Raw genomic sequence first — 441,273 nt, 5'->3', positions numbered from 1 at the left:
CAACTTATTAAAAGCTGCTGGTCTATAGCTACGGGCCTCTTGGCAATCACTCGTGGCTTCTTTGCTGGAGGAACATATTCCTTCAACAAGCCATTGGTGCTAGCCGCTGCGCCATGCCGCGATCGGAAATGTCGAATAAAATTTCCAACTTCAAATTCAATTTGAGTGTACACACAATTACTTTGTGGCTCTATATTGCATGTCGCCTTTGCACCGTCCCGTGAAACGAACGACGATGCTATATCCTGCATCGTACGCTTTCTGCTTCCTCTCTCAGTCATGTTTGGTTTTGTAACAAAATCTAGTTAAACAAATATTAAATTAAAATCGATCATCCAAATTAATCTCATTTCAATGATCTTACCAATGACAGAACAAACGCTTGCGTAGTTATCCCAATACCACAAAGCAAATCAAAATTAAAAAATCTTGATAGCAACAAACTTCAAGCTGGCACTGAAATAATCACGCTACTGAACCGATTTTTGATATTCCAAAAATCACCTAGATTTGCATTGCAGTGATGTTTCCGAGTGAACTCTGTATAGTCACGACGGTTGACAATGAAAACCCGAAAATGGCAACAAAAGAGACAAGATATTGATTCACTTGTCGGATCTCCACGCTTACTGTGATGGTTTCTGACTATTCATTAGTGAAAAAAAACGAGTGCGATGATATTTTCTTACTCGTCATAGTCAACATGTTGCTTGGATTAATCGCAGCTCTGATTCGCACACGTAATTTCAATGATTTTCGAGAAAATAACCCGCAAAATTTTGGCAAGTTTCGAGCAAGCAGGTTAACCTTACGAGCGAAAGATTTATTTTATTTAATTTTGTTGCTTGACCATTTTTTTACATTATTTTTACTGCGAAAGTAATTAAAATCTATTTATACAATAAATAATATGCAATAATGTCAGCTTTTGTGGTAGAATACACAAGATAAACTCTGCATGAATATTAGTTAAAAATGAAATCATTACAAACATCCCCCTCTATATGAAAACTCCGATCTTTGAAGCAATATAAAATAGAAAATTTTTCTATCAAGACGCTCGAACAAAAGTGAATATAAAATCATCTCCAAAATATTTTTTGCGCTCGCGTGTGCGTTGGAATTGTAACTGCTGCCACAATAAATAAAACACCATGTACCTATAGTCTAAATTTCAATTCCCAAAGTTTTAATAACTTTCGTCTAGGATGGAAAAGAGCAAGATGTTTAATTCAGCTATGGATTATAATTGCAACTCCATCGCTGAAATCTGACGGGTGTTATAAATTTTATATTTTACTTTCAGCAAAAAAATCATTAATAATAATAATTCGGTGCAATTACCACCATGTTCTTTACGAACTGCTAAAAATTTTACTCAATTTCCCTATCAAGAAGTTTTTTCAATCTCCAAAAAATCTTAAATTGTTTTCGAAAAATCATCTCCAATACCAGAGCTTACATTTACCGCAACCATAAACCTCTATCGAAGATTCGCTAGGCCCCCTGCAAAGGCTAGCCGACTCCGAAGGGTTTCCACATCGGTGGAGGAAAATAAAACAATTTTCAATTAACTCGAACCATTACCAACGACAGCAGCAGTGGAATGGTACGAGGAAATAAAACTGACCGCCACCAGTAGCTGTGCGGTCGAACGCGGCAAACCCCAGACGGTCGTTGGTCCGCATTTGGCCGCACAGTAGCAATGTTTCGACATAACTCTCACTAGAGCACTGGTTTGGCACTGTGTAAGGCAATAACAGTAGCATAATTTTTGCCCCATACAGACGCGAGTGTTCGAGTTTGAATCGATGAAACTGAAAGCTAATCTCGCCCTTTTTCATCTCTTTTTTTGCAGTTGCCAGTTCTAAATATATCAGCGCAGTCCCGCCGCAGTCGACCGTCGTCGGTTTGCCTTTCATGGATAACGATACGTGCGTTCCGAGCGTCGTTCGCCGCCGCCGTCGTCATCATCGTCATCGCAGTTAATTAAACGTAATCCGTGACGTTCCGGGTTTTCCTCGCTATGGGTATGCTTGCTAGCATAGACAGACGGAGTTAGAATCGATGTATGTAGTACTGGTGGCGATCCTACATATGTAGCATTTATTATTAGCAGTCAGTTGGGGATCGAGGATGATCATTGTGGAGATGAATCTTCATCCCGCGTCGCTACATACAACTACTTGAACTGATATCTCTCGTCAAGCGCGACGTCTCGCGGAGATTTGGTGTTAAGAGAGTCACGCGAGAGTGACTGGGAGCAAATCGCGGCGCAATGCCTTCTATGATCATAGAGAAGAGTGCACACAGGCTGCTGTGATCATAGAGTTTAGTCGCGAGAGTGTAATTCTACGTGCAAGACGTGTGTCCACGAGAATCGTATCGCTAATCGGCCGCCGTCTCCTAGTGGGCGTTTCGGGGTGCAGTGTGGAATTTGCAGCAAGGAAATAAAGAGGAATTCTTCTTCACTAAGGCAAAGATAGTGACGGCCGGTGTAATTTCCGGCATGCGAAAGTGTTAATGAGATAGAATATTTGTGAAGACGAAGAAAATTTTTATTCAATGGCGAATGATTTTCCCCGAGCCGAGGAGCCAAAGCAGAAGAAAAGTGTGGTTCTATAAATAAAAATCTCTAGAAAGTGGCGGTGCCTTGTGTGAACCATGCTGCAGCAGCACAGCCTGGTAGCGCGATTCGAAACACACGAGCTGCCGCAAAATAAGAACGTGTCAGGAAGAAGATTGAATGAAAAGTGAAGAGTGAATCGTGTTTGCGCTCAGTGGGAAAATCGACGCAAGAAGAAAAAATCGTGTTTTTCTTCCGATCTGTTTCCTTCAACAAGAGAGAAAAACCCGAACGCATCCTAAATGAATGAAGCTTTTAATTTCTATTATCAGAATTTGTTCTCGATAAGTGAGTCCGAATTACCCCACGTCGCTTTTAAACACTGTACACTGTGATGTGTTAGCCCCTCTCACCAACCAACCAACCAATCAACAGTCTGAAACAGTGAAGGGCTTTAAAAGGATTTGCCCTCGTTATTTTCCAAACAGTGATATCCCCGACTCTTAGAAAACAGCTGAATAATAACATCTCCAAATCAATGTTATAAAATTTGACAAAAACATAAAAAGACAAGTCATTTCCCGAAAACTATCGGTAATAAAACTGTCCCCAGCGGGAAGAAAGAATTTTCAGAGTAATTAACAACAATCAACCAAACCCACTTGAGCGACAGAATAAGACAGTGTGTTATTGTGAAAAAAACTAACCCATTTTGGCTCTCACTCATCCGCCTTGACCGCGATCTCGCACTTTAACAGAACAACAACAAAAACAAAAACCGCACATCATTCGTGCTCGAACCTCTCGTCCGTCAGCTGCTGCCAAAGGACAAAGACGAGGGACGCGTAAAAAGCGTGCTGCTTCCATTGTTTTTGTGTGTTTGTGTGTATTCGTGCAATGTGAATAACCATTAATTCTGATGTTTTTTTTTTTTCATGTGTGTGTCCTTTCTCTCCTTTTCTCTCTATGTTTTAGCTACTAATGTGAATTGATTTTGATTGAAAGCACAAAAAGTTGAAAATTAACAAGGCAAAAGTTTGGTCGAAAATGAGTTAATCCAATGCAAATGCAGAGGTGCGAAACAGTAAGAGAAGAAAACGAGAGTACTTACTCGGCATCCATATATATTTGTGTGCGTGTGTCCGATGCTGCCGGCGTGGCGCCACAGGCGCACCAATAGCCGCTGTGTGAAAGCAATAGCCATAGCAGCACAGGCCTGTTAACAACCTCTACAGTCGAAAATATATACACATACATACATCTATCAGCCAACAACGGTGCCGCCGTGTGTCCTACGGGGTTCGTGGATGTGGATAATGATGTGTAAGAAAAGTTTTGTAATCTTATCTGTATGATATTCGACGAGCCAAATCAAACCAAAAATCGGAAACAAGTAGTAGAAAAGTTCCATGTGTGTATACTGTATTCTCGCTCATACCGCATTGTTTGTTGTGATTAATGTTGAACAAAGAAGCACACCAATACACATGCCCATACTGAGAATACAGCTGGGGAAGAAGATCAAGCTCTAATAATTTTTCTCTTTCGTTCCATTCTACCGCTAACGAAAACAAAACAAAAATGCTGAATCGGGAAAATTTTTTGTGCGTGTGTGTGTTGCTGGTGCTGGGAAAAAATTGAATGAAAAATTAAACTGTGTGTAAAACCGTACGAACTTGTCTGCAACCCCCGCAAACCGGAAACAATGGCGACTACAGCGAAGCAGTCCTCCGCTTCGTCGCCTTCGTCGAATGTGCGCGGTTTCGTCGTCGAAGGTCAGCCATCGAACCATCACCACCATAACCACAACCATCAGCAGCAGCAGGAGGACCTCGATGCGATCGCGAAACAGATTTCCGATCACGCCGAAGCTATCTACCAGACATGGAAAGCTCGTGGCCTAGCGCCAACTGAAATCCTCAACTGCCAACTGCCGACGACGGACGGTGAGAATGCTTTCAGCAAAGCCTTGAGTCCTACCGGTACTACCTCTTCCGCATCGCCACCATCGTCCTCTTTACCACTAACTTCCGGCAGCAGTTCCGGTGCATGTGTGAGCCCAAAATCATCCGCTTCCGGGGTTGCCGAACTTCTAGCGCAAGCTCCCGAGCTCTCCAACAACAGTCTCGAGCAGCTGGTGAGTTCGTTCGTGAACGAAGATAAAGCCCGGATCGCGGCCCAAAAGCAGCGATCTACCGGACGAACGCCAACCGCTGGCTCGGCTATCAAGAGTGTGCTGCAAAAATTCGAACAGAACGGTGCACAAAATCTCAGCACCTCCCCGGTCAACAAACCCAACTACATTCGACCTGGGGCCAGTGTGAATAAAGTGAACAATAACCTTAGTAGCTACAACAGTAATAACAATAATAACAACAGCAGCAACATCAACAACAACAATAATAATAATAACCACAGTACGTTAAACAAGAATAACGTGCCCGATGTGCTAAAAGATACGATCGTCGAGAGACCTCGCGAAAAACCTCAAACTCCGGTCAAACCGGAGCATCTGTTGAACCATGTTCCTAGCTGGCCGCTGAAGAACCGTGTAGTGAAAGGTGCAGCAGGTCAGCAAGCCAATTCCGACAAAGTCAACCATCACCATAGTGCGTCAAGTCCAAATAGTGGTCCCATCAACAGCAGCAGCAGAAGCGGCAGCAGTAGTAGTAGTACTAGTAGTAATAGCAACAACATCACCAATAGTAACAGTGGCCTTAGTAGCAACATTGGCAACCCCGGTTTTCGTGGAAAGAACGCCTCCATTCTGCTAGAAGAGGTAATACGCGAAGAAGAACGACTAATCAACGCTCTTAAGACGGGAACCGTACTGAACAGTAGCGATAGTCTACTGCCGGAGGTGATTACTTCCACCCTCACAGATCGTGACGTTCCCGACTACGGTTACAGTAGTACAGCTCCGGTGAACATGGTTACCACCACTAATCTGATTGCTAACACCAACGGTATGAACGGCACTAACGGTACCAATGGTACCAATGGCACCGGCGCCGGCGCTGGTCCCGATGGGCAGAACAACCCGGCCGGTGTCAAGCACTGGAACGGCGTACCGATGAAACCGAATCACATACCGATCCTGAGCTTGCACCAAATCCACGAGCAGCAGAAGCTGTCGACGAATTTCACCCGCAATGTCGCAACCACGAGACTGCCGAAAGACTTTGGCCGGCCGACGGCGCCGGACGACAAAAAGGACTTCCAGGCGAAGACCATTCCGAGCCCGATCCGGCCGTTCCTGTCGCGCGGTTCGGTAGCCGAGCGGGTGTTGATTTTCGAGAAGTGCCCAGAGAAAGCTCCACCACGGGAGCGCCCGAAGGAACCAGTTAAGGTACAGGTGAGTGTTTAGACATAAATATTTTAAATTAGTTCATTGAATGCATTCCACACAGAGGAGCCATAAAAGCATTTGAAAAGTATATTTGATAAAACTTCACAAAATATGCTTTCGGAAAGCGAAGCCAATTATCTTAATTGTTTACTAGAAGATTAAACAGCTTCTCATGTTTTGCAATCGTGATCCTATAATTTGCTGCCCGTGGTTTTACTGCTGCTAAACTCTGCCACGATGCACACAGTTTTATGGGTGATTATTTTTTACGATCCTTCTAGTGAAAGGCGAAAGACGATGTCGGCTTGTAGGTTAATTGATTAGGCTCCTAGCGCAGATGCATTGTTCTCTACCTGTTCGACGTGATTGGCGTCAATAGGTGCGGTGTTATATAACATACAGCGTCAATCGTTAATGGTGTTCCGATAGTCCCTAATATTGTTATATAAATATTATCTTGTTCGACTCATTTCACTGGTATGGTTTTTTTCTCGTATCGTGTTGTTAATCGGTAATGTGGATAGTAACAAAAAATACCGAAAAAAATATCATTTCTGCAAGCTATGGTTATACAATTTTGAATATCAGATCGATTATCTGTACATTTTAAGTCGACATGTTGTCTCTAAAATCTTATTACTTTTCAAATTTGCCAATTTCGTACGATTTGTTTTTATTCCTCTCAATTGCAATTTTTTTCTCAAACAGTTAAACGGTATTCAGAGCTCTAAAAACATGTACTCGCTCCTTATGACTTGTAGGACAGTATTCTGCAGCTTAACTCTCAACTGGTTCAAAAATATTTCGTTGACCTTGTGACTAAGTCCTGAAGCAATATGAAAGCAGAGATGTCACGACGACTGTTGTCGGTACTATTGTTCAACTAGTCAAAGTGAGTTATGGGGACCCGTATTGAAATTATCGCTAAATCTTAAAAAATGGGAGTGTGTACTGTGTATATTAGCTAATATACGTCGCACGTTGCTCCCATAGCCCATTATTTAAAAAAAATGTACCAGAGAATCTGAGTACACCATTCGATTCGTTATTACGTCCCGAGCCTCTGGTAAAAAATTTAAAATCTTAGTATGATACATTTTTGAGTTAGGCCTTTTTGAAGGTGACAAAATACAGAAAATAATATCAAAATGACGAAATACACATTGTAGAGCTGGTTTTTCAACCACCGTTTCAATAAACAACTCCCAATTTTCTACACATCCAAGTATTAAATTTCATGACATTCAAAATTGTTGGCAAGATTTATTTGAAAATCCACAGTGCAGTGGTTTAAACTCGATAATCGTGATCGTTTTAGATTTGACTGTAAAAATTGATTTTATGTACTCAATGTATTTAGCAAGTTTATTTCATAGAACAAGGCTTTACTTTTCGGTTTCGGTTCGGTTTTCGGTTTTTCGATCAATCTCCCAACAGTTAAATAAAAAAATATTTTTCCTGATTTTCATTGTAAGATTGCTTCCCTTCACTTTGCTGAATGGAAAAACTTGAAAGAAAAAAATTGCCGAATACTGCGATCTCCTATGTGTACTTTGAACACGACAAAATAGAGTTGTTTTAGGAACACTTCTCGAAACCGGTTTTTGATAACTTTTTCCGTGATTGTCAATGCTTTGTGGTGAGTGATCTCGCTGACCATATAGTAGTTCTTGCCAGAAGAAAATTCATTTGCGAAATGATGCAGGAGAGTAGGCTTCAATTCATGAATCCTTTAAACATGATTATTGCTTCCGTCGCACGTAAGAAGATGTGTATGTAAACTAGAAAATTTCCAATCAAACCTAAGAAGCACCCTAACTAGCAGAGTCTCGGCCTATTTGAACCGCCTCATGGTCAGTCGACGTACAGCAAAGAACTTCTTCAGGTAACCTTTTGAAAAACCTCAACAGTGGTAGTAGACCGAGCGACGATTTAGCTTTCAGACTACAAAACTCAGATAGCTAGTGTAGGGATGTGTTTCAATATACTCTCCTCAGGTATATACAATACAAACAAGAAAGGGTCGATGGTATACCATGTTGGCCATCATAGCTAAGATTCTAGGTATATGGTTGGATCAGGAATCAAAATGGAATATCCGTATTAAGAGTGCATTAAAAAGAGCGACATGTAATCTGGGGTAAAAACTGGAGCCTGAACCTCAGAATTATGTACTGCTTAAATCGAAAAAAAGATAAAACAATGACTTACCTGGGGTTTGCTAGTCTAGTACCCTAAAACTTAAGAATCTCTTCATTCTGCTTTGTGCTGTGTTTTTACCATTCGCGGGAAAACTAATACACTTGCTGCTTAACACCACAACTGAGCGAAACAAGAGTGATAAATCAGTCTAATGAGAGTTATCTTCGATAGCATCCGAAGAGATAATATGCGTTTAGTTATGAAATACAAGGCAAGCAATGCAATCTACTTTCCTACCCAGATGCTCCCCTCATCCGATATATGCTAAAGGGAAAGCACTGCAGTGAGCTCTGTTGTGTAGTAATTAAGCGCACAGTTCGGTAAAAAAATACACCACTTGGTTTCTTCACCCCCCCTAGAGCTTCTGATCTTTAAATTTATATCAATATTTTTCAGTAATAATGTTCATTAGAGTGCCAATATAATGTGTGGGAATAATTTGACCCTCGAATTTCGTTTAGTGGAACATGGGGAACAATGTCTAATATCAGCACTTTATTCCGGCAAAAGAATGTTGGAAGAACATACCATGTATATCAGACTATGCAGCGGAAGTTTTCATGGAATGTCTGTCTTTCTATTAGGACGGAATTTGTTTTTCTGCCTATACCTACTTCTGCGAAAGAGCACTATTGAGCTGAAATTTTGCGCTGGTAGTTTTTGACGTAGAACTACGTTTTACTTTAGCATACCACACAGGGATGTAAACTGAAAAACTGGGACGAAATTTGTCCCTTTTCAAATGCTTATAGGTCGGTTGGTTTTCAACCGATTTCCTTCATTCTTGCAGCAATCGATTGGAAAATTATACACGCATCTGCCTAAATGCAGGAAAATGTTGTTTGAATTTGCGAACTATTGCACTATTGCAAATTGTCAAGCCTTGTTGAAATGAAAATAACGTCCTCTCATTGGTCGTTTGCTGGCTTTCCCTAAAAAGGTCGACATACCTAGTTAGCCGTAGCGTAGCAGTTTGCGCCAGTATCAGCTAGTTTGCCGAATTTGCTTTCGGCTTGAAAAAATCATTTGCCGATTGGTCACATATCAAAGCAGCAGCGCGGTAGCAACAAACGTTTCGGATTGCCGGTTGAGGGCTTAGGCCTTCTTCCCCACGATTAAGCTTGGTCTTATTTTGGCAAACAACAGCATGCTGTGCTATTCAGCTAGCCTAGCAATCTAAATTTACTATGTGTGAAAACAGCTTTTTTGACGTAGAACTACGTTTTTCTTTAGCCTACCACATAGGGATGTAAATAGGAAAACTAATAACGAAAATGGGACGGAAAATGTCCCTTTTTACATGCTTATAAATCGGTTTGTTTTTCACCGATTTCCTTGATTCTTGCTGTAATTGATTGGAAAATTATACACGCATCCATCCAAATGGAGAAAAGTGTTGATTGATTATGCGAACTATTGTACTATTGAAAATTGTCAAGTCTTGTTGAACATCGACAGAATAGTTTAATCAATTAGCCGCATCGTAGCGAATTGCGGAAGTAGCAGCAGCGGGTTGCGCCAGTAAACAAATCACATCACGTATCGAAGCAGCAGCGAGGTAGCACCAAACGTCTCGATATACCAGTTAAGGGCTTCGGCCTTCTTCCCGCAATAAAGTTTTGCTTTATCTTGGCAACAACACATTCTGTGCTGAATCCAGGAAAATACAATCTGTCGCGGCCGTCTTATTTACTAAATACGAAAACAGTTTTTACAGATTTTGAACAACAAAATGCCTTTCTCAAGGCAAATAAACAAGTAATTGTAGGTTAATAATTTTTTGACAATAACACAAACATTCTGTGCTGGATCCTAGCAATCAAATACTGTCGCGACGCGATCAAAAAATTTACTTTATTTATTTACCTAATACCCCCACTGTTGGAGCACTACAAAGGCTTCGATCAGCATAACCGATTTTGAACAACAAACTGTTCTGTTCTGTTAGAACGCCTTAACAATGGTGATTGATTCGACTTTACAGGAATAAATTGAAGTCAATTCAATCAATCAGCATGAACAGAATTTCGTCGTCTCCCAGCTGCTCAATTGCAACATGATGCACATGATGTTCTTCTCACTTCTCAGCGTGGGTCGTCAGACTGCCGTTATTGCCCCACTACTGAGGCAGCATAAAGGCTGTCATCAGCAAATCCAATTTTGAGCAGTAAAATGCCTTTCTCAAGGCAAATAAAGAGATATTTGAAGGTTAATAATTTTTCGACAACTCAAGCGAGCAATCTGTGCTGGATACTAGCAATTTAAATCTGTATCGGCCTTCTAATTTACTGAATGTGAAACAGCTTTTACAGCTCGTGTTTTCAGTGTCTTTATTCCCCCACTGTTGAAGCAGCACAAAGCAAGCATTAGTAGACTTTATGACTCATCAATGAAACACCTACAACAATGCATTTGTTAATAGTGTGCGAAGTTCTACATCAGTTATGCAGTCGTGTCTTGGATACAACCTCCTACTTTTCCGTCAATTTCCATTCGTACCCTACTTTTCATGTCATGCAATGAATAACAATTCAAAAGCAGTTGTTGAATTGATCGTTGGCTGAACTTGCACAGTTAGTGGTGTCGTTAATAATAGCAGGAAAACACTTCATCTTTCACGTTGTTCTCTCCTATTCTATTCTGCTCTATTATTCTCCCGTATTGAGAGTGTGTGACTTTCAGTGGCTGCCCTCCCATTTCTCATACGCTTTGAGTGCCTCTAATGTCTAGTTTGGTGAATATCGGTCAAGGCGTTCCGGAGAAATGGTAGAAAATGTGAATTGAACAGCGATTCTAAAACAATTTTGTGCTTCAGTTCTGCTCAAAACTCCAGAGATCGCTCAGCAGCCGACAAAATAGCCTCGTAGTTTTTCATATGCCTATCAGGGTGTCTAAACAATATTTTTGATTCTGTGTATTCCTAGAGGGACTAAAAATTACATTATATCGAGTTACGTTATATCGAAGCACGAAAAAAATTGTTTTCATTGATACAAAATTCTTGATGGTTATTCCTTTTCATTTTCTTTTTTTGTTATGCTTTATCTTTTTTTTTCGACCCATAAAACCACAAACCACAAGTTTTTTTCCTGAAAGCCCAATCAATAACGTTCGAAAAAAATATGATACACTCAATAGCTATTCTGTTAATGCAAAGCCTTGGTGCTACATTCCGATTCGGAACTTGACCTTCTGTTTATTTATACACAGACTTCGCAGCTAACTTTTTAATGTACAGGAAAATTGCTGGGCTAGCGCTACGATTTTACTGACACTAACAGTCTTTCCCGAGCCGAGTCTCGAACCTACGACGACTGGCTTGTTAGGCCCGCATCGTACCTCGAGACCATCTTTTTTTAGTTTTACTTTTCCTCGAAAATGAAAGCGTATTTTTTACCATTCTTCATTTTTATATCTCGATATCTCAGGCATAGTACCTGCTACAGTCCTGACATTTAGATCTTTTCTAAGTTGAAGTGTCTACTTTCTATAAAAAAATATAGAGAATCAGATTAGCAACAGTCAGTCTTCCGATTTCTGCCCGCCTGAAATCTTATAGTGCGGCGCCGGCCACGTCCTCACGATCATTGAGGAAGAAAAGATAGAAGTGTTACAACCGTTGTTGCCAGAGACCTAGTTTACCTCTGCATCTCTAACGACTATAACGGGCAAGGAAGGTACTTTTCTTATCACCGTGGTCAGTGACGGATTTCTATACATTTACCTTTCCCTCTACACGTTTTTTTATAGAGAATGGAAGGGAGCCTGAGAATATACCCATGCGTAGCAGTTCGAACATTCGCTTGCCAAAGAGGCTCTGCAACCTTGAGGCTACGAGCCCCTTTACTCTGTACAGGATTTCTGAGTTCTGCTAGCATATGGACAGAAAATCCTTCTACGATATTAAACTTCGTTCGAATTGTGGTGTCAGAATAGGATACACGTGCAAATCAAAATTGGACATCAACTCAATAATAGCAAGGGGCCATCCACATAGCACGTGGACAGATTTTTAACGATTTTGATTCCCACTCCCCGGACAACTGCCCATGTTAATTCTAAAAATTTTGTATAGACCGTGGACATCACACAGCCCCCCCCCCAAAGCTGTCCACGTGGTATGTGGATGGCACCTTACCAAGTTGATCTCATGAATCCAACCAGTTAGAGAGCTTGCGGTCTTCAGGATACATGTACAAAAGGTCAAGGGCTTTTGGTGAATGGACAGCTTAGCGGAGGAATTTCCCTCTACGAGGTGCTAGTCTGCACGGAATAAATTGATAAACATGCTGCTCAGCCCTTAGACTTGAATACTGTTGGATCGCTTTGTGATGAGCAAACATGCCTGCAACAGATTTAGGGAAACATGGCACAAGAGACGCTCGAAAAACTTATTCAGCGTATGTACAGCGTCTGCAAAGCAGTATTAGTCAACCCGAAGCCCTTGAAACTTCTGAACAACTTTCCTGAAGAACGCAAGTTCTCTAAGTGATTGGATCCAGAAAATAATCTTAGTTAAAAATACTCAAAACTATATGCACAATACTTAACGCTTAAATTACATACTAAACTGAATACCAATAAGAAGCCCTTATCCTTCCAAACATTTTTCTTAAAATTCATAAGTTTTCAAGTGGTTGGGTTTCATGCCTACCAGCAGCGCGTAGCGGCTGAATTTCCAAACAAAGTGTGCACCAAATGAAATCCCTTGATTTTTTAAACAATTTTGCTTAAAACGAAAATTTTTTAAGCAGTCGGATTCACGAGATAGATTAATCTTGAACAACTTCGCTGAAGACTGCAACTCTTTAGATAGAGGTACATAAATCTACCCATTTTACGTGATGCTACACTTTTCCGGATGTTGCAATAGTTAGTGTCGTGAAGCGATTCCAAACTTATGGCGGGTAGTGTAAGTATTTTCTTATTCATGAGTGAACGAGTTTCTTCTCTATGTTTGGCCGAATAAAAACCAAAACTTACTCGCGGACTTCCAGTTCCTAATTGGATTTTTCGAATGGAATATTAGAAAATGTAATACAAAAACTAGTAGAAAGCCAAAAAAATAGTAGATATTCAGAGTGTGTTACTCTATTTATCGTTATATTTCAGAGATTTAAAACCAAAATAGATCAAACGATCTCTACACTGATCGGGAAATTTCATACCTTAAAGTTTGGATATTAAGTACGATTTTCAACAACAAACTACTCCTCAATAATGGCAAGAATCCTACCGGTTGATGCTGTCAACCAGCATCACCATGACCTAGCTCACAGTTTATATCAAGTCCAGCCAAGCCTTTTTCCTGTAAGACACTGACCGCTCACTCATAAATGAGTCGATGCTTCTATAATAGCCCCCCACACTGAATCTAAATAGTAATAGTATAATAGTTTGTGGTGGCGCAAAAAAAACCTAAGATTTCTGTACATTTAGCTGCGGTTTCAATGTTCGATTCTGGGGGGGGGGGGGGGGGAGGGAACTAACGATCACTTATGCGGTTGCAGCAGTGACGCTGGTGAAGGTGACGTCGCGGCAAACCGGTTATCGGAAACTGAACTGAATCGCGGAGTATTTTTCGTCAATGCACGCTCTCGTGCGGCGGCTACATTAACGCACATTGACTGGCTCGGATGGCGAGGGTGCTTTTCATTCATATCGTACCTGAACCATACATTGTATTCGGCGGGAAAGCTACAACCGAAGCCACTCGAGTGGGTAAAGTGTACAAAGAGAGTTTCCCTTTCTGGCAGCTTTCCGATGCATAACTGGACGGCCGCAGATTTGACCACGATAATAGCATGTTACGATCGTGTTTGCTGTTTTAAGAAACTCACTAAATTGAAGGTTCGTTTATCGTGTTGTTTTTATCAGTAAATGGTTCATCGAAATGAGTGATTGAGAATTAAATGAGCAAAACGCAACCTACAATGTTACTCAACATACCAATCCTGCCATGTTACCGCGAAACGATTTCAATAGCCCCGAGATGGGTCGACTGAGCGGACTCTGTAGCGCGTGGTAATTAAATTTTATGGAAGTCTCAATGCTGAACACTCTTCCATACAAGGGCTTCTCGGTACGAGTTGTGCGACAGACGCCGCCGCATGGGTCTGTCTGTGCTATGTACTTCGTACGCATGACTGTTCTGCCTGCTGGGTGCAATTATTCTCTCGACCTGGTCGCGAATCGGTCAGCGACTTCAGACGGCAACCTCGGAAATTGAGTCACGATCGCAATTAGTCAGAGCAACCAACCAACCGACGTAACTTCCGGTCGCGCTTCTCGCTCGAGCATGGCAATAATGGTTGATCGATTGGATTGCTGTTTGTAGCCGAAAACAAAAAAAAGTGGTGCAAATTGCTCACACGGCCATCAGGGCAGGACCACTTAGGCGCGCACTAATCCGGCAAAAGGGGCGTACAAACATAACAACCTTTCACCACACTCTCGGCCCGCGCGAAAGGATCCGCCGTGCAAAACGAATGCTGCATGTAAGCTCGAGTGAACGAACGCACCAGAAGCTCATACTATGTACAATCACGGGACTGTACGAGTGTAAAAAAAAGTTTCACTTTCATCCGAATAGGTAAATTTCAAGCACTCATCGAGTAACAACCCTGCATCGTCCTCGGTGAGCAGGTCTGTTTTTCTTTCCGTTTGGTTCAAGTATTTAGTTGAAGAAATTATTAGTTTTAAAATGTGCATTTTTGTTGCCCTTTCACCACCGTCCCAGAACTTAATCCTGGGAAATTGACTTGAAACCAGCTACATTAATGAACTTAACGACCAAAGTTGTTTGAAAGAAATTCATATTTGTTAGCAAATGGTTTCGGTGTCATAAAATACGATACAAAAAAAAAATTCCAGAAATTTCAAATTTGATCTCTCTTATACTTTTTCTCGCTATTCCACAAAAAATGGGGCTTAAAAATTATAATTCTGCGGAGATTTTGTAACTTGAACAAAAACAGATTCAACGGCTGCTTACTTCATTTCGTGAATGATAAAAGATGATCTTTTCCCAAGGAAACAATGTATAACTTACTAAATCATCATCTCCTCGTTTTTGTTTGTAAATACTTGTTTCCCCAAGTGGGCCACAGCAACCTTCATATGTAGTTCTATCACAAAACAAAAGTTTTCCGATTTGTCGTTCCATCTGTTAATCTGAATTCATAGCAAGCATCTGAAAGTCGGTTGGTTACACCTATAGTTTTCAGGCACTAGTTTTTGCGGTTAGTCTTGGTTCCTCTGTCCTACATCTATTTGTCTCGAATGCGGTCACATATCTTTTGTGAACGCTTGAATTTATTTATTTGTCATGTTATCTACGAACTGTATAGGGTGAAGTTTTAGATTTGAGTGGCTTTCATGGTTTGCTAAATAATTTGATTCGGGGATGAGAAATTCCTTTACTAAATTTAATTTTAATTTGTTCTGTTCGATACCACATCTGTATATCTACAGTCTAAAATGTGATTCAAATTGCTGAAAACGGTTTAAAACCCAGTCTGTTCTACAGCGGCTTGTAGAACTAACAACCTCTCATTTTAAATGCATTCGAACTCCGCCAAATTGATCTATTTCGGAAGGACAGTTATCAACATGTGGAGTACCTGCTAGAAACTCTCTTGTCTTACCTGCTGCCAGCGGTAGTCGATTTTCCCACAACAAATAAAACAATTAATTTGCATATTGTGCGGATTGCAGCAGAAAAAAAGTCAGAGAATTCCATCCGCGCCCGCCCGCCTGCCGCATAACGGCCGGCGGCTCCACTATGGCTCCACATCGTCGTCATTATCAGCGGTTTTCGCTTGCGCTGGCTGGCTAACTGCCTGGCACGACTGCACTATTGCGCTAATGATCTTATTATTCTTCTTTTTTCCCCTCCCATCGCTGCCTTCTAATAAAACGTTGGATAAACGAAACAAACAAACTCGCGAAGTCAGAAGTAGTTTCTGTTTACATCTGCGCGATCGACTGTTTTATGTATATGCTTTTTTTTATTATTTCGATTGCCTTATGGTCCAGTAGTGTTTTTTTCTTTTGCATGTGCCTTCTCTCATGCATGGGTCTACAATAGCGCGCGCACAAAGTATGCGAAATGAAAAGAAAACATCAGCCACTAATAGAAGGAGAAACAAGAGCCAATAATGCTAATAAGTCGCGGCAGTCAGCGATAATGGAAGTCAGCTGAGCACAACAAAACAGCAACGACAATTGGCAACCAAGCGGATAAATGATTAAGCCGGACGCTCCGTATCGGCTCCGAGACAGACACTGCATTGCATACACTGCATGGTCCTAATGGATGTGTCATTCTGCTGACCTCAAATGTTAAGCGTAGGTTTGTTTCGGTTTTGTGAGTGCTTCATAAAAGAAAGCCGGCGTTTGGATATTTGGTAGCCTTTTGAAAGTGGCGGTCTTTGTGTCTGAATTATTTACTCTTACTTTGAAACTCCCACTGCAAATGATAGAAGTCTATTCTTATTAAAGTTAAATACCAAAACCAAATAGTATTATTTGGTTAGTAATTTTTAATTTCTCCCGTTAAAAAGTGATGCGTTTGGGTTAAAGACTGGAGATTATTGTTCAAAGCATGGGAAGCTGACTACAATTGGTGAGTCTAACATTTTTGAATTGACTCCAAAAGCAGTCAGGTTGGAAACAAAACTGACGCAGCTACCGGAGTGATAGCCAAGCATGATAAGTTGTCAGGTCTAAGGCATCATTAGTGTCACGTTGTTCGTTTCCTTGGTGTGCGATGTTTGTCACAGAAAGCTGTACATCACTCCCGAGACAGTGAGACAATGCGCAGGTTGGGACAGACGTTGATATGAGTCGGTAATTGGACTCAGTTTCGGGTTTGTCAACATTATATGCTATGGTATTACCCAAGTTGCAACACTATCTTTTATTTAATTTAGAGAGATGGGAATGATGAACGCTAAAGGTGATCATAATTTAAATGGTGTTTGTGTATTTGGTCATATTTACATCTTAGAAGATTGTTATTTCGTATCAGTGACTATGAACAAAATGTATTCAAAAGCAATGTTATTTTTATGACTATCGGATGTAAAAATATTGATGAGAATTAATATCGGTTATCATTTTTTCTATCTGGCGGAAAACCAAACAAAATAAATATTATTTTTTTTATCAAAACGTTTATTTAACACGGCAGTTTATTACATAAATTATATAAGGCGAAGGCACTTCAGATCTTCCTGATTTGCCCCCAGGATGCACAAAGTCATTGTTCTGCGATGACACAAGCATTCCCGTAAACGGAAAAAGTCTTCGTGTCATATGCAGTCGATTGCAGAAAAGTTTAGATATTTTTTCTTCCTACTTGCAAAAGTGGAAAATCTCTCCCCTATGCTTCTAAAACTTAAAAGATAATTTTTCCGCATAAGCCTAGGGCTTCTTTCCTCAAGCCAAACAATAATAACGTTGTCAAGATGAATGAGGTTATTTTAAGTTGGTCTGACAAGGTTAAGTACTTGGGACTAATTTATGATAAAAAACTTATTTTCAAAGAGCACATTGAGAGTATACAAGCCAAGTGCATCAAATATACGAGATGTTTATATCCTCTCATTAACAAGAATTCTAAACTTTGTTCAAAGAACAAACTTTTGATTTACAAACAAATTTTTAGACCAACAATGCTTTATGCTGTACCGATCTGGTCAAGATGTTGTTCAACAAGGAAGAAAACGCTCCGAAGGATTCAGAATAAAATTCTGAAAATGATTTTGAAGCGTCCTCCTTGGTTTGGTACACTCGAATTACATGAACTTACTGGTGTTGAACCATTAGAAGCTATGTCAAATAAAATTATTAACAATTTTCGACAAAAATCGTTGCAATCCTCAATTGCAACGATAAGCTCTCTTTATAGCTAATAAGTTAGCAATTAAGTTAGTTGTAAGTTTACTTCCCCTTTTCTGACAAGTAGGTGTAAATCCCTACGAATGATAAGTCCTAATTGCGAAAGCAAACAAATCCTAACAATTAAAATTACAAATTTCTAACAGTGTTGAGAAGTCACCATTTGTGACTGGACACACATACTCATTATTTACTGATATTTATCATAAATACTTAAGCTATTAACAAATCCCCCCCTTAGAAAAAATATAAGGCGAAGGCGAACTTGATGAAGCAACTCAAAAATGCTATCCGGGAGAAAAAAATCGATAGCAGAACGTAGTTTCGATCTACGGACCTCTGGGTTATGGGCCCAGCACGCTTCCACTGCGCCACTCTGCTTACGTTGTTGAGCTGCAATAACATCAAAACTCTTTCTTCATTGTCGAGCAATACAAACAAAGCTCTGATGCTTACCTGCCGGGCTGACTACCAGCGTTACCATTTGTTTACCCGTTGTTGTAACAGAGACAGAGCCAGCAACGGAATCGAATACTCGATTCCAGTCGAATGGTGTCAAATATGTATTAAACATGTGATTTTTGTTAGGCGATTCTTTTGAGAAAATGTTACGCGTATGTGAAAAATTGCAAAGAATAAATGAATATATTTGAGAAATTTGTATATTGAATGACATTTACAATAACATTTTTTAATATTTGAAATGTTTTGCAAGTGACATTTCTCCGATATATTTTTCTTCAACATTTTATTGGTATTGACGGTGTTTTAGAATTTAGGTATTTTTCAATCATGTGCATACATTTTTGTGGAAATTGTGATGATTGTGACATTTTTTTCTATATTTTTTGGAATATTTTGAGAATATAATTTTAAAATTTTTCTTCGCGTTTCCTCGCGAATTAATTTTTGTGTACATTTTATTTGAAATTTGATATATCTATCTATATCTTTATATCTATATCTCTGTACCAGTAAAAGTGACATCTGGAGTTCCACAAGGCTCCCATTTAGGCCCTTTGCTCTTCATTCTATTTGTTAATGACGTTATCCTTGTGTTGAATCGTCTCAAAGTATTGTTATATGCCGATGACATGAAATTGTACATGGAAATAAGAAACAAATCAGACATCCAACAATTCCAACAAGAGGTTGACATTTTCTACGTTTGGTGTAAAAATAGTCTTCTTGATCTTAACGTGAAGAAATGCAATATTATATCCTACACAAGGAAGAGAAATCCTGAACATTCCAGTTGCACTCTTGGACATCAAATTGTAGAAAGGTGTTATCAAATTAGAGATTTAGGAGTGATTATGGATTCTAAGTTAACATTCATTGATCACTACAATACGATCATCAATTGAGCCAACAGTATGCTGAGTTTTTTAAAAAGGTTCAGTTATCAGTTCGTAGACCCGTATGCTATAAAAACTCTTTTTGTTACATATGCTAGATCTATTTTAGAATACTGTAGTGTTGTTTGGTCGCCTTATCAAGACGTCCATTCCAATAGAATCGAATCCGTACAAAAACAGTTTTTGTTATATGCACTAAGAAAACTAGGTTGGAACTCATTTCCTCTCCCTTGTTATGAATCGCGTTGCATGCTCATTAATATAGAAACGCTTGAAAAAAGAAGAGAAATTGCTTCGGTAACTCTTGTCAACGATTTAGTTTCACAACGCATATGTTCGGTAAATTTGCTAGGAAAACTAAACTTTTATGCTCCTACACGCTCATTAAGAACACGAAAAATTTTTGTATTAAATTCTTATAGAACAGAATATGCCATGGCCGGTCCAGTTAATAGTATGATGAGTCTATTTAATAAATATTGTGAAGTTATTGATTTAACTATGTCGCGAAATGCTCTTATAAAAAAAAATGAACACTATAATTAGATAACTATATTTGTGACGTTAGCAATAGTTTTAAGATGTAGTCTACTATGATTGACGTAAATAAATAAATAAATAAATAAAAGGTCCAGTTGTCCGGTAGCAGTATGGTTTATATAGGGTGTGGAAGAAGTACACGTTAGATTGTGTTGGCAAGGACGATAAATATCAACAACGTCCGTAGTAATAGTTGTGACGTCATACCACAAACTGTTTCACATTCTCTCATGGAGATTGTTTTAATTATTCTAATTTTAATGCTCATTTCACCAACAAGTTATATAAAAGCATTTCCCAAGTAAACTAGAGAAGTGAACTGTTCTGACACCGCTTGTTTTTGTTGTTTTATCAAGCGATTTTTGCAATAAAATATGAATACCGTTAAATCATTTTTAAAAGGGGCTGATGTTATCATGAAACGGCTATACAAATTTACTGCACATAACACTCACTACTTTGTACCACTTTGAATAGATTGAATGCTAAATCAAAATTGAATAAAATCAGAAATATTTTTTTTCAGTTAATATATTGTATGTATTATGAATTGAAATCCGATTTTTTTCAGATGAAAGTAATATCTTAAACAATATTCAAAAATGTTTTTTTATAAATTTTAATATCGTAATATTTCCTGGTTTCAGTTTTTGTATTTTATATTGGTATTGTCAGGTTGTTTCCTCTGGGTTTTGATGTATATATTTTGTTTTCCCGAATAACCTTTTGCGTGTCGATGATATGACGGTTGCGTTGGGTAGCATTATGTTGCTGATTTGTTTCTTAGAAGCCGCTGTCACGTGAAGTTTCTGCCACAGTATTTCAGAATTGGTCGTATCGGTTAGGTAAAAGCAGGAACTTTGCAACAAACCACCGATAATATTACTGGTAATGGCAGAAAACGTCAGTCCAAATCCGATTATGTTAATTTGAATTTGCTGTACAACTTATGTTGGATTGTCCCCGTGATTCAGTTGACCTTTTACTTTAGGTTTTTCAGGTAGTGACACTAGAATAGAATAAACAGTAAAATTAGTCCTCTGTAACGTAACGGTATTGCTTTATATTGAGTGAGCACGTACCTGTTCACCAGCTCATAACTGCATCCACTTTCTTTGAAAGCTTGGTCCTACAGGCGGCAGCTCAAACACGTATTTTTTCATCCTGATAGTCAGTAGTACCACTAACGAAGACTGCACTTTTAAAATTTTTCAATACTTTTAGTTTTCACAGATGGATAACTTAATTCCAAAATCGATGCCATTAATTTGCAATATAACACTACAAGAAAACGAAATCAAAACATTGGTATGACGTAGCACCCCTTCCTAGCAACGGTAGCGTAAATAAAATCATAGCATTTTCGTACATGATATTAAGAAACGATGCAAGGCACCAGTACAACTATACTAACATCGCCACACCCTATATAAACCATACTGGTCCGGTAGGTCCCCATTGAATTTATTTAAAAATGGACTTCTACTAAAACTATTTTAAATCGAATTGTTAAATTAAGTCATTAACTAGAGATTATATTAAGAGCACTAGCTGACCTGCCTTACTAGTGTTTAATTTAATAATTTTAAACATTTAAAATTCATTGATTCCTTGCGATTGAATTATATCGTTTAAAAAATGATTGGTTTTATCGGAATAACCACATCCTCGACATTTGGCTTTTGTACATGACCTCTATTCCGGATATATATTGGGTGCATTTCAGTTATTTTCGTTGTTTTAAAGAAAATGAAAGTGGGACAATGCTTGGCTTCTCTACATCATTTCGATTACGGACATATCCATATGTAGTAGTATTCGGTTATTTTCGGCTGTTTCCCAGAAGTTGCCATTTTTCAATTCAAACTGGTGTCTAAGGTCAATTTATAGCTCCTTGCATCATTCTGGATTCGGTGATACTCATGTTGGGTGGTATTTGATCACTTTGGACTATTTTTCAGGAACCGTAAGTCGCCATCTTGGATATAAAAACGGCATTTGGAGACAATTTCTGACCCGTGAGCGTCATTCTGGTTTAAGAAACACCCATATTAGGTGTTATTTGGTCATTTTCGGCTGTTTTCCAGAAACCGGATGTCACCATCTTCGATTTCAAAATGGTGTCTGTGGTCGATTCTAGCTCCTGTGTATCATTCTGGTTCCAAAGATACTCATATTTTATGGAAATCGGCCATTTTTGGCTGTTTTCTAGGAACCGGAAGTTGCCATCTTACAATTCATAACGGTGTCGGGGGTCAATTCTCGTTCCAGAGATACTCATATTGGATGGTATTTGGTCACTTTAGGCTGTTTCGTCGCCATCTTACAATTCAAAATGTTGTCTGAGGTCGATTTGTGGCTTCAGTGCGTCATAACAACCCCGGAAATACCCATATTGGGTGGTATTTGGTCATTTGTTGCTGTTTTCAGACACCGGAAGTCGCCATCTTGGATTTCAAAATGGCATTAGGAGACAATTTTTGGGCTCTGAGCGTCAATCTGGTTGAAGAAACACTCATATTGGGTGGTATTTGGTCATTTTCGGATGTTTTCCAAACACCAGAAGTCGCCTTCTTACAATTCAAAATCTTGCCTGAGGTTGATAGGTCGATTTGTGGCTTCAGTGCATCATAACAATTCCGGAAATACGCATATTGAGGGGTATTTGGTCATTTGCCGCTGTTTTTCGGAAACCGGAAATCGCCATCTTGGATTTTAAAATGGCATTTGGGAACAATTTACGGCGTCCGTGCGTCAATCTGGTTAAAGAAACGCTCATAATGAGTGGTATTTGATCATTTTCGGCTGTTTTACAGACACCGGAAGATGCCATCTTACAATTCAATATGTTGACTGAGGTCGATTTGTGGCTTCAGTGCATCATAAAAATTCCGAAAATACCCATATTGGGTGGTATGTTTTTCAGAAACCGGAAGTCGCCCCTTTGGATTTCAAAGTGGTATGTATTTGGAGACATGCCAGAAGAAGGAAGGATGTCGAACCATTATGGACATATTTGTTACACCTGAAAACATTCACCTGCCAAATTTTGTTGTATTTGCTTGATTTGTTCTCGAGTGCGAAATTTGTGTTTCATTTGTATGGGACCCCTCCCTTATAGAAGAGGGAGAGATATCAAACCATTATGGATATATTTGTTACCCCTAAAAACATTCACCTGCTAATTTTGGTTCCATTTAGTTGGTTAGTTCTCGAGATGTGCAGAAATTTTTGTTCCATTTGTTTGGAACCCCTCCCTCACATAAGAGGGAGGGGTGTCGAACCATTCTGGACAAATTTGTTACCTCTGAAAACATTTACATGCCAAATTTGATTCTATTTGGTTGATTGGTTCTCGAGCTGTGCGAAATTTGTGTTTCATTTGTATGGGACCCCTCCCTTTTAAAAGAGGGAGGGGTGTCAAACCATTATAGATATATTTGTTACCCCTAGAAATATCCAGTTCGTCCAGTTCCAGTTAGTTCTTGAGATATGCAGAAATTTGTGTTTCATTCGTATGGAACCCCTCCCTTCCAGAGGGAAGGGTGTCGAACCAATATGGACATATTTGTCAGTCCTTCAAATATCCACATGCCAAATTTGGTTCCATTTGCTTGGTTAATTTTCGAGATGTGCATGAATTCGTGTTTCATTTGTATGGGACCCCTCCCTTCCAGATGAGGGAGGGGTCTCAAACTATCTTAGTCACCTTTCTCGGCCCCTAAAACCCCTACATACAAAATTTCACGGTTAAGTGGTTGTCAAGCCTATATGAATCAGACAGACAGACAGACAGACAGACAGACAGACAGACAGACAGACAGACAGACAGAGCTGCATTTTTATATGTTCAGATTCATAAAGTAGTAGGCACTTCAAAGCAGGCCTTGAGGAGTTTATAACGCTAATGGAAAAGGCGTAAAGGGGGTTTTCAATAAAATATTACTTGTTCGTAAACATTTGTCCGAGTTCGTCTATGTCTGTTCGCAACGCATCCCGCAGCTAACCGGACCAGATTTCGAAAATTGGTGTTTTCGAGTCACTTGAATGCAGTTGTAGTTTCATCTGGACTGACAGGACCCGCTTTGGCGATGCTCTAACGAAGTGGAATCAAATCGACAGAAATGCGAACTTTCTTCTCGGTGGATTCACAACGGATGAAATCTTTGAATTTGTTCAGGCAAAAGCAAACGGCTCTGCTGCTCTTAAAGGCTCTCAAAGAAACCTTTGTGAAAAAATCCGTATCAAGTTTAACGTTACTGAGAAAACAGTTGGCACGATTACGGTAGAAGGAAGAAATATCCTCAAGAGCTCATTTTGTTGAATTTGATGATCTTTTCTGGCAATTCAAGCCTGCAGTAATGAAAATGGAAGAAGGTGCCTTGATAGTTTAACTATTCTCAACCTTACGCGACATCTCTGATCCCCGGGTGACGGTACTCGATAATCTAGAGGAGAAGGGCGGTCTAACATCGCTAGGATGACCTAAGTAATACGGCACTCGTCGGAGGTAGGGGGAAACAGCAGTTTACCGGCAAGCGCCATCGTTCTGGCAAGGTCGAGCATATACAGAAGAACTGTCGTTCGTAGAAACCAGAAGGAAATGCTGTAGCGTAAATGGCGGCCAGAAATAAATCTGAAATCGGGAAGATCCAGTTCTGCCTAGACACAGGATGCAGTGATCATTTCGGAAGGGTGCAAATCATCTGCGGTTTATACGGAATGAATTTCGAGACACTGGCCGGAAAGTATGATAGAGTAATTAAAACTATGTCTCACATGGAGTTGAATTTACCGTATCCGTATCTTCGGGAAAACTTGCTCTCGCAACTCTTACAACACAAGATGGTATAGGTGTACTATTCACTGCTCGCGATGCTCGCGCCTGGACTGAGTTAGAGGACAAATCACACTTCGTTGAAGAGTATTTACTCAGATCACTGGCATGTAATGAATCACGTTGTTTCGTATCGTTCAGAAGAGGATGCACATCGTTGTAATCTATACCATCAAGCGCAAGTCAAAGGTGAACTTATGTTTCGAGAACCATCTTTACCGGGCTTTCGTCCGACATCCTTACAACATGCCCATCCCACCGCAATCTACCAATCTTAACGGTGTGGACGATAGATGGTTTCCAAAGCAGCTCCTGTAGTTCGTGGTTCATTCGCCTTCTCCACACTCAGTTCTCCATCTGCAGTCTACCGAAGATGGTACGCGACACCTTCCGCTCGAAGACCGCTAGGGCGCGTTGATCCTCCACTAGCATTGTTCATGTCTCATGTCCGTAGAGGACTACCGATCTAATCAGCGTCTTGTAGATGGCTAACATGGTGCGGCGACGAATTCTACTCGATCGCAGCGTCCTCCGGAGACCAAGGTATGAATGATTTCCTGCCATAATGCCTCGTTGAATTTCTCTGCTGGTATCGTTGTCGGCAGTTACCAGTGAGCCCAGATACACGAACTCATCGACCACCTCGATTTCTCCACCACCCACTCGAACTGGAGGTGGGAGGTCGCTTTGACCAACCGCGTTAGTTTGTCCGGAAATCCTTAGTCGTGCATAATTTGCCATAGCTGGTCTCGATCGATTGTGTCGTACGCCGATTTAAAATCGATAAACAAATGATGTGTGGGCACGTTGCTTTCGCGGCATTTCTGCATAACCTGCCGAACCGCGAATATCTGATCCGTGGTAGTGCGGGCACTCATGAGTCCCGCCTGGTAGTGCCCCACGAACTGCTTCGCAAATGGTGATAGTCGACGGCAGAGTATTTGGAAGAGTACCTTGTAGGTGGCGTTCGGCAGAGTGATTGCTCGGTAATTGCAGCACTTCATCTTTTCGCCCTTTTTGTAGATGAGACACACAATACTCTCCATCCACTCCTCCGGTACTCGTTCTTCCTCCCAAACCTTGACAATGACCCAATGCACGGCTCTAGCCAGTGTTTCTCCACCGTATTTCAATAGCTCGCTGGGAAAATGGCCCACTCCAGCAGTTTTATTGTTTTTCAGCCGGCCAATCTCCTCCTCCACCTCCAGGATATCGGGTGCTGGAATCCTGATGTCTTGTGCTCCTGCATCAAGATCAGTAGCTATACCGTCCTCGCGCTCTACTGCGTCGCCGTTTCGATGCTCAACGAGCTGCTTCCACCTTTCGACCACCTCACACTCGTCTGTAAGGAGCAGTGCTGATAAAAGTCATTTTCCCCAGCAAAATTCTTCGAAAATTACAGCCAATCATTTTCAATTCTCACTTCCAATGATCGCAGCACTCTTTCAGATACACTAGATTTTCGTCCTAGTAACGTGCTGTTATACTCAGATGGAATAGATCGCGCGCATCGTTCACGGTTACGGAATAAAATTTGACGATAACTCCAACCAAATGATCTTCACTTCAAAGCGAAAAAGAAAAACAAACAGTCCACTCAACCAAAATAAACCTCACCGAAACACTTTTTCACTGACACTGACCGATGCCTTGACAATCTTCGTTAACTGATAAACTGATTTTGTTGTCTTGCTTCCATCGCATGAAATATAATGTGGTGTTTTGACAGTTCACTTCCATGCAAAAAGCGGGAAAGGAGAACTCTGAAAGGATTGTAAAAAAAATAACGTTTATGGATGCTTTTTTTCACTTTCACTCAAGAGTGTCAACAAATATCAACCCTGGTAAGGAGATTACCGTCCAAGCTCCTGCACATATCGGCTTGTGGCACGAAGCCTTTACGGGAGCTGTTCAGCTTCTCGTAGAACTTCCGAGTGTCGTTAGCTTGGTACAGCTCTTCCATCGCTACGCGATCTCGGTCCTCCGTGCCTGTCGGTATCGTTCCACGTTCGCTCTCGTACGGTGTTGCAGCATTCTCGCCCGTGCCGCGTTCTTCTACTCGATTAATCGTTTGCATTCACCGTCAAACCAGTCATTTCTATGACATAGTAGACCTAGTTTACCTAGTAGCGCTACAGCAGTGCTACCTATGGTGGATCGGAGCTGCGCCAAGCTGCTCTTCCGTGGGTAGCACTGCTTCCAGCTGCTGCGCGTATTCCTGTGCAACTTCGGCGTTCCGCAGTTGCTCGATATTTGGTCGCGGCGTTCGACTTCGGTGGGTTTTATATGTATACCGTCGATAGTTTTGAACGCATGCACACAGCTACTGATGGGTAGTGGACCGAATCTATATTCGTAATGCGGTAGGTGCGAACGTTGATGATGTCGGGGAAGAATCTGCCGTCGATTAGAACGTGGTCGGTTTGGTTCTCTGTCTGCTAGTCGGGTGATCTCCAGGTGAACTTCTGGATTCCTTTGCGGGGAAAGTACTACGGACTACCATACCACGGGAGGCCGAGAAGTTTATTCTCCGACGGCCGTTATCATTGAACACGGCATGTAGGCTATTGGGTCCGATTACCGGTCCGTACATTGCCTTCCGCCATACCTTAGCATTCATGTCCCCAATGACGACTTTCACGTCCCGTCGCGGGCAGCTATTGTATCCTCAACTTCCACATCCTTGCGTCGATAGTCTGCCTTCCCATCACGCGTTGGCGCATCTTGCCCAGTACTATGAAGCCGGTTCCCAGCTCGCTGGTGGTGCCACAACTCTGGTAGAAAGTAGCCGCCCGGTGCCCGCTTTTCCATATCTTCTGTCCTGTCCAACAAAGTTCCTACAGCGCTACGACTTCGAAATTGCGTGGATGTAGCTTGTCATAGATTATCCTATCACATCCTGGAAAGTAGAGCGATTTGCAGTTTTATGTCCCAAGATTCCAATCGTAGTCCTTATTTCGTTGCCTAAGTCCATCTCTCACGTTGTTTGTAACATGTTATTTTCCGGGGCGGCTCGTTGGACCTTCCCCAACCCCCTGTCTCGCCGGGGGACCATCGTGTCAGCACTGTTTAGAGTCCCACACTGCCACCAGGACGTTGATCAGCCGCTCCTAACATTAGGATCAGACGCTGTTTTGAGCCGCACCATCTTGGTGAACAGACGCTCGGGTTGGCGAAGCATTCACTCTACCGCCGGAATATGATTTACGCGCCAATGATCGCGTCGCACCTTCTCACTTAGCAATTGACGGATGACAACATTGCCCAGGCAACACCAACCAGTTGTGTCCATGTTTCAACCGGCAGTCTAGTGTAATCATATGACTCGTGGAGGTTTGAGATAGGAACTTGTGAGGGACGAAGCTATGTTTGACGCTACTTCCAGTGACACACCATTTGAAGCCCAGGTTAAGATCTAATTCTGCCTGATTCAAAAGGTGCGAAGATGTTGTGGTCGGGAGCAGTTCCGACGGCTTCAGCTGGAAACGTTACCTCTGCAGAGAAGCGGATGAACGCAAAACCAGACCTTAATAGGATACCGATTTTTGGATGCTATGACATGGATCCCGAACCAATAAAAAAAGAATTTAGACCCCAAGAACTGAGGAAAGGTAGCAATTGGCTGTGCTCCGAATGGATACCAGCGTTGGGAAAACTGTTTCTCATTCGTTAACGTTTCCCTGAGTATTTTTCAGTTTAAGTCCAAGTCCGATTACAATTTTTATTAACTCGATAATTTTAGAAATAGCAGTCTAAAACAAGATAGTCAACTAAAACTGCAGAACATTCAGTTTTATTTTTTCAAATTTTTCGCCCACTCATTTGGCTCCCTTCGATCATTGTCAAGCAGCTTCGCCATTAATCCGCCCGTGTTATTAGGCAATATTTGGCAATTTTGAGATGTGTTCAAGACATTGGTAGTACCCATTTTGGATGTCGAATTCTGACCTCTGGGCATTATCCTGGTTAAAAAACATATTGAAGGTATTTGGCCATTCTACAGTCGAACTACAGTTTGGTTGGTTTCTGTGACTCGTGTACTATAACAAAGCACTGCCGGGAGCCATTTGAGAGTGTTAGAGAACGAGCCACACGTCCGTTGGAGAATATTTACTCGGATTACTGGCATGGAATTATTCACGTTATTTCGTATTGTTCACCATCAAGCGCAAGTCAAAGATGATCCGATGTTTCTAGAATTATGAAGCATTGTATTCAACTAAACTTTACACAAGATAGAAGAAAATAAGGCAATGTCCCTAATGAAATATTACATATAATATGCTAGCAGTGGTCTATGATGTTATAGGCCTAGCTCAAAATTTCTATCAAATCGACCTGATTTAAAAAAATACTTCCCTGTACGTACTTTCAGAAATAAAAGATGAAACTGATTACTTCGTTTATCCCAAAGAGATATTGATGCCAGGCTATGAAAACTCTATGGAAAATGTCGTTCCGGAAATCGCGAATCGCAATGTGCAACTATGTAAATCATCCAAACACGTAGCCACCGGTGAAAAAAGGCACTCCGAAAGCAGCATCCTTCAGCACCAGCGATGAGATCTCCGTCAACAATGTGCCGGGCTGGATGATGGGATGGGGTAGCCTCTTGAGTGCAACTCATTGCATTCCACCGTCCATGTCGTTCGTACATGACCACCCGCGAGTACTGTTGTTGGTCCGCCGATGATGCTGGGGCTGTCAACAGGACAAAAAAAAAGACGACCAAAAGAATGCACTGCTTATTCGCCATTTTCCCGCGACTAGTTCTGCAGCTCGAAGCGCCCAGCACGTGATTCAAAACCAACGGCAGAAGTAAAAGGGATAATGGATTCAAACGCACCGCCCGATGACAGTGAAGCAACTGCAGGCGTTGATGCAACAAAACGAGAAAGATTCCCCAGCCTGACAACCGATGCGGCATCATTTTTTTCTTCTCTCGTGACTAGTTTTCGTTCTCCACACTGCTCAGCAGCAGGTACTTTTAAAGTTATATATATAGTGGAGTGCTTCTACTACGACAGCTCACTGCCAGAGGCAGAGCAGGAATGCAACTACCCCAATTCAACAATAACAACAACAACAAATACTTCTGACACAGCCATTGGCTAGGTTGTACCATTTTTACATGACCGAGTGCACGAATTGCATCCAGGCGTTGTGAGTTTAACTTGCACGAACGGTTCTAAATAGTATGTTGTTGTGCAAGACAAGACATACCAGATTATTTTATCGCTCGCCAATCTTTATCGCAGTTATTCATCTTCAACTCTCACGCCGATATTCGCTTGGAGTGTCATTCCAAGTCCCAAGAAGCATGAGGAGATTGGCAATACGATTTTTCTCTACGGCTATTAGGCTGTAATAAAATAAAGTGTCTTGGGGACAAAGCATGTTGCGAGAGTCGAGGCCTTCAAAGTGGGTTTCGAGGAGGAAAAAATAGCCTAGTAAAGCTACCCGTTCCACAGATTTATACTCCTTTACCTGGTGGCACAACGATATTATTCATGCACCTTGACTGAAACACGCCAAACTTGGAGCTGCAGTTTTGTAGAGGTGCTACTCCTCGGAGGCGTGTGTAGACCAGGTGACCTACTGTGGGAAAATCTCAGCTCAGCCCTCAAAGGTAGGTGCGCGTTGTTACACACACGTCATTCAGCAGACAATGAAAGCATTAATTAATCGGCCCCGCGCGGCAGCACTTTTAAAGGCGTTCGCTAGGGCTTGCCCCTGTCGTGTGTCGGTGATGCGACATGCTGTTGGAGATGCCGATACACTAACTACACTATGTACTGCCAGGTAAAACCGGAAAGTTGTGAACTGACTAGACAAAGTGGGTTACCAGAACGGAGAAGCGATGGAGACGATGTTTTGATGCGTTGAGCAGGTTCTTCAGTCAAGATTTATTTTGGATTTTTGCTTCAACTCCACAAATTGTATAAGAATACTAATTATAAATCTGAGTTACACTATTGCAGTGTGTAAATACTAAGCTAATCACCTATAACCGTAAATAGTTTTTAGTTCATGTTTAGCAAAATGTTCACACTCTCACATTGGAAAACTGGTAATTATTTTCCTCTAGAGCGATGAATGTCTGACACTGTGCCAAGGTTTGCTACTGAATAAATCGTGTTTTTCCTATTTGTGAGCGTTTGTTTAGTTTTGGTGTCAGAAAAGCGTGATTTTAGTTGCTCTAGTGCATCGATTTGCATCGTTGTAAGTTGTCTCCAAACACTGGGGGTATTGGTAAGATATATTTGGTGACTGGGACTTGAGTAAGTGTTACAACATCTATTATTTAAAGTCGACTTTTATGCAACAGTCACCGTAGGAAAAATATTTGTAGGATTTTTTTTTTCATTTTCAAACAATTTGGGAATACAGTAGTAATCATACTACAAAAGTTGTACGTTTTTATTGTCGTTTTGAAACAATCATTTGAAATCCTCAAATTTATTTACAAACTTTTTACAAACTTATTTCACCTATCAATAATTTTTTTTCGCTTCATGGTCTGATTTCTTCGTTTCAAGTTTTCTCCATGGTATCTTTTTAGTTCCATTTTGGTCTCTTGGTTTCTAAAAGTCTAAAATATTTGGTTCTAAAATTCCTATTTTCGAACCACTCAGTCGCTACCAACTATGCATATACTAAGACATTTTTTGCAATTATTTAAATTTAATCTCACATGTTTTGGATATAATTTGACATACACATATTCTACATACTTTGACTGCACATTCTGTTGAAGTTTGAGTGAATAAAAGCAATACAGCTTGGTGGAAATTAATTTGCCGGAAACTAAATTCATGAAAATTAATTTTTAAGACATCCTTCGAGGTAGATAGGTTGATTGAAAATTTGTTCCCCAAAGCGGAAATTCGATGACCGGAGATGGGCTCAAAAGATAAAAATTTTGCGATGGAAGTTTACTTACTTTACTTTACTTACTTTTTTGGCTAACGGACCGTTCACCGGTCTAGGGCCGAACGAATTAGAGATGTCCAGCTTCTTCTGTTTTGGGCAGCCTCTACTCTTGGTTCTCTACTGAAGATAGTTTTGGCGGCTCTCTCGTCAGGCATCCTGGCTACATGTCCAGCCCACTGAAGCCTGCCCCGCTGTATTACCTTCACTATATCAGCATGTTTGTATACCTGGTACAACTCGTGATTCATGCGTCTGCGCCACACTCCATCTTCCAGTTTACCGCCAAGTATCGATCGCAGAACTTTACGCTCAAAAACTCCGAGCACTCGTCGATCAGCTTCCTTCAGCGTCCATGCTTCATGTCCGTAAAGGGCCACCGGGAGTATCAGCGTCCTATACAGCGCTAGTTTTGTGCGAGTTTGCAAACTACGGGACCTTAGCTGGTTACGCAGACCGTAGAAAGCCCTGTTCGCAGCTGCAACTCGTCGTTTCACTTCATGGCTCATATCGTTGTCACATGTCACAAGCGTACCAAGATAAACGAGTTCGTCAACCACTTCAAATCGTTCCCCATCTATCTCCACCTCAGCACCAACACCACGGGGACTCCCACGCTCTCTGCCAGCTACCATGTACTTCGTTTTGGCAGAGTTAATGACAAGTCCCAATCTCGCTGCTTCTCTCTTAAAAGGTACGAAGGCCTCCTCCACGGCCTTACGGTTGATACCGATGGTATCGATGTCGTCCGCAAAGCCAAGAAGCATGTGAGATTTCGTGATGATCGAACCGTTTCTTTCGAGGTTTGCTCTTCGTACTGCACCCTCAAGAGCGATGTCAAACAGTAGGTTGGAGAGCGCATCCCCCTGCTTCAGTCCATCCAACGCTACGAACGCGGCTGATGTCTCGCCAGCTATCCGCACGCACGATTTTAATCCCTCCAGTGTCATACGACTCAGCTTTATTAGTTTCGTAGGGAAACCGTGTTACAGCATGATCTGCCACAGCTCGTTCCTTTTCACTGAGTCGTATGCCGCCCTGAAGCCCACAAACAGATGGTGAGTCGGTAAATTGTACACCCGGAACTTATCGAGGATCTGTCGCAGGGTGAAGATTTGATCCGTCCTGGAACGCCCTTTTCGAATACCAGCCTGGTATTCGCCAACAAAGGATTCCGTTACGGGCTCAATCTGAAGAACAGGATACGGGAGGGCACTTTATATGCGGAGTTGAGCATCGTTATCCCTCGATAGTTGCCACAATCCAATCGATGGCCCTTCTTATAGATAGGGCATATGAGGCCTTCCAACTAGTCGTTCGGCATTTGTTCATCCACCCAGATCCTTAGTATTATCTGGTGGATCGCATAGTACAGCCGCTCACTTCCCGCTTTTAGAAGTTCGGGCGGGATGCCGTCCTTCCCAGCGGCCTTGCCGTTTTTCAGCTCACTAATCGCCTTTTTCACCTCCTCCTGTGTTGGTGGCTCCACAGCTTGTTCGTCACTAATAATCGTCATCCTGTTCCTGCTCTGCTCATCCGGCTCCTCACCGTTCAAAAGCGCCTGAAAATGCTCCTTCCACCTGGCTGCAACCGTCGGTTTATCAGTAAGCAGGTTGCCGTCCTTGTCATTACACATGACCGGCACCGGGAAATTCCTGCTTCTGACTCTGTTGACAGTTCTATAGAATCTCCGCACGTCGTTTTGAGCATAGCTGTCTTATGCGCTGGCGAGTACCTGCTCCTCGTACTCGCGCTTCTTCCGACGGTGGGTTCTATTTTCAGCAGCTCTTGCCACCCTGTACCTCTCTCTGTTCTGACGCGTAGCCGCAGTGAGCATGCGGCTCCTGGCACGGTTCTTCTCATCTGTCGCTCTCTGGCACTCGGCATCGAACCAGCCGTTAGGCTGTCTTCCACGCGTCGTACTTACCACCTCTCTCGCAGTCGTTTCGATGGCGCCGTGAATAATGCTCCACAGCCCATTTATGTCTTCCACTCCTTCCTCCTGCTGTTCTGCGATCCGTTGATCCAGCTCTCTGGCGTATTCTGCTGCCACGCCGTAAGCTTTCAACCGCTGAATGTTGAAACGCGTCGTCCTCTCTGTGCGAGATTTCAGCACGTTCGACAACCGTGCGCGGATCTTACAAACGACGAGATAATGGTCAGAGTCAATGTTTGGTCCCCGAAAAGACCTAACATCAGTAACATCCGAAAAGTGCCGACCTTCAATCAGTACGTGATCGATCTGGGAGCAGGCTTCTCCATTTGGATGCCTCCAGGTGTGTTTCCGAATATTCAAACGTGGAAAATAGGAGCTACATATGGCCATTCCTCTGGCCGCGGCAAAGTTTATCAGCCTCAGGCCGTCTTCATTGGTTGACGAGTGGAGGCTATGTCTTCCAATGACCGGACGTAAGAGTTCCTCCCTCCCAACCTGTGCGTTTGCGTCTCCGATGACGACTTTTACGTCGTGCTTTGGGCACTCGTCATAGATTCGCTCAAGCTTGTCATACTTTGACTTCATCGGATTTGTCGTTTGTCGGTGCGTAGGTGTTGATTAAACTGTAGTTGAAGAATTTGCCCTTAATCCTCAACACGCGTATACGGTCATCTACGGGCCTCCACCGGATGACTCTTATTTTCTGATTTCCCAGCACTACGAAACCGATTGATCCGTTCCGTGTTTCTAAATTCGTTGTTCGTGGTTGATGAGAGGTTTCGGTATGCTACCTTACCAGGGTCGCGATACCTACACCCTACTGATGGGGCTGCCATCTTAGGTGTAGCTGGCGGGATACAGCATTCCATAATTCAGCCGCCCGCTCCGGGTCAGACGCTGTTGTACGCCGCCCCTATGGGGATACAGCCGCGTACGACCCCCTTCCCAGTCAGCATACGACCATAGTTTCCACCGGGGTTGGTTACCCGATCTCCGCTAAGGTTACTCGTATTCCGGTCGGCACCACGTGGAGGTTGGGATAGGAGTTGCTGGACAGAGGTGAATGGTCACATTAGGGTCTCAAGTTACACGTGTCCAGCCATTTGCCAACCTGCGATGGAAGTTACCCCAACAAAAAGGCACAGCGATGAAAATATAGTTTTTACCACAAAACTATACTCACACGTACACTCACATACATTTGAGAAGTACACTTTTGCACCCTAGCGTAAATTTTCCACTATCAGTGAGGCAATGGCTCTCGAGCTGCATATGAAAGAGAAAACGCATCCACGATGTTTTTTTTATAACCAACAGATGCAAACACCGGCGCTCGGTCCGAACAGAAGTTCACTTTCGTTCGAACGCATTTTATCTTGTCTTGAAAACAAATCAGCTGTCGTAATAAATTTCCGCAGCGCAGCGCAGCACAAAGTATCGAGAGGCAGCTTTGTTTGTTTGCACGCGTCGATTCGTAAATTCCACCGTTTTCACAATAATTTGCTATACTAATTCGTCCTCCTGCCGTTCGTTGCTTTAGCGTACGTAGAGAGAGAAGAAAAACAGCTAGCGAACCATCAAATGAAGCCCAAACGGCCAATACTCAGTCAGTAGTGCGGATAGCTTTGCGATCCGTGCAGTTTAATGTGATGGCGATAATGATCTCGGTTGTGCTTTTGATAGCGTTGACGACGCCCACCGCTGCGATCATTACGCATTCAGCTCCAAAAGCGGCACTGTTTGACTGCCTGCCTGGTGGCTGTCAATTTTCTCGCTGAGAGTTACACGGTTTTACCTATTAAGATGACTGCGGTATAGCCGATCCGGGTCTCTACCTGACCGGGTGCTGGGGTAATAGTTAAGTACTATTGGCCGTATGCCAATCATCTACGACTATGATGCTGGAACGGTTGGAGAACGAAGGGAAGGTGCCTTTTCGCGTGACTGACCACAGGCATAACATTTATCGGCACGCGGATTTTTTTATGGCAGAGCCGCGCAAAATGTGAGTGTGCTTTAGGTTTGGATTAAAAAAAAACAAGAAGCTGAGTGAAACTCGCTTTCGGTAGATACTGAGAGGATGCAAATAGGCGTATTTTAGTTCTACGCCCATATCGGTACTTTGTGTTTGTGTTTATCGTTTTACGATTAACTCAAATCGAAGCACACTTTCTAAATTTTCTACAGTCTAAGTAACGAAATAGGTCATTATCGAAATTATGGATCGAATTGCACATATTTGAGTTGATAAATACCTTTCAATCATCTGTCGGGAAGGAAACACGAGCACAAGAATGGAGACGGATGGGTTTTTCCACGCGATCGTCATCTGGCGGATGTCAATCTGTCCGGTTCATACGCAGATGGGATCACGACGATGTGCGTGATCTTGACCTGTCGAAATGTTTCCACCCTCTTCACCCAAGCTAATTCTTAAAGTGAGTTTTTGTTTTGTCTTGTGCCAGTCGGAAATGCTTCGTCAGCTGGCACGTGTAGTTTTTGCGATTATGTAGTCGAAATCCGACATATTATGTAAAAAAAAAAACATTAGATATGACTGTCAAGAAACATTTTAATTAAATAATATTTTTTCTTCTCCTCTTCACAGTCCAAAGCTGTCAACAGACTCATCCCGCCAAACATTCATACGACGCTTCAGCGGCACCTGAAGAACTCGACGAAAGCTCCCTACATACCACAGTAAGTATATTTTTGTAGTCGGTCATGCTGTCCACAGTGTGCGGCTCGGGTGTATCGTGATTTTGTCCGATGGAATTTGGCTGCGTTTTCTGACGAGATCAGTGTCAATCGATATTCAGTACGAGCGTTTGTAGTGTATGCACGGGGCGAAATTGATAGGTTTCCACTTGCAGCAATGCTATTTTAACCGTTTCTCACCATGTGAGCTCGAATTGTAGAAAATGGTATACCATTTTCCATTCAATTGCAATGCAGCAATTTTATTAATACAGATTTAAACCGGGATTTGACCATCTATTTATTTGACATGCCAATTACTGAAGCAGTGCTACTCTCTTACCCACAGATTATCCTATGGGTCAAAGATGTCATGTTGTGGTACCATTTTTTTTAATCACAGCTAATTTCTGAATAGGGCCTATAAAATATATATACGGTTTATGATGAAGCAAAAGATAAAAAATGTTAACTGAACTGAAGGGCACCGATTTACTGCACTGTCGTCCGGCATCCTCGCGACATGTCCAGCCTATCGCATTTTTCCGACCTTCGTCAGATGAACAATGGGAATCGCTCATAATGAACAATAGGTGCCTGCTCCACCAAATATTGTCCGACACAATCTTCGTTCAAATACGCCCAGTGCACGTATGTCCTTCGTGAGCAGCACCACGGTTTCAAGTCTATAGAGAACTACTGGTTCAATTGAGGTTTGTACATCGTTAGTTTCGTACGGCGCCCTATGCTCCTGGATCGAAGCGCCCTGCGGAAGCCAAAGTAGAACCGATTTCCGGTTTCTCCCGGTTTCTGCGAAGCCTATGAGTTGACTACCTTTGCTGAAAATCGTCCCTGTCGTTTCGATGTTGAACAACGTGCAGAAAAGTCCATCTCCTTGCCTCAACCCTGTGTGCGCTGCGAAGCGATTCGAGAGTGTCCCCGATATGCACACGTAACACATCGCTCGATCCAAGGTCAAGTTGTTTATCCGGAACACCACAGTCGGGCATTATTTGCCACAGCTGGTCTCGGTCGACTATATCATACGCTGCGTGAAGTCCACGAAGATTTTATATGTGGGCACGCTGTACTCTCGGCATTTCTGAAGGACATGCTGGAGAGTGTAGATTTGATTCGTAGTAGCGCATGCTTGTGTGAAGCCCGCTTGGCACTACCCTACGAATCCTTTTGCTAGAGAAGAAAGACTGCGGAGCAGAATCTGGGAGAAGGCTGTGTAGGCGGTGTTGATGAACTTAATGCTACGGTAGTTGTTCAATTGTAGCCGATCGCCCGTTTCATAGATGGGACATACAATTTCTCTCATCCATTCCTCCGGTAGTCCCTTTTTTCTCCCAAAACGTGGAAATTACACAGTGGAATGCCATTGCTAGTGCCTCTTTGCCATGTATAGAGCTCTTCATGTAGTCTGTACTTACATGCGGCTCGATTGTGCTTTAGTGACCAAATTTTTGGTCTGATCTCCAGGACATCGGGTACTGGAAAATTGTTTTCGTTTTTAAGCACTCCAAGGTTAACTTCCCTTCTGCCTCTTTCCGTTGCTCCGCTATTGAGGTGCTCATTGAAAAACTGCTTCCTCCTGTCGACACCTCGCGCTCACCTTTTATCTGGCTTACTTCTATAGCCTTTACCTTTTCGTAGAACTCTCGCGTGTCGTAAGCCCGGAACAGTTTTTCTAACTCTTCACGAGCGCTGACCTCCTACTAGCGTTTCTTTCTCCTCAGAATCAAGGTCGGATTGCTTTTCCAAGCTATTTTTTCCTCTCCACCGCTTGACATTCTCCGTCAAATCAGTCATTTTACCGGCTCGACGTTACCTCACCTTGTACCGCGGTTGCCGCCTCTCCGATGGCCAAGCGTATGTTGCTAACTGCGCGTACAATGAATCCTTCTCGTTGTCAAGTCTACCTCCGTGCGGGCAGTGCATGTTGATGATGCTGCAGTTGAAGAAACGACCCTCAATGCTCTACACACACATCCTCTCGTTGATTAACTACCAGTTGATCACGCTATCCTGCATCCTACCCAGCACACAAGGACCCGTTCCCAGCTCGTTGGTTACTTGCGGCCACGGCCCTCCACGCCTCCTCACCTTTGCGACAGATCTGATGCAGAGCCACGATGCCGAACTTGCGGGGTTCAGCACTCTGTCTCCGTTAACAAAATTTAGTGACTTGCAGTTCCAGGTACGAAATTTTCACTCGTGGTCCGTTTTTCGTTGTGGATAATATTTTTTTCCTTCCAAAAGAATCTGGTGTAAAAATGAATTTGAAAAAAATGTTTTCTGACAGCTTTTAATTTTTTTTTGATTCTCCAGGCGAAAAAGGCCAATAAACGTGTTTTATCGACGAGCGCTAAAAGCTATAATTTTCAATTAAACTTTTGTGTTTAGATTAATGTTTTCTTTACTTACATTTCGTTTTTCCATACTCTTCTACCACCTATCCACCGAATTATTTTCTTCCCATAGATAACACTGTGCTACAGCGATTTTGAACTTCTAATGGGACCTAGTGTAGGTCGTAGGTCTTATTGACATTCGCTCATACTAGAAATTTACCAAACACCCCCAAAATCTGAAGTTATGGTCAAAATACGATTTTTTGAACCTCAGTTCTTTCAACTATTTTTAACTCAGTCATTTCTTGATTGATTTTCAATATTTAAGCAGTTTTGGAAAAAAGATGAACAGAGCTATCACTGAAAAATGATGAGTTATTCGAGTTTAAATCTAATTTTTAAGATTGTTTCACGCAATTTTTCAACTAAACTTGAAATTTGCCATCTGTTTTTGCGAGAAAGATACTACAAATACACTAAAATTTTGAAAGTATATTCAATGAAGAATCAAACAAAAGTGGTTTTGTGAAAATCGGTCGGTATTTTTTATGAAAACCAGAATTTTCGGCTTTTATCGCACAATTATTTCACGGTACTACAAATAAAGAAAAAATCAAGAACTTCTTAAGTGACCTAGTTTAGGCCGTAGGTCTTGTTAAGGGTAACATCCGCTCATACTAGAAATTTTCCAAACACCTCTAAAGTTTGAAATTATGGTCAAAATACGTTTTTCGGACCTCAGCGCATACAATTTTTTTAAGTCAGCCATTTTTTGACCGATTTTCAATATTTTAGCAGTTTAGGAAAGGGGATAAACAGAGTTTTTAAATATTTACAGATTTGTACAGATTTGTATATCAACAAAACATGTTGAGTTATTATATTATACGAACCGTGGGGTCTAACGATTGTTTTGTTATCCCGTTACAGTGTATATTTTTTCTACAAGGACAAAACTATTGTTTACAACTTTGCTAAAGATGTTATACCGATCAAAAAAACCATTCTGGTTTTTTTACGGTGTATATTTTTTTCGGAAAAACAAAGTTGTTATTTTCAATATTGCCTAAGACTGATCAAACAAACCGTCCTGGCTCTGAAAATATTTGTAATCATTTACATCCATTTTTCATTAACTCATTTACAAATTAGTCGTGATTCAAGAAAAAAATACCAACGCAAATTTTTGTTGTTACTTACTTCTTCACTGCCATGCGGCCGCGGTGTTTTTTACAGGAAACAAGGTGTCTAGTATCAGCACTTTATTCCGGCGAAAGAATGTAGAGTATTTTTTTTTTATTCTCGCTTATTTTCCGTCGGTCTAGTTCCGCCACTGTTGTGGCCAATCACCGACGCCCAGGGAGGCGACCCCACACCCAGGACCCTAACTCACGACCCGTTTATTAACGGACCCGCGCCAACGGCTTTACTTCCTCATGCGATAGAAGGCGTGATCCCAGAGATTTTTCGCCTCAGAAAATCTCCCGGTGTCGGCTAGGATTGAATCTAGACCAGTTGGGTTGGTTGTGAGTGGATCACGCCACCTCACAACCATCGACACCTATGTCGGCGGTGGGATTCGAACCCAGGCGTCGAGCGTGGTTAGCGGAGACGTTACAGAATGTAGAGTAATTGAGCCCGAATTTTGTATGAGCAGTTTTTTCGAGAAGATAAAACTTTCGTGATTTATCACTAAATTAAATTCGAATTGTCGATTTCCATTGGGACCCGACTGATTATATCATGCGATGAACAACAATCCAAATATCGTTCTCGAATTGCCTATTGATTGAATTACGCAACGATTTATTTAAACAGTACGTGCGTTGCACGGTAAGCGGTATCGCTGATGACAGCAGGAAAACACTTCATCTTTTACGTTTTTCTCCCCTATTCTTTTTCTTCTGCATTCATATTCTTTGAGAGTCAGCGACGTGAGCGTGCCAAACCACTGTTTTACTAATCACGTTCTGCTGCATGATATTCTTTGTTTTAGGTTGCCCTCTCTCAAACTGCCTCTCTCTTCAATATTTTTTAGAAATCTAATTTTTTATCAAAGTTTTTTCCTTGGTTGTAGCCATTCGCAGGACATTTTAAATATCTCACTTAACCCTCTAGTGCCCAAGGCCGCCATTTGGCGGGCTTCAGTCGAAGTTCCGAAAAGCTTTAATAAATACTTAAAAAGTGTTTACAATGGTTCATAATGATTTTATCGAAGTCCGTTTAGAAATTAATTTGGGCACTAGAGGGTTAATTAGGAATTGTAAGACCATCTCATTCTTCACAGTATTTGTAATCATTTGTTGTCCTATAAATAAAATATATATATAGTTTCATGAATATATGTGAAATAAAGCGAAAATTCGCGCTAGGGAAAGATTTCCGTCGTACAATGCCCCCTATTTCTCTTTTTCAAGTTCTTTGTATTCAAAGATTAATAAGGTTAAGATCAGAGTTTTGCAATGAGTATTGAATTGATTGCTATTTAAAAAAAAAAAAACTATGAGAATGTTGAAGATAAAACATCCCTTATAACAAAACCAGATTTTATAAAAACAACACTCATGTTGTCCGGCTCTGAATCCAAAAACTACCCCAAACAGAATACTTTGACACAGTTGTTGATTTACAAGCGATTCAAATTTTCATAATATTCATTAAAGTTGAGAGGTGTATCTTTTGGTACGAGTCCCTGTTCACTCCCATAATCAAAAATACAAATTCATAATAAAATTAAATCAAACCGAGGTCGGTTACACATTTGATTTCCTATCGTCTTTCCGATTTGTGTGGGATTCGGTTGGCCTTTACGCAGTAGATAAAAAACCAAGATGGGTGAGTAACTTTGATAGCGCTTCCGCCGCTGGTTCTGATGCTGATGCTGATGTCGAGATCTCTTTCATTTTTTTTCTGCTTTTTTTGCCTCTTTGATCCGCTTCTAATCTCTCATGAAATTTTATGAATGAAGTAAAAACTTTTTGGCAGCAGGCTGCTTTCGGATCAGTGCCGTCGGTCTCTCGGAAAGTGCAAGGTTTGTGTTTTTGCGTTCTGCTACCCAGAAGCGCAAGTGCCAAATCACTGAAGGGAATATATAATTTAATTTCGATGTGTACTTTGGGTGTAATGAATGTTTTTAGCTTGTTGGCAGCGATTTCGGATAGCGTTAGTTTTGAGACGCAACCAAGAATGATTCAGTGTTGTGGCTGTTAAATAGATATTTGAAATGATTTATTTTGTTTGCTCACTTCTAGATTCCATTTTCCCAATGGCAAACCACCGCCATCGATTACGACCGAGACAACAATGCAACGACTGGAGCAGGTCTTCGATAATCTTCCCAACTACGAATGCAGTCGGGATAAGTTCCACATGATTGTCACCATGTGCCAAGTGCCACTGTACTGGCGAGTTCCACTCTTCATGTGCACCCCACTGACGCCTAATGGCTGTGTGAACGGCGATAAGTTCATCGGTTTCTGGCGGCAGTAAGTATTCTGAACCGATAACCGTCCACCCATCAAATTCTAACTGCAATTTTTCGCTTCCAGGATGACCTCCTTCTGTCATGATCCACCGTCCCGCTTTGTGTATATCATGTCCAGGGGCGATCGGACCCGGCCTTACATTCTACCAGAGGATTTCGCCCCACTAATACAGGACGTGGTCGACACGCATCCTGGGTTGGCATTCCTGAAGGAGGCAGCCGAGTTCCACTCACGCTACGTGCACACCGTGATAGCCCGAATATATTACAACGTGAACCGCAGCTGGACGGGGAAGATAACGACTCCGGAGCTGCGCAAGTCCAACCTGCTCGAGGTGATGCAGCTGCTCGAGGAGGAGGAGGACATCAACCAGATTATGGCGTACTTCAGTTACGAGCACTTTTACGTCATATACTGTAAATTCTGGGAACTGGATCGAGATCATGATCTGTTCATCGACCAGCAGGATTTGGCTAGGCATAATGATCATGGTGATTAGCTTTAGTTTAAGTGGTTGGAGGTGTGTGAATTTAGCAGATTTAATAACCTATTATTTGAATCGTTACAGCGCTGTCGTCGCGCATGATCGAACGCATCTTTTCTGGCTGTGTGACGCGTGGGCCCCGACGAAACAATCCTAACCCGATCGTGATGGGGCCAAATGGACCAAAGATGTCGTATACGGACTTCGTCTGGTTTCTACTAGCCGAGGAGGACAAAACGCACCCGACGGCGATCGAGTACTGGTTCCGCTGTATGGACGTTGACGGTGACGGGATGCTTTCGATGTACGAGCTGGAGTACTTCTACGAGGAGCAGCAGCATCGGATGGAATCGCTCGGCATTGAAACGCTACCCTTTGAAGACTGCTTGTGCCAGGTTAGTGCGATGTGGGAAGTGCATTGCAAATGTGCGCGTAATTTATGAGTTTTTTTTTTGCTACTCTCCCTCGCTAGATGCTGGATATGATTAAGCCTACCACACCCGGCTGCATCACGCTTGCTGATCTGAAACGATGCAAGATGACGCCCATCTTCTTCGATACGTTCTTCAACCTGGAGAAATACATGGAACACGAGCAGCGGGATCCATTCGCGCAACGTGATAATGACGATGTAGGAATTTGATTTCAATCAAGCGTACAATTTTGTGCAATAATCCTGGAATTTCAAATTACTCTTTGTTGCAATTTTTTTACCCGTTTGTTTTCGTTTGGTTTCATTGCAGCTCTCGGACTGGGACCGTTATGCCGCCCAGGAATACGAACTACTGGTGGCCGAAGAGGGAGGCGACACGCAAGGGTAAATAGCTGTCGTACTTTTTTTTCTGCACTTAAAACTGGAGATTCTCCGCTTTACATTGACAGCAGACAATGCACTCACAGTCGTATATATAAATTATATTTACTCACCATTAAACTGCACCACTAGAATTAGTTTTTCGATTCTTACTCTTCAATCTAACAATCGTTATCAGGACCGCCTATCCTCTATCTCTTTCTCTCATGTGTCTCTGCTCAACTCAACTGGCTTATTTACATTCCAATATCAGGACAACTACTAAAACGGCATTTCAGCTGCCATCATATGGAAATGCCTATATCGCTGCGATCCAACGCAACTCCTCAATTTTATAAAACGAATGAAATAAAACAAATTTCCATTTATGTTTTTTTTTCTGTTGATAACTTTGCTTTTTTCCAAAGTAATGAAAATGTTCTTGTTAAGGTTAATTTTGTAAGATTTTTTTTCATATAATTACATTGTTTGTCTTTCTGTCTTTGTTTCATTTCTTCCCTTTTTTTCATACGCATATACAACACTCACACTTTGTTTTTGGTGAAGGGAGGAAGAAGCCCGATAAAGAATACCTTTTGGTGAAAGATTTTGTATGAAAGAAGTGTTTACAAAGTAGCGCGACACTAGGGGTAAGAGTACACACAATACATGCTACCAGTAATAGACTAAACCAAGCCATTTTGTTCGGAAAAGCATACACACTCATGCATTATTCACATTGTGTGCCAGCTCTGTTAATCCGTCATCGTGTAACACGTCTTCAGCTCTCTCGTTGTATAATGGTCTATATCCTGCTACCTTCTAGAATGTGCAACTACCAAACAAACGGTTCGACTCCTTCTGAGGGATGAGACTGAAGTTGTAGTCGGCTTGTGTAATACCATTTGAATATTTAATTGTCATCATCTTCAATAGTTTAACATTCATTCCCAGGGTCATTCAGTATTATCTCAAATCGTTGGAAAATCATGATTGCTAGTATTTACTGTAACGGGTGCATTTCGCACTGTGTCGTACTTTCCCTCTTACTTTCCTTCTCGACTTGTTTGCATCAGCGGGTGTATCTGTCCTCTACTTTTCATTGAGCTTATTGGAAGCATTATGTTACTAATTGTCAACAGAGATTTAAGTTAATCGTAAGGTGCTTGTATTATTGATAATAACGCCTATTAATGATGGTTATTTACAAAACAACCTCAATGTGAGCAAAAATTTTACACTAAGAGGTGAAATTGCTATGATTCACTAGATTCACTAGATATTTGCTAGATTTACTAGACACCACGCTGCTTTTATACGTAATTTAATGTTGCGACTTATTAACAATTTGTGTAATCTAATTGATGAATAATTTTATTTGTTGTTTTACTTCTACTTTACATAGAACATAGCGGATAGTAAAGCTCAGCTTTACTATCGAGCTTTGCAAACTCAGCCACAAGCGACATTTTTAAAGTTTTGAAACATTTTAGATATTTTTGTCATTGATTTTTTTAGCAATCACAACCTTCTATTCCTTCAATTCAGCCCCAAAGCTATTCAACTCTTATACCCAAACAAGTGTACAATTGAAAACAAATACTCCAGTCGATTGTTATCGGAACATCCCCATCCGGTTTTGTGACTCCGATGGCAACGACGGAACGGGCAGCGATAAACGTTGTAACTAATCCCTTTTTGATTGGCGTGTTGGGTGGAAAATTCTCGTTAGGTGTAAATAAATAATACTTTCGAAGCGAAAAAAACGTTGATAGGGCACTGTGGGGTGTAGTGAAGAGCACCAAAAAAAACACTTAGCAGAGATGAAACTTGATGTTCAAAATCTGTGTAGAGCTTATAATTTTGGAAAGCACAGACAAACACAGTTGCTGGATTTTTACTGGGGGGTGTTGGGTAGTGTATTTAGAAATTGTTGAGAATGAGTGTAGTGACTAGCTGAATAGCTGCATTTTAAGTATCGCACGCAGTAGAGACAATTAGGGGCAATGTTAGTCTGCTAAAGTAAACGACAAATTCTGATTTTGTGAAGATCAGATTTTTCTAAAAGCTAAGCCTAATGAGCAAATTTAGACCATTTGATTAGCTGCTAGTTCGGATAGAAGCATCGGAACTGCAACCCTGCTGTAGATACAAACACCAGTGCTGACACCCACTATCAGTGGAAACTCGTTGAACCTAATAATTATTTTTATATTCTTTTTCCTCACTGTGTAACTAACCACCAACCCGTGTAATACCCGTGTAACACCACGTGACCATCATCAGATTCGGTAGTCTCGAAGCAGCCGACGACGATGAATATGCTCCCGTTTCGTCACGACGACCTTTATCGGGTGCTTCGTCAGCTGCTGCTGGTCCAGCGACCGAGACCAATACTTCCATTAACCGGACCATCAGTACCGTGTCCATTTCCTCTGCCATTAGCACTCATCAGCACTCGAGCGGAAAGACGGACAGTAAGACTGCCTCCTCCGCCAAGCGCTCGTCATCCTTGAGCTCAACTACTGCTGCTACTACTGCCGCCACTGCTGCTGCTGCCGCTGCCGCCACCGTCGCTAGTACTTCCGCTGCACCGAAGCAGGGCGGCAGAAAGGCGATCGATAATGACATTAGCACATTTTTTAACGCATTCTGTGTGTAAGTAACGCCTGCCTCCTGTCGAAAAGCAAACCGTATGCGAACGTTTCTTTACTCTTTAAATAATAATAATTAGTGTCCTCCTTTTACTATCTTCTTATAAATATTGCTTTCTTTGTTCACTCCACTCTTAGAAAGTAAACCACTTCCCCTCTCAAGCTTCCACAAATTGTTGAACCATCATAAATTGAATGCAGCAAATTTGTACGCTAGTCGCAAAGATCGGGAATCAATTGGACATCACGTGTCATGTTGTACAAAAAATCATACTTCAATCAGGCCCCCGAAACGAAGCAAAAGAAAAATTAAACTGACAAACATCGGAATCACGTACACTTTTTTAATTGCGCACCAGACAAGCTCGTGAGCCATAGAAAAAGTGGTGAACCCCGCCAATGGTCAGTGTTCCGTTTTCCCTCCACTACTCTGTATCGTTTCTTTCCCCCTTCGTTTTTCCGACCCCTACTTTGTCGATTGCCGTTTCAATAATAATTCACAAGTCTCTAGTGTCTATTTGTTCTATGTTGTGTAGATATGGCATATTTTCGTCTAATCTCTTTGTTACAAATATAATAACCTTACATGTGTTTCCACACTTTTGCTACTATGACATGTTCGATACACAAAAAAAAACAAAAGTAAAACTATGTTGTCTTCTTAGTGTGTACATATCGACGTTTATGTGCCCTTAAGTCTTGCTCGTAAATATTGACCCAATACACATGAGTCCTGGTGTTGAACAACATAGGACGAAAAATGTTGATTCTCAGAATATCTCTCCATTCGCTGTTCAGTATTCGGATCTGAGTAATTTGTATGTTTGTATCCAATGGATTTTCGTGTTTCTACGCATAACTTTGTTTATAGCACCAACTTCAATGAAAATATGTATAAAAAGCAGCCATGTAAATAATAAGAAATATTAAAAAAACCTTTAAAAACATTATTTTAAACTGGGGATGACACCGAAAATGATTTTATTTTTCTTGTTCCGTTCCTCTCTGTTTTAAAATATTGCGTGTGAGATCTGTTTTATGCAAATAATTAGAAGTTCAAAAAATGTTATCACTTTGAGGCAACAAAAAATTAATTTGCAACATTTTGATGCCTACGATTTCTCAACTGTCCGAGGAAAATTATTCTTCGATTTTTTGTTTCATATTTACCACAATGATCATTTTTGAAAATTTCTATTCGTCATAAATCCTTGTACTAACAATTTACATTGTTTAGTTTTAAAATGATGGTTTATTGAAAATGTTATAAAAATTGATTTTCTTTTCGACAGAAGTTTAATGAGAAAATAGCCAACACGATTCATTTGTCATTGTTTTGTTTTTATTATTTTTATTATTTAAAGAAGATTTTTATGAGAAGTAAATATACCATTGGATCATAGTTTTAGCTCTCCAGTTTCAAATTATGAACTCCCAAAAATATTTAATCGGTGAAAGTTTTTTTTATCCTCGATTTTTTATTCCAGATTTAACAAAATTACACCTTTTAAAATTTAAAAAAATATAGAAACAAGAACTCTCCCAGCTGGTCTCGAGGTACGGTAACAAGCCAGTCGTCGTAGGTTCGAGTCTCGGCTCGGGAGAGACTGTTAGTGTTAGTAGGATCGTAGCGCTAGCCCCGCAATTGTCCTGCACACTTAACAGTTAGCTGCGGAGTCTGTGTATAACAAACAGAAGATCGAGTTCCGATACGGAATGTACCACCAAGGCTTTGCTTTAGAAACAAGATGCCCAGGCTTCTAATTCCGTTTTGGTTGGAATCGTTACGGGTTCTATCGACGTGGTCTGTTCAATAATCGTAAACATATTCCGGACAAACCTAACGAAAAGTTTATAATGAAACAAAATTCAAGACAATTAAACATCATAAAGTTCACTTTAGAATACCTATACACCGCTATGTAGCAACTACCACAAAGTAGCAATTACCACAAAGTACTTTACATTATTTTCAGAATAATTATAGAAAGTTTCGTACGATGTACTGTTTCAGGTTTGGATGAACACTGTCCGCACATCATATAACGGTTACGCGTAGCGGGAGACTTGGGTTTTCAATATTATTTAATATCATTCATTGATTCATTAATTTAAATATTAAGAATAAACATAACTAAATGTGGGTGGATTACCGTAGAAAATTTCAGTAATTGTAACTGGAATAAACTTTTTTTTCGGATTTAAAATATTTATATTTTTTTAATAAAATGGGGTAATTTTGTTAAATGTGATATCAAACATCGAGGACAAAGCAAATTTTCACCAATAAAATATTTGAAACTGGAGGGTAAAACTATGATTTTAGAAACATTTTAGGTTAGTTAATTTTATGAAAATCGTCTTTAAACATAGCGTGTTCTGATAATCAAACGCAGCAGTGATAGAAAGATTGATTGATTAAGTTGATTAGGCTACTGCCCACTCGTGAAATCTTACCTTTTTAAAGCTAGAAACTGTATAAAACGCGCATCACTTTAGGCATCTTATGATGAAAAACTATCATTAAATACGGGTAACATGGTATAAAGTTCCCATTCAAGCTGAATTTACACTCAAAATGTTTCGTCATCCCAAAAAGAGACATTCTAATATTTTAATCGGTACTCTCTCTATTCTAAGATGTTTCTGTCATGATATACTCGGAATAGAAGTTTCTGTGGGCAAATTGAGCTATTGTTTTTTTTTTTTTTGAAACACGATTCGTTTTTGAAAAACTATTTAAAAATGATATCTAGTCTAGTCTAGTCTACACTAACACAGCCAGTACTTGAAAGGATCCTGGAAAATGATATCCACCATTTTAAAAATGGTTTCCATACATTTTTCTTGTCAACGGCCAGGCCTACTGTGTAGCGCAATATAATACACTAAAATCGCTTTTTACGTGGAGGATACGTGCCGCGTAAAAAGAAACCGCGTAAAAAAACCGCGTAAATCCGGAATCCGCGTAAACAAAAACCGCGTAAATTTCGGAATCCGCGTAAAAACAACCGAAATCCGGGCAAAAAAAAAATTCCGCGTAAATTCCGGAATCCGCGTGAATTCCGGAATCCGCGTAAAAAAATACCGCGTAAATTCCGGAATCCGCGTAAAAAAACCGCGTAAAAAGCGACCTTTTTTTCTGTGTGGACTCATCACTGCGACCAGAGACATTTTGATCTATTGTGATGCCCAGGTGTTCCCTGTACTCCGCACTTCATATTATTGGCAGTATCACTATTGAAGTGAATGATACGCTTTTTTTTATTCATATGCTTGTGTGTGAGAGTTTACCCTTTCATTTCAAGCTTACTGCTCTACTATACCGAGCCTCTTTTCTATCCTACCAATATCGCCAAATTACAATTCCCTGAACTGAGGCTACACCTAACGTTTCTCTCTGGCCAGGTTTATTCTAAGAGGGACTTATTTTGTCAAGAGGAAGGAGTCTTATCGAACCTCGTTCCTCCTACCAACACCGCGTCACAGCCACAATTCCCTGAAGAGGTACTCATGCTTCACCTCTGGTCAGGTTTATTATAAGTAGGACTTATATTTTTGTCAAGAGGAAGGAGTCGTATAGAAACTTCGTTCCTCCAGCCAAGACCGCGTCATAATTACAATTCCCTGAAGAGAACTATTGTACGTTACTCAGAATAGTTTTATTATAAGAGGGACTTTTTTGTTAGGATGAAAGTCAGCAAGGGTACTATAGAATTCAGCTTGAAGGAAGGGTATGTAGTAGAGAGCCTGAGAATGAACCCATGTTAAAGTCCTTTGACAACCAAATGGCCTGATTCTACTAAGATGAGAACCCACGACCACTTGCTTATCAAAGCGGACTCTGTAACCTTGCGGCTACGAAGCTCTCAAAAAAAGCGACCTTAGTGTACAATATAATCTAAGATCGGGGACAATCCGTACCAACCGATCCGTATGTAAGAAGTAATATAATTCGTTGGGAGTGACAAAGCTAAGAAAGTACACTCCTTTGTTGACCAATCTTCTGGGATGGAACATAGGTATTTCCTCCTTATGTTCGGGTTTCGAAACCAAGGATATAGTAAGTAAAAGTATTGTAAAAGGAAAAGTATTGATGATTACAAATATTTTTAGAGCCAAATAGGTTTATACCCCCCGAGATTTCTTCAATCGGGTTTTGCATAAGACTGCTGCAGAAAACCTGCCAAAGCTGTTCGAATTATATTTAAAAATGTTTATTTCTTGAAAAACTTTTTTTTTTTCGTTAAAAACTACCAAAGATTAGCTAAGCATTCACGAAGTAATAAAAGACAAAAATGTTGAAATTTTCCAGAAAAGATAAATAAACAATTAAAAACAAAGCAAAGTTGTAGACAGTAATTTTGTCAAGCAGACAGTATGTGAAGTAGGGAGAGCGAAAAATAAGCGAACTGGAAATATGCTACAGATTTGGAAAAATATACCGCATTCCGACGGGACTTGAACCCGCAATCTTCCTGTCTCCGGTATGGTGTTTTGACCAATTAAACTATGGGGAACGGTGGTACTGTTCCACAATCTATATCGTATCACATTCCACTGCCGACTTATTCTATTGCTCATCCCTAACTACACACACTGTTGTGCAAGCGTTATTTATAGACTGAAAGGAATGTCTCATCACACACAGAAGAGTCAGCGGATGCTGATAACTCTTATAGACCTGTGTGATCGAGACCAAAGTCAATCTACGTCGTGCTTGCAAGTGCGACACAACAACGGAAGGAGACAGGGAGATTGCGGGTTCGAATAATTTTGTCCTTCCAAAAAGAAAAATACACCTTAAGACATAAGTTTTTTTTTAAGAAAAAACAGAAAAATATAAGTATACTTTTGAAGGACAGAATTATAATCTAACATTTGTATCTCCTCCTCAAAAACGAGTCGTAATTCAAAAAAAAATTAATTTTTCTGGCCTCTAGAAGGGTTTTTCGGCCATTTTGAGCTTAATTCGGGATCATTTTTCATTTCAGCCATTTTTAGCAACGTTTCAACCAAACTGAAAATAGTTGATTGAAATGGTTGCCCGGTGTGGGGCCTATAGTAGCTGGCAACATCTCCGCCAACCACGCTGGTGGCCTGGGTTTCGAATCCCAACGCCAACACAGCTGTAAATGGTTGTTGGGTGGCGTGATCCATTCAAAACCAACCCAGCCGACACCTGGGGATTTTCTAAAGCGAATAATCTCTGGGATCACATCTTCCATCGCATGAGGAAGTAAAGCCGTTGGCGCCGGTCCATTCAACTGGTCGTAAGTTAGGATCCTGGGTGGCGTCCCCTTTCCGGGTATCGGTGATTGACACAATGGCGGAACTAGACCGACGGAGAGTAAGCAAAAAATGGTTGCTCGTTTTTTTTTGTAGAATTGCTTTGAAGCTCAATACTTGGAATAAGGCTCAAAAAAATTAAAAAAAGCGTTAAAGGAACTAAAAACAGTATAGCTCAAAAACTTTGAAAATCCCGAGAACCCTAGCAAAATTAAAAAGCCCTAAACAGTTAAAAAAGTTCTAAAGAAGCTCAAAAATGCTTCAAAGAGTTTTATAAAGTTAAAAAATTCAAAAAATCTCCTGAGTTTAAAAAGTTAAAAATATAGCTTAATGAAACTCAAAACTTGGAAAAGCTCCTAAGCTCAAAAAAGCCCAAAAAAGGCTTGAAAGCTCCAAAAAGCTTAACAACTTGAAAAACTTACAAGCTCAAAAAGTCCAAAATTTTATTGCTCAATGTTTCAAAAAGGTCACAGCGTACAAAAGCTTTGAAACTTGAAAACGCCCAAAAATTAGACATGGCTCCCAGGCCCGAAAATGCTCAGTATTCAATCAGAAGCTCATTATTCGAAATAAAAAATGCTTTAAATCTCGAAAAAGTTGAAAAACTCTAGAAATTAGAAGAACTCAAAAAAGTTCAAAAAGGCTCAAAGCTCTTAAAAAGTCTAAAGAGTGTAAACTCAAAATGTCCTGGCTCCGCCTAGACATACACTGAATTGGAAAAAATCTACAAAGTTCAAAATGGCTCAGAAAGCTCGAAACAGTATACCTCATTGTTCAAAAAAGCTCCCAGCTCAAAACAAACTCTAAAGCTAAAAAACCCAAAAGCTCAGAAACCCCAAAAGCTCAAAAAAGTCCTTAAGAGCTCGAAAATCTCAGCAAGCTCAGAAACTTTCAAAAGCTTGAAAAAACTTAGAAAAGTTTGAGAAAGTTTAGTTCAAAAAGATCGAAAAAGATTAAAATCGGTTCGGAGCTTGAAAAAGCTTAAAACCTTCGAAGAGCTTAAAAATACGTTTGAGGTCAAAATAGTTTATTTTATGCTCTGAGGTATCCGAAAATGCTCAATAAAAATCGAAAAGGCTCAGAAGCTTTAAAAAGTTTATAAACGAACTCGAAAAATCTCTAAAGTTCAAAAAGCTCGAAATATTAATGATTAAGAAGCTCATAGCTTAGAAAAAGTTTAAAAGCTCAATGATGCCAAAAGACCAAATAGGCTTAAAAGTTCCAAGAAGCTCATAAGCTCATAAGTATAAAAAGTTTAAAAATTCTTAAAGCTCTTAAAAACTCCAAAGAATTTTGAAAACTCAAAAAGTCTCAAAAAACATAGCTCAAAAATTTTACAGAATTCAAAAATGTTGAAAATTGCTCAAAACATTACAATGTACAAAAAAGCTTCCAGACAAAAAAAAAACCCAAAAACTCAGAGAAACCTATAAGCTCAAATAGCTTTATAGAAGCAAAAAAGTTGATCAACTTAGAGGGGGGGCATGATTTGGGGGTAAGCGTACGCTAATGTTCACGCTTGTTCACGGAAGGAGGGGAAGGCGTAATGAAATTGTTCATGTGGACACGATATTTTTTCGAGAAAAAAGGAGATCTTTTCAATTTTAGCTAGTGAAATCAAGAGTATAATTATATTATACATCATTTCGTTCGTTGAAATGTTCTATACCCAGTAATGTATAGCTCTTGACTATAGGATCACTTCCAAGGAGTTAGCAGACATTGAAAAAAGTGACAGTGTTCGGAATTTTTAAAGAATTTTTGAGAATCGACGAGAAAATTAGTTTCTCGTTGATTTTTTAGTGCCAGAAGTTACAGTACGGTATAATGAATATTCTACAGATACCCTGGGTTTAGAACTATTGTGAGCTATATTTTAGTGAAATTAAGAATTATATCTTTTGTAGCCTCTTTGTTTAGAGCCGTTCCATTCTTAAGCATGTCTGAGAGGTTCTTCAGACATGTCGAGAACTCTTCAAGAATTCCAGGTAAAAGTAGTAGAAGTAGGAGTACTTTCAAGTTAATTCATAAACTTTGTTTTTACTCTTTGAGGTATTTTCCATCGGCCCTTCATACATCTATACTCTTAGCGAAATTGGGAACCAATTTCTGCTTTGGCCTTTTCTGTCATTCAAAGGTACAACGATTAGACTGGATTCGAATCATTTTTTTTTTCTCGCTATCATTACGTACCAAATTTAAGATCATTTTCGTTTCCGATCTCAACTGGCTTTTGAAAAGTAATTTTCATTCTCTGGACTAAATTTAGATTCAAGTAACTGTTGATTCTTACTATAACTGTTGGTCTCTTATTTGATTTTTTCGAGCGATTTAGAACTTTATTTGAAATTGATTTTTGGTTTCAGGAATTCCGAAGTAAGTTTTGGCTATTTTCTGATTGGCTTTAAGTTTTTTTTTCTAAAGTCATTTTCGAGTAGATTTTGAAGACTATTGTCTTGTTTATTTAGCGGTTAAAAGTGTTGTCAATTATTCAAAGCATAATTCGTGATTATAGTTTTTCGTGTTTTTCTGAACTATAAAGAAATTTGCAAGTACAGGTCGGACTCGATTATCCGGGATTCGATTATCTCTGTCCCTTTCGGGATATTTGTTACTATTTCTGTCTCTTCTATCCAATTCATATACATAGACATATCCAATTAATGTCCAATTTTTTTTTTGTTTCTCAAAATTTCACCTTTTTCCCTTGAAAAAATTTCTAACAAACTGAACTTATTGTTGTATTTAATTTGCTGATATTTTTTATATTTGATCACTAAATAAACCACAGAAACAACCGTTTTCAATTTTTCTTTGTAAAAAGATGTTCACGTGGACAAAAAGAAGGAGGGAGGGGGGCTGCCCGCGAGAGGGTCGGAAGGCGAGGGGAGTGAGATGTTCAAAATGAGGATTTTTCTGTCCACGTGAAATGTTGACGGCACCTAAATGGAGAACATATTACTGCTCAATGTTCGAAAAACCTCATAGTTAAAACAAAAAATCACATTCAAGTTCTAAAGAGCTCAAAATGCTTCAAAGCGCAAAAATGCTCGAATGTCAAAAAAAACTCTCAAGCTTTAATAACCTTCAAGGAGCTTCCAAAAACTTAAAAAAAACTTGAAGTTCAAAAAAGGTTTATAATTCTACACTGTCTCTATTTGCCTAGCAATCCTATGTAAAATTTGGGTGTTTTTCTTCTTTTTTTTGCGGGAATGAGTCTATTCAGCATGCTCATTAAGAATGGCGGATAAAAAGTAAGGTTTGTTTCACACAACCTCGTTTTTTTGTTCGTTTCAATTATTAGCATAATAGTCGAAGATTTTCATTCCCGTATAACTTTTCTTCGAATCATTTTCAACGAAGTTGAATGTATAATTGCTCTTAGTATAAATAATCCGTTTAATCGGTTCAACGCTATTCCGTATGATTGTGTCAAACCGTGAACCATAAAATACGGAATAATGATGAAAGTTACTCGAAGAAGTTTATATTTGATTTTATAGCTTTATAGAAAATCTTTCGGCGATTAATAGCATTCTGGAAAGTTTGCCCGAAAATCTTTCTGTGATCAAGAACTCCGAGAATAATTACAGTCAACAGCGCACTTTTCCGGTTCAATCAAAAACATCCGTAGTCTCAGATTACATTACATTCGAAACACTCCCGTCGAGTCGAAATTGAGAATTAGTTTGTTGCCGCTGCTTCAGTGTAGTATCCTTAAAGTGGCAATGTGTTACGGAAACAGTTTTGGAGCAAATTCACCGAAGGCGATGAAATTCTCGTCGGAGTTATCGTCTTCACTTCTTTAAATCTTTAGTAACTCAGAAGCTAACATTTTTCTCGACTGCCCAGTTCTCGACATAGGACAGTTATGCTAAAAGCGGCAGTACAGGGTGTATGTCTTCATTCTTCATAGAGAACATTTTTTTATTCTGCTGATGTTTAACAAAAATTTCATCTCTTTCGGAATAAAGCTGCGTTTATTCATCAAGCCGTAGTTGACAAAAATACAGTTGCATTCATCACAATTATCTTCAATTTTAACTCACTTCTGTAACCATAAAATATGTAAATTTTGACCCTTTTTAACTGTTTAAAGCTGTATATATTACCAAACACGTTTCTAGAACTATTTTTTTAATTTATATGTCAAAATGAGATACAATATTTCTACAGCTTCATTAATTACTTTTACAGAAAACAATTGACCGAAATAATTTGCAATTACTAGATTTCTCTAAGAAGACCAAAAACGTGCAAATCGATTTGTGTTATTAAGCGTTTTTAATACCTGTGCTGGTTTTCGCTCGTAGTCAGACGTTGACAATAAATCATTCGAATGGCTTTCGATAGGGATAGGTTTTAAAATCGTATCAACATGGGTCGGATCAAAAGTGGATTTTAATGAAACAAAATTGACATTGTTGAAAAATAATCCTGGTTGGACGGAATGTTAAATACTTCTCCTCTCTCGAAAGCCTGTAAAAGCAAGTGATGAGACTGTTATTCCTATATAACTATAACTAAAGAAAACTAATACCACACACACCTACAAAATCTTGAATCACAAGTCTGGGAATTAAGGAAATAGCTTTATTTTGTATATAGTTTTCATTACCTCTTGTAGATACTTACTAAAAGTTTGAGAACCGCAAAGCGAACCCCGATGCCATGTCTATGTAAATGCTACTGCGTTCGTTAATTGTTCTAATTTGTATCGAAAGCATAAACAAACCTCATTAAAAGTTAAAGGCTGCCCTGTTCTGCACGTAATAAAATGCTCGTTTCTCGCGTCTAATCTTGCTACCATTCGCTTCTCATATTGATCATTTGCCCACGTACTGATAATAATCACTACAAGTGTAATTAAGCAATTCATATGCATTTGCAACTGGCTAGCAGAAGAAACAAAAACTTACTAACCCACGTATATTTTTCTTTTCTTCACCGGTTCCCCTCCGCTCTCTATCATGCTCTGACAAAACTCAAACATCCCCAAAACACCCAACGCCTACGTTCCGCTCCGCTCCAAATTCCGTTCGACCGATCGTCGCGCCTCTCCACGTGCCTGCCTGCCTGCCTGCCTGCCTGTCCATTTCTTCTCTTCCGCAGATCATATGATGAGGATGATGATTACGAGTCGAACATTGACATTTTAGAAACGCAGTTAGATGATTGTTTGCTGAACGAATGGTGAGATACGGGGCCCGGCGGACCTCGGGGCCGCCAACGCAAGAAAAAAGCGCACGTCGCTCTCCCGGACGAGGAGCTGGAACGCATCGAGCAGGAGATTCTGGACGAGTTGAATCAGTTCTAGAGGGATTCCTGATCAGACGAAGAGTGGCCAACAAGAATTTGGGCGTTAGCGCGATATTGAATCGGATCGGCATGTCGTCATGCAGTCATATATAAGTAATCATCGTCGTCTTCATGTTCATATATCATATAGCATCATGTTCTCATTAGCAGTGCTGCAAAAACCAAAAACAAAAAAAAAACGCTAGCAGTAAATTTCGCAATGCAACAAAGAATATTTCATACGTGGTAGAAGTTTACACACAGCCACAGCGTTAGTATATGCATGCAGCAGTTTTAACCAGAATCTCGAAGTATTTTTTACCTGTCTATTGGAAGCATGAAGCAAGCAAAAGAAGAAGAAAAAAAACAACAAGATAGAATTCACGGTGTCATACATGGAATTGAGCGAATATTTAATCGTATTAGGTGGATAAGAATTGAGCGAAACATGGCAAACCATTGACGGAAAACTGTGCATGTTTTCATGGTTTAGGATAACATATTTTACTGCTTTATTATTACCATTATTGGACACACAGATTTAGATTTTTGGTTAGAGTTACCGTCAATTATGATGCAAAAAAAAAAAACAAAACAAAACAGAAAAACAAAAACACATGTTTAATCAATGAAAAATATCAGAAGTGTAGAAAATCAAAATATATACACAGTTTCTTTGCTAACATCATCTGTGTCATTGCGTCAAGCCACCTACTCAAACCGATTCATCACTAATCGAGAGAAAACAGTAATAATAATAATAGTAATTGCTTAACATAAATCGCAATCATTTGTGCAGACTAGGGTTCAAGTGCGGAAGTACAATTTGCAAAGCACACCGTCATATACACACGCATTCACATGTATACTTATAATTAAAATCAACAACAACCAATAGTAAACAAAAGTTATCTTCAAAACCATAGCAAGCGAGTTTTGCTTGGTTGAGGACATAGAATCGAGTGAGCGATTGAAGTGATGGAGGCGCACGATGATTTACGACAGGTAAATTGCCGGATTCTCCATTGGATTTCCTTTATGATGTCAGTTTCAATTTGAAAATTAGATTATTTTTCTATTTAAAGTAAAATATCAAAACAATTATATTAACAAGTAATCCTAGAGTATTGATGAACATATGTTTGATCAAACAATAAGTGAACAAGAAGACTTTTGTAAGGTTGGAATCCATTTTCTTCCAAGCGACTGTAACTTTTTGTTAGAACAAAGTTTCTAGAGTTGAATAACCATTTTTGTGAATTTTTGAAAAATTCTGTATGTCTAAATGGATAGCTTCAAGCAAGTTGTCCCACGAGAACCTTATTTTTTTTATTGAATGTTAACATGTCAACTAGAAGTTGAACATGTTACGAGTAATGCAACAAATCTCAACCTTTAATACTGTCTATCCCTTAATCAATTCAACTAGTTTGATGTTTTTATAAAAATGGAGTCGAATTGTATGATATTTGGGTGAAATCTATGAGAAATAATGTGTAGATTTCCTGCTAGTGATGTTACTGTAAGCGAGTTGAAAGATCTCTAGAAATCCCTATTGATCCAAACAAGAATGAACACTCAGGATTCCAACTCGCATCGAATCTCACAGACAACTGATTGAATCTCATCTTAGTGTCACCATTTTTTTTTTTTGAATGTCATACATTTACTTTCCATCTATACTTGCCTTGTTAGTAGAAAAACATCAGTTTTTCGAAGATTCTCTAAAACTTCACTTCGTTCAAGAAAAGTAAATATAAAGCAAAAAGGTGTGTTGAACATGGTTTTTGAAAAACACCTGAACTGAAGATCGAAAGATCGTCGTCAGTGAAACCCTTCTTCACTTTCGACCCATAAATGATGGTTATTTCGCAGGGAAGTGATATTTCAGATTGACTTTCTCAGGAGAAATGAGTTCTCCATCCCTGTTACCATTTCGAGTATACCAAAGGAATTGCGTAGGAATCGTGTTCGGTGCTTTGATCATACCATAATTGCTACGAACACATAACCTAGTAAAAAAGCACTAACAAAAACTGCCGCCATTGTTGCGTCGCCATCTGCCGCCATCACTCAAATCAATCGCTCAGCGGAAACGTATCAGCCAATAACACAAACCCTCATTATCTAACCGAGTTAAAGTGTTGACAACCACGAGCTCGCATCAAACACACACACGTAAACACAAACCTGCCATCATCAATCAATTAATCTGTCAACTGACCGGCCATGATGATGATGATTATGATTCTGCATTATTAAACCAAACGTTACCGTTGTTGTTTGTTGTTGTATTTTTCCTATCCTGGCCATGGTTTCAACAATTTCCGATACACTATAATGGCAGCGAGGGCAGCGACAGCGATAGCGATGGAGAGGTCCGAGCCCTGCGGATAAGCTGGCGGGAGCGGTATCTGCGCAAACGGCGCAACAAGAAGAAGCGGAAGTAAACTGACCTAGTACGATGATCTGCCAGCAGTTGCGATGATTTCTTTTTTTTTTTTTGGTACATGTTAAGCAAAGATTTTTAGCCGAATTTCCACAGGAAAAAGGGGTGCATCGGTTTTTTCCTGGATTGCTGCCGATTGACCGAAGATTTCAAATGGTGTTTAGTTTTAAGTTTTCTATGGTAACGACAGTTATGTTTTCGTTGTTCAATGATGTAAACAAGAGCAGTAAGCCATGACTTGACGCAAACCATTATCAAACTGTGAGAATTCTATCGTAGTAATAATCCTAATATCAATGGAATTTACCCTAGAATATGACTAAGTATATAGAGAGGAGAAAAGATTAGTTTTATAATCAAACATTTTCCGATTGTGGCAATAGAAGAATAGGTCGAATTGATCGCGAAGGAAGAACGGTATTCAGTGTAAACCAAATCAAATCGATATTAAGTGTATTTTATGCAGAACACAAACCAACCATCAGAAAAAAAACATACACTTCTGTTCGATTGGAACAGCGTGAAGCGTAATCAACTAGGACGTAAGAACAATTTTTCTAAAAAAGCAACCATTTTTTTCTACAAAAGCGAAGCACAGACTAGTATTTCTCTGGAAGCATAACTCACACCAACCTATACAAAAATACCTTTAGTGGAAATAGAAGCAAATGTGTCTACTTGGAAAGCATAATACGAACTGCAGTAAAAGCACATTAATGTCAATATTTAAGAGACAACTACAGTGTGAAACCATATAAAAAAGGCTTCAACACTCGATAGATAACAATACTTTCAAAAGAAAACAAAAAAAAAATAATACACCATTTTATCACCTGTGTAACCTTGAACGTTATTTACAGAAACCCATTTATATTATTGAACACAAAACAAGCGCATATCTAGTTATTTAATTCGTAACCCTAATCTAGTCCAATTTGTGCTAACTACCAACCAAGATGATAATGTCAATCTACGCGAGTGCAGCGGGAGAGCCAAGTTCGAAACTCTTCTCTCCTTTCCCCTATTTTCGAACTATGAATCAATCAATTAATGCGGTTTTTTGTTTTGTTTTAAACTGATCTGATTTCCTAAACTTCAACTTGGTTTTAGTGAAACTAAAATGTTCGAAAAAATCTAGACGTTTTGTGAGCCAAAATATTTTCCAACTTTTTTAAATCAAAAATGATAGGATCTACCAAATGCTACTGCTGTTGTAGATCCTATAGTTTTTGAGCATAAAAAATACTTGCTAAACTTTTCTTACAACCTACTACTGAAAAAAAAAAAAAAACAATAAATTGTATGAATGCGGCGGATCAAAGCTTGTTAAGTTTTACACTAGTTTATGCTAAGTTTTTTCTTTAAGCAAAAAACTGTTCAACTAAGTACATTCAAATTATTTATTACCGCCCTATTTAAAGAAAACATGCGCCCCCTTCCCTAGTTAAGTAAAAGAAGGCGCAATCTGGCGCTAGTAGGAAACCGTCGAGCTTTTCATTGTTGAACATATTCATCCTTTTCCTTTTTAACCTTGTGCTATAAATCCTATTTAAACAACCTAATCGGTAGTTCAATTCAAGCTCGCAACTAAGAGCGCCCTTTTTGTTGAAAGTTCGCGAAATTGCTATCTTCTCTAACTATAACCTCTCTCTCTAGAAATGGAAGAAACCAGCCTCACAGCGCTCTCACATGATTATACCGTAGAATATTAAAACAAAACTATTTAACACCGAAATTGAATGAATGAAGAATGGTTTATCTCTCGAATCAAACTGCTAGTGTTTTAGTACCGTCATTCATTATGAGATAATTTAGTTAACATATGTACGGCCAATTTAGTGCTAGGATTTTTTTTATTATTTATTCTTCAAGTAACCAACAAAGGCGAGATTCATGCAGAAGCGCTAGTGCAAGAATAATTTGAGATAAACTACTTAACAATAACTAGTTATATCGACAAAAAAGAAGAGAACAAGGAAACCAACTCTGAAATACAAACCAATAATTGATCTATGGAACCGCCTGCTGTGTCGGAAAGAAATTACCCTGAGCATGACCGTGTTTCGTCTTAGCGCCGCCAGCGCCACCAGCTGTCAAAGTGGCCTGCCCCGCGTTGAGGGACAATGCCGAAAAACGGACATCCCCATGGAAACCGATTGTTGGAAGCGTAAATCGATAAATCAAGGTTACTTGCGTGTTTCTCCCGCGACACTGCCGAGAAGTTTCGCGATTTCGCAGTTCCGTGTTGGGCTTCGGGTGGAAAGGATGCCTCGGAGTGGACCTTCTTCTTCCCTGCCTGGTGCTAGGTCTAGGTGGTGCGCAAAAGTGAAAGCGACCTGCTTTCTGGCGTAACTGAACTTTCTACCCGTAAATCGATTCCGCGACGGGGTGTTCCTGTGTAGTAAATAGTGGTTGTGATTTGTTGTTGAGTTTATAGGAGAAAAATAAAATCGACCAAAATGAACACGTCAAAATGGCTTCCGAAGCAGCATCACGAGGTGGTTAAACTGTTCGACCAAACGCGAACCGTCGAGCGGGAGTTTCGCATTCTTGGGAAGAAATTTGCGACCGATATTAACCTGGATCTGCCGGATTACTATGTAAGTATGTCAGTTGTTAGCTATGAGTTATTTATTAGCTCAGGTATTTCGTTTTGGACAGGAAATCGATCCGAGTTTGTTCTTTGTATGGTTCGAAAAAGTGCAACTTTGTTTCAACTAATAGGGGAACCACGAAAATATGACAATAAATGAAATTTTCGTTCCGAAGAACAAGAACACTATATAGCTACTAGAGAATTGAAAATGTTATTATTTTTATTGCACTACCCACAACTCGTTAAAATTGAATGTTCTTCTAGAAGAAAATCTGAATTTAAACATTTGCAAAATAATACTATTTTTATTCGATTTGTCGGTTATACGTTATAATTTTTCATCGAAAAACTGGTCAGTTTTTGAATGAGCCTTTTCGAAAAGTTATTTTAGTGATGAATACTTTCCGCTAGTTAATCTCATTTATTTAATTGCAAAAAAAATTGAGCATTTAAATTAGATTGGCAAAAAGTCCCGTGCGCGGACGTAGAAGTGACGAACCGTGCGAGCAAACACTCTGCGGCCTTTTGACGCATACTCGAGCTGGCTAGAGGCACCAAAATTTACTGGAATGATGAAAAAGCTTTAATCTTTCATAATTACTGTTCTGTGCTGACCAGTGTAATCTTTCCAAGAAAACATTGTCATCCCCGCACCTATGACGAATCCATTCCGCCGTGAAACCTACCGTTGCGAATGGTTACACTTGATTTTGTTCGTTCTCATTTATACTACTATAAAGGCTTGGTTGTGGTCTCTCTCGCAAGTAATAATCGATTAGGTAGTGCAACGGTGGTGGCGTGCCACAATGAAAACACAAATGGTACTAATTGGACTACTGGCAGTAGTCGCAGCAGTGGAAGCAGCAAAGCTGCAATGTCCCACGACTGAAGATCCAGCGAATGGAATCATCTACGGCAAAAAAGCCAAACCGCACCAGTTTCCCTATCAAGCGCTAGTGGTGTCCTACTTAGGAAACGGATATGACAAAACTTGTGGCGGATCTGTGCTGACGGAAAATTATATTCTTACCGCGGCTCATTGTCTCCAAAATTCTGGTTCGGTAGTTACCTCGGGAAAGGTAATTCTCGGCGCTTACAACAAGGACGATCAAGAAGAGGAAACACAGCAGAGAATTAAGTTTGGTTCGATTAATATTCATCCTCATGCGAGTGGTCTCCGCAATGACATTGCCACCATTCGTCTGGAGAAACCAGCTGTATTCGACGATTACGTCCAACCAGTTATTTTGCCGGAAGCGTCCGACGATCGAACGTTCGCCGGAATGACTGGTATCGCTTCCAGCTTTGGACGGCTGTCCGAGATAGTGCGATATACCAGCAATGTTATTATGACCAACGCCGATGGTTCGTCGGAATTGTCCAATAACGATCTGAAGGCTCAGTACTTGTGGTTTTGCATAGCCGGTGACGTCGCGGTGTGTCACGGAGATTCCGGAAGTCCTCTGGTCGTGAAAGATGGTGATCGCAATCTGCAGGCGGGAATTTCGTTAACCGTTACGAACGAGGGCTGTGGAACGATTCATCCGACTCGGTTTATTCGAGTTTCCCACTATTTGGCTTGGATCGTGGAGAATTCTGATGTGCCAGTGGAGGGAAAATGATGACTTTTATTTTATATTTTGTTTTAAAATTTGTAAGGTTGTCACTATTTTAGGTGTAAGTGTGAACATTTAGTAATAAAATTTGATAAATGTTAAACGCTCTGACGAATCTAATTCAGTATGTTCAAGAAAAGGTTCAACTATTGGCGAGTTACCCTGCTTTTATTGAATTTTATATTTTGGCATTTATTATCAAAGCCTTGGGTGCTACATTCAGTATCGGAACTCGACCTTCTGTTTATTATACACAGACTTCGCAACCAACTGTTAAGTGTACAGGACAATTGCGGGGCTAGCGCTACGATCCTACTGATACTAACAGTTTCTCCCGAGCCGAGACTTGAACCTACGACGACTGGCTTGTTAGGCCAGCATCGTACCTCGAGGCCAGCTGGGTGCATTTATTATCACAGAATACAATAACAACAATTGAAAAGAAAAGTCAATAAAATTATTCCCAGGATTAAATTGAATTACACGTTAAGAAGTTATGAGTTTTGCACTCCCAGCGTGGCTTCGAAGAATAATCGTGAAGATTCACAAATTCCCAAAAACAACTATATAGACCACACCAGAAAGTATGGGAACATTCAACCGTGAATTATTTTCTATTGTCAAATTCGTTTTTACGGAAAGACTATACCGCCCCGGACTACACTTTGCAGCTGAAAAAAAAAACTTTCCGAGCAATTGCAATGGTGTGCGTAATACCAGAGGTAGCTATCACTTTTGTTTTGGTCATTATCGCCATTGTCTTTTTATCGCGTTTGTGTTACTGTACGAAAAATTTGCCAATTTACCGAAAAATGACAAAATAACAAAATGAAATAAATAAAATAAAATAAAATAAAAATCCAACCTGATGTTTGACACGCGAAGAACGATAATCAAAGCAAACCGATTTTGACATTTTTTTTTTATTTTGACACATGTGTGAATGTGTTGGTGTCTTTAAAACTGCACTCTGTTTTTTTCGCGGACTGTCTTGGATATTTTCATCATTTCCACTCTAGTCTTTTATCAATAAAGACCTATTTGTATTTGGTTAGAGGCCCAGATCAAAAGAAATTTCTAGAAAATTATTTTCACCTGAAGCAAACGAAAAAGTGCTCTTGAAATGAGCGAAGAAGAACTTTGGCTGTTCAACGGCAACAACTTCATAAATTGTAAGTTCCGGATCGAGGTGTTGATGGAGGACAGGACAAGAGATTGCTGGACTGTCTGAAGAAAGTAATCGAGGAGAAGGATCTTGCGAGGGAACTGCCAAATGACTCTGCGGACGTTAAAACGGAGAAAAAGCAGAAAGCCCGGAAGTGCAAAAACTTGCTCATCCACCGAATCGCGGAAGTCCAGTTGGAGTACGTCAAGGACAAGCGCACGTCAAAAGACGTTTGGGAAGGTCTGAAGAACACGCTCGAACGTGTTGGAATCGCCGGCAAGCTGTTTATGCAAAAGCGGTTCCAAGAACTGAAGTTGAAAGATGCTGATGAAATGCTACGGCCACAAGCATGTGGATTGCCCGTAAAATGTTGGTAACAACCGGAAAAGAACCCAGAAGCTGAGAAGTTCAACCGAAACTAAAAAACCAATGCAATTTTGACAACCGAAAATGAAATGGCTTTCGTTGCAGCCACGGGTGACGGTGACAGCGCTTTTTCTGCACCTGCTGCACTGACAGGATAATGAATTGAGTGGTTTTTGGATTCGGACGCCACAGAGGCAATTTCTTTTTTCGCATCCTCTGACAAGGATGGGTCACATTGCGCTAGCAAAATCGGGTCAGGTGCTCGTAAACAAGTTGGCCGGAACGGTCCGAGTGAACATGCTCATCAAGGAGAAGAAGCATCCGTTCGTCATCAAGGAGGTGCTGTAGGTACCTAATTTGCAGTGTAATTCATTTTTGTCTCGTCGGGTAGACGACGATGAAATGACGCTAAAATTTACCGGAAGGATGGTACCCATCGAAAATGACAATCGAGTGATAAACGTTGGACAAAAGAAGAGTCAATTCTATTCGCTGGACATCAGTCTCTGAAATTCGACGAGGTCAGTAGAAGCGAGCGCTCTGATGTCAAGGCAGGACAGTTTCGAATTGCGGCATCGACGATTCGGTCATCTGAGAGAGACGACACAACAGCGAAAGACCATGATTGGCCTGATAGGATCATCTGCGTGCCTGGCCGGTGTGCAAACAAGGCAATCGTTCGACGAGATGACAGAGAGACGTTTATCCCGGCCATTGGAATTGGTCTATTCCGATGGGTACGGGCCATTTACCACTTCACAGTAGTATATCCTTCGGAAACAAAAAATGAATTTGAGGAACAGTTGAACCAGTATCGTGCGCAATCTTCGGAACGAGAATCTCCAGGCTTAGGTGCGACAATGGTGGGGAGTACACGTGCAAATCATTCCGGAAATATTGCCGCACTGAAGAAATACGAATGGAAGTAACTGTACCATACAGTCTGCAGCAGGACAGAGTCACAGAGATAATGAACCGGACTCTTCTGGACAAGGCCCGGTCAATGTTGGAGGATGTTAGTCTCCGCAAGATTTTGTGAGGCGAGGTGGTGGTTACAGCGGCAGATTTGCTAAATCGTAGTACGACATCTGTCCTTAAAAAAAAGAAAATTCCGTTCGACATATGATACGGTACGAAGCCAAACATCGACGAGCTATGAATTTTTTGATCAATCGCCTGTACGTGGATTCCGAACGTAAAACAAGCAAAATAGATCCGATCTCCGAGAAGAACGTGATGATCGGGTACACAACGAACGGGTTTGAAATACTAAGAGGAGGATGGAAGGTGCAGCTGATCGTGAAGCCTGTCGAACTGGTAGTGCTGGAACCGGAAGATGGGGAATATGAAGTCCGTTTGGTGGCTGAATGTCCATCAGAACCTTGCCTGGAACCGGCAGCAGAACCACTAGAAGCGAACAGGAAGGCAGAGTCCCCTGTAAGTTCTTTGATTTTATTACTAGATTTAGAGCCACTTCTGCATTGAACGCGGAGGCATTTGTGGAAAATCTTCCATCCACAATTGATGGACTGATGAAGAGGAGTGACTAGCCTCACTGGAAGGATGGATTGACAATGAGCTGGAGTCGCCCCAAGTAACCAAAAGTTCGAATAAAAGTAGAATTCATAGACTAATCAGCCAATCTAACAATCATGAATAGAATTCTATTCAGCTCAATTTTTAAGTAACTAACCGTACTTTCAAGTTCGCATTTGTTGAATAAACTTCGAGTAGCATCCAAAGCAGCTTCCGAACTAGAAAGTTCACATTAAGTTCGGTTAGGTCACTGAACAGAGCGCTATTCAGCTTGAAAAGAAAACTTTAAAATACTTAAAATAAAAATCAATTTGCAATTATTCAATTCGCTTACTCATGATTCGTGTTGCTTCATCAATCCCATGATAATCATTTACTGAAGAAATTTAGATCGAAAGGATAATGTCTGGCTTCATTTATTATTAAATTTCATAATTTTTTTTTTGCAACTTACTACACAAACTTCGAACTCGAGTCCTCCCTCTTTGAAGCCTATATTCATACCACTGCTCCGTTCCCGCTATATGAGATCAGCATCGATTTTACTCGATGTGCTGATTTCTCTTCATTACCTACACGTTCATAGTGATAAAGCATACCGGGTCTCTCTTTCAGCTTGAGAGTTCAGATAAAGTACAGGCGGAACCTCATGCGAACTAGGAAGTTCAGAAAAGGCTGACGCGGAACTTTTTCTGAACTTTCAAGTTCAGAAGAAGTACGCGCGGAACGCAATGTGAACTTAAGTCTGACAGTTCTCTAGTTTGTTTTGATTTTGCTGCAGTTCGTTGGTAATGTAATTGAAAAAGGTTGTGTACGCAATATTTTCCTTCCAAACGTTTACTGAAATTTTATTCTGGTAAGCAGTATATACAAAATATGATAAATGTTCAAAATCAATAAAAACTTTTTCGGTGAATAGATATGCTGTGTGCTGCAGTCGAAACGACCAACGCCTTGGAACACAGGGAACTCTCGGTGGTGTCCGAGAAATGGATTCAGGCCTCCAAAACCGGCAACATCATGCTGTGGCCTACATAAAATACACCCAAGATTTGGGCAAATTGCTCAGGGATGAAAGCATAACGCACAGCAAATGTCTAACGGGAATTCACAGCACATTCATGTGTATCTAATGTATCGCACACATCATAATTGATTTCCTGTGAGGTAACAGAAGAAAGTGTTTAGATAGAGAAACCTTCAAGCACCCTAATATTACCTATTGAAATCATAGCTTTGTTTTTTTTGCGATTAATTTAGATTATAAAATTCCGATGATAATAAAATAGACCACATGTTTTATTGTTTTTGAAAAACTCATGTTTTATCACTAATCCTGAAGCAAACTGCACTTTCGCCAAAGTAGAGTAAAGCACGAGTCAGAACTTAACATGAACTTTGAAGTGGAAATGAAGTACGACATAGACTTCTCCTGAACTTTCGTGCTGATTAAAGGTATGGATAAAATGCTAACCGAACTTTAATTTCCGGCTGCTTTAAGGTTCACGTGTGAACTTTGTGTGAACTTCAACGTTCTAATGAAGAGGAGCAAGCAGCTTCTCCTGAACCTTCGTGCTGATTAGAAGTACGGATAAAATGCTAACCAAACTTTAATTCTAAGGGTTTTGAAGTTCACGTGTGAACTTTATGTGAACTTTAAGGTTCCAATGAAGAGTAGTAAGCAGCTTCTACTGAACTTTCGTGCTGATTAGAAGTACGGATAAAATGTTAACCGAACTTTAATTTCCGGGGGTTTTGAAGTTCACGTGTGAACATTATGTGAACTTTGAGGTTCCAATAAAGGGGTACAAGCAGCTTCTCATGAACTTTAAAGTTGCTTTCAGGTGTAGACGGTACTTTATTTAGAATGAAGTTCGGTTTGTAAGTAATGTGTCTTGTTGTTCAGCAAGAAAGTTCCGCGGAACCAAATCCGAACCTTATGTGAACTTCTAAGTTCGTTTGTTAAGTGAAATTCGAACTTCTGGTTGCTTGGGGCTGCACAAAAATAAAACTTGGGTACTTAATCCGAAACCAGGAGAGACCTTATGGACAGCAAGTGGGTCCTTCACGATGAAGTTAGTAGCATCGAGCGGTACAAGACTCGGTTATTAGCAACGCTATGGTTTTGACTGCGCCGCTGGTGGCAAAGATAACCAGGGTACGAGTGCTGTTAGTTGTCGCAAGTCAAGAGAAGATTCATGTTCATCAGATGGATGTGGAGACGACTTTCCTGTATTAGAAATGTTGAAGAAAGAAATCTACGTGCGATAATCTGAGGGATTCGAGCGAAATGGTCTGAATTTCGTCTGCCACCTCAAGAAGTCACTGTATGGGTTGGAGCAAGCCCCAAGAAGCTTTTGCTTTGCTTCAAACTATCCAATCTGGACAGCTGCCTTTACCGGAAACAAATCTGGTCCGTTGTCGTTTATCTGCTGCTCCATGTGTAAAATTCTTCAGCAGATTTCAATCTGCACCAACCAATATTCATTGCAGCCTTCTAAAAAGAGTCCTCCGGTATTTGAAGGGTCCCATCAACTGCAGTTTGGGATTCCGACGATGTGATGAAGCTACACGTTTGCTTGGTTACGCTTGGAAGACCGCCGATCCGCACCTGGCAAGTAATCCAAGTTTATGGTGAAGCCATTCCGTGGATGACCAAGAAGCAGAACACTGTTGTGTTGTCTTCAGTAGAGGCCAAAACGTTTCGCTGAGCCAATCTTCCTGCGAAGCAATTTGGTTGACTAAGTTTTTGGAAGAGCTTGGAGTACAGATGGACTATCCAGAACCATTGAATAAGGAGAACCAATGCTGAGCCTCCACCTTTTATTAGAATCGACCCAGAATTCCCCATGAATGTTTCTTTTTTATCTTTGGATAGCTATTGCTTTTACGTACAAAACTAAACGGTGTCCTAGATCAACTAGCATCACAGACAAAAACGCTGTAGAAAATTACCCATTGGGTATTTTCTCATGAAATTTTGGATAGGAGTAGTTTAGAGTGTACGCTGTATTTTCATCGCTGCCATTTTTCGAAAATTGGAAGAAATGGCGTCACTAGAAAAGCACCGTGATCTTGCGCAATCACCTGGTAAATCCTCAACTCTCTCCTCGGGACATCGGATCGATTGATTAAACGTTACCAGGAAACTCTGAACATCGAACGGAAGGAAAAATGCGGTCAGAATGGATGTTTTATTAATGTCGTGAAAGCGTTTACGCGAAATCCTAATGATTCTTTCAAGGATGTGGTCAAAAAGTTGACTGCCCAAGTCTTTCGTTCAGAGAGCGAAGGACCAGGAGGAGCTGCGTACGTACATAATGAAGAAGGCTCCAAATCCTGACGAACGGCAAAGTACGGTACGGAAGTCACGGACTCGGAAACTGTTCACCCAGAGCCTAACTTTTGCATCATGAATGATGAAACTTACGTCAAGACGGACTTCCGGCTGCTTCGAAAACCACTGTTCTTTGCCGCCCAGCACAAGGTCAATATTTTGGAGGAAGTATAGAAGCAGAAACTTTCAAAATTTGAGAAGAAATACATGATTTTGCAAGCGATATGTTAATTTTGCAAACGGAGTGCACCGCCTGTGACTACCAGGACTGTAAATGGGGAGAATTAATTCAAGGAGTGTCTACAGAAGCATTTGCTTCCTCTGTTGAAGCAACACGAGGGCCTTGCGATCTTCTGGTCGTTCAAATTGTGACCTGGAGTGATACGTACCCAAGAACAATATTCTTCAACAACAACAGCAACCTTTCCACCAAATTGACCACAGGTTCGTTAATTATTGGTAAAACCGTTTTGCATACACGAGAATGAAAAATAAGATAGGAAAACAATGCTCCTAGCTCTCAGATTTTTCTCATGAAAACAGAAAAAATCGATTAGCATGATATTCTAAACCCTGTGTAACGTACAATAGCAGGAAATCCAATCGCGTCCTTTATCCTTCGCCAGCATCGAAGTTCAATAAGTAAACCATGAAAACTAAACATCCTTACACCGTGCCCAGGAGTCGAACGCCTTCGACGTTGACCCTGCCCCCTAGCTTCCACATCAATTACGACAAAAGGCAAATTTGCTCCGCCGTCCTTGGTATCGAACTGTACTCCACCGCGTAGTGCCTTAATCATGCTGCAGAATCGTGATTTACGAGGGCAACCAATTCCGTACCGTTCGTTGCCAATAGAGACTCGCCGTGGTTTGTTTACGCCCACTGCGCACAATCGAACGTTCATTAATTCATTGTTTCCCGAGAGTCTAACCTCACTGCTTTTTTACTATAGGAATTTGAACGGTTGCTACAACAGAGTCGTCTGGGTTTCGAACAGTCGGCCCACATCCAGATGCGGCTGATTCGGATGACGGCCACGTCAGCGGACAAGAATGTCGAACGGAGCTTCTTCAAAATTCTGCTCGATCGGAAGACGCACCTGATTCGGCAGAATCTTCGCAAGCGCCACTTTCAGCTGACGTTTATCATCAACAAGATGATCAAGCTGATGCTTGGATTGACGTACAGCTCCGAGATGGTGATCGACGGTTCCATGCTGCTTTCAACGTTGCACAACGAGAGTGTCACGTTGGCACTAAAAACGGCTAAAGCACGCACGCAAGATGGGGCGCAGATTTGCAGCAATACCTTTCCGGCCGTCATGATTGCTCCGAAGAAGATCGATATCGCTACGGTCCTGCAGGTGAATGATCTGATAATTTTGGTACTGAGTAGCCAAATAATTTCTTCCCGGTCATTGTAGATTGTTACGAAGCAACGTTCGGAGCAGTGCTGCGCAACGCTCATCAACTGCCTGTTGGTTTCCTGTAAGGGAGCCACAACGACCGCCATCGAGGACGATGAGTCGGAAACCTCTAGTGTGGAAATACTACGTACTCTCACTGCGAACTTCAACGATGGAATAATAAAGACGCAGGATGCTTACCAGGAGGACTTGAATAACCGACGAAAAAGTAGCGTGAATTTAATCGCTAGTGGTGAGATGCACCAAGGTGCCTCCGCCAAACCTCCAAAGATAACTCCGATTGTAAAACCTGAGTCCAGGGTACCTGACGAATCCGAGCACAACGTGAGCCCGAGGTGCGGGGTAAGTAAATCAACCTAGTAGTAAAGCTTTATTTTTCAGGATCCTGCCATCAACTTTTTCGATGAAATGGCCGCCGAAGCTGTTGCGTACAATACGATCAACTATCTGGTCAATGAACCGGAAGGGATTGATCTGCTGGAGAATTTGATTGCCGATGAGGAGATTTTCATCGCCAACATTCTGATGAAGGTGATCAAGCTGTGCCCTTCAGCGTTCGAGAAGGAGCTGAACAAAACCGAACTGATCAAGTGGGTAAATCGAGGAACTCGTGGCCTTTGGACGCAGGTCGGTGGAACGCTCGAGCACGTGGTGCTCTGGTGGAGCAACTCCCCGCTCGCGTGTAGACCACCTGCTTGTGCCAAGTACCTCCGTGATTGGCTGCTACTGATAACTCCGGATGAAGCTCCCGAGCCGATATTGTCCATGCTGAAGGGTCTAGGGGAAACGCTGACCGTGCATGTATCCAGCACGATCTGGGATCGGCAGTTTCGTCTGGCGGTTGTGGCCTCCAGCCTTGCTGTGGATTATCCCTTCGAGGAGTCAGAGTTTTACAACGCTGGTATGACGGTAGGTAGATCGATTACGATATTTCAAGGTAATTATTTATCATTATTTATCATTATCAAATGATTGAATCTTAGGTTGAGGGAACGGTTTGTGGAAAGGTGTGGAGTGAATTGCTGTATCAACTAGTTGTGTTGTCCAATACCTGTGATATTGGAACCATACCGAATGAGCTACCGTTGGTAGAACAAATACCGGTGCTTCACCGGCTTGATCACTCGATCCATTCGATGCGTATATGGGCTGCGAATAAGGCGCGATCGCTTTGCACCGACTGGAATATGATGATGTTCTTCAAGGTAGTTCACAACGATATCCGACTTTGCTTGGAACAGTTACAGTATCTTCGTGTTCCCGAGCTGGTCTCTCCCGATGCGCTAGAGGTTCAGGTACAGGTGTGCGTTGCATTGCGCGCGAAATTAGTTTCGGAAATTAAGGAAAATATTCGCAAACTCAAACTTGCAAGTGCGGAGTGCATCGACGTTCTGGCGGCAGTTTGTCGCACTACCAGCTTGGCATCACTAACTCTGTGTTTCCCACATTACCGCCATTGGCAGACGGAAATTCTGCAGGATACTGCCAACGAGTACGTGGCGTACTTTTTTAATCAAGTGTACTTTCCGGTCATCGAGGCTACCAGTGATCTGGAGATTTTGAAGTTGACACTCAAGATCATCTGCGAAGCTTGGTTGGATCATATTTATATGAAAAAGACGCGCTTCAGTAGCAGTGGGGCGTTGAACTTGCTCAAGGATTTCGATGGCGTAGCGGAGTGGATTATGAAATGCAAGGCCTTGGATAAACAGCTCAAGGAAGTTTTGTCAACGCACGAAGTGCTGCGAATGTGCGAAGGAGTCGGCAAGTTGTTGTTACGAAAACCGGACGAAACTATATCGATTCTTCCTAGCGCAGCAGACGTTCGAAAGGCCGAAGGTTAGTTGAAGTGTTGTTTTTTTTATTTTGGTAGCCAAAATTTTAGGTGGAATTTTCATAAATTTCAGAAGCTGGAGGTGATGAAAAGGCACCACTGCCACCGGAGATGTTCGTACCCAACCAGAAACGCTGGTTAGAGTTACGTGCCAGGGATAGGAAAACGATGGGCATCAACTGTGCCTGTTTGTGCGCTGGCACGGATGTTTATTGAGTTTATAAAAATAAAATTTTAGTCTTGTTGTAGCATATAAATTTTTCATGAAGTAGTAGTCTTTTCCCCTTACAAAAAAAATTGAATTAGAATGCAAGATAATAAGAAAAAAACATTTAATCTTAAAACGGAGTTTTTAATTACGGGTATATAAAAGTATCACAGGTACAAAAGTATTTTCAATTCAAAATACTGGAACTCACTCATGACTAGAGTCCATGATGTAACCCCTTCTAAAACCCAGAAAAAAAAGCCAAAATTAGGCTCAGAATGGCCGAAAATCCCTTCTAGCCAGGCCAGAAAAATCAAAATAAAAAATGATCCCAAATTAAGCTCAGAAACGCCAAAACCCCTTATAAAGGACAGAAAAAGTCAAAATAGGAAATGATCCCAAATTAAGCTCAGAATGGCCAAAACCCCCTTCTACTCATCATGACTAAAATCAAATGCTTTTTTCTCAATAATCTGACAAAATTAATAACATTCTACTAGATGACACATATTTTTTAGAATATATTTGAGTTCCTTTCAAAAAAAGTCCGTAATTTTTTACCGCCAACAAGCATAAAGGTTGCGGGATCGGGATCCCTCACTTAAGTGTGATCAACTGTGGCTTCTACCAATTTGACAACCCGACTGACACCGCAGTCAACTTCACTTTATTGCCGAACGACGGTCTGTCATCGCTACGTGGCTGACTGAACGCTGAACAATTCGGTAGAGTAGCAGCAGCAGCAGTAGTAGCGATACGACTTTTATTTCAATTGTGCTCCGGCTTTCGTTTCGAACTATTTTCCGAATAACAATTCTGCTTCATTGCCAAAGTTAAACATGAGCTCGAAATCTTTGCTCTTCGCTGCCTTGGTTGTGTTGTCCGCCTCAGCTTGCTGGGCCAGTTCTTGCACCAATCCAGAGGTGAAATCGAGCTTTTTCTCCACGTCGGATGCCACCATCGTAAGTCAGATCGCTTTCGTAGCGGAATTCACGTTGAAGTGCTCCAACGCGGGTGCTGAAAAACTGCCCCTGTTTGCCGAAGTGGGCGGAAAGGTGGCACCAGTGGTCCGGGTAGGGGACACCAAGTATCAGGTAAATTGAATCTAAAAGACTTCTCTTCGATTTCATAATTAATCAATGTTTTAAATAACAGGTTAGCTGGAACGAGGAAATTAAGAAAGCCAGCAGCGGCAAGTACACAATCCGATTGTTCGATGAGGAATCGTACGCTGCGGTACGCAAAGCTCAACGGGCTGGTGAGGATGTACGATCGGTGAAACCACTGACCAACGTGGTGGTGCACTTCCCCGGCGCGTACAAGGGTCCGTGGATCAACTCGGAAATCCTGGCAGCCGGTGTGGTCGGAATCGTGGCTTACGTTGCGTTTTCTACCCGCACGAAGTTGTTAGCTTAAGGAGAGAGAAAGCATAAGAGTGAGATTACATACCCGCACTCCGTCACGTCCTATCATCGGCTGGATTAGCCAGCAGCGCATTTTTTCGTCGTTAGTTGAGTAGGTAAGGCTGACACATTTTTTTGTTTGTTTCACATTGGATAAATCGAAAAAGTAGCTTATCTACATATTACAATCGGACGATTAGCCAGAAACGGTTGATCATACCTCAAACGCTAGTAGATTGATTTGCAGGACACGTCAATAAACCTGCCTCACTGGAGTGATACGAAGTTTACTGTTTCCGAGGAATATCACTCACTCATCTAGCTTTTTAAAACAGTACAAATACTACAAAGTATACAGCTTTGAAAGGTTTACAATCAATAAGTAAAATTTTTACATCAGTCCTTGCTATGGTTTAAAAGTTGATTTTGACGCGCCTAATTCTTAACTTCGCGTTCTTTCTATATAAAATTATGGCGTCTTCATTTAAGTTGACGAATATGATCCCCTGCATCTTTTGGTGTTATGAGATTTGTGATAAATCGAGAGGTTGGAGAGGTCAAGAACGAAGCATCGGAAGGGAATCAATTGCATTTTTCGTTTCAAACAATTAGCGTTGAGTTGTGTTGCCTAAGTGAAACGATTGTGTGTGTGGATCTGTGAGAAATTACATAAAACGGATTGTCAGGTAAAATTCATTAGGACAAACTTGTACTGTTTCGCTGCGCATCGATATTATGCTGCATTTTCGTTCTTATAGGATTCTATACGAGTTCACGGCGGAATTAGAAAATAAGATCCCATAGCGATGTTGTTCGAGAACCAAGTCAGAAGGTTCGAAGTTTAACGAAGCATATTTTTTTCCGGGATAATCTCAAATTGAAGATGACCGACAAGAAGTGTCTCAAAGATACCCACTCTGAGGGTGGCGTCTTTGCGAGTTCTAGTCAGAAGTCATCGCGGGAAGTTCGGAAGTGCGTGACTAACTCGGGAAGCGGTTTCGAACTTGACGAAAGGAAACAACTGAAGAATCTACGTTAGGAAGAAGTCCATCACGATGGCATGATCTGGTAGCTTTCATTAACCTTTATACATTTATTAAAATACTAATGATTACTGCTTTTTGTCTAAAGTTTGGAATTGATACACATAACCTGTTAAAACTCTGGTCCAAAGCCTCTGGTAGCTGGTCCACGAAATGTGACTACATTTGTGACAATTTACTTTAGTGCTATGCTATAAATGTGGAAACCATGCCTGATGTGGCTGAATCCGTTGCATACCTATCAACTGAATGAGTTTACTTCCTCAAAACAAATGAAAATATTACTGAACTGATTCTGGGGTATAGAACTAATATAATATCCAAGGAATGGTCGGAATCGATCCAATTCCGAAGATTCCTTATCCTAAGAATGTTAACGACTATCGATGCATAACACTGTGCTCTACCGCGTACAAGATTTATGCTAGGCTATTGCTAAGCAGGCTCAAACGCCAAGTTCCACCCCTATCCGAGTGATAAATGACACTCAAGCACAAAAGCGCTACAGACCAGACTTTCAACCTAAGGCGCATTATCGACGGAAAGAGGACAATCATGGTCTCCCTGAACACTAAAAAAGCGATCGACAAGAAAGACACCTCCAAATCTGTGGCCATATCGATAGATACGGGAGTGTCAAAAGCCCTTGCCACACGAACCGTAACATACTGCTTGAAGGAAAAAACGTCGATTCAATGGTTCGCCCCTAAACGAGCAGTTTAAGAAAAAACTAGAGGAATCAAACGACACAGCTATTCTTATGCTACATCACGTGCTGACAGCAATTCACCCCGGAACTAAAATTGACCCATGCAAGCGCGATCCAGATTCCCTGCATATTAGGCTGACATGCTACTATTATGCGAGTAAGAAATTAAATAGCTGCTGTAAGTTCTGGAATCATTACTGATGTCAATTGGTTTGGAGTTGAACACGGTTCTAATTCGCATAACATGGGCAGGACACAATCATGAGCGTAGGAAAATATACACTACCCCTGGTGGCTATTAGAGATATCTAGGCACCGCTGTCACGAGCAGTCTGACAAGAAGAACAACAACAGCTGAGAGGATTGAAAAAGCCTACAAGGCCTTCAACGATGTGTGCTATTCCTGAAAGAGGAACACCCGTTTAATTAGAATTAGATGATAGAAAATCTGCTACTCTAAGCCTAACCTCTTCCTGAAGAACAACGTTCATTCGACCGCCACCGGTTAGTTCGGCAGGCTTATTTTACTGGGGAAGCTCGCAAGTCGGGCCAAGACTAGCAATATGCTGCAGCCCGATATCTCACAGAAAAAATCACAAGAAGGTTGTATGCAAAGCCACGACCGCAAGGTTGAAGTAGAATACTTTTACAAGAAAGATAACCTGGCTGCTTGCGTGTCAGTCATTTTTTCTAGTAAATAAACGTTGACCGTTCATTGGCAGTATTGTAATTCCTTTTTGTCTGATATTTTGAATGAAATTCATTGGATATTTTTAAATTTTGTGCAAATGAGAAGTTGAAGTGCTGCCGAATTGTAATATGCACATTTAATACGATATCATTAAACGGGAATGGAACAAAGGCTACGGTTATGCAGAACGCGAATGCCGGCCCGATGCGATTCGCCTTACCGTGGTGAAATGTACAGCTCTTTTTAAGGCGAAGTAGAGCTATACATTTCAACAGATTTCGTCTTGCCGAATAGCATCGCGCCGTTATTTGCGTTCTGCATGACCGTAGCCAAACACTACGCGACGCAAACACGTAATAATAGTCAGAGTATGCATGTAGATGAAGATAATTAACTTTGGATTATTGCGCAAAACGAGAAAATATTAACTTTTCAAATAATCATTTGTGTTCTTCAAATTTCAGTTGTTCAATTTAATATCCGATGAAATGTTTGTTTATTATCTGATGAAGCTCTTTTATAGGCCAAATGATGCATTCCCAATTTACTAGGTCCATAACTCTGCCGACCGTGCTTGGGAAAGCGCTGTATAACGACTAATAAGAGGTCGAATTTTGTGTTTTGACAAGGCTTAAGAGTTTTCAATAGTACAATAGTTCGAATGATAAAATTGCAATTTCATGCATTTGGTAGGAATCTTAGAAGATTTTCTAATCGATTGCTGCAAAAACGAAGGAAATCCATCGAAAACTAACCGATTTATTGGCATTTGAAATTTTTCTCGATTTTTTCAGTTTTAGATTTTCATTTTACATCCCTATGTAGCCGAACTTCCTGAGAGAAGTATTCTAATTCAAAATTAAATCTTCATTAATTCATTTGTTGTCCTTATAAGGACAATTGTTCAATTTATCATTGATAGTGAGGACTAAGGCGCACGGTCAACACAATGAGAAAGGTGTTTTCACATTGAAAACTAGACACGGCTTTACTGGAGGAAGTGTTGGCAAATGCATCTACCGCTAATACCACCGCTATCATACGAAAGCGCGTCGTTTCATGTGGGGAATATCAACAACGAAAAATGACGCGCGTCTAAGCATAACCCGAACTGTTTCGCCGTGCTGCTCCCATTTACCTTTACATCGGCCTCAGGGAAGTACCGGCTGCATCTGCATCTACCGCTGAAGCTGTCACTATACTGCTATTGGTACCAAAAGCTATTAACTCTTCAAATAAGTGTGTTATTTGTTTTCAAAAGAACAATTGTTTAATTCAAAATCGGATTTACGCAATCGCATCTCTGTAATATTACCGACAATAATATTCTTCTGAACAAACTAATACAACTTTCCCCTTTAGGCCTCTGCCATAATAGACGCGAAAAGCGACGCGAACCGATTCGCTCAGCTGTAGGTTAATGTACAGCCATCAGTAGAGCTGTACATCAACCTACGGCCGAGCGAATCGGTTCGCGCCGCTTTTCGCGTCTACTATGGCAGAGGCCTTAGAGAAAGTTGCTGGCTGATGTATTCACTTCATGCAAGCCTGCTGCTGATGCTTCCCGCTACCACACTGAAACAGCATTTTAGTGAAGGGAGTGTCGTTGCATCAGCTGACCCTGCTACTATCGATGCCGATATACCCGCTGCAACAGCTACGCTATGCATAGCCATGCCACAGTTGTGGCCGCTATACGCTGGCCCAACTGCTGAGCAACTGCAACGCTATCCGTAGCCATGCCACAGTTGTGGCCGCCATTGGTATCCGCTGTACCTGCATCTGCTGGCCCTGCTGCTATCGATGGTGAGATCCGCTGAAACTGCTACGCTTATTCGCAGCCATGCTACAGTTGTGGCCGCTATCCGCTATCGATGGTACCCACTGCTCGCTCCCGCTGCTGCTAAGGGAGGACTGCTGTCGTCGCTGTTTAGAACTACTATGAGCGGCTTCGACTAAAACAGGCTCTTATATAGGGATGAAAATAGGAATGAATTATTTTACGTACGTGGTGGAATGATATAACTTGAAAAATATGTGTGACTTCATTCCGGCTCAGAGCGATCATTTGATAAGCTCCACCTCTTTTTTCAGTTTCTAAAGTTTTTCCTCAGTTTCGTAGCAAGGATGCACAAAATGATTTCTTGTCGAACCGGACCGATAGCACTCTCATTGAAGCAACAAAATAACATGTTTTGTGTCGTGTTGCGCAGCTTCGTTGAAGAAAATGTTCCCGTCCCCGTGTCGCATGTAAGCAGATTATTGCGTTCAGTAGACAGTAGATAGTGCATCCAGCGAATAAACACCGCTGGTGCTCTCACACACGCAACGGTTTTAACCCGTATTTTATTGCGGTTTGTAACATCAAGCGATTTCGTTTCCTCGCTGTTGCGTGTTGCATCATGTGACAACTTGGCAGCTGGGAGACGACGAAATTCTGTTTACGCTGATTGATTGAATCGACTTCATATAAGCTCTGCATAGTCGGACTAACTGCTTTTGTGAATGCGTACTAACAGGGCAATTTATTATTCAATGTCGGTTATGCTGATCGCAGCCTTTGCGCTGCCCCTACAGTGGGGGGTTTACTAAATAAAGTGAAAATTAGACAACTACAACAGAATTTGATTGCATCCCGCACAGAATGTCTGCTTGTGTTGATGCCAGAAAACTATTAACCTTCAATTATTTTTTTATTTGCCTTGAAAAAAGCATGTTGCGGTTCAAAATCGGTTGCTAATTACAACCTTTGAGCTGCCCTAACATTGGGGGAATTAAGATACACGGACAACATGCACTGTGGAAGCTATTTCACATTCAGTAAATTAGACGGGTGCGACAAATTTAAATTGCTAGGATGCAACACAGAATACTTGCTTGCCTTGACAAAAATTATTAACTTTCAATGACTTGTTTATTTGCCTTCAAAAAGGCATTTTGATTTCCAAAATTGAATTTCCTGATGGCAATCTTCATGCTGCCCCAACACGGGGGGAATAATGGCTGTCTGGCGACACACGCTGAGAAAAACCGCGCTGCTCCTGAGACGTGGTGACCAACCACAGGGCTAGTGCTGCTGCTAAGGAAGGACGACTGCTGTTGTCGCTGTCTAGAACTATTATGAGCGGCTCCGGCTGAAACAGGCTCTTATATAGGCCAAATAGCATGTTTTCAATAGTGATGGGAAACTTATCGATACTTATCGATAATATCGATAAATGCTGGACATCGATATTATCGTTAATTTATTGACGTTAACGATAATTATCGATATTATAAGGGAAAGCACAAGTCAGTGCGGCTGGTTACTGGAGGAGACCCAAAAGAAGGAGACCTCACCTACCCTACCCCAGGAGTTGCTTCTGCCGCTAGGTGTTTATTGGGTGCTGCTATTCGACATGATTTAGCATTGTTGGGAGTGATGTAAAGGTTCGCCCCGGGTGTCACTGAGTTTCTAAGTTTCTGAATTACCAGAGTAATTCTCTGGTAATTGTTTAGTTAACTTGGAACTGTTTAAGTTTAAAGTATCTGTTACCCAACAAATAATTTTTAGTTCCACCAAAAATCCAAATCAACAAAATTGTTGTGCCAAAAAAAGTGTCCAGATTTATACAGGGGGTAGACAAAATAATTGAGATAAATAAAATTCTCTCAAATTTTAAATGGCCAGAACTTTACGAAAAATGAATCAATTTTGATGACCGGTTTCATTTCACTTGAAAACTATCCTAGTTTCCTTGGCGTGACAAACCTACACCGAAAATGTTTCGGATTTCAAGAGTGTATGTCAAAGTGTGCATTTTTGCGATGCATAATAATGCATAGAACGTTTTAGGCAACTAAATTGTCTATCTAAAATACTTCAATTAAAAAAAATCTGAGATCACCAATATTTTCTAAAATCATTTTTTGTTTTCAAAATTATTTTTTTTCAGAGTAGGAACTCAGTTTTTATATTTTTGAAGGAAAGTTCAAATAATTTTTACTAAAATATATTGATTTATGAGAAAAATAATAAAATACAGTTAGGTTTTCTTACGCGGGGCATACATGCCTCGTGAAAAACCCGTGTTAATTCAGAAATCCGCTTAATAAACCGCTTTAATTCAAAAATTCGCGTAAAAAACCACGTTAATTTGAAAATCTGCATAAATAACCTTTTTAAGAGAATCCGCGTGAAAATAATCTGACCTTTTAAAATGTTAATCCAGATAAATTTTCAAACGCAAATTTGAAAAGTTGCTTGGTTTAATAAGACCTACACACCCACAATGTTCGATTCAATTCTACTAGAGTGTTGCAAGCTCAAAGAAAATTAGTACCCAACAGCCAAAATCAACACCGATACTTAATAAACTCATACCTCGATGATTCCTTGGCGAATTTTCAATCTTTGGCTACCACTGAACTCGAAATAAATTCTGATTTATTGACAACATATAAACCTAAGTGCAACAAGATGTCAGAAAAAGTTCTACGCGTTGCAAAAATGTACACTTTGGCACACACTCCGGAAATCCGAAATATTTCCAGTGACCCTTGGTCACGTCCAGTTCTCAATTATTACTAGGACAGGACAGTTTTCCAGTAAAATGAAACCTGTTTTGTCTGAATTGATTCATTTTTCGTCAAGTTTTGGCCATTTAAAAAATGACAGAATTTTGCCTGCTTCAATTATTTCCCTTATTATACGGGTTCGCCACAGAAGGCAGAATCACGAAAGGAAGAACTCTATGACGGTACACAAAATGCAGAATATTTCAAAAGGCAGAATTTCGAAGGGCACGAAAGGCAGAATCACTGGTAGCAGAACCTGACTCACGATAGCCAAGTGCGAATCCTGGTCACGGTACCAAAGCTGTTACTCTACATTTACTATTTGATGACCAGTTTTGATGGGAGGTGCAAATCAAGCCTAATTATTAGATCCGAAACGCGCAAACTGGCCGACCCGCCGTCGGAAGCGGTGGCCTCTCGCATGCAAACAACTGATCTATTGGTTTTCTAGGATTATTCAAACGGGTTTTCTTTCCCCTAGTTAAGTCCGAACGAGCGGTAGCGAGTAAGGACAGCATACACTTGGACAATAGAGTCGACCAAAGGCCGCGAGTGTGTGTTAAAAAGAAGATAGACCCCATTTCTTGGTTCTGCCATTCGTGCTCTTAGAGATTCTGCCATTCGTTATTCTGCCTTATGAAATATTCTGCCTTTCGTAATTCTGCTTTTCGTGATTCTGCCTTTTGGTTTTCTGCCTTTCGTAGGAGACCCTATCATACAACCTTCAAAATGAACTTGGGCTTAAAACAACTCCGTAGAAAGCACTCCCGGCGTAGAACCCGAAGACTTTCCAAAATAAACTGTTTAACTCGTCCGGTTGTTTGAATTTTCATTCGCAGTATCGTGAGATTTGTCATTCAGGCCTTAACACAATGGATACGTTGCGGCGTTTGCGGCAATTTGACAGTTAGCCCATACATTTACTGTCAAATTAACGTCAACGCAACGCAAACGTATCCATTCTGTTTGGGCCATCACTGACTCTGTTTTTAACAGATTCACATAGCAAAAAAGCAGTCAAATTATCGATACTTATCGATAATATCGATAAGAGCCTTAGAATTATCGATTGTTATCGATGTCCGATTTGGGCGATATTTCCCATCACTAGTTTTCAATTGCAAGGTATATGATTCTGTCGACCGTGCTTGGGAAGCAAGCATATAACGACCAATCAGAGGTCGAATTTTTCGTTTTGACAAGGCTTGACTTTTTCCAATAGTACAATAGTGTGAATAATAAAATTACAATTATCTTATTTTGGGAAGAATCTTAGAAGATTTTCCAATCTATTGCTGCAAGAACGAAGGAAATCCATCGAATACTAACCGATTTATTAGCATTTGAAATTGGACATATTTTTCACTTTTTTCGGTTTTAGATTTTTATTTCACATCCCTATGTAGCCGAACTTCCGGACTTTATTAACAACGTGTCCCGGATCCTCCACCGGAAAATACGATGACTTACCTCTTAACCAGCTCCTCAAACGAAATCACTTCAGACGATAAACCGAAGTACACGGAATTGGAAGCGTTGGCATTAATAGTTCACATGAAAATATAGTCCGGTGCCTGATAGAGGAATGCTTCAATGCATCCGCCAAGCTATCGCTGTTGCAAAGAATGCTATCCATGCGAAGAGTGTATTACCGTCAGTGATACGAAGGGGAATTTCAAGCTACAGACTCTTCGAGATCACACTTCGTCGCTCATAGTTGATGCAAAGGGAAAAGATCCTGTCTTTACAGATGAAGAACTCCTGAAAGTTTCGCTTAATGTTTAGCGGGGGATGGATAGAAACATTGGGAATTCTGAATATAACAAAGTACTCCAAGACGACTTCGGAATCGAGACAGACGCCAATGTTTTTATCACATAATTAGTCCCTATCAAAGCAGAAGTGAACGGAACAAGTTTGTTCCGAAACAAATTTCATCGCTGAAATCCCCGGCGATAGTGAAGAATGGTCGAACGATTTGCGTTCAATACTTTATGCTTTTTACAATGATCAACGAAATGATATGTTCAGCGGTAACTGAAACAACGTTGTCTCAAAGGTATTTATTTTAACTGATTTGTTTTTCTGTTGTATTTAAGTATCAGGTGTTATATTTGCCATGCAAAACCGACAGAAATGAATGACATCGATCCAATGCGTTAACGTGAAGTTGATGAAGTGGCCTACAAATTCAGTTTATCCACACTACAGGCGTGGATAAGATTCTTCGAATATTTCCTGCATGTTGCGTATCGTTAAGAAATAATAAATTGGCAAGCTCGTGGAGAAGGTAAGCGGAAATTACTGGAACGGAAAAAAAAATTATACAAAGTTGGTTCGAAATCGAAATGGGAATGTGGTCTCGATTTTGTTGCTTTGCAACATGGGTCCGCCGTAGTTAACAACTTCAATGTTCCAATCGGTTAGCTTTCAGAAGAGGCTCAGGAAGCAAAGAACATGGATTGGGAAAAGGTACAATAATTTGCCTTTTAAACATGTAAAGTGAATTCCAAAACTTGTATTCAACAGATATCAATAACACAATATTCGTAAAGTGTTGAGGACGTTGGCTAATCGTGGTTTACTGAACTGGCTTCTAGTTTCATCAGATCCTTTAGTAACGACCCCTCACAGCTAAAAAATATATATTCTCGAAAAATAAATATTTTTCACCACTGTCTTTTGCAAAGCTCTCCAAAATAGAATAACAAAAAACTTTGCTGAAGACACTAGGTACCTGTTTTCTAGGGTGGTCGGCATTACCGACTTTTCGAAAAACCGGTATTTCGGTATTCATAAAAATAAAAACCGGTAAAACCTGTAAAAAACCGGTATTTTTATTTGTTTTCGGTTTAATACAAACCAGGGGTCACGCGTGGTCTTTGAACCTTCGTAGTTTGGGGACGCAAGCTATTCTCTCTGTACTATTTAATATACAAATTTGTTTAATTTAATAAAACTTAAAAATAATTAAAGATATAGGGTGTCGAACGTCTCCGGTAGTGGTTTTTTTCGGCCGGTTTTCTGCCGCAGTCTTATGCAAAACCTGCCGAAGTAAACCACTGCCGAAGACGTTACCTACACAAATTTGGATTTGAAATTTATTTTTTGCTTAGCGTCTCAGGTTGCATCTATGTATGGACGTGTCGCTGCATAATTATGTTTTTGCATTTATGAGTACCTATGCTTCATTACTATCCAGATTTTTTGTGTTAGATTTGGACCTCTCTGACCATTGTTTTGATCTCTTGTGGTATACGATCCAGATAAAACACTGGATAAATTTGTTGTGTATGTTTGAAAAACTTCAATGAATGAATCTAGTGATATGATTACGAAGAACATACTTTCGAAACTCATGTTAAAAAAAATGCAGATTTTATTTCAATTTTTCATATTGCAAAACTTAGTTACAAGTTAGTGAATAACTTTAAAATTCTTCGAAAACAATATTTCAAACTGTTGAGAAAAGTATATGAATGAAGGAAACCTTTTTGAACAGTTCATCCAAATATTTATTATTATAATTTTTTTTTATTAATTTCAGCTCCTGATGGAGAAACGAAAAATGTGGCATATGAACAAGTTTTTAACTGAAATAGAAATAAATGTTTAAAATGAGTAAAAATATAGAAATTTATAGAAAAAGCAGAAATTTTTACACGAGCAAGATAGGGTACATTCAGCTAGTTGCTAATAAAAGCCCGCTGCGGTATGGGCACGAAGCTTTGACCATGCTGCTACAGCTATTTAAATTTCACTTTTTCAAGGAGCAGTTATTTTTTACGATGAAATTCTTTATTGGTTGATTATTTCATCCTGTAAACACTTTGTATCAACAAAACATTAATTTCTAATCCAAATTTATATTTATTTACTATTTTTTAGTTTCACCTTAAATAGCATAAAATGAATAATGACTTGCGTTTTTTCGCTGACATGATTGTGTTTACTGCTTCAAACTATGATTTTCATAATTTGTAACTAAACTGCTAGGTTCAAAACCCGTGAGTTGCCTCTGTGAGTTTGAGTGTGTAAAGAGATAAGCAGTTCTACTTGAAAAATAAATGTTTTGCACTATTGACATGAAGTTTTTTGACATATTATCGATTCACACAAACACATCGTCTGAATCCAAGCAGAACAAACGAAAAGATAACAAAAATTGATAAATAGGTTAGGGTTAATTAATATTCAATATTGCTTTTGTCTAAATTTATTTATTATATACATCGTCATGTGATTTGTAACGCATACCTTAGTGGGTAGCATTCATTAGCCTTACAATGATCTATGAATATTGTGACAAGTTAATTTTTAATTTAAAGAAAAATAACGAAAATACCGATTTTCTCGCCCCTCCAATACCGATATTTCGGTATTGAAAAAAATATCGGTTTTACCGGTTTTGGTTTTACCGGTAAACCACCCTACTGTTTTCTAATATTACTAAGTTATCTACTTGTTTTCAATTATATCTTTTCAAATGAAGGGTTTTACCTTTAACAGTTTTCGTTTATACTACTATATGTTTTATATTCTTACTGAACCTTTTAAACATCATAAGTCCTCATTTTTTTATATGGTTCACGAGGCTTGATTATATATTAATTGAGCTTCTATCAATTTTTCCTGTGAAAAAAGTCGGTCCGGTAATACTCGATTTTATACAGTTTCTCGTCAGAGGAGCATTACTAAAAAATATAAAATTATATCAACAGGAGATATAAATAACATATGGGTCATTCCACCCGAAGCGTACATGCCACTTGGACACGACCATCATAGATTTTGATCAAAGTTGGGGGTTTTATTCATCTACTGTCTCTTTGGTAAAATCCCAATTTTGGTGTCGATTGGAATACCCCCCGCTCTATCCAGCTTTTCACGCGCCATAATGGCGGACGCTATAATTAAAAATTCGTAATATGTTACCTACCCTTTTGACAACTCTGCTTACGTCAGTTTGACTCTTCATGTATTTCGCACGAAAAACAGTAAATCTGGCAACATTAATGCAGAGTCTATGTTCAAGAGTCCCGCAAAGATGAAACCAAAGGAACCAAATCAGTGTCAAACGAGGGTACCAATCGAGCAATGTAAATAAACAAGGTGATAATGTTAGGAGTGGATGAAAAGTGTTGTAATTGAGCGTAATAAAGAATATGTGTTTTTCCGAAGTTTTACTTACACATTTTAATCCAACATTAAACCTGTACACTGGTTCACTTAAATTTAACAAAACATCACCGGTGTAATCTTTCAAAACTGTGTACCTTGTGAAGAATTTCAAAAAATGATATTCGCTTATGCATGATGAAAAACAGAACTGTATAGTTCTTGGCAACAAACGGCACAAAAACTGTGTTGCCGAAACGATAGATTTTCTCTTCGTGCGACTCTATATACCATAGACTCTGCATTAATGTTGCCAGAACTGCAGAAATCACAAATCTGACGTAAGCAGAGAGGTTCACAAATTACGAACGCGCATTATAGCACCTGCCATTATGGTGCGTTAAAAGCTGGATAGGACCCCCCTCTTTATTGCACAATCACGCAATTTTTGTCAAAAATCTCTTTTTTCTTTTTCTTACAATTCATAGACTAAGATGTTTGAAAAATACTGATAGATGATTTTTGAAGAAAATAAAGGAATCCAGAAAAAATATATGTTTTGAACGGAAGTGTTGCCAGATAAATTATTTTTGTAATAGGAAACTAAATTTACATTTTTCGGCAAATTCAGCCATTTTTATTATAAATTTGATAATTTCATCGTGTTCCTTGGAAAATTTTAACTAAGAAGCAAATATCATCCCGAGGTAATATGAGCCAATCTCGAGATATAACATTTTTACGAAAATAGTTGTAAATTTCGTAATTATTTTATTTTACAATTTATAGACGTAAAACACCCGAAAAATAGTGATAGGTGAATTTTGAAGAAAATAAACCAAGGAATCCAGAAAAAGATATTGTTTTTAACCGGAAGTGTTGCCAGCTAGATAATTTTTGTATTTTAAAATCAAATTTGCATTTTTCGGCCAAAGCAGCTTATTTTATTTTAAATTTGATGGTTTCATCGTATTTCTCGGAAATTTTTATGCTCAATTACAACTTTTTTCATCCACTCCTAACATTATCACCTTGTTTATTTACATTGCTCGATTGGTACCCTCGTTTGACACTGATTTGGTTCCTTTGGTTTCATCTTTGCGGGACTCTTGAACATAGACTCTGCATTAATGTTGCCAGATTTACTGTTTTTCGTGCGAAATACATGAAGAGTCAAACTGACGTAAGCAGAGTTGTCAAAAGGGTAGGTAACATATTACGAATTTTTCATTATAGCGTCCGCCATTATGGCGCGTGAAAAGCTGGATAGAGCGGGGGGTATTCCAATCGACACCAAAATTGGGATTTTACCAAAGAGACAGTAGATGAATAAAACCCCCAACTTTGATCAAAATCTATGATGGTCGTGTCCAAGTGGCATGTACACTTCGGGTGGAACGACCCATATGTTATTTATATCTCCTGTTGATATAATTTTATATTTTTTAGTAATGCTCCTCTGACGAGAAACTGTATAAAATCGAGTATTACCGGACCGACTTTTTTCACAGGAAAAATTGATAGAAGCTCAATTAATATATAATCAAGTCTCGTGAAGCATATAAAAAATGAGGGCTTATGATGTTTAAAAGGTTCAGTAAGAATATAAAACATATAGTAGTATAAACGAAAACTGTTAAAGGTAAAACCCTTCATTTGAAAAGATATAATTGAAAACAAGTAGATAACTTAGTAATATTAGAAAACAGTAGGGTGGTTTACCGGTAAAACAAAAACCGGTAAAACCGATATTTTTTTCAATACCGAAATATCGGTATGAGCCAATCTCGAGATATAACATTTTTACGAAAATAGTTGTACATTTTGTAATTATTTTATTTTACAATTTATAGACGTAAAACACCCGAAAATAGTGATAGGTGAATTTTGAAGAAAATAAACCAAGGAATCCAGAAAAAAATATTGTTTTTAACCGGAAGTGTTGCCAGCTAGATTATTTTTGTATTTTAAAATCAAATTTGCATTTTTCGGCCAAAGCAGCTTATTTTATTTTAAATTTGATGGTCTCATCGTATTTCTCGGAAATTTTCACGTAAGAAGCACTTCAATAAACAGGGGGGTCCCACATAGCGGAGGGTATTCCAATCGACACCAAATTTGGGATATTTCCAAAGTGACAGTTGATGAATAATTCTCCAAACTTTGAGCAAAATCTGTGAGGCCCGTGTCCAAGTTTGTGTTTTTTCGTGGTCACTTCGTATGGAATGACCCATATTTTGATACGATATTGTGTTTTCTCATAAGCTTTTGATGACAAAGTTCAATCTGAATGAGTTTCAATAACAAATCCTGAAATGAAGTTTTTCTGTAACAAGTCTAATATATTTCATCTCTATTAAAAGCTGTTGTTTCGAACAGCGGTTGTTACTGTACTATTTTATATGCCAACTTATTTTGTTAGAAAGCTCATAAAAGCTGTTTTCTCATAACAAACTACCAGCTTCTGATACATTTTTGTTTTGTCTTTCTAATCGGGATACCACGCTAATATTAGCCCCAGGTGCATCCGTTGACAGCTATACTGCCGTTCCAAGCATAGTTGTCCCAGCGTGCATAAGGTTTGTGTAGAACATGGGACTACTATGACTGGAACGGCAGTATAGTGCCACTTCAGTTGCGAGCCGTCAATGAAACTGGTCCGTCGGTTATGATTTGGACAAATCCTGTACCTTCTTCCAAGAGGTTGTGTAAGCCTTTTCTCCTACAATTTATAAAGGAAAATAAAATTACCCTCTAACAGATCAAATCACATCGCCAGTTGTGGTGCACATAGTAAATGGAAATAAGTTCAGAATTCACCAACATCTCAGGATGGCAATGATTGTTAGAAAGACTCGCACTATCCTAGCGGAAAATCATCGAAGGCTACTTGTTGTGCTTGTGGTGCAACTCCATTCTTGATGGCGGTTGACAAAGTGATTCAGCGCCCAATAAATCTTTCCAATTTTAACTTCTAGATATGGACTATCAGCGCTTCATGCACGAATTCAAACTCTGGAGCTCATGCTACATGTTGCTTATAAAATGGAACTGGAAAAATAAAGTGCAAATAAAGAACAGTACAAAAACAGGAAAGAGCTGGTCCAAAAAGATTTGAGGGGAGAATTCGGGATTGTCGATATAGTTAAGCCGGGAAGCGGAATTACAAACGATGGTAACATGGCACATGAATTTTTCGAAAACTATGCTATAGTTGATATGACTGACCCGACTAAAACTTCTGGATCGGTGTTTTATAATTCCGAATGCTCTGGCATGTGATTTTAGAGCCGAGTATACGCAATAGAGACAGCTCATCTATCCGAAAAAAAAACAGCTCTGGTACCACATTCCATTATTAGTACATTTTGTGTTAATTTATGCTACCGATGTCATGGAACTACTATATTCTGAAGATGCATTGAAAGCGCGCAATGAAAATGTGCGATCTTTTCGAGAATATCGGACGCGGACAATTTCACGCGTTGCAACAATGACTGATGTACATCATAGACTTATGCTAACAGGTAATATAGTTTTTTACTTTTGAAAATAAACAATTTTTAATTTGTCCATAAATGATATATTTTTCTTAGAGAAGAGACCGAAGCTATCGCAAACGTTGCCAGAAGATGTGAAGAACAAGCTGAAGTTGTGAAGATTTAAAAATGTAGTTTATGATACTCAACAATTAAATGATAAGTAAAGCTTGCTGAATGGCCATACCTCTCTGGCTGAATAAAATAATAAAAACCTAAATTAATCCACCTAGCGGTCAGACTCAGCCTTTCTCATTCAAACTTATTATTTGTAAAAATAGATTTACATGAATGCTTAAATCCAATAAATGTTTATCCACTCTTTGGGTTCTAAAATATTGATGTTGTAATTAAAGTATAAAATATGAAATTTGACGTAATGTTAGTACTTAAGAAATAGCGAAATAAAAGCAATGACTCTTAATTTCGAACAATTTAATCACGAGCGATGCCGGGAACGTTCAGATAATACGATACCACATTTAAATCATGTTGAGGCCATATATATTGATCGAAGCAGGTAAAGTGTTGAATAGTCTTCGAATTTCTTTTCTTTCTAAAACTTTTAAACAGCATATCAAATTGTTATGAAGTTTGTTATTTGTAAGTTAGAGAGATGACTCATTTGTATGACACTAGTTATGTTCAAATAAGTCGTGTAATACTTGAGATAATAGACTTTCGTTGTTTTACAAATTAAAACATAACGCTTATGTTTGATTACAATCAAATGAAAAGGCAGCCAAACTTTGAAACCACGTGTTCAATCATAATTCATCAGTTAACCCTTAACTAGCCCGTTCATCTGATATCAATATTGTTCGAATCGGTTGTGTAGTTTCTAAGATAATGAAGTTTCGTGATTTTCACATTTCGATACATTACAGACGAAGTTACAGTCCGATTACTGCAAAATTCAATAGGGTGACATGAGGTAGGTAGACCTTTTATTTGATACTAATTCTGTGGAAATCGGGTCAACCATCTCTGAGAAATATGAGTGAGTCCAAGTAAGTTGTCTTGGAATATGTTTCTTTTCATAGCTGGATTTCACATTTTTAAACATAACAGGCAAAGTAATAATCCGTTTGTAAAAAAAATCATTAGGGTCTTATGGGGCAACAAGACCTTTCATATGACACTAATTTTATAAAAATCGTGCCAGCCATCTCTGAGAAACATGAGTGAGATTAAATAGTCTCCAGAACACGTTTCTTTCCATAACTTCTGAACCACATGTGCAATCTTCATAAAATTCAAAAGTTAAGGGTTTTTAAGGTAGCCCGTTCATTTGAAACTAATTTTAATCAAATCAGAAGGGTGGTTTCTGAGATATTGATGTTTCGTGATTTTTACACTTTGATACATAACCTCTAAACTAGAAATCAGATTACAATAAAATTCAATAGGGTCTTATAGGGCAACTAGACCTTTCATTTGCAATTAATTTCATTGAAATCTGTTCGGTCAGACCATCTCTGAGAATAGTGAGTGCGAAAAAAGGTGCACATACACACGTACACACCCACACACAAACATATACACCTATACATGCTTATATGCAGAAAATGCTCGATTCGTCTAACTGAGTCGAGTAGTATATGACATTCGGCCATTTGGATCACTTTTCTACCTTTTAATTAGCCAGTGATCGTTAGGAGGAAGTCAATATGTTTACTTTCATTATGTGATTTCACATTTTCATGAACAACGGACAAAGTTACAATCCGATTGCAATGAAATTTAATAGCAACCTATGGGGCAACTAGACCTTTCATTTGACACTAATTTTGTGAAAAATCGGTTCAGCCATCTCTGAGAAAAATGAGTGAGTTTAAACAACCTCAGGATAACTTTTCTTTACATAACTTTTGAACCATATGTTCAATCATTACGAAATTCAAAAGTTAAGGGTTCTGAAGACAGCCCAATCATTTGAAACCAGTTTTACTGAAATCGGTTGTGTGGTTTCTGAGATATTGATGTTTCGTGATTTTTACATTTTGATACATAACCTCTAAACTAAAAATCCGATTACAATGAAATTCAATAGCAACCTATGGCGCAACTAGACCTTTCATTTGCAATTAATTTTATGAAAATCGGTCCAGCCATCTCTGAGAAAAGTGAGTGAGAAAAAAAAGTTGCACATACATACACACACACACACATACACACATACATACATACATACAGAAAATGCTCAGTTCGTCGAAAGGGGTCGAGTGGTATATGACATTCGGCCATTGGGACCACTTTTATACCTTTGGTTTTTCCAGTGATTGCTATACCTTTCTAGGAGAAAGGCAAAAAGGAAAAACTATCATAATTATTTCATAAATAGCTAAGGATTGAATAATATCCAATCGTCCGCAGAATACAAACATCATTCTCACGATCAAAAAGATGTGTTGTTTGTTATTGTAGTACAAGGGGAATCGTCCAGAACATATCGAATTCGTCCGATCAATTTGTATTGATGACCTTTTCTGTTACGAAACAGAAGAGCAAATTTTGACGTAATACTTTTTCACGCTCGTTAGCGATCGTAACTCACTTCAACAACTCTCCTATTTATTGATTTTCTTCGTTAGTATCTATTTTACCGTAAGAACGTAGCGACTACCCGTTCCCGGTTTCGGATGACATCTTCACCAAGCTCAACGGCTGTGAGTTCTTCAGCATTATCGTCGGATGCGTACCTTCAAGCTGAAGCTGCTAATAATCATCACCCATCGAGGACTCTACCGCTTCAACAGATTGACTCCAGGTCTAAAGTCTACCTCTGAAGTTTTCCAACAGCTATGGTATGGTAGCTGATCGCGACGGCTCAGAATTGTTCCTAGATTACATTATGGTATACATCATAACCGCGTTGGAACATCATCGACGTCTTACGGCACTTTCCGAGAGGCTAGAAGAGTAGGCCACCACCAACCTATGTCACCAGCCTTCGTTCCTTTCTGGGCGCTGTCAACTTTTCCTCAAAGTTCAATTCGATATATCAACCCTTGATGAGAATCTTTGGTTTGAAAAAAGGTATTCAACCGCATACAGCAAGTCTTTTTCAACATGGTTCAGAAAGCTACGCTCAAGTGTCCAGGACTACGGCTTGTGATTCAGTACAACCAGAAAGGATCGCTTTCCTCCGTAAGCAGCATCGAAGACGATTCAGTACGACAATTCGATCCTTACCGTAAAGCCCTTGCTGTCGCGAAAGGATGTCTGATAATGTCGGATCGATTGGTTATTCCGACTTACTTTCGCCATCGTATTCTGAAGCTACTTCAAGGTTATCCCGGAATCGAGAGGATGAAAGCTGTCGCTCGCAGTTACGTTTTCTGGCCAAATATCGACCACGCCACCGAACGTTTCACTGCAGTCATGGCCAAAATCTTCTACCACTCCAATAGTTATTGAATTCCTGGATGATCTGTTCTTCCGATTTGGAGATTCAGAAACTTAAGTTACGGACAACGGTTCGCAGTTCACCTCGGATCACTTTGCTGCGTTCTGTAAGGAACATGAAATGCAGCACTCGCGAACAGCGCCGTACTACCCACATTCTAACGATCAAGCAGAAAATTCGTCAATACGCTTAAAACTATAATGATCCTAGTCCGTCTAGTCTAGTCTTTTCAATTACAACCTTAATAACTCAAATTTCAAAACACAGTGCTTATTTCACACATCGCATCACCTTCTACACTGATGTAAAAATATATCTTTTAAATCCATTAATCATTAGACAACAACTCTTAGAATTCAGAGAAGCACCGGATGCATCTTACAGACGAGCCCCCTGAGTATCATTTGTCACCCCTGTTTACTTTTGAGCTGCAGTTTTAAATCCTACGACGCGAATTCCTTCGTGAAATACCCTTGCGTTATAAACAAATTCCGAATGAATCGGCCAGATAAATATTGACCAACATTCCTAAGCTCATCTCTGTTGACAGAAGTATTGCCAAAAAACATAATGCTATTATTAGTTCGAATGACGTGTGAAGGCGCTGCACTATTTGCCCTACCTCTACTCTAGGGTTAATACGTCAAAACATTATAGGTTCGGATCGGATACCAGGCCGAAGGGGGTAAATATTTTGCGATCCGTTCACAACAAGTGCAAGCGTCAACTATCGAGCCGACTAGTTGAAAACTTGTTGTTGTCGTTTAATGCACTTAAAGCTAAGCCGAAAGCCGATATCTACCTTTGAGGCAGTTGTTTACCTCCTATAGTTTCTGGCCATGACTACTCTATTTTTGTATAACGCAGTACGCCATGGAATAGGACGTTGTGATGCTCTGAAATATACAAAATTTCCAGTAACATTTAAAATTGTACCTGCAGCGAGAGAAGACATTTTGGTTGTTTAACGGTGATAATGGTACAGAGTGATACACTCATTGAGAAATTTACCGGTTACTAGTATTAGTGTGTGGCCGACGGTTGTTTTGACGCGCTCTCTCTTCCCACCGACGTAAAAAATCGTACGACGGTTGTAAACATAACTGTTTTCTACAGCGAGTCGATCGACGAGAGCATGAGAGAGTACATTTGGATCACAGCCAAAAGACACGTACACAGCCAGCGCTCGGGAGCCGATGCTTGTTTTGTTTGTACGATGTTATTTAAGGCAGGAACGGTGGCTCGCTTATGCTAGTAACAAGAAACAACTCAAACAGTGAACACACGATAAACTAGAAAACGCAAACAATATTTTTTTCGGAAGAAATTTCTAAAACACAACGATAGCATTACTCATCATCAGCTTTTATGATCGCATTACAATAAACAGCATTAAATTAATTTTAAGGTTTAAGGTAAAACCAGTGACCAACAGTACGGGCGGGTCCGCAGGTCACCAGTAACTAGCTCGGTTTCTTTCTTCTTTCGGTGCGGGAGTGTTTGTGGCCGACGAAATCAAGTGACATTACCAACAGAGAGTATAATAATAACTAGAATCTATCGGAAAAAATAGCACAATTGTGAAACATCCGATTGTCGGGAAGGTGTGATATTTTCAGCTTAGTTTTCTCGAAAAAAAAAGAACAAAATGCCCCCATCGAAGCTGGATGGACTGTACCGATCTTTGCTGCTGACCAAATTCTTCTGCAAAGGTTGGGGCAAACCGGAGAATCTCGAAAGGTACGTATAGCCGGCATCCTTATCAGTGGCACTGGTCTTATCAGGGTGGAGACTCCAACAAAGCTACGCGACCAGCAGCAGATTGACATAAATCTAGCCTAAGCAGGCGTAGCATATTGAACTTTAACTTTATTTTGGGAAAAAAGCGCGATTGAGAAATCATTTTCTAGTGCACAGCGCTGAAATTATGTAATAAATGTTCGCTGTCGCATTCAGAGAGCGATGAACGTTTGAACGAAGATGATAACAACACCGCCATGCAGTTTTTTCATTCGACCTATTAAAGTCTAGTGATTGCAATTTAGGTCACTTAGAGGAGTGAGGGCTATTTTTAGAATCTGGCTGGCTTGCTTGCTGAGCTGGAATATTTTTAAAGCATAGTTAAACAACTATTTGTTTGTTCAACTTTGTTAAACATCTTCAAGGACGAGAACGCAAGTGAAAACGATAAACAACGACGCAATTCATCCTTGGTGGCATCTTTTTTTTCATTGGGTGCGAGGTTTTGAGGCGCGGCGCGCCCCATTTGTGGAGGTGTGTCGAATTGATGTGTGTGAATAGTGTTTTGTTCTTTATTTTGTTATACCCTGACGTTTATGCGATTTTTAAACATCAGTTTTGTTCAAAAAATTATGCTTAGAGGATAGTAAAAAATACTCAAATCGATATGAATAATGACGAAAAATTGGTCGTTGAAAATCAAAACATAGCAAACCAAAACAACAAGAAGGTTGGCTACCAACATATCGATAAAATGTTGATTGTAGTTGTTAAAGCACCTTTTGCAAGACTACTAACACTTGCGTACCGCTGAAGATTCTATGCTGGAAATCACGTACGCAACAGTGCATTGGGTTGTTTTTGTTGTTGCTGACGGGGGGTGCAAGATAGCAAGGTGAATTTTCGCTTCTGGTTGTTTTGATTGCTGTAGCAAACAAATATACTATTCACTGATAAAGTTAGCTGTAGCAGATAAGTGAATCACAAGTTTCGTTCGGATTAGGTGACAAAGCGTTCCTTGTTGACCTGAATACTGCTAGAAATGCAAATCGCAAGTTCGCGTAATTGGATTGTAAAGTTTAACACGTTCTTCTGATTTTTCATGTATCAGTAATTTTCTGAGCAGAAGATTATGAAAAAATGTTTAACGTTGTCCTTCAATTTTTAAATGACAAATATTAAAAAAAATTCGAAATATGTTGGATGACAGTTGGTAAAAAAATTTTCAGAAACATTTTCTCACAGCCATGCAAAATGAAAAATACGAAGAAAGATTCCACATATTAAAATTTCACACTACATAATCTCACTCCCGAATGTAGAAGAAGTCCATAGATAAGATAAGCGATAAGACACCTCTAAGGTTTTAACTGAATTGCAATCAATGAAAACAAATTCTGTTATGTCAGACGTGAAAGTTCTCGAATCAGTGATCCACGGTCTAAAAATAACCCCCAAAAGGAGACGTTTTACCTAAGAACAGGAATGGCATTGGGGATTTAAAAATAAAACCAACCACCAAACAAAAAAAAACAGCTGATTTCTGACCCTTTCACCACCCCGACTTCGTTTGATTTGATCCAATTTGCAGACTGTTCGACTTCCGCAAAATCATCTCGAACCGTGCGGCCTGCTCGAAGCTGGTACCCCGCGACTACCCGGTTGAGATCACCAAGGAGGAAGTTACCTCCGACTGTAAGATTCTCGAAGGCAAATTCAAAACCCCCCTGGAAATCTATCTGCCCGGACTGGTGCCGGATGTGGTACAGAATGCACACTTCCAGATACTGCTGCCGCTCAAGTGGAATGACGAGCGGTTTAAGCCGATGTGCATCCATCTGGCAGGAACTGGGGATCATGTGAGTTTTCTCTCTAATTTTATCTTGAAATCATAACTTTAAACGTTAATTTCCACCACAGTTCTACTGGAAACGCCGCAATTTGATCGCGAAACCCCTGCTGAAGGAGGCCAATCTTGGCGCGATCATTCTGGAGAATCCATTCTATGGAGTGCGTAAACCAAAGGACCAAAGGTAAGTTCCCCAGCACTGCATTCCGAAACCGAAACACATTCTCATATTCGATACCCTCTTGCAGTGCCTCTAGTCTACACAATGTTTCGGACATTTTCGTCATGGGTGGCTGCCTGATGCTGGAATCACTGGTTCTGCTGAACTGGTGCGAGCGCAATGGATACGGTCCGCTCGGTATCACCGGTCTATCGATGGGTGGTCACATGGCATCGCTGGCAGCCACCAATTGGCCCAAACCGTTGGTTTTGGTACCGTGCCTCAGCTGGTCCACAGCTTCAGCAGTATTCACCGAGGGCGTCATGAGCCACTCAATCAACTGGGACGTCCTGGAAACGCAGTATTTCGCCGATGGCAAGTTCCGCGAGCGGCTGTCCAAAATGGTAACAGTGGTGGACGATGCCTTCGTGGCTGGTCAACATTTCGTACAAAATTTTTCACAATCCGTGCAGGAGCTCAAGCAGGACATTTGCGAAACCAGTGAGCTGGACTGTGCTATCCCACTGAGTGATGTGAATCTAACCGTCGTTCGCGAAACCACTCCAGAACGAGAACAGAAGCGCATCCAGATCAACAAAAGCAACGTTCTGAATCTGTCTGAGCCGTTGCTTAACAAGCTGCTTTCGAACATCAAATGCGAGCTCACTCAAGATGAGATCGATGAGTTGAATCTAAAAATTCAATTAGCCCTAAAAAAGTACAAGGAAGAAAACGAGACTGAAAGTAATCAACTGATTCTGGCGGTCAAGCCGGAAGAAGTGACAGAGGCAGCTCCATCCAAATCGCTCGGATCGAAAATTATGGAGTACATTAGCTGGGGAAGCAGCAGCACAGCCACCACAGAGAAGCGAGAACCGATTGACACCACTAAAACTCGCTGGTGGGAACGGGAAGCACTGCAATTCATGCGCGGCATGATGGATGAATGTACCCATTTGAAGAACTTCTCCGTACCGTACGATACCTCGCTAATCATAGCCGTTTGCGCCAAAGATGACGCATACATTCCACGCGAGGGTTGCTCCAGCCTGGAAGATATCTGGCCTGGTGCTGAGGTACGCTATCTGGATGCCGGGCACGTTAGCGCCTATGTCCTACACCAGAAACTATTCCGCTCATGCATCGCTGAAGCATTCGAGCGGGCCCGCAAGAAGTGGATTCCAGAGAACGAGCGAATCCAAGAGGTAACTGAATCCCCTAAATAAATAGCTCTCAGTAAGAAACAAAACAAAACACTCCCATTCGAAACAGGGAGAGAAGAAAGGCTGTGAGGAAACTTTTACATTAAACCAACCAAAAAAATCGCAAAACTCGAAAAATCTCAAGCCATTCCAAGCGGATGGGCAACCCGAGCTGTGAAAGGGATGCGGCTTTCGATTCCTCTAGCAGGCACTCTGCCACTATCGAGAAGAGGAATGCTCTTGACGCAGAAAAAAAAAACCGTAACAAAGCAACGTCACCAAGATCATCATCTGTAGCTCGTAGACCGGAATGAGGAGACGGAACTCTCCCGAGGAAAGCTAATGTACATCCAAGAAGAGATGGACGCTTTACGTTTACTTCCACTGAAGGAAGTAGGCTGTGGAAGCAACGAGAAAAGGTGCACCGAGCGCAGCGAAATGTTTTGCTTCGTAAATTTAGTCAGTATTCAGTTAGGAGATTGAAAATTCGTACGCTGCGTATAAACTTTAGTGTTATAATCACCTTTCGTTCAACGTAAATACACACATATACACGAAAAAAAAAACATTCTGGTTAGAGATAATAAAATTTTACGCTTAGTCGGCAGCTTAGAATACTGCTTGAAATAAAACTTTGTTTGGTTTCCCCTGTTTGTTGAGAATTGTCCACAAAAATAGATCAAAGCTGCCCGAATTTTCTTTAAAAGTTCATTAGTCTCTTATATTTTTGTTCTGTCTTTCCTTCCCGATAAGTACATTGAGGATATTTCATTTAGACACTAAATGATATTTCGTACTTTTTTTGTCTAACGTTATAAAATGTTGTGGAAACAAACAAACAAACAAACGGTTCTCCAGAATGGGTTTTAGTCTTTTCAAACAACCGCTTCAATTCGGGTTATTCGCGTTAAAGGGGATTTTGAAGGCTGTTCGCACCTACGTGAACACTCATATGTAATTGGGTTGTTTATGTTTAGCTGTTCACGGATTTCCGATTTTTTGTATCATATGAAAGAGTAATTTTCTGACAAAAACGTGATTTTTTAAATCTTCATTTCATTATCCTTCGATTTTTAAATGAATAAAAATTCGCCCTAAATCGCTACACTGACAGTTGGTATATGGGCGAACTGTCATTGTAGCGATTTCGAGCAGTTCTAAATCGTGATTTAAAAAGCGAAGGACAACGATAGAAAATTTTTAAAATCACATTTTACTTAGAAAATGCATATCTTTCAGATGATATAAAAAACTGATATAGCTAAACAACCCAATTGTCAAAATGTGCGTGATGACAAAAGCAAAAATAATTTTAAAAATTTGTTCGCATGCAAAAACCAAACAAATATCAGCAACACCGTCAACGCGAATGAGTGGTGATGTCTCGAAACTTATTAGAGATAGGCTGACCAGACGTACCGTTCTGAACGGGACAGTACCGTTTTTTCGACTATTTTTAACCGTCCCGTCTTTTTGTCATTTTGTACCGTTTTCGGAGACTCCTTGAAAAATTCATAAATAGAGCTTTGCATTGAAATTCTCCTAAGCGGAAAATAAGTTTCCAAGCAGCCAGGGTTTTATTTTAATATTACCACAGATAACAGACATCCAAGCTAATTTTGCTTCATGTGTAAAAAGACGCAACGGTTTTTTAGCATGTCGCAATACGCAGTATGGTGGCGCTAAGAGCCCTTAGTGGTCAATGGTTCAATAAAATCGATAGTTTTCCAGCTCTTATCGATATTATTGCAATAAAAAGCGTTGCCGTTTTTTAATGTAGCAATTTTGAGCAGTCATAATTTGTACATAATCGAAAATTTTATTCAATCCCAGCTTATATTTGCGATAAATTTGTTTGTTTTAGTGTTGATATGAAAAAAAAAAATACACAAACCTCACAAAAACAGTGTTATATCTACTATATAAAAATGGAATTCCGTAACGCTTGATCTTATTGATATTATTCCCTCAGTCTCTGTGATGTACAGTAATCATCATCATTTTGAATCGTTCTAAATCAAAAATAATAAGCGGTGCAATGTGGGTTTTTTAACATGAAAATGTTCGCTGATGTTCAGGAAAGACATTAGTTATAAAAAAATAGTTTTCTAATTACTAAAACTTGAGATATTATTCACAAAACTACGTAGAACATGCAAAATTATGACTTTTTATACTTAATTCGTCTCCAAATCAAAATTCAAAGCGATGACATGTGATTCTTTTTTCATTAAAATGTTCGTTGATGTTTAAGAAAAATATTTGAGAAAAAATAATAGGTATCTAATTACTAAAACTTGAGATATTATTCACGAAACTACGTAAAACACGCAAAATTATGACTTTCTGTGCTAAATTTGCCTCTTATTCAAAATTCAAAGCGTTGACATATGATTTTTTACACTTAAATGTTTGTTAATGTTCAGGGAAGACATGTGAGAAAAAATAATTAGTATCTGATTACTAAAACTTGAGATTTTATTCACAAAACTACGTAAAACAAGCAAAAATATGCTGAATTTGCCTCTAAATCAAAATTTCAAGCGATGACATGTGATTTTTTTTACATTAAAATGTCTGTAAACGTTGAGAAAAGACATTTGAAGGAAAGTAACAAGTATATGTTTACTAATACTTGAGATTTTATTCACAAAACTACGTAAAACTTGCAAAATTATGACTTTTTATGCTGAATTTGCATCTAAAACAAAATTTAAAGCCATGACATGTGATTCTTTTTTCATTAAAACGTTTGTTAATGTTTGGGAAAGACATTTGAGGAAAAATAAATAGTATATGATTACTAAAACTTGAGATATTATTCACAAAACTACGTGAAACATGCAACTTTATGAATTTTTATGCTGAATTTGGCTCTTAATCAAAATTTAAAGCGATGACATGTGATTTTTTTACATTAAAATGTTTGTAAACGTTGAGAAAAGACATTAGAAGGAAAGTAACAAGTATCTGTTTACTAATACTTGAGATTTTATTCACAAAACTACGTAAAACCTGCAAAATTATGACTTTTTATGCTGAATTTGCCTCTGAAACAAAATTTAAAGCCATGACATGTGATTCTTTTTTCATTGAAACGTTTGTTAATGTTTAGAAAAGACAGTTGAGGAAAAATAAATAGTATATGATTACTAAAACTTGAGATATTATTCACAAAACTACGTGAAACATGCAACTTCATGAATTTTTGTGCTGAATTCGCCTCTAAATCAAAATTCAAGCGATGACATGTGATTTTTTTGCATTAAAATGTTTGTAAACGTTTAGGAAAGACATTTGAAGGAAAGTAACAAGTATCTGTTTACTAATACTTGAGATTTTATTCACAAAACTACGTAAAACAAGCAAAATTATAACTTTTTATGCTGAATTCGCCTCTAAATCTAATTTCAAAGCGATGACATGTGATTCTTTTTTCATTAGAATGTTTGTCAACGTTCAGGAAAGATATGTAAGGAAAAATATTTAGTATCTGATTACTAAAACTTGAGATATTATTCACGAAACTACCGAAAACACGCAAAATTATGGCTTTCTGTGCTAAATTCGCCTCTAAATCAAAATTCAAAGCGTTGACATATGATTTTTTTTCACTATAATGTTTGTTAACGTTCAGGAAAGACATTTGAGGAAAAATAAAATATATATGATTACTAAAACTTGAGATATTATTCACAAAACTGCGTGAAACATGCAAAATTATGACTTTTTATGCTGGATTTGCCTCTAAATCAAAATTTAAAGCGATGACATGTGATTCTTTTTTCATTAAAATGTTTGTTTATGTTAAAATATAAAATGTATGTTTGAAGATGATTTTTTGTATACAGCACAACAATATTGCAGCCTTCTAATAGCGCTCTCGATCAACCAGATTAGTTGAGAAAATTCGTTATCGATATTGTTTTAGCACATTTTGCATGTTGTAGGATAAGAACAACGATACACCGTGCCCCAGAGCTGAGTCGAGAAAAATTGCAGCTCGAAAAGATTCTCGACCTGATCGGGGATCGAACCCGATATCACAACCGTGTGGGAGCCAATCGACATCGCTAACCACAGAGCCACGAGGACCATATACAGCATACAGGATACAGAAAATCACCGAAAAATTTTTTTTTTTAATTTATACGTTTTTATACGATTACATGCGAAACTTTGACTTTTTATGCGCAATTCGCCTCTGAATCAAAATTCAATGATTTGTTTTTTTTTTGCAATAAAATGTTCGTTGTTCTTTCATCTACAATTTTTTTTTGCAGAATATCCCGAGCATGAACATTTTACATTTCTGATGTTTTCGTAGTTTTGTGAATAGTTACATTTTACGGCATTCAATTTACTTTTGTACTTTTGAATTTGAATTTGATTTTTATTAGAGAGCTTTTAACCAGAAGGTCATTCAGCTCTTAATCTTACTGTTTTACTTTTTTTGCGTTAATCCAAACTAGAACTCACATCTAGCTGCAGGAAAGGTTACGATTCATCTGTTTGAATATCGATTAAGAGGCAGCTTAAGCATTAAAAATCTTTTATTTTCTTATTTTCTACAAAGTTTTGTGGATTAAAAAATGGCGACTTCCGGTTTCAGGAAAATAACCTAAAGTGATATATGGCCAACAATTTCAATACTTCCGAAAGTGGACCTCCATACGTCATTTTACAGCGATGACACATTTTTTTTTTCATTAAAATGTTTGTTAACGTTCAGAAAAGACATTTGAAGAAAAATAACAAGTATCTGATTACTAAATTTGATATATTATTCACAGAACTACATGAAACATGCAAATTTATGACTTCTAAAGTGATATTTGGCCAACAATTTCAATACTTTCGAAAGTGGAACTCCATACGTCATTTTGAAATCCAAAATGGTGACTTCCAGTTTCTGTAAATCAGCCCAAAATCACAAAAAACAATCCAATATGGGTATTTCCGTTCTGCGCGTTCTAAGAATATTGAAGTAGGGTATCGAACGTCTTCGTCAGTGGTTTTCTTCGGTAGTTTTATTGGCGCAATCTTATGCAAAAAAGGTTCGAAGAAAACCACTGACGAAGACGTTCGACACCCTACTTAAAGTGATGATGGAAGTATAAGATGTAAATTATATTTATGAAGTGAGTTGAGCTAATGCAGCAATGAAATATAAAAAAAAATCTATCTTTGAAACCTTCGATCCCGAGCATCGCCGGGAATGTTCAACTAGTCGTTGCATAAACAGCTACTCTACTATTTGTGAGAACTTTCATGCGTCTGGCAGCTTTGACTATAATCAAGCGCTGCCATCACTAAAGTGCAGGGGGAATTTACCGCTGTCAAATTTCATATATGTGTGCGTTATCGCAGATCAACTCTGGTCCATGAAGTTTGTTGGTCCATGACGTTTGATAAATTACCAATGTGACGATTAACCATCACCAATTTTCGTTGAAAACTTGTTGCTGTCCCAAAATTTTACCACGGAACACATTATTAATAAAAGTTTTTCGCGATTTCTCGAGTTTTGTTAAAAGAGAACGTTCCATTTTACATCGAGCAAAACGACAAAAACTAAAACATACAGACGCCTTGTTGCCAAATGTGTTGGTCACGGTTTCACGATATTTGACAGATAGATTCCCCCTGCTAAAGTGGTTCAAGTCGCAAGTTGCAGAAAGATGTCGTTAGCATTCCAAACGAGTAAGAATTTGAAATCTTACACACGATTTCTGGAGTTTTTTGTTCTAGCTTGGATATCTGTTATCTGTGATATTACTGAGTGCGTTTTGTGCCTTCTTTACAGTACCGGACATCCCGTATCGTGAACTGACGAAAAAGTCGCTATTGAAAGTTGAGACCATGATAATTGTTAGTCAAAATATCATCATCTATGTGACAAATTTTAGGAACTCATTGCAACAAATCACACTCTTCTACGCTAAATTTATCAAACACTGAGTATCGTACAGAATCGGGTAGGTTCATCAAAGCAATTAATAATTGTTTGCATGCTTTAGTTGGTAAAATTTTTCAAAAATCAATTTTATCATGTGTCCCGTTTTTCGAACCCATATGTCCCGTTTTTATTCCGAGAAAATCTGGTCAGCCTAATTAGAGTTGCCAAATGCTATTGAAAAATGTCTGCAACTACTCGAAAAACCGGAAAAATGTGCTCGAAATCTGAAAAAAATCTATTCGTGACTCAAAAAAATTTCACTCGCGTAGGCAAAAGTCTGTCATTTTGAGAAAATCTGTGCAAATATAAAGAAATTATGATGAAAATCGGCAGAAACTGTGGAAAAACTGCAGATATCTGGAAATCAATAAAAATCTGCACATTTGGAATCCCTGAAACTAATAGCAAAAGGTCATAAAAGTAAATGTAAACAAAACAAGTGAGTTATGATTTTTGATGCTATATTCCAAGAAGAGCATTCCAAGCTTAGTAAGATTGACAAATTAGATGTATCTTTGTTTCAAGTCTGTAACTAAAATAACTATGATAATAATCAACAGTAAAATTTACCTTATTTGTTTTGGTTTCTGTTGGGTTTTCTTTCAATACAGTTGTAATCATAAAATTGGGAGTAAGCTGAAATAGAACAGCCTGATTTAGAAAAAGAGGAAAAGAGTTCCACACAGAAAAATAAAAATACCCAAATATGCGTAGTTTGAAGTAGAATACTTCTCTCAGGAAGTTCGGCTACATAGGGATGTGAAATGAAAATCTAAAACCGAAAAAAATGAAAAATATGTCCGATTTCAAATGCCAATAAATCGGTTAGTATTCGATGGATTTCCTTCGTTCTTGCAGCAATAGATTGGAAAATATTCTAAGATTCTTCCCAAAAGAAGATAAATGTAATTTTATTATTCACACTATTGTACTATTGAAAATAGTCAAGCCTTGTCAAAACGAAAAATTCGACCTCTGATGGGTCGTTATATGATTGCTTACCAAGCACGGTCGACAGAATCATATACCTTGCAATTGAAAACATGCTATTTGGCTTATATAAGAGCTTGTTTCAACCAGCCGCTCAACAGTTCTAGACAGCGACAACAGCAGTCGTCTTTCCTTAGCAGCAGCAATAGCCCTGTGGTTGGTCACCACGTCTCAGGAGCAGCGCGGTTCTTCTCAGCGTGTGTCGCCAGACTGCCATTATTCCCCCCGAGTTGGGGCAGCATGAAGATTGCCATCAGGAAATCTAATTTTGAAAATCAAAATGCCTTTTTTAAGGAAAATAAACAAGTCATTGAAAGTTAATAATTTTTGACAACGCAAGCAAGCATTCTGTCGCGCCCGTGAAATTCACTGAATTTGAAATAGCTTCCACAGTGTATGATGTCCGTGTATCCTAATTCCCCCACTGTTAGGGAAGCTCAAAGGTTGCGATCAGCAACCGATTTTGAACCGCAAAATGCCTTTTTCAAGGCAAATAAACAAGTAATTGAAGGTTTATAATTTGCTGGCATCAACACAAGCAGACATTCTGTGCGGGATGCAATCAAATTCTGTTGTAGTTGTCTAATTTTTACTTAATTTAGTTAACCGCCCACTGTAAAGGCAGCGCAAAGGCTGCGATTAGCATAACCGACTTTGAATAACTAATTGCCCTGTTAGAACGCATTCACAAAGACAGTTAGGTCGACTATGCAGAGCTAATATGAAGTCGATTCAATCAATCAGCATGAACAGAATTTCGTCGTCTCCCAGTTGCCAAGTTGCAACATGATGCAACACGCAACAGCGAGCAAACGAAATCGCTTGATGCTACAAACCGCAATAAGATACGGGTTAAAACCGTTGCGTGTGTAAGATCACCATCGGTGTTTATTCGCTGGATACAAAAATCAAAAGCAGATTGTGGAATAATTCGTCTAAAGAACATTAGGAAATGTTAAAACTGAACTGAATGGCGTGGCCTATTACGTAGCACCCTTCGGCTATAAAAGAGTGTTTCTGCGAAAACTAGCTACATTCATTAGTCGGAAGGTGAACTGGATGAACCGTCCACAACGTTGACAGCAGTAGCAGCAGATATCGGCACTCAGCAGTAACAGACCATAGCAGCGGGTCGCGCCTGTGGCTGCCTTCAAATTAAACACTTGCCCTGTGGTTGGTCACCACGTTTCAGAAGCAGCGCGGTTCTTCTCAGTGTGTGTTGCCGGACTGCCATTATTTCCCTACTGTTGGGGCAACCTGAAGATTGCCATCAGGAAATCCAATTTTGGAAATCAAAATGCCTTTTTCAAGGCAAACAAACAAGTCATTAAAAGGTAATAATTTTTGACAACGCAAGCAAGCATTCTGTGTTGGATCCTAGCCATTTAAATTTGTCGCACCCGTCTAATTTACTGAATGTGAAATAGCTTCCACATTGCATGTTGTCCGTGTATCTTAATTCCCCCACTGTTAGAGCAGCTCAAAGGTTGTGATCAGCAACCGATTTTGAACCGCAAAATGCCTTTTTCAAGGCAAATAAATAAGTAATTGAAGGTTTATAATTTGCTGGCATCAACACAAGCAGACATTCTGTGCGGGATGCAATCAAATTCTGTTGTAGTTGTCTAATTTTTACTTTATTGAGTTAACTCCCCACTGTAGAGGCAGCGCCAAGGCTAGTGATAAGCATAACCGACATTGAATAACAAACTGCCCTGTTAGAACGCGTTCACAAAGACAGTTAGGCCTCTGCCATGGTGAACGCGAACGCGAGCGATGGGGCGAGAAACTTGCGGTAGGTAAATAAACAACTCTCTTTACGGCTGTTCGGCATTCTGGATTTTGGCAATCAAAACTTCGGCTGGCTGTCTGATTTTCAGTGAGAAAACAGCCTTCAACTTTGTTTTCAGAGTGCCTGACTACGGTTTGGTAATATTGTTTGAGTTAAATGTTTACAAAATTTTACAATATTCTTCTTTCTCCCATTCAATAAAACAGGTAATACGATGCCTTCGTCATACGCAAGTTCACCATAACTCCCGCTTTCGTCGTAACACAGAGATGCAATCAGCGTCATATCCGATTTAAAATTCAACAACAAACTGTCATTTTTAGGACAACCAAACAAATGAATTGAAGATTTAATATTTTCTCGTTCTGAGCTTTAACCAAAAGTTAATTATCTTAATTTGAATTCACATGTACATATACTCTGACTGTTGAAACTTGCTTGCGCCGTAAAGAGTTTGTTATTTTCCTGTTCAGTGAGGTCGTATTCATATGTGTAAACTGAAATTGAATAGTACTACAACTTCATTTGCACAGAATTTCCAATACTGCCAATGAGCGGTCAACATTTATTTGATAGGAAAAATGACTGACACGCAAGCAGCCGGGTTATCTTTCTTGTAAAAGTGTTCTACTTCAATCTTGCGGTCGTGGCTTTGCATACAACCTTCCTGTGTTTTTTATTTTGTCCAATGGGTAAAGTTAATCGGCCGCACGATTTTCACTTTTTGACACAAATCAGCCCTTCTGTGCGGGAAGGTACTTTTTGGTAAAAGTGATTTACCTACTTTTGAGCAGCGTCTATGTTTATAATAAGAGTCCCGCAAAGATGAAACCAAAGGAACCAAATCAGTGTCAAACGAGGGTACCAATCGAGCAATGTAAATAAACAAGGTGATATTGTTAGGAGTGAATGAAAAGTGTTGTAATTGAGCGTAATAAAGAATGTGTTTTTCCGAAGAATTACTTACACATTTTAATCCAACATTAAACCTGTACACTGGTTCACTTAAATTTAACAAAACATCACCGGTGTAATCTTTCAAACTGTGTACCTTGTGAAGAATTTCAAAACATGATATTCGCTTACGCATGGTGAAAAACAGAACTGTATAGTTCTTGGCAACAAACGGCACAAAAACTGTGTTGCCGAAACGATAGATTTTCTCTTCGCGCTTTTGATTACCTGCACGGAAGTCATCATTTAGGTAAAATCGGATACCTTGAATCAACAATATCAATATCAAAAACTCCATAGAATTTTTTACCCGAAATTAAGTATTCGCAGTTTATTAAGCTGTTGCGTTGTTTTCACCAATTTTTATGCGTATAATTTACCTAAGCCAGTAAAAACATTCAGGTTTACGTAAATTTACGTTGTTTTTACGTGTTCACTTGGTAATATTTTCTTTGTGTGCAAGGTATAGACAATCCTGCTTTATCTGTTTAGATTTCGACACAATTGCCACAACATTTGAACTTATAGTTAAAATTTGAGTTGGTTTATTATATCCCCTTCAGCTGAATTCAGCTTCGCTACAGACCATGGACAGCTCGATAATAAAATCGAACTTTCGACAACCAACCAACTTCTACCTCGTTTTTTATTAACAAGGTTCCAGTTATCTAATATTGCCTCATGCGTTCAAATCATTGATTCGTCCCGGAATTGTGACCATTATTTTCGTTAGCTATGTAACGAGACTATCGAGTTACCCCTCACAAAAAAAACGAAAGAGAGCCAGCAGCAAAGAAAGCTTTTTCATGTTCAACACCTGGCAACGCTGCATTTTCGCAACAGAGCTGCTAGGCATGCAAATTTACACGTGAAATATCATCTGAAACTCCTGAAATTCAGATGTTTGCCATACAGATTTTGATAATCATGTAAACTGTTTCCAACATAATTTAGACTTTTTTGAGCTTATCAATTTTACCTCATACAATCTTTCGATATAAAAAAACGTTAAGAACTGCAATTCACCTCCTTGATAAATTTGGTTTTCAACGTTAGTTTGAAAAGGCAAACAATCTGCCAACCCTGGTACGTTGTGTTTTGTGTGCGGCCATCTTTGCTTTGTGGGGCGCAGGCAGGCTGAAGAAGATTCAACTTTGCTGCGGAAAATACGGGTGAGTGCGTGCGTGCGTGTAATCTTCCATTGAATTTCGATCCATCGGAGCCTGAACTTTGTTCGGAACTAATTGCTTTTTGTATTCGCGGGCGGCAAGTGTCCCCTTAAGCTGCCAACGTTATGTGATTTCCGACTAGTGTCCAGTGTGCGGTGGATTCCCCCGGAAGTAGTGAAACTAGTTTTTTTTTGCTTCTGCCAATATGATAGGTGCTAAAAGTGCTGGAAAGTTTGTTGAAAAATCGCTGGGTTTTTCCGGTGTGAAGTTAACACATGTTTAATCGCCTTTTAACAGATTGTGCTTTGTTTTATTTTTGCGTTCGATTACCGCGGAACGGTTGTTTTGTGTCTTCCGGGAAGAAAAACTTACCTTTGCCCTTTCTGCAGTCATTGCTCGCATTAGCTTCTTCACTGTTCGTGCCTCCTTGGCATTGTTTGTGTAACATTTTTGCCATCAAACGATTCCATGACCCCGAAAAGTGGGGAAATTCTCACGATCTGCTCTACATTCGAAACGAAGATCGTCTTGTTTTGCTTCAATTTGCTCAGTGTTGTACCGAATCATTTCGATCTTCTTTATGTGTTTTTGTCTGTTTAATCCAGTTTCATCATCCTCATCGTGCTGAGCTGTGTCCCTCTTTCTGCACCTAATGGCCTCCGACGACAAAGTGCTCGACGCAACACGAGAAGGCTAAAAAACGTGAAGCGAAAGAAAATATTAACAACCGCGTATGAGGAAAAAAAGTCGACGCAAAAAGCGAAAAAGGCAGCACAAGTACTGTCCATCAGTTTACTGGTTTTGATTACGATTTTGTTTTTATATGCCGTGGTTTTTAGTACGGAACGCCGAATAAGTTCACCAACGAAAAGTGAAATTTTTGTTCAACTCTGAGCGATTCCCGAACCGTGGCTCCTTCGGAATGTGTGCGTCCGATGGGGACGATTGCTGAAGCAACAATCCTGTTATTTTTCTTTTAACTGATAACCGGAAGAAGCCGCGATTAATGGTCAGAAAATTTCTGGATGGAGCTTGTTTAAGCCGATTTAGTGATACGAGGAGATTGGGAATCAGCTGTTATTTGTTTGGGTAAGTAGTGTGCGAAGCGCTTGCAAACATAGCCAAAACTGTGGCGCTTTTTAATACCTGCTAATAACTAATCAAAATAGCGACATTTGTACAGTAAATGTTATTTATTTCATTTCAAACAAGAATTCCGTCAAAAAACTGTCACTGTGACAATTATCGTCAAACCAAACTCACAGGTAAAAAAAAAATTACCAAAAACCTTTTTTGGCACAGGAACAACAAGGTATCGCAGTAGGCGGATGTTGGCTTTCCTGCATATCTGTGCATGGCATGGTCGCATGTCGTTGATTTGTTACACGTGGAAATTCAACCTTGAAACTTTTCTTTAGTATCTGTCACGACAGGCAATGGCTTGTGAAATCAGAAATCCGCTCTCCACCCTGACGTTGCAGAAGTACATACTGAAATTTTATTTAGAAACGTCAAAATTGGAACTTTGTCCTACCTATCATATTCAATCTACATCGCTCCATAAGATTTTCATGATTTTTTTTTTGGTCCATGGAGCATGGTTTGTCAAAGCAACATTTCGACAACATCTGCATACTCCGTTCACCGCGAATACTGATTGATCTTTAGAAAGCAAGCTACTTGCAACTGAAATTGAAAGTCCTCAAAGAGAGTATTTAATGGGACTTGCTCACCTAACATTGAGAGTTCATCGTTTGAATGGATCTTCATTTGATCAAGTTGAGGTTGAACTAACCGGATGATGTGGAAGAATGTTGTAGCTGACATTGCCGATTCTTTCAAGCCCGACACCGGCCACACAAACAATAACTCGTCAGGTGACAAAAACAATCCAAGAGCCTTAACTTGGAATTGACTTTCGTTGCTCGTTACTATTTCGTTTTTGCATCTACAACGACCAGATGGTAGTATCCATCCAATTGACTCGCAAAATCCAAACGAAGACGTTTTCATGAAACAACGGCAGCCAGTCAGGGCTTTGGGTTTGATTGAGGAGGATATTTTGTAGAACTTGCACAACCTTAATATCTCCGAACGTAGTCATCGATGCCATTGTCGATTCGTGGCCAGAAAACGATGCCTCGAACAATTGCTTTTGATCGCTCGATTCTCATGGGAACAATGACTTGACCCATCATCATCACGCAGCCACTAATTACCGAGTGGTATTCGACGATCAAAGAACGGTCTTACAGTCGGAAGGTTTTGTAGAGTGTCTACAATCCGGAATTGACGTCTGTCTCGAAGCGAACCATTGCGATTACTGCTTCCTCGTCTGGATTCTCATGGTTATTGATCTGGCGTGAAAGAACATCTGATATTCAAAATTATTTATTGACATGAACTCAATATCGTACGTAGCCTAATAGTGTTAGTGCCCAACGCTGTGTGAACCGGAATTCCATTTTTACATCCGAAATTTTTCAACGACGGTTAATGGTCAGTTTGCAGTCTAAAAAGCCGGCCTCGAAGCATGCAATGGAAATTAGTACTAACGCAAGTGTTTCCTTCTCAATCTAACTGTAGTTTTGCTCAGCTTGATTGAGCGATTTCTGCAGTCGTAAAAAGCAAAGCCTTGGTGCTACATTCCGATTCGGAGCTCGACCTTCTTTTTATTAATACACAGACTTCGCAGTCAACTGTTTAGTGTACAGGACAATTGCGGAGCTAGCGCTACGATCCTACTAGCACTAATAGTCTTCTCCCGTGCCGAGACTCGTACCTACGACGACTGGCTTGTTTAGCAAGCATCGTACTTTTGGACCAGCTGGGAGAGCTGGGAGATCCATGATGCTAAAAACATGTTTAGTGCAGAGGCGACGCGTGACCAAGTGGGCTAGCTGTTCAATCAACATTTGCAACACTAAAACAACAGTATCGTGATAACAGTTTCGAAAATTTCTATCTCTCTACATTTATCTATATGGCAAAGAAATTCTACGGTCTATTATGACCGCGAGTTTTCCGATAATTTTCTCGTATAATAATGATATCTGCATCATTTCATAGAGGAAATCTTTATCCACATTTATCACATCATGATTCTCAATGATCGGTTTTAGTCGTAAATAACTCTGGATCCGTCGAAGGACTAGAAAAGTTCGCTCGACGGATGGCGTTGTGATATGCAATGTCAGTATCATTCAGGTTTTTTCCAACGATAATTCGCATGATGATTTTCGCTTGAGTAAAAAACCTATCTTTGTTCAATGCTAAAGCGTTTCTTTTGACGATGCTGAAATTTTAAACTAAAAAGAAAGCAGCGCGTAAGAAGACAAACGTTCAAGTTTTCGAATGAACAAAATGGGTGTAGAGGTTTGAATGAAACTATACATCGACGGAAGAATTCCACCGCATTGACAGAAATAATGAATGAATTTGCTCGTTTTTCATTTGCACTACGAAAGCTCTGAATATGGATCTGCGAACTCTCGCGGCCACGTGGTCTCTCTCAAATTTTAATGACGTCGAGAGAAGAAACAGAAAGGCATAACGAAACAGATTACCAGACACTAAAGAGAGGTGGTGTGTAATGAATGTTTTCTCTCGCTGACATCGGTTTTGTTCAGCAGAAAGCTTGAACCAAAAATGTCATTTTTACGCGAGGCGTCGCATTAGTAGTGGTGAGCATAAATGACTGCGTCTACCCTGCCGCACTTGAAGGTGCAGAGAAGTGTGTGCAGAGAAGTGAACGACGGTTAGTTCAGGTGAAAGGTCTGAACAAACGGTAGTCATTATTGCGTGTGGGTTGCGTTGCGTGTGTGTTGTATGGCGTAGTCTGAAATGTAGCCCATCAGGTTACATTCTTCACGGTGCATACATTTCCACTATGTAGAAAATAAAATAAGGATGTTCGGGATAACATTGAAATTACAAATAAATTACTCCGATGATGTGTGAAAAAATCACTTTTTTCTGAGATTGTCTACCTGTCCTATGAACAGGTTGAACAGGTGGACGAGACGCCTCTGTTTTAGTGGAAATGTCTTCAGGCGTTGAAAGAGGGTAGTGGTTTGTTTCTAACATCGCATTCAGTGCAGTAGAGTAATCGGCGCAGATGCGTACCTTGCTACCTGGCTTTAAGAACAAGATCAGAGCTGCTCAGTCAGAAAATCGACGCGTAATGATGTCCAAACGTTGAAGTCGTTCCAACTCCCAACTTCTATCCTACTTATTGTGAAGCGTGGAATGGAATTGGTCGTTTTTATAGAAACCAAATCTAAACCATCTTTGAAAACTTTGGGAAACCGAGTGAGGACGTGCTGATCATCACGGAGAAAATTGGAAAGTTTCTTTTTATTGCAATGTGCTACAAGCGGCTTCAACGAGAGGTTGACATTTCAGCGGTTCTCCAGATGCGATTGTGGCTTTTATTTGCGTGGAATTGAATAGGTTTACCAAATTGATTCTATACTGCTTGCGAGACCACAGAAATATTGAAACCACAGTCGAGCTGAAGTTCTGCTTGAACACCGTTGTTGTTGACGGTCAAGTACCTCGTAAGGTTCCGAACATGCTTTACTGACTGAACAATCTTCATGTGTGCTTTCTTGTCTCTCTTTCGCTGACATTCTTATCGTCTGCGGACGTTGGTGCAGGAGCAATGCTAGAAAATGACTATGAGTTTAAGCATCACTTCCGGTTCCAACGGGGTTTCCGGATCGTCCAACTTCCCAGCCATCGAACATTTGAGGGAAGGCCTCTGGGAAGTTATCAAACCGAAGATAAAAGAAAACGGAACCGTTGAAGCGATAGACGAGCGAAGGGATTTGCAAGCCCGCTTGAAGGTAATCCTGCTCCTTAATCCATGATCCATGATCATGGCGTTGGAGAATTCCGGAGTTGCCATTATATATGACTTCGTTAAGACCAAACTTCTCCAGAGGCAAACATTGCTTTGCAGCAAGAAAAATAGTCAAATGAAGCGAAATAAAAAAAAAAGAAGCAAGTAAAGCAACCATCTTCATCCAAAGGCCCGAAGTGCAGGAAATGTGCTGGATTCGGACACATCTGCAAGGGCGGAAGAAGAGTGTGTACTGACGAGTTCCGATAAAAAACAAAGGGCTATCGTCTGTACGATCCAAATAAGAAGACCACAATCACTCGTGAAGTCGTTTTCCTGAACGAATGCGTTCCATTTGAAACAGCGTGCCCCGAGTCGCGGCCTATGAAGTCATGAAGTACGTTAGACTAGATATCGAAGATCCGGTTGAAACTGTACTTGAGTCGGCACTCTCGACTGCAGCACTCTGCGAATCGGAGTCTAAAGACGATTATGATAAAGAAAATGATACAAGAGACGATAGCGAAACCAGTACATGTACATTGAACGACCTTGTGTTTCCTCCGCGACATTCTACACAACCACCTAGATCAAAGGTGTCGAGGCCCAGTGGAGTACAATAACATTCGCCTTAATAACACAGGCCTTTCTGCTATCCCACTTTCATAGCCAATCCCCGATAGAGACTCGAGCGACTGCTCTGGTTTTCTTTGATGATGAAGACACCAACGAAGGTTTCGTGGCGGAAGTTGAGAACCACAAACTGGATGCGGCTCTTTGACGTTTTCGCCTGAAACGATCAATGTGTATACATCGCGAACAAAGGATGCAAGATGATGGTTGTTGCAATATATGTCGACGATCTGATGATATTCTGCAACGATTCCATATGAAAGACCAACTAAAGCAACATCTCTCTGGCTGCTTCCGGAAGTAAGATCTTGGACAAGCGCAACACTGCCTTAGAATCGAAATCGGAAATGCCAATGACGTTCAGCTTGGACCAGGAAGCCTACACAGAGTCGATTCTGGAGCGGTTCAACATGGAACGATGTAAACCAGCAAAGGTGCTGATCAACAGCAGTGAGAAGTTTCCCAAGATGCGATCCCGAAAGATGACCATGAATCTTGCTGCTATGAAGAATATTCTGTAACAGGAAGCAGTCGAGTGTCTATTAAGGATGCTGATTTATTAAAAAAAAAGGAAACCATTTTCTCATTCATACTGCCGTTCCAAACATAGTTTTTTTTCACACAACATTTATTTGACACGGCACAATACAAATTAATGTTTTACGGAGCCAATTAAATCTAATGTCTTATGGTCTAAAATATCTTATAAGCTAAAGGCAAATTTTTTATCCTCGCTGCCGACTACGAGCTGAAACTAAATCTATTACTAAAACTAACATGGTTTTTTTTTTATCCGAGATTCGTTTCGCTGTTAAATGGGCACCTTGATGCTCTTCAAGTAGCTATAAACAAGTAGCATGTATTCCAAGCATAGTTGTCCCAGCGTGTATGAGGTTTATGTAGAACATTGGACAACTCTAATTGGAACGGCAGTATAGTTTTTAGTGGTGACATTGCTGTGTTCGAGTAGTACTCGAAAACGTATTCAACCAGAGTCGCACTTTGTTATGAAAATTGCCCAAATTTCATGATCCTGGCAATAATTTTTCCCATTTTATTATTTTTCATTAAAACATTTGTGAAAAAATAGGCATTTTCGCGCGCCCGAGGAAGATTCGACAGAGGTGTCTCAATTCCAAACAGATATTTTGTGGATAAGAATTCTAATTCTGAGATGACAAGTGTATTTAAGGATCAACTCCTGAGGTATTCAACATACCTTTTTGCACTTTGAAAAATCAGGAAAGTTTGGGTTTTTTCAAAGTGTGTGTAGCCTTTTTCTATTGAAATAACGTTATAGCTTTCTGATAGGTCAGCGCTTCTTAACCTTTTTTTCTCCGCGTACCCCTTGGCGATATTTTTCATATCGATTGTACCCCCTGGTTTGAAATGTTCTCGCAGAGTGGGAGAGAGTAGTGGTAAATCATGTTGTGGGAGTCTAGTTAAGGTTGCAAATTGAACTATGGTTTATTTGATTGCTACAGTTATGTTTTAAGAGCAAGATTGAACAACAAAATAAATATTACAAAGAAAAATTGCTTTGTCCGCCATTACTGATTTTTTTCGCGTACCCCCTGAAGGCTTTCGAGTACCCCCAGGGGTACGCGTACCCCAGGTTGAGAACAGCTGTGATAGGTAGACGGAGGATGTAAGCGAATTGGATGAACGAAATATGTGGGCAGTCAATATTACCTTATAGAGAGAATTGACTAAAATATAGAGTCGGATGAAGAACAATCACGCGTAAAATTGAACGTGGATTGTAAAACCAGTTTATTGATGTTGATGCGACGCGTTACAAGACACAACACTTATTGTTCTTACACAAAATAAACGCATTGAAACTCACTTTTAAAAATCGACCGGTTTCGGGCTACGTGTTGCCCATCATCAGGACCCGTGTCCAACTGCTTACGATGCTGTTCGCACGGTTTCACGTAGTAGTTTCAAAGTGAAGAGAACTACTTTATCCTGAGGTTGGTTAGGTTAAAGCGATTCGACGTTATCGGTGGGTCATCTTCTTTCATTAATTTTTCAGCAGGATTGATGATGTGAAGGGACTCGCTCATTTCAAGATGGCTTGACAAAGTATTTTTTTTAATTCTTTTAGCACCAATATTTAGTGGTTAATTTGTGGTTTCGAAATCCAATTTGTGGTAATTTGTGGTTGAGTAATTTCTGAGAAATTTTCAGAAAACTGAGTCAAGCCATCTCTGAAAATGATTTCGCTTCAAATGAATCGGACAACGATGATATATACATCAATCGAAAGCTCTTAATTTGTGGTTCACGAAAATGTAGTTTTTGTAGGCATAGTTCATATTAAAATAATTAAAAAACTATTATTTAAATTTTTGAACATTGTTTACCTCTTGTTGTCTACACCGACCGTACACGGCGTTGGATGAGCATAATACTGGCACCTGCCGATGTTAGTGCTAGTGGGTTATCTAGAACATATCGACAGTCGTTCATATACACTAAGGTCGTTTTTTACGCGGGGGATGCGTTCCAAATTTGTATGGGTCCGCGTAAAAAACGACTTTTTTGAGTTGCAAATATAACAAACAAAACCGTCCTAAAACGTTAAAACCTCGTTTGAATATGATAGTGGCCAATCTAGAGACCAAAATTCAATATTTTAAATGTTGAGTATTTACACCAAAAATTGTGATTTTTTTTAAAAACTGATATATGATCACTCGTGGCCTAAAACGGAAAACGTGATTGAAATGAGGTCGATATCTTCTACCGTTTTTGAGTAATGGAGGAAAGCAACCCGCGTAAAAAGCGACCTTACTGTATACGACATACAGTTGTCGCTGCCGTTGAAAGCTTTTTTGTTTTATTATTCAGGGGGGAGGTTGTAGTAGCATATTCCTGAGACGAGAAAATATCGAATTTTAATTCTAGTCAGGACTCACACCTTTGGGCATTTACCATGCGTTTCAACCGTTCCCTGCAGTTCTAAGGCCCATTCCCGATCTTCAGGCATCATTCCGGTTTCTAAAATACCCAACAGTCGAATTGCTTCTAAAATACCCAACAGTACAGTTGCGTAATTAATATTATTATTATATTTATCGAAACAAAAATTGTTTTTTATTATTATCAGGCTGTAATTTATTCCAAGAGTTAAAACGTATGTGCTAATAGATTTTAACATATAATAGATTTTGTATGAGAAAGACCAGATCACACCCCTTGGTGTATTAATTTACGTAAAACACACGGAGGCTTGTCAACTACAAATATCTGCTAATTGATCAACATTTGCATTTCGCAGCAAATCTGCACATATAGTATCCCTGCTGTTTACATACTGTTTCACCTAGGAATACTCAGAGGAAGAGATTCGCGGTGAAAAAAATCGCCAATTCGGCAACTGGGTTTCATATGTCAGAGGTGCCAGATCTCTTCTCAAAGCGCAATGTTGACTAACATTCAACTTGTATAATCGGTGGTGACGGTGAAAGTCCTTAAGAATAGTGAAGTGCTTCGCGAAAACTGTTGAGGTGATATATTTTATGCTTATGTTTAATTTTATACACCTTCACTTATTTTATTACCTATACACAAGGTATGATGAACTCCGGGTAAAATCACTCATTCATTGGCAATAGAACAAAAAATCGTATAGAAATGAACACGTTCTTTTTTGTACCTGATTGCAATACCTCTCAATGTGGTGTTACCTTTCTTGTTCGTTTGGCTCCAATTTTGACGGTTCGTTTGGCTCACCGCATATCTCTCCCTCTGAGTATCTCTAGTTTGACCATACTCATCGCTACACGAAAGCTTTCTGAGAAAAAATCATCTTGATGGTCTACCAGCGCCGCGTACGGTCGGTGTTAACAACAAGAGGTATACAATGTTCAAAAATTTAAATAATAGTTTTTTAATTATTTTATTATGAAGTATGCCTACAAAAACTACATTTTCGTGAACCACAAATTAAGAGCTTTCGATTGATGTATATATCATCGTTGTCCGATTCATTTGAAGCGAAATCATTTTCAGAGAAGGCTTGACTCAGTTTTCTGAAAATTTCTCAGAAATTACTCAACCACAAATTACCACAAATTGGATTTCGAAACCACAAATTACCCACTAAATATTGGTGCTAAAAGAATTTAAAAAAAATACTTTGTCAAGCCATCTTGAAATGAGCAAGGGACTCCCAGGCGTTTAAATGTATTTTCCTTACCGTTTTTATAAGCATAGAATTCAGTCAATATTGTGTTCCGTGTTCGTCGTGTGAGCCGTTACTACCGATTTATTTTGTTTCTGATTTTCCTCAGCATTTTTCAGCATCCTTCTGGAGAGTTTTCATTTTTCGACGAGTTTAACCAATATTAACAGAAAAATAGTCATGGCAAAGAATTCAATAAATTCCAGACTGCTAATTAGGAGGAATCTTATCCTTTCTTTGCACAAAAGGTCCTGTAAAGTGCTTTCACTTTTTTTACAACCTTTGGGCCGTATCATTTGAGGGTGGATTTAATCGGGTTTGTCACTTTCGGGTAAAACGGTCAATTAAATTGTTTCACTACTTTTTCTATTGGTCCCAGTGTAGTGATGTTATGCTGATGCTTCTTTCGTTCATGTGTTTTCAGTATTTTATCGGTAAACACATTTTCGTAACCGTTTATTCCCGCCGCTTCATAAATACGGTTTTTCTCTTCGGTAAACTCAAGTAAAGTGAAAGGCAGCCTGTTTTTGTGCGCCGAAGTGGTTTGAGTCCGATGTAATATAGTGATCCGTAGGAGTCGGTTAACGGTAAATGTCGAAATTAAGCGTGTGGTCGTTTTCCTTTCTGGTTATCAATAAATCCAGAAACGGTAGTTTTCCGGCCGCCTCCTTTTCTACGGTGAATTTGATTGATTCGTGCCGAGAGTTGAGCATGTTTAGAGTCTGTTCTAGATGGCGATTCCACTGGCATGGAACTTATTGTTGTATACTTATTGTTTTCTGCATTGGCTTTAAAATTGCTCACAAAAAGATAGATTCGCCACAAGAGATGAGAGCTTACTCCCCATACTTAATCCAAAATTTTGCTTGTAGAACTTCCCTCTGAATGTGAAAAAATCTGCTTAGTACATACCTCAGCCACCAGCATGGACGCTTGAATGTGGCTGGGCGGTGTTCGATGACGTTCCGAATGGCGGTGGAGGCTGCTTGAAGTATCGCCGACAGGTACGCTCGGGAACAAAACCGCGACCTTGACGGATACTTAGATCTCGCCTCGTCTCAAGTTGAATTTTTCGCACTTTTTCCTGCATAGCTTTGCAGTGTAATTATTGTGCGTGATGTCCACACGTGTGAGATAGTACACCATAGTTCATTGTCTCGCAAGAGAGAGATTTCAGATTTCACCGGAGTGCTTTCAGAAAGCTCAGTAGATAAAAATCGTTTGTCGCTCTCTTCTAGCATGAGCGTTGATTTGCTCTTTAGTGTGGGAGCAGTTGTTTTCGCAGTGCAAGATGTTCTCCTGCACTTTAGAGGTTTTCTGAGGAGGAAAGATAAGCATGCCTAGGGGTACGCAAAAGCCTTCAGGGGATATGCGGAAGAAAAATGGCGTAGTAATGGCGGACAAAGCAATTTTTCTTTATTACGTTCGCGGTAAAAAAAATTGACTTTTCCAGATGGTGATGAAAAAAAAACTTAGATAGATAATTCAGTTGGAAAAACTTCCCATCAATGGTAATTATAATATCTTATCTGCAATAAAATTCTACGCCCTTGTGAGCGGCCTTCCGGCAGTTAACCAGAAGGTTTTCCATGGGGGACGAAAATATGCGTGTAGGCATGTTTTTCGGCTGTTTCTTGTTTTTTTTTTATTAATTACTCCTCCGTTTTCGTGACAAAATTGTTGGAATAGATCTTGCGCTCTTAGTTTACCCAGAAATTCTCGATGGGACGCAGCTGGGGGACGTTGGGCGAATTCGCCGACTTCGGTACCACATCGATATTCAGCCGCTCCATCTCCTCCAACGATCGCTTCGAGTAGTGGGCCGACGTCAAATCTGAACAGAACACCGCGTCTTCGCCCTTATGGTATTTCTTGATGAATGACGCATTTTCTGGCAGGCACTTCGTACAGAAAATTTCCCCGTTCACGGCCAGCCCGGAGCGAAAGGAGAGCAGCTTTGACATCCCTTTCTCGCTGATTGTCAGCCACAGCAGCACCTTCTTGGGGAACTTGGTGTGTGAAATAAATTTTACCTCGGAGCTCACTTCCTTCGTGGGAGAAGTGAAATACGAAGTACCCTGCCAGTCGTTGCTATCCAGGGTGAGGTAGGTCTCGTTGTCCATCACCACTGCCACCTCGCGATTCGCCGGGAACATTAACTTGACAATCTTATCCAACCGCTGTCGCTGCGTGATTGCCTGCAGCTCCGAGACCAGTTGACGGGACTGTCGCTTCGTGACTTGTATGTCCATGTCTTCCAGATACTTTTTCACTGTTTTACCGCATACACCAACCTCCCGGCCAAGTGCACGCAGCGATTCAGCCACTCTTCCCTCGGTCTTCCTCTTCAGCATCCTTTGAAGCTTCTTGTCGCTCAGGGTCGTTGGCCGTTCGGAACCGGTCTTTCTTTCGATGCTCTGATCATTGTATAATAGTGTCAAGATGTTGTAGATGCCGGAACGAGCATACCCGGCGTCCACAAAGTGCCGCACGATGCGCGTTTTTGACGCGGCCGGGTACCTTCTTTGAACGCGCACACTTCTGAACGGGGTAGCTTCACTTTTTTCGCCATCACAGTTAGAGTTTGACTGATAACTCATGGATTACTATGATTGATGATGCTTGAGTAGTTTCGTCAGTGCGGTTGAAGGTAAACCCTTGAAAAATCGGCAATTTTTGTCCATTTTTTTTACCGCAAACATTAGTATCGTGCAATATGAATATGAAAGAGAAGAATGCAATTTTTCTATTATTGTGAAATGATTCTGGAAATTTTATTAAGTATGTCTTATTTTACGGGAAATATCAACTTGATTTGCTGAAATAGTCATTGAAAAAGAAAAGAAATTTCATTTTCTGATGTCGATAGCTAATCGTAATCCTTTTTCCTATCGTTGTACCGATTATTCAATTGTTGACTATAAGCTTTTACTACGTACGTATGGCAATAAAATTTGATATCGAGTGTAAGATTAACCCTCTAGTGTCCAAGTTAATTTTTAGACGGGCTTCGGTAAAATCACTATGAATCATTATAAACACTTTACAAGTATTTATTGAAGCTTTTTAGAGATTTGACTGAAGCCCGCCAAATGGCGGCATTGGGCACTAGAGGGTTAAAGTGGCTTGAAGCACTTTTACTCATATGCAGTAATTACCGCCAATTTTTTGGGCGGTGAAAGTTATTCATTAATCTGTTCCATGGCTATTGATAAATACCAAAATAATTTGCCTGGCTTTGTCCCCAAACGCAGTATAAGATTAACTGAAGGTATATTCGTTGGAGGTGATTGTTTAGTCAACTCTAAATAGGAGTTGCTTGTAATTTGTTTTTGCAGGTCGACACTCTGATGAACTTTCTTTCAGAACCCAAAACAAACAAATTAGACAGGTAGAGTGAGTTTATTTCGCTAGCTTTCTTAAGTGAATTGCATACCTATGTTATGAACGAAACTTGTTCGAGAAGGTGCTTTCTTGGGTAGGCAACAGTAATAATATACCTAATTGAAAAACAATTTAAGGTCTGCATAAAACTGAAATAGATTCAATTTCTAATTTCTACTCTATACTGAATTGAAGTGAGTGTATGTTTGATAATTATTAACTCATTGCATTATCTTTCCAGCGAATGCCGAAACGTGCCAGCCTTTGGCTAGGTCGTGACGGGCAACTTTAAGCCTGAGGATTTTCCGCAACTGAATCAATTGGATTACGATTTATTTAAGAGAAAAAACAAAACCATGTGGAGCAATAGTAATGGGTCCGCTGGTGGTGGCGGTGGGACCAACAACTCCCAGGCCAACAATAAAACGCTGGGAATGACTTCGGCCATCAGTTTGGCAGAACCGAAACCGGAAGATCTGCAGAAAACAGCCGAGCTGGGAAAGGCTCTCGAGCCGTACAACGTGTTCGAGGAGGAATCGGAACTGAATCACCGGATGGAGATTCTGGCCAAGCTGAACACCCTGGTCAAGCAGTGGGTTCGTGATGTGTCGATCGCCAAAAACATGCCCGAGGCCGTGGCGGAGAAGTTGGGTGGAAAGATATATACGTTCGGCTCGTACCGGTTGGGCGTTCACCACAAGGGAGCGGATATTGACGCGCTCTGCGTCGCACCGCGTAACATCGAACGGGCCGACTATTTTGGATCGTTCTTTGAACTGCTCAAAAAGCAACCGGAGGTGACCGAGTGCCGCGCCGTGGAAGAGGCTTTTGTACCTGTTATTAAGATGAATTTTGACGGAATCGAGATTGATTTGTTGTTCGCTCGATTGGCGCTGAAAGAAATTCCGGATAATTTCGATTTGCGGGATGATATGCTGTTGAAAAATTTGGACCCGAAATCGGTGCGCAGCCTGAACGGGTGCCGAGTAACAGATGAAATTCTGCGATTGGTTCCCAACATCGACAATTTTCGTTTGGCACTGCGTGCCATCAAGCTGTGGGCTAAAAGTAAGTAAACAAATGCTATGAATGTTAAAATGGGATTTTTAAAAATTATAATTTTTAATTTTTAGAACATGGTATCTATTCCAATTCCTTGGGTTACTTCGGAGGTGTATCGTGGGCTATGCTGGTGGCTAGAACCTGTCAACTCTACCCGAACGCAGTAGCTGCCACGTTGGTGCATAAATTTTTCTTAGTGTTCTCCCGCTGGAAGTGGCCCCAGCCAGTGCTACTCAAGCAGCCCGATAACGTTAACCTTGGCTTCCAGGTGTGGGATCCACGGGTGAACTATCAGGATCGACTCCATTTGATGCCGATTATCACGCCAGCGTATCCGCAGCAAAACTCCACATTCAACGTGTCCAGCTCGACACGAAAAGTGATGTTGAACGAGTTCAACCGGGGCATGCAGATCACGGATGAGATCATGCTCAACAAAGCCGGCTGGGATAAATTGTTCGAGGCGCCAAGTTTCTTCTTCAAGTATCGTCACTTCATTGTCCTGCTGGTGACTTCCAACAACGCAGATGATCACTTGGAGTGGTGTGGATTGGTCGAGTCTAAGATCCGTTATCTGATTTTGAATTTGGAGCGTAATCTGCACATCAATCTGGCCCACGTGAACCCAAAGTGTTTCGAGCAACACGAACACACTCCAAAGGAGCCGAAAGAAACCGACGAAGAGGTCAAACCGGTGCAGCTGTGTGCACTGTGGTTTATCGGGTTGGAGTTTGAGAGGTCTGAAAATTTAAATGTTGATTTGACCGAGAGCATCCAGAGTTTTACTGATGCAGTACACAAACATGCTGTAAGTTACTGTTAATCCCACTGTTGTTTTGGTGACTCACTTTTTTTTGTTGTATTCTACAGGTACATATAAAGCTGCTCAAGGACGGGATGAAGATCGAAGCCCGGCACGTCCGCCGAAAGCAATTGAGTCAATATTTGGACCCTAATCTGCTGAAGCGGGAGCGAAAAAATTCAGACTCAGGCGTGGTACTCGCCCTAACGGCATTAACACCGGGTGGCGGAGTCACCACCTCTCGGAAGCGTCACTCGTCCGAGATGGGACAAACGGCTAACACGTTGATAAACAAGAAAGGAAGGAACGATTCCGTGAGTGTTCCGATGCCTTTGCGAGTGAAGTGAAATGTTTTGCTCTGTTTTGTACTACTGTTTTTTTTCTACGTTTTATTGTTTTATATCCACGAACCTCTGAAGCGCCGTTCAACAGCCAACAAGTTGGGTTATAATTCATCGGGGTTTTATTCCTCTCTTTTGTGCATCGAAAAAATTGAATAATGGTTTATTGGAAAAATCGTAAGACAAAAATGTGCTAAAGTTGCAAACAACACATTATTCAATTTTCGAGCGCAAAAAGTTATTATAGAGGGAAAAATATGGTATCCCATTATCAGCAAAGTTTCATTCATATGAGAGACAGTTGCGTCCAACTGATTTACTATTTGGCATGGGACACGCCCCCTTACGTTTCAGTTCCTCCGCGATCACCAACAGTACTGATAAAGCATTTTCCCGTTTTGTGTTAAATCACAAAATCTGTGCGATTCTCTTCTTCTCTTGTGAACGGTTTTTCGTTTCAGTTTGAGCACTGCTTGTCCAACTCGTCCTCGCAGTCGTCACAATCTTCGGTGGCGGTATCGGCGTCATCGCCAAACAGCACTTCGGCAGCGGCCCTGAACAATAGCAGTAGTAGTAGTGGCGCCAACAACAGCATCTCTAGTACTAGTAATAATAGCACTGCCCCCGTCGCTGCTGAACCAGTCTATAACCACCTGAACGATAGCACTGCCAGCAGTCACGACAACAGCAACACTGTGGTAACTTTGGACGAGTCCTCGTCGGAAACGACCAGCGGCCAGTCGCAGAGTCAGCCGCAACTTCAACCCCCACAGCCACCGCAGCAGGCCGCTGCCGAAGTCGTTTGCTCATGACCGCTGAATCCGTTCCGAAAGGTGAACAATTGCCACCAGCATCCTTCACATCCACACCAGCACCCAAACAACAACAACCAGCAACACAGCGGCTATGGCTACGTTGCGAACAGTTCTAGTAGTAATAATAGTAGTAGTAAGATGACGATTGATCCTAGCGCCAACGGAAACGGAAGCTATGCGAGCGCGAGCCGAATGCAGTTAGCTGAAGTCAAATGTTAGTAGTTCAAAACAACCATCTGAGTCAATCATTACTAACAATATATTTTGGTTTTCTGTTTCAGCATCATAAAGTGACTGTAAATCTTCAAGCAGGACACTTCAACTTATCAGGTTCCGTTTCTTTAAATAACACACGCATTAACAGAACACAGTTCCCCCTTGCAACGTTGAAACAGCGTCCCACAGACGCGATCAATTGATTAACCTTCGGGTGAGGTAAGCGAAAAAGAAAGTTGTAAAAATTACTGATCGAAAGTGCAAGGGCAGTGTAGCAAAGGTAGCAAGCAAACAGGAAAATGAAACGCGACACAGAGCAAGAAATTTTATTAAATCTCATTGAAGAGTAGAACTAAAAATTTGTGACAAAAAAAAAAAAAAACAAGAACAAACCTATGATGGTTGGATGGACGGTGACTAGGAGGAGAAGTAGAGGAAAGAATAGAACATTGATCAAAGAGTAAACTATCCTTATACACTATTGAAAGCTAAACATTCTGTACATAGTAAAACTCAAAACTCAACTTTAGAGCAACTCTGCTAGAATTGTCAGGAGTTCATTTATAAGTGGATAAGACTTAAATTACAACACTATTTATATACGCGAGGAGGGAGGAGTCTGTTTCGTTTTCGAGTAAGATAATTTTCATTTAAAAAAGCACTTAGACGGCACAGCTATACGACGATATAAACTGGTAGTTTTTTTTTTGTTTGTTTCTGCAACATAGCAAAACAAACACAGCAACGATCGACCGCTTGTTATTTTCTCATTTTTATATAAACAAGAGAAAAGTAACAAACTATCCGTTATTTTCGCAAACCGCCGATAACCACTTCGATTTAGTTACTAGTAGCAGTAGTAGTAGTAGTTGTAGTGAACGACCAACGTCCCGATCCCTCCCATCTTTATTTCCCTTCAGGTGCCCCCATTTTGATCGAGTAAAAGTGCAATCATCAAAATATTAAAGCAAAAAAAATGTTGAAATTAAAACTCAAGGGTGAATATTCGATTTGTTTGAAAAAATGTATAACCATTTTAGTTCATAGCTTTCGGAAGGAAACTGTCCAGCGACAGATCGATGTGTAGACTATTGTTAGTGGCTGTTTCGATTAGCAAAAGTCCCTTTATATTTCCCCTATTTCCAACGTTAAATAACAACTATATTCGCTATAAGGATTTTCCCACTTGATAGGGAAATGAGGAGGCAGGTATGCAAAATAATATGATTAATTATTGACATGAAACAAAGCAAAACGAAAAAAACCGTTTTTATAACTTTTTCTCGATTCTGTAAATACTTTTTTCCATTGCTTTGAAAATGTGCTAAGCAGTAACTAAACACAGACGTATATTAAAAGGTAAAACTTCAATTGGGCCACCCGTAGCGGTGTGCCTTTTTTGTCAGGAGGTAACGAAAGAAGTAGGAGGGCAAATTTATGTAACTGAACTTATATTATTTTACTTAAATCAGCTAGAACAGAACACGATCGTACATGCGCTAGGGAAAGAATATTAAAAACAAAAAAACATTTTAAAAGGATTTTATTTTTATAAAATAACATCCACACAACGTGTAACGAAGATGTAATTCCTCTTGTACTAAAAAAAATGTCATAAACAAAATAAAGGTGAAGTGATTGGAAACAAAGCCTATGATTATATCTATTGCATAAAATATGAAGATACATTTCAGCAGAAGTTTATTATACAAATGGTGGAAAATTAAAGAAAACTCTCTTAAATTGTTCTGATATTCATTCGAGCATTATATTGAACGGAAACGGAAAGTGATAAAGAAAAAAAATATCCAGCAGAAAAAAAAACAAAAAATAAGCAGTGTCATTGATTAAATAAATCGTTTCGAAACTCTCTCAACTGTACGTTAAAATTACACAGAATATGTGAATAGTTCCACTTGAACCTCTTGGTGCGCGTTTCATTGACATCGCAGAGACCGTCTTTCCGGGAAAGGCTTCGTATTGGTGAGTAGGTCGTAAGCAAAAAAAAAAATGAAAAATAAAAAAAAACAGTAAATAAAAACGACCTTCCCCAGTCGAACCTTTCCAGGAGTAGAAAATTTCGATAGGAAATTGTAGCAGCTAGATCACAGGAGAACAGGAGAAGCAGAGAAACTTTGTGTAAGATTCGATGTAACGCAAACAAAACATTTCGGAGAAAGTTTCAATAAAGGCATATTTATCCACGTTTCGACAGAAAGAACAGATGGGGGTGTTTTTATTTCGCTTATGTTTGTTATTATCTGGTTTTTTTCCGAAAGCTCCTTGTGTGAAAGTTTTCCTGTGCATACCTAGTCCAATGTTTTAGGTTTTTGATTGATGAATATTGTGAGTTTTGAGATTTCAATGAGACAGCTCGAACTCTCATCCCATTCAAGTCGCAGGAGGCGATGAAGTTGTCTGTTGTTGTTTGATAGAAAAAAGAAACTCATATGTTTCAGTAAAAGTGCCTCGTGATTTCGTTTATTGTTTCCAGAAAAAAACAATTCGTGTACTCTCAATATACTTAAGCTGATATAAAGTTTACATAAAAAGGTAAGGTAAGTGACATATTCTTGCATTTATCATCGTTTGAAACTGCCCATAAAGGGATGAGTCATACTCCTCAAAGTAGTGCAGTAAAACGCCATTTTTCATATTGAATTAATAAAATTAGGTAAAATTGAAAGCATACATTTATTGTTCTTCAAATTAATACACTTAAATTTATCTTCCCATGATAGTGGCCATACTTTTCTGCCACTTTTTCCCACCTCGAGCCTGTTTTGCTCTTGTCTGTAACATGGGATTGGCAAAACAATTACCGTACTGCATCAAATTTCGAATACTTGAGCTATGATGTAACTTGATGTAACTTGATGCACTGAAAAATCAACGAAAAATGAATTTACTCGTCGATCTAAGAGGTTTAACATGTTGGTTATTTTATAGTTGTAATTGAGTGCTATTTATAGTGTTTCAAACATGCTTTGTTCATGAAATTAACGAGAATTCAGAACTCGGCTTTGATTCAAATTTCGAACGCTTCAATGTAATCACTAATGGGGCCGTTCCTAAACCACGTGGTCATATTTTGATCACTTTTTACACCCTCCTTAAGCCCCGCCCCCCTCTCCCAGCCGTGGTCTTTCGTAGTGTCGACAGAATCATACCTTGCAATTTAAAACATGCTTACCTTACCTTACCAAACAGTCCCAAGCCGTGGTGTGGCCTTTGCTGTACGTAAGAGTCGTCTCTATTCCACTCGGTCCATGGATGCAGTTCGCCAGCTCTGCAGTCTGCGTAGGGTCCGCAGGTCGTCTTCCACCTGATCGATCCACCTTGCCCGCTGTGCACCTCTCCGTCTCGTCCCTGACGAATTGGTTTCAAGAACCATCTTTACCGGGCTGTCGTCTGACATCCTTACAACATGCCCAGCCCACCGCAGCCTGCCTATCTTAGCGGTGTGGACGATAGATGGCTCCCCAAGCAGCTCCTGCAGTTCGTGGTTCATTCGCCTTCTCCACACTCCGTTTTCCATCTGCAGTCCACCGAAAATGGTACGCAGTACCTTCCGCTCGAACACCGCAAGGGCGCGTTGATCCTTCACAAGCGTAGTCCATGTCTCATGCCCGTAGAGGACTACCTGTCTGATCAGCGTCTTGTAGATGGTTAACTTGTTGCGTCGGCGAATTCTACTCGATCGAAGCGTCCTCCGGAGACCAAAGTATGCACGATTTCCTGCCATAATGCGCCGTTGAATTTCTCTGCTGGTATCGTTGTCGGCAGTTACCAGTGAGCCCAGGTACACGAACTCATCGACCACCTCGATTTCATCACCACCAATTTGAACTCGAGGTGGGAGGTTACTGATACTGTTACTGTCTTCACGTGAACCCCTTCCTTTCATGTACTTCGTCTTCGATGCATTGATGACCAGTCCAATCCGTTTGGCTTCAGCCTTTAGTCCGATGTACGTATCCGCCATCTTCACAAAGGTCCGAGGCACAATGTCAATATCGTCGGCGAAGCCAAACAGTTGAACCGACTTTTGGAAAATCGTGCCACTCGTGTTAATCCCCGCTCTTCTAATGACACCTTCTAGGGCAATGTTGAACAGTAGGCACGAGAGACCATCACCTTGCCTCGGCACTTTTCGGGTTTCGAAGGGGCTCGAGAGTGCCCCCGAAACACGAACTACACACATCACTCGATCCATCGTCGCTTTGACCAACCGCGTCAGTTTGTCCGGAAAACCGTAGTCGTGCATAATTTGCCATAGCTTGTCCCGATCGATTGTGTCGTACGCCGATTTGAAATCGATGAACAAATGATGTGTGGGCACGTTATATTCGCGGCATTTCTGCATAACCTGCCACACCGCGAATATCTGATCCGTGGTTGCGCGGGCACCCATAAATCCCGCCTGGTAATGCCCCACGAACTGCTTCGCAAATGGCGATAGTCGACGGCAAAGTATTTGGGAGAGTACCTTGTAGGCGGCGTTCAACAGAGTGATTGCCCGTAGCACTCCAGTTTATCGCCCTTTTTGTAGATGGGACACACAATACCCTTCATCCACTCCTCCGGTACTCGTTCTTCCTCCCAAACCTTGACAATGACCCAGTGCACGGCTCTAGCCAGTGTTTCTCCACCGTATTTCAATAGCTCGCTGGGAAGTTGGTCCACTCCAGCAGCTTTGTTGTTTTTCAGCCGACCAATCTCCTCCTCCACCTCCAGAAGATCGGGGGCTGGAGTTCTGATTTTTTCTGCTCGTGCACCAAGATCAGTTGCCATACCGTCCTCGCGCTCTACTGCATCGCCGTTTAGATGCTCGTCGAAGTGCTGCCTCCACCTTTCGATCATCTCACGCTCGTCAGTAAGGAGGTTGCCGTCCAAGCTCCTGCACATATCAGCTTGCGGCACGAAGCCTTTACGGGAGCTGTTCAGCTTCTCGTAGAACTTCCGAGTGTCGTTAGCTTGGTACAGCTCTTCCATCGCTACGCGATCTCGGTCACCTTGCTGGTGCTTCTTCCTTCGGAGGACTGAGTTTTGGCTGTTCCGTGCCTGTCGGTATCGTTCCACGTTCGCTCTCGTGCGGTGTTGCAGCATTCTCGCCCGTGCTGCATTCTTCTCCTCGACTAACCGTTTGCATTCGCCGTCAAACCAGTCATTTCTATGATTCGGGGCCCTTGTACCTAGTAGCACTACAGCAGTGCTACCTATGGCGGATCGGATGCTCCTCCAGCCATCTTCAAGGGTAGCTGCGCCAAGCTGCTCTTCCGTGGGTAGCACTGCCTCCAGCTGCTGCGCGTATTCCTGTGCAGCCTCAGCGTCCCGCAGTTGCTCAATATTTGGTCGCGGCGTTCGACTTCGGCGGGTGTTATACACCGTCGATAGTTTTGAGCGCATGCACACAGCTACTAGGTAGTGGTCCGAATCTATATTCGCACTGCGGTAGGTGCGAACGTTGATGATGTCGGAGAAGAACCTGCCGTCGATTAGAACGTGGTCGATTTGGTTCTCTGTCTGTTGGTCGGGTGATCTCCAGGTGGATTTGTGAATATCTTTGCGGGGGAAGAAGGTACTTCGGACTACCATACCACGAAAGGCCGCAAAGTTTACGCACCGATGGCCGTTATCATTAGACACGGCATGCAGGCTATCTGGTCCGATTACCGGTCTGTACATTGCCTCCCGGCCTACCTTAGCATTCATGTCCCCAATAACGATTTTCACGTCCCGTCGCGGGCAGCTATCGTAGACCTGCTCCAGCTGCGCGTAGAACGCTTCCTTCTCGTCGTCGGGTCTTCCTTCATGTGGGCAGTGCTCGTTGATGATGCTGTAATTGAAGAACCGGCCCTTTATCCTCAACTTGCACATCCTTGCGTTGATCGGCTGCCACCCCATCACGCGTTGGCGCATCTTACCCAGTACTATGAAGCCGGTTCCCAGCTCGCTGGTGGTGCCACAGCTCTGGTAGAAAGTAGCCGCCCGGTGCCCGCTTCTCCATACCTTCTGTCCTGTCCAACAAAGTTCCTGCAGCGCTACGACTTCGAAGTTGCGTGGATGTAGCTCGTCATAGATTACCCTGTCGCATCCTGGAAAGCAGAGCGATTTGCAGTTCCATGTCCCAAGATTCCAATCGTAGTCCTTATTTCGTTGCCTAGGTCTATGCCGATTGTTCCGATCCGTATTATCTCTTACGTTGTTTGTAACATGTTGTTTTCCGGGGCGGCTTGTTGGACCTTCCCCAACCCCCTGTCTCGCCGGGGGACCATCGTGTCAGCTCTGTTTAGAGTCCCACGCTGCCACCAGGACGTTGATCAGCCGTTCCTAACATGGAGATCAGACGCTGTTTTGAGCCGCACCATCTTGGTGAACAGACGCTCAGGTTGGCGAAGCATTTCCTCCACCGCCAGAATATGGTTTACGCGCCAATGATCGCGTCGCACCTTCTCACTTAGCTAGTGTCGGATGACAACATTGCCCAGGCAACACCAACCAGTTGTGTCCATGTTTCAACCGGCAGTCTAGTGTAATCATATGACTCGTGGAGGTTTGAGATAGGAACTTGTGAGGGACGAAGCTATGTTTGACGCTCCTTCCAGGTTGTCAACTCACCATTTGTTGCCCACTTAAAACATGCTATTTGGCCTATATAAAAGTCTGTTTCAGCCGAAGCCGCTCATAATAGTTCTAGACAGCGACAACAGCAGTCGTCCTCTCTTAGCAGCAGCACTAGCAGTGCAGTGGATACCAGAGATAGCGGAAAGCGGCCCCAGCTGTGGCGTAGCGATGGATAGTGCACTATATGCAGCGGTTTCCAGCAACGATAGAAGCTGGGCCAGCTGATGCAGGGACAGCGGATACCAATGGCAGCGTATAGCGGCCACAACTGTGGCATGGCTATGGATAGCGCACTAGTCTCAGCATCGATAGCGGCTGATGCAGTGAGGCACTTTAGTGAAATGCAGTCTCTGTACGATAGTGGGCACTAGTTGGTGCTTATTACGGGAGTCACTCCACGGTGAAATCAGAGTGAAGTGAACAAAATCCTATTACGGGACTCACGTAAGTGAGAAAAACGTCGCAAAGTGACATCTGCCGCGGAATCTGGGTTATTACGAGTGTCATATCAGTGAAGTGAGAACGGAAAAAGCGACGTTTCGCGTGGAATTATTTCACGACCATTTTGGACGGAGAAATGATTCCACGAAGCTGCCATAAGTCCTAAAGTTGATTGATTTGTGATCTAATGGTAAATATTGGATTTATTCTTCAATAACGAAGCAAATCAGAGTTTGATCCGTGCCTTAAAGCGGTCAATTTTTCATTTTTTGCCCGATGAAAAAAATGCAAACTAGTTCAGGAAATTTTTGATGCCGAAAAAAACATTTTTTTTTGATGCCGAATGTCTTAGAAATGCAGAACACGTAAAGATCTGGTGTTATCTAAAAAAAAAACGGGAAAAAATGACTTTCTGGGACTTGGACATTTTTGAGCTGGGAAACAATCCCATTTCACTTGTCCTATTCTCAATTTCACTTCACTGTCAATCTCACTCCACGGAGGTGATTTTTGTCACCTCTTTTGAGGTGGAATCGGGAATAGGTCTAAAAAAGTGAAGTGAGGGTGAGAGTGAAATATATTTCACCGTGAAGTGACTCCCGTAATAAGCACCAATGCATTCAATGAAAAGTTGACTCATTTTGACAACACGTGAGCCGTCTAGTTTTGAGCGTTATATTAGCATTTCACTGTTTACATTATCACAACGAATACTTTGTTCGCCTTATCAGTGATAACGCAAAGATGTAATCGGCATCTTATTCGATACTAAATTGAACAAAAAATTGTCCTTTTCAGGATGAAATAAAAATCTGAGATTAAAGTGTTGATGTTTTCTCTTGAGTTAATTTTCATTTTTAAGTTTGTAAAAGTTACAAATTTCACTTTATTTTCGTGTCTCAGAACGTACTGAATTATCTTTTCCTTCAGTCATGAGCACGACATCCGAAAAATTTCATCCCAAAATTTAAAAATTGTCAAGCCCCAACCATGACAAGCAACTTATTATATTATTGAAAATGGTCAATACTTGTTGAAGCGTAAAATTCGGTTGATCTGATTAGTCAAGGTTTATTTACTGGAAAAGGTGACTGACACGCAAGCAGCCGGGTTATCTTTTTTGTAGAAGTATTCTACTTCAACATTGCGGTCGTGGCTTTGCACACAACCCTCCTGTTTTTACGCGGATTCCGGAATTTACGCGGTTTTTTTTCACGCGGGTTCCGGAATTTACGTGGTATTTTTTTGCGCGGATTCCGGAATTTACGTGGTATTTTTTGCGCGGATTTCGGTTTCTCTTCACTCGGATTGCAGAATTAACCCTCTCCCGCTCATAGTGACTCTAAAGCACTAAGAATTGTAATTATCATACCTTGACATAAAATAGTTTGTTGTGCTTACGATTATTCCATAAACTTTTATATGCTGCCGCAGTTTCTTCAAAATACTACAGTTGACAGTAATTCTAGTTAGTCTACAAAGTGTTCAGCTTGAATTTTGTTATCATCGTGAAGCTATAAATTTTAATGATAAACCTTGTGAGCGAGAGAGGGTTACCGCGGGTTTTTTTACGCGGATTCCGAAATTCACACGATTTTTTATTACGCGGATTCCGGAATTAACGCGGTTTTTTTACGCGGCACTTACCCCCGTGTAAAAAGTGACTTTAGTGTATTTCTAAAATGCAAAAACTTCATTCTTGACTTGGTGGCAACAATAAAGTCAGGAAAAAAGACCACGTGGTTGTTTTGTGAACTCCCGTGCGTGGTCTTCGTGGTCTTTTTACAAACTCTCCCGTTCCCCTCTTTATGACCACGTGGCTTAGAAACGGCCCCAATAGCGAATTTCTTTATTCACCTGGGTCAGGGCAAATCTATGGAGAAATAAAGAAACGACATCGCCATCTACGACGCAAGTAAGGAAGAGATGCCAAATAATGATTTACGAATTTTTAGCGCGTTTCGGGCAGCACGGCAGGTCAAAGCTGGGTCAAAATCGAGCGAATAAAGGGTTTTGACAGCAGTTAGGTTGCTTTCAGGTCAAAACGAAGTGAGCTAGTGGAATGAAGAAATTCGCTATGAGATAGATAGGCAAACCGTCTGAACACTGACTGTCACTTTTTTCAACGCCTGCTGGTTCCCTGGAAGTGGTCCTACAGTAAAGAGCTATCCAGTTTTTTACGCGCCATTATGGCGGACGCTATAATGAAAAATTCGTAATATGTTACCTTACCTACCCTTTTGACAACTCTGTTTACGTCAGTTTGACTCTGCATGTGTTTCGCAAGAAAAACAATTAATCTGGCAACATTAATGTTGCTAAAACTGCAGAAATCACGAATCTGACGTAAGCAGAGAGGTTTACAAATTACGAATGCGCATTATATCACCCGCCATTATGGTGCGTAAAAAGCTGGCTGCATCACTGGGTAAAGGACATTCCAAGGAACGAAATGGTATATAGTAATCATGCTTTTATTTAACTCCGCCTGTTACGATTCTCTTGGTTCAGTTTAGCCTTTACGAATAAGGGGTCTAAGAAATACCCAGCCTCTAACGGAGCCTGTGGAGTGCCAGGGCACCCTTCACAGTAATTAGCCCTTACTGCATCACGCGGGTCACTGATGCAGCGGACTCATCTTTACCCAGCGACTCGTGGGAATTTTATGAACGACAAAACTTCACAAAATTCGGCCACCGGCAGCCTTTATTTGCCGGAACCCATGGACTCATCGGAGCGTAGTCCAATAAAAACAAACGCACCGGGCAGAACGGAGGAGATGGAGCATGAGGATGATTTCAACCTCAACAGCGAATCGCTGGACGGAGGACCCTCTGCTTCATCCTTAATCCTACTTTCTCCACAAGGGAATGACGAAAGTCAAATGGACTTAGTTCCCGGTCCACAGACAAGGCCCGATGACGAAGGGAAACCCGAATCATCGGTACCCCTTGTCAAGCGACTTTCAAATGCGCAAAGGCGGCGACTGAGCAAAAATCTTCGCTCCGGTCTCCCGTACGAAGAAGCCAGGAAGCTGGCCCTCCTTCCAACGGAGCAGCCTGCTCAATCGAACCAAGTCGCCGTCAAGCGACAGCGGTCGGACGACTTGGTGTCCCCAAACACCAGTACTAAGTGTCCACAGCCTAAAAAACTGCGAAACGGCACTGGTTTGGGGTCATCGGGTTCGAAGCCGCTCCCGAAGGCCACATATAGGGACATGGTGGGAGCTATAAGCCTTGCGGTTACTTCTGCTACCCACCCCAGCTTCCTACTCACAACGGACCAGCTTCAGGCTGTCCGGACCTCCATCCTCGATCACATTGCGGACCAGGAAAATCCAACCACCAAGCCCAAGTTTAACGGTTGCCATCTAAAAAATGGCTTCCTGCAACTTGCCTGTGCCGACAACGACACAGTGCAGTGTTTGGAAAGGGAGGTACCTTCTCTCGTACCATGAGAGGAAGCACAACTTCGTGTATACCACATGAAGGATCTGCCGAAGGCCAGACGGTATGTCGGTTACTTCGCGGACAGTGCGAACTCTCCGGACGAGAAGATTCTTCGTTCACTCCAGAATCAGAACGACCATCTCTCTACCAAAATGTGGTGAGTCTGTAACCGCAAATTGGTAAAGACCTTGGTCGAACTAGTTCTGTATATTGACGAAGAATCGGCCAAACTCGTTGAGAGTACAAATAATGAACTGCACTACGGTTTCGGCAAAGCACGCATCCGAAATGTAAGCGGAAGGCCGAACGTCACAGGCAGGAAAGACTCCGTCGCAACGTCAGGGAAGGTACGTGTGGGTAATTCCTCCGGGAGTACTCTGCCACCACCCAGGCAAAGCGATCCTGCGAATGGGCTAAAGGTTCGCGTGGGAAACTCCTCCGGAAGTGCCCCACAACCACCCAAACGCAACCCTGCGGTTGAGAAGGTACGCGCAGGATGCTCCCCCGTGAGTGCCCTGTCACCACCCAAACAACGCAACCCCGCAGCTGCTCGGACGGTTCCGCCGAAGACTCGCAAGAGTGTGAAGCATCAACCACCGAAAAGTCGCACCCCCCGGAGTCAAAAACCGCCACAGTGTGCGCGACGACCCTCTGTTGCCAATCGACTGCTGCAACCGAAGCCGAACAGTGAGGAAGAGCAACTTCCATCAACCAGCCAAACCACTGTTGGCAGCCGTCAGCCAATACCAGGATCATCTTCCGATCCGGACAAAGACGGCAACTTCACTGCAAAGTGAGCAGCCTTCGCTGCGTGCAAGCGAATCTCCATCACGCAAAAGGCGCCTCGGGTGTTCTTTGCAGGAGATTCGCCAAAGAGCAGCTAGCGGCTGCATTCATCCAGGAGCCGTGGATCAACGAATCCAAAGTTCTCGGACTTAACGCTCCTAACGGTAGGTTAATCTACTGTGACACGCAGTCCAAACCAAGGACTGCAATTCTGCTAAATAGAGATTTAAAATTTTTACCTATTACAGAATTTATCCAACGCGACGTCGTTGCCGTCACGGTTGAAGTACCGACAACCAGAGGAAAGCAGGAAATGGTTGTCGCGTCGGCCTACTTCCCGGGCGACCAAGGTGATATACCGCCACCCGAAGTTGCTGCGCTCGTGCGGTACTGCAAGGCCATCAACAAGCCGTTTCTGATCGGCTGCGATGCCAACGCTCACCGCTCAACGTTGACCTGAATTCGGCAGCAAATGATCTACAAAACAGAATCATGGATGCTTTCGACGCTAACTGTCTACTAACACAGCAGTCAGTATGCCGTGACGTACCCTGGTGGAATGATCAACTTAGTGACCTTCGTCGGGAAACTAGGCGGTTGTTCAACAGGGCAAAAGTCACGTCTAACTGGGACGACTACAGGGCGTCCCTCACTAAGTACAACGCCGAGCTACGCAAGGCTAAACGGAAATCCAGAGTTAGTCTCTGTGAAAGAATCCAAACTCTGCCGGAAGCTACGCGGCTCCAAAAGGCGATGTCCAAAGACCATACTAACGGTTTAGGACAGGTGAGGAAAGAGGATGGATGCCTCACTGTCACTACCAAGGAAACGCTGGAGGTTCTTATAAACACCCACTTTCCTGGATCGACAGAGACCGAAGAACTGAATAGTGATGGGTCGCGGCAGGACAATTCGAGACATATGGCGTCTCGGGAGTCCATCCTGCTGACCCGTCGACTGTTCACGGAAGCTTCAATAGGTTGGGCTCTAAGCTCATTCGACCCTATGAAGTCTCCTTGTCCAGACGGCATACTACCCATCTTTCTACAAAATTCGGCCGCAGTTATCATGTCCGAACTCATCAACCTCTTCAGAGCCAGCTTTATCCTGGGCCATATTCCGGATAACTGGCTGAAGGTGAAGGTAGTGTTTATCCCCAAAGTTGGAAGAAAGGACAAAACCCTACCTAAAACTTTCAGACCCATAAGTCTGACTTCATCGCTTCTCAAGTTGATGGAGAAAATAATGGATAAATATATCCGTGATGAGTTTCTTAAAGACTCCCCGCTGAACAAGAACCAACATGCCTATCAAAGCGGCAAGCCAACAGAAACTGCTCTTCACAGCTTAGTGACGTTGATTGAAAAGTCCCTGAGTTATCAGGAGACGGCGCAATGTGCCTTTCTTGATATTGAAGGGGCCTTCGATAACACGTCCTTTGCATCAATTGATACGGCTCTTTCTCATAAGGAAATCGACCAAACTTCAAAGAACTGGATACACGCAATGCTCTCTAGCAGAGTGATCACAGCAAACTTGGGAGATTCGTCTGTAACAATGTCAGTGATCAAGGGATGCCCGCAAGAAGGAGTTCTCTCGCCCTTGTTATGGTCACTAGTTGTCGACGCACTCCTCAACAAGCTTTCACAGCTTGGTTACGAGGTCATTGGATACGCCGATGACAGCGTCCTTATCGTCAGAGGTAAAGATGACGCAACTCTGTCGAGCCGAATGCAAACGGCTTTGTGTTTACAGGAGGATCTAAACATAAACCCCTTAAAAACAGTCCTAATTCCATTCGGCAGACGAAGGACGATCTCCATCACTCCTCCAATACTGAATGGAGTTAGACTGGGCTTCAGCAATGAAGTCAAATATCTCGGAATTATTTTGGACGAGAAACTGAACTGGTCTGCACAACTGGATCATGTCGCTAAGAAAGCGATCTCAGCGATCTGGGCCTGCAGAACTCTGTTCGGTAAGACCTGGGGACTAAAACCAGACTTGGCACTCTGGTCTTTCAAGACCATTGCCCGACCAAGAATCACCTATGCTGCCCTAGTGTGGTGGCCTAAGGTGAACGAAGTGACTGCGCAAGCCAAACTCAAAAAAGTTCAAAGACTTGCATGTCTTTCGGTTACCAGCGCTATGCGAACAACTCCAACTGCAGCCATGGAAGCTATGCTTTGCCTACTACCTCTACATCTTCATGTGAAAAAGGAAGCAGAGCTTGGCGCTCTAAGGTTGCAAAGGAGGAAAACTATACTTGAAGGGGACCAAATCGGCCACCTTCGCATACTTAGGGAGTTCAAACTAACTCCGCTATTAACCACAGTCTCCGACTGGATGGACGTTAGGACCAACATGGATATTCCATATAGAGTGATTGAAACAATCCGCTCTATGTGGAACAATGGAGGGCCTAATCTTCCACCTGGCATCGTCAATTTTTATACGGACGGCTCGAAAATGGGATCCCTAACGGGATCTGGTATATACGGACCCGGTATCAGGAAAACGTTTTCCCTGGGAAAATGGCCCACCGTTTTTCAAGCAGAGGTATATGCCATATATATCTGCGCAAAAATATGTCTGCAACGCAACTACAGACATGCGAAAATCGGTATATTCTCGGACAGTCAAGCAGCACTACTAGCACTTAAGTCCGTCAAATGCGCTTCCAAACTTGTTTGGGAATGCATTGAAACTCTACGGGAACTTTCCCGACAGAATTCAGTTTTTCTGTTTTGGGTGCCCGGACACTGCGGAGTCGAGGGTAATGAACACGCTGACTACCTAGCAAGACAGGGATCAGCTCAGCGGTTTATTGGCCCCGAGCCGTTTCTGGGTACGTCCATTTCCGCTATCAAAAGCGAACTACTAACTTGGGAAGGGCTAGAAATAGTATCCCAATGGCAACAGGCACAGGGTTGTAGACAAGGCAAACAGTTTATCTATCCGAACCCTGGAACCGCCAGAAAGCTACTTAGTCTAAATCGTAGTGACCTACGGATAATCACGGGACTCCTCACCGGACACTGTCCCGCTTTTTATCATTTAAAGAAAATCGGCGTAGTGTTGAACGACACCTGCCGATTCTGCAAATCTGAACCAGAGAGTTCAGAGCATTTGCTTTGCTCTTGCGAAGCTCTTGCTTCCTCTAGGTACAACTTCTTAGGAAGTTACCCTTTTAACTCCATACCAAGCATGGAGCTTCAATCCCAAGCAGGTCATTAGTTTCATCAACTATGTTGTACCTAATTGGGGTACAGGTTTACAACAAAACAGTTCTACTCCATCAATGAGTACGAACAATCCGTAACCTGTGCACAGCAATCGGGGCCCGCCACAAAAGACAATCAGCAAGAATGTCGCAGTGGCATTTCAGTACCCAGTGCCCTTCAGGCATACAGAGAACAAAAATCATGCTTTTGTTTACTGTAGCTATAAGTCTTCATATATTTTATCAAAAGAAAAATATATCTGGCAACATTTGTGTTGCCAATTTTTCAGAAATCACATATTATGGCGACCGCCAATATGATGCGTAAAAAGCTGGATATGTTTTTATTCTAAGAAGAAACAGTTCTTTCTTGTGATTTATTGTAAGTTTACATGTCATGTGAAGAGGGCCACATTTAACGAAAAAACAACTCGTCTGCGAATATGCCCGTGAGTTAATCTACTCAGAGTTATTCAACTTTTATCATGGGCGCAACTAAGAAAAATTTCTAGGGAAGGCTAGTTTTCATGTATGTCATTTTAAAAAAGAGAAAAAAAGAGTTTGTATATGCTTATTTAATAACGCTTAAAATAGTATCGTAAAAGCAGAAAAAAATCACTTAGGGATAGAATCTCCGAAGATGTACTGAATATCTTGAACACACCGTCAACGCCAAGCTCTTTCAGCAACACTGATTCGTTATTGAGGAGAGCCAGATTTGGTAAACGGCTGGGCAGTGTTTTTTAACAGTTCACCCGTACTAGTTTGAATAAAATAGAGCCCAGTGTGGTTCAGGGCATAATGCCCTATTCCTATCTCCACGTGGTACCGACTGGGATACGAGCAACCAAGGAAAAACCGGTGTACCGGTGGGAACTTGGTCGTATGCTGACAGGAAGGGGTAGTTGTTCTCCTTAGAGAGCAGCTTGTCTGCGCGTCTACCCGACAGGCTAGGGGCGGCTCAAACAGCGACTGATCCGGACCGGACGGTTGAAAGATGAAATGCGGTGTCTCGCCAGCTACATCTATGGCGGCAGCTCCGTCGCGAGACTAGGCATCGCAGCCCTAGTAAGGCAGCATACTAAAATCAACATACTAAGGAGAATCAAGAATTCAAAACCCAGCCGACGAAATAAGGACGACGATTAGAAGCTCAGTACATGTAACAGTAGATCGCTTAACGACCCGGATCCCGGATCGTTGCACTCCAGGAGTTTTGACGGAAAGGAGAGAAGGTACGGTGGATTTGTGGCCGCAAGGCACGATAGCTGCTCGCGTAGAGACATCAAGATCGTCGTTGGGGACATGAACGGAAGGAAAGACTTATATAAGCCGGTTATCGGCCCGCACAGCCTGCTATGCACCAACTTCGCAGCTTCCAGCGGATTAGCAGTCCAAAGTTCTTTCTTTCCTCGACCAACGTGCAGCAAAACAAATTGACCATGTTCTCAACGACGGCCCGTTCTTTTCAGACATTAGGAACGTACGCACCTATCACGGTGATGATCGGACATGACCACTTCGATACAAAAAACTACAAAACCCTGATATAACCGGTAGTCCTCTACGGAAGTCCTTTTGGTGTTTTCGAACAGAAGGTGCCTATCGGCGAACAGAAGGTGACTATCTACGGTGGAGCACAAGCGGACGACGGATAATGGCGACAGCGCATGAACCATGAGCTACAAGCGCTGCCTGGAGAGAACCCCATTGCACACCTGGCGAAAAACAGGTTGCGGTGGGCCGGTCACATCGTAAGAATGCCGGACGACAACCCTGTGAAATCACTTCTCTTCAGCAACCCTACCGGCACAAGAAATTAAAGGGCGCAGCGTGCATGATGGCTCGACCAAATCGAAAGAGACTTGCGAGTGATGAGACGTCTGGGGAACGGGTGAAACACAGCCCAAAACCAAGTAAAATGGCGACTTCTTCATACATCACGAGTTATTACAGCTCTCGTCTGACTGGTAAGGTGAGTAAGAGAGCAAGGGTTGAGAATCGATTCTGGGTGCAGAACTAGTTCTTAGCCAATGAATGACGACATCTCAATTTGTGTTGATTTTGATGCTCTGATAAGTAATATGGAATGTAGATATATTGAATACAATCATTCTCTGGGAAATTCTAGGGGAGGCTAAACACTTTCTAGGGGGGGCTTCAGCCCCCCCCTAGCCCCCCCGTAGTTGCGCCCATGACTTTTATGTTTCCAAAATACTCTTTTTTTAAGTGACTCTAACTTCAAATGTATGCCACTTAAAGCAATTTCAAAGACAGACATTCAAGCAAAAGCAAAATTGTTTGAAAATTCCTTGTAAATTTTCAAATAGAAATGTGTTAGGGGCTTAAGGGGAAACCTCATTGAATCCAAAAATGGCCGACTTCGAGTCACCACCGAATTTTCGAAAGCACAAGACTCGGAAATAGTTCTCTGTGAAAATGCTATTTCATGTTTGTTGTGGTGAAGCAAACATAAAATAGAATTTTATAGGGAATGCAATAAGTATTTCCGAGTCTTGTGCTTTTGAAAATTCGAAGTGGTGACTCGAAGTCGGCCATTTTTGGATTCAATAAGATTTCACCTTAAGGCCCGAATACACACACGGCGCACAGTGTGTCCAAATCGAGAAACGGACGGCAAAACATTTTTTCAAGTCCTATGGTATCCATATCTTATAGAAAGTTGCTTCGTTAACTGCTGTCCTTCATATGCTTTAATGGAATTAGTTACAAATTTCGCCGTATAGAGGGCGCCTTACCTAACTTTTGAACGTGACTTGCTAGACGAATAGTTTCTTCTGCAAAGTTGTGTGAAATTTTATCACAAAACTGTTTGCTGAGTAACTTGAACCTCTAGAAATTGAGATTGCAGAGCTATAAGACGTTGTCTAAAAAGGCTTTTTAAAAGTAGTTTTTCATTCATATGTTCAACTTTAATTGAGGCCTTAAAGTTGACATGACTGTATAAAAGTGAGAGTGACGCGGTAAATCAAGATGAACAATTTATAGTGATATATTGGTTATTATATACATGACGGATCGTAAAACTCACTCGACAATGTTTTGGGTGTTTTGTGATATCAAAGCAAAACCTGCCGGTGTAGTTTTAGGTTAGTTCAATATTTGATTTATCTGTTTTAATACTTTTCTTTCGTCTCGAATACATGCCGTTTTTTTCTTGCTTTGTTGTTGCTGTTGTTCAGGTTAAGGATATCTTGTGTTTGCTCATATCGTAACTCATTATTAGCAGCATTAGCTTTTCGTTTTCTTCTTCTCATAAATTGTGTTAATTGTATTATTGTTCGACATCATTTTGCCTATCTGTACGTCTCGATGATACTAATAATTGTTGAGTTCCGCCCTCCTGCCGCTGCTCAGGTAGATATTATTTTATTTTATGTTTTCTTTGGTGCAAACCTTGTCACCGCAGCCATTAGTCACATGTGTTATTGATATTTATATTCAAATGTTCACCGTAACATTTATCACAAATTTGAAACTCGATTACATGTGTACGAATAAATGCGCTTGTTTATTTTGTGAGTTGGAATTTACCTGGTCGCTGTGTGAGTGTGTGTAAAATCACGTTAAACACGGATGACGGCTTCTAGGGTACATTCTGTCTACTTAGCGATTCGTGTGTTACGGGCTACCGTTCGTCATTTTATCGTTGTTCCTAGCCTACTACGGCACCACTCACGGGATACATTTTGTGGTTCTGTTGTTCCGGAATGTTATATTGCACCTATTCGCACAACAAAAGGATTTCGCTTGAGCTGCTTTTACGGAGAGGTTAATCTGTTCTCGATTTTAGTCATTATTTCTTGCCAAACTTTTTTTTTTTGTATGATAGATAGTTTCCAATAATAATTTTTAGTTACGATAAATTTTGCTTTTTACTAAACGTGATTATAGTTTTTTTTGAAAAACTGGTCTCTCCATCGATAAGGGCCTAACAATGGTTTTATAACACACATGCGCACGTTAAAATCGTCTCTAATTCTAACCCTAATCATACTGTTTTTTTGCAATTGCAGTGTAGATCGAAAATATTTTTAATTACTGTGAATATACAAACTCTAGAAGGATTGTGATAAATAATTGCTCGGAAGCTAATCTCCTATGATGAAATAGAGAAGTGTTTTTTTTTTCAAGTGTCCATGCTGCTTAGAATAGTTGGGACTTAGTTTGTACATCTGTGCGTTGTATTTGTTCGCACTTTAGTAGAGTTTAGTTATGGATATGACGATGACTATTCCGAATAGTATTTTATGCAAAGAAAATTCAAAAACAAAACAGAAACATAACAGTACTTTGTATTTTCCGTATAAAAAATTAGCCTGGCGAGGATGAATTACTTACTAAAATAAAATCGATAGCTTTTAATATACATTCTTTATTGTACACCGAAAAGAAGTTCGTAATTGAATAAGTAACCAATAGCGAAGCCTAAACATAAACCTAAATCGATATTATCTTTGAGATAAACGCCGTAGCTACTCTCAGTATTAGTTAAGTCACATTTTAAGCTGGAATGGAATCGTTACGTTTGAAGTCATCTGACGTCGTAAACTATCGAGCATGCTTAGCAGGTTAAGGTAGAGATCACAATGTAATAACTTAATCAGAAAAAGTCGCGCGTTAGTATAGAAAATTATAACAGAAGGTCCGATCGTGGAGTCAGTCCACTGTCAAAGCGATGACATTGTTTTGTTTGTTTCAGCTAGCGATTATATTTGATTTAGCATGAGTCTGTTTGTGTTCATATTGATACGATTGATAAGCTTTTCTAAGCTAAAATTTGTCGGCTATTGAAAATGACTGAAGCCGGTAGGGCTCTCCCTTACTGATTCTGCGGGTTGAGACTCCACTGGGCAAATTGTTCCTGCCATTGAGCGTTATCCTTTGGGATGAAAGAAAGTGTTATCATTAGAAAAGAAGCTTGTATGGAAGACTCGAACCTTGTCGCTCCATTCGTGACCGGCCATTTGCATCTCGTCGAAATCTGTAAAATTTTGAAGATAAGATTATTAAGCAATTAGTCGAAGTAATTTTTATTCTAGTTATTTTGTAAAACATTAGTCTTAAACAAAAAAACAAAACGTATAGAAAGGGGTGCTAACTGGTGCTCTATTAGAAAGTAGGGTCCTAATAACAGAGTAGAAAGCATTGATTCATTATCTTTTGTACGTGTTCGGCAAGAGGGGGTTTTTAAGTAGCTTTTGTCATGTTGATCAATTATAGTTAAATTCTAGGGTTTATTCGTGGGGAAACCATTGTGATATTCAAATCAGACTCACGTTTTGCTACAGTCATGGATAAAAAATGGCTATTGGAATTACAAAAACGAAGTTAGTCTAGTAGCACTACTAGAGAACAAAATGGGATAAAGAACTTAAAAGTAGATAATGTAGATTTCAACCGAATCGAATTAGATTAATATATGTCTAATAATGTCCAGTTAATCCCATTGATACAGTGTTGTTTCCATGTATTCGAATGGTTTTATTAGCCACGCAATAATAGATCATATAGTACACAGTTAGTCAACCCCAGACCATATAGATGAGCAAAAAAAACCCAGACCAGAAGTCAACTCTAGATGCCAATTTGATTTGTCTGGATAACAACCTGCAAGCAATCGTCCTCAGACGTCATTTTGAAATCCAAGATAGTCCTTATTCGAATTCAATATTGTATTAATCTGTTCATTTTTTCTAGTCGGTCTTAAGTTTAAAGTTTAAAGTGATTGTATTGTTCTAGCACCGATTACGAATTATTCTCTTGCCAGAGTAAAACGAATATTTTCATGAACACAATTAGGTACAAATTTTTAGAAAATGTTCAAGGTAACCCTATTTTAGAAAAAAAAAAAAGGAACATCCGCATAGATCTAATTAAAAATCTGTTTGCCATAGGAAGCTCACACAGAAAAGTGACAGGAGATTACCCATAGGCGCCCCAATCGTTTGTTTGAAATTTTTTTCTTGAAATGTTTAAAAGTTTGGCAATCCCATTAAAAATGGGCAAACAATTTTAATTGACCATTTTTGAGCTGGTCACAGATGCACAGATGTTTCTATGGGCTGAAGATGTCATTTTGTGCTATTAGTATTTTCTTGAATCAGTATTCAGTTAGTATTTTTTTGAATTTGAGAAGGTATTTCGTAAAAATGAGAGCAATTCCACAAAAAAACAGGCGACCAATTTAATTGACCGTTTTTGATTTGGCTGAAACTTTGCATAGACGTTTCTAAAGAAAAACAGGCATATTGTGCTATTGCTTGACTTTTTGGAACATGACTCATTTTTGAGGAGCTATTGGAAAATGCTGTTCTGGGAAGGTATTGATGATTGCAAATATTTATGGGGCCAAAACGGTTTGTTTGATCGGTGTGACGTCTTGGGCAAAGTTGTAGATAATAATTTTGTCTTTCCGGAAAAAACATACACTTTAAGAAAAAATTATTTGTTTTTTGAAAAAAAAAAGGTAAAAAAAAGTTTAAAAATTAATTACCTAAAAAGCTCATTTTTTGAATATCAGTTTTTTTTATAAAAACTACAAAAGATTACCTAAACAATGTAATCGGTCCGATCATGGAGTAATCAAGGAAAAAAAGGTATGAAAATGAGTCGTGTTCCAAAAAATTAAACCAAAAACACAAAACGGCATCTTTTGCCTATAGTCTATTCAAAGTTTCAGCCAAATCAAAAATGACAATTAAAAAAAAATACTAAAACTGGGATATTTTTTGTGGAACTGCTCATGATAATGATGATTACAAATATTTTATGAGCCATGACGGTATGTTTGATCGGTGTGATGTCTTCGGCAAAGTTGAAGATAATTATTTTTCTTTCAAGAAAAAAAAATCAAAATTAATTATCTTTAAAAGGTCTATTTTCGATTTTTTTTTTCATTAAAACTACGAAATTGTTGGCTGTTGGACAATGGAGAAATAAGAGGGAGAAAGTTCAGATTTTCTAAAAAAAGAGAAAACAAATCACAAAACACACTTATTAAAAGACTGTTTTTTTTTTACGAAAACTACATATTGTTAGCAGAGCTCTGATAATTTTTTGAACTTGTACAAATTAAAAATATCAAAGGTAAAATTAAAAAAAAAAAAATCCAGGCAAATTGTTCTAATGAAATTTATTTATCTTCAACTTTGTCGAAGACACTATACCGATCGAACAAGCCTTTTTGGCTCTGAAAATATTTGTATAATTTGTATAATATTATTCTAGATAATATTCAATTTATAATAATATTTTTGTGCTTTTTTAAATATTTTTTCGTCTTTCGGTAAACATTTTTTCTGAGAGGACAATATCGACATTATATCATTTGCAAAACCATTCTGGCTTCATTTTTTTTATCTTTAAGAGAAATGAGAAATAGCTTTCTATTATTTTTTTTCTTATTTACCCATGATTTTGTAGTTTCCATGACAAAAAACACTATTTTAAAAAAAATATCTTTTTGAGATATTTTTTTTAATAATTTTTTATGCGATTTAACAATGTCTGCATAAAAAAAACAAAAAAAAATCGGATGTTGTGTTCTGTTGCCGAGTAAAGCGAATATTTTTATGAATACCATTTTTTTGTAATTTTTCCAAAGACCTGTTTCAAGATACAAAAAATATCATCCACATATCTTCACCAGTGATCTAAGAGAGAATCTGGTCTCCTTCAGAAACTCACACTGAAAAGATGAAAGGGTTTTCCATTGGCGAGCGAACGGAGCGTTTGATTTTGAAACTCCCTATAAAAAGTGAAACAGTTATCTTCGATACAACTTCAATTGTCAAGTACTGTCATATGATTGGGGAAAAAAAAACAATGTTTCAAAAGGTTTATAGCCCGTCATCGGAACGTTCAGGAATAGACCTGAAACATAATCTCATCTGTATTGAATCAGCACCCCCCCCCCCCTTCCTGGCTATGCCTTTGTCACCCTTTTTTCCCAATTACGTACGTACTCGGGAAAATAGTGTGACGCCGGCCCTAAATACGGTGACATAATAGCACACTGCAGTCGCGGTGATGTAGAGATAAATTCGGGCTGACCGTTTGGCCGTAGACCCTCGTTGATTCTTTAATAGAGTATACCTTTTAAAATTCGCGCCTACCGAATTGTATTTGCTTTCTCGAGGATACGCGGGGATAGTAATAGACAAACATTCAAACAGTTGAATGCTTTTGCTGGTGAGTTGTATACGCGCGCGTTGCTGGTATAGGCCCGCGGGGTCTGAGAAGAAAGAAACTCATTGTTCGTCTTTGCAACGAATTACATCGCGCGCAACACTGTCCGACTCAGTCACTTACCACGGTGACACAATCCTTCCTTTCCGCCGCAGTCGTGGAGATGCAGAGGTGAACTCGTTCTTTGACAACAACGACACCCTAACACACCACCATCCTTACTCTAACGATCGTAAAGATGTGGCCGGCGCCGTTATCGGTCCATACAAAGCGATAGCTACTGAATTGTTGTACACTGAAGATGGCAAACTAGCCCCAAGTAGCCATGTACGTGGTTCCTAGCCATTAAGGCTGTGCGAGATTTCGAATGATTTCGTATAATTTCGCAAAACTCGAAATTTCCCGAAATTTCGCGAAATTTCGGTTTCGCGAAATTGCCGAAAAATTTCGTTGAATTTCGCTAAATTCCACCTAAAATTTCGCGAAATTAATCTTCCAATTTCGACGATTACGAAATTTCGCGAAGTTTCGGACCAAATTTCCGATGCAGATTATTACATTATTTTGGTTTGTGCTCATTGCGACTATAAATTAAATTGAATATATCTCAACAGATATCTGGTATACTAAGTCAGACATAGTAGAATAAACACTCAGCCGGTAATTTTTGTTTCTAAAGACAAAACCGTTACATCATGCGGGAGGTATTTTTTATTCACGCAGAGCATAAAATTCATGTCATCACTGAAGTCATATTCGAGGAATATGAAGCCGTCCAAATGCGCTACAAGGTATCTAGTAATTTGTTTGTAGGAATAAATTTTACGCATCTTTTACGTACATCAAAATGTGGTTATATTTGCAGCGCACAAGATTAAAGAGGTCACTTTTTGTCTTTCGTTTAGGAGGGCATAGCAATTTCTGTCAAAACTAAAACTCTGAAGCTCTATCTTACAGGCCAAATGTTCTATGCTACTCGACTTGTAAAAATTTTTAAGCGCTTTTTCGGATTTCTCTGTGTTAGTGGACTCCTCTTCGCACACCGTAGTGTATTTAAATGTGTTTTTTCAAATAGTTCATTGCTATCACTAGGCTGACCAGATATCATGCCTTATAGTGTGCAGACAGAGTGATCGATGTGTCAAGCAGAAAAAGTTGTAATTGCCTAAGTTTTTAGTATTGTTTCAAAACACTCTGACTTCAAAGTCAGCATAGGTTTCAAAATTGCCAGGTACCTTATCAAAAATGTTTTAAACGTGTAACCAAAAAAGTATACTTTATTAATGAATGAATAAAAAGTACATGGTTCGCTCTCGTTGAACACATAACTGAGAAATGTTACTCTCGTTTTAGGGGGCACAAAATTTTACAATGTCAAAAACAAGTTCAGATTATAGCATAAAAGTGATTCTGACTTTGCACTTGACGAATATACAAGGTAGAAGAAAAGAAAGGATAGAAAGAACGAGAAATAAGAGAACGAGGATGATTACGAACAACTCAGTTGAGTAAAGAGAAAATTATTTGTTTGTTGCATTACAACATTCCATTCTAACTGTTGATTGGTTGAAAGAAAAATAATTTTTGGTTTGTTCCAAAGGGGCCGTTCCCAAACCACGTAGCCATATATAGGGAGACGGGAGGAGGGGGGGGGGGGTTTATTAGCCTGGGGGCTAATGCGGTCTCGATCAACTAGATTAGTTGAGAGAATTCGTTATCGATATTGTTTTCGGCACATTTTGCATGTTGTAGGATAAGTACAACGATACACCGTGCCCCAGTGCTGAATCGAATATATTTCTAGCTCGAAAAGTTCCTCGACCTGATCGGGAATCGAACCCGATATCACAACCGTGTGGGAGAGCTAGCCGACCGACATCACTAACCACAGAACCACGGGGACCACATAAGACGAAGTTTTCGCAATTTTTTAATTAATAAATTTATTTGACACGACTTAATAATTAATAAGTGTCACGGAAAGTTTGAGAGTTGTCAGCAATTAACTGTAATCAAATTTTTGAAACATATTTCAAATTTATCCGAACGAAGAAATTTTTTTTTATTTAAACAGGCTTTGTCTTATATGGCATTTGCTTCTTTAGAATAATAGTTCTATTTTACAATGCGTCGGGATTTATGACATTTTTCCTGGAACTCAACGACCGGTAAAAAAAAATCAACGTTTTGGTCCTCAAAAAAATATATAAGACCTGGATGTTCGTGAACTGAAGGAAGAAAGAAAGATGTTTATATATTGTTCGACATTCCAAAACTTTGTAATTTATTTAAAAAAACTAAGGTAAGATCAAACTGCTTAAACAAATTTCATTTATTTTGATACTCAACAACAAATTAAAAATCATTTTGAATATACTCAACAGAATAGCGTATTTTAAATTACTTTCAGGTAAGGAAACTGTTATATTTGTTAAAGACAATGAAATATTAATAAAAATTAAACAACCATTATCTATTTGTTATTTTGGTTTTGATAAAATGATATTACTGAAAATTCTATTTACTATTTGCGCAATAACTAATAATCCGTTTTCTTAAACCTTCATTTTTTTTATAAATTTTTCATACTTTATTGTACATGGGTCATTCCATGTCAAGTGATCAGGCAAATGCAACGACCCTCTCCGATTCGCTTCAAAATGAATAAAATGACTTGTTTTAGGTCAAAACTGAAAAATCCAGAGTTTTGGGTTAATCGGACAACCCCCCTCCAATTGCGAGGCCCTCCGATTTTGTATTTTTTGACAAAAAATCATTTTCCATGTTTTGGAAAAACATCATATCTCAGAGGCCGTAAGAGCTACAGACAATATTAGATACCGATTTTAAAGGTTTTTAAATTTACAATCGAATGGCAAAGTTTGGTGTTCAACGTTTGCAAACTATATGCGGAAGGCACGAAAAACAGTTTGGCCAATATTTTGCAGCTGGACAGAAACAATGCTGCAATCCGCTGAATTGCCATGGCGGTGCTCGTAAGAAAAATTTAATAATCATTTCGTCATGTTTTCATGACAGGTTTCATGAAAACAATCAGGAAATAGTAGAAGGTCAGAGACATGCATCCAATATGATGCAGCACTGAGAGCGGAGGTTGTAAGGATTAATTCGCAAGATAGAATGATGGATCAGGAAACAGGTGTAGCAATCGATGAAAATAGTATACCTCAGCACAAGTATTGTTACAAGCATTATAGTTAACAGTCATTATTTCCTTGTTATAGATACTGGTGTGTTGGATCATTTAGCTGAAGAATTGGAAACTCCGCATGAGCGGAGTAAAAGGATTTTTCACACTATATTCTTTACAACATGAAAATGTTGGAAATGAAGTGATTAGCTCACTTCTGCGATGTCATTATTGTTTTGTTTTATTTGAAATTGTTTTGAACCTGTTTTAATCGTTTACTTGTATAGTAAAGACACAGCTGGTTTGCCTTAACATGGTTTTGCAATCTCTTGGTCAATCACCCGTTAGTGAGTCGAAGGTCAAACGATCGAATAAATACAGTAGAGAAAAACTGCTAAAGGCATCAAAACCTTTGAGGCTGTTTTTAGTCAGCAAAATGAAGGTCTAGAAAGTGCTGGAGAGGAAATGGTTCGGCAACTCAAAGAAAAATTTCAAATTTCTGATAAAACGAGCAATAAAATCCACCAGTTGTCAGTGCTGCCAGGTTAGATTCAATTAAATCTGTTCCAGGGATCCGAGGAATGCATTCGGCGACACCTCAAGCTGACGTTACCATTTTAATGAAGACATTGTCAAGCTCTGACCGGGTACCTATTTCAATGTAACGCCAAAAGTTAAACAAAAGTCGTCACGTGCTACAAAAATCAAACGTTATTTTCTGACAAACTTGTTAAATAATTATAATTAATGAAACGCACGTTGTACTTTAATGGCTGTTAATTCAGGTACCATCAAGTAGAATATGAGAAACCACTTTTTGAGATTTGAAGCGGTGATTTAGTTTGGGATACGTTTTAATAAGGCTTGTCGCATTTGTAGGCGTATTGTTGAAATTTAACGAACTCGTTATCTTAAAAGTTGAATATCTCCGCAACGGCGCATATTGCATTTTGTGGATAGGTGATTCTTATGTAAAATTTTCCGCTGAACACATTGGTGACATCAGATTTAAGAGAAAATAGGAGGTGTTTTGAGATAAACGAAGTTTTAGTTTTTAAACGTAAAAATATCAATATTGGCAACACTGTTTGCAAAATCTGATGATGCCATTCGATTGTAAATTTAATAACCTTCAAAAAGAGTATCTAATATTGTCTGTAGCTCTTACGGCCTTTGAGATATGATGTTTTTCCAAAACATGGAAAATGACTTTTTATCAAAAAATACAAAATTGGAGGGCCCCGCAATTGGTGGGGGGGTGTCCGATTAACCCAATACTCTGGATTTTTCAGTTTCGACCTAGAACAAGTCATTTTAGTCATTTTGAAGCGAATCGGAGAGGGTCGTTGCATTTGCCTGATCACTTGACATGGAATGACCCACATATATTTGCAGAATAAGATCACAAAACAAAAGACCACGAAAGAACACGGGAGAGTAGGAGGGTATAAAAGGGATCAAAATATGACCACGTAGTTTAGGAATGGTCCCAAATGGATTTTTTTTTTTGGTGTCGCCGAAACTCACAGGGCATATTTTTTTAGGACAAAATTATTTTCTACAACCTTACCAGAGACACTAGTTACGCCAGTCAAACAAACCGATTTAGCTGAAAAAATAATTTAATCTCCAATTGGGCACTCTGTGGGTAATTAATTTATTGAAGACATCGCTTCGGTATTTTTTTTGTAATTTTTATACAAAAAACATAAGATTTTTGAAAATAAGCTTTTTTATATTAATTTTAATGTTTCTTTTACATTAAAAAAATGAAATTTTTGATTTTTTTTTTATCGGAAAGATAAAATTACTATCTAAAACTTTTCTAGAGACGTCACACTGATCAAAAAACTTTTGGCTCTGAAAATATTTATAATCACAATAATCCTCCCAAAATAGCATTTTAAATAGCTTCTCAGCCTATAGAAACGTTTATGCAAAGTTTAAGCCAAATCTAAAATGACAAAAAATATTGAAACTTGGACATTTTTTGTGGAACTGTTCAGTTGAAAAGTAATTTTAAGTTATATTAAAAAATGTGCAAACATATTGAAAACTTCAAAGTTTACAGAATAGTTAACTTAAATTTTGTTTTCCTCGAATTGATAAAGATGTCACTTAGTCTAGTCTGACTAAACGGTGTTAAAAAAAATTCAATAACACTGGTCGACAAAAGCGAAAAAAAAGTTGCCCTAAAGCTAAAAATGGTTGCCCCCCAAAGGTTTCACAGCTTTACAACCATTCCTGTGAATTTTAAAGCTTTTAGAGAATGCAGAAATGCATCAGAAGGCCACCGAGGAATTGCTTATCGGATTCGTCGCTTTTACGTTTGCATAGGGAAAAACTCTTTGGAAAAGTTATCTTTGCTAGGGACACCAAAACTCACAGGAATGGTCCAAATCCTACCTACCATCTTTCATCTTTTCCAGTGCGAGCTCTAGGACAAAACTTGGATTTTGAATGATGAAAGTGCTATGAAAGAAGGATTACTATTTTAAACATAGTTGCATTCAAACCAAAAGAATCAGTTCAGAAGCTTATTAAATTATTATTTACAAAGACATTTCGAGTTTGACCTTTATATCATTTGTATCTATCGCGTTACTATTACCTGCAATATAATCTGTATAAATGAATGCATCAAGATTTCAGTTTTTAACATTTTTGATTTTCTCGTCATTGTCGGTTTATCGATATCTGAATACCTACGTTACTCTTCGTCGACCAGGTAAGCACCTTGCGATCAGCTACTGAAGGGTACTTCGTTAGCGTACGCTCCAACGTTTCAAATCATTGTAATGCTATGTTTCAGAATCATTTATTTTATTTTTCGAAATTTCGCGAAATTTCGCGAAATTTAGAGACCAATTTCGTTTCGTCTCGAGAACTCGAAATCCACCTTGATTTCGTTTCGACTAATTTGGCGAAACCGAAATTAACGGTTAATTTCGTTTCGTTTCGTTTCGACACCAGAAAAGCCAGTTTCGCACACCCCTACTAGCCATGTACGTGGTTCACTAGCTCAGATCAATCAGAGAGGAGTAACTACAAAATGTGCGATCGTCAAGCTCAATCTCAAGCTCATTCGTGCTGATAGAATACTGATCACCAAGTCTGTTGCTAAATTGATTTTAATAAACAAAATCTACTTAAACCTAATCTGCTGGAACTCCAGAGAGAAACAATTTTCTTATCCGATTTTTCTCCCTGTACTTCCCTAGCTTTTTATTTTCCGGCTTTGTCCCTGTTACCTGTAGTTACCTGTAGTTACCAAAAAAACTTCATCGCTACTTTTTCTGTCGTTGCCTACCTTCTTCGCTCCTATGCGGACATTGTTGTTCCTCTCACGGGAAATAAGGTGTCTAGTATCGATTATCTGTCTGTCTGTGGGAATGTAGTTTTGTATCTATACTTGGTTGGGAAGTGGCTGCTGCTCTATTGAGGTGGAATTTTGCATGGGGACTTTTTTCGAGGATACCAAAACTAAATTTTTAAAAGTCGATCACTATTGACACCCTATTGTTTATGTCATGCGATAAACAACTATTCGAATGTTGTTCTCGAATTGACCATTGGCTGGACTACGCAACGGTTCATTTAAATATCATGGGCGTTGCTCGGTAAGCGGAATCGCTAATGATAGCAGAAAAACACTTAATCTTCAACGTTGTTTTCTCCTATCTCTATCTCTTCAATATTCTCCCGCATTAATATCCATACTACAACGCAACCCCTATTCAGAGTGAGTGACGTGAGCGCGCCAAACTTCTGTTTCGTAAGTTCGTTTTATCCCGTTCTGTAACATAACAGTTATTGATTTAGGTTACTCTCTGTCAACCTGCCTCTTTCTTCAATATTCTAATAATTTATATTTAATTCAAGTAAAAAAACGCCATAAAATATTTTTTAGCATGTCATTTACCAACGCCGGTGAGTTACGCATATGCAGTTTCAACAGGGCTAGTATGAAAATGATTAGTCATGGTCCAAAAACAGCGGGCTGGATTGTGTTATTAGAAAAAAAAAACACTCAAATAAGTTCTGAGTGAAAATGTTAAATAACTTTTTTGTTTTTCATTTTACCATCACTATATTTTGATAGAAAATTTTTCAATAGAGTATTTATTGTTTCTAGAGCCGCAATTTTATTACCTACATCTTTGCTTTGCTTTGCATTTGAAACAGCAGTCGTGTGTCTACATGAAAAACTTATATTATAAATTAACCTCTTTATCAAAAGGGAACAACTATGCAAAGTTTCAGCGAAATCGGAATCGAATCAACATCGATTTGCGAAGTAGCTTGGACTGCCTCAGTTATGAACCTGGGCGTCGTATCAGTCTGGTTGCGATAGTTTTAGGGATTTCTATGAATATAACATCATTTGATTTGAGCTTAAAGATTCCAGATATCATTTCTTTGTTTTTCGCTGTTTCTCCAAAAGATGGACGGTGTAAAACTACATCAATATTGTGCGAAACCAGCGTAAGTTTTGATTAAGTTCGAAACCTGGATAACGAATGTGTGTTGGTCATAACGCAATTGATGCTCTAGTATATTTTCTTTGGTAAAGTTGTCCTGAAGGTCAAGGGCTTTTTGTTGGTGGACAGTTGAGTGCAGAATTCGCCGAAATGCACGAAATTCGTCATATATTTTGACCTCAACTTAGGTATCTCACGACTCAGATTTTCTACAAAGTTGCGATCTTCAGCAAACTTCCTTATGTCACTGTGTTCATTGTACAAATCTTGCTTTATGCATTTCACACAATTGTTGTGTGAAATCAGAGCAAAAGTTGTGCGGAAGGAGAGGACACATTGGTTGATTAAAACTTGAACTTACACACGAGTATAACGGCATTTTAGGGCTGAATTATCGCAAGTTGGAAAGAGGAATAGGATTGGCAAAAATTTCTAGGTTAATTTTCAGTTCATTTTTTTCACTTGTAGTGAGTGACGAAAGACTTGATGCTGTTATTATTCTAACCATCGACGGGGACAGTCAGCTTCTAGGTTTCGCAGAAGAATTCGATATTCCAGTCTGAACAGTTGGGAAGTTATCAACTGGTCAGAGCTCATGATATGATACCAATTAAAATGTTGAAAAAATGCTTTCCTTTCTACTCTACACGAAAGTAGCGTGAGGAGATTATCTAACAAGTGACAGTCTCTGATAGTGACAATTATTTCGATTATTTCAAATTCATCACAAAAAGCTACATAATCATAAAAAAATTGCAAAAAATAAAAAAACAGTAAAAAACAACACGAATTCAGTGCGGAAGCTGAAATCCTCTCGTTTTTTTCGTTAGCTTACCTAACTGCTGTCTGACATGGTAACGCATGTCATACTCTTCGTCCGATCCTTCTGAAAGATATTTGCGTGTTGGTATTCAGTGTTGTTGTGGTTTTCGTAGTAAGGGGGGTGTTTGTGTTGGTCGTTTTGGATGGTAGCCTCTATGTAGCCAAACTAGGACATTTAAGTTGAGTACGAAAAAAAAAACAATCGAAAAAAGTGGTGTGCCTCATTTATGTTTTCTTTGTGTTGAGAAATTTTCACCGCTGTGTCTTTCATATCATGTCTTTGCTAGTGCCTACTACAAGTGGTTTTTTGGTGAGTTTTGAAGCAAAGCAAGCTTTGCGGAATGTTTTTCGCAGTGTTGGCAGCACGCTAGATATACGCGTGAAAAAGTATGCTTTGTAAAAGCTGGCTGAAAGCAAAAACTAAAAAAAAAAACGACTGCGGGACAAAATGTTCTGATAGAAGCAACCTTCGCAGTACAGCTATGCTAACAACGATCGATCGCTGGCGATCTTTGAGTTTGGTTCTTTGGCTTTTGAAGTTTGTACACGTGCGTGGTGAACGAAAGTTTCCGTACTGGTGCAATCAAGCTAGACTCTCCTCTCCTTGAGAAATGCCTTTTCCGGTGGAGAAGTACCTAGAAATTCAATACCGTAATGTAGAGGTTATTTCCCGGGTGGGCACCAGTGATTGCTTAGATCCTATTTTTGTGGAATGAGAAGTTTTCAAAACGGTGTGTAGAGTTGATGATGAACAACATGTTAGCCATGGGCAGAAAGCCGTTACAGAGCAACGTTGACTCGATGATGCTTGGCTTGGTTATGCTGTATATATAAAGGCACGCACACGTATACGATCAAGTTACGCACACTGAGAATATACAATTTATATATGTAAAGAGAACAAAATGACTGCTGGAGCACATCGTTTACTTGGTTTATGTGTGTTATACAATACTATGGGAAACAATACTGCGCTTACTGAGATGAGAAAAATTGACAAAAGTAATCAGGCAACCAACAAGGAAATGTAGAAATATTTGTTCGAAACATTCACACGCGGTACAACACTGCCAAAAGCTGCTAGCTAAAAACACAATACTGAGGGTTTTGACGCCAATTCGCCCAGTCACTGGTAGTACCCTCTCAGATTTCGGGGAAATTTTATGAAGTTGGTAACGTTGATAATTCGAGCACCTATTTGTGTATATTTTGAATCTCAAAACAAACAAAAAATGAATGTGCTAATCTAACTTTTTGTTGTTGAAATGTGTTAATTAAAAGGATTTACAGAATTTTAATTAAAAGAAAAAAAAAGTTTTTATATTCGAATATACAATGTTGCTTAGATTACCAATTTCACTTTATTCACAAAATTTCACGCAAATTTGATAAGGGTGTTACCAACTCCATCGACGAGTTTGGGTAAAATTCCTCTGCTCTTCGGTTCGATTCGATCAACTGCGAAACGATGCTTCATGATGATTTTGATTGATTGGGCTTTTCATACAATTTTGACTGCTTAACACCTGGCGGATCTAATAATTACGTGGCATTTTTTTTTTTCATTTTACGATGTAATGATTTTGACATGAAATACTTTTTTTGGAAGAGGCAACTATATTATTGTAAAAAAAAATAAGTTTCTCGTGTTATGACAAAATTTAGTTGATCAGTAGTAAGAAAGATGAGATCACAAATAACATTAAAACTACATTGACTTTTTAGTGAGTGACATGACACGAAAAGACAGACTAGTTCATGAGACATCTTAGCTAATACAAATGAAGAATTTGGCGTTGAATAAACAGGAGGAAAATTTCGCTGTGCACGAGTTGAAAAAGAGATAATCAGTTTGAAAAAAAATTTAAAAGTAAAATTTATGCCAATATAGAGGATGGCCATAAAAGGATGGTGCAGAATGCTTTAGTTTTTGCATAGAGCTTCGGTGCCAAACTAAATGTTTGCTCCAAAAACAACGGACACAAACATGGGGGAGAAATAACGAGCCTCATCCCCCCTTCGGAATGAAGGGGTTTGTGAGGTTACTTCTGTTTGCTAGCTACCTGAGTTCAGTTCACGCACTAGCGAGGACATTGCCGACGAAACGGAATCGGCCGCGTAGTGCAAATCGTTCCGCCCGGAGGCACCGGCCGCAACTCGGGCCAGGCTATTAGATCCATCTGCAATGGTTGATTGTTAAAGGGGGTTAAATCTTCTAATTTTTCCCCAACCCTTTGTAGAAAAAAGAAAAAGTGAAATCAAAAGCTTCTGCTGCAAGACCTACACTTGGATGACAGTTTAAGCATATACGCTGAAAGCGTCACACAAGCAAATTTGAAAACCTAAAATCTAAGATTAAATCTAGCTATGAGAGTTACTAATCTACTACTTAAAAAACACAGGAAGCGGAAGCCGAATCACGGTGAAATTATATCATCTTCTAGCAAGGATTACATTATTGCTCTGAGGAGCGGATCTACTTACTATTGTTTCCATTGGGGGCGTAATTTTGCATGTCCAACGGATGTGGATGGCCCATTCCGTTCGGTGGTTCCTGATGATGACTGTTGAGCATGAGTTGCTGTTGTTGCTGCTGCTGCTGCTGTTGTTGCAGCAGACTTTGCTGGAAATGAACGGGAACGTTCGGTGGCAGAGGACCCCGCGAGGAGTTGGGCACTTGGGGGCCTGCAATGGTTTGACAATCATATCTCTGGTGTATATTCAAAAAAATAGGTTCACTCACCTTGCGGTAGCGGTGGACTTTTACCCGACCGCGGACTAGAATTCGGTGTTGAGCGGGGACTTTGCGTCTGGTGGTTCTTCAGCATTCGCATCAGGCCCTCCAGTTGAGCCATCAGCTGCCGACGCGAATCCTGCAGGGCTCCCAGATGACCCTCCAGTTCACCTTTTCGCTGTCGCAGTGCACGCAGCTCGTTCATCAGGGCAGGACTCTCGGGCGCCACCTGTTCAGCTTCCTGCTGTCGGCGGAGTTTCTGAATCTCACGCATGATTTCTTTGTTTTTTGACTCCAGCTGCATGATCAGCTCTCGCTGGGCACGGGAGCTATCCAGCCCGATCTGCACCGGATCGGGCGCGGAACTTCCGGGCTGCGGAAAGTAACCTGTTATTGGATAACCATTCTGCACAACAGAGACTGGATTTACCGTTCGACTTTCCTGGGCAAGTCTTGCGGCATACCGAGCGATCAGCCGGTGCTCTTCGTCGTTCGAGTTTGCTCCTCCCCGGGTGAGTGAAGTGCCATTGCTGTCCAGAGAAAGTCCAGTTCCCCTGAGTTTATAAAAGTACGAGCTAGAATCTGGCTAGGAATTAAAAGAAAAAATCCTTCTTACCTCGAGTCCAGTGTACTGCTTCGATCGTACATGCCCGGTATCATGCCTCCATCGGAGAAACCGTTATGCGATGGTAATGGCGAAGGCGGAACGATGTGCGATAAATTTAGTGTCTTTTCCGGCTGCTCCGGAAACCGAGGGAGCACCTGGTTCGGTTTTTCCGGCACGCATCGGAAGCTTTTTCGTAGTGAGTGGCCAATCTGTTTGCTTGGACTTTTATAGCTGGAGTATTCCTTCACTTCGTGATCGTTTTGGTGATTCAGAGAAACTCTTCCCTGCCAGAAGCAGTCCTGACAAAGTTGATAGGCATGACACCGTTGACATCGGTAACGGAAGCCGGTAAAGTTTTCCCTCAGACAAACGGAACAAATGGTCGGGTGTACAACGGTTTCGACGGTAGCCAGCCGATGAAGCAGCGGAAGCCAAACCAAGCAAGCGGGACCAGGTTCGGACATGAACGCGGTCATAAAATCGTTAACCGTGATCTTATTTTCCACCGGAAAAATTTCACTCTCCAATCCTTCCTTGTAGTAGAATGTTGGTGACTCGAACACGGCTGCCGGCAGGGCCAGTACTTCCCGCAAAAAATCCCCCAGTTTCCAATGAATCAGCTGACCTGCACCGTCGGAGATTTGTGAGAAAATATCTAGAAAATTTAGCATAAAAACATGTTAATCAAAAGAATAATGCCAAAGTCCGAAGAAATTCTTACATCTTAGTTTGTCGACCATTTTACCGGCACACATAATGGCCAGCGCAACCTTAATCGAGAACACCCGGATCTTGCCGGAGTTGTCGCCCGAGTAGGCCGCCAGCAACCAATTCAGCAGCAGACTAGCTTTGGAATCGACAGGAACTTGTTGCGTTGGGGGAAGACGTTTGTTCAGGTTGTGGTACAGCGAGGAAACCAGCGTCTCCAGCCGGCTCACACTGACCTCGTTCTGGGGCTCCAGTGTGTTCAGACCGTTCTCGCGGAACGCTTCGATCACGTTCCAGATGTCCACCAGGTGCACTGTGGATTGGAGTTGTGTTATTATGGTGGAAGAGTTCACGTAAACTCGTCTACGAAGTTAATAACTACCTCGCAGATTCCAGTGAAACTTTTTTTTAAATTTTTTGAACTGAAGGATCTACGAAATTTTTTCTCCTCAGTTTTTTAACGATTACAACTAGACAAAAAGTTGCTTATATTGTCGAAGTCATCAAACTCACAAGTTTCACTGAAATCTGAGAGGCTGTTGCTGGATAAATTGGCGGGTGATAACCTTAATAGCAGAACTGTAACGTTTGATGTTAGCTAAACATAAAAGAAACTTACGGTTGGTGGATTTCTGAACATAGCGCAGCTTGCACGCTGTTCGATACGAAGCAAAACGAATCGAGTCGAACGATTGAACCTTAAGATCCTGCAGCATTGCCACACGTGGTTCCATTTCCATGTTTATCTAAAAAAAAAACAAAAAAGAAACAAAAACACATCGGAATTAATTTGGTAGAGCTTGGCTTTAAGTCGTCAAATGTGGCAGCATTAGGCCTAACGAAGTTACGAGTTGATTGTTTAGTACTTGTTGGCAAAATTAATCTTCGCTTTCTCCAGGGATTAGCGTCATGCAAAAGTTGTTTCACATTGCTGTACGTGCGGAAAATTCTGCTGCGGTGCGGTGAGAGTCGAATATTTTACGTTGTAGATTTCGTTCCAATGGCAATATTGCTTTTAACCTGCCTACGGTTCACAATCTGGTTTGCATATTTCATCTGTCGAGATAATTTATTGGATAACCTGCCCGTATGCCAGTGTCCAATCTGTTTTAAGTCGCAGTATGAAACTCACCTTTCATCGATAGTGAAATTTGTGAGCAAACATCGAGATGTCATCGAGTCACGGTGGGTCCCACCAACTAGTCACGGCGGGTGTTTACCCAACTCCGGTCGCGCTGTAATGTACACACATAATCGCAGCAAATGCACAAACAAATCGTTGTGGCATAAGCTATTGCGTTAGACAGCATGTAGTCACACACAAACACACAAGCCCCGGGTGCAGAGAATTCGCGTGATTTATTTCGCATTTTATGCAGGAATCGCGCGTCCCACGCCTGCATGCCACGCGTGGTCTGGCAAATATAACACAGCAAATTGCTAATTGGATGGCCAAACTGGAAACGAATTCGGATTTATATTTGTTCAGGTCCATTGAGCCTCGAAGGCGGCATTATGATCGCTCAATAAACATGACAGAGTTGTGTCGGGTGGTGTTTGACTGTTACCTGTCCGGTCCGTGTCTACCGATGATTAGCGCTTTTGCTGGGCAGAAAATGTCACTAACCTCCGATCGGAGCACCACTATTCGGTTGTGATTGATTGCGTTCAATGACGTGTGCTTGTGCAATTTCACATTTCACTGAATATTATATAGTATAACCAAAATTTGTTTCGGTATGCATAGAATCAGAAAAGTTTATTTTAAATTATTCTAGAGTGAAAATTTGAACTCTATTATGGAATTTTTCTTACCAGTTAAGTCGTGGAATAGTTCAACAATGTGAAAAAAAAGTACGCAATTCATATCAGTAATAAAACAAACTGCGTGATTTGCTGTTAATTATTAACAATGTCTTTTTAAATCTGTAATGTCGATGATGAACGGTTTTACCTTGTTCGAATTCTATACTAGCTCCTCTTGCAAGGAAGCAAATCTTCATGTTTCTCTCTAAAGTAGAACAGGGTGGAGATCGTGCTGTTTTCTTTAAAGGGGAGTTTGTTAGTAGCTTAAGTATTTATGATAACTGTTAGTAAATAATGAACAACATTGTTAGAAAATTTATTATGTTAATTGTTAAGATTTATTTGCTTTCGCAGTTAGGACTTATCGTTTGAAGGGATTTAAACCTACTTGTCAAAAAAGGGAAGTAAACTCACAACTAACTCAATTGCTAACTTATTGGCTATGAGGAGAGCTTATCGTAGCAATTGAGGATTGCAACGATTTTCGTCGAAAATTGTTAATATTTTATTTTGACAAAGCTTCTAATTTTCACTTCAATGTTTGGTATTTTAGTGCAACCTAAAAACTAACATCACTCATAAGACGCGACGCGAGAAAAAACACAACACTTACCGTTCTTATTACATTGAACATTTTAAAATTTTTACCTTAAAACTCGACCGATTTCGGGCGTAAAACCGCCCATCCTTAGGAGGAGAGTCTCGACTTGAAGTGTTGTGAACAATGACTTTGTGCATCCTGGAGGTAAATCAGGAAGATCAAAAGTAAATATGTTGTACCAGACTGGACCCAAGACGAAACCTTGAGGCACACCTGCTCTGGTAGACAACCTGCAGAGTTCGATCAGTTAGAAAACTTTTTAAAATTTTAATCAGAAAAATTGGGATTTAAAGTTTGTAATTTCGCAATCAAACCTTTATGCCAAACACTGTCTAATGCTTTTTCTATGTATAGAAGAACAGCTACAGTGGAATAACATTCAGATTTGTTAGCTCGTATCATATTAGTAACTCTGAGCAATTGATGAGTAGTGGAACACCCATGGCGAAATCCAAACTGTTCATCTGCAAAAATTGAATTTTCGTTGATGTGTGACATCATTCTGTTAAGAATAATTCTCTCAAACAGTTTACTTATTGAAGAAAGCAAACTGATTGGTCGATAACTTGAAACCTCAGCTGGATTCTTATCCGGCTTTAAAATTGGAGTAATTTTTGCATTTTTTCATAATTTCAAGAAATATGCAATTTTGAAGCAGCAATTGAAAATTTTTACTAAAAATTGTATTGTGAGGAAGATGTTTGATTAATGTGTTGAATATTTCATCGTCATCAGGTGCTTTTATATTTTTGAAATTTTTAATGATTGATTTAATCTCATTCAAGTCAGGTTCAATTATTTCTGCAGGTGAAAAATCCTGGGAAGAAATTAATTTAAATTGACGTGTAACTTTGTTTTCAATTGAACTCACAAAATTCAAACTTGAATTATGAATAATCTCGAACTGCTGCGCAAGTCTTTGTTCATTGGATACAACAAAATGTTTACCATCTTTTAAAACTGGAATAGGCTTTAAAGGTTTCTTAAGAATCTTCGACAGCTTCCAAAAAGGGTTTTGAATATGGTTTCAATTTTTCAACTTTAGTCTCAAATTTTATTCTCAGAAGAGTAAATCTATGTTTTTTCTTTTTCTGTAAATCTTTATGAATAATTTTAAAAACAGGGTCACGAGAATGTTGATATTGACGTCTGCGGTATTTTCAAACGAATTAGAAGTTGAAGATTTTCGTTAATTATTGGTTGATCAAATTTCACTTGAGCCTTTAGAACAAAACGATTCCTGGCATCAATAACTGCACATTTTAATGCTTCCAAAGCGGAATCAATATTCACTTGTTCACTTCGTTTCAAGATATGTATCAATATATGTTATTTCGTAATTTTTTAAGTATCTTCTAATCGGAATACCTGACAGCACTTGTCATATTTTCTTTAGCTCCGTATGCGTACGACGAACAAACTAATGCACGTACACCAATGGAGATCAAAAAAACTAGAAACATATGCAAAATATACGACAGTGTTGTTACTTGACTGTAGATCAGGGATGTTACGGATGTGATTTTGACGTAGAATACGTCTTACGGCAACAATTACAGGGACCCAATTTCAATACTGGGATCCAATTTCAAAACCGAAAACATCGAGAGCGTCACAAAAATTGTCCAATTTCAAACGTTTTAAACCCAGTCAGTTTCCAACCGATTTCTGTCTTTTTTGCAGCAATCGATTGGAAAATTATTTAAGCACCCGTCCAAATGCAGAAAATTGTAATCTGATTGTTCACACTATCGTAATATTGAAAATTGTTGAACAATGTCGAAACGCAAATGTCGATTTTTGATTGGTCGCTTGCTGCCTTTCCCTAAATAGGACGACAGAATGGAGTACCTAGTTAGCCAGAAATGCACTCTTTGGGCTATATAAGAGACTGTTTCTCCTCAAGCAAATCAGTTTACAAGCAGCAGGCAGCAGCATCGGACATCAACACCGATGGCAGTAGGCAAAGTGGATCAGAAGCGGGCAACAGCGGCGGTGGTAGTGGTTAGCTGCAGTCCTACCTCTTTCAGTTCGGCTCCCCTTCGGTCTGAGTTGGACCCCACCAGCGGTAATCCGATTCAGATATCGTTGGGCAAAAAACAACCCGAAACTGAAAGAGACTCGCACCGCCAGGTGGTTTGAGAAGCCACCATCATCCAGTGTATGAATATATAGGGTGTGTGCACATAGCGTGTGTGAATATTTGTAGCGTGTGTCCCTAATATATAAGGTGTGTGGCTTGCTTTAAAGCGTGTGTGTATGTTTATGGCGTGTATGCATGCCTGTAGCGCATGTGTGCATGTTTATAGCGCGTGTGGCTTGCTATATAGTGTGCGTGGTTTGCTACATAGCGTGTGAATGTCTAGCGTGTCTGTGCATGTCTATAGAGCGTGTGGCTAGAGTGCGTGGTTTGCTATATAGCGTGCATGGCTAGCAGTATAGCGGTTGAAATTTTCATATATACACTACCCGTCATAAGTTTGGAATCGCTTTACTGAGTATTGCAACACTTAGTTTGAATATTGCAACACCCCGAAAAGTTTAGCATCACTCAAAATGGGCAAATTTCTGTAACTGTAATATGCTTGACCAGGAACGGGTGGCACAAGCCAAACACCGCAAATTTGTGGGTAGTAATGATCACGCGATAAGTTGAAGTCTAAATATGAAAAACTGCATGCACCCTAGCGCCGCATAGCGGGGTAATTCAGTATTAAATTGTCTACCATGTAGAAGCCTTTAGCCTTCTGAACAAGTTTGCTGAACACCGCAACTTTCTGGCAGGTCGCAATCGTAAGATTAGTTAAGTTCAAAATACGACTCATTGTGTGCCCACTAGCACCACATAGCGGTAAAATTTCACACTGAAATGGCCACCATACAGTAGCTTTTGTCCTTCGGAACAAGTTTGCTGAAAACCGCAACTTTCTAGGTTGTCAGAAACACGAGATATCCACCTATTCCAGGTGATGCTAAACTTTTCGGGAGGCGTTGCAATATTCAAACTGGGTGTTGCAATACTCAGTAAAGCGATTCGAAACTTATGACGGGTAGTGTAATTGCTAATAAATCACCTCATGTAGAATTTGATTATCACTGTGAATCATTCATTGCCCGCCGTCACTGATGGTATCGCACCGATTGTCGCCAATGCTGAGCGACCGCTTAATTACCGTAGGATCGATTTTGCTGCTTTACTTGCGTACTTGTCAACGGTGAATTGGGATCTGCTTTTTGCTTCTAGTGACGTTGATGATATGGCTGATAAGTTTAGTGACTGACAAATGCACCAACCAAACGTGCTGCAGCTTCGCCTGCGTGGAGTACACCGGGATTACGTAAACTAAAACGTGAGCGTAACGCATGTCAACGTAGATTGCGGCGCCATCGAACACTCGAACACAAGTATAATTTTCAGGTAGCCAGTAACGCTTACCGTCGAGTTAACGCTGCACTCTATAAGTCGTACGTCCTGAGAATTCAATCGAGTCTTCGGCGCATTCCGAAAGGTTTTTGGAACTTTGTAAATTCCAAACGGAATACTTCTTCGATCCCATCGAGTGTTTTCCTCGACGATGAAACCGCCTTGACTGCTGCAACCACATGTAACCTTTTTGCTAGACATTTTGCTTCGGTCTTCAACTCAGGTTGCACATCTCAGCAGGAGGCCGAGTACGCTGCCTCTGACGTCCCAGCTGATTTGGTCGATTTACGATCTTTCGTCATTACAAATGAAATGGTTGTTGAAGCAGCGAAGAAATTGAAGTGCTCCTATTCACCTGGTCCAGATGGAGTTCCAGCTGTGGTTTTGACCCGTTGTATAGCTGCATTAGTAGATCCACTGTGCTGTATTTTCAACCGCTCGTTCAATGAGGGAAAGTTTCCACTTTTGTGGAAGCAGTCCTACATGTTTCCTGTATACAAAAATGGCGATCGTAGAAACGTGTCAAACTACCGTGGAATAACAAGTCGCTCTGCTGCATCAAAACTTTTCGAGATTATTGTGTGCGGCGTACTGTTAGAGCGAACTAAAAATTACATCTCTTTTGATCAGCATGGTTTTATGCCCGGCCGATCGGTGGCTAGTAATTTACTGCAATTCACTTCCACCTGTATTGCGACCATGGAAATGAAGGCTCAGATGGATGTGATATATACCGACTTGAAAGCCGCTTTTGACAAGATTGACCATCGAATATTGCTCTGTAAACTCTCTCGACTCGGTGCCTCAAGTAAACTAGTTTCATGGTTTGAATCGTACCTTTCGGATAGAGCACTGCGAGTTAAAATTGATTCCTGCACTTCGGAACCTTTCACTAATGCGTCAGGGATTCCTCAAGGAAGCAACCTGGGTCCACTGCTTTTCATATTATCTTTTAACGATGCCGCCCTATTGCTTGAGAATAACTGTAAACTGATTTATGCGGATGACCTGAAACTCTATTTCGTTGTGCGTTCCGTGGAGGACTGTGAACGTCTACAATTATTACTCAATATTTTTGCTAGTTGGTGCCAAAGAAATAAGCTAACTCTAAGTATTGGCAAATGTGTAGTAATTACATTTCATCGCATCTCCAAGCCTATTGAGTTTGCGTACGAAATTGATGGCGTTACACTAACGAGAGTAGATCAGGTAAACGACCTTGGCATCCTGTTAGATTCGAAATTGACGTTTGACCTTCATCGCTCAGCGGTAATATCCAAAGCGAGTCGTCAACTAGGATTTATCTCGAAAATAGCTACGGATTTTTCCGATCCCCACTGTTTTCAGGCACTATATTGTGCTCTAGTTCGTCCTCTTTTGGAAACTGCTGCTGTTGTATGGTGTCCACATCAAACATCGTGGAGTACAAGAATCGAGCGCATACAGAAACGTTTCCTCAGACTGGCTCTAAAAGATTTACCATGGCGCAATCCATCGGAACTTCCTTCGTATCCTGACCGATGTCTACTCCTGGGTTTAGATACGCTGCAACGACGACGATCAATTCAGCAAGCGATTCTTATTGGAAAGCTTCTCAACGGAGAAATCGACTCACCTTGGCTGCTTTCGCTGCTTGATTTGTGAGCACCGCAGAGAACGTTGCGCAACCATTCGTTACTTGTGCCTAGATTTCATCGAACATCTTATGGTTATAATTAACCAGTCGCCGCGTGCATTCGTGCCTTTTCATTAGTTGAAGACTTATTTTTATTCAACGAATCTATCCATCGATTCAAAAATAGGCTTATTAGTTCGACTTTGCTGTAATTTGGTTAAGGTTTTCAATTCATTAAAACTTAGTGTCAGATGAATTTAATCACAAATAAACAATAAACAATAAAACTAAATAAAAAATTTGCCATGTTGAAAAAATATTCACTTGTCAATAAATGGCATTGACAAACACAATTAACCTCAAAGTTTATCTGAAGAATTAACCCCAATTCAGTGTATTCCCAAACCTATTCCAAGAAATATATTGGCATAAGACAGGCTGTCGTATTCTACGTTACCTCTGCGGTCGTGTCTTATAAACAACCTCTTCAACTTTTTCACTTTTCCAGACATCTGCAGATGCGGATGCGGATGCGGATATGTGATTACGGATGCAGATGTTGATGCGAATGTCAATTTTCATGCGGATGTTCCGCATTTGCGTATGCGGATGCGGATATCCGTTACATCCCTACTGTAGATGAAGTAATGAGAAAAAAATTTGCAAGTTATTAAATAGTCGACCATTCTTAGATAGTCGCGATCTAGCGATCTATCCCGACCTCCACGCGGTGCCAGCTGGGATACGAGGGGGGGGGATACCAAGGAAAGATCGGGTAACCAACCCCGGTGGGAACTTGGTCGTATGCTGACAGAAAAAGGGGGCTCTTTTGAGTTTCCGAGCATCTGTCCTCCACGTTAGGAGCGGCTCAAAACGGCGTCTGTACTCCAGGTTAGGGGCGGCCGATTACCGTCCTCGTGCCAACGTGGGACCTAAACAGTGTTGTTCACGATGGTCCTGCGGCGAGACAGGGGGTTGTTGCGCAGGCCTTACAAGCTGCTACCGTGAAAAAACTCACAAGTAATGAATGAGGAACAAAGAAATTGGGAACAGCTTTTATAGTGATGGGCGAGATGCGAAAACAGGTGATTGGGTAGTGGCCAATCAGCCCTCGAATTTGCAGGTTGATAATCAAGGACCGTTTCTTCAACATTGGCATCATAAACAGCCCTCACCTTGGAAGTACCGAAGACGTTGGAGCGTGAGTACGACCGCAGTGCCAAACATGCTATCAAGATCGTCATCGGGGATTTCAACGCTCAGGTCGGCCAGGAGGAGGAACACAAATCGGTCATTGGAAGGTTCAGCGCGCACCAGCTGACCAACGAAGTGGGCCTAAGACTCATCGACTTCGCCGCCTCCAAGAACATAACCGTGCGTAGTACCTGCTTCCAGCACAACCTCCTACACAAGTACACATAGAGGTCACCTAATCAGATAGAAACACAGATTCACCACGTTCTGATTGAATGTCGGCACTTTTCAGACATCATCGACGTCAAATCCTATAGCGCACTCGCTCGAAGCTGCGCTGCTGGAGGAAGCTCCTCTCGAGGACTGTTGGAACACCATCAGAACTGCCATCAACAGCGTAGCGGAGAACGTCATCGGGTATGTGGGACGAACCCAACGAAAAAAGTGGTCCGACGACGAATGTAGGAGGGTGATAGATGAGGAGGACGCTGCGCGGGCGGCTAGGATGGGCAGTGCCACTCGTCAGAACATGGAAAGACATAGACAGAAGAAGATGCAGCGAACCCAAATCTTCCGGGAGAAAAAGCGCCGCCTGGAGGAGATGGAATTTGCTGGGCTGGAACAGCTGGGTCATTTCAGGAAACGCGAGAGTTTTATCAAAAGCTCAACGCATTCCGATAAAAGATGGTAGTATTCTGACAGACGATCGTGAGGTGACCGAAAGGTGGAAGCAGCACTTCGACGAACACCTGAATTGCGCCCAGGCAGAAGACCATGGCGGCGGAGAAAACGATCCCGCCGTTGCGACTAATGTAAAAGACGTGCCAGCCCCAACGATAGGCGAAATTAAGGATGCCATCAAGCAGCTGAAAAACAATAAATCGGCTGGGAAGGATGGCTTGGAGCGGAGCTTATAAAGATGGGCCTGGAAAAGCTGGCCATTTGTTTACACCGGCTGATTGTAAGAGTTTGGGATACAGAACAGCTACCGGAGGAGTGGAAGGATGGAAGGAAGGATTTTCCGCCGCCTCTCACCCCTAGCCAACAAATTTGTGGGAAGTTATCAGGCCGGCTTCGTGGAAGGACGTTCTACTATGGGTCAAATTTTACCATGAGGCAGATCCTCTAGAAATGCCGTGAATACAGAACCCCCACACACCACCTATCGACTTTAAAACCGTTTATGACACTATCGGCCGAAAAGAGCTATGGAAGGTCATGAATGAAAACGGTTTTCCGGGGAAGCTATTTGCGCTGTAGTTGGTGCGGCGAAACGGAATATGTAGTAATGGTGAACTACGTAATGCTCTCGTGGGTGCGCTTATATTGATCTGACGAAGGATATCCGGACAGTTAGTTCTACCTGTGAGAATATCGGATACTACCATGGCGCGTGCTGTTTATCGGCGTAGTTGAAACGTGTCGATATGAAGAAGCTGACAGCGATCATCGCATCGAGTATTCCGTAAAGGCTGCCTCCATGGAAGCAACCGGAGCGCAAAGCGAGTGAATCGACGCTTGATGCTTTCGATGCGGTGAATGGAATTGTTATAGTAAGGAACCCAGACTGAACAGCAGTATTCCAGACAGGACCGAACCAATGAATTGTACAGAGATACCAGGCAGTGGATGTTTCTGAAGTCGCGTGTCATTCGAATAATTAGTCCCAACTGCCTGGAGCCTTTCGCGATGATGAATGTGACATATTGCTTCAAGATGATCTTAGTATCGAGAATAATTCCGAGATCATTCACATGGTCGACACACTGTAATTGAACACCATTCAGATTGTACTCGAAATGCAGAGGATTATTTTTCCTAGTAAAAGAAATCAACAGGAATTTGCTAGGATTAAGTACCATGCGATTCAGTTCACACCAGTGTGAAAATTCATTTGACTGTTGTTGCAGGAATAGAGCGTCGCTGTTGCTTTCAATTTTGAAGAATAATTTCAGATCATCCGCAAATGCTAGCCGGGGACATTTTGATGACTGAATTATGTCGTTGAAGTAGAGTAGGAACACCAGCGGGCCCAAATGGCTGCCTTGTGCAATCCCTGAAGTTGCAGAGAAAGATTCAGATATCTCATCGCCAATTTTTACGCTTATCGTCCGTCCCGAAAAATATGATTCCAGCCAACTCAATAGATTGCCATAGAAACCATACCGATCCAGTTTCGCAATGGCGATACGATGATTAATTTTGTCAAACGCAGCGGATAGTCTGGTGTAGATCGCGTCAGTTTAAGCTCGCTCAACGAAGCTATCGATGACACAGGAACGTTTGTGAAGGAATCCATGTTGCTCCTCCGCGATGACGTTCTGGCAATGAGAATATATGGGTCTCATGACCACTAACTCGAACAATTTGGATGTGCAATTGTGCACACAATGCAGATATTTTTCTGTAGTTGTCCATGTTGCTTCGATCGCCTTTTCTATGAACCGGAAACATGAACGCCTGTTTCCAAGCAGAGGAGAATCTTCCTAAGGCTATAGATAGGCGAAACAGATGCGTAAGAGGAGTTAACAGTCCGGAAATGCATTTTTTAGTAATGTGGCAGGAATCCCGTCAGGGCCAGGAGAGTTCGAATGCTTCAACTTAGTGACAGCGGCAGAAATGGCGCGATCGTCAATAATAATCGAGGCGATGGAGCTGCTAATAACGGCGACTTTATTGGCGGCTGAGAATATCTGACTAGTGGTAAGAGATTCATCGCAAAAAACACTCGACAATTTTGCAGCAAATAGTCTGCAAATATCTTATTATTTACCGCCATATCAACATTGACAGGATTAAGACTATTTACCCAGTCGACATTATGCAGTTCTCGTAACAGTCCATCGTAGTCTGCTCGCTTGAAGTCGTAACGAAACTGATCTTCTGGCTCGTGATAGTCGATGCTACTCAGCTTGCCGAATGTGACGCTAAGAGCCGGGTGGTGAGTAATGGTTCCGGAGCATTGGTTAACCGGGGGGCGATGTCTCTAGTGCTAACACAACAAAGGTCGAGGCAGCGTCCGTTCTCGTTTGGATTATTATTTATTTGCTCAAGCATAGCAGCGTTATATCCGTCGAAAAGGTCAAGTGCGCAAAAATGGATGGTGGATTGATCCGGATCGGGGTAAAGGAACTCATTACGAGATGGGATTAGACTAATAAAGGCTACGGTGGATGGGACGCAGTGCTGTGTGCGGATTTCGGGTGGATTGTCGGGTCCATTTGAATCCTGCAGGGGGCTTCGACAGGGTCATTGTATCTCCTGCCTGCTATTCAATATTGCGCTACAGGGTTTAATGAATCGAGCGGATGATGTAGCGCGGGGTACGATTTTCAACAAATCCTGTCAATTCGTTTGCTTTGTTGATGGACATTGTCGGCAGAACAACTGCGGCGGTGGCAGAACAGTACACCAGACTAAAACGCAAAGCAGCGAGGATTGGGTTGCAGATAAATACGTCTAAGACGAATTGGGCTCCACAAGCAATTGCGGTCGAACAGACGAAGCCCCCGTACGAAGTGTATCCTGTACAAAACGCTCATAAGAGCGGTTGTTCTGTACTGGCATGAAACGTGGACAATGCCCGAGAAGGACCTACGAGTGCTCGGAGTTTTCGAACGATGGATACTAAGGACGATCTATGGCGGCGTGCAGAGAACGGAAGGATAAACCATGAACTCGCGCAACTCTAAGGCGAACCCAGTATTCAAAAGGTGGCCAAAGCTGGACGGATACGCTGGGCAGGGCACGTTGCAAGAATGCCGGACAACTACCCTGCGCAGATGACCAGGTGGAGCGAGATCTGGCGGAGAGTACACGGTGTACCAGGGATTGAAGAGCAGCAGCCAATAACCGAGAGAATTGAAGAAACTTTGTTTATGTCATGACGGAACGCCAAATAAATAAATGAATAATATTGGTGGACACAGCCTCCATGCTACCAGTAATTAGGATGGCCTAAGGTTAGTGAACTTCGCTGCAGCCAGAGTTTGTAGCACATCAGGTATCAGGTAGGTCGACTGAAAAGCTATGACCATTGGTTCCCCTCACATGTTGAGGATTTGTGTCTACCCTAATGGCGAAGCCTGCTCTCGAATCAACCATATTATGGTTGAGGGTCATCGTTGTGCGGTCCTTCCGAGGCTCAAACGACCACTCAGACCACCATCGCGTGGAAGGAACGATGATTCGACGCGGAGTGTCAAGAGGTGACGGACGAGAAGAACTGGGCCCGTGCTCGCACGATGATGGCAGCTTATCGTGTGACTCGTCAGATATCAGAGAGTTATCGAGAAACTAGTGTACTGTGAACGATGTTTTGCGGAGGCAGAACTTCTTCAGCAACGACACGGGATGTTTCTATCAATTGAGAAACAGAATCAGGAACCGGACGGGGCCAATCCCTGCCATGTGTAAAGACAAGGAAGGGAACCTGATAACACAGGTGGCCATGCAATGGAAACAGTATTTCGAGGTTGTTGCTGAACGGCGAAGAGAATAGAGCCGTCCTTAGAAACAAATGATAAATTCAAGAGAATGGATCTGCCTAGCTTAGGCGAGGTTAGGGAGGCTTGTAAAGAGTTTAACAAACCACAAAGCAGCTGGAATTGACGGCCTCCTAGCCGAACTTTTCAAAGCCGGGAGTGAGCAGCTTTTGTGTGCATTCCAACGGCTTATCTTGAAAGTTTAAGCGGACTGGACGGACACATTTACCCAGTATATAACAAGGGCCACCGACTCGATTGCAGTAATTATCGAGGCGTAACATTTTTAATTTCTGCTTACAAGATTCTCTCCCTCATCCAGTTTAATCGACTGAAGCCGTTGCAGGATGCGTTTATCAGAGAGTACAAGTGCGGTTTCCGGGAAAAACTATCTATATTGGACCAAATGTTCACCTTGCGTCAAATCCTTGACAAGCTCAGAGAAGTAAACTTGCAGACCTATCACGGTTTCCTATCAAATCTGATTAAGTGGACTCTTACCACCCTTGACAGGCTTTCATCATGCGTCAGGATAGCGGGCGTAATTTCGGACCCGTTCGTTAGACGGTCTTAAACAGGGTTCTCGAATCTGTTGTTCAACGTTTCTTTGGAAGGTGCAGTACGGAGAGCTGGCGTGCAAGGAAGCGGGACTATTATCTCGAAGCCGCATATGCTCCCTGGCTTTGCGGATGGTACTGATATCGTCGGTATTAGCAAGCAGCGTGAATTGGACTTATCATCAACTCTACCAAAACAAAGTACATGGTGGCTGGTGGAAAGCGTGGATGTTCGTTGAGTCTTGGTACTAAGATTGTGATAGATGGGGGTATCTATGAAGTAGCCGACAAATGAAACTTGGTACTCGCGTAACGTGTGACAAAATGTTCGCCGCGACGTGAAGCGACGGATAACAGCCGCAAATAGAACCTTTCACGGTTTACATAGTTGGCTGAGACCTTGCAGCATGTATGTCCGCACGAAATTAGCGCTTTACAGGACGCTGATTCTCCCGGTGGAATTCTACGGCCATGAGTGTTGGTCGATGAAGGAGGCCGACCGACGAGCACTTGGAGTCTTCGAGCGTGGGTTCCTACGCTCAATACTTGGCGGCAAACTGGAGAATGGAGCGTGGCCCAGACGCATGAACCGCGAGGTGTACCAAGCATACCAACATGTGGATATTATCAAGCTGATAAAATAAGGCAGTGGCTGGTCGCGTAGCATGAAAGTGAAGAAGTACGATCTAGCCACCATAAAAGTAAAGTGAGATTTCCATGTTTAGTCAAATAAAATTGATCCCCCGATTCCAGGTTTTCCAGATTTAGCCGGACGTTAATTAAAATAAAACTTGGATAGTTTGCTACTATTTCGCTAGGCCGTTCTTTGAAAAATCTAGGAATTCTCTAGGAATTTACACTTCACAGACAAACCATTAAGCAAAATTTAAATTCGATGTAACACAGATTAGTGGTTCAATTTCAATTTAATGTCTATTATTAGCATCTTATATTTCTTTTCCAGGATTTGAATCTAGTACTAGAGAAGACGTAGCTTTGAATGAAATGGAATCTGCTTGGAGAAAAGGTATAACAAATATTCGTTACCATCCTATCGATTTAGATAATACCTATTCACTTCCATCAAACCGAAACAATTGGTTGATTAGGACCGACTGTGCAATTACGAGCGGGACTGAATTACATCATCGCGTGGATTACCTCCGACGTTAGAACGGACTTTTCCCTGACTGTTGTGGCATTCCTCTAAGCACATTTATCCTTGTCATTTTCGGTAAAAATAATAGCTTCGCAAAAAAAAAAAAACCGGTCGCCACCAGTCTGTGCGTCTTGTTTGTGTCTCGATTATTTTTCCTTCAGAATGCTTGCCTCATCAACGAGATGAAAATCTTGGCAAATAATCATTCCGTTACGTCGAAAAATGCGCACAAAAGAAATTCGGTTTGTTGTTGATAAGCAAGCAACCGCACTCGGGGTTCTGCAGGTTGTTTTCCCTTCGCAGCACATCAAACAGTGGATGGGTGGTGGGTTTTTCCTGGTAAATTCTGCCATTTCACAAATCAACACGCTCTGCTGCGAGCTTTTAAAACGGGCTTTTGTCACGGACGGCGACGTTTCAAATTTAACTTAGAAATTAATTTTGCACCATTAGTGGAACAGACAGTGAGTGAATCTTTCGTAGAGCGTTTCAATCGTCAAATAAATGAACACTGGAAAATTGGGTTCTGCGTGCTGATTCATTTATCCACAGGCTTCAGGGTGACGTGATGTCATCGTTATACACAACAATCATTTCATTTTATCGTCTATGAGACGCCACGTCTATTCTTTTTTTCGTTGTCTAGCAGAGAATTCCTCACCGCGATGCGCGCTATTGCACATTCCGATGTGAAACAATTTGGAGGAAAGCTTGTGCGAGACAGCATCTCCCTACCCAGGGGTCAGCGTCGTCGCCTTTAGGCAGTATCGTAAAAGTTAATAAAAATTGCGCTCGCCATAAATTAAACCGCAATTCCTGTGCTGATTGCTGCGAGTGTCGTGCGTTCCATTAAATTTGTATCGTGTTAATTGTATTTGCGTGTTCCGCAAAAGTAAACGCGTATCGAATTTCCGGCCTAATTAGTAGGAACACAAATTCTTGTCGCTTGTTTGCACAGCTTAGCAGTTCAATCGGTCAATCGCGTTCGAAGCGTTCGATTTGGCAGCATATTGTTAATGACTTGTTTTGTGCCGTCCCGAAAAAATGGTTTGCTGAAATAAATAAATACTAGACAAATTTTCTCAGTGTTTGGATCGATTTGAGAGATCGTAATTGAAATTTTAGTAATAGATACTTATTATGCTCGATAAAGCCATTCAAATAAAGCTGTAATCAGTATTACGATTGAACGTGGTAGAGAAAAACCTCGTGAGTCATCGTTTAGGTGGATTAAGGTGGTTTTGTTTTTGACTTTGATTCCCTTATTCAAACCCCGCGGCTAGTCGATAATTCAATAAGTAGCACTTTGGAAATGTTTTAGCTGACACACACAGCGCCTCAAGAAGACTATCTTCTCGGCAACGACATGTGAGTCTCCGTGGGACAACGCTCAAATAAATCACCCAATGTGCGATGTTGACCCCCAGGGAAGAACTGGGCTGGGAGGCGATGACCAGTCAGTATTGATAGAAAAAGCTTACGGCTTAAATGGGATTACGGAAACCATGCGGTGTCACCCACAACGTGGTGGTGAGTGCCAAGGGGGGAGGGGGATGCTTCGTAAGCATGCCTTTGTAGACATATATCCTTTCCATTGTTATCCCGCATCTGAATGCCTTACCCGGTGTTCCAGTTGTGCAAATAGAATCAAAAGAAGCCGGCTTTGTACCATAAATTGTACCGCATACCGACGCAGTCCGGTAGCCTGAACTGACAGGAAACATATGTGGATGATAATTAACGCTCAGTGGAGATTAAGCGACGTTACGGTGCTGGGTTTTTTGGTTGGCTAATGGATGGGAAATTATAATGTAATTAATCTAAATGATAGATAACCTGGGATGCAAATGATAAAAGTTTTTCGTTCCAACAAAGTTTTGGATAAAAATTTAAATTCAATCCCGAATCAGGCCAGTTAACTGAGGATGACAGTGCTTGATAATCTTCTCTGCGAGAAAAAAAAAACACTTTTCGAGGTCAAAGTTGGGCCACCTTTACCTCTTCCAGTGCACTGACTGCTGCATTTGAGCAAATCATAAACGTCGTACCACAAGCGGGCACTGCACTCAAGTCGAGTGCAAAAATACCGGCCTCCCACTGTTTATACAATCAAAGCAAATTTTCTGCAAAGACTTCCCCTTCCTGTATATTCACCTATCGTGCATTAACTGTGGTTTAATAAAATCTTTTCCACTCTAACGAGCATTGCGGTGTCCATCGTGGGCTTCGGCGCAGACTGGGGATGGCCTCGTTTGTAGCCTCTTCCTGTCAATTTATGTTATCTTTCGAATCCAGTCAGGCAAAATGTATTATCGATCCCGGAGATGATCCTAGTGCGAGTTTCAGTTTAGCCAAAATAGATCGCAAGATTGAAGGTCTGCAGTTGAGCGGAACTCACTAATATTCTAATTTCCGGAATCGGTACTATATAAACCAACTATCCAGCAGCACATTTTTCTACCCTCCCCCAAATGCTAGTTGAATGAGCTTCATTGCGATTATGAAGGCACGATTCAATGAATCTTTCCTCGGTTCAATTCTAAACCACCACAGCTAAGGCCGACCGACCGCTCATCTGCCGGTGCAGTAACAGCAGCAGCAGCACCAGGAACAAGAGCAGTCAGTCACGTCGGTCTCATGCTTTTGAAGTTCGTGTCTCGCGTGTAAACGGTTTCAGTCTGTGCTAAACACAACTACGACTACGAGTGAGCCGCAAGCTCTGTAACGCCATCAACCCGGCCCGCGGTGGGTCTGACAGACTTGGAGCTGGTGCACCCGAAAGCCCATTTCACCTACGGCTTACGATCTACTAGCATGACGATGGTATTACTGTCGAGTTCGCGTAAAATCACGGTTGATTGCTTTGAAAAATGGTACTACAGTTTGGCTAATGGTAGGTGGAATTACGAGCCTTTTGATACGAATCGCTCAGGAAAGGAGGTCGGCTTTTCCTTCTTGTTGTTGTTGTTATTGTAAGGCCAGATGATACAGATGATGTTGAATTTCATGATATTAAGTTGTTATTGTAACGAGTCCAGTGTTGTGCAAATAACTATGTCCCTCTAAGTGGAAATCACAAGTCAGTAATCTGTTGATTTCTCTTCCGCATTTCCGCAATTTACACACTTGTGTTGAAATGCAAGCTGAATAGTAAGAGCTTGTTTTCAATTCTTCGATTCCCGCCATTTATTACTGTACGCCGCATTAGAAAAGTTTCTTCTCATGTCTGTTAAAAGTTTCCAGAGAAGTTCTACAATTTTATAACACTTAAATAATTAAAAAAACCACTTTTCCAAGTAATAAACTGCTGAAGAATTGTCAAAATAATTTAATCCTCATTAAATGCTCTTGAAGCAAAACTGTTTTTCTTCATAATTCTATTGATTTTTTTTAAATATTTGAAAACATAATTTTGCATGAACAGTTTCGATTCTGTTTATAAAATAGACAGGTTTTGTTTGTATGTATGTTCCACCATAACTCTTGAATGCCTGAACCGATTTTCCCCAAACTTGGCATACGAGTTCTTTTCACAAAAGAAGCATAAAAAAAGGGCAAGTACAACCTTTAAAGAAGAAGGGGATCAAAAATCAAGATTTTTCGTGCATTATGGTAACTTTTAAATATAATTCGATGACTTTCGGGCCCTTAAAAATACGTTTGAAAAAGAACAAGAACATCGATCGAACAAAACCTTAGAAAACCTTTAAAAAAGCTACGTTATTTATGGATCATCCCTAAGTTATGGGGAGGAAAGGTGATTAGGTGGTTCGAGACCCCTCCTTTTTCTGGATGGAAGGGCTCCCATACAAATAAATCACAAACTTCCGTACAACTCAAGAACTAACTAATCAAGCAAAAGGAACCAAATTTGGCATGTGGAGGTTATTGGGGGCTACCATACAAATGGCACAGATATTTTAAACAGTTTTTTCGGAAAACAGCCTAAAATTAAGTGCACAGAAGCATAAAATTGAGGACAGACGTTATTTTAAAATCCAAGATGGAAACTTGTGGCTCCTGGAAAACTACTGAAAATGGCTGAATATCACCCAATTACAGTATTTCCGGAGCTAAGCTAAAGCTCAGAGACCAGAAATTGATTCCACATATCATTTTGAAATCCAAAATGGTAGCTTCCGGTTTTTGGAAAACACCCGAACATGGTGGATCAACCCAATGCGAGTATTTAAGTTGTTCTAATGATCCACAGAAGCCAAAAATGATTTAAAGAGAAAACGGGATAATGCACAGAAGCAAAAAAAAAACAAAAAAACAACAGACACCATTTGGATTTCTAAGATTGCGGTTTTCGGTGACTGGAAAACAGCCGAAATTGCAATCCAAAATAACGACTTCCTGTTTCTGTGAAACAGCTGAAAACTACCGAATACCACCTAATATGGGTATTTCCAGAATCAAGATGGTGTACAGTAGGGTCTGCAATATTCCCGGAAATCTGTTTCCCGGGAAACGGGAATGAAAAATCTTATATCCCGGGAATTCCCGGGCACCGGGAACGGAAAAGTTTTTTCAGCAAAAATGAGAATTTAAATAAGTTTATCAGTAAAAGGTAACAAGAAGGAGGATTAAAGCAAATATCTTAAAATAACAATATAGTTCACTCTCGAATTTCCCATATATTCCCGTGAAGACAGACAGGGAACACCCCCTCTTGTGGTGAAAAAGGTAACTAAACTCATTGCACAGTGGTACAGTAAGGCAATTTAGGCGGACATAGGCTTTTCGTTGCGATTTTGGTTTGCGGTTTAAAGCCATAGTTTTTGTAAAAAGTTGTTTCTTATACATAGTCCTCTATTCATGTGCGAATGAAAATTAGGGTGGTCCTAAAATCAACGAAATAAAACATTCTTTGGCAAACTTGTAGACCAACTAATTCTAAGTAACTTTGTAAAAAAACTTTTTTGTAGACATGAAATTTGGTTTCCAAAAACAGTCTTTTCGCTCTATTTTTTCAATTCAAATTTAAAAACAAAGTTTTCTTCGGTAACTTTAATCAAAAATACGCCAATTTTGACGAAAAAACATTGTCGATATTTTATACAGATGAAGAGTTTTCACTATTTCTATTTTAAAAATAGGCCCTTTTGATATATTGATGTCTCCGTTTAGGGCAAACATAAATAAAATTTTTCGGTATCATTTGATAGAACAAATATTGTATAAGTATTGTAAAGAAATACCGAAAGTTGCTTAAAATTAGTTGATCTACAACTGTGCCGATGAATGTATACATTTATTTATGCAAATAAAAAGTTAGTTTTTTCATTTAGTCGATTTCAGGACCACCCTAATTTTCATTTGCACATAAAAGATAGACTAAATATAAGAAACAAGTTCTTAGAGAAAAATTTTACTCTAAAACCACAAAATCGCATCGAAAAACTTGTGTCCGCCTATATTGCCTTACTGTATCACTGTGCATTGTTGTTGAATTTCTGTGAGCGTGTGACATTCTCACACACGAAACTGAATTTACTCAATTTTAGATTTAGTTGACTCAATTTCATACTTTCACAGAAAAAAATATGTTGCAGATTTCGTGCGTATATTGTTTGTATGTAAAACTAACGCCATTCCGGGAGTTAAATATTGATAATATAATAGATGTAGCTTATCGAGGCACGAAGAAGAAATATTCAAATAATCAGGCCACGACGTGTAAATGGTAAACAAATCCCAAGTTGCTATATACGTGGTTCCCTGTGTAACTTCACTAGCTCAAATCCATCACAGGAAGCAACTACGAAATGTGCTGCCGTCAAGCTCAAGCTCAATAATCAGGCCACGAAGTGTACAATTAAATGAATATTTCAATTACCTCGTGAAAAAGATAAAAGGAGAAACCGCACAATGGTTGTCAATAGTCGTATATGGTTGTTGTGCAACTTTTAGCTTAGATAACACTTGAATGTTCTATCAATTTAATAATTTAAGTATGGATACATATCATGTTGTAATTGGTTTAAAAGCTTTTTATATTATATATAAAATTATATATAAAAGATATTCAACAAAACAAACATAATTAGTGATAACAACTGCTATGCAAAAACTATTATTTAATGTTTAGTTTTCTTCTTTTTGAAAGTATTTTTTGTTTTTTTTTTATCCCTCCGAATTTTTTGCTCTCGAGTTCTAATCTTCGTATTCATCACTTGCAGCTTTGCTTCAATTTATGTATTTACTAGCTGACTCGGCAAACTTCGTCCCGCCTATTTTTGTGTTAAATTCAATATTTTTCAACATTCCAAATTCATTGATTTCTTGCGATTTGTTTATATCGTTTGAAATTATTGGTTTTATCGGAATGACAACATCCTCGACTTTTGCCTTTAGTACATCACCTCTATTCCGAAAACACTCATGTTAGGTGGTATTCAGTTATTTTCGTTGTTTTCCAGAAACTGAAAGTGGTCATCTTCGAATTCATTATGGTGTCCAGGGTCAATGCTTGGCTTTTATACATTATTTCGATTACGGAAATATTCATATGCAGTAGTATTCGGCTGTTTCCCAGAAGTTGCCATCTTACAATTCAAAATGGTGTCTGAGGTCAATTTTTAGCTCCATGCATCATTCTGGTTAAAGAAACACTCATATTGGGTGGTATTTGGTCCCTTTAGGCTATTTTTTTGGAGACAATTTCTGGCCCCTGAGCGTCACTCTGGTTTTAGAAACACCAATAATAGGTGTTATTTAGTCATTTTCGGTTGTTCTACAGAAACCGGAAGTCACCATCTTAGGATTCAAAATGTAGTCTGTGGTCGATTCTAGCTCCTGTGTATCATTCTGGTATCGAAACATCTCATATTGGATGGAAATCAGCCGGTTGAAGAAATACCCATATTGGGTGATATTTGTTTATTTTCAGCAGTTTCCCATTTACCGGAAGTCGTCATTTTACAATTCATAATGTTTTCTGAGGTCGATTTGTAGCTTCAGTGCATCATAACAATCCCGGAAATACCCACAATGAGTGTTATTTCGTCTTTTGCCACTGTTGTTTAGGAACCGGAAGTCGCTATTTTACTACTACAAATGTTGTCTACGGTCGATTTGTGGTTTCAGTGCATCATCACGATTTCGGAAATACCCATATTGGATGGTATTTGGTCATATCTCGCTGTTTCTCAGAAACCGGAAGTCGCCATCTTGGATTTCAAAATGGTATTCAGAGACAATTTCTAGCCTCTGAGCGTCATTCTAGTTAAAGAAACAACCATATTGGTGGTATTTGGTCATTTTCCTCTTTTTTCCAAGTCGCCATCTTACAATTCAAAATTTTGTCTGATTTTTCAAAAACCGGAAGTCGCCATCTTGGATTTCAAACTGGCATTTCGAGACAATTTCTGGCCTCTGAGCGTCATTCTAGTTAAAAAAACCCATATTAGGTGGTATTTGGTCATTTTCGGCAGTTTCCCAGTCACCGGAAGTCGCCATTTTACAACTCAAAATATTTTCGGAGGTCGACAAACGTACAAACCGTGGAACACCACCCATGGATTGCCTTATGCATAGGCGAACTTTATTATTATAAAATATTCGGCCGAGTCCACTTCACAATAGAATGTGAATTTTTTTCAGTGTACCCATTAGGGTAATATTATTGTCAAAAGTTGCTCTATTTCGCATGTCGTGAAGAACAAAATCAGAAGTGGCGCACCTAGCGGTCGAAAAGGTGACTAACGCTTCTGTCATTTTCAATTTGTCTTCATAATTTCACGTAAGTGAACTATATTGGTAATTAATATATTTGATTAAAGGTCCTCATGTCGTCAAACAATCGCTTCAGATCCACTGACAATTTTCCGTTAAGTTCAAAAATGGTATTTTCTTCTGTAAAACTTTGCTCAAGCCGGCTGAATCACCGCTGATGTTCGATTTCTAGAATACTTTGAAATCACCGATTTCACCTCTTGCTACATTTAATTGAAAACTGGTGTCCAATGCTTTGTTAAGTTTGTTGAAGAGAAAACTGAGTGTTGTGCAGGCATTAGACGAGGAAAATATCTGCTATATATATATATATATATATATATATATATATATATATATATATATATATATATATATATATATATATATATATATATATATATATATATATATATATATATATATATATATATATATATATATATATATATATATATATATATGGTACGGATTTTTCGGGCAAAATATCTTTTACACTACAGTAAATATTTACTGTTTACTTGAGCGGTACCAAATCTACATAAACATTTCAAAAGGTCCTATCTGCTTTCATCGTTTTCCTGGAGCGTCGTTTCATTTTGGTAATGGTTCAGCTTTGGTAACTCTCCCAAGCGTGGTTTTCAACTCCGCTATCAACTTGTGCAAATAACGTGTCTTAAAAGGTGTTTAATGAGTTGTGGTGATTGAATGAAAGTGATCGATCAAAAAATCGATCAAAGTAGATAGGACCTTTTGAAATGTTTCTCTAGAAATCTATTCGCTATTTTTTTATTAATTATATTCGCTATGTCATTACACGGTGCGATTTTTTTTTAAATAAACTTCGTTTCAAATCTAGTTTTCATCAACAAAACAACATTTCAAACCCTTTTGGAGTTTCTATCACCATTGACTGGAGCGTAAAATTCCGAGGAAGAATTTTGGTTGATTAACTTCGTTTATTCGTTATTTCGCCATTCGGTGGTTTTCTGTGACCGAGACAAACCGGAAGGAAACGATAAAATAGTATATAATCAGTTCAATACGACTTGAAATAAGTCAGTCTTAAAGCATATGAATTCCTACTAATTAACATGTAAAGATGATTTTTACGTTGAAATACTATATTGACTTTGAGTTTTATTAAATGATTTATTTCAGGTCGCACCAGTTTGACGTATTCAATTTTATTGCACTATTGCATAAGAAACTATAGTAAATCTAACAAAAATTTTCGCGGAATTCGGGAATCCCGGGAAAAGCTATTTCCCGGGAAATCGTTCCCGGGATTGCAAACCCTAGTGTACAGTAGCCAGAAGGCGGGGATCACCGTGACAAAATAATTTCCTTCCAGTACAGTCGTCAGAGATGCAGAGGTTAACTCAGTATCTGGCGAAAACGATTGTTCTTCTTTCCCAAGCCGACTGTAAGGACGTAGCTGACGTCGCCATCGATCAAAAATAGTAAGAGGTTGTATCTAAGACACGACCGTATAACTGACATAGGATACGCACACTTTCCGACAAAATAGTTTTGTTGTTTTATAGCTTGTAGAGCGTGTACTGTCTAGTACTGAGATGTGACAAACTGATTAACTGTTTTAATTAAAAAAATAAGTGATCGCTCCTAAAACCCATAATGTTCTGAAAAGGAGGAGGAATCAATTGAATAATGCATTTCTTCGAAGGCAGAACAGCTTAAATATTCGGAAGAACATCTCTCTAGGCACTTAGTGATGCCGGATAGAAGCACGTTCAGTTTCTCGTCATTGTGAATTGCAAGTGGATGATTCTTGTTCTATTACCTCTAGCAGCGTTCCCCGCCGACAGATCGATACGGATACTGGCCGAGACGTTAGCAGCCTCAGGACTGGCTCTACGTTTACCACGTGGTAGGAGCGTAATCACAAGAAAAACTAAGAATAAATGTGAACTGGAACCGATTTCAATACACCCGGGCGAGTATCCTATATACCTACGAAGAGAACTAACGCCACAAGTAGGCGGGGCCGCGGATGTGGTATTATGGAAGAATGTTGGACTGAAGACGTTGCACGAGAACTACATTAGTTTTTCGTCAATTGTTCAACCGTCAACAAGCACATCGTTAAGATTTCACCAAGGACACGAGCAGGCGGTAGTCAAGTTCGAACTCCCGTACTTTTGCTGCTACCAGGAGAGCCAGCCAAGTACACTGGGTCCGAAGCTAAGTGTATCTCGTAATAATACACTACCTCAAAAAGAATTGTTTCGTTCCTTCAGCCAAGAACAAATTACAATTGGCCTTTTTCAAGGCCACAAACATGTTCTTGAGGCAATACCGAATTTTATTACCTCGAAAATTATGAAATATATAGTTCTGCATATATTTCAAGCGCTTGAAAAGTGACACTACAGATATACCTCGATTTTACGCACATTCTCGTTTTTGAAATGTGTGTAAAATCGAATTGTGCGTAAAATCGAAGCAAGATTTTTAATATTTTTTATAACCCAAAAATAATTTCCGTATTCGGAAATTTGCAAATAAACATGTAATGGAACGTCCAATTATTACGTAACGCCCAAAGAGGGGGTTGGAAAGTTGGAAAGTAAAAAAAAATTAAAGATCCGAAAAATAGTTACATAGGTGGAAGGGGGGTCAAATAGGATAATTATTTGCGTTACGTAATTAATAGACGTTCTCTAATGCGTCGTTTATGGCAAGGAACTCACTCAGAATATCTGGAAAATGCCTGAAAAGGATTACATAAAACAATGAATATGGGTGCGTGTGTGTATGTGAGTCCATTTATTTTGCTTGAAATTTGTTTCATGCATTGACTAAGCCGAGTGCCTAATAATGATAAAAATGTTTTCTGAGCCAACACGGTCTGTTTTATCGATAAACAGTCTTTGGCAAAGTTGTAGATAATAATTTCGTCTTTCACAAAAAACAAACTCTGTAAACAAATTTAAAGAAAAATTGTTTTTTTGATAAACTCTAATATTTTTAACTTAATACTTCCAGATTAGTTAACTATGATGAATTCACTAGTAATGTGTAGTTTTCGTAGAAAAAGTCTGTTTTTTTTAAAGATATTTAATTTTTGTTTTTATTATATGTTTGTGTTGTTTTCCAATTTTTTGGTGTGATCTTATGCTGATAATTACTGTCAAAAATTTTGCCACAGACATTATACAAAATGATATGATGATATGAAATGATATGAAATGAACATTTTTGCAAAATTTCAGCTAGATAAATAATGGCAGTAGAAAAACATATCAAAATTGGGCCGTTTTTTTTTTAATACTCTTAGTTTTTGAACGATTCTTAATCAAACAAGTTTTCATTAGGGACTATCCATAAAAAACAGGGTTTTTAAAGCGGGTTGCATTTTTTTACAACTTTAAGACGGCACAAGGTATTGACCTCATTCCAATCACGTTTTTCGTTTTAGGACACACGTAATCATATGTCAGTTTTTAAAAGAATTCACAATTTTTGGTGTAAGTACTGAAAATTTATAACATTGTATTTTGGCCTTCAGAATGACCACTATCATATATAGTCAAAGTTCGAACTTTTGGGACGGTTTTATACGTTATTTTTTAGCTCAATTAAAAAAAATTTACGAGGTCCCATACACATTAGGAACATTAGGTATTCCACGCGTAAAAAAACCTGACATATTTGTGGACATATTTTGAGCGATTTCAGACGTGGATCCGTGGATGAACTTTCATATAAATTCTCGAAAAATTATATAGACCGTTGACATCATTCTACCTCTCCCTTAAGTTTGCACGTGATATATGAACAGCCTCTTATTTGTCAACGATGCCTAATCCTGCAATATGCACAATTCAAACAAAAAATATTGGAATTAAAAATGTGTTTGAAAAAAGTGTGCATAAAATCGAGGTAAAATGTGCGTAAAATCGAAGTACGTAAAATCGAGGGTGCGTATAATCGAGGGTGTGTATAATCGAGGTGTGCCTGTATAACTGTTTTTCACTAAATGCGATCATATTCAGACTATCGAGCTAGTTTGAATTATGTATGAAATTTGTTTGATATTATTATTTAATAGCTTAGTATGTGTAATACGAATTAAACAGCAAGATCAAAGCAACTACGCAACTCCGAAAAATCGTTACATAAATAAGTTAAAAAAATGCCATTAATGGTGGAGAAACTTAAACATCCTCCATTGCTTACGCCGTCTGCGGTCAAATAATGAACACTGTGAAAAGAAGCGAGATTTTAAAGTTTTTATCACTATTAGCAACGTTCTGATGAGTGGCAAAAAAGCGTTCTGACGAGTGGCTACTTCAATTGAATTCAATGGATGCGCTAAAAACGAGGCGCCGTTCGCTACGCAGTGCTGCAATGAAATCTTAAGCACTATGAAAAAATGGAAAATTCACCGAAGGTATGTTCGGCAGAATGATGTATTCTATAAATACGAAAAAATGTCTAGAACATAGTAGGCCTCTGAAATCACATCAGAAAAAGTTATTTGGTATTTTTAGATTTCTAGAACTTTTAGAATGTCTGTGTATGAAACTACCTGTATGTGGTCGATTTTCAAGAGATAGAATCAAAGTGTCTTGAGCAAAATTTTTCCACATAAGACTGTCTACAACTTTGCAGAAGACTTCGTTTTGATTTGATAAGTAAATAAAAAAAAATATTTTTTTATCTCACTTTTAGGTGAAATAACCAAAAGTTTATTTGCATCAAAAGATGTCCCTTAAGACCTATACAAACTTTGTCGAATACACTATAGCATTTAAATGGCATTTCATACTCAAAAGGCTGACGATCACGTTTTTCGCGTTTTAAACCACTGTGCACTCGAGCGAACAAAACAACAACAACAAACCGTTGACGAAGTCAGATCGTTTGTATACTTCAGTATTGGCTGTGCTGAGGAAGTGCTTGAGTTCCATCATCGCGGTCACGCGATTGGTTGAACTATAACCAAATTGATTATGAATTTCAACTTCTTTACTATGAAAAAATATTTCAAAAATTGTTTCCATAGATGAGAGAAATTTGTACTCTATCCAACGATATATCAATGACTCAAATCCGTTCAGTGGTACCAAAGTGTAAGCAATTGAACTCTTTCATTCTGCCGTTTCACTCTATTCCGGAATGGCACTGTATTAAGGTAAGACGTATTCTACGTCGAAAAATAGAACGTGCGTTGCACGGTACGTGGCATCACTAAAGATAGCAGGAAAACGAATTATCTTCAACGTAAGTCTCTTTTATTTTTTCTCTTCAATAATCTCTAGTAATCATATCCCTACTAAAAGGAAATTCGTGAGCATACCAAACCACTATTTTTCTTATACTATTTTGCTACATGATAGTCATTGGTCTAGGCTATAAGAGGCTCTCTAATTTAGCTCTGCTTTGGATCCAAAATATGAAAAATCCAACCAATCTGACAACGAGAATAATTGAACGCTAATTGAAAAGTATATAGGAAATTTGGTAAATTTTGGCAGAAATTCCTAGCGAATTGTTAACCCATGAAGAAGTACAAAATAACTATTGGAAAGTTTAACCGTTTTGATATATGGCTACCGTGCGGGCATCCGAACCTAAGGTTTAAAAAGGAATGCAACATAATTGATTTTGGGTTGGGACATATTGTTTCTTTCGATAATTTTGTTCAGTGTCAAATATAAAAAAATCAAATTATCATGAATTTATATCAGCTCATTTCTTACTCGCAGTCAGAGAAAAGTTTTAGGTTTTCACACAAAAAAGTATGGAAACATAAATGTCTGCATAACTCGAGAACTAATCAAGCAAATAGAGCCAAATTTAATATGTGAGGGTTTTTAGGTACGGGACATGTTTTTACATTGGTTTGAAATACACTTAAGTCGCTTTTTACGTGGGGGGTACGTGCCGCGTAAAAAAACCCGCGTAAATTCTGGAATCCGCGTAAAAAAACGCGTGAAAACCAACCTTAGTATACTTTACTTCTTTTAAAAGAGGAGGGTGGGGGTGCTTCCATACAAACAAATACAAACTTCTGCATAACTTGAGAAATTATATAGCAAATGTATCCAACACTGAAATGTGAGGATTTTGGAGCATATGAAATGTTTCTATGATGGTTTGTCACCCAACCCAGTGGCATCGGCCTTGTTTCCTGAAGCTGCCGTGAAAAACAGTGGCGCTAGACTCATCTATGTTTTTGAAGGTTTGTTCACACAGAAGTGTAAGCATGACGAACGAAGCAGAGTACAGAGTTATGTGCTCGAATCAATTCAATCATTTTAAAAAAAAGGTCAGCTTAGCTTTGTAAATGTTCAAAAGTAGCGTTGATTTTTTATCTCATTTACACATACGTTGAGATGTTAATCATTAAATCATCGCGCGATGTCAGCTGCCTGCAAGAAACACCGCCGCTCGAAATCGGCAATAATAAATGTTGTGTACATTCTGTAATAATGCAACGCGTTCATTTTCTGTTTCATCAAGTAAAGCACTCGACGTTATGTGCAATAAATACATCACCCGAAAACGACACTTAAACACACTGCCGCTGAACACCGATACTGTATGCACGTATGAACACTGCTTTTTTTCGTGTTTGGATGAATCAGCTGTCAAATTGCATGTAAAATTGATCCAGTGATCCAGCTAATGCTGGCTTCACTTATGTTGTACGTAAACGTCAGTGATGCCATGGGGTTGTTGTCACCCATCTCACAAAAAAAAGTTAGACCCGACACATAGTTGAATGAACACCCCTGTAAGTAATGATAATTGCCAATACCTGACAGCAGTAGCTAACGAGGCTTGAAAGAGCGTACAGGGAAGAGTGAAATTTCAAAAATCCATCAATTACTACGCTGACAAAATAGTTCCGTTTCCGTCATGGTCGTTAGAGATGCAAAGGTAAATTTGATCTGTGGCGACAACAATTGCCAAACTTTGCTCATTCCTTCCCTAACCGATCAAAGGACGTAGCCGTCACCGTTATCAATCTTTACAAAAAAGCAGTATATGTATAGACACTGGAGAGAATTAAATATTGCAAGGAAGATTTTAAAAATCAATATTTTTATATATTTTATCTTAATAACTTTATTTCCAAATCTCTAACATCGAATATGATTGGCTAAAATAAAAGCTACGCAACGCTAGCATTTTTTCGAAACCGTTGCTCCTTCCAATCCACTACAACCAGAGAGACGGCTTGACAGTTTCGTTTGTTCTGAAGTTTATGTTTTCTTTCGAAACAATACTCCTCGGCAGTCAAGTACAGAGAGTGAACAAAAGCATATCGCGCACTATTGGGTGGTTGTCGTTCTCGAGCTGTTTTGAATACATAAAACTTTGATGCACAAACGCAATCCACACCGTCAAGCGTCTAAGTTTCAACCGGTGCATTCTCTTGTATTTGATTATCAATGGAAAGGTAAGTGCATGAAAGTGAAATTTTCAAGTTAGAAAAGATCGACTGGGGGATAAAAAAGAGCATCGACTATCAAGAGACTCCTTTCTTCGAAGCTAGTCGTATTGTTATCCTTTCGTTTTTTTATCGCTACCTGAAAGCTTGAACCCCCAGTCTGGCTTTGTAGCGGAGCGCAGTGAAGCCACCGTAGAACTGGCGCTGGATATTTCAAGCTGAAATACGTGTCTTTTATGTTAATTCAGGTGAAATGCTTTTGATCGGTGCTGTTACGACGTACAAGCTAGCGCTCATTAACTGCTACGCAGTTGGGTGGCATTTGCGACAGATTTCGTCCTGCCCTAGCCTAGCTGACAACAACAACAACAACGAGGTGGATATGTTTGAGTCTTATGCAGACAGACAAGCGTTATTATTATGGCAACCTTTCATGGCAAACATTGCAGGCAATTCATTTGCATTTCGTTGTGAGAATGGCGCTGCAAAATAGCAAAACGATTGCTGTTGATATAGCGCAGACAGTAGGTACCTACCGGTAAGACTTTGCCGTCTCGACAGACTTCGCAACCGATTATAAGCACCGGGATAATTGGAAGTGTTGGACGCAATCATTCGGCTGAGTTCAGTGCGTCTTGAACTGTCCTACAGATCAGACGTTTTTTCGGTTGCTTGTGGACTGGTCTTTGACTGCCTATAGCTTCAAAGTTTATGTTTTGTCAGTGTGTCTTTTAAAGACTACCTGCAAGTTATTTCCCATCAGTCTTTCTCAAGACTACCTACTTTTGAATTTAACATTTGTTTTAACTTTTTTCGTATCACCTGAAATGGCTGGACGGAAAAAGAAACCTCGCATCGCTGCGGGGAGGAAAAGAGAGGCATCTCTTTCTGACACTTCGAGTGTCTGTAGTGACAATCCATTTGATATTTTGCCTGAGCAAGAAGCTGGTGAAATGGAAGTTACCAATAATGAAACTATACAAAATATAAAATCTTTAAAAAAGGAGAAAGTTCCACCCATTGTGGTAACTATTTCTTCTGAATTTAATATATTCAAAAAGGAAGTTTCAATCTTTGTTTCTGACGTTAAAGTTACCTATCAAATTGGCCGTAGAGGTGAATGCGGCTTATTAGCCGACTCAGTAAAGGGTCGTGATCGTCTTGTTCAGTATTTAACTGACAAGATGTACAACTTTTTACATATGACACCAAGAACGCCAAGCCGTTCAAGTTTGTCTTGAAAGGTCTCACCAACGATCAAACCGTTGATGAGATCAAACTTACTTTAACAGAATTACTTGGCATAGCCCCTACCCAAGTAATTCTAATGAAACAAAAATCACGAGGCGAAAACAGTCAGAGAACTGGAATTTCCCTTGTTAATTATTTAATTCATTTTAACCGCAATGAGGTTAACTTAAAATTTTTTGAAAAAGCACATGCTTTGTATAATGTGCGTGTAAAGTGGGAAACTTATAGGAAGTATGGCGGAGGTGAAAAGCATATCACCCAATGCCGTACTTGCCAACGTTATGGCCATGGTTCCAAATTCTGTAACATGGACCAAAAATGTCTTAATTGTGGAGACTCTTCTCACAAAAAGGACACATGTCCTGTGAAAGAGAGTAAAAATTTTCGCTGTGCGAATTGTAACGGCAACCGTATGTCAAATTTTTATCAATGCCCAGTCCGTTTAGCAATTGTTAAGGCAAGGCAAGGTAAACAAAATTCAATTTCTCAATTAAAACCAACTTCAAAACAAAATTCTCCAAGCGTACCAGTGACGCATAGTTTACCTACTCCTTTGCATACCCGTTTAACTTATGCACAGGTTACAGGTAGTTCGAACATTATACCGCCTAGTGTTGGTAGTTCGAAAATGACCGTTAATATGGGTAAGCAAAACACGCTAGAAAATAATTGTACACCTATCACTCCAGCTAATATTGCTACCGAAAATATTTTTTCTAATGTCAACTGCCTGGGGCCTATTACGGCAGGTAAACTTTCTTTTTTGCAACAGGCAATGTTCGATCTTATGAACGCCATGTTGCAGGCAAAATCAATGTTTGAAGCCATTCAAATAGGCACAAATTTTACTATTAAAATTGTTTCTAATTTAAAATTTAGCAATGATTTTAAATAAAACAATTAAAATATTAAATTGGAATGCTCGCTCATTGAAGGCCAATGAGAATGAGCTTTTTAATTTTTTAACAGTAAATAATGTGCATATTGCAATTATTACTGAAACATTTTTGAAACCTAAGATAAAATTAAAATATGATCCCAATTACGTGGTTCATAGATATGATAGGATTCAGGGTTCCGGCGGTGGAGTTGCAATTGTTATTCATCGCCGAATCAAACATCGTGCTCTTCCCCATCTTGAGACGAAAGTTATTGAAACTTTGGGAATTGAAGTTCAAACTGAACTTCGGATTTTATTTATTGCCGCAGCATATTTACCATTTCAATGCACACGCGAGCACAAAAATTATTTTAAAGGTGATTTACAAAAACTCACCAGAAATCGTTCGCAATTTTTTATAATCGGCGATTTTAACGCTAAACATCGATCATGGGATAATTCTCAAAGTAATTCCAATGGCAAAATTTTATTCAATGATTGTTCTTCAGGATACTATTCTATTTTGTCTCCGAATAGTCCTACATGCTTTTCTTCTGTAAGAAACCCTTCAACGATTGATTTGGTGCTAACAGATCAAAGTCATGTATGTAGTGATTTGATCACACATGCTGACTTTGATTCTGACCATCTTCCAATAACTTTTTCTTTATCACATGAATCAGTTTTAAACCCAATGAGCTCTGTTTTTAATTATAACAAGGCTAATTGGGAAAGATACAAAACTCACATTGAGAGAAATTTCAATAATGAGCTTGATTTGAAAAACGAAGTGAATATTGATTCCGCTTTGGAAGCATTAAAATGTGCAATTGTTGATGCTAGGAATTATTCTGTTCCAAAGGCTCAAGTGAAATTTGATTAACCAGAAATTGACGAAAATCTTCAACTTCTAATTCGTTTGAAAAATGTCCGCAGACTTCAATATCAACGTTCTCGTGACCCTGTTTTTAAAACTATTTATAAAGATTTACAGAAAGAGATTAAACATAGATTTACTCTTCTGAGAAATCAAAATTTTGAGACTAAAGTTGAAAAATTGAAACCATATTCAAAACCATTTTGGAAGCTGTCGAAGATTCTTAAGAAACCTTCAAAGCCTATTCCAGTTTTAAAAGATGGTGAACGTTTTCTTGTATCCAATGAACAAAAGGCTCAAAGACTTGCTCAGCAGTTTGAGAGTGTTCATAACTCAAATTTGAATTTTGTGAGTCCAATTGAAAATTAAGTCACACGTCAATTTGATTTAATTTCTTCCCAGAATTTTTTACCTGCAGAAATAATTGAATGAACTAACTTGAATGAGATTAAATCAATTATTAAAAATTTCAAAAATATGAAAGCACCTGGTGACGATGGAATCTTTATTATACTAATCAAACATCTCCCTGAGAGCACAATGGAATTTTTAGTGAAAATTTCCAATTGCTGCTTCAAAATTGCATATTTTCCCAAATTATGGAAAAATGTAAAATTTACTCTCATTTTAAAACCGGATAAGAACCCAGCTGAAGTTTCAAGTTATCGACCAATCAGTTTGCTTTCTTCAATAAGTAAACTGTTTGAGAGAATTATTCTTAACAGAATGATGTCACACATCAACGAAAATTCAATTTTTGCAAATGAACAGTTTGGAATTCGCCATGGGCATTCCACAACTCATCAATTGCTCAGAGTTACTAATATGATACGAGCTAACAAATCTGAAGGTTATTCCACTGGAGCTGCTCTTTTAGACATAGAAAAAGCATTCGACAGTGTTTGGCATAAAGGTTTGATTGCGAAATTGCAAACTTTTAATTTTCCTAATCAAAATTTTAAAAAATTATCTTACTGATCGAACTCTGCAGGTTGTCTATCAGAATTCAAAATCTGATAGATTTCCTGTCAGAGCAGGTGTACCTCATGGTTCAGTCTTGGGTCCAGTCCTGTACAACATATTCACTTTAGATCTTCCTGATTTGCCTCCAGGATGCACAAAGTCATTGTTCTGCGATGACACAAGCATTTCCGTAAAAGGAAAAAGTCTTCGTGTCATATGCAGTCGATTGCAGAAAAGTTTAGATATTTTTTCTTCCTACTTGCAAAAGTGGAAAATCTCTCCCAATGCTTCTAAAACTCAAATGATAATTTTTCCGCATAAGCCTAGGGCTTCTTTCCTCAAGCCAAACAACAATCACGTTGTCAAGATGAATGGGGTTATTTTAAGTTGGTCCGACAAGGTTAAGTACTTGGGACTAATTTATGATAAAAAACTTATTTTCAAAGAGCACATTGAGAGTATACAAGCCAAGTGCATCAAATATACGAGATGTTTATATCCTCTCATTAACAGGAATTCTAAACTTTGTTTAAAGAACAAACTTTTGATTTACAAACAAATTTTTAGACCAGCAATGCTTTATGCTGTACCGATCTGGTCAAGTTGCTGTTCAACAAGGAAGAAAACGCTACAAAGGATTCAGAATAAAATTCTGAAAATGATTTTGAAGCGTCCTCCTTGGTTTGGTACACTCGAATTACATAGACTTACTGGTGTTGAACCTTTAGAAGCTATGTCGAATAAAATTATTAACAATTTTCGACAAAAATCGTTGCAATCCTCAATTGCTACGATAAGCTCTCTTTATAGCCAATAAGTTAGCAATTAAGTTAGTTGTAAGTTTACTTCCTCTTTTCTGACAAGTAGGTTTAAATCCCTACGAATGATAAGTCCTAATTGCGAAAGCAAACAAATCCTAACAATTAAAATTACAAATTTCTAACAGTGTTGAGAAGTCACCATTTGTGATTGGACACACATACTCATTATTTACTAATATTTATCATAAATACTAAAGCTACTAACAAATCCCCCCTTAAAAAAAAAAAAAATTCGGCTGAGTTGGACTTTCTGTTTTTGCCAATAGACTAAATAGGGTGACACTTTACTCTGGATGTAAACTCTACATTTGAGTATTGAACCAGAATAATTAAAGTCGTGCAAATTGAAGCAGAAAATATCTCCCCTTCTAGTGGATTTATGGAATCGTAAAAAAGAATAAAAAAATAATGAGCACCGGCTGACTGACCTGCAACTGTCCGGCATTTCGCGCACCGCAAATGATGTTGACGGTTGCAATTTGTTCGTGCACAAAGCATTCTTCCTCGATGCTACATCGTGGGCAACCGATTATTACTTTTTCACTCGTTCTCTCTCTCTCTCACTTTGTTTGAGCAAGAATAATTATTGGATTTGCATTTTCAACAAGGAGTTGAAGGAGGAAAATATTTCGCTAGTTTTGTTTGTTGAATTTTTCAACGCTTTGCAAAAAAAAATGCCGCAGAATTAAGCCAAGCTTAGCTGGGTGATTTTACTAAGTTGTTTTCAAATAACATGTTTGGAGAATTAAACCGTTAGATAACTCGTTTAGCATTACCGGTACGAGGTAGAACCTAATTTCGTAAAAAAATGTAATCACCCTCCCCAAGTGGTCAGTAGTAGATTTATTTAGCTTTCATTATCTGATTGAAATGGCTAGCAATTTAATCGTCATGAAACGTAAAAGCGGTTGATTACGGCAGTACACAGTCGGGTGCGTGGGGGATGAGGGGAGTTGTGGGTGAAAAAAAAAAACGGTGCCTGGCAGCACTCTTATTTTTCAAATAAATTTTAGGCTCAGGCAGAAAAGAGAATTTACATTATTGTTAGTTACTAATAAAATTACGTAACTAAAATTAAGCTGCTAGTGTGGGATTATATTCACAAGTACCAAAAGTATTTCAATAAAAGATTTACATCAAAGTATATACTCGTGTGTTTTAGGAGTTTATTCTGAGGATCTAAAAGAAAATCAGAATCAACACCCCTCTTTCAACCAAAACCCTCCGCACGGCCGCAGTCCGTCTAGAGCACAATAATTTTACAACGCAATTCCAGCGCCACATTTCTCAGGGCCGAAACTACCCGCAGAGTGCGAACGGTAAAAGGATCTGCCATTAGTCGATTAACGGGCTAATATGCGGATTCAATTACAACTAGACAGTTTTGCACCATCAATCATCGCATCCGCCTTCTGATCTCGGTCTCGGTTTTCGCCGACAGTTGGGCGCCCGATTTGAGCGCTTTTCCCCGGTTCCTCCACAGCTCGCGTCATCATGTTCGGAAAAAGAAAAGTAAAGAAGGGTCGGTTTTGGTGACAAACTATTTCAATCTGTAAAATCGGATTTAACCCTAACTTTTAGTAACCCTTACTAGAGGAATCTTTCCATCCACTTTGTTAAGTCTAAACTGCTAACTTTCAGTCATTAGAGCAGCGTCGAGAAAAATGGCGCGTTCATGCAACAAATATTAATGAAAATAAAGGAAGACATCAACCTAAGCGCTGATCAAGTGATGCTCAAGAGTATGTATTTTTCCGCACTTAAACAAACACGGAAAGGTGAGATAAAGAATGCCAGACTCAACGAAAAAGGCACTGACTGACTGACTGACTAACTGTCTAGGTTGTAATCTAATCCTTGTCAACGTAGTTTTCGCTAGCTGTGGCACCACCACCGTAAGAACCGAGGATTTGTTTGCAAACGGTGGCAGTTAGTGTGGCGTGCAATGCTTTTATTTGTGCTATTATTTTCTCGCATAATTTATTCACACCACCTTTTCCCAGGCAGAGCAGTGTATTTTCACACCCGTCCGTAGCGCAACCGTTGGAGGTGGAGGTGGTGACGGCCGTGACCAAGCTTCCCCAGCAGTGTTACTTCTTATTCCAAGCAGGAGAAGCACCGAGTCGAATCAAGTAGAGTAGAGTCGGCTGGCATGATTGAAAGGCTATTCTGTGGCCGGGTGTATAGATGGAAACAGCATACGAACCGCGGCTATCATGTGGCTCGGTCGGCTTTGGTGGTAAAACGCGCGGGGGGTGTGCCGGTATTCTTACCGAGGCGAATAGTTAATTAATTAAACACATGACTGAAAATTTTGCTACAAAGTTACATCGTCCGCTGCGGTCGGTGACAGATTCCCCGGATAAGCTGCTTGTTTGCTGGAAAAAAGAAACCGCTAACATGAACCCAAGCATAAAATGTTATTTTATATCAAAAGAACGAATGGTAGATGTGTTTCTTCTACAAAGTTGCAAACAAACTTGCTAGTAGAAGAGTAGTCGGTTTACGGATTCCCATCGTAATTGAAATTCCCACTTCGCAGGAAATGTACATTTGAATAGTCTGCGGAACAAGTATAAATGGAACCTACATTTGTATAGGAAAATATGTCAATGTTGTAACACATTCAATACAGTATGAATGCACGAATGCTGCATTGTAGTTCGTACGATAAACATGGGAATTCATAACTAGATCCTTGTAAGCAGACGGACGGAAGACAGTAAGTGGCAACTGTCCTTTTTTCCAAAGTGCTACAGGAAACCATACGCGTTTTTGTTGCACAATCCACTGCGTCCTTGTTGTAAAAAAACTGTCATTACATTTTCATTGCTTCTAAAACGGCAGTCACTCTGCAAGTAGCGAAATTTGAAATAGAATTTGTCACGTAGGTTAGGAAAAATAAATTTAGATGATCATTCATTTCGTTATCGTTCGTATGTGCCGGTTGAAAACATGGCAAAACAAAGTGCCATTTACCTATTCTGCTATTCATTTTTTTTTCTTTCAAATGTGTACATAGGCAAGAAATGGCAGAATGCAATCGCAGAATAACGCATAATGCTTACTTAAAAAAAAAATCTTTAAACTTTAATATCAAAGAAATTTGAAATGTTAGAGTTACTAAATACAACGTACAATGTCAAATATACTTAAAATATAGAAAAATGCTACAAAATTTTAAATTATGGAATGCGAAAAATATATACTAATTCAAAAACCGATAATAGTTTTATAAAGATGTCAAAAGTTCCTTGAAACACTTTATTTATGCAATTAAATGAAAACAGATAAATATTTCTTCTATGGTCCTTTTTATTGTCATTTTAGAGTTGTAGAGTTACAGTTGAGTTACTTCAATTGAAATCTTGCGCCTTTGCAGAATTATCACGAGCTGCGCGTACGACTTCGGTATTTCATCCCAGATTTTTATCAAATGGTTCTTAAAAGTGTCCAAAGTCATGTGTTTTACTTCACCCAGCTTTCATAACATGTACCCGCAAATGCTCAAGGCCAAATGTGTGTATCACTTACACACATCTATTAAAATAGATATAGATCAAAAACATCTAAAAGGCAAAATATTTTCTCTGCATCTCTCCGAGTCTCTGGTGAAAATGATACTGGTCGACAGTTCCAAAAGCCTAAACCGGAAAAAAATGAAAGATTATAGCTATCATTCCTTTGAATTTTGGTGCCCCTGGCCATTACCAAAACACGTCAACTTACGAGTAAGCTCATTTAAGTCTTTGAAAAAAAAAAAAAAAAAACTTAGAACACCAAAACTCACAGGAATGGTTGAATAGCTAAAATCTTTCAGTTTTTTCCGGTTCGAGCTTTTAAAGTGCACCTGTGTTGACCAGTGTAATCTTTGCCGGTCGCTCATCCGTCATACGTGCCATGTGGTCAGCCCACTGTAACCTACCGTGGTTCATCAGCTTGACAACATCAGCCGTGATTCATGCGCCTGTGCCACACACCATTTTCTTGTTTGCCACCGAATGTTGATCGCAGGAACCTACGCTCGAAACCTTCCACGTCCACGATTCATGTCCGTAGAGCGCCACCGGGAGGATCAGCGTACTGTAGAGCGCAAATTCCGTAAGTTCAATTCTTGCAGGTTTCCTTTTGAGAGCCGTAAAGGTCTACTCTACGATTAACACTGATGATATCGATGTCGTTGTCCGCAAAGCTGCCAGTATAGCAGCAAGTTCGAGTGCCGATCGTCTTGCTTCACGCGATTCATCGTCACAAACGCGTCCAAAACTAAGTTCAAGTGTCGAGAAACTTTGTTCAAGCATAATCAGTCACAACTCGTTGTATTTCACTGAATCGTACGTCATATTGAAGTTTGTAAACAGATGATGTGTTTGCAAGTACAACCGTGTTCTCGAAACTTGTTGTTGTATCTGTTTTAAAGTTAACATCCGGTCCGTTGTAGATCGTCCCGCTCGAGAACTGCACTGGTGTTCACCAACAAAGGCCTCCTGCAGCGGCCTCAGTCTATGTAACAGGATGCGGGAGAGAATTTCATATGCGAAATTGAGGAGCGCAAGGATGCGATAGTAGTATTCACTCTCTTTTCGGCAGCTCCTGCTTCCCGCTATTTATTTCCGCATCTGACGCGTCACACGAAAAAAAAAAACAGTAGAAACTATTGATAATAATTAATTCAAGTAGCAAACAGATAACATTGTTTTTATACAATTCATCAATGTTCTACAAGCAAATATTTTTTTCACACTTGGGTCCACTGTAGTGTGAAACGGCCAGTAAAAACTCGGTTGTGGAAAGTCTAAACAAATATTTTCCATCATTTTTTCTTGATTAGAACAATACAAGCCCGCGTCATGAATCACGTTGGAGAAAAATCAGAATCTAGGTTCGATCTATAGTGGGTTAATGCTCCACCGACAATTATTAGTTTTCTTATATACTAATTTCTCGTATTCTTCTTCGGAATATAGCACCAGTATTCTAATTTCGGAATGTAGCAACAAGGCTTTGCTTTGCATTTAAGACTCGGCATATTTTCGAAATATTGTTTTTTTGGTTGTCTGTAAGTTGCGGTGTCGGTATACCGCAATTTTGGTTCACATCCGCCAATATTTTTTTATGTTTCCCTAATTTTTGCATATTTTATCATTCACAAATTTATTTTTCTTTGATGAATTTCTACGACATTTTAAAGGTTTTTTAGTTTTTTTTATTAATTTTGATTTTTTATTTATTTATTTATTTTCTATAATTTATCAAACCAAAGTCTTAATTAATATATTGAGTGTCAAGTTAAATTAAAACAAAAAATAAAATATTCGTTCTTTAAACCAGGTTAGCTGGTAAGGAAACCAAATCAGATTACAGTTCTCGATCAGTGGGCGTTTTCATGGCGTGGAGCGCCTATTGGCAGTGAGGACCTTTGAAATTCCCGCCGACTTTTGAAATAAAACCGAGCTGGCGTTTAGCTTTTGGAATCATGGGAGCGTTATGCAGGTGGAATGTAAGTCTGAGGTCAAGTAGAACACCAAGGTCCTTTACATGACCGACCCTCTTCAGTACCGTCGATGCGATAGTCGAGAATAAACGGTTTTAAGATACGATGGAAAGTTATAACTTCGCGTTTGGAAATTCTAATCACGAGCCAGTTCTTTCGAAACCAGGTGGTAAACACATTCAAAAATTCTTGCTTGCTAGCAACCATCACCTAGCAGCAGTGCAAATATCTTAAAATAACAATATAGCTCACTCTCGAATTTCCCATATATTTCTGTGAAGACAGACAGGGAACACCCCCTCTTGTGGTGAAAAAGGTAACTAAACTCATTGCACAGTGGTACAGTAAGGCATTTTAGGCGGACATAAGCTTTTCGTTGCGATTTTGGTTTGCGGTTTAAAGCCATAGTTTTGGTAAAAAGTTGTTTTTTATACATAGTCCTCTATTTATGTGCAAATGAAAATTAGGGTGGTCCTAAAATCAACGAAATAAAAACAAACTAGCTTGTTTTTATTTGCATAAATAATTGTAAACATTCTTTGGCAAACTTGTAGATCAACTAATTCTAAGTAACTTTTTTGTAGACATTAAATTTGGTTTCCAAAAACAGTCTTTTCACTCTATTTTTTCAATTCAAATTTAAAAACAAAGTTTTCTTCGGTAACTTTAATCAAAAATACGCCAATTTTGACGAAAAAACATTGTCGATATATTGTACAGATGAAGAGTTTTCAATATTTCTATTTTAAAAATAGGCCCTTTTAAAATATTAATGTCTCCGTTTAGGTCAAACATAAATAATATTTTTTGGTATCATTTGAAAGAACAAATATTGTATAAATATTGTGAAGAAATACCGAAAGTTGCTTAAAATTAGTTGATCAACAATTGTGCCGATGAATGTATACATTTATTTCTGCAAATAAAAAAGTTAGTTTTTTTATTTAGTCGATTTCAGGAACACCCTAATTTTCATTTGCACATAAAAAATAGACTAAATATAAGAAACAAGTTCTTAGAAAAAAAATTTTACTCTAAAACCACAAAATCGCATCGAAAAACTCATGTCCACCTACATTGCCTTACTGTACCACTGTGCATTGCTGTTGAATTTCTGTGAGCGTGTGACATTCTCACACACGAAACTGAGTTTACTCAATTTTAGATTTAGTTGACTCAATTTCATACTTTCACAGAAAAAAATATGTTGTAGATTTCGTGCGTATATTGTTTGTATGTAAAACTAACGCCATTCCGGGAGTTAAATATTGATAATATAATAGATGTAGCTTATCGAGGCACGAAGAAGAAATATTCAAATAATCAGGCCACGACGTCATCATTTTACAATTCATAATGTTGTCTGAGGTCGATTTGTAGCTTTAGTGCATCATAACAATCGCGGAAATACCCATATTTGGTCATTCGCCGCTGTTTTTCAGAAACCGGAAGTCGCCATCTTGGGTTTCAAACAGGCATTTGGCGACAATTTCTGGCCTCTGAGCGTCATTCCGGTTAAAAAAAAAAACACCCATATTAGGTTAAAGAAACAACCATATTGGTGGTATTTGGTCATTTTCCTCTTTTTTCCAAGTCGCCATCTTACAATTCAAAATTTTGTCTGATTTTTCAAAAACCGGAAGTCGCCATCTTGGATTTCAAACTGGCATTTCGAGACAATTTCTGGCCTCTGAGCGTCATTCTAGTTAAAAAAACCCATATTAGGTGGTATTTGGTCATTTTCGGCAGTTTCCCAGTCACCGGAAGTCGCTATTTTACAACTCAAAATATTGTCGGAGGTCGACAAACGTACAAACCGTGGAACACCACCCATGGATTGCCTCATACATTGACGAAGTTTACTATTATAAAATATTCGGCCGAGTCCACTTCACAATAAAATGAGCATTTTTTTCAGTGTACCCATTAGGGTAATATTATTGTCAAAAGTTACTCTATCTCGCATGTCGTGTAGAACAAAATCAGAAGTGGCGCACCTAGCGGTCGAAAAGGTGACTAACGCTTCTGTCATTTTCAATTTGTCTTCATAATTTCACGTAAGTGAACTATATTGGTATTTAAGATATTTGAGCAGTGTCACGTCATCGAAAAACAGTGCAAATATCAGGGGCCCCATGTTGCTTCCTTGGTGAACTCCTGACTAGTGAGTGAATTGCGATGCTATACTTGAGCCAAGTGATTTCCAATAAATTGGTATGAACAGAGCTACTCGGCATAAATCCATGTTGAGTGGTAGAGACATAGTGCTTAGTGCGAGAAAGCATATAGCCGCTCACTATGATCTCAAACTTTTTAGACTCAGCAGAAAGTCTAGAAATGTCACGATAATCTAACGGTTTGTTGGTCACCGGATTTGAGTAAGGGAAACATCAGTTACTACTTCCAAACTGCATAAAACTTTCTTTGCGCAAAGAACTTGTTCGGAACCACACAACGACTGAAAACAACGGCAGGAATTCCATCAAGACGTGCCAGATATGGCCGTTTCATTTTTTTAGTTACAGCCAATACCATATCGATCGTAATTGTAAAGGTCCTTAGGTCAACTAAATAGAAGGGAACACCAGATGCCACTAATTAGGCTTCGTGGTCAGAAGCAACTCTTTCAGCAAAAATGGAAGCAAAAAAAACTTTGAAAACAGCTCACATGACTTAGAATCCGATGTTGCCTCATCACTGTTGAAATGTATTTTCGTAGGTACGGATGAGCATTTTCTTTCGGAGTTAAAGAAGTTCCAGAAGCCTACGGGGTTCCTTCAAAGGTTGATCTGCACCCGTAACACGCACAACTTATACAGTGTGCTATTCAGATGATGGTACTCATCAGAGGAACTCTTGCACTTCGTGTCGTTTCAGTTCACACAATCGAAGAGTACCCCGAGCTGACGTATTATTATTTTTCGTATTATGTATTATTCAAATGATTCGTTCACTTTTATTATATGTGAGAGACATCATTGTAAAGAAATTGTTTTTTTTTTGTGTAAAATTTTCGTCTTTTCGCTGTCGTCTTACTTCCAATATTTTCTGAATATTTGTGTCTTCCGTCACACTTTATTTCAAAATATTTTTTTTTTAATATTTATTTGGCCTTTCCGTTTTTTTGTTATCTTGTACACAAATAGATCGTGCATCTTCTTCTCCGAGCACAATCAGCTTCCTTCAGCGCCCATTGTTTGTATCCGTAAAGAGCCACCGGGAGGATCATCGTCCTATAGAGCGCTAATTTTGTGCGAATTTGCAAACTACGAGACCTTTGTTTGTTTGTCGGTGCGTAGGTGCTGAATTAACTTTAGTTGTAGAAGTTGCTCTTAATCCTCAACACGCATACATGGTCATCTACGGGCCTTCACCGGAAATCGACGCCTCGTTCCACTACTTTGTTGCCACTGTAGTAGATGTGGTACATGGAAGAGGTGTGTGCAAAAAGGACCGCTGCAAGGATTTTCTTTTTTTTTGGAATTTGGCCACCGAACCTTATGAATCGCTGCGATTTCGACTCCCTGCCGCTGTGGTTCTCGACCGAGCAAGCCAGCCCGCGCCGGTTTGTTGAGAAATCGGACGTTCCAAGTATCCTATTTCCTTTTTCTGTCTCCGTGTTTGCAGTCTAGGTCTTTGCCGATTGTTCCGTCCCCTATTTCGGAATGCTACCTTACAAGGGTAGCAATACCTACATTTTGCTGATGGGGTTGCCATTTTAGGTGCAGCTGGCGGGCTACAGCATTTCAATGATTCAGCCACCGGTCCTGGTCAAACGCTGTTGTATACCGCCTCTAACATGGGGTCACAGCCGTCTATGACCGCGTTATTATTATTATCTTTTTTATTGTCTTTTTTGCATTGTTTGTTGTTTTGAATTTTGCATCAAAACAGTAGAGCAAAAAGCAATTCGATCGTTTTTTCCTGATTGTGGTGTAAGTTTTACCGATATTCTGTGTTATCGGTTGTAGATTTGGATGTTTTTGACGCTTTCGTAATACAGTAATATTATTATGTTATGTTATGAAAACGACAAAACATAGTAATGGGTCGAATGCTCAATGCTGAATTTACATCGACAAAATCAAAAAGCCACTGTAATATCACCTTATCGGAAATCAACAATATGTTAGCATTTTCAAAGACTTGAGTTATGTAGAATTTTTTTCGAGAAAGACGTAAATAAAGAAATATCTCTTTTATCATTAAAAAAAAAGCATCGCATTAAACAATAAGAACACCAAAACTGTCAGAAAAAAGAACATTGCTAGCCAATGGTCAAAAACCCAATAAATAAAAAGTTTCACAAATACCAAATACATGAAATAAAATAAAAAAAAATAAAATGCTTATATATTAAAAACTGCTGGAACAAATGTAAAAGATACAAAAATGTTAAAGGTATGAACGAATTTCAATAATACCAAAGACAGAAATGTCGAAATAGCAAAAATGTGAAAATTACAGATATCAAAAAATTTTTTCACAGAAAAGAAATATCTAAAATACAAATAAACGTCAGAAATATCGCTGCAAAAATGTAAATTTAGAGAAGTAAAATATTCAAAAATCTAGGTTTTTTTGTTCTGTCAGAAAATAAAAACAATTTCAACAGTCTGATAATTCCTAAAACAAAACAATATTTTACAAAGCGTCGATCTATTCCATAGTTTGTTCGGAACCGTACGGTTCGGATTTAGTAGCTTTTCTTATCTACGAGCACGCGGAAGTCGACCATCTTGGGAAGGAATCAAAATTTGCACTAATCTTATCAGTACACGATGTCTGATCTGACAACGCATGTTGCAGTTTATTATCAATATGATTTTACTGCCTTTTGATATGAAGTAGCTATCATTGATATTTTGATGAAATATTTCGACATTACAGTTCCAGGCTTTAACATCGAAGTGAAGTCAGCATGGCTGACTTATGCGCTAGCTTATTTTTACATCTAACTAGATCTTGTCCTACATCGTATATCGGTTAAAAAAATAACGACCCATCTTATGTTTACTACCTCATGGGATATCAATATGGTAAACAATTCGTTCGGCTTCATTAGTCACCGTGGTACGCGACCGGAAACCAAGTCGATTCAGTGTTCTAAACATAAAAACAAACGACGTCAACTGAAAACGTTTGTTGTACAAACTCAAAAAGAATAAAACCGTCAGCTCAAACATCAGCACTGCAGCTGGTGTGGAATTGATCAGCTTCAACCTTTATTATCGCTATTACTTTAACTGACTTCACAGTGCTTAGAACTGGTACTTCATATGTCCAATTTTGGAAAGTTGCTCATAAAGGTCACTAACCCGGCTCACCCGGAACATACCAGAAGTCTGGTCAAATTTAGGTTTCTTCCTAGATGTAGTTATCTAATGTCGAATTCGTTTTTACGGCAGGACTTTCCCGTCCCGGACTACACTTTGCAGCTGAAAAAAAAAACACTTTCCGAGCAGTTGCAATGGTGTGCGTAATACCGGTAATACCAGAGGTAACTGTTACTTTTGTTTTGGTCATTATCGCCATTGTCTTTTATCGCATTTGTGCTACTGTACGAAAAATTTGCCAATTTACTGAAAATTGACGAAATAACAAAATAAAATTCAACCTGATGTTTGACACGCGAAGAACAATAATCAAAGCAAACCGATTTTGACACATTTTTTTTTGATTTTGACACATTCGTGAGAATGTGTTGGTGTCTTCAAAACTGCACTCTGTTTCTTGCGCGGACTGTCCGGGACAGAAAAAGGGTAGTCCGGGATAGTCCGGAAAATGTAAAAAAAAAACAGTGATAGGACAAAGTGTAGTCCGCGGGGTAGCTACACCGCAAAAACGAAAACGACATAACTGTAACTGTAACGAAACGAGTGGGCAGCCATAGAAGTCTTGTCAAATGCAGAACGCCTACCAGAACGGAAGCGGAGATTCATGAAGCGGAAGTGCACATAAATTGCAACCATTAGAGCATGCATGCATAGCTACACATAGGTACGTGGGAAATAAGTGGGCAGCAGAAGTGAGCCAAATCGACCGTTGAACCGAAATTGCATAATTCTCGCGGTCGTCGGCACGGTCAGAACCAGCTCTGGGCCACTACCACTGACTAGGTAATTAATAGTGTGGGCCGACCGAACTTTCCAGTTAAGGATTTTTAATAACATGTGCCAGTCTGTACAATTCATGGTCTGGAATATGAGTTTTCATTATTGCATAAATTGAAATTGAAATGAATATTTCATTCTGATTGTCCTTTTCTCTGCATGCCATTCATACCTGTTGACGAATGTCGCTGCTTCCATTCGTGTAATTACCTTCCTTCCAGCGAAAAAAAAACCAATGATATCCACAAACTAGAGCAATTATACGTATAATTAATTATTAAACCGGATCCATCGACGCTGGCAACTATTCACATATAGTAGCATCCAGCGATGCCAACCTTTTTTTATGAAAAGCTGGAAGAATTCAAAATGAAAAACTGGAGAAAACTGGATATATAAATTTGAAGCTTTTACATAAATTTATTTGATTTTCAGTTCAAAAATACTGCACCGTATTATTGCGTGTAACCAAAAAGGCTGAAAGAAAATTGTTTACCCATGGAGATTATAGTCACTGGCGTACTTGAAATTGAGTAGTTTTCGAATAAAATCTTACAACCGAGGCGCATGAGTGCACAAAATACTGAAAAGACCATACATGTAATGGGAATGAGTTCAAAAATGTGGTGATGTACAGAAAACTGGATAAAACTGGAACAATTTTCAAAAAACTGGAAATATTCAACCTCCAGCTGTTTCGCTGACGATCTTCGAAAAAACTGGAGATAGCCAGGAAAAACTGGAGGGTTGGCAACGCTGGTAGCACCGCCCCCACCCATGATGCCATGCCGCCGGCGGAATGACGAACGAACGGAGAAAGTCGCATGGAAAGTTTGCTCGTCACGGATCGAACTGCTCTGGGATCTGTTCCAGTGACCCTATTTCCGGCAAGGAGATGAGTTTCCGAAGCAATTTACCCATCGTACTGCTCTGCTACTGCTTGATGTTATAGGGGATGCCAGTCGGAGCTGTATCCCGATAGCGTTTCAGTAAAGAATGATATATTTATGCTTATGAGTGTCCGTGACCTGGCGGCGTGAATTTTGAATCCGATTCGTTCATTATTCAGTGCCGTGTTCCTTTCACTGTGGCTTACAGTGCCCACGAGCTGCGTAGTTCTCCTTTTTTTTTCTTTCACTCTCTTATTTGCTGAATTTTCCATTCATAGTGCGCCAGGAGAAAGTATCGTGAATATGGGTCTACAGTGTGAATGGAATGCGAATAAAAAAAAAATGGTGCCTAAGGATGTTTTGATAAAAGATATTTGTTCTTTGACTCTATTACGTTGTGCCAAATCGTGTTGAGCGTGATGAGAATCTAGCCAAACTATCATAAAGTTGAAGGACCGAACAGTAGAGCTGTTCCAAATCCGTTGACATAGATATGTATCACTGGAAACCTCTCTGGTCCAAAAGATTAATCAGCTAATCAGGCTTTTCAAAGCAGAAGCTGACGCAAACATGCATGAATTTTGGTGACACTTCCATTAATAGGCTATTTACCCAAGGTGGAACCAATATTTACCGCTCTTCTTCTTTGCTTTAGCATCATAAATCTTTCGGCGTATCCGTTTCGTTTCATCACCGCTATGAAATTGCGGAAACTATGTCATCGAGCAGAATCAATATTCTTGAATATTCAGTTTCTATATCCCTAATCGCGTATTTCGGTTAATTTATACCCACGGAATCACGAGGATCATTAATGTTCAATTACATATTTTATGTCCTTTAAAATTCAGCAAAAAGTTTGTTTATGTTGTAAGAGTGCATATCAAACGGTAATTAAATGTCAAATCACTAAAACAAGTGCAGGGAGTATTTCTTTGACGAAGTGATGTCTCTTAAGCTGTTATTTAGTTACAAAGTTATTTAGTATCATAACGCCTAACCTAATACTTTTTTATATTTTTGGAAAAACGCGGTGTCCTGCTAGTTAATGAAAAAATAGTATGAGCGGAACAAACAGGCTTACAATGATCAAATAATTCATCGACAAATTATTAAAGAGATTCACAAAAAATAAAATTTTCAAAGACACGTTTTCTTTCAAGATATCAATTGCGAATAGTTTCTAGCAGTAAATCATTAAATTGCTTGATCAAAATAATTGTAAGAAACTTTTCAAGTAAGTTTCACCTTTAAGACGTCGACAGAGCTCATAGAAGCATTGAAGCTAGTTGACGTTTTGAGTTGAGGAGAATTTTTCGAATTTTTCAGTGACACATAAATAAATGATTTCACAGTAACCGGGTGGCGTCTACTCTTAGGGCTCGGGACGAACGGCTGATTAACAAATGGCCGAGCTTTGAACGGCCTTATTTTACAAATATTCATAGATGGCCGAAAATTCATTCACGAATGGTCGAATTCTTCCGTCGATTGTCTTTTGTGCCACTCACAGCTCTGCGAAAATTGTTGTCTAGGATATATTGGTAATGGGTCTGTCGGTTGTATCAAAAGCCCCGGGAACCCAATCGGCCAGGTGTAACGATAATGCCTAGATATTAGATCTCTGAACTTGTCTTGTATATCTCCTTCAAACTACTTGTGTTTAACTGTCTTTGTGTGAGGTGGAAATGATACAAAAACATTTTGCCCCGGGAAATTATTTTCTACAATATTGATAACAGTTTTCTCGAAGTCCGAAAGCACAAATTTCGGTATTAGACATATGTACGCTTCTTGATATATGTCTTACAGTGCCTTGAAGACAGTAAGATATATATGCACTACTGTCTCGACTACTTCATAACCAGACTGCTCTATGTATTGTGTACATTCGTAATAAGGGTAGTGAAACTGTAACGAATGTATGACTGGCACAGTTATCGAAGTCCAAATCCTTACATAGAACGTTTCAGGAGATGTGGCAGATTTACAACCTTAAAATTAAACGTAGTTAAAGCTTAAAAACACTGAAGCTCTTCAAAATTTTAATCTGACAAAATAAACAAAACAAAATCATCAGACACTGCGCAAACAATAATAAACTGTTAAAATACTGCCTCAACTAGTCTTCAGCAGCCATCCAGTTGTCCTTGAGGTGTTTTGCTTACTCAAATATTAACTAAACGATGCTGATAAGTGGCTGAAAATACTTGGTTGGAATGCATTAACAAATAATCTTATGTACCCACCTTGTATTGCTCTCTCTCTTCCCACTAGTTCACCTAGCAGAAGCTCCTATTTTTTTCTCGCGGTTTCTTCAACCAGCACCGTGACACAGAAGTAACTACTAGACGATGTATTCTGCCAAAAAGCTCGTAATAATTTGGCGCACCACGAGCGGGTATCGCACACCTCACGTAGATTGGTGTCGCCACCACGCAACCACAGCACCGGCAAACCACTTGGGAACAGGTTGTGTGTAATTATATTCTTGATTCACTCCGAAATTCCACTGCACGACTGAATGGAACGTAGGAAGGAGACTCCCAGGGAAGTCGCAGTCGCTTATCTCGGGCAGCCACTGTGTGCCATTCGGAGAGCGCTGTTAGATGCTAGAGGAGTTTACAAACACACCACACACAACAATAATATAGCGCAGGTTGGATAAGTTGCACCACCTAAAAAACGCCTACATTGCCACAATCAGGCATGTTGGGCTTTGGTTACACACGCACACCTATTTATCCAGACGGCAAAAATAACGACACAACCTGCCGAATTCGGAGAGAGAAAGAGAGACGGAGAGAAAAGCCTACTACGTGCGGTGTGGCTCTTTTACTAGAGCACAGGAATTTCTTTTCGCATCACTTGACGTTTTTTCCTCCCTTCTTTCTGCCCTGCTATTTGCAACTAACTCTTCCTTAATTCATTTCTTTAACTGGACAGAAATTTTCCACTTCCTTTGTGGCTGACTGCTTAGATCCTTACAAGTGCATAAGGACGACTTAATGAAACGCGACACTTGCTTTGATGAGTGTCGAAACTGCATGCAAATTGTTGGATTCCACTTCACACCATTCGCGTTTTCAATTTAGCTTATCATATACGTAACGCGTTGGGTTCCACAGACATCACCCATCTAATGCCAGAGGGAAATTGTTTTTTTTTTTCAGTTTACAATGATGTGACAAGATTTAGATCACTGAATTTTAGGTTTTTATCTAGTATTCTCTATCCTGATAGTGCACTACACCACGGCCATTCACAGAGATGAAAAAACACAACCCAAAAAAAATTACACTGATTTGCCTGTCGTTCAACGCGGAAACTCGCGGAGCAAACACGCAACCGTTCGCTGCTAAAGTGCAAACTCTTCTGAATGAAATGAGTAAACGGCGTGCTGCTGCTAAGGTGAGCTGAGCTGGAGTTCCAGAGAGCGGCGAACCAGTCATCACAGTCAGCTCTACAGCACACATATTATCATCGATCGATGACAACTGACAGACAGAAAGAAGGCTTGATAAAACGAGTAACGCCACAACGATTTATTCGACCGTAGAAGGGTGTGGCTCTTTACTTCACTTCATATACTATCGCATCTTATGAAACGTGTTTTTGACAGTTTGAATTTTTAGGCTGCTTATGCAGCCTTCCGGGCATCGGAGCAAAATACTCGAAATGAGTTCTTTAGAGGTGGTTTTTCAGCACCCAGAAAATGACTACAATTTCGGTTGATTTTTTTTTATGTTCAAAGATTTTACTGTGATTAACGGTATTTCATATATTCGTAGAGTAACTAGGTATTCAGAATTTTCGTTTCCGTTATTGAAATTGTCGATGGTTATTGTGAACAACCCTATTGCGCTGTGCTCGATTTTCTCGGTCAACCGACGCAGCGCAAAGTCGCAGGGCTCGTCACGGCAGCATAGCTGTCATGTGCCTTGCTGGAAATGCGGATACATGATAAATTTTGTAGTCCGTCCATTATAATAAGTTGTGACGTTTGAACGTGCCGTGAATAAATAGCTTTTAATTAGTTTTAATAATGACCGTTTATTAGCCACAAGTGCGACATTTCCGGGGTAAGGCTTCTGCCATGGTGAACGCAAACGCGAGCGATGGAGCGAGAAATTTGCCGTAGGTAAAAAAACAGCTCTCTTTACGGCTGTTCATTTACCTACGGCAAGTTTATCGCCCCATCGCTCGCATTCGCGTTCTCCATCGCAGAGGCCTAACACGGCTCAAAAGTGATGACGTGTTACCGCGAGTGTGACGGCGAAAAGCCCCCGACGACTACAGCAGTGTGAACTACGCGCTAAGAAATTGGCATATAGTGGCCGGGCACATTTGACATTTAAACACATTTAAATAATTAAATAATTAATTTGTTACTCTAAAAAAAAAATACATTTTACAGCTAAAGCTGAATCCAACAATCCTTGTGTTTGGTCTGCTACGGAAATAGTTCCAACAATTTCTTTAGAAATTTTCACCGCGAGATCCCCTGATAATGAGTAAAGTTGGTGATGGTGAGGAGTCTGCTTGTGCAACTTGTGATCGCCCGGATAGTGTCGAGGATATGGTGGCATGCGACACCTGCAGTAGTTGGTTCCATTTCACCTGCGCGAATGTTAACGAAGACGTCTCGAATCAGCCGTGGAAATGCATGTCGTGCGGAACACCTAATCGAAACCAATCGGTACCAAAATTGTTGCTCTTGCCAACCAGCGGAGGAAAATCATCAAAAGTATGCAAAACTGAAGGAAGCAAGAAGTCGACAAACAAAGGGTCCGTAAGTGCTGCCTCTAGTGTTAAGAATAGGGCGATCGAGATAGAGATTAGAATGATAGAGGAACAAGAACGTATTAAAGAGCAGGAATTAAAAGAGAAGAAAGAGATGATGCAAAAAAAGTTAAATTTAGAAAAGCAAATGAGAGATCGTGAATTAGCATTAGAAGCCAAAGAGTTGGCAGATGAAAAAGCGTATCAAGAAAAACAACTCGCGGATGAAGAAAAATTTCGTAAAGCCCAATCAGAAATGAGACAGCAGTCTCATGAAAAAATAAAAAGTCTTGTTCGGCAGTTGTCACAATGCGGTAGTGATGTTTCGAGCGTTTGTCAAAGTGAGACAGAGGAATCGGTTCAAAAGGTGGAAAGTTGGTTGCAGAAATCAAACAAGCAGACAGAGGGAAACAAAAATAATTCCACGTCAGCAGTTAAGCAACGGGCTAACATTCATGTTAAGAAATCGAATCCTATTCTTCACGATATTCTCCATCCTATTACTAATAAAACTCAGAGGCCTCTAAGAAAATGTGAAGAGCTGGATGAGTCTGAGGTAAGCGAAGATGACGACAACCAGAACAATAGTATGCGAGTAGAGAGAAATCCCACCAGCCGTCAATTTGCAGCAAGGCAGGTGATGGGAAAAGATCTCCCAGTGTTTTCGGGGAATCCAGAGGAATGGCCTATCTGGATTAATAACTTTGAACGTTCAACAACTACGTGCGGTTTTTCTCAGGATGAAAATTTACTTCGGCTGCAGCGCTGCCTGAAAGGTCCAGCTTTAGAAATGGTGCGTAGCAGACTGCTTTCTCCGAGCAGTGTACCGCATATAATTAAAACTTTACAGTTGCGTTATGGTCGACCGGAAACTTTGATCAAGGCTCTCACCGAGAGAATTCGTCACCTTTCACCTCCAAGAATGGACGATTTGGAAAGTATAGTTGACTTTGGTATGGCGGTTGATAATTTAGTAGAGCACCTGAAGATTGCAAACCAACAATCCCATTTAACGAACCCATCACTGCTTCGCGATCTAGTGGGAAAACTTCCTGTGGATTATAGGTTGTAGGTCAGCATTTAAAAGCAATGTTGCAGAAGTTAACCTTAGTACGTTCGGATCATTCATGTCGTCATTAGTAGAGCTGGCGTTCGAAGTGATGGATGACACACCTACGGGAAAAACATCCAAAGGAGTTCATCAGAAGTCCAAAGACCGATATGTACAAACTCATGCAGAGACTTCGGCTGGGCCATCACCGTCAAACAATAATACAGCCACACCAGCAGTGAGACAACCAAAGAAGACTTGTATTTTTTGCAAACTTGAAGGACATAGAGTGGCGGATTGTTTTAAATTCAAATTGTTAAACGTTGATGAGCGGTGTAAAGTGGCAAGTCAGAACTCCTTATGCAGAACCTGCCTAAATCAACACGGGAAATGGCCTTGTAAAACTTGGCGAGGATGTGGAATAGAGGGGTGTCGTATGCGTCACCACACACTACTTCACTCGGTTATACCATCCGTATCGACAGTAGTCTCTACAAGCCATGCAGGCGAACAGACCAGTGGCGGTCCCTTTTTCCGGATTCTTCCTGTAACTTTGTATGGGGAAAACTGCAAGCTGGATGTGTATGCGTTCGTAGATGAAGGCTCGCAGCTGACGCTTTTGGATGAGACGGTTGCGCTGAAGATGGGGATGACTGGACCTGCTGAAACTTTAAATTTACAGTGGACTGGGAACATCACTCGGAATGAGCCAAATTCTAAACGGATACGTATGGAAATTTGTGGTAGTGGGTTGGCGAAACGCTACAAGTTGTTCGATGCACGCACCGTAGCTGGTCTTCAATTACCGATGCAATCGTTGCGTTATCATCGGTTAGCAACAATCTATCCACATTTACGAGGACTGCCAATAAATGACTACGTAGACATTACGCCAAAGCTCCTGATTGGTCTTGACAACCTGAAACTCACGGTTCCTTTGAAGATCCGGGAAGGAGGTTGTGGCCAACCAATGGCAGCCAAATGTCGGCTTGGCTGGAGCATATACGGATGTGCACAGCCTGTTTCGGAACCATTTATATGTGGGTTTCACGTTGGAGGATGGACCATTCCGGAGCCCGATTTGAACCAGCTAGTTCGCGATTATATAACGCTGGATGATTCTGGCGTAGTACCACCGCTAACTCCGCTTGAGTCAGATAATGACAAACGAGCGCGTTCGCTTCTTCAATCTTCGACAATAAAAGTCAGAAACCGATACGAGACTGGGCTTTTATGGAAGTGGGATGACATCGAGTTTCCCAATAGCTACGGTATGGCCTACCGGCGTTTGCGGTCATTGGAGAGACGACTTAGCAAAGAACCGCATCTTTACGACTCTGTTCGTCAACAAATACGGGAATATGAAAGGAAGGGATACGCACACCGAGCTACGCAGGAAGAACTTGTAAACACAAGTCCCGAGAAGTGTTGGTATTTACCGCTGGGAGTAGTGCTTAATCCTAAAAAACCTAATAAGGGGCGGATCATTTGGGATGCTGCCGCGAAAGTTAACGGGATTTCATTAAACTCAACGTTGTTGAAAGGTCCTGATTTTCTGACGTCGCTGATTGCAGTTTTCTTTCATTTCCGCTTATATGCTTATGCACTGACGGGAGATATAAGAGAGATGTTTCATCGTTTCTTCATCAGGCGAGCAGACCGTCAGTTCTTGCGATTTCTGTGGCGAGATAAAGCAACATCAAAGGTCGAAGTTTATGTAATGGATGTAGCTATTTTCGGAGCTACGTGTTCGCCGAGCTCTGCACAATATATAAAAAATCTAAATGCGCAGGAGTTTGAGGCTCTATTCCCGAGGGCGGTTGAGGCTATTCTACAATACCACTATGTGGACGATTATCTCGACAGTTTTCAAACAGCCGAAGAAGCAGTGAAGGTGGGGAATGAAGTTAAGCGGATACACGCAGAAGGCGGGTTTGAAATCAGGAATTTTCTTTCCAACGATCCAGCAATAGTAGCGCAAGTCGGTGCAGAGTCGATAGAAGTTGAGAAACTTATCAATGCGGAAAAGGGGGCAACTGTGGAGTCGGTTTTGGGAATGAAGTGGATCCCAAGCAGTGATGTGCTCACCTACACTTACGTATGGCGCCAAGATCTTCAACAAGCGCTGGATGATTTGCATACACCAACTAAACGAGAAGTTCTTCGTGTAGTTATGAGCTTATTCGATCCGCTAGGTTCAATTTGCTTTTTCCTGATTCATGGCCGAACATTAATGCAAGACATATGGGCATCAGGTGCTGACTGGGACGAGCCAATAAGCAGTACGTTGTGTGTACAATGGAGGCGTTGGACGGCGCTCCTGAACGAGCTAAATTCGGTCAAAGTACCCCGGTGTTATTTCCCTGGAGCCGGATATAGTACTTACTCGACGCTCGAAGTACATGTTTTCGTAGATGCTAGTAAATCTGCTTATGCTAGTGTAATCTACTTTCGAGTGGAAACATCCCAAGGTGTTGAAGTAGCATTAGTCACTGGAAAAGCTAAAGTTGCTCCTCTCAAGATGATATCCATTCCTCGCTTGGAGTTTCGTGGCGCCGTGCTGATAAGTTTCATCGTCGTTTCAACCACGCTAACAGAGAGACGATTATAAACGAAATGAGGCAGGAATACCATATTCCTAGGATGCGAGCGTTAGTCGCGAACGTTGCCAAACAATGCGCATTGTGCCGTATACGCAACGCCATACCAAGGCCACCACCGATGGCCCCATTACCAAACGTCCGTGTAACACCCTTTGTAAGACCGTTCACTTTCGTGGGTCTTGATTATTTTGGACCGATCTTGGTTAAATTCGGGCGCAGCAACGTGAAACGTTGGGTTGCACTTTTCACGTGCCTAAGTATACGCGCTGTTCACATGGAAGTAGTACACAGTATGTCCACAGAGTCCTGCGTACTAGCAGTTCGGCGTTTCGTGTCGAGGCGAGGTTCACCTGCGGAATTCTTTAGCGACAACGGTGCTAATTCTTTAGCGACAATGGTGCCAACAACCAATTAAAAAAGGAAATTCGGGATCGAGAGAAAACCCTAGCTTCAGTGTTTACCAACTCAAATACCAGATGGACCTTCAATCCACCTGGGGCTCCTCATATGGGTGGAGTATGGGAAAGAATGGTTCGTTCTGTGAAAGCTGCGATTGGAACAATTATAGAAGCACCACGGAAGCCAGATGACGAAACGCTAGAGACAGTTATCATTGAAGCAGAAGCAATGATAAATACGAGACCGTTAACATATATCCCTCTAGAATCGGCAGACCAGGAAGCGCTCACCCCAAACCACTTTCTGTTGGGCAGTTCCTCTGGGGTTAAGCAATTGCCTGTTGTTGGCTCTCAGAAGTAGCTGGAAACTGGCGCAGCACTTGACTGATCAGTTGTGGAGGCGATGGGTGAAAGAATATCTTCCAGTGATCTCACGGCGGTTCAAATGGTTCGGGAATGTCAGAGAAATTAAGGAAGGAGATTTGGTTTTGGTAGTAGATGGGACAGTAAGAAATCAATGGATAAGAGGACGAGTGGAGAAAGTATGTTGTGGTATAGATGGTCGTGTACGCCAAGCATGGGTACGCACTAAGGGAGGAGTTTTTCGAAGGCCGGTAGTCAAGCTGGCTTTGCTCGACGTCATGAAGGATGGTGATCCTGATAGCGGATCACGGGTGGGGGAATGTGACGGCGAAAAGCCCCCGACGACTACAGCAGTGTAAACTACGCGCTAAGAAATTGGCATATAGTGGCCAAGCACATTTGACGCACGTAGCGGTGACAAGCAAGAATTCTGTCATGCTCGTAGCTGCTGAATTGAAATAAACTATATTTCTAAAATTTGTTCGACCTAAAATAAATAACTAAATAATTAATTTACCTTAAACCTACTATTTACAATTCAAGTAAGTTAATTGAAATTGTGTTTCCCTCTCTAAAATATATAGTATTAAAATTTGTAGTTGTAATTTGTTAACCTAAAAAGGATACGGGAAGAATCTCGACGGTGATAGATTGAACTGAAAATTTGTAGGTATTTAATTAAGAAACACATATCCTTATTATAAAAAAAAATACATTTTACAGCTAAAGCTGAATCCAACAATCCTTGTGTTTGGTCTGCAGCGGAAATAGTTCCAACAGCGAGTGAGGGTTGTTTTTCGGCGAAAGAAAACAGCACATGTTTCTCCTCCCACGCGAAAGAAAAGAAAGTGGAGTGAAAGCGCGATGGCGAGTAACGATGGACAAAATGGTGCCGAAGCCGCTTGAAATCATGTGCAGCAATAACCGCCGTTCTTTTCAGTTTCTTCATCCCAGTAGCAGCATTTTGCGTCGAGATTGAGTATGTCTACCGAGAAATTTGGTAACGCGTACGTGCTCCCCCACCCAATCAGCCAGCACGTCAGCCCTGACGAGGACTATGGCATCGCGAGCCTCATCCTGGCATAGGAGCTCAGGTTGGTAGTATCCAATACAGTTAAAGTGTTGCTTCCTAATGAGCTTATTCGATCCGCTAGGTTCAATTTGCTTTTTCCTGATTCATGGCCGAACATTAATGCAAGACATATGGGCATCAGGTGCTGACTGGGACGAGCCAATAAGCAGTACGTTGTGTGTACAATGGAGGCGTTGGACGGCGCTCCTGAACGAGCTAAATTCGGTCAAAGTACCCCGGTGTTATTTCCCTGGAGCCGGATATAGTACTTACTCGACGCTCGAAGTACATGTTTTCGTAGATGCTAGTAAATCTGCTTATGCTAGTGTAATCTACTTTCGAGTGGAAACATCCCAAGGTGTTGAAGTAGCATTAGTCACTGGAAAAGCTAAAGTTGCTCCTCTCAAGATGATATCCATTCCTCGCTTGGAGTTTCGTGGCGCCGTGCTGATAAGTTTCATCGTCGTTTCAACCACGCTAACAGAGAGACGATTATAAACGAAATGAGGCAGGAATACCATATTCCTAGGATGCGAGCGTTAGTCGCGAACGTTGCCAAACAATGCGCATTGTGCCGTATACGCAACGCCATACCAAGGCCACCACCGATGGCCCCATTACCAAACGTCCGTGTAACACCCTTTGTAAGACCGTTCACTTTCGTGGGTCTTGATTATTTTGGACCGATCTTGGTTAAATTCGGGCGCAGCAACGTGAAACGTTGGGTTGCACTTTTCACGTGCCTAAGTATACGCGCTGTTCACATGGAAGTAGTACACAGTATGTCCACAGAGTCCTGCGTACTAGCAGTTCGGCGTTTCGTGTCGAGGCGAGGTTCACCTGCGGAATTCTTTAGCGACAACGGTGCTAATTCTTTAGCGACAATGGTGCCAACAACCAATTAAAAAAGGAAATTCGGGATCGAGAGAAAACCCTAGCTTCAGTGTTTACCAACTCAAATACCAGATGGACCTTCAATCCACCTGGGGCTCCTCATATGGGTGGAGTATGGGAAAGAATGGTTCGTTCTGTGAAAGCTGCGATTGGAACAATTATAGAAGCACCACGGAAGCCAGATGACGAAACGCTAGAGACAGTTATCATTGAAGCAGAAGCAATGATAAATACGAGACCGTTAACATATATCCCTCTAGAATCGGCAGACCAGGAAGCGCTCACCCCAAACCACTTTCTGTTGGGCAGTTCCTCTGGGGTTAAGCAATTGCCTGTTGTTGGCTCTCAGAAGTAGCTGGAAACTGGCGCAGCACTTGACTGATCAGTTGTGGAGGCGATGGGTGAAAGAATATCTTCCAGTGATCTCACGGCGGTTCAAATGGTTCGGGAATGTCAGAGAAATTAAGGAAGGAGATTTGGTTTTGGTAGTAGATGGGACAGTAAGAAATCAATGGATAAGAGGACGAGTGGAGAAAGTATGTTGTGGTATAGATGGTCGTGTACGCCAAGCATGGGTACGCACTAAGGGAGGAGTTTTTCGAAGGCCGGTAGTCAAGCTGGCTTTGCTCGACGTCATGAAGGATGGTGATCCTGATAGCGGATCACGGGTGGGGGAATGTGACGGCGAAAAGCCCCCGACGACTACAGCAGTGTAAACTACGCGCTAAGAAATTGGCATATAGTGGCCAAGCACATTTGACGCACGTAGCGGTGACAAGCAAGAATTCTGTCATGCTCGTAGCTGCTGAATTGAAATAAACTATATTTCTAAAATTTGTTCGACCTAAAATAAATAATTAAATAATTAATTTACCTTAAACCTACTATTTACAATTCAAGTAAGTTAATTGAAATTGTGTTTCCCTCTCTAAAATATATAGTATTAAAATTTGTAGTTGTAATTTGTTAACCTAAAAAGGATACGGGAAGAATCTCGACGGTGATAGATTGAACTGAAAATTTGTAGGTATTTAATTAAGAAACACATATCCTTATTATAAAAAAAAATACATTTTACAGCTAAAGCTGAATCCAACAATCCTTGTGTTTGGTCTGCAGCGGAAATAGTTCCAACAGCGAGTGAGGGTTGTTTTTCGGCGAAAGAAAACAGCACATGTTTCTCCTCCCACGCGAAAGAAAAGAAAGTGGAGTGAAAGCGCGATGGCGAGTAACGATGGACAAAATGGTGCCGAAGCCGCTTGAAATCATGTGCAGCAATAACCGCCGTTCTTTTCAGTTTCTTCATCCCAGTAGCAGCATTTTGCGTCGTGCAAATGTTGACCATGATGCAGCAGTAGCATCAAGACATGTTGGTTTAATGTGCCTAACAGCAGAAGAACGCCGAAAGGCAAGAACATCTTTTTGAAACTTTGCATTGTCCATCAAAGTGCAACTACCACCACACGGACTTATGCTTGATTCTTTGGCCTAGACGGAGCTAGACGACGAAGCAAAAGTTTTCCCTTTTTCTGCAGAAATTGGATGCATACGAACATGAGAGGTTTGTAAGTAACATAACAGACTAACAGACATAACACTTCGAATAAATTTTCAATAAAATCATCGTTCGGACGATTTCAGTACTTTACGTTAGTAACACTAGCACCATCTGCTGTCGTGTTCGCGCTGCGTCATGTATTTCTACATCAGCTAGCGCGTTACTGCATATGTCAAATGGGGAACCACAAAATATGTATGAGATTGCATGACAGCGCGATGACTGTTATTGGATTGGAAATTTGAAATGATTAAACAATCCTTCATTTTTGTGACGATGGAGCTAGGTTCCACTGTTACGTCTGTTAGTCTGTGGTTACATGTTGCCTGAATTGTCAAAATATTTCACGTTTTCCGAAACGGTAGCCAAACTTAAGAGCCTGTTCGGAGCTAAAGAATCGGTAATTAGATGTCGTCACCGATGCCTGCAGATTGCGAAGAGCCTCGTAGAAGATCATATTGTGCCGCTTGGCGATTGTGTTTGTGTGGAGTTTGAGCTTGGCTTAGCAAAAAGTTGGAGAACGGCGTCGAAATTCGCACGCCAATTCACGAACATTGAAGGGAGAAACGACGTAACATTGGAGCAGCTTTCGGAGGAATGTCAGCGCCTCGACAACCGGTAGAAAGTGGCATGAAAAGCGTGACCAACAATCACCGAAACGTCCTTCCAGTAACACTGGCAAAAAATCAAATTCGCCTTGCTAGTTGTGAGGTGGATTCCACTATGTTAGGGATTGCAGCTACAAAACCCACAAATGCTTCAACTCTAGTCAACCCGGACACCGTGAGGGATACTGTCAAAGTGCCAAGTTCCGAACAACTGGAAGTAGGCACAAGAAACAAGATATTAGCGTGAGCCACGACGCAAATTCGTTTCTGTTGGCTTTTCCGGAACGGAGATTCGCCTGCAACTTGACACCACCTCTAACATCACCGTTATCAACAGGGAAATTTGGCGAAAATCGGTAGTCCTGCATTATTGTCGGAAACTGTGAAAGCAAAAACGGTATTTGGCAGCATTCTAGGGATCGACGGAAAATTCCCGTGCGACGACACTATCGAGAGCAACCCACGGCTCATTCGTGTCGACAAGTTTAATCTCTGGTCGGTATCAGTCACATGGCAGTAGATGGATACCTTCTGCTGCCATGTGACTTCTTTTGTCAATGAGTACACTTAAACGTCGTTTCCGGAAATTTTTAGCGAAAATCTCGGTCTGTGCACCAAAACTAAAGTGAAGTTGGAATTCGAAAAACATGTTCGACCTGTAATTTATCCGAATCGTCCAGTGGCGTATGCGATGCACCTGGTGCGTTCCAACAGCTCATTGACGCAATACTAGCTTGACTATAGACAGTTTTACAGCGTATACAAGATTTTGGGTTCACGATCCGAGTCGAGAAGTGCATGTGTTGCAAAAAGCAAATCCTACATACTTAGAGCATATCGTCGATTGTTGTAAGCTACGCTCGGATCAGGCCAAAACGGAGGCGATTTTTATGCTATCAGCTCCAACCGGTTCGAGCATTTTAAACAGATTTTCTCTCCGGATCTTCTCACGCACTACGATCCGAGGCGAGAGATCATCGTTTCTGCTGACGCTTCTTTCGTTGGTCTTGGGGCTACAGGTTACCCGATGGCATCATTAGGGTAATTTAAGACACATCTTGGGCACTCACGAAGGTAGAGCAAAGCTACAGCCTGCCGGATCGTGAAGGTTTGGCCATCATTTTAGCCGTCACTATGTGCCACACGATACTCTTTGGACGACAATTCCGACTGCAAACTGACCATCGCCCTCTGCTACGCGTTTTTAGTTCCAAAAATGGGACTCCTGTATACACTGCAAACCGTGTTGCTCTACGACTTCGAGATTGAGTATGTCTACCGAGAAATTTGGTAACGCGTACGTGCTCCCCCACCCAATCAGCCAGCACGTCAGCCCTGACGAGGACTATGGCATCGCGAGCCTCATCCTGGCATAGGAGCTCAGGTTGGTAGTATCCAATACAGTTAAAGTGTTGCTTCCTAATTTCAGAGTCGTTGCGCAAAGCATCCGAGCAGATCAACTGGTCTGCCAAGTCCACCGCTACGTCCAGAACGGCTCGCTTTCGGTGGTGGATGGGTGCATTTTATTTGTCAAACGACTCGTCATCCCGTCGTTGCAAAGGAAGCGATGCCTCGAACAGCTTCATCGTGGCCATCCCGGAATGCAGCGTTAAGGCTTGTCACCAGTGTGCATCCGTCGATTACCTCCTCACTTTCCACCTTTGCCCTGGCTCAGACCGACCGCTCCGTGGCAACGCGTCCACATCGAATTCGCTGGTCCAATCGGAGGTGACTACTACTTGTTCTTTATCGATTTGTTCTCCAGGTGGCCCGAGATCATTCGAACGACGAACATCACCACCGCTGCAACCTTCAGTATCCCGAGTGATTTGTTCGCTCGGCTGGGTATGCCGGAAACTCTAGTAAGCGATGACGGTACCCAGTTCGCCAGTTCGCTTCCAATGGCATCCAGCATCTCACGATAGCCCCGTTCTATTCGCAATCGAATGGCCAAGCGAAACGATTTTTGGACACCTTCAAGCGGGTCGTCAAGAAAATCAGAGAAGAGAGAGGATCCATCCAAGAGGCATTGCTAACCTACCGAAGCCTGCCCAACCGGGCCCTGCTGGATTAGAAGTCGCCATCCGAGGTCATGTTTGGTCGCAAAATTCGGACATGTTTCGAGCTTCTGCGTCCACCGTCGGTATCTGCTCCAGTGACACTGAACGAAAACTACAAGAAACCGAGAACCTTTGACCACAACGACCATGATTGGAAGTGGGCTCCGGTGTCGTCGTAGAGAAGGTCCGAGATGTTATGTATAACGTGTAGGTCGAGGGTCGCTGAGTGCTACGCTCACATATCAACCAACTTCGAAGTCGCTCTGCTGCTGACACGATGCCGATGCAAGCCTTCGAGCAAGCCGCGTCGAGTCAGCATTCGCTATCGCTCGACGTACTGTTGGGTCCCTGGGATCTTCAAAGACTATCGTCGGTTAAGCCTACGTTGTCGCGCCGACCGTATTCGTCTCCATCCGTAACAGTCTCCAGTTTAGACCGAACCGTGCAAGGTCCCGGGCTGACTCGAGCGGCGTCTACATCATATCACGAGGTTACGACCGATATCCTGTCTGGCTCATCGTTATCAACAACATCGACTGATATCAAATCCGCTATCGAAGTTGAACCGGTGGTAGATCTTCCTAAGCGCTCTTCAAGGACTCGAAGTTCGCCGCTTAGGCTCGATCCGTACCACCTCTATTAAGAGGGGAGAGGTTGTGGACAACCCTATTGCACTGCGCTCTATTTTCTCGGTCAACCGACGCAACGCAAACTCACAGAGCTCGCCGTTTTCGTCCGTTTTCTTTGACTAATGAAAATAGTGGACCCCTGATTAATCCGTTCCTTACCCTATTTATGTTTTTTCAGCGGTTTTGCAGATTATTGCTCGAGTTTTGCATGTGCGAGTTCAATATTTTAACATTTCGAATACATTTGTTTTGTGACACCCTCTATTCTACATCAATCTAATATTTTGCTGTAAAAATCAACTTGAAACTGATTTTTTGAGGGAAAAAAAAACAATTAAATTAAATAACGTTACCAGATAGCGCTGCCAGCGGCGCTAGCCTTGTATACCTGTGAATTTTTTTTTGTAGCAATGTAGCAAGGCGATCACACGGCGCTAGCGTACAAGTGATTTATGACGTAATTCAGTTTACAAATTCACAAGAAATTTTCGATCGATATTGTTCATACATGAGCGTCTGTGGCTGTGGTCTGTGGCTCTAAGTATGAATTGAGATGGATGTAATTATTCAAGAACTACCAGCAAAATCTTTTCGTTGTTTCATTCAATATTCAGTATTCCTCTCAAATTGTTTGGCTGATGGATTCTTTTTATACCTTTTTGAAATATTGGCTGAAAATTTCAGTAGAAAATATCGAACACTAAGTAAGATTGGTTTCACGATTTGTTCAGGATATTTGCAAGTTCTATATCTTTATCTCGCCGAAGAGAAATTTTCTCAGGTGGAATGAATTTGAATTTTCTACTGTAAAATTTTCTCAACGTTTGAGCTGAACGAAATCTTCATTTGGACCGAACACACTTTTCGGCGAATCGTTACACATGTTGTCGAGTCATTTCCGACTCAACTGACAATTTTAGCTCATTTACTGCCACCTCTCATTTGAATCTGCAAATGGTTAGCTTATCCTGCAGAAAAGGTAATTCACGGGTTTTTCAGTAAGATAGAGAGCATCTTCAAAAAATGGACTAAGGAACAGAAGCGCAAGCACAGATAGTAACTCGCATAGCGATTGCACATTATCTCCAGTTCCAAAATCTTTCTTCCGTCAACTTTTCTTCGCAGGGATGTTGTTCCCAATCAGTGGGTTTCGCATCACAAATTCTAGATGTTTTTTTATCTGTTGCTGAATAACTTGTGCAAATGAAAACTGTTTTTGGCGGCAAAAGGCTTGTTTCTAGTGCACTTCAATGGAAAATAAACAGGCTGTCCTTCGTGTTTCATCAGTTTTTCCAGCTGAGCTTGTAACTGAACAGAATGTTTAAAATAGATCAGCAAAAGTCGTCAGTATGAGGAATAATAGAAAAATTTATATGCTATCTTCAACTTAAACTAACAGGCAATTACCATACGTTAAAAAAATAAGATCTTAACATGTAAGAATGTTTGCTTAAATATATTTCAATTAAAATTTGAAAGTCACTAGCAAAGTTGTCTCAAATTTGAAATTAGACTTCCTGGTCACTGAGGAACCTGAACTGTAATAAATAGAAGTTCATTTTCCGGATCGACAGCGATCACAGCTTCGTTGTGTTTAGTTTTTACTGTCACCAGTAGACACTCGTCGCTGGGATCAACCAGCTGGGTAACGTATCTCGCCTTGTCGTACAAGCTGGAATAAAGTGCCACATGGTCCAGGCACTCCTGCCTGCGATCACCGAAGGTGCTCCGAAGGGGGATCCCATTTTTACTTAGAATAATTGCATGCCGGACAAGTTCGGTGTTACAAATTTGTTCGAAACAGTGATCCAGATAAAGTTGGAATTCGTCAGGTTGTTCTTGCTGCTCGCTGAGATCATCCTAAAAATGTGAAAAAAATATTCGTTAGAACGAAGGCCTCAACGGAACTTAGATACCATTGTCTCTGATTTGACTAGGCAACCTTTCACTTTCAAACTAGAATAGTGACTAAAACTAGACAACAAAGTGAAATTTTCCTTTTTTACAGATGTAAACATGATTGCACCCTCCAATATCCGCGTACCCCCGCGGAAGAGTCAGAAAGGGTTCTATGATTGACATTCATTCAAAGTGGTAAAAACTAGGGAAAACATAATAGACATAAATTAGCTATGCTAATGTATTTGAATTGATCGGAACCTGGATCGGAAGGAGGGGTAGAGTGGATACAAATAAACGGTGTTAATAATATTAGTATATTTTTTGTGGGGTTCTATTATGTAACATTATTTTAATCTTTTTTTTAGGAACTTGATTGTAATCTAAACAAATTCTATAAATGCTTTCAATTGATTGATAAAACTTTTCGTGAAATTTCATAACGTATTCATTGTATCCGGTTTACCCTATCGAACAATAACGAAAAATGATTAATGCTATTATTTAATTTTCTACGCTAATAACATAGTTGGGTATTGTTTAACGTTATTTACGTAACCAGGTACGACAATTTGTATAATACTCACTATTATTTTTGCTGTACCTCTTATTTTATATGGATTTATATCATGACATTGATAATTGAAATAAAATTTATAATTAAAATAAAATGAGCGCCACAGATACGATTACAACCAATCTAGATCAAATCAAAATACATTTATAGCATCCAAAGTTTGAAACAAGATTGAGTGATCTCGGTATTCTTTCAAACTACCTATATTGAATAGAGAGGGAGAAATAATTGAAAGAAACTTGATTAATGTCGAATAATGGGCTCAACGTTTATATAATTAAAGCAACATTTAATTTTGTTTTATTTTTCATTTTGGTTTCAATATATAATATGACGCATACCTTAACACAATAATGAGTATTTTTTCACTATTTTTTTCTCTTAATAAATATTTCGGTTTTAGCTTCTTTTTTGTTACAGCAGTGTTCCGGATACTATATTGAGTTCCCAAGAAGCCTGTAGAACACATAAATAGAAAGTATTATTAGGAATGGAAAATATTTTTGTGGCAAAACTGTTGGTTACCCACCATTTCAGAACAAGTTTTTTTCTGTTGAATTATTGAACCATTGTTGGTGATTTGTAGTTAGTGCAAAATATAAATTTGATATTTTTTAACGCGGCTTGTAAGTTCGGTTAAAAATATTGCTGAAGGAACATGTAGTTTCGTATTTATAAATTGATCACATTACAGGAATTTATAAACAGATAAATATATTTTTACCCAATTGCTATTTTTCACAACTCGGGTTATACGTAACGCTAGGTAACGCCATGCGCATAACGCAACAGAGTTCCTGAACGTCATACAAACAAAGCGGTTGTCAAAACAACGTCATCAGTTTCCAAGACAAAACTTTTCGTAAAGGAAATTTTCCCGTTCTTTCTGCACAACTGTTAAGAACTTCTCCAAGGGATCAAGTTATTCTGGTAGTTTTGTGCCGTGAACAACCTATTCCGCATATAAGTTAAAATGGTAAGTACATATTAGTGTTTAAAAATGAATGTTTGATGATCTCATTCGTTTCTGAATCCATAGTCTCAAGAGGTAGAGGAAACTTTGAAACGGATCCAATCGCACAAGGGAGTCGTAGGAACGATTGTGGTCAACAATGAAGGTACGAATGTATCATTTATAACACATTGAAATGCTAAACTGATAATCTTTCGTAGGCATTCCGGTGAAAAGCACCCTAGATAACACGACCACCGTCCAGTACGCAGGCCTGATGAGTCAGCTATCGGATAAGGCTCGCAGTGTGGTGCGTGATTTGGACCCTTCGAACGATTTAACCTTCCTGCGGGTGCGTTCCAAAAAGCACGAGATTATGGTCGCTCCCGATAAAGACTTTCTACTGATTGTTATTCAAAACCCAACAGATTAAAACTATATCTTTCTTTGGTCGTCGGAATGGTCGTCATCATAGTGAGTACGATATTTTATTTGTCATTTATTTTTAATAGAATAAATCGATTAAAACTGGTATTTATTAACTACATTGGTGTAACAAGTTAAAAGTCTATAATACAATGATAAAATGTTTTTGGAAACTGCTATAATACATTAAAAAGAAACAAGATGAAACATATTTGCAAGATTGGTTTTGAGCTAAATCGGTCCACTGGGTTCTAAAATTATCCGTAATCACATGGCTGCTCTTATTGTAGCATCACGATTTGATTGACTTCTAGCGTTTTGTGCCCTTCTGTATTGATTTGGTATGTATGATGTTGAGCAAATCCTTCAGCCGAACAGATCCGGTGGAAAGTCACTAACGTCCGCCTGTTCCATCATCGAGTAGTTTCCGATTTCGTAGGAAAATCGGACCTTCATCCGGAGAGGAGTGTTAGTTCCTTGAGCGCTGCGCACCACAATGACATCCTGCACGACTGACTCCCCCGGAAGCATTACCGTGCTGGATGGTTCCATCATTTGAATCGAGAACGTTTTCGGGACTGCCACCTGGAAGGAGAGGAATGTGAGTTTTACGAATGCTGGTTATGATGAAAGAACATTCAAACCTGGAACATATATTTCTCTAGCATATTGAGCGAATTGTTGGTTGTTTTGACGGTTACGACCGCCTGATCGTACTCTTTTCGAACGATGAATTTGATATCGACGTTCTCTCGACTGTATACCGGTATCGTAGTGGCGGAATATTCCACCGGGCTATGAATTGTGGCTACTGTTGTTATGGTTGATGGTGGAGCTGCACTCTCGACAACGCTCAAACCAAGTAGATCCAGAATGTCGGCATTAGCAGCTGCAGCACTACTGGGTGTAGAAAGCTGCAAGGGACTAGGCGTGGTTGTCGCTGTCGCCGAGGAGCTGCTCCCGAATGAATCACCAAGCAGGTCTAGTAGAATGTCTTGATTCTGAAACGAAAGTGATTATATGTTTTATGTGTTGAGATGGATAAAGTTCTGTTTCATACCGAGGGCTCCTTGAGGGGAATTGTTTCTGCCGTTGGTGTAGTTATCTCTTGTCCGGCGGTGAAATCTGAATTGTACTCGGAGCTGGACATGTCCGATATCTTCAGTACAGGCATCTTTTCCAACAGAGCGGGTCGCAGATGCTTGAAGTTGGTAAATAATTGACTGAACTCGATGGCACGCTGCTGCAGATCAATGTTTAGGTGCGCTCTGAATGCGTTGATTATGTTTTGAATGTTGCTGTGCATGAGGGATGTAAAATTTGAAGTTAGGGTCATGAAAATTACACATTATGTTGTAATGTCTTGAAGAAAAAGGACTATTCGTTAAGAGCGCAGCAACATAAGTTACAATTTTTGATAAATCAAAGGACATCTCGAAATAAAAGTTTTTCTAATAACATCCTACATCACTATCGTAGTAAGCGTGGATATCGGCCACGTGATTCAATGTCTGTTTATCTTCTTTTAGAATCGGGTTTTTTTTTACTTATCTTAATTTTACATTCTTACAGTGACTTAGTTACCAAGGAGGATGTAAAAGAGAGAAGAGGTACGCTCTCCCATACCAATAAATTGTGAGGTTTGTTAAGGGAAAAAATGGCGCAAATCGTTATCTCCTGATAGTCAGAATGTGCCAAAGACTTTCGGCTGTCATCAACATCCGCTACCGTCGTCCGCCACGGTATGATCTGAAGCGACTTAAACTCCCCGAAGTCGCTACTGTGTACGCGCAAAGCCTTGATGCAGCGTTGTCTACCGAGGACTGCTGGAGTATCGTGAAAGCAGCTATTAGCAACGCAGCGGAAGGCGTGGTTAAATTTGTCGAAAGGAATCGACGTAACGGCCAGTTCGACGAGGAGTTCCAAACGATTCTAGACGAGAGGAAAGCAGCACGGGCATTGATGCTGCAGCAAAAGACCCGTCATAACGTGAGTTGATACAAACAGAAACGAAGATAACAGACCCATTTTTTCCGGGACAAAAAAGGGCCGCCTGGAAGAGCTGGAGTGTGAGGAAATGGAGAAGCTGTATCGTTTTCAAGAAACACGTAGATTCTACTAGAAACCAGACGCATCCCGCGGCAGGCTCTGAGCTGCGAACTGATATGTGTCGGGATAAAGATGGAGGAATCTTAACGACTGAACGTGAGGTGGTCGACAGGTGGAAGGTGCACTACAATGAACACCTGAATGGCGCAGAGACAAAAGACCAAGATGATAGGAGGTCTTCGTCAGCACTGCGGATGAGGGAGACATACTGTCCTCCATGATTAGTGAATGAGTGATGCTATCAAGCAGTTCAAGAACAACAAATCAGCTGGAAAGGGTGGTAACGCAGCGGTATATATCAAGCTGGGCCCGGATAGGTTGGTTTCCTGTCAGCATTAGCTGATAGTCAGGATCTGTGATACAGAACAGCTACCGGAGGGGTGGAAGGAGGGAGCAATACGCCCAATATACAAGAAGGGCGACAAGTTGGAATGTGAGAACTACCGGGCGATCACGATTTTCAACGCAACTTACAAAGGGCCCTCACAGTTTATTTTTTGCCGTCTCTTGTCGCCAGCACGGAGCTTTGTATGAAGTTATCTAGCCGGGTTTTTGGATGGGCGATCGACAACGGACGCTGCGACAGATTCTATCTGGTATCGTGAATACCAAGTCCCCACACACCACCTATTCATCGATTTTAGGGCCGCTTAGGACACTATCGACCGTATAAAGCTATCATAAGTTATGAACGTAAATGGCTTCCCTGCGAAACTAACAAGACTGATTGAGGTTACGATCGATAGTGTACAGTGCTGTGTGTAGATTTCGGATGCAGTATCAAGCCCGTTTGAAATACGCAAAGGACTTCGACAAGGTAACGGTCCTTACTGTTCAACATTGTGCTTGTTATGAAGCGAGCGCCCTTAACATGCGGGGTACGATCTTGGTGGCCCCCGTGGCTCTGTGGTTAGCGATGTCGATCGGTTAACTTTCCCACACGGTTTTGATATCGGGTTCGATTCCCGATCAGGTCGAGGATTTTTTCGAGCTGAAAATTTTCTCGACTCAGCACTGGGGCACGGTGTATCGTTGTACTTTTCCTACAACATGCAAAATGTGCCACACAAACTACCGATAGCGAATTGTCTCAACTAGTCCATCCAGTTGATCGAGACCGCTATTAGCTTCACATGCTAGCATACGATATTGTTGTTGTGTACGATCTTCAATAAATACAACCAATTTAACTGCTTCGCTGATGACGTAGGTCTCGCCTGAGCAGTAGCATAGTGTTCGACGGAGATGAGTTCGAGGTGGTTGACGAATTTGTTTACCTCGAATGATTGGTAACGTCGGACAACTAGAGCTCTGCATCTACAGACGTATTGTAGCTGGAAGTCATACCTACTACGGACTCCACAAAACGTTGAGGTTTGGCAAACTTCGCCCCCGTACCAAGTGCACCATGTACAAGAGGCTCATAAAACCGGTAGTCCTCTACGGTTACGAGACATGGACAATGCTGTAGGAGGACCTACAAGCACTAGTCGTTTTCGAACGACTTGTGCTTAAGACCATTTTCGGCGGAGTATGTGAGGATGACGTATGGAGGCGAATAAAGAATCACGAGCTGGCGCAGCTCTATGGCGAGCCCAGTATCCAGAAAGTCACTAAAGCTAGAAGGGTTCAATGGGTGAGATATGTTGTAAGAATGCCGGGCAACAATCCCGCAAAAATGATGCCTCGGACCTGGCCAGTACACGACAGTTCTGAGGAATGACTCGCAAGGAAAGTAAGTAAAGCATGATTAGACGAAGCAAATGTTTGCTATTTTTTGCACGAATTTTATTTTGAACAAATAAAATTCGTACCAAAAGTAGCTAATACTTGCTTCGTCTCATGACTGCTTAAGTAACACCACGGTTTTCAGATATTGGTTATGCTTTTCACCGTTCTCTGGACAACTTTTTTGTTTTGTTTGTAAACTTATAAACGTTCCTGATTTTTGCAGAAATTCTTCAGCTTATCACCGGATATGACCCGTTAATGACAAAGCACATTAAGGTACGCGGAAATAAGAAAAGTGGGCATGTAAACTAATTATCTTCAACGTCACGCGACGAACTAATCGACATTATAGCAGAGGAAGTTTTTGAGGAGACTACAGAGCGCATCTGTAAAACCACATATTTTTCGATACCTGTTGATTTATTACCAGACGAAGCCCACATCGACCAATTGTTTTTGGTAGTTGTGAGATACTTGAAAGGAAGTGAGTTTGTGGAACGATATTTATCTTTTTTACCATAACGTGGTCATATAGGCAAGGATATAGTTGAAACTTTTCTTCAATTCTTTCAAGATCACAATATAACACCACAGTTTTTGAGTTCTTTCTTCGTTTTATTTATCAACTCTTCGACTGATAGAGCAGTCGAATTTTTCCTGCTGAATTTGATTGATGCTGTATGAATAGTTTCGTCACTGCGTGTGAAGGTAAACCCATGGAAAATCGGCAATCTTTGCCCATTACACAGTGCAACAATTTTTTTGCCTTGGGTTCTATATATGATTTTACGAAACCGGGTTTGGCATGGTTTTAGTATATTTCACAAAGCATATTAGTATGTCTGAGCATTAATGGTGATGCGCCAATATCTAAAAGTGGTAGTCAAATTATATCTTATATTGAGTAAAAAAGTCTCAGAAATTGATTGGTAGGTGTCTGATCTACGTAAAATGTCAGCAACATGTCGATTTTGCCTCAACTCCCCTACAATACTAAAATAGGTTCATCTCGACGTTAAATTACCTCTTTTGAAATCTGTTTAACGTAATATCAAGAATGTAAGCGATAGTCAAAGATACAATAACAATTTGTCTTCACATAATCCTCTCCTTTTTGCGGGGAGGGGGTCGCATTTAACTTTATCGAAGACGCGATGATTCTGTCTCATAGTTGAAGCGAGACCGGCCCTGGCCAAAAAACGACCTGGCCCAAAAATGAACCCCCTTCTCGCAAAAGGGGGAGGATCATGTAAACACAAATTGTTATTGTATCTTTGAGTATCGCTTACACTCTGGATTTACATTAAACAGATTTCAAATAAGTTAATCCAACTTCGAGAAGAACGTACTTTAGTATTGTAGGGGAATCAGGGCGAAATTGGGATATTGCTGACATTTTACGTGGATCAGATACCAACCAATCGATTTCTGAGACTTTTTTACTCAATATAAGACATAATTTGACTACCACTTTTAGATATTAGCGCATTACCGTTAATGATCTGACTAACTCGATATTATTTTGCTTTGTGAAATATACTAAAACTATGCCAAACCCGGTTTCGTAGAACCACCGTTTTGAGCTCAGTTTTTGTCCGATTTAAGATCTGTTTTTTTAAAAGATGGGTAAAAAGATGCTAATATGTGGATAAACTCTTAGAATTTTGATATGGTTGTCCGACTTTTCCTAGGAAACCATTCCCCAGAAAGTGTCGAAGGATTTTCCCCAGAATGAACCATTTTCCAGAATACCAAATCTCAGAATATACTAGTTACCAGAATTCTAAACCCCTGAATTACCAGAAAACCGTTTCCCAGAATGCACCAATGCCCAGAAAACTATTCTCCAGCATCACCGTAACCCGAAAAAAAAAACATTAGTATTCAGTTATTATATTGTAAACATTCTAAATTATTTGCCATTTTTAATTAACACTTGTGTACCTGACCCCTCCAGAGTCGAAAATATGAAAAATCTTTTACCTGCCATTCCGCAAGATCTAATCCGAATTCGATCGAATCTTTTTCAAAGGACCACAAATTTATCATAGTTTTTGGGACAGTAGGGGACATTTGTTCCGGATTTATCGAGGGGAACGGTGGGGTAAGTACCCTTCAAGAGAGGCGGACGAATGGGCGGCCCACACCACCACACGGCCGGACGCCCCGGAGTGCGCTGAGGCAGAAGCGCCGGCAGGCCCACGGCGCGACACCCGCGCGAAGTGGGAGCACGATCGCAGACCCGTGACCCGGCAGCCCCGTAGCCCGAGTCATCCCAGTCTTCAGAGCCAATTCTTATCCCGAAGTTACGGATCTAATTCGCCGACTTCCCTTACCTACATTGATCTCTCTAGTCGACTAGAGACTCCAAACCTTGGAGACCTGCTGCGGATTCGGTACAAGCTGTTGAGAGTTTGCGTGCCCCAGTCTCCGATTTTCAAGGTCCAAGAAGAGAATATCGACACAGCAATTTAATACCATGCTCTACCAGCCTGTCTAACTATATCTCTCTATGAAAGACTTCCATGGCTAGTATGACTGTTAAACAGAAAAGAAAACTCTTCCGATATCTCTCGTTGGCTTCTCGAAGGAAAGGATTCATGTTGCCATGATTACAAAGGCGCTACCGTTTCCGGTGTGCACGCCAATGCAAACGTATACTCAAGCTCCGGAATTGTGACCAGACTCCCTTTCGCTCGTTTAATATATACTACTGGATGTTGCATCTACCCAGGAAAATGAACGAACATCCACAGAGGTAATTTCTGCAGGGGGCCTGCTCCCCATGTGAGCTAGAATAACCAAATTAAGATAAAAAGGGGTATTTTAGATTTTTGGTCAAGGAGCCACAGAAATCAATTCGCTACTGTGTTTTTGTGGTCGACTTGTGATATTCCTTCAGCCAAAAACGATTACTGAAAGTTCTCTGATTTTATGACTAGGGCCTGGTGTCAAGCGCTTACTTATTTACTCTATGAAAGAACAAATGTATTAGTTGACAATAAGTTGATTCAAATGATAGAATCGTTAACACAAAACTTTTCAGCTCGATTTTCATTTTTCTATGATTAAGCACATATACGTTTCAGATATACAAAAACTTAGTTTTAACAGATTTTCCATGTTAAAAAAATTAAAAATGCATATTTCTTCGTTTCAGGATAAGTTTTTTGGAATTCGGCATTTTCTAGGAAATAGTTTTCTGGGCATTGGTTTATTCCGGATAATAACTTTCTGGGGATTAGTAGCAGTTTTCTGGTGATTGGTACATTCTGGGATTTTGTTTTCTGGGGAAAAAGCTTCGGCGTTTTATTTTCTGGGGAATAGTTTTCGAGGAATTGTTATACAATCTTTTGATATTTGGTCTTAAAACTAAATGGCGTCGAAAAAACATCGAACATTTCCGATTTCCCAAAAATTCAAAATGGCGCCATTGTTGCCCCTTGAGTTGAAATATGTTCGAACTCAAGGAAATTTGGTTTTGCATCAAAATACACAGAAAAATTATATATTGGAACCAAGGCAGAGAAAAAAGTCAATTTTTGTTGCACTGTGTTATTTGATGCAAACGTTAAGTAAATTGACGCCAAACGAAATAAAATCGATAAATACGAGGCTGCTGTAATAAAGATGGCCGGATCTCAAAACTAACGAACTGCAAAATCTAGAAGGAAGAACGTTTGACTCGATGGACCAGGTCGATCTACACAAGCGAAAACAAACCAGATTCTTCCTGTCCGGTAATAAATCATCCAAAGATTTTATTGGCAGATCGTGCAGACGTTTTCAAACAGGTATTTTTGTTATTCCTCCATTTTGTTTTGGTTTCAATGTATGCATTTTTCGCTATTTTAAAACTCGACTGTATGTGCCTTGTTTGGTTTTCGATCGGATTTCGGGGCGTCTCAGACACACCAGGGAGCGAAGCCAGAAAACTTGTTAAAGTTTGCCCACTCGATCGTGGTCCAGAATTGACTAAGGCCGTTTACATACTGGCGCGTTCTGCGTTGCGGAGACGATTCGACTTGCCGTGGGTTAAGGTACAGCGCTAAGTAGAGCTGTACATTAACCCACGGCAAGGCGAACCGTCTCCGCAACGCAAAACGCGCCAGTATGTAAACGACCCAATCCACATATAATTTGCCAAGAAGCCAGTCGAGACATTTTTACTTGAATTTATTTTGAAAGACGTTTTGCGATTAATTTTTTCGAATGCAGAAGTTGCGTTGCGGATTTGTCTAAGCATAATGGTACCGACTGCAACTGGAAGGAAATCGTGCAAGGTAAAAATTATTATCAGAAATAAGAAAAGAAAAAAACGACTAACACTAAGCTCGTTAACCCATTCCCGGCATGACATCCAAACTTTCATTTTAGTTCAACAATTTTATATGAAAATTTGCACAATTAAACTATTCAGTATCGTTAAAGAACAGGTTTTTCTTTGATATGCAATACAATTTGTGTCAATTGTGAACAGAGCCTGACAAAGTTATTTCAATTGACAATTATCAGGCTATAGTGACGCTTTGACCCGTCGCTTTCAATTGAAAAGCTTTTGTATCATTTTCGAGCACTTCGTGAGTCAAATCACACCCAGTCGAAAGCTAATACTAAGTCTTTACCTTTGACTTTTAATTTTGAGACAAATACCCTTTATTGAAATTTCGACATCAAGTTACTTGAGCCCCTGAACAATCCTAAGTTTATTTCGGGAAATATCGCAAACTCATTTGTAGTAAACGGTTCATGATTGCGTGCTATGAACGACGTGCTAACGAGAAATAGGCAATATTTTGCTTCATTCGATTTTGTTTTATTTTTTATTTAAAAACGAGATCATTGGAACAAATACATTCTAAACTACAGTTACTGTCGACACAACTTGGTGGTTTTTAAATATATTACTCATATAAAAATAAATCCACAGTTGGCGATTAACGATAAGCGGATTAGCGATGAGTGGCGCTGATTTTTGTTTGCGGTGTCAATATACATTGAGCGAATTCAATTCGTTTGTCTCTATCATTGAGATTTTTATTTTTCGTTCTAATCTCGGACTGTTGCAGAGTGAATCAGCGTCGGGTTGCTTCAGGGGAAATCATCGAAGACCTGAGGTTTTTACGTTTCATAATAAAATAATCACAAGCTTTCATATGTTTCCGAACCAAATTTACCTGTTGGGAATTTTTACGAACGTTGACAAGTTGAAATCATTGTCTATTCATATGTTTACCAGAAACAGAGCACATTATGATGTTATCAAGTCCCGAAACCCAGCAGTTTTTTTTTTTTCATATATGATTAAGCAACCATTCCGGCCACCGGCGACCGGAATGTAACCCGTGCAAACAAGCGAAAGTGAATTGCTTTTGCGGTAAGGTTGGGGTGCTTGCTGACAGCGAACCAACGGCGCAGTATCAGTAGTGTGACACAAGATAAGGAAAATCATTTCGAAAACACCGGCCGTGGCACCAAACAGTAAAATATATTCCGTACAACTTCGGTTGGCTGTTTGGTTTTTGGGTTGAGCTTTCCAGGAGGGCAAAGACAGGAGACAGGAAGTAAGTAGTGCGCGGTGTTGTTTGTTCGCTGATAAAACTAAGCGTATACAAGCATACACTCACACACATACAGGCGCGCGTCAAGGTAGAGATAACACGCCTAACTGTACAATCATGGCACAGGTGCAATTTAGATTTTCATTACGGGTCATACATACGTCGTGCAATGTTCCATCCGTACGCTGAGTTTGGCCAACGATACCAGAATGTACTGCTTGGTAGTGATGGACAGATGCGGTGCCCAGAGCAGTTGCCGATAGTGGTCGATAAGTTCGTTCTCTGGAAAAGGGAAAATAAAAAAAAAAAACATTCACATTGAGGATTGTTATTACGAATGAATAAATACTGAATGGGCTCTGGCTCATCATACCATCGAAATGACCTGCCTCTCCGTACTCTCCGAGCGTCCAAACGGCCACCTGCACCAGGGGTTGGCGATTTTCCAACAGGTTCATGTTCGTTATCGATTCCAACATTTTCCCAGCTATGAAGTGCTGCTCTTCTCTGGGGCTGTTCGATATGAGTTGGATGGTGGAGGAAATAACATCGTCCCTGATGTTGTTACCGGCCTGTGTGAAAATTTAAGAGGTGATAAATACTAACGACAAACTATTGATGGGACACCTACTATCGTAAGAATTTTAAGTAGGACATCCAGATGCCAGTGAATTGATGGCGAGTACAGTTCGGCAGCTGATACTATTTTGCTACTGCAGATACTCTTCATCTCCGCTTCGGCCGTCTCCAGGTACTTGAGCACTTCCCGCACGATCATCTCGATGTTCTGGGAGTTGATCAGGGTGAAGGACAGCTCCATGGCACAGCGCTGGATCGAGCTGTCCGAGTCGGTAAGGCACTCGAGGATGGTGATACGATGCCGCTGGATGGCCGTCATGTCCCGCTGTACCGTCTTAACCAGCGTCAGCAGACCAACGAAGCGTATGTTCTTGTCACTGTTGAGCAGAAACCGACCGAGGATGTTGACTGCCAGCACGCGCAAGCTGTTTTCCGATCTGGCGGTGGAAATTGAGGAATTTTATGCTAATTCATCTATGGAGTTCGATGTATCCTCGAATTTTTGCATATTTGGAATTTAAAAAAAAATCTTGATGTTTTTATGTAAAGCGTCAAGGTTTTTTTTTCAAGCCTATTTTTGATTTCTTCTATTTAAAATAGAGTTTTGACTGAATGTATTGAATGATCTCGAACAGGGCCGGGTTTAGACGGTGGGGGGCCCGGGGCAAATTTGTTTGTGAGGCCCTCTTTTCTTCGAACATTTCGAGGTAACGTTCTGGAAGGTGACGAGCAAAAAAAAAATAGGACGCCCCAGGACTAAGGGGCCCCTTGATACGGGAGGCCCGGGGCATTTGCCCCCTTTGCTCCCCCTTAAATCCGGGCCTGATCTCGAAACTTCTACCTTCAAATGAGTAAATTCTACGGGAAAATCAATTGATTTCACGTATATTCCTCTCCAAAATCAAAGGTTCCTATTTTGGTCATAGCAGTTTTATATTTATCACTCGAGATTCCTATATTGACAATTTTTGAAAAATATTGAAATTATACGTTACTTACTCAACGTTCATGATAGTCAGTACCGTCTCGTAGAGTATCGCATTGCCCGCATTTTTGTTCGTCTCGGTGTTGGTTGCAACCTGGGCCAATGCATCGTTCATGATCTCCGACTGATCGGGATCACCATGACCGAGGGTTCGCAGCAGGCGCAGCAACTTAACCTGTAGAAACGGATCGCTGACTCCATTAACCACATGCTCCGGGGAGTAACCGCTTACGGTTAAGGTTTTCAGCAATCGAACCAGTGCTGGGATGGAGGCTTTGAAGAACGCCAACGCATACGGACTCTGGTCGCACATTTCCGTTATTAGTGTGACCGTCGATACGAGAATGCCGTGGTTTTTGTCGTTCAAAAACTGCGCACAGCGGGGCAAATACTCCTCCATCAGTTCAGGCACTCGGCGGATCATGCGAAAGGCACAGAGGATTGCTTTCTTGCGGAGGAAAGTGTTCGAGGAAGCAATGACACGCTCGATTTCGTGCGTCAGATCGCGTGCCATCTCCGGGGAGGCAATGGCGGCAAGCGTACAGAGGGCGGTTCCCACGATGAACTGCGTCGGACTGTTGAGGTCACTGTAAGTTGTCAAACGAGGGAGGTAACAAGGGGGAGTCAGCATAGGGAATGAAAGCTATACGTACTTCTTCAAGCAATTGGTTAGCAAGACATGAACGTCCTGCCGTTCGTCCAGTAGCAGCATCGCCCCAAGGTATCCGATCCGTTTGTCGGTGTACTTGGGACTTGCTGCCAACTTCAGGGCCTCCATCTGTCCAAAGTGAGCCGGATAGCCCAGCATGTGTATGTACAGCAGTTTGGCCATGTTGCGACATCTGGTGAGAAATAATGCTAGGTTTAGTATCAAATGGGGAAAAGCTAAGTTTTACTCACTTCCAAATGCAATCCGTTTCCCGGAAGGTACTGCGGATGTAGGCACATTCTGTGTTGACTACGGATCGCTCCTCGGCGGCAGTTCGTGCGGCCCGTATTTGACGAATCAGTTCCCGAAGTCGCGTCGGTGAAGGCTTTCTTACTGTTGGTTAGTTAATGAAAAGTTCAACATTAATCAGTTCGCTACATAAAAACTCACTAAGACTCACGAATATTGGTTTCGATTGTTTCGTTGATCACTTGTTTGATATTGTTGATTGTTAGACCTGGGCTGTATCTGGAAATACAGAGAAAACAAAAAAGTTTGTTTAGGTTTACAAATATGATTCATTTTCAATATGCTTCTTGTATTCCTAAATTTAAACTCTCCAATTTAAATTTGTTGCCACGGGGGAGAAAGTTTGAGGCTATTCAAGCCCCTAAATCTCCTCTTGTACACAGCTATGAATGCTGCTGTTAAACTACATAATTCAAACTAAATCTGAAATCTAGTTGCATAACATCTGCACGAGATAAAAATCACAGGAGGGTTGTGTGCAAAGCCACGACCGCAAGGTTGAAGTAGAATACTTTTACATAGCTCTACTTACGGCTGTAAATTAACCTACGGCCGGCGTATCGGTTCGCGCCGCTTATCGCGTTTAGCCTGGCAGAGGCCTAATGCGCACGGCCAACACAATAGAAAGGTGTTTTCACATTGAAAATTAGACACGGCTTTACTGGAGTAAGTGTTGACAAATGCATCTACCGCTAATACCGCCGCTATCGTACGAAAAATGACGCGCGTCTAAGAAGACCCGAACTGTTTCGCTGTGCCGCTTCCATTTACTTCCTTATTACATCGGCCTTAGGGAAGTACCGGCTGCACCTATCGCAGAGGCTGTTACCATACTGCTACTGGTACCCAAAGCTATTAACTCTTCAAATTAAGTGTTTTATTTGTCCTCAAAAGAACAATTGTTCAATTCCATATCGGATATGATGCAATCGCATCTCTGTAATATTACCGACAGTAATATTCTTCTAAACAAAATGATCCCACTTTTCCATTAGAGGAAGTGCCGGCTGATGTACCGCAAAAATCTCGCCCGATCGCTCGCGTTGGCGTTCAGCCTGGCAGAGGCCTGAGACGTGATGACCAACCACAGGGCAAGTGATTTGTTTAATTTGAAGGCAGCCACAGGCGCGACCCGCTGCTATGGTCTGTTACTGCTGAGTGCCGATATCTGCTGTTACTGCTGTCAACGTTGTGGACGGTCCATCCAGTTCACCTTCCGACTAACGAATGTAGCTAGTTTTCCCAGAAACACTCTTTTATAGCCGAAGGGTGCTACGTAATAGGCCACGCCTTTCAGTTCAGGTTTACCATTTCCTTATGTTCTTTAGACGAATTATTCCACAATTCGCATATGATTTTTGTATCCAGCGAATAAACACCGATGGTGCTCTCACACACGTTACGGGTTTAACCCGTATCTTATTGCGGTTTGTAACATCAAGCGATTTCGTTTGCTCGCTGTTGCGTGTTGCATCTTCGTCATTGTGAATGCGGTCTAACAGGGCAGTTTGTTATTCAAAGTTGGTCATGCTGATCGCAGCCTTTGCGCTGCCCCTACAGTGGGGGGTTTACTAAATAAAGTGAAAATTAGACAACTACAACAGAGTTTGATTGCATCCCGCACAGAATGTCTGCTTGTGTTGATGCCAGAAAATTATTACCCTTCAATTATTTTTTTATTTGCCTTGAAAAAAGCATGTTGCGGTTCAGAATCGGTTGCTAATTACAACCTTTGAGCTGCCCTAACACTGGTGGAATTAAGATACACGGACAACATGCACTGTGGAAGCTATTTCACATTCAGTAAATTAGACGGGTGCGACAAATTTAAATTGCTAGGATGCAACACAGAATGCTTGCTTGCGTTGACAAAAATTGTTAATTTTCAATGACTTGTTTATTTGCCTTGAAAAAGGCATTTTTAATTTCCGGAATTGGATTTCCTGATGGCAATCTTCATGTTGCCCCAACACGGGGGAATAATGGCTGTCTGGCGACACACGCTGAAAAAAACCGCGCTGCTCCTGAGACGTGGTGACCAACCACAGGCAAATGTGCTGCTGCTAAGGAAGGACTGCTGTTGTCGCTGTCTAGAACTATTATGAGCGGCTCATTTATTTTTTTTTGGATTCAATATTCTTTATTTTTCTTACAGTATTTTCATTATACATTTGTTTTTTGAACATTGTGAGAGATTCAATTTTATCAACTTTTCAACTCTGATGTTTTTAATGTACTATAAGTGTTACTACTTTTTCCTTTTCTACGTACATGATTTACATTTTAATGCTCGGCATTAGAGTTTTAATTATTAAATAAATATACCTAGCTACTTATAAATAAAGCTATATATATACAATAAGTGCATTGTTTTTAGTGTTTTCAGCGTGTGCAGAGATTATGTTTTCGGTCATATCGATACCAGCTATTTGATGCACTTCTGATGTTCGGGTTCCGAAGGGCACGTTCAAGATCATTTTCAGGAACTTGTTCTGGATCCGTTGAATCTTTTGCAGGTGGGTTCTCGCGCAGGTTCTCCAGATCGACGAGGCGTATAGAAGCATCGGCAGGGTGACCTGTTTGTATACCGTCAATTTATTCACGACGGATAATTTCGATTTTCGGTTGATTAGCGGGTACAACTTCTTCATTAGCACTAAGCTTTTCGTTACTGTTTGTTCAATGTGGGAGCGATAAAGTAGCTTATGATCATAGGTCAAACCAAGGTAGCGAACATTTGACGACCAGGGAATATCCACATTGTTCAACCGAATCTTTGTTGTCGGCACCAAACGTTGACTATTCCGATGTGGGAAGACTATGGTCTGAGTTTTTGCTGCATTCACACAAATTTTCCATGAGGTGAGGTAATTCACAAAGACGTTAAGCCCAGTTTGCAGCTTTTTAACTATTTGGTTGATCTGTCTGCCCTCGTACATAATGGCGGTATCATCAGCAAACAGCGACAGGATGCCTCCATTGGGTAGTTCAGGAATATCTGATGTGAATAAGTTGTACAGAACAGGACCAAGGATGCTGCCCTGTGGAACACCAGCTCCTACGTCGTATGGGTCAGACAGGCCACCCAGCACACAGACCTGAGATTTGCGCAGCGTAAGATAGTTTTGCACAATCTTCACTAGATAAACGGGATAGTTGTAGCGCTGTAGCTTGTAGATAAGCCCGTCGTGCCACACGTTGTCGAATGCTTTTTCTATGTCCAGGCAGGCCATGGCAGTTGTTTTAGATAGCTCCTTGTTCCGATTGATGAGTTTTGTTACTCTCTGCAGTTGATATGTTGTTGAATGGCCTCTGCGAAAACCGAACTGTTCGTCCAGGAATATGTTGTTCACTTCTGCGTGGCACAGAATACGGCTGTAGATGCATCGTTCGAATACCTTGCTGAGGGCAGAAAGCAGACTGATGGGACGGTAGCTTTTGGGGCATGTGGGAACCTTTCCTGGTTTCAAAATGGGAATCACTTTCGCCAGTTTCCACTTTGTTGGAAAGTACGCCAATTCAAGGCATCGGTTGAACACTTTTTCCACCACAGACAAGGCTGTTGGTCCAAGGAGGATCGGAGTAAACCATGAACGCGAACGGACGGGTTTTTTTTCTGTCAGTTTGGATATTAAAATTTTTTTAGAAAAAAGTGGTATAAATGCCATTTTCATTGGTGGATTATTTAGTTTATTCCTGCCCGGAGTTGTGGTTAATCAAGATCTTGAAATAGAGAAACAAAGTTTGGTGCGGTCATTTTTGTTTCTCTGGTCAGTGATACGCAAAGTATATCGTGGGAGTACGTGCAACGCGTTGCTAATCGCTAAGTTTTCTTAATTATTGCGTGTGAAAACAGTGAAAAAAACATGAAAAGTTGGTGTTAAATACGTTAATTGGCCTTGATTATTCTCGAATGTGCGTTTTGTGGAGAAAAAAAACGACTTCGTTGGACTTTGACCGGCGTAAAAAGAAACGGGAAAATAACTATTAGAAGAGAACAGTGCTCACTGGACACAGATAAAGCAGGATAAATCTTTTGCCGGATTATCGAGATCATGGAATTTCCTTAATGCATATTTCTGTTAATAAGCTAAGTATAGTTTTTCCTTAGTACTGAAAATCTGTTCAAAGTTTCATCCGCGATGGACGTTTGCCACGCGGGGGCTAGAAACATAGCAACAAAAATCTTTTTTTTTGTTTTTATTTGGTGTAGACCAGTGACCCGGGGTTGCCAGCTATAATAAAAAGACTACGAACTTAAATTCAATCTGATGACTATTGTTGGGCTCGTTTTATAATTAGTTTGGCTTTTGAAAAATGAGCTGTGAATGCATGACACTCTTACAAAACAAAATAGGCAGTTTTACAATATAGTTTAAAAATAGTTTGAAAATTCAATATCGCGCTCGACAAGTATTTGATCCCATCGTCTACCATGCCCTAACTGGTCGGTTACAGACATTTCACTTAGTTCTATGCTTTTATTTTATGACTTTTCTAGCTTTTGGACAATTGTAATACACATAAACAATTTTTATTTAATTATACTGTAACCGTTTTGGTCGGGCTGACGATAGTCCACGACAACTAAATTTTGATTGCGATTGTTTTGGCATTTTGTTAATAAACTTAGCACTTTGTTTGGTTTGATATGCATATTTGCATTTTTCCTAGTTTTTAGGCTTTGGAGGCATGAAACTTTGCCAGTAGGTATCTTAGTTTATTTATTATAAGAGAGAACCGGTGCGAAACACCGTGTCCCTGCGCGTCTGCGTCGGTAGAAGGGAATAGTGCTGCCGTGCATGACGCTCCGGTGTAAACGCGTCTTCGGCTCGGGTTAGTTAAGCACATCTAAGGGTTTACAGAGTGTAGTGAATCGCTTTTTAAGAACAGACGAATGCCGTTAGTCGACCTGTTAAGCAGAAAGCCATATCTCCGGGTGACCGAGATTATTTTTCGGTTTCGGTTATAAGTTTCGGTTATAATTTTCGGTATAAAGAGGGTCCTTCACGAAGAAACGATAGAAGTGGCGAGACGTTAACGTGGACTCAACTCCAGTAGTTTTCGTAAAATCGTGTAGTCAGCTGGGATAAATCAATGGGAGATACGTTTCGGTAGTTGTATAAGGACTTCATAAACAGATGTCCGAATGTCACGTCGATACCTTCCATGAGTTCGTGTTTTCTACAGATAGATTATCAACGCGATGTAGTTTTCGGTATAACCTCTTGGAGGAAACAATAGAAGTGTCGAGACGTTAACGTGGATAGAGCTTTCGTAGCTCTCGTAACATTGTGTAGTCGGCTGAGATACACCAATGGGAGACTCTCTTCGATAGTTGCATGATGATTTGTTGAGGGAATGTTCGAATATTTTAGTCTGTATTAATTTAATCGCAGTTCCGGTATTCTCGCGTGCCCTTTTTTCGGTGGTATATCAAACAGAACGAGTTCGAATCGCGTAATAATTTTCGCGGAGGTTAATATGAACTTGTAGGCGCGATATTTGCTATGAACCCGGTACCCGAATTCAGCGCATCGTTTACCAAAACGAAATCTGCTGCAAACCCTACCCTTTTCTCCAACATCCCAGTGATTTCTCGTGGAAGTGCAGAGGTGTTCTCGGCTTCCAATAAAGCGAGTATCACGTCAACATATTCCCATACACACTCCTTCTTTGACCTGCATTCGGATGCGGCCGGCGCTGGTATTGCCTAACATAAAGATAAAATCACCAGTTTTTACACATTGAGGATGAATGTTAGTCCCAAACATCACCCATTGGTTCTCTGTGTAATTACAGCTGATCTGGCAATAACGGAGTAGCAACCGCGGGCGGTCAATCATGCTCATGCTCATGCTCATGCTCACAGACAAGGCTGTTGGTCCAAGGTTTTTGAGCACAAGGTTTAACACTCCGTCAAATCCGGGAGCCTTCATGTTCCGAGAGAATTTAATGTTGTTTTGTACCTCGTCACTGTTATCCGCTGATCAGCGGGCCAGAATTACTATCGATTCACTGACAGCTGGTTCGATTCCACTCACAATATCACGACCAAGATTGTGGGAAGCGGCAAAATGCTGAGAGATAGCACAAGCCTTTTCGCGGGAAGTTAGCAAAGTTTCACTATTCACTATTAATGGCGGAATGAGTTTTGGTTTGTTCTTCAACACTTTAGCCACACGCCAAAATGGCCGTGAGCAGTTGGGCAAATTACGTAATTCGGTTGCAAACTGTCTGTTTTTCACTTTCTCCAGACGTTCTTGAACGGTTTTTGTCAGCTGTCTAGCGTAGAATCGGTGCCTAGGGTTGCGGGTACGTTGATATTGCCTTCTCAGCGAGTTTCGCAAGGAAATTATGCGCTTGGTGTTATCGTCGATTTGCTTCCTTACGTGTCACTGGAACAGATGGGATGTAGCGGCACTCTGCTTCCTGGATGACGTCTATCATGGACTGTAGAGTACGATCGATGTCTCCAGTGCTGTTCAAAGTGATGTCCGCATCAAGATGGTTTTCAACATACCGCTGCAGCCCAATTTGCACGATGGTAATTTCTTCTTTGCTGAACTTGACGCCGCTCTACGTTAGCACCAATCTCAGCGATGACCGGAAGATGATCCGAGGAGAGCTCTGTTATGGTTTTCGGAATCGAAAATCGATCGGTGATGTTGGTCAGAAAAATGTCAAGCTTAGAGCCTACACCACCAGGAGAGATGTAAGTTGGCAATTCCGGATGAGCGGGATAGTACTATCCAGCTTCGGAATCTTCTACGATGATGTTACCATTTGAGTTGCACCTAGAGTCACCCCAAGCGGAGTGGCGAGCATTGAGATCATCTGTGATGACGAAATTGCCTCCTCTTCTAGACAGCTTTTGGATGTCGTTCTTCTATGAGCGGCTCCGGCTGGAACAGGCTCTTATAGAGGCCAAATAGCATGTTTTCAATTGCAAGGTATATGATCCTGTCGACCGTGCTTGGGAAGCAAGCATATAACGACCAATCAGAGGTCGAATTTTTCGTTTTGACAAGGCTTGACTATTTTCAATAGTACAATAGTGTGAATAATAAAATTACAATTATCTTATTCTGGGAATAATCTTAGAAGATTTTCCAATCTATTGCTGCAAGAACGAAGGAAATCCATCGAATACTAACCGATTTATTAGCATTTGAAATTGGACATATTTTTCACTTTTTTCGGTTTTAGATTTTCATTTTACATCCCTATGTAGCCGAACTTCCTGAGAGAAGTATTCTACTTCAAAAATGAATCTTAACCGCAGTTTCCATACTTCGTACACTGATCCAACGCTTGCTCATATTTTAGCTTAAGCCGCCGTGTTTCAACGAATATTTATTTTTCCGTTTTTAATTCCTTAAGCTTATAATACTATCCAAAAGGTCCGTTCTCTGCATTGCACGGATTTTCATCCTCTCTAGCAACAATTACAAAAACAACAACACCAACAACAACAACAGTAACAGCATTGTCTGGCCCAATAATTATTACAACGATTTCCATTCCGATATTCGACCCTAATCCGCGAGAACCTACCTCGCGAAGCTAACTTTTTCCTCTCCCTCTATTTCTTTCTGCCGTTTGTTGGCAACATAATTTACGAAACCAGGCTGGAATGGGTGGGAAAAATAACAACAGGTGGGTGGCCTCCCCCGTGCCGCGGAGTGTCCAACTCGTCACATAGTTTTCTTCTCTACCTCTTTGGTGCACGAGCGAGCAACCGATCGAGCGAACAATGAAGTAGCGGCGTGTTTTCGAAACGTATGACAATCTGTTTTTATCTGTGTTATTTTATGGTATAATGGAGGGGAATGATAGTGAACAAAAAATTTTTTTTTTCTTCATCTCATCTCATGTGACAACAATACGACGTGATAACCATAATGATGGGGCATAAGGTGAAACGGGGGTAGGCCCGTTGATGATGAGCTGTGACAAAACATCCAAAAAGTGTTTTCGATACGAGTTATAATTGTTTCAGCGTAGGCTCTTTGTTAGTTTATAGTGAAGAGGAGTTGAAAGTTCGGCGAATTGAGAACCTTTGAATATTCTTTCAACGTACTTTCACAGTTTTTGAAACTTTTCGACGGTTTCGTTTCGTTCGTTTCTTTGATCTAGGAGTTTTTGATCTGGCTGAAATTTTACACTAAAGCTAAGGAACCTAAAAAGTTTAGAGAGTCATTTGAATATATGCAATAAATTTGATACTGGAATATCTTCAGCTTGTGAGAATTACAACACAAGGGTTTTATTTTCAACTTTGAAACTGACTCAAACCAGTTTTTTTAAATTCGCAAATGATAAAATGAAATCTAATTATTTCCCATCTCGCATGCAATATGAAGACTTTATTAGGTCTGACTCGATGTAAATCTGCAACAAGTTCGCGAACTTCAAACCATATAAAAATAGCGACGAAATAAGAAACATTTTCTCGTACCTTCATGAACAAATAAATAACATATTTGTAAAGCAAATGCCAGGGTAAGATGGGATTTCACCCTCACTTATAAAAAAATTAGCTCCAGCTTTCGTAAAACTTTTCAACTGCAACTGCAATTGCAATGATATCATGTATTCCCAACTTTTTTTAAGCTGACGCAAATCAGAAAGTATTTAGTCAGGTAAAGAACCGTATCACGTGCAACTAACATAGTGTCAACAAATTTAATTTTTTATAGTTATTGCTTCCTTGCTATTGACAGAGGCACCTTATATATGGATTTTATTGATGTTTTTGACAAATCAGATATTCCCACGCTAATTTCCAGACTCAGAAAGCTAGGATTTGAGTAAGGCCTACTCAAATGCATTGAATCTTATTTCACGAATAGAACACAAACGATTAGGTTTAAGGGACGCTTTTTGTACAAAATTTAAGTGACATCTGAAGTTCCATAAGTGCCAAATCGGATTTTCAACAATTCAAGCAAAATGTTAATTTTTTCTACATTAGGTGCAAAAAAAAAAACTGCTTGATCTTAGCGTGAAAAATGCTATGTCATATTATACACAAGGAAAAAATCCCAAATATTCGAATACTCTTGGACAGCAAACTGTAGAAAGGTGTTATCGCACAAGAGATATAGGATTCATTATGGATTCTGAGTTAACACTTAGTCGGCGTGCGACCAGACCGAACCAAGCGCCAAAAACTTTATTTCGAGTGATCGGCGATCAAAGTTTAACCACCCCGTATGTTTCCTGCAAACTGCTACAAAGAAATTATGTTATAAAACCAATATAAACTATTCAAATGATTTCGTATTTTCATAAAAGATAGATTATCAAATTTAACATCCACTGGTGTTAAAAACTCAATTTTCAAGAAAAATGGCGCTTGGTTCGGTCTGGTCGCACGCCGACCATTTATTGATCGCTACAATATAATCGCCTCATCAAGCTGTAATATAGAAACACTTGAAAAAAAAAAAAAAAGTAGAATCGCTTTGATAAACTCAACTTCCATGCAGTCTACCAAGATTGACGCAAATAACGAATTTCTTTTATTTTTATAGTAATAGATAGGAAAATTATCTGTGCGTTTATTGAGTAAAAGATTTGGCCCTCCAAAGAATCTGGAATGACCTCTTTTACTTCTCTTTTATTTTAAATAGTGTTTTTCCTGAATCCTTTGTTGGTAGTTCACCTCAGGCAGATTTCTTAAATACCGCGGTTTTTTTACGCGCATTTTCATATTACCGTGATTATTTTTACGCGGATTTTTGAATTAACGCGTTTTTTACGAGGTACGTATCCCCCTGTATTATTTCTCACGTATGAAAGCTAGCATGCACAAATTTAGTCTTCATTTTCTATTCGAACACTGCTGCAAGAGCATGATTCACTGGAAAATGGATCGACCAGCAGTCGCAAGCAGGCTTGTCTTTTCTCCTCAGAAAATCTCTAGAGTGCAGGAGAATATCTTGCATTGCGAAAACAACTGCTCCCACACTAGAGAGTAAATCAACGCACATGCTAGAAGAGAACGACGGACCATGTTTATCTGGCGAGCTTCCAGAAAGCACCACGGTGAAATTTTAAATCTCTCTCTTGCGAGACAATGAACTATGGTGTACTTTCTTACACGTATGGACATTACACACAATAGTTACACAGTAGAGTTCTCTGCGGTGCTTTTTACAGTTTGTTTCTTGAGCATGACAGAAGAGGAAAAGAGATTGGGAGAAAAAATAGACTGCGTTGTAATCCGTTTCTGATGTTCAGCTCATGCTGGACTACTGTATTCAACAAGAAAAAACTTATTTCCCTTACGATAAATTTCAAAAGTACCTTAAAAGTCACGGAATAAAAGTATCATTACAAAAATTTCAACCAATTTGACTTCAAAAGTAATGTTCAATGTATACATAGTGTAAAGTAGTGCTTTCTTCATGATAGTAAGTTTATTTGAAGTGTCTATTTGCAAGAATATATTGGGAACAATGCATTTAAGGTCAAAATATAAAAGTGTCATTTTCTCGAACATCCAATTTTGCAAATGTTACAATTATGCGATTATGGGCAGTACACGAGGATTACACTTTCGCCCGGTAGGTTTTCTTCAACTTTCCGGACTACTCGCCAGTGTGCAATGTGGTGTACTTATGCGTATTCTCTATAGAGTGATTCACTCCTCTTGTTTCCTTCAGATGAGGGTGATCTGTAAGTGTGTTTGTCACTCTGTAAGTGATTGAGACTCTTTGGAGCGCAGAAAGAAGCAGTGTGGTGAAAGTATAGCTACACGCAAGCACATTTCTCATACTGAAAGGGAAGTGCGCGGTGAATTTTTTCTCCGCTCTTCCCACATACTAAGGAGGATGACAAGCATGGTAGCAAGTCGCAGCGCAGTAGATGGCGATTACGAAAATAATATGTTTGTATGTTTTGAGTTGTAAAGTAGGCGATGTATGTGATTTTTTCGAGGATGCGAAAAATAAACACGGGCTGAGGGTGTGATTTATGATCCCAAATTAAGCTCAGAATGGCCAAAATCGCCTTCTAAAGGCCAAAAAAGAAAATGATCCCAAATTAAGCTCAGAATGGCCAAAATCGCCTTCTAAAGGCCAGAAAAGACCAAAAAAGAAAATAATCCCAAATTAAGCTCAGAATGGCCAAAATCGCCTTCTAAAGGCCAGAAAAGGCCAAAAAAGAAAATGATCCCAAATTAAGCTCAGAATGGCCAAAATCGCCTTCTAAAGGCCAGAAAAGACCAAAAAAGAAAATAATCCCAAATTAAGTTCAGAATGGCCAAAATCGCCTTCTAAAGGCCAAAAAAGAAAATGATCCCAAATTCAGCTCAGAATGGCCAAAATCGCCTTCTAAAGGCCAGAAAAGGCCAAAAAAGAAAATGATCCCAAATTAAGCTCAGAATGGCCAAAACGCCTTCTAAAGGCCAGAAAAGACCAAAAAAGAAAATAATCCCAAATTAAGTTCAGAATGGCCAAAATCGCCTTCTAAAGGCCAGAAAAGGCCAAAAAAGAAAATGATCCCAAATTAAGCTCTGAATGGCCAAAATCGCCTTCTAAAGGCCAGATAAGGCCAAAAAAGAAAATGATCCCAAATTAAGCTCAGAATGGCCAAAATCGCCTTCTAAAGGCCAGAAAAGGTCAAAAAAGAAAATGATCCCAAATTAAGCTCAGAATGGCCAAAATCGCCTTCTAAAGGCCAGAAAAGGCCAAAAAAGAAAATGATCCCAAATTAAGCTCAGAATGGCCAAAACGCCTTCTAAAGGCCAGAAAAGACCAAAAAAGAAAATAATCCCAAATTAAGTTCAGAATGGCCAAAATCGCCTTCTAAAGGCCAAAAAAGAAAATGATCCCAAATTCAGCTCAGAATGGCCAAAATCGCCTTCTAAAGGCCAGAAAAGGCCAAAAAAGAAAATGATCCCAAATTAAGCTCAGAATGGCCAAAACGCCTTCTAAAGGCCAGAAAAGACCAAAAAAGAAAATAATCCCAAATTAAGTTCAGAATGGCCAAAATCGCCTTCTAAAGGCCAGAAAAGGCCAAAAAAGAAAATGATCCCAAATTAAGCTCTGAATGGCCGAAATCGCCTTCTAAAGGCCAGATAAGGCCAAAAAAGAAAATAATCCCAAATTAAGCTCTGAATGGCCAAAATCGCCTTCTAAAGGCCAGATAAGGCCAAAAAAGAAAATGATCCCAAATTAAGCTCAGAATGGCCAAAATCGCCTTCTAAAGGCCAGAAAAGGTCAAAAAAGAAAATGATCCCAAATTAAGCTCAGAATGGCCAAAATCGCCTTCTAAAGGCCAGAAAAGGCCAAAAAAGAAAATGATCCCAAATTAAGCTCAGAATGGCCAAAACGCCTTCTAAAGGCCAGAAAAGACCAAAAAAGAAAATAATCCCAAATTAAGTTCAGAATGGCCAAAATCGCCTTCTAAAGGCCAGAAAAGGCCAAAAAAGAAAATGATCCCAAATTAAGCTCAGAATGGCCAAAATCGCCTTCTAAAGGCCAGATAAGGCCAAAAAAGAAAATGATCCCAAATTAAGCTCAGAATGGCCAAAACGCCTTCTAAAGGCCAGAAAAGACCAAAAAAGAAAATAATCCCAAATTAAGTTCAGAATGGCCAAAATCGCCTTCTAAAGGCCAGAAAAGGCCAAAAAAGAAAATGATCCCAAATTAAGCTCTGAATGGCCAAAATCGCCTTCTAAAGGCCAGATAAGGCCAAAAAAGAAAATGATCCCAAATTAAGCTCAGAATGGCCAAAATCGCCTTCTAAAGGCCAAAAAAGAAAATGATCCCAAATTAAGCTCAGAATGGCCAAAATCGCCTTCTAAAGGCCAGAAAAGGCCAAAAAAGAAAATAATCCCAAATTAAGCTCAGAATGGCCAAAATCGCCTTCTAAAGGCCAGAACAGGCCAAAAAAGAAAATAATCCCAAATTAAGCTCAGAATGGCCAAAATCGCCTTCTAAAGGCCAGAAAAGGCCAAAAAAGAAAATGATCCCAAATTAAGCTCAGAATGGCCAAAATCGCCTTCTAAAGGCCAGAAAAGGTCAAAAAAGAAAATGATCCCAAATTAAGCTCAGAATGGCCAAAATCGCCTTCTAAAGGCTAAAAAAGAAAAAGATCCCAAATTAAGCTCAGAATGGCCAAAATCGCCTTCTAAAGGCCAGAAAAGACCAAAAAAGAAAATAATCCCAAATTAAGTTCAGAATGGCCAAAATCGCCTTCTAAAGGCCAAAAAAGAAAATGATCCCAAATTCAGCTCAGAATGGCCAAAATCGCCTTCTAAAGGCCAGAAAAGGCCAAAAAAGAAAATGATCCCAAATTAAGCTCAGAATGGCCAAAATCGCCTTCTAAAGGCCAAAAAAGAAAATGATCCCAAATTAAGCTCTGAATGGCCAAAATCACCTTCTAAAGGCCAGAAAAGGTCAAAAAAGAAAATGATCCCAAATTGAGCTCAGAATGGCCAAAATCGCCTTCTAAAGGCCAGAAAAGACCAAAAAAGAAAATGATCCCAAATTAAGCTCAGAATGGCCAAAATCGCCTTCTAAAGGCCAGAAAAGGCCAAAAAAGAAAATGATCCCAAATTAAGCTCAGAATGGCCAAAACGCCTTCTAAAGGCCAGAAAAGGCCAAAAAAGAAAATGATCCCAAATTAAGCTCAGAATGGCCAAAATCGCCTTCTAAAGGCCAGAAAAGGCCAAAAAAGAAAATAATCCCAAATTAAGCTCAGAATGGCCAAAATCGCCTTCTAAAGGCCAGAAAAGACCAAAAAAGAAAATAATCCCAAATTAAGTTCAGAATGGCCAAAATCGCCTTCTAAAGGCCAGAAAAGGTCAAAAAAGAAAATGATCCCAAATTGAGCTCAGAATGGCCAAAATCGCCTTCTAAAGGCCAGAAAAGACCAAAAAAGAAAATGATCCCAAATTGAGCTCAGAATGGCCAAAATCGCCTTCTAAAGGCCAGAAAAGACCAAAAAAGAAAATGATCCCAAATTGAGCTCAGAATGGCCAAAATCGCCTTCTAAAGGCCAGAAAAGACCAAAAAAGAAAATAATCCCAAATTAAGTTCAGAATGGCCAAAATCGCCTTCTAAAGGCCAGAAAAGGCCAAAAAAGAAAATAATCCCAAATTAAGCTCAGAATGGCCAAAATCGCCTTCTAAAGGCCAGAAAAGACCAAAAAAGAAAATAATCCCAAATTAAGTTCAGAATGGCCAAAATCGCCTTCTAAAGGCCAGAAAAGGTCAAAAAAGAAAATGATCCCAAATTCAGCTCAGAATGGCCAAAATCGCCTTCTAAAGGCCAGAAAAGACCAAAAAAGAAAATGATCCCAAATTGAGCTCAGAATGGCCAAAATCGCCTTCTAAAGGCCAGAAAAGACCAAAAAAGAAAATGATCCCAAATTAAGCTCAGAATGGCCAAAATCGCCTTCTAAAGGCCAGAAAAGGCCAAAAAAGAAAATGATCCCAAATTAAGCTCAGAATGGCCAAAACGCCTTCTAAAGGCCAGAAAAGGCCAAAAAAGAAAATGATCCCAAATTAAGCTCAGAATGGCCAAAATCGCCTTCTAAAGGCCAGAAAAGGCCAAAAAAGAAAATGATCCCAAATTAAGCTCAGAATGGCCAAAACGCCTTCTAAAGGCCAGAAAAGGCCAAAAAAGAAAATGATCCCAAATTAAGCTCAGAATGGCCAAAATCGCCTTCTAAAGGCCAGAAAAGGCCAAAAAAGAAAATAATCCCAAATTAAGCTCAGAATGGCCAAAATCGCCTTCTAAAGGCCAGAAAAGACCAAAAAAGAAAATAATCCCAAATTAAGTTCAGAATGGCCAAAATCGCCTTCTAAAGGCCAGAAAAGGTCAAAAAAGAAAATGATCCCAAATTAAGTTCAGAATGGCCAAAATCGCCTTCTAAAGGCCAGAAAAGGTCAAAAAAGAAAATGATCCCAAATTAAGCTCAGAATGGCCAAAATCGCCTTCTAAAGGCCAAAAAAGAAAATGATCCCAAATTAAGCTCTGAATGGCCAAAATCACCTTCTAAAGGCCAGAAAAGGTCAAAAAAGAAAATGATCCCAAATTGAGCTCAGAATGGCCAAAATCGCCTTCTAAAGGCCAGAAAAGGCCAAAAAAGAAAATGATCCCAAATTGAGCTCAGAATTGCCAAAATCGCCTTCTAAAGGCCAAAAAAGAAAATGATCCCAAATTAAGCTCAGAATGGCCAAAATCGCCTTCTAAAGGCCAGAAAAGACCAAAAAAGAAAATAATCCCAAATTAAGTTCAGAATGGCCAAAATCGCCTTCTAAAGGCCAGAAAAGGCCAAAAAAGAAAATGATCCCAAATTCAGCTCAGAATGGCCAAAATCGCCTTCTAAAGACCAGAAAAGGCCAAAAAAGAAAATGATCCCAAATTAAGCTCAGAATGGCCAAAACGCCTTCTAAAGGCCAGAAAAGACCAAAAAAGAAAATAATCCCAAATTAAGTTCAGAATGGCCAAAATCGCCTTCTTAAGGCCAGAAAAGGTCAAAAAAGAAAATGATCCCAAATTAAGCTCAGAATGGCCAAAATCGCCTTCTAAAGGCCAAAAAAGAAAATGATCCCAAATTAAGCTCTGAATGGCCAAAATCACCTTCTAAAGGCCAGAAAAGGTCAAAAAAGAAAATGATCCCAAATTGAGCTCAGAATGGCTGAAATCGCGTTCTAAAAGCCAGAGAAGGCCAAAAAAGAAAATAATCCCAAATTAAGCTCAGAATGGCCAAAATCGCCTTCTAAAGGCCAGAAAAGGCCAAAAAAGAAAATAATCCCAAATTAAGCTCAGAATGGCCAAAATCGCCTTCTAAAGGCCAGAAAAGGCCAAAAAAGAAAATGATCCCAAATTAAGCTCAGAATGGCCAAAATCGCCTTCTAAAGGCCAGAAAAGGCCAAAAAAGAAAATGATCCCAAATTGAGCTCAGAATTGCCAAAATCGCCTTCTAAAGGCCAAAAAAGAAAATGATCTCAAATTAAGCTCAGAATGGCCAAAATCGCCTTCTAAAGGCCAGAAAAGGCCAAAAAAGAAAATGATCCCAAATTAAGCACAGAATGGCCAAAATCGCCTTCTAAAGGCCAGAAAAGACCAAAAAAGAAAATAATCCCAAATTAAGTTCAGAATGGCCAAAATCGCCTTCTAAAGGCCAGAAAAGGCCAAAAAAGAAAATGATCCCAAATTAAGCTCAGAATGGCCAAAATCGCCTTCTAAAGGCCAGAAAAGGCCAAAAAAGAAAATGATCCCAAATTAAGCTCAGAATGGCCAAAATCGCCTTCTAAAGGCCAGAAAAGGCCAAAAAAGAAAATGATCCCAAATTAAGCTCAGAATGGCCAAAATCGCCTTCTAAAGGCCAGAAAAGACCAAAAAAGAAAATAATCCCAAATTAAGGTCAGAATGGCCAAAATCGCCTTCTAAAGGCCAGAAAAGGCCAAAAAAGAAAATGATCCCAAATTAAGTTCAGAATGGCCAAAATCGCCTTCTAAAGGCCAGAAAAGGTCAAAAAAGAAAATGATCCCAAATTAAGCTCAGAATGGCCAAAATCGCCTTCTAAAGGCCAGAAAAGGCCAAAAAAGAAAATGATCCCAAATTAAGTTCAGAATGGCCAAAATCGCCTTCTAAAGGCCAGAAAAGGTCAAAAAAGAAAATGATCCCAAATTAAGCTCAGAATGGCCAAAATCGCCTTCTAAAGGCCAAAAAAGAAAATGATCCCAAATTAAGCTCAGAATGGCCAAAATCGCCTTCTAAAGGCCAGAAAAGGCCAAAAAAGAAAATGATCCCAAATTAAGCTCAGAATGGCCAAAATCGCCTTCTAAAGGCCAGAAAAGGCCAAAAAAGAAAATGATCCCAAATTAAGCTCAGAATGGCCAAAACGCCTTCTAAAGGCCAGAAAAGACCAAAAAAGAAAATAATCCCAAATTAAGTTCAGAATGGCCAAAATCGCCTTCTAAAGGCCAGAAAAGGCCAAAAAAGAAAATGATCCCAAATTAAGCTCAGAATGGCCAAAATCGCCTTCTAAAGGCCAGAAAAGGCCAAAAAAGAAAATGATCCCAAATTAAGCTCAGAATGGCCAAAATCGCCTTCTAAAGGCCAGAAAAGACCAAAAAAGAAAATAATCCCAAATTAAGGTCAGAATGGCCAAAATCGCCTTCTAAAGGCCAGAAAAGGCCAAAAAAGAAAATGATCCCAAATTAAGTTCAGAATGGCCAAAATCGCCTTCTAAAGGCCAGAAAAGGTCAAAAAAGAAAATGATCCCAAATTAAGCTCAGAATGGCCAAAATCGCCTTCTAAAGGCCAAAAAAGAAAATGATCCCAAATTAAGCTCAGAATGGCCAAAATCGCCTTCTAAAGGCCAGAAAAGGCCAAAAAAGAAAATGATCCCAAATTAAGCTCAGAATGGCCAAAATCGCCTTCCAAAGGCCAGAAAAGGCCAAAAAAGAAAATGATCCCAAATTAAGCTCAGAATGGCCAAAATCGCCTTCTAAAGGCCAGAAAAGGCCAAAAAAGAAAATGATCCCAAATTAAGCTCAGAATGGCCAAAATCGCCTTCTAAAGGCCAGAAAAGGCCAAAAAAGAAAATGATCCCAAATTAAGCTCAGAATGGCCAAAATCGCCTTCTAAAGGCCAGAAAAGGCCAAAAAAGAAAATGATCCCAAATTAAGCTCAGAATGGCCAAAATCGCCTTCTAAAGGCCAGAAAAGGCCAAAAAAGAAAATGATCCCAAATTAAGCTCAGAATGGCCAAAATCGCCTTCTAAAGGCCAGAAAAGGCCAAAAAAGAAAATGATCCCAAATTAAGCTCAGAATGGCCAAAATCGCCTTCTAAAGGCCAGAAAAGACCAAAAAAGAAAATAATCCCAAATTAAGGTCAGAATGGCCAAAATCGCCTTCTAAAGGCCAGAAAAGGCCAAAAAAGAAAATGATCCCAAATTAAGTTCAGAATGGCCAAAATCGCCTTCTAAAGGCCAGAAAAGGTCAAAAAAGAAAATGATCCCAAATTAAGCTCAGAATGGCCAAAATCGCCTTCTAAAGGCCAGAAAAGACCAAAAAAGAAAATAATCCCAAATTAAGGTCAGAATGGCCAAAATCGCCTTCTAAAGGCCAGAAAAGGCCAAAAAAGAAAATGATCCCAAATTCAGTTCAGAATGGCCAAAATCGCCTTCTAAAGGCCAGAAAAGGTCAAAAAAGAAAATGATCCCAAATTAAGCTCAGAATGGCCAAAATCGCCTTCTAAAGGCCAGAAAAGGCCAAAAAAGAAAATGATCCCAAATTAAGCTCAGAATGGCCAAAACGCCTTCTAAAGGCCAGAAAAGACCAAAAAAGAAAATAATCCCAAATTAAGTTCAGAATGGCCAAAATCGCCTTCTAAAGGCCAGAAAAGGCCAAAAAAGAAAATGATCCCAAATTAAGTTCAGAATGGCCAAAATCGCCTTCTAAAGGCCAGAAAAGGCCAAAAAAGAAAATGATCCCAAATTAAGCTCTGAATGGCCAAAATCGCCTTCTAAAGGCCAGGTAAGGCCAAAAAAGAAAATGATCCCAAATTAAGCTCAGAATGGCCAAAATCGCCTTCTAAAGGCCAGAAAAGGTCAAAAAAGAAAATGATCCCAAATTAAGCTCAGAATGGCCAAAATCGCCTTCTAAAGGCCAGAAAAGGCCAAAAAAGAAAATGATCCCAAATTAAGCTCAGAATGGCCAAAACGCCTTCTAAAGGCCAGAAAAGACCAAAAAAGAAAATAATCCCAAATTAAGTTCAGAATGGCCAAAATCGCCTTCTAAAGGCCAAAAAAGAAAATGATCCCAAATTCAGCTCAGAATGGCCAAAATCGCCTTCTAAAGGCCAGAAAAGGCCAAAAAAGAAAATGATCCCAAATTAAGCTCAGAATGGCCAAAACGCCTTCTAAAGGCCAGAAAAGACCAAAAAAGAAAATAATCCCAAATTAAGTTCAGAATGGCCAAAATCGCCTTCTAAAGGCCAGAAAAGGCCAAAAAAGAAAATGATCCCAAATTAAGCTCTGAATGGCCGAAATCGCCTTCTAAAGGCCAGATAAGGCCAAAAAAGAAAATAATCCCAAATTAAGCTCTGAATGGCCAAAATCGCCTTCTAAAGGCCAGATAAGGCCAAAAAAGAAAATGATCCCAAATTAAGCTCAGAATGGCCAAAATCGCCTTCTAAAGGCCAGAAAAGGTCAAAAAAGAAAATGATCCCAAATTAAGCTCAGAATGGCCAAAATCGCCTTCTAAAGGCCAGAAAAGGCCAAAAAAGAAAATGATCCCAAATTAAGCTCAGAATGGCCAAAACGCCTTCTAAAGGCCAGAAAAGACCAAAAAAGAAAATAATCCCAAATTAAGTTCAGAATGGCCAAAATCGCCTTCTAAAGGCCAGAAAAGGCCAAAAAAGAAAATGATCCCAAATTAAGCTCAGAATGGCCAAAATCGCCTTCTAAAGGCCAGATAAGGCCAAAAAAGAAAATGATCCCAAATTAAGCTCAGAATGGCCAAAACGCCTTCTAAAGGCCAGAAAAGACCAAAAAAGAAAATAATCCCAAATTAAGTTCAGAATGGCCAAAATCGCCTTCTAAAGGCCAGAAAAGGCCAAAAAAGAAAATGATCCCAAATTAAGCTCTGAATGGCCAAAATCGCCTTCTAAAGGCCAGATAAGGCCAAAAAAGAAAATGATCCCAAATTAAGCTCAGAATGGCCAAAATCGCCTTCTAAAGGCCAAAAAAGAAAATGATCCTAAATTCAGCTCAGAATGGCCAAAATCGCCTTCTAAAGGCCAGAAAAGGCCAAAAAAGAAAATGATCCCAAATTAAGCTCAGAATGGCCAAAATCGCCTTCTAAAGGCCAAAAAAGAAAATGATCCCAAATTAAGCTCTGAATGGCCAAAATCACCTTCTAAAGGCCAGAAAAGGTCAAAAAAGAAAATGATCCCAAATTGAGCTCAGAATGGCCAAAATCGCCTTCTAAAGGCCAGAAAAGACCAAAAAAGAAAATGATCCCAAATTAAGCTCAGAATGGCCAAAATCGCCTTCTAAAGGCCAGAACAGGCCAAAAAAGAAAATAATCCCAAATTAAGCTCAGAATGGCCAAAATCGCCTTCTAAAGGCCAGAACAGGCCAAAAAAGAAAATAATCCCAAATTAAGCTCAGAATGGCCAAAATCGCCTTCTAAAGGCCAGAAAAGGCCAAAAAAGAAAATGATCCCAAATTAAGCTCAGAATGGCCAAAACGCCTTCTAAAGGCCAGAAAAGACCAAAAAAGAAAATAATCCCAAATTAAGTTCAGAATGGCCAAAATCGCCTTCTAAAGGCCAGAAAAGGCCAAAAAAGAAAATGATCCCAAATTAAGCTCAGAATGGCCAAAATCGCCTTCTAAAGGCCAGATAAGGCCAAAAAAGAAAATGATCCCAAATTAAGCTCAGAATGGCCAAAACGCCTTCTAAAGGCCAGAAAAGACCAAAAAAGAAAATAATCCCAAATTAAGTTCAGAATGGCCAAAATCGCCTTCTAAAGGCCAGAAAAGGCCAAAAAAGAAAATGATCCCAAATTAAGCTCAGAATGGCCAAAATCGCCTTCTAAAGGCCAGAAAAGGCCAAAAAAGAAAATGATCCCAAATTAAGCTCAGAATGGCCAAAATCGCCTTCTAAAGGCTAAAAAAGAAAAAGATCCCAAATTAAGCTCAGAATGGCCAAAATCGCCTTCTAAAGGCCAGAAAAGACCAAAAAAGAAAATAATCCCAAATTAAGTTCAGAATGGCCAAAATCGCCTTCTAAAGGCCAAAAAAGAAAATGATCCCAAATTCAGCTCAGAATGGCCAAAATCGCCTTCTAAAGGCCAGAAAAGGCCAAAAAAGAAAATGATCCCAAATTAAGCTCAGAATGGCCAAAATCGCCTTCTAAAGGCCAAAAAAGAAAATGATCCCAAATTAAGCTCTGAATGGCCAAAATCACCTTCTAAAGGCCAGAAAAGGTCAAAAAAGAAAATGATCCCAAATTGAGCTCAGAATGGCCAAAATCGCCTTCTAAAGGCCAGAAAAGACCAAAAAAGAAAATGATCCCAAATTAAGCTCAGAATGGCCAAAATCGCCTTCTAAAGGCCAGAAAAGGCCAAAAAAGAAAATGATCCCAAATTAAGCTCAGAATGGCCAAAATCGCCTTCTAAAGGCCAAAAAAGAAAATGATCCCAAATTAAGCTCAGAATGGCCAAAATCGCCTTCTAAAGGCCAGAAAAGGCCAAAAAAGAAAATGATCCCAAATTAAGCTCAGAATGGCCAAAATCGCCTTCTAAAGGCCAAAAAAGAAAATGATCCCAAATTAAGCTCAGAATGGCCAAAATCGCCTTCTAAAGGCCAGAAAAGGCCAAAAAAGAAAATGATCCCAAATTAAGCTCAGAATGGCCAAAACGCCTTCTAAAGGCCAGAAAAGGCCAAAAAAGAAAATGATCCCAAATTAAGCTCAGAATGGCCAAAATCGCCTTCTAAAGGCCAGAAAAGGCCAAAAAAGAAAATAATCCCAAATTAAGCTCAGAATGGCCAAAATCGCCTTCTAAAGGCCAGAACAGACCAAAAAAGAAAATAATCCCAAATTAAGTTCAGAATGGCCAAAATCGCCTTCTAAAGGCCAGAAAAGGTCAAAAAAGAAAATGATCCCAAATTAAGTTCAGAATGGCCAAAATCGCCTTCTAAAGGCCAGAAAAGGTCAAAAAAGAAAATGATCCCAAATTAAGCTCAGAATGGCCAAAATCGCCTTCTAAAGGCCAAAAAAGAAAATGATCCCAAATTAAGCTCTGAATGGCCAAAATCACCTTCTAAAGGCCAGAAAAGGTCAAAAAAGAAAATGATCCCAAATTGAGCTCAGAATGGCCAAAATCGCCTTCTAAAGGCCAGAAAAGGCCAAAAAAGAAAATGATCCCAAATTGAGCTCAGAATTGCCAAAATCGCCTTCTAAAGGCCAAAAAAGAAAATGATCCCAAATTAAGCTCAGAATGGCCAAAATCGCCTTCTAAAGGCCAGAAAAGACCAAAAAAGAAAATAATCCCAAATTAAGTTCAGAATGGCCAAAATCGCCTTCTAAAGGCCAGAAAAGGCCAAAAAAGAAAATGATCCCAAATTCAGCTCAGAATGGCCAAAATCGCCTTCTAAAGACCAGAAAAGGCCAAAAAAGAAAATGATCCCAAATTAAGCTCAGAATGGCCAAAACGCCTTCTAAAGGCCAGAAAAGACCAAAAAAGAAAATAATCCCAAATTAAGTTCAGAATGGCCAAAATCGCCTTCTTAAGGCCAGAAAAGGTCAAAAAAGAAAATGATCCCAAATTAAGCTCAGAATGGCCAAAATCGCCTTCTAAAGGCCAAAAAAGAAAATGATCCCAAATTAAGCTCTGAATGGCCAAAATCACCTTCTAAAGGCCAGAAAAGGTCAAAAAAGAAAATGATCCCAAATTGAGCTCAGAATGGCTGAAATCGCGTTCTAAAAGCCAGAGAAGGCCAAAAAAGAAAATAATCCCAAATTAAGCTCAGAATGGCCAAAATCGCCTTCTAAAGGCCAGAAAAGGCCAAAAAAGAAAATAATCCCAAATTAAGCTCAGAATGGCCAAAATCGCCTTCTAAAGGCCAGAAAAGGCCAAAAAAGAAAATGATCCCAAATTAAGCTCAGAATGGCCAAAATCGCCTTCTAAAGGCCAGAAAAGGCCAAAAAAGAAAATGATCCCAAATTGAGCTCAGAATTGCCAAAATCGCCTTCTAAAGGCCAAAAAAGAAAATGATCTCAAATTAAGCTCAGAATGGCCAAAATCGCCTTCTAAAGGCCAGAAAAGGCCAAAAAAGAAAATGATCCCAAATTAAGCACAGAATGGCCAAAATCGCCTTCTAAAGGCCAGAAAAGACCAAAAAAGAAAATAATCCCAAATTAAGTTCAGAATGGCCAAAATCGCCTTCTAAAGGCCAGAAAAGGCCAAAAAAGAAAATGATCCCAAATTAAGCTCAGAATGGCCAAAATCGCCTTCTAAAGGCCAGAAAAGGCCAAAAAAGAAAATGATCCCAAATTAAGCTCAGAATGGCCAAAATCGCCTTCTAAAGGCCAGAAAAGGCCAAAAAAGAAAATGATCCCAAATTAAGCTCAGAATGGCCAAAATCGCCTTCTAAAGGCCAGAAAAGACCAAAAAAGAAAATAATCCCAAATTAAGGTCAGAATGGCCAAAATCGCCTTCTAAAGGCCAGAAAAGGCCAAAAAAGAAAATGATCCCAAATTAAGTTCAGAATGGCCAAAATCGCCTTCTAAAGGCCAGAAAAGGTCAAAAAAGAAAATGATCCCAAATTAAGCTCAGAATGGCCAAAATCGCCTTCTAAAGGCCAAAAAAGAAAATGATCCCAAATTAAGCTCAGAATGGCCAAAATCGCCTTCTAAAGGCCAGAAAAGGCCAAAAAAGAAAATGATCCCAAATTAAGCTCAGAATGGCCAAAATCGCCTTCTAAAGGCCAGAAAAGGCCAAAAAAGAAAATGATCCCAAATTAAGCTCAGAATGGCCAAAACGCCTTCTAAAGGCCAGAAAAGACCAAAAAAGAAAATAATCCCAAATTAAGTTCAGAATGGCCAAAATCGCCTTCTAAAGGCCAGAAAAGGCCAAAAAAGAAAATGATCCCAAATTAAGCTCAGAATGGCCAAAATCGCCTTTTAAAGGCCAGAAAAGGCCAAAAAAGAAAATGATCCCAAATTAAGCTCAGAATGGCCAAAATCGCCTTCTAAAGGCCAGAAAAGACCAAAAAAGAAAATAATCCCAAATTAAGGTCAGAATGGCCAAAATAGCCTTCTAAAGGCCAGAAAAGGCCAAAAAAGAAAATGATCCCAAATTAAGTTCAGAATGGCCAAAATCGCCTTCTAAAGGCCAGAAAAGGTCAAAAAAGAAAATGATCCCAAATTAAGCTCAGAATGGCCAAAATCGCCTTCTAAAGGCCAAAAAAGAAAATGATCCCAAATTAAGCTCAGAATGGCCAAAATCGCCTTCTAAAGGCCAGAAAAGGCCAAAAAAGAAAATGATCCCAAATTAAGCTCAGAATGGCCAAAATCGCCTTCTAAAGGCCAGAAAAGGCCAAAAAAGAAAATGATCCCAAATTAAGCTCAGAATGGCCAAAATCGCCTTCTAAAGGCCAGAAAAGGCCAAAAAAGAAAATGATCCCAAATTAAGCTCAGAATGGCCAAAATCGCCTTCTAAAGGCCAGAAAAGGCCAAAAAAGAAAATGATCCCAAATTAAGCTCAGAATGGCCAAAATCGCCTTCTAAAGGCCAGAAAAGGCCAAAAAAGAAAATGATCCCAAATTAAGCTCAGAATGGCCAAAATCGCCTTCTAAAGGCCAGAAAAGGCCAAAAAAGAAAATGATCCCAAATTAAGCTCAGAATGGCCAAAATCGCCTTCTAAAGGCCAGAAAAGGCCAAAAAAGAAAATAATCCCAAATTAAGTTCAGAATGGCCAAAATCGCCTTCTAAAGGCCAGAAAAGGTCAAAAAAGAAAATGATCCCAAATTAAGCTCAGAATGGCCAAAATCGCCTTCTAAAGGCCAGAAAAGGCCAAAAAAGAAAATGATCCCAAATTAAGGTCAGAATGGCCAAAATCGCCTTCTAAAGGCCAGAAAAGACCAAAAAAGAAAATAATCCCAAATTAAGGTCAGAATGGCCAAAATCGCCTTCTAAAGGCCAGAAAAGGTCAAAAAAGAAAATGATCCCAAATTAAGTTCAGAATGGCCAAAATCGCCTTCTAAAGGCCAGAAAAGGTCAAAAAAGAAAATGATCCCAAATTAAGCTCAGAATGGCCAAAATCGCCTTCTAAAGGCCAGAAAAGACCAAAAAAGAAAATAATCCCAAATTAAGGTCAGAATGGCCAAAATCGCCTTCTAAAGGCCAGAAAAGGCCAAAAAAGAAAATGATCCCAAATTCAGTTCAGAATGGCCAAAATCGCCTTCTAAAGGCCAGAAAAGGTCAAAAAAGAAAATGATCCCAAATTAAGCTCAGAATGGCCAAAATCGCCTTCTAAAGGCCAAAAAAGAAAATGATCCCAAATTAAGCTCAGAATGGCCAAAATCGCCTTCTAAAGGCCAGAAAAGGCCAAAAAAGAAAATGATCCCAAATTAAGCTCAGAATGGCCAAAATCGCCTTCTAAAGGCCAGAAAAGGCCAAAAAAGAAAATGATCCCAAATTAAGCTCAGAATGGCCAAAACGCCTTCTAAAGGCCAGAAAAGACCAAAAAAGAAAATAATCCCAAATTAAGTTCAGAATGGCCAAAATCGCCTTCTAAAGGCCAGAAAAGGCCAAAAAAGAAAATGATCCCAAATTAAGCTCAGAATGGCCAAAATCGCCTTCTAAAGGCCAGAAAAGGCCAAAAAAGAAAATGATCCCAAATTAAGCTCAGAATGGCCAAAATCGCCTTCTAAAGGCCAGAAAAGACCAAAAAAGAAAATAATCCCAAATTAAGGTCAGAATGGCCAAAATCGCCTTCTAAAGGCCAGAAAAGGCCAAAAAAGAAAATGATCCCAAATTAAGTTCAGAATGGCCAAAATCGCCTTCTAAAGGCCAGAAAAGGTCAAAAAAGAAAATGATCCCAAATTAAGCTCAGAATGGCCAAAATCGCCTTCTAAAGGCCAAAAAAGAAAATGATCCCAAATTAAGCTCAGAATGGCCAAAATCGCCTTCTAAAGGCCAGAAAAGGCCAAAAAAGAAAATGATCCCAAATTAAGCTCAGAATGGCCAAAATCGCCTTCCAAAGGCCAGAAAAGGCCAAAAAAGAAAATGATCCCAAATTAAGCTCAGAATGGCCAAAATCGCCTTCTAAAGGCCAGAAAAGGCCAAAAAAGAAAATGATCCCAAATTAAGCTCAGAATGGCCAAAATCGCCTTCTAAAGGCCAGAAAAGGCCAAAAAAGAAAATGATCCCAAATTAAGCTCAGAATGGCCAAAATCGCCTTCCAAAGGCCAGAAAAGGCCAAAAAAGAAAATGATCCCAAATTAAGCTCAGAATGGCCAAAATCGCCTTCTAAAGGCCAGAAAAGGCCAAAAAAGAAAATGATCCCAAATTAAGCTCAGAATGGCCAAAATCGCCTTCTAAAGGCCAGAAAAGGCCAAAAAAGAAAATGATCCCAAATTAAGCTCAGAATGGCCAAAATCGCCTTCTAAAGGCCAGAAAAGGCCAAAAAAGAAAATGATCCCAAATTAAGCTCAGAATGGCCAAAATCGCCTTCTAAAGGCCAGAAAAGGCCAAAAAAGAAAATGATCCCAAATTAAGCTCAGAATGGCCAAAATCGCCTTCTAAAGGCCAGAAAAGGCCAAAAAAGAAAATAATCCCAAATTAAGTTCAGAATGGCCAAAATCGCCTTCTAAAGGCCAGAAAAGGTCAAAAAAGAAAATGATCCCAAATTAAGCTCAGAATGGCCAAAATCGCCTTCTAAAGGCCAGAAAAGGCCAAAAAAGAAAATGATCCCAAATTAAGCTCAGAATGGCCAAAACGCCTTCTAAAGGCCAGAAAAGGCCAAAAAAGAAAATGATCCCAAATTAAGCTCAGAATGGCCAAAATCGCCTTCTAAAGGCCAGAAAAGGCCAAAAAAGAAAATGATCCCAAATTAAGCTCAGAATGGCCAAAATCGCCTCCTAAAGGCCAGAAAAGACCAAAAAAGAAAATAATCCCAAATTAAGTTCAGAATGGCCAAAATCGCCTTCTAAAGGCCAGAAAAGGTCAAAAAAGAAAATGATCCCAAATTAAGCTCAGAATGGCCAAAAAAGAAAATGATCCCAAATTAAGCTCAGAATGGCCAAAATCGCCTTCTAAAGGCCAGAAAAGGCCAAAAAAGAAAATGATCCCAAATTAAGCTCAGAATGGCCAAAATCGCCTTCTAAAGGCCAGAAAAGGCCAAAAAAGAAAATGATCCCAAATTAAGCTCAGAATGGCCAAAATTGCCTTCTAAAGGCCAGAAAAGACCAAAAAAGAAAATAATCCCAAATTAAGTTCAGAATGGCCAAAATCGCCTTCTAAAGGCCAGAAAAGGCCAAAAAAGAAAATGATCCCAAATTAAGCTCAGAATGGCCAAAGTCGCCTTCTAAAGGCCAGAAAAGGCCAAAAAAGAAAATGATCCCAAATTAAGCTCAGAATGGCCAAAATCGCCTTCTTAAGGCCAAAAAAAAAAATGATCCCAAATTAAGCTCTGAATGGCCAAAATCACCTTCTAATGGCCAGAAAAGGTCAAAAAAGAAAATGATTCCAAATTAAGGTCAGAATGGCTGAAATCGCGTTCTAAAAGCCAGAAAAGGCCAAAAAAGAAAATAATCCCAAATTAAGCTCAGAATGGCCAAAATCGCCTTCTAAAGGCCAGAAAAGGCCAAAAAAGAAAATAATCCCAAATTAAGCTCAGAATGGCCAAAATCGCCTTCTAAAGGCCAGAAAAGGTCAAAAAAGAAAATGATCCCAAATTAAGCTCAGAATGGCCAAAATCGCCTTCTAAAGGCCAGAAAAGGCCAAAAAAGAAAATGATCCCAAATTGAGCTCAGAATTGCCAAAATCGCCTTCTAAAGGCCAGAAAAGAAAATGATCCCAAATTAAGCTCGGAATGGCCAAAATCGCCTTCTAAAGGCCAGAAAAGAAAATGATCCCAAATTAAGCTCAGAATGGCCAAAACGCCTTCTAAAGGCCAGAAAAGACCAAAAAAGAAAATAATCCCAAATTAAGTTCAGAATGGCCAAAATCGCCTTCTAAAGGCCAGAAAAGGCCAAAAAAGAAAATGATCCCAAATTAAGCTCAGAATGGCCAAAATCGCCTTCTAAAGGCCAGAAAAGGCCAAAAAAGAAAATGATCCCAAATTAAGCTCAGAATGGCCAAAATCGCCTTCTAAAGGCCAGAAAAGACCAAAAAAGAAAATAATCCCAAATTAAGGTCAGAATGGCCAAAATCGCCTTCTAAAGGCCAGAAAAGGCCAAAAAAGAAAATGATCCCAAATTAAGTTCAGAATGGCCAAAATCGCCTTCTAAAGGCCAGAAAAGGTCAAAAAAGAAAATGATCCCAAATTAAGCTCAGAATGGCCAAAATCGCCTTCTAAAGGCCAAAAAAGAAAATGATCCCAAATTAAGCTCAGAATGGCCAAAATCGCCTTCTAAAGGCCAGAAAAGGCCAAAAAAGAAAATGATCCCAAATTAAGCTCAGAATGGCCAAAATCGCCTTCCAAAGGCCAGAAAAGGCCAAAAAAGAAAATGATCCCAAATTAAGCTCAGAATGGCCAAAATCGCCTTCTAAAGGCCAGAAAAGGCCAAAAAAGAAAATGATCCCAAATTAAGCTCAGAATGGCCAAAATCGCCTTCTAAAGGCCAGAAAAGGCCAAAAAAGAAAATGATCCCAAATTAAGCTCAGAATGGCCAAAATCGCCTTCTAAAGGCCAGAAAAGGCCAAAAAAGAAAATGATCCCAAATTAAGCTCAGAATGGCCAAAATCGCCTTCTAAAGGCCAGAAAAGGCCAAAAAAGAAAATGATCCCAAATTAAGCTCAGAATGGCCAAAATCGCCTTCTAAAGGCCAGAAAAGGCCAAAAAAGAAAATAATCCCAAATTAAGTTCAGAATGGCCAAAATCGCCTTCTAAAGGCCAGAAAAGGTCAAAAAAGAAAATGATCCCAAATTAAGCTCAGAATGGCCAAAATCGCCTTCTAAAGGCCAGAAAAGGCCAAAAAAGAAAATGATCCCAAATTAAGCTCAGAATGGCCAAAATCGCCTTCTAAAGGCCAGAAAAGGCCAAAAAAGAAAATGATCCCAAATTAAGCTCAGAATGGCCAAAATCGCCTTCTAAAGGCCAGAAAAGGCCAAAAAAGAAAATGATCCCAAATTAAGCTCAGAATGGCCAAAATCGCCTTCTAAAGGCCAGAAAAGACCAAAAAAGAAAATAATCCCAAATTAAGTTCAGAATGGCCAAAATCGCCTTCTAAAGGCCAGAAAAGGTCAAAAAAGAAAATGATCCCAAATTAAGCTCAGAATGGCCAAAAAAGAAAATGATCCCAAATTAAGCTCAGAATGGCCAAAATCGCCTTCTAAAGGCCAGAAAAGGCCAAAAAAGAAAATGATCCCAAATTAAGCTCAGAATGGCCAAAATCGCCTTCTAAAGGCCAGAAAAGGCCAAAAAAGAAAATGATCCCAAATTAAGCTCAGAATGGCCAAAATTGCCTTCTAAAGGCCAGAAAAGACCAAAAAAGAAAATAATCCCAAATTAAGTTCAGAATGGCCAAAATCGCCTTCTAAAGGCCAGAAAAGGCCAAAAAAGAAAATGATCCCAAATTAAGCTCAGAATGGCCAAAGTCGCCTTCTAAAGGCCAGAAAAGGCCAAAAAAGAAAATGATCCCAAATTAAGCTCAGAATGGCCAAAATCGCCTTCTTAAGGCCAAAAAAAAAAATGATCCCAAATTAAGCTCTGAATGGCCAAAATCACCTTCTAATGGCCAGAAAAGGTCAAAAAAGAAAATGATTCCAAATTAAGGTCAGAATGGCTGAAATCGCGTTCTAAAAGCCAGAAAAGGCCAAAAAAGAAAATAATCCCAAATTAAGCTCAGAATGGCCAAAATCGCCTTCTAAAGGCCAGAAAAGGCCAAAAAAGAAAATAATCCCAAATTAAGCTCAGAATGGCCAAAATCGCCTTCTAAAGGCCAGAAAAGGTCAAAAAAGAAAATGATCCCAAATTAAGCTCAGAATGGCCAAAATCGCCTTCTAAAGGCCAGAAAAGGCCAAAAAAGAAAATGATCCCAAATTGAGCTCAGAATTGCCAAAATCGCCTTCTAAAGGCCAAAAAAGAAAATGATCTCAAATTAAGCTCAGAATGGCCAAAATCGCCTTCTAAAGGCCAAAAAAGAAAATGATCCCAAATTAAGCTCAGAATGGCCAAAATCGCCTTCTAAAGGCCAGAAAAGAAAATGATCCCAAATTAAGCTCGGAATGGCCAAAATCGCCTTCTAAAGGCCAGAAAATGCCAAAAAAGAAATTTTTTTCCATCATCCAGACGGTTGATCAGTAGTAGGGTTTGCAATATTCCCGGGAATCGATTTCCCGGGAAACGGGAATAAAAAATCACATTTCCCGGGAATTCCCGGGAACCGGGAACAGACAAATTTTTTAGCAAAATGAGATTTATAATGAAGTTGATTAGTAAAAGGTAACAAAAAATTGTTTGAATTAAATTCTCAATTCGCATGAAAAACAAATGAAATACAAAACATATTCAAGTTAACATAAAAAATTCGTGATCGATTTTTGTAGCATATTTTTGCAGAGGAGGAAAATTAAAGGACTTCATGTCGTCAAACAATCGCTTCAGATCCGCTGACAATTTTCCGTTAAGCTCAAAAAATTTATTTCCTTCTGTAAAACTTTGCTCAAGTCGGCTGAATCACCGCTGATGTAGAAAACTTTCGAATCACCGATTACAGCTTTTGCTACACTTAATTGAAAACTAGTGTCCAATTCTTTCAGTTTGTTGAAGAGAAAAATTAAGTATTAGACTGGCATTGGACGCGGAAAATATTTGCTATATTCGGTACGGATTTTTTGGGCAAAATGTTTTTTACACTCCAGTAAATATTTACTGTTTACTTGAGCGGTGGCAAACCTATTCGCTAAATTTTTTTCATTTAAATATATTTGCTATGCTATTGTTTTTTTTTATTTAAATTAGCTGCGTTTTAAATCTAGTTTTCATTGACAGAACAACATTTCAAACCCTTTTGGAGTTTATATCATTATTGATTAGAACGTAAGACTTCGAAGAAGAATTTTGATTAATTAACTACGTTATTTCGTTATTTCGCCGTTCGGAGGTTTTTTGTGACCGAGACAAACCGGAAGGAAACGATAGAATACTAAATAATCAGTTCAATACGAGTCAAAATAAGTCAGTCTTAGAGCATTTGAAGGTTTAACATTAACATGCAAAGATGATTTTTACGTTGAAATTCTATACTGACTTTAAGTTTTATGAAATGATTTATTTCAGGTCGCACCAGTTTGACGTATTTTTTTTCACAACATTTATTTGACACGGCACAATACAAATTAATGTTTCACGGAGCCAATTTAATCTAATGCCTTATGGTCTAAAATATCTTATAAGCTAAAGACAAATTTTTTATCCTCGCTGCCGACTACGAGCTGATACTAAATCTAATACTAAAACTAACATGGTTTTTTTATCCGAGATTCGTTTCGCTGTTAAATTGGCACTTTGATGCTCTTCAAGTAGCTATAAACATGTAGCATGTATGGTAAGTTTCGCTGAGCGAGGATATCGCGAACTGGCACATAGGGCTGTATTCCTCAGGCCCTGAGGGTATCCAAAAGTAGAGATCTGGCGCCGCGGAATTCAGCACACACCCAAACCACGTGTTCAATGTCTTGGTACCCCAATCCACAAACGCAATGATTACTGCTCGCCAGCCCAATACGAAGGAGATGTGCGTCTAACCCGTGGTTTGACGTATTTAATTTTATTGCAAAATTGCATAAGAAACTATAGTGAATCATACAAAATTTTTCGCGGAAGTCGGGAATCCCGGGAATTAATATTTTTGTTCCCGGGATCCGGGAATCCCAGGAAAAGCTATTTCCGGGGAAATCGTTCCCGGGATTGCAAACCCTAATCAGTAGTTGATCAAGGCGTGGATGGAGCATGGCGCAAAAGTGAAGGGTGAGCGATATTGGTCTTAGAAACTATCTCTCCCAGTAGTTCAGTTGGCCACCCTCAGCCCGTGTTCATTTTTCTCATCCTCGAAAAAATCACATACATTGTCTATTTTACAACTTGAAATGTAAGTCATAGGACTTGACGGGAGATACGTGCCGCGTAAAAGGAAACCGCGAAAAAAAGCGTGAATTCCGCAATCCACGTAAAAAAACGCGTAAATTCCGGAACCGCGTAAAAATAGCCGCGTAAAAAAACGCGTAAAAAGCGACCTTAGTGTTATTAGTTCATGGAGTAATGTTTGTATAGTTTTTGCGGCAACACCCGCTAATTCGATTGCAGTCTTTCATAGTGGACGGGCCAGCAGAGGAACAGCGGTAGATTTTGGATCTCCCCTCTGTGTGGGAAGCACCGTCATACAGGTATATCTGTAGCACTGCTTCAGCATGTCTGTTAGCTAGCGATTCTGTCCGGTTCTTGCACGCTCGCTATCAACCTTTTGGGCACTGCGCATAGTTAATTGTGCGTGTACTGGTAGGTAGCATGTGTTCATTTGTAATATGTGTTGTTGGCTCGCTTGCAGTCTATGAAGAAATAATAAATAAACTAGAATCATCCCGGTGACGATAAATTCAACAAACTTGTCGGTATCACTGTTGTGATAAACCAATGGCACTTTTAAGTGCCTCAAATTTATTCAATTGGAGTGGTTATTTTTTTTTCTGCCACTCGCCAAAATGTTGCTAATAGTGATAATAAGAAATACTCTTGATACATTTTTTTTCTAAGTTGTACTTAGTTTCACCCACGCTGTTTTACAACTTCAGATAAAGAACTTTGGGTCGCTAAGAAGTGGCTTTTATTTTTTTACAATAATGGCATCCGGCAAGTCTGGTATTTCCTGATCATTGCGAATTACCATTTGCATATGACGCGGGATGATTCTCATTTTCTTGTGATTTCTGGCAGTATTTCTTTTAATATAAACCTTTAGTGCCCAGTGTCGCCTTTAGACAGGCTTCAGTCAAACCTCTAAAAAGCTTCAATAAATATTTTAAAAATGTTAATAAAGATTCATTGTGATTTTACCGAAGTCCGTCTAAAAATTAACTTGGGCACTAGAGATTTCATCGAGTTTGATCTGTATTACAAAAAACTAAATGGCCCAATTTACATGATTCAGATTAGCTCGATTCGGTGCCATTTTGACGATATGCTTGTTGACGGTTATAAAGGTGACGAAAAAGTAATGTACTTCGTGCACAACGTTCGTCTGTATATCTACAACCAATGTGCACTGCACTGCCCCTGTTCACATAGTTGACGTAAGAGCCAAAATGACCAACATGCACTTTTTCGTTGATTCGGCTTCCTTTTCCTAAGATACATACATTACAAATGAAAAGAAAACTATTTTGTTCTAAAACTTTTGAGAAATATTGGAAAAACGTTTTGGCGTAACTGCCAATTGGTTGCAAAAACTGGCGTCACTCCATACAAGATGCAATTGTCTATGATAAGTCGTTTTACTCGACTGTCTAACTACTGTCTGTTTGTTTAATTTAAGTCGTTTAATTCGACAAATATTTCATGGAAAGAAGAAAAGGGGAAAGGGGGATTGAATTCTTGTATTGTATATTAATATTTTTACAAACACTAAGCCTCAGGAAGGTCTAAAATCACCGTGTCCTTTCCCCCACTAGTGGATATTTGCATCAGATGAAATAATTGAAACGTGTGTGTATATTACGGTGGGTAAATTTAATCGATTTGCCAGAACGTTTTTATGGTTCATATATGCATATGTAATGCATCAATCAGAGGCACGAGGAATCCATATTCGGCAGGTTTAGCATCGTCTGGGAGCCTAAATTGAACAATAAAAAGTTTGTTCTGGCTTTGTGCTGTCAAGTTTGCATTTTTCCTTATAACGTTTCCCACCTTAGCGTAAATGTAAGTTTTTGTGAATGTGTTTGTGTGTGTGTATGTGTGTGGGTTTGTATGTGTGTTTGTACGTATTTGTCTAATTGAAACTGCCGATGGACAATAACTGACGTTTGACCGAAACACGATTGATAAAACTAATTCAATAGCGGTTTTTCTGGATTAATTACCATGGGCAGACTCGTATAATCCATGGGGCCTCTATTCAAACATCAATCTTCATGAAATTGACAGACTATTTTGTTGAAATTGTATCTCAATATAATTATTTGGGTTAAAATAACAAAAACGCGTTTTTCTCGCAATGATGGTGTTGGTTGTTACGACAACTATGTAAACAGGGGCAATGCAGTCCGCCCCCTTTTTCGAATTCTCTCACTCTACCACCCACACCGCACTGCCTAGTTGCTGCTTAAGTTCTCTCCGTAGGTATTTTAGACAATCACGCGGGATTTTCTTAATCATACAGGTAGCAGTTTTGGTGGCTTTAATGAAGTACCACGCTGCAGAAATGATGAATTACGTAGAAGCGCTGCTAGAGGTAATAGAACGCAATGACGAGGAATTGAACAAGTTTTCATACGGCGTCCCTGTTGCCCAAGAAGGCGTTCTGCCGAATATCCAAGCTGTTCTGCTCCCGGAGAAAACGGAAAAGAAAACATGATTCGATTAATTCCTAGCTTTCTAAAAAGTCACATTTTTTCACATTTTTCCAACTGAAGCAGTAAAAATGAGTATTTGGTATTGATGAATACAAATATTTAAAGAGTCAGAACAGTCTGTTCGGCCAGGTTGTAGATAATTAATTTTTTTTCCAAAAAGAACCGTCATTTTTTTATTGAAAAATTAGAAAAAAAACAGAAGGGTTGTGTGCAAAGCCACGACCGCAAGGTTGAAGTAGAATACTTTTACAAGAAAGATAACCCGTGTCAGTCATTTTTTCTAGTAAATAAACGTTGACTAATCAGATCAATCAAATTTTGCGCTTCAACTAGGATTGACCATTTTCAATAATATAGTAAGTTGTTTGTCATGGTTGGGGCTTGACAATTTTTAAATTTTGAGATGAAATTTTTTCGGATGTCGTGCTCATGACTGAAGGAAAAGATAATTCAGTACGTTTTGAGACACGGAGATGAAGTAGAATTTATATTTCTATTCCAAGCAGTAAATGTGGAGCTGATACATGAAAAATGTACTAACTGGGGAAATAGTTATTTAGAAATTTACGAAAAATATAGTCCAGCAGGTGGGACTCGAACCCACAACTTCCAATCTCCGGCCAGATGCGTTTCCGATTACACCACCGCAAGACGTATAAGTCGGCCTTTCTAAATAGCTATTTTGTATCGCTTGTACACTTTATCGCACGTCATCATTTACTCAGTAGAGAGTATTGTTTGGTGGCTGGCTTTTGTTTCGTAACTCTCATGTCGCAGTGGGGTTTACTGCGTCAGTAAGAGATCGAAAACCGCCAGAATTTATAACATTTACAAATTTAAAATGTGAATTAACTCATTAGAAAATATTAACTCTTCAATCAAGTTTTTATTTCATCCTGAAAAGGACAATTTGTTGTTTATTTTAGTATCGGATAAGATGCCGATCACATTTTTGCGTTATCACTAACAGGGCGAATAAAGTATTCCTTGTGATAAAGTAAACAATGAAATGCTGATATAACACTCAAAACTAGACGGCTCAAGTGTTGTCAAAATGAGTCAACTTTTCATTGAATGCATTTACTAGTGCCCACTATCGCAAAGAGACTGCATTTCACTGAAGTGCCTCACTGCATAAGCCGCTATCGATGCTGAAATCCGCTGCAACTAGTTCGCTTTCTATAGCCATGCCACAGTTGTGGCCGCTATACGCTGCTATTGGTATCCACTGTCCCTGCTGGCCCAGCTGCTATCGTTGCTGGAATCCGCTGCAACTAGTGTGCTATCCATTGCTACGCCACAGTTTTGGCCGCTTTTTTTTCAATTTTTTTTTAAGGGGGGATTTGTTAGTAGCTTAAGTATTTATGATAAATATTAGTAAAAAATGAGTATGTGTGTCCAATCACAAATGGTGACTTCTCAACACTGTTAGAAATTTGTAATTTTAATTGTTGGGATTTGTTTGCTTTCGCAATTAGGACTTATCATTCGTAGGGATTTAAACCTACTTGTCAGGAAAGGGAAAGTAAACTTACAACTAACTTAATTGCTAACTTATTGGCTATAAAGAGAGCTTATCGTAGCAATTGAGGATTGCAACGATTTTTGTCGAAAATTGTTAATAATTTTATTTGACATAGCTTCTAATGGTTCAACACCAGTAAGTCTATGTAATTCGAGTGTACCAAACCAAGGAGGACGCTTCAAAATCATTTTCAGAATTTTATTCTGAATCCTTTGAAGCGTTTTCTTCCTTGTTGAACAGCAACTTGACCAGATCGGTACAGCATAAAGCATTGCTGGTCTAAAAATTTGTTTGTAAATCAAAAGTTTGTTCTTTAAACAAAGTTTAGAATTCCTGTTAATGAGAGGATATAAACATCTCGTATATTTGATGCACTTGGCTTGTATACTCTCAATGTGCTCTTTGAAGATTAGTTTTTATCATGAATTAGTCCCAAGTACTTAACCTTGTCGGACCAACTTAAAATAACCCCATTCATCTTGACAACGTGATTATTGTTTGGCTTGAGGAAAGAAGCCCTAGGCTTATGCGGAAAAATTATCATTTGAGTTTTAGAAGCATTGGGAGAGATTTTCCACTTTTGCAAGTAGAAAGAAAATATATCTAAACTTTTCTGTAATCGACTGCATATGACACGAAGACTTTTTCCTTTTACGGCTTGTGTCATCGCAGAACAATGACTGTGTGCATCCTGGAGGCAAATCAGGAAGATCTGAAGTGAATATGTTATACAGGACTGGGCCCAAGACTGAACCTTGAGGTACACCTGCTCTGACAGGAAATCTATCAGATTTTGAATTCTGATAGACAACCTGCAGAGTTCGATCAGTAAGATAATTTTTTAAAATTTTGATTAGGAAAATTGGAAAATTAAAAGTTTGCAACTTCGCAATCAAACCTTTATGCCAAACACTGTCGAATGCTTTTTCTATGTCTAAAAGAGCAGCTCCAGTGGAATAACCTTCAGATTTGTTAGCTCGTATCATATTAGTAACTCTGAGCAATTGATGAGTTGTGGAATGCCCATGGCGAAATCCAAACTGTTCATTTGCAAAAATTGAATTTTCGTTGATGTGTGACATCATTCTGTTAAGAATAATTCTCTCAAACAGTTTACTTATTAAAGAAAGCAAACTGATTGGTCGATAACTTGAAACTTCAGCTGGGTTCTTATCTGGTTTTAAAATGGGAGTAATTTTTGCATTTTTCCATAATTTGGGAAAATATGCAATTTTGAAGCAGCAATTGAAAATTTTCACTAAAAATTCCATTGTGCTCTCAGGGAGATGTTTGATTAGTATATTAAAGATTCCATCGTCACCAGGTGCTTTCATATTTTTGAAATTCTTAATAATTGATTTAATCTCATTCAAGTTAGTTTCAATTATTTCTGCAGGTAAAAAAATCTGGGAAGAAATCAAATCAAATTGACGTGTGACTTCATTTTCAATTGGACTCACAAAATTCAAATTTGAGTTATGAACACTCTCAAACTGCTGAGCAAGTCTTTGAGCCTTTTGTTCATTGGATACAACACGCAAAAGTTCAAGTGTTGTACAATCATTGTACTTCCCGATTCGCACAAATTTTGCACTAAAATCGCACTATAAATGTGTGAAACGCATAACGCAACAGTTGTACTGCGAATACATTGACATAGATTGAAATCAGAATGTGTATCATATACCGACACTTTATTTCTCACATCGAGTGTATTGGTGACTGCTCTTTCTCTCTTGCTCGTAGATTTCCCACGTACGTGCGACGAGACTAGATACGTCACATATAATTTGCTGGTTGCTCTTTCGCTTCTTTTTCGGTTCGGTTTGCGACGCGCACGACGATGTCTCGTCGCTTTACGAAATGAGCGAGACACCCGTGCTGTACATACTTGATGCCAGTGTTGTTAGTCTCACTCAAACTGTCGATGCGTGCTTGCTGCTACTCAGGGGAAAGCGTGTGTGCAAAAGACTTGAGAAGCGTAGCATATGTCTCGTTCTCAAGCAGAAAAGAGGAGAAAGGTTTTGCTTCTCGCTCGCTTTGCAATGCTGCTTGATACCAGCTGAAACTGTTTAGGTGTAGTAGTTTGGAGCGGCTAAATACATTGAATAAGCCCTAGAGCATTAATTGCGTTATGCCCAACACGCAATCATTGTATTGGTTGAAAACCACATCAACAATTGCGCTAAAAACGCACAATTTTGTACTGGTTTCGCACCATCCAACTTTTGCGTGAAGAAAACGTTCACCATCTTTTAAAACTGGAATAGGCTTTGAAGGTTTCTTAAGAATCTTCGACAGCTTCCAAAAAGGTTTTGAATATGGTTTCAATTTTTCAACTTTAGTCTCAAAATTTTGATTTCTCAGAAGAGTAAATCTATGTTTAATCTTTTTCTGTAAATCTTTATAAATAGTTTTAAAAACAGGGTCACGAGAACGTTGATATTGACGTCTGCGGACATTTTTCAAACGAATTAGAAGTTGAAGATTTTCGTCAATTATTGATGAATCAAATTTCACTTGAGCCTTTGGAACAGAATAATTCTTGGCATCAACAATTGCACATTTTAATGCTTCCAAAGCGGAATCAATATTCACTTCGTTTTGCAAATCAAGCTCATTATTGAAATTTCTCTCAATATGAGTTTTGTATCTTTCCCAATTAGCCTTGTTATAATTAAAAACAGAGCTCATAGGGTTTAAAACGGACTATTCGGACACAAAATAGAATAGTATCCTGAAGAACAATCATTGAATAAAATTTTGCCATTGCAATTACTTTGAGAATTATTCCATGAACGATGTTTAGCGTTAAAATCACCGATTATGAAAAATTTCGAACGATTTCTGGTGAGTTTTTGTAAATCACCTTTAAAATAAATTTTGAGCTCGCGTGTGCATTGAAATGGTAAATATGCTGCGGCAATAAATAAAATCCCAAGTTCAGTTTGAACTTCAATTCCCAAAGTTTCAATAACTTTCGTCTCAAGATGAGGAAGAGCACGATGTTTGATTCGGCGATGAATAACAATTGCAACTCCACCGCCGGAACCCTGAATCCTATCATATCTATGAACCACGTAATTGGGATCATATTTTAATTTTATGTTAGGTTTCAAAAATGTTTCAGTAATAATTGCAATATGCACATTATTTACTGTTAAAAAATTAAAAAGCTCATTCTCATTGGCCTTCAATGAGCGAGCATTCCAATTTAATATTTTAATTGTTTTATTTAAAATCATTGCTAAATTTTAAATTAGAAACAATTTTAATAGTAAAATTTGTGCCTATTTGAATGGCTTCAAACATTGATTTTGCCTGCAACATGGCGTTCATAAGATGTTTTGGCCGCTTTCCGCCATCGCTGGTATCCACTGCACTGCTAGTGCTGCTGCTAAGGAAGGACGACTGCCGTTGTCGCTGTCTAGAACTATTATGAGCGGCTTCGACGGAAACAGGTTCTTATATAGGCCAAATAGCATGTTTAAAATTGCAAGGTATATGATTCTGTTGACCGTGCTTGGGAAGCAATCATATAACGACCAATCAGAGGTCGAATTTTTCGTTTTGACAAGGCTTGACTATTTTCAATTGTACAATAGTGTGAATAATAAAATTACAATTATGTTCTTTTGGGGAGAATCTTAGAAGATTTTCCAATCTATTGCTGCAAGACCGAAGAAAATCCATCGAATACTAACCAATTTATTAGCATTTGAAATTGGACATATTTTTCACTTTTTTCGGTTTAAGATTTTCATTTCACATCCCTTTGTAGCCGAACTTCCTGAGAGAAGTATTCTACTTCAAAAATCAAAAGTTATCTCAAAAAGCTTGGATTTTTCAACAAAAAAACAGTTTGTTGGTATAACTCAACTTGACTAACTTGAGATAATGTCTTCGGCAAAGCTGTGGATAGCAGTTTATTAATTTTGATGGAGGCATGTAGTTTGACGTAGAACTTCGTCGCTCAGGAACTTCGGCTACATAGGGGCTTAAAATAAAAATCTCAAAACGGAAAAAGAGAAAAATATGTGCCGTTTGAAATGCTAATTAGTCGGTTAGTTTTCAATGGATTTCCTTCATTCTTGCAGTAATCGATATGAAAATCATCTATGCATTTGATCAAATGCAAAATATTGTAATTGGATTATTCGAATTACGAGAATTCGGACTATCATATGAGCCGTTGCGGAACAGAGTGGTCTAAAGACAATTTTTTTCGAAAATGAGCTTTTGCATAAACCGCATCTACTAAAAAAACTAAATTTGGGATATTAAAAAAATTTCGAAAATTCGAACTTTAAAGCTGATTTATACCATGTTGAAATTTCGTCCGAAACAGAATGGCCATTCTGCTTCGGGACAGAGTGGTCTATGTACATAAATCGGTGACATGCTATATGTACCATATAACATGTGACACTAGCCATTTTATACGAGTTACCGTCATTTTCTTTGTCATTTACCAGGTTTGTGTACATAGACCACTCTGTTCCGAGACGATTCGAGGATTCTAGTGAATATTTATATGAAGTCAGAGTGGTCTATGTACATTGGTGAGATAAAATCACCGATTTCGCAAAGAAACTGTTAATTCTATGTATCCCCATGATAAACCACTTCATAACCTTTTTATTAGAATATTTTGTTTGAAAGAATCCGTTGAACAGAATTTTATTCAGAGATTTTTCGAAATTTGCTTCTCCTGAACAATTTGCTCGATGGCACATAGACCACTCTGTTTCGAAACGGCTCATTTGTGCTATCGAAAATGGTCAAGCCTTGTTGAAATGTATATTTCGACTTCTGATTGATCACTTAACGCTTGCTTTCTCTAGCACGGTCAACAGAATCACATGCCTAGTAAACCGGGAATAAACCCTTTTCAAACTAATCATTTTACTAGTAAATGGCGACTAGGACGGTCTCGACAAAGTAGTAGCTGGTAGCAGTCGCTGCAGCAAGCACCAGCAGCTGTAGCTGCAGTTTGTGCGGTATGCAGCTGTCATATTTTGACAACATACAATCGTTTTGTGATGCTGGCAATCAAAATCTGTGGGCCGTCAAATTTTCAGTGTGCTCTGTTATCAGAAGAATACCTTATTCCCACTGTCGGGGATAGCACAGAGATGTGATCAGCATCATATTTGATTTTAAATTATACAACCAACTGTCCTTATGAGGGAAAATTAAATACACAATTGAAGAGTTAATATTTTATCGTTCATTCATTGCACTTCATTTGAAATACTGGAACGCCTTCACAAATACGGTTGTGAATTCGACTTCATCTCTATGTCTTAGCACGAACTGAATTTAAAAAATTTAAAAAAAAAAACAATTGCTGAATACTGCGATGTCCTATCTGTACGTTAAACACGACAAAATAGGGTTTTTTGAGGAACACCCCTCCTTAAAATCAGTTTTTTCTCTATAATTTTTTCTGTGATTGTCAAAACAATAAATTTTACGAAGTCTTGAGGAAAATTTAGTTGAATGCATAAATTCTTGGAACATTTTGCATTGTTTTGACTACTACAGACGAAATTATAGACAAAAAACTGATTTTAAGGAGGGGTGTTTCACAAAAAAACTCAATTTTGTCGTGTTCAACGTACAGATAGGACATCGCAGTATTCAGCAATTGTTTTTCTTTTAATATTTTACACAACTTTGCTGAAGGAAACAAACCGGTATATTGAAAATTAGAAAAAATATTTTTTTTATCTAACTGTTAGGTGGATTGATCGAAAAACCAAAAACGCCAAAAGTAAGGCCTTGTTCTATGAAACAATTTTGCTGAAGACATTGAGTACATGAAATCAATTTTTCATAGTCAAATCTAGAACCCTGTTTACCCTGTCAAATTAGACCACTGTGCTTGTGCACTGTGGGATTTTCAAATAAATCTTTCCACCAATTGTAAATGTCTTGAAATATAATACTTGGAATGTGTAGAAACTATTTTGGAAGTTATTTCATAAAATTGTGGCTGAAAAACGTGCTTTACATTGAGTTTTTCGTCGTTTTAATATCACTTCTTTGTACTTTACGACCTTCAAAAGGGCATTACTCAAAAATGTACCCTTCGATGATTTTGAAATTTTGACCAGAGATTCTGGACGTCATAACGAATCGAATGGTGTACTCAGATTCTTTGGTGCATTTTTTATAATAACGGTCTGTGGGAGCACCGTGCTTAATAACTTGACTTTTTTTAAAATGGCGCTTGGTTCGGTCTGGTTGCACACCTAGGGACGTTGCGATACCATTAAACATCGATACTTAGGATCGATACCTGTATCGAAAGCATGTACTGATATTCCGATTGTTACGAGGCTAATGTATCGATACCGGATTGTATCGTTGTGCGATACCAGTTCATTCAATTAAACCATTTATATATAAATTTTGACAGAAATTTTGAAATTTTGACAGAAAGCTTTGAACCGCTGACATAACGCACGTAAAAGCAACATCATTAACAGCAGAATACGTGACACCTGTCAGTTCGTAAAATGGTCTTTAAATCTACTGAATCTAGAAACACAAGCTTCTGCAGAAACTTAGTCGAAAGTCGATTACGCTTTTCCTTAATAATGGATCCTGTTTTCGAAAAGAGCCGCTTGCATGGCTCTGTAGATTTCACCTTCGGATCTGCATGACCGTAGAAAATTATCGTTCCCGTAGAAATTTCTGTGAAATTGGCATTGCCGATGAGATGGCATGCATGCATACGATGCATCAAAATGGCACAGGAAACAGCAAGTTTTCTGCTTCGTTCGTTCTTCTTTACAGGGTTGTTGTTTGAGAGGTGTGTATCGATATTGATGAAGTATCGCTGGTAAAACATTGATACCAAATATCCGAGTATCGGAAGCAGAAGGATCGATACTGTATTAGTATCGGTGGTATCGCAACGTCCCTATGCACACCGACCAATTGTGCTCAAAATTGCGGAGAATGGTGATCAGTTAAACACAACAGACTTATACTGCCGAAGACGTTCGATACCTTAAGTATATTAGCAGTCTTCGTAAAACAGTGAATGCAATGGTAGGCAAATGAAAAAACTTATTTGTCAAGTGAAAAACAAAAAAAAAACAATCTTTCAAACTTAATGGCTGTCGTGCTACTACCAAATGAGTTTGCCGTTGTAATTGATGGTACTACGATTTTTTGCCGGAACTTGTTGATAATTTTGTTTAATGTATCTACTAAAATCATCAAAGTCTATTGCATGCTATAAAAATGTTATTTGAAAAAAAAAATGAAACATTTTTTATGGAAATGAAAGAAATTTTGTAATCCATTCAAATTTTGAACATTTTTTGACATTTGTGTTAATTTATGGGAGAATATTTCAAATGATATGAAGAAGTTCATTGAAGAGTAGTTTAAGAATTTATGCAGCTTTTTCTTCCTTCAACCCTAAAAAAATCAAAGTCCCTACTCTTCCAAGGATACCCAGTTCTTAAGTAAATTACTTGCACAAAGTTTTCCTGTTTCGTGCTAGTTTCCTAGATAACCAGCTCACATTTTAACAAAAGCTCCATTTCTGTATTTCTTTTGAAACCTTTCCTCGAGTGCACCATTAAAGTTTCAACCTGCTTTCGTTGCTCAAGCGTGAAAACACGTTAGCTTATAAAGTGCCTGGCTGTAAGTTTATTCCCGCCAGACCTCGAAACTTGCAGGTTTTTTTTAGTGTTACACTTATTCTTCCCGCCTACGAAATGCTTTTCTACTTGCTAGGAACATCACGAGAGAATTTGTTCCGTAATCTCTACCTGCTTTTTTCTCCAAAGTTTCACAAAATAAATTAGATTGAAATTGTTCGTGTTTCGTAGGCTTACCTCAATACTCGATAAAATTTTGTTATGAGGGGAGTTATGGCACGTCAATCTAATTTCGGAATCCGGATTATCCAATCAAAGTGTCAAAATTACAATCATCATTACAATAAAGTTAACCTTTCGAGGGAAACATTTATTTTTCGTTTGTTTTTACAGCGTTGAGAATGGAAATCGAGAATGAAAATTAGCTTTTCGTTGGTCAGTTTGCGAGTGCAAAAAATAAAGGATACCAGCAGCAATTTTCGCTCGGTCTTGGAATCTTAATCTGATTTCCACCGGTTCATCAGCTTTTTCTCTGACGCATGGTCACTTTGTTCAATGAATAATGGACCCATTGGCTGAGGCGTTTCGCGTCGTCTTTTTTTAAGGGGGACTGTGTTTTTCCTAGAGTGTCTGGCAAATAGAGGACTTACATAGGCCACTAGACTTGTGCCGAGAAAAAGTCGCCCCAGTTTGCTCCAAATCATCAATAAGTGTATGGGCGGTTGGTCGGTCGGACGGCTGGCTTTGGAGCGGAACCCAAGAACGCCAAGGAAAAACAATTCGGAAATTATGCTACGCACCACGGGGGTGGATTCCCGTGACAGTAGAGTGGCAGCTCGGAGATGGTTGAAAGCCGGGCCCCGGATTATCACCACACTGGTGTAATGCGAATGATGAATAGGCTTTGGAGTGTCTATTCAGAGTTGATTTGATTTTCTTTTCGGATCAGCAGCAGGACGCGTTAAGCGAGGTTAATTTACCGAATACATGAGAGGCTTCTGTATACGGTGCTTGTTCGGGCAACGAAACGGTTTGCGTTGCTGTCGAATTTGGCTCTTGTAGTATTATAATGAATACAATTAATTATTTGTGTATATATAGGTGGGCTTAGATATAAATTATTCTGTGCATTGTTTGGGCATGTCGATTATTTATTTTCTGTGCCGTCCAACGGACGGTTTGTAATGTAGCATTAAATCTATTTCATACATCAAGACTTATTTAAATTATACAAAATTATTTATGAAACACGAAGCTGTTGGAGTTCAATTTAATTACGGTTGTTAATTGGAGTTATAGTTGGCTGACAGTTCCTCGGTTGTACACATATTTACACTCAACATTTATGCAAATAAGCAGGGCGATGTAGGGGATAATTATTATTTCTGATTCACCAAGTTGTCATGTTTGCGGTTTTCATGAAGTTAAACCCGAACACTGATTGGATCAGATTTGCAGAAAATTCAAAACCATCGTTTCATCTTCTTCGGTACACAACATCAATCATGAAGTTTCATCCATTGCCGTCGGTACTGAAATTGCGACACGATGACAGGTTCGCATAAAAAAATCCTAACAGTGAAAAGCACCCCACTGAACCACCCTAATGCGGTGCACCACTGTCAGCCCAATCTATTTGTGGGTCGTGAACTAGTCCGATCAGTTTACCGCCCAAACAAAAAACCCCCACCCAACACAGCCGTCAACCAACGACTCGTCAACGGTATCTAAAATGACAAGAGCGGGCACAATGATTTGTACCCGCGCTGGCTATTCCAGCCACACAGCATACAGCATCCTGTTTCGGGCGAAGGGACAGGACCGACCAGACGACGCACACGGGAAAAACTATGTTTGCAATCTTTGGCAGATTGAATCATGCGTATAATTAAACGACACGGGCCAGACTTTGCCTATCAATTAGATGATGATTAATGGCTCCGAGTTGGTTTTTCCTGCAGACATTTTCTAGCTTGGTGGCGTCTCTTGACATTTTCGCCTCCATCGAGGTGAATGGAAAGTGTACCGACGGCCGGAATTTATCTGCTTTTAGATGAGATTAGGTTACGGCCGACGATTCTTGTGGCCCTTGAATTCAATTAAAGTTGAGATCTGGGTTATTGTAATCTTCGTCTTGTGTCATCTGAAAACGGTCAAATCAATACCGGGGTGGAATTTAATTTCACCCAGAAATTGACGCTATTTCCGCGTAAACATTTTGATTTGGTAAGCAATTCGATTGCTTACCAGCACTTCACACTTCTTGTTTTGTTCCGATCTCTTTTAATTAGATGATTGTCGAGGCAAGCTTTCTCATATTACGGAATTACATTAGAATGTTTTGCCCAACATCTCACATTTTTCTTTTCCGGTAATCAACTTTCAACTCAATATTTATTAATATTCGAGTTTGATTTCTCAATTCTTGTAACCTTTAATTGTTAACTACCATCCGTGTCCTTCCGAATTTTACCTATCCCTTTGACTTTTGGATGATCTTTTGGGTTTGAAACTTATTGTTTTTTGCTATCGAGAATAATCGACAACTTTGGAGTTTCGATTTTTGCTATTACTTTTTGACTTTTGATGCACAATTGTTCACTATTCATGTCTTTTCGCTTTTCATTTGCATGCATTTATGTTGATTTTGACTGTTTTCGTTAATTGAATTTTCTGCGTATTTGACCTTCAACATTCAGTATTTTAACATTAGGTTTTTTTGGCTTTTTCGATTATTTTTTATCTTTCGCATTTGAGCTTTTCGACCTTTGTTTATTAATTTTTGAATAAATTTGATTTTTTTGATGTTTCCGACTTTTTGATGAGGTGTCTGACGGTTTCGTCAGGTGATATGTATTATCGGCCGGGTTCAGTTTGCCTAGCTCTACTGCTTTCATTTCACTCAGGAGCTCAAGATACAGTCATGGAGACAATAATAAATACACTTGCAGTGTTGGATCATTTTTAATATTTGCGCAGTGATTTTAATTGTTGTATGATGTAATGTTACGTCATTATTATCTGCAGACACTCTTTTTAAAAGAGGAGCGGAGAAATTTCTGGAGAAATGGAATTTCTGGAAAACTGGAGTAATTTCTGTGTCGGTGATTTCGAAGATTTTTTGCGTGTGTTAGTGTTTTTAAATTGGCGAAAAAAATAAATACACTATTGAAATATATACAGAACAATCCAAATTAGCTATATTTCTCTACATATCGTTAGCAAAGTGACCTTTTATATTACAAAACTCACTTTCATTATTTTGTGACTTGTCCTTTGTTTTGTAAAACCATATTCATATTCGTAAATTTCCAGTTAGCGCCAATGACTTTAACACATTAAAATATTTTATATTGCAGAAGAAAACCGCGCCGTATAATTTGTTTGCAATACGCGAATTGAATTATTGAATTGCAATAAAATTAACATTTGATTTTTAATGAGTTGCAATTGCAATAGAAATAATATTGCTGTTATCATATTCCTACATGAACAGATCACATCTAAAATCCAATAGATATAGTAAGCAGATTGAGAGTTCAAAAACAGCAAACCACAACATGTATCAAAGTCTCGACAATCGTATACACGACAATCGTATGGGGCGCATCTAAGATACCTATAGAAATGACATCACGAGTGTTAATTTATTTCGGAGCACGTGGAACTGATGGCGCCAGGATTCCACTTAAACTTTGAACGGTGTAATGGTGTTCGTTTAGAAGAAACGAGTGTCATTTCATGAGCTTTTCTTTCTTTCTTTGCTACTGACGAAGAGAACCGAATGCTGCCCGAAATGCGAAGGTGTTGACCAAAAAGAAACTGTGAAAGTGAATTTTACAATTAAATTTCAAAACTTAATTTTTCGTCTCTCAAGACCTTTAACTAAAAAAAGTTAAAATGAATAAAATAATAAAAATAAAAGAAATAAAGACAAGGAATGTTTGATACATGTCCGTAATATAAAACGGATCAAAAATTTTAAATAATGTGAAAAACTACTGAAATGGTTGAAAATGTTGATAACTGACTAAAAAGGTCATTAACGCTTAATTTGATCGAACACGTCCAGAAAAGTAAAAAACCTCAAATATGTCAAAAATACAAGAAGGGTCCGAAATGCCAAAAAAAAAGCAAAATGACGACAGTTTTCAAAAATGTCAAACATTTAAAATAAAAGTGAAAAATATCGAACAAGATCCAACATTTCAAAAACGTTGAAAATGATAAATAAGATTAATAATGCCAATTATTAACTCAAATTTAAAAAGAAATCGAAAAAAAAAAAACAATAAGAGATGCAAAAAAAAGGATTGAAAATTAAAGGGTTAAAAATATATAAAAATACTACAAGGTGTACAGCCCTAGGGTTGTATGAAATGGTGACGTGGGACCTAACACCGTAGTTAGAAGGATTTTCAGTTACAAAGGTTACAAAATCTGCTGACAGCAACAATTCGTTTGTTCTGTGGTTTAAATGTTTTTTTTTTTTATACGCAGCCTTTCCATAAATTTTCTTTTAAGAAATAAATTGAACAACACTCGAAAGAACTTCGATTACACTTAACGATATTGTGTAGTGTTTTTTTTGTGCGAATCAACAAGGAACATGCGTGTCGTTGTTATTGTAGAAGCACCAAGAATTTCTCGCAATGCGTCTGTATCATAATTAAATCTATTTCCTCATATACCAAATCCAACAATACATACGTTATCATAATACAAGATTTTGTCTTATTTAACTCTGATCAAATTTAATTTGCTACATAAATCTTATTATGGAAATAATTTCGAAGCCGTTACATATGTTCCCTCATAGGGAAACATAAGAAGATATGTTGAGCAAAATAATCAACAAGTTCCAGCGATAAATCATAACAATCAACAATTACAAGGAAGTTAAAGTTTGAAATGATTAATTTCTGTTTTGTTTGACAATTTTTTTTTTCATTTGCCAACAATTACATTGACTGTATTACGAAGACAGCTAATATACGTAAGAATATTATTTGTTAAGTTGAAAACAAAAATATACCATCTAACAATGTTGAAATGTGAACCAAGATTCTGAATAAATCCTAGTGAATCGACAAAATATTCAGAAGCATTTGCTGGCTCTTAAGCTCCTATAAATTTGTATTTTCAGAAATCTGCTCTTTCGATCACGATCATTTAGTGAATATCGGAGATAAAATGTAAAAAAAATCTTATGACCGTTGCAAAAATGCTCAACTCTTGTTGAGTAGTTTTTTTTTCTAAGGTAACCATATTCATGGAATAAACTTTTAATCACTATCAATGCAGTAGCATTGCAGTTTTTCCTTGATTTCACGGAAATAGAAGCCGTGTACCACTGCAATGATAGACGACGAGAGACCAGTGGCGCTCTGCTCCACATAATATGTATGATATACTGTACGGTATTGTTGCTTTTACCAGCATGTTTTCTTTCAAGACATCAGTTTTTATTATGCTGTGAAAGCAGGTTTAGAAATTGTTCAAGTAAAGGGCTTGTTTCAAAACTTTTCGAAAGATCTTTACCATCGAGACTTCAAATTAGTCCAAGCTCATGGAAGCAAACTTAAATTGACCTATAGGGACGGGAAAACTCTGTCCATTTTTTTTTATATTGAAACAGAAAATATCACAGGGAATGGTTGGTGTCCATTCACATCGTCTGTGCTAGGAATGCTCGCGTGTGATTGGTTCATTGTTCGCGTGAATTTTCTTGTAACTTTTTGTCAATTTTCACCGTTGAGCAGTGAAATAATAATGATGACTAGTATATTATGAAATTGTTACACGTTTTATCTATCCAACAATATATTGGTTATTGTTATCCATCATGTGGTTATGCTGTTATCATCGTTTGAAATCTGACGTAACAATTGCCAGTTTCGTTTCCTATTTTACAGAATGCATCCCAGTATAGAAAACAAAGACGTAGTCCCACGTCAAAAAGTTCAAAAATGTCATGAAAGATATCAATACTACCGAGAAGGATGACGAAAAAGGTTAAAAATGTCCAAAAAAGTATATAAGTTGTACCATACGAAATGTCCATGCCACTTGGACACGGCCATCAAAATTGGGGGACTTATTCATCTAGGTCCATTTTAAAAAATACCAAGTTTGGTATCGATAGGAATACTCCTCGCTTTAAGGGATCCCTTTGTTGCAAAATTACAAAAAATCAGTTTGAAATCTCTTTCTTCTTTTCCTTACTAACTCCTACCTAATTCACAGAAATAAGATTCACGAAATGAACTAATAGATGATTTTTGAAGAAAATAAACCAAGGAATTCAGAAAAAATATAATTTTCGACCGGAAGTCTTTCCAGATAGATTATTCATTTTTTAGATTTATTATTCATTTCATCGTGTTCCTTGGAAAATTTAACGTAAGAAACAACTATAACCTCGAGGTAATCTAAATCAACCACGAGTTGTAACATTTTTACGAGACCAGTTTTGATTATCTCAATATCATATTTAATCATATTTATTGAAAAATGTCTGAACAACAAAACAAACGACTTTAAGGATTTTTCTGGTAATTAAGGAATTGAAAAATATAGTTTAATTGGCAGCAGTGCAGCCAGATTTTATCACCCATTCAGTTGCATCAATCAATGCTTTTTAAGCATTACGAAAGTATTAAAACAAGCCAAACTCAATGAAAAGGAGGCAATGTGTTGTTACGCGTGTTAATTTCATTTTCTGTTTGTTCATTCCATTATGGCGAGAAAATTGAAATTAATTATTATAATTTATTACTACCGTAGACAAGAAAATGGTAAAAAAAAGCAGTAGATGTGATTAGAGTGTCAACTTTGACTAGTGCGAGTTCGTAGGTTAAAATTTTGACATAGGTCTCTATTACAGAAGAGTCGGCTGGATTTTGGGCGAGTAGCTCGTCTGTCACTCAGCTGTCACCCAGCCAAGTTCACTCGCTTTCCCTAATACAACATTTTGCTCGCCTCGTTTTCTGTAGTAGGGTCATAATCGGGCCATTTGTCCAGTGACTTACGCATGTTTATTCTCAGTCGTCCCAGATATCCTTCCTCCATAATATCTTCCACAACACCCGAGTGAGTTTTGTTTACAGTTTTCTATATTATGCCTGTCGTGGTAGTTTATGCAATTGATCAAGGATGCTACATTTTGTTGAGTTTTATCCCACTCAGACCTGTTTCAAGTGCTAAGAGACATGCAGAAGAGGAATTTCAACACGCACAACTTGCTCATGGTATGCTTATGATAATGCCCAACTAGGTTCAATGAGAATAGGCCTGGGCTGTAGTAATTATCCGGGAATTGCTCTTCTTAATACCGTTCTATGAATAATTCTATGAATCTTGTTCCACAGATTGAAGCCGTTGCAGGAAAACTTTGCTGGCGAATGCCAGTGTGATTTTCGAGGAGGACGCTCCACCTCGGATCAAATGCTCATCTTGCGACAAATCCTCGGCAAATTCCGTTCATAGACGTCAAGGCAGCGTACGACTCAGTTAAGCGAAATGAGTTATGGCAGAGAATGCGCGAGCATGATTTTCCAACGAAACTAACAATATTGATTCGTGCCATCCTTGAAGGTTCCACATCATGCGCCAGGGTAGCCGGTGAGTTATCCGATGCTTTCTTGATATTAGATGGATCTCTCAAAAGCGAAATTGCGACGGAACGGTTTGTCATAAACTCTACCAAAACGAACTACATGGTGGCAGGTACAGAGCGAGGAAGCCTGTGCGATAATGAAGTAAACCGTGAGATAAAGAGGCGGATAGCGGTCACAAACAAGGTCTTTTGCGGATTGCGTAACGAGCTGAGGCTCGCATTCTGCAAACCTGTACAAAACTGAAACCCTATAAAACCCAATATGGCCATGAAGTGAGCTCTTGGTGTTTTTGAGCGTAGAATCTTGCGTTCAATCCTTGGCGGCAAACTAGAAAACGTTGTTTGGCGCCGACGCATGAAACATGAAGTCTACCTGGCATTAAATTCTGCGAATATAGTCAAGTGGATTAAACACGGTAGACTCCGGAGCACAACAATTTATTAGGAAGTCCGACAGAGGCCGTCGATTTTTGGGTAGACTCCGCACTCGTTGTATGTGTGCCTTCGACGAGAATGTCTACTTAATAGGTGTTAGAGGCGATTGACTACCACACTTTTCATCATAGAGCTTTATTTACAACGTGTATTATAGAAAACGAAAATCAGAATACAAGAAGGCGGCACAAAGCAAACAATGTTTCAGAGCCACACTGGATGCTCTATGTAACTGCAGGAAAGGCTTAGAAAGTGATTTTCGTGGTGTGGTGCTGTTCTTCATTCGTTGCGTGCCGATCCGAAGACGAGCATCAAGCACTGAGCGCGTGTTGGGTGATATGAAAGTGCTACCTTTGTGGCTCTACCCTCAGTGCTGTGTGCGCATTTCCAAGTTTGCTGTTGTCTGTACCCCTTGCCCAAAAGACATCAATTTTAGTAGCATTTTCACAGCAGATTAGTGAATTGTCTACTGAAGAAGGTTGTTACAAACTTTTCAGAAATGCTTTACCTTTGAGACATCAAAATAGTCTTGGCTCGTGGAAGCAAACATTAGTTGACCTGTTGGGATGAGGAGATTCTGTTAAATTTTTGGTACTTGATATAGAAAAATACCACGATAAGCAGTTGGTGTTTACTCATGGTTTCTGTGCTAGGCATGCTTGCACGTGATTGGTTCTTTGTTCGTGGAAATTCGGATTTGAAACTTTTTATCAGTTTCAGCTGCTGAGACATGAAGTAATAATGCTAACTGATGGAAAATGGAATTGTCCATCATTTTATCTATCCAATGCAGGTCCGAATTTAAGAGGGGGGAGGTTTTTAAAGTAATAATATTCAGAATCTTCCAAACACTTTGTAAACAATCACCATAACGTGAATCAAGAAAGCCGAATATTCGAGGTTGCAACAATTCATAAACATAGAACTCAAACAACCATGCAGCATTTCGCAGCTGCTTTCCTATCAAAAACGAAATTAGGATGAATTAAACATAGCAGTGGCACTTAAAAAGCACCTAAAATTACCATTACTAATTCAATTTCACCATGCCTTTCGATTGCTGCATTATCAAAAGTGAGTATTATTTCCATGACGTACCTTTTTTTTGGTATGCCTATGTTGGCTTCATTTTGCGTTCTTCAACTTGACAAGATTTGAATGTCTTCAATGTTCTAAAAGTTCTAGCATTTTAAAAGTTTTAATAAAATTGGTTACCAATTTGATATCATTCAGAAACCTTTGCTTAATAGGAACACGTGGAATAAAATGTCACAATATTGGAAGCAACAGAATGCTACAACATTATCGTATAATCCAAACTGAAAAAAAGTGTCGTAAACATTCGCTTTTAATTAATTTGTTCGGATCGACTTTGCTTCGCACCACCTAGACTAACTTCAAGTACTTTACTCCAACTGTTTGTAGTTGAGTCAAAGACACGAACGAACCTAGTTAGAAATACCAAAAAAACTTTTATTCGCTTTTTTTCGTGTGTCTCCTAGATTCACCTATCTGCCCGAATCTTTTTTCCGGAGTTAGCGGTACGGAAATTCAACAGTATCTTTTTTCTTCTGTTGCTCGATTTCGTCGTCACCGTGCCTGTCACCGTCGTTTGGATCATCCGAGAAAGAATTTGATACCATTCAGCAGTGGATGGAGTTCATATTTTCCGTACTCTCTGTTTTCCTTCTCTTGGTACGAGATTCTGAAATATTGTTTCGCTTGGGGTTTTCCTTTTCACCCTTCACCGGGGACGCTTTTATCTCCGGTCGATCCACGCTCATTATTGTTAGCCATCATTTGAGTTGACTGCTCTTGCCTGATGGGATGCTTTCTTATCGGAAAATGTAAGAAGACACATCCAATTCCTCCCACGCTTTTCGGTCCGGTGGAAGAAAGTTTATGCGGTACTTTCGGCTGTTATCCGAACGGCTGGCTTTTTCATATTTCAGCAGATAACTAACCGTCGTCGCACCCAACTTTTACTGTTAATTGTATTTCGATCTATCTTGATGCTGCTTTCCAGTCTAGTGCGTTTGATTGTTTTACTGTAATCTTGACCTTCGTCATAGAAAACCATCTGTGACTCCGGAGGAGGTTCATCATGGTTTAACTCAAGCCGAAAGTTGGTAAAGTATCCTTCTTAATAAAATATTAACTTTGTTATCTAAAGTTTAGTGGTTGACCAGCCTTCTACTTTATACCAATCTACCCAATGTGAAACTGTTTTTATATTTTTCGATGATTGAAAAGAAAAGCTTTTTATTTCGTGGTTTTCATAAACTGCAATTGCAAATTTGTGTGAAACAATCTTTGATATTAGGAAATAAAAATTTGATTCACGATTTTATACCAGCAAACTTATCGAGAGAGGTAAAAAATCAAAGAAAGTTATCACAATCCGAATTTCCTGAATGGTGAAAATATTTGCAGCGTCGAAACGCGCTTTCCAACTCAGCAAAGAGCACGCTCGATTACACTTGATTTGAACTTTCCAGAGCGAAAATGCTGAAACTTTATTTTTACTTGAGATCCAAGCAATAAACCTTCATTACACTTCTGGCTTGCTAGCTAACAGTTTGGTCATTAGCGTCGTCCTCTTAGCCAACCACAAACATGACGCGGATCACGGCGTGGGTGAGTGTAGAGGCTGCGGGGTGTTTTCTGTACTTCAATGTCTTTAATGGAACATAATGAAACCTTGTTGCATAAAGATTATTTTGTTCTTAACCATGTACACTTGTGTAATGTGCAGCTGTGAGCTTACACGTCTAACCGGAGCAAAATTAGTGCTGATATTTTCAAAAAGCCGATTTGTTGTCACAAAATTGTCCCTTGTCAGAAAGTTTTTCTCCTTTTTACGTTTTTCTTTTCCCGCTGCATATGTACCTACGCAAATTAAAAATCCCGGCTCAGCTATCCGACGTGACAAAGCTTTCATTGTTCCTTTAAATATAAGTTCCATTCATTTTACGTAGGTTTCACCCCAACAATATTTTCCTTGCGAACATTTTCCTTTCGTTCTTGGAAAGCGGGGAAATCTCGCAGCAGTAAGTCCACGCTGTAAGCGCTTTCATTAGGGGGTGGAAAAGTTGACGAAAACGAGCCTGAGCAAAAATGTTGTTGCTCGGGGTTCGTTCCTTATAGCGGAGCGTGGCGCTATTCTTCTTCACTGCATTCATAGGAGCCACAATACAATACTTACTGAGGTTACTTACACCCTCCTTCGCAAGCTTCCTCTTTCTGCTGATCGAAAAACCGGAAGTCCCCGCACCACATTGTCGTACATATACAGCGTCGACTTTTGAATAGGGTCCGGAAGAGTGCCTGCCCTCTCGAGTCGTTCCGTTCCGTAGGATGAAGTTTCGTATCGAAGGCGAACGTCGTCGCAGCGTCATCTTCGGACGACTACGACGACCGGCTGGGCTGCAGTCGAGTGCGACGGCGAATGAATGGCAGAAGCTGTCGCCTGGAACAATTGGACTTGCACTCGAGTGGAAATTAGAGATTTGATCCTGGTGGTGTGAGAACATAAATAAATGTAGATAACAATCAACCACTTCGACCGCTGTCGATTGTGGCTTAGTTAGCAGCAGTTACTGCCATCCGGTAAATTTGCCATTGTTTGGGAAAGCTTCTGGACGATATTGTTATTACTCTTCCATTTCCTGTCTACCGACGCAGCGGCGGAGGCAGCAAGGGTTGTCATCTGTTTGTCTGTGATCTTCGAGTATCTGCGCGTTGAATCGTACCAGATGATGTTTTTTTTTCCCTGTAGGGCCGAAACACAACTGCGTCCATTAGTAAGGACTATTGTTGTAACCAGATGGTGTTAGTTACGCCTAATGTTTTTCCCGACGGGGAAAACCATGCTCGAGTGTTCTCGCGACTCTGTTCTCATTTCGGTACCGTCATGGCATGACTTTTATTTCTCTGCTTAACCAAGACCGGCAGGCACGTATGCTTTGCTTCAAGTTTTCCACATGGATATGAGAGGGCTCCGTGTGCTCATCAAACGGCACGTTGTCGAAACGTTTTCTTGGTTTACATACGCAAATTGCGGGCCCGGTAAGGAGGATTAGAATCGTTTTGTGAAAAAAAAATCTCTTTTGAATGTGCAATGGTAGTCTTTTCATTCAGTCATGAACAATGTTTGTAGTGAGTAGTGCTTTGATCTATTGAGAATTCTAAGTCGGTCACCACGCGTCTCCATGGTAATTGCTAATGGAGGTGCAACTGCTTTTATTGTTTCGGTGTAGAACTAGAGCGAGGTGGGAATTCAAATATTTATGAAAACCGAAAAATACTCTCAGTGTGCATCACATCAGGCCCTGAAACTTTGTTTCTCTTGCACCTGCGAGTAGCGTAGACAAATTTCAGCTCTCGACAATCCAATTTGGTTGAAAATGCAAAAGCCTTTGTTTCGCTTTGTTGCAGTGCTTGCTGGGTTCAGTTTCAAAGTTCAAGATTTCCCGGATTTTGCAGTAAAGCTGAGGTAGGGTAAACAGGTATAATACGCCCCCCCTAAGGAACATCGTCAATATTGTAGCTATGTTTATCACAAACAACAAATCTTTCATGCAGTTGGATACACTATTTAGTTGGTAATGCACTGCTATCATCTTGTTTTGTAACTACTGTTACACAGAAACGCCATAATTTTATTAAAAAATATGACAAAATTGCAAGCTTTCCAATCTACCGGGGCAAAACGCCCCAGATGCAGTATAATATGCCCCAGTTTTATACATATTTACCCTAATTACTGCTTAATATTTGCACAAGTTTCAAAATTAAACCTTTCCTCTGCTAGTTATAATGTCTGAGAACGATTAATCTTCACCTACTGCTGCGGGGTGGGGAATTCCAATTGGTTAAAGAAAATATTTACTTTCTTCCGTTATGCCACGGGGAACTTTACTGCACTTGCAGAACGTTGTGACCGAGCAGATAGAAGATAGAATTTGCTCCCGACACTGCAGAATGGCAAAGCACTCGAGCAGTTGATTGAAAACAAATAATAAAATTCATGTTCAGCAGTGGTTATGTTTTTCAATATGCATGGAAACCTAATCAACGGTAGTTGAATGAAAAATCATTACTGAACATCGTGATCTGCAACCAATTCACGTTACATTTAAATGATGCTCTTCTTAGAATAATTTTTTATGACTTGATTGTGACATGATTTATCTCAACTAATGCAGGCTTAAACCAGTTACTTTATTGTTTTTCTTTTGTTATTCTCAAATTTGACTTGTCTCCTCTGTTTATTTTTGTACGAGTACAATCATATGGCATCCTCGATATAAAGCAACTTCGATATAACGTGACTTTTACCCCGATTTAACGTAACTTTTTAAGATGTATTGAAATTGAAAATAAATGATACAGCAACTGTTTTTGGGGTATACATTGCTTCAAAAAATGTTTGTAGTAAGTTTTGAAACCAATGAAACCAATGCGAAAATTGTCTTAAATGGGCATTGGAAAGGTTTAAAAATACTAATAGGTGATGGAAAATAGGTTTGCACGCATCCTTCAGTAACAATTCACAGTCTTGCATCAATTAAAAAAAATTTTTTTTTACTTGTTGAGATTTTCTCTAAATGGGCATAAGAAAGGTTTAAAAATACTAATAGGTGATGGGAAAGGTTTTCGCGCATCTTTGAGTAACCATCAACGTTCTTGCATAAATTAAAAAAAATATTTTTTGCTTCGATATAACGTAACTCGATATAACGTAACGAAAATGAAAATAAAGTTGCCTTATATCGAGGTATGACTGTATGAACAAAAAAATGAAACTTTGTTGAATAAATCTAACTTCATTGAGTACAAAGTTATAGAGTATTTTATATACACTCAACACAAACGACGAAGATGGTCACAGTGATCCAAATCTTACAAAAAAACGGGGTTGATTTTGTTACTTTTGAGCAACATTTTATTACTTTTTGTGTCTTATGACCGCGCATTAGATACAAAAAATAATGACCAAAAAATTAAGAAAATATATGACGGCTACAGGCTTGTATGTGTTTTTGCAGGAGAACATGCAATCAAGAACCGCGATGCATGTGTTATCGAGACCTGTGATGCCTCATATGCAGATTTATCTGTATTTATACAGATTTTTGTGTATTTTTCATATCGATTTCTGCATATACAGATTACAGATTTTCGGGAAATGATACAGATTTTCACTGATTTTTTGGTTTTGGTTTGTTTTTGGTCGCGAATTGATGCTCTTGATATAGTTGAAAAACAAAAATGAACTCAAGCAATTGGAGTTAAACATTTTATTATAATTATATGTTGAGCGTGTGCATAAATGAGTCACACGATATATGTTAAACAACTCATAGTGCATTTTTTTATAGGAGGATATGTCCAGTATATGTGTAGTTTTTATTCAGATTTTTCGAAATTTTACCAAGGTCACAAGATTTTCTGAGTTTCGAAATACAGATGAAAATGTGGCATTACTAATCGAGACTTCATTCGCCGCATTTGTATTGATGCAACGATCAGGTTCATTTCTGTGTCCTTTATTCACACATAAGCAGAGTCTCACTGGTCAGCCTGAAATGTCTAATTAGAAACACCACTGTTTCGTTCCCCAGCAGTGTTTACTTGAAATGGAAATATGTAATACCGTGTGACTAGAGTTGCCGTAGTTGCGAATATTAATCTAGATGGGCCCGAGTTTTGTATCTTCAAACAGATCCAAATGAGTTTCGTGAAGCGATGAGTGTGTGTTTTCAACTTTGTTACATTCTCTTGTAAGAAAGTAAATGTTTGTGTTTTGTAAGTTCTAATTGCGAAAGCAAACAAATCCTAAATAAGAAAAGCAGAATGAAACAGAGGGATGGAACGACAGAATGCTGTAGATAGAATTAAGTGGTTGAAAAGGTTAACGTGATAATTTTCTTTCAACTCTCTTTTTCATTAGGTGATTGGTAACCTTCAAGAGAAGTGTTCTTTAGATGACTTTAATTCGTTTGAAAAATATGTTGAAAGTTGCTGTAACACATTTGTAGGTAGAGTACCTACTTCATCGTCAAAACGGAACAGCGTAGGTGGAACTAAATCCTGCTGGATTAAAATGTTCTGTCAAATTTTGAATTTAAACAAAGACAAAAACTAATTTTCACCACATCAACTGAAAAAATGTGGTCGTCTTAAAAAAGACGGCTGGTTTTAGGATTTACAAAGCTGGGAAACAATCGAATTATGCCTTATTTACCGTTTTTTCGTTAGCAGAACAGCTTGGATATTCGGCGAAACACCTACTTGGACAATGAAGGGTTTGGAAAAGCTTTTTCAATTCCTCGTCATTGTGGATTGTCAACTGCAGATGACGCGGGATGATTGTCGTTTTATAATCTCTAGGAGTGCGGATGGTCGTGGGTTCGAAACTTATTAGAATCAACCCATTCGATGTAAAAAAGGACTCAAGCATGGGTTCATCCTCAGCCACCCTCACCACTTACTCATCCTTTACAACAACTTCTATAAAATGTGCAATGAAAATCTAAAACCGAAAAAAGTGAAAAATATGTCCAATTTCAAATGCTAATAAATCGGTTAGTATTCGATGGATTTCCTTCGTTCTTGTAGCAAGAACGCTTCTGCTCTGTGTGCAATTTCGAAGCTATTTGAGCTAGTCGTCCTTCAACCTATTTTCTCACATTGTCAAAACACTATTTCGGACGATCAACACGGTTTCCTTCCCAAGCGCTCCTGTGCTACAAACCTGCTTTGCTTGACTAGCTACGCGTTCGACAGTTTTATTCACCGACATCAAACTGACGCTATTCACACGGACCTCTCGGCTGCCTTCGACAAAGTGAATCATCAAATCACCGTTGCCAAACTTGATCGATACGGATTCAGCGGCAACTTGCTTGGCTGGTTAGAATCCTACTTGCTGGGTCGAACTCTCAGAGTGAAAATCGGCGACGAAATTTCCGAACCATTTGTCGCTACTTCCGGAATTGCCCAAGGAATCTTGGCCCATTGTTGTTCCTGTTGTATTTTAATGATGTACATCACTCGTTAAAATGTCCTCGTCTTGCGTTCGCTGACGATTTGAAGCTGTTCAACGAAATCAAAAACGTGGAAGACGCCACTTATCTCCTACAACAACTCAACATATTTGCACGTTGGTGCAAGTTAAACTGCATGGTACTCAACCCTACAAAATGCTCAGTAATAACGTTTACTAGAAAACACCGTCCGCTACACTTCGATTACAAGTTAGATGGGTCTTCAATACAGCGAGTCGATCACGTCGAGGATCTTGGAGTCTTCCTCGATACCAAACTGACATTTAAGCAACATATATCGTTTATTGTTGCTAAAGCCGCTAGACAACTGGGAATGATTTGCCGCATGACGCGGAATTTCAGAAACATACAATGTATAACAACACTCTATTGCACGCTTGTTCGGTTCTCATTGGAATTCTGCTCTACTGTCTGGATTCCTCACTACAATAATGCAATCCACCGCATCGAAAGCATCCAGCGCCGTTTCGTACGCTATGCTCTTAGAATGCTTCCCTGGCGGCAACCCATGCGTAACACCCGATACGAGGATCGCTGCCAGCTTCTTCAGCTCGATACTCTTCAGCTTCGCCGAGAAACAGCTCGCGCCATGGTAGTTTCAGATGTTTTGACTTCATGGATTGATTGCCCGGCCATTCTTCGCCTGATCAACCTAAACGTGCCATCCAGAACCCTGCGGAGGTCTTCTGCGTTGCAACTGCCTTTTCGTCGTACCAACTACAGCGCAAACAGTGCCATCATTGGTATTCAACGATCCTTCAACCGGGTGTCATCTGCTTTCCACTTTCACTTATCGCATCAAGTTTTACGTACAAAATTTATATCTCTGTTTCGTAATGTTTTATATATTAATAACCATTAGGACTAGTCTTGAAATATCTGTTGGTAGAGCTAATAATAAATTCGAATTCGATCCAATAGATTGGAAAATCTTCTAAGATTCTTCCCAAAAGAAGTTTATTGTAATTTTATTATTCACACTATTGTACTATTGAAAATAGTCAAGCCTTGTCAAAACGAAAAATTCGACCTCTGATTGGTCGTGAAATGCTGGCTTCCCAAGCACGGTCGACAGGATCATATACCTTGCAATCAGCGTTGCCAGGTATCCAGATTTAGCTGGATTATCCAGATTTTTGGACATGTATCCAGGTAAACAGCTTTGATGTCAAATTATCCAGATTTTTCATGGATGATCCAGATTTCATCCAGATTTTATTTTCTCTGTTCCGCAGAAAGGTCATCACTTCAATTTTGGCGCGAAATTTTGCAATTTTGTCACCTCAAATTTTGCGTACACCAAGCCTTTTATCCGAAAAATTAACCTTTCACCCCACGAAATGACTGCCAGATTTTTTCCAGATTTTTATTTTGCCTTTTCCAGATTTTTTAAAAAATGACCTGGCAACGCTGCTTGCAATTGAAAACATGCTATTTGGCCTATATAAGAGCCTGTTTCAGCCGGAGCCGCTCATAATAGTTCTAGACAGCGACAACAGCAGTCGTCCTTCCTTAGCAGCAGCACTAGCCCTGTGGTTGGTCACCAGGTCTCAGGAGCAGCGCGGTTCTTCTCAGCGTTAATATATAATAAAGTTAATATTTTTTGACAACGCAAGCAAGTATTCTGTGTTGGATCCTAGCAATTTAAATCTGTCGCACCCGTCTAATTTACTGAATGTGAAATAGCTTCCACAGTGCATATTGTCCGTGTATCTTGATTTCCCCACTGTTAGAGCAGCTCAAAGGTTGCGATTAGCAACCGATTTTGAACCGCAAAATGCCTTTTTCAAGGCAAATAAACAAATAATTGAAGGTTAATAATTTTCTGGCATCAACACAAGCAGACATTCTGTGCGGGATGCAATCAAACTCTGTTGTAGTTGTCTATTTTTTACTTTATTTAGTAAACCCCCCCACTGTAAGGGCAGCGCAAATGCTGCGATCAGCATAACCGACTTTGAATAACAAACTGCCCTGTTGGAACGCTTTCACAAAAGCACAACACAAGCCGCAATATGGTTAGGGGTTAAATCGTTGCGTGTGTGAGAGCACCATCGGTGTTTATTCGCTGGATACAAAAATCATATGCGAATTGTAGCAGCGGGTTGCGCCTGTGGATGCCTTCAAATTAAACAAATCACTTGCCCTGTGGTTGGTCACCACGTCTCAGGTCTCTGCCAGGCTGAACGCCAACGCGAGCAATCGGGCGAGATTTTTGCCGTACATCAGCCGGCACTTCCTCTAATGGAAAAGTTGGATCATTTTGTTCAGAAGAATATTACTGTCGGTAATATTACAGAGATGCTATTGCATTATATCCGATATGGAATTGAACAATTGTTCTTTTGAGGACAAATAAAACAATTAATTTGAAGAGTTAATAGCTTTGGGTACCAGTAGCAGTATGGTAACAGCCTCAGCGGTAGGTGCAGCCGGTGCTTCCCTGAGGCCGATATTATAAGGAGTAAATGTAAGCGGCACGGCGAAACAGTTCGGGTGTGCTTAGACGCGCGTCATTTTTCGTTGTTGATATTATTCCCCACATTAAACGACGCGCTTTCGCACGAGAGCGGCGGTATTAGCGGTAGATGCATTTGCCAACACTTGCTCCAGTAAAGCCGTGTCAAATTTTAATGTGAAATACCTTTCTATTGTGTTGGCCGTGCGCATTAGGCCTCTGCCAGGCTAAACGCGAAAAGCGGCGGGAACCGATTCGCCCGGCCGTAGGGCAATGTACAGCCGTAAGTAGAGCTGTGTAAAAGTATTCTACTTCAACCTTGCGGTCGTGGCTTTGCACACAACCCTCCTGTGATTTTCATCTTTGTAACCGCAGTTCTACATTTATTTCAAGCGATTTAAAAAGGTGCGCTGGAAGTCCTTGAATTAGAATTTTTCCCCTTAAAGGCGATCATGGTTTGATTATCAAGCTAGTTTGGAATATATAAATCAGAAATATGTAATTGCGCATTTAGTAACATGTAACACAGATTAAAATAAATAACATAAGTTATAGAAATATTACCAAAAATAACAAGAAAACGAGAACTATCCCGCGTCATATGAAATGGTAATTCGCATTAAGCAAAAAGCTACCAGGGTGTCAATGTAGTGACATAACCAATGGCACAAATTTGAATTTGTAAAGCAGTGGGAATAAAACTGAATTATACTTTGAAAAAAAAAAAAAAAAAAAAAAAAAAAAAAAAAAACGGACAGAATCACTAACGATCAGACAAGTTCAGCATTGCTACAGATATGCCTGTATGACGGTGCGTCTCACACAGATGGGAAATCCACAATGTAGCGCTGATAGAAGCTTGTAATTGAATGAAGTGCTGCAGCAAGAACTACACAAACATTTGTTTTTGGAAATCGCCGCCTGATGCGCTGTGATTTGCCGCAGCTCTGCTTGCCACTGGTCGATTCATTTTTCAGTAAATCATTCATTTGCAACAGTGATCGGATAGACAATGAAGACTAAACTTATGCATGGTAACTTTTATACGTGATTACTGAGAGTTATACTTCCGGCGGGTGTGTCATTGTGCACTGGAGCGAGTGAGATTTAGAGTTTCGCCCAAAATATAGTTTTATTTTCAGCTCTGACTGGTCAAAATCTGCGTTTGCAAAGCGAAGCAATGCCTTGGTGCTACATTCCGATTTGGAACTCGACCTTCTGTTTATTATACACAGACTTCGCAGCCAACAGTTAAGTGTACAGGACAATTGCGGGGCTAGCGCTACGATCCTACTGAAACTAACAGTCTCTCCCGAACCGAACCTCGAACCTACGACAACTGGCTTGTTAGGCCGGCATCGTACCTCTGCGTTTACAAGGCTCTAAATCAATAATAGCGCTCAAGGGGTAATATCTACCAAAAAAAATTATCTTGTCTTTTCTTTTACTGGCTTAAATCATGCCAAAACTATCGTAGTATCAAAATCTACATCGCCCAAGTGCTGATTTAACTCAAAATTCGTTCAAACCAACTTTCACCGAACAACTTCTATGCTTCAAAATAGCATTTTTCGCTTATTTTGGCGATTCTCGTTTTTCTTTTCATTTCGAGGCTTTGTAAACTAACAGAAGTTACCTATGATCGTTATAGTGATTTAAATTTGAAGTATAAAGGTCGCTGCATCAAGTTTCGACCGTTATAGCGTCTCTTTTCCTTTGTTTAGTCGATCAACCATTCTCGTTGTGTACGTTCTTTGTTTGAGTTTAACTGTGTTTAACTGTTTAACTGTGAGTTATATTCAAAAGTGCTTAAATGTGAGTGACAAGTTTGAGTTTTGCGTGAGATCGGACGCCGACCGCGTCAAAGTCGCTGAGCATCGCATATCTGATATCGCGAAAGAGGCTAGGCGCAGCCATACATCAGATAACAAAAAGGAAGAAGAGGAAAATAAAGCCCAGGAATGACAACTTTACGACGCAGGGATAGCTGACTGAAGGTAAAAAAATTATTAAGGGGCTTTATTATTGCGATTCTTAAGATTTATAGCATTTTGAAACTTTAAACGCGTTTTTCTCAAAACCATGTTTTCCAAATCGGCGAGCAGTAGAACTAAAAAAGTTTACATCCGATTGACTTGAAATTTTAACTGTAGCTTCTTAATTAGATTATCTAGTGAAGTATACACGATTTTAGCGATTGATTAACAACAACAAAAGTTATAAACAATTAAAGTCGATTTTTTTGTCGAAAATGAATTTTTTACTTCGAACCGTTGCCATTTTGCGAAGAAAAATTCTAAAAATATAATCATGTGTACTTCACTAGTGACACTTATGTAGATAATGAAGAAAATTTTGTTTTGGTTATACGTGGCGTTGAGCACGACTTAAAAAAAAAACAGCAATGATTTTTTTTTCTATTCTCCAAGAGTTGCTTAATCCAATGATATATTATTTATATACTTTACGTCTCAAATGTCCTTTGAATAAATCATGAAAAAAGCCTTATTTTTTTGAGCATTTGGTAGATATTTCCCCTTAACTATTGCGTTGGATACTGACTCAGTTTAAAGCATTTGAAAATGGACAATTTCCGGGACACTTTCTATGTTTTCGGTTTTTCAATTTGCACCTATAAGTTTCCGTAAGAGGTCAAATGCTAAAGATGTAATAACATAACATGGATAATATGATGATAATAAAACTAGTATAGGAAAAATTTGATGGGAAAGAGAGTACAGAAATGAGAGCGTAGAAATAGATAGAGAAACAGATGAATAATATAGGTGAATACAGTATTATAACATGAACAAGAATATACAGAAAAGAAAATACAGATATGAGAAGACAAGAATTGTTATGATTGTTAATTGTAAGTAAGAATTTATGAATTCATTAGAACTGGATTGGAAAAGCAGAATTAAAGGATAATAAGAGAAAAAAAGCCTACAGTGAAGAGATAGGATCTGCAACCTAGTAAATAAAAAAGCAGACAATTAAAGTCAGCACTGGGACAACAATACGACTGTGACAAATTAAGTCAAAAGACAGGAGAAAAAAAACAGAAGTAATAAACCTACAACAGAAATGCTAAGAAAGAACTAAGGGGATTTAAATGAGAAGTCATTAATTACTTACTTTCATTAATAAGTAGGCAAAATTAGGAAGACAGAAAAATTCGAATTTTGGAATGGAAAGACAAAAACATGAAAGGAAAAGAGAAAATTAAAAAAAAGAAATCGAGGAATTTTTATAACATAAGCTCAAGACAGAAATGAGGAAAGGCCGAAATTAGAAGACAGATGTGGAAAGACAACTATGAAACCGAAAGGATAACATTGAATTGAGAAGACAAAGCATACAATAAAAATTATAATGATACTGAGACAGGAAGATAGAGAAGAAAGTGAGATAAAAGTGAGAATATAAGTAAAAAAATGAAAGTGACAAACGAAAATATTGAATATAATAAGGAAAAGATATAAACGAGAAAATAAAAATAAAAAATGCAGAATATGATATAGACGCCAAAGACAAAAATAAGAAAACATAATTTGGGAACAGAAATTACGAGTTTGAAATAAACACATTCATGAGTTAACAGAAAAGGCAAGTAAGAAGACTAAAATGATAAAAATGGGATGACAGTAGTGTTGGAACAAAAACAAAACAAAAAAAGAAGGAATGAAAAAGGAAGGGACGAGAAAACTGAAGTGACACACTACAATGGGAAGGGAGATGGCAACAGAAATAATAGCAATATGAAAATAGGAAACTGAAGACTAGCATGAGTAAACTGGAATAAAAAAAAAAGTTTAACAAAACAATAAAATGAAATAAATTCAAAAAAGAAATGACAGACGGAAATATCAAAATAATGGGACTGAAATAAAAAAAATAGAAAAGATGAGAGAGAAATTGTCTTCTCATTTCAAATCTGAATTGAATTCATAAGACATACGTAAAAAGTAGAAGTGAGAATACGAATGAGTAAATAAAAATTGAAAACCTTTAAAAGGAACAAAAGAATAAGAAAAATGATGAAAATAAATGAAAAAAATTACTCCAAATGAGAATGAAAGAAATTGAAGACTGAAATGAGAAGAAATAAATAAATAAGATAGAAATGAGGAGACAGAAACGAGAGGAAGCTGTATACAATAGTAACGAGGATTTTAAAAGGACTCCTAAACAGATAAATGAGAAGATGAAAATTTAAAGACAGAAATGAGAAGACACAGCAACAGAAACAGGAATGAGAATAACATGACATAGATCAGTTATTCAAATTGAAGGCAGATTAAGAGCGAGAAACAAAACTATGCATGAAACGACAGAAAAGAGAAATAGGACGTTTGAAGATAAAGATAGGAATGAGAAGAGAGTTGTTGGAAGACAGCTGTGATAGAACAATAAAAAAGTAAAAAGATCAAACATGAAGACGAAAATAAGAAGAGAGATTCAAGCAAAAAAAAGAAAAGGGAAAGGATTGCAAAACTGCAGTTATACAATAAAATGGGAAGGAAGAAATTAAAAACTAAAGATATAAGCAGTTAAAAAAACGACAACAGAAATAAGAAGAGAACATTAAGAAAATGGAAGTCAATTAAGAAAATGGAAGGAATAAGAAAAACGCAACATAAATAAATAAGGAAGTTATATACAGGAAAGTAAAGCATGAATTGAGAAGACACATGTTGAAAGACAAAAACGACAAAACAGAAATTAAAAAGCAGGAGTGAGAAGACAGAACTGAGAAGATAAAAGTAAAAAGCCATGAACAAGAACAACGAAATCGAAAATTCGGTAGTGAGAGGTGCTTTTTTGAACGCTAATAATTGGTACTTCAAATGCTTTTTCAAACACGTATTTTTGATGAAACATTTTTGTCTCCACAATAATAAACTTTGGGACCAGGCATCATTCAGCTTAAAAGCTAAGCATAAAACAAAACAACTCAGCAAACAGTCAATTGAATTGTTGTTCCACGAAAGTGAATATTGAATTTTTGTATCCAGCATTTTCTCCGAAAATAACTCACTTTTGCCGGCTCGACACGATGGAATAGGCAAAACAACAACAAATCCGCCTGGCAGCCTCAAGTAGTACTTGTGCGGCAAACCAGCGGAATGCGCTTCAGCTTTAGATTCCCATCTCGTCTGGTGTGGTGCGGGCTTCTTAGATTCTTAGCTTGTTGCTCTCCAGTTCCGGGCCTTCGTTTCTGTCTGCTCACTGGGCTAAACGTTCCGTTTGTTATTCGTCTGTCGTTGGGTTATAATCTAAACCCCGTGAACAGACCAGCAGACGTTCACGGCACGAGGGCGGTGTCATTTCACATCCTTTAAGTTCAATGCCAATATTCTCTGCACGTACGCGCACGTTGCCTTGCCTTAGACCTCCGACCCTAATGGAAGTATATATCTGTTGTGGCACAACAACACATGTCCGCATTCTAATGAATCATTTGAGCTGATACACAATAGAATAGCAGCGGGCGGAGTAACTGTAAACCGGTAGAAGCTGGATGTCCGTGGTTTACGAGCGGCGGCTTTCGGTGCTATTGCGATGATGAATGGAGGAACTCAGGACCTTTTGCAGCCAGTGACAAGGATCCGGTGTTGAGTTACAGCGAAGATTACCCATCTCAGAACCGAGCGGAGGTTATCGATGACTTGCACGAAGGAACGGTTTCAGTTGATGTTGCTATTGTGGTGTTGTGTGTTCGACCTCACATTCAGCCAAAATACAACTCTTCGTACACACTTAATTTATCTCGGCAAACTTCCCAACAGCTGATGAAGCTCGGCGAAATTTTTAACAAATGTCAGCAATATATTTTGACGAACATTCAGCAAATATATCGATCTACCGTAAACCAGCAGGTATTTAATTTCGTTTGCCGAAGTTTGTGAAAATTCTGCCAAAAACTTGTAGAACATTTCGCTGAACTTATCAGCTGTTGAGTTCTCGGCAATTAAATCTAAGTGTGTAACGCGGCCGTGTGCACGGATGCGATTTTTGTGGGTCGAAGCAGTGCGTAAACACCTGTATGTATTTTAAGCTTGAAATTGAAAACAAATATCGGAGCAGCGAGAATAAGACCACAAACAATCACAAATAAGGCTCAGAATCACCGTACCGTGTACTTCTAAAGGCCATAGATTTTTATTACTCTAAGATTTAAACTCAACCCCCCCACTTTCAATCAAAAACCCCGCGCACGGCTATGCCTCGCAAACATCTACTATTTTTATCACCAGTTAAAAATACAATGCCACACGGGAAGACGTTCGGCATTTGAACACATTTTCCTGCACAGCTGATGATGGTGGTGAAATTTATGTTATCCTGGAAAGCAAAAACTACTACTGCCAGCGGCTCAGCCAATTAGAATGTGAAATGTAGGTCACAACACTCCAGTAAAGAGGAAACGATTACTCGGAAATGGGCGGTTGGCCAATGGAGCGCACCTGTTACGAAAACAGAAAAAAAAGAAAGGAAAAAAAAACAATTCACTGCCACATTATACGGCATTAGTTTGAGTGTGATTGAATCAAACGGAACCGAAAGAGCTTTGTCAGTGTCAGAAAGTTGATAAATCGATAAACTCCGCTCACGTCCCTGACGAAAAGGGGAAGAGGAGGGGGCACGCAAGAGGGCAATGTCATTTCGATGACGGCTGGTAGAAGGATACAAGTAATAACGATTATGGGACTTTTATGGGGAATCTGTCGGATGGGGAGAGAAAGAGGGGCTGGGTTTTTCTAGTGGTAGAAAAACAAATAGCCTGACGGGGGAAAGCTTCTATTCTGTCACATGTCACATCCCGGGCCCGGTGCCATTCGGTGCTGCCAAGGCTGGTTACTGTTCTCTATTTCAGTTTTATGGAAGGGGCGACAATCCATCAGGACGATGGCGTGTGGCGAGGGGAACTGAAACGGCAGCACCAAATCAAGTGGGGGTATGAATATGTTATTAATGGTGTATTGATGAATATCCGGGAAATTCGAGGGAGCCGATTCTAATGGACTGCTTTTATCGAGTCTGGATCGTTCCGGTGGCGACACCATCAAATAAATGCTTGGCAAAGCAATTTTGAGGTTGTTTAAAAGAAACGACAAAATTACAGTTTAATTACTCGCGATAATTGTTGAAAAATTGAATAAACTTGACATCAAAAAAGTCACCGCAGCATGGTATCTTGACTTAATCTTGTTCCGGAAATAATTACACTTACACTTTTTACAGTGCGGGTAGAGAGAAACTGTAAAAATAGTAAATTGACGCTCGGTGAAAATTCTACCTTCCTGGCAAGTCGAGAATAAACCCTTGCAGGGTCTCGTTAAAAATGCAATCAATATTTCATTTCGCTCCAGTTTTGTCGTGTTGATCAACGTCGGATTTGAGAATTAAAATTGAATATTTCCGCCGCTCGGCGAAGCGGGTTTCGTCTATTTTCGACAGCCAACCATCCTCCTTCCATGGGTGCTCAAATTGGCAGGACGAAAGCACACATATCGTATGCCAAGCGTGTCCACTTGGGCAAGACGGCAAACTATAAACGAATGGAAATACCTCAAACTAGAAACTAGTGGCGGTGAATAAATACACCGTGCTCGTATCTATGCATGTGCGAACGTTTACCCAAGAATTGAAGGACATCTCAAGCCTCGAGCCCTCTGGCACAGCCATGGCCCCGTTGTCAGTGGGACAGTACGTATGTTTTAGCATGGCGGGAAGAACACGAAATGGCACACTGGCTGCCAATGTTTATTTTTCTTATACCGACGTAGAGACGTTTTATTGGGTCAAATATGTTTAGTTCACCGTTTTGTCTTTAATTAAAATAAAAATGAGATTTTGAAGATAAAACCAGAGAACATAAAAGAAGCGAATCAAGTTCCAGAATAGGTGAAAATAAATTTGAGAAGATGACTTCCGTTTTTTTTTTCCTTTAGCACTTAGTACGCAACAAAGTTTTGAAATAGATTGATACCTTCTGGCAAACTTCAGTTTTGCTTTCATATCTTGAGATGGGATTGTCGGATCGACAATAACAAAATATATTCGTCAAAAAGAGAGAAACAATCACCACTTTTGGGTTTTCTTTTACTGGTCATAACACCCCAGTTGATAGTAAGAATGGGCTTCACTTGTTGTTATTTTTACGTAGCGAATTGAACTTTTCAGCATAGAAAATATCAGCTAAGATTCTAGGGGTACTAGGGATTAATAACAAACAAATATTTGAACATATGCTGAACAATTTTCGCGCTGCTCGTATAGCTCCGCATGTCAAACACACGAGTGCTTGACAAGAGATTTACTCATCGTTCGACTTCGTTATGAGTTAACTTTGCGCTAATATTGTACGATTACGTCATATAGCACAGTGAAACAACCCTTCCTTTCCGTAGCAGTCGTGGAGATGCAGGAGTGAACTCGGTCTCCGACAACAACGACTGTTACACCTTCTTTCTTACAACCTTCTTTCTTACTCTAAAGACCGTAAGAACGTAACCGGCACCGCTATTGATCCATACAAAGCGAAAGCTACTCAATTGTTGTACATTAAAGATCGTAAACTAATCCGAAGAAACCATATATCAATATTTTGCGAAGACTAGGTAAACATGATACTCGAATATTTGGATTGAAGGTATGTGAAGTGAGGTAACGATTTAACTTGATGTTTTTAGATTTGCTTGAAGCTTGTCGCGTAATTCCAGTTCAAAAGATCCAATCCTAGTCAATAAAAAAAAGGAACCCTGAAAAGAATATAGCTTTTTCACCATTCCTGTGATTTTTGGTGCCCCTAGTGTATGCAGAAGTACGCAAACAGATCGTAGAGAAATTGAAATTGAATGAGTATGCAAAATTTTATGATACATATGGGTCATTCCATACGAAGTGACCACGAAAAAGCACAGTAAGAAAAAGAAAAAAGAGATTTTTGACAAAAATTGCGCGATTTTGAAATAAAGAGGGGGGTCCTAGAGAGCGGGGGATATTCCCAATCGACACCAAATTTGGCTTTTTCCAGAGTGACAGTAGATGAATAATTCTCCCAACTTTGAGCAAAATCTGTGATGGTCGTGTCCAAGTGGCATGTACACTTCGTATGGAATGACCCATATGTATTAGGGTGGCAATGAGTTTACCAATTTCGTTTAGAAGTAGTGCTCACAAGCTTTGTCTTCTCGAAAAAAGTCTTCATGCAAAATGTCAACTCAATCGGACTTACGTTCCCCGAAACGGTCAAAGTTTCAGATATCGATTTTTTTCATGCTAAATGTTTTAGAAATGCATCGAGACTAACACCATTATTTTATTTTAAGTCGACTTTCTGGGACTTAAGAAAAATTGAGTTTTGACTTTCTCATCTCAAAACTTTTTTTTTCAATACCGATAATGTCTGTACTTTTTTCTTTTTTTTTTGCAAAAGCCCACAAAGCGCAACAGTCAAAAAGTAACAATCAATGAAAAATAAAAAATAACAAAAAAGTATTAGTGGTTTTCTTCCGCAGGTTTTCTGTAGCAATCCCGAAAAAAAAAATCTAAAAGCAGTGTAAGAAAAAAGAGTCAACAAATAAAAAAATCTACACAATAACATATCATAATAAAAATGTCAATAATTTTGAGAACTCAAAAATTTTCATAGAATAAAAGTAACGTTGAAAAAGTCAAAGAAGCCGCAAAAGTTAAAGAAGGGCAAACAAATCAAAGAGGTCGAAAATGATAAAAAATCAGAAAAGTAAAATCTGTTATGAAACCTATAGTAGTTAATTATTTTCAAGCACAAAAAGTTAGTGAAATGTTAGTGAATGAAAGAGAAACGGTTTATTGAGCAAAAATAGTATACATTATAAATGTAGAGTACACAAAAATTTCAATTATTGAAAAGTAAAAATAATCGTAAAAATCACAAATGTAGAAAATTTTACAAACTCAAAAACAAAAATGAAATCGTCGATAAAGTTTGAAAAGTGAAAAAAAAAAAAATGAAAAGCCAATAAGTTAAACAAGTGAAAAACTAAAACAGTTGAGAAATAAAACGAAACAAATCGGTTAAAATTGGAAAACTAAAGAAGTCAGTAAGTAACAAAAATAAAAATTCACGAGGATGTGAAAAAGGTCAGAAATATCCAAAAGCATTGCCAAAAAGTAATTTTTCGACTCGAAAAAATCCACACAATAAAAATATCAATTCACAGATTCTACTAATTCAAAATAATGTGAAAAATACAACGATGCAAAAACAGTTTGAAAACGATGCATGGTTGAAACTTGAGGAATCAGTACAATAAAAAAGTCAAAAAAGTGAGAAACAGCAAAAATATCTGAGAATAAAATAAAAAGCAGTAAAGCATAACATGTAAGAAAGGTAAGAAAAGTCACACTAAAAAGGTGGACAAATAAGAAAATCAAAACGAAAAGTACGAATAAGAACAATGAATAAATTATAAAAAAGTCTACACTGCCGCTATTTGCATAACAGTCCCATGTGAAAGTGCTATATTTTCTTGTTTTTTTTTTTGCTGAAATGGGTCCATTCTTGAAAAGCATGCCAAAATAAGGCCATTCTCGCAAAAAAAAAGGGAAAACACTCCATTCACATAGGACTATTATGCGATTAGCGGCAGTACACTTAAAATTATCAAAAAACTTAACAAGGCAATAAAAACAAGAGATGAAAAAAAGGAAAAAAGGAGAAAATTGAACACTCCAAAAATGCCGAAACTGTGTAGAAAGTGAAACAATACTAAAAATGTCAAGAAATCAAAAAGTTACAAACAAATATTTTAGGGGATAGAAAAAGTTACGAGGATAAACGATTAACTATTAAAACTGTAAATGAAAACGATATAGAAGTCAAAAGTCATTGATGTTAATAAGATAGAAGAACATAGAAGAGTCTGAAAAACAAAAGAGTGCGTAACATGTGAACAATAATAAACATGTCCGGGAAGGAAGAATACTAGCAAAAAAGTTTATTCATTTGAACACTCTATAGAAGCCACGAAAATAGTCTAATATGTAGTTAAAATTGACAAAACATCTAAAAATAATTAAGTCTAACAAATCGAAAAAGAGGTAGGGTGACAGTTCTATTTTCATCAGGTTAATCCTATTACACTGGTCGACTGTATTCCAAAAGCTTAAACCGGAAAAAATTAAAGATTATAGCTATTCAACCATTCTTATGAATTGTGGTGCCCCTAGCCCTTACAAAACGCGTCAACTTACGTGAGAGGGTCGTGTAGAAATTGCTCGCCGGGTTTGTCGCTTCAACGTTATGTTTACGAGGAAACTTAAGTCTCAAAAAAAAAAGTTAGTGGCTAGGGACACCAAAATTCTCTAGGTATAATCTTTCATTTTTTCGGTTTGAGGTTTGAGTCAGAAAAGTTAAATTACTCAGAAGAGTTGAAAATGTCGAAAAATGAACAAAAAAATCGTTGCTATTACACAGTTAATGAAGTCACAAATATTTAAGATACCGAAGAATTGTCAAAATCGAAAAAAGAACGTCAAAAAAAGTGTACAAAATTATCAAACAAATTAAAATGAAAAAAGACCAAATTATTTAAGTAATGTAAAACAATTAGAAAATAAATCGACGCAAAAAACGGCTAAAAGCGGAGAGCTCAGAAAGTTAGTAAGATTAGAAAAGTAAAAGAATGTTATAAAGTGAGGTCTGAAAAAAGTAAAGGCAAAAAACTTAAAAAAAAAACTTAGACGAAAACCTACAATGTAACGGAAAATATTTAAAAACAAACAAGTAACACTATGGGCAGAAATCAAATAAAAAAAGACTAACTACTGGAAATAATGTATAGAATATAAGAAAACATTGTATTATTATAACTGTAGTCTATATTTGCTTGACGAAATAAATAAATTTGTAAAATTTGAAAATTTGAAAAGGTCTAAAAAAGAGTTAGCAAAAATTAACAAATAGTGAAAGCAGTAAAAGAAATAATTCAAGAAAACTAAAACAGGTGAAACTAGCAAAAAACAAGATAAAAATATGAAAAAAGTATAGAAGGTTAGAAACGCCTACAAAGTCAAGGAGTAAAAAATACCGAAAAATATTTTTGGGCATATTTTTTCAGGAGCCACTTAAAAAAAACAGTTTGAAAATAAATTTCTCGAATAAACAGCAAAAAAACTGCAAAAATTCAAAATACTAAAAGAAAAATGAAACAAGGTATGAACAGTAATGCATAATAAAAAGGTAAGAGCAGTAAGGATTAAAAAAGGTGAACAAACAAAAAAATCAAATCAATAGAAAAAAAATCAAAGGTCACACTTAAATAAAACTAAAGTAAAAATGCCCAAGATGGAGAAAAGGTCAACAATATCAAAGTAAATAATTACAAAAACGTCTACAGTAAAAATTGTTAAAACAACCAAAAAAAGTTTGAAAAATCAAGAAAAAAACTTTGTAAAATAATCAGAAACAAAAAAAAACTAAATGAATATAGTCAAAGATCAGATTATATAAAATATTGTGACCAGCAGTCGGAGGTGGTGTTTCTTAGTTCATTTTAGAGGTGAACAATGTGACACAGAGAAGTTATGTTTTGTATTCATATGAGAACAAAAATTGGCTAGTAGAAAAATTATACACTGCGGAAAAAATGCCCTCAACCTCAAACTGGAAAAATACATTGGTAAGAACAGGGTTTACCCTACAGCTCAAACTGAAAAAAAAGAAGAAATATTATAGTTTTTTAACCATTCTTGTGAATTTTAGTGCTCCTAGAAAAGGTAATTTCTCAGAGACTTAAATGAATTTTCCCGTAAGTCAATGCAGAGGCGAGGAACCCGTCAAGTAATCACTCTGCGACATTTTGACTCTCTTCTGCATGTACTAGAGGCACCAAAATTTCTCAGGAATGGTTAAAAAGCTATAATCTGTTTAGGGCATCTTTTTGAAGCTACAGGGCTGAAAGGTTAGAGCTTTCAACTCATTCCTGTAAATTCTGGTACCCTTAGTTAGCTTGGAAATGCGTCAAAAAGTAATGATTGATCACCGGGTTCCGACCTAACTTGTGCCCAAAGTTCACAGGAATGGTTATAAAGCTATAATCTTTCAAAACGGGTGTTAAATAAAAAATGAGAATTTTTTCAATACCTTTCAGTAACTCAAATACAGAGCGTAAAATTTTCTTTCTCCAAGGAAATTGCTCTTTGGGATCCCTAGAAACAGTAGGCGTGTTTGGTTTTGCTAGTTTGAATTTAGTCAAGGCAAAGATGGCGTCGAAACAGCACGTGCTCCGCGAACGCATTGTACGGTTCTACGAAACGCATTTCCAGCAAGGAAAAAAGTTCACGGTCACACATTTTAATGAAGAATATGAACCTGTCAGTACGGTATATCGTATTCTGGGTTCCCTGAACGTAGAGCGGAAGGTCGGAAGTGGTCGTCCGGTGACGATAATGACGAAGCAGAGGAAGACATTGTTAAAGAAGCTGTTTGACAACAAGGATGCAACCAGCCTTTTCGTGACGGCGGTCGGAAATATGGCTGCTCCCACGTATTGATCCATCGGACCCTCAAGATGGAAGGAATCGTCTGCAGGATGAAGACGAGGTCGCCGGAGTACACGGAGGAGCAGATTGAGACGGTTAAAACACAGTGTCGGTGGATGACCAAAAAATACCGCGGGACGTCTTTCGTTCTGGACGACGAAAGCTATTTTCCGCTGTCCAAAACGCATATTCCAGAAAATGATAATTACTACTCCAGCGACAAGTCATCCACACCGCCTGAAGTGAAATACAAGTTCAAGCACAAGTTTGAAAAAAAGGTTATGTTGTACATCGCCATTTCCGACCGGGGCATTTCAAAGCCTTGGTTTAAGCCGAGCGGCCTGGCAATCAACCAACAAATCTATCAAGAAGGGTGCCTCGATAAAATCCTGCTGCCGTTCCTGAACGAGCATCACGTGGATGGGAAGTACATCTTCTGGCCAGACAAGGCGTCTTCCCATTGCGCCAAGAAGACGCTGGCGTATCTTGAGGAGAAAAAGATACCGTTCGTGCCGAAAGATCGTAACCCAACAAACTTGCCCCAGTGCCGCCCAATTTCTTTGGCTCACTCAGTGCCCTAGTATATAAAAACAATTGGAGGGCCAAGGATACGAAGCAACTGACTACAAGAATCCGGAATTGTATCCGGAAAACGGACGTAAGTGCCGTACAACGTTCTTGTGAGAGCATCGCAACAAAGTTGCGTCGAACAGCAGACCACGGCCCTTACTCAAACATTCACTGATATTTTTTTGAAGAAAATACATTATGTTATTAATAAAAAATACTATAATCGATGAAAAAAAAATTTTTTTTTATATGTGATTGAAAAAATTCTCATTTTTTATTTAACACCCGTTATTTTCCTAGTTTGAGCTCTAGGGTAAAACCTGTAATAGTCAGTGTAATCATATTCTTTTATCACAGTAATTGAAATAAATTGGTTTTTGCAAAAAATGTTGCCAAAATAGATTACTACTGAAAGAATATTTTTTAAAAGTTATTGTTGGACAGATTTTGACAAAAGTGCGTTAATATATGCGGATGACTGAAATTATGCGCGCCGTTTGGATTGTCAGCGAGGAATCGCCGTGAGAGATTGTTATGAAGTTTATTTTTCTAACGACGCTTTTTTTCTCATGTCCATACTTACATTTATTTGAATGCAAAAGATTATTTCTGTGGTCGCCAATTAAACCACGGTTTTTTGAGGCCACTGATGAATTCGTTTATTTCGTTTATGGACAATTCTCGCTGAAACCAGGCAACTAGTAACATGAGGTCTTTGATTTTTGTTTGTGTTTGTTCGAATAAACGCATTAAATTCGCCACGAAATAAACATGTTTTTAGAAAAGAGAAATAGATTTTTTTTTGGTCGGGCTATATTTCAAAATTTTGCTCCAAAACTCTCTACGAACAGCGCGTCATTGTACAGAAATCATCTAGGGCTTTCATGTAAAGTGTTCGAAATTTTAAAGGGACATCGGAGTGCGCTGCTCACACTAATACAATCTTATAACTTCGCCAGCCAAATGGTGACTATTCACCCATATGTAATTTATAACTATAAAATAGGGAGCTAGAGCATAAAAGTTTGATCATTATAACACCACACCAATTAATAGTCAATACAAGAATAAGTAAAGGGTGTTTTTTTTTGCTATTTGGTTTTTCGTGTATTCAGATTCGACAGTTCACGCGGGAATTCTGACAGCTGTCAAAGTCTAATGTACTCAGTTTGATTTGCCATTTCACCATGAAAAGACTTACGCCTGAACATCGCTTACAAGTTATCGAATTTTTTGGTAATAAAATTCGTCCTCTGTGAGAAAAAATGTTTTTCGCGCATTACGACAGTTCCGTGACGAAGCTCATTTCTGGTTAAATGGGTATGTTAATAAGCAAAATTGCCGCTCTTGGATCGAAGAGCAACCAGAGGCAATAAATCGCCAATGCACCCAGAAAAATGCACGGTTTGGTGCGGTTTACACGCTGGAGGCATCATTGGTCCGTACTTCTTCAAAGATGATCAAAATCGCAATGTTACAGTCAATGGCGCTCGCTATCGCGCGATGATTGCTGATTTTTTTTTGCCGGAAATTGAAAAGCTGGGTCTTGTTGACATGTGGTTTCAGCAAGACGGAGCAACGTGCCACACATCGCGCGAATCAATGGACATATTGCGGAATGAGTTTGGTGAGCAATTTATCTCACGAAATGGACCGGTGAATTCTCCGCCTATATCATGCGATTTAACAGCGCTAGATTATTTTTTGTGGGGCTACGTTAAGTCTCTCGTCCATGCGGATAAGCTAACAACAATTCCAGCCTTGACAGACAACATTACACGCGTTATTCGCGAGATACCAGCCGAAATGCTCGGAAAAGTGACCCAAAATTGGACTTTTCGTATGGAACATAGCCGTGGCCAACATTTGAATAAAATTATCTTCCAACAGAAACAAGCTGATTACAAATGCGGTATCGTTCTACCAATGGGCTGTAGAAAACCAAAGCAAAACAAATTACGAAGCGGTTCAAACGAAATTTGAACATTAGACGGAGAACTTCGAAGTTATCAAAAGAACGCAGGACTTTTTCTCCGCTTTTAAATGCCGGTCTCGAAATTCAAATCAAAAACGCATTTTATCAATAAAATCCAGGATGGCGGCTAAAATTTTGAACACTTTATATGAAAGCCCTTGATGTTTCTTGTACAATGACGCGCTTTTTGTAGAGGATTTTGGGACAAAATTTTGAAATAAAATTTCCACTTCTCTAAAAGCTTGCTCATCCCTTGGCGAACGAGGGAACAAATTTAAGTGCAATCATTATTTTTTCAATGCGTTCAATCGAACTAACACAAAAAAAAAAAAATGCAGTTAGGCCATACAGCCGCCTACTGCTGCAATAAGGCACGTTGTGGCAAGTGTGGGGAGTCTCATGCGGAAGATTCTTGCAGTGTTAACGCTGAAAAGTGTATTCACTGCGGAGAAAATCTGCATGAGCTCTCGACATGTGCGGTGTACATGCAGCGCAGGGATAAAATAAAACGGTCTCTCAAAGAGCGTTCAAAGCGTTCCTACGCTGACATGCTGAAGAAGACCGTTACCACTTCTCCCGTTACTTCGAACCCCTTCGATCTGTTGCCCTCTGAGGAAACCGATTCTGACGATTCACCAGCGGGAGCATCTTACGCCAATCCTGGGGAGTCTAGAAAGAGGAAAAATATTTCCTCTCCTAAACTTCCCAGAAAAGGTCCTAAGATTTCTCAAAGTGAAATGAAAGTTACAAACAAACCAAACAGTGCTGCGGAAAAACCGAAGCAAACTCCTCCTGGGCTGGCAAATTTAAAGTCCCAGAAGGAGTTCCCAGCACTGCCAGGAACATCTAAAACCCCAGTTGCTCCTTTTACACTCCCAGTTGATGAAACAAACTCTGGATTAGTGAAATTTTCTGACATTGTGGACTGGATTTTTGAAACTTTCAATGTACCCGATCCAATTAAAATTTTTCTTACAGCATTCCTCCCAACAGTTAGATCATTTTTGAAGCAGTTGACTGCCCAATGGCCTCTCCTTGCAGCGATTGTATCCTTCGATGCCTAATTCAACTGCGTATATGAAGGATTCTATCTCTGTCTTACAGTGGAATTGTAGAAGTATTTTACCAAAAATTGATTCGTTTAAAGTTTTGATAAATAAAAACAAATGCGATGCATTTTCCCTTTGTGAAACTTGGCTTACTTCAAATATTGATCTCAACTTCCATGATTTTAATATTATTCGCCTTGATCGAGACACCCCATATGGAGGAGTACTTTTAGGGATTAAAAAGTGCTATTCTTTCTATCGTATTAACCTCCCCTCGATTCCAGGCATCGAAGTTGTCGCATGTCAAATGACAATACAAGGTAAAGAGCTTTGTATTGCCTCAATATATATTCCCCCCAGAGCACAGGTTGGGCAACGGCTGCTCTTTGATTTAATAGAACTTCTTCCCTCGCCACGTTTGATTTTGGGAGACTTCAACTCTCATGGCGTGGCTTGGGGTTCCCCATACAATGATAACCGCTCCTCTTTAATCTATAACCTTTGCGATGACTTCGACATGACTATTTTAAACAACGGTGAAATGACACGTATCCCGAAACCTCCAGCGCGCCCAAGCGCTTTGGATCTATCCTTATGTTCGACGTCGCTACGGTTGGATTGCACATGGAAGGTAATCCTCGATCCTCACGGTAGCGACCATCTGCCTATTCTTATTTCAATTACTAACGGGTCAACTCGCATGCGACCAATTGACATTCCGTATGACCTCACACGAAATGTCGATTGGAAGTTATACGAGGAAATGATTTCAAAAGCGGTCGAGTCGATTCAACATCATTCACCACTTGAAGAATACAACCTCCTCGCGGGCTTGATTCTCGACGCCGCGTTGCAAGCCCAAACGAAGAAATATCCCGGCGTAACGATCAAAGAACGGCCTCCCACTCCGTGGTGGGACCAAGAGTGCTCCGATGTCTACACGCAAAGATCCGACGCGTTTAAGGCCTACCAGACGGGAGGTATACCTGGCGACTATTTACGGTATTCGGAGCTTGATACCAAGCTTAAAAGCTTGGCTAAAGCAAAGAAACGTGGATATTGGCGTCGGTTCGTGAACGAGACGTCGAGGGAGACATCGATGAGCACTCTTTGGAACACAGCCCGAAGAATGCGGAATCGCGTAACGGTCAACGAAAGCGAGGAGTCTTCAAGTAGGTGGATATTTGATTTTGCCAGGAAAGTATGTCCGGACTCTGTTCCTGAGCAAAATATTGTTCGCGATGCGTCTCCGGGCCACGACGCGATAGAATCACCTTTTACGATGGCAGAACTTTCAGTTGCCCTCCTGTCCTGTAACAATAACGCGCCTGGATTAGATAGAATCAAATTCAACTTGTTGAAGAATCTACCCGGCAATGCCAAGAGGCGCTTGTTGAACTTGTTCAATAAGTTCCTGGAGCAAAACATTGTACCGCAGGATTGGAGGCAAGTGAAGGTGATCGCCATCCAAAAACCAGGGAAACCAGCTTCTAATCACAACTCTTATAGGCCGATTGCAATGCTATCCTGTATCCGGAAATTGATGGAAAAAATGATACTCCGTCGTTTAGACCACTGGGTCGAATCAAATGGTCTACTATCAGAAACTCAATTTGGCTTCCGCCGTGCCAAAGGGACGAATGATTGCCTTGCGTTGCTTTCAACAGATATTCAGCTGGCGTATGCTCGTAAAGAACAAATGGCGTCTGCGTTCTTGGACATTAAGGGGGCTTTTGATTCCGTTTCTATTGACATTCTTTCGGGTAAACTTCACCGACAAGGATTTTCTCCAATTTTGAACAATTTTTTGCACAATTTGTTGTCCGAAAAGCACATGCATTTTACGCAAGGCGATTTGGCAACTTTTCGCATTAGCTACATGGGTCTTCCCCAGGGCTCATGTTTAAGCCCCCTTCTTTACAACTTTTATGTAAATGACATCGACGAATGTCTGGCAAATTCATGCACGATAAGACAACTTGCAGACGACAGTGTAATCTCTGTTACAGGAGCCAAAGCTGCCGATCTGCAAGGACCATTGCAAGATACCTTGGACAATTTGTCTGCTTGGGCTTTACAGCTAGGTATCGAATTCTCTCCGGAGAAGACTGAGATAGTAGTTTTTTCTAGGAAGCATGAACCTGCTCAGCTTCAAACACAATTAATGGGTAAAACGATTTCTCAGGTTTTGGTACACAAATATCTTGGTGTCTGGTTCGACTCTAAAGGCACCTGGGGTTGTCACGTGAGGTATCTGATGAAAAAATGTCAACAAAGAGTGAATTTTCTTCGTACAATAACCGGACAATGGTGGGGAGCCCATCTAGGAGACCTTATAAGGCTTTACCAAACAACGATATTGTCTGTTATTGAATACGGGTGTTTCTGCTTCCGCTCCGCAGCAAACACACATTTGATCAAACTGGAGCGAATACAATATCGTTGTTTGCGTATCGCCTTAGGTTGCATGCAGTCGACCCATACGATGAGTTTGGAGGTTTTAGCTGGAGTACTACCATTGAAAAACCGCTTCTGGAGCCTGTCTTCTCGTATTCTTATCAAATGTGAGGTCTTGAACCGACCTGTGATTGAAAATTTTGAAAGGTTAATCGAACTCAATTCTCAAACCCGTTTTATGACATTGTATTTCAATCACATGTCCCAAAATATTAACCCTTCTTCGAATATTCCAAATCGTGTCGACTTATCAAATACTTCTGATTCTACTGTGTTTTTCGATACATTCATGATAGAAGAAACTCGTGGAATCCCGGATCATTAACGCGTGCAGCAGATCCCTAAAATTTTTTCCAATAAATATCGAAACATCAACTGCGACAATATGTACTACACTGACGGATCACTTCTTGATGGGTCCACTGGCTTCGGTATCTTCAATAACAATTTAACCGTCTCCCATAAGCTCGATAATCCTGCTTCTGTTTACGTCGCAGAATTAGCTGCAATTCAGTACACCCTAGGGATTATCGAAAAAATGCCCACGGACCATTATTTCATCTTTACGGACAGTCTCAGTTCCATTGAGGCTCTCCGATCGATGAAAGATGTTAAGCACTCTCCGTATTTCCTGGGGAAAATACGGGAACATCTGAGTGCTTTATCCGAAAAATCTACTCAGATTACCTTAGCGTGGGTCCCTTCTCACTGCTCGATACCGGGTAATGAGAAAGCGGACTCTTTGGCTAAGGTGGGCGCAACAAACGGTGATATTTATGAAAGACCAATTGCCTTTAATGAATTTTTCGCACTTGTACGTCAGAATACGATCATCAGTTGGCAAAATGCTTGGACCAGAGGGGAATTGGGAAGGTGGTTACATTCCATAATCCCCAAAGTATCGACGAACCCGTGGTTCAAGGGGTTGGATGTAGGTCGGGATTTCATTTGCGTGATGTCCCGGCTTATGTCCAATCACTATAGATTTGACGCGCTCCTCCGTCGTGTTGGGCTCGGGGAAAGTGGTATCTGTGCCTGTGGTGAAGGTTATCACGACATAGAGCATGTGGTTTGGTCATGCCCTGTACACCGTGACGCCAGGTCTAAATTAATAGCTTCCCTGCAGGCCGAGGGTAGACAGCCGGCTGTTCCTGTTCGTGATGTCTTGGCGAGCCGTGACCTATCCTACATGTCCCTTATATACGTTTTCCTGAAATCCATCCACGCCCCAGTCTAGTCCCGTTCCCCTCCGTCTACACCCAACAAAACGACAAGAACACGTTTGAACCTTAAGCACAAAACCAGCAACCAGACCCCGCACAATAGAACCAGGACCCAAGGACTACGAGCCTCTGTCCCAACTCACGACATCGTGGCTCAGCAGAACGAATCCATACATGCCATTCGACGATTATCAGACGACCATTGAACAACAAAACACTGAATGGAAATCCCATGCTAGTTTTAAGTTAGACTTAATTTCAGCTCGTAGTCGGCAGCGAGGATAAAAAATTTGCTTTAGTTTTTAAGTCATCAGATATAATTGGCGCCGTTAAACATTAAATTGTATTTGTGCCGTGTCAAATAAATGTTATGTGAAGAAAAAATCACAGGAAGGTTGTATGCAAAGCCACGACCGCAAGGTTGAAGTAGAATACTTTTGAAAGAAAGATAACCCGGCTGCTTGCGTGTCAGTCATTTTTTCTAATTTCATTTAATTTTGTTTGATATTTTGAATAAAGTGTATTGAATATTTTTAAAATTTTGCGCAAATGAGCAGTTGAAGTGCTGCCGAATTGTAATATGCACATTAAATACGACATCATTGAACGGAAACGGAACAAAGGCTACAGTTATGCAGAACGCGAATGCCGGCGCGATGCGATTCGTCTTACCGTGGTGAAATGTACAGCTCTTTTTACGGCGAAGTAGAGCTATACATTTCAACACATTTCGTCTTGCCGAATCGCATCGCGCCGTCATTTGCGTTCTGCATCACCGTAGCCAAACACTAAGCGACGCAAATACATAATAATAGGCAGAGAATGCATGTAGATGAAGATAAATAACTTTGGATTATAGCGAAAATATTAACTCTTCAAATATTCATTTGTGTTCTTCAAATTTCGGTTGTTCAGTTTAATATCTGATGAAATATCTGTTTAATATCTGATGAAGGCTCTTATTTAGGCCAAATGCATTATTCAATTTACTAGGTCCATAACTCTGTCGACCGTGCTTGGGAAAGCAATCGTATAACAACCAATCAGAGGTCGAATTTTGTGTTTTAACGAGGCTTAAGAATTTTCAATAGTACAATAGTTCGAATAAAAAAATTGCAATTTCCTGCATTTGGTAGGAATCTTAGAAGATTTTCTAATCGATTGCTGCAAAAACGAAGGAAATCCATCGAAAACTAACCGATTTCTTAGCATTTGAAATTGGACATATTTTTCACTTTTTTCGGTTTTAGATTTTCATTTCACATCCCTATGTAGCCGAACTTCCTGAGAGAAGTATTCTACTTCAAAAAAAAAAATAACACAAAAAAAAACAATTTTCGAAGACTCTTGGTTTCAGTGAGAATTGCTCTTATGCCTCATGTTTCATTCGTTTTATGAATAAATAGCTAACAATGGCATTTTAAACACACATTTTTATTTTGAAATGATTTTCCAAAGATGGTGTTTAAATTAAAAAAAAAATTTAAACTGAGTTTTCATGGCAATCCTTATTAAGTTCAGAGGAGCTTGACAGGCTAAAACATGTGACCAAAAAGTGCAAACGAAGTGCAATGACGAATCGCATATTAGGTATTGCCTCCATTGCTTATGATAGAAAGTTCTCTAACACTCCACGCAAATATAAATGATAATGCACATAATTTTCAAACAAAATCGTGGTTTACGTCAGAAGTAACTGAAATTTACATGAGAAAATATTTTACATGACGTGTAATATTCAGAATTTTCTAGTGTGTAATAATTAAATTTAAATTATATATAAATTATAAACTAACAGATTGTGCGTCTTGTGTAATAAAAAGCTGCAAAATTATTGTTACAAGAACGAAGAAAGATAAAATTAATTATGACAAGTCAGAGTCGAGTCAGAACAAATAGAAAAGTGATTTAATCTGAGCGGTATCTCATAGTTTGGTCGCATCCTGTCAGAGAAAATGATTATGGTGCTTGTCGTGAACAATTTAAATCAAGCACAAAGATGCCAGTAACAGAAGATCAAGTTCTGAGAGCGAAAACGGAGCCCTGAGGCTTTCTCATCATAAGTAGAAAATTGCATAAAGTGTTGGAAAAAAAGTGACGGAAAATGAGTATGATATCATATTACGGATGAGAGCTTCTAACTGTTCTTTTTGGACGAAGATGCTGAGAAATAGATTGAAATGATAAGATTAAGTTTCTGAAGAGAATTTTATCATCTCATCTTGATAGTCCAACTTCGGGATAGTGATTAAGCGAAGTTTGCTTCAATATTCCTCAAACACAATCTCAATCTACTGTTTGATCACACCTCATAAGCACGCTGCATATCGTAAGATCCCTCAATGAATTAACCTAGCCTCTGCCGGGCAAAAGTTCATTACCACATTAGGTGGAATATTGGGGGTATTTTTTCTTCTTTCCTTCCTCCTTGGGACAAAGCGATGGTGGAGGTGAATAGTTTCCATTGGCCATCAGCCGAAGCCGAAACCGAAGCCGAGAACCAGCAGCAGCAGCAGTAAATGAAGGGAAAAGTGCTTCTCTATCAGATACGGGCGTGAATATTCAATGCGCACCATTTGGAGCAGAAGGTGAGCCTATTTGTTGTTGTCGTCGGTGAGGGTCTAGCCCGAAGCCGCTTACTAATGGCCCCGGAGAGTATCCGAGAAGAGACGGACAACGGGGGCACGAAAATAAGCTTGTTGATTTGCACTGTGTGTGCGTGTGTGTAGCAGCAGCTCGCATCGAATTTCCATCGAGTGAAAGGATTGAAATCGAGAACTTCCATAAGAACATTTATTTTTACGGTACGTGAAGATAATATTCATGTCTTTTTTAGCTATCAATAAGCTCTGTTTGTGTTCGAATCTGTTTGGAATTCCAAATGTTGTGACCAACAGTTTGAACATTTATTTAAAGGGGGCGCAAGGTACTGTAACATGATTCTATATATAGAAAAGTGCTCGCGACGTGTTTGTTATTATATTTTACTATCGTACATCCGGGAATGGATTGAAATCGCTTCTACCTGCAAACGGGATGCAAAAAGTTATCGTAGTAGGTCACAGTAGGCTTAAGTGCATCTATACTTTTTTCTCTATGTCAGCAATGCAACCGAGCTGGTAACCAGAAAATGTCAGCCTGCTTCGTTTGCATTCACCGCATCCGCTTTGAATGGAAGTAGGTACATGGTAAATGTGGATAGAAGTAGCATAAAACTGAAAAAAAAACGGTACCTACATAGTAAGGTTTTTCGTGCGCAATTCTACAAGAGTGGTAAGGTTTTACTTCAACTAGCTGCCGAGAGACAGGTTTGTGTTTTTCTATTCGCAAGTGAATGCTAGTTACCATTTAAGCTCCATCCGCTTTCTACGAACGGGAAAATCTTTACCGCAATGGGCTTCTGGCTTCAATCGCCGTGAGAAGCTTTCAAGGTACATAAGTGACTTTCATTCACTACATGCCGACTTAATGGAGCATGTGCCGGGAATGTGTTCGATATGATGATCTTTTCACTTTGCTCGTAGTTAACCCTTTTTTTCTGATTACTTGGAAAATCTTGCTTTTTTCTCATATCCTCAAACGCTTACATTGCGTCTGATCGACCAATGAACGCGAGAAAATAAATGAGATGTGTGAAAATGTAAGGATAATATTGGTTACGGAACTACTTCTATAGTAGAAATGAGAAAAATAGAACATAAAGTCTCAGCTCTGCTAGGTGGATTAAAGCAGCTTTACCTTACCCCCTCCGTAGGAAGAAATTTGCAGGAAGCGTTTTTAAATCGTATCCGATGAACGTCAAAACGCTGCACAGCGAGCGCAAAATAATCCGGAAACGGTGAAATGAAGCGAAACCGGACTAATGCGATCACATTGAAACGGAAGGAATTCAGAGAGAGCGCTGATTTAGGGCTTACGTAGTCAAAAAGAAAGACGTCAGAACATGAGACTCGAAAATGTTTGCCGACATCTAATGCAAATTGATTGAGGATGTTGTGTGCAATGACGTACAAATAAGGGTGATTAGCAAAGTTTCACTTATCTGTTCAAAAGCTATACTTTTGATTTTTCCCTGTATATTTGTACATTTAGGTTAGAAGACAAATAGTAAATCGACAAATACTGAGAAAAAATAATGAAATAAAATAATATCCGAATATTGAAACTAAGTTGGAAATTGTGTCAAAACTTAATTCGAAATGTTTCATTTTCAGTACAATTATTTCAAGAAAAAATAATCACAATTGGAAAGAGGTCAAAAAGGTCTAAAGCAATTAATCAAAATATATAGAGAAATGTTAAGAAACTGGAATAAAAAAGTGGTAAAACTGTCAGCAAAGATCAGAAATTGGATGAAGTAAGAAAGGGCCAAAAAAATTAAAATTGTAAGAAAATCATGTTAAGAATGTTGCGCTTGTCACACGGCTAGTAATCGAAAGGACAAGAAAGCACTGCAATCCTACCAAGCAAGGATCCGAATTATTTATGGTTCAACCGAAATTTTCGCCTTATTGTTTGTAAATCTAGTTAATATTCTTTCTCTCCCGTTAGTCTGGGTTAAAAATATCACTATGACATGAGAAATGTTCACTGATATATCGGAAAAAGTTATTTTGCTGAGTCGTACGAGGCCGTGCCTGGAACTGCATCAGAAAGTCAAGACACCAGAAACTCCCCATCATCGATCCGTGAACTCTCTGTGGTCCATTTTTTATGCGGGCCAGTAAAAAAGCTAAATCACTTTCAATTATCTAAATGGGATGGCAGTGAAAAAACGACGCTTTCACGATTGGCTTGCGCATTCAAAATAGGATAAAACTGTTTGTTTTTTTTTCGTGCGTGTGAAGAACAATAAAGAGTTAAAAAGTGGAAAGCAAATAAAATATATGAGTAGATCGAAATCGTTGCCAGTGGCAGCCCCCGTTCAAACCGCATTTTTTCCACTCAGCTGACATGATTTTCCTTCACTCTTCAACCGAAAAAATGATTGAGTTCGCGGTCTTGATAACACATTCCATCGTCCCACTGCTGCTGCTGTGCTACTATTGTTTATTATCAACGACTTCGGTTTTAGCACCGTGTTCTTTTTCGCCGTACCAAAGTTGACAGTCAGACAGGAGCAAAGCAGTCAGAACGCAATGTGTCAGACCGGAACACGGTGCTTCGGGGAAGCACGCCGCAGGGCCGGATTTGGAAGCACTGAATGGCGATACTCCAGACGCCCGAGTGAAATAAAAGCGAAAGCACATTTCGTCACTCACTGTCGGGCGTGATGATCGTTTTTCGTGTCGATGAATTCGCTTTATGGCTGTTCATTTTCTAAAACTTCGTCAAAGTTGTCTCTCAGAACACAGATTAAACAGGTAGTCTACTTCCGGGACCGACCGACGCTGCAGTCCTTTGTGTTCCATTTACGGGAGTCGGAAAATGATGAGAACGTCGTGCGTGGGGTGGGAAGAGAACTTTTCACGTACCTCTCGGCGGTGGAGCAATGCTGATGCGAAATAGATTGCCAATTTGGAACTGATATACGAACAAATTGCCGGCGTAAAAGTCACATGTGGATTAGTCGAAAATAGAACTTTATTGGGTGTTACTTGAGGTGGAACTTTTTATTGATATTGTAAAAAATTGGCTGCAGTACACGCCCAGGAAGGCATATCGCTTGGTTTAGATATTGACTACAACTTAGGTGTTTATCGCTACTGAAGCAGAAAATTGCGCAGGAATTTTTAGCAACATTTACATTTTCATTCAAAACAGGTTTCACGCTGTTTGCCTTGTTTCTTATCCACTACCGGAAAAGGTTTATGCTAATCTAGGATCGTGACTACTTTGGATTGCTTTTTGTTTTTCCATGCTGAAAATACTGAGCGCTTGCAAATGTTTGTATTGCTGAGCTTCTGCCACTTTCATTTTAAAACGTTTGTTGCATTTTAGTACTCGATGAGCCTGAAAAAGTGTTTATATTTCGGTGGCCAAGTTTTTTTCTTTTTGTCGTTGTTATTGTTTGAATCTACGTTTTAATAAATTTCAATATTCCCGACCGTTTTTCGTCGGCAAGTTCCGCCTGAATGTTCCGAAAAAGTCTCGGAACAAGATGGTCGACAATTGTGTCAAGAAGTACTCGGTGAATTCAGCAAGCTGTAATAATGATCGACACCATTAGCGGCCAAATATATGATAAAGAATCCCTCCAGAAGCGCTTGCTGCCCTTCCTTCGATCCCGCAAAGGTGATACTCTATTTTGGTTAGTTCTGGCATCGTACCTATATGCAAAACCGGTGAGGAGGCAAACCCGCTAAACTCGTCAGAGCTTACCAGCCCAATTGAAACATTTTGGGTCGTTATGAAGGGCAAGCTCCGGGAAACAAGAAAATTTTTCAAAATCAGGAAAGAATTAATATTAAACGGAACGAAAACACTAATGGTTCTTACCATGTAAATTTTAAATTTAAAGTAAAAAATTAAAAATAAATAAAATATAATAAAAAAGGAAAGGTTTTAGAAAACGAAGATTTGCAGTAAAGGTGGATGAAATCAAAAGTCTTCGGTAGTGGCTAACTAATAAGTGCTTATTTTTTCTCTGGAGTTTCAAAAATATCCGACTTGAAACGAACTTTTGGTGAACGTTGCCTTTTTTTTGAGTACGGTCATTATCAAACATGTAAAACATCACCAGGAGGATCAGCATCTTTTTACCTCGCTGCCAGCATTTCTGTCATACGCTACATTAATGTGCCTGTTATATATTTTTTTAAATTTCCGGTCAATGAAATCCACCTAATCCTGATTTTGAACCTTTACTTCAAAACGGCGTTATTTTTGTACTATTTTTTTGCAATATTTTGTCAGAATTTATGTTGTGTGTTCTGCCACAAACGGTGACATTTCAACACTATTTTTTTGTATCTGATACGTTGAATTCGCCTCTATGACCAGAGACCACTTACTAGTATTACCACTTACTAGTATTACAGCATTTTATAGCAAAAATATCATAAATTATTTTTAAATCAAAACATTGCTTAAACTATTGCCTAAAATCATCAAAATAAATTACTATATCCTGAAGCTATGAAAAAGATTGAAAAAAGGTTCTAGTTAAAAAAAGCTTCTTCGGAGTTAAATTTTAATGCTTTCAAAAATCGTGGTTGGCGTAGGGTTAGGCTCTGATTTCTCACTCAACTAATCAAATCTACATCGAATAAATTTTGAGCGTCATTCCAACAAATTTTGATGAATAATAAAAAACAATCCTCGTTCACTCAAAACTGAGCAAAATTAAAACACGAGTTAATCCACCAGGTGTATTGCACTGTAAAATGGCCAAATACCACCCATTGTGGGAACAGGAATCATGTCCAAATGCCAAAATTAGACCCAGATAATAGTTTGAAATACAACAGGGCGACTTACAGTTTTTTGAATACAGCTTTTTACCTTTGTTATATTACCTTTGTTATACTAAACAAAGGTTATAAAATCGGTCGAAAAACGCAAAATAGATCCATGATCCGGAGGGCCGAATCGTATATACCATTCGACTCAGCTCGACGAACTGAGCAATGTCTGTTCGTGTGTATGTGTGTGTGTGTATGTATGTTGTATGTATGTATGTGCCGCAAAATACTAACGCACCTTTCTTATAGAACGCAATATCCGATTTTAATGATTTTATATGCAAATGAAAGGTACTGTGCTCCCCCAGAATGCTACCGAGTGGATTTCTGATTAGTGGCTTAGTTCTCGAAATATTGATCAAAGAGTATTTTTTGCATAAGATATTTACCTTTTAAGGCAAAATAAATGGCATGGAGAGCCATGTGTTATACAGCAATCGACTCAGATCGACGAACTGAACAATTTCTGTATGTATGTGAATGTGTGCCTGTATGTATGTATGTGTAAATATGTTGTTTATATGTATAGTATATTAAAATCGAAACAAAAAAATTACAAGATAAGCGCTCATTTTACAGAACGCATATTCCGATTTTAATGTTCGCATGCTCAAATGAACGCCCTAGAGCTCTTTAAAAATAATACTAAGTGTAGCTTGAACTGTAAAAATTTGACCGAAGTATATTTCAGACATGGGATATATTACTTTTTGGATAATTCATCTCTCTCTCCCTGCTCTCTCTTCTTCTCTATCCCTCTATGTCTTTATTTCTCAAAAGAAAACAACAATCTTCGACAACTTTGCATAATTTTTACACTCTTCGTAGTGCGTATTTATTGGTGTAAAAAAAATTACCCTTTAGCTTTTTCTTAAAAATTTGAATTAGATTTTGGAGGAAACCGCAATGCTCACTTAGCTCCTTTTCTGCCTTGCGAAGCTCCCGTCCTCACTTTCTTTAAAATATATATATATTAAATTGTACGTTGAACCCAGATTTAAGAATAAGAATCTTCTACAGCTACAGCTAAACATTGTAGCAAACTCTGATCTCACAGTGTTCAAATGTAACACAATTAGCAATGCAGATATTTTGAAAAGCTTTACCAAAAATGTACAGACCTATTGACGTACGAATATGTTAGTGCCACCCGTTTGCAATGTAACAATTTGAACAGCTGGAATACTTCTTAGTTGAACACTTATTCTAAGTTTTAAATTCAGTTCTGAATATACTGTTTACTCGTGACCAGGAATCTGCAGTTGATGGTGAACGTAATTGGCAAAATAAGGAAAAAGTTTCGAGAAATTGTGAACATCGAGATGCGATGATTTACAGTTTGGATGAAACTGAAGCAACTTTACATGGCTATACACGTTTACTAGTGTGCGCAGGTGAAAAGTTACTTACCTCAATGATATGATACACTATTCTCATGTAAGATATAAATATTGCTTTCCAATTTACGACTAAGTGCAAACAGAGTATCCATGTTATTCCGCTTCTCGTTATCGCAGCAAGTTTTATAAAGTCTTCATTCCGAATTTAATCATACAGCATAGACCTTCGAAAAGAATAATGTTCTCGACTACACTCTGAAAAGCCAAAATTCACAAATGTCGTACAAAACCTTCACTTTCTGAAAATGCATTTGAGATAGAACTAAATTGACAACTTTCATGAATAGTTTAATTTCTGTATAATTCTGAACTATAATTTTTCGAAAACAGGTTTTTGGAAATTTGCTTCAATTCGTAAAAAATATAAGATGCTGATTCCTGCAATTTCTAAAAATAAAGCGAAAGTAATGTTCAAACCTTGTTTATGGGGATTTAAAAAAAAACTGCATTAAACTAACATACATATTTGCTGTTCTAGTATGAAATCAGTATCATTGTTATCTATTACTGTTTCCTCACGTTCGATTATTTCAAGAAAAAATTTGAGTTGCTTCTAGCTAGCATTCAAAAATTGGTTTGTGATCGAAAAAATAACACTCATACACTCCAGTGACAACATCCATAATATTTGCGACGTCAAGCTTCACACTTATTTCCGCCTTGATTGTTCGGTAATTTTTATTACGGTCGCGTTCAGTAAACTTGAAATTTTACTGGTCATTCTGTAATTTCCTGAAAAATTACTGATGTCGGTTAACTATTTTGCCAAAATACTGTTCAATAAAACTCACTTGACGAGTTCAGCAAAAAACATTGCTGACCTCTCCAGTAAACTAGAATATTTTTTGTACTTTTTTATAGTTCAGTAAATATTTAACGATCTATCAGCACTTGTCCAGATGTTGCTGAGTAATCTCTAATTGGTTTACTGAACTTTTGTTTATTTTACTATACTGTTCGGTAATTTTTCTGCATCTGTCATAACAGAATCGCACATCAGAAGTCTGCCATTTTGAGATTTTCAGAAAAGCTTTGTGGCTGTGTTATTTAAAGTGTTCTACGAGCCATTTGGACAAAAAACTCTAAAAGCGGTATCGTGCTTTCAAATTTACCACCACAGTAGATTGATTTACATAAAGTCTTTAATAAAAAGTTTATATTCGTCATGATATAAAACGTATCTAGTTTTAGTAGAATGTGCATGAAACGTTAGTATAATGGTCTGAACAATCCGAAATACCTGTATAAAATTAGTCATCGGTTGCAATAGCAGCTATAGGAATAGTTACATTCATATTTATCTATATTATTATAACCGGGAAAAAGCTTACGTTGCATTTTGCGGAACACTTGTAAATTTGTGACGAATCATCAGCTTTGTAAATGCCGACTAAAGCAGCAACTTTTGATGGACGCTTTGTAAATTTTTGCTGGGCTATCTTCTTTATTTGACGTTTCAGCCACAGTGAAAAAATACCGAACGCTCGTTAAGCGAATGCATTATCGAACAGATTACTGATGGCTCAGCTGTTGAAAACTCAGTAAAAAGTTTGCTGAGTTCGGTAAAAGAAACTAAGTGTGTTCAATTCAATGATCGTGTTTGGTTCACCCTCTGAAAACTATCATTTGAATTCTTTTTATTCTTTATTGAAATTGGACTTACGTTGGTATACGATTTGTGGTTTACTGGTCTAATAAGTATGAAGTAATAGGTAGTTAGTATAACAAAGGTTTCTGCACCACTAGGTGGATTAATTCAGGTTTTTATATAAGAAATTTAACTTTTAAGGCAAAATTAATGGTACTGAGAGCCATATGTTTTATACCAATTTACTCAGATCGACGAATTGAACAATTTTTGTATGTTTGTGTTTGTGTGCCTGTACGTATGTATGTGTAAATATGTTGTTTATATGTGTAGTATATCAAAATCGACCCAAAAAAGAAAAGTAACAAAAACAAAAACTTTCTTCACAGAACGCTTATTCCGATTTTGAAGTTCGCATGCTCAAATGAAAGCCCCAGAGATCTTTGAAAATCATACTGAGTGCGATCTTTTATTGGTTGCTTGAACTGTAGAGTTTTAATCAAAGTATATTTTAGACATGGGGTATTTTACTTTCTGGATAATTTTTCTCTCTCACTGCTCTTTCCTCTTCTCTATCCCTCTATTTTCGTATCGCTATTTTTTTTCTCAAAGGAAATCAACAATCATGGACAACTTTTCATATTTATTACATTCTTCGTAGTGCGTCTTAACTGGTGAAAATAAATTACCCTCAAGTTTTTCCTTGGAAATTTGAACCAGATTTTAGAAGAAACTGCAATGCTTACTTAGCTCCTTTTCTTCCGAAGCTCTCGTCCTCACTTCTTATAAAATATATACTAAATTGTACGTTGAACCTAGATTTGCGAAGAGTAAGAAACATTTACAGCTTTCGGGTGCCAAGCATTGTAGTAAAATCTGATCCCACAGTTTGCACATGTAACACAATTAGCGATGCAGATATTTTGAAAAGCTTTACCAAAGATGTTTAGACCTCTTTACGTACGAATGTATTAGTGCCACCCGTTGGGAAAAACACAATTAAATCGCTGTTTTGTTTGCAATGCTACGTTTTAAACACCTGGAAAATTTTTCAGTTGAATACTTATTTTATGTATTAAATTTGTGACCAGGAATCTAAAGTAGCTGGTGAACGTAATCGGCAAAATTAGGAAAAAGTGTTGAAGCAACTCTTCACGGCTATACACGTTTACTAGTGTGCGCAGGTGAAAAGTCACTTATCTCTATGAATGATACAATATGCTCATGTCAGATATAAATATTGCTTTCTAATTTAAGACTAAGTGCAAACAGAGTATCCATGTTATTCCACTTCCCGTTATCGCAGCAAGATTTAAAAAGTCTTTATTTCGGATTTTTTCATACAGCCTAGGCCTTCAAGAACAATATTGTTCTCGCCTACACTCTGAAAATCCAAAATTCCCAAAGATCGTGAAGAACCTTAATTTTCAGATAATGCATTGGAGATAGAATTAAATTGACAACTTTCATCAATAGCTTTACTTTTTTCCTTTATAATTCTAAACTATATTTCGAGAGCAGGTTTGTAGAAGTTTGCTTCAATTCGTAAAAAAACTTGATGCTGATTAATAAATCTAGGTCCTGCGATTTCTGAAAATAAAGCGAATAAGTAGAACCGCATTAAACTGACATACATGTTTGCTATTCTAGTGTGAAATCAGCATCATTGTTATCTATTACTGTTTCCCCACGTTCGATTATCTCAAGAAAAATTCAATTACTTCTAGCCAGCATTTGAAAATTGGTTTGTGATCGAAAAAATAAGACTCATGTACTCCAGTGAAAACATTCATAAACAACAATATCGCACGCTTAGCCATGGGGCTAATAGCGGTCTCGATCAACTAAATCAGCGGTTCTCAACCTTTTTTTGTCCGCGTACCCTTTGGCGATATTTTTCATATCGATTGTACCCTCTGACTTGGAACGTTCTCGCAGAATGGGAGAGAGTAGTGGTAGATCATGTTGTGGTAGTCTAGTACAGGTTTAAAATTATACTACACACTTAAAATTTTTTGCCGGGTCTCGGTAATTTATTGCCGAGAACGGCACCACTGAGTGGTCGGTTTAAAAAATAATGACAGCTGTCAAATTTTTTCGTAAATCTCGGTTCACCAAACTGGAATTTCGGCACAAAATATCCGAATCTTAATCTTAGGCTGAACCGAGATTTACGAAAAAATGTGACAGCTATCATTTTTTCTTAACCGAGCCCTCAGTGGTGCCGTTCTCGGCAATAAATTACCGAGACCCGGCAAAAAATTTTAAGTGTGTATGGTTTAGAAGCAAGATTGAACAGCAAATAAAGTATTGTAAAGAAAAATTGCTTTGTCCGCCATTACTAATTTTTCTTACGCGTACCCCCTGAAGGCTTTCGAGTACCCCCAGGGGTACGCGTACCCCAGGTTGAGAAACGCTGAACTAGATTATAGTTGAAAGAATTCGTTATCGATATTGTTTTTGACACATTTTGCATGTGTAGGATAAGTACAATGATACACCGTGCCCCAGTGCTGAGTCAAGAAAATTTCCAGCTTGGAAAGTTTCTTGACTCAATAGGGAATCGAACCCGATATCACAACCGCGTGGGAGAGCTAGCCGACCGACATCGCTAACTACAGAGCCACGGGGACCACTAACAACATTCATTTAACATAACATTCATATTACAGGTCGGACTCGATTATCCGGAACATCAAAAAATTTTTCACTCCGGATAATCGAGTTTTCCGGATAATCGAATCACACCAAAAATTCTGAAATTTTGCGATTAACGAACATAAAATAAATATTTCTTTTCTTCATTTCATTTGTATGATGCAGTGACGAAACCAGAAGTTACTTCTGAGGTGAAGGGGGGTAAAATTTTAAGAAGCAAAAAAAAAATTTGACATTGATTATTTTCACTTAGATCGAACATGTCCTAAACATGTCGGAAGTGACTGAAATGGTAAAAATATGCTAGAAGGGATGGTAAAGGCAAAATTCTGGAATAAAAATTGAAAACGGACACCAAAAAAATAAAATTCATGTTAATTGAGTCTAAAATTCCGGATAATCGAGTCCGACCTGTATTTGCAAAAACCACGTCGAGCTTTAATTCAATGATCGTCTTTGGTCAACTCTCTGAAAACTATCTTTCAAATTTATTTCATTCATTATTGAAATTGGACTTATGATGGTATACGATTTGAAAGGGACTGGTCAAATATGTATAAAGTAATAGTTAGTATAACAAAGGTTTCTGCACCACTAGGTGGATTAATTTAGTTTTTTTTTGTATGGACCTCACTAAGACTAGTAATTCAAGATCTTTTGTGGCATTGTCCGAACGTTTTTCCTCTTTGCCCTTTTCTGTTCTCTTTATTTTGCAGTGTCACCTAATGAGTAGTAATCTATTACGTGCTAAAGAGCTCGACTTCTCCCGCAGACTTACTAGTACCATATCTTCTTCATCGACATAATAGTCTCCCCTTGATAAATATAACTCTAGCAGCGTATAACGTGCTAGAATAGGTCAATAAAATTTCTGAAGGTTTAGGTCAAAGATTTTTAAGTCTGGAGAGAAGTTTTGTATAGACGAGCCTCGGAATGACCCGATTGAAGCTTTTTTGACAACGAACGGCATGGTTCTCCTAAGACTCGATCCTATCACATTCTGCTTGTCGAAGCTTTGTATTTTTACAGCCACGAAGCTCCGCTGAACATAGCTTTAAACAACCAAATACCATTTAACCCTCTAGTGCCCAAATTAATTTTCAGACAAACTTCGAAAAAATCACCATGAAACTTTATAAACATTTTTTAAGTATTGATTGATAGATTTCAAAAAAGTTAATTTAACGTCGAGATAAATCTATTTTAGTATTGTAGGGGAATTGGGGCAAAATTGACATTTTGCTGACATTTTACGTAGATCCGACACCGGATCCGACGATTTCTGAGACTTTTTTCCATCAATATAAGATATAATTTGACAATTTTCTAAACAAAACATACTCGATATTATTGTGCTTTGTAGAATATACTAAAACCATGCCAAAACCGGTTTCGTAGAATGACCGTTTTGAGCTAAGTTTTTGTCCGATTTAAGATCTGTTTTTTTTTTTTTGAAAGATGGGTAAGAAGATGCTAACATGTGGACAACTCTTGGAGTTTTGATATTTGGTCTTAGAAAAAAAGCGTCAAAAAAAAACAACGAAAATTTCCGATTTCTTAAAAATTCAAAATGGCGCCATTGTTGCCCCTTAAGTTGAAATATGTTCAAACTTGGGGAAATTTATTTTCGCATTAACTTCATCAAAAAATCATGCATAGAAGCCATGGCAAAAAGATTGTCGCACTGTGTAATCGTAGATATAAGTGTTGCTATTAAAAAATGTTGATTGTTGTTTTTGAAGTTGAATGATTTTGAATCCGAAGAGAACATATATCCGTCGGTTATATGCGGAACCAAAATTCTAAAATTACGCGACACCAGCGAATGTGCAAATGTGAGATTTGTGTCGCTGCAAGTAAACAAGAGAGCAGAATTAATCCGAGGTAATTTGAAACTAGGAAACTCAAGCGCGAAAGACCCAGTTCTAGCTCAGACACAAGTAATATCAGTGGATGTAACGCGGTGGTTATAAAAAAATATAAAAGTTATAAAAGACACCTAGACGCGAATGCCATGTCAGTGGTAAAGCGTCTTAAATAAATAATAATAATTAAATAAATAATAATAAAAAAGACACCAAAGCAATCGATTCACTCGAGCATTAAATATAAATATTATATTTAATGAAAAGTCCTCGTTATGTTTGTGGGTGCAGCAATAGCTGACTATATGCGTTCGAAGCGAAATTCACCAGGTATTGCCTAATTTGAATGTTTTGAAATTTTAGCTTTTTCAAACGTACATTTTATTCAAAACGCTAGATTGAACCCTCCGTTATCAAATCATGCAAGAAATATGTCATGAAACCTGTTCATATGTCATGGCAGTTGGTGTGCTGCAGGGATCAATCCTTGGGCCACTGCTTTTCTCTATGTTTATCAATGATTTGCCCGCTTTCTTGAGACTGCATGGTACATATGTTTGCCGATGACGTTCAAATTAATTTTTATTCACGTGAGCTTTCTTTGTCTTAGATGGCAGATCTCATTAATGATGATTTGTCACGAATTCTCGCCTGGTCTGATAGCAATCTTTTACCAAAAAATCCTTCAAAAACTAAGGTGATGCTAATTTCCCTAAGTCGTAATATTAGCAATCTTCCTGAAATTATCTTAGGTAACGATGTCATAGAATATGTTCCTAAAGTGTCTTTTATTGGCTTCATGGTGCAAAATGATTTAAATTGGGAGAGTCATATACGTAGTAGGTGTGCTAAAATTAATAATGGACTCAGGGTTCTAAAACTGTCTTCAAGTACTCTGTCAACTGCTATAAAACTGAAACTATTTGAAGCTCTTATTTCGCCTCACTTTTGGTATGGAGATGTTTTTCTATTAAATGCTTCAGTTTCAGCGTTGCAAAGGTTGCGTATTGCACTAAATAGATGTGTTCGCTTTGTTCATTACTTCATCACCTCCATACTTAACTCCAAGCTTTTTACTCCCGATATTTCAAACATCACATTATAAAAATACTTTGTTCGTGCAGGGCATAGCTTTGGTAATCTGCTACCTTCTGAGCTCAAAAATATACGATCCTTAAATGGATTCCGTCGTTAATGTACAGTATGGTTCAATAATGGGATAAGTTAAAAAAGCAAGCGAATTGTAGTAAATTAAGAGGTTTTCCTTACACTACAATATTTGTAAACAAATAAATAAATCATTCCGTCCCGAACGCTCGACGAAAACGGACGCATTAAGTGGTTGTCTCGCTATAAAGTCGCTACTGTGTGAAGAAGAAAAGAAGCATTGCTTACTCGGTCGTGTTTCAAAGAGTGCGAAGTGCGGTGTAAAGACAAACTGATAATCCGAAGGTCATCCTGCTATTGTGCTATAGCTGTGCCGCTGCGAAGCTGCCCGTTCCAGCACCGAAAGACTCGGTGATTGTGCTATTGAAGACAACAAAAAAGAGGTCTTTGCCACTGTACTGTTGCGCTAGTTTGAGCGCAATGGATGTGGATCCCTTAGCCCCCGATCCCCCGTCTCCAAACCCACCCGACCCTGTCCCTCCTGTTCACCCCCCCCCTCTGTCCCTGCTTTAGTCAATCCTCGTCCCAGGCTCTACCCAGACGGATCAACGGGTCCACTGGTTCTCTACATGAGGCCCAAACCAGGAGGAAAATCACTGAACACGTTACAAATCGCGAAAGATCTGACGTCACGATACAAGGCCGTGACCGAAATCGCAAAAGTCAGACCAAACAAGCTCCGTGTCGTGGTCAATGATCTGGATCAATGGCAGAGCTGAATGCCACCAATGGCAGAGCTGAATGCCACCACGGGTCGGTAATTGGCGATTACTGAAGGCCACGGAAGTGCTCACTGCTAGCAAGCAGTCCCGGACCATCAGCGGGAGCTAGCCTAGGTCGTGGCGAGATTCAGGCACTGGGCCGCTGAATTCTCGCAAAAGCCACACTGGCCGGAAGCAGCTCCGACGGAGCGAGTAGTGCCGCTCCCACCACCCAAATGCACTATACCGGCCATTGGGACTGATGCCAGTAATGTTCCCAATTACGGCAACTGGTCGCATCACTATAGGATAAGAGTCGGATTTCGTTTTCGTACCATGATTTTGGGCTGGCACCTGCGCCGAGCTCCCTTAGTAATGTCGTGTGATAACGGCTTGAAACGGCGAGATTACAACCGGTGCAGGGGTCTCCGTCCCGTAAAACCTGGCAGGCCTTCCAGTACGTTCCGAGTCCATTGCCGGGTGGGAACCCGGCAGGAGTAGGATCAGATGTCTTTTCCTGACTTGCGCCGGTCGGGGGTGTCATAGTTGCCCATAAGGCGCTATGGCAGCCGCCCCTAGCCATGGCCTCACTGCTCCGGCATAGACTACCTTGGGACCATTTAGGCGACTACTCCATTATGGATAAGGATAGCGGCTGGTAGGGGGACCCAATAAACAAAAATGTTGAACTCAAAAACAAAAGAGACGGGTGCGGAGGGGTTACCAAATCCCTTCGCACGAGGTGGCATCCAGCGGTCTCCGCAGAAGAAGGCGGAGACGGATGCGGCGAAGTCTGGAGGTGGAAAAACGGCGAATCCGTCGGTGTCCACACCAGACATCTCGGTAGACGGTCCCTTGCTAGTCAAGGCCGTCGAAAGGTGTATGGACACGCGGCCAAGAGTGGCGGCGCTGTCTGAACAACTCAATGCCATAATCGAGTTCTTGGCGAACAGGCGAAACATCGCTGGCGACCTGAAGCAGAGCCTCCTCCTGCTTCGGAGCACCATTGATGAAGCCAGAAAGGAGCACGAAGAACTCGTAGCTCGGGTGAAGGCGGCCGAGAAAGCGGCCAGGACCGGGAGGGCGACTGCATCTAAAGAGGTGCAGACAGACGCCCCCTCGTTCGCGTCGGTCTGCTCCACGGGGCAGGTCGCTAAGCGAACGAGGCAGTCCCCGGGGGAAACGGCCCCCGGGAACACCAAGAAACGATTGGTCGTGCTACTCCCACGGGAACACACGCCAACCGGTTCAAGGTCCACCGCGGAAAAGGCACAGGTGGAGGCTACGGGCAACCCTTGGACTACCGTAGAGTGCGTGGAGGAGGAGGAGACTGCTGAGCATGTCTTCTTCGTAAGCCCCCGTTTCGCAAGAGCGAGGAGCAACATGATGGCTGTGAGCGGGCCTGGCACTACTCCGGACAATCTAGTCCGGAGGATGTGCGACGACCCGGACATCTGGAACGCGGTCTGTGCGGCCGCCTCTCAGATTGTTCTGGAGCTGCAACGTGTGTGGCGGGTCAACCACCAACACGCCAGTGGTAGCTAATTACCAGTCTCCAGGTAGTTAGCTAGGAGGTTATAAGAGTAAAGAGGGTGCATCACGCACAAAAGCCACTCCCCGACGTACTACTTAACCGTCGTTCCGGGAAGACCAGGGCTGGAGACTGGAGGGGTTTTAGTGGGTCGGGACAGGGATCAGTAGGTGTCTGGGCGAGTGTAACTACCCCAGCATCTCTCCCCTAGTCTCATCCCCACACCCTGAGTTCTCTTCTCAGGTGTCTGTTTGCAGATTTCCCCGCCACCTTTAAAAAAAAAAAAAAAAAAAAAAAAAGGCCAACGATATAGCTCGCTCTGAGCTCTTTACACGCGAGTATCGCGTGTATGTACCTGCACGAGACGTGGAGATCGACGGTGTAATAACCGATTCGAGTCTGACTGTTGAGTGTATTCTGGGAAGCGGTGTCGGCTGCTTCAAAAAATCCACTACCGAGGCGAAAGTATTGGATGTTAAGCAATTACGGTCCATGTCGCTCGTCTCCGGTAAAAAAGTATACACTCCGTCAGACTCGTTTCGCGTTACGTTTGCCGGATCTGCACTCCCTAGCCACGTTTCTATCAACCAGGTTCGTCTGCCTGTGCGTTTGTATGTGCCCCGTGTTATGAATTGCACCAATTGCAAACAGTTAGGCCATACAGCTGCTTACTGTTGCAATAAGGCACGGTGTGGCAAAAAAAGTGTATTCACTGCGGGGAAAATCTGCATGAGCTTCCCGCATGCCCGGTGTACATGCAACGCAGAGATAAAATTAAACGGTCTCTTAAGGAGCGCTCAAAGCGTTCTTACGCTGAGATTCTTAAGAAGACCGTGACCACTTCTACCATAACATCGAACCCCTTTGATCTGTTGTCTTCAGATGAAACCGACTCTGACGAACCACTAGAGGGAACTTCTTTTGCCTGTCTTGGGGAGACTAGAAAGAGGAAAAATCTTTCCTCTCCTAAGCTTCCCAGGAAAGGACCTAAGGTTTCTCAAGATGGAATGAATAATACGAACAAATCTAAAAGTGCTGCGGAAAAGCCGAAGCAAACTCCTCCTGGGCTTGCAAATTTAAAGTCCCAGAAGGAGTTCCCAGCACTTTCTGGAACATCTAAAACCCCAGTTGTTCCTTTTGCACACCCAGATAATCAAATAAACTCTGGATTGGTGAATTTTTCTAACATCATCGTGGACTGGATTTTTGAAAACTTCAATATACCTGATCCAATTTAAAATTTCCTCACAGTACTTCTCCCAACAGTTAGATCATTTTTGAAGCAGTTGACTGCCCAATGGCCCCTCCTTGCAGCGATTGTATCCTTCGATGCCTAATTCAACTGCGTATATGAAGGATTCTATCTCTGTCTTACAGTGGAATTGTAGAAGTATTTTTACCAAAAATTGATTCACTTAAAGTTTTGATAAATAAAAACAAATTCGATGCATTTTCCCTTTGTGAAACTTGGCTTACTTCAAATATTGATCTTAACTTCCATGATTTTAATATTATTCGCCTTGATCGAGACACCCCATATGGAGGAGTACTTCTAGGGATTGAAAAGTGCTATTCTTTCTATCGTATTAACCTCCCCTCGATTCCAGGCATCGAAGTTGTCGCATGTCAAACGACAATACAAGGTAAAGAGCTTTGTATTTGTTTGATTTTGGGAGACTTCAACTCTCATGGTGTGGTCTGGGGTTCCCCTTACAATGATACCCGCTCCTCTTTGATCTATAACCTTTGCGATGACTTCGACATGACTATTTTGAACAACGGTGAAATGACACGTATCCCGAAACCTCCGGCGCGCCCAAGCGCTTTGGATCTATCCTTATGTTCGACGTCGCTACGGTTGGATTGAACATGGAAGGTAATCCTCGATCCTCACGGTAGCGACCATCTGCCTATTCTTATTTCAATTACTAACGGTTCAACTCGCATGCGACCAATTGATATTCCGTATGACCTCACACGGAACGTCGATTGGAAGTTATACGAGGAAATGATTTCAAAACGGTCGATTCGATTCAACATCATCCACCGCTTGAAGAATACAACCTCCGCCGCGTTGCAAGCCCAAACGAAGAAATACCCTGGTGTAACGATCAAAGAACCGCCTCCCACTCCGTGGTGTGACAAAGAGTGCTCCGATGTCTACACGCAAAGATCCGACGCGTATCTGACCTTCCGGGATACAGACGATGCCGACGACTTTAAACGTTGTTCGGAGCTTGATACCAAGTTTAAAAGCTTGACTAAGGCAAAGAAACGCGGATATTGGCGTCGATTCGTAAACGAGACGTCGAGGGAGACATCAATGAGCACTCTTTGCGTAACAGTCAACGAAAGCGAGGAGTCTTCAAGTAGGTGGATATTTGATTTTGCCAGGAAAGTATGTCCGGACTCTGTTCCTGCGCAAAACCTTGTTCGCGATACGTCTCCGGGCCACGACGCGATAGAATCACCTTTTACGATGGCAGAATTTTCAGTTGCCCTCCTGTCCTGTAACAATAACGCACCTGGGTTAGATAGAATCTAATTCAACTTGTTGAAGAATCTACCCGGCAATGCCCAGAGGCGCTTGTTGAACTTGTTCAATAAGTTCCTGGTGCAAAACATTGTACCGCAGGATTGGAGGCAAGTGAAGGTGATCGCCATCCAAAAACCAGGGAAACCAGCTTCTGATCACAACTCTTATAGGCCGATTGCAATGCTATCCTGTATCCGGAAATTGATGGAAAAAATGATACTCCGTCGCTTAGACCACTGGGTCGAATCAAATGGTCTGCTATCAGTTTGGCTTCCGCCGTGCCAAAGGGACGAATGATTGTCTTGCGTTGCTTTCAACAGATATTCAGCTGGCGTATGCTCGCAAAGAACAAATGGCGTCTGCGTTCTTGGACATTAAGGGGGCTTTTGATTCCGTTTCTATTGACATTCTTTCGGGTAAACTTCACCGACAAGGATTTTCTCCAATTTTGAACAATTTTTTGCACAATTTGTTGTCCGAAAAGCATATGCATTTTACGCATGGTGATTTGGCAACTTTTCAAACTAGCTACATGGGTCTTCCCCAGGGCTCATGTTTAAGCCCCCTTCTTTACAATTGTTATGTAAATGACATCGACGAATGCCTGGCAAATTCATGCACGATAAGACAACTTGCCGACGACAGTGTGGTCTCTGTTACAGGAGCCAAAGCCGCCGATTTGCAAGGACCATTGCAAGATACCTTGGACAATTTGTCTGCTTGGGCTCTACAGCTCGGTATCGAATTCTCTCCGGAGAAGACTGAGATAGTAGTTTTTTCTAGGAAGCATGAACCTGCTCAGCTTCAAACACAATTAATGGGTAAAACGATTTCTCAGGTTTTGGTACACAAATATCTTGGTGTCTGGTTCGACTCTAAAGGCACCTGGGGTTGTCACGTGAGGTATCTGATGAAAAAATGTCAACAAAGAGTGAACTTTCTTCGTACAATAACCGGATCATGGTGGGGAGCCCACCCAGGAGACCTTATAAGGCTTTACCAAACAACGATATTGTCTGTAATTGAGTAAGGGTGTTTCTGCTTCCGCTCCGCAGCAAACACACATTTGATCAAACTGGAGCGAATACAATATCGTTGTTTGCGTATCGCCTTAGGATGCATGCAATCGACCCATACGATGAGTTTGGAGGTCTTAGCCGGAGTTCTACCGTTGAAAAACTGCTTCTGGAGCCTGTCTTCTCGTATTCTTATCAAATGTGGGGTCTTGAACCGACCTGTGATTGAAAATTTTGAAGGTTAATCGAACTCAATTCTCAAACCCATTTTATGACATTGTATTTCAATCACATGTCCCAAAATATTAACCCTTCTTTGAATATTCCAAATCGTGTCAACTTATCAAATACTTCTGATTCTACTGTGTTTTTCGATACATTCATGATAGAAGAAACTCGTGGAATTCCGGATCATTAACGCGTGCAGCAGATCCCTAAAAATTTTTCCAATAAATATCGAAACATCAACTGCAACAATATGTTCTACACTGACGGATCACTTCTCGATGGGTCCACTGGCTTCGGTGTCTTCAATAACAATTTAACCGTCTCCCATAAACTTGATAATCCTGCTTCTGTTTACGTCGCAGAATTGGCTGCAATTCAGTACACCCTAGGGATTATCGAAAAAATGCCCACGGACCATTATTTCATCTTTACGGACAGTCTCAGTTCTATTGAGGCTCTCCGATCGATGAAAGATGTTAAGCACTCTCCGTATTTCCTGGGGAAAATACGGGAACATCTGAGTGCTTTATCCGAAAAATCGTTTCAGATTACCTTAGCGTGGGTCCCTTCTCACTGCTCGATACCGGGCAATGAGAAAGCGGACTCTTTGGCTAAGGTGGGCGCATCAAACGGTGAAATTTATGAAAGACCAACTGCTTTTAATGAAGTTTTCGCATTTGTACGTCAGAATACGATCATCAGTTGGCAAAATTCTTGGACCAGAGGGGAACTGGGAAGGTGGTTACGTTCCATTATACCCAAGGTATCGACGAATCCGTGGTTCAAGGGGTTGCATGTAGGTCGAGATTTCATTTGCGTGATGTCTCGGCTTATGTCCAATCACTATAGATTTGATGCGCATCTCCGTCGTATTGGGCTCGGGGAAAGTGGTATCTGTGCCTGTGGTGAAGGTTATCACGACATAGAGCACGTTGTTTGGTCATGTCCTGTACACCGTGACGCCAGGTCTAAATTAATGACTTCTCTCCGGGCCGAGGGTAGAGAACCAGCTGTCCCTGTTCGTGAAGTCTTGGCGAGTCGCGACCTACCCTACATGTCCCTTATATACATTTTCCTGAAATCCATCCATGCCCAAGTCTAGTCTCATTCCTTTCCACCCACATTCAACAAAACGGCAAGAACACGTCGTAGACCTCGATTTTGGAACCAGCAATTGAACCCCATACGAACTCGCCAAGAAAACCTGAGGCCTTTCTTTACATCTTGGTTCAGCGGCACACACCATATGGCAACTTGAACACCAGCGAACAACAACAACGAACCAAAACCAGCAACTAGACCCCGCACAATACCCTCAGAACCCGAGGATTACAAGCCCCTGTCCCAGCTCATGACATCGTGGCTTAGCAGAATAAATCCATACATGCTGCATATTCATTCGATGATCATCAGACTACAAAACACTGATTGAATAATACATGCTAGTTTTAAGATAAACTTAATTTCAGCTCGTAGTCGGCAGCGAGGATAAAAAATTTGCTTATAGATTTTAAGTCATCCGATATAATTGGCGCCGTTAAACATTGAATTGTATTTGTGCCGTGTCAAATAAATGATTTGTGAAGAAAAAATAAATAAATAAATAAATAAATGATTATTTCCAAACAGTTTTATATTGCATGAAAAATCATGATTATTGACCCCTCCCATATTCACCACTTCTTCCATCATGACTAAGGACTAAGGCTGCTTCGCTAGTGTCTATTGTGGCCACATTGATACGAGAAAGTGGTATATTTTTAATGGATATACTTACTAAGATTTATGTGGTCCCCGTTGTTTTGTGGTTAGCGATGTCGGTCGGCTAGCTCTCTCACACGGTTGTGATATCGGGTTCGATTCCCGATCAGGTCGAGGATCTTTTCGAGCTGGAAATTTACTCGACTCAGCACTGGGGCACGGTGTATCGTTGTACTTATCCTACAACATGCAAAATGTGCCAAAAACAACAATATCGATAGCGAATTCTCTAAACTAATCTAGTTGATCGAGACCGCATTAGCCCCCCAGGCTAGCGTGCGATATTGTATTGTACTTACTAAGATTTACTTGTTTTTCGATCAAAACCATTAAATTTGATGAAAAACTAATCAATATCCGTATTCTGTTAAAATATACGCACTGCCTTTTTTTTATTTTCATCGCAGCGATTTCAATTTCGTACTGAGTAAATGTTAGTCGTCCACACAAACGCTGAAAATAGGTATTTACTTGAATTTTCTCTTTGGCATGACGAGAATTGGCGATTACGACCAAGTAGTGATATAAACTAATCAACGTGTTTCAATTTCTATTCGTTCGAGTGTCGAAAATACGAGCAGTGCAAGAAGTAAGTAAACAGTAATCTCATTTCACGTCTAAATACCCAACCGAACGGAGAATTCCCACACAAAATCATTATCACACCACTCCGATCACGCTCGAACTGCTGCTTATCGCTTGGGCTGTGTACCGTATCAATTGAACTAACATTATCATATCCATTCCGAGAGCCCTGAGGCTGGAGCGCACAGTGTGTGGTAAACCCCGTAAAACCCCCGTAAATTTGAGTCTCAGTCTTAGAGCCGCTCGCTCGCGAAGTGTGCAGCAAAATCATAAAGAAACATTATTGCATATATTAACATACCTTCGATTGTGCTCCGGCGGCAGAATGCTCCACTCCGTCTCATAGTAGGGATACATGTCGAGATTTCGCTGATGAGGTCGGTTTCCTGTCGAACCGGGATAACAACGGTGACGATCAAGACGAGAACGATCGTCCGCTCCACAAAATTTCCGCTTTCAGAGGCGCAGGGCAGTGCGTGACTGAATGGCGCATAAATCTCGGAAATTTACTTTTCCGGACAGGATCTGGAGTGTGCGGTTTCTTCACGGGGTGACTGATTTTAATTATTTGTTTGCGGCACCAGTGTTTACTATTCACTTTTTCACGCGCATATCATTACTAACTTATCTTCTTGTTGTTGCCGTAGCTGTTTCATGATTCTGATTTGTTCGGTGAAATGTATGAACAACTCGCTGTCGCACGAATCGCCTGGGGGTCACAGAAACGAATCGATTTTATCGCTCGGAGCAAAAGAACTGGAAATTGAATTGTGTATGCTGATAAAAAAAACGTTTGTTTTCACGTTTCGATGTCTCACACCGTGGGTTGTGTATTTCTGACTCTGTGGATTTTTGACATCAATTCACTTCAGTGGGGATAGAGTAAACAATGTTGCGCCGAATTTGTACCGAACTGTGTTTTGCTCTCGATATTGGCAGCTGTTACAGTCGTTTTGGGAGGGAGGTTAAATTTTAATTATCGGATGCTGGAACTATCGTTCCGAATGAAGGAATGGATCTGATGGATGAACCAGATGGTTGCGATGTCAGGTGTACAGGGTTGAGCAGTATTATTTAAGTTTACCTTATGCTGCCACAGGACTAGACATAAAAATCTATTTAAGTCATAGGAATTATTGAACAATTTTGATGAACTCCATCGAAACGAAATATTTTTGTCATCGCAAATGATGGAATCAATCACAACGTAAAACTAGCCCTTCAGGATTGCTTTTCAATATCGTACATAGGTGGTTGTTTTCTGTGGGGAATCCATCTATAAACTATTTGTTTGCAATGCATGCAGTGAACTAATCAATCACACGAGTGATTCTGATCACCCTCGTCTTCCGTTAGTGGTATTTTCTCTATCTCACGGAACAGGACCGTGTGTGATGATATAAAGATGCCACAGATTACTCTGCCCTGAAGGTTCATGAGAAATTAAACTCTCTGATATTTCATACATTTTCCTTCATTTTATTTTAATTATTATTGAAATCTTCAACAACAAATTTGACATTAGTTTACTCTCCTGAGAAAAGAAAGTTGGAAATCATATTTGCTACCGTAGTTTAAGAATGTGTTTATTGAGTTCGAATGTTGAAAAAATTTCTACTTGTAATTGTGCCCAGTGTATATGTGGACTGATTGGAAACAAAAGGTATCGATTTTGCATTTCGTGTTCGACAACATCGGTTATGCAATGGTGGTCTCGTTAGATTTTTATTTGTGTCTACAAGTAATCTAACAAGAGACATTGCTAGTCTCGGGATTTATGAGTGCTGTGTAAAAATAAACTGTGTCAGCTTTTATCTTTAGATTAGATTATATAAACTCGTCCAATCAATTTCAAGATCAAAATTTTATTATAACAACACCGACAATTCGATGGAGCTGGTCAACGCTGGTTTTAAACTCAACATCTTTTATCATTGAAACAGGATAAGTCGCTTTTTTGTGAACGTTTCCACACACTCGCTTCAGAAATAAATCTTTTTTTCTTATTATATGATCATTTTCGAAAAATTGGTTTTTAAATGATTTACTAACGTTCTTTCAGTTTGTATTGCCACTATCGGAGCAATACGAAGTACATTTTCTAAAGCATTAGAAGCTATCCTCCATCTACTTCATTTGAATCAACACGTGGCGGGCAATACAACCTGCAGACTCACCACCTGTTGATCTGTGGATTTCAAGGCAGTGTACGACTCAGTCAAGTGAAGTGAGTTGGATGATTCGAAGCAAAGGACGCCCTTCCAACTCTTCTGTTCAGCATTGCCTTGGAAGGTTTATGTTTATTTTTACGACTTTTTAACCAATGTGGTCATTCGGGTGCCTTGGAAGGTGTAATACGAAGAACAAACGGGGAAAAAAGCGTTACCATCGTTACAAAATCACACAGGCTTCCTGGCCTTGCGGATGACATCCATACTATCGGGATAAACTGTAGAGCTGGTGGAGAAAGCCTTCAGATCCTTTAATAGAAAAGCGGCAAGGTTGGGGTTAATCATCAACTCTATCAACACAAACTACATGGTAGTTGAATAGGACTACGTAACCAGATGAAGTCTCGCAGTCTCAGAATCGCATAAAACTAACTCTTCATAGAGCGCTGATACTCCCGATTGTCCTTTACGGTTATGAATCATGGAAGCTACAGAAAGCTGATCGACAAACGCTCGGTGTTTTTGAACGTAAGGTGCTGCGTTCAATACTCGGCAGCAAGAATCACGAGCTGTGCCGAGTGTAAAAATATGAGAGTAATAAAACACGGTAGATTGCAGTGGGCTGGGCATGTAGCCAGAATGCCTGTCGAAAGGTCCTCTAAAACTATTATCAGCAGAGAACCAGGAAGTTGCCATAAAAGTGAAGTAAGAGATGACCGAAAGTAAAATTTTGAAAGCATCGCACACTCCATGTAGCCCACGAAAACCTACCTTAAGGAAACTGTAGAATTTTGGTTAGTAAGTGAATTGACTGGGAAATATTCCCTGCGATTGTGCAAACAATCTTGTAAAATATTTTCTTAAATTGAAGTATGAAATCATGACATTTCTCATTTCTTTATGTTAAAGTGCAACGGGATTGTGGCCTTTTCCTATACAATTTTGAGGTTAGAGTTCTTTTTACTTTTGTAGTTTGAGCGTAAAAATTTGGCTTCCACTAAATAAACAGCGCTCAAATTGCTATTTCAGGCATGCAACAGTTGTGGAAACAATTGATCAAAGTTTCATGTACGTAGTCTTCATAAATCAAGAAAAAATTAGATTGTAAAATTCGAGTTGATCGCGACCCCGTCCCGTTTCACCTTAACCTACAGAAACCATCCCAAGGTGGGGGGGGAGGTAGGGGGAGGGTTGTGAAATGTTTACGGTCCATACAATTTTTTTAAATTTAAATGGGTGGTTGTCCACGGAGAAGAAGGGGGAGGAGGTCAAAATTGTCAAATATCTGTCCACTGTTCATGAGGATGCCTATTAAATTGTTCGTTATATCAAAAAGAAAGTTTTTTAGTTTAAGTTATTTTTTTATTTTGAAACTAATTGTTGATAATCTCTATGTTCATACATCCATTGATATTCTTTCTAACGATTTGTTTTCGTCGTTATTTTGAACGAATTTCTAATTTTGTGTTTTTTCTTCAATACTTCAGTAAATTTTTGAAAGTCGAATGAAAAATTTTGTTCTTAATAATTTTCAAATTACAAAATTTGTTATGCGCAAATTGAAATGCACTGCCAAATTCAATTACTACTTTTATCATTATGTTTGTTCTATAAATTTTATCGATTGAAAGCGTCTCTTGACAAATTTGATTACAATTTGCTTATCGTAGACGAAACGCAAACATTTCAAGCGTTTCTCAATTTTAACCAAAAGACCAATGTATCAATCGTGGATGCATTGATTTCCTGAAACAACAATAATAATTCTTGACTTGATGGAATGGTATTTGATGGCAGTAATGAAATGTACAATTCAGCAAAAGTAAAGACCTCCAAACCCCCCTGCGACAATTATTTGCAACAAAACCCGATAGCGAAATTCTGTTGTAAACCTGAATAAAGTATTTTTGTTGAAATCATATTTCGAGGGAATCGATAACAAAATGTGATCGTTTTTTTCCTTTCCGAGTTTCGGGAATTCCCGGAAAATGAAGTCTTCCATTTTCGTTTTCCGGGAATACTGCAAACCCTTCAAAGCTTTACATAATAGATGACATACAGAAACAGCACCATGCTTTCGAATTGTTACCTAGTATATACGATTTTGCTAGCTTTTGAACAATTTCTCTGCTCTCGGATAGAGTTTTGACAAAGAGATGAGTTTTCACGAACCGTCATGACACAGGTTCGAAATGATGAAACCAATAATGATGGACTAGGCGTTTTGAGGGTGGATTGGGAATTTTGTGTTGTGGATGTGTTCATACAATTTTGTCTAATTTTCGAGCTTTGCATGCACTATTTTCACTATAGCCGTGTTATTGTTCTCGTGACGGTTTTCATGATAAAGGACGGTATTGATCGTGACTGAAGGTGATATCCCGAAGGACTAATAATCTATATAAGAAATAATCGTTTGTAAACGTAATACTTCAATGTTACATTATACCGTTCGTGTGACTTCTCCTATTCGCGATTCAAATAGTATTTTTACTTTGTTTCTTAAATATAAACTATCCATTCAAATATAGAGAAAGTTTGTATTTTTTTTTAAATACGATCTCTTAATAGTGGTTTGAACTGGATTCAAATTATAGAATCTAATACACTTCTTACATGGTCCCAACAAAAGATTTAATGTTTGTTGGTTTAACTCGGCTTTAAAAATGAAAATATGAAAACTTGTATTCCTTTCAAATAAAACCTACAAATTTGTTAGTGGCCCCAGCAGCCTTCCTATGGTATGTTGGCGTAATCCACTTCGTGTAATATGGTATTTTGCAGTTCACTAAAATATACCACTTACTGGGCGTGGTTCCGAAACAGACCGTTCCACAATGTTTTCAAAGCTGCAAAAACGTGATCGAATGATTTCGACTCAAAAAATTAGATTTTAGAGTCACAGTATCTTTAGTGAAGTTGTTCCATTAATTATTCTCCATGTTATAAAAGTTACAATTTTGTGATTAATCCACAGTAAGAAACGAATTTTACTTTTCTCATTTTGCAATATAAAAATCCACTTTGTTCGGCAAAATTATATCAATCTTTAAAGAAACAACTTTGTTGAAGACATCATACTTCTACCTACCTATTTAAATGGACTTTCGTGAAGTTTTCTATAGATCATTCCTATGAATCAATTGTTTTCGTTCTTTTTATAATGAATTTCCACAATTTTTCGATGTTCTAAACTATTATTGGCTATAGCGAAACGAAGAATTTCTTCGAAGAAAGTTTATTTTCTTCACACATATTTCTTTAGCTATTAACAGTTTCTACTTAAATAATGCACTTATTACTTTTTACTCAGAAAAAAAAGTTTTTTGGGTCAAAATAATTTCTTCAGCGTTTTCGCAGCTTTGGAAACAGTGTGCGCCTGCTGGTTTGAATCGGTCTCAAATAAAAAATTGAACAATTTTGTACACTAGTGAAATTAATCACACACTCGCGCATAGCCCCTGTGCACAGTGGTCCAATAAGGCAAAAAGTGGAACTTAATTCCATAGCGCTTTTCACCTTCATCCTAGCTTAAAAGTGTCTTTGGAACAATTGTTTGTATGCATGACCGGCATAATCGCAAATTGTCAAAAAGTATGAAAAGTTTACTATACTAAAAATAAAAAAAAAACTAACTTTTTTGTGTTAAGAGATAGAAGAATAATTTGTTCAGCAAAGTTGTAGAAGATTCAAAAATATGAAACTTTGTTGAACAAATAAAAATCCTATCTTCTTTCGGTACAAAGTTATAAAATATATTACATGTAACTTACTTAAAAGTTAGTTTTTTCCACTTAAATTTTGTTAGTTGCATTTTACACGAAAGAATTGTTCGGAGGAATTATTAGGGCACACAAAACACACATTTTTGCCAAAGGTCATATATCTCCAGGACTTTTCCTCACAAAGTTATATCATATTTTAGCTTATTTTTTCGATAACTTCAAGAACGTATAAGTTAAAAAGGGGCAAGTGGAATCATGATGCCAATACTTTTCTTTGAAGTTAAGCTGAGGTACTATAAACTCCTTTAGGTTCCATTTGTCCCAATCCACCCATATTAGAGTACGGCGAGCATATGTTACAGTAGGTTTTCACATATCCAAATTACTAACTTTTTTGTGTTAAGAGATAGAGGAATGGTCAATTCGGCAAAGTTTTAGAACGTGCCAAAATATGAATATTTGCTGAACAAACAAAATTGCTATCTTCATTGGGTACAGAGTTACAGAGTATTTTCTGTAAAAGTTACTTAAAAATTAATTTTTTGCACTTTACTTTTTTTAGCTACATTTTACAAGAAAATGTTGTTTTAAAGAAGCATTTGGGCATACAAAACACACGTTTTTGTTGGAGACCACACATCTCCAGGACTTTTCCTTACAAAGTTACAGCATGTTTAGCTTATTTTTTCGATAAATTTAAGAACGCAACAAAAAAAGTTAGTATTTTGGATATATAAAAACCTACTGTAACATATGCTCGCCGTACTTAGGATTGAGATTGGGACAAATGTAACCTAAAGGAGTTTATAGTACCTCAGCTTAACTTCAAAGAAAAGTATTGGCGTCATGATTCCACTTGCCCCTTTTTAACTTATACGTTCTTGAAGTTATCGAAAAAATAAGCTAAAATATGATATAACTTTGTGAGGAAAAGTCCTGGAGATATATGACCTTTGGCAAAAATGTGTGTTTTGTGTGCCTTAACAATTCCTCCGAACAATGCTTTCATGTAAAATGCAACTAACAAAAGTTAAGTACAAAAAACTAACTTTTAAGTAAGTTACATGTAATATACTCCATAACTTTGTACTGAAAGAAGATAGGATTTTCATTTGTTCAACAAAGTTTCATGTTTTTGAATCTTATACAACTTTGCTGAACAAAATATTCTTCTATCTCTCAACACAAAAAAGTTAATTTTTTTATTTTTAGTATAGTAAACTTTTCATACTTTTTGACAATTTGCGATTATGCGGGTCATGCATACAAACAATTGTTCCGAAGACACTTTTAAGCTAGGATGAAGGTAAAAGGCGCTATGGAATTTGGTTCCACTTTTTGCCTTATTGGACCACTGTGCTGTGGCCTTATTAATGTATGTTAGTTTAAACTAGTAGCTAAGTGTGCATCTTTAATCAGCCGACTGAACGGAGAATAAATCAAAAATAACTCAATAGAATCGGCTATAAATATTCTGTATGATCGCATAACTTATTAAAGTGAACCCTGATCCAAGTTACCCTACCCTGCCAACAAAAAAATCCTTCCTGTGACCGTTGTGGAGATGCACTGATTAACACGGTATCCTAATAGCAATAATAATCCTAGCATCCCTTCCCTCTTCCCACATGATTGCAGGGACGTTGCCGGCATTGTTATTGACCCTTTACAGGGTGTTCAATGAGCTTTAAACAACACTTTAAAAATGAGTAAAAAAAATGAGAAATACAGGATACTCTTTCCTGAAACAATTTTGTATTGAAGCAGTGTTTTTTTGAGAATATTTACGACAGCACGGGAGCACATCCCCTTTGTACTGTATGAGAAGGCCGTTACAAATTTTATTTTAATTTTATGTAACCCCCCCCCCCCTTCAAAAATCTTGAATATTGGAAGGGGAAGAAAAAAAAAGCTCAAACCGTTTTGTTCATTTCACTGGTTTTCCGACAGCATAAATGCTTAATTTAGCAACAAACGAGTCAGGTGACAGCGAGAGTGTCGTCGAGAAGCAAGCGAAATAAATGATAATAATAATAAAGTGTTATTTTTCAACATTTATTTGAGTGCAAGTTACAAACGTCATAACTTGCACACAAACTTTGATCAAAGTTTTTTCTTTTTTTTCGTCGCGGTGTTATTTATTTTTTGCCACCCCCTTTGCTAACTTTGATAACCTTGGACATAAAAAGAATTCGAAATTTGTATCAGCCTAAATATGAATTTATGATATGGATGGATGATATTCGCAGTGTGGACCGATGTACGTCATATAGAAAGACGTAATGATCCCTTCCGTAGAGGTCTCGAAGAACCGGGTCCAGAACATCAGCCAATAAGGCGTTGACTTTTTTTTCTCGATAAACACCATTGGGAGCTTCCCACACCTGGATACGGTCCCATCACCGATGCGGCGCTCTGAACTCGCGGGAGGTTTATGTGGGACTCAGGGATTCCGGCCAACGTCGGCGCCCAGAGCTGATCATTTTGGGCGTTGCGCGACTGTTGCAAGAAAAAGAGTTTTTCATCAGAGAACACAAACTCTTGACCTGCGTGCCACAAACAGCTTTACTACATCGTCGCGGTAGTCGTCCATCGTGCAACAGTTGCAAAAAGCAATCTTTTGGACAGTTGGGTCACAGTTTTCTTTTTTTGTTGGTTTTCTAGCGATTTTTGTTTTTTTTTTTTCTTATATACAGGTCGGACTCGATTATCCGGAGACTCGATTATCCGGGGACTCCATTATCCGGGGCTCGATTATCCGGAGTATTTTTTTCCTTCTGTATTTCTATAACGTACTTTTGTCTTTCGGGTCATTGGGAGTTTCGGGATTGTTCAAAATTGTAACAACAGTGCCCCGTTCTGTTTAGGCAGTTCGTTTTTAGCAGTTTCAGGTCGTTCTTTCAACCAAATCTTACTCTACAACCTTCAAGAGCAAGGTATTATGGTTTTTTGTTGCCAATAAAGACAACCACTAATGGTCAACCGGTTTCGAATTTATGGCCGGAACATAGTCCTATAATATAATGGCCATGATCAATGCAGTACTTAGAACCACGAGCCGCCATCTTGGATTTCATCAGAAAAATGTGTTTTTGAGCAAGTTCGCAACCACCGATTTTAAATTTGACATCACCATTAGAAAGCTGAGAAAAAATGCTTTAGGATACATTCGAAACATTAGGTGAGCATTGAGTTTACCTTGCCATTCTGGTCACTTTTCAAAATCGAGCTTCAAACAGTTCAACACATGACGCGCGGCCAATATCAAATCAACGCAATATGCTGAGCCTGTAGTGTGTGTCTGTGTGTAGTGTATATTTAAAGCCATCCCTATTCCACGTTGACCGATTCTAAGGATCCTCCGTGGATAACTACTCATGTAAAATCTAAAAATTTTGTATGGACCGTGGACATCAAACAGACCCCCCTCCCCAAAGTTGTCCACGTGGAATGTGGATGGCCCAATGCCTGTGAGACTTTGGATCTATTCATAAATTACGTAAAGCAAAAAATCGTATCTTTGATTCCTGTTCACTCCATTCAAATTGTTAATTTCTTCACTCCCTCGCTCCTCCTTGAGTGTAACGTAATTTGTGAGCAAGCTTCTCGAATCAAATCGAAAAATCAAGTATATCCCGAGTAATCTGGAGAAGATTTGCGTAAGAGTAGATTAATTACTTTTTTGATCCCTAGCTAATTTTTATCGACGAAAACGGTACGTTTCCCCGCTTTCCAATGGTGATGTCAAATTTAGAATCGGTGGTTGCGAACTTACTCAAAAACATGTTTTTCTGATAAAATCCAAGATGGCGGCCATTTTTTTTTCTATTCAAAATGAACGCTCTATCATTCCTTTTGAAAACGATGTGTTGGTTGCAGGGGGTTCAATGACAAATTCAAGAGTAATAAATCAATAAAAAGATCAAGAATTGCTCAAAAATCAATTTTTGTAAAAACCATTTAACCGATTTGTGCCCGAGGGGTCCATCAATATGAACTAATCAAAGTGGTTTTCTGATTTTTTCATTATTTTCAATCATTTAGACACACAAATACCGTTTTTAAAAGACCTCATGTCACTAGTGGGACGGTTTCAGCGAGAGTTGCTTATATATTCAACCTAACATGTTTTTTTTCTTGCGGAAGATGGATAAGGTTAAAATTTGGTATAGCAGCAAAACCATTCGCAACAGTGAATAGGCAAAAAAAAATAAAATTTAAGAGGTGCTTTGAGTTTCGCCTACGGTGTCTACTTTTTCAAAGGAATCAAGCCATTTGTTCCGGTTCGGTGCGATTCACATGTACACATTTTCATTTTCCTTTTTCACATTTTCGGTTGAAGGCTTGTTTTAGGGGTAACTCAATTATTTCTAAATGATCTTTGTTTGCGAGCAGAAGCAGACGCACCAGTTCTGGTCATAAGGGTGAATTATAAATTATATCACAGTTTCAGAACTAGACAAAACTCTTTCTGTTGAGAATTTGGGACATCGAATTGCCTTAGATTCTTAAAACGGAGGCGACAGCAAATACTCGAATTCCCGGGTTCCACCTTAGAGGTTCGAGTAAGTTTTTACATGTGGCAATTGTAGGAACGAAATCGCCAGGAAAAACGCTAAAAAGTTTTTCGATCAAGACGCAAAATAAGACGATTCTTCTAAAACCGCTTATTGAGTTTTCAAGCATAATGCTCATGTAAATGTTACAAACTGCGAGGCACTACTTTAACCCATGTCTTTGATTATTATGACAGACTTTTCGGCACGTCAAAAGCAGTTGAATGGTATGCTACCGTGCTGGATCGAAACCCGTACAGTATCGAAATCCGTACACCTTGATGTTTTTCTTCAGTTTTGAGCATTATAAAAGTGAAAATTCATATGATAGTTACATGTACATATCCGTTGAGTTGTTGGCCTTCTGGTTAATTAAACTATGCGCCAGTAGGCCATGAAATAAAAATATTAAAAATAAAAAATCAATCGTGTATCGGTTTCAGTTGTCATTTCGTTGTATCGTTAGAGAATTTACTAAAGAAACGTTCTTCAGATAAAAACGATTTTCAAGTGGGATATAAGTGTTTTACTCTGTGAATCTTTTTAAAATTGATGGAAAAGGTAAGTCTTTGTCATTTTCGAGCTGTATATTGTCTAATAAATAGTGTAAGTTGAATTAATTCAACAAAAACTCTGCCGTACGGATTTTGATTCTTTTTATTAGCTTGAATCGAAATCCGTACAGCTTGTGTATCATGCATATATTGTTGAACTTTCTTCTTGTTTTCAGCATATAATGGAAGAAAACAAGTATAAATATACGGCAAACAATTTTAAACGAGCTGTGACTGAGGTGCGCAAGGGAAAGTCGTACCGGGAAGCTTCGAGAGGTTCCGGCGTTCCGGTTACTACGAAACGCTACGAAAATTGCACTATTTCAGCTGATATCAAAAATTAGAAAACCGTGTGAAACTTTAGAAGCCAGTTGATCCTCAAAATATACTTATTCGGTAATTTAAAGATAAATTATAAATAAAAGATGTTCATTTTTGTACTTCTTCATCTATACGGAGTTTGATTTATTGTTGTATGGACTTTGATCCAGTCTATATCGCGTGTGTGCGGATTTCGATTCAAAAGTGTACGGGTTTTGATTCAGACAAAAAACTGTGTACGGATTTCGATTCAAAACATGTTCTATTTAAACATGATTTTTTCAAGTTTCGGAGTGATTTCAATCATTTTGCTGGAAAATAGTGTTAAAATATAAGTAGACCTATAAGTAAATATGTCAGTTTAAAGCAATATGTGATTTCTTGATTTTATATTGACCGCCGAAGATTATCATGTGCTTAGGTGTACGGATTTCGATCCAGCACGGTAACTGTATCCTGTCTTGGTTCAAGGAAAACCTCCCATCAAGCCAGCTCAGCACATGTACAATGACTTCAAACGAAACAGAGAAGAATTCTAAGTATTTGCAAACTGAACGAATTGATGTACGAACTGAATTAATTTAACAATTTATGGCCCAACAACATTTTCTTCATTAGTGAAGATCCAACATGTTTTACTTTGTAGTTGTATGCTCCAGCAGGACAGGGAAGGGAGCAAAGCGGAACTAGTTATCTAGAAAATCTCTCATGAATATTCATATCACGTCAAAACAATTCCTGCCATATCAACCGAAGAACAGCAGCGAAAAAGCTAATAACAGCGGCAGTTGAAAATTTCACCAACAATTCGCCCACATTCGAACCACCGCCGGATAAATGATTCCTTTATCTCCGTTTCTGCGACCCGCCAGGCGAGAGCAACAGCAACAGCGCGCCATCGATGAACCGGCTAATATAAATTCCCCTCCCTCTCGTTTTCCCCCACTGTGTTCACTTTTCGGCACCATCAACAGGTTTTCCGACCAACTCCTAAATCAGGCCAACCCGTGGAGCTAACGATTCCTGGCAGGCAGCACACGTTTCCGGTTCACCACGGGTTGGCATCATACGACATTACAACACTCCGGTGGAAGCGCGATAATTGGGCACGTACTTATTAAATCGAATTCCACCATCGACACATTCACACACACACGACGGATTGGATCGGATCAGACCGGATGTCTTTTTTTCTCTGCCCGCTCACTATTACAGCCGATTGAGGAATTCAGCCACTCGTATTTGATTGCACTTTTTCTTTCCACCACGAACATACGATGCGGTGCGGATCCTTGTGATTCTTCACACAGAAAAGTCCAGCAACACACTCGAAGTCCATTCATCCGTTCAATCGTTTCCACCCCCCTTCTTTCCTAGTGCACCACATCCAATCGTCATTTTCACTTTCCCGCCCGGATTGTAATTCAATCGTTCGCTGGCTCGGGAAGGAAAAAGCGAATATTTTCCCTCATTACATACCGGATATTCTAGCTCCGAGTTGGGAACTGGCGCACTGGCACTATTTCCGCCGTTTTATCCGTTCCACGACGAATGCTTGGCTCTGGCTTGGGACTGTTGCACCTGGGACTGATGCAACTGACACGCTAACGAACTAACGACCGACTGACTGACTGACTGACTGGCTGTGAGTAGCTTGTAAAAACCGGCGACCGCTCGATTCTCGGCGATGACGTTTATCTCGTTCGACGGTCGACGCGATTTCTTCCGCAAGTGATGACGTTTTCGTATGTGTAAACCGTCGTTTAGTGTGCTCAGCCGCAGCCCGCACAAATGTAGGTCCTTTCCGTTTGGGATACGGATTTCCACTGACTGTTGGCTGGAGCGCCACACGGCAAACGGTAAGCGAAAGTGCGAGTGAGTAAGTGAGCGAGTGAGTCAGTCGGTTAGTGAGTGAGACTCACCACACCACCCACAGCCCACCCAATCTGCCAACCGGTGCAATTGTCGAGCGGGATGATAACGGTGATAAAAGTGTCTACGCGCGCGATTCCAGCTCACCAGCTGGTTCGGAGCGGTGCCATCGTGGTCGGTTGTGGGCCACAGACAAAATAAAGGACAGATAAGGCGCTGTCGCTGTACTGTTAACAACAGGTATGAATTAAATGGAAGGCAATGAAAACGGTGCTTTTGGTGTTTAGAACTGACGTGCGCGTCGGTCGTAAATCACCTCGAAATAGAAATTAGCAATGAGTAACTACTTATTAGATATGTTTCGTGTGAATAATTAATGGAAAGGGATTTTTTCCGATACTTTTTATTATTCGATTAGAATTATGAGGAGAAACTCATTCAGAACTGATTAGTGAAAAATTGCTAACGCAAAATTTTTCGAAGCAGAGTTGAGTTCTTGAAAGAAAAGAAGGAAATATCTTACCGTCACAGTTACCCATCTGTTATCTTATCAGGCTCGCGTACCAAAGAACTGTTATCATTCTTTCGTGAGGCGGGAGAAAACTGCAAACTTGCTGCTTACGCTAGTGTATTTACTGTTCCTGGGCTTTGCTTCATATGTGTGCTCATGTGTTACAAACTGGTCGAGATAAAAAATACCGAACAAGTTCGGATGATGTTATTGGGCATAATATTTCTGAAATAAACTTATTGTTTTCTTTGAACATGCAGCAGCGTTGGTTATAGGGTCATGTACATCCGAACAACTTTAGATACACTTATTATTCGTGAAACCAAACTACTCTCAAAGTCATTCAACATTAGGCCACTATAATTCGAGAGTATCGCCAAAAGATTTGTTCTTATTGTTGGAATACAAAAAATAAACATTGGTATGTATATCCAAAAAACGACACAAAAATAACCCAAAAATATAACGTAGGCCAGCGGTTCTCAACCTGGGGTACGCGTACCCAGGTTGAGAACCGCTGGCCACCTCTCAGCTCATCCGGATAATTTACTTTATTCTTTAACGACAGATCATAAAGATCCTGTGCCGAATACAAAATACGCCATCATAAAACTCGGTCTTAAGGGGTTATATACTTTTTTGGTCGAGAAAAATGAGGGAAGTTTGAATTTATTTTCAAGTGCATAGCACCATTTTTATTGTATCAAAGTGGTATTTTTCTGAAAGTACAGTTTATCAACAACAAAAATATACGTTTGATTTTGAGATGTACCAATTATTACTGGAGTAATGGCCGTTCCCCCGAAACGCTATTTTTTTTGCAGAGGCTTGCGGTGATCCTGATAGAGACTCAGCGGGTCAACCGAAATTCAAAAACACTTATTATTTCATCAGTTTAGAAGTGTGCTGGGTCCTTGAACGATCGCTTTTATGCGTATTTTGTTTTCAGTGCAAACTGGAACGTTTTTCACTAAAAATGCACCTTTTGAGCGCTAAAAATTGGATTGAAAATTTTTTTGCGGCAAAATGTAACTGTATGTTTCAAAAAGCGATCGTTCAAGGACCGGCGAATTTAATGACGAAAATTTAAAAAAAAATAGATAAAGGAAATCGGTTCAGTAGTTTTCCCGCAATCAGGATCACGGCAAAGTCATTTTTCGGAAAACACTATTCCGAGATAATCGCGTGTAAAGTTTCAAGTTTAGCTTATGCGGCCGTGGCGAGGCGCGCTGCAAATCGCTCTAACTTTCTTCCTATTGTTCAGATCTTTATGAAAATTTGTGAAAATATTCTCAAGATTTTGTATTTGAAGATAATGCAATAAAAAAATTATCGGTTTTTTGAAAACCAAAAAGGTATATAACCCCTTAAGTTGCTCCTTTCTAGGCCTCCCTTAAAGCTAGATACCACCGGAATAAGTCGGTGCGTCTATCTACCCTTCGGAGAAAGGGACCATTCCTGCTGCCATCTGATCATCGAGGATCATCTTCTGGTACCTCGTATGCCCCTTGTGTCACGTTGGTCGAAGCACTTTACATTCTCCTTAATGACGATGCTGGTAGTCATCATGCTGGAGAACACGCAGATTACAGGTACTTTCCAGTTTACCACGATAACTGCTTGTCAAATTATGTCTTTCATTGAGTAAAAAAGTTAAAGGGTATGTGCTTGAGTGCACTAACGTAGGCTTGACGTGGGACTATTGTGGGTGTAAAGATTTAATTTTGCCATAGCCATAGTATATAACACACACCAAACGTACAAATACCATACACAACAATCCATGAACAAAAAAAAACACATACACCTGTCACAAACCATAGCATACAAACTAATAGGAAAAATAATTAACTTGTTGTCTATAAATGCATTCTGTCATAAATAAATTTTCCTCGGATGAATGCATTTTTGCACACACATGTTACACACATATACACGTTTTACACACACGCTTTATACACACACACTACTCACAAGCACATGCTCTTTAGACACACCCACGCTTCATACACACACACATTAACACACACACACACACACACACACACACACGCGTACTACTCACACACACACGCTACTCACACAGGCACACACACACGCTACTCACTCACACACACAGACATACACACGCTACTCACACATACACATACACACGGTACTCACACACACACACACGCACACACACGCACACACACGCACACACACACACACACACACACACACACACACACACGCTACTCAGACACACACACACACTTGGTATACGACACACTATACCTACACAAATTACTATCGGCAGCATCTAAACGGCTTCCAAGTCTTCCAATGGTCCCTTCCAACGGCTTCCAATGGTCCCCAGTGCCGATCACGTCCAGTTTCGGGCTGTATTCCCACAACGATATCTGAATTAGATTACCACTGGTGGGGTCCAACTCAGATCGAAGGTAAGCCGAACTGTTCGCTTTGACGGTCGACCTGGGAATGATCTTCTCTCAACACGGAGTGTCCTTTTATAGCGTCACTCAGTGTGGGGAACTTGAGTGATTGGGGGAAGAACCAATCACGTGGAAGCATCTCTGCTTCCTTTCTTCGTCGCTTGCGTTGGGTGATGAATGCGATGCCAATTGGCTGGCATTGCTAGCCAATGACTGAATGCGTGAAATCATTCCGTCTATGTTTTTGAAGTCTGCGTTAGGGAAATATACCAATCGTATGGGAAATGTATGTGGATATTCGACCTTCAAACTTTCCCGCAATTTTCGCGGAGTAATGAGAAGATGGCAACTAAAATTATCATGTTATTCAAATCTTGTATGTTCTAGCTTTCCAACGGTATATCAACTATTGAAATCGGAACAGTTGTTTGAGCGCTATTAGCATCTAAAATCTTCCATTCCGCCAACCAAAAACGTTACATGTTCAATCCAGTTTTCCCAGAATGTACCTTAGTATAGTGAAGAAAGACGTAGTCCCACGTCTAAAGTCTCAGGAATCGATTGGTAGGTGTCTGATCCACGTAAAATGTCAGCAACATATCAATTTTACCCCAATTCCCCTACATTACTGAAATAGGTTTGTCTCGACGTTATATTAACTTATTTTAAATATGTTTTATGTTATATCAAGAGTGTCAGAAATACTCTAAGATACAATACATAAACATGCTACTCCACTTTTTGCGGGGAGGGGGTCGCATTTAACTTTATCGAAGACGCGCTGACTGTGTCTCATAGCTGAAGCGACATTTTTATGTTTTGACCGGTCCTGGCCAAAAATGCGACCCCCTCCTTGCAAAAGGGGAAGGATCATGTAAAGACAAATTGTTATTGTAACTTTCAGTATCGCTTACACTCTTGATATTCAACCTCACTAGGACTGTGAGACCTAGTCTCGCGACTTATTGCATGTTTGAGCCGCTCAGTAAAGATCATACGTTGCTGTATAGCGCCTCTCACATGGCGGCTCAGCCCCCTTCCTAGTCAGCAAAATTCAAAGAAATTTCACCATTTCAGAAACTGTCAGTGGTGGATTTTGCTCAGTGAGACAAACATATGTGAGATAAGATAACGTGAGAAGAGTGCTAATGCCTCAAGAATGCCATTACAATGTTTGTGAAGACGGGATTTTACACTCGACAAACGAACCGCATTGTTTGATGTACCTTGATGTTGCTGAACATTTGCTGGCGCTCTTTCTCTTTTTCCGAACCTTCATATTTTTTCTCCTCTACTTTGATAGTATTTGGGAAACATTCGTATAATACGTAAGTTGAAATTGAGCAATTCTAAATACCCCCCTTCCACGAAACGCATTTTAGCATGGTGGCCTCCGCCAGTGTAACACTTCGCTGAATAGGCCCGCTCCTTTGAGCGCGTTAAGTAACATATGAATGTTCCTTTGGGATGAATAACACTGGTTGACAAAATGAAAAAAACTGCATCCCAAAAGCTCAAACCGGAAAAAAATGAAAGATTATAGCTATTCAACCTTACTTACTTTTTTGACTAACGTACCGTTTACCGGTCTAGGGCCGAACGAATTAGAAATGTCCAGCTTCTTCTGTCTTGGGCAGCCGTTCTCCAGTCTCCTCGTACACCAGCAGATCGTGCATCTTCTCCCACCGCGTGCGAGGCCTACCACGGAGTCGGCGGCCGCTTCCTGATTTTCTACTGAAGATAGTTTTGGCGGTTCTCTCGTCGGTATTCTGGCTTCATGTCCATCTCACTGAAGCCTGACCAGCTAAATTCATGCGTCCATCTTCCAATTCACCGCCAAGTATCGAACGCAGAGCTTTACGCTCAAAAACTCCGAGCACTCGTCGATCAGCTTCCTTCAGCGCACATGCTTCATGTCCGTAAAGGGCCACCGGGAGTATCAGCGTCCTATTCAGCGCTAGTTTTGTGTAAGTTTGCAAACTACGGAGCCTTAGCTGTTTACGTAGTCCGTAGAAGGCCCTGTTCGCAGCTGCAACTCGTCGTTTCACTTCACGGCTCGTATCGTTGTCGTATATCACAAGCGTACCAAGATAAACGAATTCGCCAACCACTTCAAATCGTTCCTCATTTATCTCCACTTCAGCACCAACACCCCGGAAACTTCCGCGATCCCTGCCAGCTAGGGTAAACTGGTACAATCCAAAATTTTCCAAATAAATAGCCTAATAAAAAGTAAGGAGGATTGGCTGGAGTGGAAAACAAATTTCGAAATTCCCTACAGAATATTAGAGATAGAACGAGAAATTTGGCAACAAGGTGGAGCCACAATTCGGGACGGCTCTATACAGACGGTTCTAAAATGAATGGAATTAATCAATTTTTTCCCATGGCACACTGCACAATGGTCCAGAAACCAAATTTAGGGGGAAATTTGAGTCTAGAGCTCTATAGCAACATTTTAGAGAAAAACTTTCTTCTAGAAAGATGTTATATATAATAAAACGCTAGGGGTAGGGTGACCAACATTTTCGATGCAATCAAGTATCTAACTTTTTTATCTGCGTAGATAAAAGAAAAATTTGTTCTACAATGTTATAGTTCCATTAATTTTAAGTAACTTTGTAGAAAAAAGTTTTTCTCTATCTTCTAGAACAACCGATTCATATTGAAAAAACACATTTCACGCTCTTACTTTTTTATTTCAAGTTTCATCTCAAAACTGTCTTTGAACGACTTTTAGAGCTTTTTAAGAGAAACAATGTGCAATGCTGACATCGTAAAAATCTTAATTTTACTCAAAGTTATTAATATTTTTCATCAAAAAACATTCGTTTTGCATTTGTATGTCATTCTCCTTGGGGCAAACATAAAAAATATCTATTGGTCTTATTTTGAAGAGCATACTTGACTCTATGAATGGAGGAACTTTTAGAAATATGTTATTTTTTTAATTTGAGTAAATTCAATTAAAAAACAAGACAAAAATTTCAATAGTTTTATACATTATGCATATAAAAGCACCCAGATTTATTTTTTGGTATTTTTTCTTATAACTAGGAATGATTACCTTTAATTTGATTGAAAATCGATCAACTGGTTCAAAAGTTATGAACTTTTTGAAATAAAATACATCAAATATAGCCGTTTTTGTTGGTCACCCTATTTCGGAGCTAGTCCCCTTAACAACCCAACGAAACAATACGGGTTTGATTATTTTCAACATAGATGCATCCCTGCGATTTGAGTACAATTGCAGCACTTTGCGTGACCAACTTAGAAATAGGGTGACCATAAAAAACGACTGTGTTCGATGTATTTAATTTTGAAAAAAAATCATAACTTTTGAACCAGTTAATCGATTTTCGATCTTTTTGGGTCAAATTAAAGGTAATTACGTCTAGTTATTAGAAAAAATACCAAAAACTAAATCTGGGTGCTTTTATATGCATAATGTATAAAATTATTGAAATTTTCGTCTTGTTTTTAAATTGAATTTACTCAATTTTAAAAAAATTAAATATTTCTAAAAGTTCCTCCATTTATAGAGTCAAGTATGCCCTTCAAAATGAGACCAACAGGTATTTTTTATGTTTGCCCCAAAAAGAATGACATACAAATGAAAAACGCATATTTTTTGATGAAAAATATTAATAACTTTGAGTAAAATTGAGATATTTACGATGTCAGCATTGCAAATTGTTTCTCTTAAAAAGCTCTAAAAGTCGTTCAAAGACAGTTTTGAGATGAAACTTGAAATAAAAAGCTAGAGCGTAAAATGTGTTTTGCCTTTCTCCTAGAAAGGTATAGTAATCACTTGCAAAACCGGAAGTATAAAAGTGCTCCAAAGGGCCGAATGGCATATATCACTCGACTCAGCTCAACGAGCTGAGCATTTTCTGTATGTGTGTGTGTGTGTGTGTGTGTGTATGTGCAGATTTTTATACTCACTCACTTTTCGCAGAGATGGCTAGTCCAATTTTCATGAAATTAATTGCAAATGAAAGGTCTTGTTGTCCCATAAGACCCTATTCAATTTTATAGTAATCGGATTTTTAGTTTGGAGGTTATGTACCAAAATGTAAAAACCATGAAACATCATTATCTCGAAAACTACACAACCGATTTAAACAAAATTGGTTTAAAATAAACGGGCTACCTGAAATACCCTTAACTATTGAATTTTATGAAGATTGAACTTGTGGTTCAAAAGTTATGAAAAGAAACGTGTTCTGAAGACTGTTTAATCTCACTCATGTTTCTCAGAGATGGCTGAACTGATTTTTATAAAATCAGTGTCAAATGGAAGGTCTAGTTGCCCCATGAGACCCTATTGATTTGTTTTGCAATCGGACTATTACTTTGCCTGTTATGTTTAAAAATGTGAAATCCAGCTTTTCATAGGAAAGTATTCCGATGAAAACTTGAACTCACTCACTTTTCTCAGAGATGGTTGACCCGATTTCAACAAAATTAGTGTCAATTAATGAGTCTAGCTGCCTCATAACACCCTATTGAATTTTACTGTAATCGAACTGTAACTTCGTCTGTAATGTACCGAAATATGAAAATCACGAAACTTCATTATTTCAGAAACTACACAACCGATTTGATCAATATTATTATCAGATGAGCGGGCTAGTTAAGGGTTAACTGATGAATTATGATTCAACACGTGGTTTCAAAGTTTGGCTGCCCTATACGTTCCCATTTCATTTGATTATAATCGAACTTAAGCAACCGTTATGTATTAAATTGTTAATAAAGCAACGAAAGTCTATTATCTCAATGATTACATGACTTATTTGAACATAACTAGTGTCATACGAACGAGTCATCTCTCAAACCTACAAATAACAAACTTCATAACAATTTGATTTGTGGCTCAAAAGTTATGGAAAGAAAAGAAATTCAAAGACTATTTAAAACTATACCTGCTTTGATCGATATATGTGGCCTCAACATAATTTAAATGTGGTATCATACTATTTGAACGTTCCAAATTCTTTGATGCCTTGCGATGTGTTTAAAATCTGCAAATGCACGACGAATCGGCCATAGGATATGATCAAAGTCAAATAACAAATCCTCGACTTTTGGGTTCTGTACATCGCCTTAATTCTGAATATATTCATATTGGGTGGTATTCGGTCATTTTCAGCTGTTTTTCAGGCATCAATCTGACACCAAAAATACTCATATTGGGTGTTATTCGATCATTTCGGCTGTTTCCCAGGAATCGTAAGTCGTCAACCTAGAATTTTAAATGGGGTCTGTGGTCGATTTCAGCTGCTGTGTATCATTCTAGATCCGGAGATACTCCTGTTAGACGGAAATCGGCCATTTTTGGCTGTTTTCCAGAAACCAGAAGTGGCCATCCTACAATTCGTAATGGTGTCTGAGGTCAATTTTTAGCTTCTTGCAATATTCTGGTTCCGTAGATACTCATATTTAATGGGAATCGTCCATTTCAGGCTGTTTTCCAGAAACCGGAAATTGCCATTTTGGATTTCAAAATGGCATTTGGATACAATTTCTGGCCTTTAAGCGTCATTCTGGTAAAAGAAATACTCATATTGGGTGGTATTTAGTCATTTTCAGCTGTTTTTCAGAAAACGGAAGTCTCCATTTTAGAATTCAAAATGGTATCTGTGGTCGATTTTAGCTCCTGTGTATCATCCTAGATTCTATTATTATTATATTCGGTGGAAAACGGCCATTTTTGGATGTTTTCCAGAAACCGGAAGTTGCCATCTTACAATCCAAAATGTTGCCTGAGGTCGATTATGGAACATATTTGTTACCGCTGAAAACATTCACCTGCCAAGTATGGTTCCATTTAATTGATTAGTTCGCGCGTTGTATGGGACCCCTCCCTTATAGAAGAGAACCATTATGGAAATATTTGTTACCCCAAAAAACATTCACATGCTCAATTTGGTTTCACTTACTCGGTTAGTTCTCGAGATTTGCATAAATTTGTGTTTCATTTGTATGGCACCCCTCCCTTCCAAAAAAAGGATGGGTGTCAAAACATTATGGACATATTTTTTACCACTAAAAATATTTACCTGCCAAATTTGGTTCCATTTAGTTGAATAGTTCTCGAGATGTGCAGAAATTTATGTTTCATTTGTGTGGGACCCCTTTCTTCCAGAAGAGGGAGTGGTCTCAAACTATCTTAGGAACCTTTATTGGCACCAAAAACCCCTACATACAAATTTTCACGTCGATCGGTTCGTTAGTTTTCGAGCCTATATGGATCAAACAGACAGGCAGACCGGACTACATTTTTATATGTATAGATTACAACATCAATATTTTAGAACTTTAAGAGTGAATATACATATATTGGATTGAAGCGTTCATGTAAATCTATTTTCAAAAATAAAAGTTTGAATGAGAAAGGCTGGGTCTGACCGCTAGGTGGATTAATTTAGGTTTTTTCAATATAAATCGGTTGTTTTCAAAGATAGAGAAAAACTTTTTTCTACAAAGTTACTTAAAATTAATGGAACTATAACATTGTAGAACAAATTTTTCTTCTATCTACGCAGATAAAAAAGTTAGATACTCGATTGCATCGAAAATGTTGGTCACCCTAATTTTCGATAATTTTTCAATAAGCGTTTTATCATATGTAGCAGCTTTGTAGAAAAAAGTTTTTCTCTAAAATGTTGCTATAGAGCACTGAACTCAAATTTCCCCCTAAATTTGGTTTCTGGACCATTGTGCACTGGCCAACAGTATTCCAGGCGGAAATATAGGGGAAGGGGTGATAAAATGGACACCCTAAGCCATTTCCCAATTTCCTCCAAAGTTTAACACTACAATTATGAGTCGATAGCGCACATTAACTGAGCCACTAATGGTTAATACAAAAAATAAGAAGAAGTACTTAAATATAGTATTTTTCGTAGTTTTCATGAGCATTTTCGAAAGTAGTTTTTTGGGGGTAAAATGGACACGTGTGGGTAAAATGAACATATGGAGGTGGTAATATGAACATCTTGGGCGTGAACATTAAATTTCCCTTCACAGATAGTAAAATGTTGTTCTATAGCACGTGATACACTTATGCAATTTTCACCGTTTGTCGTAGAATTATCAATGATATATGACCTAATCCGCAAGAAACTGAGAAATGGCGGAAGCCTTTTCTACGGACATTCCGCATTCAACGGTATGTTTAGCCGCGGTCATCTGTTCATCGGTCCGAGTTTACCTTTGCGTTTTTCTGATTTAAACACGAAGCATCAAGATTTTTCAATAGAAATTAATACAATTTTTTTCCCATCACCATGGGCTGTCCATTTTACCCGCATATACATATTATTGAAAATAAATAAATATATCGAGGAAAATCATTTAAACAATTACTAACCTTTGATGATTTCTGCTGGTTAGTAGTCTGAATACAGATATTTGCAGAAAAATCGTTATATAATACTGTTTTACACTAGAAAAAACCTTATATTTTGTAGGCCAAAAAATAACATCACCACCATGAATGTACACGTGTTTTTTGTTTTTGTTTATTAATTTGACTGTTTGATTGTATCATGTCGCATACTTTGTCTCAAACAACTTCTAGTGCCTCTAAGATAAGGTGCCAAAGAAGTTTGTATTATTTTTCAACGTAATAGTCGAGATTAAAACGGGTGTCAATTTTACCACCCCTGTTCATTTTACCCACAATTCCCCTACGCGATAATAGAATGCACGAACACGTGTTTAAAAACAAATTATCGTCAGGTAGCACTTAAAGCCCTGGGGAGAAAGCTCATCGAAACTTACGGCCCTCTTCTTAGCATAACGCTATGAAGAGCCAGGTGAACACCCACCGCTTACCTGTCGATCTTCCCAATTCGGGAGACGTCTGCACATAATTATCTCAAATCATAATATTTCGCTCATCATATCACAAAAGATTGCGATAAAATGAGCGAAATTAGGATTGGTGGATGTTTCGGGGGGCTTTTTGCGTCCAGACCTGTGGTGCTCTGGAGTGGCCGGGCTGGGGAGAGGTTCAGCGTCCATGTACGGACAGACCGATCCTTGAAGTTGGTTTGTTTATTTGTTTTTTGTTTGAAATTATCATTATTATTATTATTTTATTAATTTTATTGTTATCATTGTTATTATTACCAATAATAATATTGATATTTGTTCATTCATTTATTTTTATTGAAAAGCTTCTTAATTTATCCCTTTGCGCATGTTAACTACTTCATTTTACTAGCAACGACAGATTTAACTAATATTTCACGATCCCCACCAATACACGCTAGAATAAAAAGAGAGTTAGATACTCAGGAATCGAGCATCGGACTCGCAAACAGATAAGCCAATTATTATTCGTATTTCTTTGAAATCCATAATTATAATTATTATTATCGTAAGTATGATTGATCGTTAATAAACATGTAACCACCAATCATATTTTGAACATTATGATATCTTTCTTCGTTATATTGTTGCAGTCTTTTTTAACATCTTCGAATGTAACCTTGGGCGCCGACTTCATCAAATTATTGGGGGGGGGGGGCCGGGGGGGGGGCAAAAAAGTCTCGAAAATATCTGATTTATCTGATTCTGAAAATATATTTCTTGAAATTTTTGCGTGGTAGAAATGGCGGTTTTGATAGAAAGTATCATAGACCACAATTATGCAAAATGGCGTGAGGTTTGTGAAGTTTGGAAATAACAAATAAAACTATCAGGAAAACGAAAAAAGAGACGCCAATATTCTAGAGTTATTGAAGGACAAAATGATATGTTGCCCCTCGTGAAAAATATTGGGGGGGGGGGGGGCAAAAATTGTCTTGCCCCCCTGTAGTTGGCGCCAATGACAATGACAATAGTCAGGCAGCACTTAAAGCCCTGAATTCTCCTTTCTGGCACTCCAAACTAGTGTGGGAATGCATCCTGTCGCTCCGACAGTTAGCTATGAAAAACCAAGTTAACTTGTACAGGGTTCCTGGCCATTGTGGAATCTAAGGAAACGAGAAGGCTGACTTACTAGCCAGACAAGGGTCATCCACTAACTTTGTTGGCCCAGAACCTTTCTGTGGAGTCTCCCCGAGCGCTCTAAAAGCTGAACTCGGTGAATGGGAGAAAGCGACCATCATGTCATAAGCGGATTACGACTATCGAAAAGATTCATAGAACCAAATCGCGAGAAGAGCATTGTGCCGCTCAGGTTAAATAAGAAAGACCCGAGGACATTCGCAGGTCTTATTACAGGGCACTGTCCGAGTAAGTCATCCATCTCAAGAAGAAAGGCGAACTTGATGATGATAAATGTCGCCTTTGTGACATCGAAAGCGAAACTTCTACTCTGCGAATGCTGAGTATTAATAAAACGCAGATTGCGTATCTTCGGTGAGGGACACATAGAATCTACCGAAATTCGAAGGGAAAGTCCCGGTGAGGTAATAAACTTCATACGAAGTGCGTTGCCCAACTGGGATCAATGCGCAATGTAGCAAGGACATCAACTCGCCAAATAGTGATGTACCTGCTCGTACGCATTTAGAGTGAGTTAAAGCATACCACAATAGATCAAAAAATGGTCGCAGTAGTTCAGTCTTCTACAAGGGAAAAAGAGGTACAATACACCCTCTCCCCTCCCCTAAGGAACATCGTCAATATTGTAGTTATGGTTATCACAAACAACAAATCTTTAATGCTTTCATTTCCACAGCCTTCCATTCCTTTATGCTTTTCATTTCTGTTTCCTGCTGCTCTGAGATCCGTTTATCCAGCTCTCTGACGTATTCTGCTGCCACGCCATCAGCTTTCTACCGCTGAATGTTGAAACGCATCGTCCTCTCTCTGCGAGATTTCAGCACGTTCGACAACCGTGCGCAGATCATGCAAACGTCAGGATAATAGTCAGAATCGATGTTTGGTCCCCGGAAAGACCTAACATCAGTAACATCCGAAAAGTGCCGACCGTCAATCAGTACGTGATCGATCTAGGGCTTTGACTCTTATGTCACGTTGAAATAAAAAAAATCAGACCTGACACCATGCTCGTCATTCTCCTCAGTAGGTATGTGGAAAGAGCAGAGAAAAAAATCACGTACTTTCTTTTCAGTATGGGCCTGCGTGTAGCAAATGCTTTCACCACACTGCTTCTTTCTCCACTCCAAGTGTCTCAACCAACTTTCAGAGAGACAAACACACTTTCAGCTCACCCCACATCTGATAGAAACAAGAGGGTGAATCATTCTATAGAGAAAACGCAGAAGTACACCACAGTGTCCACTGGCGAGTAGTCCCGGAAGTGAAAAAAAATTACCGGGCAAAAGTGTAGTCCTCGTGTAGCTACACCGCTAAAAAGAAGTCGACCAGAGTAAACTCGACCGGTACGAGCAACGCAGTCTATTTTTTTCTCCCAATCTCTTTTCCTCTTCTGCCATGCTCATGAAACAAACTTAAAACGCACCGCAGATAGCTCTGCTATGAAATTATTGTGCGTGATGTCCATACGTGTGAGAAAGTACACCATAGTTCTTTGTCTCGCAAGAGAACATTTTAGATTTCACCGCGGTGCATTTGGGAAGCTCACCAGATAAAAATCGCCCGTCGTTCTCTTCTAGCATGTGCGTTGATTTGCTCTTTAGTGTGAGAGCAGTTGTTTTCGCAGTGCAAGATGTTCTCCGGCACTCTAGAGATTTTTTGAGGAGAAAAGGCAAGCATGCCTGACACAATGAAACACATACAGATTTCCAGGCAATTATTATTGCCGATACTTGCTAGGAAGAACCAACAAGGGTCGATAAATCAGAAGTAGCAGAGTTAAGAGGTGTAGAGGGGAAGGTAAAGGTATAAAAATATCTGTCACTTAACACGGTGACAAGAGTACCTTCCTTTCCGTAACAGTCGTTAGAGATGTAAACTCGGTCTCTGGCAACAATGACTGTAACACTTTCTTGTGTGCTTTCATAACCGACCGTATGGACGTAACCGGCGCAGTTATTGATCTATACATAGCGGATGCTATTGAATTGTTGTACATTAAAGATGACAAATTATCCCAAAATAGCCATCCTACGGTGGTTCTTTGTGTAACCTCACAACATCTGTCACCGAGTAGTTACTACGAAATGTGCGATCGTACAAGCTCAAGCTCACGACATTAGTTCTAAGTCGTTTGAATAAAGATAATACTAAAAAACTTCACAACGAATAAAAGAATGATTTGAAAGCTATCAGTTAGTTACTTAGATCACTGCAATGGCCAAAAAGTTGTACGTAAAAGAATTGAAATTTAATTTCCAAATAGTAGAATCCTAATGAGTTAATCGTTAGACATAAGTCATTTTAGCTCATTAAATGAAAATAATCCAAAAAAAAAACAGCCAAAAATAAGAATATTCTGTGTACCAAGATTGCAAATAAATTTTGACCGAACCAAGAATTGAGAGTCGACATAAATCAAGCAAGTCACAAACCTAGAAGTAGATATACAGATCGTAAATCGGCATTCAATCGTGAGTTCACTTAGATTGCGAATCGACATAAATTGTAAGCAATCTCAAATCGTCAGTCGGCTCAAATCATAAGCCTTAGTGCCCAAAACTCGAGAGCAACCATAAGGATAAATCAAGTGACCACACATCAATCGGAAGTAAAAATTAATGAAGTACCGGAAAATTGTGAGTAGCCACATCAAACCACATAGAAAGCGAGCCGAAATCAATCTTACGTCATCATAAATCGTGTTCAACCATGAAATTTCATCGCTGTTCGATCTCATCATCAGACGTCAGATAATGAAGATTCTGAGTTGACATGAATCGGGATACATTACAGATCGTGAAACGGCGCATAAAGGTTGAGTCGATGATGTACATTGAGAGCCAAAACCTAATTCAGTAGTTGACGCAGTTTGTACACTTTTTAACAGTTTCGTTTCTTCGCTAGTTTTGTGACGCGTTTAACCTATATTGTGAGTCACTTACTTTAATGTATTGTGATTTAATTGTATTGTAATTGGCCGCATAACTGGAATTTTATATTGTTATATCCATTTCAAACTAGTTCTGATTTCTTGTCATGATCAGGATACGTTCGACTATTGTTTTGAAACTCAAACTGTGGCTCAAGTTCCTTGGAATTAGCTCTAAATGAGGTGATAGATTTTAATTTTATAGAACACGAACAGAACAATTGAACTTGTTTAATATTAAAGATAAAATTAAATGATTTACCGGAGCTTAAAGCTAAAAATCCGGCTGCTTTGAAAGGGATAAAACTACCGCCACCGGAAGTGCACGTTATCGAAAAAAAAAACATTTTCGCAGTTTTAAAATAAACACCTGGTTTCTGTTTTACGGTTCATGTATTTTTCTTCCAAGCGATATCAAAAGTGTCACACCACGGTCAACGAAATCATCATACGTTCCACAAATTTAAAGCGTCGTCGTCTGGTGGTTGTTTGATTAAAACTTAGTCTGGAATTCCATCAGCCGTCGTTCTGCCTGTTCTGTGTCACCAGCAAGGTAGTGTTTGGTTGGCGTGGCCCTGTTTTCACAGTACCTGCTGCTGCTGCTGCTGCTACTGTACCTATTTTGTTTTATTTACTGTTCCAATTTTGGGCGCCGGATAAATTACAAACATGGATAGCTGAGCGATGCACAGACCAAGTGCAATCACTTTCTGTGTCTGCGTGTGGATGTGGACAGAGTTTATTTTAGAGTTTTGTTAGGAAAGCCGACCGACTATAGTTAGTGTATACTCACAATGATGAAATAGTTGTGCAAGATGATCCCGTACAAAAGCCAGAGTACGGAAGCACCCGTACTGGCCAAAATAACCGGCAGTGGGAGTCCTTCACAACTTTTGCGTTTAACGATTTCACCCTGCAACGATAAAATCATAAGCTCCTGGTTTATCGCTTCACTTCAACACATCATACCAGCCTCATCAACGGAAGTCCAATATAAGCCAGAGTCAGCACAGTTACCAACATTCCGAAGCGGTACTTTACTTTCTCAGGACTCTCCATACCAGCATAGAGTAGGATGGCACCCACAACAGCAACAGTTTCGAAAACTAACCTCCAGAACGCACCTCGTTTTCTAGCCGGAGTGTACACCAAATACCAAGCGGAGTAAACCACGCAAATGGCCATCGAATAAGCACTAGTGAGAATCAGGGTTTTCACCCCAAGCAGTTGGGAGTACTTCAACTGCAACGCAGTCCTGGAGAATCGTATGTTGAATCGAAACTTGTCATTCAAACTAACATAATTGTCACTCACAATGCCGCACCCAGCACAAACTGTAACGGTGAACAACCTTCTGAAGTGCCTTTCAGACGAATTTGATTGCACGCGAAGCATCCGCTAAGGAACTGAGCCACCGTTAGTATTCCCGCCACATTTCCGATCACATCCCGGTACGGCAGTAAACCACGTGATTCCATGTTAAAGAACAGGAAAGAATTCACTCGCGGTGGACTGCAGTCGAACGACGACTGACGGATGGATGGCTGTCCAGTCAGTCAGTGTCCACTAGAAAGTTCCTCTACAAGTGACGGCCTTGACTAGCGCGGGGAGATTAAAGTCGGCGATTAGAGCGTCTTTTGTCAGCTTCGTGTGACGACTTAGCGTCTTATTAGCACCTCGTCATCAGCCACGAGACTGGCGCTTGAGGCCTTTTTCTTGTATTTTGTAAAGGAGAGAATCTGACGAAGTGTTGCAGATTTCGGTTAACTAAAAAAAATGTTTATTGTTTTGAGGAGTGTATCAAGAAGTAGTCGTAAATATTGAAATACAAAAATTATTTTTTTTAAATTTTCAAAATAAATGTCATTGCAGAGTAGATCTATTTACAGTGAAAGCATCTTTCATCTATTCTTCAAGCAGCCATTCAAATAAATTTGAGAATTTAAATTAAGTTTGTAAAATTAACAAAGCACCTAGTATTTATACTTTTGGCCCGTTAGGGAGATGCTCTTTTAATACACGGCGAACAAATGTGCATCATTTTTGTGAGTAACAACGTGTTAAACCTTTTCGACTACTTTCCGATACACTCCTTATGACGAATATTTGGCATCGGCGCGAAGGTCTACGTTCGAGCAGATAATCTAGGGTGAATGTTCGGGTGAATTTCATCGGTTGGCTTTGGCGCAGATAAGCTGGGTGTGATTTTTTTAAATTATATTTTGACTCAGCATGTCATTCTAAAATTGGTTTTGGTTGAACATTATAATTTTTTTGATAGACACAGTCGATCCGTAACCATCTCAGGATGTTTGTGAGAATACAAGCAATTCTAATAACTGGAAATCAACATTCTAAACCATATGTGGATGTTCTAGATAGAGTTACTCAAGATAAATTAGTTTCTGATTGTTAAAACTTCCGACACGTACTTTGTTTTATAATTGTGTTCTTGTTAATGAATTATACGAAATTTCTAGGTCACATAAACTATACACAATTTTGGCATGGTTCATTGCATTACACATGAACAAGATTGTTTTTACTCAAGTAAGGCTGATACAAATTTTGAATAGTTTTTATATTCACGGTTATCAAAGTTAGCTAAGGGAAGGGCAAAAAATTAATTACACTGAGAATAAAAGAAAAGAATAGATTTCATAAAAAATTGTGTGCAAGTTACGACGTTTGTAACTTGCATGCAAAAGTGTGTTGAAAAATATCACATTATTATCATTAATAATCATTTGGCTTGCCTTTTGATGATACTTTCACTGTCACTGGACTTGTTTGTTGCTAAATTAAGCATATACGCTGTCGAAAAGTCAATAATATTAACCGTTATGTACTCGGTACCCGGGTACCTTTTCAGATTTAATTAATTAAAAAAAAACAAGGATAACTTCAACTCAGCCAACTGAAACTTATGGAATTCTCCTAACCAGTGGAAGTGAACCATTTTCCATCATCAGACTGGTTTTTAGCAGAAGGGGGGGGGGGGGGGGGTCTGAGGGGAAGGCTTCGAATTTTTTTACCCCATAAGTACTCGGCAGGGTATGGAATTCTAACAGTAGACAGATTTTCCAATCTTTTGACGGGTCAACATCGAAAATCGGTCAAGAATTGAAGAAGTGTTAAAATTGCCGAGTACATAACGGTGAACTTTTTTCTTCTCCTTCCAATTTTCAACATTTTTGAAGGGAGGGGGGGGGGGGGGTGATATAAAATAAAAATGAAATTTGTGTTGTTGCTTAATAAATTTTGATGATTTGAAGTGAATTTATGCATAACCTCGATTTAAAATTTCTGACTTTCAGCGTTCTGGCAACATCTTTCTCTGAATACTCATGAATATCGATTATTAAAACACCATGTAAAAAACCTAAATTAATCCACCTAGCGGTCAGACCCAGCTTTTCTCATTCAATTTTTTATTTGTAAAAACAGATTTACCTGAACGCTTCAATCCAATAAATGTATATTCACTCTTTAGGTTCTAAAACATGTATGTTGTAATCTATACATGTAAATATGCAGTCCGGTCTGTTTGTCTGTCTGTCTGATCCATATAGGCTCGTAAACTACCGAACCGATCGACGTGAAAATTTGTATGTAGGGGTTTTTGGTGCCGATAAAGGTTCCTATGATAGTTTGAGACCCCTCCCTCTTCTGGAAGGGAGGGGTCCCATACAAATGAAACATAAATTTCTGCACATCTCGAGAACTAATCAACCAAATGGAACAAAATTTGGCAGGTAAATGTTTTTAGTGGTAACAAATATGTAGATAATGGTTTGACACCCGAATCCCTCTTCTATAAAGGAGGGGTCCCATAAAAATGAAACACAAATTTTGCACAGTTCAAGAACCAATCAAGAAAATACAACCAAATTTGGTATGTGAATGTTTTTAGAGGTAACAAATTTGTCCATAATGGTTCGACGCCCCTCCCTCTTCTGGAAGTACATGTTTCTTCACAAATTTCTGCTCATATCGCGAACTAATCAACTAAATGGAACCATATTGGCAGGTGAATGTTTTTAGTGGTAACAAATATGTTACATAATCGACCTCAGACAACATTTTGGATTGTGAGATGGCAACTTCCGGTTTCTGGAAAACAGCCGAAAATGGCCGATTTCCACCCAATATAATAAGATCCGGATCTAGAATGATACACAGGAGCTAAAATCGACCACAGATAGCATTTTAAATTCTAAGATGGAGACTTCCGGTTTCTGAAAACAGCTGAAAATGACCAAACACCATCCAATATGAGTTTTTCTTTAACCAATATGCCGTTCAAAATCCAGAAATTGTCTCCAAATGCCATTATGAAATCCAAAATGGCGACTTCCGGTGTCGGAAAAACAGCGCAAACGACCAAATACCACCCAATATGGGTATTTCCGGAACCGTAATGATGCACTGGAGCCACAAATCGACTTCAGACAACATTTTGAATTGTAAAATGGCAACTTCCGGTTTCTGGAAAACAGCCTGAAATGAACGATTCCCATTAAATATGAGTATTTCTGGAACCAGAGAGATGCACTGAAGTTAAAAATTGATCACAGACACAGTCTTGAATTTCAAGATGGTGATTTCCGGTGTCTGGCAAACAGCCGGAAATGACCAAATACCATTCAATATGAATGTTTTCGGAACCAGAATTACGCCCAGATGACAGAAATTGATTTCACAGGCAATTTTAAAGTCCAAAATGACGACTTTCGGCTCCTGAAAAACAGTCCAAAGTGACCAAATATCACCCAATATGAGTTTTTCTTTATCCAGTATCCTAAATACCATTTTGAAATACAAGGTTGCGACTACCGGTTTGTGAAAAACAGCCTAAAATACTATCCAATATGAGTATCTCTGGAACCAGAATAATGCAAGGAGCTAACAATTGTCCTCAGGCACCATTTTGAATTGCTAAATGGCAACTTCTAGGCAACAGTGGGAAATGACCGAATAATACTCAATATGGATATTTCCGTAAACGTGATGATGCATAGAAACCAAACATTGACCCTGGACACCATTTTGAATTTAAAGACGACCACTTTAATTTTTGGAAAACAACCTAAATAACTAAATACATCCCAATATGGGTATTTCCGGTATCAGATTGATGCCAGAAATTCTGCTGAAAATGACCGAGTACCACTCAATATAAATATATTTAGAGTTAAAGCGATGTACACAAGCCAACAGTCGAGGATGTTGCCATTTTGATTAAAACCAATCATTTCAAACGAGTTATTTGACTTTGATCATATCCTATGGCCGAATGGTTAAGCATTTGCAGACTTTCAACATATCGCAAGGAATCAATGAATTTGAAACGTTTAAATAGTACGATACCACACTTAAATTATGTTAAGGCCACATATATCGATCAAAGCAGGTATAGTTTTAAATAGTCATTGAATTTCTTTTCTTTCCATAACTTTTGAGCCACATATCAAATTGTTATGAAGTTTGTTATTTATGAGTTTGAGAGATGACTCGTTCGTATGACACTAGTAATGTTTAAATAAGTCATGTACTCTTTGAGATAATAGACTTTCGTTGTATTGTTAACAATTTAATACATAACAGTTGCTTAAGTTCGATTATAATCAAATGAAATGGGAACGTATAGGGCAGCCAAACTTTGAAACCACGTGTTCAATCATAGTTCATCAGTTAACCCTTAACTAGTCGGTTGTGTAGTTTCTGAGATAATGAAGTTTCGTGATTTTCACAAGTCGGTACATTACAGATGAAGTTACAGTTCGATTACAGTAAAATTCAATAGGGTCTTCTGAGGCAGCTAGACCATTCATTTGACACTAATTTTGTGGAAATCAGGTTAGCCATCTCTGAGAAAAGTGAGTGAGTCCAAGTAGTCATCGGAATATGTTCCTTTGCATAGCTGGATTTCACATTTTTAAACATAACAGGCAAACTAATAGTCCGATTGCAAAACAAATCAATAGGGTCTTATGGGGCAACTAGACCTTCCATTTGACACTGATTTTATGAAAATCGGTTCAGCCATCTCTGAGAAACATGAGTGAGATTAAACAGTCTTCAGAACACGTTTATTAACTTTTGAACAACATGTTCAATCTTTATAAAATTCAAAACTTAAGGGTTCTTCAGGTAGCCGGTTCTTTTGAGACCAATTTTGTTCGGATCGGTTGTGTAGTTTTCGAGATAATGATGTTTTATGATTTTTACTATTTGATACATAACCTCGAAACTAAAAATCCGATTACAATGAAATTGAATAGGGTCTTATGGGACAACAAGACCTTTAATTTGCAATTAATTTCATGAAAATCGGTCCAGCCATCTCTGAGAAAAGTGAGTGAGAATAAAAATCTGCACATACACACACACACACATACACACACACACATACAGAAAATGCTCAGCTCGTTGAGCTGAGTCGAGTGATACATGCCATTCGGCCCTTTGGAGCACTTTTATATTTTCGGTTTTGCAAGTGATTGCTATACCTTTCTAGGAGAAAGGCAAAAACACGTGGAAGGTGATTCCAGTATATTGATATCATGACAGGTTTTTAGAAGGTTTGTGAATTTCAGCTCCTTTTTTGAAACAGCATATCTTACTACTTGATATTTTTTGAGGAAACTTATGTAAAATTTAGAGCTGAATGACCCCTCAGGTTAAAGGCTCTATAATAAAAATCAATCAATCAATCAATTATGTAAAATTTATGCTAGTAAAATTCGTCCACATTTACCAAAAACCGTAACAGATGGTACCGAATAGAGATGAAAATCATTTAAAATTTTGAAATTTTCAACAAAATACAGTCATACGGTGAGCACAGAATAATGAAAATAACCAGAGTATCGAACATCGTCCGCAATGGTTTTCTTCGGCAGGTTTTTGCATAAGACGCAAAGCTTGCTGAATCACGAGTGATTTTTGTCCATCCCTTCAGTGTAATTCATAAAAATAAACCTACATATACCCAGGGCCGGCGGTTCATGTGGCTAGTAGTACCCACTCGGAAAATATCCATGTGGGTACTTACACACACGGAACTATCGGAGAAAACCAAAAAAAAAAAAGGATTGTTGCGAGCGATAGATTTTTAGATGGGTAAAGTTGAGCGAGAGGTTATGAAACTACAGATTTATGTACAGTTGTAAAGTTTCCGAGGGAAAAGGATTATTTTTTTAATTGTATCATATACGATAGAGAATTTCACTTACAATAGAGTTCTAAAGTTTTGTTTTCTCGTAAAAATTTCCCATGCCAAGTTTAAGTTCAATCGAACTTCTGGAAGTAGAGACACAAAGCGGTCAAAGTTACAGTTTTTCGATCGATGAAAGAAATGTTCAAGCTGGTCTCTTGTATGTTCTGGTGTAGTTCGAGTCTTCCAGCGCAAAAGTTTTCATGTCCCTGAGAGTTAATTTTTTTAACCTTTTTTTTGAAATAACATCAAATCTTGACATTTCATGAATTTTTAAGAGATTCGCTATCAAAAAAAAATCGATTTCGGAAACTTCAAGAACTACTTTTGTGCATTTTTAGGTTGTTCAAAAATGTAAGACTTTCACGACTGTAAGCGAAACCTTATCAGAACTTCTGATAAGGTTCGGACTTCTGATAAGGTTCGGACTTCTGATTCAGAAGTCCGATTAAGCTCAAATTTTGGGATGGAGACTTTTTTTCGAGAAGACAAAATTGTTGAGCCCTGAAAAATGCTCAAAAAGTGCCGATGGGTTTACACGCACCGACGAAACTACCCATGCAGCATCAATCATAGTAACCCATGAGTCAGCAGAAAAAAATTGACTCGAATTCTGACCGTAATGGCGAAAAAAGTGAAGTTACTCCTTTCAGAAGTGTGCGCGTTCAAAGAACGTAACCCCACCGCGTTGAATACGGACATCGTACGGAAAAGGGACACCGGTTACGCTTGTTTCGGTATCTACGACATCTTGGCACTGTTGGACTACAATCAAAGCATCGAAAGAAAGACCGGTTCCGGACGGCCGACGAGCCTGAGCGACAAGAAGCTCCGAAGAATGTTGAAGAGGAAGACCGAGGAAAAAATGGCTACAACGCTGCGTACGTTTGGTGCAACCGGCCAAACAGTGGAAAAGTACCTGGCCAACATGGACATCAGAAAGCGACAGTCCCGTCCATTGGTCTCGGAGCTGCAGGCAATGACGCAGTGGCAGCGGCTGAATAAGATGGTCGAGTTGATTTTTCCGGCGAATCGTGACGTGATGGTGGTGGTCGACGCCCAGTCCGTGTTTTACTTCCCCCACGAAGAAAGTTAGCTCTGAAGTGAAATTCATTTCACACACCAAGTTCTCAAAGAAGGTGCTGCTGTGGCTGACAGTCAGCGAGAAGCTCCGTACTGGCCGTGAACGGGGAAATTTATAGTACGAAGTGCCTGCCGGAAGTTGACTCGTTCTTCAATAAATACCATAGGGGCGAAGACGCTGTGCTCTGGCCGGATCTGGTGTCGGCCCATTACTCGAAGCTATCGTTGGAGGAGATGAAGCGGCTGAAAATCGATGCGGTACCCAGGTTGGCCAACCCACCCAACGTTTCTCAACTGCGTCCCATCCAAAGTTTCTGGGCACAGCGTCCACCAAGGCGAATGTTCCGGTAAACTCCCGAAAGGCCACTTGCAAGGGCGTGGAATTGCTTCTGCAAGTGAGCTTATATAATTACCTTCCATGGAAAATTCATTAAAATCAATTGAACATCTTGGTTTTTTTCTATCACCATCCGAGAAAAGTCTATATTTTTATTGCAAACATTACTACTGAACGAAATTGGAAAATCTAATTTCTCCCAAACATTCCATTGGCACCCTTTTTTTGATGAACTGTCAATTTTTCGTAAAATTATGTTCAAGTGTCAGTGGGTCGCCCCCAGGCTACTCATGAACCTTCCCTATTCCTTGCTACCCACTCGCGAAAATAATGTGACGCTTGCTCTGCTGCAGCACTCCACCACTATCCTGAACGGATTTGGCATCAGCACACCACGCAAAATCCACTCTAAAATGGTTTGATTCCGTGAAGAAAAAAGTGAAAAAAAAGTGAAAAATAAATGGACCACCCAAATCAAAAACAAATTTGCCTTATAAACATTAGAATACTGTACATATGGTTCTGAGCGAGTTGTGAGAAAGCTTAAGAGTCAATTCTAAAATATCCCATATTTGGCTTTAGATTGCCTAGAAAGATTATTTTCTTTTTTTTAGGGTGATTTGATTTCTGGATAACACCAGATTTCGACGTTTTATGCATTGAGTCATTTGGCATAAAAAAGGGTCGAAATCACAACTTTAAGCACTTTGAGGCAGTTCGATGATGACTTTTTTCTCAGCAAACTTTTTTCACCTTGTCCGTGGTTCGTAGATCTAAAGCTTGTCCATCCTCCCCAATTTCTCGCCTGTTCCCCTCGACGACCCTCCTATCATCTTCACCGTTCAACACTACTTTCAAGTGATGTTTCCAATGCCTAGCCACCTGCAACTCATAACACATGGCAGGAACTGGCACGGTCAGATTCCTGGTTCCGTTGATTGCTCTATAGAAGCTCCTCCTGTGCTATCTGGTGAAGCAATTCTCTGCCTTTGAGAAGACGCGATCGTAGTGTTCACGTTTTCAAATTACTCACTACACGAGGCTCCAATTGCCAAGCTTATCACTTCTCGCATTGTTTCACTGACCGTGTCGTGGATGTACTTCCACTGCTCGTTAAGGTCCACTTCAACTGGTTCATCGATCCGTCTATCAACTTCCCGCGTGTACTCTCGAGTAACTCCTTCCGCTCTAGTCTCTGGATGTTCAGACTTGCTTACCAAGAGATAGTGAGCTAAACCGACGTTTGGCCCCCGAAAAAATCGCACCGCGATGATCTCTGGAAAGTGCTATATCAGGTTATACTAAGGGTGTGCGAAACTGGCTTTTCTGGTGTCGAAACGAAACGAAACGAAATTAACCCTTAATTTCGGTTTCGCCAAATTAGTCGAAACGAAATCAAGGTGGATTTCGAGTTCTCGAGACGAAACGAAATTGGTCTCCAAATTTCGCGAAATTTCGCGAAATTTCGAAAAATCTAAAAAATGTTTTTGAAACATAGCATTACAATGATTTGAATCACAAGGTGCTTACCTGGTTGACGAAGAGTAACGTAGGTATCAGATATCGAAAAACCGACAATGACAAGAATATCAAAAATGGAAAACTATTATCTTGAAGGATATACCTATCCATTTATATTAATTATATTGCAGGTAATAAAAGCGCGATAGATACAAATGATTTAAAGTTCACACTTGAAATATCTTTGTAAATAATAATTTAATAAACTTCTGAACTGATTCTTTTGGTTTGAATGAAACTATGTTTAAAATAGTAATCCTTCTTAATAGCACTTTCATTATTCAAAAGCCAAGTTTTGTCCTAGAGCTCGAACTGGAAAACATGAGAGATGGTAGGTAGGTTTTCAACCATTCCTGTGAGTTTTGGTGTCCCTAGCAAAGATAACTTTTTTAATGACTTGACTTAGTTTTTCCCTAAGCAAACGTAGAAGCGACAAATCCGATAAGCAATTACTCGGCGCCTTTTGATGCATTTCTGTATTCTCTAAAAGCAGCAAAATTCACCGGAATGGTTAAGAAGCTGTAACACCTTTTAAGGGCAACCATTTTGAGCTTTAGGGAAACTTTTTTTCGCTTTTGTCGACCAGTGTTATTGAATTTTTTTTTAACACCGTTTAGTCAGATTAGACCAAGTGACATCTTCATCTATTCGAGGAAAATAAACTTCAAGTTAACTATTCTGTAAACTTTGAAGTTGTCAATATTTGTGCGCACTTTTTTTTTGTATAAAAATTACAAGAAAAATACCGGAACGATGAAGATATAAAGAAAAAAAGTTATATAAGTTCAAAAAAAATTTTTTTTCACAGCGTGTTTATTTTTGGAAGGACAATATTTTTCTCTACAACTTTGCCAGAGACACTATGCCAATCAAACAAACTGTTTCGGTTGTAAAAATATTTTAATTGTATAAGAGTGCTCTATTGGAGATTAAAAATATTTTTTCAGCTAAATCGATTTGTTTGACTGGCATAACTAGTGTCTCCGGTAAAGTTGCAGAAAAAAATGTTGTCCTAAAAAAATATGCCCTGTGAGTTTCAGCGATACCAAAAATAATAAAATGCATTTGGGGCCATTCCTAAACTACGTGGCCATATTTTGATCCCTTTCATTCCTACTAACCTCCCCGTGGTCGTTTGGTAAGCCCCCTCCCTCCAGTTCCCCTCCAACTTTAACCAGGTGGTCTTTTTATTTGCCAAGTGCCCTAACGAAAAATACTCTGAACATACATGTGAGGTAAAATTTTGAAAAAGCAATTCTAATCAGACTGTTCCTGTTCGCAATACCGATAAAAATTGAATAATTGATTAAGTGAAGACGACAATATTTGTGTGACAAACTCGATGCGAGTGAAACTTTGGTTGTATGTTAGCTGATTCTACACTAACAATGATTTTGCATTGGGCTTGAATTAATAATTTTTTGCCTAAAATGTATGACGAACGGGCCTTTCAAAAATGCACTATTTCATTACCGTAACTGAATAATTAAATATTCTTCAAATCTCGTTGTTTTTATTTTTATTGTATTTTAATACTAATTGTGGATAGGCCCGTTATCCTGAATTTTCCAGAACAAATAAAGATAAATAAAGTAAAAGAAAACGCCACATCTAATTAAAAACAATCAGAAACTTTGAAGAGCAAAATGTTACTCATTTTGATTTTCATAAAAGAATTGATTTATGATCTTATTCTGCAAATATATGTATAATAAAGTATGTAAAATTTATCAAAAAAAATGTTAACGAAAACAGATTATTAGTCATTGCGCAAATTGTAAATAGAATTTTCGGTAATATCATTTTCTCAAAAACAAAAATAACAAATAGATAACGGTTGTTTAATTTTTAATAATATTTCATTATCTTTAACAAATAGGGTATCGAACGTCTTCGTCAGTGGTTTTCTTCGGCCCCATTTTGCATAAGATTGCTGAAGAAAAACTGCCGCAGAAAACCACTGACGAAGACGTTCGATACCCTATAATGATTTCATTACCTGAAAGTAATTAAAATACGCTATTCTGTTGAGTATATTCAGAATGATTTTCAATACAATTTGTTGTTCAGTATAAAAATAAATAAAATTTATTTAAACAGTTTGATCATCTACGATAAATTTTACAATTTTTTTGAATGTTGAACAAAATATAAACATCTTTCTTTCTTCTATCTGTTCACGAGCATCCAGGTCTTATATATTGTTTCCAAGACCAAGGCGTTGATTTTTTTACCGGTCATTGAGTATTGAAATATACTTTCAGGAAAAATGTCACAAATCCCCACGCATTGCAAAATAGAATTATTATTCTGTGGAAGTAAATGCCATATAAGGCAAAGCCTGTTTAAAACCGAACAAATATTTTCTTCGTTCGGGTAAATTTGAAATATGTTTCAAAAATTTGATCACAGCTAATTGCTGACAAATCGCAAACTTTCCGTGACACCTATGAATTATCAAGTCGTGCCAAGTAAATTTATTAATCAAAAAAAAAAAAATGCGAAAGCTTTATTCTTGGTGGCAATAAAAAATCATAAGTCAGAAAAAAGACCACGTGGTCTTTTCGTCTTCTATGTCTACAGAGTTGATAAAATTGAATCTCTCACAATGTTCAAAAAAAAAAAAAACAAATGTATAATGAAAATACCGTAAGAAAAATAAAGAATATTGAATCCAAAAAAAAAGTCTTCTATGTCTGACTTTTATTACACGCAAAACTATTCTTTATTACTTTAGAAGCAATAGCGCAAAATTACCTTTTGGGTAACAAACCTATTACTTAAAAGGCAATAAAATTCTTCCCCAGTCAAGTAACAACACATACTGTCATATATTTAGCACGTGTTACGGGAGAACGACTATCTAATAATGGTCGTTTCAACCACATGCAAATTTTTTTCTATCGCAAAATGCTCCCTTTCAAGTAAAAAAAAATCACACACCGTCGCATATGTTGCACATGTTAGGCCTCTGCCAGGCTGAATGCCAACGCGAGCGATCGGGCGAGATTTTTGCCGTCGGTAAATAAACAGCCGTAAGTAAAACTGTTCATTAACCTTCGGCAGAAATCTCGCCCCATCGATCGTGTTGGCGTTCAGCCTGGCAGAGGCCTTTCAAGTTTCTTCTATCTCCAATTCATCCGGTGTGCGTGTATTAGTTCGCTCGTTGTATGCATACGGAGTAGCGAAAAAATATGACAAGAGCTGCCAAGCAGCATTTTCCCCGTCATAGAGTGAGCAAACGTTGATGATTTTAAAGACTTGAAATGCGCCTTAAAATGACATCACGATCTGTAAACTGCGTTAGAGAAAAACAAAAACATTCGCTTTCTTGCAAGCTACCTACAGCACATAATCGTTGGTTCATGGAAACTTATTTGGACCTGTTTGAAAATACAAAACTTGTGCCCATCCAGAACAATATTCGCAACTTCGGCAACTCTGGTCAGACAGTATTACATATTTCCATTTCAAGTAAACACTGGGGGACGAAACGAAAGTGTTTCTAATTAGACAATTGAGGTTGACGGTTTAGATTCTGATTATGAATGGATGAAAGGGACAAAAATAAACCAGATCTTTGCATCAATACAAATGTAGCGAGTGAAGTCTTGCTAACACATGCAGTGCGGTGCTTGGCTGTATGTTCTCCTGCAGAAACACATACAAGCGTGTGGCCGTCATAATTTTTGTTACTTTTTAGTTGTTACTAATTGTGTATAATGCGCAGTCATAAGACACAATTAGTAAATTGCCCTAAAGTAATAAAATGTTCCCCGTTTGCGTTGGGTGTAAATTTATACTCGCAACGAGCACAAACCAGAAAATAATGGAATAATGTGCATCGGAAATTTGGTCCGAAATTTCGCGAAATTTCGTAATCGTCGAAATTGGAAGTTTAATTTCGCGAAATTTTAGGCGGAGTTTAGCGAAATTCAACGAAACTTTTCGGTAATTTCGCGAAACCGAAATTTCGCGAAATTTCGGGAAATTTCGAGTTTTGCGAAATTATACGAAATCATTCGAAATCTCGCACAGCCTTAGGTTATACTATGGTGGTTTTTTAAAAACACAACTTATTAGCTAGAAATTAATTATTATCAAGCGAATGCAACTCATTAAACCATTTTATTTTCAACGTGTTTATTTACAAACCGTATTGGATTGATTTATACTAACATAGTGTATGAGGAAATTCATATGGCGAATACAAGTATCTAGGTACAATACTACAGGACTGAATGTGTAAGTGATACACATCCAAAACTTGCGCTATGCCTAAAACCGTTCTATAGACTTTAAACTACAGTGTACAAAAATCTAGTTAAAAAACTTTAGTGTTTGAAACCAAGAATTTAGTTACTGCTTCTTTTTCTTCGCGCCCTTCGAGGGATATATCACAAACAGCGCTAGCTGCACTGCACTCAGGACAAGCCCCGTGAAGTTTTGTAGCTGTAGAGAAGAATGTAGATTTAATAATTGCATCATTCATCAACAAACGGTGATTTTTACTTACTATCACAAAGGTGTTATTCAGTATAATCCCATACAGCAACCACATGCATCCGACTACCGTACCGGACAAAATCATTGCAAAAGGTAAACCCTCGGTGCTTTTTTTACGCATAATTTCCGGCTAGAAAAATAATGATCGATTTTACTATGCTATGCATTGTATCAGCAACGGCATTCTTACCAGCCCAAACAATGGTTGCGCAATCAGCATCAACAGCAGTACGGTTACGATCATACCGAACCGATCCTCGACCAGTGCCGGATCTTCCAATCGCGCGTAGACCATCAACGACACAACCATTGCACCAGACATGCCAACCTGCTTCCAAAACTCTCCTCGACTAGCTTTTGGAGTGTAGAAGTAGTAAAACACAGTGTAAACGAGACTGATCGCAAACCCAACCAAGTTCGCCCGCGTCATGGCCGGATCACCCATCAGCAGGGCGTGCTGCAGGAAAAGAATGGTTCTACGCATATCGCATACGCGTATTGTCAAACAATGCAAGTCACGCAGCCATATTTGAGATGCTACTTACAACCCACAACCACCGATGAATGGCATCGGGGAGAATCCGTCCGAGCTGCCCTTTTGGCGGATGTCGTTGCACACGAAACATCCGCTGAACATCTGCATCACGGTTACGATGCCGGCCACATTACCGACCAGTTCCTTGTAAGGCTGCAGAGCCGCGGAAAGAGCGTCCATTGCGTGAGCGCTTTTGACAACCTAAATCACCAGCTGATGGGAATAACCTTGAACTCGGACGCGCAATTCTCAGCGGGGCAACACGACTGGACGGCTGTTCAGCACAGTACTAACATAATCGAGCGGCTCGTTCGTAGATTTAAGTCAAGCGATGGTGAGCGAATGGCGTTATCATATCTTGTTCGCGATTTCGCTAGACAAAATATCGATGGGACACCCTTCTGTTGTTCGTGTGCCGGCGCTGGGTGTGATTTAAAGTTTGAAAAAGGTATACAAATACCGTTGGGAGGAGTGTTACAAGTTATGGCTCGAAGAACTTATCCATTGATCAATTCATTGGTAATTAGGTACGTTTAGTTTGATGCTACGTGATCGGTACAGAAATAAACTACGTGTGTATTACCATTTTTACAGCAAGTTTGTGAAATATTTCGTGCAATCGCTAATTTACCGATACGAAGCTATGTAGGTATTGTTATCTTCATTGGAACGAATGACTTTCAGAAAATAGAAACTTGCTAGTCATTTTAGTCGCAGACTTGCGTGGCCTCTTCCCTGACACTCCCGGTGTGGTGTTTTGATGTGACAAATTAGTTCAACTCAATTTTATTTTTTACAAAGTCAAACAATTTTTTTTATTCGATTTGATGCTTTGAAATTAGGTTTAGTATTTTAAAATTTTTAATAAACTTTTTTAAAGTTATTAATAGATTGAAGTGTGTGATTAGTCACATGTGGCGACTAGCGGGTAGTGCTGTTTCAAGATCTGGTACCTTACATGTAGTAACAGGGAGACGCATGAGAGAATGTATTGATTCAGTGTAGAAAACACTCTCCGGAATATTGGAGTATATGCAATTGTGTTTAATGTTGTGTAAGAATGTTAAATAATTAAAAAATTAAAAAGGAATGTTTAAACAAGTCCTTCTTGAAGGACAACCTTTCTGAGCGTCTGTTTCCCATTTCAGGGGCAGCTCAAATAGCGACTAATCTGGAGCAGAGCTAAACTATATGAAATGCGGTATTTCGCCAGCTACATCTAACAGGGCAGCCACCTCACGGGACTAGGCATTCGCGGCCCTAGTAAGGCAGCATGCCAGAAAAAAAATACTTCAGAAGCTGAAGAAGTACCTACGCACGAACCAGAACAATCGGCAACGACCTAGGCGAAGAAATAAGGACGACGATCGGAAAGTCGGTACATGGAATTGTAGATCACTAAACGTCCTGGATTCTGCTGGATCAGCTAGAACCCCACCTCTTCGACGTCGATGCGTAGCGGAAGCCTTGCTGAAAAAAAGAAAAAAATACGGAGGATTTGTGGCCGCAGGGCACAGTACTGCCAAATCACAGTGACTTAGAGCGTGATCGGCAGACTTTTGAGTGTAAAAATGCCATTCGAATGCTATACAGTGACATGCATTCGTTTAGACGCACCATGTTTTTCACAGGTATTTTTTTCAAAACTAATTGAATTTTGAATGTCATCCCTTATTTTTGTTTGTTATCATAAACTAAAACAAAAAGCATCGTTTCTTAAAAAAAAAGTGCACTTGATAGAATAAAAAATGCGAAAAATAAAAAATAAGCTGATGCATTCGTTTAGACGCACCCCAAGTCAACGTATGAAAGCTCAAATTTTCTGAGTCAATCAGTTGGCTAATACTTTGTAGCTCCTCCCTTACTCATAATAACTACAAATACTCTTCTGAGCATTGATTTGACTAGGTTATGGAGTTGCCAGCATGAACGTATTCTTTTGCGTAAACTATTGCAGCCAAGATACCCCAGAGGTTCCTGATCGGTACGGCGATCCAGCAGGTAGGAAGCTTCTCGTCATATGAAAATCTTCTCCATACCATAATTTCTTCCGCCTCTAAAATTTCACTTGGGTCAAAAGACATTTAATTCCGCCAAATCGTGTCAGTATTGACTGTAATAGTCAGGGCCATCGAGGTTATCTTTTTCCTGATGGGAAGTGGCCTGTGACAGTCACTACTAGATCGATTTGGCGAAATTTAATGTCTCTCGATCTAAGCGAAATTTTGGTGGAGGAAAGGTAATGGTATGGGAAAGATTTTCTTATGACGAAACGCTTCCTATCTGCTGGATCACCACCAAAATGAATTCCAGCAACTACTGCGAGCTTCTGAAAGACGTTTTGGTTCCCTACTTGGAGGATTATATGGATGAACCTGTTGTATTTCAGCAAGACAACGATACTATTCATTTTTCCCGATAAACCAAGGCCTGGTTTTCTATAAAAGACATCAGCGTACTTGATGGACCAGCATGTAGTCCGGATTGCAACCCGATCAGGAACCACTAGAGTATCTTAGCTGCAAGAGTTTACGCCAATGGATGCCAGTTCAACACAGTAAACGACCCTTAATCATGCATACGTTCATGCTGGCAACAAATCTCTGTAAATACTCTCCATTATGATATCAAACAAAAATAAGTGAAGACATTCAAAATCCAATTAGTTTTGAAAGAAAAACCTGTGAAAAACATGGTGCGTCTAAACGAACGCATGTCACTGTAGTGTATTCGACAAAGTTTTAGTAGATTTCGAGGGGCCACTTCTGACGTAAACAGATTAATCCATCTAATAGTGAGATGATGACAGATTATATTTTATTACTCGTCAAACATAAAGTCAACATTAAGTAAAATTGTAGGTAATCTTAAGTAGAACAACTTTGCTGAAAACGCTTTAGTTCTATCTCTTGCAAATACCACGTACAGGTAGTTTTATACACAAACATTAAAATTTCTAAAACTCAAAAAATATCATTTGATTTTTTTCTGAGAAATACATCATTCTGCTCAATATAACTTAAGAGCCAGTTCGCGAGAGGCGCAACCGCATATTGTTTTGATGTTCTCTAATGCTACAATAATGCTTACCAATTCATACTCATGATGTTATACAATGTTTATCAAAGTATCATCACAGACTAACAGACGTAACACTGGAACCTAGCTCCATCGCCACAAAAAACGATCACTTTAAATTTCCAATCGAAAAACATTCATCGCGCGATAACCCCGTCCGGGGCGCTGTCATGCAATCTCATACATATTATGTGGTTCCACATTTGACACACGCAGTAACGCTAGCGCTGATATCAAAGTACATGACGCAGCGCGAACATGGCAGCAGATGGTGCTAGTGTTAAGCAGGTATTACACGGAGCAAATTTTTGGTACGGATTTTATTTTGTGCAAATAAAATTCGTACCAAAACAAGCAAATATTCGCTTCGTCTAATATCTGCTTTACTAACATAAAGTACTGAAATCATCCGGACGATGATTTCATTGAAAATTTGTTCGAAGTGTTATGTCTGTTAGTCTGTGGTATCATCTTCCTTTACGCTGTACCTTTTTCTGTTGAGAAAATAGCGCCCTGGAAATCCCCAAGTCTTTTTCAAGAAAAAAATTTTTTTTCGTCCTGTTAATTTATTTGTCACTTATATCACCTTGCATTTGAAGTTCTTATTTAGCTTGAGTCAGTGCGTCTTGAACTGTCCTACAGATCAGACGTTTTTTCGGTTGCTTGTGGACTGGTCTTTGACTGCCTATAGCTTCAAAGTTTGTGTTTTGTCAGTGTGTCTTTTAAAGACTACCTGAAAGTTATTTCCCATCAGTCTTTCTCAAGACTACCTACTTTTGAATTTAACATTTGTTTTAACTTTTTTCGTATCACCTGAAATGGCTGGACGGAAAAAGAAACCTCGCATCGCTGCGGGAAGGAAAAGAGAGGCATCTATTTCTGATACTTCGAGTGTCTGTAGCGACAATCCATTTGATATTTTGCCTGAGCAAGAAGCTGGTGAAATGGAAGTTACCAATAATGAAACTGTACAAAATATAAAATCTTTGAAAAAGGAGAAAGTTCCACCTATTGTGGTAACTATTTCTTCTGAATTTAATATATTCAAAAAGGAACTTTCAACGTTTGTTTCTGACGTTAAAGTTACCTATCAAATTGGCCGTAGAGGTGAATGCCGCTTATTAGCCGACTCAGTAAAGGGTCGTGATCGTCTTGTTCAGTATTTAACTGACAAGATGTACAATTTTTTTACATATGACACCAAGAACGCCAAGCCGTTCAAGGTTGTCTTGAAAGGTCTCACCAACGATCAAACCGTTGATGAGATCAAACTTACTTTAACAGAATTACTTGGCATAGCCCCTACCCAAGTAATTCTAATGAAACAAAAATCACGAGGCGAAAACAGTCAGAGAACTGGAATTTCCCTTGTTAATTATTTAGTTCATTTTAACCGCAATGAGGTTAACAACTTAAAATTTTTTGAAAAAGCACATGCATTGTATAATGTGCGTGTAAAGTGGGAAATTTATAGAAAGTATGGCGGAGGTGAAAAGCATATCACCCAATGCCGTACTTGCCAACGTTATGGCCATGGTTCCAAATTCTGTAACATGGACCAAAAATGTCTTAATTGTGGAGACTCTTCTCACAAAAAGGACACATGTCCTGTGAAAGAGAGTAAAAATTTTCGCTGTGCGAATTGTAACGGCAACCATATGTCAAATTTTTATCAATGCCCAGTCCGTTTAGCAATTGTTAAGGCAAGGCAAGGTAAACAAAATTCAATTTCTCAATTAAAACCAACTTCAAAACAAAATTCTCCAAGCGTACTAGTGACGCATAGTTTACCTACTCCTTTGCATACCCGTTTAACTTATGCACAGGTTACAGGTAGTTCGAACATTATACCGCCTAGTGTTGGTAGTTCGAAAATGACCGTTAATATGGGTAAGCAAAACACGCTAGAAAATAATTGTACACCTATTACTCCAGCTAATATTGCTGCCGAAAATATTTTTTCTAATGTCAACTGCCTGGGGCCTATTACGGCAGGTAAACTTTCTTTTTTGCAACAGGCAATGTTCGATCTTATGAACGCCATGTTGCAAGCAAAATCAATGTTTGAAGCCATTCAAATAGGCACAAATTTTACTATTAAAGTTGTTTCTAATTTAAAATTTAGCAATGATTTTAAATAAAACAATTAAAATATTAAATTGGAATGCTCGCTCATTGAAGGCCAATGAGAATGAGCTTTTTAATTTTTTAACAGTAAATAATGTGCATATTGCAATTATTACTGAAACATTTTTGAAACCTAACATAAAATTAAAATATGATCCCAATTACGTGGTTCATAGATATGATAGGATTCAGGGTTCCGGCGGTGGAGTTGCAATTGTTATTCATCGCCGAATCAAGCATCGTGCTCTTCCCCATCTTGAGACGAAAGTTATTGAAACTTTGGGAATTGAAGTTCAGTCTGAACTTGGGATTTTATTTATTGCCGCAGCATATTTACCATTTCAATGCACACGCGAGCTCAAAAATTATTTTAAAGGTGATTTACAGAAACTCACCAGAAATCGTTCGAAATTTTTCATAATCGGCGATTTTAACGCTAAACATCGTTCATGGAATAATTCTCAAAGTAATTCCAATGGCAAAATTTTATTCAATGATTGTTCTTCAGGATACTATTCTATTTTGTCTCCGAATAGTCCTACATGCTTTTCTTCTGTAAGAAACCCTTCAACAATTGATTTAGTGCTTACAGATCAAAGTCATGTATGTAGTGATTTGATCACACATGCTGACTTTGATTCTGACCATCTTCCAATAACTTTTTCTTTATCACATGAATCAGTTTTAAACCCTATGAGCTCTGTTTTTAACTATAACAAGGCTAATTGGGAAAGATACAAAACTCATATTGAGAGAAATTTCAATAATGAGCTTGATTTGCAAAACGAAGTGAATATTGATTCCGCTTTGGAAGCATTAAAATGTGCAATTGTTGATGCCAGGAATTATTCTGTTCCAAAGGCTCAAGTGAAATTTGATTCACCAATAATTGACGAAAATCTTCAACTTCTAATTCGTTTGAAAAATGTCCGCAGACGTCAATATCAACGTTCTCGTGACCCTGTTTTTAAAACTATTTATAAAGATTTACAGAAAGAGATTAAACATAGATTTACTCTTCTGAGAAATCAAAATTTTGAGACTAAAGTTGAAAAATTGAAACCATATTCAAAACCATTTTGGAAGCTGTCGAAGATTCTTAAGAAACCTTCAAAGCCTATTCCAGTTTTGAAAGATGGTGAACGTTTTCTTGTATCCAATGAACAAAAGTCTCAAAGACTTGCTCAGCAGTTTGAGAGTGTTCATAACTCAAATTTGAATTTTGTGAGTCCAATTGAAAATGAAGTCAGCACGTCAATTTGATTTAATTTCTTCCCAGAATTTTTTACCTGCAGAAATAATTGAAACTAACTTGAATTTCAAAAATATGAAAGCACCTGGTGACGATGGAATCTTTAATATACTAATCAAAAATCTCCCTGAGAGCACAATGGAATTTTTAGTGAAAATTTTCAATTGCTGCTTCAAAATTGCATATTTTCCCAAATTATGGAAAAATGCAAAAATTACTCCCATTTTAAAACCGGATAAGAACCCAGCTGAAGTTTCAAGTTATCGACCAATCAGTTTGCTTTCTTCAATAAGTAAACTGTTTGAGAGAATTATTCTTAACAGAATGATGTCACACATCAACGAAAATTCAATTTTTGCAAATGAACAGTTTGGATTTCGCCATGGGCATTCCACAACTCATCAATTGCTCAGAGTTACTAATATGATACGAGCTAACAAATCTGAAGGTTATTCCACTGGAGCTGCTCTTTTAGACATAGAAAAAGCATTCGACAGTGTTTGGCATAAAGGTTTGATTGCGAAATTGCAAACTATTAAATTTCCAATTTTCCTAATCAAAATTTTAAAAAATTATCTTACTGATCGAACTCTGCAGGTTGTCTATCAGAATTCAAAATCTGATAGATTTCCTGTCAGAGCAGGTGTACCTCAAGGTTCAGTCTTGGGTCCAGTCCTGTACAACATATTCACTTCAGATCTTCCTGATTTGCCTCCAGGAGTGGAAAAGTGGAAAATCTCTCCCAATGCTTCTAAAACTCAAATGATAATTTTTCCGCATAAGCCTAGGGCTTCTTTCCTCAAGCCAAACAATAATCACGTTGTCAAGATGAATGGGGTTATTTTAAGTTGGTCCGACAAGGTTAAGTACTTGGGACTAATTTATGATAAAAAACTTATTTTCAAAGAGCACATTGAGAGTATACAAGCCAAGTGCATCAAATATACGAGATGTTTATATCCTCTCATTAACAGGAATTCTAAACTTTGTTTAAAGAACAAACTTTTGATTTACAAACAAATTTTTAGACCAGCAATGCTTTATGCTGTACCGATCTGGTCAAGTTGCTGTTCAACAAGGAAGAAAACGCTTCAAAGGATTCAGAATAAAATTCTGAAAATGATTTTGAAGCGTCCTCCTTGGTTTGGTACACTCGAATTACATAGACTTACTGGTGTTGAACCATTAGAAGCTATGTCAAATAAAATTATTAACAATTTTCGACAAAAATCGTTGCAATCCTCAATTGCTACGATAAGCTCTCTTTATAGCCAATAAGTTAGCAATTAAGTTAGTTGTAAGTTTACTTCCCCTTTTCTGACAAGTAGGTTTAAATCCCTACGAATGATAAGTCCTAATTGCGAAAGCAAACAAATCCTAACAATTAAAATTACAAATTTCTAACAGTGTTGAGAAGTCACCATTTGTGATTGGACACACATACTCATTATTTACTAATATTTATCATAAATACTTAAGCTACTAACAAATCCCCCCTTAAAAAAAAAAAAAAAATTTAGCTTGAGTAATAATCTGCAGTTTTAGTGATTCTGACGGTATTTTGAGGAAAAATATTCTTCGAGGAACGTTCCACCCCAAAATGCATATCTTCTGGTAAAGCAGGTAGTTCTGGCAAGGTAGATTGATTATTCAGATTTTCTGCAAAATCTATTAAGTCTAGCAGGGAATATTATGATATTAGCGAATTTGACGGTTTTCGGAAAAACAAAACAGCTAGGGCCGTTTCACCCTCTTTGGCGCACATGGCTTATACTTGAACTTGAAGTTCTTCAGTTGCTCTACAAAACGGTATATTCAGATATTTTTTCTAGCGATGTTGAGAAGAGTAGGAAGACCTAGAAAATTAACAATTTTTAAAAGGAAAATGCATTTTTTTCGTCATGGTACCTGTTTGCCCTATATTGTGACGATGCGTTTTGAAGTACTCTTAGTGTAGAATAAAAACACAAATTTTGGAAAAATCCTTCCGGTCTAGCAGGAGCTATTTCGACACCTTTTGGTATTGATGGTGATGGTGTATAGATGGTGATGAAAAAAAAAATAATTTCCCATTAATGGCAATTATATTATCTTATTTGCAAAAAAATTCTACGCCCTTGCGAGCGGCGGACGAAAACATGCGTGTAGGCATGTTTTTAAGCTCTTTCTTCGTTTTTTTATTAATTCCTTCTCCGTTTTCGCGACAAAATTGTTGGAATAGATCTTGCGCTTCAAGTTTGCCCAGAAATTTCTGATGGGACGCAGTTGGGGGACGTTGAGCGGATTCGCCGACTTCGGTACCACTTCGATATTCAGCCGCTCCATCTCCTCCAACGATCGCTTCGAGTCGATTTTCCCAGCGAATCGCTACGTGGCAGTGGTGATGGACGACGAGATCTATCTCACCCTGGATGGCAACGACTGGCAGGGTACTTCGTATTTCACTTCTCCCACGAGGGAAGTGAGCTCCGAGGTGAAATTTATTTCACACACCAAGTTCCCCAAGAAGGTGCTGCTGTGGCTGACAATCAGCGAGAATGGGATGACAAAGCTGCTCTTCTTTCGCTCCGGGCTGGCCGTGAACGGGGAAATTTATAGTACGAAGCGCCTGCCAGAAGTTGCGTCGTTCATCAAGAAATACCATAAGTGCGAAGACACGATGTTCTGGCCAGATTTCTTCGCACTTATGGTATTTCTTGATGAACGACGCAACTTCTGGCAGGCGCTTCGTACTATAAATTTCCCCGTTCACGGCCAGCCCGGAGCGAAAGAAGAGCAGCTTTGTCATCCCATTCTCGCTGATTGTCAGCCACAGCAGCACCTTCTTGAGGAACTTGGTGTGTGAAATAAATTTCACCTCGGAGCTCACTTCCCTCGTGGGAGAAGTGAAATACGAAGTACCCTGCCAGTCGTTGCCATTCAGGGGGAGATAGATCTCGTCGTCCATCACCACTGCCACGTAGCGATTCGCTGGGAAAATCGACTTGACCATCTTATTTAACCGCTGTCGCTGCGTCATTGCCTGCAGCTCCGAGACCAGTGGACGGGACTGCCGCTTCCTGACATGTAAGTCCATGTTCTCCAGATACTTTTCACTGTTTTACCGCATGCACCAACCTCCAGGCTAAGTGCACGCAGCGATTTAGCCACTTTTTCCTCGGTCTTCCTCTTCAGCATCCTTTGAAGCTTCTTATCGCTCAGGGTCGTTGGCCGTCTGGAACCGGGCTTTCTTTCGATGCTCTGATCGTTGTCCAATAGTGTCAAGATGTTGTAGATGCCGGAACGAGCATGCTCGGCGTCCACAAAGTTCTTTGAACGCGCACACTTCTGAACGGAGTAGCCTCACTGTTTTCGCCATCACAGTTAGAGTTTGACTGTCACTAGCCCGTCTGAAAGTCGAACTCAGACAAATCGAACTGCTATTAAATGCTTCGGAAACTAAATAATGCGAGCGAGAGGCTCCAAGAAGAATAGCATCAGCCTTCCAACTCATCTCTGTAGACGGCGATGAGCTTGAGGTGGTCGACGAGTTCGGGTATTTGGGGTCACTGGTGACCGCCAGCAATAACACCAGCAAAGAGACCCAGACACGCATCCAGGTTTGAAATCGTGCCTACTTTTTACTCCGAAGGACATTTTGACAAAATCTAGTGCGACGACGATCGAAGTTCACGTTGTACAAAACCCTGAATAAACCGGTAGTCTTTTACGGATGCAAGACAACGCGTCTCACGGAGAACTTGAACGCCCTGGACTTCGTTTTTCGAACGGAGGTGTTGCGGACTATCTACGGTGGAGTACAGATGGACGATGGAGATTGGTGAAGGCGCACGATGGTCCTTTGAAAGAACATTGCACACTTGGTGAAAGTCAATAGGGTGCGGTCACGATGTGCCCGCACACTTCTCTTCAACTACTCTCCCGGCACTCAGCGCTGCTGAGGACTTTGTCCAGACCTGGGAGGGAGAAACGGATATGAAGCTGTGTGTCAAAATGAACCAGAATGAGCTGTCATTGACTGTCAATTTGAGCCAAGGAAAAATAAGCATTATTTGCGATGAGTATTGTTATAACTGAATGTGGTGTGGCTTTAGCAATGTTTATATGGTTGAGAATGTAGATGCTTATATAGTTCATCAACTTCATACAATGAATTGGCTTAAATCAAATAATTTCGATATTAAACGAACTTTCATTGAAAATTGACGTTAACCGTAGACTTACGTTGGGAACATTTGACTAATCTTACTTGAGACAAAGTTGTATGTTTCGGAGGATTTAAACAGAAATTGAAAATTTATGAGATCGAGAACCATCACATGGTTCAAAAGTTATAATAGGCACTTGACTTCGATATAATCACATCTTTTCAACTAAAGAACCAAAAACGAGACAAAATCTCTTTATTTTAAGTAATATCGATAACTAGCGGTGGAGAGAACGCATTTTACACTCAAAATTTTATTACACTTCTACCATTCATACCTGCTCGTAGTAAAGAATTATTTCGGTCTCTCTTGTTCTCATACAAAACCAAAAAGCAAAAAAACTGTGCGACCTCTCGCCGCTCCTGCTTCTTACCGCACGCCGTTTCTAGCAAAGTTGTTCTCGGCGCTGGCGAACACTTGCTCCTCGTACTCGCGTTTCTTCCGAAGGAGGAATCTATTTTTGGCAGCTCTTGTCTCCCTGTATCTATCTCTGTTCTGACGTGTAGCCATAGTGAGCATGCGGCTTCTGGGACGGTTCTTTTCGTTCGTCACTCTTTGGCACTCAGGTCCACCTCTCTCGCAGTCGTTTGATAGGCATTGTAAATACAGTAGTATGTACAATCTATTTATGTTTTCAACTCGTTTCTCCCGCTGTTCTGCTATCCGTTGATCCAGCTTTCTGGCGTATTCTTTTGCCACGCCACCAGCTTTCAACCGCTGTATCCGAGACGCATCGTCTTCTCCGTGCGAGATTTCGGCACGTTCGACAACCGTGTGCGGATTTTGCAAACGACGAAATAATGACCAGAGTCAATGTTTGTTCCCTGAAAAGACCTAACATCAGTAACATCCGAAAAGTGCCGACCATCAATTAGTACGTGATCGATTTGGGAGTAGACTATTTGGATGCATCCAGGCTCGCCTCCAGGTTTCCGAAAATACAAACATAGAAAAAATAAAAAATAGAAAAAATGAGAATAGGAGCTGCAAATGGCCTTCCTCTGGCCGCGCCAAAGTTTATCAGCTTCAGGCCGTTTTCAATGATCGACAAGTGACAAATGGTTGACGGAAGAATTCGTTCATTCTAACTTGTGCGTTTGCATCTCCGATGACGATTTTTACGTCGTATTCTGGGCACTCATCATAGGACCGTTCCAGTTTTTCATGGAAATCATCTTTGACGTCATCGGATTTGTTGTTTGTCGGTGCGTAGGTGTTGATTAAACTGTAGTTGAAGAACTTGCACTTAATCCTCAACACGCATATACGCATGCCTCCACCGGATGACTCTTGTTTCCAATCGATTACCGTTTTCTGTTTTCGGGCTCGTAGTCTGGGCTTTGCGATTGTTCCGTTTCGTATTCCTAATTTCGTCATCGTGGTAAGGAGAGGTTTCATATTAGGTGAAGTTGGCAGGATACAGTATTTCATGATGGGGTCGCGTATGACCCCCCTTCTCAGTCAGCATACGACCAGTTTCCACCTGAAATTGGTTACCTGATGTCCGGTAAGGTTACTCGTATCCCGGTATCCCTCGTGGAGGTTAGGATAGGAGTCGCTGGATAGAGGTTAGTATTAGGTTCTCAAGTTACACAGAATGTAATAATCAATATGTGTATGGTTGAAATGTTATATTTGGGTCAAGGAAAGATGGGGTCTTTTATAGGCTTGATCAGGCCTCTATTAATTTCAGTTGTCGCAGCCTGGCAGTGAAAATGAATTATAAGCACTTTAGCAATGCGTACGGTTGTGTGCGGCCCATTACATGGGATAAGTCGGGAGTCACTTTACTTAACTGGCCAATTTTGGTATCACAGTAGTCGAGTCGGGTAGATTAATTAGACTAGGTAGAGTCGGATAGAGCAACCTAAAATAATTCCAACGAAAGTGGGTTGTCTGTACAACGCTAAAAAATAAATTGCAACTCATTCTTTTTGTTATTTTTTCTCCGAGAACTATGGAAATATGTAAGACTACAGAGAATTCTCTGCAATACCCGAAATAACTGATAATGAAAATTGTTCCGGTTACAATTTGCAGCAAACTTGCACTTTTGAAACACCGATATATTTCGATGGATGGGTTGTTGTTGTTGCAGAAATTCAAATTTAACTTTCTTATATATATATACTCAAAAAATACACTTCGGGTTTAAGCCGAAACGGAACCTAAAAACAACATTGACCATTTACATACATGCATATGCGTTTCTGGGCAAACATGACTTGTCTACATGCAACAAATTAATTGTTCTGAAGCAGCCGCGGCATTTGTTTGAATTTACAATTACCCTAACAATGTGATTGCGGGTCCTATTATAGATGTCGAGTAGACTCGACGCGATCATGTATTCCAAGTGAGACGAGTTGCTCGTCGAAGCTCGTTATATGACCCTGATTGACTTTAGAAACTTTTTCACTGTCGACTCCAAAGAGTGATAATTCTGGTAGCATGCAAGAATAATAATTCTGTACATCACAAAAGCGAAACAGAGTTTTCGCTTGTTCTTTCCTTGGTCACTCGGTATTAACTACAATTTATGATAAAGATTATATAATGAAGATGGATAGAGAAAACCCCAACAAGGACAAAGTTATAATGCTGCAAGACGGATAGTAAAATTAAGTAAAATAACAGTTGAAATATATCACGCTTAATTATTCAATCGCCACGGTAGCTGCAGTCTTAATTTAGGGCATTTTTTAAATTTAAAACCAAGTACAAGAGATCGTGTTTCATAGAACAGACAAAAGTAAAGAAAAAGAAATCGAAGTAGCATCGATAATAATTGTGATATACTAACAGAATGAAGATATAGTTCATAGAATTACTAGAGTGAAAAAAAAAAACATGTAATATGCAATTCAATTCCAATTTTCGCGTCCTAATTTACAAAAGAAAAAAATGTCATCAAATTTGTAAAGTAGACTTGTTGGCATAGCTCAGAAATAAACACAAATTGTAAGCTCAAAGTTTTGTTTTCCTTCGTCGTCGTCAATAGAAGACTTAAGACATTCTTCGCACTAAAGCATGGCAGTTTAGGGAAAGTTTAATCAAAACTTCCCGGTTATCCACCTCGGAGCAGTGGCTTCCTGCTCAACTCAGACGCGAGCCCTCATTTGGCTCCTTGCTGCCGACCATGGCTGAAGCGCGTCCTTTCCTGTAGCTGTAGCTGTAGAACAACAGCGTAACTAACTGCCACGGGTTCCACCTATCTATTACTCCGGAATGAATCGTTGCTGCTGCGGATACGGACTGCGGTTAGCCAAAGGCATAGGTCGGCGCGCAGTGAAGAATCCTTGACTCACAGGATTACCAGCTGCCGCGGGTTGGTAGAGTACGGGCATCCGTCGATAGCCTCCAGCAGCTGAAACGGAAATTGGTGGGTTTTCTTCCAATTATTCTTGTTGTGTCGCTTTCCAAATTGGATAAAAAACATTGGTAGTTTGGATGAATAATGAGGCAACGCTAGTTGAAAAAGGCAAATGTTTCTTTTTTTTTTGTTTGGTTTTGCAAGATGGGAGACTTTATTTTTATTTTAGCAATTGTTACATTTTCCTTTTGTTTACATAAATTTTGCGATTATTTAGTAGCTGGGCATTATTATGCATACGTTATACGTCATATGTTTATAGTTTATCTGTTTCGTCAGCATTTGTTGAGGTTTAGTTTTATTTTACCTTAGATTGAATGTATTATTTTTGGACAATGTTTTTTTTATTCTTCATAATGCTCGGTTTTGTTGAAAAGTTTCTAACGCTGATTTGCTCTCTGCTTTCTCTTCAAATAGTTGCTTGCAGTGGCCCAATTATGATTTTTACCGTTTTTGCTAAGGTTGTTAAATTACTATCATATTTTTTTATTTGCAATGCATAATTTATTGACTCTCGTTTGTCGACAGGACACGATTTTTGAATGAATGCATATTCTAAACTTTTTGTTCTTTTTCAAGGGTTACAAAACTGTCCTTCCACCATAAAATCTTTCTTTGATTCAAATTAATTAGGGTTTACAAACTAAACTACGCTACAAATTGAATGCAAACTAGTACTTCCAGGTGTGCTATCATACTTTGTTGGCAAAAATCGTTTCATTTTTTTTTCAATCAAGTTACAACGTTTTTTTTTGTTTACAGTTATTTTTAAGTATTCACTTAAATCAAAAGATATAAAGTTAGTTATCAGCGTTTGAAGTTGTTTATAATTTTATAATAATATTCTTTATGTTACTTTAGAGACCATTACTCATACTTGAACGTGTTGTGTGTGTGTATTATTTAAGCGACAAGTTTTACAATGTTTACTGTTTGTTTTTGAGCCAAATCTGCTAAGATGTTGTTCAGTTTGGTTTATAACGTTATTTCTTTTTGTTTTCAAAACATTTTCTTTCTCTCGTTTATATGCGTATTTAGATTAACACCACTTGACTTCTCGTAAAGGGTTTTGAATTGTGATATTATTTCCGTGCCTTTATTGCAACACTGTTAAATGTTCAAATTACTTCCAAAATGTTTTAGCATTTTTAACTATAGTCATTTGTTGTCTCTTTTGAATTCTTTTATCTGTTGAAGTTAAAGTTGATGAATCTCCTACTGCCTACGTTCGGCTTCCGGATACCGGAGTTTTGTTGTGTCTTGTACTGCCTGCTAGCCTGTCGCTGGTTTGTCGCCGGAGCTGCTTGAAGGTGTGGGATGGTGTCCGCAAAAAATCCAAATTCGACCAGATTTATCCACCAACAGCCGCCCAGGGAGGGAATGGACATTTTTCACACACCAAGCTAAAGCTGTTGGTTTCTTTTGTATCAGTCAGTCTCATTCGAAACAAGCAGCTGCAACTGTTCGTGTGTAGAAAAATGGTCACTCCCCGGAGGACAACTGTTGGTTGTTTGAGAACTGGTCGAATGTTGTTACAATGTTGCTGGTTTGTGATTTTGGTTTTTTTAGTAACTATCAGGACATTACAAAAAAAGAAGTTACGAAAGTTTAGTTTGTTTTGTTTTTCTGGGAATGTTGGCAAAAATAAGTGTTTACTTCGTGGGACGACTGTACGGCGCATGGCGGTACCGGGGCATAGCTTCGCGGGCACCGTGTTTGATCGGGACCTCCTCGGTGTGGGCGACACGTGGCGGCATTGCATACGATGACGGCTTCCATGGACGGCCGCTGGGGTTGACAGGGGCCGGCTTCGGGGCGGCTGTTACGGACACAGATGGATGGCGAGATGGTGTGCATTTATTTCAATAGTTAGTATTGAGTTTATTTACTTGCTTGTTGTTGGCGGTTATTGTTCTTTGGTTTCTTAGAATTGAAGTGTAACAGTTGTTTTTTGGTACGGATTAAGCAGAAAAGTGGAAATCTTTGATTTTATCGACTCGTTTAAAGTCTTTACCGGATGGAAGAGAAATTCGACTTATTTAAAATGCAAATCCCAAAGATTTTGCCACTCACAGTCGGTTAATTAAAGCAATGTTATCAGTTTAAAATTTTTAACGTTTTAATCAACCATGGCGGCAACGTTTAAAATTTTAAATTACTTCACCTGATTGTCAAGCTCTCTAAAAACTGTCTAGATTCAATTTTGTTTTGTTTTGGCGTGGTCACGCTCTTCTACCGGCACTTGTTGGCATAACGGATGTAAAGCCCTAGCCTAACACAAAATAGGTATACATTTTACCACAATCGTAGTTCGTGTGTATCTTGTCAAGCCAAAAAATCTTCAAGGTTTTGCGACAAAACAAAGCAAATGCAATGGGACCAGATCAATCTTTTTTTTTCAGCCAATCTCGAAGCACGAGATAAGTTTGCTGGCACCGAAACTGAGTCCCGTTTGTTTTCGATTATAATCATTATTATCATCATCGTTCCATGATTCGTTAGTATCGGTATGTCCTAGGGATGACGTCTGTCAGCGTCATCAGTAGGGAGGACGATAGTATGAGGAAGGAGGATATAAATTACCTGCATAAGGCCCCGGTTCACGATAGTACTCACGGCGGTACTCCTGCTCGTATTCGGGAGCTTCGGGTGCGTATTTCGGGCGTGGTGGTGGTGGCGGTCCTGGCTGATGATACGCGTAATTTGGCTCGTATCCGTGATCATACGCTGGCTCTTCATAGCGTTGCGGTGCTACTGGCCTACAAACACAAAAAAGCATAACTAAATTTGTCAGTAGCGTGAAAAGTCAAATTACCTCGGTCCTCCATGTGTATCCTCCATTGCAGCTCGTGCCTTATCTAGAATTGACAGCACCTTTTTCTGCACCGGTACGGGTCGAGCCACTGGAATTGGGGGTGAGGGAGCCTCCATATGTATCGGTGTTTTCTTGAAAGGTTTCTTTGGCGGGACTTCACTCTCGTTGTCCTCCATCAGTTCGCGCATTTGCTCCTGTCGGATGAAGTCGTTGCTGTCGGGAATGAGATATTTGCGCAGTTCTGCCATCGCGTATGCGATGCGAGCGTGTACTTCCGCGGGTGGTCCGTTGGCGTTGACCTCCACGTGCAGATCATCGTTCAGATGGGCGTACTTCGGATCCATGCCACTGCGCAGTTCCTCTTCCTTCTTGCGATCCTTCATCGAGCCGCGACCAAGGATTGCCATCTTGCACATCGTGTCCTCCTGTAGCCGCTTCAAGGTGTTTCCCTTCGGTCCCAGCAGTTTACCGACAAAGTTGAAACGTGGATGTTCCTTGATTGGAACCAGAATTTTAACGGTGACCTTAATATGCTTCTCCCGATAGATATCAATATAACGACGTGCTGGCGGTTTACCCGTTTTCTGGACATTCTCAATTTCTAGAACCAAAACAATGTAATTCACAGAAACAACTTTTCTCTCCCCACCACTTTTATACTACTTACCAACTTCCAGCAACCGATCGGCAATCGGGTATTTGCGTTCCATGGAAATCCGCTCGGCAATCATACCCTTAATATATTCCTGGGCTTTCTGTGATTGCTGCTGGTTTTCCCTTTCCTCTTCGAGGTCCTGGTCGTTGTCCATGTTTTTGTTATTCTTGCGTTTGAAATCGCTTTCGTCGTTGTACCCGTTGGCATCTTGGTCAGCCATTTTGCTTCAGATTTTTCTTCACTTCTATCTTTCAAGTGTGGTATGAATAAACGCTTTAAAACAAGCGACGAATAGTTCTGCAGCACCTAAAATTCACCTTTTCCAGCTAACTGAAACTTTCGGCCACACGAGTATTACACTTCTGGATAGAGAACTAGGTGTTATTCGTCGGTATTTGTTAAAACAGTGAGACACGAAAAATGTACCCGAAAACGCGATGGCCGCTTTGTGAAAATTATATTATAATGGCAGAGTGGTGAATAAAGAAGGTTTTTTTTTTATTATGGTGTGGTGAAAATTTGACGTTTAATTTTAGGCAGTGTTGCCACAGGCATGTCTTACATTGTCAGGAGCGGCAAATATAATTTTTCAATACCAACCCGTAACAATCTGAACATTAAGAACATGTTTATATCACATCATTGCTTAGCGAAACTTTAATTGCATTGACTTCGTTTATATCATTTAATACTTATGTAAACTTACTGTTAAGCCAATCTCTCGAGTTGCAAGATTACTTTTATTCGCATTGTTTAGTTGATTTTGAAGTCCAATTTTATTATCATTTTTTGGGAAAAATTGGAGTCTAACAATTTGTAATTTCAGCCCTCAGCCTAAAAATCTGAATCGTGTATGGTACAGCCGGTACAGCATATGTACAATGAATAAAAGAACAAAAAATCAGTGCCTTCCCATAAAAATGTGTTAATATGGCAGCATTGGGTCTTTTGGTACAAGTAGCGTTATTTGATGGTAGACGGAGGCGTTACGGTGCGTTACATACCAAAGTACACTGAACAAAGAAACAGGCAAAGATTATACAGCCGGAATTCGTAGGTTGGAACACGACTGCTACCCAACTAGCGAATCGTGTTCGTTAGTTGGGTGAACTGACAGCTGGGCAAATTTTTCCCAATTGTTTGTTTTCCCCTGCTTTGAAAACATTTCATTATTTCATTGCGGTTAAACTATGTCAACGAAAGTAAATTTTGCTGTTCTGTCTTGCTGCTGTGGTAATTGTTTAGCTATATCAGTTTTTTATATCATCTGAAAGATCTGCATTTTCTGAGTAAAACGTGATTTAAAATTTTTTATATCGTTGTCCTTCGCTTTTTAAATCAAAATTTAAAACTGCTCGAAATCGCTACAATGACAGTTCGCCCATATACCAACTGTCATTGTAGCGATTTAGAGCGAATTTTTATTCTTCATTTAAAAATCGAAGGATAATGATATAAAGTTTTGAACAATCACGTTTTGCTCAAAAAATTACACTCTTTCAGGTGAAATATAAAAATCGGAAATCCGTGAATAGCTAAACAACCCAATTAGGTTGTTTATCTATTCACGGATTTCTGATTTTTATATATCAGTTAAGAGTGTAATTTTCTGAGCAAGACGTGATGTTTCAAAATTTTCTATCATGGTCCTTTGATTTTTAAATGAAAATTGCTCCAAATCGCTTCAATGACAGTTGGTACGTATGGGCGAGCTGTCATTGTAGCGATTTCGAGTAGTTTTAATTCGTGTTTCGAAAACTGAAGGGCAACAACAAAATATTTCCGAAAATCACGCTTTGCTTAGGAAACGCAGATCTTTCAGAAGATATAAAAAACTGATGTAGCTAAACAACCTAAACAATTAGTTCTTAAACAAGGCGATTGTTACAATGTTTTAAATGATATATTCATATATTAAGCAAATATTCATTTTCGGGTTCAAGTCTGATGATTGCGGAGGTGTTTCGAGTAGATTTGCGACCTTATAAAGCAGCTTTTCTCATATGATGATGGCTGTGTGGTTCAGGAGGTTCAGTGGTCTAATTCCGGAGAGAGAGAATTCCGTACAGTAGACCCTATTGCACGCACTTCCTTCAAGAAGTACCACATCTACTACAGTGGCGGCAAAGCGGCAGAACGGGGCGTCAGCTTCGTAGGGCTGGGAAATCAGAAAACAAGAGTCATCCGGTGGAGGCCCGTAGATGACCGTATAGAGACCATCCATTGATGATGTCACGCGTTTAGTGGGGGGAGGGGGTTTCGATTATTGTGACATTTTGTGACATATGGGGAAGGGGGGGTTTGCTTGAGTGTGACATCACATTTCAACTCAAAAAAAAAAAAAATAAAAAAGTCACATACCTAACTACAGAGTTCAACTCAGAACTATTTGTGATATTTGCATAATTCATTTTCCGATCCAGTTCTACGATCCCTTTTTTGCTTAAGATAAAATGAATGACAATTTTTTTCTCGTTAAAAACGCATAATGTTTGTTAATTCTGTTTTACCGTGCATGTTCGTTTATGAATGACAGCGCAATTTCATTAACGTTTAGTGTCTCTCAATCCAATCAATGCAAAAATTATGACAAAACGTAAATAAGAATGCTTGACTATTGTAACATGTGGAGAAGATTTGGATTGCGAAATGATTGAAGAAGAGGAACTAAATATGGTCTTTCAAAAATCAGCAATGATACTGCGATTACTGTCTCGGCTTTCTATGTCGTCGAAATGTGACTCCATCAACAGCATCCTTGGACTAAAAAGTAAACGCCTTTTCTAGTTATCTTCTATAATCTTCTTTGCCTTTTAGTTTCAGTTTTTCTTTCAGTAAAATCGTTCTTATTAAGAAAAACTGCATTCCTAACAAATTTATCGATTTTTAATAAATTTTTACCAAAGAAGGGGGGGGGGGGGTTTCAAGAAAGTTGTGACAGCTTGTGACAAGGGGAAAGGGGGGGGAGTGAATTTTTTCCAAATTTTGCGTGAGATCATTAATAGATCGTCCCATATGCGTGTTGAAGATTAAGGGCAAATTCATCGACTACAGTTTATTCAACACCTATGCACCGACAAACGACAAGTCCGATGAAGTCAAAGAATGGGTAGATATTGTAGTTTCAAGACTCGGAATCACGCCGTTTGAATTACTTGTTTTTAAATAGTTTATTTGACACGGCACGATACAATTTATGTTTAACTGAGCCAAGTACATTTTTTTTAAATTCTAAATTAGCAGGGAAAAGAGGGAGGCCTTTTCTTTATTCTCGCGGCCGACTACGAGCTAGTGGGGATTTAAGGTGAGAGGAGGGGAGTTACAATTTTGATTTCAACTATATTGAGTTATACGATTTATTTATTTGTACATGGCTAAGCAGTGATGTTCTATTTGAGCAGTTTGGACTGAGGTGTCTGCGTGAACATGAAGATGCCGAGTCTTCGTTTGGGTGTCTCCAGCTTAGTGTATCATCTTCTTTCAGCGTGTAGCGGGAATGGTAATCTAACAAATAGATAGAAGAGTTTCATATTTTAATACCAGCGTGTTTTATGAACACGTATAGCTGTGTCATGTACTGGAGATCACCGCTTCCCAGAATGTCTCTAACGGGTACGTTCGGTTGTTTTCCTCGGGCCCGAAGGGAATCTATAAGCTCAGACCTAACACCACAGTATTCGGTACACGACCAAACAACATGCTCGATGTCATGGTAGCCATCGCCACAAACGCAGTGATTACTGTCTACAAGCCCTATACGAAAGAGATGCGTGTTTAACGTATAGTGATTGGACATAAGTCTGGACATCACGCGAATGAAGTCCCGACCTACATCCAACCCCTTGAACCATGCTTTCGTCGATACCTTAGGAAAAATGGAATGTAGCCACCGTCCCAGTTCATCTGAGTTCCATGATGATTGCCAACTGTTGAGTGTTCTCTGACGCAAAATGCTATAAAATTCATCAAAAGCAATTGGTCTTTCATAAATATCGCCGTCAATAGCACCCACCTTAGCTAAAGAGTCAGCCTTTTCGTTACCCGGAATCGAGCAATGAGAAGGGACCCACGCTAAGGTAACCCGGTAATTTTTATCTGTTAAAGCACTTAAAAACCGCCGTATTTTCCCCAGGAAATACGGGGTGTGCTTCGCAGGCTTCATTGATCGGAGAGCCTCAATGGCACTGAGACTATCTGTGAAGATGAAGTAGTGGTCTATGGGTAGGGTTTCGATGATTCCAAGAGAGTACTGAATAGCAGCAAGTTCTGCGACGTACACGGAAGCAGGAGCATCGAGTTTGTAGGAGGCGGTAAAAATTTCGTGGAAAACACCGAAGCCAGTGGACTCATCTAGATTAGATCCGTCAGTGTAAAAGCTTTTATCATAACTAACATGTTTAAACTTATTGGAAAAAATCTTAGGGATCTCTTGGGGTCGCAATTGATCCGGGATACCAGAAATGTCTTGTTTCATGGTGGTGTCGAAGAATATAGCATTATTAGAAGTAGCTAAAAGTGCGACATTGGAGGAATCGTATGAAGAAGGATTAATATCTTGAGCCATATAGTCAAAATATAAAGTCATAAATCTGGATTGAGATTGAAGGTCGACCAACCTCTCGAAATTTTCAATTACTAATGGGTTCATAACTGTGCATCGAATTAGCAACCGGTAAGAGAGATTCCAAAAACGATGTTTCAACGGAAGAATACCCGCTAGCACTTCAAGACTCATCGTATGGGTCGACTGCATGCAACCCAAGGCAATACGCAAACAACGATATTGTATTCTCTCTAATTTTATAATGTGCGTGTTCGCGGCGGAGCGAAAGCAGAAACAGCCGTACTCAAGAACTGACAATATCGTTGTTTGGTATAACCTTAGAAGGTCTCCTGGGTGAGCACCCCACCAAGTTCCGGTAATCGTACGAAGAAAATTAATCCTCTGTTGGCATTTTTGTGTCAGATACCTAATATGACAAGCCCAGGTGCATTTGGAGTCGAACCAGACCCCGAGATATTTAGCGACTAAAACCTGAGAGATCGTTTTACCCGTTAGTAGGAGCTGCAGCTGAGCTGGGTTATGCTTCCTAGAAAAAACGACCAGCTCAGTTTTCTCCGGAGAGAATTCGATACCCAGCTTAAGAGCCCATTCAGACAAATTGTCTAAGGTATCTTGCAATGGTCCTTGCAGGTCGCTAGCCTCGCTACCAGTAATGGATACAACGCTATCGTCTGCAAGTTGCCTTAGCGTGCATGAATTTGCAAGACATTCATCGATGTCATTGACGTAAAAATTATATAAGAGAGGACTTAAACATGAGCCCTGGGGGAGGCCCATTTAACTAATTCGGGAAGTTGTCGAATCGCCATGTGAGAAATACATATGCTTTTCTGACAACAAATTGAGCAAAAAGTTATTCAAATATGGTGAAAGTCCCTGCGAATGAAGTTTCGCGCTTAAAACTTCTACAGAGACAGAGTCAAAAGCCCCCTTAATATCCATGAACGCAGAAGCCATTTGCTCTTTTCGAGCAAAGGCTAGTCGAATTTCAGTAGAAAGCAACGCTAGGCAATCGTTCGTCCCTTTGCCCCGGCGAAAGCCAAATTGAGTATCTGAAAGTAAACCATTTGTTTCGACCCATTTGTCTAACCGTAAGAGGATCATTTTCTCCATTAATTTCCGGAGGCAAGAGAGCATCGCAATCGGCCTATATGAATTGTGATCAGAGGCAGGTTTCCCGGGTTTTTGAATAGCAATGACTTTTACCTCCCTCCAGTCATGCGGAACAATATTTAGCTCAAGAAACTTGTTGAACAAATTCAACAAGCGTCTTTTTGCAGAGTCGGGTAGATTCTTCAACAGGTTGAATTTTATTCTATCTAACCCTGGAGCCTTATTGTTGCACGACAGGAGAACCATTGAAAATTCCAACATCGAAAATGGAGGCTCTTCCGTAGTTACTAATAACGCGTCGCGAAAGGTTTTCTGTTCCGGTACAGAGTCTGGACAGACCTTTTTGGCAAAATCGAGTATCCAGCGATCTGAATACTCCTCGCTTTCATTCGAAACGTCACGGTTCCGCATGCGTCTGGCGGTATCCCAAAGAGTGCTCATCGCTGTTTCCCTGGACAACGCGTTTACGAACCGCCGCCAGTACCCGCGTTTTTTCGCCTTTACTAAGCTCTTCATCTGCCTGCCCAGTGCCTCGTACTTTCGAAGCAGGTTGACAGTGCCGTACTCCCGGTAGTCCTTATACGCCGCGGACCTTCGCGCGTACAGCTCAGAGCACTCTTTGTCCCACCACTTGTTGGGAGGGCGCTGTCTAATCGTTACCCCGGGTATCGGTTTCGTCTGAGCTTGAGTCGCGGCGTCGATTATCAAGCCAGCTAAGAACGCGTATTCTTCCTCCGGAGGAAGTTCCTCGTGAGTCTCGATAGATTCCGCTGTAATAGACTCATAACGCTTCCAATCAATATTACGTGTAAGGTCGTAGGAAATATTGATTGGGTTCGGGGGAGTTGAACCATTAGCAATTGATATAACGATTGGAAGATGATCACTACCGTGGGGATCGTTGATTACTTTCCACCGGCAATCTAGCGCTAGTGATGTCGAGCAGAGGGATAGGTCAAGCACGCTTTCACGTGCTGGAGGATTAGGTACACGTGTCGCTTCCCCAGTATTCAAAACTGTCATATTGAAGTCGTCGATCAAGTTACAGATTAAAGAAGATCGGTTGTCGTCGTACAGCGACCCCCATAGCGAACAGTGAGAATTAAAATCTCCCAATATCAAAAAAGGCGCGGGAAGCAACTCTGCTATATCAGTGAGATGCTTCTGTTCAATCCGCGCGGATGGAGGCATATATAACGAAACAAGGCATAGGTCTTTTCCATCCATATTCGTTTGAATGGCAACGACTTCAATATTCGAGATCGAGGGGAGGTCGATTCTGAAAAAAGAATAGCACTTTTTGATCCCTAAAAGTACCCCTCCACCGTGTGAGTCTCGATCTCGACGAATGATGTTAAAATCGTGGAAATTAAGTTGGTCATTTGAATTGAGAAAAGTTTCACAAAGCGCGAACGCATCACAATTGTATGTGTTTATCAAATGTGAAAATAAATCAAATTTGGGGATGATACTTCTGCAGTTCCACTGTAACACAGTGACAAAATTCCTAACCTCTTTCAACGTATTAGTCATCGAAAGATACGATAGCTGAAATGAGGGGCCAAGTTGCTGTGAGTTGCTTCAAAAAGGTTTTCACTGTTGGGAGAAGGGCAAGAAGAATGTTTTGAAGGGGATCTGGTATGTTGAATGTTTTAAATATCCAGTCCACAATATCAGAGAATTTTATGAACCCTGTTTCTTTTATGTCTTCTGATCGAGAAATGGGTGCCCGAGGGGTTTTTGGTGCCCCAGGAAGCGGTGGGTACTCCTGGTTTGATTTAAAATTAAAACCGGGAGGTACTTGCTTCGGTTTTTCTTCACCGCTTCCTTTTTGTGTTGGCTTATTGGTCATTCCGCTAGGGGTTATCTTGCGACCTTTGCGAGAAAGATTAGGAGAGTTGATCATTCTCCTCTTCCTAGATCCTTCTGGCATGGCATAAGAACACCCTTCGACGGGATCGTCAGATGTACCCTCATCGGTTGGCAAAAAGGAAAAGATGTTTCCTGTCGAGGGTGGCTCAGCACTCTTCAGCATTTCTGCGAAAGAGCGCTTTGATCGTTCCTTGAGGGAACGCTTTATTTTTTCCTCGCGCTGTTTGTACGCGGGACACGCCGAAAGGTCATGCCGAGTTCCCTCGCAGTAAAGACACTTTTCAGTATCCTCACTGCAAGCGGTCTCAGCATGATTGCCTCCGCACTTGCTGCAGCAGTAGGTGGCTGTATGACCTAACTGCTTGCAGTTTTGGCAATGCATGACCCGCGGTACGAACAGGCGTACAGGCAGACGAACCCTATCCAAAGAGATGTAGTTCGGCAGTGCGGATCCGGCGAATGTTACACGGAAGGAATCCGAAGGGAAGAATTTCTTCTTCCCTTCTTCGATGGATACTGAATGCAATTGCTTGACATCCAGTATCTTTACATCTTGAATCAGGGGGTTTTTGAAGCAGCCAACCCCGTGACGCAAAATGTCATCGACCGTGAGGCTTCCTTCGGTAACCACACCGTCGATCTCCACGTCCTTGGCAGGGATGTACACGCGGTACTCTCTCGTGAAGAGCTCGTAGCTAGCAATTGCGTTTGCTTGCTTCAAGCTACTCACAACAACTCGCAGTTTGTTCGGTCTAACCTTTGTAATTTCGGTTACGTCCGAAAACTGTTTTGCCAGGTCCTTGCCGATTTGAATTATATTTAGAGGCTTCTTTATGGGCCTGAAGTAAACTACGAACGGACCTTTCGAAGCATCTGGGTAAGCTTTCACCCGTGTTGCCGGTACCCTTGGTACGGGGCTAGGTAGCGGGGAAGGTAGAGGGGAATTGATGGGGGAGATCTCAATCTCTTCCCCAGTTGTTTCCACATCCAGGAATAGTTGCACCTGCATGTCTTCCATTTTGCGGGAGCGTTACGCTCTACCGCACACAAACGATAAATATTCGAATGTGGGGGGGGGGGGGGGGTCAAATAGTTGCTATTAAATTTTAAAAACAATTTTTCAAACTACAATGGATCAAAATTAAAAAAAAGGCAGTAATACTAATACTAATAACAATAGTAATAATAATAATAATAATAATAATAATAATAATAGTAATAATAATAATAATAATTATCATAATAGTAATAATAATTATAATAATAACAATAATAATACTATTAATAATAATGATAAAAATTCTAAAGTGAATACTTCACCGAACGTCTAAGTCACGACCTCACGGCTGATAGTAGGATTAATCGAGCGTCTCCGCAGAACAAACAATGACGATCCAGCTTCGTGTTGTGACACAGTGGCCGTATCTTACACGCGACCTTGTAGATGCCACTTGTAGTTGACTTCCACTCGCTCGATCGTATGGTGGTCCGTGCTGCTAGCGGGGTAACAGCGGTGCGGGAGAATTATTCTTGCTGATATATCAGCTGCGTATCGGATCACTGGCGGGGTAGCCTGCCCCTACCAGTGTGCAGAAGATGTTTCTGCCGATAAACTACCGGCTATTGTTATCGCGCAGCACAAGAAATAATCGACAAAAAAACACCCGTACGATAACTCGTGTATTGTTATTTTGCAAACTCAAACGGAGATGAACAATTTGCGTCTAATCGAGACGAAAGCAAAACAACGAATGCCCGTTTGAATTACTTGTGGGATGGAAATACCGAGGAACTTTTCCATTTTTATGGGAAAAATTATCATCTGACCAAGTGGATCGCACAGATATACGAGAAAAAGACGGTTCATCTAAACTTGTGAGCAGAAAATATGCCGATATGATCAGAGGAGCGAGAGATTCGGACATAGCTGTTGAAGACAGAGTGGCATTAGCCCAGAATACACGAAATAAAAGTGACCCAACATTTTCAAGAGATCGCTTCACTGTTCTGGCAAGAGATGGGGCAAAGGTCGTTGTTCAAAGTGATAGAGGGGTACAGTATTCCAGAAACGTACAAGATGTAAAAAAAGTTCCTCTCACGCTTCAGGACGGTCATGAACGAAAATCTGAATCACCAATTATACGTACGACAGATTTACGACAGATTTTTCAACAGAAGAGACATATGACAGACCTAAGAGATCTACAAAGAAACCTTCGCGGTTCAATGACATGGTTTTATTTTCAATTTTTTAAAGAGTACAGTTACATAGATAGTATTGTAGTAATAAAGACGATTCCCCGAATAAAATTGATATTCGAACACTTGCTTTTGTATTGAAAAGTTATTTCCTTAACACGAACATCAGAAAAGAAGAGCAAATGGTTGCAAATATAAATTCTCTGGTATAAATACGACATCGATTGAGCTGTGAATTCATTCCGCTTTCGAACGTTGGCGAGGACAGTTGGTGGCAACAAGGACCCCCATCAGCAATACGGACTAGTAACAACAAGGCGCCATTGTCGTGATTCTCGGTGATTTATTTATCCTTTGATGTTATCGTTTTATATCTTGTAGATGCCGACAGGCCGTTATTAGCCCACGTGCATGGGGTAATCTTTTCCTGTCTCTTTCTTTTTGGTTCCATCGACCGCTCCTTGTTGCGATCGACGGGCGTGACGACTTGTGGATGCTCCATTTTGCTGGGGATTTCTATATGCCACCTATTCGTATTGCTGATGGGGCTCCTTGTTGCCACCAACTGTCCTCGCCAACGTTCGAAAGCGGGATAAGTATGGAAACTCAATCGATGCCGTATTTATACCAGAGAATTTATATTTGCAACCCTTTGCTCTTTCTTTCTGATGTTCGTGGTAGGGAAATAACTTTTCAATACAAAAGAAAGTGTTCGAATATCAATTTTATTCGGGGAATCGTCTTTATTACTACAAGTTCCATGACAAGCTTGAGTGAATCTATGACGAGTGCCCAAAACACGACGTAAAAGTCGTCATCGAGGACGCAAACGCACAGGTTGGGAGGGAAGAATTCTTCCGTCCGGTCATTGGAAGGTATAGCCTCCACTCGCTCTCAACCAGAGATGCCAACCTTTTTTTTTGAAGCTGGAAGAATTCACAATAAAAAACTGGAGAAAACTTGATACATAAATTTGAAGCTTTTACAGAAATTTATTTGATTTTCGGTTCAAGAATGCTGCACCGTATTATTGCATGTAACCAAAAAGGCTGAATAAAAAATTTTTACTGATGGGGATTATAGTCACTGGCGTACTCGAAATTGAATGAATTTCGATTAAAATTTTACAACCGAGAGGCATGAATGCACAAAATACTGAAAAGACACTACATGTAGGGGGAATGAGTTCAAAAAATTTGGTGACGAACAGAAAACTGGATAAAACTGGAACAATTTTTCAAAAACTGGAAACATTCAACCTTTAACTGTTTCGCTGGCGATCTTCAAAAAAACTGGAGATATCCAGGAAAAACTGGAGGGTTGGCAACGCTGCTCCTAACCAATAAAAACGGCCTGAGGTTGATAAACTTGCCGCTGCTAGAGGAATAACCATATGTTGCTCCTTATTTCCACGTTTAAATATTCGGAAACACTCCCGGAGGCATCCAAAAGGAGAAGCCAGCTGCCATATCGATCACGTACTGATTGACGGTCGGCACTTTCCGGATGTTACTGTTGTTAGGTCTTTTCGGGGACCAACATTGACTCTGACCATTATCTCGTCGTTTGCAAGATCCGCGCACGGTTGTCGAACGTGCTGAAATCTCGCACAGAGAGGACGACGCGTTTCAACATCCAGCGGTTGAAAGCTGATGAAGAGCTGGATCAACGAATCACAGAACAGCAGGAGAAACGAGTGGAAGACATAAATGGGCTGTGGAGTAGTATCCACGGTGCCATCGGAACGACTGCGAGAGAGGTGGTAGGTACGATGCCGAGTACAAGAGAACGACAGATAAGAAGAACCGTGCCAGGAGCCGTATGCTCACTGAGGCTACGCGTCAGCACAGGGAGGGGTACAGGGGGGCAAGAGTTGCCGAAAATAGAACCCACCGTCGGCAGAAGCGCAAGTACGAGGAGCAGGTGCTCGCCAGCGCAGAGGACAGCTATGCTAGAAACGGATCTTCTATAGAACAGTCAACAGAGTCAGAAGCATTAACTCCCCTTTGCCGGTCATGTGTAATGACAAGGACGGCAACCTGCTTACTGATAAACCGACGATTGCAGCCAGGTGGAAGGAACGTTTTCAGGCTACTGAACGGCGAGGAGCCGGATGAGCAGAGCAGGAACAGGATGACGATTATGAGTGACGAACAAGCTGTGGAGCCACTAACGCAGGCCTTTGTTTTGCGGACGACATTGATATCATCGGTATCGACCGTAGGGCCGTGGAGGAGGCCTTCATGCCTTTCAAGAAAAAAGCTGCGAGATTGGGACTTGTAATTAAGTCTACCAAAACGAAGTACATGGTAAGGGAGTGTGGGAGTTCCCGTGGTGTTGGTGCTGAGGTGGAGATAGATCAGAAACGATTTGAAGTGGTTGATGAATTCGTTTATACGCTTGTGCCATGTGGCAACGATATGAGCTGTGAAGTGAAACGACGAGTTACAGCTGCAAACAGGGCTTTCTACAAACTACGTAACCAGCTGAGATCCCGTAGTTTGCAAACTCGCACAAGACTACACACAAAAGTTCAAGTTTTAATCATCCAATATGTCCTTTCAATTTGCACAGAATTTGCTCTGACTTCCCATAGCCAATGGGTGAAACGCATAAAGGGAAAGTTGTACAAGGAATACATTGACAGAGATCAAAATCAGAATATATATCATATACACAAAAATCGTAATGTTTCGGTAAACTCCGGTTTCGGGCGAACGATCAGTTTAAAGGCGCTCAAAAAACCACTCTTTACCTTCGTGTTTCAACGGCTCGTACGTCCCTAAAAGTCGTCAGCAAGTGGAACAGCCAATAGCGAGCATTCCCAAGAAATATGTTTTGGCTAAATACGCGCTTTTATAACTAATCTTATTCAGCTGTCGGCTGAACATAGTCGAATAATGTATTTCTAAGTGTTTAATCAGTAACAATTCGAATGTAACAAGTAGCTGATTTAGTTCTCCGAAACCGACTGATTAAAAGCTTTTTAAACACTTAGAAACACATTATTTGACCAATGTTCAGCCGTTTAGATAAGATAAGTTAGAAAAGCGCTTATTTAGCCAAAAAATTTCTCTGGGGAAGTATCAAGAAGCGTTTATTCAACCAGTTTGTTCAGTGATCAATTGATGTTGTTCAATAGCTTTTTTTAAATTGAAATAGCGCTTAACCAGCCAAAAATAAAATAATGGCGTGGAGTATTTCACAAGTTTTTTCAAACCTGAATTTATTGCTTGTTCAGCTAATAACTCAACCTGAGCGTTTTCACCTGTATGCAGACTTTATTCAGGTATTGTAAAATTTTTAGCTGTTTTATTCAGCCCAATTGTTTGTTGGGTTATTGTCGCAGAAGTTATTGGCGCTGGTGCCAGTAACGCGGAACCATCTGAATAAAACCTGAGTCATAGTTAAATGCAAAATGTTTTGAACAAATCTAATGTTTTTTTTATTGCTAATGATTGATTGATGTTTTCAAATGACCTGATTCATGAAAGTGAATCGATCCGTTTATATTTTCTTTGATTTGGTAAGTACCCAACTTATCAGTATTGATTGTTGGTTGTACTGTTTTAACGATGCTAGCTTTCTGAACATCCGTTGATTCTTTATGAGTGTAGTGGTTTAGAGCTCCCTCATACATTCAAAATACGCTATAGCATCAAATGCGTTATGCCCGACGCACATGCGTTGTACTGGTCCAAATTCAATCAGTACATGTGTTAACTTCGCAAACAAATGATCTGGTTACGCACACTTGAACTTTTGCGTGTAGCGCTGTATGGGACGCTGATACTCCCGGTGGGCCTTCGCGGACATGAAGCATGGACGCTAAAGGCGGCTGATCGACGAGTGCTCTGAGTTTTTGAGTGTAAAGTTCTGCGATCGATACTTGGCGGTAAATTGGGTAATGGACGCATGAATATAGCGGGACAGGCTTCACTGGGCTGGACATGAAGCCAGAATACCGCCAAAACTATCTTCAGTAGAGAACCAGGAATAGACCATCAACTCCGTGGTGGGCCTCGCACGCGGTGGAAGAAGATGGACGATCTTCTGATGTACGAGGAGACTGGGAACGGCAACCAAAGACAGAAGAATCTGGACATCTCTAGTTCGTTCGGTTCTAGACTGGTGAACGGACCGTTAGCCAACAAAGTAAAGTATGTATAGCAACTTTTCATTTTCTGTTCTCCGTTTCAAACATATCTAGCTCGATGTCGCAATTGAAATAGTTTCCAGTTGGATAATTTTTTCAAATGTGAAACATGATTTATCAAGGCGTCCTAACATTTTGAATGAAGGGTAATATTTTTGAATTTTCGTGCGAACTAGCAGCTGTTGAAGGACTCGGCTTTCAATTCGCACATAAAACGATGGCACTGACTGAACAGAATAAAAAAACATTTGCTTCCAAAGTCTAGCAGAAAACATTCGAATAAATATATTATTTTCACTCATTTGCTTAGTCGGCCTGAGAAGAGCAGTTTGCTGTTCAAAATCGGATATGTTGATCGCAGCCTTTGTGCTGCCCCGACAGTGGGGATATAAGGCATTCTGACAATACATACCGAAAAATATAACGCTGCTGCAGAAACATGTGACCAGCTGGGCAAGGGACTTGTTCAAGCCGTAAGCAAATCCAGAAAGCCAGCTGCTACTGCCGCAATCTGCTGCTGCTACTGTCACAAACCGTTACACTACTGATAATATAGGATCGTCCGCCCGTCTCACCTTCTACCAAAAGAATGCAATAAGTTTGACCAGTGGCAGACTCTTTCATAGCCCGAAGAGTGCATTATACTATTCTGTCGAAGGGGAAGGGAAAGCCAGAAAGCGACCAATTAGAGGACGTAATTTTCGTTTCAACAAGGCTTGTCACTTTTCAATAGTACAATTGTGCGCATAATCAAACAACGTTTTTCTGCATTAAAGCGGATGCGTGTATAATTTTGCAATCAATGATCTCTCTTACGAGGTTAATTAATTTGAAAAACCCAAATTAATCCACCTAGCGGTGAGACCCAGCCTTTCTCGTTCGAACTTATTATTTGTTAAAATAAATTTACACGAACACTTCAATTTTCAGAAAAAAATACACCGTGATAATATTGTATTTGCTGGATTTATTTTTCGAATTACTTTTATACATCGATTTGAACATCGAATTACAATTTTGACCAAATTACATCATATTTAAAAAAGAAATTAGTCTAAGCCATTTCCCGCGAAAAATATTACTTTTAAATTTTCATTTCTTGTGAAACAAAAAAAAACATGTGACAATTCGCTATACTAATCATTTCCAATTCAATAGCTTTTGCACAGTTTTTCAAATGTTATCAAAGTTGTGTTCTCCAATGATGTTAGACGTTAGTTTTCTTTGTTCGATAAAACTTTTTCAATTTAGAGCTAATGGTCTTTGGAGAACTGACTTTAATGTGACATTTTTTTTTCTAGATTCAAATAGCTTCGGATTGGATAATTTGTTTATCGGCTTTGATGTCTCAGATGTTCTGAGAAAGTTTCTGCATAATTCACCGACTCCGATTGTCTTTGATGATGTATGCACCATTGGCTCTACATTCTATCGCCAAACGATTGATAATTAGCAACTACTTAAAGGCAAATATTGATTAAAACGATGTGCCCCTCTTTAGAATGGTGCCTTAACTATTAGGGCTGGGATTCTTCCTTTGTTCACTGTTCATTGTTCTCATTGATTGCCGCTGCCTGCAGCCACCCTGCTATAGTCTAATTAAATTTCCAATCATTAAATATTTCAATTGCTTTCGTCTGTCGATAGCACATTTCATCGGAATCCTTTGTGAGCGAACGGCTTAAATCTAATTAATTTCCACCTAATGAAAACATTGGAATTTGCTGGCCGATTAGGTCGGACATGGCTATTGTGCAAATGCCCCATTTTATGTCGCAAAACTGTGTGGATGCATCCGTCAAACGTCAGATTTATCCGAGAAACTAATTTTCCATCTCGACGGGTTCCATTGTGTTTCTTCACACTCTGGGACAATGATTAGACCTGGCACTGGCACGGTAACGCAACGCGTTTGTTCAGGACATGTGCTTCGTGCGTGTGGATCAAACTAAATGACTTTCGTTGTCTGTCTGTAAGCATAGTTTATCTGTTCAGCTCAGCCGAGAGAAGCGAGTGATTAGTTATTAGCCCTCAAGCCGATTGGAAATAAACAAACGAGAGATTGATTATTCAACTGGATTTCTGTATTACGCAGGTGTGTTGTTCTAATTTTAAACCAAATTCAATATAGAAAGTCGCTTAGGAATAGTAGAAATACCATTTATACTCGTCGTTCTGACGACTTTATTCATGGACACGTTTTTTTTTACTTGACAACCGCCTTGACAACGGCTTTATGTACTTCAGTTTGCGTTTGTTATCTGTTGCACGTGTTATATGTTGCACGTATTTCAATCTGGAAATGTAAGGTAGAACTCCTTTTTTTGATAGTTTTCATTGGAAAAGTTGATTTTAAACACAAAGAGAATTATTCAAATCCGTCGATTTCGCATCGGAGACTTTAGGAAAGCTTTTATTAATATTCAGAACCTTCGGTTAGCTGCACACAGGCCAGGGTCTGCACCGGCTATTGACTTACGTTACCGCCCCAACAAACGTCATAAAATGTTAACAGCACACTTCAGCTGGAGCATTACCATTCTCATCTATTTCGTTGCGACGAAAACTTGTCCCATTCTGGCTCAGAAAACATGCAGCACTTTTGCATACCAGCGGACCAATTACGGGGATGCAATGGGCATGAGTTGAGTGGTTGCAAAACGTGAATGCATCCATTACTTCCGGTCGACGTTGGCTTGGCGTCTAGCTGGGTTTGGAATGGTGAGGGTAATCACAAACCGGACGTGCGAAGGGTGAAAACATGAAGGGAAATGGATCCATGACACGGCTATACATGCCCTGCAGAACCGAGCAACACAGAAGACACGCTACACGATGACACTTCAACCGAGAGATAAGCTGGGCGGAAAGCAGCCGTAAAAACTTGCCTCAGTTCCGTCTGCCTGTTGGCGACGGACTGTGAAAGCGAGGGGGGTAGGCAAAACTTTACCCAACTGCACAAATGTGCAGCACGAATTGCCCTTCCGGTGTCGAGACCTACCTCAGGAAAGGACGATGAAATTGCATAATCATAAGTGTGTGAAAAAAAGTCCTGCCTTGCTCCTTTCCGACCTCAACAAGAAAAGGCTTCCCGCTTTGGCTTGCCTGAAAGGGCGGAAAACTGATGGTTGAGTTTTCATCGCTTGCTGTATACAACAGGCGATCGTAGGGTGGAAAATTGTTTAAACTTGAGCGGTTTGTTGCTTGACGAAACGAAACTGCGAATCGAATCCGAAATAAATGCAGACTAGCAGCTAGTGTGAGTAATCAATACTCTGCTATATTTCTGTCTGTAAATTACATTCCATTTTCCGGCGAGGTAATATAACTTCAACAAGGTCTAGAACAGTCATCCAACCGAACTGTCATTATCAGCATGCCGGTGAATCGGCATGAGATTATATTTTAATGAATTTTAAACATGTGAAAATAATTTATTATAACTTTAATCAAATTGGAATTGCAGTCCCCATTACGCTGTCAATGTTACGTCAACTACAATGGAGTACATACATATTTAAAACCAAGTAGAGACAGGACCACCCAGTTAGATAGATGTTAATCCTATTCAAACAGCACCTGAAAGAAATCACTTTCGGTCCAATGACAAACTGATTGAAAAATGAGTGAATGGTGACCATATTGGTAGTGAATTCGAATATCTCTTTTTTCTCTTTCGTCCGATTGAGTTGACAATCAAAAACTCCGATTCCCACAATTTAATTCCGATCCATTCCAACAGTCAAGTGGACAAAACCGTCCGAGCTACGTGCGGTGGTCACCATCAACGGCTGCGGCGACGGCGGCATTGTCGTCGTCGTTTTTGCTACCCCGTCCACTGCAAACCACAAACAAATGGCGTACTATTTGCATAGCAAACAATTCATTTGCCTCGCAACCATGCAGTTCTGGTTGCAAATTTCGATTCGATTAACTAGAACACATACACCTCCGTAAGCTAGTCAGTCCACTAGCCGATTCTGGTTTAGTTTGGCTCATGGTGTCGTGCATCATGGTTGCCAGATTGGGCTTTTCTGACGATTGAAGGGCAGACAAAAAAAAAACAAACAATATAAAGTGGTTACTAGGTTATGTTCTGTTGTTTTTTTTTCGGGGCGTTCAGAGGTAAAATGTAACTGATCGAACAAGACACTTTATAAATAGAAAAATCTGTTTGCTTGAGAGGTTTGTTTCGTTCACAGATACGCTCTTTTGTTGGTTTACGTTAGAAGTACTTGATATGTTTTGATTAGTTGCTGGATATCTGTTGGATTTTTGATACCATTGGAACTTTTGTCGTTTTTGTCATTTTTATCTTATTGTCATTTCATTATTTTTGTTGTTTGTACTATGAAAAGTTTCTGCCCTTTATGTAATTTACGTCATTGAAAAATTAGCTGTTGTTCATTTTCAGTCGTTTAGATACTGCAAATAGTTAGTTGAGCATGTGCTGGTAGAGGGTGTTCACTTATAATACATTTTGTTTATTGAGAGATGGTAAGAGAATCAACTCACGTCATTGGTAAATGACAATCCAAAAAGACTTTAAAATAAACAAACTTGCCAGTGTCACTATTGTGTCACACCAATGGCACTTTTTAGCGCCTCATAATTATTCTATTGAAGTAGTTATTATTTTTCTACCACTCCCCAAAACATTGATAATAGTGATAGAAAAAGAGGTTTTTTAAACATTTTTTCAAAACAGAATTCAGTTACACCTACGCAGTTTTACAACTAATGAATGATTTCAAGGCGCTAAGAAATGCCATTGGTGATGTCATAATAGTGATACCCAACAGGTCTAATATTTTCTAGTCATTGCGAATTACCGTTTGTGTATGACGCGAACTTTTCTCGTTTTCTTTCTGCCTACTCTCCTACTTCCTTAATTTCTATCTCCTATCTCGTCTTCCACTTTCTTCGCATTCGGGGCCCCTTCTTCGACGTCTGAAGTCTCCTTCCTTGCTTCGCCACTGCTCAGAGACCGTTGCCACTGTCCTTCGCGGTGGCCAAGTTTGTCGTGATGCTCCAAGGAACTGGATAACTCCAACAGCCAAGATAATCCTCCAGGTTAAAAGGCTGGGTTCTAGCAGCTTTCATAAAGGAGCATGAAGTCCTGATTGACCAGGCTCTTTTTTTCACGATGACTTCACTTCACTTTCCAAACTCATTCTTTCTATTTTTTCCCCAGCTTTGAACATTTTGAAATTTAACCAAACAATGGCCGCAATGTCGCCTTCACCTAAACTCGTATTCGTTCTTCGTACAACCTGGATGACGGTTGATTTTTGGCACTTTCTACCGGTTCACCCATTATTTCCGCTCCCATTTCTAGAGGTTGTTTTCGCCTCCACCCCCGTTGTCGTTTTGCTGAGTGCGTCTCCTGGTGGCGCCTAGCTGCATCTCGTAGACGACTGACTGCTCAGAGTACCGCTTGTAACTGATTCAAGGTTTACTGGACCCTTCTATCACATCATTTAAATAAATAATCGCGTGTATAACGGCATTTTCCAATTCTGTTTCAAGAACTATTAGCGCCACTTCTTTTCAATTGCTTGAAATAAATGTAGAACCGCGGTCACACATATCTTAATTTGAGGAGGGACTGAGAAGGAACGATTGTAATTTGTACTTGGAGGAACGAAACAATTTACTTCGAGCTAGTGTATTTCGTAACAGCTTTAGTTTCGGATCCAGCATGCTTGGCTAGCACTCCCGGTGTCGGTAAATGTACGGAAGTCTGATCTTGGCTACCTTGGTGTTTGTCTTCGGTGCCATCCTAACGATATGCTTGTTGTTATACAGTCAACAAAAACTAATGTACACTAAAGTCGCTTTTTATGCGGGGGATACGTGCCGCGTAAAAAAAAACGCGTAAATTCCGGAATCCGCGTAAAAAAACCGCGTAAATTCCGGAATCCGCGTAAAAAAACCGTGTAAATTCCGGAATCCGCGTAAAAAAACACGTAAAAAGCGACCTTTGTGTACTTCGAGATCAACGCTAGTCTGCATAACTAAAAACTCAGTTAGTCTCTTTTTTCACTGTTCATCATTCCATCACCTACGCTGCGTTACCTGTTTTTTCGTTAGTCCTCTCAGTTTAAAAGGTATGGGCCACAACGCTCCGTTGAGCTGGCTAACGCCAACTGCCGGGATAACTACTCCAGGGTATTGGGCTACCTTACCTACCCAGCACAGCCGACACAAAAGTATAGAACCGATCTGACTTTTGAAAGATTTGTTGTTGTTGTTGTTTTACCCACTCTGGTACACACGCCACGCTAACCGGAAATTTATGAAAGGTATCATATCTGGCGGTTGTGTGTCTTGGATACCACCATCCTACTATTTTTCTCTGGCAAAGGTGACAATATCGCTTCTAGGCTCATAACATTTATCTCACAACTTCTCTCCTCGGGATTTTTGTAGATAAATGAATTTTAAAAGATGTTGACGGTTAATTTTTGGCATTCTCCTCCAATTCACTCATAAAGTCTGCCTCATTTCCAACCGTCTCTTCCCAATCCCAAAGGCTGTTTTATGGCGTTTGTCTCCTGGTGGCGACTAGCTGAATCTTGTTGACGTCTGATTATTCACAGTGCCGCTTTCGACTAGTTCAACGTTTACTTGACCATTTTGTCTCATTATTTGAATAATTCGCGTAAATCGCGGCATTCTTGACCTATCTTTGACATTTCCACCTGTTACAATTTGTAGTTCTAAGTATAAGTTAGGGTTGATACTTTATTATATTTTTCAGGTTATGATATGAGGTCGAACAACGTATACGCAAAATTTGTATTTTTTACTTTAAAAGCTGAAACGGATAACCCTCCATTTTGTAACAAATTTGTTATTTGAAAAACAATGAGACTCATTTCCAGTCAAGTAACAACACATACTGTTGTATATTTTGCACATATCACTAGTTTCTTCCATCTCCGATAAATTCGGTGAACGCATAAGAAGTAAAGAAAAAAGTGACAAGAGCTGCTAGATATATTTTTTCTCCTGCATTCAGAATGCAAATGTTCATGATTTCGAAGCCTTTATATGCTTCTTAAAATCACATCACGATTCGTAAACTGCTACAGAGAAAACTCAAAAATTGCTTTTTGCAATCGATTGGAAACTTATTTATGCATCCGCCCAATGACAGAAAATTGTAATTTGATTAATCGAACTATTGTTCTATTGGAAATTGTTGTTGAAACGCAGATTTCGACATCAGATAGGTCGCTTATTAGTCTCTCCCGAGCCGAGAATCGAACCTACGATAACTGGCTTGTTAGGCCGGCGTTGTACCTCGAGACCAACGGGGGGTGTTTCTGCTTCTTCTCAAATAAACAATTTTCCTAGCGGATGATGTGGCCGTCGGACGTAATTCAGCAGCAGCGGCACTTGCTTCAGTAAAGCTATTCTCAAGAGGGGTTGTGCGCTGGAAATAAAAGTGAAATATTATTTTATTCTGGATGTACTCTGATAGTCAGTCAGTATGAATAAAATTTTGTTGTCCTCCAGCCGCATAGCTGCAATATGCAACACACAACACCGTAATAAACTGTACCGTCACTGAGAGTGCACTACATGTTCTGGCAACTACTCTCATCCGACAGAAAAAGAGAAAAAATCGCTTGCTGTTTGGTCGGCCCGTTTCGGCTGATTGCTAACATGAAAAGAAATTCACTGCGTCTTGCGTCTAGTCAAATTTGAGAGAAAACAAAACCTAACAAAAAGAGGGAGCTAGTTACAAGATGGGTTTGGCCATTTACAACATCTCTTTGGGCTGTATGAGAGCCTGCTTCTGCTCACACATATCATTTTACTGTCGGATCGTGTGACGTTAGGATGTTAATTTTAATTTAAGGAGTAAATGTAGTAATGAAGATAGAAAATTGAACTAACTGAAAATATTATTGTAGAAACTACGAAAAATATAGTTCAGCAGGTGGGACTCGAACCCACAACTTCCAATATCCGGTCAGATGTGTTTCCGTTACACCACCGCAGAACGTTAAAGACGTAGTTCTAGAATCGAGTTTTGTATCGCTTATCCAATTCTCGCACTTCGAACATTCACTCAGTAGAGACTATTATTTCAACACCCTCAGTGGAAGTTGGAATGACTTCTCAGTGTGAGAGATAGGAACGTGCCAGTGAGTTGCCATCTCTACCAGCAGCTACATCGGCTTGCGTCACAAACATTTTTACTTTTCTTTTTTCGACTCTCAGCAAAGTCATGCTATTTCTAATTTTAATTTAAGGAGTAAATATAGTAATGAAGATAGAAAATTAAACTAACTAAAAATAACTAAAAACCCATAACTTGAAGTTGTGGGTTCGAGTCCCACCTGCTGAACTATATTTTTCGTAGTTTCTACAATCATATTTTCAGTTAGTTTAATTTTCTATCTTCATTACTAAATTTACTCCTTAAATTAAAATTAGAAATAGCATGACTTTGCTTAGAATCGAAAAAAGAAAAGTAAAAAAGTTAGGACGTTATTCAACAGTAGCACTTTCTCCGGTGGAGAGTTGCATTGTTTTGCGTTCCGATTCCTGGACAACAAAATCGGCCGGTCGGCTAATTTCTAGTGTGAGAACAGCTTTCACACAGAAATGCAATCAGCATCGATCAGCAATTAATCCTAGTTGCCAATTTTAATCGTTTTAGGGCCACCCCCTTATTTCCAGAGAGCTGTTTCATTAATGCTGGATGTTAACAGCATTGATGTAAGATAGTTAATCGGAATCTTAGCGTCTATTACTAAAAGTATTATTGTAAAGGAGAATTTTGCTTCGAACTTATCACAAGCGATCACCTCCGAAAGCAACAATGCAAGTGTTATTGTACCCAACAGCTTCATGCAGTTTTACATCAACCTTGCTGTCATGGCTTTGCACACAACCCTTCTGTTATTTCTTTCACTAGATTCGACTATCCCTAAAATTCATCGTTTTCACCACGAAAAAGACTCATTTGGACCTGTTTGATAGTACAAACTCGTACTTTTTTTTAATAGGGGGGATGTTTTGTGATTAATTAATTATTTACTAAAATTTATTTAAAATTTATATTGTGTGTTCTGCCACAAACGGTGACATATCAACACTATACAAACTCGTACTGATTTTGCAATTTTCTCCGGCATTTTATTACCAATCGGTAAACATTGAATTGAGTTATTCGACGAAACAGTGGAGTCCCTATCATTTAATGCTGGGACGCTACGACAGAGATTCTGCATATGTGTGATTAAAGAGGAGTGAAACGAACCGGATTTTTTCATTAGTACAAATGCAGTGAGTGAAGTTTTACTAACACATGTATTGCGGCACTTGGTTGTACCTGACCTGGCAGAAACACGTAGCTGCCGTTTATTTTGTTACTTTTTTTTGTATAATACCCGGTCATAAGATACAAAAAGTTATATTATACAGGTATTCTAGTTTTTGGTGTTCTTTAACCTAAATTATGATTGCTTTTTCATTTTACTATGCTCTAGAGATATTGGCATTTGTCGGCTATCTTAGAACTATATTCGGAATCAATTTTCTCACCATTTATGACTTGTAGAAGAGCGTAACATTGTATCACTATTTTTTCTTCTCATCCTTCAGAATAAATTAAAATTTTCGATCATTTAAAATTGTTTTCCATCTGTTTTCATTCGTCATCCTCAGATTTCGTTTTCGAACAAATTTATTTCGGGTGTACATTTTACTCCGCATCGTCCATAATCAATCATGCGATGGCATTTGTTTCACAGAGGCAAATTCAAAGCGGGTGCGTTTCCGTGGTACACACTTTCTATTTCCGCTTAATGGTCATCGAGTTCGAGTGATTTTTTTCTCTCTGCTCACTTGTGATCTCGTTTCTAAGGAAAGGAAATGAGTTCTCGGTGTTGTTGCCTTGGAGTTGTGCACAGAAAATATGATGCGACCACATTTTCCTCTAGCAGTGGCTTTATGCAAGGATTTATGAATCTGTTTAGTTAAAACGTGTCCGGCTATTTGTCCGAATGGCTTCCGCCGGAGAAGGCTAGCATGAAGGGATCGGTAAAAAATTATATCGATTTGTAACGAGATGCGCTCCAGTGGTGTATGGGAATATGAAGCTATTGGAAAGCTTACCACTTGTCAGCCGGACGGATAAATCGTAGCCATGTTACAATCTACTTTGATCGTCCTCCCGATTCCGTACTAAGTATAAGTAAAGCAGTGTTCCGTATTTTGTATGAAGACATCATAGCGGCTACTCGCTCGTTGTCGTCTTCGTCGCTGCCATTTGCGTTACTGTTGGTGTAGATTTTGTGAGTGACTTCTTCGGAAGTGAACTTTACTTTGCATTCGCGGGGTTGTGAATCAAGTCTGACTTTGTTGATTATTTTCGATGGCAGTATTAAACAAGAAGATAAATGTGAAATGTTATGTGGATTCTCGAAGTGCAATTTAATGGGAGCTTTGTGTAAACTTGTCTGCCTGGGGGATATTTGTTGTTATAAACACACGCATAAATGTTGTTTCTTTTTGAATCTATGACTGTTTCGGGGAATTTCACGCTCAATATATCATTTCATTGAAGCATTCAATTAATCGTTGTTTGTTTTAATTAAAATTCATTTCGCAACATAAACATTGGCCCGATTTACAAAACACACGAGCGCACATCAACACGGCTCTGGCCCCATGCGATTATTTTGCCACCCATCAATCACGTCCGCCCTTTCCACCCACAACCCCATCGGTAAGCGAGTAGAGAAAGCTTTTAGACACCCTCTTTCTCTCTCTCTGCCCTGTTTTTCCCAGCACGTCAACACGCTACGTGACAATAGGATTGGCGATGCATCACAGCGCGATGTGAAATGTATTCTCTACGCTGACACCGAACCGGATCATCATCGTCGTTATTGCATCTCCCGCGGTAGGACGAGACACACAGGCAACGGCGAACCTCCGCTGCTCCTACCGAAGTGGAAATTATCCCTGTGGGGTTTCGTTTGTTGCATCCATTTAATAACGGCAAAGTGTGTCACTGTTGGTTGTAACCTACATAGACATCTAAAAATCTAGCAGTGAAGTTTGACGACTACCGAATGGGTAATTCATCCTTCCGTTCGCAATCAGGGCGGTGCGGCTCGGTCTGACTGACACAGGCTTGTGTTCGTTGATTCGAGTTCGAGACTACTGGTAGAGAATTAATTAACTTGAACTTACTCGAGGTTTTTATTAAAACCAATCTGGCGACTCTCAATCAATCATCAAGCACTTGATAGATAAATGACGAAAGCTAGAATCCGATAATGATTTTTTTTCATTATCTCGTCCACATTGCTTGGAGCATCCAAATTACGAAGAACGTCCTGTACGCAGCTGGGGGGGAATTTTGTTTCGGAACGAAAAAAAAATCAAAAGTGTGCAAACAATTTTTCATTGCGGCTACAATTATCGATTCCAGTTTGACAGCTTAGGATTTGCTGCATTGATAGCTTTGCTGGTTGAAGGATTTCAATACTTAATCGTTTGGGAGATTCTTCTGCAAGCTCCTTTTTCATATTTTTACCTCACCTTTTCAAACTGTATTGTCAGATTAAATTTTATTAAAGTCTTCAATATGATTGCTTTGCTTTTTCATAACTCAGTTTCAACATTAAAAAAACCAGAAAAGACCAACAACAAAACGAATCAACTGAAAATTGTCCGTTGACTTTACTTCCTTAAACAATTTCAAGTTCACATTTTCAGTATAAATCCAATTCGCATTCTGGATATGATATACATACATTCACAATCTCATTTGGTTTATCCGGTTCTAGCTCTCTGTTTTTATCTTGGAAACATCTTTTTCGCATGAAACGGAGTCACTGGCATGATCGCATTTGAACGGTTGATTTCAGAGGTGATGCTCAAAAACACTTTCATGGTAGCATTTATTCAACAGCAAACACTATAAATTGGCACACCAAATTATAAATCACCCGGTCAGTGGATGCAGAAGCAAAACGGGATCCGCATTATGGAAATGACGCTCCCTCATCAGCACCGCAACTAGCCATGTTTATCTTGAATTATGCATGCATTCACCTCGGATGCTCCTGGTGCTTTCCGGCGATTTTCCAAGGTGACTTCCACCGATTGTAAGTCATCGATTGTTACAATTACCGCCCCATTTTGCGCAAGCTTTCAGCGCCCGGTTTCCTGAATATAGAGTACCGCTTCAATTGCATCTTGCTGAACGAATGATTCGCAGTGACACATCAACTATTTCATTGCCCGCTTCTCATCTTCAATTTCCAGGTAAATTACAATCCATTTCCACCTGGCGCCTCTTCTTCCCTCCAAAGTGCTCCACGGTTAACATTAAGCACGTGTGTCATGGACAGAATTCTGCATCACGGGTACACCCACCGACCCGCACGGATTTGTGTGTACCAGGACGGATTGCACCGGTGTGCGCCGGATGACATACCAATATAAATACCGTAGAAGGCGTGCATATACACATCCTGCTGGGTTGATGAGACCGTAAATGTATAATGAAACAGATGAAAATGGTAGCAATTTGTCACCGTCACTTTGGCCATTCTCTGGCCAGTGCCGGGGCGCGCGATGCAATGACGATATGAGCTGGAACGGATTGTGATGAATGATGCTTTACAATATTAAACAGCATCCTTTTCAGGCTCAGCCGAACCTGCCAGCTCGGAAATGTAAACGCAGAAGTGCAATTTGTCCGTAAATTGGTTTCACCAGTGGTGGTCCGGCGCGCGATTATTCCGGTTCCGATCGATTGAAGGGTTCAGCATTAATTGATTAATGCGAGTGTATTGTAATCGGGCAGGATTAAGGCATAAACAATCAGCTCCGGACAACGCAAGATAAATCCATGGCACACAAACGTGCCAGATGGGATCTCGCACTGGGATCGTGAAAATAAAAAAAATGAAGTATCTTTAGAGGAAACAGTAAATATGGTTTCATCAGCATCAGCTTGAGAGAGATCTGTCACTTTATACTACTACTGCTTGCAACGCTACTGTCATCAGTAGTGAAAAGATTTACAGCAGGAAGTAGTTTCTTAAGTGCGAGTACAATTACGGCCTTGGTTCCAGGGGATTAGTCAACTGTGAGTTTTTTTTCTTTATGATTCTAACAATGGTAAAAAGTATGACAGTCAATCTCCACCAGAGTGAGCAAGTTTTAATAAGCCCAATTTGTTCCTTTTTTCAGATGAGTTACTGAGGAGAAACGTTCGGCAGTAGGTTTTGATTTGTTTGAGTCACAGAATGACTTTGACGAATTTTCTACACGCAAAACTTTTCCTTATTACTTTAGAAGCAATAGCGCAAAATTACCTTTTAGGTAACAAAATTTACTAAAAAAGCAATAAAATTCTTCCCCAGTCAAGTAACAACACATACTGTCATATATTTAGCACGTGTTATGAGAGTACGACTATCTAATAATGGTCGTTTCAACCACATGCAACGTTTTTTCTGCCGAAAAATGCTCCCTTTCCACCTCAAGTCAAAAAAAATCACACACCGCCGCATAAGTTACACATGTTACAAGTTTTTTCAATCTCCAAATCATCCGGTGGGCGTGTATTAGTTCGCTCGTTGTATGCATACGGAGTAGCGAAAAAATATGACAAAAGCTGCCAAGCAACATTTTCCCCGTCATAGAGTATGCAAACGTTGATGATTTCAAAGACTTTAAATGCGCCTTAAAATGACGATCTGTAAACTGCGTCAGAGAAAAATAAAAACATTCGCTTTCTTGTAAGCTATTTACAGCACATAATCATTGGTTCATGGAAACTCATTTGGACCTGTTTGAATATACAAAACTCGTGCCCATCCAGAACAATATTCGCGACTTCGGCAACTCTGGTCAGACAGTATTACATATTTCCATTTCAAGTAAACACTGGGGGACGAAACGAAAGTGTTTCTAATTGGACATTTGAGGTTGACGATTGAGATTCTGATTATGTGTGGATGAAGGGAGACAAAAATGAACCAGATCGTTGCATTAATACAAATGCAGCGAGTGAAGTCTTGCCAACACATGCATTGCGGTGCTTGGCTGTATGTTCTCCTGCAGAAACACATACAAGCGTGTGGCCGTCATAATTTTTATTACATTTTGTTTGTTACTTTTTGTGTATAATGCGCAGTCATAAGGCACAAAAAGTAATAAAAAATTGCCCAAAAGTAATAAAATATTCCCCGTTTGCGTTGGGTGTACTAGTGGTATCCTGTTATTACGATGGAAGGCATTTTATTTATTACTAACATGTTACATGTTACATAATATTTTACATGTTACATTTTTAGTGTTACATTTCGTGTTACATTACGTGTAACTTGTCACATAATTCGTGTGACATGTACAGAACAAGTGACATGTTACTTATCACATGTAATATGCTACATGTTACGAGTTACATGTTAGTATTACACCGATTTATGTACATAGACCACTCTGTTCCGAAACAGAATGGCCATTCTGTTTCGGACGAAACTTCAACACGATATAAATCAGCTTTAAAGTTCGATTTTTTGAATTTTTTTTATCTCCGAACTTCAGCTTATTGAGTAGATGCGGTTCATGCAAAAAACTCATTTTCGAAAAAAATGGTCTTTAGACCACTCTGTTTCGCAACGGCTCAACTGACTCAGCGAACTTCATTTTGCCACAATTTCAACTAAACGTTGTATTTTAAATTTTGGTTGAGCTGTGAAAAATTCTGAAGACCACAAGATTGACTACTTAAGGCTGTTTGTTGTAACGGGTGACAAATAAAAATTTGGTATTTTCTATTTTATAAAGGTATATTTTTTTTCAATTCGATGCCAAGACATGTTAAACGTGCACCAACGCTTGCGGAGTTCAAGAGACAATATATTGTCACGTGAACAGTGAAAGTTTCTGTTGTACAGAACGAAAATTAAAACTTTTATAAAATGACGAGAGTTTATCTGACGAAGTTTAAACAACGGATTTATTTTGGATGAACTATTTATTTTTGGAACCTATCTATTTATTTATTGTTTTATTGAAGCATGTAACTGACGAAGTTTTTACGAACGGATCTGATTGTGTTGTAAAATTTCATTCATATTTTGTATTAGATCTTTTTTAATATGTAATGTAATAACAAAAACTACTGTGTTCGGCACGGTGGTGATGATAGATTTTTTCCTTTATGTTGTTGTAGCTTTAAAAAATAATAGAAAGTGACTACATAAGTTTGAGCCTCGCGCGCGGAATTCAGATATAAATGGATTCTTTAACAATGCTTAGAGAAAAATCATGAAGTAGTTGTGGTTAGTCTGGCTGAAGGTCATGAAAACCCTGTGCTAGTTTTGTGTAGCTCTATAGCTCTTCACATTCTTACCGATGTGAATCAAGTAATCAGTCTTTGAAGAAGTTTATATCTGGAGGTAAAATCAGTTCGTTTTTTTTTTGTATAACTGATTTAAATGTGACTACATTAATTATCTATAGATAAATCGTCCAGCTCAAACCTTTGTAGGGGTAAGTGGCGGGACCATCATCATCATCATCTTTTAAAAAAACTAATTAAATCGGACAAAAACTGAGCTTAAAGCGGTGATTCTACGAAATCGGATTTGACACGGTTTAGTATATTTCACAGAGCAAAATAATATCGAGTATGTCTGAGCATTAACGGTAATGCGCTAATGCGCAGTACTCAAAGCGATACTTAGAGGAACAATAACAATTTGTCTTTACATGATCCTCCTCCTTTTGCCGGGAAGAGGATGCATTTTTGGCCATGAACGGTCAAAATATAAAAATCTCACTTCAGCTATGAGACAGAATCGTCGCGTCTTCGATAAGTTAAATCCCCCTCCGCGCAAAAATGAGAGGATTATGTGAAGCCAAATTGTTATTGTATCATTGAGTGTCGCTTATACTTTTGATATTACATTAAACAGAATTCAAATATGGTAATTTAATGTCGAGATAAACCTATTTTTGTATTGTAGGGAAATTGGGACAACATCGATACGTTGCTTACATTTTACGTAGATCAGACACCTACCAATAGATTTCATAGACTTTTTTACTTAATATAAGATATAATTTGACTACCACTCTTAGATATTAGCGCATTACCATTAGGGCTCTTCATACTTGATATTATTTTGCTCTGTGAAATATACTAAAACTATGCCAGAACTGGTTTCGTAGAATCACCGTTTTGAGCTTAGTTCAATTAGTCCAATTTAAGATTTGTTTTTTTTTTTTCAAGTGGGTAAGAAGATGCTGATATGTTGACATACCCCTTAAGTTGAAATATGTTCAAACTCGGGGAAATTTATTTTCGCATCAAACTTCATCGAAAAATCATATATAGAAGCCAAGGCAAAAAAATTGTTGCATTGTGTTATTGGTGAAACGTGAAATAAACTGAAATTTAATTTTATAAGAAACAACGTAAACAACCATGTATGGCATAAAATGATTTTGTTAGGAAAAACCTTTTTTTCTTTGAAAGTGCCCACTTTGGTTTGTTCAGAGGAGTATAGTCTATCAAAAAAAAAAAAAATATTTTGAAAGAAATCTAAGATGGCCAATTTTTCAAATATCACAATTTGTTTTGAAAAAAACAAATCAGTCTATCCTACCCTCAAAATTTATTTTTTGAATATTTTTAAATCTACGAATAGAAAACTTCCTGGAAACCATCCTATGACAACTTTTCTCTAACTTCTGTGATTACCGAACGGTTAGGTATAGCCTCAAAAGCAAAAAATGCTTTCTGCAAAGACTAGTTTCGCTTCTATTGTGGCTATTTTCGTTCGGATTGCTGAGTCATTTCTCTATCTGAGCTCTTCAATCCGAAGCCTTTTTGCAGAACTATGACCCCATCAATTGCATCAAAAATATGTAGTTCAGAGCTCATTCATAGCGGTATTTCCAGAGAACATAATTTTTCGAGACAGCCAAGGCTGAAAATTCGCTGGGAGTAAAATTTTTAAAAGGAATTGTCCTTTTTTTCGTATAGCTCCGAGAAATGGTTTGGACCAACTTCAATAGTGACAACTCAGCAACCAAACTCATCGTTACTCTAGAAACAGATTTTCTTTGCAGACATATTTCTTGATTTATGTTCCTTGAATTTACGAAAGCATCTTTCTCCAGTTCACAGCTGAGAAAAAGAAATAACTTTTTTTGTTTGTTTTGCAGTGCCGAACCCTGCCGAACAAAACGGGGTGTAATATTTTTACCCTTAGATTCGTCCAAAATCGGTCTTGTAACAAGTCCTATGTTCCTGACAACGCAATCTTTTTTCATCAAAAAATTTCTTGATCGTATGCTTCAATATTTTTCTTTGTGATGCGGTCCAGTCCCCTTGTACCTTGATACTTTTTCCATCAGCAAAGCTGTGTGCAAAGCTCTAATCAAAACACCGTCCTGACTAATATTTTTTTTTACTCTTGATGTTTGTATGCTTAACGAAGTAAAAATATTGTTAAATACCGGGAAAAAATCCGTGGCCAACCTAAGCTGGGTCACATCTGGAAAAGCTGCTCAGCCCACACGCCTACCACGCATCCCCTGTTAAGCTAATGAAATGAATATCGCACACAAAAAGTTGCTCGTCGCCTGTGAGTTCGTAATCTACTTTTGGGGGTTTGCTTTTTTATCAGAAAACTCGCAATCAACAAGAAGCGTGTTGCGTTGAGAAAAAATAAATTAGCAAATCCTTCGTAACACTTTGCTGCGATGAGAAAAAAAAAACAAACCGTATCCTTTTAACAGCTTGTAACTGTTTTTCGCTCTCTTGCCGTTATTTGATTGGGAAGCGGATTAACCTTTGAACCAACTTAATCTCCCCGACGCCGACTGTTGCGATGCACGAAGGGAGAGTTGTGGGAAGCTTAAAACTTTATTATTAATGCGACGGAAATCAATGACTGTTTCGTTATGCGACGACGATGAAAAAGTTCCCTCTCCTTCCGGCAGACGACGGACCGGTCGGGAAATCCAATAAGTTCAACTTGCTCGATAAAAATAAAAGTGATTGTGTTTTATTGGTATCCGGACCAGGGTTGATATTTGTTGACACTCTTGAGTGAAAGTGAAAAAAAGCATCCATAAACGTTATTTTTTTACAATCCTTTCAGAGTTCTCCCTTCCCGCTTTTTGCATGGAAGTCAACTGTCAAAACACCTCATTATATTTCATGCGATGAAAGCAAGACAACAAAATCAGTTTATCAGTTAACGAAGATTGTCAAGGCATCGGTCAGTGTCAATGAAAAAGTGTTTCGGTGGGGTTCATTTTGGTTGAGTGGACTGTTTGTTTTGAAGTAGAATACTTCTCTCAGGAAGTTCGGCTACATAGGGATGTGAAATGAAAATCTAAAACCGAAAAAAGTGAAAAATTTGTGCAATTTCAAATGCTAATAAATCGGTTAGTATTCGATAGATTTCCTTCGTTCTTGCAGCAATAGATTGGAAAATTTTCTAAGATTCTTCCCAAAATAAGATAATTGTAATTTTATTATTCACACTATTGTACTATTGAAAATAGTAAAGCCTTGTCAAAACGAAAAATTCGACCTCTGATTGGTCGTTATATGCTTGCTCCCCAAGCACGGTCGACATGATCATATACCTTGCAATTGAAAACATGCTATTTGGCCTATATAAGAGCCAGTTTCAGCCGGAGCCGCTCATAATAGTTCTAGACAGCGACAACAGCAGTCGTCCTTCCTTAGCAGCAGCACTAGCCCTGTGGTTGGTCACCACGTCTCAGGAGCAGCGCGGTTTTTCTCAGCGTGTGTCGCCAGACAGCCATTATTTCCCCCGTGTTGGGGCAGCATGAAGATTGCCATCAGGAAATCCAATTTTGAACATCAAAACGCCTTTTTCAAGGCAAATAAACAAGTCATTGAAAGTTAATAATTTTTGTCAACGCAAGCTAGCATTCTGTGTTGCATCCTAGCAATTTAAATTTGTCGCACCCGTCTAATTTACTGAATGTGAAATAGCTTCCATCAGACTTCCTGAAATCTCGCTCGCACAAAGAAGAGACAGTGTGCTTTGCGCTACAAGTCTCGTTTCTCATTCAGTCGCTTCGTGCTGTGTGCAGCGTACGAGCGAGAAAACTTACCATTCGTACGAGCCATGTCTCGTCACATGGGAATTTTTTTGCGCCGACACG

At 39.6% G+C, this 441,273-nt stretch overlaps 14 protein-coding genes and 1 non-coding gene across 48 annotated transcripts in view; 8 read left to right on the top strand and 7 right to left on the bottom strand.

Annotated features, from left to right (window-relative positions):
• LOC129732054 (uncharacterized) overlaps positions 1-61,140 on the top strand; it is a 126,733-nt gene extending 65,593 nt beyond the window's left edge. For 4 of the 20 annotated variants that reach the window (XM_055692531.1, XM_055692529.1, XM_055692533.1 and 1 more), the window contains exons 2-11: positions 3,542-3,889; positions 4,285-5,921; positions 36,230-36,321; positions 41,927-42,160; positions 42,224-42,651; positions 42,729-43,039; positions 43,117-43,275; positions 43,388-43,461; positions 45,724-46,095; positions 56,493-61,140. In XM_055692531.1, the coding sequence (XP_055548506.1) occupies positions 3,874-3,889; positions 4,285-5,921; positions 36,230-36,321; positions 41,927-42,160; positions 42,224-42,651; positions 42,729-43,039; positions 43,117-43,275; positions 43,388-43,461; positions 45,724-46,095; positions 56,493-56,577 (3,408 nt within the window). In that variant the 5' untranslated portion in view covers positions 3,542-3,873 and the 3' untranslated portion in view covers positions 56,578-61,140. Of the gene's footprint in view, positions 1-1,858; positions 3,449-3,541; positions 3,890-4,284; positions 5,922-36,229; positions 36,322-41,926; positions 42,161-42,223; positions 42,652-42,728; positions 43,040-43,116; positions 43,276-43,387; positions 43,462-44,004; positions 44,088-45,723; positions 46,096-56,492 lie in introns of those variants that run through there. The other 16 variants (XM_055692518.1, XM_055692519.1, XR_008729152.1 and 13 more) reach the window with 15 other exon arrangements.
• Trnam-cau (transfer RNA methionine (anticodon CAU)) lies at positions 18,330-18,401 on the bottom strand. The gene has a single exon. It is a non-coding gene; the product is annotated as a tRNA-Met (tRNA).
• Positions 61,141-61,240: 100 nt separating the features above from the next.
• Positions 61,241-73,308, top strand: LOC129732056 (uncharacterized). Its single transcript, XM_055692536.1, has 6 exons — positions 61,241-61,727; positions 70,699-71,109; positions 71,170-71,496; positions 71,554-72,081; positions 72,156-73,011; positions 73,080-73,308. The coding sequence occupies exons 1-6, from the start codon at positions 61,587-61,589 to the stop codon at positions 73,220-73,222; spliced, it is 2,406 nt and encodes an 801-aa protein (XP_055548511.1). The 5' UTR covers positions 61,241-61,586; the 3' UTR covers positions 73,223-73,308.
• On the top strand, positions 61,759-70,676 carry LOC129732059 (chymotrypsin-like). The gene has a single exon (XM_055692540.1). It carries the CDS (start codon positions 62,530-62,532, stop codon positions 63,343-63,345), a length of 816 nt encoding a protein of 271 aa, XP_055548515.1. The 5' UTR covers positions 61,759-62,529; the 3' UTR covers positions 63,346-70,676.
• A 575-nt stretch (positions 73,309-73,883) lies between the features above and the next one.
• Positions 73,884-74,890, top strand: LOC129727686 (translocon-associated protein subunit delta). The gene is made up of 2 exons (XM_055685735.1): positions 73,884-74,308; positions 74,370-74,890. Exons 1-2 carry the CDS (start codon positions 74,054-74,056, stop codon positions 74,628-74,630), a joined length of 516 nt encoding a protein of 171 aa, XP_055541710.1. The 5' UTR covers positions 73,884-74,053; the 3' UTR covers positions 74,631-74,890.
• A 20,036-nt stretch (positions 74,891-94,926) lies between these two features.
• LOC129728149 (protein ABHD18) lies at positions 94,927-99,266 on the top strand. The gene is made up of 4 exons (XM_055686564.1): positions 94,927-95,423; positions 97,015-97,282; positions 97,344-97,456; positions 97,521-99,266. Exons 1-4 carry the CDS (start codon positions 95,332-95,334, stop codon positions 98,656-98,658), a joined length of 1,611 nt encoding a protein of 536 aa, XP_055542539.1. The 5' UTR covers positions 94,927-95,331; the 3' UTR covers positions 98,659-99,266.
• A 10,128-nt stretch (positions 99,267-109,394) lies between these two features.
• LOC129727263 (poly(A) polymerase type 3) lies at positions 109,395-128,009 on the top strand. 4 transcript variants are annotated; one of them, XM_055684909.1, is made up of 7 exons: positions 109,395-109,501; positions 110,104-110,587; positions 122,792-123,618; positions 123,684-124,420; positions 124,483-124,728; positions 125,217-125,784; positions 125,852-128,009. In XM_055684909.1, the coding sequence occupies exons 3-6, from the start codon at positions 122,907-122,909 to the stop codon at positions 125,565-125,567; spliced, it is 2,046 nt and encodes a 681-aa protein (XP_055540884.1). In that variant the 5' UTR covers positions 109,395-109,501; positions 110,104-110,587; positions 122,792-122,906; the 3' UTR covers positions 125,568-125,784; positions 125,852-128,009. The 4 variants fall into 4 exon arrangements, with proteins under 4 accessions (XP_055540884.1, XP_055540887.1, XP_055540886.1 ...); XM_055684912.1 differs by having other exon boundaries at positions 109,420-109,501; positions 110,338-110,587; XM_055684911.1 differs by lacking the exon at positions 109,395-109,501 and adding an exon at positions 109,516-109,710.
• Positions 128,010-143,413: 15,404 nt separating this feature from the next.
• On the bottom strand, positions 143,414-211,688 carry LOC129726897 (dystrobrevin beta). Of its 6 annotated transcripts, XM_055684103.1 has the most exons (12): positions 210,550-211,688; positions 199,729-200,422; positions 161,646-161,772; positions 161,040-161,339; positions 160,328-160,973; positions 160,142-160,265; positions 159,721-160,084; positions 159,462-159,662; positions 159,041-159,157; positions 156,991-157,041; positions 145,274-145,317; positions 143,414-145,215 (listed from the first exon to the last, which is right to left on the bottom strand). In XM_055684103.1, the coding sequence occupies exons 3-12, from the start codon at positions 161,764-161,766 to the stop codon at positions 145,156-145,158; spliced, it is 2,028 nt and encodes a 675-aa protein (XP_055540078.1). In that variant the 5' UTR covers positions 161,767-161,772; positions 199,729-200,422; positions 210,550-211,688; the 3' UTR covers positions 143,414-145,155. The 6 variants fall into 6 exon arrangements, with proteins under 6 accessions (XP_055540078.1, XP_055540077.1, XP_055540079.1 ...); XM_055684102.1 differs by lacking the exon at positions 199,729-200,422 and having other exon boundaries at positions 210,550-211,687; XM_055684104.1 differs by lacking the exons at positions 156,991-157,041; positions 199,729-200,422 and having other exon boundaries at positions 210,550-211,687.
• A 3,631-nt stretch (positions 211,689-215,319) lies between these two features.
• LOC129730413 (uncharacterized) lies at positions 215,320-218,442 on the top strand. Its single transcript, XM_055689729.1, has 3 exons — positions 215,320-218,039; positions 218,097-218,163; positions 218,221-218,442. The coding sequence occupies exon 1, from the start codon at positions 215,407-215,409 to the stop codon at positions 216,742-216,744; it is 1,338 nt and encodes a 445-aa protein (XP_055545704.1). The 5' UTR covers positions 215,320-215,406; the 3' UTR covers positions 216,745-218,039; positions 218,097-218,163; positions 218,221-218,442.
• Positions 218,443-225,802: 7,360 nt separating this feature from the next.
• Positions 225,803-226,261, bottom strand: LOC129732949 (uncharacterized). Its single transcript, XM_055694423.1, has 2 exons — positions 226,235-226,261; positions 225,803-226,178 (listed from the first exon to the last, which is right to left on the bottom strand). The coding sequence occupies exons 1-2, from the start codon at positions 226,235-226,237 to the stop codon at positions 225,840-225,842; spliced, it is 342 nt and encodes a 113-aa protein (XP_055550398.1). The 5' UTR covers positions 226,238-226,261; the 3' UTR covers positions 225,803-225,839.
• Positions 226,262-227,605: 1,344 nt separating this feature from the next.
• On the top strand, positions 227,606-228,390 carry LOC129727707 (dynein light chain roadblock-type 2). Its single transcript, XM_055685780.1, has 3 exons — positions 227,606-227,770; positions 227,834-227,912; positions 227,968-228,390. The coding sequence occupies exons 1-3, from the start codon at positions 227,768-227,770 to the stop codon at positions 228,177-228,179; spliced, it is 294 nt and encodes a 97-aa protein (XP_055541755.1). The 5' UTR covers positions 227,606-227,767; the 3' UTR covers positions 228,180-228,390.
• Positions 228,236-360,502, bottom strand: LOC129727706 (AP-1 complex subunit gamma-1-like). Of its 5 annotated transcripts, none has more exons than XM_055685776.1 (12): positions 360,157-360,502; positions 347,652-348,106; positions 240,247-240,314; positions 240,038-240,179; positions 239,791-239,979; positions 239,152-239,724; positions 238,205-238,589; positions 237,947-238,145; positions 237,735-237,855; positions 229,233-229,470; positions 228,817-229,173; positions 228,236-228,757 (listed from the first exon to the last, which is right to left on the bottom strand). In XM_055685776.1, exons 2-12 carry the CDS (start codon positions 347,705-347,707, stop codon positions 228,539-228,541), a joined length of 2,547 nt encoding a protein of 848 aa, XP_055541751.1. In that variant the 5' UTR covers positions 347,708-348,106; positions 360,157-360,502; the 3' UTR covers positions 228,236-228,538. The 5 variants fall into 5 exon arrangements, with proteins under 5 accessions (XP_055541751.1, XP_055541750.1, XP_055541752.1 ...); XM_055685775.1 differs by having other exon boundaries at positions 347,652-348,059; XM_055685777.1 differs by having other exon boundaries at positions 347,652-348,010.
• A 15,323-nt stretch (positions 360,503-375,825) lies between these two features.
• LOC129730726 (sugar transporter SWEET1-like) lies at positions 375,826-377,041 on the bottom strand. The gene is made up of 4 exons (XM_055690278.1): positions 376,766-377,041; positions 376,421-376,706; positions 376,245-376,364; positions 375,826-376,167 (listed from the first exon to the last, which is right to left on the bottom strand). Exons 1-4 carry the CDS (start codon positions 376,927-376,929, stop codon positions 376,069-376,071), a joined length of 669 nt encoding a protein of 222 aa, XP_055546253.1. The 5' UTR covers positions 376,930-377,041; the 3' UTR covers positions 375,826-376,068.
• A 12,696-nt stretch (positions 377,042-389,737) lies between these two features.
• LOC129732000 (sugar transporter SWEET1-like) lies at positions 389,738-390,837 on the bottom strand. The gene is made up of 4 exons (XM_055692447.1): positions 390,663-390,837; positions 390,308-390,593; positions 390,128-390,247; positions 389,738-390,063 (listed from the first exon to the last, which is right to left on the bottom strand). Exons 1-4 carry the CDS (start codon positions 390,830-390,832, stop codon positions 389,971-389,973), a joined length of 669 nt encoding a protein of 222 aa, XP_055548422.1. The 5' UTR covers positions 390,833-390,837; the 3' UTR covers positions 389,738-389,970.
• A 10,658-nt stretch (positions 390,838-401,495) lies between these two features.
• LOC129729518 (KH domain-containing, RNA-binding, signal transduction-associated protein 2-like) lies at positions 401,496-408,621 on the bottom strand. 3 transcript variants are annotated; one of them, XR_008728687.1, is made up of 5 exons: positions 408,173-408,621; positions 407,506-408,106; positions 407,274-407,449; positions 402,196-404,684; positions 401,496-402,141 (listed from the first exon to the last, which is right to left on the bottom strand). XR_008728687.1 is itself a non-coding variant. In XM_055688146.1 (5 exons), exons 1-5 carry the CDS (start codon positions 408,378-408,380, stop codon positions 406,256-406,258), a joined length of 1,155 nt encoding a protein of 384 aa, XP_055544121.1. In that variant the 5' UTR covers positions 408,381-408,621; the 3' UTR covers positions 404,794-406,255. The 3 variants fall into 3 exon arrangements, 2 of the variants coding, with proteins under 2 accessions (XP_055544122.1, XP_055544121.1); XM_055688146.1 differs by lacking the exons at positions 401,496-402,141; positions 402,196-404,684 and adding exons at positions 404,794-406,262; positions 406,347-406,509; XM_055688147.1 differs by having other exon boundaries at positions 401,496-404,684.
• Between the last annotated feature and the right edge of the window lie 32,652 nt (positions 408,622-441,273).

The sequence above is a fragment of the Wyeomyia smithii genome, chromosome 3, assembly GCF_029784165.1.
Source record: "Wyeomyia smithii strain HCP4-BCI-WySm-NY-G18 chromosome 3, ASM2978416v1, whole genome shotgun sequence".
Classification (NCBI taxonomy): Eukaryota; Metazoa; Arthropoda; class Insecta; order Diptera; family Culicidae; genus Wyeomyia; species Wyeomyia smithii.
This window is presented reverse-complemented; position numbering and strand designations above follow the sequence as displayed.

Bases quoted from the DNA above. Each gene is read 5' to 3' on its own strand.
- LOC129730413 (XM_055689729.1), top strand. From the start codon at position 215,407: ATGGCCTACCGGCGTTTGCGGTCATTGGAGAGACGACTTAGCAAAGAA.
- LOC129729518 (XM_055688146.1), bottom strand. From the start codon at position 408,380: ATGGCTGACCAAGATGCCAACGGGTACAACGACGAAAGCGATTTCAAA. The intron at 408,107-408,172 runs GTAAGTAGTATA...TTTTGGTTCTAG, and splicing joins CGATCGGTTGCTGGAAGTTG to AAATTGAGAATGTCCAGAAA. The intron at 407,450-407,505 runs GTAATTTGACTT...TTGTGTTTGTAG, and splicing joins GATACACATGGAGGACCGAG to GCCAGTAGCACCGCAACGCT.
- LOC129732000 (XM_055692447.1), bottom strand. From the start codon at position 390,832: ATGGACGCTCTTTCCGCGGCTCTGCAGCCTTACAAGGAACTGGTCGGT. The intron at 390,594-390,662 runs GTAAGTAGCATC...CGATATGCGTAG, and splicing joins TTCATCGGTGGTTGTGGGTT to AACCATTCTTTTCCTGCAGC. The intron at 390,248-390,307 runs GTAAGAATGCCG...TTATTTTTCTAG, and splicing joins CGCAACCATTGTTTGGGCTG to CCGGAAATTATGCGTAAAAA.
- LOC129728149 (XM_055686564.1), top strand. From the start codon at position 95,332: ATGCCCCCATCGAAGCTGGATGGACTGTACCGATCTTTGCTGCTGACC. The intron at 97,283-97,343 runs GTGAGTTTTCTC...TTTCCACCACAG, and splicing joins TGGCAGGAACTGGGGATCAT to TTCTACTGGAAACGCCGCAA. The intron at 97,457-97,520 runs GTAAGTTCCCCA...ACCCTCTTGCAG, and splicing joins CGTAAACCAAAGGACCAAAG to TGCCTCTAGTCTACACAATG.
- LOC129727707 (XM_055685780.1), top strand. The intron at 227,913-227,967 runs GTACGAATGTAT...AATCTTTCGTAG, and splicing joins GATTGTGGTCAACAATGAAG to GCATTCCGGTGAAAAGCACC.
- LOC129727263 (XM_055684909.1), top strand. From the start codon at position 122,907: ATGTGGAGCAATAGTAATGGGTCCGCTGGTGGTGGCGGTGGGACCAAC. The intron at 124,421-124,482 runs GTAAGTTACTGT...TGTATTCTACAG, and splicing joins ATGCAGTACACAAACATGCT to GTACATATAAAGCTGCTCAA. The intron at 124,729-125,216 runs GTGAGTGTTCCG...TTTTCGTTTCAG, and splicing joins AGAAAGGAAGGAACGATTCC to TTTGAGCACTGCTTGTCCAA.
- LOC129726897 (XM_055684103.1), bottom strand. From the start codon at position 161,766: ATGGAAATGGAACCACGTGTGGCAATGCTGCAGGATCTTAAGGTTCAA. The intron at 161,340-161,645 runs GTAAGTTTCTTT...TCCAATCCACAG, and splicing joins TGTTCAGAAATCCACCAACC to TGCACCTGGTGGACATCTGG. The intron at 160,266-160,327 runs GTAAGAAGGATT...TTATAAACTCAG, and splicing joins AGCAGTACACTGGACTCGAG to GGGAACTGGACTTTCTCTGG.
- LOC129727706 (XM_055685776.1), bottom strand. From the start codon at position 347,707: ATGTATCCCTACTATGAGACGGAGTGGAGCATTCTGCCGCCGGAGCAC. The intron at 229,471-237,734 runs GTATGTATGACC...CCTCATGCACAG, and splicing joins CGGATGGAACATTGCACGAC to CAACATTCAAAACATAATCA. The intron at 228,758-228,816 runs GTTTGAATGTTC...CTCTCCTTCCAG, and splicing joins TAGAGAAATATATGTTCCAG to GTGGCAGTCCCGAAAACGTT.
- LOC129732056 (XM_055692536.1), top strand. From the start codon at position 61,587: ATGAACACGTCAAAATGGCTTCCGAAGCAGCATCACGAGGTGGTTAAA. The intron at 61,728-70,698 runs GTAAGTATGTCA...TTTTTACTATAG, and splicing joins TGGATCTGCCGGATTACTAT to GAATTTGAACGGTTGCTACA. The intron at 72,082-72,155 runs GTAGGTAGATCG...ATTGAATCTTAG, and splicing joins TTTACAACGCTGGTATGACG to GTTGAGGGAACGGTTTGTGG.
- LOC129727686 (XM_055685735.1), top strand. From the start codon at position 74,054: ATGAGCTCGAAATCTTTGCTCTTCGCTGCCTTGGTTGTGTTGTCCGCC. The intron at 74,309-74,369 runs GTAAATTGAATC...TTTAAATAACAG, and splicing joins TAGGGGACACCAAGTATCAG to GTTAGCTGGAACGAGGAAAT.
- LOC129732059 (XM_055692540.1), top strand. From the start codon at position 62,530: ATGAAAACACAAATGGTACTAATTGGACTACTGGCAGTAGTCGCAGCA.
- LOC129730726 (XM_055690278.1), bottom strand. From the start codon at position 376,929: ATGGAATCACGTGGTTTACTGCCGTACCGGGATGTGATCGGAAATGTG. The intron at 376,365-376,420 runs GTATGATGTGTT...TTATCGTTGCAG, and splicing joins GACTTCCGTTGATGAGGCTG to GGTGAAATCGTTAAACGCAA. The intron at 376,168-376,244 runs GTGAGTATACAC...ATCCACACGCAG, and splicing joins TGCACAACTATTTCATCATT to ACACAGAAAGTGATTGCACT.